The 575,504-nt window shown below is 40.6% G+C and overlaps 24 protein-coding genes, 3 long non-coding RNA genes and 3 pseudogenes across 45 annotated transcripts; 25 read left to right on the top strand and 5 right to left on the bottom strand.

Annotated features, from left to right (window-relative positions):
- The first annotated feature begins 19,680 nt into the window (after window positions 1-19,680).
- trib3 (tribbles pseudokinase 3) lies at window positions 19,681-27,922 on the top strand. Its single transcript, XM_039797751.1, has 4 exons — window positions 19,681-20,290; window positions 23,943-24,221; window positions 24,469-24,761; window positions 25,779-27,922. Exons 2-4 carry the CDS (start codon window positions 23,943-23,945, stop codon window positions 26,266-26,268), a joined length of 1,062 nt encoding a protein of 353 aa, XP_039653685.1. The 5' UTR covers window positions 19,681-20,290; the 3' UTR covers window positions 26,269-27,922.
- Window positions 27,923-28,356: 434 nt separating this feature from the next.
- On the bottom strand, window positions 28,357-46,840 carry LOC120557430 (ATR interacting protein). Of its 3 annotated transcripts, none has more exons than XM_039797749.1 (18): window positions 46,497-46,840; window positions 45,350-45,693; window positions 44,607-44,689; window positions 43,020-43,190; window positions 42,771-42,883; window positions 42,329-42,474; window positions 42,132-42,230; window positions 40,743-40,848; window positions 36,437-36,607; window positions 34,149-34,404; window positions 33,817-33,870; window positions 33,383-33,558; window positions 32,781-32,917; window positions 31,425-31,516; window positions 30,864-30,950; window positions 30,240-30,318; window positions 29,871-30,092; window positions 28,357-28,657 (listed from the first exon to the last, which is right to left on the bottom strand). In XM_039797749.1, exons 2-18 carry the CDS (start codon window positions 45,690-45,692, stop codon window positions 28,584-28,586), a joined length of 2,409 nt encoding a protein of 802 aa, XP_039653683.1. In that variant the 5' UTR covers window position 45,693; window positions 46,497-46,840; the 3' UTR covers window positions 28,357-28,583. The 3 variants fall into 3 exon arrangements, with proteins under 3 accessions (XP_039653683.1, XP_039653682.1, XP_039653684.1); XM_039797748.1 differs by having other exon boundaries at window positions 46,542-46,840; XM_039797750.1 differs by having other exon boundaries at window positions 42,132-42,227; window positions 46,542-46,840.
- Window positions 46,841-47,185: 345 nt separating this feature from the next.
- Window positions 47,186-53,482, bottom strand: LOC120557449. The gene is made up of 3 exons (XR_005638969.1): window positions 53,362-53,482; window positions 48,351-48,520; window positions 47,186-48,165 (listed from the first exon to the last, which is right to left on the bottom strand). It is a non-coding gene; the product is annotated as an uncharacterized LOC120557449 (long non-coding RNA).
- LOC120557429 lies at window positions 49,772-58,969 on the top strand. The gene is made up of 6 exons (XM_039797747.1): window positions 49,772-50,229; window positions 53,486-53,709; window positions 54,219-54,321; window positions 54,544-54,639; window positions 55,557-56,071; window positions 57,332-58,969. Exons 1-6 carry the CDS (start codon window positions 50,188-50,190, stop codon window positions 58,764-58,766), a joined length of 2,415 nt encoding a protein of 804 aa, XP_039653681.1. The 5' UTR covers window positions 49,772-50,187; the 3' UTR covers window positions 58,767-58,969.
- A 4,614-nt stretch (window positions 58,970-63,583) lies between these two features.
- On the top strand, window positions 63,584-64,243 carry LOC120557440 (protein hairy-like). The gene is made up of 2 exons (XM_039797762.1): window positions 63,584-63,738; window positions 63,852-64,243. Exons 1-2 carry the CDS (start codon window positions 63,616-63,618, stop codon window positions 64,182-64,184), a joined length of 456 nt encoding a protein of 151 aa, XP_039653696.1. The 5' UTR covers window positions 63,584-63,615; the 3' UTR covers window positions 64,185-64,243.
- Window positions 64,244-67,488: 3,245 nt separating this feature from the next.
- LOC120557439 (protein hairy-like) lies at window positions 67,489-69,114 on the top strand. The gene is made up of 2 exons (XM_039797761.1): window positions 67,489-67,632; window positions 67,746-69,114. The coding sequence occupies exons 1-2, from the start codon at window positions 67,510-67,512 to the stop codon at window positions 68,076-68,078; spliced, it is 456 nt and encodes a 151-aa protein (XP_039653695.1). The 5' UTR covers window positions 67,489-67,509; the 3' UTR covers window positions 68,079-69,114.
- A 2,079-nt stretch (window positions 69,115-71,193) lies between these two features.
- LOC120557437 (enhancer of split mbeta protein-like) lies at window positions 71,194-72,786 on the top strand. The gene is made up of 2 exons (XM_039797760.1): window positions 71,194-71,316; window positions 71,430-72,786. The coding sequence occupies exons 1-2, from the start codon at window positions 71,194-71,196 to the stop codon at window positions 71,760-71,762; spliced, it is 456 nt and encodes a 151-aa protein (XP_039653694.1). The 3' UTR covers window positions 71,763-72,786.
- A 3,668-nt stretch (window positions 72,787-76,454) lies between these two features.
- On the top strand, window positions 76,455-77,393 carry LOC120557441 (annotated as a pseudogene).
- Window positions 77,394-80,836: 3,443 nt separating this feature from the next.
- LOC120557448 (protein hairy-like) lies at window positions 80,837-82,477 on the top strand. Its single transcript, XM_039797770.1, has 2 exons — window positions 80,837-80,959; window positions 81,073-82,477. The coding sequence occupies exons 1-2, from the start codon at window positions 80,837-80,839 to the stop codon at window positions 81,403-81,405; spliced, it is 456 nt and encodes a 151-aa protein (XP_039653704.1). The 3' UTR covers window positions 81,406-82,477.
- Window positions 82,478-85,440: 2,963 nt separating this feature from the next.
- LOC120556819 lies at window positions 85,441-86,090 on the top strand (annotated as a pseudogene).
- Window positions 86,091-94,963: 8,873 nt separating this feature from the next.
- Window positions 94,964-96,886, top strand: LOC120557443 (protein hairy-like). The gene is made up of 2 exons (XM_039797765.1): window positions 94,964-95,390; window positions 95,504-96,886. The coding sequence occupies exons 1-2, from the start codon at window positions 95,268-95,270 to the stop codon at window positions 95,834-95,836; spliced, it is 456 nt and encodes a 151-aa protein (XP_039653699.1). The 5' UTR covers window positions 94,964-95,267; the 3' UTR covers window positions 95,837-96,886.
- An 11,622-nt stretch (window positions 96,887-108,508) lies between these two features.
- On the top strand, window positions 108,509-110,182 carry LOC120557434 (transcription factor HES-5-like). The gene is made up of 2 exons (XM_039797756.1): window positions 108,509-108,638; window positions 108,752-110,182. The coding sequence occupies exons 1-2, from the start codon at window positions 108,516-108,518 to the stop codon at window positions 109,172-109,174; spliced, it is 546 nt and encodes a 181-aa protein (XP_039653690.1). The 5' UTR covers window positions 108,509-108,515; the 3' UTR covers window positions 109,175-110,182.
- Window positions 110,183-112,988: 2,806 nt separating this feature from the next.
- Window positions 112,989-114,649, top strand: LOC120557447 (protein hairy-like). The gene is given in 2 exon segments (XM_039797768.1): window positions 112,989-113,162; window positions 113,276-114,649. Coding segments are annotated over 2 exon segments (456 nt in total). The 5' UTR covers window positions 112,989-113,039; the 3' UTR covers window positions 113,609-114,649.
- A 14,088-nt stretch (window positions 114,650-128,737) lies between these two features.
- LOC120557445 (protein hairy-like) lies at window positions 128,738-130,340 on the top strand. Its single transcript, XM_039797767.1, has 2 exons — window positions 128,738-128,889; window positions 129,003-130,340. Exons 1-2 carry the CDS (start codon window positions 128,767-128,769, stop codon window positions 129,333-129,335), a joined length of 456 nt encoding a protein of 151 aa, XP_039653701.1. The 5' UTR covers window positions 128,738-128,766; the 3' UTR covers window positions 129,336-130,340.
- Window positions 130,341-133,856: 3,516 nt separating this feature from the next.
- On the top strand, window positions 133,857-142,292 carry LOC120557442 (protein hairy-like). Of its 2 annotated transcripts, XR_005638968.1 has the most exons (3): window positions 133,857-134,041; window positions 134,155-135,177; window positions 141,936-142,292. XR_005638968.1 is itself a non-coding variant. In XM_039797764.1 (2 exons), the coding sequence occupies exons 1-2, from the start codon at window positions 133,919-133,921 to the stop codon at window positions 134,485-134,487; spliced, it is 456 nt and encodes a 151-aa protein (XP_039653698.1). In that variant the 5' UTR covers window positions 133,857-133,918; the 3' UTR covers window positions 134,488-135,542. The 2 variants fall into 2 exon arrangements, 1 of the variants encoding a protein (XP_039653698.1); XM_039797764.1 differs by lacking the exon at window positions 141,936-142,292 and having other exon boundaries at window positions 134,155-135,542.
- LOC120557446 lies at window positions 140,941-141,743 on the top strand (annotated as a pseudogene).
- A 6,141-nt stretch (window positions 142,293-148,433) lies between the features above and the next one.
- On the top strand, window positions 148,434-150,100 carry LOC120557444 (protein hairy-like). The gene is made up of 2 exons (XM_039797766.1): window positions 148,434-148,577; window positions 148,691-150,100. Exons 1-2 carry the CDS (start codon window positions 148,455-148,457, stop codon window positions 149,021-149,023), a joined length of 456 nt encoding a protein of 151 aa, XP_039653700.1. The 5' UTR covers window positions 148,434-148,454; the 3' UTR covers window positions 149,024-150,100.
- Window positions 150,101-153,352: 3,252 nt separating this feature from the next.
- On the top strand, window positions 153,353-167,894 carry LOC120557436 (transcription factor HES-5-like). 2 transcript variants are annotated; one of them, XM_039797759.1, is made up of 3 exons: window positions 153,353-153,523; window positions 153,644-153,793; window positions 166,995-167,894. In XM_039797759.1, the coding sequence occupies exons 1-3, from the start codon at window positions 153,401-153,403 to the stop codon at window positions 167,265-167,267; spliced, it is 546 nt and encodes a 181-aa protein (XP_039653693.1). In that variant the 5' UTR covers window positions 153,353-153,400; the 3' UTR covers window positions 167,268-167,894. The 2 variants fall into 2 exon arrangements, with proteins under 2 accessions (XP_039653693.1, XP_039653692.1); XM_039797758.1 differs by lacking the exons at window positions 153,353-153,523; window positions 153,644-153,793 and adding an exon at window positions 166,572-166,731 and having other exon boundaries at window positions 166,845-167,894.
- On the bottom strand, window positions 161,884-163,179 carry LOC120557435 (transcription factor HES-5-like). The gene is made up of 2 exons (XM_039797757.1): window positions 163,020-163,179; window positions 161,884-162,909 (listed from the first exon to the last, which is right to left on the bottom strand). The coding sequence occupies exons 1-2, from the start codon at window positions 163,140-163,142 to the stop codon at window positions 162,487-162,489; spliced, it is 546 nt and encodes a 181-aa protein (XP_039653691.1). The 5' UTR covers window positions 163,143-163,179; the 3' UTR covers window positions 161,884-162,486.
- A 1,189-nt stretch (window positions 167,895-169,083) lies between the features above and the next one.
- Window positions 169,084-185,549, top strand: pank4 (pantothenate kinase 4 (inactive)). 4 transcript variants are annotated; one of them, XM_039797910.1, is made up of 20 exons: window positions 169,084-169,245; window positions 169,691-169,773; window positions 169,989-170,197; window positions 170,790-170,973; window positions 172,285-172,377; window positions 172,504-172,657; window positions 173,844-174,025; window positions 174,790-174,871; window positions 175,529-175,629; window positions 175,926-175,931; window positions 177,669-177,824; window positions 178,439-178,551; window positions 179,410-179,497; window positions 179,786-179,937; window positions 181,966-182,021; window positions 182,145-182,194; window positions 182,524-182,628; window positions 182,709-182,809; window positions 183,589-183,657; window positions 183,885-185,549. In XM_039797910.1, exons 1-20 carry the CDS (start codon window positions 169,122-169,124, stop codon window positions 184,126-184,128), a joined length of 2,352 nt encoding a protein of 783 aa, XP_039653844.1. In that variant the 5' UTR covers window positions 169,084-169,121; the 3' UTR covers window positions 184,129-185,549. The 4 variants fall into 4 exon arrangements, with proteins under 4 accessions (XP_039653844.1, XP_039653841.1, XP_039653845.1 ...); XM_039797907.1 differs by having other exon boundaries at window positions 172,504-172,678; XM_039797911.1 differs by lacking the exon at window positions 175,926-175,931.
- A 6,854-nt stretch (window positions 185,550-192,403) lies between these two features.
- draxina (dorsal inhibitory axon guidance protein a) lies at window positions 192,404-217,761 on the top strand. Of its 2 annotated transcripts, none has more exons than XM_039797906.1 (7): window positions 192,404-192,653; window positions 206,000-206,511; window positions 207,056-207,291; window positions 210,447-210,567; window positions 213,004-213,096; window positions 213,847-213,936; window positions 216,638-217,761. In XM_039797906.1, exons 2-7 carry the CDS (start codon window positions 206,022-206,024, stop codon window positions 216,748-216,750), a joined length of 1,143 nt encoding a protein of 380 aa, XP_039653840.1. In that variant the 5' UTR covers window positions 192,404-192,653; window positions 206,000-206,021; the 3' UTR covers window positions 216,751-217,761. The 2 variants fall into 2 exon arrangements, with proteins under 2 accessions (XP_039653840.1, XP_039653839.1); XM_039797905.1 differs by having other exon boundaries at window positions 192,405-192,653; window positions 205,997-206,511.
- Window positions 217,762-223,074: 5,313 nt separating this feature from the next.
- On the top strand, window positions 223,075-234,656 carry LOC120557998 (angiotensin II receptor-associated protein). 2 transcript variants are annotated; one of them, XM_039798768.1, is made up of 5 exons: window positions 223,075-223,232; window positions 224,492-224,526; window positions 224,765-224,873; window positions 228,166-228,373; window positions 231,822-232,519. In XM_039798768.1, exons 1-5 carry the CDS (start codon window positions 223,206-223,208, stop codon window positions 231,893-231,895), a joined length of 453 nt encoding a protein of 150 aa, XP_039654702.1. In that variant the 5' UTR covers window positions 223,075-223,205; the 3' UTR covers window positions 231,896-232,519. The 2 variants fall into 2 exon arrangements, with proteins under 2 accessions (XP_039654702.1, XP_039654701.1); XM_039798767.1 differs by lacking the exon at window positions 231,822-232,519 and adding an exon at window positions 233,533-234,656 and having other exon boundaries at window positions 223,082-223,232.
- A 5,560-nt stretch (window positions 234,657-240,216) lies between these two features.
- Window positions 240,217-242,214, top strand: LOC120557859. The gene is made up of 3 exons (XR_005639031.1): window positions 240,217-240,301; window positions 241,888-241,974; window positions 242,073-242,214. It is a non-coding gene; the product is annotated as an uncharacterized LOC120557859 (long non-coding RNA).
- A 1,186-nt stretch (window positions 242,215-243,400) lies between these two features.
- Window positions 243,401-271,550, bottom strand: rnf207a (ring finger protein 207a). 5 transcript variants are annotated; one of them, XM_039798503.1, is made up of 19 exons: window positions 271,319-271,550; window positions 271,148-271,176; window positions 270,732-270,922; window positions 263,237-263,369; window positions 262,171-262,315; window positions 261,444-261,525; window positions 261,268-261,343; window positions 260,697-260,822; window positions 259,559-259,605; window positions 257,567-257,639; window positions 256,297-256,365; window positions 255,805-255,873; window positions 254,589-254,695; window positions 250,639-250,816; window positions 247,166-247,351; window positions 246,837-246,888; window positions 246,616-246,733; window positions 244,980-245,072; window positions 243,736-243,886 (listed from the first exon to the last, which is right to left on the bottom strand). In XM_039798503.1, the coding sequence occupies exons 3-19, from the start codon at window positions 270,920-270,922 to the stop codon at window positions 243,736-243,738; spliced, it is 1,896 nt and encodes a 631-aa protein (XP_039654437.1). In that variant the 5' UTR covers window positions 271,148-271,176; window positions 271,319-271,550. The 5 variants fall into 5 exon arrangements, with proteins under 5 accessions (XP_039654436.1, XP_039654440.1, XP_039654441.1 ...); XM_039798502.1 differs by lacking the exon at window positions 271,319-271,550 and having other exon boundaries at window positions 243,401-243,886; window positions 271,148-271,282; XM_039798506.1 differs by lacking the exons at window positions 270,732-270,922; window positions 271,148-271,176 and having other exon boundaries at window positions 243,401-243,886; window positions 271,319-271,544.
- Window positions 260,756-263,583, top strand: LOC120557858. Its single transcript, XR_005639030.1, has 3 exons — window positions 260,756-260,866; window positions 262,928-263,041; window positions 263,262-263,583. It is a non-coding gene; the product is annotated as an uncharacterized LOC120557858 (long non-coding RNA).
- Window positions 264,825-266,608, top strand: zpr1 (ZPR1 zinc finger). Its single transcript, XM_039798508.1, has one exon. The coding sequence runs from the start codon at window positions 265,031-265,033 to the stop codon at window positions 266,375-266,377; it is 1,347 nt and encodes a 448-aa protein (XP_039654442.1). The 5' UTR covers window positions 264,825-265,030; the 3' UTR covers window positions 266,378-266,608.
- Window positions 271,551-272,612: 1,062 nt separating the features above from the next.
- On the top strand, window positions 272,613-278,076 carry rpl22 (ribosomal protein L22). Its single transcript, XM_039799124.1, has 4 exons — window positions 272,613-272,738; window positions 273,143-273,253; window positions 273,612-273,736; window positions 277,889-278,076. The coding sequence occupies exons 1-4, from the start codon at window positions 272,727-272,729 to the stop codon at window positions 278,031-278,033; spliced, it is 393 nt and encodes a 130-aa protein (XP_039655058.1). The 5' UTR covers window positions 272,613-272,726; the 3' UTR covers window positions 278,034-278,076.
- An 848-nt stretch (window positions 278,077-278,924) lies between these two features.
- On the top strand, window positions 278,925-333,277 carry chd5 (chromodomain helicase DNA binding protein 5). 4 transcript variants are annotated; one of them, XM_039798252.1, is made up of 41 exons: window positions 278,925-279,532; window positions 287,587-287,738; window positions 292,983-293,201; window positions 296,753-296,871; window positions 297,457-297,698; window positions 297,785-297,897; window positions 298,086-298,212; window positions 298,521-298,687; window positions 300,873-301,091; window positions 303,250-303,456; window positions 304,025-304,236; window positions 304,874-305,005; window positions 305,205-305,313; window positions 306,183-306,374; window positions 306,968-307,168; window positions 308,037-308,174; window positions 308,463-308,584; window positions 308,833-309,006; window positions 311,021-311,162; window positions 311,421-311,552; window positions 311,818-311,935; window positions 312,057-312,181; window positions 312,358-312,604; window positions 313,120-313,292; window positions 314,979-315,153; window positions 316,742-316,828; window positions 317,010-317,098; window positions 317,523-317,656; window positions 320,757-320,901; window positions 321,817-321,976; window positions 322,384-322,463; window positions 322,693-322,888; window positions 322,988-323,077; window positions 323,208-323,360; window positions 324,048-324,156; window positions 324,367-324,499; window positions 324,683-324,878; window positions 326,015-326,178; window positions 328,364-328,490; window positions 330,124-330,207; window positions 330,392-330,525. In XM_039798252.1, the coding sequence occupies exons 1-40, from the start codon at window positions 279,466-279,468 to the stop codon at window positions 330,171-330,173; spliced, it is 5,937 nt and encodes a 1,978-aa protein (XP_039654186.1). In that variant the 5' UTR covers window positions 278,925-279,465; the 3' UTR covers window positions 330,174-330,207; window positions 330,392-330,525. The 4 variants fall into 4 exon arrangements, with proteins under 4 accessions (XP_039654186.1, XP_039654184.1, XP_039654183.1 ...); XM_039798250.1 differs by lacking the exon at window positions 330,124-330,207 and having other exon boundaries at window positions 316,763-316,828; window positions 330,392-333,277; XM_039798249.1 differs by lacking the exon at window positions 330,124-330,207 and having other exon boundaries at window positions 330,392-333,277.
- A 2,759-nt stretch (window positions 333,278-336,036) lies between these two features.
- On the top strand, window positions 336,037-467,313 carry arhgef10la (Rho guanine nucleotide exchange factor (GEF) 10-like a). 3 transcript variants are annotated; one of them, XM_039797920.1, is made up of 27 exons: window positions 336,037-336,487; window positions 347,938-348,228; window positions 350,698-350,725; window positions 358,684-358,884; window positions 361,092-361,184; window positions 361,643-361,770; window positions 363,072-363,167; window positions 363,908-364,016; window positions 365,306-365,406; window positions 365,899-365,976; window positions 367,287-367,466; window positions 368,602-368,718; window positions 375,667-375,759; window positions 376,666-376,836; window positions 378,895-379,040; window positions 379,928-380,100; window positions 383,343-383,458; window positions 384,902-385,029; window positions 401,099-401,199; window positions 413,713-413,834; window positions 435,158-435,244; window positions 440,260-440,471; window positions 442,173-442,330; window positions 445,041-445,183; window positions 456,513-456,684; window positions 460,861-460,983; window positions 462,576-467,313. In XM_039797920.1, the coding sequence occupies exons 3-27, from the start codon at window positions 350,698-350,700 to the stop codon at window positions 463,118-463,120; spliced, it is 3,621 nt and encodes a 1,206-aa protein (XP_039653854.1). In that variant the 5' UTR covers window positions 336,037-336,487; window positions 347,938-348,228; the 3' UTR covers window positions 463,121-467,313. The 3 variants fall into 3 exon arrangements, with proteins under 3 accessions (XP_039653854.1, XP_039653853.1, XP_039653856.1); XM_039797919.1 differs by having other exon boundaries at window positions 361,640-361,770; XM_039797922.1 differs by lacking the exon at window positions 363,072-363,167 and having other exon boundaries at window positions 361,640-361,770.
- A 47,652-nt stretch (window positions 467,314-514,965) lies between these two features.
- LOC120558056 (E3 SUMO-protein ligase ZBED1-like) lies at window positions 514,966-517,180 on the bottom strand. The gene is made up of 3 exons (XM_039798897.1): window positions 517,119-517,180; window positions 516,140-516,522; window positions 514,966-515,879 (listed from the first exon to the last, which is right to left on the bottom strand). Exons 2-3 carry the CDS (start codon window positions 516,437-516,439, stop codon window positions 515,574-515,576), a joined length of 606 nt encoding a protein of 201 aa, XP_039654831.1. The 5' UTR covers window positions 516,440-516,522; window positions 517,119-517,180; the 3' UTR covers window positions 514,966-515,573.
- Between the last annotated feature and the right edge of the window lie 58,324 nt (window positions 517,181-575,504).

The raw sequence follows: 575,504 nt of genomic DNA, 5'->3' as shown, positions 1-575,504 counted from the left end.
TTTGATTCAAATGCTTCATTTTGAGATGTGTTTATGGCTTTTTGAATGCAGTGTTTCATTTTGAAGATGTGAGGCATTTTGTGTTTGCAGTTTTGCGAATTTTGTGTAATTTCGCAAAAAGGAGGCATAGTTAACGTGTGTAAGCAGTTGTAAAAAAAAATGTAATAATAAAAATAACAATTACATGATATATGTGTATATATGAGGAAATTAGATTCACTTTCACATGAATAGACTTAAATGAAAAATAAGATGGAAAAGAACCCATTTTATAATAATAGTAACACAAAAACAGGGATAGAATGCCATAATGCAAATAATTAAACAGTAAGGAAGTACACCGGGTTGTAAAACATTTATATAGCCTGCATCAAACAACACGGTAAGAATGCACAGGGTGAAGTATCTAGATGCACTTTAAGTAGTCCATCTTCGGAACATGGTAGTTTCACCACCCCAGACCCACGCCAATAACAACTGCCGTCGCATAATTACGTAGCCGAGTGTAAGTGCGGTCGGATTCTCTGAGCACAGCGGTTATCTTTTCCTAAATCCTTAGTCAATTCTCCTTCACATCTTTTCTTGACCTCGACTTTTTTTTCCATTGAGGTTGAGGAATGGTGTTTAGAAAAAGGCATTGGACGAAATTGATTTGACTCTTCGATCCCAGCCTGAATGTCAATCAAACTCTGGTGAGAGTCGTGTGGAGGCAATCCCTGCCTAGTCTGAATTTCTTTCAGTCTTTCAAGTACAGCCCCTTTAACAATTTGGTATTCTCTTCTAAAGTTGTGTCTTACAACTCTGTGCTGCAAGGCTTATGTGTCTGTCAGTTAATTTAACATTTTATCAAGATCTCCATCATGATTGTTGTATTTTATTTATGTTTTTTTGCTTATTGCTGTTTGCATGTGTCATGTGGCTATAATCAGTATTGCTTGGCTGTGTTTTGTTGCTTCGTATTGCCTGCTTGCATGGCTACTATGTACTGAATGTGGAAACCGTTGATGTATTACTGTACTAATGCCTTGCTGTCTCCTGTTGCTCTGTTCTCAAAACATCTCGCCAAAGGACTACAGTTGAAAATTAGCCGACTTGCTAACACTGGCAATTTACACTACTGTTGATTAATGAGCATTGTCCTCATAAATAAATAAATGAAAAATCATTATGTCAGTAAAATGTTCCCTGGCAGTGTTTTACTATTATATATTATGTTTTTGGATTAATATCACTGCTGCATTATTGTTTATGTTGCGTTTTACCGCTGTAGAGTTTTAAGGTTGTGCTAATTTGCACTCCCTTATATACTGTTGGGAATTTTATTCTACAGCAATAGAGAAATGCTGTAAAAAGTAAAAATTTTAGCTCTGAATTGTAGAGGGATAGAAGCATAAAGTTGTATAAAATAGAAACACTCAAGTAAAGTACAAGTACCTCAGATTTGTACAGTACAGTAAATGTACTTAATTACATTCCTAAGTGCCAAGTATCTATAGCTGCCTATTCACTTGGCAAATTAACAAATCAAAGTTGTTTCACCCAGAATGAACCTGTAGCTTCAACTGAAGCACGTTCACATCAGTTAAGTTAAATTTGTCTCCCTAAACCTTGTTCACTCTGTCAGGTCCAGATTCAGACTCTGGATTCAGCCAATCAGAGATGAGATTTGGGCGGTTTAATGGGCAGCAGCTCGTCAGGCGGTTCTGTTTTAATTGAAAGTCCACATGAAGTCACATGTCTGCCTGCTGCTGCTCTCATCAGCTGTGGCTAATGAGGCTCATGTGGGTCTAATGGACAAGAACCAGAGCTGAACTGGAACCTGAGGGGTCGTGTGAACCGACAGGAAGTGGGCCTTTAATGTTCCCACTTTGCAGGCCAGGCGGCCTACGCTATGTTTGTGTTGTGCCTCAGTATACAGACATCTGATTGTTAAACACATTTTTGCACCCCAAATCAACTGAAAATACAATTTTTTTTTCTAAAATACAACCAACTCACACATTTAGGAGATGCAAAGTTTCATGTGACACTGATGAAAATAAAACAGATACATTTCCATCTCCGGTCTTTATTCAGTCTCTCGTCTTTTTACGTGCCACTGTGTGTGTGTGTGTGTGTGTGTGTGTGTGTGTGTGTGTGTGTGTGTGTGTGTGTGTGTGTGTGTGTGGTTTAACAGGAGCCATGTGAATGCTGGTTAGCAGGTTAATGAACAGAGCACAGCTGGTGGTTAGAGGCACACAGACAGAGAGACAGACAGACTGATGTTGTGTTATAATGAAGGCAAAATCTGGTATTTTAGATGATACTTATGTGTATATATAAATTACAATACCATGACAATGTGTTTTTTACATAAAGGGTTAGGTTCCTGCACAAACTTTATTATCCATCTACCAGTGAACTACATAAAATACTGAACCTTCTTTGAGCAACATCTCAATGGATCATTTGGTCGGATTTGGACGGTCCACCATTTTTGTTCAGACTGAAATATCTCACCAACTATTGGATGTAATGCCATGAAATTCGCTACAGAGATTCGTAGTACCCAGAGGAGGAATCCTAATGATGTTAGAGATCCTCTGACTTTTCCTGTGATGCCACCATCAGGTTTACATTTGTTGTTTTTGAGTGAAATGTCTTGCCAACTATTGGATGGATTGCCATCAAATCTAGTACAGAAATTAATTTCCCCTTTAGGGTGAACTGTAATAACTTTGGTGAGCCCCTTACGATCATGACAGTGGTGAAGATGTGAACAAAAGAACAAAAATGGGGATTTATTCATCTCGTATCATGCCTCGTATCATGCCTAACTTTAGTGGATCACATTCATAACATATCGGGTATGGAATTAATCAGCAGATGCTCCGTTAAGCCACAACATTCCAGAAGAGGGGAGATTTTTGGCACAACACCGGAATTGTCTTTTGCTACTGAAGCGGTTGTTAATCACTTTTGCCGGTGAGTAAGGAGTCGGTAGTTAATGATGGTATAAAACAGAGCAGTCAATAAAGTAGGTTTTTCAAAAATTGTGAATCACAGCAACCACTAAAGGTCCTTGATCACAAAAAATATGACACAGATATGGGTCCAGTAGTAGCGAGATTAGCTGCAGACAGACAGATATATACTCACATACACACACACACACACACACACACACACACACACACACACACACACACACACACACACACACACACACACACACACACACACACACACACACACACACACACACACACACAAATGCATCTGACCAGGCTTATTGATAATAAAACACCAGGGGATAAAATAAAGTTACAAATGTAAAATGACAGGAGTGGAAGGATAAAAACCCAGCAACATATTACAGTAAATATACAACAGTTTTCTATGAAAGGACGTTTTAAGAAGTTTTAAATTAAAGGTGTATGTGATCTGAAATATTTCCCAATAGAAGATCACAGATCACATATCAAAACACATTAGCTGCTGTTCAAGACTTAAACAGATAAATGTGTGTCATTTGACTTTTTCTGTCACATGTTGAATTTACGGCTATATTCTGTTTTTAGTTTCCTCTGCTGCTCTCTGTGTGTTTAATGCCCAGCTGAACGCTCAACATTACTGCATTCCTTCACCTCAGTCAAAATGTGGAAAATGTGACCACGTCTAATTAAATGTCATTGTCAATGAGTTCTGCACATATGTTACTCCTGCTGCTGAGTCACAGTTAGCCTGTAACTTCCTTTAAGGGTCCCATGACATGGTGCTCTTTGGATGCTTTTATATAGACCTTAGTGGTCCCCTAATACTGTATCTGAAGTCTCTTTCCCGAAATTCAGCCTTGGAGCAGAATTACAGCCACTAGAGCCAGTCCCACAGTGAGCTTTCCTTAAGATGTGCCATTTCTGTGTCTGTAGCTATTGAGGAGGAGAGAGGGGGGGGGCAAGGTGGAGGGTGGGGGTGTGGCCTTGACCAACTGCCACTTTTCTCATTTGAAAGCCATGATGTCTCTCTCTCATGGGTTGGCCAAATTCTCTGGGCGGGCAAAGCAGAGAAAGGGGAGGTAACCTCGCTTGTTATGACCTCATAAGGAGCAAGATTCCAGAACAGCTCATCTGAGCTTTCATTTTCTCAAAGGCAGAGCAGGATACCCAGGGCTCGGTTTACACCTATCACCATTTCATGCCAATTGGGGACCATAGGCAGGCTGGGGGAACGCATATTAATGTTAAAAAACCTCATAAAGTGAAATTTTCATGCCATGGGACCTTTAAGATTCTAATACACACGGTAAACTGTGCAATAGTGGAAGAAGTATTCAGACCCCTTACTCAAGTAAAATGACTAATAACACACTGTGAAAATACTCCACTACATGTTAAGGTCCTACATTCAAAACCTTACTTAATACTTAAAGTATGAAAAGTAAAAGTACTCACTGTACGTAAAGTGTTCCCTGTCTGTCTTTTACTATTATGCATGATACTTCTGGATGGAGTTTACTGCTGCATTAATGTGTATGTTGCATTTTACTGCTGTGGATGTTTAAGGTTGTGCTCATTTTAACTCCTGTATATACTGTTGGGTTAGCCTAGGAATCTAGACGCACTCTAGCGGCAGCAAATATAATTTGCAGCCAGGGTCAGTCTAGCAACTCTCCGTTGGCTTGAGATCTGGAAAAACCAAATTATGGTCAGGCCAATCACATCATGTATAGAGTCAGTGGGCGGGCTTAACATAATGACGACAGAGTTGCGATGGTTCCCGGTAAATTCCCTGCTAACTTGAAAACAAAGATCATGGCTGCTGCTGCTGCTGGCGAACAGCGGTCTTTTGAATCGGCTTTGGCCGCGACTTTGGAAGACTTGGAGTTAAGCACTGAAGTCATTCTTAAAAAAGGAAGATGTTTTGGAGTTTTGCCGACCGGATACGGCAAAAGTTTAATCTATCAACTAGCGATGCTCTGGTTGGCTATGAGTGCAGAGAGAATTTGAAAGACAACCGTTTATCCCGCTCCTCGGATTGAGCCCTGCCAATGGTGAGTTCCCAGACCCAACATCTTGATGTGGGTCTGGCTTGTCGGGCTAGTGTTGGGTAGTTTAATCTACAGCAATGAATCATATTCTGTAAGATCATCATATGTTTGTAGCGTCGCTGTCCTGTGAGAACCACGTATTTCTAAAAGTCAACTTTTCATGGTTTCAGAAAAACAGCCCTGTTTTCAGCTTTGTGACGATGCATTTTCCAGCTTATCCAAGAGGCTTTTTGAAGAGTTTATTTAGCTTAAAAAGAAGTAGAATTTTCTTATTTTTTCAGTCACATTCAAAATCACAATATTTGGATATACAAGGTTTTCACTTGACAGAATAGGGTATGACAAATTGTAATCTGAGAAGTAACTATAGCTTTCAGATAACTGTAGTGGAATAATGTGGAGTGGAAGTATAAAAAAATCATAAAATGGAAAGTACTAGTACCTCAAATTTCTACTTGGGTAAAAGTACTTAGTTACAGGGGCGGAGCGAGGAGGTTGCTTCTGGGGATCCAGCCTCAAATGTTTTCTCAAAAGTCCATAATCTTTTAGGGTTTAAAATAACTTCAACTTTGTGTCATTTCACCTCAGTCTCTCTGACTGGACCGGCAAATCAATGGACCAGAAGTTCCATTACTGGGCAAATATCACCATTCATTCTGTGAACTCGACTAAATAAAGGTTTCAATGTCTTGAAATTAAATTAAATACAAAGATGTGGGCAACAGGATGATTATTTTACTTGGCAACTTACCAAATGATTTACAGATGTTTAAGCATTCTATTATAAAATGGCTTTAAAAATAGTGCACATAGGGGCGGCCTCTAGCTCACCCAGTAAGAGCGTTCGCCCCATGTTGGCTGAGCATACCCCCAGCCCTGCTGTAAATATTAACAGTCTATGCATTAAACACACAATTCTGATGACAACACTAACAAGCTTTAGTCAATTTGTTTATAAGTTGCTGTTCAGCATGTTTAGCTCTGTTAGTTTTATATTACAGATATAATTGGATCTTTTATAGTTCTTCATGACACGGCCATAAGGTCTGCCTCTGTAAATACGTAGGTCGGGCTCACTTGTGTCTCTAAAAACAAAGTGAGTGTGTAAAATCACAAACACGTCAGGGAATATTTCAGATTCTCTGTGCGTCGACTCAGACATTCCGCTGCTCCACAAACTGCTGAAGGAAGGTTTTATTTTGTTTCTGACTCTCAGTGGAACTCAAGTTCCTCGTGAGGAAAACAGCTTGTATGTATGTATGTTTTTTTCTGTCAGTGTGACGTCTGAATGACAGAGCAGGAACCGAGAGAGATCCGAAATAAATCTTCAGCAGGAGTAAAGACATATCGTGTGCGTGGACAATATCGGAGAACCCATGCTGTGAGACAGTGAGGTGGACAGAGACAGACCTGGCAACCCAAAGGAGACAGGAAGTCAAAATGATAATGGACACAATTTATATTCAGTTTATAGAGTCAACTGATACAATAAAACTGAGTGAATTGTATGTAGTTGCGCCATGAATAAATAAACTGAAAATGAATGTGTATACAAAATGAAGCTGTAGAGTAGAAATAAATGTTTTTAAGTAAAAAGAAAAAATGAAGGCTTGTGAGGTTCTGAGCACTCACTTCCTCCTTCCTAAAAATAAAGCACCTCACAATACTCCACAAGCCTGCAGCTTCTAACCAAACTCACACACACAATTATACAGTATCTGCAGACTTGTGACTAACATCTAACGGTCACAAGTTTGGATGCAAGCCGGCATCAGACTGGATTTCATTACAGTTTCAAACGATTTCTGTGGACTTTCCGATTCACTCGCACTACAATACTGTCAGGAAATAAACCTTTGATTTCCTTCAGTTTTCACTACAACCAAGATAAAACTACATTTTTCATCTCAATACACACCTGTAATAATGCTATTCAGAGTGTAATTATTGTAGTAAATGTAGTTATTTTGAGAAAAGTGCAGCTTATTTCTGAACAATTAGGAACCAACCACAGAACAAACACAGCAGGCAATGTGAGAAACTGTGGGGACGTCTTTTCTAAAGTAAATGAAAACACAAAGTGAGGACATTTTTGCTAAGTGGGGAAGTTTTTTTCGAAAGTGAGGAAATTTTTTGGAGTCAGGACATTATTGTAAAGTGAGGATTTTTTTTGCAAAGTGGTGGCATTTCAGTGAAGACACTTTTTTGGAAAAGTGGGGACGTATTTTGTAAAGTGGGGAGATTTTTGCAAGGTGAGGACTTTTCAAAGTACTCAGAGTACAGACATCATTTAAAAGTAAGGACATTTTTTGGAAAATGAAGACATTGTTTGGGAAAGCGGGGGCATCTTTAGAAGGAGAAGGCATTTTTAAATAGTGGAGACAGTTTTGTAAAGTGGGGACACTTTATAGTCCAGATTTACCTTACTGAAGTTGGCTGCATTATGACATATTTTAAAAACATACTCAACTGCTTTTTTTTCACATTTCAAAAAGCGGAAGCAAACTAGCGTCTGTAAAGAGGATAAATGAGACAGAGCAGACCTGATGAGCTGGTGGAGTTTGTCTCCCTCTGGTGAAAGATGCTCTTCTTCATGTCTCCTTCAGTCCTGTTGAATCAGACAGAAACAAATACTGACTTTAAATAGTGTCTGATCTGACTGAAGTCCTTCACTTGAGTGACATTCATGTTTTATTGGCGATTGTTTGTGTGTGTGTGTGTGTGTGTGTGTGTGTGTGTGTGTGTGTGTGTGTGTTGCATGATCCAGACATTTTGTGCAGATCTCAAACACACACACACGCACGCACATCAGTTGTGAGATAACTGGACTTGTTTCGTTACATAAAAAAAAAAAACACTATAAAAAGTGAATTAAAGGACAATTCCGGCGCAAAACGAACCTAGGGGTTATTAACTGATGTGTACCTACTCTGTCGCTCTCTGGGACATGTTTTCATGCTAATCGAATGAGTTTGTAGCTTTGACGAGGCTACCGCGGACCGCTGGTTAGCTTACAATGCTAGTATTTGGGGCATGGGGACACTCAAATTAAATCGTTATTTAATACCACTAAAAAGGCTCGAAATATCACCACACCTTAACGTTAGCATAATGAGGGTCCTTAAATGTGAACCGAAGCATTGAAAACATTGTAAGTGTACAGATAGTTTATTAAAAAGATAGATTATAAAGACAGTCGCGTTCATGTTTACTTGCAGGAGCCATCTTGGAAACCAGTCATGACTAGTGGAACGCCGTGCAACATGGAATCTCCATAGACAGTATGGGAATCTCAGACTCATTTGCACGGCGCTCGTTTTTCGACTAGTCATGACTGGTTTCCCCATGCCCCAAATACTAGCATTGTAAGCTAACCAGCGGTCCGCGGTAGCCTCGTCAAAGCTACAAACTCATTCGATTAGCATGAAAACATGTCCCAGAGAGCGACAGACTAGGTACACATCAGTTAATAACCCCTAGGTTCGTTTTGCGCCGGAATTGTCCTTTAATATTTATTCATTAATAATTCAGAGCACAAATATCCACTGACACTGAACCTTCAACAAATGCAGATTACCCTTTTTATGCTGCTGAAACTCTTCAATGTGTTTGTGTTTATAGTCAGCTCCTACATGCAAATTAATTTACAACTGTTTCCATATTTACTACAACAAGGTTCGTGCAACAGCTAAACAAAATGCTGCTATCTCATGATGCCCATTTGTTATGTTAGGCAGAGAGGCGTCAGGCTGAAGACGTAAGCCCTAATTTATTTATCACACTACTCTTTATTAATTTAAGGCTGCCCAACACTGTTTGCCACATTAGAAATTACTGACATATACTATGATTAGTTGACAGAAACAACAGATCGTAGAAGGATTTTTAAAGCGTAAGAAATGGCAATGTCCATCATTGTCATTCACAGTGTGTTGGTTATTAGACATCAACTGCTGTGTTCCAGCTGTTCAATATAAAGTTAACCCGTTGTTGTGGATGTTAGCTGACGGTTTATGTTGCCGGCAGGTCTATAAAATAACCTTTAAGATCATCTGCCTGCATGTTATTACATGACATGAAGATTAGATTTCGTTTAAAAGCCCTCTGCACAGTGTTTTCTGAATCCTACAGAGCCCATGGAGTCTTAAAACAATAGGTGTTTTACATTTATTTGTTTTTTAGTTGTCCTAAAAGTCGTTACATTTGAATATGTTTAGTCTAAAGAATACTGGAATCAGCTTATTTAATATCAACCTTGAATTGTTTGTCAGACTTCTAAAAACCAACACAAAAATATGGAAGACATGACCTCAGTAGTCACAACCCTGAATTCATGGCATTCAGTGTGTACTAAATTGAGTGAAAATGAATAGATAAGAAAACTACAAAATGTGATTTGAGTTCACTTTCTTGCATAAAAGTTAGAAACGTGTGTAGACATGAAGACTGCTGCTGTTAATGCAACTGTTGTGGATGTGACATCATGGCAGTATTAGGTCAATGCGCGCACACACACACACACACACACACACACACACACACACACACACACACACACACACACACACACACACACACACACACACACACACACACACACACACACACACACAACACAACACAAGTCAACACTCTGTAACTCTTCGGCAATCAGAGTCTCACTTCATCTTTCAACCAGTCTCAGAGTGTGTGTGTGTGTGCGCGTGTGAGTGTGTGTGTGTGCGTGTGTGTGTATTGGTCAGCATTGCGCGTTGATTGCACCTCGTTACGGCAGAAAGCAGCCGGATGGCGATGGAGGGAGTGTGTGTATGTTTGTTTTGTTTGTTTCATGCAGAGATGGGCGAGTGTGTGTGTGTGTGTGTGTGTAGGGTATTGCCTCAAGTTGCATTTGATTGTTTCACAGGAGAGCATTGAAACCACACACACGCACACACATTTTAGTGTTAACATAAGAATGAATATTTGATGTTTCTTCTATATTTACATTGTTTAGGTGATTATAAACTGTCTGCATAGTTTTTAGTCTTTCGTCTTGATGCAGAAAAATATTCTGAAAGTTTAAAAAAAAATTTTAATCTTATTTTTTTGTATTAAACACATTGAAGTTTTTAAATCAAAATCAAGTGAACATTTAGATGTCAGAGTATCTGTATCTATCAGCCAACCTCCCACCGTGCACTTAGATCCTTTCATACTACTCGCTATGGCGAAAATTCACATGTAATGTAGGTCAATGGCAGCCGAACGGCGTTGATAAACACACTAAAAAACGATTATGCGTCTTGATAACACGCCAAAATGGCATACGAATTGGCGTGTCGTACATACGCAACTTTATGAGATCAGTCTGACAAAGAATCTAAATTCAGTTTAAAAATGCACCTTTGATGTGCATTTTACAATTATTAAAGTGCTGCCTGAAAATCCTGTTTTTTCAGCCCTCCAGTGGTTTAACTTCTCACCTTGCTGCAGTGCTGTGCACGTGTACTCCAGGACTCTGACATCACTGCTGGGTGCGGTTACAGGTGCAAAAGATCTGACCACTTTTGAAACGTTCAACCAGACAGGGCAGCAAGAACACATTGTTTCAGCCTGCTGTTAATTCACTCTTTAAATCAACCCAAATAAACAATGTGTTATTATTTCATTATTTCTCTGACCTTTTCATGTTTCCCTCGGATTGCTCTAGAAAAACATGTGCACGCCTTCTCTAAGGGGTCAAACAAAGTAAATGGATTTACAAATGATGAATTATGAATACAAATCAGGTTGGTGATTAACGGTGCAGTAGGTAAGACTTATAAAACTAACTTTCTTTCATATTTGCTGAAACTGACCCTATGTTCAAGTAGAACATGAAGCAGGGAATAAAAATAAAAAAAATCTAACAGCTTGTCATTCACTCCTCATGCACATGCATTCATTCTCCCTTGTGGGGGGAGGGGCTTAGGAGACGGTGCTCCGTATCTAGCGCGCAGTAACCGATTCTGGGCTATCAACCGCGATCAGCTTCGTGGGAAATTAAGAACTCTCTGCGCTGGTGATGGATGTCGTTGATGCACTTGCATCATTCGGTTTTGCTTTTTTAATAACAAATCTGTCCATTTAATTCTCACTCTGATTACCTAACGCACATGCACGCTCTGTGGAGGGGATGGAGGCGTTTTCATCCGATAGACGCTGTGATTGGTGGATAGGATATGGAGCAGGGGACCGACAGCGACATAACCAATGCCATTATGACAGACGCTCCACTTAGCACCAATTGCAAAGTTTAATTTTTAATGAATGTAGCCTATTGGCAGTCTGGCACACGTGGGTGCTCAGTGGGCGCTCGGTATTTTCCGTGGGTGCTCGAGCCCTGGAGCACCCACGGTATCGACGCCTATGCATACGTACATAAAAAATGTGGTGGAAAAATACTTTTAGGTAGGCTATGTGTTTCTGCCGCAGTGTTGTGATAAACTGACCCTGTCCTTTCCCTTTCTCTGTCAGCATGTCCCGGCCTGTCTACTCAGAAAGGTTAGAAGCCGTTGAGTCTCAGTTTCTTGACTCTGGCAGGAGTCAGGTGTTGTGTTGTTTGGACCAGATAACTAAGAACAGGCGCACACCTCCATCTGGGACCTTGTTTCTTTAAGCAAACTCCATGCCGCTAAAGTTGTGTTGGGTCCGTTTCCTAGTACCAGTATTATAAAAAAAAAATGCATTCATTGTAAGACAACAGAAGACTACTGAGACAGAGTTTCCCATTTACCAAAATGGAGACTAAAAGTAAAAACCAGATTTAGTTCTTTTAGTTGAAGCGATTAACTTCCTAAATATGAACTTGCCTTGTAAAAACATAGAACTTAAGAACAAATCAAATGCTAAATAGGTTTCATAAGGGATTCAACATAATTCAGTGCTCCAAAAGATCATCACACATGCTGCTGTTATATTAATTACATTATTATAATAATATTATTTTGAGATTTAGGACACTATTTAATAAATTTGAGTTCTTTCTTTAACGGACACAGTGAAGAGGTCAAAGGTCAGACCCCCCATTACACACACGCACACGCACACGCACACACACACACACACACACACACACAGTCATGTCAAAGTGGATGGAGTCGTCATGCCAACAGCAGACATTACTGCTGGTTTCATCACAGAGACAATCCCAGGCCGGCCTCACTGTATGTGTGTGTTTATAGAGATGTATCTCGCCCCTCACATACACACACACACACACACACACACACACACACACACACACACACACACACACACACACACCACACACACACACATACACACACACACACACACACACTCAGAGGTCACCAGGGATGATGCAAAACTGAGATAAGAAGACACTTAAATACTGTGTGTGTGTGTGTGTGTGTGTGTGTGTGTGTGTGTGTGTGTGTGTGTGTGTGCGCCCAGTGGGGGATTACAGTGGAGTATGAACTGAAGAGGCTGAGACAAGATCAGGTTTCATGAGATGACAGTGGTGCCCCAAAAAAGATCACAACTATCATAACCAATAATCATATTTAAAAAACTTCAGCTTTGCACAGTCCTCTTAATTTGTAATTTGAATGAAAGAAATGATTTAGAAAAAATTAATTTATATATAAATTAAACAACACTAAAAGTCTACAGATAGCGGCTCTGTGAGGCTGTACTTATAGCACAAAACATTCTCACTCCCATCTCGTCACATACGGCCGCTTGGTCAGGAGACTCAGGACACTTTAGCGTCATTTTTCAACAAGTAGGGTATGGTTAGGTTTAGGCAACAAAGCTACCTGGTTAAGTTTAGGAGAAAATTGTGATTTGGGTTTAAATAAGTACGTTAAAACTTCTTAGTTACGTTTAGTAAAAGTTTATGGTTTGGGTTAAAAAAAAAGAAGAGTATTTGTTACATAACTTACGTACATGATGTTAATTAAGTACATTACATAAGTTTACTTATTTATAGCTATGCCATCTGTATTTTTAAACTAACTGAATGAAGGAAATATTGAATTAATAAATACATAGTCTCGCTTTGTCAGACCTTCCTCCACAGCGCCGCGGAGGAGGGTCTGGCTAGTCCACACAGCATTCCAGGATGGGAGAAAAACGCGCTCTGGTTAATTTCTTTAAACCAATCACAATCGTCATGGGCGGCGCTAAGCTCCGCACGGAGCCACTGCAAAAGCCTCGGGAAGGAACTTGTTTTGGTGGAGCATGTGTACGTTCAAAAGTTGTTTTAGTCGTGCAACAGAAAACTCAGATTTGACAGATAGTCTAGCTAGCTGTCTGGATTTACCCTGCAGAGATCTGAGGAGCAGTTAACCGTAGTCCTCAGAAATCCACCGGAGTTTAGAATTCCAACACAAAGAAAGAGGAAGGTAACGGACATCCGGCCGAAAAGAGTGACATCCAGCGGAATTTCCTGCGGCAACGGAGCAATCCCGGGAAGTGGAACGTCGTGGATATAGATTGATCTACATAATTTTCATTAACACAGCTTGTTCTCATGGAGTGGTGGTGAAATGAATGAGTTATCTAAGCAGCTGTACGAGCACATTTTGATGTTTTACTGGTGAAGGACTGAAGGCTGCATTTGACCTGTTAAATGTAAAGGTGTCACTGTGAGGTGGAGGGGATGTCTGTTTTGCATTGCGCACGTCAATCACAAAATATTATTTCTTCTTGTGTATCTTTTAACCTTTTTTTCATCAACGGATGTCTCTCCGGTGCATGTTTCTGCCTAAACACCATCTCATGTAACTCCTACAGTAACAGATCAGGACGCCTCTGGATCCTAAATACAGAGGTGGAAGAAGTACTTAAGTAAAAGTAGCAATACCACTGTGTAAAGTAAAGCTCATGCATTCAAAATGTTATTTAAGTAATGGTGTAAAAAGAAGAAAAGGCTACTTGAAGAACAAAAAGTAAAAGTAGTCATTATGCAGAATGGCCCATTTCAGAATCATATATGACATTATAATTATTAATGCATTACATAACAGTTGGTAAGGGCAGAGCAAATTTTAATTACTTACTATACAATGCTGTTTAGCTTGTGAATTTGCTCCTAGGATCAATAAAGTCTTATCTTAATCTACAGTATATAACATTACATCTTGATTTATTTGTTAATTATATAGTTTTCATCATAAAACTGAATCTGCAAAGTAAGTTAGGTTATTAAATAAATGTGGTGTGGTGTTAAATGTGGTATTAAAAATTTTGATTTAAAACGTTGCTGTTTGCTGGTTTATTGTGCATTTTACGGAGGCCCTATAGTGCAAACCACGACAGCAATTCACATAAAATGACAGCAAATCGCCACAACACGACAGCAAATCACACAACACGACAGCAAATCACACAACACGACAGCAAATCACACAATACGACAGCAAATCGCCACAACACGACAGCAAATCACACAACACGAGATCAATTCACACAACACAACAACAATTTACACAACATGACAGCGAATCGCCACAACACGACAACAATTCACACAACATGACAGCGAATCGCCACAAAGTGCTGTCGTGGTTTGCACTTTACACTTAGCCTTTAGCGCAGACCACCGAGCACACCGGATCAATGCACTCCAAGATACTGTGATGTTGAACCGCCCCCGGAGCTTAAACTGTCTTTTTAAACTCCCACTGTTCTACACTCAACATGCCCTGAAGCAAAACACAGAGAGAGGCCACCAGAACAGAGCTGAGACCAGGCAGCAGGTCCACACACACACACACACACACACACACACACACACACACACACACACACACACACACAAGGGATCAAAACTTGAGCATCACAGTAGCACAGGTGTCACACAGGTGATAATCCTGAGATTGAGGACAGTGTGAAAGACAGTGTGTGTGTGTGTGTGTGTGTGTGTGTGTGTGTGTGTGTGTGTGTGTGTGTGTGTGTGTGTGTGTGTGTGTGTGTTGTTCTCAGTGTGTGTGTGTGTTCTTGTAGCGGGCCGTAGTTGAGTCAGACACTTGGCCTCTGATTTCATCACGTCGGTTATGAAAGAGACAGTAAAGTTTAACACACACACACACGCAGTGTTCCTCCTCTGTTTCTTCAATATTTCATCATGTGGCGTGAAAACACACTAACCATGTTGAGATAACCTGCTGTGTGTGTGTGTGTGTGTGTGTGTGTGTGTGTGTGTGTGTGTGTGTGTGTGTGTGTGTGTGTGTGTGTGTGTGTTTGTGTGTGTAACCAGGTCAGCAGGCTCTCCACCTGTCACGTGGAATCTGACCAATCAGAGCAGAGCTGACTACACACACACACACGCACGCACGCACACACACACACACACACACACACACACACACAGGTCACCGCACACAAACAGGAAATCTACATAATGAAGATGGGACCTCATTTCTTGTAGAGCCGCAGGTGTCTGTGCTTCTTGCTGGAATTATTCAACATGTCTCACATGTCTTGCGTGTCTCACATGTCCATATGTCCATGTGAAGAGTTATTCAGTGTGTGATCATTCCTCCTTTCTATACTAACATTACTACACTGTAAGAAATGCACAGCACTCCTTGTGTTTGCAAATTATTTCTCAAGTCCAGTTGAAGATAATTTGAGGTTCTGATTGGAAAGTCTTTTCCCTTTTTGTGCGTGGTAGAGGGAAACTTCCTGTAATCTTATAGAAACTAACTGAGTACATGTACTCAAGTACTGTCCTTAAGTACAATTTTGAGCTATTGTACTCAAATATATTCTATCTATACTACTTTATACTTCTCCACTGCATTTTAGAGGCACATATGGTACTTTTTACTTCACTGCATTTATTAACTTAAGTTACTTATATATAATTAACAAATAAATGATGATGTATTATTATTATTATTATTATTATTATTATAGATAAAGATAAAACGGTATAGATCCCAGGGCGAAGTTCACAAGCTACCCAGCAATATATAAATCAAAATTAGCCCTACTTTTACCAGCCGTAGCATTAAAGTGATAAACACATAATAATTCTATAATATTAATAAACATTATTCTAAAATGGGTCGTTCTGCATAATGGATCCTTTTCTTTTGATATTTGAAGTACATTTTGCTGGTAATACTTATGTACTTTTACTCGAGTAGAATTTCAAATGCAGGACTTGTAATTGTAACACACTTTGGTGATCTGAGTAGTCTTTTACCACTGTGAGTTAGTTGTCAGCTATTTCTCCATTAAAGTGAAATCAAAGGCATTTTTAGGAACATCTCTGTTTATGGACGGTTAATAAGCATTAAACACAAAGTACAGCCAAAACTGACCAACACCTGCCAAACCTATGACATTCCCATGAAATGTCTTAGGTTGTTTTTTTTGGTCATTGATAAATACATTTTGACTTGATGATGGCGTTACATGACAAGACAAAGGAACATGAAAGTATTACAATTCATCCTGATGGGACAGGATTGTTCTGTCATGGTTAGGCCGGTTACACACGGGATGCGTGGCGTGAGCGTGTCAGCTGCGTGGCGTGTCCGTTTATATTTCGGCTCCCACGTTAACAGGTTAGAGCTTACACAGTGCCTGCGTGACACGCGCGTCGCCTATTTTTTCACGCGACACGCAAGCGTGTTGGAAGCGTTTCCTGGCAAAATAGAATAGGAAAAGATGTATATACAGTACAGGCCAAAAGTTTGGACACACCTTCTCATTCAATGTGTTTCTTTATTTTCATGACTATTTACATTGTAGATTCTCACTGAAGGCATCAAAACTATGAATGAACACATATTGAATTATGTGCTTAACAAAAAAGTTTGAAGTAACTGAAAACATGTCTTATATTTTAGATTCTTCAAAGTAGCCACCCTTTGCTTTTTTATTAATAAGGGGAAAAATTCCACTAATTAACCCTGACAAGGCACACCTGTGAAGTGAAAACCATTTCAGGTGACTACCTCATGAAGCTCATTGAGAGAACACCAAGTGTTTGCAGAGTTATTAAAATAAGCAAAGGGTGGCTACTTTGAAGAATCTAAAATATAAGACATGTTTTCAGTTATTTCACACTTTTTTGTTAAGTACATAACTCCATATGTGTTCATTCATAGTTTTGATGCCTTCAGTGAGAATCTACAATGTAAATAGTCATGAAAATAAAGAAACATTGAATGAGAAGGTGTGTCCAAACTTTTGGCCTGTACTGTATGTCGTTTAGACATGAATACATATTAATAAATGACATGTTGATGTTTGAAAGTCTCTAGGTTTTGATATAAATGCAGATATAAATGTAATTAAAAAACAAATCGATTTTCTAATATTGCAGCTGTCAATATAGAACGAAATATTCTGTAGCCTATTTTGCCGTCAATACTGCAGACGTTGTTTTTGCTGTAATCAAATCAGTATATATTTATGTTTAACATGGTATTTCATTTTATCAATGGGAAACATACATGTGTACAGACAAGGCTAGCAGCAGCAGCGCCGCGTCAGACACGTTTCTGGTGTGTAAAGACATCCACGCAGCTGACACGCAACAGAAACGCCACGCAGCCAGTGTGTAACCGGCCTAAGCCATCAAATAATAGTAATAATAATAATAATAATAGGATGTTTCAGTCTGGTTTAGCGCGGTGGACGGACACAGAGTTAACATATAACAGGTCACACTCACCTGTGTGTGTGGATCAGAGAGGGGGGGGGCAGAAACAGGTGAGCTGAGGTGGGACATGTGAGAGGAAACAGTTTAGGAAGAGGCGAGACATGTCACACATGTCTGAAGGTTGAAACTCAGGTGACTGCTGAGCTGAGTACAGATTAGGGTCAAATGTCAAAGTTCAGCAGGTGACCGCAGCTCTGCAGGTCACCTGTTCAGGTTTCACAAACAAACAACACGTGGGAATAATCCATTAATGTCAGAGGGAAACCTCACATCTACTGCATTATACTGCTGTTACTGTCAGAGGAAAACCTCACATCTACTGTAATATACTACTGTTACTGTCAGAGGAAAACCTCACATCTACTGCACTATACTGCTGTTACTGTCAGAGGAAAACCTCACATCTACTGCACTATGCTATTGTTACTGTCAGAGGAAAACCTCACATCTACTGCACTATGCTACTGTTACTGTCAGAGGAAAACCTCACATCTACTGCACTATACTGTTGTTACTGTCAGAGGAAAACCTCACATCTACTGCACTATACTGCTGTTACTGTCAGAGGAAAACCTCACATCTACTGTAATATACTACTGTTACTGTCAGAGGAAAACCTCACATCTACTGCACTATACTGCTGTTACTGTCAGAGGAAAACCTCACATCTACTGCACTATACTGCTGTTACTGTCGGAGGAAAACCTCACATCTACTGCACTATACTGTTGTTACTGTCAGAGGAAAACATCATATCTACTGCATAACACTGTTGTTTTTGTCAAGGGAAAACTTCTTATCTACTACATATTTCTGTCAGAGGAAAACATCTCTTTCTTCTGTGGTACTACTATCACTTTAAATAGTTTGGGATTTGGGATTCTGGGGATTTAAAAAGTAAAGTCCATGGGACTTTATTTGTACATCACCTTTCAAACACAAAGGCAATTCTGACTGCAAAATAAAATTATTTTGAAGGCCCTACACAAAGTTTGTGTTTTTTTTATTGTGTGTTTAAGTGTATACTGTAATAATCTTCCATATATAACACAAGCAGCTGTTGTGTAAAAGTAAAACTGACTGTTGCAGCTGCTGACATCATCACATTGCTGTCTCTGTGATATTTTTTAACATGCGTATCCTCCTTCCCATAATAGAAAGGTACACTTTGTCAGAAAGTGTTTAACACAACTTGTTACTGGAACAATATTTGTTGGTAAAAAACGTGGTGCTATTTCTCATAACAAGAAAGCTGTCAAAAGATATCACCCATGCAACAGAAGCTCTTTTGTGTGACATAACATAAACAGTATGTTTTGTATAGTATTGTAAGTACAATTGTGAGCTACTTTGAGTATTTCCATTGTATGCTTCTTTCTACTTCTACTCCTTATTTTGGAGACACATGTTGTAGTTTTTATTCCACAACAATCATTTCATAGCATTAGCTACTAGTTACTTTGCAGGTTTAGATTGTTAATACAAAGAATAAATCAACTAATAAAATAGTAGTATTAGTTTAGGCTATCCATACATAAAGCAACTAAAATGAACTCCACCTTTACCACCTGCATTACAGTAATACATTAAAGTACACATTAATGCATCAATAATTATAATCCATGATAATATACATTATTCCGAAATAAGCCATTCTGCATAATGAGTACTTTAAATTAACATACTTTAAGTAGCCTATATGTATTAAATGCTAACACGTTTGTACTTTACTTGGGATTTTGAAAGCAGCATTGTAGCAGTATTTGCAACCAGTAAAGCCTCTGAGTACTGGTCTTCCTCCACCACTGGCTATCGTTTTGTTCAATAAAGAAACATAATGAAAGAGCTCTGCTGAGTCTCGTCACTCTCGTGTCTGTTTTCTGCTTCTATATACAGTCCATGGTTTTCTGACGACTGATCGGCTCAGGATTGCAACATCGAGGCTCCGCCCCCCGCGGGATGACGACATCACGGAGGAAATAACGTAACCAAACACACCAGTCAGCCCGAGTCCTCGGTCCTCAGTCCGGCTGAAAGTTCTGGATACGAGCAGGGTCAGAACAGACCAGAGTCCGGGAAGGTCAGTCTGGATAGAAAGCAGAGCGACACACACGGACAATAACTTCATTTAAATCAGACGGACGGACTGAAGGACTCGGTTTAACTCGGCTTATTTGTTCACTTCAGCTCCGGATATACTGTATAGCCTACATATAAAATAGTTTCATTTTTATTTAAAAAAAAAAAAAAAAAAACAGTTTTGGTTGCTTTTTCTTCTGCTTTTCACCGTCAGAGTTTAATCTCATTGAGACTGAAAAAGAAACCGTACTCCCAGCTGACTGACGACACGTTGCGCAACCTAGACAATAATAACGAGTCAAAGACGTCATCACCGGACAGTCCGCTCCAGTTCTCCCACCAGAGTCAGACCTGCTGCTTCCAGTCGGAGCTCGAACTTCAAGAAAACCTTTTGTTTTTATGTCTTCACCTACTTCTGCTCCACAGACAGACAGACAGACGGACCATCTGCTCCCCGCTGAGTCTACTGGGTTTCTGTTGACCTGCAGTTTGGACCAGTCTGTCTGTCTGAAGAACACAAGGTAAGAAACTGACCTGAGATCAGTGAAAGTAGTTACAAATTATACAAATATTACAAGTAAACGCCGTTCAATCAAGTAAAAATACACAAGTAGGCCGATCTTTTTTCCTGCAAAATGTACTTAATGTAGGCTACTCATTATGCAGAATGGCCTCTTTCTTTCAGAGTGTTATATTACTTTTCATGGAGCACTTTACCTGGACAATTAAACCTAAACAGCATCCTCGTGTTACCTGGTCCATTAAACATAAACAGCATCCTGGGGTTGTACCTGGTCGAGCTGGAGCCCAGTTTAAAAATGGATTATAGTTTTTGGGTAATGTTATCTATAGAAATGATCATATCTTATAGGAGGAGGAGATATTAGTCCGGTAGAGTTCAATAGAGTCGGGCAGATTCCACTGGACTCTGCTGAGTAGAGGTCTTGAATGGTCTTCCTTAGCGCATGGAGTGTGCTCAGTTGTCATGGAGATGGGGCTGTTGACATGTGAGCTGGAAGCTGATATGCTTTTAGGACTTTTTGCCTGTGTTGCCACACTGTGCCATACGGTTGAAAGTTCTGGAAAAGGCTAGCAAGTGGGCCTCGAGTTGGGATTGTTTGGTCAAAGTACTATTTCCAAGATCAAGAAACAACTTGGATACTTTAAAATGCACCGATTCCACGACCACGGAGCAAAGTCCATCTACTGATGAAGATGGTCGAAAACATTCACCGACTTTAATGTAGGTTTACTGCAGCCCGAGTGTGTACTATGAACAGAAATATAATAAAGACAAAAAGTAAAGCAGACTCAATAATATAGTTATTACCATAGTTATCATCAAAGTAAACTCTTCTCTCTGGGTTTTTGGACTGTTGGTCTGAGAAAACAAGACATCATCTTAGACTTTGGGAGACTGAACATTTTTTCACTATTTTGTAATGTATAAATCAAACAATTCATTGATTAAAGGAGAAAATAATCTGCAGATGAATTGATATTGAAAATATTAATTGGTTGCAGCCCTTGCGAGTTTTAAGATACGTTTGTAAAGACGTCAGAGAGCAGATTTCCTCCTGAAGCAGAAAGACCAAACAGAGTTTCAGTCAGTTTTAATGTCGACCTGCCGGACGGAGAGAAGACGTTCAACGTTCAGATGAGACAGGAGAGAAACTTTTCAGTAAGGCTGGGTTAAAGGACTCCATCCAAGTCAGATACAAGAATAACTAGAGACCAGTAGACTTCAGTATGAAGAGCCAAAGTAAAACTTAACGCCCAGGTTCTTTTCCAGAAGTGAGAAAATCTCATTGATATTTGTAACTAACTGTAAATTAACCAACAATTGGAACTTTAGCTTACTCAACAGTCTGATGTGTGGATCACTCCATAAATCTACGTGAGGGCGCTGATTTCTTTCCCCATTCAATATTTCTGTTTTTAGCTACCTTTTAATGAACACAATTTCCCATAAGTCCTAGACCGCAGGCTTACTGTCAAGGCTTGCATAACGGTGAATGAAATGAAAATGAAACTGAAAAATGCGGTGACTTAGTGAAAAGTAGCAGTTACAAATGATACAAATACTACGAGTAAACGCCGTTCAATCAAGTAAAAATACACAAGTAGGCCGATCTTTTTTCCTGCAAAATGTACTTAATGTAGGCTACTCATTATGCAGAATGGCCTCTTTCTTTCAGAGTGTTATATTACTTTTCATGGAGCACTTTACCTGGTCCATTAAACCTAAACAGCATCCTCGTGTTACCTGGTCCATTAAACATAAACAGCATCCTGGGGTTGTACCTGGTCGAGCTGGAGCCCAGTTTAAAAATGGATTATAGTTTTTGGGTAATGTTATCTATAGAAATGATCATATCTTATAGGAGGAGATATTAGTAGAGTCGGGCAGATTCCACTGGACTCACTGGAGCTCAGACATGTCTAATAAATAATAGCCGGACAGAGAAGAGTGAATAATGTTATAGGTTTTATAAAGCAGACGGCAGAGAATACAGCTAAACAGCTAAAAAAAAAAAAAAACGGCTTTCAAAGAGAGCTTTGGTGAATTATATGGATGGCTCAAGCGCCGGTGCTAAATTGAATGGGAGCTGTAGTTTGTTTTTTTGTATGGTCATAAATTAATTGTTGTTAAACTATTTTTATATCACAAAGGCTGGGACTTTTAACAAGTGCTTTGCTGGATGCTGATTTGTCTCAGGATATGGAAAGTTAACCTGAGGAACACGCTGCATTCTTTTCAGGAAGAAAGATGAAAGAAATGCTTCCTGAGAGATCCAGTAGAGTTCAGTAGTATCTAGTGAGTTTTTTTTTTTTTTTGTAGTTTATTATCAGCAGTCAGGTTCTCCGATTGTGAAACCGAAGCTGACGAGATGAGACATCAAACAGCACAGATTCACTGTGTGTGTGTCAGGGGATGACGCTGCCACAGTAACACTGTGACTCAGTGCATTTCACCAGAGGGAAAGCAGCGTTGGCCAACAGCAGGTTGCCACACGGCATCACCACGGCGACCGCAGGCTCTGAAAAACTTTATAGAAAAACAGACACACACTCAAAGTGTGTGTGTGTGTGTGTGGTAGATGTTGACTGTATTTAAAGCCTGTTTAAACTATAAACTGTTGTGCTCTGATGCAATGATGTGAAAGCTAAAGCGTCAGTCAGCTTACAGAAAGTTGCATCATGAAGCCTATAGACACGTTGACAGTGGAATGTGTGAGCAGCGGAGACACAGAACACAGTGAGATGTGACACTAATATAACCTTTCTTACTATGTGAAAATATAACCGGGGAGGGGTTTAGTGTAGGGAGGAGGCTCAGCTCTGATGTGACCAGCAGAGGGCGCTGCAGAGATAAAATAAAACCGTTTCACCAGAAGTTTATCCTGTGAGTCTCCGACTTGAACTCAACAGTCGAGAGCTTTTACTAGAACTATTCTTGAAATAATACCTAACTATAACCACAACTTCTTAAAATGAATGTTCTTATACGTAAACTGTCCACAATAAACAATCTGCATACAGTACATGTACTTAGAATGCCTTTCTATACTTGAAACATAGTAAAAAAAAAAAAATTATACAAGATTAAAGTGGCTATAATCTATCTATCTATCTATCTATCTATCTATCTTATCTATCCATCCATCTATCTATCTATATATTTTTTTTATATTAATGTGAAACCAAGGTGATAATGTGACAGAGGTCGCTAGTTGTGATGAATCTACGGAGAATTATCACCTGAATGTGCAGCTCCTCTCGGCTTTACAGAGCTTTATAGTGAGTTTAGAAGCTCTAAAAAGCCGCTGTACACCACCTGCTCAGCACCAAACAGCAGACAGACACAGTTAGAGACTAGCCCGTGAAAATATTGGAGCATTTAGCAGTTAAAGAGACAGATATTTCTTCATCATCATCATCAGTTGGACACAAACACGACGCCAAGTGAAATGTTGCTCTAACTGCTGGATGTGTAAATAAACGCGTCTTCACGTGGCCTTGCCTCACCCCAATGGAGAATATTCCGCATCTTTGATGCAGTCTGACATAATGTCTTGGTTTAAACACCTCCTGCAGCTGCTTCACATTAACAAAAAAAAAGCTGTAAATTGTAATTAACCTGATGACGTCACTTGTGTCCTCCAATCACAGATGAGCATGGGCATGGCCGCAGCCAGTACTCAGCCATGTCTGAAGAGGCTACTGGACGAGCCCCAGGACAACTTCCTGAAATGCAAAGTAGCTCGTCTCGATCAGAGTCCTCCCGCCACCGGCCTATTACACTGCCTCAGGCCCAGAAGCCCCACCCCCAAGTCCGACCAGAGCCAATCCCCATCCAGAGTCGGATCATACTTCCTGTTTGAACGCTGCGAGGGGGAGAAAACTTACAGGGCCGTCCACGCACACACAAAGCAGCAGTACACTTGCCAGGTATAATTACCCATGTTACTGATACTGCAAAAAATACTACAGATACTGTTAATACTGTAAAAATAATGCTAATACTGTTGGAAATACTGATATTCCTGATCCTAAAAAAAATATGTTGGAAATGCTACTTTTACTGTTTACTGCTAGTAATATTGGTAATACTGTGGAACATACTCCTATTGCAAAAACACATGCACACAAACAATGCAGTTTTAACTGTTAACCTAACCTGATGCCATGGTTACAGGTGCTTCCTCTACGTGGTTACCAAGAGCGGTTGGCTGCCTACGCACGCATCGGCCACCATGATAACATCTGCAGCCTGCTGGATGTGGTGATTGGCCAGGACAGCGTATATGTCTTCCTGCCCAGTCACCATGGCGACATGCACGCGTACTTGCGAAGCAGGAAGCGCCTAGGCGAGGAGGAGGCGGGGCATCTGTTCACCCAGATGCTGAACGCTGTGACGCACTGTCATCACCACGGAGTCGTCCTGAGAGACCTGAAGCTCCGCAGGTTCGTCTTCACAGACAAATACAGGTGAGACTGACAAGTACTCTGATAATACTGCTAATACTGCATACTACGCTGACACACTTGAGACTAATACTACTAATAATGCTAATACCGCTAAAATCTAGAAGTCGGAATCACCAGAGGCCCCACAATATGATATTCTCACGACACAATATCACAATATTTGTGTCATGATATATTATCACAATATATTATCCTAATATTTGTGTCGCGATACGATATCACGATACAATATCACAATATTTGTGTTGCGATTCATTATCACGGTACGATATCACAATATCTGTGTCGCGATACGCTATTATCACGATGCTTGTGTCGCAATACTGTTAATATTACAATTACTACCAATACTGCTGTACTCACCAGTACAACAGATACTACTGCTGTCACTGCTGATGCATTAAGTAGCTTAAAAGCAGGGCTCGATATTAACCGTTGCCCTTGGCAACCAGATTGAGTCCATTGGCAACCATTTTGTGGCTTCTGGTTGCCCCCTTTGGCAACCACCTGTTCAATATTTGTGTTCTTTTTTTATACAAAAACAAATCAAAACTGGAAAATCTTATTTCAAAAGAAGTCCATATTTTATTTGGTTGTCTCCGTAAAGTTTAAACACTACGTTTGTGCGCAACACAACATTTAAGCTGTTGTACGACCATTTTCCACACGCGCGTTTACCGTGAAACGATACAGGCAATGCATTTTTCTTTTCACGTTTACATTTTTAATAATCATTTAAATCGCGAAAATTGATCCGATCTATGACTCAAAACTGTGATCCGAACCGGGAGTTTTGTGAGCCGTTGCACCCCTATTTGAGAGCGATGGGACATTTTATTGCAAGCCATTATATTAAAATGTGTGGTCTAGTTCCATAAAAAATTAATTGCTCCAAATATAGGCAGCTTAAAACATGGCAACCGTATTGTCAATTTCGGCCAAAAGCCGATGCCTGGTTGCCAAGCCGGCAACCACTTTAAAAAGTTAGCCCTAAAAAGTGTTCTTTTCTTTCTGCAGGACGCGTCTCGCTCTGCTCGGCCTTAACGACTGCGTCCTCCTGGAAGGTAACCATGACGACGACTCTCTGACGGACAGACACGGCTGCCCCGCCTACGTCAGCCCCGAGCTGCTGACCAATGGGAACAGGTCTTATTCGGGCCGTGCCGCAGATATCTGGAGCCTGGGTGTGTCTCTGTACACCATGCTGATTGGACGATATCCGTTTCAGGACACGCAGCCCGCCGCCCTATTCGCCAAGATCCGCCGCGGGGCCTTCAGCCTGCCTGATTGGATGTCACCGCAAGCCAAGTGTCTGATTGGCTGCATGCTGAGGAAGTCGCCCGCAGAGAGACTGATGGCGACGGAGCTGCTCATGCACCCGTGGCTGACCAATCCCGGCGCGCCACATCACAACAAGCACAAAACGCATCAAAGCTCACACAAAACACTACAGAATAAACAAGAGGACAATGACCAGGTGGTGCCAACATGGACAGATAAACACTAACACACACATTTGTGCTTCTATACTTGTGTGGACCCACATTGATATAGTGCATCCCTTTAACCATCACCTTAACTAATATACTCCAACCCTTCACTAAACTTCACCTAAACCTAAATGTAACACACACACACAAACATACCCACACACACAGACTGATCCTGGATGACTTGACCCAACCTCAGGTGCCTTCCTCTCACTGCGTCTCAATATACTGTAAGTTCCACCAGTTCATAACAGAGTCACCAGTTCCACCAGTACCTGACACAAACCAAAACGAATGTGTTCAGCTGCCATTTGTCAACTCGCAAAGTGGATTATTTCCCACTTGCCCTTGACCACAGTTACATCCCAGTATTAAACTAAGGACTCATTATTGACATCCCACAAGGGTGATTTGATTGATCCACTTCAACACCTGGTTACATAATCATTTCTGATTTAAGGCTACAGTGCGTAGTTTCTGCCACCCCCATGAGGAATTCTAAGTATGATACAAGCCTTACGTGATCGCGCACGCGCCCCCACACGGCTGCTTGTAGCCACAGAGGATTAAACAAACATGATGGACTCTTTAGAAGAGGTAATCATCTTCACTCGAGCTTCTGCGCAGGAAAGTCGCCGGACGCCACAATCTTCTGAATGCAGCCATACTGAGAAATCCAGAGAGAGTTGTGTGGAGCGGATAGTCTTAGCTTTGTAGCAACTCATTTGGCAATGGCTTGAATGTAACGGACATTCATTAATATCAAAACGTTATGCACTAAAGCTTTAAAAAGTTGATGAAGACTGAACACATTGGTTTTAAAGTGGACTTTGAAGGAAGCGGAGCATATTATGGGACACAGCTACTTTCTCTCCGTGTTTACACCTTCTGGTTGCTCCCTAGAATTATAAGAGAAGGATGGGTCAGTGTTGGAAAGTCACCATCTTTCTGAAAAACTGAAAAGTTTAAATTCAGCTTCGGTCTGACTTTAAAATATCAAAGTGTCCCATCCCTTTCTGATGATTTTAATGGAAGCCGAGAGCCGCCATGATCGCTAAAAATATTTTTCAGGCCAGTTATCTCGGAATAAAAACAGTTAATAAAAAAAATCTATTTAATCATATTAGATATAAAATGATTTATTTCCTTGAGACATGACGTCTAATTTCCCTGGATGTCAAACATGTTAACAGTAATAATTACATTGAAGCAGGTTTATTTTGGGACACCAGTCTTATTCTGGAGGACTATGTGACAAAAGTGGCTCTGGATCAACCATCATCCCAAAATAACAGCACAATAAATTTGTGACCATAAGAAAACTATTTCTGATCCGCTAACACAAGAGCATATTCCATTTCAGGATAAAATGATCTAAAATAAGCACCATGTGTTAAATCAGAATAAGAAAATAATCTTGTGTTCCCATTGACCGATCAAGACCCAACAGACCTGCAGCCAGCCAATAGGATGCCTTCTTCTGAATGTGTCACTAAGACCTCAGTTACAGCTGAAGAATAAAAAAAGGGGTTTCATAAACTGTTCTGATCCCAAACTGTTTTTTTCTTGGTTGCAATTAAGGAAATATTTTATTACTGGTGTTAATACTGCTGTATTCTGAACAGTACAGTCTGTATTTTGCTTGTTGTGATTAAAATGTTTGAGATTTGAGTCAAGACCCTCAACTGTCTTCTATGTGTATCTCACTGTGTCAACATCTATAAAGTGTCTGCATTTACAGAAGGCTGATCGTTCCTCCAATCTCACAACAGTTAACTTACAATGTACTTCCTAATAGGAGAAATAAAATCTACATCATACTGAACTGCCACAGTAGCTACAGAAGGAATACAGTTTCAAGTATTGTAATAATGCAATTATAAATTGAACTAAATATGCATTTAAATAGTAAAGAAATACATCATTAGCAATAGTGAAATAGTGGATCTACACAGACCTAGTATCCAGTGCAAAACAATGTATTGATGTATTAAATGAAGGTATGAACCAAAGATGGAAGTAACAGCAGCCCCAACTGTTAAAGAAGAGTACAGACGAAAAGACAGAAAGAAACGACATACAGAACATGAACTCTGACTGCAGCAGTTAGTCTCACCTTCGTTTTATTGTTAAATCGCATCAGACAGCAGAATAAGTCTTGTTGACTGTCCATCACTTCAGTCAGGCTTTTCTCTTAGCCTTCATTTCCCTCCAACATCCATTTCTGTCTCTGTTCTGTCCTCATCTCCATCTGTAATATTGAATCCGCAGTCAGCAAACTGTCCCTTGTGTCTGCTCATTGGTCACTGGAGGAGTCGGTGGCCGCAGCCAATCAGGAGCCAGTTTCAGTGTCCATGTCGTCAGTGTCGTCGCCCTCCGAGCGACAGATCTCCTCCAACGCCAGCTCTGACAGACAGGAAGCAGAAAACAGGAGTCTGTTTACTTCTGGGTGGCCAAAAGTATGTGGCCACCTGAACATTTCCCAGTAGGAGTTAGATTTTTAAATGGCATGTGGCAGCCGGAAGTGGCATGTTCTTCACCGTAAGATGTAAAATATAACTTATAATGTTAAAATATAACTTAGAACGTAACATTTCGTTAAAATATACGTGGCACTTTCTAAAACCACATGGCGTGTTATCGCGAGGCTACGTGACACGCGGGTTGCGTTCAGGAAAAGAAGAAACGGTTGGGATTAGGAAAACAACAAACGTGAAAAAGAAATATCAATCGCGGGACACAAAGTCACACGCGGGACTCGATCCCCGCTCTCCTAGGTGAAAGTCCTGTGTTTTACCCATCCTCTACCCTGACCAATTCACCTAAACAGATTTCTGCCCTTTCATACGACTCGCTACGGCGTCAATTCATACACAATTGCAATTGGCATACGGAAGTACCGGAAGTACATGCCACTGGCACGTGTCACATGCCACCTAAAAATCTAACTCCCTCTCACATTTCCTGTAAGGTGTCAAAATTATCTCTCTAACTAAATTGAATGATGAAACTAGGGGGGGCCATATAATGCAGTTCATGATACTGCATGTAGAAATCTGAATAATATAAAAAATATTGTGACATTTACACCATGATTATATACAGCAACACACCAATACCGACCTGATTAAGTGGATAAGGTATCAGCAGAGATGTGATAGACACATTATATTCAGTTTCATTTTTTAGACATAGACCGTATCAAAAGTGTTCGGTTATCCCAGTTAACTGGTGTTAAAGGTGTTGCTGACACAAGCATATCCCAACGTCTACAAAATGCTAATAACTAGTGATAACTGACCGCTTCAAGAGCCTGACAGGAGAGACGTGACCGACGAGCTCCACAAACGTGGGATTTATATTCTGCTTTAATGGATTTGTCATGTTTTACCTTTACAAGACAAAAGGCTTCAGGGTTACGTTTGATCAAAATGAAAACTTACTGCTAGCTGTCCTTGTCGCATTGTTGGATACACCTGACAACAACTGGGTCACGCTAGAGTTACAAGATGAACATTTACAGCTGCAAACTATTTTTTCAGCATTTAACTTCACAAAACATTGTGCGAGCGTACATCTATGTGTGTGTGTGTGTGTGTGTGTGTGTGTGTGTGTGTACCTTCGCTCTCGCTCAGCTCGGGGATCTTCCTCAGCGTGTCTCGTACAGCGGGGATCACCTGGTCATACATGTGCAGCAGCGGCCTGCAGCTCTCTGAGAAGCTGCCGTGATGCAGCAGCAGCCAGTGCAGCAGCAGCAGACACTCTCTGAGCAATGACGCCGCCGGGCCACGCCACCATTGCAACGAGGGGGCGGGGCACTTCTGTGAGGGCGGGGCCAGGCCTGAAAGAAAGTTTGAAAAAAAAATAAAAACAACCACAACTCTGAGTGATAATCGAATATTTTAGTTTGTTGTGTGTCATCAACAGCTTTAGTGACAGAGGGGGAATATTTGCAGCCTTGTGTTCTAAAATCGGATGTGTGACTGACCAGTTGAGTCCGTAGGATCCTGAGAACCACGAAGATCCAACCACTGACGATGGAAAACAATCACCACGGTTTGAACCAACTGTGAGAGAGCGAGATAAGAAAGGTGCAACCCGATGTTTAGTGTCGCTATATAAAGAGAGCAGTATTGGGAGCAACACGTTACAAAAGCAACACAATTACAGTAATGGATTCCTTTTTGCTGTAATAAAATTTAATACTAATTAAATTAAAACTAATTAAATTTCGGTAATCTTATACCTGTTACAATCTCAGTAACGCGAGTTTTAACCCAACATTCAGTGGTGTTTTTCTTAGTTACTTTGCATATTCACATTAATTATACAAAATATTATAAATAAACTATGATATATTAAAGTGGATAAAGATGACTTTATTGAACCCATGGTGAAATTCACAAGCTGCCTTCCAAGTCATACTTCCACTGTTATTTTGGTGAAAGTAACATAAAAGTAATGCAAATGTAGTGTAAAGCATTACAATTCAGAGACAGTAATATTGTAATATAACTAATTACTCTCAATTGACAGTAACTAGGAATCTAAAATGTAATACATTTTGGAAGTAACTTGCCCAACACTGAAAGAGAGGGTCAGAGAGTTTTACCTCAGTGTGACATTGGCAGGTGCTGTGCTGGCTGGTGGAGCAGCTCTCTGCTCTCTGAGTCTTCAGTCTGCTCAGCAAACGGACCACCTGACACACAAAGACAACCATACAGGCCAAAACACATGTACTGTTAATTCTCATATAAAAGCACAAAACAATGATTGCAGAGCCTTTATAACAACATTGAGGGTTGGAATTAATTCAAATAATTGATTCACTATAACGTAGATTTCCACAGCACTGATTCCATCAGTACAACAGAATCATGTTGTATTCACCACTAGCGCTATCACTTTTTCTTCTCTTTCTACTAATACTGCTTCAATAATACATTCATTCTGGTCAGTTCAGTGGTCACTCAGCACTAAAATGTATCAAGACAATAAGTATACATCAACAGCAAATCAAAGCAGGAGCAGATCAGAAACCATGAAGGGGTCTCACTAAAATACAATCAAATATACTTACACAAATTATATACTTATACAAATAAAATTTTGAAATTTAGAAATTAGAAATAAAGGCCTGTTTCTAATATAGAAAAAGTGTGCGTTGTGTTACCTGCAGGTCCAGCAGAATCCAGTCTCTGTGTGTTGCCTGTTTGTCTGGTCTTGTTCTGATGAACTGGAACAACTTCAGGAAAATACACGGGTCTAAAGAAAACAACAGCAAAAGTCAAAACGCTGCTGCAGTGAGGTTTATTTAAAATCATGTGGAGAAGAAATCTAAACAATGGACTGAATATGTGAAGCTTTTGGTAACAGGTTCTTTTCTCTATTTCGTTTTCCACTGTGGATAGTACCCGCGGCATTCTCAGCTGATCGCCATAGCGCTGGCGTGTGTAATTGTACAGCTTGGTGCACGGCGTAGTTTTGCGGGACTGCCATTTTTTTAATCTGGGGCAAGTGATTAAAAAATTGCGGTCGCTATTCGCAGGATGTCCTAGCCTGGCTGACACCAGACACTTCTCAGTTGTAACAGAGTGGGTTTGGAAAAGTTCATTGACAGTTCATTTCCAAAGGGGCGTCACCAACGGACGCCGCTCAAATGCCTCTGGGCGCATTGGATAGTCCTTCAACCAATCAGACCAACAATCCGGGTGACGCTGCGCTTCGGCAGCCGTCATGTTGAATGTAAACAAAAAGCTGCTCGTCGTCGCGCTATCGTCGTCGCGTAAAGCCCGCCTCAACAGTTGTGATTGGTGTAAAGCCCGCCTCAGCGGTTGTGATTGGTGTAAAGCCCGCCTCAACGGTTGTGATTGGTGTAAAGCCCGCCTCAACGGTTGTGATTGGTGTAAAGCCCGCCTCAACGGTTGTGATTGGTGTAAAGCCCGCCTCAACGGTTGTGATTGGTGTAAAGCCCGCCTCAACGGTTGTGATTGGTGTAAAGCCCGCCTCAGCGGTTGTGATTGGTGTAAAGCCCGCCTCAACGGTTGTGATTGGTGTAAAGCCCGCCTCAGCGGTTGTGATTGGTGTAAAGCCCGCCTCAGCGGTTGTGATTGGTGTAAAGCCCGCCTCAACGGTTGTGATTGGTACCACGATTTTGGAGACATTGGAAATGGGTTTGAACGGGCTCTTCGCCAGACTGACTTGCAGAGCAAATCTCAAATTTGCTGGAAGTTTGTCAAGGTTTACCCATGCTAAGGATGTCCCAGTGACAGTTCACTCTGACCAATCAGTGGTCTGCAGTGTTTTGACTCCACTTTTTAGTATCTGCTCAACGCTGTTGGAACCAAAAAAAATAAAATAAAAAAATGTACCAGGTATTAGACAATATCCACAACTTTTGCTATAAAAACCCAAAAGATGTTGAGTTTAGTAGAGTCGTACCATGCAGTCGAAACACTGCAATAGTATGTAAATGACATTAGTAAATGTCAATGCAGTTGCAGTGCTGTAGGTTTTGGTGGAGACTCACCGTGCTGAGAGCAGAGCTGCTGAGCCAGTGTCTGGTGGTCGGACAGAGACGTGAGGACAGACACACTCCCCGAAACGGTCTGCAACCTGCAGTCTGCTGACAAACACACACACACCGCCTGCAACACACACTGCAACCTGAGAGAGAGACAGAGACAATAGACAGGTGTGACCAGTGTAAACCCATTAATTCACAATGTTAGTTACTCGTGCGGTAAAAATGGAGTGGCTTCTTTTTGTTTCTGGACTGTTGGGCGGACTGAAAAATTCACATTTCATTGGTTATCTCTCTTACGTCATCACAGTGACTCAGGGTAGCTTACAGTCAGAGTTGACATAACTTAGAGTCAGTGGAAAAGTTATAAACCCACACACACTCCCTGCTCAGCCACTCCTCTCTCTCCAGTAGTATTCCTTCCAGGTAAGTGTTGCATCATGAGTGTGTGTGTATATGTGTGTTCCTGTATACTTGGCAATGTAATTGGAGGAATGTAAAAAGAACAGAATGTGTGCTAAAGGGTGTTTCAGAGTAGGGGAAGTTTCAGTTGTCAGCTGGTTGGCAGAGAGTTGCAGTCACACCTTTAAGTGTGTGTGTGTGTGTACCTGTCCACGTGAATGTCTGGGGTCCTCTCAATAAGGACACACAGGGTCTTTATGGCATTGAGGACAAGCTCCTCATTTTGCGGGCCGCCGCCTAGCCCCGCCTCACACAGCCGCAACACTGACATCAGCAAGGCATTCTGGGAGCACAGACCCACACCTGCAGTCGAGTGTTCAGTCTAAGACCAGAGGGAGGAGGAGGATTTCATTACATGTTTTACTTTGAGGGGAGATTTAAGTGAAAAATCTCTGTTTATCATAATACCATGATGATCTTAAGCCTCCTGGACAAACGATATGTAGTTTCATATAAACCAGTTGATATTTTAATATCGCCCCATTCTACTTAAAGGTGAGAAGGTAAAGTTGATAAAGTTTAATAGATCACAATAAAGTTGAAAGAGTGTTTGTGTGCATCAGTGTGTTTCTGTTAGTACCTGTATGTCTGTAACTCTGCTCTGACTCTCCTTTGACAACACAGCCGCCACCACCTGAGAGACAAGATGAAATAGTGATGTCAAACACAATTTCAACACAGAAAGACACACTTATACTGCGTCGAAAATGCCTGAATCAAAAAATAGAAAGGAGCTACAGATGCAACAGCTATGGGACTTCGCAGTGTTGTAATTAACAGAATGAACATGATTTCCTGTGTCATCCCTCTGATTTGGACATCTATACATCAGGATAAAACCTTGACATGTGCCATCTGGTTAGTAAGTTTGAATGTCTGCTGGGTCATTACAGGTGTCCGTGGTGTCATCACCTCGTCACTGTGGGCCAGCACCAGGTAGAGGAGCCTCAGAGCAGCCAAACCAGTGTCCTCCACACTGAAACCAGTCAAACCAGCCTCCTCCAGTCTCCCCAGTCCAGAAGCACTGCCTGCTGGGAGCGAGCTGGCAGCGGTAGAGCTGGATCCACTGCTCCCAGCAGAGGTGGAGCGGACTGAGTCTAGAGCCTGACACAGCCGAGACAGGTGAAGCTCCAACAGAGGGAGGAGGAGGACAGCTCCGGGACACGGCCTACACAAACACAAAATAATTTAGATTTTTTTTTTCTTTTTTTAATGTTTGCGTAGATCAGCGGTTCTCAAAGTGTGGGGCGCGCCCCACTGGAATAGAGACCTGACAGGTGGGGCGCGCCAAACGGGAGGAAATTTTCGTTTTTATGCCTTTATATCTTTTCAAAAGGGGTCATGCTCAATGATCTTGTTCTTTTTTTTTTTTTTTTTTTTAAATGGTGAAAAGTTAAAACAAAATGTTTAGTATAGAAATATAGAAAAAACATTGGCCTGTCTTTAATACACCCTCTGTAACCATTGGTCTATATTATCTTGTTTGTTGTGTGTTGTCACTTTTGTGTAAAAAACGTATTTCAAACATGGTGAAATCATGGTGAATTCTCAGTGGTGTCTTGATGCCTGAAATGCTGAATGTGCAGGCTTTTTTACCTACATTTAAGGGTGCAAGATATATCGACTCAATATCGTTATTGCAATATATCGAAAGCATGCAATATTTTGTTTATTTTGTGGGGCGCTGAGTCCCGTCCTTTGGCTGTGTGGCTTAGTTGTGTTTGAGCCCGCTTGAAATGCTATAATGATCATGTTTCATTGGTCAGTTACTGTGCCACTTGCACATGTTAGTGCAAGTCAGCAACACGGGTCCACTACATGACAAACCCTATGGAGCGTACCACGTGACGTGTGTGCATATTTCAACAGAGTGACAGTGTAAGTGAAGAAATAGATAAACAAAGCGGAACGAATCAGAGAAAAGAAAAGTTGTGTCCTGTTCTCTTTATTCATTTATTTTATACTGTACAACCAGTAAAACATGTCCTGTTCTGTAGACATGGTCCTTATTTATGTAGTACCAGTCCAATATGACAGTCAGTTGAAATAAACCTTGTGTTGTAAGAAAACTTGTTTCATTTGTTTAAAAATAGCGAAATTAATATCGATATCTCAGTATTCATAATCGATATTGCAATATCACATTTTGTCAATATCGTGCAACCCTACCCTACATTAACACATTTTGCCATGTGGTCATCTCAGTGCTGCGGTTGCATCATTTGGCCACAAGAGGGCTCTGCTGTCCACAGAACCGTTCAGCTTTAGCTGTAGTTGCAATCTCATAGCCCATAGCCTCCTCGAGTCCTCCACTTACCTCCCTTCCTCGCGTCTTAGTCCCGCCAGGAAGTCATCGGAGGGGACAGGCAACGAGCAAATGTGTTTTAGAGGGATGGGACGTCCTTTCCTCTGAAGTGTCACAAGAATTTGTCAGCTGTTTGGGGCGGAGTTAGCAGCTCCTTCAGCCGCAAGGCTGAAGGAGGATCACGCTTGGTGATCCTCCTGGATGCTCGCTCCTCGGGGCAGAAATAAGAGCTTTGAGAAGGCCTTCACCGAGGAGGGACAGAACAACATCTGGTTCAGCCGAGGGCCGAGGAGTAGGGTTGCACGATATTGACAAAATGTGATATTGCGATATCGATTATGAATATTGCGATATCTATATTAATTTATTTTTAAACATATGAAAAATGACTAAACTTATGGTAAAACGCATCAAAATAGATTCATAACAAATAAAACATGTTTTCTTTCAACACAAGGGTTATTTCAACTGACAATCATATTGGACTGGTAAAACATAAATAAATAAATAAGGACCATGTCTACAGAACAGGACATGTTTTACTGGTTGTACAGTATAAAAAACAATAAATAAATAGCATGTCTGCAGAACAGGACATGTAATGGTTGTACAGCAATAAAAACAATAAAGAGCATGTTTACAGACATATTAGAAACAATAAAAATAAATATAAAAAAATATTGTATACTTATCACACTTTCAATATAATATTGCGCAACGTGATATCGCGATAACGATATTGAGTCGATATATCATGCACCCTACCGAGGAGTTGAGGAGCTATCAAATAAGTTATGAGATGCAGCCTGTGTTTTGTTGTTCTGGATTCTTCATTGAGCAGCAGATATCAAAGTCAGTAAAGTTTCAGCAGATCAACTGTAACGTCTCAGTCTACCTTTGGTTTCTGCTGCTGGCTGCAGCTGCTGGTCGGTTGTGACTCAGCATGTTGAGTCCAGTTACAGCCAGACTCTGGACCGGACTCAGAGCAGCTCTGGGAGCTCCGCCCACACCGCCACCTACGCTGGCTGCAGGATCAGAGTGGAGCAGCAAACCTGCAGACAGCCCGCTGAAGTCATAACATACAACACATAAAAACACCAACATCAGTTAGTCTTTGATAACAGTTCAGGTCTTTTGTGGTTATAGGGTAACATCAGTATTTTTCAACCTGGACCCTATTTTCACATGTTTTGTGTCTAAGTGATTAATGGGAACAACAATTGTTGAAATTGGTCCAGTATTAAAGGCCCCATGACATGGTGCTCTTTGGATGCTTTTATATAGACCTTAGTGGTCCCCTAACACTGTATCTGAAGTCTCTTTCCCAAAATTCAGCCTTGGTGCAGAATTACAGCCACTAGAGCCAGTCCCACAATGAGCTTTCCTTAGGACGTCCCATTTCTGTGTCTGTAGCTATTGAGGAGGAGATGGGGGAGGGGGGGTGTGGCCTTGACCAACTGCCACTTTTCTCGTTTGAAAGCCATGATGTCTCTCTCTCATGGGTGGGCCAAATTCTCTGGGCGGGCAAAGCAGAAAAAAGGGAAGGTAACCTTCCTCCTTATGACCTCATAAGGAGAAGATTCCAGATTGGCCCATCTGAGCTTTCATTTTCTCAAAGGCAAAGCAGGATACCCAGGGCTCGGTTTACACCTATCACCATTTCTAGCCACTGGGGGACCATAGGAAACCTGGGGGAACTCATAAAGTGAAATTTTCATGCCATGGGACCTTTAAGAAAGACTGCTACAGTTGGTAGCTGCAAAACAAGCTGCAATGTAAAGTTAAATGGCAATTGCGCAACTTCAATTTACGTTCACAAGTTGGCGTTCCTGGTAAAAAATAAAATAAAAAAGGATCTTACTCTTTAACAAAAAGGTCTATCTCTGTAGGGATCCTTTCTATAATGTTGTCAGACACTTAGAATAATAATCTGAGCCTGTCATTGACAAAAACATTGTTTTAGAACGCTCCTCAAAATGTTCGTATTATTTTACATTTTCTATGATCTAATTACAACTATTGGGTGTACTCGACAAGATAAATAGCTTACTTAAGTGTTGAGATCAAGACGAGATGAGTAAATTGACAAGAACCAAAATTTCGACCACTACTCAGGAACCGGGGAAAACTAGCCCACAAGCTAGCAACGACGGCTCACCGATTATTAGCCACGCTTATCTCAAGGGGCTATCGGATGAAGTTCGGTCGGATGTATTAGCAATGAAGGAAGAAATTTATCCGAGCTCAAAAATTCGCCACACTGAATGTTACAGTTGCTACACAAGGTCGGCAAATCCAAGACTTAGAAGAGGGTCTTAAGACAGTGGACAGCAAAGTTTTAGACCTGGAGAGGAACTACACTGACCTGATGGCAGAAACGGGGAAACTGTGCTGACGGCTGGATAACTTGGAAAATAGATCACGCAGACAAAATATCAGAGTCATAGGTCTGCCTGAGAAAACTGAAGGTCCCCAGCCCTCCGTTTTCATGGAAACCCTGTTGGTGGAAGTGTTTGGGGCAACGATCGTCTGACTCCATCATTTCCGAAAGAAGGAGCTGATCCTCCGCCTCGCCTGGCAACATAACAGGCGGCTATCTTTCTACCCGGAACTCAGCGCTGACTTGCTTCAGAGAGTTGTCGTAACAATAAGTATCAAAAACTGAGGAGGATCACGCTGTTGGATGCTGTCCTCCTCTCATACTTTAATGCCTAACGAATCTATCTCTTTCTCTCCCTGACCCTCTCTTTCACTGGTTGAAGCCTGAAAATACTGTAAACAAATTAATAACTTATCTAATTACACTGGTCGGACTGTTCAGCTCTGTTTCAGACTGATACCTCCGGTTCAGGCTGGTCCTCATCCTCAACATGGGCTCATACTCATCTGGATTGAAGCAGCAAACATTCAGTGTAAGAGTAAAAAAATGACATAACATTATTTATAATACGTTTATAGGGGGAGATTTTAATTGTGCTGTAGAACCTGCTCTGGACCGATCCTCACCAGGGGCTATTCCCCTGTCTAAAACAGCCACAGCTATCAAACATTTAATGGAGGAATACAGTCTATTTGATCCCTAGACCCCTAGATTTGCAAAACCAAACAGCAAGGTTTTTTTCTTTCTTCTCACCAGTACATCAGACCTACTCCCGAATAAAAAATTCTGCTTGGCACTAGCTTAATCCCCTCGGCTAGACAGACAATCTATCACAGTATCATTATCTCAGACCATGCCCCTGTTTCGTTTCACTGACTGCCCCTCTACCACACAGAACCTGGTGCTTAAATCCACTCATGCTGTCCAACCTACAGTTTACAGAAGCAATTTAAGAACATATACAGGTATCTATGGACATAAACTCCTCAGAGGAGACCACATTTGGAACTCTCTGGGAAACACTTCAAGCGTTTTTAAGGGGCCATATTATCAGCTTTGCTGATTGTTCAAGTACACTATCTGACCTATCAGACAAAATCAAACATCTAGACATCCAGCATGCCACGTTTCCCTCTCCGGACTTATATCAGAGAAGGCTAAAATTGCAAAGCATGTTTGACCTGGCATCTACGGTAGACGCAGAACAACAGCTGCTTAGAGCACGCCACCTGGTTTATGAGCAGGGCTCAAGTTGGAAAATTACTTTACTTGTCTTATGCTTCACGACATATAAAAAATTAAAGACCTGGCTGGGAACTTTATCACTGAACAAAAAAAGATTAATGCTAATTAATTAGTAGTTAATAGTAATTTGTTCATTACTATAGCAGCCTCTACACTTCTGAATGCAACCCAAATCTTGAGAATATAGCAGCGTTTTAATAAAAACCTAGACTTTACAGAACTTAATGAGTACGATAGGGCCGATTTAGAACACCCTCTGATACAAGATGAAATTCAGGCCGCTATTTCTAGCTTGCAATCAGGAAAATCCCCAGGCCCTGATGGGCTACCTGCGGAATTCTATAAAATGTTTTCCCGGGAACTTATACCTCTACTGCAAAACGTGCGTTTACAATCCCTGGAAAATGGTCATCTGCCACATACATTACGCCAAGCATCTATTTGCCTTATACCCAAAATAGAAAAAGACCCCATGCTGTGTGGATCTTATCGGCCAGTTTCTCTCCTTAACGTAGATTATAAAATGATCGCCAAGGGTCTTGCTTGGCGTCTTGAGAGAATCCTCCACTCTCTCCTATCACTGGGATCAAACTGGTTTCATCCTCCTCTCACACCCGCAGGCTCTTCGACATTATTTTTTACTAAGGAGACTGTGGAGGCACCTGAACTGGTCTTGTCGCAAGACACGGAGAAGGCATTTGATAGGTTTGAGTGGGTTTTTCTTTTTGAACCATTAAAAAAAATTAAGATTTGGCCCAAACTTTATATCCTGGGTAAAATTATTATATTCTAACCATCTGGCCTAAGTACGCACCAACGATATATCCTTTGACTATTTCCTTCTTCAAAGAGGAACCAGACAAGGATGCCGTCTTTCACCCCTGCTTTTTGATATTTTCCTTGAACCTTTGGCCATGGCATTCCGGAGCTGTATGACTTTTAAAAGGTATTATTAGAGAGGGGCTATCTCACCAAATTTCAGCCTATGCTGATGCTATTTTGCTTTTCATAACAGACCCAGACATATCTGTGCCAGCCATTCTCAACATTCTGGAACAGTTTGGAAAACTCTCTGGCTATAAACTTAACCTGGAAAAGAGCAAATTGTTCCCTGTCAACAATGCAGCTCTTAAAAAGCCAACACCGAATTTACCTTTGAAGACCTTGTCCTCAAAATTTCAATATCTGGGTATTACAGTCAATCGCTCATATAAGCAATTATTTAAAAGCAACTTCTCCAAATTACTTTACTCCAAACGTATACTTGTACGGATAAGTTATGAGGATGTATGGGGATTGGGGAGGGTGGGGAGTGGGTAGAAGATATTTGTGTATGTATATTGTGCTGTATATTTGTGTATTTATGTACATGGCAGCACTATTGTGCTATGTTCAGAAATAAATCCGTTTCTCTCTGCAAACACCTTCCCTCTAACTACTTGTATTACACATATTACACTCCATTAACACCCACATTCAACCCCAGGAAGAATAGTCTTCACTATGGTGATGATTAATGGGGATCCTTAATAAACATACAATAAATACTGTCATGGTTACAGTGCAGGGTGATTACCTGGATGTCAGGTGGATGTCAGTCAGACTCATGGATAGCAGGTGAGAGAGGCCAAGGCTGCTTGGAGACAAAGGCTGCTGCAGCAATAACCCTAGCAGGACACCACCTGGAGGAACACACACACACACACACACACACACACACACACACACACACACACACACACACACACACACACACACACACACTTCAAGTTGTTGGAGACCAAAACAGGCAAAGGCCGAGATATTTCAAGAAGATTCTTTCCCTAGTATGAGCCAAGCTCCAAAAAAAACCCACTGGATCCTACATTTCCCATAATTCTGGATAACCGGATATTGTCTTTCATGAGACCCTCCCTGTCTGGTAAATGCCCTCATTTTTGAAACTCGTCTACAGCCTAAAGGCCATTTTACAGTTGTGCGGAGGCTCCACACAGAGCTCTCGCCGTAGCCTACGTAAGTGGCCTGATGTTTATACTTGTGCGCTGGTGTGTGCTTCGAGCCGGCGTGTGTGTGCGTGTGTGTGTGTGGGGAGTGGGTGATAGAGCGAGGGAGAAGTGAGAGAGTGACGGCGATTAGCTTTGAAGCGAGTACCGACTCTAGACTCGTAGTGAGAGAAACAAAGTGTCTCCCATGGTTTTTCTGACCAAGGTGGGAAATCTGTAGCAGGAAAGGTTAACCCTCTCCTTGATTTCACGTTGTTTATGGAGGAGAACCAGGAAATGAGGCGGGGGAAATGCAACGCTACCAAGCCACGGCCGAGGGACGTGCGTCGCTGCGACGTGTGGTTAAATTTTTTGAGAGGTGCTCGTCAGGCTACGGCGTAGGGTCCGGCAGGGGTCTGCACCGTCGATTTTACGCACGACTATAAAATGGCCTTAAGTCATGATAACCCTGATGACAGCACTCTGAGATCATTAGTGATATATTCTCAGACTTGACAAAACTCCTCCAGAATGACACACACATTACAAAACCTTTAACTAACAAACTTTATGTGTAAAAGAACGATGGAATGAACCTTTAATCTCCACTGCTGTCAGAGGTGTGATCAGCAGATGCTAATTCGTACCAACACCCCTGTGTGATGTTAGGATGGTTTAATACATATACGGTATATCAAATAAAGTTTTAATTCTACAGATGTTGTGTGTTTGACCGGATAAACTGATCCAGTGTCAGTCCCTGGTTACAGATATCACTGTTTTTGAATCCTGTATATTTGTAATGTAATTAATGAATACATGTAATTAATGGATAAATAAATACAATCAAGTCTTCAAAATGTTTGTTTTTTAAGTATGAATGAGCTGAGAGTCTCATTTCTTGATTATCTAGGCTGACCGGTTTGAAAATTCGTCAGGTAACAAAAGAGATTTCTTCTTATGAAGCAGCGCTACAGACTGACCTCGGAGCTGCAGGTGAGCAGGTCTGACGGACAGGAAGGGGTCTGGGCGAGACGCTTCCTGTCTCTCCCCAGATCTGCTGCTGGACACCCCTCTGTCTGCTGGAACACACAAAACACGCACACGTCAATCAAAGTGGTGTCCTCGACACGCCTGTTTCACCACCACAACTGAACATCAACATCGTCATGTGACCCACAGTCTTTCCGTGTCTTCACCGGTGTCGTTCTGGATGGGACGTGGGCTCCAAACGTCTCCTTGGTGATAAAGCCATTTCCCGTTGGAGAGGAGGAGCTGCTGCCGCTCCCATGATGCAACTGGGCGAGACAGTTTAGCACTTTGGGACTGCGAGAAAGAAGAGGGCAGCCAACCAGATTAGAGATGAGCGGATGGCAATCAAACATTCGCACTTGAGGTGATAAGTCAATTTCAAACACACACTGGTCAGTCGTACGTGTTCATTCTGGAGTCACAGCTGCAACGGTTCCACTGCAGTGACCCACTGACAAAACACCAAACATTTCCTTTGGGTCGTGTTCGGCTTTTCTCTTCAAATGTCTCGTTCAGTCCAAACAACGGTTCAAAACCCAAAGATATTTAGTTTAAAATGATATAAAACAGTAAGAGTGATGATGACTGACCTGTTTCTAGGCAGTGGAGAGGCGATCTTGTTTTTGTCCGAACTGTGCAGTTTGGTCTTTATCTCATTGATCTCAGCTTCTTTAAACTGCAGCTCTGACTGCAAAGACTGAACCTGAACATAGAGATATCATGTTATTCTAGAATATATATATATATATATATATATATATATATATATATATATATATATATATGTGTGTATATATGTGTGTGTGTGTGTGTGTGTGTTTGTTTCTGCAGCTACTCACCTTCCTGTTGAGCTCCTTCTCCTTTTCACTCTGCTCTCTCTGTCTCTGGGTCTCCAGCTGGATCTGTTTCTGCCTCTGGGCCTCCTTCTCCTGCTGAGCTGCTTTCAGAGAGTCTCTCAGGACCCGGATCTCCCCGCTCTTCAACACAATCTCCTCCTCCACCTCCTTCAGCTAATAACATACACATTTACCAGGACATGTTTATCCAGAGTCTGTTCTTAGCTGTTACAAGTCACTCGGTAATTTCATAGTAAACCACACTGGTAGTAAATCTTCTTTGCTTTCAAAGGCCCTACACTGCTCCCATCCATTACACTTTACATTGTCCTTCTAGGTCTGGGCACTGAAATGGGTCCATAACAGACTATCAAACACTGTCAAGTACTGAAAGCAAATGTCTGGTTAGATTCAGAAGTTTTCATATACATATGCAAATTTGAATGTGTTATAATGACTTAAATGACACTTTTCTCAATTACAGAGACAAGACTATGTCTTTTTAGATGAAGGGTGTAGTATTTATTTAAAAAACCCAGTGGTCATTACAAACTCATGCTGTGCAGCCAAACATTGTTTAAATCCACAGCCCTTTACTTAAAATTGTTGTAGAACTACAAGAGTTTGCAAAGAAAAACAAGTATGAACGGATGAACTTTGGGCAAATGTGCAAATTAAGGACAAGACCTAGAGCATTTGCATCTGATGGAATGGTGCAAAAAAAGAGTTGGGGTTTTAATAGTTCAGATATTGTAAACATCATATACAGTAGCTTCAATTAACAGTTAGAACTATCTGATACAGATCATGCTGTGATGCCACCAAACAGTGTGGAATAAGATGATTTTAACAACCTGAGTTGGTCAAAAGGCTATTTTTTAATTTGTTGTCATTACACAGATGTTACAGCGTCATCAGTCAAAGGTTGTCAAACTAGTTTCTAAGTATGCAGAATATCAAAAAGGGAAAAATATAGTTGTATAGCATATACTAACAAATAAAGTGAGAATATAACATCTCTTTAACGTCTTATGTATATATCTCCTGTTTCTTTTGTAATTTATTACATTATTACAAAGTGTTTTGCTACTCGTTTGTGGTTCTCAGTGATGTAAAACCACTTCACAAGTTATTATTATTCTTATTATATATTTTATACTTGTATTCTTTATATTTTCACTCCTCCCACTTGTATTGCAACTGATGCACAGCAATTTCCCTCAGGATAAATAAAGTTTTATTCAAGATTCAATACTTTATTGCCATACAACTCGGTGCAAGTTGCCAGGAATTTGCTTCAGTGTGCTCATGACAGGACATCAACACAATACAAAAAAACAACAACATAGCGCTAATATATACACATATGGTATCCCACATGGGATCACATGTTTTATTACCTTAAGAGTCCTGCTCAACACAATTATAAAGTCACAGGAAACCTAGAAATAACAATTTATCCATGCTATAATCTCACAGTTAAATGGGATATCAAATGCCCTGTCTTTTTACCTGCCCTGCTGATCTTGTGGCTGTCGGATGTTTAAAAAAAAAAAAAGTTTTATCAAGTGCGAAATCAGCAAGTCTCACCTTCCTCTTTAGCTCTGCATGCTGAGCCTCCAGCAGATCGTGGGAGTCTTCTCTGCTCGACCCAAACTGCTGCTGCCTGTTACCTGAACACACGAAATAACAAAGCTTTATAATGTCAGTTAACCGTAACCAGCCCAGTTCTATGTGAAAAAACAACACAAACTACCACTACAGAAACACTGCAAGTCATTTCTTAATACTCGTATTCCTTCTTATTAGAAACTGAACTAAAATGTTGTTGTGTAAATCTATCATTATCATTCTACTTTTACATTTACTTATTTTCATAACAATCACATTGGACACGCTGTTGCATGATGTGATGTCCTCCTCTCCTACTTGTTCTCTCCCTGACCCTGTCTTTCTGCTTGAGCAGCACTGGTTGAAGCCTGAAAATATTGTAAACAAATTAATAACATAACTAATTACACTGGTCGGACTGTTCAGCTCTGTTTCAGACTGATACCTCCGGTTCAGGCTGGTCCTTATCCTCAACACGGGCCTTTTTCAGTCGCAGAAAATACTTTTCAATACTCATCTGGATTGAAGCAGCAAACATTCAATGTAAGAGTAAGGTAAAAATGACATGACAAGTCCACTTTACAGGCGAGGCACAGCTCATCTCGAACAGGCCTAACAAGTACTCTTCTACTCTCATGGCTTATTTTCACTGATGCTTTAGTCTACAACAATAAAAGATAATGCAGTTAGACTTTCAGCGATCAGTTCTGCTCTAAACTTACCGAGAGGTTCTCTGCTTGGTATCCCAGCATTCCCTCTGTTGCTGCTGCTGAACCCAAACGTGTTCGCTCTGCTCTGACTGGTTGTGGTTCTGCTCACAGAATGACTCTGCCCTGCAGATGGCGGCCGGGCGGACCCGTGGGCCAGCTCTAACGGTTTGGTTCCTGGTTTAGACCCAAGCCCAGGTGCAGCGGCCGAGGTAATGGCCTGCGAAGCGATGATGTCAATCTCATCCAAGTCGTCCTGGGTGAAGTCCATGTCATCTCCAAACGGGTCATCAAAGGCCACTGCCGTCACTACATCCTGGTTCATGCCTCGGAGGCGCTTGGTGGGGGGGCAGTTCATGCTGTGGGAGAGCAAGAGGAAAGAGACTGGCAGGTTAACCAGCAATGTGTTCGGTGTAGCATCAGGGTCCATATTTATAAAGCGTGTGAGAGTACAAAATCAGTTTTAGCTGGCAGCTCAACTTCATGAGGTGTAGCTCCTAAGCCTCCTTAAGTACAATCAAAACTGCATCTTTGAAACTCTGAAAAGTTTTGAACAGTTGACTATCTACTCTGAGATGCTTGTTAAATATGGGCCTTGGGTCAGTATCCATAAAGCCCATCAATAATAAATAACAATAATTAACAATGCATTATATTTTAATTTTGATAAACTGAATCTGCGTAACCAGTAATATTTCTCTGTTCAATGTTTTCCTCTGAAGCAGAAGTACACAGTGTGAGTAGTATACAGTTGGGTTGCATATTAAGCGTTTGGGGGATTTCTGTAAGTTATTTCGGGGGACAGTGGTTCTGGAGCAAGCTGCAAGCAGCAATACAGGAGGTCAAGCCCGTTCCCAACAGGCACTGCACTAGTCAATCACATTTAGGACCATTCTTCAGACCGTTTTTGGTATGTTTTAAACATACTTTATTCTACTGATTGACAATTCATTTCATAGAAATGACCTGCAACCGGTGACTACTGCCTGAAAGTAAGGAACTCAATCTTAACATTGATTAGGAGTTTGGTAAATGCTCAGTAGGAACGATTCCACAATGTGATATGTAAGAGGTGCAACAGTGATGTGGTCCATGCTCTGCTCAGACCAAAGTGACTGCAGGTTTCTCAATAAACGTAATCTTGTAGTTGCTAGTAACTAACGTTAACGTTCGCGTGGTGTCATTTCCTCTGGGTTATCTGGGTTACCTTCTCCCGGTGGTGCTGCTGTCGGTCCTGTTAGCCGTTAGCTAAAAAGATAACGCTGGAAAACTAGCTGTGATTTCAATGAGAGGTGGCCTGCTTAGCTAGCTAACCCAGGTCACTTCGTCATAACGGTATTTAAATGTCAGTTAACACTTCATGAAAAAGCCATTAGAAGCCTTCAATTAAACGGTGCCTCAGCACTTAATGAACGAAGAAATGGGTTAAGGTTATATGCAAATGTTAGCCACTAGCCAGCAGCTAGGTATGGGATAAAAATGTGTTGTTCCGCCCGCTCCGGTGCCGCTGACAATCTGACCAATAAAATCGCTGCTCTGACAGTCCGACCAATCATAGGCGACCATGCGCTGGCCTGGTTGCTGGACAGGTCCCTGTTCGAGACAAACTGTACTAAACGCGCAATAGAAAAAAAGAGCTCGTTTTCAAAGCCAATTGTTCGAAAATCTTAAGAAACGTTTTTCCAAGAGTTAGATTATAATAATTGTATCACTTGCAATTCTTGTACAGTAAATAGTAGGCTTATCGTATCGTGGTGGTTAGCTTATTGTAGCACAAAGACTGGAAACATGAGGAAAGACCTTTAGGACAGAATCAAGTTTATTGCCAAGTAGGGTGTCATATACAAGGAATTTGCTTTGGAATTTTGGCGCATAACAATAAACATGGTTAGAGAAAATAAAAGATGAAAACGATTACTGTCAAGAAAAAATAAAATAAAATTGACAACAAAAATATAAAAGAAATTTAAACCAAGGATATGTGCAAATGTTCAACGGTATGAGGTATAGAGAATATGTGCAATGCACAGAGCCAAGCCAGCAAACAAAACCCACCTGACAGCAGCTCTAAAGCCCATTTATTTGTTTGTTTATTCCATACAAAAAACTAACTGTAAAAATTACATGTGGTTTTACAGGGGGATATGTGTGGGACTTCTTATTAGCCAGGTGCCGTACCTTATGGGGTCTCTGCTGGTTACTTGGCAACCTCACACAGATGGCAAAACTCATGTATCCACCTTATTCCTTGCTGGTCACATACTACATAGCCACAGGACCATGCCCCATACAATCATTGTATTTTGAAACGTGAGTGGGACATGTCCCTGTCACCAATGAAAATGACCATGCATGTATTTTAGCAAAAAAACATTCATTTATTGTGCCCTTATAATCTGACATTAGTAGCCAGTTTTTATCCACGTTATTTCAAAGGCTGATGGATGTTAACATAAATCCCTGTATGTACACGCCACATATGGAAGCTTCTTGTGGCTTCTCAGCAACAGCAAGTGTGCTTTCCATTTTTAGACACAGACAGGTCTGTGTCGCAGCTGATGCTCTACGTGTGTGTGTGTGTGTGTGTGTGTGTGTGTGTGTGTCTCTGTGTGTGCAACACTGACACATGCTCCCTCTCTTTCTCTTTCCGCCTCTGTACTTCAGTACAGAAATGGCAGAGCTCAGCGACAGGCATCCGGATGCACCCATCATCATCATCATCATCATCAGCAGCAGCAGCAGCAGCAGCAAGACACACACGCACCTCTGTAGCACCATAGTATCACCGGCATCACCAGAATTCTTCAGGTCTTCTCTTCACAAATTCGGCTCTGCATGTTTTAAAAAGATAATTCATTGAATCAGCAAAGCGACACACACACACACAAACACACACACACACACAGATATTTGGCAGGCAAGTTGGTTGCCATAACAACCAAACAGTCAAAGCAGGGTCACTGAGTGAATCAGATGAAATGAAGCCTACATACATGTGTGTGTATGTGTGTCTTACTGCAGAGGAGCGGCTGTTAGTAGCTCTCATATGTTTCTGATTCTGTCCTTTGTGGATTTGAAACATTTCTGACTGTCCTCTCCTGTAGTGTCCTCCCAGGAGGCCCTGTTGTGGGAGCGCTGTCCAATCAGAGTGAGAGCTGTTTTACTGTAAGATGGGCAGGATATCCCCTGTGATGTGATATTCATAGACAGATATAAACCTTTTTTTCATTTTGGATTAGAGATGCATCAAACGTAAATCTTCTTCTTGTATGATTACGTTTTCAAATTTTTCAAAAGTCCGACCTGCCGATTCTGATTTTGACCAATTATATACACAAACATTTATGTACATTTTCTTTAATGGTAAATTCAATTGACCATCTATTTTGTCTGCTAAAATGACAACTATCACTAGCAGATTCTGTAGATAGCTAGGTTGAAAAGCTGACTTTTTAATGTTTTAATATTTCCAGCTGATTAATTTAAAATGAGGACCCTGCAATAAGGTTTTAAATATTAACATGTCACATAAATGTCCACCATCAAGGAAAAATGCATGAGCTCACATAGGGCCTACGTCACACCAATATGGTACATTAATGTTTCATGTCTACAAGAGTAGTTGATATGAAGGCTATTTGGACATTCTAGTATATTGCAGCCTTTCTGAACAAGAAGATTCATTAAAATGAACTACATAGTTTTATTAGACTTTTATTGCACATTAATGAGACAAAAAATTGGAAATCAGCAATGTGTTAAAGTGCTGCTGCTTTAATTCCTATAAATCACCAGATGGTCTATCACTGTGCTCGCTGAGTTCAAGGCCCCGGGTTCTAATCTTTTTTTGGAATAAACTGAAAGAAAGTCTGAAAGCTTATTTTGCCCATTACTAGTCAACAAATCACTTTAGATTGCGTTAGTCTCAGTGCAGCACATCCAGTGTAGGCTACTCAACTCAGGTATAGTTTTTTGGTCCATACCTAAGGTTGGAGCCAATGGATCTGGACTAAACTGTCATTGTGAAAGCATCCTGATAATGGATCAGGTCTCCTTGGGTCTGTTCTAGACCATGGTCTAGCGGCCCTCGGTTCCCTTCCAAAATGTGTTTCTCTCTTAATTTGTTAATCAATTTGTGCATACTGAAAGTCTCCAGTCTGAAGCAGAAGACTTCTAGTTAGTCTAGTAGACATGAGGGACTACATCTCCCGGCATGCCTCGAGCAGCATCTGCTGGAGGATCCTGGATGAACAGCTAAGGAAATGGATGGTTGGACGGATGGTGGTTTCCTCTGTTACTGTGTGTATCGCTGCAGTACAGGCTCCCTCCTGCACATGTCGAAGCTTCATGAGGAGTCTCAGTCAGAGAGGAAAACATCCAGAGGGAAGCCGCTGCATCTGATTGGCTTATGACCCTTTACAGGCCACCAATCAGACACCATCCTTGCTGTGTGACTGCGTGTTTCCCTCTCCTTCTCTGCACGTACTGTCAGCCTGCGCATATTTTTATGTTTGCAGAACTGAATGCATTCATGAGTGTGTGTGTATGTGTGTGTGTGCGTGTGTGTAGGATGCTAAAACCTGGAGCTGTGAAAGAGGGGGAGGGGCAAGGATAGAGACGCTGAAGAAATAGATGAAAAAAGAAAGAAAGGCAAGAAGAAGGGAGCAAGGCATTGAGGAGAGGACAGATCTTGAGGAGAGAGTGATGGTGAAAGGCACACTGAGGAGAGATAGACGTAGAGAGTAAGGAGGAGGAGGAGGAGGAGGAGGAGGAGGAGGAGGGGACGATCTGCTGGAGGAAGCAGCAGCATCGGTGATTTTCACAGGAACCAAGGCAGCTCTGTTGCCGTGACGATGGGCTGCTGGCTCTCTGGACCGTGGATGGGTGACCAAACGGTGAGCGTCCGAAAACTTGCCTCAATGTTGTAAATTATGCTGTGTGTGTTTTATGACGTCTCATTTAAAGAAGATGGAATTGAGCTCTGTTAGAGGGTTTGTGTGTGTGTGTGTGTGTGTGTGTGTGTGTGTGTGTGTGTGTGTGTGTGTGTGTGTGTGTGAAGATGCAGATGCAAAATGGCAAATTTCTGCAGGACTCTGCATTTGTGTATGTGTGTGGATAATAAACCTAATTTATGTGTGTTTAAATCTCAAACAATTTATGTCTATTTTTTGTGTGAATATGTAGGATTTTCATGTTGGGTGCAAGAATGTGGTTCATATTTGTCATCTCCAGCTGCTGAAGGCTCACAGTCTTTCTGCTGCCATCCTCTGTATCCACACACAGGTGCCATTTTGTGCTTCTCAGCTCATGCTATGAGTGTGTGTGTGTGTGTGTGTGTGTGTGTGTGTGTGTGTGTGTGTGTGTGTGTGTGTGTGTGTGTGTGTGTGTGTGTGTGTGTCTGGTTGAATGTAGCGGAGGGAGGGTGACTCATGGTTGTGATGTGCTGGAGTTAACAATACTGTTCATGCGTCTAATTCGATGGCTGCTGAGCTGCATGTGTGTGTGTGTGTGTGTGTGTGTGGTGTGTGTGTGGGTGTGTGTGTGTGGGGGGGGTTTGAGAAGCAGGATGAGGCTGATGCTGGCTTGTAGGTGTAACCCCTTTATTGGAGACATGGACACCATCTTCACATTGGTCATTTGATTTCATCCGATCAAAATTTGAGCGTTTCTCAAATTGGAATAAATCCACCATGTCTGCAGGCAGCGCTGTGTCTTGTGACCCAGTTGCATAATGTCGACCAATTCAGAGTTTTCAGTCTGTAGTGTTTACATTGTAAAAGAAAAAAGACTAGATGTGCAGTTAAAATGGCAGTGTGCAGTCTAAAATTTTATTGTGCTATTGTTGATGCTGTTTCCCCCAAAACATGGCAGGATTAAAGCATTCCTCTAGTGATTCAGTCCGTCACTCCTATAAAGTTGTTGGACATGTGAGAGACAGATAAAAAAAAAGAGTGGCGCACCAGAGGCTGAGATACGTTGACCTATTAGTCCTTAGTATGGGTCAAACTCCCACAACAGTGGATCCTACATTTTCCATGATGCAACTGGATAGTGTCTTGTGATTAGACCCTCCCTCTCTGGTAAACAGCCACATGTTTAAAACTCCACAACTCCAGTTTATAACGTAGGCTTTCTGTTATAAATTTGTAGTCTTTACGTCCAAGTTGAGATAACTTTGATGACATCACTATGACATCATAGGGGTTATTGACAACGCTCCTTTAAGCCCAGTTCAGACCAAAGATTCGCGACAAAACTCGCAACTTCTTGCAACGAGCCGGAAGTTGGAAGTTGGATGTCCTAACTAGCTTTTTGTAGCTAAATATATCATTTGCTTCGTCCAAATATGAATGTGGATAACGTTAGTGATATTGACATACTTACATTTCAAGTGTCAAGTCTCGCTTGACCATATGACGTTACTGTGCTTCCGGGCGGTCATTGAGGCTGCGTCTAAAACTGCCATTTCGACAAGCTGTTTGTAATAAAATGGATTATAGATAGTTTTATTTCTATAGTTTATAGCTGACTTTACCAGCTGACTTCTCTATTGGCTGTTGAAACAGGTGACGTCTCTTACGTTCTAAAACCAGCCTCTGCCAATTAACCAGCTGAGTCGCAGCCACACCGTCAGCTGGTTTGAGTCGAGCTGAGACGGGCCGCTGCAACATTTCCCTGCGGCGTTCAAAAACGGTTTCGTCTCAGCACGAATCGTTGGTCTGAACTGGGCTTAAGAGCCAGAGAAGATATGCTTTTACAGGCTAAGGAGGACCAGTCGTTCTACTATGTTTAAAATAGGTGGAGTGAAGGTAGGCTAGTACATACCGTCTCTGGATGTAATCTAGGATTTAATGAATTAAAGTGATGCAAAAATCATATACAAATGTAATATTCCTATAAATCTGTTCTGCTCATTGATTTATAACATTGCAAATAATTGCCAAAGAATGACTGTACTGTACATACTGTATCTCAGTGTTTCCCCTAGGTTGATTGCTTTGGGGCAGTGGGTGGGTCGGGGCAGGGTACTAACCCATTCTACCACCACACCAAATTCCATTCTCAAATGTATCACTTTAAAGTTTCTTTTCTTTAAATATTTATCAGTTACTACGAAATCCACATGAACACTCTTCACATACTAGATCCACCGCACAGCACAGAATATGGCACTTTTAAGATGGTTCAGCCTGTTACTCCTGTTATTTCTTTCTGTCAAAACAGTGGTTACAAACAACAGGAGCAAATCATAGGAGTCCAGTTTTCAATAAAACTAAATTATGACTGATGTGTTAGTCTCGCTTTGCCAGACCCTCCTCCAAAGCGCGCTGGATGAGAGTCTGGCTACTCCACATAGAATTCGGGGATGGGAGGTGCTCTGGTTTATTGGCATTTCTTTAAACCAATCACAATCGTCTTGGGCGGTGCCAAGCACTGGAGAAAAGCTGCGGTGCCGCTGCAAAATAGGCTCGGAAGGAACTTGTTTTAGTGCAACATGTGTACGTTTAAAAGTAGATTTAGTCGTGCAACAGAAAACTCAGATTGGACAGATAGTCTAGCTAGCTGTCTGGATTTACCCGCAGAGATCTGAGGAGCAGTTAATCATAGTCCTCATAAATCCACCTGAGCTTTAAATGCCAACACTAGACCAGATGAGAAAACAGACTTTTCTGTTTGAGATTAAGACATAGATTTTCAGGTTTTCTCATTATAAACAGATGCATTTACATAATCAGTAGATATAGTGAAACTCCACTGATCAATATCTTTATATAAACATTTAATTAATTGAGTAATGTGCAATGGTAAAGTGTCTCTGGTAGTTGTAAACAGACAACACTAAGGATTTTTTTTCGCCTTTTTAAACTCCTAGATTTGGTTTTATGACTCATTTAGTGTTCTGTTCAGTCTGCAGCACCAAACAGCAGACAAACAGTGGAATATTTAACAGCTAAAGAGCCAGATGTTTTTCTCAGGAGTTGGTGGAGACCATACCAGAGCTAAAAGGAGAGTGAAATTGCACTTACATCTACAGTATTAGGTGGACATAAACATGACTCCAACAGGATGGTCATCTTGCTCTGCCCGCTGATGTGGGAATAGGCAGGTGTTTTCTTACATCACTTCTCTTCCTCTGTCTGCTTGTCTCAGGTGAGTGGGCGGAGTCTTGCAAACCTGAGCCAGCGGGATGCTCTGCGGATCCTGGCGGCCAGTCAGCGTCCAATTACAATGCAGATCAAGGGTCAGAGGGGGTGTGGCACTGAGGCAGACAGGGGAATCTGGGAGCCCCTCCCTCTCAACCTGCAGCACCTCAACCTGCCCCTCCCACTGATGGGGGCGGGACTTAACGCCTCCAGCCCCTCCTACCAGGACAGGTAGAAACACACACAGAAAGACAATATGATGAGGATCTGTTCAGTCAAGTAATAGTCTGTTTGCTGTGGAGGGTTGTTAGCTGCTGTTTATAACTGCTTCAATATAAGTGAAATTCAGTTGTTTTTTTTTATCTAGTTCTTGTTTTTGCTGTAAAAACTGTAAACTGAGAACCAGAAACCCCCTGCCATTCAACACTTTATATCATGGTTTGGTTTGCAGACTAACATTGGATTAATTTAATTTAGCTGACAACCAAAACGAAATGAATGTTACCTGATGAATGTCTACAAATCAAAACATCTTTTAATAAGTATCTAACAACGCAAACAACTACAAAAAGTACATCAGGTCAAAGCAGAACCATGGATTTTGCTCCGTGAGAGGAGGAGTGTATTAGGGTATTTAGGAGGAGTGTATTAGGGTATTTAGTTCTGCTTAGAAACAGAATTTTATAAAATGATTTAGTCTTGAAAACATCTCAATTTTGTGTTCTTGTCATCTGTCTCAGACATTATTACAGCCATCGGTCTCTGCCACAAGATCACTGTGAAGGAGGACGGTACAGCTACCTGTCCAGCTCCCCACGGGACACTGTCGACATGAGCCACCAGGTGACACTATAACCAATATAAATGTATTTGCATCAATCTGCAAAATAAATCTTGAATATCACTCTGGTCTCAGCAACAATCCATTTCAAATGCTTTACACTGGCAGTTTAGTCCAGATTTGACAAATAATTCCTGCAATCAGTAATAAATGAACAACCCATAAACATACAGAAGCTTTGTGTTGTTTCTCATTTTCTTTGTTTCTTATCATGAATCCCTCAGGATCCAGAACTGACTTGTCGTGGACAAAAGGGACAGAACTGCCTGATGAGATGTTGCAATACAAACTTAGAAGAACCCAATGGCTGCCACAGTCAGGTATCCAAAACTGTGCTGTGTATCTTATTGCTAAGGTTGCATATCATCACTTTTTCGAGTAGAAGTGACAGAAACAGAGAAAGAGTGATTGCAATTGTTTTAATACCTCAATCAAGAAAACAATTATCACTAACAATATAACTTCATATCAAAACAAATAGGTATTATGTCATTCAAATTATCCTTGCTTAAGAAGACTATAGCTACAACTTCATGGACATTTCTTTCAGTGATCCTCCTGATATCAATGTTATGATTCAAGACTCAAGTGCATCATGCGTAATGTGCAGAGGGTGAGGCAGTGCATTCTGCTCATTCTTTTGACATTGTGTTACACCCAGAAAGTATAAAGAATAAGGGTTGGATTTCAGAGAATTCTTTTATCCGTTTTCTACCGAAACCTTTCATTTGTATGTTGTTATATATCTGATGATATGCTTTCTGCTGTTTTTAAAGACATTTTTACATCTTCAGTAGGAACCAATGAGCTTGGGGCTGAGTGCCATAGACAGAGGAGGGAAGTCAGAAAGTATTGAGAGGCAGACTAACACATTTTTGGTTTCGGTCTTTTCACGAGACTTTTGGCACCCTTTTTCTTTAACTAAAAAAGCCAAACATTTTAAGTCTGTATGTTTCATGTTGTCCAGTCATACAAGAACTTTGCCTAAATAAATTACAGCATAAAATTAACAACAATGTAAGTAAGGAAATATCTGATCAAAAAATAACTGAATAAACTAAGAATCTTACTTATTACCTTCAGCATTTGACAGTGTCTTACTGCTACAGATACATTTAGTCATTCCTCAGACTGGTACTGGGGTCCTACACACAGATAAAATATTAAAGCACGCCGTTATTTATGGTGTGTGTATCCGGATAAATAACCTTGGGACTGAGGATGCCTGTTGTTACAGACAGATGACGAGGACTTCATGCTGGAGAAGCCGCTGGGCTTCCTGCCCCTGCACCATGAGCTGGACAGCGGACTGGGCTGGACTGATGGCTCCCTCCACCAGGGGGACCTCTCTGGGCTGGAGACTGAGGAAGGAGGCCTGGAAGACTGTCATTCACATGGGGCCCTCGCCCAGGGGGGTTGTGGGGGCTTTGGAGGAGGTGGCTCTCCTTCCTCTGAGTCCTTTATTTCCTCGGAGCTCAGCGACTCGGGCTTCTACAGCGTGAGCACTGGGGAGTTCAGGCACTTCCAGAGGCTGCTGGAGAAGCGAATGCGGATGTACAACGCCAGGCTGCAACATCAGGGCGAACCGTGCGAGAGGCGGGAGCGGCGTGACAGCTGCCCCAAGAGCCACCGTGAGCTGCTGGAGGCCATCCCTGAGGCGCTGACCATGCAGCCTCAGTGTCAGCGCCTGCAGCTCGAAATAGAGGACGGTGCTGGGCCAATCATGGATGTCCCACCCCGCGGACTTTTCAGGTAGAAGCTGGTAGAATAACTGCCCCTGCAAAATGACAGACTAGGTGTATTGAGAAGATCCAATTTCATTGCAACAACATCTTATGCTGTATTCAAGTTCTGTCAGAGTTTTGCTGTTAGACTTGTCTAATATCAGTTTGAGTTTCAGTGACAATGACAATATAGCTCAGTCAGTGGTTTAGTAACATTGAGGAACTAGAAATAAGACTGCACTATGTTTTCCGCCTTTGCTTCACTTATAAATTATATGGGTGGGAATCACCAGAGGCCTCACGATACGATATCATCACGATACGATATCATCACGATACGATATCATCACGATACGATATCATCACGATACGATATCATCACGATACGATATCATCACGATACGATATTATTGCGATTTTAAACATATTGCAATATTCTGCGATATAGTGCAATTTATTACCTTTTTTCCAACTTCAAATTTTTCCCAATTTCATATTATGTCCCCAAAAGGAAACTTTGTCAGCATCTTGTTTTATCTAAAATGATACATTTCTCTGTTTGTTCATGTCACTTCAAGGATTATTGCTAATGAAGACCCAACATTTCCTGATTTTGCTCATTAATAATAAAAGCTTTTAGATAACAAAATAACGGGGGGCTTTTATTTATTTTTTACAGCCGCTGCTTTGACCACTCTTGCTGGCTTGCACGACGAGCTGTGTACTAAATAACAAAAGGAGATGATGACGTAAGAGCAGGAATGTCTGCAGTGAAATCCTACATATTGGTGAATTCAGGGACATTTTATGAAACTAAAAATAAGGTTATTGTATACCGGCAGTTGCCTTTTCCAGGCAACAGCGGGGCACAGAGCTCCAGACAGCTGAGGATATAAGAACGGGCATCACAGGAACAAAAACTGTGACACATCACCGACAGTACGATAATAACATCCAAAACAAACGTAGTTCTGCTCACAGTTGAGTAGGCGGTCCTTAATGTGGCCCAGGACACATACCTGTACACACTGCTATAAGAATGTGGCCAAATGAGGCCCATACCACCTCCGAATGTGGTCTGAGTGATCGGATCTCAATACATCCTCAATCCTTCCTGGGTGCGTTAGCACCTGTACTTATTTTAATACCAGATCAAAAAGAGGCCTATGTTGAAAAGAAGTTAATATATTTGTTAGCTTGAACTCTGTCTGACTTCTGAATATCTATGAATATGTTCTTAAAACTGTCATTGCTGTTTGTTTGTTGACTTCACTGTTTGTATTTCCAGAGTTTCATCGGTCCAGTTCCATAAAGCTGACCGGCCCTGTCTGAACCGTCACAGCTCCAGCAGTGGAGCCCTCTTCAACCCCTCCCATGCCCATGCTGCAGTCTCACGAATGAATGCCCCGGCCCTCTCCACCTGCAGCACCCCCTCCAGCCACCGGAGATCACTAGTACCCATGCAACAGACCCACCAGGGCTCCAGTTCAGTGGGGATGCTGAGGAGAAGCCGTACTCTGCACCATCGCCCTCCTCCGCAGGAGTACCGTCGGCGAGCCAGCCACCCAGCTTCCCCCTCCTACTGCGCAGCAACCCTGCACCACTGTGGAGGTGTCCAGCCACATAACGTCCTGCCATCGGGCCTGCCAGAGGAAGGTGAGCTAGTGCCTGGTTTGTTGGCTTCTCACCCGGCAGGCTTGGCCCTCTCACCACAACAACACCCCACCGCTTTGGGGCATGTTAGGGGTGCCAACACCCATGAGCGATGCTACAGCAACAACCCTAATGCCCAGATCGCTCACCATGACTGGTGGCACTCGCAAGAAAGAAGCCCGATGCCCGAGCAACTGGTGACAGAAAGGGACAGAGAGATTGAGAGGGAACTGGAACAAAAAAAGCAAATGCAAGAGAAAAAGCTAGAAAGGGATGCACAGATTCAAGAGGAAATGGACAGAGAGCGGCAGCAAGAGCTGGGAAGGAGCCGAGCCAGAGAACAGCAGCACTTCCAGAGTTTAGTCCAACCTCCTCAGGCTGGAGATGTCAACGACACCTGGCCGAAACCGGCCATCCGTCAGTCCCAGAGTGGCGGGGGAGGCAGAGGTCTCTACAGCACCCTGGAGGGCCACACGGGGGCTTGCTCTGTTGCTGGGTGGGATGCAAAGAAAGGACAAATGAATGCATGTTCAAGCCCTAATCCCAGTTCTGGTTTGCAGCCAAAACTTAATCCAAGCTCCAAACCCAACGCAAACTCGCGGATCTCCAGGAACCAGCTCCTGAGAGACCGGGCGTCTCAGCTGGCCGACGAACGCAGTGGGATGAGCACAGATGAGGAGACCAATACCGACATGCTGATGGGCCGGTACTGGAGTCGAATGGAGAGAAGGGAACACTTTCTGCTGGCCCGTGAGCAGAGGCAGCAGCAGCTGCAGGCCAGAGGAGGGACTATACGAGACGCCATCATCAGGGGAGGAGCAATCACCGGGGGAGGAGGAGCCTCTGCTGGAGACGGCGGTGTGCTGGACAGCAGAGGAGGCGGAGCTTTTGCAGAAGGGAGGTGCAACACGTTCCTGGAGCTGAGTCAGAGGAAGCTGAGTCGTCTGAGGAACAGGAAGCTGTTGGATGACTGGACGACAGTAGAGGAGCTGCTGACTCATGGGACAAGGCTGAACAACCAGGAGGACATGCTGTGTACCAGCTCCCTGCTGACGGTCACCACGGTCTAACTGCATGGGCACCACGTCTAACTGTAACTCTGTGCGAGTGTGTGTGATGTTAAGCTAACAATACGATATTTTGGTAAATCCTCTCGTTCTCTTTTCCAAAGTCAGATGAGAAGATAGATATCAGTTTTGTCATTGCTATCCAGTGCAGAGACAGGTCCAGGATGTGTTTAGCTTGGTTAAAAACAAGGACTGGAAGCGGGGGTGGGTGGTCACTGTTTGCCATCCACCGTGCTGTCTTCGGTTATCCACTTACGAAGAACAGGGTCCTCATCTCTGTACTTGAAGCACAAAAAAGAAACTGATATCCATCTTCTCATATGACTTTGGGAGAGACAGAGCAGAGAACTAGAAGACGAAATGTCGGACTGTTCCTTTAACAATTGTGTGCGAGAGAGGGAACCTCACTGTCATCACTGTACATCACCTCAACTGATAGCTTTATGTGTGGCTGTGTCACCACTGTACAGCACTCCGGACAAAATGTGTGTGTCAGTGCATAGCGCTTGTAAAGACAAACAACTGAAAAAGGTCAGATGAGCGTGTATGTTTGCATCACGTTTCCTGCTACATCTTGTACTACAGTTATTTCACAAAATCTTTGACAAAATTAACATTTGGGTTCAGACTCAAATCCTCAAACAGATCATGACTTGTCGGGGAGCAATACTGTTCTGCCTGATGTACCTGGCTGTGCATTAACGATAGATCACAAACGACTACTTTTACATCAGGGTCACAGAACACATCAACTGTAGCAATGCAGACAATGACAACTGAGATTTGATACCAAATCCTGAATGGTTTTTATAGAAACTCTGTTTACAATTAAAATATCGGTCGGTGGGAGCTTTTGTAACGAAAATGGGAAAACGTGACCTGATTTACTTGGTTGTGAAACACTAGTGAAACAGTGTTGATCAGGGATGGGGAACAATGTGCCACGAAGGTCTGCAGAGGATTTCGACCACAGCTTTAATCGGTAAAATCAGCTACTGTTGTGTTTCGGTCAGAGTTTATACCATTCAGACCGTTCTTACGTGCACCTAAGTTAGAAAACATGCCAACCTCTGAGTTGTAATTCTGAGTTGGAAGTATCAGCTACAATATGTCCCACTTGTTGAAAAGAACTAAAGAAATAAACAGTGGCAAAACCGTTGGAAAGTCACCACCACTTGCAATTACTTCTAAATAAAATCCACTATTAAAACCAATACAATTGATTCAGCAGAACGTCCTCACGTTTACAATGGCCACTTCACAACGTTAAACAGAAAGGTCATATATGTTGTTTAAGGACTGGCAATCTGCCTATTGTGTTAGAGTCGGATAAGGAAAAGGAGCTGTACACTCGTAGATATTGTGTTACGTACACAGTCCAACGGTCTTGTGAAAACGCAGTTATTTGCCATGATGACTGAAGTTTTTTAATGTGCGGCTGTGTCTCGCTGTGTGACCATGACCAACACAGAAACCACACAATTAAAACAATACATCTAACACATCTAGCTGAGTTTATGGGCATGTGTACCATATATTACACACCCCTTTGCCAGCAAAAATATCAATACAAAACAAAAAACGTCTGGAGGAAAAAAAGCACTAAAATTGAGTTGTAGTAACACAAGTTTTTTTTCTCTTTCCCATTCTTACTTGTCTGCTGACACAGCGTAAATGCAGTGTAAGATTTTTGGCTCATGGCTCCCTATTCATGCTGGTGTATTTACTGTTGGCAGGATGTTTACAGATCTACCTACCCAGGTAACAGCTTATGCATGTTTACTGAAATCTACAGTGAAGCGTTGACTGTGTGGAGACAATTTCAAAGAAAAGAAGATACACCTCAAGTCAACTTTACATTAGGTTGTCCAGACTGCTGCAGCGTCACTCTGTACAGTCAGGACAGACAGAGCTCAAGTCAGCGTTGACATTCCACTAAAAGCAGGTACAGTGTAAGTTAATCTGAAATCTACTGATTCCAGGTCCGCAGTTCGGGAAAATGTGCAATAATACCTCAAGCTAGTTTTAATATGACAATGAGAGTGTTTTGTGCGCTTTCTGTCAGGTGTCCATCAAATGCAGTAACTCGTTTTAAATCAAACAGATGCACAAATGTGACGAGTCACCGCAAGTGCACAGTAATCCTAGAATCAATCTAAAATGGTAAGAGCAAAGGTTATGTAGATATTTACATCATTTCTTGACATTGTTTTCCATGAGAGGAACCTAAGAAAACAACTTTTTGCACATCATTTTTTATACGAAATGTTTTCCCTACCTTTCTGTACCAGGGGCCGAGGCCAGTGTTAACGACTGTAGATAGAACGACAGTGTGTGTTGATGTTTTCTTTATAAACTATCATAGTGATTTATGGAGAGAAAAAAATAAGTTACTTGTCATTGTGTTGGACATGTTTCAATATTTTTCTTGTGATGGTTACAAAACCAATGTGAACAGTTTTTATGATCTTTAAAATCTACTTAATTTACTTAAAAAAAGCTCTTTTTAAAGAGTGAACACCAAATGTGAATATTATTGTCTCTTTAAATGCTAAATTGAATTTTACTGTTGTTTTGTGTCATTATGACATGTACATATTGATTTTGTCAGAAGGTGCAGACGAGGTTGGAGTCAGTAATAGGACATGCTGATGCCATCAGAAGCCTCCAGTGGTTTATCATGTGATTCTGTAGGTTTATAGCTGTGTTATGGAGGCTATATACAGCAAAGAGATTAACATTGTAGTATTAGTACTTTGAACATTCACACTATTTTCAAAATTCATTGAAAGTGGTTCAGTTTGTTCTGAATGTTACATGTGGCATCCATAAATTATGAGTAGGATCACTGACACAAATGCTTAGAGGAACAGCAACAACAACATTTTAGATAAATCGTCTTGTTCTTGTTTGACGTTTTAGATGAATTTCGGTTTCATCTCTGTATGTCCAGTAAAGAGATGGCTTCAGAATGCATTTAGCCTAGCTCAAAAACCGAAAAGAATCATTTGATCAGATGATGGCGCTAGATAAAAAGTAAGTGCATCTTGAAAATGTTTGCAATTAATCTTGAGAAGGACATGGAAATACATCCAATAGTTGTTGAAATATTTCAGTCTGGACCAGTGATGGTGGATCTAGAACCATGCCTCTATAGTGTGGCAAAAAAAAAAAATATTTCTAACATCTCCAAAGCTGTTTAATTTACATGTTGTATCCTGTTAGCTAACACGCTAGTCATCAATCCAACAATTTGCAAACTGCCTCAAGAAAGACTCCAAAGTCCAAAATGAAGGAACTTGATTTATAGACTTCTGATTCTCTGGCAGAACAAAAACTGCAACACAAAAGGCCCTTTTCTTTTTAATTAAGTTGATTCAAGACAACCTGTGCAGCTGCAAACATCTCATCCATGCTTGGCAATATTTCAAAAGTTCAGTCCTTATAGTGAGGTTGCCAGGCCGAAGCAACCAATTTGGTGATTTTTTTTTTCTCTACTGACTGAGCTTTGTTTCCATTCCTTGTGCTAAGCTAAACACGTCCTTGGCCTATCTCTGTTCTCGACGCACAGAGAGGAAACCGATACCCACTCATCTGACTCTGAGGAAGACACAGAATAAGATGATTTACAGAGATGTCGAACTGTGTGTTTAAAACACTTTTAACACTCGGAGAGAAAAGATGTGGAATGTGTTTGTTTCCACGTTTTCCCTCTCTCTTTCGGCTGTGACTCAAACAGTCTGAATAATGGATGACGAAGAAAGATTTTTTTTTTCTTCCCACCCGCCCCCACTTCACTCTCTTTGCTTACGTTACACAAGGACACTGAGAGCTGAAAATAGCGCTGCTGTCCTCATGTGATGTGAAATTAAAAGCACACTGGAGCGGAGACACTTGCTGCTGGGGAATTCAACACTTGTTTTACTCCATCTCACAATCCCTCCATCCAGCCTGCAACACCACCTCCATCAGTTTGTGCAAGGGTACTTTTCACAACAGCAAGCTTTTTGGAATATGATGATGTACATGTGATTGTAATAAAAAGAGATTTTAATTAGCTATGACATGGTGGTTTTGTGTTTTCATTGATACATTAACAACTTCTGTCTGAATTAATGCATTACTGTAATATTCATTCATTCATTGAGGCACACTTGTTTATGTTTAATAGGCTATATGAAACTAAGGTTACTTAACAGTCCCTTCAACTACTGGTCTGGACCCACGTGAGTTCAACATGCATCAACGCACATATTGATTTATGTTGGGTCATTAATTTATTAACCATTAAATAACTAAGTCATGGATCTTTTTTAATGAGATGTTGCCAAGGTTTGGATAAATACTGTTGGTTTTAAAAAAAACAAGTTATTTTTAACATTTATTTTTCCAAGAGGCCGCATACTTGGCCTCACAGAATGAGACACACTTGTATTGATCCTTCAGTAAAAGCTGTGAAAAGACAAAGTGTGGGAAACCAGGGAAAGGTGACCCACAGAAACATGCTACTGACAAATGCATTTTCCAGTTATTTAATAATTTAGTTCCATGCAAGTCATTCAATAATTTTTACCCTACAGGATATAAGTGAATTTTACACTTTGACTGTAATTATAATGTGTGGTCCACAGCACATGTGATGTGTTAAAGTCATTGATCCTGTCCTACATCTGTTCCTCTGAGATCTAACTATTGTCCCCTTCTAATATGACAATATGACCACCGAGCATATGGCAGCTCAAACTTCCTTTTTCTTTTAACTGCAATGTAATTGGCTACAAAAACGTGAGAAACTCCAGCCAGACCAAGACCCACACATTCATATGGAGATGTGGGACTATAAATAGGAGGGATGAAGCCAGCAGAGATCAGATTCTCTCTACAGAGACCTCTACAGCACAGAGATCCAGACATGGCACCTACAATCACTGCAGCAATGACCGATTCTCAGGAGCATCTGACTCTGACCCACAAGGTAAATTGAAGTTTCAAGAAGATTTAAATATTGTCAATGAGACATTGTCTTTGTTCATGCTAACACTTCACTCCAGAATAAGTTTATTAATGACTTTATTCTTCTTTCTGCAGCTCAGAAAGCCTCTGGTGGAGAAGTTACGCAGAGAGCGAATCAACAGCAGCATTGAGCAGCTCAAGTCTCTCCTGAGTCCAGAGTTCCTCAAACAGCAGCCAGACTCCAAGCTGGAGAAAGCAGACATCCTGGAGATGACAGTTTGTGTCCTGAGACGGCTGCAGCAGCAGAATCAACAGCAGAGAAGACTGCTGAACCACATCAACAAGCTGCAGTCTTCCTCTGATAACAACCTGAGAGAGGCTGACTTCTCTCTTCTGAGCTCCACAGTCCAGACCAGCATCACCAAAGAGAAGAGTCCAGTCAACAGCGCCGTCTGGAGGCCGTGGTAGACACCTACAGACTGGAGTTACTACCAGACAAACTGAGATGACCATATTGGTCAAAGATTACTGGACTCTAGTCTTTGAAATGTTATGGACTTGTTCTTCTGATTGTACAGAAGGTTGTAGTTTGTGATTGTTTTCTTTCTGCAAGATGACATTTCCTGAGGAAATGACATCACCAATATCTTTCAACTTAAGAAAGAGAAAATCTGGTCATGCATGTTGCATGAAGCAAATATGATTGCATCAGCAATTATTATTATTATTATTATTATTATTATTATACTTCACTGTACTTCATGTATTGGTGCTATAAGCTATGGTAACATTTGTTATCTTTTGATTCTTATTGATCATTTTGATCAGAAAGTTTAACTGTCCTTTTTATGGACATATTGTCCCCATGGACTTACCTCACTTTAATCTCTCCGATTACTCAAAACTGATCTGTTGTTAGATCCAAATGTTTCTCTTTTTTCTAAAAGGTTTGCTTAATGTCACCATTTCCCTGTGATACTATTATTATTATGACTCCCTCCATGTCATGTGTTGGCAGATGGAGATGTTTATTACCTCTTGATAGGTATTGATGATTTCGAATTGATCAAAATAATATTTGTCCTTTTTATGGACATTTAATCATAATGGGTTTCCCTCACTTTGTGATTATTGAAAAATGATCTGTTTTAAGATCACAATGTTTATCCTTTTACTGTAAAAGGTTTCTTTAATGTCACACTGTCACAGTTTTCAGGTGACAATGTTATTGTTTAAGATGTAATTGAATTCAGAGGTTATTAAGAACAATGTGACCTGTTGCAAGGTCAGTTTTTCCTATTCTTGTCTTTTTTTCACTAAGTGGAACAATTTGGGAAAAACTGAAAAAACTGAGAACTGTGTCCTCAAATATTGTAAATCGTTGTCTTTTATAAAGACAGTTGTTCCTTTACTCTCTCAGAGTACAGTCTGTCTTGTAGAAATCTACAAGTTGTTGTTGTGATGTATCATCACCTCTAGTTGGAGCTTTCATACTTTGTGGCTCATTGTTCCTTGTTGAATAAAGAAATACTGCCACCTGAACATGTGTTCTCAAAGTCTTTGATTTTTATTATCACTACATTGATAGAGGTCTCCATCATCGTTCCTATTTGACTGACAAATCAAGACACAATTCAGCACACAAAGTAATTCTTTATCCATAACATACGGTATGCGTAGCGTAAAACTAAGCATGGGAATGTGCATTAATTAAGATTTCTGATTAGGAGAGATTATCAATGTTATGTCACTATTTATATGAAGTAAGTCAAGTCAAACCAAATGATAAAATGCACGTTTCAAAGACATTTTGCTGGACCAGTATTTCTGTATAACTAAGTTTCAGGTGTTTTAAGGTAAAACGTTTGAAGTTAACCATTTTCCTCTTTAAAGAGGTCAGACATTGTAAAGTGATGCATAATAAGACACACTTCTATTGTTCCTCATTGAAAGCAGTGAAAGGACAGAGTGTGGGAAACCAGAGGAGACTCACTCACAGAGCCCTGTGGGACAATAGATCTAGACCTTTGCCCTCAAGGGACAGAGATTAAAAGAGACTCTGGCTCCGTAAAAACTGTTTCATTCCTAATCTGTTTCAAATCATAGATTAGACCCAATGTTTTCAACATTTTCTTCCTATGATAAAAAATGACCTAGCAAAGTCCTTCAACACGTTTCTTTAGGGTAAACTGTAAAAGTAATTTCTTATTGGTAACTTCAAATATAAAACATTTGGTGTGTTTCAGGATTCCAGCCTTATGATATGCCATTAAACACAAGACGCTAGAAAAAAGAAAATTGTTCAGTATTGATACCACACAGGTTTTGCTGGCAGAATATGACCCACAGCCAAGGAAAAAAATATTTTGACCTCAGTGTACAGTATATTGTTTTATTAACAATACAGGAATTTCCAATATTTAAACAAAGTATGTGATTATTGCTCTGGTTTCCAACCCAACAGATTTTTCTTTTTATATAGTTCTAAATTAAAAGTTTTGAGCTGTAAAATGTAAAGATAAGAAAGAAAAATATGTTACGGCAAACACATTTTAACAATGGATAATCCAAAGGTCTATTTAGATTTAGGCACACAGCTTAATATCTTTAAATGGACGGAGTGTGAGAAACTCTGGAGATCAGAGTTTAGCATGAATATCAAACTCAACCCCACCAGCAGCAGATTATTCTCCAAAGGGATTTGGCACACTTTAGGAAACAGCTGCCTCTACCTCCCACCCTCATCTATAGAGCTGAAGTCTCGATTCAGATGCTGATACAACAGCACAATAGTGACTAAATGGTCAAAATGTATGTAATCGATGGGAAGTTGGCAAGAATAATTGGCAACAATTTTGAAGCGGCCCCTTCATTGTAACATTTTATTGACTATTTCCAATTTTACAGACTGTCAGAAACAGCCAATGGTGTTCTTTCCCTCCAGATGGCTGGTGACGTCAGGCTCTGTTTCTACTACAACACACGTCCAGTATCAGTCACAGAAGCTCCATTCAAAGTCCTTTTGTTGTTCATTGACCAGAGCATTCAAGGAGTCAGTGTGGGAAACTGAGACCAACTTTCTACCCACACTGACTACAAGACACAAGTCAGAAGAATGTGAAACATCTGGACAGCAAACTGATCGTTGTTCTCAGGTTTTTATAAATACGTTGTGAATTTATCATGGACATTTCAGTCGTTTAAATACCTGACCAGAATAGTTCTTTTTTTTAAACAACATGTACTGTATTCATTCTATTAAAACATTTTTAAAAATTACATCATAATACATCAAAAATGTAACTAAATTATGAAGAAAACATGGAGGATAAATTACAGGAATGGCACTTATGTTATGGCACAATCAAAGCATTAAGACACAAAAATATATATGCAGTGCTTATTTATTTTAGTAAAATATAAGCTACTGTACTTTTTACTCTAGATGCAACTCCTAGTCAGTGTCCCACGTGTGTGATGAGATGATGAGCGTGTGCTCAATCAAAGTCATTGATCCCAGCATCAGGCAGCAGATCTGCTCTCTCTACAGGGTCACCACTTTCCCAGATTCACACAGAGCTCTGTGAGTCTCTCTCCATCACCCCCCTCCCACCATCACCACCACCACCTGTTCCCACGAGATGTAACCATTGTCCTCACATCAATAAAACCATTCGGAGTGTGGCATTATAATTGTGTCACCAAGCTCTCTGATTGGCTGAGACTGTGAGAACCTCCAGCCAGACCAAGACCCACACATTCAAATGGAGATGTGGGACTATAAATAGGAGGGATGAAGCCAGCAGAGATCAGATTCTCTCTACAGAGACCTCTACAGCACAGAGATCCAGACATGGCACCTACAATCACTGCAGCAATGACCGATTCTCAGGAGCATCTGACTCTGACCCACAAGGTAAATTGAAGTTTCAAGAAGATTTAAATATTGTCAATGAGACATTGTCTTTGTTCATGCTAACACTTCACTCCAGAATAAGTTTATTAATGACTTTATTCTTCTTTCTGCAGCTCAGAAAGCCTCTGGTGGAGAAGTTACGCAGAGAGCGAATCAACAGCAGCATTGAGCAGCTCAAGTCTCTCCTGAGTCCAGAGTTCCTCAAACAGCAGCCAGACTCCAAGCTGGAGAAAGCAGACATCCTGGAGATGACAGTTTGTGTCCTGAGACGGCTGCAGCAGCAGAATCAACAGCAGAGAAGACTGCTGAACCACATCAACAAGCTGCAGTCTTCCTCTGATAACAACCTGAGAGAGGCTGACTTCTCTCTTCTGAGCTCCACAGTCCAGACCAGCATCACCAAAGAGAAGAGTCCAGTCAACAGCGCCGTCTGGAGGCCGTGGTAGACACCTACAGACTGGAGTTACTACCAGACAAACTGAGATGACCATATTGGTCAAAGATTACTGGACTCTAGTCTTTGAAATGTTATGGACTTGTTCTTCTGATTGCACAGAAGATTGTAGTTTGTTGTTTGTTTTCTTTCTGTAAGATGACATTTCCTGAGGAAATGACATCACCAATATCTTTCAACTTAAGAAAGAGAAGATCTGGTCATGCATGTTGCATGAAGCAAATCGGATTGCATCAGCAATTATTATTATTATTATTATTATACTTCACTGTACTTCATGTATTGGTGCTATAAGCTATGGTAACATCTGTTATCTTTTGATTGTTATTGATCATTTTGATCAGAAACTTTAACTGTCCTTTTTATGGACATATTGTCCCCATGGACTTACCTCACTTTAATCTCTCCGATTACTCAAAACTGATCTGTTGTTAGATCCAAATGTTTCTCTTTTGTTCTAAAAGGTTTGCTTAATTTCCCTGTGATACTTTTAGGACTCCCTCCATGTCATGTGTTGGCAGATGGAGATGTTTATTACCTCTTGATAGGTATTGATGATTTTGAATTGATCGAAATATTTGTCCTTTTTATGGACATTTAATCATAATGGGTTTCCCTCACTTTGTGATTATTGAAAAATTATCTGTTTTAAGATCACAATGTTTATCCTTTTACTGTAAAAGGTTTCTTTAATGTCACACTGTCACAGTTTTCCAGTGACAATGTTATTGTTTAAGATGTAATTGAATTCAGAGATTATTAAGAACAATGTGACCTGTTGTAAGGTCAGTTTTGACTAATTTTGTCTTTTGTTCACTGAGTGAAAATGTGTTGAACAATTTGGGGGAAAAAAGAAAAAACTGAGAACTGTGTCCTCAAATATTGTAAATCGTTGTCTTTCATAAAGACAGTTGTTCCTTTACTCTCTCAGAGTACAGTGTGTCTTGTAGAAATCTACAAGTTGTTGTTGTGATGTATCATCACCTCTAGTTGGAGCTTTCATACTTCATGGCTAACTATTCACTTTTGAATAAACAAAAACTGCCAGCTGAAACTTTTGTTGTCTTGGGTTATTTTTCTTCATACGTGCCCTTATGATGATAAAAATGTGATTCTTTGTGATTCAGCTAACATTGCGAGAGTAAGGTACTGCCTGGAAAGGTGGCCTGTTAATCACAGAGCTGACAGAAGCAGACACCCATTCACACCTATCTATGGGTAATTTAGAGTCACCAGTAAACTTAACCTGCATGTTACTGGACTGTGGGGGGAGCCGGAGCACCATGAGAAAACACACACACAGGCACAGAGAGAACGTATAAACTCTAGGGCTGCAACTTACGATTATTTTCATTGTTGATTAAACTAACTTTGTTAGTTGATCTATAAAATGTCAGAAAATTGGTGAAAAATGTTGGTCACGTTCTAGTTCTTTCACTGTTTCAAAAAACAGTGAAAACCTGAAAATACTCGCATTTTAAAAGCTGGAACCAGAGAATTAAAAAGAAATGACTCAAAGTGATTATTAAAGTAGTTTGCAAATAATGTCATAATTGACAACTAATTTATTCTTTGAATAACTAAGTAATCCACAACCTTTTCCAACTCAGGAACTGTATTCAAACTGTAAACCAGTCTGGACACTTGGGACTTTCTACCATTAATTCATCTTTCTCATATCTTTTATATGTTTCAGGCAAATCACGGTTTAGTTTTTCAACATCCAGCATTCACACCGCAATTTCTTCATAAAATGCCTTCTCTATTTAGTTGTATGTATTGTTATGTACCAACTATTAACTTTAATGGGTCTTTTTTTAATTTATTTTTAGAGGCCTCATCCTCTTCCCTTGGTGGCACACCCTGCTTGTGCACAGGATCCTCAAAGATCCATTTGTAGAGGGGCACATTCCTTTTTACTGCTAATAGACGGAGTGTGGGAAAGCGCTGGGGGAAAGAGTTAAGTGTGAATGACATCCATCCAACCAGCAGCAGAGTAATTCTCCAAAGGGATTTGGCACACTTCAGGAAACAGCTGCCCCCCCAGAAAACCTCCCACCCTCATGAGAGCTGAAGTTTTGATCCAGTTAATGGTCAGTAATTATTACTGGAGGTTCACAATGTACGACAATGGTTGGAAACTGAAAATATGAGAGGATAAATTATATTGGTGATACTTTATGATAGATTGTTCACCAACATTTCAAATTTTACAGACTGTCAGAAACAGCCAATGGTGTTCTTTCCCTCCAGAAGGCTGATGATGTCAGGCTCTGTTTCTAATACAACACACAGCCAGCATCTGTCACAGAAGCTCCATTCAAAGTCCTTTTGTTGTTCATTGACCAGAGCATTCAAGGAGTCAGTGTGGGAAACTGAGACCAACTTTCTACCCACACTGACTACAAGACACAAGTCAGAAGAATGTGAAACATCTGGACAGCAAACTGATCGTTGTTCTCAGGTTTTTATAAATACGTTGTGAATTTATCATGGACATTTCAGTCGTTTAAATACCTGACCAGAATAGTTCTTTTTTTTTTTTTTTTTTTTTTTTTAAACAACATGTACTGTATTCATTCTATTAAAACATTTTAAAAAATTACATCATAATACATCAAAAATGTAACTAAATTATGAAGAAAACATGGAGGATAAATTACAAGAAGGGCACTTATGTTATGGCACAATCAAAGCATTAAGACACAAAAATATATATGCAGTGCTTATTTATTTTAGTAAAATATAAGCTACTGTACTTTTTACTCTAGATGCAACTCCTAGTCAGTGTCTCACGTGTGTGATGAGATGATGAGCGTGTGCTCAGTCAAAGTCATTGATCCCAGCATCAGGCAGCAGATCTGCTCTCTCTACAGGGTCACCACTTTCCCAGATTCACACAGAGCTCTGTGAGTCTCTCTCCATCACCCCCAGTCCTCCACCTGTTCCCCAGAGATCTAACCATTGTACTCACATCAATAAAACCATTCGGAGTGTGGCATCATAATTGTGTCACCAAGCTCTCTGATTGGCTGAGACTGTGAGAACCTCCAGCCAGACCAAGACCCACACATTCATATGGAGATGTGGGATGATAAATAGGAGGGATGAAGCCAGCAGAGATCAGATTCTCTCTACAGAGACCTCTACAGCACAGAGATCCAGACATGGCACCTACAATCACTGCAGCAATGACCGATTCTCAGGAGCATCTGACTCTGACCCACAAGGTAAATTGAAGTTTCAAGAAGATTTAAATATTGTCAATGAGACATTGTCTTTGTTCATGCTAACACTTCACTCCAGAATAAGTTTATTAATGACTTTATTCTTCTTTCTGCAGCTCAGAAAGCCTCTGGTGGAGAAGTTACGCAGAGAGCGAATCAACAGCAGCATTGAGCAGCTCAAGTCTCTCCTGAGTCCAGAGTTCCTCAAACAGCAGCCAGACTCCAAGCTGGAGAAAGCAGACATCCTGGAGATGACAGTTTGTGTCCTGAGACGGCTGCAGCAGCAGAATCAACTGCAGAGAAGACTGCTGAACCACATCAACAAGCTGCAGTCTTCCTCTGACAACAACCTGAGAGAGGCTGACTTCTCTCTTCTGAGCTCCACAGTCCAGACCAGCATCACCAAAGAGAAGAGTCCAGTCAACAGCGCCGTCTGGAGGCCGTGGTAGACACCTACAGACTGGAGTTACTACCAGACAAACTGAGATGACCATATTGGTCAAAGATTACTGGACTCAAGTCTTTCAAATGTTATGGACTTGTTCTTCTGATTGTACAGAAGGTTGTAGTTTGTGATTGTTTTCTTTCTGCAAGATGACATTTCCTGAGGAAATGACATCACCAATATCTTTCAACTTAAGAAAGAGAAGATCTGGTCATGCATGTTGCATGAAGCAAATATGATTGCATCAGCAATTATTATTATTATTATACTTCACTGTACTTCATGTATTGGTGATATAAGCTATGGTAACATTTGTTATCTTTTGATTGTTATTGATCATTTTGATCAGAAACTTTAACTGTCCTTTTTATGGACATATTGTCCCCATGGACTTACCTCACTTTAATCTCTCCGATTACTCAAAACTGATCTGTTGTTAGATCCAAATGTTTCTCTTTTTTTCTAAAAGGTTTGCTTAATGTCACAATTTCCCTGTGATACTTTTAGGACTCCCTCCATGTCATGTGTTGGCAGATGGAGATGTTTATTACCTCTTGATAGGTATTGATGATTTTGAATTGATCGAAATATTATTTGTCCTTTTTATGGACATTTAATCATAATGGGTTTCCCTCACTTTGTGATTATTGAAAAATCATCTGTTTTAAGATCACAATGTTTATCCTTTTACTGTAAAAGGTTTCTTTAATGTCACGCTGTCACAGTTTTCAGGTGACAATGTTTTTGTTTAAGATGTAATTGAATTCAGAGATTATTAAGAACAATGTGACCTGTTGTAAGGTCAGTTTTGACTAATTTTGTCTTTTGTTCACTGAGTGAAAATGTGTTGAACAATTTGGGGGAAAAAAGAAAAAACTGAGAACTGTGTCCTCAAATATTGTAAATCGTTGTCTTTCATAAAGACAGTTGTTCCTTTACTCTCTCAGAGTACAGTGTGTCTTGTAGAAATCTACAAGTTGTTGTTGTGATGTATCATCACCTCTAGTTGGAGCTTTCAGACTTTGTGGCTAACTATTCATTGGTGAATAAACAAAAACTGCCAGCTGAAACTTTTGTTGTCTTGGGTTATTTTTCTTCATACGTGCCCTTATTATGATGATAAAAATGTGATTCTTTGTGATTCAGCTAACATTGCGAGAGTAAGGTACTGCCTGGAAAGGTGGCCTGTTAATCACAGAGCTGACAGAAGCAGACACCCATTCACACCTATCTATGGGTAATTTAGAGTCACCAGTAAACTTAACCTGCATGTTACTGGACTGTGGGGGGAGCCGGAGCACCATGAGAAAACACACACACAGGCACAGAGAGAACGTATAAACTCTAGGGCTGCAACTTACGATTATTTTCATTGTTGATTAAACTAACTTTGTTAGTTGATCTATAAAATGTCAGAAAATTGGTGAAAAATGTTGGTCACGTTCTAGTTCTTTTACTGTTTCAAAAAACAGTGAAAACCTGAAAATACTCGCATTTTAAAAGCTGGAACCAGAGAATTAAAAAGAAATGACTCAAAGTGATTATTAAAGTAGTTTGCAAATAATGTCATAATTGACAACTAATTTATTCTTTGAATAACTAAGTAATCCACAACCTTTTCCAACTCAGGAACTGTATTCAAACTGTAAACCAGTCTGGACACTTGGGACTTTCTACCATTAATTCATCTTTCTCATATCTTTTATATGTTTCAGGCAAATCACGGTTTAGTTTTTCACCATCCAGCATTCACACCGCAATTTCTTCATAAAATGCCTTCTCTATTTAGTTGTATGTATTGTTATGTACCAACTATTAACTTTAATGGGTCTTTTTTTAATTTATTTTTAGAGGCCTCATCCTCTTCCCTTGGTGGCACACCCTGCTTGTGCACAGGGTCCTCAAAGATCCATTTGTAGAGGGGCACATTCCTCTTTACTGCTAATAGACGGAGTGTGGGAAAGCGCTGGGGGAAAGAGTTAAGTGTGAATGACATCCATCCAACCAGCAGCAGAGTAATTCTCCAAAGGGATTTGGCACACTTCAGGAAACAGCTGCCCCCCCAGAAAACCTCCCACCCTCATGAGAGCTGAAGTTTTGATCCAGTTAATGGTCAGTAATTATTACTGGAGGTTCACAATGTACGACAATGGTTGGAAACTGAAAATATGAGAGGATAAATTATATTGGTGATACTTTATGATAGATTGTTCACCAACATTTCAAATTTTACAGACTGTCAGAAACAGCCAATGGTGTTCTTTCCCTCCAGAAGGCTGATGATGTCAGGCTCTGTTTCTATAACAACACACAGCCAGCATCTGTCACAGAAGCTCCATTCAAAGTCCTTTTGTTGTTCATTGACCAGAGCATTCAAGGAGTCAGTGTGGGAAACTGAGACCAACTTTCTACCCACACTGACTACAAGACACAAGTCAGAAGAATGTGAAACATCTGGACAGCAAACTGATTGTCGTTCTCAAGGTTTTAAAAACATTATAGGCATCACACTATTTTTAATACCTGAATAAAAAATCAAATTACAGAAATATTTTCATTTTTTCAATTCATGAAAAAGCCAAATTTAATGAAATGAAAAGTGGAAAAGTATTATTAAAATATTAAAGACAAAATAGTGAATAAATTACATCAATGGCACTTGCTAGATTTTCATTTAGCAACATGCAAGTTATAATGTACGGAGCCCCGGAGGTTACATGGAGGAAAAAAAAAACCGAAGAAAAAAAAGAAATACATGTACTGGGGGCAAACACTAAACTCAAGATCATGAAGATGTGTTCCTGCCTGGGGAAAGAGACGCTTCCCGCCTCCCGCTGCCACTGGAGCTCAGATTGTAGGTCGAAGGTGGCATATATATCATAAAACACATTCTCACCTGTGAAATGTTATCCCTTGCTGTTTTCTTTCGTTCAAACATCCATAAGCAGCACAAAAGTCCAGCATATCCATATTGATTTCTTTTTTTTCCTCCATGTCACCTTCGGGGCTCCGTAGACATTGTATCTAATGAGAGGCATAATAAGACACACTTCTATTGTTCCAACACGTTTCTTTAGCGTAAACTGTAAAAGTAATTTCTTATTGGTAACTTCAAATATAAAACATTTGGTGTGTTTCAGGATTCCAGCCTTATGATATGCCATTAAACACAAGACGCTAGAAAAAAGAAAATTGTTCAGTATTGATACCACACAGGTTTTGCTGACAGAATATGACCCACAGCCAAGGAAAAAATGTTGACCTCAGTGTACAGTATATTGTTTTATTAACAATACAGGAATTTCCAATATTTAAATAAAGTACGTGATTATTGCTCTGGTTTCCAACCCAACTGATTTTTCTTTTTATATAGTTCTAAATTAAAAGTTTTGAGATGTATAATGTAAAGATAAGAAAGAAAAATATGTTACGGCAAACACATTTTAACAATGGATAATCAAAAGGTCTATTTAGATTTAGGCACACGGCTTAATATCTTTAAATGGAGGAGTGTGGGAAACTCTGGAGATCAGAGTTTAGCATGATTATCAATCTCAACCCCACCAGCAGCAGATTATTCTCCAAAGGGATTTGGCACACTTTAGGAAACAGCTGCCTCTACCTCCCACCCTCATCTATAGAGCCGAAGTCTCGATTCAGTTGCTGATACAACAGCACAGTAATGACTAAATGGTCAAAATGTATGTAATCGATTGGAAGTTGGCAAGAATAATTGGCAAAAATTTTGAGCCAGTCCCTTCATTGTAACATTTTATTGACTATTTAAAATTTTACAGACTGTCAGAAACAGCCAATGGTGTTCTTTCCCTCCAGATGGCTGGTGACGTCAGGCTCTGTTTCTACTACAACACACGTCCAGTATCAGTCACAGAAGCTCCATTCAAAGTCCTTTTGTTGTTCATTGACCAGAGCATTCAAGGAGTCAGTGTGGGAAACTGAGACCAACTTTCTACCCACACTGACTACAAGACACAAGTCAGAAGAATGTGAAACATCTGGACAGAAAACTGATTGTTGTTCTCAGGTTTTTATAAATACGTTGTGAATTTATCATGGACATTTCAGTCGTTTAAATACCTGACCAGAATAGTTTTTTTTTTTTTTTTTTTTTTTTAAACAACATGTACTGTATTCATTCTATTAAAACATTTTAAAAAATTACATCATAATACATCAAAAATGTAACTAAATTATGAAGAAAACATGGAGGATAAATTACAGGAATGGCACTTATGTTGTATATGGCACAATCAAAGCATTAAGACAAAAATATATATGCAGTGCTTATTTATTTATTTATTTTAGTAAAATATAAGCTACTGTAATTTTTACTCTAGATGCAACTCCTAGTCAGTGTCTCACGTGTGTGATGAGATGATGAGCGCGGTGCTCAGTCAAAGTCATTGATCCCAGCATCAGGCAGCAGATCTGCTCTCTCTACAGGGTCACCACTTTCCCAGATTCACACAGAGCTCTGTGAGGCTCTCTCCATCACCCCCAGCCTCCTCCACCTGTTCCCCAGAGATCTAACCATTGTACTCACATCAATAAAACCATTCGAGTGTGGCATCATAATTGTGTCACCAAGCTCTCTGATTGGCTGAGACTGTGAGAACCTCCAGCCAGACCAAGACCCACACATTCATATGGAGATGTGGGATGATAAATAGGAGGGATGAAGCCAGCAGAGATCAGATTCTCTCTACAGAGACCTCTACAGCACAGAGATCCAGACATGGCACCTACAATCACTGCAGCAATGACCGATTCTCAGGAGCATCTGACTCTGACCCACAAGGTAAATTGAAGTTTCAAGAAGATTTAAATATTGTCAATGAGACATTGTCTTTGTTCATGCTAACACTTCACTCCAGAATAAGTTTATTAATGACTTTATTCTTCTTTCTGCAGCTCAGAAAGCCTCTGGTGGAGAAGTTACGCGAGAGCGAATCAACAGCAGCATTGAGCAGCTCAAGTCTCTCCTGAGTCCAGAGTTCCTCAAACAGCAGCCAGACTCCAAGCTGGAGAAAGCAGACATCCTGGAGATGACAGTTTGTGTCCTGAGACGGCTGCAGCAGCAGAATCAACTGCAGAGAAGACTGCTGAACCACATCAACAAGCTGCAGTCTTCCTCTGACAACAACCTGAGAGAGGCTGACTTCTCTCTTCTGAGCTCCACAGTCCAGACCAGCATCACCAAAGAGAAGAGTCCAGTCAACAGCGCCGTCTGGAGGCCGTGGTAGACACCTACAGACTGGAGTTACTACCAGACAAACTGAGATGACCATATTGGTCAAAGATTACTGGACTCAAGTCTTTCAAATGTTATGGACTTGTTCTTCTGATTGTACAGAAGGTTGTAGTTTGTGATTGTTTTCTTTCTGCAAGATGACATTTCCTGAGGAAATGACATCACCAATATCTTTCAACTTAAGAAAGAGAAGATCTGGTCATGCATGTTGCATGAAGCAAATATGATTGCATCAGCAATTATTATTATTATTATACTTCACTGTACTTCATGTATTGGTGATATAAGCTATGGTAACATTTGTTATCTTTTGATTGTTATTGATCATTTTGATCAGAAACTTTAACTGTCCTTTTATGGACATATTGTCCCCATGGACTTACCTCACTTTAATCTCTCCGATTACTCAAAACTGATCTGTTGTTAGATCCAAATGTTTCTCTTTTTTTCTAAAAGGTTTGCTTAATGTCACAATTTCCCTGTGATACTTTTATTGGACTCCCTCCATGTCATGTGTTGGCAGATGGAGATGTTTATTACCTCTTGATAGGTATTGATGATTTTGAATTGATCGAAATATTATTTGTCCTTTTTGGGACATTTAATCATAATGGGCTTTCCCTCACTTTGTGATTATTGAAAAATCATCTGTTTTAAGATCACAATGTTTATCCTTTTACTGTAAAGGTTTCTTTAATGTCAACGCTGTCACAGTTTTCAGGTGACAATGTTTTTGTTTAAGATGTAATTGAATTCAGAGATTATTACGAACAATGTGACCTGTTGTAAGGTCAGTTTTGACTATTTTTTGTTTTTGTTCACTGAGTGAAATGTGTTGAACAATTTGGGGGAAAAAGAAAAACTGAGAACTGTGTCCTCAAATATTGTAAATCGTTGTCTTTCATAAAGACAGTTGTTCCTTTACTCTCTCAGAGTACAGTGTGTCTTGTAGAAATCTACAAGTTGTTGTTGTGATGTATCATCACCTCTAGTTGGAGCTTTCAGACTTTGTGGCTAACTATTCATTGGTGAATAAACAAAAACTGCCAGCTGAAACTTTTGTTGTCTTGGGTTATTTTTTTCTATCGTGCCCTTATTATGATGATAAAAATGTGATTCTTTGTGATTCAGCTAACATTATGAGTAAGGTACTGCCTGGAAAGGTGGCCTGTTAATCACAGAGCTGACAGAAGCAGACACCCATTCACACCTATCTATGGGTAATTTAGAGTCACCAGTAAACTTAACCTGCATGTTACTGGACTGTGGGGGGAGCCGGAGCACCATGAGAAAACACACACACAGGCACAGAGAGAACGTATAAACTCTAGGGCTGCAACTTACGATTATTTTCATTGTTGATTAAACTAACTTTGTTAGTTGATCTATAAAATGTCAGAAAATTGGTGAAAAATGTTGGTCATTTTCTAGTTTTTTCACTGTTTCGAAAAAACTAGAAAATACTCACATTTTAAAAGTTGGAATCCGAGAATAAAATAAAAAAAGTCTCAAAATGATCAATAAAATAGTTGGCAAATAATGTAATAATTGACAACTAATTTATTCATTGATTAAGCTTTGTAGCTCTAAAGTCTACACAGAAAGCCCCAGTCAGTTTGACCCCCAGATCCTTCTGGCTGTGACTCCACAGTGCTAACCATTGCAGCACCGTGCCATCTCTTAACATACCAGTTGATGTAAATGTACCTCATTGTTTTATATGGTTTCCTATACATTTATCATGAAATTAGGTCACTTATTTTCCGTAAATCAAGTCATCTGACCAAATTAGAAAATGTAAATTTCTAATGGTTTTTTAAGACAACATGATTTTGGTATAACTGTCAGGTGTGGGTGCTTTAATGTAAAACGTTTAAAGTAAACAATTTCTGTCTTTAAAGAGGTCAGACATTGTCTCTAATGAGAGGCATAATAAGACACACTTCTATTGTTCCTCCTTGAAAGCAGTGAAAGGACAGAGTGTGGGAAACCAGAGGAGACTCACTCACAGAGCCCTGTGGGACAATAGATCCAGACCTTTGCCCTCAAGGGACAGAGATTAAAAGAGACTCTGGCTCCTCAAAACTGTTACATTCCTAATCTGTTTCAAATCATAGATTAGACCCAATGTTTTCAACATTTTCTTCCTATGATAAAAAATGACCTAGCAAAGTCCTTCAACACGTTTCTTTAGGGTAAACTGTAAAAGTAATTTCTTATTGGTAACTTCAAATATAAAACATTTGGTGTGTTTCAGGATTCCAGCCTTATGATATGCCATTAAACACAAGACGATAGAAAAAAGAAAATTGTTCAGTATTGATACCACACAGGTTTTGCTGGCAGAATATGACCCACAGCCAAGGAAAAAAATATTTTGACCTCAGTGTACAGTATATTGTTTTATTAACAATACAGGAATTTCCAGTATTTAAATAAAGTATGTGATGTTTGCTCTGGTTTCCAACCCAACTGATTTTTCTTTTTATATAATTTTAAGTTAAAAGTTTTGAGCTGTAAAATGTAAAGATAAGAAAGAAAAATATGTTATGGCAAACACATTTTAACAATGGATAATCCAAAGGTCTATTTAGATTTAGGCACACGACTTAATATCTTTCAATGGACGGAGTGTGGGAAACTCTGGAGATCAGAGTTTAGCATGAATATCAATCTCAACCCCACCAGCAGCAGATTATTCTCCAAAGGGATTTGGCACACTTTAGGAAACAGCTGCCTCTACCTCCCACCCTCATCTATAGAGCCGAAGTCTCGATTCAGATGCTGATACAACAGCACAGTAATGACTAAATGGTCAAAATGTATGTAATCGATTGGAAGTTAGCAAAAATAATTTGATACATTTTTTGAGCAGGCCCCTTCATTGTAACATTTTATTGACTATTTAAAATTTTACAGACTGTCAGAAGCAGCCAATGGTGTTCTTTCCCTCCAGATGGTTGGTGACGTCAGGCTCTGTTTCTACTACAACACACATCCAGTATCAGTCACAGAAGCTCCATTCAAAGTCCTTTTGTTGTTCATTGACCAGAGCATTCAAGGAGTCAGTGTGGGAAACTGAGACCAACTTTCTACCCACACTGACTACAAGACACAAGTCAGAAGAATGTGAAACATCTGGACAGAAAACTGATTGTTGTTCTCAGGTTTTTATAAATACGTTGTGAATTTATCATGGACATTTCAGTCGTTTAAATACCTGACCAGAATAGTTCTTTTTTTTTTTTAAACATGTACTGTATTCATTCTATTAAAAATTTTAAAAAATTTCATCATAATACATCAAAAATGTAACTAAATTATGAAGAAAACATGGAGGATAAATTACAGGAATGGCACTTATGTTATGGCACAATCAAAGCATTAAGACACAAAAATATATGTGCAGTGCTTATTTATTTTAGTAAAATATAAGCTACTGTACTTTTTACTCTAGATGCAACTCCTAGTCAGTGTCTCACGTGTGTGATGAGATGATGAGCGTGTGCTCAGTCAAAGTCATTGATCCCAGCATCAGGCAGCAGATCTGCTCTCTCTACAGGGTCACCACTTTCCCAGATTCACACAGAGCTCTGTGAGTCTCTCTCCATCACCCCCCCAGCCCCGCCCCCCACCACCACCTATTCCCCTGAGATCTAACCATTGTCCTCACATCAATAAAACCATTCGGAGTGTGGCATCATAATTGTGTCACCAAGCTCTCTGATTGGCTGAGACTGTGAGAAACTCCAGCCAGACCAAGACCCACACATTCATATGGAGATGTGGGACTATAAATAGGAGGGATGAAGCCAGAAGAGATCAGATTCTCTCTACAGAGACCTCTACAGCACAGAGATCCAGACATGGCACCTACAATCACTGCAGCAATGACCGATTCTCAGGAGCATCTGACTCTGACCCACAAGGTAAATTGAAGTTTCAAGAAGATTTAAATATTGTCAATGAGACATTGTCTTTGTTCATGCTAACACTTCACTCCAGAATAAGTTTATTAATGACTTTATTCTTCTTCCTGCACCTCAGAAAGCCTCTGGTGGAGAAGTTACGCAGAGAGCGAATCAACAGCAGCATTGAGCAGATCAAGTCTCTCCTGAGTCCAGAGTTCCTCAAACAGCAGCCAGACTCCAAGCTGGAGAAAGCAGACATCCTGGAGAGGACAGTTTGTGTCCTGAGACGGCTGCAGCAGCAGAATCAACAGCAGAGAAGACTGCTGAACCACATCAACAAGCTGCAGTCTTCCTCTGACAACAACCTGAGAGAGGCTGACTTCTCTCTTCTGAGCTCCACAGTCCAGACCAGCATCACCAAAGAGAAGAGTCCAGTCAACAGCGCCGTCTGGAGGCCGTGGTAGACACCTACAGACTGGAGTTACTACCAGACAAACTGAGATGACCATATTGGTCAAAGATTACTGGACTCAAGTCTTTCAAATGTTATGGACTTGTTCTTCTGATTGTACAGAAGGTTGTAGTTTGTGATTGTTTTCTTTCTGTAAGATGACATTTCCTGAGGAAATGACATCACCAATATCTTTCAACTTAAGAAAGAGAAGATCTGGTCATGCATGTTGCATGAAGCAAATCTGATTGCATCAGCAATTATTATTATTATTATACTTCACTGTACTTCATGTATTGGTGCTATAAGCTATGGTAACATTTGTTATCTTTTGATTGTTATTGATCATTTTGATCAGAAACTTTAACTGTCCTTTTTATGGACATATTGTCCCCATGGACTTACCTCACTTTAATCTCTCCGATTACTCAAAACTGATCTGTTGTTAGATCCAAATGTTTCTCTTTTTTTCTAAAAGGTTTGCTTAATGTCACAATTTCCCTGTGATACTATTATTATTATGACTCCCTCCATGTCATGTGTTGGCAGATGGAGATGTTTATTACCTCTTGATAGGTATTGATGATTTTGAATTGATCGAAATATTATTTGTCCTTTTTATGGACATTTAATCATAATGGGTTTCCCTCACTTTGTGATTATTGAAAAATTATCTGTTTTAAGATCACAATGTTTATCCTTTTACTGTAAAAGGTTTCTTTAATGTCACACTGTCACAGTTTTCAGGTGACAATGTTATTGTTTAAGATGTAATTGAATTCAGAGGTTATTAAGAACAATGTGACCTGTTGTAAGGTCAGTTTTGACTAATTTTGTCTTTTGTTCACTGAGTGAAAATGTGTTGAACAATTTGGGGGAAAAAAGAAAAAACTGAGAACTGTGTCCTCAAATATTGTAAATCGTTGTCTTTCATAAAGACAGTTGTTCCTTTACTCTCTCAGAGTACAGTGTGTCTTGTAGAAATCTACAAGTTGTTGTTGTGATGTATCATCACCTCTAGTTGGAGCTTTCATACTTCATGGCTAACTATTCATTGGTGAATAAACAAAAACTGCCAGCTGAAACTTTTGTTGTCTTGGGTTATTTTTCTTCATACGTGCCCTTATGATGATAAAAATGTGATTCTTTGTGATTCAGCTAACATTGCGAGATTAAGGTACTGCCTGGAAAGGTGGCCTGTTAATCACAGAGCTGACAGAAGCAGACACCCATTCACACCTATCTATGGGTAATTTAGAGTCACCAGTAAACTTAACCTGCATGTTACTGGACTGTGGGGGGAGCCGGAGCACCATGAGAAAACACACACACAGGCACAGAGAGAACGTATAAACTCTAGGGCTGCAACTTACGATTATTTTCATTGTTGATTAAACTAACTTTGTTAGTTGATCTATAAAATGTCAGAAAATTGGTGAAATATGTTGGTCACGTTCTAGTTCTTTCACTGTTTCAAAAAACAGTGAAAACCTGAAAATACTCGCATTTTAAAAGCTGGAACCAGAGAATTAAAAAGAAATGACTCAAAGTGATTATTAAAGTAGTTTGCAAATAATGTAATAATTGACAACTAATTTATTCTTTGAATAACTAAGTAATCCACAACCTTTTCCAACTCAGGAACTGTATTCAAACTGTAAACCAGTCTGGACACTTGGGACTTTCTACCATTAATTCATCTTTCTCATATCTTTTATATGTTTCAGGCAAATCACGGTTTAGTTTTTCAACATCCAGCATTCACACCGCAATTTATTCATAAAATGCCTTCTCTCTGTAGTTGTATGTATTGTTATGTACCAACTATTAACCTTAATGGGTCTTTTTTTAATTTATTTTTAGGGGCCTCATCCTCTTCCCTTGGTGGCACACCCTGCTTGTGCACAGGGTCCTCAAAGATCCATTTGTAGAGGGGCACATTCCTCTTTACTGCTAATAGACGGAGTGTGGGAAAGCGCTGGGGCAAAGAGTTAAGTGTGAATGACATCCATCCAACCAGCAGCAGAGTAATTCTCCAAAGGGATTTGGCACACTTCAGGAAACAGCTGCCCCCCCCCCAGAAAACCTCCCACCCTCATGAGAGCTAAAGTTTTGATCCAGTTAATGGTCAGTCATTATTACTGGAGGTTCACAATGTATGACAATGGTTGGAAACTGAAAATATGAGAGGATAAATCATGTTGGTGATACTTTATGATAGATTGTTCACCAACATTTCAAATTTTACAGACGGTCAGAAACAGCCAATGGTGTTCTTTCCCTCCAGAAGGCTGATGATGTCAGGCTCTGTTTCTATAACAACACACAGCCAGCATCTGTCACAGAAGCTCCATTCAAAGTCCTTTTGTTGTTCATTGACCAGAGCATTCAAGGAGTCAGTGTGGGAAACTGAGACCAACTTTCTACCCACACTGACTACAAGACACAAGTCAGAAGAATGTGAAACATTTGGACAGCAAACTGATTGTTGTTCTCAAGGTTTTAAAAACATTATAGGCATCACACTATTTTTAATACCTGAAAAAAAATCGAACTACAGAAATATTTAAATTTTTTCAATTCATGAAAAAGCCAAATTTAATGAAATGAAAAATGGAAAAGTATTATTAAAATATTAAAGACAAAATAGTGAATAAATTACATCAATGGCACTTGCTAGATTTTCATTTAGCAACATGCAAGTTATAATGTACGGAGCCCCGGAGGTTACATGGAGGAAAAAAAAAAAACGAAGAAAAAAAAGAAATACATGTACTGGGGGCAAACACTAAACTCGAGATCATGAAGATGTGTTCCTGCCTGGGGAAAGAGACGCTTCCCGCCTCCCGCTGCCACTGGAGCTCAGATTGCAGGTCGAAGGTGGCATATATATCATAAAACACATTCTCACCTGTGAAATGTTACCCATTGCTGTTTTCTTTCGTTCAAACATCCATAAGCAGCACAAAAGTCCAGCATATCCATATTGATTATTTTTTTTTCCTTTGTTTTTTCCTCCATGTCACCTTCGGGGCTCCGTAGACATTGTATCTAATGAGAGGCATAATAAGACACACTTCTATTGTTCCAACAGGTTTCTTTAGGGTAAACTGTAAAAGTAATTTCTTATTGGTAACTTCAAATATAAAACATTTGGTGTGTTTCAGGATTCCAGCCTTATGATATGCCATTAAACACAAGACGATAGAAAAAAGAAAATTGTTCAGTATTGATACCACACAGGTTTTGCTGACAGAATATGACCCACAGCCAAGGAAAAAATGTTGACCTCAGTGTACAGTATATTGTTTTATTAACAATACAGGAATTTCCAATATTTAAATAAAGTACGTGATTATTGCTCTGGTTTCCAACCCAACTGATTTTTCTTTTTATATAGTTCTAAATTAAAAGTTTTGAGATGTATAATGTAAAGATAAGAAAGAAGCAAAGTATAGCACAGAAGCCCACAAAGCCTTTTTAACAAAAAAAAAAAGAAACAACCAACACCACACTAACAAAAAAAAACAAAAAAAAAAAAAAAAAACCACAGCAACAAAGAAAAAAAAAAAAAAAAAAAAAAAGACTAAAAACCACAAAAAAAGATTTTTAAAAAAAAAAACTAAAAAACATTAAAAAAAACACACATAATAATTAAAAAAAACAAAAAAAAAAAAAAAAAAAAAAAAAGAAAAAGGACACATATATATAAAAAACAAAAAAAAAAAAAAAAAAAAAAAAGAGTTTTTATATATTAAAAAAAATAAAAAATACCACAACCCCTAGTAGTGCATCTGCTCAGTCAAAGTCATTGATCCCAGCATCAGGCAGCAGATCTGCTCTCTCTACAGGGTCACCACTTTCCCAGATTCACACAGAGCTCTGTGAGTCTCTCTCCATCACCCCCCAGCCCCGCCCCCCACCACCACCTGTTCCCCAGAGATGTAACCATTGTCCTCACATCAATAAAACCATTCGGAGTGTGGCATCATAATTGTGTCACCAAGCTCTCGGATTGGCTGAGACTGTGAGAACCTCCAGCCAGACCAAGACCCACACATTCATATGGAGATGTGGGACTATAAATAGGAGGGATGAAGCCAGCAGAGATCAGATTCTCTCTACAGAGACCTCTACAGCACAGAGATCTAGACATGGCACCTACAATCACTGCAGCAATGACCGATTCTCAGGAGCATCACTGACCCACCCCAAGGTAAATTAAAGATTCAACAAGACTTAAAAATTGTTAATGAGACATTGCCTTTGTTCATGCTAACACTTCACTCCAGAATAAGTTTATTAATGACTTTATTCTTCTTCCTGCAGCTCAGAAAGCCTCTGGTGGAGGAAGTTACGCGAGAGAGGAATCAACAGCAGCATTGAGCAGCTCAAGTCTCTCCTGAGTCCAGAGTTCCTCAAACAGCAGCCAGACTCCAAGCTGGAGAAAGCAGACATCCTGAAGATGACAGTTTGTGTCCTGAGACGCGGCAGCAGCAGAATCAACAGCAGAGAAGACTGCTGAACCACATCAACAAGCTGCAGTCTTCCTCTGATAACAACCTGCGAGAGGCTGACTTCTCTCTTCTGAGCTCCACAGTCCAGACCAGCATCACCAAAGAGAAGAGTCCAGTCAACACGCCGGTCTGGAGGCGTGGGCAGACACCTACAGACTGGAGTTACTACCAGACAAACTGAGATGACCATATTGGTCAAAGATTACTGGACTCAAGTCTTTGAAATGTTATGGACTTGTTCTTCTGATTGTACAGAAGGTTGTAGTTTGTGATTGTTTTCTTTCTGCAAGATGACATTTCCTGAGGAAATGACATCACCAATATCTTTCAACTTAAGAAAGAGAAGATCTGGTCATGCATGTTGCATGAAGCAAATATGATTGGATCAGCAATTATTATTATTATACTTCACTGTACTTCATGTATTGGTGCTATAAGCTATGGTAACATTTGTTATCTTTTGATTGTTATTGGTCATTATGATCAGAAACTTTAACTGTCCTTTTTATGGACATATTGTCCCCATGGACTTACCTTACTTTAATCTCTCCGATTACTCAAAACTGATCTGTTGTTAGATCCAAATGTTTCTCTTTTTTTCTAAAAGGTTTGCTTAATGTCACAATTTCCCTGTGATACTATTATTATTATGACTCCCTCCATGTCATGTGTTGGCAGATGGAGATGTTTATTACCTCTTGATAGGTATTGATGATTTTGAATTGATCAAAATATTAGTTGTCCTTTTTATGGACATTTAATCATAATGGGCTTTCCCTCACTTTGTGATTATTGAAAAATTATCTGTTTTAAGATCACAATGTTTATCCTTTTACTGTAAAAGGTTTTTTCAATGTCACACTGTCACAGTTTTCCAGTGACAATGATATTGTTTAAGATGTAATTGAATTCAGAGGTTATTACGAACAATGTGACCTGTTGTAAGGTCAGTTTTTCCTATTCTTGTCTTTTTTTCACTAAGTGGAAATGTGTTGAACAATTTGGGGAAAAAAGAAAAAACTGAGAACTGTGTCCTCAAATATTGTAAATCATTGTCTTTTATAAAGACAGTTGTACCTTTACTCTCTCAGAGTACAGTGTGTCTTGTAGAAATCTACAAGTTGTTGTTGTGATGTATCATCACCTCTAGTTGGAGCTTTCATACTTTGTGGCTCATTGTTCCTTGTTGAATAAACAAATACTGTCAGCTGAAAATGTTGTATTCTCAAAGTCTTTGATTTATTATTATCACTACATTGATAGAGGTCTCCATCATCGTTCCTATTTGACTGACAAATCAAGACACAATTCAGCACACACAGTAATTCTTTATCCATAACATATCCGTAGCGTAAAACTAAGCATGGGAATGTGCATTAATTAAGATTTATGATTAGGAGAGATGATCAATGTTATGTCACTATTTATATGAAGTAAGCCAAGTCAAACTAAATGATAAAATTTCAAAGACATTTTGCTGGACCATTATTTCCGTATAACTAAGTTTCAGGTAAAAAGGTAAAAAAGTTTGACGTTAACCATTTTCCTCTTAAAAGAGGTCAGCCATTGTAAAGTGATGCATAATAAGACACACTTCTATTATTCCTCCTTGAAAGCAGTGAAAGGACAGAGTGTGGGAAACCAGAGGAGACTCACTCACAGAGCCCTGTGGGACAATAGATCCAGACCTTTGCCCTCAAGGGACAGAGATTAAAAGAGACTCTGGCTCCTCAAATTAGAACCTGTTTTATACTATGCCTCTGATTGTAAATGTTCCTCAGATATTAAATCAGCATCAACACATGTTTATAAAGTTATTTTGTCTACTGAGAACCCATATTTGTATCATCCTGTTTGAAATAGTTTCTGTCAGTTACTCTATGTAAGTATCAAAGAATGTGGTTAATTGGTGTGAATGCTGGAAACATTCAAAACCTATGTTCTTACCGCTCTTTGTTATTCAATTTTTTTTTACCTTGACTAGTTCCACATTTTTTTAACATCTAATTTTCATGCCTGTTACTTTTAGTGTTTGTATCTTAAATATTAATGTTTTCCAAGAAATGTTCTCCATTCAAATAAATGGATGAAATGTTCAGAATTGACCCATTTTACAACCGTGCAGCATTTTCAACTCTGTCCACTCATTCAAACTTTCAGCTCAAAACCCTATTCAAACTTTAAAATGTTCCAAATATTTCATATATTCTGTATTATTCAACTTTTCAATCCCATTACTACTTTAGTAAAATATTTAACTCAGTTTGAAAGGTTAGTAATAATGGAAACAATGGGGGGAATAACTAAGTAATCCACAACCTTTTCCAACTCAGGCACTGTATTCAAACTGTGAACAAGTCTGGACACTTGGGACTTTCTACCATTAATTAATCTTTCTCATATCTAAATGGCAAGTATTGACATTCCGTTGAAAATATCACAGATTCATGCCCCCCAGGTATTGATCCTGATAGCACTATACAAGTGGATGAATCTGAAAATGTTTTCTGCAGGGTAACATGTACGACTAGTACTATTCCAGTTATAATCAACAATAGACCATACAAAGTGGCGAATCCCATAAGAAGTTGACTGCAAACATAGTCAATTTAGCATCCAGTTCACGTCAGCCACAGCCTGTCCCATAAAATGAGACTGTGTCTGTTCCTCGACTCAGATCAGTTAGATCAAAGGTAACCAAGAGAGGGGCAATACTTAACAACCTAATTGGAATTAAAACTACCACTGCAATGATAGAACAGGATAGGAAAATTAGATGTGGACTATTAAATATCAGATCTCTATCTTCTAAAGCAGTACTAGTAAACGACTTGATATCCGATAATCAAATTGATCTATTCTGTCTTACTGAAACGTGGCTGGGCCATGAAGAATATGTTAGTTAAAATGAAGCCACTCCTCCCAGTCATATTAATACCCAAATTCCTAGAAGCTCAGTCCGAGGAGGGGGAGTTGCAGCCATATTTGATTCAAGCCTGTTAATTAATCCTAAACCTACACTAAATTATAACTCTTTTGAAAGCCTTGTTCTTAATCTTCAACATCCAACATGGAAATCAGTACAGCCAATTATATTTGTTGTTGTCTACCGAGCACCAGGTCCATATTCTGAATTTTTATCGGAATTCTCAGAGTTTTTATCATATGTAGTCCTTAAATCAGACAAAGTACTTATTGTAGGTGATTTTAATATCCATGTGGACGTTGACAATGATAGCCTTATTACTGCTTTCAACTCACTACTAGATTCAATCGGTTTCAGTCAGAGTGTTCATGAGGCCACGCACTGTTTTAACCACACCCTCGACCTTGTGGTGGCATATGGCATCAAAATTGAAGATGTATTAGTATTCCCGCAAAATCCTTTATTATCAGACCATTTCTTAATAACTTTCGAATTCTTAATACCCGATTATACGAAATTAGATAAAAGCTTCTACACTAGATGCCTATGTGACTTTTTAAAGAAATTTAAGGAAGATATTCCAACAGCACTAAACTCATTACCATGCTTTAATACAACAGAGGACCTTTATGTAAACTTTAGTCCCTCTCAAATTGACAATTGTGTAGATGGTGCTACGACCTGCCTACGGATTATTTTAGACTCTGTTGCTCCCCTCAAAAAGAAGACGATGAAGCAAAGGAAACTTGCACTCGTTTGGATTGGCAAGACAGTCTGAAAACCTATAGGAAGGCCCTCAGAAATACTAGATCAGACTATTACTCATCATTAATAGAAGAAAACAAGAACAACCCAAGGTTTCTTTTCAGCACTGTAGCCAGGCTGACAGAGAGTCACAGCTCTAGTGAGCCTTCTATTCTTCTAGCTCTGAGTAGTGATGACTTCATGAGCTTCTTTAATGATAAAATTATAACAATTAGAGATAAAATCCATCACCTTTTGCCCTCAACTTCTAACGGTTCACCTTTCAACGCAGGACTCCTAGAAAGAACGACTAGACCTGACATATACTTAGACTGCTTTTATCCTATAGACCAACAATTAATGGTAAAGGTATCTTCAGCTAAGCCATCTACCTGTCTCTTAGACCCCATCCCAAGGAAGCTACTCAAAGAAGCATTACCCGTGGTTAACACTTCACTACTAGATATGATCAATATGTCTCTATTAACAGGTTATGTACCGCAGTCATTTAAAGTAGCTGTGATAAAACCTCTTCTGAAAAAACCCACCCTCGATCCTGAGGTCTTAGCAAACTATAGACCTATATCTAACCTTCCCTTTCTCTCCAAGATCCTTGAGAAGGTAGTTGCTAATCAGTTATGTGATTTTCTCCATAGCAACAGTTTATTTGAAGACTTTCAATCAGGATTTAGAAAGCATCTTAGCACAGAGACGGCACTGGTGAAAATTACTAATGACGTTCTAACTGCTGCAGACAGAGGACTTGTCTCCATACTTGTTTTACGAGCTCTTAGTGCTGCATTTGACACTATTGACCATACAACCCTGTAACAGAGATTGGAACACTTAGTCGGCATTAAAGATATGAAATCCTGGATGACCTACAATTTTCTGATGTTAAACTCTAACAAAACTGAAGTTATTGTGCTGGGCCCTAAACACCTCCAAACTTCATTATCTAAAGATATAGCTACTCTGGAATGTATTGTCCTGGCCTCCAGCACTACTGTCAGAAATCTAGGAGTTATTTTTGATCAGGATATATCCTTTAACGCCCATCTAAAACAAAGCTCAAGAACAGCCTTTTTTCATCTTCGTAACATTGCCAAAATTAGGAATATCCTGTCTCAAAATGATGCTGAAAAACTAGTCCATGCATTCATTTCTTCCAGGCTGGACTATTGTAATTCCCTACTGTCAGGTTGCTCAAGTAAGTCCCTTAAGACTCTTCAGCTGATCCAGAATGCTGCAGCACGTGTTCTGACAAGAGCTAAGAAAAGAGATCATATTTCTCCCATATTAGCTTCTCTGCATTGGCTTCCTGTAAAATTCAGGATTGACTTTAAAGTCCTTCTCCTGGCCTATAAAGCCCTAAATGGTCAAGCACCATCCTATCTAGAACAGCTCCTAGTACCTTATTGTCTGACTAGAGCACTGCGATCCCAGAATGCAGAGTTACTTGTGGTTCCTAGAGTCTCTAAAAGTAGACTGGGGGCCAGAGCCTTCAGCTACCAGGCTCCTTTCCTATGGAACCAGCTCCCAGTCTGGGTTTGGGGGGCAGACACCGTCACCACATTTAAGAGTAAACTGAAAACTCCCCTCTTTGATAAAGCTTATAGTTAGGGAGTGAGGAGTTGCAGCGTCCGCCTAACCCGGCCCACCTACTTCTCTTCGTAGTCATCAGATTTATTTATCATATAATCAATAATATAGTGAGAGTAGAGGGAGGCAGGCCAGTACAGCCCGATCCGGCAGGGGAGAGTTCAAGCCCGATCTGGCACCTCTCTCTAAGCTAACCTGCCTCTTTTAGTTATGCTATTATAATTCTAGACTGCCGGGGAAGTTCCTTCCTTCCTATGAGACACTGAGCTGCTTTCTCATCTCTGTTTTCACTTGTTTCCTTTTGTATGCATCCTGTCCCAGAACTGCTTGTTACTAACCTAGCTCTGGGGAGTTTGCTCCCCGGAGTCCTTATGTGTCTTCTTCGCAGAGCTATGCTCTGCGATTCTCTGCAATGCCCAGCCGCGTCCGCTGCATCCACCCGTGCTCTGCAGCGCCACGTTACATCCCGCAACGCCCTGCTGCGATGTTCATACACACAAAGTAGTCAGTATCCGGTATAGGAGACTGCACTACTCAGTATGACACGATGTGCTCTGCTATGACACGAACTACAACGACTACCTTCAAACTCACTGTTCCATTATCTTTAATGGGATTATTATTGCCACTGTTCATCACACCCCCAACCGGCCCCGTCAGACACCGCCTACCAAGAGTCTGGGTCTGCCGAGGTTTCTTCCTAAAAAGGAAGCTTTTCCTCACCACTGTCGCAACAGCCACTGCTAATGATTGCTCTTGAGGGAATTACTGTAATTGGTGGGGCTTTGGAAATTATAGAGTGGGGTCTAGACCTACTCTATCTGTAAAGTGTCTCGAGATAACTGTTGTTATGATTTGATACTATAAATAAATTGAATTGAAATTGAACTGAATATCTTTCATATTTATCAGTCAAATCACGGTTTAGTTTTTCACCATCCAGCATTCACACCGCAATTTCTTCATGAAATACCTTCTCTCTGTGGGGGGGCCTCATCCTCTTCCCTTGGTGGCACACACTGCTTGTGCACAGGATCCTCAAGGATCCATTTGGAGAGGGGAACATTCCTTTTTACTGCTAATAGACGGAGTGTGGGAAAGCGCTGGGGGAAAGAGTTAATTGTGAATGACATCCATTCAACCAGCAGCAGAGTAATTCTCCAAAGGGATTTGGCACACTTCAGGAAATATCTGCCCCCCCAGAAAACCTCCCACCCTCATGAGAGCTGAAGTTTTGATCCAGTTAATGGTCAGTAATCATTACAGGAGGTTCACAATGTACGACAATGATTGGAAACTGAAAATATGAGAGGATAAATCATGTTGGTGATACTTTGATAGATTGTTCACCAACATTTCAAATTTTACAGACTGTCAGAAACAGCCAATGGTGTTCTTTCCCTCCAGAAGGCTGATGATGTCAGGCTCTGTTTCTACTACAACAAACAGCCAGCATCTGTCACAGAAGCTCCATTCAAAGTCCTTTTGTTGTTCATTGACCAGAGCATTCAAGGAGTCAGTGTGGGAAACTGAGACCAACTTTCTACCCACACTGACTACAAGACACAAGTCAGAAGAATGTAAAACATCTGGACAGCAAACTGATTGTTGTTCTCAAGTTTTTAAAAACATAGGCATCCCACTATTTTTAATACCTGAAAAAAATCGAATTATAGAAATATTATTTCCATTTTTTAATTCATAAAGAAAGCCAAATTTAATGAATTGAAAATGGAAAAGTATTATTAAAGTATCACAGACAAAATTGAGAATAAATTAAATCAATGGCACTTGCTAGATTTTCATTTAGCAACATGCAAGTTATAATGTACTTTTTACTCTTGATGCAACTCCTAGTCAGTGTCTCACGTGTGTGATGAGATGATGAGCGTGTGCTCAGTCAAAGTCATTGATCCCAGCAACAGGCAGCAGAACTGCTCTCTCTACAGGGTCACCACTTTCCCAGATTCACAAACTCTACACAGAAAGCCCCAGTCAGTTTGAACCCAGATCCTTCTGGCTGTGACTCCACAGTGCTAACCATTACAGCACTGTGCCATCCCTTAACATACCAGTTGATCTAAATGTAGCTCATTGTTTTATATGGTTTCCTATACAGTTATCAGGAAATTAGGTCACTTATTTTCCGTAAATCAAGTCATCTGACCAAATTAGAAAATGTAAATTTCTAAATGTTTTTTAAGACAACATGATTTTGGTATAACTATCAGGTGTGGGTGCTTTAATGTAAAACGTTTAAAGTAAATAATTTCCGTCTTTAAAGAGGTCTGACATTGTCTCTAATGAGAGGCATAATAAGACACACTTCTATTGTTCCTCCAGTGAAAGCAGTGAAAGGACAGAGTGTGGGAAACCAGAGGAGACTCACTCACAGAGCCCTGTGGGACAATAGATCCAGACCTTTGCCCTCAAGGGACAGAGATTAAAAGAGACTCTGGCTCCTCAAAACTGTTTCATTCCTAATCTGTTTCAAATCATAGATTATGTTTACAACATTTTCTTCCTATGATAAAAAATGACCTGGCAAAGTCCTTCAACACGTTTCTTTAGGGCAAACTGTAAAAGTAATTTCTTATTGGTAACTTCAAATATAAAACATTTGGTGTGTTTCAGGATTCCAGCCTTATGATATGCCATTAAACACAAGATGCTAGAAAAAAGAAAATTGTTCAGTATTGATACCACACAGGTTTTGCTGACAGAATATGACCCACAGCCAAGGAAAAAATGTTGACCTCAGTGTACAGTATATTGTTTTATTAACAATACAGGAATTTCCAGTATTTAAATAAAGTATGTGATTATTGTTCTGGTTTGCAACCCAACTGATTTTTCTTTTTATATAGTTCTAAATTAAAAGTTTTGAGCTGTAAAATGTAAAGATAAGAAAGAAAAATATGTTATGGCAAACACATTTTAACAATGGATAATCCAAAGGTCTATTTAGATTTAGGCACACGGCTTAATATCTTTCAATGGACGGAGTGTGAGAAACTCTGGAGATCAGAGTTTAGCATGAATATCAAACTAAACCCCACCAGCAGCAGATTATTCTCCAAAGGGATTTGGCACACTTTAGGAAACAGCTGCCTCTACCTCCCACCCTCATCTATAGAGCCGAAGTCTCGATTCAGTTGCTGATACAACAGCACAGTAATGACTAAATGGTCAAAATGTATGTAATCGATTGGAAGTTGGCAAAAATAATTTGATACATTTTTTGAGCCGGCCCCTTCATTGTAACATTTTATTGACTATTTCAAATTTTACAGACTGTCAGAGCCAGCCAATGGTGTTCTTTCCCTCCAGATGGCTGGTGACGTCAGGCTCTGTTTCTACTACAACACACGTCCAGTATCAGTCACAGAAGCTCCATTCAAAGTCCTTTTGTTGTTCATTGACCAGAGCATTCAAGGAGTCAGTGTGGGAAACTGAGACCAACTTTCTACCCACACTGACTACAAGACACAAGTCAGAAGAATGTGAAACATCTGTACAGAAAACTGATCGTTGTTCTCAGGTAACACGTAAAATACTTTTTGAATTTATCATGGATATTTCAGTCTTTTAAATACCTGACCAGAATATATATGTATTTTTTTAACATCATAATAAATTAAAAATGTAACTGAATTATGAAGAAAACATGGAGGATAAATTACAGGAATGGCACTTATGTTGTATATGGCACAATCAAAGCATTAAGACAAAAAAATATATATGCTGTGCTTATTTATTTTAGTAAAATGTATACTGTTTACTCACGTGTGTGATGAGATGATGAGCGTGTGCTCAGTCAAAGTCATTGATCCCAGCATCAGGCAGCAGATCTGCTCTCTCTACAGGGTCACCACTTTCCCAGATTCACACAGAGCTCTGTGAGCCCCCCAGTCCTCCACCTGTTCCCCGGAGATCTAACCATTGTCCCCCAGGCAATAACAGCATTAAGTGTGCTGCATCCCTTATTGTCTCACAAAGCTCTCTGATTGGCTGAGACTGTGAGAAACTCCAGCCAGACCAAGACCCACACATTCATATGGAGATGTGGGACTATAAATAGGAGGGATGAAGCCAGCAGAGATCAGATTCTCTCTACAGAGACCTCTACAGCACAGAGATCCAGACATGGCACCTACAATCACTGCAGCAATGACCGATTCTCAGGAGCATCTGACTCTGACTCACAAGGTAAATTGAAGATTCAAGAAAATTGTAATATTGTCAATGAGACATTGTCTTTGTTCATGCTAACACTTCACTCCAGAATAAGTTTATTAATGACTTTGTTCTTCTTCCTGCAGCTCAGAAAGCCTCTGGTGGAGAAGTTACGCAGAGAGCGAATCAACAGCAGCATTGAGCAGCTCAAGTCTCTCCTGAGTCCAGAGTTCCTCAAACAGCAGCCAGACTCCAAGCTGGAGAAAGCAGACATCCTGGAGATGACAGTTTGTGTCCTGAGACGGCTGCAGCAGCAGAATCAACAGCAGAGAAGACTGCTGAACCACATCAACAAGCTGCAGTCTTCCTCTGATAACAACCTGAGAGAGGCTGACTTCTCTCTTCTGAGCTCCACAGTCCAGACCAGCATCACCAAAGAGAAGAGTCCAGTCAACAGTGCCGTCTGGAGGCCGTGGTAGACACCTACAGACTGGAGTTACTACCAGACAAACTGAGATGACCATATTGGTCAAAGATTACTGGACTCAAGTCTTTGAAATGTTATGGACTTGTTCTTCTGATTGTACAGAAGGTTGTAGTTTGTGATTGTTTTCTTTCTGTAAGATGACATTTCCTGAGGAAATGACATCACCAATATCTTTCAACTTAAGAAAGAGAAGATCTGGTCATGCATGTTGCATGAAGCAAATATGATTGGATCAGCAATTATTATTATTATACTTCACTGTACTTCATGTATTGGTGCTATAAGCTATGGTAACATCTGTTATCTTTTGATTGTTATTGATCATTTTGATCAGAAACTTTAACTGTCCTTTTTATGGACATATTGTCCCCATGGAGTTGCCTCACTTTAATCTCTCCGATTACTCAAAACTGATCTGTTGTTAGATCCAAATGTTTCTCTTTTTTTCTAAAAGGTTTTCTTATTGTCACAATTTCCCTGTGATACTTTTATGACTCCCTCCATGTCATGTGTTGGCAGATGGAGATGTTTATTACCTCTTGATAGGTATTGATGATTTTGAATTATCAAAATATTATTTGTCCTTTTTATGGACATTTAATCATAATAGGCTTTCCCTCACTTTGTGATTATTGAAAAATGATCTGTTTTAAGATCACAATGTTTATCCTTTTACTGAAAAAGGTTTCTTTAATGTCTCAGTTTTCCAGTGACAATGTTATTGTTTAAGATGTAATTGAATTCAGAGGTTATTAAGAACAATGTGACCTGTTGTAAGGTCAGTTTTTACTAATGTTGTCTTTTTTTCACTAAGTGGAAATGTGTAGAACAATTTGGGGAAAAAAAGAAAAAACTGAGAACTGTGTCCTCAAATATTGTAAATCGTTGTCTTTTATAAAGACAGTTGTTCCTTTACTCTCTCAGAGTACAGTGTGTCTTGTAGAAATCTACAAGTTGTTGTTGTGATGTATCATCACCTCTAGTTGGAGCTTTCATACTTTGTGGCTCATTGTTCCTTGTTGAATAAACAAATACTGTCAGCTGAAAATGTTGTGTTCTCAAAGTCTTTGATTTTTATTTTCACTACATTGATAGAGGTCTCCATCATCGTTCCTATTTGACTGACAAATCAAAACACAATTCAGCACACACAGTAATTCTTTATCCATAACATGTCCGTAGCGTAAAACTAAGCATGGGAATGTGCATTAATTAAGATTTCTGATTAGGAGAGATTATCAATGTTATGTCACTATGTATATGAAGTAAGTCAAGTCAAACTAAATGATAAAATGTATGTTTCAAAGACATTTTGCTGGACCATTATTTTCGTATAACTAAATGATATATAACTAAGTTTCAGGTAAAAAAGTAAAAAGTTGGAAGTTAACCATTTTCCTCTTTAAAGAGGTCAGCCATTGTAAAGTGATGTATAATAAGACACACTTCTATTATTCCTCCTTGAAAGCAGTGAAAGGACAGAGTGTGGGAAACCAGAGGAGACTCACTCACAGAGCCCTGTGGGACAATAGATCCAGACCTTTGCCCTCAAGGGACAGAGATTAAAAGAGACTCTGGCTCCTCAAATTGGAACTTGTTATAAATTAAGCCTTTAGTTGTAACTGTATCTCTGATATTAAATCAGCAAGAACACATTTTCATAAAATTGTTATTTCGTCTCTGTCCACTCATTCAAACTTTCAGGTCAAAACCCCATTCAAACTTTCAAATGTTCCAAATATTTTATATATTCTGTATTATTCAACTTTTAAATCCCATTAATACTTTAGTAAAAAATGTATCTTAGTTTGAAGGGCTATGGAAACAATGGGGGAAAAAACTAAGTAATCCACAACCTTTTCCAACTCAGGAACTGTATTCAAACTGTAAACCAGTCTGGACACTTGGGACTTTCTACCATTAATTCATCTTTCATATGTTTCAGGCAAATCACGGTTTAGTTTTTCAACATCCAGCATTCACACCGTAATTTCTTCATAAAATGCCTTCTCTCTCTAGTTTTATTTATTGTTCTATACCAACTATTCACTTTAATGGATTTTTTTTTTTTTTTAAAAGGGGCATCATCCTCTTCCCTTGGTGGCACACACTGCTTGTGCACAGGGTCCTCAAAGATCCATTTGTAGGAGAAGCACGTGACTGGCGGCCGCTACGTGTGCGAGAAACTGAGCTCCTACACTCGCCTCCGTATTTCATTAAATAACCAGGTCTATTACTTTTTTTACGCCAAATCGTTTTGGCTGTTATCACAGTGACTCGGTGAAACGCCTGCAGGCACGAAAGAGTGGGTCTCGTTGTCGCCTGTGCTGTCTACTCGAGGTATTCTCTAGCATGTCTGCGGCTAATGGAGTGGTGGCTAATGTGAACACGTTCTCTAATGTGGAAGAATTAATCGACTGGGTCTTGGAGAGGCAGCTGGGTGTGCTTGAATCAGTGATCTACAGCGCAGTGAAGAAAGTGCTGACAAAATGAATGCCACACAGCAACACGTTGGGGCAGAACCTGAGCAGGAAAGCATGGTATGTGAGCCGGACCAATCTGACTACGTCACACTCAAGATCCAGGTGGCTTCGGCTGCCTGAAGGGATACAACATGGGCTGCACGTTGAACGCAACTCATAATCGTTCATCTGCCGCGCTGCCCTGGGAACGACCCGCGGGGGGAGGGAGTTCACCTGCACTGCAGCTGTGGAGCCCGGTGTTTTCTGGCTAGAATTAGAAGAGGAGGAAGACGAGTGGACCCTTACGCGCTGCAAGGAACCGGAGAGCAACCGTGGGGCTTTGATTCGATACCGGGGACCGCAACTGGAGGACTCAGCACATGTGGACTAGCGGTGTTTGGGCCACTGTACCGAGTTTGACTGGAGGACGCTGTGTCTAAGTTTTGAAACCAACCGTTGGAGGGACACCTAACCAGACTGTAAGGAATGATGAATGGTGGCTACTCAGTCTACAATCTATATTTTTGAGGACACTTAATCGGGCGGAAAAAAAGGAACATGATGAATCCTGAGGATGTGCTATGTAAGTTTTGTAACTAAGCTTAAAAGGGACACTTAACCAGACTAAAAATACATGACAAATATTGGCTGGTAATCCTAAAGATATTGTATGTGGGTTTTGGAACCAGGCTTTGGATGGGCCGATCAAACAAGCTAAATTCCTGGATTATTTAAGAAGGAAAAACATAGACGTGGCACCTATACAAGAGTCACACTTACGTAAAAGAGATGTAAATCGTCTACAAAATAAATACTTTAAGGTTGCTGCCTCATCTGGTGACGACACCAAAACCAAGGGCTCCATCGTACTGCTGTCGCGGAAATCCGCACTTACCGTAGACAAAAGCAGTAAAGATTCTTCAGGCAGGATATCTTATATATGTACCATGATAAGGAGTAGGAAAATAGCCTTTGTCTCGTTATATGTACCGGCTACATATGATGAAAGTTTCTTCCCACGCTTGACCAATGAATTGCTCTCTCTCAATGAATATTCACTAATTATAGGGGGAGACATGAATGCAGTACTAGATTTAAACCAGGATAGATCAGGGGCCAATCATACAAAAGCCCAAAAATGCATATCGGACATGTTTAAAGCAGTTGTGTAATCCCACCATCTAACAGACATATGGAGGATGCACAATCAAGGATAGCAAGGATTACACCTTCTTTTCCACACGTCACCTCACCCATTCCCGCATTGATTATATTTTGTGCTCCAGTGAGCTTAAGGCAATGTTCCACACGATAGCAATAGAACCAGCAATTTTGTCTGATCACAATGCGCTGATAACCACATTCCGTTGTGATATGTTAGTAGAAAGATCCAGGAGATGGCAATTTAACAATTCCCTTCTCCAAAACACAGCTTTTGATACAGAGTTTGGAGCCAAGCTGGCGGAGTTTATATCAATCAAATTGACTCAGTTTCGGACCCGGCGTACATTTGGCAAGCCACTAAAGGATTTATTAGAGATTTCACATCTTCCTTTGTGGTCAATTTGAAGAAAAAGAGAGAGGCAAGGATTGCAGAGTTAGAAGAACATTGTAAATCGTTAGAACAGTCTCTAAAGACATGTTTTTCTGAATCTACACATACTCTTTTAGTCACAAATCGAGCGGAGCTAAATGATTTGCTAAGAATTCATAATGCACAGAGTGAGACACAATTACTATTTTAATGGTTGCAAGCCAAGGAAATTGCTAGCTCTGAAATTAAAACAAAGCGAATCCAGAGCTTCTATCAATAGCATCCGCACAGACAGAGGTATCTCAATAAATCCTAAAGGTATCACCACCACTTTCCAATCCTTTTATTCAAAGTTGTATGAATCCTCCTGCAATCCAGATCTGACACAATGCCAAAAGTTCCTGAATGAGATAAACCTGCCTCTTCTTGACCCAGAGGAGGCAGAACAACTGGGTCAACCTATAAAGTTAGAGGAACTTAAATCAGCGTTAAAAACAGCTAAGAAAGGGAAAACACCGGGGTTGGACGGAATTCCATCAGAACTTCTGCTACAATACTAGAGGTCGACCGATTCATCGGTTTTCCCGATTAATCGGCACCGATAGTTGATTGATGGAACTATCGTTATCGGCAAAAATCCATACCGATAATTTTTCCTGATTGTGTCTGTTGCTGGAGCGGCTGTGAAGCCGCGCTGTCATTCATTACACAGTACACAAGAGCTGAGAAGGGTCTGCTGGCATCATGCATTACAATAGCGCCCTCTAGAGGCGAAATAAAAACCATCACTGATGCCTCGTGTTGTTTATTTTCGACACGTGTTACTGCGCGCTGCACGGAGAGCACATGCTGTGCGGAGAAGGCTGACATCAGATGCACGTTTAAAGCATCGACAGCAAAAAGGTATCTATACAGTACATTTTGTCATATCATTATAAAGTTATTAATTTGTTGAATAGATGCTGCATTAGTAGAGAAAGAACAGCACAACAGTATGTTTGTTTGCTTTCGAGGCTGAGATGACGCTAAACATTAGTAGTAGGCTAACTTACCTCAAGCGGTTAAACACTGACAAAAATAAATGCAAGTCCGACCCAAATCGTCCACGATCCGTCTAGTGGCTGCCGCCGGAGAATTGAGATGTGTAGAATCGACAGCGCATTCATTTTAAAATCCTCAGCGGAGGAGCATCAACAACTGCCCGAAAGCACGGTAGCGTTAGCTATATGGTGGAGCGAGATAGAGAGTGAGTGAAGAGAGGGAGCGCCCAGCGACGTTAGAACAAACCCGTGACTCATTGAAATAAAACGTGTTTTCGCCGATTCATCTCTAGAAATGCGACTGTAGCAAGCATGTCACTATCACTAACGTTATCCACATTTATATTTACACGCAACAAATGATATATCCAGCTTCAAAAAAGTCTAAAAGTCGGAAGTTAGAACGAATGCATTGTGCAAAGAGTGGTTGCTATGGAGACGATACACAGTGTTGAGTTCTGTTTTATATACCGGTATGTCAATGGTTCTGTTGACAGTTGCATTGAGTTCCGTTGCTCTGATTGGTTGTAGGTCTATCCAATGAATGAGCATTATAATTCATATAAAGGACAAACTATTTACATTTCTTCAAAAAAGGCCCAAATGTATGCCAAATCTCAAAACAGTGACGCCATTCTTCTCTGTAGAAGGTTTCAGACTCACATTCTGACTAGAATCTGAGTAGGACCACGTCAGGCTAGTTCTAAACCGTTCTACAGAGAAAACCAGATTTGGCATACATTTGGGCCTTTTGAAGAAATGTAAATAGTTTGTCCTTTATATGAATTATAATGCGCATTATGTTTATTTTGCACTGGATGACTCCAAATATGTAGGAGAACTGTTTTAGACAACACACATGCTTGTGTAGCATTGCTGTGGGTGTAATATCAATAAATATGACATTATTATTTTGATTATTGGCAAAAGCGTCTGGACTTTTTTTGAAAAACTTTATATATTTTGTCAACTGTTTTATCCAGTATCAATTCTAAATACTATCGGTCGATTAATCGGTTATCGGCAAATACGGCCCAACCTAGCTATCGGTATCGGTAAAATCCACTATCGGTCGACCTCTATACAATACTTTGACATACTAGGACCTATCATCTTACAAACTTTAACCTCGGCCATAGAGAGGGGCACCTTCAACAAACCAACACAGCACTAATTTCGGTCATACACAAAAAAGGGTAAAGATCCTACGGAGTGCTCAAACTACAGACCCATCAGCCTCATTGGGATGGATATTAAACTCTATGCCAAAGTCTTGGTACTACGCCTAGCACGCTTTATTGGGAAGCTAGTCCACCCCGACCAATCAGGGTTTATACCAAAGCGTCACGCTGCAGACAATATACAAAGATTATTCCATGTAATAGAAGAAGCCAAAAACCTTTTAACAATGGCAGCAGTTTTATCAGTGGATGTGGAAAGGCTTTTGACCACCTAGAGTGGAACTACTTGTGGCAAGTTATGGAGAGGCTTGGTTTGGGAGTCAAATTCATTGACATGGTACGTACTTTATATGTGAATCCCACAACCATAGTCTCAACCATTGGCCTGCACTCACAGCCATTCCCCGTCGCGCGGGGCTCGCGACAGGGATGTCTGCTGTGGTGGCAAATTTTATTTTAACCATTTTGTTTTATGATGTTAACCATTTGTTTAATGATTGTTTTAAACCTCCACAAAATCCTGCTCCTTCCTGTAGACTTTTAAAGCACCAGAGAGGGGAACAGCTACAGCAGTCAACTATAGCCTAGTAGAGTTATTTAGTTTTACTAGCCTGAAGCTTCTCACATTGTTGTCTTTTGCTTAGATAGAAGTGGAGAAGGCCGATGACAGGTAGGACATGATAGGTTTCTGTCTCCTGAGATAAATCTGTTGTTTAGGCTAATGAAAAGAACAGGAGCAGAGGGGAAGGTGATCAACTATGGCCATGCTAGAAGATACATTTAGAGGGGTGGCTTAACAGAGGTTTTCACTATATGATGTGTGGATGTTTAGACTTTAGGTTAGAAGACTTTTTCAGACGTGCTGCGGTACTTGTGAAACTGTATTTCTCCATTTGCAAATGTAAATAAATACTCAAAGACCAAACTTTGGTTTAATTCTCAAACAGTCGTTATTCGTTTTGATTTTATCATGAATATCACTAACCCTGCTGCTTCATCGGAAAAATTCCACGACACTGCTATCTCACATGCTATTTGCGATCTCTCTTGAACTGTTAGCCCAAGCATAAGGCAAAATTAAATATGTAATGTCCAGATTAAATCCCATAACAACTCAATATCGTTATTTGCAGATGATGTTTGGCTGTACATCTCTGACCTTGAGGACTCTGTCCCAAAATTTCTTAAAGGAGTGATAGAATGCAAACACGATTTTACCTTGTCATAGTTGAAAAACGACAGTTTGGAGGGTAAATAGGACATACATAGAACCTCAAAATCCCATTGACACCCCTTTCCCAATTTGAAACTGCTGCTGAAAACGGAATCTTTAAATTTTAGCTTTGAATCTCAACAAAGCTAAAAGTTGACGTCAACTCCTCAACTCCTAGTCTTTGTCACGCCCCAACATTTGCATAGGCTACACCACTGACCTGAGGTCAGCTTAGTCTTCTGAATCTAGCTAGGTGACGCAGATCTCCAGAGATCCGCTATTTAATTACTAAATTTACTTCTGAGACTTTTTTATGCGAGAAATCAACTATGTTGTTATGACTGTGGTCATATTGTTTCTTTGGTCTGCTGTGTGTGCTGTGTGTGCCCTGTGTTTTGTTTCTGTTGCGTTCAATTTCACATGCAAATAGGTGTGTGCCATAGCCGTAAGACGACGAGGTTTCAGGCCCGAACCTGTGATTGGCTGCAGCTGGGGAAACCACCTGATATAAGGAGCCAAGATGGCGGCCATCGGGGGGCAGCAGGCATTCCTCATCCTCCTCATCTACCCATCTCCCAACTGGACACACTTTTGCTTTGTGCAACTTTGGTTTAGATTAGATATTGTTTGTTTGTTTCGTATGGGTGGACTACCAGTTGTGTTAATCCTATTTTCTGTTGTTTGATTGATTTGTTAGGGAGGTAAGTCTTTTATCATTCTTTTTGCTATTTTGTTTGTTAGGTTTTCTTATCTCCCAGTTAGAATAGTTTTGTTTGTTTGTTATTTTGGTAGCAGGCCACCCTAAAGCTTTATGTCATTTGTTATGTGAAATAAATACGTTCTTTTTACATTCCTACAACCAATTGTTTGTGGCTATTTGGGAGACGGGGAAGATGGGGCAGATGGGGCCTTTTCATGTTGCGTCCTGGGCACCCCTAGACTGGGGCGTAACATGAATAGGGGCTCGTTACTGTGATGGTTGGAGTCCGGCTGGCTGTGAGTTTCTGTTTTTCTTTTTTTTTTTATGTTATGTTCTGTCAGTTTGTGTTGGCACTGCATCTCTGTCTCTCTGTGTTCCCCCCTCCCCTCCTGCCTGTGCCAGCCAGCTGATTGCCCACACCTGCTCGCCTCCTCATTACCACTCCTCCCGCCGGTCTCCCCGTGCCCTCGGAGCTCCCTCTCTGCTCCACGTTCCAGTCTCCGCGCCTATGCTTTCCTCCCCGGCATCCACCTCCCCACTTCCCCATTCAATCCCCCATTTTTCCTAATAAAATAACTGTTGCTGAGCTCTGCATTTGGGTCCGTTTTGTCCTAACCATAACAGTTACGTCTTCTTATCGCAGTTTGTTTTCCGCGTAAGTTCGTTGGGTGAGTGGGTTTGTTCTGGTTGGCAGTTTTTTGGTGTGTGGGGGGAATTATGGAGTTTTCACTGGATGATTTTGTGGCTGGTTCTTTGGCTAAAATCGAGACATGCAGAAAAAAAGATCTGTTGTTGGTGGCAAATTGTTATAATGTGCATGTGTCTTACAGTGTCAACAAGGCTGAGCTCAAACAGTTGCTGTGTGCGGAGTTGGTGGAGCAGGGCGTCCTACCCGAACCAACTGCTGATGCATTTGTTGCTGCTGCGGGTGGCGCAGTGGGTGACGCAGAGGTGAAAGCGGCGGGGGCTGCTGGCATGTTGGCTACTGGTGTGTAACTTGAGCTGGTCACGGATCCTCTCATGGGTGGCATGACCACAGAGGATCTCCGCATAACCCTCCGAATAAAGGAGGTAGAGGTGCAAGCCATGCATGTGCGCATCAGGGCTCTCGAGGTGGAAAGAGGAGCTCCTGTAGTCTCCACCCCGAGTTCTCCTCTTGACCGCAGTGCTGTTTCTGTTCCAACTTTTTACATTAGTAAGCAAAGTGCTTTAGTCCCTCCATTTCGTGAGTCCGAGGTTGACTCATATTTCAGCGCTTTCGAGCAGATAGCTTCTGCCCTGAGTTGGCCCAAAGAGTTCTGGTCCCTTCTCCTCCAGTGTAAATTAGTGGGGAAAGCTCAAGAAGTCTGTGCCAGTCTATCTATTGAGGATAGTCTTGACGATAAAATCTTGAAAAAGACTGTGTTGCAGGCCTACGAGCTAGTCACCGAAGCATATCGACAAAAATTTAGAAACAGTGAAAAAACTGCTAACCAGACGTATGTTGAGTTTGTGCGTGACAAGAGCATTTTGTTTGACAAATGGTGCCAAGCGTGTAATGTTAAAACTATGGCGGAAATCGGAGAGCTTATTTTGCTCGAGGAATTCAAAAAGTGTTTGCCGGAACGAAGTGTTGTCTATTTGAACGAACAAAAAGAATCATCGGTAACAAAAGCGGCTGTGCTGGCTGATGAATTCATTTTGACTCATAAAAGCGTTTTTTCTGTGCCGGCACATGTTACACATGTAATGCCTGAGCATAGAAATCGGTCACCAAAGCTGATGTGTAAAAGCACCTCACCAGCTGCGGGTGAGGGCCGTGAGTGTTTTTATTGCCATGAGCCAGGCCGTTTGATCGCTGACTGTCCGGCTCTTAGAAAAAAAAAGGACCTCACAAAAGCGCTAAACCTCCTGCAGGTGTGGGTTTCATAAACGCCGTGTCCCCGCCTGTAAAACACACTGAGCTTTTACGTGAAGAGGTGGAGGTTGACCCTCGTTTCAAGCCGTTCGTTTCTCACGGGTTTGTTTCTGTAACCGGCGAGGAATCTGATAAAGTGCTGGTAACTATTCTTCGATACAGCCGCTATGCTGGCTAGTGTTCTGCCACTCTCAAACAAAACTTTGTGTTCTCTCTCGTTTGATAGTGTGGGGAATTAAAATGAGTGAACTTAATGCCCCACTTCACATGATTCACTTACATTCAGCGCTTGTGTCGGGACAGGTGAACGTTGCCATGCTCCCACAGTTCCTGATTAGGGGCATTTCATTTATTTTGGGTAACGATTTGGCCGGAGGAAAGGTGTTTCCTCTGCCCGAAGTAGTTAGTGATCCCATTTCGGTTACGTCGGTTTGTTGCCCCTCCTCTGCGTTTTCTGCTGTATATGTGCCAAATTTGTTTCCTGTGTGCGCAATTACGAGCGCACAGGCTCGTAAAGTGGGTGAAGTTGTGGATTTGTCTGAGTTGTTTATGGCTACTTTAGGTGAGGGTGAGCCCTCCTTTTCAGTGTCCCCCTGCTACTGAGTGTGAAAAGGTGTCAGAATGTGTCAATGCATTTGATCTCTTTTCTGCTGGCACAGATCTGAGTTTAAACGTGACCCGAGAAATGTTGATTGATGGTCAGATAAATGATCAGTCTCTAACTTTGTGTCTGTCCTGTGTTGTAGCTGCCGAGGAAGACAGCAAGCCTGGTGTTTTTCGGGTCAAATATGGGCCGTTTTACGAAAATTGATGGCTAATTGCAAATTTTGTCCGACTGTGTGTCGCAGTTCAGCAGAAGCTCAGCAGGCTAACGTGACAGTGGCCGGTGCTGCCTCACCACCCGGCATGTCTTCCTTCATAGACCCCGGCTTGCTGTAAGCTAAATGGAAGCCTGCAGTGCTCCATACCCGCACAAAGTCACCGTTTCTGGGTTACTGGACTACTAAATGCAGAGGCCCTGACGGAGCTCCAGGGCCTGCAGCTAGCCGTGATCTTTACCCATAGGATTGAAGGGACACCAGCAGCTAACGAAACCCCTCAAATTCACAAAAATGCATTAAATTGAAAACGGACACGTGTTAGCTTTGTAAGACCTTAGGGTAGCTGTTGTAGAAGTGGCGTGACGAAATTCAAACTGTAAATATATTATAGTTATGCCGAAAGTGTAGCTTGCTAGCTGGCCTCGATCTTTAGCTCTACCCATAGGATTGAATGGACACTAGCAGCTAACGAAACCCCTCCTATTCACAAAAATGCATTAAATTGTAATCGGACACAAGCATTAGCTTTGTAAGACCTTAGGGTAGCTGTTATATAAGTGCCGTGACGAAATTCAAACTGTAAATATATTATAGTTATGCCGGCAGCCGGCCAGCTCCGTGGAGCCCCGAGCCCTGAGCCCTGGTTGTCCAGTAGCTAACCCAGAAACGGTGACTTTCTCCTGGGTATGGAGCGCAGCACATGCCTCTTTACTGCTAATAGACGGAGTGTGTAAAAGCGCTGGGGAAAAGAGTTAAGTGTGAATGAAATCCATCCAACCAGCAGCAGTGTAATTCTCCAAAGGGATTTGGCACACTTCAGGAAACAACTGCCCCCCCCAGAAAACCTCCCACCCTCATGAGGGCTGAAGTTTTGATCCAGTTAATGGTCAGTAATCATTACAGGAGGTTCACAATGTACGACAATGACTGGAAACTGAAAATATGAGAGGATAAATCACGGTGATACTTTAGGATAGATTGTTCACCAACATTTCAAATTGTACAGACTGTCAGAAACAGCCAATGGTGTTCTTTCCCTCCAGATGGTTGGTGACGTCAGGCTCTGTTTCTAATACAACACACAGCCAGCATCTGTCACAGAAGCTCCATTCAAAGTCCTTTTGTTGTTCATTGACCAGAGCATTCAAGGAGTCAGTGTGGGAAACTGAGACCAACTTTCTACCCACACTGACTACAAGACACAAGTCAGAAGAATGTGAAACATCTTGACAGCAAACTGATTGTTGTTCTCAAGTTTTTAAAAACATTATAGGCATCCCACTATTTTTAATACCTGAAAAAAAATCAAATTATAGAAATATTAGTTTAATTTTTTTAATTCATGAAAAAGCCAAATTTAATGAATTGAAAAATGGAAACGTATAATTAAAATATTAAATTCAAAAGTGAGAATAAATTACATTACGATGGTACTTGTAGACTAAATTATAGTAATATTAAGTCTAGAGTCGTAACTAATGTACCCTAAATGTGATGCAGATCATGGCGTGTGGTCTTCAATGTGCAATAGTCATTGATCTCAGCATGGGCGCGATCTCGAAGCTCATTGATCTACTAGCGAGCAATCTCCGGGTCACCACTTTCCCAGATTCACACAGAGCTCTGTGAGTCTCTCTCCATCACCCCCTCCTCCAGTCCTCCACCTGTTCCCCTGAGATCTAACCATTGTCCTCACATCAATAAAACCATTCGGAGTGTGGCGTCATGATTGTGTCACCAAGCTCTCTGATTGGCTGAGACTGTGAGAAACTCCAGCCAGACCCACACATTCATATGGAAATGTGGGACTATAAATAGGAGGGATGAAGCCAGCAGAGATCAGATTCTCTCTACAGAGACCTCTACAGCACAGAGATCCAGACATGGCACCTACAATCACTGCAGCAATGACCGATTCTCAGGAGCATCTGACTCTGACCCACAAGGTAAATTGAAGTTTCAAGAAGATTTAAATATTGTCAATGAGACATTGTCTTTGTTCTTGCTAAAACTTCACTCCAGAATAAGTTTATTAATGACTTTATTCTTCTTCCTGCAGCTCAGAAAGCCTCTGGTGGAGAAGTTACGCAGAGAGCGAATCAACAGCAGCATTGAGCAGCTCAAGTCTCTCCTGAGTCCAGAGTTCCTCAAACAGCAGCCAGACTCCAAGCTGGAGAAAGCAGACATCCTGGAGATGACAGTTTTTGTCCTGAGACGGCTGCAGCAGCAGAATCAACATGTGGACTCAGCAGCTGTCAGTCAGGGCTATTCCAGATGTGTCCAAGAGGTGACACATTTCCTGTCCAAAGAGCAGGTGAAGACCCAGTCCCAGAGAAGACTGCTGAACCACATCAACAAGCTGCAGTCTTCCTCTGATAACAACCTGAGAGAGGCTGACTTCTCTCTTCTGAGCTCCACAGTCCAGACCAGCATCACCAAAGAGAAGAGTCCAGTCAACAGCGCCGTCTGGAGGCCGTGGTAGACACCTACAGACTGGAGTTACTACCAGACAAACTGAGATGACCATATTGGTCAAAGATTACTGGACTCAAGTCTTTCAAATGTTATGGACTTGTTCTTCTGATTGTACAGAAGGTTGTAGTTTGTGTCTGTTTTCTTTCTGTAAGATGACATTTCCTGAGGAAATGACATCACCAATATCTTTCAACTTAAGAAAGAGAAGATCTGGTCATGCATGTTGCATGAAGCAAATCGGATTGCATCAGCAATTGTTATAATAGCTCACTGTACTTCATGTATTGGTGCTATAAGCTATGGTAACATCTTTTATCTTTTGATTGTTATTGATCATTTTGATCAGAAACTTTAACTGTCCTTTTTATGGACATATTGTCCCCATGGACTTAGCTCACTTTAATCTCTCCGATTACTCAAAACTGATCTGTTGTTAGATCCAAATGTTTCTCTTTTTTTCTAAATGTCACAATTTCCCTGTGATACTTTTATGACTCCCTCCATGTCATGTGTTGGCAGATGGAGATGTTTATTACCTCTTGATAGGTATTGATGATTTTGAATTATCAAAATATTATTTGTCCTTTTTATGGACATTTATCATAATGGGCTTTCCCTCACTTTGTGATTATTGAAAAATTATCTGTTTTAAGATCACAATGTTTATCCTTTCACTGTAAAAGGTTTCTTTAATGACACACTGTCACAGTTTTCCAGTGACAATGTTATTGTTTAAGACGTAATTGAATTCAGAGGTTATTAAGAACAATGTGACCTGTTGTAAGGTCAGTTTTTACTAATTTTGTCTTTTGTTCATGAAGTGAAAATGTGTTAAACATTTTGGGGGAAAAAAGAAAAAACTGAGAACTGTGTCCTCAAATATTGTAAATCTAAATTGTTGTTCCTTTACTCTCTCAGAGTACAGTGTGTCTTGTAGAAATCTACAAGTTGTTGTGATGTATCATCACCTCTAGTTGGAGCTTTCAGACTTTGTGGCTAACTATTCATTGGTGAATAAACAAAAACTGCCAGCTGAAACTTTTGTTGTCTTGGGTTATTTTTCTTCATACGTGCCCTTATGATGATAAAAATGTGATTCTGTGTGATTCAGCTAACATTGCGAGAGTAAGGTACTGCCTGGAAAGGTGGCCTGTTAATCACAGAGCTGACAGAAGCAGACACCCATTCACACCTATCTATGGGTAATTTAGAGTCACCAGTAAACTTAACCTGCATGTTACTGGACTGTGGGGGGGAGCCGGAGCACCATGAGAAAACACACACACACACACACACACACACACACACACACACACACACACACACACACACACACACACACACACACACACACACACACACACACACACACACACACACACACACACAGGCACAGAGAGAACATATAAACTCTAGGGCTGCAACTTACGATTATTTTCATTGTCCATTAAATTTACTTTGTTAGTTGATCTATAAAATGTCAGAAAATTTGTGAAAAATGTTGGTCATTTTCTATTTTTTTCACTGTTTCGAAAAAACTAGAAAATACTCACATTTTAAAAGCTGGAACCAGATAATTAAAAAAAATGACAAACTGATTATTAAAATAGTTTGTAAATAATTGAATAATTGACGACTAATTTATTCATTGATTAATCTTTGTAGCTCTAGTAAAGTCTACACAGAAAGCCCCAGTCAGTTTGACCCCCAGATCCTTCTAGCTGTGACTCCACAGTGCTAACCATTGCAGCACCGTGCCATCCCTTAACATACCAGTTGATCTAAATGTACCTCATTGTTTTATATGGTTTCCTATACAGTTATCAGGAAATTAGGTCACTTATTTTCCGTAAATCAAGTCATCTGACCAAAGTAGAAAATGTAAATTTTTAAAGGTTTTTTAAGACAACATGATTTTGGTATAACTGTCAGGTGTGGGTGCTTTAATGTAAAACGTTTAAAGTAAACAATTTCTGTCTTTAAAGAGGTCAGACATTGTATCTAATGAGAGGCATAATAAGACACACTTCTATTGTTCCTCCTTGAAAGCAGTGAAAGGACAGAGTGTGGGAAACCAGAGGAGACTCACTCACAGAGCCCTGTGGGACAATAGATCCAGACCTTTGCCCTCAAGGGACAGAGATTAAAAGAGACTCTGGCTCCTCAAAACTGTTACATTCCTAATCTGTTTCAAATCATAGATTAGACCCAATGTTTTCAACATTTTCTTCCTATGATAAAAAAATGACCTAGCAAAGTCCTTCAACACGTTTCTTTAGGGTAAACTGTAAAAGTAATTTCTTATTGGTAACTTCAAATAGAAAACATTTGGTGTGTTTCAGGATTCCAGCCTTATGATATGCCATTAAACACAAGACGCTAGAAAAAAGAAAATTGTTCAGTATTGATACCACACAGGTTTTGCTGACAGAATATGACCCACAGCCAAGGAAAAAATGTTGACCTCAGTGTAAAGTATATTGTTTTATTAACAATACAGGAATTTCCAGTATTTAAATAAAGTATGTGATGTTTGCTCTGGTTTCCAACCCAACGGATTCTTCTTTTTATATAATTTTAAGTTAAAAGTTTTGAGCTGTAAAATGTAAAGATAAGAAAGAAAAATATGTTATGGCAAACACATTTTAACAAACGATAATCCATAGGTCTATTTAGATTTAGGCACACAGCTTAATATCTTTAAATGGACGGAGTGTGGGAAACTCTGGAGATCAGAGTTTAGCATGATTATCAATCTCAACCCCACCAGCAGCAGATTATTCTCCAAAGGGATTTGGCACACTTTAGGAAACAGCTGCCTCTACCTCCCACCCTCATCTATAGAGCCTCGATTCAGTTGCTGATACAACGGCACAACAATGACTAAGTGGTCAAAATGTATGTAATCGATTGGAAGTTGGCAAAAATTATTTGCTATATTTTTTGAGCTGGTCCCTTCATTGTAACATTTTATTGACTATTTAAAATTTTACAGACTGTCAGAGCCAGCCAATGGTGTTCTTTCCCTCCAGATGGCTGGTGACGTCAGGCTCTGTTTCTACTACAACACACGTCCAGTATCAGTCACAGAAGCTCCATTCAAAGTCCTTTTGTTGTTCATTGACCAGAGCATTCAAGGAGTCAGTGTGGGAAACTGAGACCAACTTTCTACCCACACTGACTACAAGACACAAGTCAGAAGAATGTGAAACATCTGGACAGCAAACTGATCGTTGTTCTCAGGTTTTTATGAATACGTTGTGAATTTATCATGGGCATTGCAGTCTTTTTAACAACTGAAAGGTATAACTTCCTAAAATATAGTATATTAAATCTATTAAAACCTTTAGAAAAACATTACATCATAATAAATAAAAAATGTAGGATGAGGAAACATGATAAATTACAGGAATGGCACTTATGTTGTATATGGCACAATCAAAGTATTAACACACAAAAATATATATATGCAGTGCTTATTTATTTTAGTAAAATATAAGCTACTGTACTTTTTACTCAAGATGCAACTCCTAGTCAGTGTCTCACGTGTGTGATGAGATGATGAGCGTGTGCTCAGTCAAAGTCATTGATCCCAGCATCAGGCAGCAGATCTGCTCTCTCTACAGGGTCACCACTTTCCCAGATTCACACAGAGCTCTGTGAGTCTCTCTCCATCACCCCCCCAGCCCCGCCCCCCACCACCACCTGTTCCCCAGAGATCTAACCATTGTCCTCACATCAATAAAAGTGTGGTGTGAGTGTGGCATCATAATTGTCTCACCAATCTCTCTGATTGGCTGAGACTGTGAGAAACTCCAGCCAGACCAAGACCCACACATTCATATGGAGATGTGGGACTATAAATAGGAGGGATGAAGCCAGCAGAGATCAGATTCTCTCTACAGAGACCTCTACAGCACAGAGATCCAGACATGGCACCTACAATCACTGCAGCAATGACCGATTCTCAGGAGCATCTGACTCTGACCCACAAGGTAAATTGAAGATTCAAGAAGATTTAAATATTGTCAATGAGACATTGTCTTTGTTCATGCTAACACTTCACTCCAGAATAAGTTTATTAATGACTTTATTCTTCTTCCTGCAGCTCAGAAAGCCTCTGGTGGAGAAGTAACGCAGAGAGCGAATCAACAGCAGCATTGAGCAGCTCAAGTCTCTCCTGAGTCCAGAGTTCCTCAAACAGCAGCCAGACTCCAAGCTGGAGAAAGCAGACATCCTGGAGATGACAGTTTGTGTCCTGAGACGGCTGCAGCAGCAGAATCAACAGCAGAGAAGACTGCTGAACCACATCAACAAGCTGCAGTCTTCCTCTGATAACAACCTGAGAGAGGCTGACTTCTCTCTTCTGAGCTCCACAGTCCAGACCAGCATCACCAAAGAGAAGAGTCCAGTCAACAGCGCCGTCTGGAGGCCGTGGTAGACACCTACAGACTGGAGTTACTACCAGACAAACTGAGATGACCATATTGGTCAAAGATTACTGGACTCAAGTCTTTGAAATGTTATGGACTTGTTCTTCTGATTGTACAGAAGGTTGTAGTTTGTGTCTGTTTTCTTTCTGTAAGATGACATTTCCTGAGGAAATGACATCACCAATATCTTTCAACTTAAGAAAGAGAAGATCTGGTCATGCATGTTGCATGAAGCAAATCTGATTGCATCAGCAATTATTATTATTATTATACTTCACTATACTTCATGTATTGGTGCTATAAGCTATGGTAACATTTGTTATCTTTTGATAACAAATCAACATTGATTTTGTTATTGATCATTTGATCAGAAACTTGAACTGTCTTTTTTATGGACATATTGTCCCCATGGATTTACCTCACTTTAATCTCTCCGATTACTCAAAACTGATCTGTTGTTAGATCCAAATGTTTCTCTTTTTATCTAAAAGGTTTGCTTAATGTCACAATTTCCCTGTGATACTTTTAGGACTCCCTCCATGTCATGTGTTGGCAGATGGAGATGTTTATTATGATGATTTTGAATTGATCAAAATATTATTTGTCCTTTTTATGGACATTTAATCATAATGGGCTTTCCCTCACTTTGTGATTATTGAAAAATGATCAGTTTTAAGATCACAATGTTTATCCTTTTACTGTAAAAGGTTTCTTTAATGTCACACTGTCACAGTTTTCCAGTGACAACGTTATTGTTTAAGACGTAATTGATTTCAGAGGTTATTAAGAACAATGTGACCTGTTGTAACGTCAGATTTTACTAATGTCTTTTTTTCACTGAGTGAAAATGTGTTGAACAATTTGGGGGGAAAAAGAAAAAAACTGAGAACTGTGTCCTCAAATATTGTAAATCATTGTCTTTTATAAAGACAGTTGTTCCTTTACTCTCTCAGAGTACAGTGTGTCTTGTAGAAATCTACAAGTTGTTGTGATGTATCATCATTTCTAGTTGGAGCTTTCATACTTTGTGGCTCATTGTTCCTTGTTGAATAAACAAATACTGTCAGCTGAAAATGTTGTGTCCTCAAAGTCTTAGATTTTTAGTCTTTGAGGTCTCCATTATCGTTCCTATTTGACTGACAAATCAAGACACAATTCAGCACACACAGTAATTCTTTATCCATAACATGTCCGTAGCGTAAAACTAAGCATGGGAATGTGCATTAATTAAGATTTCCTATTAGTGAGAGAGATTATCAACAATTTATAAAAGGCTCCATTACCTTGTACCTCACGTTATGGCTCCGTAGCAGACATTTTGTAAAAATAGCTTATCAATTGTGTCACATAGTAGAGGAATTACCGTATAGTACAGGAGAAGCTCGCAGGCAGTTTGGACTTACATGAGCTGTTTAGGTTTAATTACTAATGTTAACTAGCATTTTAGTTAGCAATAATTAGCCTGCGCCCATGTTATCTCCTTACATATACCTACGCTCTCCGTCTCTGTAAGATTGGGAATGATTGAGATTTCTCTTGGCACAGCTACCAGAACACTTACAACTTTCAGAAGTGGTGGTTCTAGACAAATTTTACTAGGGGGGCCAAGGAGAGGCCAGTGTTTAACCAGATGGGCTGAAGCTCCGTCTTCTGTCCCCCATCAAAATGGTTGGGAATATATTCAAGTTGGGCTATAGTGGTACGTCATTTTTGGACTGTAAATGTAAAGTAAACTTGAGCACAACTACAACATTTATTTACTTATGCATGTATATCTGCATGTATTTCAAAATGTAGGCCAAGTATTTACTTAAAAAAAATAAACAATAGAGTCATATTGACACAAAAAAGAATTTACAGCAGAAAGCAGCATTTTAAGGACACAGCAGACCTACAATGAAATTGTAATTGCGCTGCTTTGCAAATAGTAAGAACCTTCTTCATCACAAACCTGATGGTGCGTTACTTGATCCACATGGATCCACTTGCTGTCCCTCTGGCTGTTCCTCTCTCTGTCCCTGTATGTTTTCATCCTCCTCACCCTCTTCTTCATCCTCCTCACCCTCTGTGTCAGAGCCCTCACTTTCATCACATGCCCTCTCTCCAACCTCCATCAACTCCTCTGGCTCTCCCTCTTCCTGCTCCTTAACACCTTGATTTGTTTCTCTCACTGCTGTTTTTCTCACTTTTTTGTTTACTGGGGCAAAAAAGGATACTTCCCTTCCTCATTTCATGATAACTATTAGAAGAAAAAAACGTAGGGGCATGCATTATATTTCGTTGCCTAATCATCCCTCCCTACTTAACACGGGCAGATAGCCTGTTGATTACTTTACTCAAATGTATTTGTTATCGCAATGCAACAGCCAAGATGGATGAAGTTACTTGGTTAACATTACAACATTGTGTAGACCTAGCAAGGATACTGACATTTGGATATTCGCTTCTGCTTCGATGAGTTTGTTTAGATATGATTAAGTTTCTAAACATATCGAGACCAGACATTTACAAACTTGATTTCATTATCAGTGTGAGGAACAAAAGTAACACCGTTATGTGCAAGAACAACAAGTCACTTACGAGATGAAATCATTTTGCTTACCAACAGGAGAAATCGTAGCTCCTCTGCTCTCTCCAAGAGTAGTTGCTGTCTCATTCACCGAGCAGCACCACACGTTGCAGGCTTCTTATATACTGTCAATGGTTGCAGGCTACAGGCTAGTTTTTGGATGCGCCGCTCTAATTTACCCGTGTAGAATGTTGCGTCGCAGATTAGTTCTGCTTTTGGCACTCGCGTGTAAAACCATAATAAATTCATAATTTTGTTATTTGGTCAGCACGGGGGGGCCACAGAGGAGGCCAGGGACATTTGTAGGGAGGCACGGGCCCCCTGCATTCTATCTGAATTACAGCAGGGGGCGACACGTGCGGTTGCAAAAGGAGGTCGGTTTCTGTAGAAGTGTATGAGAAATTGACCCACTTCTCACTTGATTTATTACCTCAGTAAACAGTTTCATGAAGAGTTTATGGTCTCAATCGCTAGTTTTAAGTCTTCTGCAACACCAGAATGATGTTCTTTTTTGAATTATGGTCTCGATTTTAAAATCAGCGATAAAGCAGGGGGTGTTTTAGGGCGTGGCTATGATGTGATTGACAGTTCGCAGGTTTAGCAAAGCTTATCCATGGCACATAAACTTCGTTTTGGAGTTTGACCACGCTTTCTTCGTAGTGACTGTGACACTTTGGTCGGCTAATAATGTCTTGTTCAGCGTTCGGTTGGACGACAAGACACTCAAAGGAGTCGGCAGTTCAGTTTTTTTCCGGTGAGTAATGTTACATTTTTTTTTAAAATACTGTTTTTCGTTAGCCAACGTTAGCATCCCAATTAATATCAGTTAGCTAGCTAGATTGCACCTTGCTAACCAAGCTAGCGGGCTAACGTTATGCAGACCGTATAAACGGATTCAAATATATATTTAACGTTACAGTCGTATACAGTAGGTATGCACAACGGTCTCGCCGGTGATCTATTTTTAACCATATGTGGTGTTATTGCTAATCGATGCGCATGCCTAACCCTAACCCGCAAGCTAACATTACCATTACATGTAATGGTAGCTAATTTTATCTTAAAATCAAAGCCTGATATAGCCAACGTTATGGTGCAAATTCATATAAACCGTATATTCGCACGGGATTAGAATAATTTTGGGACCGCGTGTGATTTAGAAATTACCACATCACATCTGAGTTTCGTGTGGCGCATTCGCACAGGACAAGCAGAGACTGCTTTTACTTGAATATACTGAAATATATGTTCCTGCCTGAGAGTTGGGCAACGTTACCCGGAGGCGCCCGAAGGACATGCCCATACCCTATCATCCCCGCCGCAGTGGCACCCACACAGCATTACCGTCACCCTCACTCTCGGGCAAAGCCGTGGGGGCAGCGTGTAGACTCCAGGAGACGAAGGTCTCCGGGCAGGGCAGTGGGCCAGAATATGCATTTTTGCGATCAAATGTCGCACATGAAAAAATAAATGTATTATTATAAAGTTACATTAGTGTTCTATCTTGAAAAATCTTCAGTTCTGCAGCCAAATGTATTGTATAAAGCACCAGGTTCAATATGGGAGCGTCACTATGTAAGATCTTTTCTCAAAAAATTCTAAATACATTATTTCAGACTGTTAATGTACCTAACAAGCATGCTGTTGCAGGAGTTATCAACCACTGTTGTTGATGCTGTTACACTGATGTCTTTCTTCCACTTACTGTCTACTAATCTATTTATAGACCTTCTGTCAGCACATTAGTCTATTTTAAGATGAGTCACATACATGTTACAATCTATATTTACAAGTGCGGTTTATTACTAAAATGTACATATTAAAAAAAGTGTTGCGTACAATACACATTGTGTAAGATAAATTTGACATGTAGGAGTAGGTTTACTTAATACTGCATGTCCTCAACTGAAGCATAGATTAATGTTAGGGATGCACCGAATATTCGGCCACCGAAAAATGTTCGGTTTTCGGCCAAAATACTTTTATCACCGAAACAATACGGCCGAAATGTTGTGATGACGCAAACAGAAACCGCGACCTGCACGTGTGTCAGTACCCGATCCGTTCCACCTGCAAAGCGTCTCCTAAGCAAAGAGGTTGAGACGGACCACAGAGTGAAAATAATGAAAAGTACGCTCTTATAGTCTGTCAGCACACGTTTCAGTGAGATCTATTCAGATCCTCTGCACTTCATCGCGACTGTACTTGATCCGCGTTATGAAGACCATTACTTGGATGCGGAAATATAGCAGAGCGCACGAGAAATGATCCAGGCCGCGATGGATGCGGAGAACCCGCGTGGAGACTGAGACGGAGCAGCACACGGAGGAGGAGGAGATCAGATGTCGCACATGAAAAAATAAATGTATTATTGTAAAGTTACATTAGTGTTCTATCTTAAAAATCTTCAGTTCTGCAGCCAAATGTATTGTATAAAACACCAGGTTCAATATGGGAGCGTAACTATGTAAGATCTTTTCTCAAAAAATTCTAAATACATTATTTCAGACTGTTAATGTACCTAACAAGCATGCTGTTGCAGGAGTTATCAACCACTGTTGTTGATGCTGTTACACTGATGTCTTTCTTCCACTTACTGTCTACTAATCTATTTATAGACCTTCTGTCAGCACATTAGTCTATTTTAAGATGAGTCACATACATGTTACAATCTATATTTACAAGTGCGGTTTATTACTAAAATGTACATATTAAAAAAAGTGTTGCGTACAATACACATTGTGTAAGATAAATTTGACATGTAGGAGTAGGTTTACTTAATACTGCATGTCCTCAACTGAAGCATAGATTAATGTTAGGGATGCACCGAATATTCGGCCACCGAAAAATGTTCGGTTTTCGGCCAAAATACTTTTATCACCGAAACAATACGGCCGAAATGTTGTGATGACGCAAACAGAAACCGCGACCTGCACGTGTGTCAGTACCCGATCCGTTCCACCTGCAAAGCGTCTCCTAAGCAAAGAGGTTGAGACGGACCACAGAGTGAAAACAATGAAAAGTACGCTCTTATAGTCTGTCAGCACACGTTTCAGTGAGATCTATTCGGATCCTCTGCACTTCATCGCGACTGTACTTGATCCGCGTTATGAAGACCATTACTTGGATGCGGAAATAAAGCAGGGCGCACGAGAAATGATCCAGGCCGCGATGGATGCGGAGAACCCGCGTGGAGACGGAGACGGAGCAGCACACGGAGGAGGAGGAGATCAGAGTGCAGAAAAAAAGACTTGTCTCTCTGCACCAGATGAGGGGCATGCACCCTCGTTGTCTGATATGTTCAGTGAAATCCTGCAAGAAAGTGCCTCAAATAATAATAATAATAATAATAACAACAATAATAGATAAGGTATTCTGTTCTTAGGCTACTATATACTGTATGTGACAGATTGTAGCCATATTTCTGCTAGATATTTTTTTAATTAAACTTTTATATTAATTTATACAATTGCAATGCCTTGATTTTAGTAAAGTTAGTACACAGTCATAGCCATAAATGCAATGGTACTAAAAATTGGCATAATTTCTTTCGGTGTTTCGGTTTTCGGTCTTGTTTTCCTCTTTTTCGGTTTTGGCCAAGAATTTTCATTTCGGTGCATCCCTAATTAATGTACAAGCTCATATATTAATATAATTCATTGTGATCTACCATGCCTTAACTACAGGTTTGTCTTTTACCACAATCAACCTCTGCATCATATACCGGGTCATGTCATATACCAGGTCGTTCCTCCACTCTGCATCAGATCATAGTCCAGAGGACCACAGTTAGTCTTGCTCATGACAAACCTTGCTATCTGTTGAGTCGTTTGTGTATTTGCCTGTCCTTATCCTGTCTCTTGTGCCTCAGCTGCCATTGGACCCTGACTCCTGCTATCGCTTCACTCCTGCCATCCACCGGACCTGACAACCACCATCACTGGACCCCACCACTAGCCAGCCTACTATCTTCCTCTGACGGACCCGTTCCTTCCCAGAAACCACTGACCCGTTCTCCATCCTGGAAACTTGGACGTGCTTTTCCCCCTCAGAAACCTGGACTCGATACTGGCTCTGCGTTCTGTCTGCATTTGGGTTCTGTTCACCATTCAAACTTAACAGTTAGCACTTTAGAAATATTAGGCATATAATTTAGATATTTTATGTATAGGATTAAACTAAGAATTAGATATTGACATTGCATGTCCTTGCATGGTTTTTAGTTTTCATACTTTAAAAATGTCACTGCAGTAAATATAAGGCACATTGATTTAATTATTACATTGAATAAGTTGTTTATTTTTTCTTTGCAATTTGTGATCACACTTTTGTTATCATAAATTTTACAATAACCCTACACAGATTAAACAGCACCTAGTGCATTTTCAATTACCTACTAAACACTTGACTACATATTTCAAAATTAAATATATTCCTATAAATTAATCTAAAAGGATTTTGGTGAAGTGCTTTCATGGTGATTAAAATTGACAAGTACATAAAGACACACAAGAAAAGCACAAACTACATTTTGCTGATCCTTCTTTTTCAACATTCAAGTAAGTATGGTAACATTTAAGAAATCATTTATGTTGATTAAAGCCAAAATAGACACTTTTAATCAATTACAAATTCTATCAAATTACCAATGTCTTGTATGACTACAATACTGTATGTTCCTATAGTTACTTCAGAAAAACAACAAATGTAGCTTTAGAAAGACCTTTATTTCACATTGAAATGGGCATTAACTTCAAAAACTACATAAACCACAAACAACACTGGCAATATTTTTAACATTATGTTTAAATTGATGAATTAAATAATGTAGTTCACCTTTTACAATCCAGTGTAAATTCCACACATAAATCACTGCTGTGGGTCAAGGTAAAGGCAAACTTCACTGTCACAAGTGAAGTCTGCATAATAAAAAGAGGTAGTTGAATCACTAGTGCCACATTGTTAATTACAGTAGAAATGGTTGAAATTACAAACCACAATATAAAAATATAGCTTAACATATAAAGCTTAAAGCACTTGTGCAGCAATGTTCAGTCAAGTACAAATGCCTGGGTGAAGAAATAAAAGCTGCCTTTACAATTACAGTGAGCATAGTGTGACAGTCTGTTGGTTGTCCGTAATGCACAGTGGAAAAAGGTTCACAAACCTGCGAGCCCCGGATTGGCAACAGCCCTCCACCTGCATCTCTGGGTGATGCCAGAGAAGATGAACTTCATGCCTGGATACTGCAGGTGGAGGTCCTGCAGGTCCTCCTTCATTCCTGCGACGAGGTTCACACCCTTGACATCTCTCAGGTCATTCCCCACAGTGAACAAGGAGGACATCCGGGGCTGCTCTTCTTTGTAGGGACTGGAAAAAAGGGAGAAGGCTCCTACACCGCAGACCACCCCAGCCGAACCAATAGATGTAGATATCTTCAATGCCAAGGATGGAAAAACACATTGTAATAGTGAGAAAAGTATCATATTTTAGGCTAAAAGAAAAGGAATAAATGAGCAGCACTCTTAATTACACACGGTTATTTGAAAATGCATTATTACCTTGGCTTAGTTTTACAAGTCCTATAAAAGTTTAATGTTGTACAATAAATAGCAAAAGAAAAGTAACTATTACTTAATTCTGAGTCATTGGGTGGGTGCACGTGCCATCGTGGCTCTTGACACTCCTATTTCTGAAAGAAAGAAAAAGAGTCATCAATTTCCATTTGAGCCCCTCATAGTTAAATATATATGCCCACTAGCATGTTACTGTACTTCAGTAATTATCTAGGAGAATACAGATGAATCAACAACAGTGTATTGTTCTTTAGTGTAACTTTAACTTAGATAAAGGAGCTTATTTCTGCTAACATTGGCTCTTAAAAGCATGTAAAGGCTAAATGCGCCAAACATAGACTGATGGCGCTAACAGTAGCAAGACATTATCGGTGCTTTATGGTTATTACAGTTATCCAAACGTTCTAAGAAACTTGGTTAGACATTTGCTAATAGTTAGCGTTAGGTAATGATAAGCATTGACAATCGCGTTTTGCATTTCGCTGACACTACGTTTAAATTAGGAAAACTTAGCTAAACTTCAATTTGCAGAAAATTAACTTTAGCATGTTTTACCATAAGTGGCTAGCCAACGTTACAGACAATTTACATGGTAACATCAGATACATTTACTTTACAATGGGACTCCTCTTATATGTAATATAATTAGGACAAAGATATATTTAAAACCTAGCGAAGCTCAATCTTACCTCAAATTATGTATGCTAGCTTTCAGCAGAAGTTGCATCCAGATTGCCAGTGAACATGTGTAACGTAACGAAGAGTGTAAACAGCGTTGCCAACTCAAAACAAATAAAAAAAAAATCAGTCAGATACCGCCCAACAGTCTATGGCTCCTCCCTCACTCCTCCCTCACATCCGCAACCAGGATGGCTGCGCCCATAAACAAACTCGACGACTCATATCAGATCTCCACAAACCAATGGGTGACGTCACACATGCTCTGTCCATTAATATTAACAGTCTATGGTTGGTCCATTCTTATATACTGTCTATGTCTGCACTCCGCAGAGAAAGCATCAACTTAGCACGCTAACGCTACGCCGTACCTTGAGCAGATTTCTGTCATTCAAACAACTCTGTGTTGTAGTTTAAAGCGCCCATATTATGCTCATTTTCAGGTTCATAACTGTATTTTAAGGTTGTACCAGAATAGGTTTACATGGTTTAATTTTCAAAAAACACCATATTTTTGTTGTACTGCACAGCTCTCTCTCACTGCTGCAGATCCTCTTTTCACCTGGTCTCTGTTTTAGCTACAGAGTGAGACCTCTTTTCATCTTCTTCTTCTGTACTAGCTTTGACTGCACTCGCACATGCTCAGTAGTTCAGATGTAGATCATGTCAGCTAGCTAACTCTAGAGACAGTAAAAGAAAGCCTGTTTCTCCAACTTTGGTCAGTTACAAGGCAGGATTAGCTGGGAGACTTCTAAATGAGGGCACACATGTAAGTAGTTCTTTTGTAGATTATGGTGAACTTGTGTGTGTTGTAGCAGTGCTTTGCTATTGAGAACGATGTAGCATGCTAGCGTTAGCATTAGCGTTAGCATGCTAATGCTAACGGTTAGCATGCTAACGAGCTAACGGTTGTGGTTAGCCAGCTCATTTCGGACTGTGACGTCACAGTCCGAGCCGATTTTGAACAGCTCACTAGGAGACTGAAGGCAGGACACATTCAGAAACTGTATCTCACTCAAAACAGCATGGATGGATTTTTTTCAAAGTTTATATGTGTGTGGAAGCACCAGAGACACAAAAGAACACCCCAAATCCCAGAAAAAGTGATTTTTTCATAATATGGGCACTTTAAAACTTTTACAGCCATTTTAATAAAATCAAGGGTTTTATTCGGGCTCGAGTCCAAACATGCAGTTATTGAATACAGGCACGCAGAACTGAAGGCTTGGTTAGCAACGATTAGCCCTGATTAGCGGTTAGTTCCAGTTAGCTAGCTCCGTTATAAAGATATGGAGTGGAGGAGACTGCCACGGAGAGGGGTAACAACCAGACTCTGATAAATGACGTTCGGGGAGCTTTCACAGCAGCGTGGACGCGTTGTTTCAACAGTTTAATTAGTACAGTCAAAGAGTTAATCCCACGACAAGACCAGCAGCAGCATGCTATTACCAGAGCCATAGACTGTGTCTCAAACCGCCTACTTGCACACTTAAAGCACTTAGTTTTAAGTATATAGTGTAGATAACGCAAAAAGTCAGTGCACTGAAAGTACCCGGATGACCCCCTAAAAACAGTCAAAAAGTTCAGTGTGGAACGATGGAAACTACGCGCACTACATGGGCGCCATCTTGACTACGCAGCGGAAAGGGGAGGGACCAGGGACGTCGACCGGCAGCTGATTGGACGAACGCGTCACATGGGTCTGGCTTCTCCCGGATTTCACAACAGAGCATAATGGCGGCTCGTTCAAAATACGATCTCAAATTTTACAAAAATAGTTAACCGAAACGTGTTTCTGAAAACATTTTAAGCGAGAAATAGGCCATGCAGTTGCTGAATAGGTCTTCATTTCAGATCAACAAAGGTCAGTTTAAGAGATTTTCAGAGGCAGCGGGGCAAACTGACCGCTCGTCATTTCCGGTAAGTGTTTTAATATAAGTGTTCCGTTTGGGACAACACTAACCATCCAAACTGGGCACTACGGCAGTAAGTGGTCAGTGCACATTAGCAGTATACTGACAGAAGTGTGCGGTTGGAGACACAGCCATAGAGATATTAGTAATGATAGCCTCTCTGAGCAAGTGCAACGTTGACGCAGTCATGCACGCAACTTCATGAGGGGAGGGAGGGGCTGGAGGCAGCTCCTCTGTGTGCACTGTAAAAAAAAAACATATACACCATTGTATATACTATATTTTTACTTATTTAACTGTCTAGTAAAGTTTAAAGACAGTGTTTAAAAAGTACAATCCACATGTTTACATATGTTTATTATAGTAAATAATAATTAAATAATCCAAATACTACTAAGTGTGGTAAAGCCACATATTTGTTTTTATATTTCTGCAATCTGCACTTTAGTTTGTGTGATTTGTTTCTGACTTTCATATTAATGTTTACACCAGGCTTGGTCAGCGCTTAATACACTACTGTGAGTGAAGTAGTTAAAGAAAAAATGTCACTCATATAAATTCATGCATCACCTAATTTCGTGATCACATACAGGCCTAGCCTCCAGGAAAGAACAGTTTGTTTAATCTATCTAATCTTGTGTTGTTCATACTATACAATGATTTATTACAGAATTACAGAAGACAAAGAGCTTAAAAAATAATCACATATTAAATCACAATATTTTTGAAAAAAATCACAATTAGATTATTTTCAAAAATCGTTGAGCCCTAGTTTCAATGGACCATTATTTTCATATAACTAAGTTTCAGATGTTTGGAGTTAAAAAGTGTAAAGTTAACCATTTCCTTCTTTAAAGAGGTCAGACATTGTATCTAATGAGATGCATAATAAGACACACTTCTATTATTCCTCCAGTGAAAGCAGTGAAAGGATAGAGTGTAGGAAACCAGAGGAGATTCACTCACAGAGCCCTGTGGGACAATAGATCCAGACCTTTGCCCTCAAGGGACAGCGATTAAAAGAGACTCTGGGTCCTCAAATTGGAACTTGTTATAAATTAGGCCTTTAATTGTAATTGTTTCTGCCAGTTTTACAATGTAAAATAAACAAAAAAATTGGTTAATTTTTACTGTTTTGTAATTACAACCTCATGAAACTCAAGCTTTGAACAGCAAACAGCCAGTTTCATATGCTAAGAGTTTATTTATTTATTTATTTATTTTATTTTTTATTTATTTTTTACACAGAAATATCTAGACCACAGGCTATAAACGACATTAAGGACAAACCATGACTAACAACGAACTTAGGGTTACACAACTAACTCAAGCAACAATAACGTTACACTCAAGAAAATAAGACACTCCTCGCCTGTATTTACAACATATTACTGTCTTATCAGCTAAGGTTACATCCATTATTCAACACCACGGACAGCAACATTTTTACAGAAGTCCCAAACAGAGGAAGAGACATTAAAGCTACGGTTATGCCTCACTGCACGTATTGGGCCCTATCTTGCACCCAGCGCAATTGCCTTTGTACACAGACGCATGTATCATTCCTATTTTGCACCCGACGCACAGCGGACTTTTCCCTCCACAGACACATGTCGGGAAATTAGGGAATGTATTTGCACTCCCGGGGGCGGTTCAGCGAAAAGAGGAGGTGTGTTCAGGCGCAAACGTTCCCTGTTGCTATTTTGCAGTTTCAGAAAACAATTCCGCCACTGACCAGGAAAAACCTGGTCTAAAGTCAGTGGCGCATTATTAAGATGCTATTTTAGGGGTGCATGCTTGGCCATAATGTAGCGTGCACACAACGCGGATACACTTTGCTTCCCTCATCTACACGGACGCAGCAGTTCCCATTTTTGCAAACCATACAATATTACTGAAAATGCTCTTCAGGTGTTTGGATAGATCAGGAGGCACTTTACAGTACAGTCCTCAAAAAGTCGCAGCATTCTTTGTGGCTTGTTGTGTTTTACACAACATTTCCACATTTCCATGAATCATGAATCATGGATGAATCATGGATGGGAGGACGTAAGGAGACGTGATGTTGAACTACGGTGGGATTGGACACTTGATGGTCCGGGAGTGGCAATGCGCGATGTGCTCCTGGTGGAGCAGGTGGACGGAGATGGAGTTGGGGGAGGAGGAAGGGGCACAACAGGAGCAGGTGGTGCGTTTGGAGGCCCACGCTCCATGGCTGCAGCAATCCTCTTGAGGAGATGCGCCCGAGAGGCCGCAGCAACATCGCCACCCGGTCAAGACGGGCATTTATTACTTTGCCGCATCCTGGACTGCTCCCGCTGGCGTGCGCCAGGCAAATCCGCCGTCATAATAGCAATCCGCCATGGAACAAGCGCGCCTGCTCTCAAAGGGAATGTGAGATGACGCTCTCATTGGTTATTTTCACGTTACGCTGAAACCACACCTAGCTACTTCAGACCAACCCATTTTAGATTTGCGTCGGGCGCAACTCTCATTTATCCCGCCGGTACAATAGCAACAGCGGCTGAGAGCCACCCACAAAGCTACTTGCGTTTCATACTTGTGTTTCAGATCGTTAAAATAGGGCCCGTTGTGTTGATATATAGGAATATAGTGCATAGAGAAATGTATTACCTCTTGATAGGTATTAATGATTTTTAACTGATAAACACCACCACAGGAAAACATGTTGGCCTCAATGTATATAGTTTTATTAACAACACAGGATTTTCCAACAGTTAAAGGGGCGCTATGCAGTTTTGGCCATTTCTTCACTTTTTGCTCACAAGTTTCTCTATAGAGCTCCAACTACAGCTTCAGAATAGATATTTGGCAGCTCCTATGTTTACTTGTGTCTGACTCCTCGCTCAGTCAGTCAGCTATGACGATAGTGTGAAAAACTCCATCACTACCTTGTTAGCCGGTTCCTGGATGGGGGCGTATGTGTGCAGTGCCATGAAGCAATTTGTTACATCGCGAGACCTGATATGCGATACTTCCTGACGCTGAGGCCGTCGGCTCGCCGGGCAAAAGTTCCAAGGGTGGTTTTTCCGCCCACAGGCGCTAAGGGGAAGCGAGACGCCCACCATTCAACTCGAAAAAAGTCATATAACCATTCCAATGACTCCGAAGCTGTTCAGTAAAGGTAAATTAATCTGAAAACACTGCATAGTTCCCCTTTAAAGGGCATATGTGATTTTTGCTCACACAACCGGTTTTCACTTCATATATAGTTTAAAATAAAAAAATTTGAGTTGTACAATGTAAGATAAGACAAAAAATAAAAGGAATTATTTTATGGCCACCACATGTTGACGGATAATCCAACAGTCTATTTAGATTTAGGCACACGGTTTAATATCTTCCAATGGAAACTGGATGGAAGTGTGGGAAACTTTGGATTATTCTCCAAAGGGATTTGGCACACGTTAGGAAACAGCTGCCTCTACCTCCCACCCTCATCTATAGAGCCGAAGTCTTGATCCTGTGTGGCTGGTACAACGGCAAAATTTTGACTGGAAAGTCAACATTTATTAAATCGATTGTTTGGCTAAATAATTTGCTACATGTTTTGAGTCGGCCCTTTATTGTAACATTTTAATAACAATTTCAAATTTTATAGACCGTCAGAGCCAGCCAATGGTGTTCTTTCCCTCCAGATGGCTGGTGACGTCAGGCTCTGTTTCTACTACAACACACGTCCAGTATCTGTCACAGAAGCTCCATTCAAAGTCCTTTTGTTGTTCATTGACCAGAGCATTCAAGGAGTCAGTGTGGGAAACTGAGACCAACTTTCTACCCACACTGACTACAAGACACAAGTCAGAAGAATGTGAAACATCTGGACAGCAAACTGATCGTTGTTCTCAGGTTTTTATAAATACGTTGTGAATTTATCATGGGCTTTATGAAATAGCGGAAAGGAATAACTTCCTAAAATATTAATCCTATTAAAAGTTTTAGAAAAAGAAATCATATTACCTTCAAATTGGAACTGATGTGTAAAGAAAATATGGGGGATAAATTACCGGAATGGCACTTGCTAGATTTTATTTTAGCAACTTGTAAGTTATAATGTACTTTTTACTCTAGATGCAACTCCTAGTCAGTGTCTCACGTGTGTGATGAGATGATGACGTGTGCTCAGTCAAAGTCATTGATCCCAGCATCAGGCAGCAGATCTGCTCTCTCTACAGGGTCACCACTTTCCCAGATTCACACAGAGCTCTGTGAGTCTCTCTCCATCACCCCCCCGAGTCCTCCACCTGTTCCCCTGAGATCCAACCATTGTCCTCACATCAATAAAACCATTCGGAGTGTGGCGTCATAATTGTGTCACCAAGCTCTCTGATTGGCTGAGACTGTGAGAAACTCCAGTCAGACCAAGACCCACACATTCATATGGAAATGTGGGACTATAAATAGGAGGGATGAAGCCAGCAGAGATCAGATTCTCTCTACAGAGACCTCTACAGCACAGAGATCCAGACATGGCACCTACAATCACTGCAGCAATGACCGATTCTCAGGAGCATCTGACTCTGACTCACAAGGTAAATTTAAGATTCAAGAAGATTTAAATATTGTCAATGAGACATTGTCTTTGTTCATGCTAACACTTCACTCCAGAATAAGTTTATTAATGACTTTATTCTTCTTCCTGCAGCTCAGAAAGCCTCTGGTGGAGAAGTTACGCAGAGAGCGAATCAACAGCAGCATTGAGCAGCTCAAGTCTCTCCTGAGTCCAGAGTTCCTCAAACAGCAGCCAGACTCCAAGCTGGAGAAAGCAGACATCCTGGAGATGACAGTTTGTGTCCTGAGACGGCTGCAGCAGCAGAATCAACAGCAGAGAAGACTGCTGAACCACATCAACAAGCTGCAGTCTTCCTCTGATAACAACCTGAGAGAGGCTGACTTCTCTCTTCTGAGCTCCACAGTCCAGACCAGCATCACCAAAGAGAAGAGTCCAGTCAACAGCGCCGTCTGGAGGCCGTGGTAGACACCTACAGACTGGAGTTACTACCAGACAAACTGAGATGACCATATTGGTCAAAGATTACTGGACTCAAGTCTTTGAAATGTTATGGACTTGTTCTTCTGATTGTACAGAAGGTTGTAGTTTGTGATTGTTTTCTTTCTGTAAGATGACATTTCCTGAGGAAATGAAATCACCAATATCTTTCAACTTAAGAAAGAGAAGATCTGGTCATGCATGTTGCATGAAGCAAATCTGATTGCATCAGCAATTATTATAATAGCTCACTGTACTTCATGTATTGGTGCTATAAGTTATGGTAACATCTGTTATCTTTTGATATTGATCATTTTGATCAGATACTTTAACTGTCCTTTTTATGGACATATTGTCCCCATGGACTTACCTCACTTTAATGTCTCCGATTACTCAAAACTGATCTGTTAGATCCAAATGTTTCTCTTTTTTTCTAAAAGGTTTACTTAATGTCACAATTTCCCTGTGATACTTTTATGCCTCACTGCACGTCATGTGTTGGCAGATGGAGATGTTTATTACCTTGGTTGGTATTGAAGATTTAAAAAAAAAATCGTAATTGTTCTTTTATGGACGTTTAATCATAATGGGCTTTCACTCACTTGAGATCACAATGTTTATCCTTTTACTGTAAAAGGTTTATTTAATGTCACACTGTCACAGATTTCCAGTGACAATGTTATTGTTTAAGATGTAATTGTATGCACAGGTTACTAAGAACAATGTGACCTGTTGTAAGGTCAGTTTTTACTAAGTTTGTCTTGTGAAAAGTGAAAATGTATTGAACAATTTGGGACAGTTACAGTGAGTACTGTGTCCTCAAATATTGTAAATCGTTGTCTTTTATAAAGACAGTTGTTCCTTTACTCTCTCAGAGTACAGTGTGTCTTGTAGAAATCTACAAGTTGTTGTTGTGATGTATCATCACCTCTAGTTGGAGCTTTCATACTTTGTGGCTCATTGTTCCTTGTTGAATAAACAAATACTGTCAGCTGAAAATGTTGTATTCTCATGTCACAGTGTGTCATTGTTACCCTCTTTATAATGATGGAAGACAAACGTATAATATAAACTAGAGGTGTTGAAATTAATCAAATAATCGATGCATCGAATCGTGGACATGGACGATGCTGCATCGATAATCGGCTGGACCATAATCGATTATTTGTGTTAATGTATGCCTAACAACCTTTCGGTTTACATATTCTGTTATGTTTTGCACATTCAGGAAGTGCCATGTGCTCAGTGCTGTAGTTTTATGTATCCAATTTATTTAGTATTAGAGCACTGCAGAATGTTTTGTTGTAGAAGCTTGAAAAGCTATAAATTAAATATCCTATATGGCTTTAATAGTAAAAATGTATTTGACGCATCGTGATGCATCGATATATTGAATCAAATTGAATCGCTGACATGATAATCGTAATCGAATCGGGAGATCAGTGAAGATTCACACCTCTAATATAAACTATATTTATTTTTCATTTTAACTTACTTGATAGAGGTCTCCATCATCATTCCTACCTTTGATTGACAAATCAAGATCCAATTTTGCACACACAGCAATTGTTAATGCATACATATCTGTAGTGTTAAATTAAGCATAGGAATGTGCTGCAATTAAGATTTTTGATGAAGAGATTGTCAATGTCACTGAAGGCACCATTATTTTGGTATAACTGTAAGTTGCAGGTGTTTTAATGTAAAAAGTGTAAAGTTAACCATTTCTCTTGATAAAGAGGTCAGACAGTGTATCCAAAGAGATGCATAATAAGACACACTTCTGTTGTTCCCATAGACTACAGTCTATGGTTGTTCCTCTAGTACAAGCAGTGAAAGGACAGAGTGTGGGAAACCAGAGGAGACTCACTCAGAGCCCTGTGGGACAATAGATCCAGACCTTTGCCCTCAAGGGACAGAGATTAAAAGAGACTCTGGCTCCTCAAATTGGAACTTGTTATGAATTAAGCATTTAGTTGTAACTGTATCTCTGATATTAATCAGCATTAACGTTACCACTTTAGGAATAGTCTAATTCCATCCATGAGAGCCCATAGTTTGAGCACTGTGTTTGAAAATGTTTCTGACAGTTATACAATATGTAAATTAAACTAAAAATGAGGTTAATTTTTACTAAATGTTTTGTTTCTCAGAATTACAACCTCTTGACACTCGACCTTTCAACAGCTAACAAGTTTATGCTAAGAGGTTATTTTACACAGAGAAATGTCTAGACCACAGGCCATAAACGACATTAAGGACAAACAAGAACTAACAAAGAACTTACCGTTACTCTAGCAACAATACACTTCAGGAACTAAAGATACTCCTCGCCCGTATTTACAACATATTACTGTCTCATTAGCTAATGTAACTCACATCCATTATTCAACACCACGGACAGCGACATTTTTACAATAGTCCCAAACAGAGGAAGAGACAACAAAGCTATGCCAATAGTAAAAAAAAATAAAAAATAACCTATGGCGTTAGCTTACAGTTACTCACCAGAAACCTGAAGGGAGGAGGTAAGTGGTGAACCGTCTCAGTTAGATCCTTTCAGTTTACGGTCTCTTTAGGTGAGGTTTCTCTCAAAGGCCCACTGCTGTCCGGTTCTTCAGTTAGGTCCATCAATGTTCAGTGAAAAATCTCCAGGGGTAACATTACACTTTTGGTCAGAAAAGTTTTAAAGACTTCTGGTGTTTGTTTGTTTTTTACGCTGACGTTAGATATTCTAATTTTTTTTTGTAAGTCATTGACGTTCACTGTTGAACCGGTTTTGACATACAAGTCGACCTCTGTTGGTCTGCCTTTTGAGTAAATAGACAGGGTAAAGTTTAAATAGACCTGTGTGTCAACATAAGTCCACAAATCACCGGGAATGGTGGCAACGTTAGGAGTCCACCAGAGAGCAGGGCTTCCAGTCTTGGAGAGGTCTTGGAGAGGTGTTGGCTTCGCTGCCGCTGTGGCTGAATTTCTTCACTTGTTATATTTGCCTCGTCCTTTAATGTTTCCTCAGGTGCTGTATTATCTGTCCTCCTTATTACTTTTAGTAACAAACCGTTTCAAAGACCATTTTCTAACGTTAATTGTTGATTCGAGTTAGCCATCTTAATTTTGGTGCGAATGGTGAACATGCACTTCCTGTCACATTAATTAAGACCTGAGTGGACAAATGAGAGAATGAGAAGTTCCGCCCTGATGTTCAGACCCCGACCAAGTAGCCTACACAAACATGACGTATAGCATTTTATCATAACAATTAATTAATTAATTAATTAGGCTACGTTTGTAAAATGTGAAGTCACTCCTTTTATTTTCACATTGCTTAAGTAGGCTACCCACTTTTCACTATAGGCTAATGGGTATTTGTTTTTTGCGGCACCCTCTTCATCAGGTGGTGCGCCGCTGCTGTGCACAGGGTCCTCAAAGATCCATTTGTAGAGGGCACATGCCTCTTTACTGCTAATAGACGGAGTGTGGGAAAGCGCTGGGGGAAAGAGTTAAGTGTGAATGACATCCATCCAACCAGCAGCAGAGTAATTCTCCAAAGGGATTTGGCACACTTCAGGAAACAGCTGCCCCCCCAGAAAACCTCCCACCCTCATGAGAGGTGAAGTTTTGATCCAGTTAATGGTCAAGAATATAAGGCATTTTTATTAGTGGAGGTTCACAATGTATGACAATGATTGGAAATTGAAAATATGAGAGGATAAATCATTTTGGTGATACTTTATGACAGATTGTTCACCAACATTTCACATTTTACAGACTGTCAGAAACAGCCAATGGTGTCCTTTCCCTCCATATGGCTGATGATGTCAGGCTGTGTTTCTATAACAACACACAGCCAGCATCTGTCACAGAAGTCCCTTTGTGGTTCATTGACCACACCATACAGGGAGTCAGTGTGGGAAACGGAGCTCAACTTGTTACTCACACTGACTACAAGGCACGAGTCAAAAGACTCTGCCACATCTGGACAGCAGCATGATTATTGTGTTGAGTTTATTTCAAGTGCCATTAATGGGCATTGAACTGTTTTCTAAAATCTTATGAAATGGTGCATTTTTTATTAAGTGAAAATTAAAAAAAACGTAATAAAGGAAATTGAATCATCTGACTAAATTGTCAATTAAAGATTGACTGGGATTTCACCTGCTACATTGCAGGTTTTGGCTGAAATACATTACAAGAAAAGTAAAAGAATCATCTTAGTTTATATATATATTTTCATTCCATGTAATTCATATATTACACCATGACTGTGATTCTCTGTTACATGTTTAATGAGATGATGAGCGTGTGCTCAGTCAAAGTCATTGATCCCAGCATCAGACAGCAGATCTGCTCTCTCTACAGGGTCACCACTTTCCCAGATTCACACAGAGCTCTGTGAGTTCCCCTGGGATCGAACCATTGTCCCCGAGGCAATGACAGCCTTCAACATGTTGCTGCTCCGCATCCCTTATTGTCTCACCAAGCTCTCGGATTGGCTGAGACTGTGAGAAACTCCAGCCAGACCAAGACCCACACATTCATATGGAGATGTGGGACTATAAATAGGAGGGATGAAGCCAGCAGAGATCAGATTCTCTCTACAGAGACCTCTACAGCACAGAGATCCAGACATGGCACCTACAATCACTGCAGCAATAACCGATTCTCAGGAGCATCTGACTCTGACCCACAAGGTAAATTGAAGTTTCAAGAAGATTTAAATATTGTCAATGAGACATTGTCTTTGTTCATGCTAACACTTCACTCCAGAATAAGTTTATTAATGACTTTATTCTTCTTCCTGCAGCTCAGAAAGCCTCTGGTGGAGAAGTTACGCAGAGAGCGAATCAACAGCAGCATTGAGCAGCTCAAGTCTCTCCTGAGTCCAGAGTTCCTCAAACAGCAGCCAGACTCCAAGCTGGAGAAAGCAGACATCCTGGAGATGACAGTTTGTGTCCTGAGACGGCTGCAGCAGCAGAATCAACAGCAGAGAAGACTGCTGAACCACATCAACAAGCTGCAGTCTTCCTCTGACAACAACCTGAGAGAGGCTGACTTCTCTCTTCTGAGCTCCACAGTCCAGACCAGCATCACCAAAGAGAAGAGTCCAGTCAACAGTGCCGTCTGGAGGCCGTGGTAGACACCTACAGACTGGAGTTACTACCAGACAAACTGAGATGACCATATTGGTCAAAGATTACTGGACTCAAGTCTTTGAAATGTTATGGACTTGTTCTTCTGATTGTACAGAAGGTTGTAGTTTGTGATTGTTTTCTTTCTGTAAGATGACATTTCCTGAGGAAATGACATCACCAATATCTTTCAACTTAAGAAAGAGAAGATCTGGTCATGCATGTTGCATGAAGCAAATCTGATTGCATCAGCAATTATTATTATACTTCACTGTACTTCATGTATTGGTGCTATAAGCTATGGTAACATTTGTTATCTTTTGATTTTTATTGATCATTTTGATCAGAAACTTTAACTGTCCTTTTTATGGACATATTGTCCCCATGGACTTACCTTACTTTAATCTCTCCGATTACTCAAAACTGATCTGTTGTTAGATCCAAATGTTTCTCTTTTTTTCTAAAAGGTTTGCTTAATGTCACAATTTCCCTGTGATACTTTTAGGACTCCCTCCATGTCATGTGTTGGCAGATGGAGATGTTTATTACCTCTTGATAGGTATTGATGATTTTGAATTGATCAAAATATTATTCGTCCTTTTTATGGACATTTAATCATAATGGGCTTTCCCTCACTTTGTGATTATTGAAAAATGATCTGTTTTAAGATCACAATGTTTATCCTTTTACTGTAAAAGGTTTCTTTAATGACACACTGTCACAGTTTTCCAGTGACAACGTTATTGTTTAAGATGTAATTGAATTCAGAGGTTATTAAGAACAATGTGACCTGTTGTAACTGAGTTTTTACTAAGTTTGTCTTTTGTTCACTGAGTGAAAATGTGTTGAACAATTTGGGGGGAAAAAGAAAAAACTGAGAACTGTGTCCTCAAATATTGTAAATCGTTGTCTTTTATAAAGACAGTTGTTCCTTTACTCTCTCAGAGTACAGTGTGTCTTGTAGAAATCTACAAGTTGTTGTTGTGATGTATCATCACCTCTAGTTGGAGCTTTCATACTTTGTGGCTCATTGTTCCTTGTTGAATAAACAAATACTGTCAGCTGAAAATGTTGTGTTCTCAAAGTCTTTGATTTATTATTATCACTACATTGATAGAGGTCTCCATCATCGTTCCTATTTGACTGACATATCAAGACACAATTCAGCACACACAGTAATTCTTTATCCATAACATATCCGTAGCGTAAAACTAAGCATGGGAATGTGCATTAATTAAGGTTTCTGATTAGGAGAGATTATCAATGTTATGTCACTCCATTTATATGAAGTAAGCCAAGTCAAACCAAATGAGAAAATGTACGTTTCAAAGACATTTTGCTGGACCATTATTTTCTTATAACTAAGTTTCAGATGTATTGAGTTAAAAAGTGTAAAGTTAACCATTTTCCTCTTTAAAAGAGGTCAGACATTCTATCTAATGATATGCATAATAAGACACACTTCTATTATTCCTCCTTGAAAGCAGTGAAAGGACAGAGTGTGGGAAACCAGAGGAGACTCACTCACAGAGCCCTGTGGGACAATAGATCCAGACCTTTGCCCTCAAGGGACAGAGATTAAAAGAGACTCTGGCTCCTCAAATTAGAACCTGTTTTATACTATGCCGCTGATTGTAAATGTTCCTCAGATGTTAAATCAGCATCAACACATGTTTATAAAGTTGTTATTTCGTCTACTGAGAACTAGGGCTGCACGATTATGGCCAAAATGATAATCACGATTATTTTGATCAATATTGAGATCACGATTAATTATCACGATTATTTGTTGATTTTATTGTCACATAATTATATAATTATAACTGCTTTTACATCCATATTGTGCTACATTCCTACTAATACATCCATATTGTGCTACATTCCTCCTTTATTGAAGGATACTGTGAAGGAGTATGCCATTTCAGGTGTTGTGCGACCGCTTTCCACACATGCATGTTTGCCGTGAAAGATACAGGCAACGCAATTTTCTGTTCACGTTAACGGCGCATGTGGTGCCTGGTATCTACCAGACAAAATAGCTACGCAGATTTCTGTGGCTCATTACACTGACACTTACATGTCTGCGTTGCGCTCTGATGCTCCGAAACCCACGTTAGAGGCAACATAAACATCGCTGAATGTCACGCTAGTAAACACTAATAACACGTTACACAGCAGGTAACGTTAGCCTACCGTTAGCCACAGTAGTAACTGGATTAAACACGGCTAAAATGCTGACTGCTAAACAGTGTAGTGCGTCTGTTTTTCACTGTAGGATTCCAACAGCGGGACGTCCAACAGTCTGCTGCTAAAGCTATGAGCTAAAAGACACAAACTAGCACCGGTCACTGCTGTTGTCTGAAAAACAACACAGCCGGGACAAAACGTTGCGTTTACTGGTAAACTGGTAAACATCGTGACCGGCTTATGATGACCGACTGCTACCTGTTGTGGAATATTCCTCACGTTACTCTGTCCTCTGTGACTGTCTACATCTAGAAACTAAGCTGCGCGGTGCAGGCAGGGAACAGCTCTGATAGGCTCATGGAGACATGTGATCAGACAGTGGTTTATGGAGCGCTAGATTGGCTTTGCAAAAACTGTTCTATGAAGGGAATGACGCATTTTAAATATCGCTCGATCACGCAAATTTGATCGTGGGAAGCCAAAATCGTGATCGTGATTAAAATTCGATTAATTGTGCAGCCCTACTGAGAACCCATATTTGTATCATCCTGTTTGAAATTGTGTCTGTCAGTTACTCTATGTAAGTATCGAAGAATGTGGTTAATTGGTGTGAATGCTGGAAACATTCAAAACCTATGTTCTTACCGCTCTTTATTATTATTCCCTTTTTTTGCAACTTGACTAGTTCCACATTTTTTTATTTATAATCTTCATGCCTGCTGTTACTTTTAATGTTTTTATCTCAAATACTTTCTGAAATATTCATGTTAGTTTCCAAGAAATGTTCTCCGTTCAAATAAATAGATGAAATGTTCAGAATTGACCCATTTTACAACCGTGCAGCATTTTCAACTCTGTCCACTCATTCAAACTTTCAGCTCAAAACCCCATTCAAACTTTAAAATGTTCCAAATATTTCATATATTCTGTATTATTCAGCTTTTCAATCCCATTACTACTTTAGTAAAATATTTAACTTAGTTTGAAGGGTTATGGAAACAATGGGGGGGGGGGGGATAACTAAGTAAGCCGCAACCTTTTCCAACTCAGGAACTGTATTCAAACTGTAAACCAGTCTGGACACTTGGGACTTCCTACCATTAATTCATCTTTCTCATATCTTTTATATGTTTCAGGCAAATCACGGTTTAGTTTTTCACCATCCAGCATTCACACCGCAATTTCTTCATGAAATGCCTTCTCTCTCTAGTTTTATTTATTGTTATGTACCAACTAATGACTTTAATGGGTCTATGGGTTTTTTTTTTAAAGGGGCCTCATCCTCTTCCCTTGGCGGCATACGCTGCTTGTGCATTTTTTTTTTTTTGTAGAGGGGCACATTCCTCTTTACTGCTAATAGACAGAGTGTGGGAAAGCGCTGGGGCAAAGAGTTAAGTGCGAATGACATCCAACCAACCAGCAGCAGAGTAATTCTCCAAAGGGATTTGGCACACTTCAGGAAACAGCTGCCACCCCAGAAAAACCTCCCACCCTCATGACAGCTGAAGTTTTGATCCAGTTAATGGTCAGTAATTATTACTGGAGGTTCACAATGTATGACAATGACTGGAAACTGAAAATATGAGAGGATAAATCATGCTGGTGATACTTTATGATAGACTGTTCACCAACATTTCAAATTTCATAGTCAGAGCCAGCCAATGGTGTTCTTTCCCTCCAGAAGGCTGATGATGTCAGGCTCTGTTTCTACTACAACACACAGCCAGCATCTGTCATAGAAGCTCCATTCAAAGTCCTTTTGTTGTTCATTGACCAGAGCATTCAAGGAGTCAGTGTGGGAAACTGAGACCAACTTTCTACCCACACTGACTACCAGACACAAGTCAGAAGAATGTGAAACATCTGGACAGCAAACTGATTGTTGTTCTCAGGTTTTTAAAAACACTATAGGCAGTGTTTCCTCTATGTTGATTGGCAAGTGGCGGTCCGCCACGGTTAGATTTCCCGCCACGGTATCAGAAAAAAGCCGTCTATCAGCAGTGATTGTTAGAGTCGCAGAGTAGCGCAGGGACGCGCTTCACAACGTGAGTGGGCACGCGTGCCACTTAGAGAAAAGGGAGAAAGAAAAAAGAGACAGGCTGTCCGGAGGACCCGGTTGAGATTGGCATGTGTGCATCCTTGAGAACTGTATGTCGTATAGCCTAACTTATATTGTCAGTTCATTTAAGCCTGTATTAGTCTATAGTTCTTGCACATTTTTAGTTTCACCTTCACCTGCTAGCTAAATTGCACGTGGCTGTTGATTCAATACAACGCCCTTGATATCATATCATGGCATAGTAGGCTAAACCGTGATTATTTCATACATTCATGTCCCGAAACATATTGGGGGAAATTCATTCAACACAATTCCAGCCAAATAACAATAGAGAGCTACCGGCCATCTAGGCTACATGGAGGCCTACGGCGCCTTTCACAGAGCGAGCGCCCGGTGCTTTTCTTCTGATTCAGAACAGAGTCCATCCACACCGCAGCCTGCGTTACCGACTTTGGCTTTGCCTTCGGCACATCGGTGATGCCCACTAGAGTCCGGATCGGGCCGAAATTTTTCTGTCCGAACCAGCCCGCGTCCGACAGGTATTAAGAAATTTGTGTCCGAGCCCGACACAGTTAAAATCTCGTTTTTTTCCTTTCCTCATACTAAGGACACATGTAGGCTACGTTTGTTTGTGTGGAAAGCCCTTTTTTATTAAGCAACTGTAGGAAGGCATTCGGAAATGTCAACAGATGAGCGCATCAGCGCACACGGGGCAACAAGCGCACGTTAATAAGCTGTTAAAATGTTCAATGGGTTAACCTCTCCTGATCGCTTCGTTTCCGACCAAGATCAGAAAACCAGCGGAGACTGGTTACCTCCAGGGACGACGTTATAAAATGAATAACCACCAACTCTGCTCCGGTTGCATCTACAACACGTTTGCTTCCTCTTTCTTTATCTCTCTTCTGCCCACTTAGGCTACCACCTTAATGCCCACACTTGTTACTCGAGACCGCTAGTTACGTTTCTCTGACAGAGACTATGATTATTACTAAGTAACAAAGATGCACCACGCAAAAGATTAAAAACAAAACCGCGAAAATGGCCAAAATAGGTCAAAGTGATTGTATTTTCTTTGCCTTTTGTGTAATGTAAATAGCCTAAAAACTATTTTAAATGAAAATACAAACTCTTTTAGGAAAAGTCAGGTACCAGCAGGATTGTATTTTTTTTATTTAGCAAAGTTATTACACATATAAATTTCAAAACGGTCAAAATGATCGTCCAGGCCACAGGGGTACCATCTAGCAGCATGTATGCTACTCAGCATTAATGGGCCACCTCTTTCTGAATTCCCCTATAACCGAGCCTTGGAGTTATTTTTCCAAAAGCCAAGAAAAATCAAATGCACACAGCAAGGCTGCCAACTTTGCCACTGAGGCAAATATACAATTAGTTTCATTATGAATGGTTTCATACTATAGCCAACTTTGGGTTTTGGTTTCATTATGAAGAATTTCTTGTAAAATTCATGTTGTAGACCTACAGTTCCTCAAAAATACAGTACAATCAAAACAAAATGAAAATATGCCTCATTGTGTGTGAATAGAGGTGAATAAATATATTTGTTTGTGTTGCAGCGAAGTGTCAGTTCCGTTTACTACATAAAACATTTGGCGGCGGGACTGGGGGGGGGAGCTGACAGATCTGCCCCTACTGCTAAAAAAAAATCCTAGAGGAAACACTGCTATAGGCATCCCACTATTTTTAATACCTGAAAAAAAAGAAATCGAATTATAGAAATATTTTCATTTTTTAATTCATAAATGTATTCTTAAAATATTAAAGACAAAATTGATAATAAATTACATCAATAGCACTTGCTAGATTTTCATTTAGCAACATGCAAGTTATAATGTACTTTTAACTCTAGATGCAACTCCTAGTCAGTGTCTCACGTGTGTGATGAGATGATGAGCGTGTGCTCAGTCAGAGTCATTGATCCCAGCATCAGGCAGCAGATCTGCTCTCTCTACAGGGTCACCACTTTCCCAGATTCACACAGAGCTCTGTGAGTCTCTCTCCATCACCCCCTCCTCCAGTCCTCCACCTGTTCCCCTGAGATCTAACCATTGTACTCACATCAATAAAACCATTCGGAGTGTGGCGTCATAATTGTCTCACCAAGCTCTCTGATTGGCTGAGACTGTGAGAAATTCCAGCCAGACCAAGACCCACACATTCATATGGAGATGTGGGACTATAAATAGGAGGGATGAAGCCAGCAGAGATCATATTCTCTCTACAGAGACCTCTACAGCACAGAGATCCAGACATGGCACCTACAATCACTGCAGCAATGACCGATTCTCAGGAGCATCTGACTCTGACCCACAAGGTAAATTCAAGATTCAAGAAGATTTAAATATTGTCAATGATACATTGTCTTTGTTCATGCTAACACTTCACTCCAGAATAAGTTTATTAATGACTTTATTCTTCTTTCTGCAGTTCAGAAAGCCTCTGGTGGAGAAGTTACGCAGAGAGCGAATCAACAGCAGCATTGAGCAGCTCAAGTCTCTCCTGAGTCCAGAGTTCCTCAAACAGCAGCCAGACTCCAAGCTGGAGAAAGCAGACATCCTGGAGAGGACAGTTTGTGTCCTGAGACGGCTGCAGCAGCAGAATCAACAGCAGAGAAGACTGCTGAACCACATCAACAAGCTGCAGTCTTCCTCTGATAACAACCTGAGAGAGGCTGGATCTCTCTTCTGAGCTCCACAGTCCAGACCAGCATCACCAAAGAGAAGAGTCCAGTCAACAGCGCCGTCTGGAGGCCGTGGTAGACACCTACAGACTGGAGTTACTACCAGACAAACTGAGATGACCATATTGGTCAAAGATTACTGGACTCAAGTCTTTGAAATGTTATGGACTTGTTCTTCTGATTGTACAGAAGGTTGTAGTTTGTGCTTGTTTTCTTTCTGTAAGATGACATTTCCTGAGGAAATGACATCACCAATATCTTTCAACTTAAGAAAGAGAAGATCTGGTCATGCATGTTGCATGAAGCAAATATGATTGCATCAGCAATTATTATAATACCTCACTGTACTTCATATATTGTTGGTTTAAGCTAAGTTTAACATCTGTTATCTTTTGATTGTTATTGATCATTTTGATCAGATACTTGAACTGTCCTTTTTATGGACATATTGTCCCCATGGACTTACCTCACTTTAATCTCTCCAATTACTCAAAGTACTGTAAAAGGTTTCTTTAATGTCACACTGTCACAGTTTTCCAGTGACAATGTTATTGTTTAAGATGTAATTGAATTCAGAGGTTATTAAGAACAATGTGACCTGTTTTAAGGTCAGTCTTTTTTTCACAAAGTGAAAATGTGTTGAACAATTTGGAGGGGGAAAAAAAAAAAACTGAGTACTGTGTCCTCAAATATTGTAAATCGTTGCCTTTTATAAAGACAGTTGTTCCTTTACTCTCTCAGAGTACAGTGTGTCTTGTAGAAATCTACAAGTTGTTGTTGTGATGTATCATCACCTCTAGTTGGAGCTTTCATACTTTGTGGCTCATTGTTCCTTGTTGAATAAACAAATACTGCCACCTGAACATTTCGTGTTCTAAACGTCATTCATTTTTATTTTAACTTATTTCATAGAGGTCTCCATCATCGTTCCTATTTGATTGACATATCAAGACACAATTCAGCGCACACAGTAATTGTTTATCCATAACATATCTGTAGCGTAAAACTAAGTATGGGAATGTGCATTAATTAAGATTTCTGATTAGGAGAGATTATCAATGTTATGTCACTCTATGTATATGAAGTAAGTCAAGTCTAACCAAATACGATAATGTACGTTTCAAATAGGGCTGAACGATTAAATGCATTTGTAATAATATCGCGATATGTTAAAACGCGATTTCCTAATTGCAAAGGCTGCGATTTGGTCACGTGTCTTGCAAGAGCAAACCAGTCCGCACTCCGCAGAGAAAGCATGAATTTAGCACGCTAATGCTATGCCGTACCTTGAGCAGATTTCTGTCTTTCAAACAACTCTGTGTTGTATTTTAAAACTTTTACAGCCATTTTAATAAAATCAAGGGTTTTATTCGGGCTTGAGTCCAAACATGCAGTTATTGGATACAGGCACGCAGAACTGAAGGCTCAGTTAGCAACGATTAGCCCTGATTAGCGGTTAGCTCCAGTTAGCTAGCTCCATTATAAAGATATGGAGTGGGGGAGACTGCCACGGAGAGGGGTAACAACCAGACTGATAAATGACGTTCGGGGAGCTTTCACAGCAGCGTGGACGCGTTGTTTCACGGTTTTATTAGTACAGTTAATCCCACGACAAGACCAGCAGCAGCATGCTACTACTAACGTAACGATAGCCTCTCTGAGAAAGTGCAACATTGACGCTGTCATGCACGTGGCACGCAACTTCATGAGGGGAGGGAGGGGCTGGAGGCAGCTCCTCTGTGTGCACTGTAAAAAAAAAAATACACCATTGTATATACTGTATATACTATATTTTTACTTATTTAACTGTTTAGTAAAGTTCAAAGACAGTGTTTAAAAAGTGCAATCCACATGTTTATTACAGTAAATAATAATTTAATAATCTAAATACTACTAATTGTGGTAAAGCAACATATTTGTTTTTATATTTCTGCAATCTGCACTTTAGTTTGTGTGATTTGTTTCTGACTTTCATATGAATGTTTACACCAGGCTTGGTCAGCGCTCAATGCACTACTGTGAGTGAAGTAGTTAAATAAAAGATGTCATTCATATAAATTCATGCATCACCTAATTTCGTGATCACATACAGGCATGGGCCTGAAATAGAGCTCAACAGTCCCGCCCACAGTGGGTTCTGGAAGTAAAAATACAGTGCAATTTCTCCATTGACAAATTGGAGCATAAGCCATAAAATGGTAACCGTCGATGGTAGACTTAAAACCAGCATGCCGACGTGACTAAGCGATTATATGCTCACATAGACGCCAAAAATCATGGGGCACCAACCTTGTTTTGAGATAAACGTCTTTTATTCGTGATATCTTGGATAAGTACTTCATTACCCACAATCCTGAACAATCCCACAGTGATGCCTCTGATTGGTGGAACTCATGCTGGTGAGGAGGGGGAGCTGCCTGCACGATCCGTCACGAGGATTTATGACACTGCACGAATCACAATCTGTTCCACGCTTCTGCCGTTAGCCTCCGCCGGGAAGCTAACGTTAGTTTAGCTAACAGCCAATTCGGCTAACCGCTAGCTGACAGCTTGATTCAGTCTAAAATAACGTAAACAAACTAAACACTGGGGAAAGCAGGCTACAGCTGATGTAACAGCAGTTATATATTTTAACGGTTATTTTCATGTTTTATTTTGAGGGTCTTTTAAAGTTATTACATGCTGTCTCAGCTAGCGGTTAGCCAAATTAGCTGTTAGCTAATCTAACGTAGCTTCCTTTATTCAGTGGTGCGCGGTGGTTTATGGGATGAGTAGTTCCTTCGCTCTGAAATGACGATATGTACACAGTCTTGTACCTTTGACTGTTTTGGGATTTTCTGTTCGTTTTTTCACTCGAAATGGTACGTTGTATGCTTATGAGTCACGTACCATCTGGTTAGCCTAAGGCATGGTCTAAAACTCTTTATGTACGGATTTTTCCAGACGTCAATGGGAGAAATGAATGGGAAATTTACTTCCGGAACCCAAGGTCTCTCAGAGGAGGTGCAGGACTATTGAGCTCTATTAAAACCCGACTACCAGCCAAATGCGGGTGAATTTTGCAATTGCCGGGTAACACTGTCAATCTACCTGCCACATTAGCAGGTAGCCAATCAGGGGCCCGCATCACTGGAAGACATTGATTGACAGCCGGGGCCCCCTATTGCATTTTCATTACTCGCGACAATCCCAGCAGTCCCACGTGCAGCCACTGACCAAGCGGGAGTGAGAACAGGTCAAATTAATTTCCTTGTTTCGGTTATGAAGACGAGACGTGTGTGACTCGAACATCTCACATTTACCAACAAAACGTAGAGCGAAAGACCGTGCAAAACATTTCAGACCGTCCTGCCAACATGTATACATTTTTACATCAATGTAGGCTGTAACGATTTTTCACTCTAAAGTCAATGTTTCAATCCTGCAGCAGAGAGTCCTGGCTCTCTGCAGCAGGCGGGTCTGCTGCTCCGTCCTCCCCGACACACACACACACACACACACACACACACACACACACACACACACACACACACACACACACACACACACACACACACACACACACACACACACACACACACACACACACACACACACACACACACGATGACCTAAATTGAGGACAGCTACGTCATTGTAGGCCTAAGTGCAATGATAAGTTAAAGTCCAATAAGTACTTTATCAAACCGTATGACTGTGTCCCAGCCCATGAGTGTGTGTGTGGGTGGGTGGGTGTGTATGTGTTCCAGGCCCAGGATAGGAAATTAACTAACAATGTCAAGATCAACAAGCCATTGACAGTGGCAGATATGTTCATATTTGATTCATTCAATAAATTATTATTTTTTGTCTTAGATCCACCAGCAATTTTCATATTATACCAACATTTGCAGCATCCTGAGCTTTTTTGGTAAGGTTCCTAGGAAATCTCAGCCAGAGTAATTCATTGATAGCAATAATTATTATTCGCCCCAAAACAAGTTTCCTTTTTATTTTTAAAGAACCATTAAAAAAAAAGTTTTTAACTTTTTGCAACTTCCACTGTCTATGTGAATCCCTATGTAGGATTAATAGGACAGGATAGGATCGTAGAGACACAGCAAGTCCTGTTTTTCACCTTTGAGGCAAAAATATCCACCTGCCACAGTGGCTGGTGGTCAAAAAAGTTAACTTCAGGCCTGCATACAGGCCTAGTCTCCAGGAAAGAACAAGAAAGAAGAAAAAGTTTGTTTTATCTATCTAATCTTGTGTTGTTAATACTATACAATGATTTATTGCTTGTCTTTGTTGAATAATACAGAAGACAAAGAGCTTAAAAAATAATCACATATTAAATCACATTATTTTTGAAAAAAATCGCAATTAGATTATTTTCAAAAATCGTTGAGCCCTAGTTTCAATGAAATTTTGCTGGACCATTATTTTCGTATAACTAAGTTTCAGATGTTTGGAGTTAAAAAGTTTGAAATTAACCATTTTCCTTTTTAAAGAGGTCAGACATTGTAAAGTGATGCATAAGAAGACACACTTCTATTATTCCTCCAGTGAAAGCAGTGAAAGGACAGAGTGTGGGAAACCAGAGGAGACTCACTCACAGAGCCCTGTGGGACAATAGATCTAGACCTTTGGCCTCAAGGGACAAACATTAAAAGAGACTCTGGCTCCTCAAATTGGAACTCGTTACAAATTAGGCCTTTAGTTGTAACTGTATCTCTGATATTAATCAGCATTAACGTTACCACTTTAGGAATAGTGTAATTCCATCCATGAGAGCCCATAGTTTGAGCACTGTGTTTGAAAATGTTTCTGCCAGTTTTACAATGTAAAATAAACAAAAGAAAATCTGTTAATTTTTAGTCTTGTTACTCAGAATTACAACCTCATGAAACTCAAGCTTTGAACAGCAAACAGCCAAAAAAAAAAAAAATACTCCCAAAGTTTCATATGCTAAGAGGTTTTTATTTTTTTACACAGAGAAATATCTAGACCACAGGCCATAAACGACATTAAAGACAAACCATGACTAACAACGAACTTAACGTTACACAACTAACTCAAGCAACAATAACGTCACACTCAAGAAAATAAGACACTCCTCGCCTGTATTTACAACATATTACTGTCTTATCAGCTAAGGTTACATCCATTATTCAACACCACGGACAGCAACATTTTTACAGAAGTCCCAAACAGAGGAAGAGACATTAAAGCTACGGTTATGCCTCACTGCACGTATTGTGTTGATATAATATAGTGCATAGAGAAATGTATTACCTCTTGATAGATATTAATGATTTGTAACTGATCAACACCACCACAGGAAAACATGTTGGCCTCAATGTATATCGTTTTATTAACAACACAGGATTTTCCAACAGTTTTCCAACAGTTCGCTTTTTGCTTGCAAGTTTCTCTATAGAGCTCGGAATAGATATTTGGCAGCTCCTATGTTTACTTGTGTCTGACTCCTCGCTCAGTCAGTCAGCTATGACGATAGTGTGAAAAACTCCATCACTACCTTGTTAGCCGGTTCCTGGATGGGGGCGTATGTGTGCAGTGCCATGAAGCAATTTGTTACATCGCGAGACCTGATATGCGATACTTCCTGACGCTGAGGCCGTCGGCTCGCCGGGCAAAAGTTCCAAGGGTGGTTTTTCCGCCCACAGGCGCTAAGGGGAAGCGAGACGACCACCATTCAACTCGAAAAAAGTCATATAACCATTCCAATGACTCCGAAGCTGTTCAGTTAAGGTAAATTAAGCTAAAAACACTGCATAGTTCCCCTTTAAAGGGCATATGTGATTTTTGCTCACACAACCGGTTTTCACTTCATATATAGTTTAAAATAAAAAAATTTGAGTTGTACAATGTAAGATGGCCACCACATGTTGACGGATAATCCAACAGTCTATTTAGATTTAGGCACACGGTTTAATATCTTCCAATGGAAACTGGATGGAAGTGTGGGAAACTTTGGATTATTCTCCAAAGGGATTTGGCACACGTTAGGAAACAGCTGCCTCTACCTCCCACCCTCATCTATAGAGCCGAAGTCTTGATCCTGTGTGGCTGGTACAACGGCAAAATTTTGACTGGAAGGTCAACATTTATTAAATCGATTGTTTGGCTAAATAATTCGCTACATGTTTTGAGTCGGCCCTTTATTGTAACATTTTAATAACAATTTCAAATTTTATAGACTGTCAGAGCCAGCCAATGGTGTTCTTTCCCTCCAGATGGTTGGTGACGTCAGGCTCTGTTTCTACTACAACACACGTCCAGTATCTGTCACAGAAGCTCCATTCAAAGTCCTTTTGTTGTTCATTGACCAGAGCATTCAAGGAGTCAGTGTGGGAAACTGAGACCAACTTTCTACCCACACTGACTACAAGACACAAGTCAGAAGAATGTGAAACATCTGGACAGCAAACTGATCGTTGTTCTCAGGTTTTTATAAATACGTTGTGAATTTATCATGGGCATTGCAGTCTTTTTAACACCTGAAAGGAATAACTTCCTAAAATATAGTATATTACTTCTATTAAAACTTTTAGAAAAACAAATTATATTACCTTCAAATTGTAACTGACGTGTAAAGAAAATATGGAGGATAAATTACCGGAATGGCACTTGCCAGATTTTATTTTAGCAACATGTAAGTTATAATGTACTTTTTACTCTAGATGCAACTCCTAGTCAGTGTCTCACGTGTGTGATGAGATGATGAGCGTGTGCTCAGTCAAAGTCATTGATCCCAGCATCAGGCAGCAGATCTGCTCTCTCTACAGGGTCACCACTTTCCCAGATTCACACAGAGCTCTGTGAGTCTCTCTCCATCACCCCCTCCTCCAGTCCTCCACCTGTTCCCCTGAGATCTAACCATTGTCCTCACATCAATAAAACCATTCGGAGTGTGGCGTCATAATTGTCTCACCAAGCTCTCCGATTGGCTGAGACTGTGAGAAACTCCAGTCAGACCAAGACCCACACATTCATATGGAAATGTGGGACTATAAATAGGAGGGATGAAGCCAGCAGAGATCAGATTCTCTCTACAGAGACCTCTACAGCACAGAGATCCAGACATGGCACCTACAATCACTGCAGCAATGACCGATTCTCAGGAGCATCTGACTCTGACTCACAAGGTAAATTGAAGATTCAAGAAGCTTTAAATATTGTCAATGAGACATTGTCTTTGTTCATGCTAACACTTCACTCCAGAATAAGTTTATTAATGACTTGGTTCTTCTTCCTGTAGCTCAGAAAGCCTCTGGTGGAGAAGTTACGCAGAGAGCGAATCAACAGCAGCATTGAGCAGCTCAAGTCTCTCCTGAGTCCAGAGTTCCTCAAACAGCAGCCAGACTCCAAGCTGGAGAAAGCAGACATCCTGGAGAGGACAGTTTGTGTCCTGAGACGGCTGCAGCAGCAGAATCAACAGCAGAGAAGACTGCTGAACCACATCAACAAGCTGCAGTCTTCCTCTGATAACAACCTGAGAGAGGCTGACTTCTCTCTTCTGAGCTCCACAGTCCAGACCAGCATCACCAAAGAGAAGAGTCCAGTCAACAGCGCCGTCTGGAGGCCGTGGTAGACACCTACAGACTGGAGTTACTACCAGACAAACTGAGATGACCATATTGGTCAAAGATTACTGGACTCAAGTCTTTGAAATGTTATGGACTTGTTCTTCTGATTGTACAGAAGGTTGTAATTTGTATTTGTTTTCTTTCTGTAAGATGACATTTCCTGAGGAAATGACATCACCAATATCTTTCAACTTAAGAAAGAGAAGATCTGGTCATGCATGTTGCATGAAGCAAATCTGATTGCATCAGCAATTATTATTATTATTATTATACTTCACTGTACTTCATGTATTGGTGTTATAAGCTATGGTAACATCTGTTATCTTTTTATTGTTATTGATCATTTTGATCAGAAACTTTAACTGTCCTTTTTATGGACATATTGTCCCCATGGACTTACCTCACTTTAATCTCTCTGATTACTCAAAACTGATCTGTTGTTAGATCCAAATGTTTCTCTTTTTTTCTAAAAGGTTTGCTTAATGTCACAATTTCCCTGTGATACTTTTAGGACTCCCTCCATGTCATGTGTTGGCAGATGGAGATGTTTATTACCTTGTTTGGTATTGAAGATTTAACAAAAAAAAAAAAAATCTTAATTGTCCTTTTTAATGGACATTTAATCATAATGGGCTTTCCCTCACTTTGTGATTATTGAAAAATGATCAGTTTTAAGATCACAATGTTTATCCTTTTACTGTAAAAGGTTTCTTTAATGTCACACTGTCACAGTTTTCCAGTGACAATGATATTGTTTAAGATGTAATTGAATTCAGAGGTTATTAAGAACAATGTGACCTGTTGTAAGGTCAGTTTTTACTAAGTTTGTCTTTTATTCACTAAGTGAAAATGTGTTGAACAATTTTGGAAAAAAAACTCAAAAGTACAGTGAGTACTGTGTCCTCAAGTATTGTAAATCGTTGTCTTTTATAAAGACAGTTGTTCCTTTACTCTCTCAGAGTACAGTGTGTCTTGTAGAAATCTACAAGTTGTTGTTGTGATGTATCATCACCTCTAGTTGGAGCTTTCATACTTTGTGGCTCATTGTTCCTTGTTGAATAAACAAATACTGCCACCTGAAATCTTTGTGTTCTCATGTCACTGTGTGTCATTGTTACCCTCTTTATAATGATGGAAGACAAACCTATAAATATAAACTATATTTATTTTTCATTTTAACTTACTTGATAGAGATCTCCATCATCGTTCCTACCTTTGATTGACAAATCAAGATACAATTTAGCACACACAGCAATTGTTAATGCATACATATCTGTAGTGTTAAATTAAGCATAGGAATGTGCTGCAATTAAGATTTTTGATGAAGAGATTGTCAATGTTATGTCACTGAAGTCAAACCAAATGAGAAACATTTTCAATTTCAATTCTGATGCACCATTATTTTGGTATAACTGTAAGTTGCAGGTGTTTTAATGTAAAAATTGTAAAGTTAACCATTTCTCTTGATAAAGAGGTCAGACAGTGTATCCAAAGAGATGCATAATAAGACACACTTCTGTTGTTCCCATAGACTACAGTCTATGGTTGTTCCTCTAGTACAAGCAGTGAAAGGACAGAGTGTGGGAAACCAGAGGAGACTCACTCAGAGCCCTGTGGGACAATAGATCCAGACCTTTGGCATCAAGGGACAGACATTAAAAGAGACTCTGGCTCCTCAAATTGGAACTTGTTATGAATTAAGCATTTAGTTGTAACTGTATCTCTGATATTAATCAGCATTAACGTTACCACTTTAGGAATAGTCTAATTCCATCCATGAGAGCCCATAGTTTGAGCACTGTGTTTGAAAATGTTTCTGACAGTTATACAATATGTAAATTAAACTAAAAATGAGGTTAATTTTTACTAAATGTTTTGTTTCTCAGAATTACAACCTCTTGACACTCGACCTTTCAACAGCTAACAAGTTTATGCTAAGAGGTTATTTTACACAGAGAAATGTCTAGACCACAGGCCATAAACGACATTAAGGACAAACAAGAACTAACAAAGAACTTACCGTTATCTAGCAACAATACACTTCAGGAACTAAAGATACTCCTCGCCCGTATTTACAACATATTCCTGTCTCATTAGCTAATGTAACTCACATCCATTATTCAACACCACGGACAGCGACATTTTTACAATAGTCCCAAACAGAGGAAGAGACAACAAAGCTATGCCAATAGTAAAAAATAAATAAAAAATAACCTATGGCGTTAGCTTACAGTTACTCACCAGAAACCTGAAGGGAGGAGGTAAGTGGTGAACCGTCTCAGTTAGATCCTTTCAGTTTACGGTCTCTTTAGGTGAGGTTTCTCTCAAAGGCCCACTGCTGTCCGGTTCTTCAGTTAGGTCCATCAATGTTCAGTGAAAAATCTCCAGGGGTAACATTACACTTTTGGTCAGAAAAGTTTTAAAGACTTCTGGTGTTTGTTTGTTTTTTTTACGCTGACGTTAGATATTCTAATTTTTTTTTGTAAGCCATTGACGTTCACTGTTGAAACGGTTTTGACATACAAGTCGACCTCTGTTGGTCTGCCTTTTGCGTAAATAGACAGGGTAAAGTTTAGATAGACCTGCGTGTCAACATAAGTCCACAAATCACCGGGAATGGTGGTAACGTTAGGAGTCCGCCAGAGAGCAGGGCTTCCAGTCTTGGAGAGGTCTTGGAGAGGTGTTGGCTTCGCTGCCGCTGTGGCTGAATTTCTTCACTTGTTATATTTGCCTCGTCCTTTAATGTTTCCTCAGGTGCTGTATTATCTGTCCTCCTTATTACTTTTAGTAACAAACCGTTTCAAAGACCATTTTCTAACGTTAATTGTTGATTCGAGTTAGCTATCTTAATTTTGGCGCGAATGGTGAACATGCACTTCCTGTCACATTAATTAAGACCTGAGTGGACAAATGAGAGAATGAGAAGTTCCGCCCTGATGTTCAGACCCCGACCAAGTAGCCTACACAAACATGACGTATAGCATTTTATCATAACAATTAATTAATTAATGAATTAGGCTACGTTTGTAAAATGTGAAGTCACTCCTTTTATTTTCACATTGCTTAAGTAGGCTACCCACTTTTCACTATAGGCTAATGGGTATTTGTTTTTTGCGGCACCCTCTTCATCAGGTGGTGCACGCTGCTTGTGCACAGGGTCCTCAAAGATCCATTTGTAGAGGGGCACATGCCTCTTTACTGCTAATAGACGGAGTGTGGGAAAGCGCTGGGGGAAAGAGTTAAGTGTGAATGACATCCAACCCACCAGCAGCAGAGTAATTCTCCAAAGGGATTTGGCACACTTCAGGAAACAGCTGCCCCCCCAGAAAACCTCCCACCCTCATGAGAGGTGAAGTTTTGATCCAGTTAATAGTCAAGAATATAAGGCATTTTTATTAGTGGAGGTTCACAATGTATGACAATGATTGGAAATTGAAAATATGAGAGGATAAATCATTTTGGTGATACTTTATGATAGATTGTTCACCATCATTTCACATTTTACAGACTGTCAGAAACAGCCAATGGTGTCCTTTCCCTCCATATGGCTGATGATGTCAGGCTGTGTTTCTATAACAACACACAGCCAGCATCTGTCACAGAAGTCCCTTTGTGGTTCATTGACCACACCATACAGGGAGTCAGTGTGGGAAACGGAGCTCAACTTGTTACTCACACTGACTACAAGGCACGAGTCAAAAGACTCTGCCACATCTGGACAGCAGCATGATTATTGTGTTGAGTTTATTTCAAGTGCCATTAATGGGCATTGAACTGTTTTCTAAAATCTTATGAAATGGTGCATTTTTTGTTAAGTGAAAATTAAGAAAAACTTAAAAAAGGAAATTGAATCATCTGACTAAATTGTCAATTAAAGATTGGCTGGGATTTCACCTGCTACATGTCAGGTTTTGGCTGAAATACATTAAGAGAAAAGTAAAAGAATCATCTTAGTTTATATATTACACCATGACTGTGATTCTCTGTTACATGTTTAATGAGATGATGAGCGTGTGCTCAGTCAAAGTCATTGATCCCAGCATCAGACAGCAGATCTGCTCTCTCTACAGGGTCACCACTTTCCCAGATTCACACAGAGCTCTGTGAGACCATCAACCCCCCCCCCCCCACACACACACACACACACACACACACACACACACACACACACACACACACACCCCACACACCCCACCCCAGTCCTCCACCTGTTCCCCTGAGATGTAGCCATTGTCCCCGAGGCAATGACAGCCTTCAACATGTTGCTGCTCCACATCCCTTATTGTCTCACCAAGCTCTCTGATTGGCTGAGACTGTGAGAAACTCCAGTCAGACCAAGACCCACACATTCATACGGAGATGTGGGACTATAAATAGGAGGGATGAAGCCAGCAGAGATCAGATTCTCTCTACAGAGACCTCTACAGCACAGAGATCCAGACATGGCACCTACAATCACTGCAGCAATGACCGATTCTCAGGAGCATCTGGCTCTGACTCACAAGGTAAATTAAAGATTCATAAATATTATTTTAAATTAAATATTGTCAATGAGACGTTGTCTTTGTTCATGCTAACACTTCACTCCAGAATAAGTTTATTAATGACTGTTCTTCTTCCTGCAGCTCAGAAAGCCTCTGGTGGAGAAGTTACGCAGAGAGCGAATCAACAGCAGCATTGAGAAGCTCAAGTCTCTCCTGAGTCCAGAGTTCCTCAAACAGCAGCCAGACTCCAAGCTGGAGAAAGCAGACATCCTGGAGATGACAGTTTGTGTCCTGAGACGGCTGCAGCAGCAGAATCAACAGCAGAGAAGACTGCTGAACCACATCAACAAGCTGCAGTCTTCCTCTGACAACAACCTGAGAGAGGCTGACTTCTCTCTTCTGAGCTCCACAGTCCAGACCAGCATCACCAAAGAGAAAAGTCCAGTCAACAGTGCCGTCTGGAGGCCGTGGTAGACACCTACAGACTGGAGTTACTACCAGACAAACTGAGATGACCATATTGGTCAAAGATTACTGGACTCAAGTCTTTGAAATGTTATGGACTTGTTCTTCTGATTGTACAGAAGGTTGTAGTTTGTGTCTGTTTTCTTTCTGTAAGATGACATTTCCTGAGGAAATGACATCACCAATATCTTTCAACTTAAGAAAGAGAAGATCTGGTCATGCATGTTGCATGAAGCAAATATGATTGCATCAGCAATTATTATTATTATTATACTTCACTGTACTTCATGTATTCGTGCTATAAGCTATGGTAACATTTGTTATCTTTTGATTGTTATTGATCATTTTGATCAGAAACTTTAACTGTCCTTTTTATGGACATATTGTCCCCATGGACTTACCTTACTTTAATCTCTCCGATTACTCAAAACTGATCTGTTGTTAGATCCAAATGTTTCTCTTTTTTTCTAAAAGGTTTGCTTAATGTCACAATTTCCCTGTGATACTTTTAGGACTCCCTCCATGTCATGTGTTGGCAGATGGAGATGTTTCTTACCTCTTGATAGGTATTGATGATTTTGAATTATCAAAATATTATTTGTCCTTTTTATGGACATTTAATCATAATGGGCTTTCCCTCAATTTGTGATTATTGAAAAATGATCTGTTTTAAGATCACAATGTTTATCCTTTTACTGTAAAAGGTTTCTTTAATGTCACACTGTCACAGTTTTCCAGTGACAATGTTATTGTTTAAGATGTAATTGATTTCAGAGGTTACTAAGAACAATGTGACCTGTTGTAAGGTCAGTTTTTAATAATTTTGTCTTATGAACAATTTGGGTGAAAAAGAAAAACTGAGAACTGTGTCCTCAAATATTGTAAATCGTTGTCTTTTATAAAGACAGTTGTTCCTTTACTCTCTCAGAGTACAGTGTGTCTTGTAGAAATCTACAAGTTGTTGTTGTGATGTATCATCACCTCTAGTTGGAGCTTTCATACTTTGTGGCTCATTGTTCCTTGTTGAATAAACAAATACTGCCACCTGAAAATGTTGTGTTCTCAAAGTCTTTGATTTTTATTTTAACTACATTAATAGAGGTCTCCATCATCGTTCCTATTTGACTGACAAATCAAGACACAATTCAGCACACACAGTAATTCTTTATCCATAACATATCCGTAGCGTAAAACTAAGCATGGGAATGTGCATTAATTAAGATTTCTGATTAGGAGAGATTATCAATATTATGTCACTCCGTTTATATGAAGTAAGTCACGTCAAACCGAATGATAAAATGTACGTTTCAAAGACATTTTGCTGGACCAGTATTTTCGTATAACTAAGTTTCAGATGTATTGAGTTAAAAAGTGTAAAGTTTACCATTTTCCTCTTTAAAGAGGTCAGACATTGTATCTAATGAGAGGAATAATAAGACACACTTCTATTGTTCCTCCTTGAAAGCAGTGAAAGGACAGAGTGTGGGAAACCAGAGGAGACTCACTCACAGAGCCCTGTGGGACAATAGATCCAGACCTTTGCCCTCAAGGGACAGAGATTAAAAGAGACTCTGGCTCCTCAAATTTAGACTTATTTGAAATAATGCCACTGGTTGTAAATGTTCCTTTGATATATAATCAGCATCAATACCTTCTTATAATATTTTCATTTCATCTACTGAGAACCAAAAAGTTTAGCATGGTTATTAAAATGGTTTCTGTCAGTTACTCTATGTAAAATAATGTCGTTAATTGGTGTGAACACTGTAAGCATTTTATACATATGTTATTCTTGCTATTCATTATTACTATCATTCTTCCGCCATTTTGTTTACAACTTAACTAGTTCCACATTTTTTAACAAAGAATCTTCATGTCTGCTGTTACTTTTTGTTTACTTTTGTTTACTTATGTTTAATACTTTCTGAAATATTCATGTTATCCAAGACATTTTCCCTAATCAAATGAATGGATTTAATGTTTAGAATTGACAGGATTGCAGGCATTTTTTTTAATTCTGTCCACTCAATCAAACTTTCAGATCAAAACCCCATTCAAACTTTTAAATGTTCCAAATCTTTCTGGGTATTATTTAATCAACTAAGTAATGTTCAACCTCTTCCAACTCAGAAACTTTATTTAAACTCTAAACCTGTCAGGATACTGGAGACTTTCTACCATTACTTTCTCATATCTTTCATGTGTTTCAGGAAAATCACTGTTTAATTTTTCAACATCAAGCATTTACACCACAATTTCTTCAAAAGTTGCCTCTTTCATTAATTGTTATATACAAAATATTCACTTTTGTTAGATCTACATATTTATTCTCTTTTTCTAAAAGGTTTGCTTATTACACTATCACAATTTCTATAAAGGCATCTGTTTCTTTACTGACTGCATTGTGTCTTGAAGTCTATGTTGTGAATCTATAGTCAAAGCTATTGTTGTTGTGGCTCAATGTGTCTTTTTGAATAAACAAAAACTAGCAGTTAAAATTTTGAGTTCTCGTGTTGTTTTGTCTTCGTAGAAGCCTCGTAATAATGTTTCTGCAGCTCGGCTCCTATTTCATTATTTTTAAATAAGTGTAGAAGTAGCACTCTGCATGTCCCTGTTTGTTGCAATTAAATATTGGTCCCATTACAATCCCTTATTATAAAACCCCCCCACCCCCAACTGTTTTGACATGTTTTGGGCAGTACTTCTTATTATTTTAACAGTAACATATACATTATTTTAATTTAGTTATTTAGATAACATACCGTTTACGTGACAAAAACACTGTATTTGTAATTCCAATTAACCAGCTCAATGAAAAATTAGCATCAACCAGTGCATTAGTGTCTTAAAAACCTCCATCAATCCAGACACACACACACACACACACACGCACACACACACGCTTTAATCCTTTAATCATGTTTTTAAATCTGAAGGATGTGTTTTATGTTGGTTATGCGTAGAGATGATGGTACATATCGGTAGGTGATACAGGTCAACTCACGACACCAGAGTTTTTTGATTGAGTGTTTATTAAAGTCATTGAGTTGAGATGAATTGTGCCACCGACCGTTATATCTAATTCCTGTCAGAAGTCAGATTATGTATGATCCTTTAAAGTTAAAATAATAAAAAAAAAAGGTTAGCTAAATCGTTTGTATAAGATTATTGTTTTTCCAAGCAGAATCATAAGCATTCTTACAATATGACCACTGACGTGGCATGTTTTCTTTTTCCTCCTTTACCTAATCCTTCTGATGCACATTAGTGCGTGGATGAGAGAGGGTTATAAATTATGTTTTCTTGTCGGTAATAAAGGTCTTTTTTCAATTTGTCTTCATCATTTTCTGTGAGCACAGCAAGGTAACTGCGAGCTGATGTGCAATCATGTTCAGGTGGGTTTACTTTCCTCCATCTGTCTGTGTGTCTATCTGCTGTCTGTGTATAGGGGGCTCAGGTTTCCCACTTCCCGTCCTCTACGCTCCCACAGCTCTCCCTGCACAGGGCTGAACGTGCCCCGGTCACACGCCCTCCTCTCTCTCTGGAGCTTGGAGCCACGGCGACACACGGCTTCCCACACTTCTGAATGCAGGCTGCTCAGCTGCACACACAATAGAAGTGTGTCTGCTCCCACAAAGCCTCAGGCCTGTTCTCAGGCAGAAAGCCACTTCACAGACAAACCATCTGCTTTAGCTGCTGAGACACACAGTCAGAAAATATAACTTTATAACATTATTGCAGCTTTTGGATCATTTTCTTTTAAAAGAAGAATGTGTTTAGTTATATGGTATTGGCGTTTAATGGATGTTTTGTTAAAAGTAAATAATAAGAATAAAAAATAAAATAAACATTAACATTACTTTTCAATACAAGACAGGACATTTGTTGTCTGAGAGTTTGCTGATGCCATTGAGACATTGCAATGTTGTTTGTGGAAATATTTGATATTTTGTATCTATATAATATTTGATGTAATATTTTGTATGTATATTTTCAATTCACATTCCTACATAGATTAGTGTCATCAAAGGGTCTAAAATCAATGTCCAGGCCTAAGCATCAGAAAATAATTTTCTTTCCCGTGTCCACCTCAGGAAAACCATTTTCCCACTGACCTCACTGATGTATGGCATTAAGATAAAGCATCCCACCTGTTCTGTGTGACAGGCATTAAATTCACTCTATTGTCCTGAGCTCTGAGCCTTCTGATTGGCTGAAAACGCAGGATGAACAGCATAAATGCCGAACGGCAGACGCAGACGTCAACAGAGACTTCCTCCGAACCTTCTGAAGCAACAGCAGAACTTCCCACCACAAGAAGCAAACCTTGAAATGGCTCTCTACGCAGATCTCGCTCTTCAAGACAGCGTGAAGGAACAGCTCTTTAGGTAAGCCAAAGCCACAGTTCTTCAAACTCTCAATTATAAATATGTCCCTTCAAATTTTTTTTTTCTGTGAAATTGTTTATTAAGTATTAAGTTCCTTCATACTAAACTAAATGACTTTGTTTCTCTCAGGTGCAAACTCCACATGTTGGAGAGGAAGTGCAGCACCGGAGTGGAGAAGCTGAAGGCTCTGATTGGAGAACACCTGCAGAATGGGATCCCTGTTTCAGACATCCTGGAGAAAACAAAGTCCTTGCTCACGTTGAGAAAAGCCCTGCTGTCACACAACGGCTACTCCAAATATTCAAGGGACATTTTACGTCTGTTTCCTGAGGAAGAGGACGACTTGGCTCCGTTGTGCTTTTAAACACAAAGAGGAATGGACTTTAGGAAACATGCCAGTCAAAGAACTGCAGTTTATTGATGTGTGAACTGCAGATTTTAGTGATGCCAGCTGCAATGCGTTATTTGCATTTTGGTGAGCAGATCTACAGAACCTTCGTATGATATGGTTTCATTTAAGCTTCAACAGAAGAAAGAGGAAGAAAGAAAGAAAATTGGATTCAGAGGCAAAGGTGAAGAGGTCAATGTTTGACCCGTTCAAACATGTTGTGCTGCTATTTGTGGGATTTGTGATTCTCGTGGTTGTAGTTTTTGTTCGAACAAGACCACAGAAGACAAAGCCGGTCTTTTAACTAGGACCAAAATGTTTTAAAAAGATTTAATTTAATCTTCAAAATCTATATTGATTAACTGCAGTCAAATCTGCTTAAGTTGTTAAGCCAAACAAAGTAATATTAATCTATTCTTCCTGTGAAAATACTGCACAGGCTAATATTGTGTGACTGGAGTATGCATACAGTGTGTTACTGCCTTGTTTCAAGGTATAATGTATCATATCCTTAAACGCCAACCTTTCTTCTGAAAAGGGATTTGTTATTGTTTTGTGTATGCCATGTATGCATATTTTGTTTTCTTCACCTTTTGTGTTTTTATTCATCCAAAGTGGATTGAAATTTGTTTTGGTGCTTTTGCAGACTTCAAGAAAATAAATATATAAGAAAATCAAGTCTTTTCATGTCATCTAATTCAAATCAGTGTTGGGGAATACATCATTTAAACTCTTCATGTTCAAAACTGAATCAGTGCAGCCATGTACATACAATTACATTTATTTTATTTTTTTTGGGGGGGGGGGGGATTTTTGGGAGCATAATTATCATAGTTCAAGTTCTTTAGTGGAGTGAATGCTTTTTAAACACCATGAACAGCATCATTGCCTGCTCCATGACAGACCCTCTCTGTTATGGCCCTGACACACCAACACCGATAATCGGCCGTCGACAGTCTCTTCTCGCTTAAAATGTTTTCAGAAACACGTTTCACTGAATTATTTTCGTAACATACGAGAACGTATTTTGACGTGACGGTTCCGGTTTTCATTTTTTGTATTACATCTCGCGCAGAACGTACGCTCAAGACAGCGTCGCTTCGGTGTGTTCCATGGCACATTTTGGACCTCGGGGAGCCGACTGATCAGTACGACTGCCTTTTCTTTTTGCTGACGGTCTGACCGTTAGGTTGGTGTGTCAGGGGCTTTAACTGTCACCACCACACACAGGAGAAACCTGGACAAGAGATCAGAGGAACATAGGGAATTCAGATCCTTGCCAAAAGGGCAAAGATGGTTCACTGAATAATGAGTGTGAAAATACTGTGAATCGTACACTGTGGCCTCTGCATTCACCAGATCTCAGCCCTGTTTGGGAGACTGACGTGTTTCCAGTACTATAGTCAAAACATCAAGTGAGGCTGTATCTTTCAAAAGAACACTGTTCATTCCACTATAGTTACACACTGTGGTGGAAGAAGTACTGTTTTAAAGGTAGTAATACCACAGTGTAAAAATAATCTGTTACAAAGTAAAAGTCCTGCATTAAAATCTCACCTAAGTGAAAGTAGTGGCATCAAAATAAACTGAACTAACAAAAGTGAAAAAATACTCATTATGCAGACTAATATATATTATATCACTGGATTATAACATTGAGTTAGAATGTGTTTATCACTTTAATGTTGCAGCTGGTAAAGGGGGAGCTAATTTCTCAACTCAATACAGCCCAAAGTGCTTCACAGAATAAAGTTAAAACACAGATGAGAAAAAACCCCAAAAGAGAACAAACAATGAAAAATTAAGCAAGACTAAAAATTACAACAATAATACAATAAAATGTTAAAAAATTAACTAATAAAACCAACAGAATAAAATGAACACCAGGGTTAAAAAAGATTATTAAAATAATTATTGACTGGTTAGCACTTATAAAGTTACTTATATCATTACTCCAAAATAAAATGTCATCTACTTTATACTGCCAGATGGCTTAATTCATAGTAGTAATTCATAATACATTAGTTGATTCATATTTTGGGTTGATAATCTGAATCTGCAATGCAACAACTGATGTTTTCAGATAAATGCCGTGGAGTAAAAAGTGGAGTGCATTTGCTCCAAAATGTACAAATGTTGAGAAAACTCAAGTATCTGAAAACCTAAGTACAGTACTTGAGTAAATGTACTTAGTTACTTTCCACCAGCGGGGGGAAAAGTATTCAGATCCTTTATTTAAGTAAAAGTACTAATACCACACTGTAAAAATACTCCGTTACAAGTCCTGCATTGAAAATGTTACTTAAGTAAAAGTTTGTAATCATCAGGAAAATGTATCATTTTCATCATCAGCAGCATCATATTTTTTAAACGACATGTGTTTTATGTGCAAAAATATGAATTCGTAAAGTACCTAGTAACTAAAGCTGTCAGATAAATGTAGTGGGGTAAAAAGTTTCCCTCTGAAATGTAGTGGAGTGTCTCAAATTTGTATGGCGTAGTTGGGTAAATGTACTTAGTTACTTTGCACAGCTGCTTACAGAGACATGGGGAATCTATGCTGAAGCTTTCTCTGGAGGCTCCTGTCGGCCCAGCCCCTCACAGAGGCCCGTTAATGATTACAGACATCAGCGATGTGATGAACTTGTTCACGAGAAGGCGTGAAAGCATCAGCTCACAGTTAAAGGGTTGAACGAGCCGCTCTCGGACTGTCTGATCGCAGCTGGCTCATTGCCCCATCCCTTGTGACATATTTTCAAGATGTGGAATCACGTCTTTGCTGCCCACCAAGAGTCAGGGTCTGTCAAAGGTTTCTGCCTGTAAAAAATCCTTTGTAAATTATAGAGTGTGGTCTAGGCCTACTCTGTGTCCTGAGACAACTCCTATTGGGATTTGACACTATAAATAAAATAAAATTGAATTTTGTAACAAAGACAAAAATGCACTAATCACTCCCTGACCAGGCGAGGAGTGGTCGGTTTTACCAAAAGGGGATGTTTAAACATTTGGCTCAGTGTTCAGCAACTGTCAGCTATTCATTCGTACATGTCCTGTTTTAAAATACATTTGGAAATATGCAGAAGCTTATGTTCAGTAATTTAGATAAGTAGGTGATACAAACGAGAAAACAAGCTTTTTTTGTTTTGTTTTTGTGATTGTTTTAATGCGCATCACTTGGCTTGAAGAGATACATTCATTTTTGAGACATTTTCCAAACACACAAGGCCTTCATTGAAGGTATGAGTGCTGTCACTCACAGAGTTACAAAGCAGCACATTTGTCTTAATGAACACACAAAACTCATCGGCTAAAAATGCAGACAATTGAGATGTTTAGAGATAAACCGGAGAGGACATTTCAATAAACAGAATATGTGAATATCACATATAGGTCTGAAACATGTTCAACATGATTAACTGTGTCTCCAAGTTGGAGAAAAAGTACATGCATCATTGTCAGTGACCCTGACAATATAGAGGCATTCCCATTCGGAACAATAATGTTTACTTCAGAGTAACATCTGAATCAGAAATAAGTGACTACCTTTGAAATACAAAATAGCCAACCTGCAAATATCACAGAAATACACAATATGACCCTTACAAAAGGTAATAAAAGTTAAACATTGCGGAACTCAAAATGAGACTACTACAAGAATGAGGACGTGGTTAAATGTCCAAGAGTACAAGTACAATTGCTCGTTTCACTCATGAGCTTCACTTTTGTACAAGTCTTTGGGATGTCTACCACGGCCTCCAGACGGCGCTGTTGACTGGACTCTTCTCTTTGGTGATGCTGGTCTGGACTGTGGAGCTCAGAAGAGAGAAGTCAGCCTCTCTCAGGTTGTTATCAGAGGAAGACTGCAGCTTGTTGATGTGGTTCAGCAGTCTTCTCTGGGACTGGGTCTTCACCTGCTCTTTGGACAGGAAGTGTGTCACCTCTTGGACACATCTGGAATAGCCCTGACCGACAGCTGCTGAGTCCACATGTTGATTCTGCTGCTGCAGCCGTCTCAGGACAAAAACTGTCATCTCCAGGATGTCTGCTTTCTCCAGCTTGGAGTCTGGCTGCTGTTTGAGGAACTCTGGACTCAGGAGAGACTTGAGCTGCTCAATGCTGCTGTTGATTCGCTCTCTGCGTAACTTCTCCACCAGAGGCTTTCTGAGCTGCAGGAAGAAGAATAAAGTCATTAATAAACTTATTCTGGAGTGAAGTTTTAGCATGAACAAAGACGTCTCATTAACAATATTTAAATCTTATTGAATTTTCAATTTACCTTGTGGGTCAGAGTCAGATGCTCCTGAGAATCGGTCATTGCTGCAGTGATTGTAGGTGCCATGTCTGGATCTCTGTGCTGTAGAGGTCTCTGTAGAGAGAATCTGATCTCTGCTGGCTTCATCCCTCCTATTTATAGTCCCACATCTCCATATGAATGTGTGGGTCTTGGTCTGGCTGGAGTTTCTCACAGTCTCAGCCAATCAGAGAGCTTGGTGAGACAATAGGGATGCAGCACACTTAATGCTGTTTTTGCCTGGGGGACAATGGTTAGATCTCAGGGGAACAGGTGGAGGACTGGGGGGGAGGACTGGGGGGTGGGGGGGGGTGATGGAGAGAGACTCACAGAGCTCTGTGTGAATCTGGGAAAGTGGTGACCCTGTAGAGAGAGCAGATCTGCTGCCTGATGCTGGGATCAATGACTTTGACTGAGCACACGCTCATCATCTCATCACACACGTGGGAGATTGATACAAAATTCATGTCACATTTTAATTTTGCTAAAACTGAACATGCATATATTTCTGTTTTATATAAAGCAAATGTATCAAATGTAATAATCTAATGCATGAACAGTGCTCATCTCGCTTGATTGGTTTCTTATTTTTAACTGGGTGGTCTTTTAATGTTGCTGAATCTGCAGTTGAGGTGGTAGTTATCCAAAACTTTCAGAAAGTAATACAATCTTGGATGCAGTGGAACCTATTTAATAGTTTTCAAACACAAAGCACCATATCCATAGCTGGATGAAGATGTTTAGATCTGTTTTAAATAAAATGTGATTGCAGGCTATTACAAATAAGCTGTAACATCAAATGCATAGGCTTCTTGCACTATAACCAGGACTGGAATAATTCAGGAATAGACACCCATTTATCCTTCCCGTCAAAATAAACAGCCTGGAATGCAGAGGAACAATTTGAATCCAAAGGAGGGGGAAAAGAGCTTTTGAATGTTCATTAATCCTAAGCATGTCTGCATTCCTTGTAGACATTTTGCAAAAGCCTGGTAATGATGAGTCTTGATGACAGGAATTTCCATTCAGAAGCAGTGGGACAAAACTCGTAAACTGACTCCATAATTAATGTGATGTGCAACCAGACACACTTCTTTTGTTCTTGGGAGCAGTGAATGGACAGAGTGTGGGAAAGCAGGGAAAACTCACTCACAGAGCCCCAGTGGGACAATAGAGGCAGGCCAGACAAAGACGCCTGGGAGGGGGGGAAGGAATTCTTCTTTACTACTGAATTTTAAATGTTTGCTATTTTTTCTCTCTCACTAAACCTGAAGGCATGTATATTTAGATGACATTTTTAATGTTTATATGTTTTCAAATTTGAAAATGACCCATTGTGAAAATAAAACATGTAGAGGATTTGTCATTTGATGAAAAACATTCAATAAAATCTTAATTCAAATACAATGGGGCTGAGTTATCAAATCTGTTTTATATAATTTTAGCACTACACTTTTATAGTTATCTATTTTTAAAAGGTACATTCTTTTAATTTTTAAACCAAAATGGCACAGCCTCGTTACTTTAATAAATGAAGAAGATACAAACACTTTTTTTTAAGCCCCTCTATTAAGCATTTATGCAGCATATACATTTAATTAATACCATATATAGAAGAAATAGGTATTTATTCATGGATTTGTCAATATCTATATCTCATCCCATGGGCACCCAATAGAGAAGGCTGGCGTACAAACAGATAATATATAGGTGATAATACTGTTGAGTAAAACATGTTTGTAATAATGTCAAATATATCTTTATAGGAGACATAATAATTGTTGCCAAATACTGTACATTAATAAACACTTCAAAATGTTCTTTTCTTTTCCACAACTACAAAAAAAAGTCTATTAAATGTTTATACTATTTATAAATAATAAATAAATGTTTAAAGTTTACATGCAATAAGGAATTCTGCATCTGAATGAAAAATGTAGTTGACTGGCTGTTAGATTTCATTCCCAGTCCAAATATTTGTGTTTGTTTCTCCTGCTCTATTCTCCTAATTGAAGATTGTGTGGAAACAACAAACTTTACCCTCAGGGGAGAGCTGGAGCTGCTTGTGTGGGGGTGAATTAGCATTTAACAAGGCACATGTCTGTTGTTAAGTGGGAGCTCTGTCAATGGGCCGAGTGTGGGAAAGCCGTGAGAGCAGAGTCACAGATCAGTGTGATTAGCATCCTCAACCCCACCGGCACCTGACTATCCTCCCAGGGGAGTTGGCACACTTTTTCTCTCCTTATTCTCTTTTTTTTCTGTATTTCATTCACTGTGTGTCTCTCTTTGGACCTAACTCTCTCACTTTTGCCAACTTAATTTCCCCCCTGTTTATCAGGTCATTATTTCAATGTACGGTAGCCTTTTTTAATTTATTCTATTGCTTGATGCCAAACCGCCAGTGCAATGTCCTTACAACAAGGGCTTTAAGACTTGTTTCATGTTTGGACATACAGATACCTTTGTCTAAATTCCATGTGTTTTAAGAAACCTCTAAATGAAATGTTATCTAACAGACAAAAGAGAGGGAGGACAGATTTTTGCTGGACTTTGTTTTAGGAAAAAAAGAATTGGTATTCCTTTAATTAATCAATTACCTGTAACCAACTTTCCATTCAAATCCCCTTTCACTTTTGGACATCGAAACTTAGGCAGTGTCTTGTTTTTGTGTTCCTCCAGATGGTTTTTGCCGCCAAGTTCTGCCCTTTGATCAACACAGGGCCAATAGCCGCCAGTGAGGCATTCAAACTCCTTTTGTGGTGCACGTGATCGCAGCTCCCAGTGTGGGAAACCCTGACTAAAACTCGTCACTCACTGGAACAACTTATCACCAGACAGAAGGCACATCTGTCTCATCTGGATGACTTTCTGCTGAAGTTTGCTGATGTTTACTCAGTGATCGCTTCATCACAATACATGAGCTAAGCTTGTATGAACTAATCACAATTGGGATTACTTGCAAGATTGTGTTAGCTTGTGTTTGCTTGAAAAAACACTTGCACTGTTGAAAATAATGCAAGATGTTGGCTTCAACATAAAGATGATTTTTAAAATCATGATGTTTTCAGTTTTTTTTTACACATTCAATATATCAAGGATTGATACTTGATTGCAAATGCAACAATACTTGAAACTATAAAGGTGTTTTTAATGTCCTAGTCAGTGTCTCACGTGTGTGATGAGATGATGAGCGTGTGCTCAGTCAAAGTCATTGATCCCAGCATCAGGCAGCAGATCTGCTCTCTCTACAGGGTCACCACTTTCTCAGATTCAAACAGAGCTCTTTGAGTCTCTCTCCATCACCCCCTCCACACACACACACACACACACACACACACACACACACACACACACACACACACACACACACACACACACACACACACACACCCCACCCCCTCCTCCAGTCCTCCACCTGTGCCCCTGAGATCTAACCCCCAGGCGAAAACAGCATTAAGTGTGCTGCATCCCTTATTGTCTCACCAAGCTCTCTGATTGGCTGCGACTGTGAGAAACTCCAGCCAGACCAAGACCCACACATTCATATGGAGATGTGGGACTATAAATAGGAGGGATGAAGCCAGCAGAGATCAGATTCTCTCTACAGAGACCTCTACAGCACAGAGATCCAGACATGGCACCTACAATCACTGCAGCAATGACCGATTCTCAGGAGCATCTGACTCTGACCCACAAGGTAAATTCAAGATTCAAGAAGATTTAAATATTGTTAATGAGACTTTGTCTTGGTTCATGGCAACACTTCACTCCAGAATAAGTTTATTAATGACTTTATTCTTCTTCCTGCAGCTCAGAAAGCCTCTGGTGGAGAAGTTACGCAGAGAGCGAATCAACAGCAGCATTGAGCAGCTCAAGTCTCTCCTGAGTCCAGAGTTCCTCAAACAGCAGCCAGACTCCAAGCTGGAGAAAGCAGACATCCTGGAGATGACAGTTTGTGTCCTGAGACGGCTGCAGCAGCAGAATCAACATGTGGACTCAGCAGCTGTCGGTCAGGGCTATTCCAGATGTGTCCAAGAGGTGACACACTTCCTGTCCAAAGAGCAGGTGAAGACCCAGTCTCAGAGAAGACTGCTGAACCACATCAACAAGCTGCAGTCTTCCTCTGATAACAACCTGAGAGAGGCTGACTTCTCTCTTCTGAACTCCACAGTCCAGACCAGCATCACCAAAGAGAAGAGTCCAGTCAACAGCGCCGTCTGGAGGCCGTGGTAGACACCTACAGACTGGAGTTACTACCAGACAAACTGAGATGACCATATTGGTCAAAAGTTATTATCAGATATATTACTATGAAATAACAGAGGGGTCCGTGCAAAGTGTTTTAATTAAGGTCATATTGGACTGACATTTCCATGTACTTTTGGGAATATGTTTTCAAAGAAAATGAAATCTTATATTTGTGAAAATGCCATATATTCGGGTATTGATTTATCAATATAATTAAATGTTTGGCCAATATTGGCCAGCGTTATCAAGCTTGCATCAAGATTAATGCAGTGATAGGAATTGGCAAATCTCAGCTACTTTCTGGTAGCACTTTTTCTTCCTTTTGGATGTGCTTGATTAAGTTTTTACTTTGTAAAAGATTATTGACCCATGTTAGGTCTGAAGTCATGTGTTCTGTCATCAACATTTTCTGTTGTATGTCTAATTTTTTTCTTTTCTTTCTCTCATCTCGCTTTGTTTAGCTCGTAATAAATAAAATCCCTGTGTTTTGTGAAAATACTGAAGCTGTTAACTCTACTCGTTTTGAGTATATTGTCTTGGACTACAAGTTTTTACTGTGATGTATCATCGCCAAGTGCCTCTATGATGTGACCCATTCAATTTTTTTGAATAAAAAACATCAACTGAAACTGAGCTGTGTCATTTCATCCTTTACACTGACAAAACTTAAACGTGAATAACATTATCAGACTTACATTAATTATTAGGCTAAATTATAGTGGATTGCATTTGTTTGTATAGCTGTTGGTATTGTCTTCATCTGAGTGATGAAGAATGTAGAATATTTTAATGGAGGACAATTTCTATTATGGCTGACCACTGCCATCTACTGGCTAGTTTATGTATGTGCACTTGAAAAAAAAGAAAACACATAATAGCTGCATTACTTAATGCAATTGACCCCTTTACATACAGTTTTCCTCTTTTACCCCCTTTAAGGTTGGTGAAAACTTTTCTTTTCCAACTTGTCTCATAGTAGCCTATCACATAGGCCTGCTGTATCAGCTTGTTCCAACTTTTCATTGAAGCTTTATGACAAGTGAAATATTCAAACTCAAGACTTTATATTTTTGGTTGCACCATTCCATCATCAAATAGAAATATTGTACCCATCTTGTGCATCATTTACACAAATGTCCCCAAATTCAGACTGACATATTATTATTATTTTTTTTTTTGGAAACTTTGGGATCTTCACTAGAATTTAAAAGTATAGTTCTGTGGGTTTTTAACAAAGTGGGGATGCACAGCATACAAGTACTGACAACCTAAAAGCTGCTGCTTGTTAGGAGGTTAATGTTAATAGTCAAAATAACTCAGCTACAATAATACAATCTTATTTGAGAGAATTTGGCAGTGGCTACAGTAGTTGTTACCTGTAATTCATGTTTCAGAAGGCAAAACCTAAATAAGTGGTTCAGTAAAAAAATATTTTAAAATATTTTTTTAGTCTATAGCTGCCACACATTTAAAGAATTATTATGATCAAATTCACAACAATAACACTTAATAATCCATTATTTCATATCATATGTATAATACTTGTGACTTTTTCTGAGATGCAACGGTCATACCTCAAATAGCAGTAGTCTACTCCTTTTTAAATCATCTGTGATAGTTTTTAGTAGACGTGCAAACAACGTGCATTAAATGTTTCATCCTTGTCTTCAGATATAATGTGAAACAAGTTGTTAAATCAAAAGTGTTTGCTATGTTCATATATGTTCATGATAGTACTGAACTGTTTACAGGACAAAACACACACGCCTCACGCTGTACGTGGATGCTGATTGGACGACGAGGGGCACGCACGCACGTAGCGTCAAATCGTTGTCGACCATGGCGGAATTTGTTCGAGTTGACAGCAGCACAAGTGGTCATACCATGGATAAAAGCATTACTCTTCCGCCAGACGAAATATTCCGCAATTTGGAAAACGCAAAGCGATTCGCAATAGACATAGGTACCTGGGAATATGAAAGTTGTCTTTATTTCTTCAGCCTTTTTTTTGCGGGAACGTAGCTCATCTCCGCTATGCCGCAGCCTGATACTATAACAACACATGACTTTAAGTGAAAGTAAATAAGACCAAGCTAACGTTAATCCTCTTAAAGTCGTGTCTAATTTGAGTTTGTTTGACAGCAAGTCTGTTTGCCTTGACGATGAAAGTCTAATGAGGTTTCAAGCTGATCTTTTTTTCTGATAAAGCGGTTGTGTGCCAAACAAACCTGGCCAACTTTGACAAGTACCACAGCGTTGACGTTAGCTGCAAGCTAGCCTGTGTTCATGTTTTGTCGTCCCTGTTTAGCTAACGGTCCAGTTTCACAGTTCTTTACGCGATAGTTTCAATCTGTCTCACGGGTTTCTTATCGGACACGATCCATGCTGTTTTCCCATTGCTTGAACAGGTGGATCTCTCACAAAGCTTGCCTACTACTCAACTGTACAACACAAGGTGGCCAAAGTACGATCCTTCGACCACACTACAAAGGTAACTATCTGTTTTATCATCTGTTTCTGTAAAAGCTGTGGTGTCCTGGGTATAGTGCCACGTTTTCCTACATCCCACTAAGCCCAAACTGCATCGTAGCCTGCGTTTTCTCTATGTCAAAATACATAGCAGAGGAAATGCCAATAGCAGGATGTAATGACGTAACGTTATTCCACTTTTCTCCTCTGTGTTTCTGTCTAATTTGTGTCCCCCAGGAGGCTACCGGTGACAACCTCTATGAAATATCCGTGCAGGAAGAGGTCACTGCACGCCTGCACTTTATCAAGTTTGAAAATGCTTACATTGAAACATGCTTGGACTTCGTCAAAGACCACCTGGTCAACACGGAAACCAAAGTTATCAAAGCCACAGGTGGAGGGGCGCACAAGTTCAAAGAACTCATTGAGAGGAAACTCGGACTCAAGTGAGTACACAGACCGGCTGTGAATAAAGCCAAGAAACTGTTGTTATCACTGCATGTACAAACAGAAAGAGAGGCAAACATCTGCCATGATTACAGATGACTAAATTGGGCCCTCTGCCCTTGCTGATACTGATACCCTATTCACAGACAAAGCAATATCCTGTCCTCTACCTGTGAATCATAAGATTAGCTGGACTCTTTATTGGCTTGTAAACTGTGGCAGCTACTAACCAAACATCGTGAGATGGCAACCGAGCATCCATATGGCATTAGCATTTTTCCAGTAAAATGTTTCTCTTTTAATTCAGTTTAGAGAAAGAGGAACCAGGAATCAGCTTTTTGTATTTCTTTGACTGCTTATGTGGCTCTAGCACGCACACACACACACACACACACACACACACACACACATCTGCTCTGTCTAGAAAACTGTAAATGTCTGGTAGTATTGTAAAAACAAAGGAGATTCACTAAAACAATATACACATTATACTTAATGATTTACCAGATGCAGGACGAAAACAGTTAATCTTCTGCTCTGGCTGAGGATGATTTATTCTAATGGAGTCTTTTATGTGCTGCGTTGTGACAGAGTGGACAAAGAGGATGAGATGACCTGCCTCATCAAAGGATGTAACTTTGTGCTGAGGAACATACCCCACGAGGCTTTCGTGTACGCCAAGCATGCAGACTCAGAGTTCCGCTTCCAGACGACTCAACCAGACATCTTCCCTTACCTGCTTGTAAACATCGGCTCTGGGGTGTCCATAGTCAAGGTGATAACTGACGAATCACAGTTTTGTCACTTGTTCGCGAAAGGCAGTTTCCCTGCTTAACCAGTTAGTTGAGTAGAGCTGACACAAATAGTCAGTCAACTGGTTGGTCCAGTGACAGAAAATTAATCGGTAGTTATTTTGATAATACATTCAATGTTGAAGCAAAATTACCAATCACTCTCTGGTTTTCGCTTCTCCAATGTGATTTTCTTTTTTCTCTTTTTTTATTTATTTTTTTTATTTTTTTTACCATTTTACATATTAAACTGAATATCATCTGGTTTTAGACAAAGCAAGACGTATAAAGATGTCACCTTGAGCATTTTTACTTACCTTATCCTTTGACATTTTAAAGACCAAATGGTTAATCAAAAAAAGAGTCAGATTAATCTGTAATGAAAATAATTGTTAGTTTAAGCCCAAATCAAAAGCTAAAGCATATTCCTGCCTTTGTTACAATTGTATTAACAGTCTCAGGACTTTATTATTATTATTATTATAGAAAAGACCTTCAATAGAAACAAAGATAAATATGAGCCTCTTGAAAGCAGAGGTTGTTTTAACTGAAAGATTTTCAATAACTAACTAAGCCCAAACTTACCGATCAATTTGGAAATTTCAACAGTAGCTTCTGATACCAAAGGGACTTTGGTTGCTCATCACAGGTATATTTGTATCAACATAGATATTAGCCAATATTTAAAAGAAATGTCTTGAATACACTACCCCTAACATCCAAAATTCAGTATCAGTTTGGCAGTTTGTCCTTTTTATGTAGCTAGGTTATGGCACACACCATTTACATGAAATGGTCTAGGTTTGACGGTAAGTTATGTCTTTATCTACTGTACAGTACAGTAATTGTAAGAGCTAGTTAGTGCCCTTGGTATAAATAGGAACTAATCTTTGGTTCCTCGGGTGCAACCCGGAAGCACATACAGTTTTTTGACCACACACACACACACTACACAGACATACATACAAGCAGTGATTTGTCTGGAAACCCAACTAAGATCTCCTCTAAATAAATGGAACCAATGGTTTTAACGGCAAATAGGACTTTCATTGATCAAAAAGGTAAGAAGTGCGTCAATTACTCTACCCGTGGAACAGCACCTCAGGGGCTTAAAGCTTGGGCTTAGCCTCTTCAGTAGTGGATGTTAAAATGGCAGCCCTAGTAAAAGTACCTGGCTTTATTGTGCAGGTTTGGCTTTTCTAGATGACTAACCTTTGTATTAACCCATTTCTTTATCTCTCACTATATTTGATTCGTACAAAAGGCAATGTTCCATTCTCTCATCACTACAACAGGTTGAATCCGAGGACAAATTTGAGCGAATAGGAGGAAGCTCAATAGGTGGAGGGACGTTCTGGGGCCTTGGAGCCTTGCTCACCAAAACTAAGGTATCCTATATACGTTACTCTAGTTTAACTGTCTGACTGTAACAGTCATCCAGGAAAGGTTGGCTGCTCAGTGCAATATTTTGTTCCCTTAAGCCTCGTGAACTTTACCCTTTTTCTCTCCTGTAGAGATTTGACGAGTTGCTACAGTTGGCCTCAAAGGGGCAGCACACAAGTGTCGATATGCTCGTCAAAGATATCTACGGAGGATCTTATGGGTCTTTAGGCTTGACTGGAGATCTTATTGCAAGCAGTTTTGGAAAGTCTGCAACTGCTGACAAAGGTGACACATGGGAGGGACCAGGTGTGCACACATCCAGACAAAATACTCTGGTGCAAGACCAAAAATACTTAACTGCAGGGCGCAACAGAGGTCTGCACACTGTTAGACTCCAAATCAATTATTGATTTCTCTCAATTTCGATGAGGATCTTGTAGATTTAGGTTAGTGTAATGAAAGACTTTATAGGCACACTTGTGCAGTTCTTTCAATGAATTGGATCAAAACCTACTGTACATTAAAGCAGTACCACAACCATCTTTTTAGTATCAAAACACAACGTGGACTTGAAAAGTGGCTGTCAAAAGTTTGTAACTTCCTCATTTGCTTACTTTGGAAGGCCAGCAGCAACTGCAATCAGCGTCAATTCAATACTTGTAAAATATATTTAAATGGTCACCCAGTTTCACAGTGAAGAAAGGATCAACCTTTCCATTGAAACTCAAACCACTCCTGCACAAACCACATGTGGACGCTCAGAATATCGCAAACAGTCATACTGTAGTTCACCCAGTATATGGCAAAACACACTACTTCCATTTCAATCCTCACACGTCACTATTGGAACTCATTGTAACCTCTTAGAATCCACGCTGACTGAGACACTGCAGGCTACACACTTGATAATCAGAAGATGGAGTTTGGCTTCAAGTGCAAATGAAATAAAAGCCACAAAGTCTAATTCTGTTTTCTCTGTGATGACATCTTGGCAAGATAGACTTAATATTTTCCAGTTTTATTGCAAAATCGGTGTCGACTTGAACTGATGACCTCTCACCCAGTTCTGATACAGTTTTGTTCTCTCTCTTACTCAACAGAAATTCACAGCCTTTTGTTTGGTATTATCAAAGTATTACAAGGTATTATCTGCTGCAGTTATTGAGTAGTTTATACCGTTTCATTTTGAAAATGTGGAACAGGATTTAGATATTGATACCTAATCGTGGTAATGCTCATATGAGTTTGTTAATCAGAAGGATGTTAGTAAGACGCTTCCTAATTTGAATACTGAAAAAAGTTTTAACTACTGAAGGAGTTCTAAAGAATTGCTGCTGTTGTTTTGTCCATATATAACTGTCATTATTTAAATATTCAGATGTCAGTCTTTTAAAGCCTCTTTAAGCAGCTTTTCAGTTTTGTGATGTGGATATTGCCCGTATGTTTATATAACTCTGCTCTAAATTTGTAGAGTTCTCTAAAGAAGACATGGCCAAGAGCTTACTCCATATGATCAGCAACGACATCGGGCAGCTGGCCTGTCTGTATGCTAAACTCCACAACCTCTCCCGAGTGTACTTTGGAGGCTTCTTCATTAGAGGACACCCCGTCACCATGCACACAATCACTTACAGCATCAACTTCTTCACCAAGGCAAGGCCTCTTCCTCTGCTGACCTGAAAACAAACTAACCCTATTCAGTGTATCCCACTAGGTCCACCCCACAGCACCTGTTTAAAAAGAAAACGTGTCACTTTTAAAGCTTGTTCGCCTGTTGCTCCCGTTATTTTCATACAAGCAATGTAGCATTTTAAAGGCTAATTTTTAAGCGGAGTCAGGCGCGTTGCTCACCACACATAAAACACTACATTACATCACTTCCAGCAAACTTCACAGCGAACAATGAGGGCAAAACAGCATCACCGATCTGTTTTGACCGAATATTCTCTGGTCCATCTCAGCTAAAAAACACAATAACATTGAATTCACTACCGAGCCGTATTCGCGTCGTTCACTACCGAGCCTGTTTGTAACCGGTAGGCTAACATTACCGACAACGTTTCAGCTGATTTAGCAGTTTAGATAACACGACTGTCCTGCTGTTACCTAACTAACCACAGACATAATGAAAATAGGGGAAACACAATGGATATTTGGCATTATTTTTGGCATTGAAAAAAAGAAATTTTTTTCTGGCCTGTAGTGACTTGTACAATTATAGGGGAAACTATAGTTATTACATAGTGATGACAAAGTGTCTTGGTGCTTTTCGAGAGTTCCTAACAGTTGGTCTTTTTTTCTCAGTATCACTTTTTTTTTGTTATCACCTGAACTTGACAGTGTTTCGCTTACAACCCAGACTTTTTATGTCATTACCATTACCTTTTTTGTTGTTGTTGTTGTTGTTGTTGTTGTAGGGTGAAGTTCAGGCCTTGTTTCTAAGACATGAAGGCTATCTCGGAGCCATTGGAGCATTTCTTAAAGGAGCAGAGGAGGACAGTAAGGAAAAACCTACAAATGCACGTTATTGTCCTCAATTTGGCATCAACAGGGTTATTGTATATATTGATATACCTATACCTAACTATTAAGTTGAAAGATAAGAAGTGTGTGTGTGTGTGCGTGTGTGTTTATGTTTATATTTTAGAAAACGTATAGTTACTATACTTACTTTAATCATACAAATGCTTACTTTAATTGTTTCTAACTGCTCTTTAATGTTTTAATGAAAAGCACTTTGAATTGCCCTGTTGCTGAATTGTGCTATACAAATAAAGCTGCCTTGCCTTGCTAGATGTTTTCACTGACGTCAGGTCTGATTAAAATCTCTGGACTTCAGTTGTGAAACTACTGAACCTCCAATTTGTGTGTCTGTTTATCTTTCACACGAACACATAACTAACTCACGGCCATGGCAGAATATAGAAGGACTGATATAGGTAATTTTGCCAGAGCACAAGGACCAGTAACAGAATAAAGTTTGTATCGAAATAACTAACAAGATTTAATTGGAAATAAAAACAAAATTCCCTTTTAAATTCTGCTAGCTAGCTTGGCAAAAGTATTTTTTAAATACTAACCTTAAATAATAATAAAAATGCACCATAATTCAAATGTTATCCCATAGATATGTAATTGCATCTTGTACCCTTCTAGATCCAAACCAGTACAGTTGGGGTGAGAACTACGCGGGAAGCTCGGGCCTGATGAGCGTGTCTCCAGATATGAATCCCATGCAACGTGCACGTAGCGGAACAGTGAGTCGGCAGAGGAAGCAAAGAGCGATCAGATGCTAAGTCTTGAAGCTCGGTCGTGTACACCTCATGACCTATTTTCACTCTGCTGCTGGTTCATTGTTTTTTGTTTTATTTCACCCACCGTCTTCCATCAAATTCGGATGTTTTTGAACTTTATTTCCCATTTTACATTATTTATTGACACACCATCCCCACTATCCTCACTGAATCCATAGACATCCGACGTTCATCTTTGATAACCTTTCTTTTCATTTCCTCTCCACACACTCCTCTGTCTACCTAACCCTCTCCTTCAGTTTTCCGTAAGTACCTCCGTCGGCTATACTTGTGTGCTCTGGTGTGATGACACGTGGCTCCTGCTTACAGTGCCTTGTTCTCTAGCTGTAGACGCTTTAGTATTTAGACGTGTCCGACATTCACTTTGTTCACTTATGCGATGACAAGAGAGACCTGAGAGCAGCTTTCTTTTTAGCTAAGCTTTGATTTTGCCACTGTTTTGTCCTTTTACCTAATCCTATATTGGTCCTATATTATTCACTATAAGGTTTTGGTTTGGTTCACTATAAGGACGCCCATTAGCTGACGCCTAGACGGCCAGCTAGTCCTCCTGGGGTCCATCAACATTAAATCGGACAATATTAAAACATCTCATGACAAAAACAGGAAAAGAAAAGAAACATAGCAAACACTCACAAGTATACACAAAATATCAAGGGACAGAACCAGAAAAAGCCAAGAAAAAATTTAAAAAACAAAATTACATTACGCTATATTTACACAACACAGTGTTGGGAAAGTTCACTTTCTACATGAACTAGTTCAAAGTTCAGTTCAAAAATTTTAAAATTAACTAGTTCAGTTCATACTTCAAAATTTTGAACTAAGTTCACAGTTCCAAAAATGAACTAGTTCATAGTTATTTTTTTCCCATATGTTGCTGCGAGCTATTATTTTTCAAAATTATTGCCACAGCCCTTATAGAACCACAGACAGCAATTATTTTTAACACTGAAACTATGCGTCAGATTTCATCTTCATATCCAATCAGTTCAGTGTGCCGTTTCAGGTTTACTGTGGATGTGACTGAGGTGCGGATATTCTTTTTGAAAGCCGGCGGGCAAACTTTGCACAGAAATGTAAGATTTTTCCCATCCTCACCGACCTAAAACTCATACATAAAACTTGTTTTAAATGATCATACGAAGCCTCCATGCTGCTGTCGTCTCCTTGCTGCTTTTTGTTTTGATGACGCATGCGGCGGTGCGACGCTGGTGGCTGGTGTTGCCAGATTGGGTGGTTTTTTCCGCTACATATTACGGCCTGTTTACGGTGTGTTTTAGCCGGGTTTTCGCCTGGAAGGCTCTACAGAAATCTGGCACCCTACTGAACGAAGTTAAACTGAGAGAGCCTGTCGTTCACAGACACCAGAATGAACGAGTTCACAGTAACGTTCATCAGGCAGTAATACAGTACGTTCAGTTCACGTTCGCCCAAAATATGAACGAGTTCATGAACTATCGTTCAATGAACGCGTTCTGGCACAACACTGACACAACATGACACATGGGTTTAGAGCTAACATCTAGGTAGCTCACAAAGACAAAGTAAGAGAAGCAATATTTCTTACAACAAAAGAAAATAAGATCTAAAACCTCAAGATAGATGGTGGATAGAAAGATGGAAAAATAACTGTAATACCGGATGTTTCTGACCGCTGCTTTTTGATTCCTCTGTGTGACCCTTTGAGCATGGTGGTCTTCGTAGAGCATCAGGAGCTGTTAACGGCCGTTAACGTTCGCTGCCCTAGAGTCCCCTGTCACCACTCTGCCTCCCTTACTGCATCTTCCTCTGCATCTTTGTCGTTGTCTTCACAAAACATACTAACTAAGAGTGAAACCTTCCACAGCGTTGATAAGAAAAAGGAAAATATTATGGGAAATATGTCCTATAATAAAAGAGCGATAGCTGAAAGATTAAAGCAGTCTCAGTTAATGAACAAGAGAGACGCCATGTATCTTGTCCGTCTTTGTTGTGTCTAGTTTGACATGTTGGAGATGGACCGCCTGGAGGGGAAGCTGGTGAACCTGCCTCTGCTGCAGGACGCCTCATCTTACATCCCCGACACCGTGGACCTCACCGAGGACGCGCACGCCCGCGAATACTGGCTCTACTGCTTCGAAGAGGCCCTAGACGGGGTAGGACGGCGGTTCGTGTTGTGGAAAACAATAGCAGAGTCTGAAATTAAGACGCGCAATACAGACAATGTTGGTAGACCTTTTCTTGAAGGAGAAAATCTAGAAAAAGAAGAAAGAAAGCAACAACGATGAAAAAAAGAGAGATCAATTTCATAAAGCGATTGAGCAAGTTTATAACCTTTTTTAATCTGCAATGCAATTCGCTTGTGTGTGTCAAAACTGTAATCTCTGCCTCCTCCCAGGAATTTGTCTGTATGATTGTAAAACAGATGAACAAAATAATTGAAAAAAAAGAAGCTCTTTAAGAGATTGTTCTCCCACCAAAACTTTGCATTGACGATCGACAGCCTACAGTAGAGGTTTTTTCTATCAAGCTACATTGTATTTGCACCATAAAGACAAAAACACGGTCGCCTCATCTATATTTAGCCAGTTATCCACGACAATGTTAAGCCAAAAATAATCCCAGAGATGCACGGTACATTTGGTGCACGCAGGTCAGTTTCTCATACGAGATGAATTGGTTTAGATTTTGTCATTATATTTCCCACTCTGTCTTTGTGCTCAGCAGAGGTTGTGAACACGGCTGATTATACATTTCATTGTTCTTGCAGGTGGTCAAGAGAGCTGTAGCGAGCCAGCCCGACATGCCGGAGGCAGCCGAGCGAGCCGAGAAGTTCCGCCAGAAATACAGACACAAGCTTCAGACCCTCCGCCACCAGCCTTTGTAAGGGAACTGTTTTTTTTTTGTTTTTTTTTTTCATTTTTGCATGCAAGTCCTATCTGTTTGACCCAGGGGTTGCTTTGAGTAGACTAAACCTCAAGCCTTTTCTTCAACGTCTGCGTTAGTTACATGTCTTCATACCTGCTGTAACTGCCCACGTGCTTCGTCAACGAAAAAGGGAAAATCTTGATGTTAAATCTGTTTACTTGTTTCAGGTTTTTAGGAGTCAGGGGAACATAAGAATTAGGGGTGTAATGATACATCAATCTGGATCGATATATCGATTCAAAGATCAACGATGCACTATCATCGATGCAAAGTCAAAACATTGCTACATATCGTCATCTTTAAGATGTACCTTTTATTTTGAAATCCCCATGGCAATAATTTTAAAGGTCATCAAGGGATTAAAAAACATTTGCATGAGAAATGTGGCACTTTGTAGCGAACAGCAGGAGCTTTATTTCTGTTCTTTTTATTAAAAAGAACCGATTGTTTTCATTTAAGTGTCTGGAAGAGCTCAGTTACAAAAATTGCAGACTCAAATTTGAGTTGCTTTTGTAAGTTGATATAAATGTAACTGATTGTGTTGAGCGGGCTCATGATATCGTCTTATAACGATCGCAGGCCCCTGAATTGAGTCTCATGGGAATCGTATCGTGGCGGACTTTGTGACATCAGCAAATATCGCATTGTTGGGCAAAGAATCAATTTAATATGGTATCGTAATTAAACTTGGGATTTACACCCCTAATAATTATGTGTCCGTGGTATTAGTTCTGTCAATGATTTATCGCCCCAGCCCCGTTGTGTGAATGTTTTTCTCTCTGGCTAACGTAGAGTGCTTCTCTTCTCACCTAGTGCTTATGGATCCCTCACTGTCAGAAGTCTGTTAGACACGAGGGAACACTGTTTAAACGAGTTCAACTTTCCTGATCCCTACTCTAAGGTCTGAGTGAAATCTATCAACCTTTTTGTTGGTTTTCTTTGTGTGTGCTACACAGCTGCTTTTGCCCTCACTGATCCGGTGATGTTTTCTTACAGTGTCATGGTATCACATAGACCATTTATTTCCACCTCCTACTGTAAATTGGGCTTAGCATATAGGCACTTTTTTTTAAATTTTTTTTTATACATTCTTAAAATGTCATTTTCTCACATCTCTGAATGCTTCGGATTACCAATCCTTTTATTCCCCCGTTCAAACAAAGTGTTCCCCATCTCTGTTCTCTCGTAGATTAAACAGAGGGAGAATGACATGGCTCTCAAGTACTACCAGAAGGCAGTGAAGTGCCTGGACGAGTTGAGCTGGGAGGAGAGACAGTTCGCCCTGGTCAGGGGCGTCCTGGCTGGGAATGTCTTTGACTGGGGAGCCAAGGCCGTGTCCGAGTGAGTGGAGTTAATGGATGTTATATATCCTTGTGAGCAGCCTGGTTGACTGTTTGCTCTGTTCTGCCGGAGTGTGGGTGGTGGGAGACGCTCCGCTTTCACGTCTTGTAGTTTCCATACAGTTTTTGAAAAGGGAGTTTTTCACCGCTGCGGTAGTGTGTTTGGCAGTGTTACATTGTTTTTGAAAAGTTATCCAGACTGTAAACGGTCAGCAGCATGGATTGAAAGTAAACAGAATTTTTTTTTTTTTAAATCAATGAAAGTGCTGCTTACTATCCATCCCGACAAAGAATGTAACTGCATCCCAGTTCTGTTGCCAGGCAATCACAATAATCTTGTCTTAAAAGAACATGCCGACTTATTGGGACTTCAGCTTATTCACCGTAACCCCCAGAGTTAGATAAATCCATACATACCCTTCTCATGATGGCTGTCTGATGGCCCCAGCGATAGCAGCCCATCACAGAACATGCAGGTGACTGGTTCCAACAATCCTACTGCTCCGAATAAGTGACAAAATAATGCCAACATTTTCCTATTTACATATTGTGATTTGTATAGTCACAGCGTGTACAAAAAACAACGTAACATGAGACACAGCCGTCTTCTAACCGTAAACAAACCGGGAACTATATTCTCAGAAGGCGAAGCTCTGCTACTTCTGCTACTTGGGCGTAGTGATTTGCTTTGCAGCAAGCCTGTCTGAGAATATAGTTACCGTATTTTCCGCACTATAAGGCGCACTTAAAAGCCTTTAATTTTCTCAAAAAACGACAGTGCGCCTTATAATCCGGAGCGCCTTATATATGGATCAACCTCTCGGATCACTGCCCCGTTGACGGGACACTGCGTCGCTGTAACCTCGATAAAACTTCCACTCATTCGCGTTTTTATAACTTTAAAGCATTAAATATTCAAAATATACAGCCATGCGACACACCAATTGAAAGCTTAGCCTCTAATGATTAATTTAAGCCCACATACAAAGCATACAATGATTTATAGCAGTTACACAACTGTTACAAAGTAAACAATTTACAATAAAACAATTCAGCCATAATCTGCGCAGGTGTCGAGAGTGCATCCATACCTGATTTCGTTGTCCTTTCAGCAACAAAGTGGTATTTTGGCCAAAACTTGATTTTCATAAATCCACAAGAGTCCAAGGAAATGTAATATCCAAGCTTTATATTCCAAAACGATCTGTTCGATCACAATGTTGAAGTTTCTGGCCAAATCACAACGGAAAAACGCGTTTTCCATCGCCGCTAGCTTCTCTGCCCAGCTTGCTACATGATCGATGTGGGCGTCATCGTATTCCCTAGCTTCTAAGCTTTCGATTGGTAGCTCATATTAGCCAATCCGTTCAGGTTTGCCTCTGATATGGCCAATGGAAGCGGACAAGCCGATGACAACATGTCAGGGACCACATTGAGACGATCGCCATTTTCTCGGACCACTTAGATTTAAATGCTATAAGGAGGGAGTGAACGGAGTTGTCAGAACGCTTCATAAAGTTTGACTTTATCTGACGGTTTTGTTGACATTCCCTTTAGCACAGCTCCATCTAGTGGATGCATAACGCAACCCCAGTCAAACGTTTGACTGCAGTATCTTCTATTCTATGCGCCTTATAATCCGGTGCCCCCTATATATGAAAAAAGTTCTAAAATAGGCCATTCATTGAAGGTGCGCCTTATAATCCGGTGCGCCTTATAGTGTGGAAAATACGGTATATGTATGTATGGATTTATCTAACTCTGGGGGTTACTGTGAATAAGCTGAAGTCCCAATAAGTCGGCGTGTTCTTTTAACCCTAACCCTGCTATTGTTGACCACAACTACCCGTCTCTTTAAGAAATGAATTGATAAGGGTTGATTTGAGATGGCTGGTAAATATATATAAAAATATTTTTGTTTCAATCTCAATGTTTGGAAAGTTCGGTGTTGTGATTTTTATTTTTTTTTTTACACTGTGATCCAAATTCCTGTCTGACCTTGTGCATTTTCTGTTTTGATATCATGCAGCGTCCTCGAATCTGATCCTGAGTTTGGATTTGAGCAGGCTAAACGACAATTGGAAGGTATCAGAGTATCTTTATGTTGTTGAACCATTTGACTCCAGATAAAATTGTGGGACAGTTCTGCAAAGAGGTAGGCCTTAAGACTGATTTTTTTTTAAATTGTATTTCTTTTTTTCTCCACAGAGCGGCCGTGGCTTGTCGATTCCTATGACCAGTGGTTTGAGAGACTAAAGGTCAGGCTCTTTCCCTTCTTTCTCTGTCAGAGCCAAGTTATTTATTGAAGCATTATTGGCGGGGGGGAGAGGTTCGAGGTTTTACCAAAAGCACTTTGACGGTACCACACGCTGTGTAGCACGGAAACAAACCCATAACTCAGACACGGTCGGCGCCGGGCACAGGCACGTTTTGATTAAGCACAAAGAGAAAACACAGATAACAGCCGTTTAGTGCTCCGTAACATTTCCTGTACTTGTGATAGTGTGTGTCTGTATTGTGCACTTGTGATGATTAGTGCTCGAATACAATCCATCCTGTTTTTTTTTTGTTTTTTTTTCTCTTGCAGGGTCCTCCTCATAAGTGTGCCATGTTTTTCGTAGATAATAGTGGAGTAGACATCATTCTAGGGGTGATGCCTTTTGTCAGAGAGCTTCTCTCCAGAGGAACAGAGGTAAGGAACTCTTAACAATTTCCAAAAAATTATATATTTGATAAAACGCTAATCCAACTCTTCTCTCCGTCCAACCTCAGGTTGTTTTGGCCAGCAACTCCGGTCCGGCTTTAAATGACGTAACGAACGGTGAACTGCAGATATTGACCGAGAGCATCGCTGCTATGGATCCAGTGATTCAGTGAGTATTTATGAGCGTTTTTAAAAACCGATAGGAAAAGTAAAAAAAAATAAAAAAAAAATACAAAATATAAACCTCAGCTAATCCTCACACCAACTGACACTACTTATTTTAAGACATAACATTTTAATATCTTTCCTTGGCAGCTTCTAACGGGCCGGCTTCATTGCATGTGTAACGTATGCAGAGCGGATGCTCTAACACTACGCTTCCACTATAGTCAATGAAACTGGCGACCCCAGACACGAGAGCAGCGCGTTAGAGTTCCGCTCTACAAGCGTAAAAATAGGACTGTCTTCTATTTATATTTTTTACGCGAGGTGTGTGCGGCCCTTTTTACCCAGAAATGGATGATACAGTGTCTGTATGCCTTTTAAATTAAACTAGCAATATACAAAAAACTACTTAATGACTGTCAATGAGCGTATTGGCAGTTTTGTTTTGAGAGTTTCTGTTTTTATTTCTCGTTTCCCTCACCTGCGTCCTCTGACAACAGCGGTCAGTAGATTGATGTTTCCAAAAACGGAAGAAACAACAACCGTCCCAAAGCAAAAGCTCAGCGTCTCGCCTGTGACTCGCACAATCCTACGCCGTTAGTGCACAGAAGGTGTAGCTAGTTAAAAAAAAGAAAACGATACATTCCGCAGCACAAATACGCTGCGCGCTCCGTCCGCATACGTTACGCGTAAGCCAAAAGCCAAAGGTTAAGACATAATGTTCTGTCTGATTTCACACCTGAAAAGCTTTTTAAAACAAGTGAGCTGTGGTTTGTTGTGTAGGGCCGGTCTGAGGGAGGACAGGCTGACGTTGGTCCAGAGTGGTTCCAGTTCACCCTGCCTGGATCTGAGGTTGGTTCTTTGACATTTTTTTTTTTAAAGGGAGTACTAATAAGCCTGTGAAATACCTAGAATTAGACTTTCCTGCTGTGGTAGATGCAATGTATTACCCCTTAGTGGGAGGGTAGACTTTGGGCTGCACATCTCTACTTTTAAAAGCCAGAACTGCGAGCACCTTGTGGAGAGTTCATTAGATAAACTGTATTAGTGCGGCAAAAATGTTTTGATTCTCTGCCTAGTCGTCTAGACAAAGTGCTGGCGATGGTGGTGCGGGAGCGAAAAACCGACCTGGTGATCATCGAGGGAATGGGCCGAGCCATTCACACCAACTACTACGCCATGCTCCGCTGCGAGAGCCTCAAGATGGCCGTCATCAAGAACTCGTGGCTGGCCGACCGCCTGGGAGGAAAGCTGTTCAGCGTGGTCTTCAAGTACGAGGTACCGGCTCCCAGCCAACACTCTGCAGCTCTGACGCCCTCATGAGAGCGCCGGAGGCTCGCGCTTGAGCAGGACAGAACGCCGAAGTCGTTGAGCTCTGAATGTCAGGATGATGGCCGTATACTGTCGCTAAGTGAATGGCTGATATATAAAGCTGGTTTAAAAAAAAAAAAAAAAAGCGAGAAGAGTTTTAAAGGTGGTCATCGACAGGGAGCTTTTACATTTCATTTTAAAACGTTGTTGATTTTAGTTCCTGTTTCATCAACATGATTGCTTTTTTTTTTGCAGGTTGTCCAATATCCTGTACAATCACTTAGTTTGCTACTATCATTACTGCCTATTGATCTCATTCAGCATCTGGAGCATGTCTTCATGTGAAGTCATCACTGGCTGTGTTAGGTCGACTTTAACTGCCTGTTATGACGGATGAGATCTTCAGCTTGTAGAAAAATCAATTTAGCATCTGGACATGCTACCAACACAACACTGTGCACCCATATGGACGAATGCCATTCTTTGCCTGGTGTGTGTTAGGAAAAAAAAAAAAGAGAGAGAGAGAGAGAGAGAGAGAGAGACGCAGGAGTAATTACAGCTTTCAGCAGTAACACTTTCTACATAAAGTGTGTTTAATGTGCCTTGAGGCCAATGTGATAAAAGCAACATTCACTCAGACTGCGTAAAATACCACACAAATATCGACTTTTGTTTCCCAGCAACCTAACGCCATAGACTAGGAAGAGGCTCCTGTTTTTCTTTTATTAATGCCAGGGAATGAATTGAGATTAAGAAATTAATCATTGTCACTGTCACGTGTGTAGCTGTTAAGGTGGCATCAGGGAAAATGTTTCAGCAGGAGAAGCAGCACTCGGTCACAAAGAGATTTGGTCGTGTTCCTCCACAAGGTGGCAGTATTCTACTGCAATGTTTTTTTTCTTCTTCTTTTTAATGATTTCTCAAATCTTTCCCAAGGTGCTTGGTGTCAAAACTAACACTACATATTTCAGGTTAAATATTCTAACTGTCTCGGATTAAAGCGTTCCATTTTGTCACGGAATTACTGTAATTAGCTGGCATGTACAAGTGCAAACTGTAGTCAGAAATGCAACTGTTTGAAGGCAATAATACTGCAGCACCTAGCTGTAACGATCATCAAACACTGCGCGATTGTGATGTGGCCGACTGTATTGGTGAGTTCAGCGTAAAAATCTGAATTTAAGGCAGTATGTGATTTTTAAAAGCCTTTGTGAAAATGTTTCCCAAAGTGAGAGTTGCTGGACACAAGGACTCACATTACAATATTGTATTTGTCATATGTACTTAAATGTGATATACGTGTGTGTGTGTGTGTGTGTGTGTGTTTATATATAAAACAAATTTCCATCACTTCAGTTAAACACACCAAGCACAACTGTGTGTATTATTCTCCTGACAATCAATTTTATTTGAATTAAATGTTGAAAAACGTTTTTGTGTGTTTTGTGTGTGTGTGTGTGTGTGTGTGTGTGTGTGTGTGTGTGTGTGTGTGTGTGTGTGTGTGTGTGTGTGTGTGTGTGTGTGTGTGTGTGTGTGTGTGTGTGTGTGTGTGTGTGTGTGTGTGTGTGTGTGTGTGTGTGTGTGTGTGTGTGTGTGTGTGTGTGTGTGTGTGTGTGTGTGTGTGTGTGTGTGTGTGTGTGTGTGTGTGTGTGTGTGTGTGTGTGTGGTGGGGAGGGAGGTATTTCTTAGCATGTGTCGGGGGAGCTTGCAGCCGTGTAGAGGAATAGGGAGAGTTGAAAGTTGTCCCATATTAAAAAATAAATACAAAAATAAACCAACCTGCCCCTGGCAGTAAAAAAAGCTCAACACCCTGGTATGTGGCGGCTGATGCCTGCTGGGGAGCTGTGGGCTGATAATGCATGAGGAGGCCTGGCAGGGGGTCCTGCTGCTTTTCCTCTCTCTTCTTTATCCCTCTGACTGCCAACACACACACCCCAGTTCTGCAAGACACCCAGGTGCTGTGGGTTTAGTGACATCTATGTGTAATGTATGTAGGCTCTGAGCTGGTTTTACGTTTTTTGTTTTTTTTCTTACTGTAAAATATCCTATTTGGACAGGAATGTTTCTGTCCAGCATCAGTACACTAAAGACATTTTATGAGGCGATGCCCCCCTCCCCTTCCTACATGGGAGCATGACAACCACACTAAAGAGTCCATCGTTTTTAGTGACATTTTGAAGGTGAACCAGAACTCTCAGGTGCTGCACATGAACTTCACACCCACACTGACAACTCCAGCAAAAATACTTTCCCTTTCAATGCACCGAGCACGTGACCAGGCATACAGTTACAGTTTGAATAGACTTGTCTCTGCAGCTGCAGCGGGACAAACTATAACTTTCCAATTACAGCAGGCAAATCTCATAAAACTCTTGATACCAACAGGCCCTGAGAAAACAGTGCAGCATTGACTGTAACTGTTTGCATAACACTAATTACTGTAGTTACAGTAAACAATGATTTCAAAAGGTGTTTTTTTTTTTTTCTTTTTCTTTTCTCAAGCTCTGAATCCAACCCACTGTAGCTGAACCTTTTGTGGATTCTAAGTAACAATAAAATCAATTTGATTGGTCCTGTGATCTGAAACGTACAACACGCTACTTTGTGTATCACTACTTTTTAGATACATAAAAGTTCCCCTTGGGTCTCCTGGGTAATTTGTAGTAACTTTTTCCTTACCAATATTATTTGCAAGGGATTTACTCAAGTTAATGTGGTGGAAGGATGGAGCTCTCAGTACTGTACTGGGCCTGCAACATATCCTCATACAAAGGTCCGTATGATATCTTACTGGGGCATTCAAAAAAATGTCCGGTATCAGAGTTCTAAAACACTCAAATGGCCTTCAATAGGACACATTCCTCTGGCTCTTCCTGTAATATATGTTGCGGTGGTTCCCAAAATGTTTTCTCTGACGTACTAAATGTTATTAAACTTTTATAAAAATGGATAATGTTACAATTATGCAAGACACAACCAACCAGTTGTTGGTCTTTTTACTCTCTTCTTTAATCTCTTTCTATACTTCTCTGATGGCTTTCATTAGTTTTAATGCACTCTCAATTACAGCAGACGTTACGCCTCACACCAGTTTGTAATCCTGTTGGTGTGTTTATTTTCCTCTAAAACGTAAAGGTAGTTTGGATGTTTTGAAGTGGAGTTGTATGAGGTACTTATCTATAGTATATGGCGGTTGGCATGCCCCCCCAGTTTCAGAGCAGCAGGCAGGAGTTCCGACATAGACGTCAAGCAATGTACCGCTGTGGATGGGGCGGCAGCTTAAACATATTTTAGCCACCTAACAAAATCAATATCATTTTAAGTGTATGCTGTATTAGGTGTTTTCACAGCTTTACCTTGCCATCAGACAGCTCAGTTTAAAGGAGAAATCTGGCGCAAAATGAACCTAGGGGTTAATAACTAGGGTTGGGCATTCGAGAACCGATTCCTACTTGGAATCGTTTAAAAAAATTATGATTCCAGTGGAATCGTTTCTTTATTGGAATCGTTTGGCGGATTTGGTTTCAAATCTGATCATGGATTCCAAATTTTACATGAGCAAGTTTTGGTTTCCGTAGCGGCCAGGCGCTTGTTGTGTTGCAGCCATGGAGCACAGTAAGCGGCGCTCTGGTGTGGCTTTATTTTACGTTGATAAAGCCCCGTCAAACTGCAAACCACCACCGAATCAAAATAAAACTTTCCTCTTATTTGTGAAATAAGCATGTGAGCCGTTCCAACTCCACCCCTCAAAGAATCAGAATCGAGACTCGATAAGAACCGGAATCGAAAGGAAGAATCGGAATCGTTAAAATCCAAACGATGCCCAACCCTATTAATTAACACATGATTACCGAGTCGACCGTTTTCTGGGATATGTTTTCAAGCTAATCGAATGTGACCAGTTTTAGCCCAAACCGCTAATTAGTTTATAACGCTAGTCGTCGGGGAACCAGTAAACGGTAACATAGCTCAAGCTCGGCGTTCGTCGTTCGACTGGTCGCGACCGCTTTCCCAAGATGGCGCCCGCGTGTGTTGTGTTTTGAGTAGCGATGCTGTGGTGATGTGTGAAGAGGAAATCCGCTTGACACTGTACTTGATCATAAAGGTCTTATTACATCAAGTTTCCAGCATCAGTGACGGGTCCTGCAGAACCCGGAGAGACAAAGCCAATATGCACTCTGTCATGCTGCAGCAAGAACATGGTTTATAAGGGGTACGTTTAGGTAACATGTTAGATAAAGGAAACAGTTGTGAGTTGGCAAGTAAAGGTCTGAGTCCTTTTGAGGTCAGAGTCTCTTTGGGGAGGGGTGGGGCGGGGCTCCAACACTACTCATAAAATCATTGATCTCACTCAGTCACCTAATCACAGAATCAAATAGGACATCGCTCTGCTGAGAGGAAAATCATTGAACTTACATCCCTAACACAGTGCTCATGATTTTTCTCAGCATATTTGAGCTTTATACAGACTTTAACCTTATAGGGCCAGATACCACACGTGTATACGTGAACGGTATTGTCTTTATAAACTTCTTTTTCTTTTTAATAAACTGTCTGTACACTTACAAAGTTCTCAACGCTTCGGTTTACATGTGGGGACTCTCATTATGCTACCGTGGAAGTGTGGTGCTATTTTGAGCCTCGTTAGTGGTATGGAAATAGCGGTTTGGGCTAAAACTGGTCACATTCAATTAGCATGAAAACATATCCCAGATAGGCCTACCTGCGTTACCTGCAGCTACAGTTCATACCTGGCGGTGCTGCAGAATCCCAAACTTGTGAGAATACGTAGGTTTTGATCCCTGTGCCACTGACACCGACTCCCATCATTATCTCTGAAAAAGGCTTTTTCACTCCCACAGGAGGCCCACAGGAGCAACAGGGGGTCCATTCAAATGCCATGAGCTCTTGAGCTCTTGAACGGGCTCAAATTTGCCTGAAGCAGACTGCGAGCATGAAGCAATATGAGGAAATCTCCACTTGAAATTTTTGTAATGTGTTTTTAAGTACCAAGAATAGTCACTGCAGCATCGTCGGCGTACAAACGTCTTTACCCAGTAAACATAATATAAATACATAGATAAATGAACAGTGGAGGAAGAAATATTCAGATCCTTTACTTAAGTAAATGTACTAAAACGACCCTGTAAAAATTACTCCGTTACAAGTAAAAGTCCTGCATTGAAATCTTATGTAAAAGTATGTATCATCAGAAAAATGTACTTAAATTGTTAAAAGTAAAAGTCACCAATGCAGAAAAATCCTCACAATTTAGAAACTGGAAACAGTCCAAACAGATTAATGGTCTAATCATTACAGCTGTACCTGATGGCCTGTATACTGTTGGGTAGTTTAATTCATAATAAAACATTGTATTTTATAAACTACATGTGTTTTGTGTGCAAAAAAAAAAAGAACTTGTTAAGTACCTAGTAACTAAAGCTGTCAGATGAATGTAGTGGGGTAAAAAGTACACTATTTCTCTCTGAAATGTAGCGGAGTAGAAGTAGAGAGTGGCATGAAAAGAAAAGACACAGGTAAAGTACAAGTATCTCAAATTTGTACTTAAGTACAGCGCTACATTCCACCACTGTAAATAAACATGAATTATACGTATGTCACAGATTCAAATAAACCCACAGTGTGCATGTTTTATACACAGGACATACATGAATTCACTCATTAAGATGATTGAGCACTCCATACGCATTTCTAAAGGCATTTTAAACGTTAGTCTGTTATCGTCCTTCAGCAGACCCTGTCCCTGTGTGTTACACTCACGCTTCACTAAGTGGCTTGTCAGCATTGTTTGTTGTCGGACCAAATGAGTATAAAGCTTGTTTCGTTGGGTTCAATAATGCTAACAAGCATTTTCTTTTCAAACAAGATGAGAGACTGAAATTTTAAATGTCAACCAATTCCCTCAAGTCATTTGTACGCGCTCGTTCTCCAAATACAACGGCATTAAATCTGTCGACACACAACAGGCTTCTATAGTGGAGATTTACAATTAGTCTCGCTGGGCAAGCTCTGCAGTCAAGTGACTTGACCATGAGAAATGGAGCTACAGGGTTTCACTGCAGAGAGGGCCATCCACCAAACCAAACTCACTCCTGAATGTTCCTGAAGTTGTTGATGCAGGTGTCTAGGGGCTATTTCTCTATTTTAATAGATTCACATTGTGGAAAAAAAACACCAGGTCACGTTTATTTTTTTCCCTCAAACAACTCAAGATGTATGTTCTCCACTGACGCCTAAAGCTGTCGGTAGCTGCACCCTTCGGTCACACGGACAAATGACGTGCGTCATTCCTCGAACCCGTACTGCGTTTGGCGAAAGTGCTTTTAAAGATTTTGCTCCGTCGTCTTGGTGTGAGCTACAAAGTCACCTTAAATCTAGATTATTTTATTAGCATGGAAGATTTAAAAAAAAAAAAATAGGATAAAGGACTTCCTGACCACCGAATGCACATGTCCTGTTACATAATTCAGATTTCCTTAGTGTTTAATGTCATCTTTTCTGTTTCTGTTTGTTACTATACGTTGAGACTTTGATGCTGCTGCCTTGGCCAGGACTCCCATGTAAAAGAGATTCTAAATCTCAATGGGATTATTTAAATAAAGGTTAAATAAATGATAAAAAAAAAAAAAAAGATTGAAGTAGAGTTTAGAAAAGAAAACCTTTCAGTTGTGGTCTGTCATACACTGCATGGCCAAAAGTATGTGGACACCCAAGCGTTACACATATGTGATTGTGGAACATCTCTTTTCCAAAACTATGGGCATTAAGCGACTGCTATAACAGCCTCCAGTCCTCGGGGGAAGGTGTTCCACCAGATCTCAGGACCTGGCTGCAGGGATTTGCTCCCATTTAGCCACAAGAGCATTAGTGAGGTCCAACGCTGGTGTTAGGTGATGAGATCTGGAATCCCACTTCATCCCAAAGGTTTCAGGGCCACCGCTACAACTGAGGACGCTCATTTATATTGTGAATTTGTGGGTTTTAGCTATTTGAATTTTAATTCAGGTAGTGTGGCGAAGGCTTCGAGGCACCATTTTGACCAAAAACTCATTTCAGTTCAGGTGCCACGTACCCCTAATTTGATCTCAAGTGGGCCAGACCAGTAAACCACTCAAGAAAGATCAGAAACTTTATCTGCCACGGAGTTTCTTGTCAGCTTGACGATGGCAAACGCAAGTTGCTTCTGCGACGACGGCGTTGTTAGGCCATTGTAGAAAAATAAAAGTATGTTATGGTGCCTGGAGAGAGGGGTAATATTCCGAGAAAAAACTTCAGAATTTTTAAGATTAAAGTCTTCAAATTTACGGAAAAAGAACTTGGATATTCTCTGAGATTAAAGTGGTAAATTTGGAATTGGGAATGAATTACTTCTCTCCAATTTTCACACTTTGCAAAGTCATCCAGTGGGCCTGATTGGACCCTTTGGGGGGCCAGTTCTGGCCCACGGCCCGTATGTTTGACACCCCTGATTTAGACCTTCATGAAACAAAACCCACAGAAATTGAACAGTAGCCTAATTGAATAAAAAAAAAAAAATGAAAATACCAGTAATTCAGTGAACATTTTTTTGGTTCCGCTCCAGACTTTCTGACAGCGGTGGGGGCTGTTTCTAAAATCCTCTCTAAGGCCCTGGTTGAACTGGGTTCTGAAGTTCTTCATCACTGCAACAGCGGTCAAGTTGCATTGTGGGTAATGTAGGCGCCAGGTTTGACAAGAAAGAAGAATCTGTTTCTGCTGCATCGATTTGGATCTTTTTCCTAAAACCTTCTAGTGCAAAGCTAAATTGGTGGAGAACCCTTTGAAGAACTAGCCTAAATGATGCAGCCCCAGACCAAAACTACACACAAAATGTGGACTTTTGGCTATTTAGAGAAAAATTTAATTAAATTGATATTGATATTAAATTGAACAGTTCTTATTGGACCCGGATGAAGGCATTTTGGACATACAGAAAGCCTACTGTGGATGCCTGATGATGTGACACGTTTGACAGGCTGCAGGAAAAATTATGATGCATCACTTGTGATAAAAAAAAAAAAACCCAAAAAAACACATGTCTGATCTGTCAGCCTCTGTTATCTTGGTTTCTCCCTCCAGAACATGAACGTAAAGTCCTGATACCACCAGCAACGCATCAATCCAATAATACTTATAATTATAATAATACTGCCTCAGTCCGTCCGACGTCTCCCTTGCTGGGGACAAGCCTCGCGCGAGAGACAACCCAGTCAGCCCCCGGACACGGACGCGCACTCGGGAGCGCGCACTCGGAGCAGGTGGTGACTCTCCTCATAAGAAGCTGGAGACAGTCCGGATGTTCGGCACATCCCGGGGTGCGCGGAGAGCGGATACAGAGGTGCTGCTGCTGCTGCTGTGTGTGTGTGTTTGTGAGTGTGTATGTGTGTGTCGGTCCTGTCCGCTGTCAGTCTGCAGCCATATGCCTGAGCTGCTGCTATTCAAACCATAAACTACAACGAAGGAAAACTACAAAAAAACAAACAAACAAACAAGCGCGGGTAAGGAGTTCTCTTTCTACATGAATTGTGTTATTGGCAGTAAGTGTTTGGGCTGGTTATAAACCCACTAGTAGGCTTTCGTTTCTTAAAACGTGCCTAAAAAAAGGGTTTGTGGTGTTTCCGGGATGCTCAGAGGAGTTTGCAGTGACTTTATGATCATTTTAGCCTAGGCTATGCCATTTTATATACCTCGTATTACCTTATTTTATGTAACAATAGGCTACGACATGTTATCTATTACTAGTTGTCAGTCCTGCAGCGGTAGACGAGGATCCTCATTAGACTAGGCTATGTTATATGGAGCCTAGTAGCCTTACCATCTTATTTCCATCTGCGCGTAAAAACGCATCAATGTTACATCTTAATAATGTCACAAAAGTTAATAACTTAATTCATGCAAATGGTTTTGTTTCCGGTTTGACTGATTAAAAAAAAAAAAGAGTCAGTTTGACTTGCAGAGAGAGAGAGAGAGAGAGAGAGTCGATCAACATACGATTTGAGAGGAAGAGTGACTGTCCGCAAACAGCGAATTAGATTAGATTTGGCTTGAAACCGTAAAAGCGGAGTTAACCCGATAATCTATTGAACTTTAGTGATGTGCGGTGTTTCCTGCTGCCGTCATGCTTTGCGATCCCATCACCACCACCAAGGGATTTATTGGCTGAATCTGGTGAGGAGAATCCGAAATGATTGCAGCCATTATCTCTTCTTGACAGCTCATTGTTGCTCAGTGCACACCAAAGACAGTGTAAAACGGTGTGTGTTTGTGTGTGTGTGTGTTTGTGTGTGTGTATTTGTGTGTATGTGTGTGTGTGTTTGTGTGTTTGTGTATGTGTGTGTGTGTGTGTGTCTGAGAGAGCGAGAGAGAGAGAGAGAGACAGAGAGACAGAGAGAGAGATAAAGGAAGGGAGATTACAGTCAGGAGTCTCAGTGTGACACCATGCAATTAAAAGTGAAACAGGGCTGCGAAGGAGCAATATTTGTGGACTCACATAACGTTAATGAATAGCAGCTCAATCAGCAGGGAAGCATTAGACATGATCAGGAGTGTGGAGGGACCCCATAGTGAGCCGACCTCGGGCCAAAAAAACACAGCTCACACTCACTAATAAGTGAATTATATGAAAATGAAAAGATAACCCAAGGACATCATTTGATGTTCAAGTGGAAATTAATTTAGTATTTTCCCCACAAAAAAAAAAAAAAAAAAAAAAGCGTATGAAATCATCTGAATCTTTAACATTCATCTGGGAAATATAGTTGTCTCAAAACAACCATTCAAGAGTCCCAGTTTGCCTTCATTTTGTGCTTTCGGTCAGCTGCACGAGCACATGTATCTTCTGTTTCTTTTCATCCTGAGTTTCAGCTCCCCACCAAAAAAAGGGCTACATCGCTAAACTTGTATCCAGTCTCCTCCACCGTGGCGTGAAACGGGCCTTGTACGCCAATGCCAAGCGTGGCTGCATCTGTTTGATCAAGACTCTTTCAACATTGGCAGGCAGTCAACGCCGCTCGCTTCCACCAAAGTAGAGGGGTGGAGGGAGGAGAGGGAGAAAAAAACTTTGGGTTCATATAATGCGTTTACATGCTTCACTTGATCATCTCTGAACAGGAGCGTTTCCCCCCGCTGACCGGTCAAACTGTTCCCATGCGGAGCGCCCAGACCCAGACCCAGGTGTCCTGTTTCGCGGGTTAGAAAAGAACAAGTTCTGTTGTTGGTTTTTCGGGAAGCCAAAGCTTTGTTGTTTTCAGCTGGCGTCCTCATCTGCCATGAAATGAAAGATGCCGCCGACACTTTGTTCTAATTAAGACAGGATAAATCCTCCCTCTGTCTCTCTCTCTCTCTCTCTCTCTCCCGCTTTCATTTCTCTCTTTTTTTCCCCTCCCTCTCCGTTTCTTTCTCCCCTCTCTCCGCCTTACATCTTATTTTCCTCTCAGTTTCTCCCCCCTTCCTCCTCCTCCTCCTCCTCCTCCTCTTCCTCCTCCTCCTCCTCCTCCTCCTCTTCCCTTTTGTCTCTCCCCTTCTCTCTCCTCTCTGTGGGACGCCTCTTGCTGTGCTTCTGGTGCTGTTTGTGTCTCACAGCATTTTTGGAACATGCCTCTATGTGGGTGTCTGGAAGAGGTTTCCCCGCTGTGAGTGTGTATTTGTGTCCATGCATTGATTGTAAGAAAGTCTCTGAGTGTGTGTGTGTGTGTGTGTGTGTGTGTGTGTGTGTGTGTGTGTGTGTGTGTGTGTGTGTGTGTGTGTGTGTGTGTGTGCGCGCGCGGCCTCGGTGCACTCCAACAGGAGATAAGGTTGGCCACATCGCAGGATGTCGCTGATGTTACCGTGCGTCAGTGACAGTGTTCTGGTCTCGCCCCACATCTGTTGTACCTGCGACTAAATTACCACTGAATCATTTGGTGTCTCCCTGCTCTCCTGCTCTGCCTCACTTGCTGACAGATGGACCTTCCGTATGGCTCTCGTTTTTTTTGTTTTTTTTGACCACCCTGTGTTAATCCAGGGGCCTTTGCCATCCAACACACACCTTAAAAGCTGCAAAAACAAAAACCCCTCCCAGTCGACGTGTGAATCCCACCGATATTGTCTGCCGAGGTTGGTTTTTTTTGGAGACAAAGCACTTTTATATTGCTGAAGTCAGTCGTATTGGCCCTTGAGGAAATGAAGTTTTATGGCGTTAACTGCAGCTTGGCAGAGGTGTTTATTATGCAGAGGCATTAACCGGAGCTGTAATTTGGGTGCTTGTTATTGAGCTGATATTTATGATAATTTGGTGGCGCAAACAAGACCCATTTTACACGAGATGAGAGGTATAAAAGTAAGTGTTTATGCATCAAATATTCAGCGTTATTACTCTAGACGCAGAGGAATGGCTCTGTTTGGATTGTATTTGTGTCACAACAGATAAGGCGTTTATTTTTTCTTTGTGACTATTATACTGAATCCTGCATTTTTCTTCTCATTATCTGTCATGTCTGTTTAGAGCAGATACTTGAGCTGCTGCTCAGGGAATATTCAGAGATATTTTAGCTTGTTCCCGTGCAGCCACACGCTCCCACAGTGACCTGTGTGTCCCGGACTATTTTCCTAACCGGGAGCAGTAACTTTTTGGAGAAATAGTCGGGCACATAACCCAAACTAAGTCGTTTTTCACACTTTGGATCTTGTAACGGATGAAACAAACGAGATAACACGTGTTGATTGAGCTTTACAGGTGCTGGTACACTAGGTAGATTTGTAGTTACCTTTGGATGGAGCCAGGCTTAATGTTTCCCCACCTATTTCTTTATGCTAAGCCTAATTGGCTTCTGACATATCTTCTCATCTAGCTCTTTACCGGAAAGAGAATGAGCGTATTTCCCCAAATTCTGAGCTATTCCTTTAAACCTCTAATCTCTCAGTATGTGGCTAGGAAATCTTGAAGGTAGCCTCTGCCTGACATGACAGCTCTGTTTTAACAGCCTGTGTCTGGAGTCTTTGTTTGCTGGATCCTTATGGCCCTGCTGGTTGCTACGAGAGATAAAACAACAGGAGCAGATGGCTCCTGGAGGTTTGGTGTCACAGCAGGTGTAGCTAAAAAAGATGCACACGTACAGCAGTTTAATACCAGGGTCGCCTCGCTGCCTTTCCTCTCTCGCCTGGGTCCACTCACTGTTAAGTATATTTTATATATATATATTTATAACTAACTGCTTAAGGGACACACCGCTTGATCACAGACTGGAGAGCGGTCTCTGAACTCATCAGATCTTAATCATCCGGCCCTCCAATCGTGCCCCCTTTGCAATTTCTTGCAAGATTAGCTATCACTTCACACTTAACACACTCTGCTCTGATTCATGTGTCCCTGGTGGCCGTCTCGCACTGTACGCTGTGCTTTAGAAAAGCTTCTGGCGCACACATATATTGTGTTTCCAACAAAATGTAAAACCACGATTTAGCTCTCCTAGTCTGGCATCCTAAAGAATGTAATATTGATTTTTTTTTTTTTTTTTAAGATTTCTTTATATTTTATATTGTGGTTCATGTTTTCTCTCTGTACATTGCTGAGCCCACACATCCATAAACTCAATATTACGACTTCAAGATCTGACAAAAATCCTGACTGAGCTCAGTGAGATAATGTTGTCCAAGAACTCTGTTGCTTTTATTTATTTATTTGCTTTTCATTCGATTACTTCTGCACTGTAAATTTCCCCTGACATCACAAGCGTCCTCTTCACTTCATAGAGGATGTTTTCGACACACCTTAATAGCCCCGCGTAAACTGCACAGTGTATGCTCAACACACACATGCATTTTTTTTTTTCTTTTATAGTGTTGCTTTTTTAAACTACTGTGAAATATCACCACTACTTCCAATTTAGCTGTTGTTCTGTTGGTTGTAAGGGCATTTCGTTGGCTATAAAGTCACTGTATCATCTGTGCTGCTTTAATGGGAGTTATAATGTTCACCGTCTAAATCAGGATTAATTGTGATTGTAAAAGCTGAAGCAAATGATCATTATGCATCTTGATTCATTTGTTTCACTGCAAATTATTTGTGGATCAAGCCGTTAAATCTGTGGTCACATTGAAGAGTGTTTTTATGAATACAGATGCTGTGCAGTGCCTTATTCTACACTTTTTTTCAGTATGTGGACTTTAAAGAATAAAAAACAAACAAATTTGAAACAATTGAAAGGGACTCTCAGCTAATGTCTATTATTCCTCAGAGTTCATCACATGGTACAGTCCTCTGCCTTTATGCAAATACATTCAAATCATTACATGTAATAGCTACGACATGTCACGTTTTAAATGTGTTTTATTGTATTTCGCTGCATGCGGTTTACCTTCTTTTTACCTCACTGTTGTAATTTCTTAGTTTTATAAAGCCACCTCTTTGAACTTGCTTTTTCCTGTTAACAGACTTTCCCAGTTTTCCCTTCCTTTTCATTGCCCACCTCTCCCATGCACTTATGTGTTTTCCTTTTCTTTTTGTCTGTTTGTAACCAAAACTGTAAAGTGTCTTTGAGTGTCTAGAAAAGTGCTATAAAAAATACATGTATTATTATTATTATTATTATTATTATTATTATGATAAAAGCCTTTCTCGGACGGACAGGTGTTGCAGACTGGCATCCGCTATAAACCCTATGATCACTTCATCAGATAGCTGTATTCAGTTTGTCTCTACTGTATCTGTCCCTATCAAATAAGCCTAACTAAATTACTAAGTAAATACATCAATAATAAATCCTTTCCTTTTAAGTCAAACATTTCTAAGTGAAAATACTCATTCATATTAATTTTTCGAGGAAAAATAAATAATGGCTCAACTTTGCTTTTCTAAATATCAAATTAAAAGAGGATCTAATTAAAGCCCTTGGCAATTTGGATTACAAATCTTAGTTATTTGTCTGTAAGAAATAAATATTCATGACTAAATAAACAACATTTAAAGTTAAAGTTTGGAGAAAAAAAAAACATCCTTAGGTATTATTTATAAAGAGTTCAAAATTTAAAATCTGACAGTGTGGGTGCCTTTGATCATCGGGTTTTGTTGAAGGCACAAGATAACAACTGTCATCAGAATGGGATTTAAACGTTAAATCCTGATTGGTGCACAGAAATATGTGATATGTTTTACCAACAGAGCCCCGCTCACTTCAAACCAGAAATGTTCTCCAGCAAATGAGCTAAAACCTTTTTTAACGTTGGCAGAAAATATTGTGTTCATGAAAAGTGAAACCAATGCGGACGTGCCATGAACCTGTACTCTTTCTAAAGAAGTCTAGTCTATGAGAAAATGAGCCCACTTCTCACTTGATTTATTACCTCAGTAAGCAATTTCCTAATGAGTTTATGGCTTCAATCGCTAGTTTCAAGTTTTATTCAATACATACAATGATGTTCATTTTGTTAATGATGGACCCATAAAGGAGGGCCTGCTTTCGGGCGTGGCTACCTTGTGATCGAAAGGTTGCTACCACGGTAGTGTCGCATTGCCAGACCCTCCTCCACAGCGCTGCTGAGGAGGGTCTGGCTAATCCACACAGCATTCCGGGATGGGAGAATGGTTTATTGGCATTTCTTTAAACCAATCACAATCGTTTCCACACGGAGCCACGGAGCCACGGTGCCACGGAGCCATGGAGCCATGGAGCCATGGAGCCATGGAGCCATGGCGCCGCTGCAAAATAGCCTCGGGAAGGAACTTGTTTTGGTGGAACATGTGTACGTTCAAAAGTTGTTTTAGTCGTGAGACAGAAAACTCAGATTGGAGAGATAGTCTAGCTAGGTGTCTGGATTTCCCCTGCAGAGATCTGAGGAGCAGTTAACCATAGTCCTCAGAAATCCACCGGAGTTTAAAATTCCAACACAAAGAAAGTGGAAGGTAACGACATCCGGCCGAAAAGAGTGTTCTACGGTGGAATATAGACTACTACCACGGCAGTGTCCTCAGGTTGTCAGTCAGATCCACCCCTTCTCTCCTCCCAAGCTCCACTCTCTCATCCAAATATGTTCACTTCTGGCTTAAAAAAAAACAAGATGGCGACGTCCAAAATGCCAAACTCAAGGCTTCAAACCATAAGTCCGCAAACCATTGAGTGACATCACGGTGGCTACTTCTACTTCTTTTATACCAGGGGTCACCAACCTTTTTGAAACTGAGAGCTACTTCATCGCTATTGAGTCATACAAAGTGCTACCAGTTTGATACACTCTCATGGAATAACAAATTTGCTCAGTTTGCCTTTAGTTATATATGGTTATTAATGATTAATGATACTCATCTATGTGAAGACACTGGTCATGTTAATGATTTCTCACAATAATTATCAACAAAGACTTACCAAGGTGGAAAACTGATAATATCAATATTCAATTTTCATTTTTAGAACAGGCCTGAGGGCTACTCATGTGGTCCTTGGGGGCTACCTGGTGCCCACGGGCACCATGTTGGTGACCCCTGTTTTATACAGTCTCTGGTTTACGTAGAACCCATCAGAAGATTGATTGAACAGGTTTTAAGGGCCTTTAACATGTTTTCATTCTTTCAACCAAGAACTATCATAACACCCTTAAAGTAGGGCTGGGCAATATATCGATATATGACGCTAGACACCGTCTTAAATTTTGGATATTGTAATGTGACATAAGTGTTTCGCTTTTCCTGGTTTTAAAGGCTACATTACAGTAAAGTGATGCCATTTTCTGAACTTGCCAGACTTACTAGCTGTTCTGTTATTTGCCTTTGCCCACTTAGTCATTATATCCACATTACTGATGATTATTTATCAAAAATCTCATTGTGTAAATATTTTGTGAAAGCACCAATTGTCAATCCAACAATATCGCCGCAATATCTATTTGGTCAAAAATATCGGGATATTTGATTTTCTCCATATCGCCCAGCTAAAGCCATCCAGTAATCAATACTGTTTCAGCGTTGTCGTTCAAACGGTGGATTATCTCATTTGGGAATGAGAGTCGGCAGTTCCAGGCCACTTGTTTGGCCTCCCATCGCCTCAGTAGCAGATGCTCACCCTGCTGTGCTCTTCCTACAACACACAGCCATGTATAATACAGACTCTGGCAGGAGGCTGTGTTGTTCGCGGAGGTTGTTTATCACACACAAGAGACTGTGCTTAAAACCCGGAATGCCACCCAGAGTGCTCCATTACCGTCCTCATCCTCTCCTCAAAGGACCACCTGTTAGCAGCACATGAAAGTCTGAGAAAGGAAAACAGGGCACTGCTGTGCTGAGATACTCGGTCCCCCTCCACCACCACCCGCCTTCTCTTTCACATGACAGGTCTATTCAGGCCTTAGATTTGATGGGGGTTGACGCATGGTGTCTTCTTTTTCTATGGAGGCGTCACATCTTTCTTTTATGTACGGAAAATGTATTTTTTGAAGGGTCGTGTCGTTGTGGTGCTGCTTAGCTTCTGCTGTTATCTCCACCTCTGTTGATTCTACTCTATTTCTGCACATTTTGAGTGTTGTTAATCCTAAATGAGATTAACAGGTACAGACAAGGAATGAATGGATCTGCTTTTTCTTCTTTTGATTCCTGAGATCAACAATAAATCTCCTGAATCTTGCTTACCTTAGGAATATTCCACCAAAAACTCAGTATTTGATACTCAAAGGGTAGATTTCTTTAGGTGGAGAATTTCTACATAGTTCAAGACTTTGGTTAGCTAAGCTATCCTAGAAAAATTCGTTCAACGCGTTGTTAATAATTGTTCCAAACTGGGAAAAAGCCAGCCATCATAGAGGGGGCGCAATATCGTTTAAATATGGGGATAGCATACACATTTTCAGATAGTTTCTCCTGGAAGGAATTCACAGTGTTGCAAAAAAGGATAGAAATAGCTGTGTAACAAATTAAAAAAGAGCGCTAGAGAGAGAGAGAGAGTTAAAACCCAGCTTACTGTTTTTATTTAATTTAATTAAAAAATATATATATATTTTGGAGTCTTTTTTGTTATTTAGTTCTGTAAGCAGATATTGTTGTATTTGTTTTCTTTTCTGTATATGTCATGAAATGTTTTAATATTGTCTCATTAAATGCTGTTTTGGACCCCAGGAAGACTACCTTGTTCACACCTGACCAACTGGCAGTGGCTGTAAATGTCCATTTCAGAATGTTACAGAAATTGTCGGACCCAGCTCCCCTAATTCTGACGTTCTGACGGAAAGATGTTGGGTCTTTAGAACTGCTTGTATACTGGTGCCTTGAGTATCCCCTGTAACGCCACACCTTTTACACTTTTGTAGAGATGAGAGTGGTATCAATCTTCTCATCTAACTCTGGGCAAGAAAGCAAATAAGCACGTTTCCCAAATAGCTACATATCCAAGAGGGGTGTGATGTGATCCCTTAGACAATCCTCTTTCCACCCTGCCCCACCCCTCACTTAAGTTTGGATGTTTTCTTTGTTTTCTTAAATGAGCCTTTTGGTCGTACACGGTCCAGTAGCAGCGCCTCATGTGTCAAACAGACAGATCGTAATCCTGGCCAAACACTTTTGTGCGTGACACGGCCGATCGCCCTCCCCCCTCCCCCCTCCAAAGGCCTGTTTGGAGATAAAGGTCTCACATCAGCAGCCAGCCTCACACTCTTGTTTGCAAACTGCACAGCTGGTCCAACTCCCCGAGGCCAGCCGCGTCTGCTTTAAATCTGCTTTAAGGGACCTACTATTTCCATTTAACCATCTACATACAACAAAAAAAAAAAAAAAAAAAAAAAAGTCCATAAAACAACTAAATAACCCATATATCCAAGGGATTTTATTTAAAGTTATCACCAACATCTCTGTTTACTGTTGTCACTATCCTCATTTTCTTTTCTGAAAAACTTTTGTCTTTTTACACAAAGAGTCCTACCCTTGCCACATAATTTCTAAACCTTGTGTGTGTCTGTGGCGGTGGATTGTCTCAGCATATTGAAGTGGAGGACAAAACAAAGCAAATCATACTTAGAAACGACACCACGACATCTGAGAAGGAAAGGACAAAGTGGCTTTTTTAAATATCTGGTACGTAATGTTGTCAATAAAAATAGGGATTTTGAGATTGCCTTTTTTTTGAGAAGCTCAGTGAGCTTCAGTCTGTCAAAATCAAAACACCTCACACAACTCTTTTCACAGTACACCATGCTCTATTCACCTCGTCCAATGATTGCAGCTGTCATGCCATTGTCTGAGGTTGGTCAGGTTTTTTATATACAGTCTATTACACAGGCATGGGACTTATAGGTCACCATAGTATATCAAATAATGATTAATATTAATATAACCAGAAACAACCTCAGAAGTTACAATGCAATATAACCCAAAATGTTTTGGTGAAGTGTATACAGCGTTTTGTGGTGAAGAGTTCTGCAATGTGTCTTCATGTTGACCAATACATATCAAAAATAGAGTTTTAGTGGAACAAAAGGGAGTTTTTGTGTACAATTTGGAGAGTTTACTGCCTAAAAGTTCACAGCATCAAACAATGTTGCAGACATTTTGATATTGTGATGTTGGAAAAATGCTCCCTACTTTAAATGTATTGATTTTTTCTTTCTCTCGCTCTCTCTCTCTCTCTTTTGCTGACATTAAATCTAAATCTAAATTGAGCCTTGATAGTAAGCTTGGAACCTTCAGATGGGAACAAAAACTCAACACCGTCATTTTAACCATGTTTGTCCAAGGTGCCGTGCCTTTAATGCACTACACAGAACCTCATTTTTCCCTTCAGTCACACCTCACAGATATGTTGACTTTTGTAATGAAAGGTACGGTGGGAGGGCTCTCGAGATCACGGAATAGGCAGTGATGAAGGATTTGCGCAGTGCAGTATGTCATACTGAGTAAGGCATGAAGGTTCAGGAATGAAGGCTGGGAAGTAATTTCTAAAAAGAGGCACAGGTGTCTGTCCGCCTTTTTATTGCCAAGTCGAGATAAATGGGCTCGCACACAAGAGGCTGAGAGTGATGTAATCTGAATTTGTAGGAAAGGTGATGGGACGAATGAATACAGCGGAAGAGTGAGCACAAAACCTGAGGACTTGTGTGGTTTCAGATAGGGGCTTCTACATTAAACACCAGATGGTTGGCTGAGGATGCCCTTTTAAAGGGATTTTACACTTTTATGTGACTATATAATGTATGCCCAGAAGAAAATCTCCTTTATGCATTCGTTAACACAGCAATACAAAAGAACACTGCCTGTTTTTTAAATATCTCTTTTCAAAACTCTACTTGTGTGAATTAGGCTTTAGGTTTGCTGTCAATGAATGTAGGGCTGTAACAAACTATATTTTCATTAGCGATTAATTAAAACTTCTAAACCCCCCTGACAACATTTCTACAACCTTCACAGTGGATGAATGCAACTCTTTTCTCTCATTTTTTTCAATCCAAAATCAACACCATTTACAACAACTTGACCACCTCCTCTGCTCCTTCAACCACCACACCTGCCTCCCCCTCTCCACCCTCTCAGTCACTCTCATTTCTCTCTGCTGTCCCCTGTGGAGCTTTCACATTTCAACACAGGTATGAACAGCTCCACCTGCAGCCTTGATCCCATCCCATCAGCTTTCATTAAGAGCTGTCTACCATCCATCGCCCTGCTCAACACTACAATCATCAATTCCTCTCTCAGTTCCGGATCAGTGCCCACAACACTCAAGCTTTCATCAGTCACCCCCATCCTCAAGAAACCTGGTCTAAACCCGGACACCATGTCCAACTTCCGACCCATATCCGACCTCCCTTTCCTATCAAAAATCCTGGAACATGTTGTCGCTACTCAAATTAAAACCCACCTCTCCTCCAATAACCTGTTTGAACCTTTTCAGTCTGGATTCCGCTCACAACACAGCACTGAAACAGCCCTCCTCAAAGTCACCAATGACCTCCTTCTCTCCTCTGACTCTGGCCACCTCACCATTCTTATCATGCTCGACCTCACTGCAGCCTTCGACACCATCAGCCACTCCATTCTCCTGTCTCGACTGGAAACATACTGCAGCATCAGTGGCACAGCATTCTTCTGGCTTCGTTCCTAACTCACCAACAGACAACAGTTCATACAGATCAACAACTGCACCTCCTCCATTGCTCTTCTGTCACAAGGGGTCCCCCAAGGTTCGGTGCTTGGTCCTCTCCTTTTCATCCTTTACATCCTGCCACTCGAAAATATACGCAAACATGGTTTTCACTTCCAATGTTACGGCGATGATGTCCAGATCTACGTCTCTACCAAATCCATCACTACAGCTATATCCTCCACCCTGACCAACTGCCTCACCGATATTCAAACCTGGATGCAAACCAACTTCCTCCAACTCAACTACAATAAATCCGACTTGATGCTCATCAGCCCGAAATCCCTCACAAAGAACACCCATAACTTTGCTCTCACTGTCAACAACTACACCCTGTCTCCATCCCCACACATCCGTAACCTGGGAGTCATCTTCGACAGCAACCTCACTTTTGAAAACCACATCAACCAAATAACCAGAGCTGCTTTCTTTCACCTCAAAAATATTGCCCGTCTCCGCCCATCAATCACCTTCTCTGCTGCCGAAAGTTTGATTCACGCCTTCATCACTTCCAGAATTGACTACTGCAACACCATCCTCTATGGTTCATCTGCAAAAGCCTTAAATAAACTCCAATACATCCAAAACTCTGCTGCCTGTCTCCTCACACACACCCGCGATCACATCACTCCCGTCCTTCAGAACCTCCATTGGCTCCCTGTTCCCCAACGCATCCAGTTTAAAGTCCTCCTCCTCACCTACAAAGCCCTCCATAATCAGGCTCCTTCCTACCTCACAGACCTGCTCCACTGACACAATCCCCCCCGTAACCTCTCCTCTGACGCTCCTCTGACGCAAACCTGCTCTCCCCACCACTCAGGACCAAGCACCGTACCTGGGGTGACAGAGCTTTCACCATTGCAGCCCCCTCCCTCTGGAACTCCCTACCCATACACATCTGTGACTGTACTGGACACATTCAATACACTAATCAAAACACACCTCTTCAGATCAGCTTTCCACAAACAATAGACTTACATTTCTAACCTATTAGTTACTGGTTTTATTGTTTTTGCTTGTTTTATGTGTTGGTTTTATTGTTTTTCTGTTTTTAATGTGCTACATGTGTCTTGTAAAGCGTGGCATGTTATTATTATTATTATTAATTAATCGATTCATCATTTGATTCATAAAATATAAGAAAATAGTATATCATTTCAATCACTATTTCTTCTCCTTACTTGTTTTGTCTGTCCAACAGTCGAAAACCTTAAAATATTCAGTTTAAGATCATATAAACAACGAAAAGCAGCAAATCCTCATGAATCCTCATTTCTTTCTTGAAAAATAACTTCAAAGTAGTTTTTTGATTCATTTGTTTTCTTCAGGTAATTACCAGGTAGACATGTGCCCCATGTAGGCTGAGACATCAGCAGCAGCAGCTGGGGTTGGAAACGTGGCGCTTTTACACTTTATTCTTAATTCGTCACATACGATTGACAGTACAATGTACTGTGTATAATTCAGTGTCTTGTTCAGAGACACTTTGACATGTGGCCGGAAGAGCTTGGGATTGAACCGCCAATTTCGTGGTTGAGAGGCGATTCTACCTCCGAGCCACAGCCACCCCACACTTTGCCCTTTGCTGCGCATCATCCCCTTTGCTTCTCCCTCTTTACCTGTCATATAAATGAGTTCACTCAGGAGAAGCCCACCAGGATGTTTTGTATGATGTAATCTACCTAAAGTTTTGTTATTTGAATCTAATTACAAGCAGAATGTGTGCAGTATTGAGATGTATTTCCTCTTTCCAGCAGGTGGCGTTGTGCTGTACAGACAATGGCCTTCTCCTGGAGTCTCCTCCTGACGGTCTTGTTTGCCACCCTGATGCTGTCACACAGCGCTGAGCCTGGATCTCCTCACGGCAAGAGGAGACAGACCTCAGCAGGTGGCAGCAACGCCCTGCAGCACCCTCTGCAAGGTCCACAGGGCCACCGTTACAGCAGGGACCGTGGAGGGCACGGGGGCCTTGGGGCCCGCGCGGCTAAAGGTGGAGCCGGGCTGCTCTCACACAGGCCCATGCACCCCCTGGCCAGGCCTGAGGATGATGGGACGGGCCTGGAGAGTTTGAGCCCAGTGAGACTGGAGATGGGCCCGGGCAGGGACAGAGACAGAGCTCGAATGAGTATGAAGAGTCCAGCCCAGACCCGGGAAAACCAGCTTCAGGGGACGCGCAAAGGAAGGGGGAATGGACACGGGAACGGGCATGGACACCATTTTGAGCACAGGAGACAAGGGAGTCGGCGTGACAAGGAACGGCATGGAAAAGGTGAGCTGTAAATTATAAAATGAATGCCTTGATTGTGCATGCTGTCATGGCTTGCAGATGTAATGGTACTCATATCATTCATACACTTCTATCCATTAACAATGTCCGGCATGTTAACTCCAGGTTGCATTTTTGAAAATGTGACTTTTCAATGTTGTGAGCACCACCCAGGAAATTCTATCTACCTCCACTGCACTGAAGTGGCGGCCGTACTTGTAGTAGATATCTGAAAACCTGGACTGATAAAGCCAAAAGTTGTCTTTGACACAACACTCTAACCACGGCCCATTTAGCTTTGGATCATATCACAAAATCTTCCTCAGCACGTTCGCCCAATTTTGTATCTTTAATTTGCCATTTTCATGTTTTAAGCTGACATTGGTGAGAAGTCCTGAAAGCGCTCAGAAAATTGGGAAATTTAAACATCTACAATTCATTGCAAGCAGACAAAATAAAGAAAAGAAACAAACAACAAACACCACCAATTTGAATTTGAATATAGTAGCACATAACACATCCGAATGGTCTCTTTCTGTCTGTCCAGGGTTTCTTCCAGAGCCTGAGCTGAGCTCTGCGTTTAGGGACAGAGATCTGTTCGAGGATCCTCCCTCCTCTTCCTCCTCCTCCTCCTCCTCCGCCGCCTCCCCCTCCCTCAGCCTGACCCCACCCAGTGAGTCCCCCTCCCCCATCGTCGCCGTCTTTGGCTCTGGCTCCTCCATGGTTACCACGGTGATGAACGAGCATCCCCCAACGCTGCCTCCGGCCTCCACCAAACCCCAGGTAACCCCAACGACACCAAAGTGCTTATTAAAGGCTGCGTCTGTTGTGCCTCAGTGTGATTCCAGTGTGCGGGGGAAATAGAGCGAAAATGGGCCCCATTACTGCCGTTATGCTGCAGCAAACCTCATAGTTCATCTTGGAAATGATACACACTGCAGCGTGAACCTGAAAGTGCTGCCTGTGAAAAATATCCGCCAGCAGGCCAAACTCTCTGGCTCTTGGTCACAGCACGTATGATAGATATGGCCGCGTTCCGTATAATAAAACTACGCCTCTGGGATCAAAATCATACTGTTCACAGTCCAGCAGCACATTTTCTGTAACTTCCTTTATTAAAACCATGGCAGGACAAAACGTATGTGAGCACGGAGAGTCTTTTTCGTGTCCGACTGTGGGCACATGCACCGAAGAATCATGCGTGGGGCCTCCACTCACCACCTGTCACGCTCACCCAGCATGATGCTTCAACAGTATGCATAAACAGCATTTATAAGGGAAGAAAAAAAAAAACCCCGTGTTTTCTTCGAGCCTCCTTCGATCTTGGAGCCGTTACAAATGAGACTCTTTAAGACAAGATGGAACCTGATGTGAGTAGATACTGAGCCAGCGCCCACCGCATGAAAGCTTTTACATTTGTCACAGCTGCTGTTACAAACACCCAACAGCTTGTAGGGCGTCCGTGGGAAATATCTGCCTCAGTTTTACAGGATCACAGACCGTGTTTGATTGACAGGTGTTTTTGTTGTGGAGTGCTGTTCAAGTCAACACAGTAAAGTTGTTGCTGGGAAATAAATTCACGGATTATATTTAATCAGTAGGAATGACAACAATATAGACAAATATGACGGAATACGACGGAGCATTTTATTGTAAGAAATGGAACCACTGATTGAAGACGTTCTTCTGAAAGGATTCTTCAGTTCTATTTAAAAATCCCAATGTGACCTCATCCAGCATAGGGGCAGGACCAGCTACTAAAACCAATACTACTGTGACAACAGTTAAAACTGAAGAAACGTCTTCAATCAAGACTCCAGTCCAGTGATTTGGAATAAACTTTTCAGACATTGTACGACCTGACTGAGATGAACTACGTTTTAATTGTATTAGTTTATTGGAAAGAGCCTATTCTCATTGATTAACAGGAAAATAATAACTGTTAATGATCCATGGTTAGGAGGCTAATTTTCATCTGTTGTCCCTGGAACTCTAAACATTGCCTTTTTTGAAAGGCAATTCAAAGGTCCCATGTTATGCTCATTTTCAGGTTGTATTTTGGGATTCACCTAGGACATGTTTACATGCTTTAATGTTCAAAAAACACATTATTTTTCACATACTGTGTGCCTGAATAAACCTGTATTCACCCACCTTGTATTGACGCACGCGCGCGAGCATGCGCCAAGGCTTCTTAATTAATCTTCGATCTTCTGTTGATGGTTTAATGAGCAGCCAAGCAAAAGCAGATAGCCCTCTGCAATTAATCTAATTGATATTTCCATATAGGAGTGTGAAAGGGAGCAAATATGGATCTGTTTCTATGTAGAGGTTGATTCTTATTTTTTGATGGATGTCTTTTGTGGACCGAGAATTCCTCAAGAGACGCCTCAAAGTCCTGCTGACTTAATTATAATGTCCAACATTTCTATTTTGCTTCCTCTGTGTGAGGAACGTGATGGCGGTAACAGTTTTATGGCTTTTATTGCAGAAGGTTATGCACAAGTAATCCACGAAGGACTTTTGTTTTATAGCAAAGTCATCAGTTAGAGCTACAGTATAAGGTCAATTGTGTATTCTCTGGGGAACAAAAATGTCTTCGATGTCTTAGATGTCTTAGAATGAGACTTTGATTCTTCTTTTGTTCACATTTTTTCGGTGTTGGAAAGTACAGATTGACTGTAGCATCAGAGGCCGCAGTTTGCATTCTTTATCCTACCAACATTGGTTTCTTTCAACCATGAACAAGATCTTTCATTAACCTTAATCAAGTACTTTTAGTCGCCTCAAACGTTGACCAAATCAAGTGAAAGATCAGAAAAAAAGTGTTGCATATTGGTCATTTTGAAAGGCGAATAGATTTTTTTGTCGCTCAGGTATGAGTACTTGTTAGTCTGATCAGTAGTAGTATAACACTGGCGAACATGATAAAACCAGGATTAATAACACGCCTAAAGTGGCAGCACAAACCTACTGCTATTTCTTTTTTCTGAAGGAAAGAAATACTCTCAGAATCTTTGTAAACAACTTACTTTTAAAGGGAGGTAACAGTAATGTAAGAAATTACTGTAAGAGTACCTTTCAAAGACAATGCTATGAAGGTTTTACCAAAAAAAGTGGTTGACTTTAAAACAATGCATACATTTAAACATCTTAAAAAACAAAAATCCCACATACAGCACAGGAATTAAAAAAATGTCCACCCAGGATCACTTGCATGCTGCATTAGTTGCCTGCTGCTCTTACCGGAGATAAATAAAGCCTGCGGTTGTGTGTAATGAACTGTATGTTTCAATCTATACGTCTATATATTGTATATCTATTAACGACACAAATGATGTGATATATATTTGTATTCCAGTCTGTGGGCAGTCAAGTTCTCTGTTACCAATCGATTGGTTTTTAAAGCTCTGCTTGTGTCTCCGTTGACTCTGTGAGGGCGTTTTATGAATCATTACTGCTGCTCGTCACAACACGAGTCCGATGGGTTTCATTAAGAACACCCTGAACGTGTTAACCTGCAGTATTGATAGAAAACACAGTCAACAAATCATCATAGTCATCCACTGCTGTGGTGTGTGTAATTGTAGTAAGTGAACATTAATCCGAGAAGACAGAATTTAACTCTTCAGTGTATTCTCTTCAGCAGCATTATGCTGTGTAGTGTTGATTTTTAACACACATCTTCTTATTCACAGTTGTCTTTGAATAGATAAATAAAAAGATGTTTTAAATATTCCCATGGAGGCAGAATTTAAATTTACACAGCATGCTGAAACTAATTGAAGATGGGATTAGGTGTTTATAGATCTGCATTTCAGCATGTTTAAGCGCTCCTGTTTAGATTTTTCTTATACAGAGTGTGACTCAAGCCGGTATGCAAATGTTCCCACTGAAATCAACAGAAAATGTCATAAGTTACATTTCCTTTTTTTCAGAGGACTGGAAAAGCAAAAGGACAAGGAGAGGTGATGCCAACGTTGGACATGGCGCTTTTTGATTGGACAGACTACGAGGACATGAAACCTGTGGACACCTGGCCGTCTTCCAGGAAGAAAGGTTAGTGATGAGCTGTAATTGTGAACATGTGGTCATAAAAGGCTCTGATTTCAAGACAGGATTGGTGGAAATATTCTGTATCAAACTCCAATCCTTATTGTACCAGATTATTTTAATATATTCAAATTATAAAGACAGAGTCTACAGCCATAGTAGCAGATCAGGCTGTACTCACATTGGTGCTTTAAGAGAAATGCCTGTTATCAGCATGCTAACATGCTAACAATGACAATGCTAGCATGTTTATGTTTGGCAGGTAATGTCACGTTTTCAGGAGTGGCAGGTTTGGACCCAAATGCAGTAGAAGCGACGAGGAGGTAGCAGACAGAGTTTCAGTGATTTTATGACAAAAATAAACACAGTCCAGGTAAACAGGCAGTAATCCAAAACAGAAAACAGGGAAATATCCAGGAACACTAGGAAATAGGCACAGGTAGAACTTATTGAGACCACTAACAACGACCACCAGACAAGGGAGCACTCAGTGTAAATACACAAGGTAACGAGGGTCGAAACGAGAGACAGGTGACATCAGGGTTGATGAACAGGTGAAACACATCAGGGCGGAGCAGACAATCGCAAAGGCGGGGAAAAACACAAGGCAGGAAGTCACCGTGCGTTCATGGACATCGGAAAAACGTTTTTCCGACTGAAAACGTCACCATTCACGTAACTTCCTGTGGGAATCAGAGGTGGGAAACTCGGGCTGGATTTTGATAACCGAGTTCCCCAGTTGGTGACTTGTTGTTGACAACTGACGTTTGATGGAGGCGACTTTGGTTCACTGAACATATTTCAATGACAATAAACTGTTTATTGTGGACAAATGCCTCTGCCAAGAAACATACACAGACATAACATGTTTCAAATTATTCATAAATAGGCCCATGTATAAAAAAAAACATTATCCGTGTCTTTTCCCATTCGTTGTCCTGCAGATAACACAAACAAACACCTGGCGATGTGCTGTTTGGATGCTCGCATAACAAAACAGCAGAAAATCTTTTGTTATTGTGGCCTCCATGTTTTCACACACCTGATGCTCTAGGCTACGGCCAACCGTTGGTGGCAGTCATGCAAAAAGTTGTTATGCCAAACGCCAATATAACAGAAGAAGAAGAACGCGCATCCTGACCATGTGAACGCTGCCAGTCGGAAAAAAAACGTAACCAGGGGGGCGGTGCCTGTTATTCCGAGGTGGCATGAACGCAGCATTAAACCACATGGGAAGTGACTCTAGAAAATAAAACCCAGAATCATGACAGGTACAATGTTTGATCACCATCTTAGTTTAGCATGTTAGAATGCCAAAGTAATCATTAGTTTTGCAGGTATTTGGTCATAAACCAAAATATGCGACAAAGTTTGACCTGATGATGGCGCTAGATGAAAGGGGATCAAAGTTATTACGATTCCTTCCCATGGATGTCTGAACCAAATTTTACGGCAATCCATCCAAAAGTTGTTAAGATATTTTGGTGGTGTAAGAGGAAATGTCAGGGGATCATCAAAATGATTAGGGATCATTTGGGCACCATGAATTTCTGTACCAAATTTAGTGCCAATCCATTGATATATTTTACTGAATAAGTAAAAATTTATTATAAGTCAGGGGATCTCCATCGTCATTAGAATTTATCCCCAGGGGCCCTTGAATGTCTGCAAAGTTTAACGGCTATCTATTCAGTAGTGATTGAGATATTTTAGTCTGGACCAAAGGGGTTGACTGCATGACAGAACTTTTAACTTCAATTTATCCAATAGTTGTTGAGATATTTCACTCAAAACCACAAATGTCAAGATCAATGTGGGGTTAGAGGAAAATCAGGAGATCCCCAAAGTCTGTAGGATTTCCCCTCTGGTGACCATGAATGTCTTCCATTATATCAATCAACTCAGTAGTTGTTGAGATATTTCAGTAGCCATCCCTAGTGTCACGCTAGGGATGGCTTAAAACTAGATCACTGAAACTATATCTAACACACAGACTTTCAATATCTAAATAACAAGTGCAGCTGTGGGTATTTAAACTCATTGGGCTTTGTTATCGTACATTAATGTCACTTTATATAAAGCAAAGTAGCCAATGAAAACTGGACTATCCAAAAAACAATGTGACTGTAACTTTTTGCATGAGTAAACCCCTAATTTCTCTCCATTTCTGGCATGAGATCATTGCTTCCTACAATATATTAAACATTAAGTACAGCCACATCTGACCAGTGTTGAAATTTTAATATATGAGTCAAGTGAAAATCAAATTTAAATGGCTTTACTGGAAAATATTTGTACCTGACATAAAAGCATAATGTTGTAACTGAATGAAACTGAAGTCAATCGATCTGTTGGGTTGAGGCTGCATATTGATCAGACACCTTCAGTATCAAACTGCTCTGTTTTTATTTAACTGCCATTTATTTTTTTATCCTGCTGCAGACAAGAGGCGGAGTAAGAACCTCAGCAGTGGAAATGTGACTGTAGACGCTGACGCCATCGAGCCATGTGACCACCACCTGGACTGTCTCCCAGGTCAGTCTCTGCATGTACATGCCACTCCTGACCGCAATGCAACTTGTACAATGCAAAGGCAGTGGGAATGACAGAGACCCCATTCTCCCTATTACAAGTCAGTGTAGCATAGAAATTATTTGAAACTGTTATTTTAAGGTAAAATAATTAATATATAATGTTGCTTTACCATACCAGAATGTATTTGTAACAGTATGTCTTGTCTGTTGGGCCTTTTAAAGATTTAGTGCGTAACTTTTTTATATTAATGAACGTCTGTTATATCCATTGCCAAATGAGTTGATACAAAGCTAATTAGGACTATCAGCTCCACCAAACTCTCTCTGTATTTCTCAGTATGGCTATGTTTAGAACATGGTGTCGTCCGGCGACTTTTGCGCAAAAGAACTGGAGTGAAGATAATTACCTCTTCTGAAGAGTCAATCATGTTTTTTTAATCCTCCGTGTCCTCCCTGGCTCCAAGTAACGTGGAGGAGGGGCGGTGGTGGTGTGCGACTATGGAAGGCTTGTGTCGTGTGGATGCAACAACAGTGGTGTTGTCATTGCTTAGAATTTGTCATGGGGGCAACAGAAACTACGCACTATAGCTTTAAGCTTTCCAAAAGTTAACGTTCAGAGAAAAATATCTTAGGTATTATTTAAAACTTCAAAAGAAGTTAAAGAAGTTATAACCTCTACAACTTAAATTTTTTTTTTTTCGTTTTTCTGTTTCATATGAATCATGAATGCAATGTGCTTGTTCCTTTAAAGGTTCTTGTTGTGACTTGAGACAACACGAGTGTAAACCTCACAACAGAGGCCTCAACAACAAATGCTACGATGACTGCATGTGTGAGGAAGGTGAGTGAGGAGAACTGTATATGGCTCAGTAGAGATACACGTTTGAACCCAGGCAGGCAGATGAAGCCCAATAGACAAATTGGCAGGAACGTAAAATTTAAGATTGTTTATTTATTTTAACTTTGCATGATTCAGATATAATTGTGTCAGGAGTTTCAGGGGGATGTAGGACCCAAGTGCAAGATGGCAGACACACTAGTAAGCTCAAGGATTTATTTCAATAAAATCCGACAAACAAAAGGTGTCCTGGAACAGCAGGCTAAGTACAACAAGAACAGGAACAGGCAAAACTTCAGGAACACCGAGACCAACAGGGTAGACAACACACAGACACTCCAAACGAAATACAATGACCTGACAACAGACAAGGGACAGACAGAGACTAAATACAGGAGGTAATGATCAAACAAGGCACAGGTGATACAACAGGTGAAACACATAGGGCAATCACAAGGGAGGGCAAACACAGGAAGTAAAATAAGACAAGACAAGACAGAAACCCAGACCGTCAAAATAAAACATGAAACAGAACATACAGACACACGGGGAAACAAGACAGGAACTACAGCTAGACAAGACAAGGGAGGAAACACGGGCTTCAACAGAAAACAGAACAAATACACAATAACAGGAAACAAGAACAGAACCTCAAAACCAACAGAAACTCAAAACCATGACAAATTGCAGATATCTGCTCTTAACCGAGCGTTGGCCTTTGCTTATTATTATAATATCGTTCATGTCATTACAAGGAACCAACTTCAAATAACTTCATGAGCCACAAACGGCAACGTTAAGCGTGTCCAGCGTGTCCCAGCAGTGTGCATCACTTTTTAATGTCCACTGGAAACAGTTTCCGTTGTGTTCTTGCAGTGCTTTTTATAAATGCTGGGGTGGTAGTAGCTCAGTCCTTAGGGAGTTGGGTTGGGAACCGGAGGGTCTCCGGTTCAAATACGGACCAAAAGTCGGAGCAAGGATTACTAGCTGGAGTGGTGCCAGTTTACCTCTTGGGCACTACCAAGGTGCCCTTGAGCAAGGCACTGAACCCCTAACTGGTCGGTGTGCTCCTCCAAGGAGCAGCCCCCTCTCTCTGGCATCTCTTCATTAGTGTGTATAGCATGTATAGGTCCAGAGCATGTGTGTGTGCAACTGTACTAACAGAGTAGAAATTGTGAATTTCCCCTCGCGGGATAAAAAAAGGCATGTCTTCTTCTGCTACGTTTACACGTGGCTGGCTATTTTCATAAACGGACATTTCAACCTCACCGTTTTCAGAAAAGTGTTTGTTTATATGTACCCGTGTATATATGCCGTCAATGCAGTTAAGAGCACGCCAGACCTGTGTAACGAGAAGCTCAAGCCCACGTTAGCCAATCAGAATCCCGACAATAGCAACAACAGCAACCAATCACTACCTCTTCCTCTCTCTCGGCTGCCTAAACCTCCGTTTGTCTCAGTTTACATGCAAACGTGCAAACAAGGTTTTCCAAAATCTCCACTTTGGCCGGAGTTTTTAGAAATAATCGTTTTCTGTGATAAAAACGGGGTTTTCGTGTAAATGAGAGGCCAAACCGCAGGAAAATATCTGCGTCTTCCCTTCGTGTAAACGGGGCTTTCTTCTTCTTCTGCACATGATGTCACACAGATGTTTTTGTGTGTCGTCAAATTAGTGAAGCTGTTTCTTCATTTGCTTGCGTGTGATTTCTTAATTTACAGTGCATTGAGCTTTGAGGGCCACCGTACTATGGACTTTTTCCACGTCACAGCACACTTGAATGTTTGCAGTTTAATGGCAGTCCATTTTGTAGTTGTTGAGAGGTTGAGATATTTCAGTCTGGACCAAATGACAAAACATTTTATTTCAATTTATCCAATAGTTGTCGAGATATTTAACTCAAAACCCTCGATGTCAAGCTCATGGTGGCGCTGGAGGAAAAATCAGAGAGATCACCAAAGTCTGTAGGATTCACCCTCTGGTGACCAGGAATGTTCGTGCATAATTCCACGGCAGGAAAAGCACAGGTGTATTTAATAACATTAATTAAAGCTGAATTCCACTTCGTGGAGGTCCATCATGCTGGCTCCCTGGAGTAGCTTACTGGGACACTAAATGAGCCGTAGTTAACGTTATCAATTCCTCCTGTGCTTTTCCTGCTATGACAAGTTCAGTGAGAGTGCCACAAAGTGAACAAGCATGTATCCCAAAATGTTGACCTTAAGCTTTAAAGCAATGCTCCACTTGGTGGAACTTTTAACAGCTATATAAAAGTGTAACAGCTCGTATTTTCATGTGCAGTCCCCCCCCCCAAGTCTGACTGTTTTAAAAGTTAACCAGTCCCTAGAGTGGCCAAAACTAGTGGCAGACTTAGTGGTAAAAAATTGTTTGATAAATGTTGGTTTTTGTGTGAAATTGTTTTTGAATTTACAAATGTGATAGATTGTTTATGTGCTATTGGAGCTGATATCACTCTGGGCTCAATTCTTTTCTAAATATTTAAAAAGGGATCACAGTGGTACATTAGCACTTTCAAGATGTTGATTTTTACATTCTTAGCTGTCTACGTGATCCAAAAACTAATGTCAAATTATTTAAGGACTTGCCGTTCCTCTGATTTATTCACCTTAGCTTTCTGTCTCTCACAACACATCCAAACCAGTCAGTTCAATCTGTTCAACTAACAGCTTTTTTATGATCTTTCAGGGTTTCGTTGTTACGCTAAATTCCACCGGAAGCGGCGTGTGACCAAGAGGAGGGGTCGCTGCGTGGTGCCAGAGTCAGTCAGCAGTGACCAAGGAGGCTTCATCACTATCTGAGGAAGAGGAGCTGGAGGACAAGATGGAGGAGGAGCAGGGAAATGTCCCCATGACTACTCTGGCAGCACAGCCAAGACATCACATGACACCGCTAACATGCCGCTAAGTGCTAAAAGGTGACGGCTTGCTGGTTTTTCAAATGGATCCCACAATGAAAAACATCAAAATGTCCGCATCTGGTCAGTTCAAACTAAATAATAGGCGATATGACTGGATGTACTTTTTGACTGTTGCATTGTGGGATGAGCCAGCAAATCACCATCTTTAAGCACTTATTTACTTTAGTTCAAATCGATACATCAGCTTTCATTCAGTTTTTGTCACTACAGCATCATTACAGAAGCATATGTACATGAAGTTTAAAGAAGGCTTTTTAAAGCTCACTCAGTCCACAATGACCACATTTTTTTAATATGTTTTAAATTGGTATAACAAATTCACTTGGCTGGCAAATCTGTAAACATGTCATACGTTATGTGTTAATATTCACCACAGTATGGGTGGCTGTTAGTTTGGTTTCAATTTAGAGCAAAAGCACATTTTATTTTGTTTTGGGAAACCCGTTTTCAAATGTCTCTCACAGTTTTTCCTGCACCAGATTGTCTCTGTCCTGCTGATCTGAGTCAAACAATGTTTACAGATCATTTTTAGTGTTGCATTGATGCTTGGCGTCCCAAATGGATGGCTTTTATTGGTTCAGAAGCATTCAAATGGAGTCAGATAAGCTGTCACTCACAGAAATTATTCTAAAATGAGCTTAAAATAGTTTCTGTGTGAGCTCTCTGCTACATTTTGCTTTTAAAAATGATTTGTAAATGTGATTTGAACCCAGCCCGCTGTCCTGCATTGTAAATAGGAACGTGTTTGAACGATGTTTTGTTAACTTGACACCACGTCTCTTTAAATGTACTCAACGGTAGAACGATAAACAAAGATGCTTGTTTGACCTTCCTTTTACATGTCTTAATATATGTTTTATTTATACTGTACTTAAACACATTTTTGTCCAGATATTGTGTCCGTCTGTCTCTTTTGTTTTCATGATTAAACACTTACTAGGATAAACATTTTGTGGTATATACCTGTCTATATCTGCAACATTGACCTTTATCTATATCAGGAATTATGATTTATTACTTGATTTTTTTCTTTGTCCTATAAGCAAATTTTTTTAGACATAAAATTGGTAACTTTAACAGTTGTGTCGTAAGACAAAAAAAAGAATACTTATAAATTACATAGGATACATATTGCAATACATGCAAGCTCGAGGGAAAACTAGTTTGAACTACTTTATATACTCTATATAATCTGGGAGGTGATGAGCTAATGAATGGGAGTAAAATGAAGAGAATACAAAGTTCAGTAACACATTTTTCCAAGTTTTAAGACATTTCTCTAATCTTCGCATTGTTTGTGAAATATTGGCTCATTTTACAACTTTGGGCTTGGAGCAATTAATTGAATGAAAACATCTGAGGAGATTCGAGAGAAAGTCTAACAACTCATAAACATCTGAAATGTGAGAGGCCAGTGTCAGTGTATTCTTTAAGCACAATTTATGTGTTTTAGTGTGTAAAATCTTAATCTGAAAAAGTAACTATAGCTGTCAAATAATGTAGTGGAGTAAAACATACACTATTTCCCTTATGAAAGTGGAGGTAGATTAGAGTCAATGTAGTCTCACTTTGCCAGACCACCAATCACAATCTTCACGGGTGGCGCTAAACTCTGCACGGTGCCGCTGTAAAATAGTCGTGCCAGAGAAAACTCAGATTGGACAGATAGTCTAGCTAGCTGTCTGGATTTACCCTGCAGAGATCTGAGGAGCAGTTAACCATAGTCCTCAGAAATCCACCCAAGTTTAAAATTCCAACACAAAGAAAGTGGAAGGAAACTGACATCGGCGAAAAGACATAAATCCGGCTGAATTTCCTGCGGCACCGGAGCGATCCCGGAAGTGGTACGTCGTGGATGTAGACTAGATTCAATGTTACTATCATTGCACAGAGTACAAGCACTGAGACAATGCAGTGAAGCACCTAACCAGAAGTGCAAAAAGCAGTACATTCGCAGAATAATGTACATATAGTGGCATGAATAATACATAATAATAAACAAGAAGTTAGTAGGGAAGAAGTATAATTAGTATAAATATGAATACACTATAGGTAAGATATATAGCCTACAGTATGGAAAGTAGTATAAATATAATATACATGTTTTGTAAGAGCATATATAGTACAGGTAAGTGTATGTACAGTAATGTGGCAGAAATAACTAGTATAAAGTTGCATACAACAGAAAAAAAAGTACAATTAACTCAAAATTTTACTTAAGTAAAGCACTGGAGTAAATGTAATTATATATTTTGTAACACTAGGTAAGAGCATGTGTTTGGACTCAGCAGGTAAATGAGCATCAGGATGTTTTGAAGAAGGGCGACAGGTTTAAAGTCTTTTCCTTTGAAAAAGAGAGAAATTATTCTTTGAGATTCATCAGAAGAATAATAATCAGGATTGATTTCTTGAAAATGAGGATTTCGGAGTCAGTATTGAGGCACCATGTGATCAAATGCACGCTGCAATCTTTGAAGCTCATTATCTCCAAACTAATCTCTGCCAAAACCTTTTAACGCCAAGCTTACGTCACATTAGAGCAAGTAGCAGCAATTACACTCGTACACGCGTGTCTCTGATCCGAACACACAAGCTCTCCGAGAATCTATCAATATTTGATGAGATGGAGAAAGTAACCCTCGTTTTTCTTTCCTAACCAGCAGCTCATTCGGACTGTGGTTGTGTCATCCTGATTTACAGCTACAGAATAAAAGCAGTAGTGATGTATTTTTAATAGTTCCCTCTGACAGAGTGCTCCGGCCGGTGGACTGCCCTGTTGAAACCAGCTGGCCAACAGCCAGCCAAGTGATAGATTACACAGAGCCACATCCCCACAGCTGTAGCTTCACATCAACAACACCACAAAGGCACTTTCTTAAGAATTTCTTGAAGTAATGAATTGCCAAAGTTGCTATTTCAACCCAACTTTTCAAGATCAGGGAACTCTGAAAAGGACACAGGTGCAACAATTTATATATGAGTTAGTGTCGCCGAAAATTTCACCCCATGTCCTTCTTTTCGGCCGGATGTCTGTTACCTTCCGCTCTGAATTTTAAACTCCGGTAGATTTATGAGGACTACGGTTAACTGCTCCTCAGATCTCCGCAGGGTAAATCCAGACAGCTAGCTAGACTATCTGTCCAATCTGAGATTTCTGTTGCACAACATCTCATCGCATGTTCCACCAAAACCAAAAAGTTCCTTCCCAAGGCTATTTTGCATGACGATTGTGATTGGTTTAAAGACTACCGAAATACCAATAAACCAGAGCATGTTTTTCTCCCATCTTGGAATGCTGTGTGGACTAGCCAGACCCTCCTCCGCAGCGCTGTGGAGGAAGGTCTGGCAAAGCGAGACTATATACGAGTAAACCAATTCTCTCTGCAGCTTCAGAGACAAAAAAAAATGAAAATAATTTAATGAACAGTATTGAAAATAGACAACAATTAGTATCGCGAAAGGCTGCGACATATCGCGATACACTCAGAGATTTTTTTGTGTCAGTTGAAAGAAAATATCAGTAGAAAACTACACTTTAAAATGTCATTCTTTTTTTAGTGGTGCCTTTTCTATTCAATCTAATGGTCTCAAATTTTGCAGTAAAAGAATGTTGGAAATTTTTTCCTTTTATTTGTGTTAAATTTAGCAAGCAATTTATGTATTTTAGAAGAATACTGAAAGCAGCAGATATGCAGGACTGAGTACACTATCTGTTTATTTATCGCAAGTAATATCGTTATCGCGATATTCAACAACGTTATCGCATATTTTCCTCATATTGTGCAGCCCTAATACCAATGTATATAAATTGAGTGTGAAAAATGATGTGCTCCAGCATTGCAATCTGTCAATGACTTGGCAAGTCTGTCACAGCAGGTCAGCATGTAGAAGGGATCTTTATTTGCAATTACATCCAAGGATTGCATTTCCTCTGATGGTTAAAAGCATGACCTCAAATTAAATAACATGTCCCACATTTGTCACACTGCAATCTCATTTTGACACTCATATGCATACAAATTCATTCAGCACAGCGTATTCGGACTGCTAAATGTGGTTGTTTGAAAGCATAAATTCTTCAATCAGAGAGGCAAACCTTGAGTCAGGGGTCAGAGGCCAGCAGGAGGTCAGGGTTCACACTGGGGGAAAAAAAAACAGGAGTGCAGGGGCCATCTGCCATGCTTGAGGCACACAATGAATCATTTCCTATAAGGAATAGGAAGCACAAAAGGAATGAGTCAGAATTGTAGAAAAAAATAATCACCGCAAAGGCGTCCCACATTAGCATTTCAAAGATTTGGGCTGCTGCCCTCTTCCACCGGGACTTACAGTGAGTTCAAAGGTCAATAGCGCTTCAATCCAGATATTGACGTCATTTCAGACTCGCAATAGCGAGGAGGGCGAATGTAGGGCTGCTCGATTATGGAAAAAAATATAATCACAATTATTTCGGTCAATATTGAAATCACGATAATTTAACACGATTACTCGTTGAGTTCTGGAAAGATGTTGCAATTATTGAACTTCAAAAAACAGTGGAAAAAGTTAAAAAAACAACAGTAACAAATTTATTTTTTCATTCAGCTAAATAATTGTTTTTCTCGATTATTCTGTTTTTGTGATCATTGGGAGCCGAAATAATAATCGTGATTAAATTTCGATTAATTGCACAGCCCTAGGCGAATGTCAGTGGCAGAACCCAGAAGTGACAAATATTTCATGAATTTGTAAATTTTGAAAAGTGAGAGAGGAGGAGCCAAAAGTGAAAAGGTGAAAGTAGATATCTCTAGTATATGTTACTTATAAAGAGTATTAGCGTGCAACTTTATTCTTGACCTCAGAGATTAGTCAACGTCCCCTTGCTAGTTTTTTCCAGAGCTTTTAAACATGTCGCAAGGTCTTCTCTAGAGGATGGATTTGCTCAGTATAATGTTACCAAAGGCTGGGACTTCAGTCACATAACAACAGGTGAGCGTAGATGAGAGAAAATCATTTACACTACCTGGAATTGGGTACCGGTACCTTTTTTTTTTCCCAGTAGCCTACTTTCTCTCTAATAACGAGTTGATAAAATAAGTCCAAACCTGTTTATGTTTTTAGGGGGAGAGATATCAACTGTTGGTATATTCAACTTCACTAACAATTTTTTGATTGGTATAAAATGTATTTAAGAATAGAAAACATCATACTTCATAAGGTTTGTATTAATAACACGAAGTACAGGCCGGGTCTGGATTTGAGAAACACTGGTCTGCAGCAATGCTGTACTTAAACACAGCACTATTGTTCTGTCAGCATGCTAACTAGGGGTAAGTATGATCTATATCATATATATATATATATATATATATATATATATATATATATATATATATATATATATATGTGTGTGTGTATGTGTGTGTTGGTCAGTTTGTCTGCTTGACAATCCCATTTTGCAGCAATCAAATTGAAGATGAACAAACAGAGTAATGTATCTTTTTAGATAAAACAGACGCTGACAATGTTTCCTTTTGGGGACATAATTTGAAGTTGAAAAAAAAAAAGAAATTGTAACATATTGCAGAATATTGCAATATGTTTAAAATCGCAATAATATCGTAACGTGACATAAGTGTCGTGATGATATCGTATCGCGAGGCGTCTGGTGATTCCCACCCCTACTGTTAACCACGTTCACCAGCTTTAGTTTAGCGCGTTAACGTGCTAAAAGTTGCTAATTAGCACTAAACACAAGACTACCGCTGATGCAGAGCTACAAGCTCTACATATTGTTTAGGAGATTTTTTTCAACTTGCCTATATCAAAACTGATTGATGACTAATTGACTACATATATTTAAAGGTATTCAATATAAACACAAATTGCACTGTGTTCATCTTCAACGTATATGGGTGATTGTATCAAAGGCCACAGTAAGAGCTTTTCAAATGATCACACTGCTGCCGACATGTGATGTGTTGTCAGGTTCATTTACTCAACTGACAAGCAAAAAAAAAAAAAAATTGCCAAATACACAAATATAAATCTCTACAACTTTTAATTCTAAATCCAAATTGCCTATCTTCTATGTTAGAAAAACAAATCAGACTTCAATTTAGAATTTTTAAATGTTTAAACAGACATTCCCGATCATTCACAGTGATGGGGTGGTAGTCACATGGGAGGCAGTCAGGCTGCTGTCACATGGTTTGTGTTTGCAGGCTGATCTGAAGGGAGGAGGAGTTTTTCGGAGAAGTTTGTAACAATCTGCGCAGCTTTTCCTGTAGCCCCCCTGAACAAGTTGAAGCAGTGAAGCGGATAAAGGAAGATCTGCTTTGAACCAAACAGCTTGTTATGGAAATCCCTGCCATAAATCTCAAGGTGAGTTTGCGGTTTTTGCTTGATTGTAATGTTGGACGTGTGTGTGGTAACCTGCTCTTTACAGTTTCTCTGGCGTCTTTGATGCCAACTTTGTTGCTCATTGGTAATCCCTCTGTGTGGCAGCCTGTCTCTGCTTAGGGCACATATCACAGTAAACTAGTCAAATGTGTATTTATTGATTGTTTGTTGTTGTTGTTTGTTCGTTTGTTTTTTATTAAATTGTAGAAGAAAATGTTAGTTATTTGGAATATAGCCTCTAAAAATATGTTAAAGTGCATTTAAAGATCAAAGACCATGCATTTCTGTTGTCAGTGGACAGAGTAAATAACATTATTGGATGTCAGAAACACCAAAATAGTGATACATCTGATCATTAAATGCGATATTAACATGACCTATTTGTGTAGTTCAAACAAAGATGAAACACAAACTGACATACAGTGATTTTGGCAATGGATCTGGAAATACAAAAGTTTCTATTATTTATCACATGAACCACATATTGCCTTCTGATTTCTCCACTTTTTCTGTAAGTAACACATGAGTGAGCTCATGCCTGCAATGTCATGTTCCTTTTTTAAAAGGGAGAACCATTACATTGAATGATGCTTGTGTGCTATTTTTGTAGCTAGGCTAAAAAAAAAGGTTAAAAAATCATCTTGAAAACCTCTTATTCAAAGCTCAAAAAGGTGGACCTAAACATGCAATGTGAAAAGTCAGAAAATAAGTTGTCTAAATGGAGATGTAGGATTACTCACACTGATTTTTCTGGAGAAAATTAGTCATGTTCTGATTCATAACTTGAGTTTAAAAAAAAAGAAAGATTCAAACCAGCACTGTGGAGCCATGAAACACTTTATGGCAGGTACAAATTGATCACGTTTCACGTTTTAGTTCCAGCTCTGATGTTTTTCAAGCTCACATAAACTGAACTGGTTCAGGATCAATTAAAACATTGCTTGGTCTATGGGGTTACAATGTAAAACATAGCGAAAATATGTTCCAGAGTCTAAGGGGGCACTTTCAAATGTCCAACCAACTTCCAAAACCCAAAGAAATCCAGATTTACAATGATATCAAACAGAAAAACAAGGACTCCTCACTATGGAGAGGCTGGAGCCACTGAATGTTTGGAGCTTTTAGTTGATATGATGGATCAATTGTCAACATCGAAATTGTCTGTGGATTGGAAGAGTGCTAGACCACAGGGAAAATATTAAAAAAGGTCTTAACACTTTGTCTTTTGTTCTCTGTCGTAGGCCATAGTACTGGTGCACTGGCTGCTTACAGTATGGTGAGTGGGAGTACAGTTTTTTTTTTTTCACAAACCTGAGGAATTTCTGTCCTCTCCTCTACTCTCTACTCTCTCTCTCTCACACACACACACACACACACACTCACTCACTCACTCACTCACTCACTCACTCACTCACTCACTCACTCACTCACTCTTCAGGCCTACTCTTTCACCTCCACGTCCCATACTTTTGTATTCTTGATGTGTGACTCTATGAATTGTGTGTCTGCCGCAGGGGATGTATGAGTTTGCTGCCCTCGTCTTTTGCTTGGGGAAACTTTGGTGTTTTAGCTGTCGGGGTCTGGGCCATTGCACAGAGGGACTCGATCGATGCCGTGCTCATGGTGAGTCTTCCGCTTGTTTCCTTCACGCAGGCTGCAAACTTAACATCATGTGACGCGTACATGAGTCTAACTATAGGCACAGCAACGCGGATCTGTGCTAACCTATTTGTCTGTGGAATCTAGGACAATCTGTGAGCATCCCTTTGAGAAAGATAGCCTTCTCTTATTTCAGCACAGAACTCCGTAACTATAGGCTTTCATGGTGCATCAGTTTACAGCACTAGGGGCCGTTTCATATTTTAATCTTAATTCCTGCTAAGATCTATTTTAAGCAACAACAAAAAGTTACTCACCACCCTACCCTAACTCTGAACTACGACTCATTTTTTATCCACGGTAACAATCACTGACACCTACTGACCAGTGGCACCAAATGACAAAAAGAGAGCTCATAATTAGCTAACAATGTTGTGGAGCATTTTTTATAGAGTAACCTGTTGGAAATGTATATCAGTGAGGACATCCTCAGCAATTTTTGCTTGTCCAAAGAAACTGACTGATGGACAGTCTTGAATAAAGTACTTGAAAGCAATACTTGAGGTACAAGTATCTTACCAGAAAATGACTTTGGTAGAAATTAAAGTCACCTTTTTAGAATACCACTTGAGTAAAAGTCTTAAAGTATCTGGTATTTGCTGTACTTAAGTATCAAAAGTAACTTTCTGATATTAAATGTACTTCATTATAAAAAGTAAAAGTAAAAAACCTTGTTAATGAACTTTATTGTGGCTTCCTTATAGTAAATTGTAATATTCAGGGGTTCCACACCTTCTTAAACCTCAAATTCAAAGGCTAACATTAACATAGAGAAAAAAAAATCTTTTTTTGTTGTTGATTCTTTCACTTGTACGATTTTTAGTAATGAGTAACGAAGATGCTTAGAGGGAATGTAGTGGAGTCAAAGTAAACGTTTTCAGAAGTATAAATAACGAAGTGAAGTACAGATAGGTGAAAATTCTACTTAAGTGCAGTAACAACACTAATGATGAGTAAGCAGAAGAGAGCCACAGCCTCTCAGCTCTATACTGAGATGTTATGCTACTGGAAGGTTTTTGTGTTGTTACAGTCGTCGCTGAATTTACCCAGCAAACGTCCTTTTATTGTAACTGTTGGATTCCTCCAGAAGATAAACCGTTTCTGCTGGGGAGAACAGAGCTGAGCAATGTGACGCGGTTGCTCGGTCAGCCATGTTTGTTTACTTTTTAAAGAGTCTTAATTTACCCAGAATTCATGGCAAGTGAGTCCTGCTTAACCCTTGTGTTTTCCTCGGGTCAAATTTGACCCATTTTCAACGTAAAAAAGAAAAGAAATGGGTTTCTTTCAACCAAATTGCCCAAAAGTAACATGGATTAAATGGTTTCAAAACGGTGTCCTGACTAAACTTTGACATAAATCAGTCTGTGATCCACTCAGCATCCTCTGATCTTAACTATTATGCAGGTGTAAAACTTATTAAACCAACACAAGTTGGTGTTAGTGGTGCATATACAGTTAGTGACCAAATCGTTTAAATTTTTTTAAAAGCATCAGAAAAAGCGCAAAAAAAAAGTTCCTTTTCAATTTTGACGTGGAAGGACAACGAGTTGAGATGACGGGAAGACAACACGAGGGTTAAGATCGTCAAGAACTAGACAGATTTGTGCAGCAGATGAATTCAGACATCTATCTGAAGTCTGACTATTAGTTACATCTAAGCATTAGTCAAAGTCTTTCATTGTGGAATCGCTGGCTGTGAAGGGGTGTTACATGCCAGACAAATACAGAGAGAGTCAAGAAATAAATGGCTCTCCAGTGTCTCGTTCAATGACACCTTTTGACAGTGTTGGATTCTGACTGTCATTGCCATTGGGAAGTAATGGCCGTTTTACAGTAGCCACAGCCAAGCTGGCGCGCCAGCAAGATCTACGTCATTTTGACGTCTCAGAGGCCAGGACTCTCAGAGCTTAGACAGTATATAAACTGGACCAACAGATCCCGCTGCTCTGGACGGAGACCAGCGAAGGATATTAGAAGCACTTTTCCGGTGAGCGCTAGCGTTCCTGAGCAGCCTCCAACTGAGCTTGAAGACGTAGATATGACGTGAGCAACCTATCTGAAAGTTGTAAGTCTTCTGGTAGCTGTGCCAAGAGAAATCTCAATCATTCCCAATCTTACAGAGACGGAGAGCGTAGGTATATGTAAGGAGATAACATAAGCACAGGCTAATTATTGCTAACTAAAATGCTAGTTAACATTAGTAATTAAACTTAAACAGCTAATGTAAGTCGAAACTGCCTGCAAGCTTCTCCTGTACTATACGGTAATTCCTCTACTATGCGACAGTAAGTCGCGTGGTTATGACACAATCGTTAGCCTATTTTTATAAAAACGTCTGCTACGAAGCCATAACGTGAGGTACAAGGTAATGGAGCCTTTTATACATTGTCGTGTTTCTTGAGAAATAAACAATGGACAAATAGTCTTTAAACGCTTCAGATGTAAAGTTATTCACTGTCAAAGTGGTGCCAAAATGAATGGCAGTCAATGGGATGCTAACGGGAGGTGATCGCTTTGTAGCATCAAAATGGCGCCATAGGAGCTACGCGTTCTGAAGCAAAGCTTACCCCCTTGTCTCAGAGTGACTGCAAGTCTCTCTTGTAAACTTACTGGGTTAAGATGAGCTCTTTTATGGTGAATGAAAGGCTTGATCCGACGAAGTAGGCCTAAGTCATCGAATCAAATCGAAGCATTGACAGCAATGCTGCTGCCAGTTCTGCCTCTGTTTACCTTTTTCTTCTTCTTCTAAAAAAAAAATCATTTATGCACTGGATTCTTCGTGGTTGAGGGTGCAGCTTCATATCAAAGTCAAAAGACTCCAGGCTTCACTTTCTCAAATGTCTTAAGTCATTTCAGTGTATCTTTTTGTTAACTAATCAAATATTTATCTCCCATTTCTGGCTTTGGGAAAATGCTTTCTCATCCCATAATATGGATTTGACTATCCCAGAAAATAGAATGTCAACGGAAAAATGTCTAAATGCAGGGTTTTTTCTTTTAATTTTATTATTGCATTTTCCATTCTGACTTTCTGGCACCACTTAGGTTTTTATCTCATTTCCCCTCAGAAATCTTTATTGTTGTTGTCATCAGAATTGGCTTAATGACTTTATTTTCCTCACATGGTATGTTGCAAGGAATCTTTCCCTGTGGTTTAATTACAGAGATGTGTTGGCCCTTCAGAGCATGAGCGCCCTTTCCGTACTGACGTATACGGTGAGTCAAGAAGCCTGACGTTTTTTTCTTTTTCCTGTAGTTTCTGTTGGGGATGGTGGTGACGATATTGACCGACATCATCCATTTTGGGATCTTTTACCCGCGGTATGACTTAGCGACAGAGACTGGAAGCACGTTTCGCTTCAGCCAGGGAATGGCCATCCTCAACCTGCTGCTCAAACCTGCGTCCTGCTTCTTCGTCTACCAAATGTACCGCGAGCGTGGAGGAGATTACAACGTTAACTTTGGTAAGTGTTGCAAGATGAGTCAAGTGCAGTAACGTGAGGAGTTTGCAGACTTTTGAGGAAGTTGTTGTATGCCACTATAGGGCTGGTTATTAAAAAAGGACTGCACAGATTTTTTAGGATGGGAGTTAGTAAAAAAAAAAAAAAATAAGATTCTTACAGTGAAAACTGATGCTATCTTGCATCATACTGGGATTCAATCATTATTTAATGACCTACGTGTGATGTAATTTCCTTTTGAGGAGCAGATGACATGCAAAAAAACTCATTACATAAAAAAAACAAGGTTTTATTGAGTGTGCACATCGTCATTACCAAACCAGTAAGAAATATCTGAGGTTTCCTCCTCCCCACACACACAAAAAAAAAAAAAAAATGATCCCCAGCCCTGAGTGTGACCAAAGCTGGAGGTACGGTGTGATGCATGTGTCCTGAGGCACTTTGAGATCCTCCCTATGTTTTATGCTGTTTGTTATGAAAGGCCTGCCAAGTGCAGCACACACAGTGGGAAGACTCTGCTAAACCACTGGCAGATGATTCCACAGTCAAACTAATTAGTTACAATCACAAGACTTCCAATCCAGCAAGATATCTGAGCTGCGATTCGGCCGGGCAGGGAAATAATTTCTCCACGAGTTGTTTATAACATTTGTGTGTCATCCTGGCCACCAGTTTATACTGCATGCAGGAACATATTAAACCCATGCTGGCTGAAAAAAGTATGATCTGCCTTGATAGAAAAATAGCCCCGGATTGATGTGAAAGAAACAGAGATGGAGTCCAGAGCTGCATGTTTGTGCACAGAAATAGAAGTTTTGTGGCATTCCTGGCCGTTGAGTACATATTTGTTTATTCATTTAGGAAGGGACAGTGCACATTAATTAACATGAGCACTTGAGGCCAACATGTAAATGTGCCTGATTTAGCCCCACAGGCTAATTTTCATCAGCAGTCCCTAGCAGGTTGACATTAAAAGAAAAAATACAAGAGCACATCCGCACATAACACAGAGAAAAGAATCTCTCACCTTGTGGGCAAACTAATGATACGTACACCTCTTCCATTGACTGGTCAGGAGATACTCAAGATGTGATCTTTGATTAGCCGTGTGTGGCCATTGATTTTGGGGACTTGGACTCGCTCTGCGAGAGAGCTTTTCCATCAGAAATCCCACTGAGCTGCGACGTCTTGAAGTCCTTGAAAATGTTACTCATGCCTTCATTTATAAGGACTACTCAAACATGGCTGTGTTCATCCTTTGTAGTTTATGATTTGATGTTAGTAGTGAGAATGGTTCCATACAGGGAACTTTGAGCTAGTGAGCTTTTCTTGCCTTCATAAAAAGAACAAAAAATAAACCCACAAGTGTGTCATTTATTATTAACTGTCATATCACCAGCTAAGAAAGTAATTTATTGCACTACACTCTACGATAAGTAACGCAATTTCTCCTGCATTGCGAGCAACACTGCAGTCTCCTGATTGTCCTGTTTGGAGGATAATTGAATATTGATGAATCTGCTCAGTCTGTGGTTCTGCTTTAATGCCACAGACACGCAGCAGGTACATCCATTAGACTGTGATTGGCTGCGCGGTGACTGATGAGTGCAGCTAATGTTAGTTTCAGACAATGTGTGTTTTAATTGCTGTCTGATTGCATAGCTGGCATTAACATGGTTCCCTGCTGCACCAAGGTGTGTGTGTGTGTGTGTGTGTGTGTGTGTGTGTGTGTGTGTGTGTGTGTGTGTGTGTGTGTGTGTGTGTGTGTGTGTGTGTGTGTGTGTGTGTGTGTGTGTGTGTGTGTGTGTGTGTGTGTGTGTGTGTGTGTGTGTGTGTTCTTGTTTAACATATTATTCGTGGGGCCCAAAAACCGGGAGTCCAGTATACTTGTGGGGTCCCGACAGCTTAGTGGGGCCAAAATGCTGGACCCCACAAGTTTAAAGGGCTGTTTGAGGGTTAAGACTTGGTTTTAGGACTAGGGTTAGAATTAGGTTATGGTTAGGGTGAGGGTAAGGGTTAAGGTTAGGCATTTAGTTGTGATGGTTAAGGTTAGGGTAAGGGGCTAGGGAATGCATTATGTCAATGACGGGTCCCCACAAAGATAGTGCCGCAAACCTGTGTGTGTGTGTGTGTGTGTGTGTGTGTGTGTGTGTGTGTGTGTGTGTGTGTGTGTGTGTGTGTGTGTGTGTGTGTGTGTGTGTGTGTGTGTGTGTGTGTGTGTGTGTGTGTGTGTGTGTGTGTGTGTGTGTGTGTGTGTGTGAGACTTGTTTTTTTTATTTTTAAGTTGGTGATTAGAATAAGGTCTGTACGACTGAGCAATCACTCATTTATCATTAAATGAACATTGTTCAAGCATCGCTATAACTAGGCATGTCAGGCTTTGGATTTCTTTACATGCTAAAGCAGTGTGCATGGGACTGTAGTAAGTGTAAGCAGTACTGTATATGAGTTATGCAAAAAAGAAAGAAAAAATGGTAAGAATGGATTAAACGGTGTGGTATCTTCTCTAATGTAAGCTGCAAACATTAGCATGCCCAACTAACTAGCTCACCACCTATAGTAGTAGGCTAACGTTAACTACTTCTGAGGCTGACCCTTTTGCAGGTTTCAACTGGCGATGGCGTTTTTTAACCAACTCGCTGACTTAACGTTAATTAGCGAACTAGCTATATCTGCCAGCAATGCTCGTCACAGCCGAGGAAATGGACATTCATGAGAAGCCTGCTTTTGTTTACATCTGTTTGCTTGGACCCGTTGTGCCACAAATTACCACTAATTTTGAGTGGTAAAATCAAAAAATCTGGGGCGACCTCTAGCTCACCCAGTAAGAGCGTGCGCCCCATGTAGGCTGAGTCCTTTGCAGCGGCCCGGGTTTGAATCCGACCTGCGTCCCTTTGCTACGTGTCCTCCCCCATCTCTCTCCCACCTTTCCTGTCTATCCACTGTCACTATGTAATAAAGGGGAGAAAAAATAATAATAATAATCTTAAAAAAAATCTGTTGTTATCACTGTCACATGTGTATATATAAACTGTGCCAGCCAGGATGACCATAAAGCTGGATAGGCATAGCAACAGTAACTAAGGGAGGGCGGGGCTACGCTAACTGTTAATTACCTGCAGTGCATTTCCCCTGAATGTTCTCAGCTGGCTTGTAGTGACATTTCAATTTGATGAAGTTATCAGTATATCCATTATAAAAATAATAATAACTTTATAAAAATTGATAAATACCTTTTGATAATTGCTAATAACTGAATCTGTGCCCCCTAAATTCCCCACAATGTGTAATCCTCATGCATTCCGCTGTTCTTTTCTTGCATGTCGTCATTTCTAACATCCCATGCTTTTTGTCATGTGAACACTGGTGTTGTCTCATGTTTTTCCTGTTATGATTTGACTTTTTGTCTTGTGTCTCTTCTCTTCTCCACTGCTGACCTTTGACCTCTCAGACTTAGAGACCTCTCTGGACAGTCGATGCACGACGGATAGTGGTGACAGTGCTTTTATTGGCCGCCGCTATTGATTCCTGGCTTCTTCCTCATTTTTTTTTTTTCACCATTTCTCTTCTCCAATCATCCTCTCCCACACAGGAAGTAAGATTGCAAATCAGGCTGCAGGACATAAAAGAAACTGACTTTTTTTTTTATCTTGGTATTTCTTTCCCAATTGTTATCTTAATGTTCTGTCGTCCATCTTTTTCTATTTAGTTATTTATATGAATTCACCTGTCAATTCCCACCTTAATCAGTCCTCATTACCCTCCCATACCTGCTTGCATAGCTGTGTTTGTCAGTACAGTGTGTTTGTATTCATGTCTATTGCATTATATGTGTTTATATCTTTCTGAAAGTTTGTATCTGTATGTATGTATTATTCATATTTTTACTCTCCAGACACCTCATTTGTGTTTGCGTATTCTGTTTGCATATATTTAAAGCAGAGCTGCATGATGTTGCACTTTCTCAAATCAGCCTAATTAAAGTAATGTTGACTTATAATAGCCGATGAATATGACCTGTTGTCTGCACACTCAGAGTAGGACTTAAGTTATTGAAGGTTTGTTGAGCAACATGATGCAGTTTTTTAATGTACTTTTTTAGAATTATTAATGTACTTTTTATCTTGCAAATTAAAATAATAAACATCACAGTTGTGCAGTATTAGTAAAATGAATATATGCTTTAGCAAATCATCCAATCCCTCTGCAATGAAAGTGCTTGTTTGGTATTAATATGTGCATGTTTGTCAGACAGTCATAGGACTCTGGGCCATGCAGACGTAAGAGTGAGCAGGCCTTTGAACTTCCTAAACCATCGCCATTGGTATTCTGTCCGTGTCAGAGTTGCGGCTGTTTGTTTTAGAGTATCATGGGGGTCTTGTAAGACTTTTCAGATGGATTATGTCCGTAAACTGCCTCCTTAGAAATAATTATAAAGCATGTTTACATGAAGTATAAAGCATTCAGGAACTTGCATGGTTAGTTTTTGGGTAAACATGTATTAGAAGATTCAGCTCACATGAGATGTTTCAGGCCGATTCTCAGATCATTGATGGCAGCCTGTTCCTGAGGTCAGTTTCTCTTAAATGGGCTGCAGAACAAGTAGCTAATCACACAGTAGTGGATTTTAAAAAGTGCGTGATGAAATGGGTGGAATTTCAGCACTACTCAAAAGATTAAAAAAATAAATTACAAAAATTGAATTTGCGGTTTTCCTACCCCATTGTCAATTAAGTGTGTGCTTTACTGTATGTTGGCAAAGACCGTTTCCAACAGTAATCTATATTTTGTCCAGAGAGGGCCAGGTGCTCAAGTCAAGTTAACAAATCTACCTAACTTTTTCATGAATCTGTTTGAAGATGTGAGTGTAAGAAAGAAAAAGAAGAAGCGTTCTAATGATTCTTTTCTTGTGTAAACAGAGTTAAAATGTATATAGCAACATCCATAATTAGTCGTAGTGATTCTAAGCAGATAGGATTATGAAGTGTGTGTGTGTGTGTGTGTGTGTGTGTGTGTGTGTGTGTGTGTGTGTGTGTGTGTGTGTGTGTGTGTGTGTGTGTGTGTGTGTGTGTGTGTGTGTGTGTGTGTGTGTGTGTGTGTGTGTGTGTGTGTGTGTGTGTGTGTGTGTGTGTTAGTTAAAGACTTTTGGCTTGTCTCTGCAGGTTTCCCCTCTGTATCGCGAAACCGAGATGCCTACCAGTCCATTGACCAACAGGATGAGTCTTCCAGCCCAGCCAATCCCTTCAACCCGGCCCAGGAAAGCAAACCAGCAGTCCGCACATACTGAGAGAACCAGGCAGTGGACAATGCAGTGCTTTCCTTTTGAATTTTCTATGCAGCAGCACAGTGCTTAGGGGCAATTTTTTGCAATCGTTTCCACATTTGTCCCAGTGTTTTGTACAGTTGGGTCTGCTGTAGATTGCAGCCCTGACAGCAATTTGAATACTTTTATTATGGTAAATCATTAGCTCCGTATGGCTTTAAGAATTAAATGTGGCTTAATTAAACCCATTTGAATTTTTTCTTCAAAGGTTGCAATGTTTTTTTTGCTGAGCGGGCACATCACTGCTGAAAAATACAGAGGAAGCACTGCTCTACCACTCCCATGCTGTGTTCCTGTTGTTACCACCTACTTATTTTGGTAGAGGGCTGATGAATGGAACTGTTGTGTCAGTTAACTTTTTTCTAAGTTAGTCATTTTTACAAACGTGGCACTTACACACATTAAGAGTCTTTCTCTTTGTGATCTGTAAATTATTACATTCTCATTGTATGCAGTATTTAATTATTATTTTCCAATTCCTCTTTTGCTTTATGGTACGGCAATGCTTGAAGCAGAGGACCGTTTTTAACACGAGAGAGTTGGAATGAATGTTCAATGTTGTGCCTTACAAGCAACCTTGTTCCTTTGTACTTTTTCAACTCATACGAGCTATAAAATCCTTTGACTGAGTTGAAGACCAAATTGAAGTTGGAGGCTTTTCTTTTCATAACTGAGCAAGAAATAAGTAAGACCTTCATAGTGCAGTGCAGCACACAGACGGCACTGTTCACTTATCTTGATGTGCAATGTCCGTATTAAATCTACTGTTATCTACCAATGTAACTATGAAAAAATTAAACGTAAAACTACGATTTTTGAGAAAAAAAGAAAAACATGAATATGAATTTCTCATTTCAAAACCATTTCAAATTTATCATTCTTTTTATTGTCATAAAAGTAAAGGGCCTCTTGACTGCCATAAACACTCACACTGAAACTTGTTTCAATAAATTATAGACCACATACTGTGCAGCCTCTGATTGCTGTTGATCTGTTTAAATATGTTCCTACTGCATTAGGACAGCAGATATGAAACAGTTTTGTCACATTACAAATGATAAATGAAGGGTTTTAAACCTTGAAATGTTCACACTAAATATTTGCAGTGAACCGTGTGTAATATTGCACATTATTTATAGAACACTGAATCAAGTCTGCGCTCACAGCTGTAGAGTGTATAGATTCCATAATGGTGATAGTGGTTAGAGCGTAAGTAAAGCGGACACTGTGGCTGCAGGGTTGGTTTTACTGACTGATAGTGTCATTTGGATTGCATCATTTGGATTTTTGTTTTTTTATTACAGTCCGTTGTGACAGCGATGATGTGGTAACTGTGTTGGTCACATCATGTGAAATGAACACGGCTGTAGTACCTACCAGGGAATCTCCAGTCCTATATAGTCTGCCGTTTATGTATAGACCATAAAAGGCCCCTCATTTGCTTACGTGCCTCACGTAATTATACCTTAATTCAAGAAAAACTAGCCTAGACTGTCTTTGTGATCAAATCATAACCTATAGTTCCACATCCAGTGAGCCTATAAGAACCCCCCTTACCAAATCACTGCGATACCACATGAAGTACTCTTAACAGCTCTGTGTAATGACTTGACAAAATGGCGCCATCATGGACAAAAAGTGAGAATTTGCAACAATACTTTGTCGCACTTTGACAACAAATAATCGAGGACTTGGTGCCTGGTGCTTGCAGATTATGTTGGATTGAGAAAGACCTGCAGAAAGGCAACAACATTTTTTTCTGTAAATCCCTTCTTAATAAATAAACTATATTTAAAAAGCTACATTTTTGTACCAGGAACCCTGAATGTAGGTATGAGTTAGCAATTCAGAGGCCACTTTAATAAAGCTAAATGATTAATTACAGTATGTCCTGTAAGAGATTTCAAAATTTTTATATTTTACTATGAAAAAAGTCATAACGTATGGTTAAAAAAAATTATAATATCTTGATACCTCTAATTGATACCTGGGAAAACTGTAGAAGTAGCTAACATGAACACCAAGAAAACACTTTTTCTTTTTCCTCATGCTGTTTCTTTTGCTTCAAGGTTCATCCTAAAGTAAGGCAGCTACAGTAGCTTCAGTTTACAGGGGCTGGGGGCTCTTGGATTGCGTCCACGCGGCTCTCACAGACGTTCCTCAACTCATCAAATACTGGCGCTTACCCTGCTTTTATTTATCCAACCGGACAAGACAATTATCTTCCTGATTTTCCTGTACTCGCCTTTTTTTGCACTCCACTGTGCACATTCCCAAAGTTAAACCAGCTAGAGCTTTTTTTAAAGAGTGCCAAAACTTGTCAAAACTCAACCCGGCCACTAGGTACAATATACACTGCAACAGCACTTGATTTAAAATGCCGAGGAATGTAAAATATATTTAAAAGCTTCATGAAAGTGAAAGATTTATTTTGTGTCTGCTGCCTCTTGAATTGCAAATGTAAGTAATTCATTTAATAATAATATGAATTAAAGTGATAATGCTGTACTGTATGCACCTGGAATGTAAAAAAAACCTGATTTTCAAATTTCAGTTAAGGTGTCTGTCCCTGATGTCTTTCATTATTGCAAAGCAGAAACTCTTGTTAGCTCGAATGGTCTTTTATCCTCAATATGTAGGCAGTGAAGCTATATGTCCTTTAGGTAACAGCCTTGTTATTTATTCGTGTATGTAGTAGCGCCTCATGAGCCTCTAAAGAAAGCATGAATGAAAATTATATTACTCCATCAGCAAAACCAGCAATCTTGTACACATTCATATGCATAAACGCATACTAATATTACCCTGTATCACAACAGCTGCATATTCAACACCTCAGAGTACATTTTACATATATAAATACGAGCAGCAAACACTGCGTTCTGTATGTTTTGGCATCAGTCTGTCTGGAGACTGCACTGGGAGACAGTCAGAACAATGTCACCACAAAATGTAACCTGGGAAAAAGTTACACACCTCGGCATCAAAATTGATTCCAATTATCAATCCAGTCCACAGCAGCCGGATGAGAAGGGGGTCAACATATCCCAGATGAGGCAAGGGAGGAGTTGGTTTTAAATGTTGGAAATGAAATAAACAAACTTAAAACTTTGCTTGTTTTCTCATGGGGGCGATTTCTGCAAGGAGGTTAAGAAACACTGGACGTATTGTGAAAAGACAGAACGGTAAGTTGATGCAGTAGGCAAATCAAGTTTACATTAGTAGTCATTACAAGCATGTTAAGTTAAAGCTTTAGTGCGTAACTTTTTGATATTAATGAATGTCCGTTACATTCAAGGCACTGCCAAATGAGTTTCTACAAAGCTAAATAAGACTTATCAGCTCCCCACAACTCTCTGTATTTCTCAGTATGGCTGCGTTCAGAAACTGGTGTCGTCCGGCGACTTTCTCGCGCAGAAACTGGAGTGAAGATAATTACCTCTTCTGAAGAGTCCATCATGGGTTTTTCATCCTCCGTGTCCTCCTTGGCTACTAGCAACTGCGTGGAGGAGGGGTGGGGGTGGTGCGATCACGGAAGGCTTGTATCCTATTTTTTTACAGTTTATTCTTGTATCATGTGGAGGCGCCGACAGTTTTGTTGTCATTGCTTAGAATTCCTCATGGGGGAGACAGAAACTACACACTATAGCTTTAAACATGCAAAGAAACATAACAGCTATGAAACATAAGACTACTTGTCAGTATAATTTTAAGAACAATGTATTCAATACATTTGCTGCAATAGAACAGAAAGAATAACAATACACCAGATACATTGTAATGTTCCATTGAGCTGAGTGGTAAATGTCACTCATAGGTAACATAGTTACTAGTTTCCCATCTGTGCACATGCCACTGTGTACATGCTCATTGCTCACTGCCCAGAGCACATCAGTCCCCACCCGGTCATGGTGCAACAATAAATGTAGATGAACATGAACACTAAATCGACTATACAAAACTAAAACCCAGATAATGTAAATACACACCCAAAACATTAACAGAACATTATTAAAACACACTTTAACTAGGACAGAAACCGTTGATTAATATATGTGCACTGCATACTTAAGCTGATTATTACAAACAACTAATGTGATGTAGTAATGAATATGTTTTTTAACAAAACATGAAAGAATAAGTAGTGACCACTAAAAAGTTTAATTACAGCTAAATCTGGGTTTACAGTGATAGAAGCGTCAGGCAGAGGTCTTCATTAACGAATCACTGCGTTGATTTCATGCTGAGCTCCTGGAATGGGAGGCTAAGAAACTGTTAAAAAAAAAAAAGAAGAAGAGGAGGAGCGATGGAGGAAAAGGATAGGGGAGAAGAAAGAAGGGGTCGGGGGAGGAGGTGAAGATGAGGGGGGGCGGGACGGTGGGGGGGTATGGACAGCAGCCCAACAAGCTGTTGATTAATAAGGAGCCGCTGGGCTGGCTCTCCTGAGTCTTGCATGCATGCAGGTTTGACACATCTTATGTTCACGCCTGTGATTCCTCCGAGTCAAGGACACGCTCGCTGGCTGCCATTGTTGGTCGATGCAATAAATGGAACTCAATTTGTCAGCTCTGTTATTGCATTAGTGACAATTCCCGGAGAGGTTTGGAAAGAATGACTGTGTGTGCTTCAGAACTGCAGACTTCCAACACAATAAGAAACGTCTGTATTAAGAGCATCTTGAGGTGACCAATATTTTTGAAATATTTGTGACCAATAGATAATTTTATTTTTTTGACCAAGGAATTCATGTTGTTTGTTCCTGAGAAACTCTATGACTGGGAAAATTAAAAATGTTGGCTCTTTATAATTGGAACATATAACTGCACATATGACGAGTGACTGAGGTGCCTGAGGTAAATAATGATTCAAATAACATTGAGACTTTGCAGGTTTGCTGCAGGCTTCTATTCTTCTTCTTCAAGTATTTTGATAATGATGGATACCATAATCACAGCCATACTACCTTATTTTATTTTACCATTTATTATTGAATACAGACTATTATATATAATATATTTCTCATATTTATAGGATATTTTCTTTCTTGATACTTCGAAAACAAGGCTTTTCAGACTGAGTGCAGACTCCTGAAATAACTTTGCATATTTAAATATTTTTTTAATAAATAAATACGAAGAAAAATGCAAATGGCATGTTTTTCTCCTTGACACACTTGCAGATGTAGGCCAAGAGGATGGGAATAAAAAGATAACCCTGAGAGCTGCTGGGGTCAGATGAAAATCCTTGGCGATGACTCTTGGGTTAATTATACAGCATGGGGGAGCAGTGAGTGATACAGAATATTGACATGCTTTGACTTACATGCCTCTAATTGAGTTTAGGTGCCCTGAAGAAATAACCCCTGGCCTGGGAAGATCTCAGTAAATCAAGTGATGGAGTAATAGTCTCCATATCTCAAACATCTTACTGAACCTCCAGCTGCTGCCTGGATCTGCTCAGTGGCCAGAAAACAACAGGAAAGTCATGCTCCAAATGCCCTCGGAGATGAAACCAGTGTTCACATGTGAAATTGATTCAGGAATGACATTTTTATGCGTCAAGCATCTTGAGTCCCGAGGAAGGGCTCTCTCAAACCTTGACCTTTTCACACTACGGCTTCGCATCGCGCATCTGTCAACGGCGATAACGGCATCAAAATTGATTCCAATTACCCATCCGGTCCACAGCAGCCGGAAGAGAAGGGGGTCAACACATCCCTGATTAGGCAAGGGAGGGCTTGGTTTTAAATGTTGGAATTTAAATAAAACAAAGTAAAAACTTTGCTTGTTTTCTCATGGGGATTTCTGAAAGGAGGCTAAGAAACACTGGACGTACTGTGTAAAGCCTGACTTAAAGCTTTATGCATAACTTTTTGATATTAATGAACGGCCGTTACATTCAAGCCATTGCCACATGAATTGCTACAAAGCTAATTAAGACTATCAGCTCCACACAACTCTCTCTGGATTTCTCAGTATGGCTGTGTTCAGAAGATTATGCCGTCCGGCGACTTTCGCGCGCAGAAACTCGAGTGAAGATAATTACCTCTTCTGAAGAGTCCATGCTTTTTTAATTCTCCTCCTCCCCAACTGTGTGGAGGAGGTGTGGGGGCTGTGCGTGATCACGGAAGGCTTGTATTATGTGGACGTGCTGACAGGGTTGGTGTCATTACTTAGAATTCCTCATGGGGGCGACAGAAACTACGAAAAAGCTAAACTCCGGTTGGTCCTCCATGTAATGAACCACTCTCTCATGGAGCCCACTTTTGGGACAAACATTCAGGAAATTTAAGGCTGTAAACCACCCGCAAAGCTTCAGACTTTGCCTCAGAGCAGCTAGCCTCATATCTCCGCCCATAGCAGCAGCAGTCATGGCACCGCCAGAGGGTTCAGCAGCTCCGCCACTCGGCGGAGAGCTTCAGGGATCACCATCATTTGCCATCTGGCTGCTCACTCACTCACTACCTCGGGCTTCAGTTGCGGCTCGTGCCGCTACCTTCGGGAGAAGGCAGCACCACCAACAACATCACCACCCTTATTTTATCAATAAAGGGCGTACATTTTGTATGGCCTCAAGAGTTTATCTTCCCTGCACTTTCTGATGCTCAGGTTGGTTTAGATGTTAGCACTGTTGGCCATTTTGTGTCAGCAAATTATACTGTTAGCATTAAGAGTCACCGCACTCGGGTCGGGGGGGACGTTCGGCCCTTTCCTCTCTCCCCGGGTGAGGTGAATAAGGAGAAAGCAGTGCGTGGTGGCCGCTCTTCCTCTCCCTCCACTTCATCAGCTGAGGTTAAATCACATTCTGCCTCAGTGGCTAGTAGGGTGTTTGTGTCACATTGGTTAGATGCCCGGCGCCGCTCGGCTAAGTGCACTAACTTTACCTGGGCTGGGCGTGCACTGGCTAACGGCTCCACTCGTTTGACTGCTAAAGCTACGTGCTAACATAGTAAGCAGTGCTGGAAAACATTGCGCTTCCCCGATGAGTAATCCCTGTAGCTGCGTTAGCACGGTTGACCGTGTTGGCCACATAATCCTCGCGCTGCCTCCCCGCCTCTATCATCTCTACGGCTGCGCGTGTACCCACACAGCTCGCATCGTAATGGATGTATTAGCTCTTAGCTCATCTTAGACTAAACTGCTATCTGCGTGGACTGGAGCATGTGAGGGCATCGCGCCGGCGAGAGCTGCAATCTACCAACGTCCTTCAGTCGACACCTCATTTGGAAGTCCCAGAGGCGCGCCTGCAATTACATGTTACTGCCAAAGCTGCCACTAGTAACAGCCTAACTCAAACCGTACGGACAATAACTTTAGGTTATCACATTTAAGCCGTTACACCAAAAGTATTCAGAGCTCAATAGACTCTTTAAAACAACAAAGAAATCTGCATGTGCATGATTTTTGTGGCAAGCACAGAACCCAACAATTTACAATGAAGACGATGAAGATCTGAAGACAGATCTTCACACAGGAGCAAGTGTAAAATGAATAGCATGAAAAGAGAAAATGGAGAAAATGTAAAAAGCACCGCCACAAACTAAATCAAAAAGAATATCTGGAAGTAAACTGAATAACAAAGATGTAATGTGTCAGTTACTGAGCTTTCAAAGGTGCTGGTAGGCAGATTTTGCCCCCCTTGGACAGAGCCAGGCTAACTGTTTCCCGTTTTATCTTTATGCTAAGCTACGCTAACTGGCTGCAGTCTTATTACCGTACTGACACAAGAGTCGTATCAATCCTCTCTTCAAACTCTTTGCAAGACAGCAAATAAGCAAAATGTCAATCCTTTAGTTTAAAAAAAAATCCAGGTTTTTCTTAGAATTTGGGTTCCACAAATCCACTTCACTTGTTAATCCTCTTTTCTGTAATGCCCCCCCACTATGCCCTCATATTATTTGAAAGCCACAATTCATAACTCTTTCTTCAGTCAGTAAAATCTTTGGAGCCCGTAACAAGAGCAGCATAATTAAGACGCCTTACTGTTTCCTCAACCTCATTATATAACCATTTGTGGTTTTATCCTCAATCTGCTCTATTTGCTCTAATTGTATTCTTCTTAATGTCATCCTCTTATATTTCTTCAGTGACCCACTTTTTCCAAGGAGATCATTAAACTTTCATTTTATCTTATCTTTCTCTTTTCTCTTCTATCTTTAATGTTTTTTGTTTTTTTTTTCAAATGTGTGATTAAGATTTTAGACTTTGAAAAAAATGAAGCCTTGGAGGCACCTTCCTGAAGTGTCCACACTGGCACCTGCTGTCAAATGAATGGAGCAAAGGTGTGAGCCGCCTTAATTGTTAAAGAAATGAGAACCATCTCTCTATAAGCTTTACCTACAAATGTGTGCCTCTAAAAAAAACTTTTTTTTCTTGGCAGTGAAAACCCTTCTGGGTTTTTCCCAACCTCGAGCAAAAGGGGAGGGAGCCCAAAAGAGACTGAGCCAGAGAGAATAATGAACAGTGAACATGGAACCTGGTAGTTCGATGAGTGCAGATGATGAATGACCACGGGGAGGGAGCACAGGACCAAAGCAGAGGCACAGCCATTTGTTACTCTGCTGTCACAAATGTATGTTTAATGAACGTGCACCTCTGGCTCCTCTGCAGAGCAGTACTGTTCCTTAAGGCCAGCATGACCCAATATTTCCTCAGAAGCAGTGGCTCTCAATAAACCCACTTTAGCTCTGGCTGTGTGATGTAAATAACCTTCTCCTTCTGAGTGCTGAAGCCATCAGTCTAGCTCCTCATTATCATCCTTACCTGCGCCCTGAATCTGGGCCGTTCCTGTCTCTGTGCTGGTAGCAGCTGGGGAGGTTTCACCTTGAATCGCTCCTGTGTACTAGGCTCTGTGTTTTTTAAAGATGTTTTTTTTCTTAGCAAAGAAAAAAAAAACGCCTTCAAAAAGCTTTTAGGGTGGGTAACGCTATCTCCTGAAAATCATTTCAAATTCAAATTATTCTGGTGATACATAGCCTCTCCTCTAGATCCCCCTGCCCTTGCAGCGGTAGGGTAAATACCTTTACAGTATTCTTCTTATATACTGTACATTCTTCTTGTCAATTTCAACACGCATCTGTTTAAAATACCAACATGATTAATTAAGTAATAAGAATATATAGGGGGGGGTGAGGAGGAATAAGGAAAGGGGAGGTAAGGGAAGTGGAAAGTTTCCTGCTGATTTCCTGCAGGGCAAATGCCTTACAGCATGCTTGTGACACTGACGTGTGATGGAGTCGAGAGGCAAACCAAGAGAAATATCTATTCCTGCGGTAGACAGCGCCTTGGTTGGCTGGGATATTGAGGATGAGTGTGGAGTCTAAAAAAACTAGCAGGAGATCGAGGTTAAAGCAAGGCCAGTTACATTCGCACACCTCTGCAATTCTAGCTTTTCCACTTTTTGCATGTAGATGTAGAACCTGCAGGGTGGGTGGTTGGGTCGGGGGGAATGACGGCTCATTTTGCGACGACACACACATCAGAGTGACCTACACTGACACCCAGAATGACACACACATCATTGCATTTGCTGTGTTCCATGTGTGCTGTCACACCGGTTCAACAATCTTCTGGGGAATCGGACCTGGGCAGTCATCCATCATCAGCCTCCGGCTTTCCCCCATGAAAAATGTTTTATGCAAAGAATAGATACTGCAAAAAGCAATTGCACACACACTGTGGGGAAAAAAAGACAGAACCATTACAACACACTCTCAGCATACTTATCATTTCAACAGCCAAAGCAAAAGTAAAAGATTATTCACTCTGTTTTAAGTCATTCTAAATGGTGTTATCTTTGTCCATTTTAAACAAGGAGGCTGTCCATGTCCCACTTTGACAGTGATTGACCTCCACGCGTCTATCTCCAGTTAGTGTCTGTCCCGAGGGCTCACTTTGGAGCTGTTGACAGCTCCACGCTGCTGTGAAATTGTTATGTACAGTATCCGGACAGCAGAATAAGTGACATACCGTCCTGGGCTTCGCTATGGTTGAGTTAAGGCACATTAAGGGAGAGGGGGGCAGGAAATCAAATGACATGGTGTTTAAGAAGGCATCTCATTGTGGCTGGCCGTCTCCATGGGAACCCTCGGCCTGCCCGGGCGATTGGTCTTGACAGAGCTCTCCCCCGATTCGAGGATCAGTGGGCGGTTGTTCTTGTGTCTGTCTAGGTCTGTGACACAGGTCTGGTTGTCACTGTCAAACACAAATAAAATAGGTGTTTGACTCCAAAATCCAATGCATGGACACATATTTATCTGAATTTATTTAAAAGATAGCCCCTTGAGATGTAGCATCTAATTTTTCAGGGGAGTCCTATTTGAAGACTTTGATTATATACTACACTTTATACTACACTGCTACTTTTAAACCTAGGGCTGTTATTTAATGTAATATTCATTATCACAAATTTAGATAATTGGTCGATTTTTATGGTGTCATTCTTGGAGGAATATTCAGCCCATGTGGTTTCGTAAGGTACCAAATATATGATTGATGATGGAGTGGTGAAACAATGACCACCGTCATTAAAGAACATAAATCACAACACTAACTGCTTTGGGTTTCCTCTCCCTTACTCTAGTTCTGCAGATAAAATCCATCCCAAAGTCAAGCCCTTTGATATAACCCAGCCAGAGGAAATCTGCAGCCGCACTTTACTGTAATGTGCAATACGAGTAAAATATTTTTCCTATTAACTCTAATGTTAAAGGTGCTGTAGGTAGGATTGTGACGATCCAGGACTTTTTTGAACAGGAACATTTGAACAGTGACAACTTCTCAGTCCCTCCCCCCCTTTCTGCTAAAGCCCAAAACGGTCTCCTAAGCCCCTCCCCCCACAAGGGAGAATGAATGTGTGTGCGTGAGCAGTGTTAGACACGCAGTTACACACCCCCCGGCCCTGATTGGTGCATCTGAACAGGGAGCTGTGGATTTTTGCAAATCGCACTACTGGTTGGTGGTGGCAGAGGAGCCAGATTTGTTTTTAAATTACCTGCTTCATGTAGTTCTACTGGAACATAGGGTCATATTCAGCAAATATGACTGAAAGTTACTTACCTACTGCCCCTTTAACGTGCATTTTGCACCACAGTGTAGCACTTTTAATTGTGTTGTATGTAAATCATCAAATAAAGTTTTGAAATCTTCCTGAAACATAAAAAAAATTATTTATTTTCTGGGGTGGCTCTTGAACTTACTTGTTTCTCTTGCTGAAAATCCACCTATATAAAGCTTTACATATAGAGAAACTACAGCGCAGTACACTGAGCACAGTATATGTCAGTACCTGTCTTGACCATCTTTAGCGACTGTGCCGTCTTCATAGATTTTCAGCATTGTTTCTGTGCGGTCGTCATGGTGCTCTTTAGGCTCCTGAAACCTAGAAGATATGTTTTGAAATAAAACAATTTTCTTTAGCTGTTGGTGCTGTTAAAGGACCCAGCTGGTGTTATTCTGTATTTTTCTTATTGTCAGCAAATCCCACGGGAAAGAACAAAACCAACAAAGTGTTAAGTCCATCTCTCTATACTTTCCAACATCCCTACCATCCCTTCCATTCGTTCCTACTGAAGATGTAGATCTTTAGAACAGCTCACAAATATATCGTCACCTTCCTAAAATAATTGCCTAAGTCATTTTTTAACAACAATGATTTTGTTGCCTAAATCATCTCCTCATGGTGCTGGCCACCTCTGGTAAAATTGCCTACATCCTCAGTTGAACAGGTCATGTGATTCTACACCTTGTATAACTGCCTATGTCAAGCATGTGACTTAGGCAGTTTTATTTTTTGTGTTTTCTGAAAAACCTGAAAAAATGACTTAGGCAATTATTTTAGGAAGGTGACGATATGGAAAAACAGCTGGTCATTCTAGTTTTTAGCAAGCATTACGCCCACAGCAGTAAATAGTGCATTTGTTGTGGACTATTTTCAGCCGCAGATTAATACAAATTTGTGCCGCTCCAGTAAGTATTAACGGCAGCAGAACAGTGTGTGTGTTGAGTTAAGATAAACTACAGTGTGTGTGTGTGTGTGTGTGTGTGTGTGTGTGTGTGTGTGTGTGTGTGTGTGTGTGTGTGTGTGTGTGTGTGTGTGTGTGTGTGTGTGTGTGTGTGTGTGTGTGTGTGTGTTTTCATGGTAATGAAGGAACATGTCAACTAGTGCAACAATGGGGCTCACTGATATGTTTTTAATAGTTTTAGGACAACAATGAAGCTCTATGACACAGATGAATAAGCTACACAGAGAATACTTTGTACAATAAATAATTCACCATTGCTTGTGGTCTGTTCATGGGATTTGTTGACAATACATTCATTTACTAAGCCTTATCCTTTAAAGCTGTGGTAGCCCCTTTATTTCTGGCGTCGTTCGGCAAAAATTCCAGGATCTTTCACCATATTGTAATTCCAGTGGTCTAAGAGAAAAGAATTTCTGCACCTCCTCTTTGCTCTGTTTTCAGGCTTTAGTAAATCTAGCCTGTAACGGGAGACTTTGGTCAATCACAGGTCAGTTCAAAGAGAGAGAGAGCGTTCCAATTGGTTGTGACACAGAGGGAGAGCTGCAGGAAGAGGTCTCACTCTACTTCAAATTCTGGTGGTTTTTTTTGCATTCTACCCACTGCAGCTTTCATGTTTATCTCCACTTTAGTCGGATGCCATTTTTAAAAGGAAAACCAAACAGCTTTAAAAGTGGGAAAAGGACGCATCGACTTTTGTTTACAATGACATACAACATTGTTTTGTTGCTGTCATTGTCTTTATCCATACCAATACTATACATACACCACCATGCTTCATGGAGTTGTGATTCATATCAAAGCTACTTTGGAGGCAACAAGAGCTTCCATTTCCCCTCCAATCACTGTCATCTGTCACCCAATATGGCGGCAGGTGGACAATATATCCTCGGAATACAACACCTGGGCTCGAGTCGCTCTTTGACTTTGGCAATGGACAGGATGTACGGGCTGATCTGTCTGGTGATCGTGGTTAGGTAAGAGTTCTCCTGCTTCAGCTGCATCAGGTCATGAAGCTGGGCTGAAATCAGTAGCAAACGACATTAAAACAAGGGCATTTAAACAATACAAAACGTGAAAGAGATAAACTTATGAGTGATACATTTCAATTCTTGAAGACAAACCTTCATAGATATCCTGCTCATTAGTGACCCTCTGAAAAGTCTCATCCCAGACCTGTGAGGAGAATGTGGTTAAGTTGATTCTCATGAAATAACATATCACATGCACTGCAGTCATGCGACTCATGGGACACCTTGGCATTTTGCTTCTTTTCTTTTCCCTCTGTTTTGCATTCCTAGCCGTCACCATTTATAACAATGGGTGAGAGCTGGCTTGTTAGCATGCAGCTACAGGTACTGACCGAGGACAAATGGAGGAACTTGTGTGTCAGAAGTGCCTGGCAGAGGAAGGTACACACTAAAGGTCATCATCCAGGTATCACTCGACGCACCTCTTCAAACATGACTCTCATAGTTTCCACGGTGGCGTGCTGGGAAGCTATCTGGCTGTCGATGTGCAGCGATCTGTCCATGATCTCTCTCATTTGATCTGTGTTGATGATGGAGTGGTGCTTGGTCAGATCTCGGTGCAGCTCCTGGACCTGGTCCTTCAGATTCTGAATCTCTGTCTGGAGAGTCTATAAACACAGAAAACACTTCTTTTTTTTACCTTTTTGCATTTTTTCCCTGATTTTGAATTTAATAATGAGGTTCAAATACTTTTTATGCACTAATTTGTGCTGTATTAGCTTGTCTGCCGGTATCTTAACAAGCATGCTTTTTGATGCACCGAAGATATTTACTACAATGTTGTCAAATTGCTTACCAAGATCATGTACCACCTTTTTAAGTCTGAACGCACGCACGTATGCATTCACGCCTCACAGATTTTTCTATGAGTGGATAAAGTTAGTTAGTTAGCGTGGATTGTTGATACATTAGATGTTAGATTGTTACATGTTGCGTAGTCTATATCCTTGATGTTCCACTTCCGGGATTGCTCCGTTGCCGCCGGAAAATCCGCCAGATTTCACTAATTTAGGCCGGATATCCGTTGCCTTGGGCTTCCTTTTTGTTGGCATTTTAAACTCTGGTGGATTTATGAGGACTATGATTAACCTTCTCTCAGATCTCTGCAGGGTAAATCCGGACAGCTAACTAGACTATCTGTCCAATCTGAGTTTTCTGTTGCACGACTTAAACAACTTTTAAACATACACGTTCCACCAAAACAAGTTCCTTCCGAGCCTATTTTGCAGCGGCTCCGCGGCTTTTCTCTGGCGCTTAGCACCGCCCAAGACAATTGTGATTGGTTTAAAGAAATGCCAATAAACCAGAGCACGTTTTTTAATCCCATCCCCGAATTCTATGTGGAGTAGCCAGACCCTCCTCCAGTGCACTTTGGAGGAGGGTCTGGCAAAGCGAGACAACATGTTGCATGCCATGTAACACATGCACAAAAGTGGTACTTTTTACAAGAGTAGGGCTTCGGCTAGGTTTAGATCATTTTTATTTGGGGGGGGATTTGAATTATTGGTCATTATTTTCAAAGACACTTGTTTTTTACAACAAAAAAATAAACAACAAAACTCAGACTTAAACTATGGACCTTTTGGCAGTGATGGGGGGGTCTTTCGAACCAAATCATTTTTAATTTAAACGTCTGGAAGAGTTAGTAATGAAATTATCAAATTATATTTGAGTTGCTTTTTGTAATATAAATGTAACTGATTGTGTTAAATGGGCTTATGTATCGTCTCGTATCGGTCGCAGGCCCCTGAATTGAATCAAAATGGTATCGTGACAGACTTTGTGATATCACTAGATATTGTATCGTTGTCCAAAGAATCAATATAACATTGTATCATGATCAAACGTGTGATTTACACCCCGATTGCTAATTAAGCCCACCAATTTCTAATATTACTGTTTTGATTTGATATTGCTTTGTCATTTCTCACACTTGCTGTATGGCTTTTTATATTTTACAATTGTTTTGATCATCAAATAGTTTGTATTACTAGTAGGCTGTTATCCTATTTGTACCTTTGATTTATTTATTTATTTGTCTCCTGTTTTTAATGCCTGTGTTATTGATTTGTTTATTTTGTAAAGCACCTTCAGCTGCATTTTTCCACAAGGTGAAACTTAACAGGTCAAGTTGTATCATCACAGAATTTACATTAGTAGTCATTACTAAAAATCATTAGTAAACATACTGTAATTTACTTTAGTCGAAATATAATGAAGATTAAACATTAGGCTCTAATTATCAAAACTATAGAAATAAGTAACTCTTATAAATATGTTTTTTTCTTTATAACAACATAGCTTTAAGAACAATGTATTCAATACATCAGTTCCAGTAAAACAGAAAGGATGACAACGCATAGATTGTAAATTCCAACGTGCTCTGCACAGATCTGAGTCATCGCATTCAACCTCACTGCCCAGAGCCCATCAGTCCCCACCCGGGGCCCGGTCATGGTGCAACAACAAATGTAGATGAACATAAACACTGACTCAACCATACAAAACTAAAACCCACGTAACATAAATGCAATCCCAAAACTGTAACAGAACATTTTTAAAACACACTTAAAGACAGAAACCATTCAGAACATAATATATATATTTTTCCCATGAGCCTTTGCATCGCTTCAGCGCAGAACAGTTCCAATGACCCCGCCCCTCCCATACAATAACTTAAAGGGGAACTATGCAGTTTTTTTTTTGCTTAATTTACCTTAACTGAACAGCTTGGGAGTCACTGGAATGGTTATATGATTTTTTTCGAGTTGAATGGTGGGCGTCTCGCACCCGTGAGCAGAAAAACCACCCTTGCGACTTTTGGCCAGCGAGAGAGGAAACGGCAGATTGACAGAGTGAGATTTTACACAGTGTTGCCAAATATCTATGCCGAAGCTGTAGGGAGCTCTATAGGGAAACCTGCGAGCAAAAAGTGAGAAAACAGCGAAGAAATTGCCATAACTGTATTGCGCCCCTTTAACATTCTCTGCTTAATATGATCTGTGCACTGCATACTTAAGATGATTATTACAAACAACTAATGTGATTTAGTAATGAATATGTTTTTTAACAAAACATGAAAGAATAAGTAGTGACCACTAAAAAGTTTAATTAAAGCTAAATCTGGGTTTACAGTGTATAAATAATGTTAATTATTTATAATTTTATTATTATTAGATGATGACCCCCTGGTAATGTTCTTCACAATTTTGGCATTCAAGTGTAATTCACTTTCTACAATTGCCATGGAATTTGGTACATACATTCATGTTCCCCACAGCATGACTTGTAATAAATTTGATTATCTGTCAACTTCTCACCAAGCGTTCTCATCAAGTTCAAATTTTAACTGGTCCAATACTTTGATTTATGACGAAATTCTCGCAAAACTAAGCCTCAGCTGCTCTTTCTTTTCAGTGCTAATTAGCAAATCTTAGCAATGTGCTAAAAAAATAAGACGCGGGACGCAAAATTACAAATCCCACTGTGGCAATGCCAAGCCCCGCCCTACGAAGCAGCTCGATTGGTTGGGGTTAGGCATTTCACCTTGAGTGGTTAAGGTTAAGATAGCCGATTGGTCAGGGGATAGGACCTGAACAAATGGGGTTACGTTACCTTGCGTTCTCATGGACGCCTGGCCAATAAATGCTATTGAAGGGCGGGTCTTGGCGTGGCCATAGTGGGATTCATAATATCGCACAGGGGACATGATAATTCAACATCAGCATGTTGGCATTGTGAGCATGTTAGCATTTAGCTCAAAGCCCCGCTGTGCCTACAGCCTCACAGAGCTGCTAGCATGGCCATAGACTCTTTTAAGTCTTGTTCAAAAGTTGTTCTGGCTAAAAGCATCAGGTAATTGTCAGAAATGTCATCACACATACACAGCTCTTACCCTGTAGGTGTTCTCATAGTTACGGCAGTGCTCGGTGAAGGGCGTTTCCTTCCCCTCAGCCAGGAGCACCTTGGTGCAGATGTTGCGGTGACAGGTGGGCCTTCGCCCGCACACCGAGCCCAGGGGCATCTCACTGAGAGACGGGGAGCGGCAGGACACGGAGAGGGGGGACTGGTGCCTGAGGGGAGGGGAAAATAATCATCAATGTGTTTTTTCTCTCATTCATAACCAGTGGTGGAATGTAAACTAAGTACATTTACTCAGTACTGTACTTAAGTACACATTTGAGGTACTTGTACAGTACTTTACTTAAGTCTTTTCTTTTCATGCCGCTTTCTACTTCTACTCCATTTCAGAGAGAAATATTATCCACTACATTCATCTGACAGCTTTAGTTACTAGTTACTTTACGAATTAAATTTTTTTGCACGCAAAACACATGTAGTTTATAAAATACGATGTTTTATTATAAATTAAACTACCGGTACCCAACAATATACAGGCCTACAGGCACAGCTGTAATGATTAGACCATTAAACACTTAGTTGATTGACAGAACTGTTTGATCGTTCCAGTCTCTAAAATGTGAGGATTTGTCTGCAATGATGACTTTTACTTTTAATAGTTTAAGTACATTTTCCTGAAGACGCATACATCGGCTACTTTTACTACGGCTATTTAGAACTTTTACTTAACACGTAACAGAGTATTTTCTCTGTGTGGTATTAGTACCTACTTTTACTTAAGTAAATCTCAATACTTCTTCCACCGCTGTTCATAACTGTACATGATGACATTATTCTCCATCAACAGCACATTACGTCTAGCTAAACCCTGTCTCTTATACCACAGGAGGGTTAAAGCCTAATTTTTAATAAACTGAACTCTGTAATTTGTCCATAATATTCGATTGCAGGTCATTTACAGTCAGCTCTGTTCTGACTACTGACGTATACATATTCATGTACATATTCTTAGAATTTTAAATCTATTTTTTGTTTTTACCAGTTACTGGTTAGCAGAGCTCGCCATCATTGCAATCAGTTGGGAACACCCGTTCTCCACAATTTTCATTATTACAACCTACAGTGGTCACTACTTTTGACTTTAGATTTAAATACAACTTTGTGTACATTTTCTACATACTACCTTTTATATATATATATATATATATATATATGTTATTATTTGTCTGGTTATGTTTGGTTTTTAGGTCTCTCTTGCAAAACACTCCTGGTGAGATATATATATATATATATATATATATATATATATATATACACAGTACAGGCCAAAAGTTTGGACACACCTTATCATTCAATGTGTTTCTTTATTTTCATGACTATTTACATTGTAGATTCTCACTGAAGGCATCAAAACTATGAATGAACACATATGGAATTATGTACCAACAAAAAGTGTGAAATAACTGAAAACATGTATTATATTTTAGATTCTTCAAAGTAGCCACCCTTTGCTTTTTTGATAACTCTGCAAACCCTTGGTGTTCTCTCAATGAGCTTCATGAGGTAGTCACCTGAAATGGTTTTCACTTCACAGGTGTGCCTTGTCAGGGTTAATTAGTGGAATTTTTCCCTTATCAATAAAAAGCAAAGGGTGGCTACTTTGAAAAATCTAAAATAATAAGACATGTTTTCTCGTACCATACACTTTTTGTTAAGTACATAATTCCATATGTGTTTATTCATAGTTTTGATGCTTTCAGTGAGAAATCTACAATGCAAATAGTCATGAAAATAAAAAAAAAAGACATTGAATGAGAAGGTGTGTCCAAACTTTTGCTTTCTTTAACTATATATATATATATATATATATATATATATATATATATATATATATATATATATATATATATATATATATATATATATATATATATTATTCAGGTAGTCTCATTGAGATCAAGATCTCTTTTGTTTCTTATGTGTCATGTTTCTGTAAATCAATAACTTACTGTCACTCAAAACACTCTTCGTCATCACCAGGAGTGTGAAAGTATGAATGCACAGCACATAGCCAAAAAACTAGATGAACATTTAACTGGGACCATCACACTGGCTTCATGCCTAGCAAAGCATAACTGCCCTGAAGCCATTCTACAATAGCCTAGGTGTAAATACATCTTCTCACTTTGCCATATGAATGTTGTCCTCTGAGCATCCAGGCTGTGTCCCAACCCAGCCAATTAAAGACATTGCCACTGCCAGTACTAAAGCAGCAGCAGCAACAGTTGCATTAAAGAACATGGCTGCACTTCTTCAATTCTGTTCTGTGAAACTATAATACAAATGGGGCCAGCCAGCTGGCCGTCCACCAATCCCTGCCCGGATTGCAATTGTACATTAGTGGCTCCCAAGTGGAGATAGGAGCTTTCAGACAGCAATTGAAGATGTATCAGACACAACAACGCATTCAGTCGCATATAACAGACTACACCATGTGGGCAGCTTTCTGAACAACCATACGGCGAGGAAAAGCTCATTTCCTCCTCTGTCTGTGAACTGAAGCATGTGGACTTGAAAAATTGTGAAGTCGACCACTTTGTGCAACGACGGTGTCAACGGCATCATCACACATTCACTGAAGAGAGTAGAAAGCCATTGAACAACTCTGACCCCACACATTTACTTGAACTGCAATCACCAAAAATATGCAATACACTCAACTACAAAAGCTCAATTTATGGGGGGTTCACACTACAAGTTAAGGCACATGTCACATACTCAGAACACTCCACTTTATACAAGAGAATAGACTGCAATGACTTGAAAAATTATAAAATACATATACATTTACCTGGGGTCTGGTAGGTTCTTAATCCTTCCTTGTTGCCCAGTGTTGATGCAACAGAGGATCTGTCTAAAACATGTATCCCTCTCTCTCTCTCTCTCTCTCTCTCTCTCTCTCTCTCTCTCTCTCTCTCTCTGCCATACACATGTCATCCTCTGCACATCCCGTCTCTGTCATCCCATCACTGACGCAAATTAAAGATTTTGCCCGTGCTAAAGCTGTGACATCAGCGGCCAGGAACAAAGTGGCCCGACCGCTACTGCATGCCAACTTCCAGATGAATCCTGGAGAGTTCTGTGAAATTACGATAAAAATAGTGCCAGCCGGCTGGCCACCAAACCCTGCCCACTTTGCATCTTGCACTGGCAGGGCGCTAAGCAAGTTGGAAAGGAGAGTTGTCAGTATGTTGGCATTAGTGGGTGGGCTTAAAGACCTGTGAACAGTTGGGGTACATCTATGTGGAAAGAAAATCGGTCAGGGGAGTGTGTGTACGTGACGCGAAAGGACGTGAAGCGCAGGAGAAAGGACAAGTCTTTGTTCTGAGTAGTAGTGATGATGGTTTAAATCAGTTTTAATAAAGGTTGTTCACTGGTGATTTGATGTAATTCTCAAAGGAATAAGTTAAAATACTATATGGCATTGTCAGATTTGGGGTTCCTTCAGCTACTATATTCAACCTAACACTTTCTTCTAAGTAAAACAAAACATCCAAATGAAAACCTCTCCATCCAGAAACTGTGACAATGTAGCACCGCACTCATTCTTCCACATTACCATGCTATCTGCTTTGTCTGTGGCCTGGCCTCAGCAAAACCAGAGCTTCCTAAAAACAGGATCGACTGCGTCCTTCCCAGGCCCCATTGGAGCAAGGTGAGTTACGTAAACATATCAGTGTAGAGAGCTTACAGATAGACTGAATAACTGCCATAGTGGGACTCAGCGTGGCGCCTCCTTTCCTCTCACTGCAGTCATCGCTGTCTACCATCTGTACTTGCAAACCATTTGGGGATTTTGAGTTTGGATTCTTTACAAGTGTGAAATTTCCTGCCCAGATTTTTTGCTTTCTTGGAAGAATCCAAAAGTTGGATCATTTGGTGATTACATTCCAATGATATTTGGCAGTAGGTAAATGTTATCACCTTGCTGCGACACTTATAGATCCGGCAACAGAAGAAGGGCAGCGCTGACCCAGCAGCAGTAAGGGCTCCAGACAGCGAGCAAACTCACTTCTGTAGTCCGTGTTGATCTAATGGAAGACAGAGATAAAGTCACTTAGTCCAGTAGTAATTCAAAAAGAGTTTCAAGTATATGTATGTGCCATATTATCCTTTAATGTTTCTATGAAAAATTGAAAAAAAAGAACAACGGAGAGAAAGAAACACATAAGGCTGTATTCACACCAAATCCACCATTGCGGCAATTAGGTTTGCGATCAGGTTTGTGTGGCGGTGTGGGAGTGTCACTTCAATGGCCCGTTTGTGTCTTTATTGTGTTCCCCACTCCATTGTGTTTTGTCCGATCACTGGTTGATTACATAATCAGCCGGCTTACGTTTCTCCAAAAACAAAGTCTGTTTCAACTTTCTGCTGCAGGCCACAGTTTTCACCGTTTTTTTTCACCAGCATCCACTGCGGTTCCCAACGCCGCAGCCTTAACACACTACCCACATTCAAAAGAATAGGAGAACTGGCGTTGCAACGCCTGATTTTGTAAAGTTCTGATTGTTATATGTACTTGTATGTGTATGCTCTATGATTTACTGCTTTACTGCAGATTAAAATGACCCTTTTGGCTAAATCTGGCATGTGCTATTTAAGTATTCAGAACAGCCCATCTGTAAGGTTGTGATTTCACTATATATAGGTAGAAAGTGCCGTTACAGTTATACCCCGGCTGCAATGATGGTGCAGAGCGTAGATGTGGAAGACCCTGAAACGCTGACCAATCAGAGCAGACTGGGCTTTTTCGGGAGAGGGGCTTAAAGAGACAGACGCTGAATACAGGTATATTCAGACACACTGTATGAGAAAAATAATGTGTGTTTTGAGCATTAAAGCATGTAAACATGTTTTAGTATAAACCCAAAATACAAGTATGAACCTGAAAATCAGCAATATATGGGACCTTTAACTGTCTTGTTCCTGACGAATAAATGAACGAATGACTAAAGCTCCCATTAGAAGGCACTGAACCCAACTTTCTTACAAAAATAATGGGATCTGGGCATCAGGGCCACAGAGGAGAAAGAGGTGAAACTGAATTGGGAACAAGTGAAACAACTCATCAAAACACTGCAGTGGATCACATTTTGAATGTAACCTTTTCCAGCCCTGCATGAAGGCTGTTCCTACTCACTTTGCTGCTCTGCACCGGTCTCAGTCGATGAGGGAGCTTCACAATCCTCTTCAGCCTCTCCATGAGTTGCTGTGTAAGCAAGAACATCCAGTTGAGATTCAGTGACCTGAGACATTATGGACAGCATCCATTTAAAGACCAATTCAGTCCAGCTAATACTCTGACTTGTCTCTTGCCAAGAAAATGTTCTCTGAATAAACTGTAAGCTCTTTGCAGTGTATGTACAATAGACAGGGTGGCTTTGGAAATGCTGATAATGTGTTGTCCATAGTTATATGCAGTGAGTCATCTTTTTATATTTCCATTATCTATTCCTTTTTTTATATTTATATAGTCTTTTTTTACTATTTGGGTTATGTATTCACTTCCCCCACTACTCTTTCTTACCCACGTATGTCTTGTATTGCAGCACTGCAACTCTTTATTCATATTTGATCAAATTCTCATAAAATGCAATAAAACATAGTTCATAGTTTCTGTGGCTGTACTCACGTAGCCCATGTCCAAAAACTCAAACTTGTTAGCTGAGCTAAGGAAGGCTGAACAGGTGACGAGGTGCACCTAAACACATCACAGATTAAAGGTTAGAGTTCAGACAAGCTGCGGAATACATGAGACCCCAACAGACGGAAATTGTGATGAAATGGTATTGAATTTATCCCAAAACTAACATCACACATCATTTCCATAGTCCATTCTATGGACCCCTCTCCGTTCCCCAATATGTGAAATACCTTTGTTTTTTCACAGCCACATGCACTAACATGCACATGCGGCCAGACGGGCTATCAAAACAAAGAACAGAGAAGCTGGAATTACAACACACACAGAGGGAGTGTGACTTTATTCTCTTCTCAGGACGCCATTACTCCACCATATCTTTACATAGCAAATATTTCTTTACTGCTATGTTCTTAATGTTGAGTACAGCCCCTTTGAAGCAACATTTTTGACTTGTGACTCCGTACTAAAAACAGTGTCTAATTTGGGCTCCTTGTCATGTTTTAGAGGTCTATGAGCAACACACACTCATAAATTATGAGTATGATATTGTACGAAAAGTTATGCACAACAATTTGTGTGATATCCTACGAAAGAGACGATCGTCGGCTGGTCACGTGAAGACAGGTCACATTAAAGTTAAGTTTAGTGTTCTTTACAGTTAAATTTAGCCTAGAGGTGGCAGTCATTTCAGAGGCCGTTGCAGTTGAGTTTAGCCGACAAAAGGCGGCGACAGTTAGGTTTAGGCACAAAAAGGACTAGTTAAGATAAGAACTGAACTCCCAGAATACAAACATGCGTTTCCTGGGTGAAAGTCTTGTGTTCTCCCCGGGACACAAACTCTTCTCCCCCGTTTAAAAGCCCTGTGTTTTATGACCCACCTGAGTAATCTTATACACCAGCAATCAATGGGGTGCATACAGTAATACATGGATGGAATACATACGATTTAAAGTGCATTACTTTTGGTAGCTATAGGTGCAAATGGTTCATGAGAACAGCCTTCTGAGTTGTTAGCAGTTTCAATCAGAGAGTGATTTCCCCTATAAACTTCTCAAATGGTTTAATTTTAAATAACTGTTCAAAGGCCCCAAAAGGTTAGAATACTATGGATATTTAACAAAAAATGTTAAAAGAAAAAGTCCAAAAGCTGAACACAAATGTGTGTATCTGAACATAGTTTCTTTTCTTCTTTCCAACTCCATTAATCATCCCACGACCCCTTTAGATGTATTGTGTGATTTACAGTATCTCACTCTACCTGGAGGGTTGGTAGGAGGGCATTAAGGTGTGAGAGCTGCTCCTTTAGTGCTTTCTCCTTCTCCTCGTGTTGACTGCAAACACACACACACACACAAACACACACACGGACACACACACAAACATGTAACGCTACACCTTCACATCTGTGGCTGCCGAAATACTCAGAGGATTCAGCTCAGGAGGTGCAACCACAAACAACATAGTCCATATTTCCAGAAGCTAATCTTTCTGTCTTCTCTATCTGTAACAAACACACACATGCACAGACGCAGGGCCGGACACACAAAGCCTGACATAAATAGCCTTTAACACCCTTCCGGGAACCCAGCCACTGGACGGCTTCCAGGCAATGGAGAGGGAGAGAGATGGAGGACAGAAAAAATCTCATTAAAGATCCCCACAGAGTGCTACCCGATACACTCACTCACTCACTCACATGCACAACATTGTTCTCAATCACACGTACGTTGGAGCGCACACTGAACAAGAAAAGTGCTCAGAAATGGTTCTCATTACAATTTTTCCATTTGCAATTTGGAAATGGGAGTTTGCAGATTCACATCAAGTGTTGAGACAAAGATAAAACACACTTTATGTCTGTTTATACACTATGTGTCAGTTATTAGGCTAGTCATTAATCTCACATAAGATTTGCTTGATGTGCCATCATTTGATTTTAGAGACTAATTGGTCGCAAACCTTGGATGACATTAAATCAAACTTTATTTATTTGTATCATTTATTTTAGTGGCTGGATACTTACTCAATTCTTTAATGAATGGTTTGGGAGGCAGTCATTATCCTGTTTTTGCTAATTCATTATAATAATAATAATAATTTGTTTCACTTTACAGTCTTGTTTCTGCACACACAAGCAGCTGCAAAGTAAGTAAGTAAGATTGTGGTAGGCTGCCACAAATGAAAAATAAAAAGTTATGATCCTTTTCTCAGAACAATGTACTGTGTTAAAAAAGGCTCAACACCACATTGACGGATGCCGCAACAGACACTAGTTGCTCATTTCTCAGTAGTTCAGATGTTAAAGGTGCTCGGTTGTTATTTAAAGGGATAGTTCGGATATTTTTCAAATTGGCTTGTATTAGGTACTTATCGATAGTCAGTGTATTAACTACAGTAGATGGTGGTCGGCACGTCCCCAGTTTGGAGAAGCAGACAGGAGTACCAACACGGAAGCTAAGCAATGTACTGCTGTGGACAAGGGCAGCAGCTAAACGCATTTTAGCCACCTAAAAAAAAAAAATCAACATCAGTTTAAATATATGCTATGTTCACAATATTTTTACAGCATTACCTTGCCGTCAGAGAACCCTTTCCTAAAGCCGTTATATCTATCTGCTCTCTTCAAAGCCACGGATAGTTTGTGTCGTTGTGGGACTTTGGTGAATGTGAACTAACCCTTTATAACACCAAAGTCACACAGTAACACTAACTAACAGTTCAAGGCAGCAGTACACCAGCAACTCCTGTGTTCTGCGATCATATAACCGTCAACCCCCACGTCAAAAAAATCTGAACTATCCCTTTAAAGCGGAGGAAATCTCATCCAGGTTTTCCTGCAACAGTTGCTGTTGTTGATAATATGGATAATTCACAGACTGTGTATTTGTTTACCAAAACTTTACAGTTGGCTGCATTTGTATTGATTGGATCCAGGCACAAGCTGCAACCATTGGCTTTAAATCTGTAATCCTACTGAGGTGGTTTTAATTCAGTACCATGCTTAGTTGAAATGAAAATCACACAAGAAAATGTGTTTGGTGAAGAGAGAGATTATTCCAAAGCAAACAGGGTGCTGCTATTCATCACCCAGAGTACAATGCAGCATGACACAATAGAAAAGCTATCAAGTGACCCCGGTGACAGCGGGATAATAGCATTCAATTCAAAGTAAATATTGTGACACAAGCTTTGAGGCAACAAAAGAGCATTTTCATATAGGAACTGTAAATCTGTATATGTTTCCTTTTACCTCTGAGCTGCTTTTAGTAGAATCTTCTTCCGCTCTGCTAGTTTTTCCTGTCAGATGAGAACAGAGGAAACAGACCCTTTTATTCCTTACACTGCTGTGAAAATGGCCTTAAGCTCTTCAATACCTAATGAATTTTCAAGATTGTGGGAAAGAAATAGGTGTAAAATCCACAGTCGGGTGTCGGTACTCTTTGAATGTTAGTTGTGCAAAGAAAATACACTCTTTTCTCACAAATAGGTTAACAGAGACCTCCAGTGGCCGTGCAGTGTTAATGGACTCAGATGGAGCAACTTACTGCACTTCAGACTGAGGTCAAAAGAGGATTTGAATCTTATTTTTCACTTTGACTTTGGATTTCACTTGTAGAGGACTGAATGTTTATCGGAAAGATGAATATGACCAGTTTTCTGTAACTGACATTTTAATGTACTCTTTATAAACAAACCTGATGTAGTAAACCAAGAGGCAGTTATACAGAATATATTCTGCTGCTCGACGAAACTATGATATTAATTCTTGTAATGGTTAGGGGAAAACATTTAAAAGACATTAGAAGGAGTGTAGTGATACTGCCCATACATCACGTTTAGATGCAAGGTTACTGGAAATCAGCATTTATTTTTAAAGAGTACCACATGCACGCTGACTCCCAACCACACTCAAATGGACAACATTTTGATCCTTGGACCTCATTTGCTTGATATGCACAATCAAGTGTGTGACCTTATATAGACAGGTGTGTGCTTTTCTAAATCATGTCCAATCAATTGAATTGACCACAGGTTGACTCCAATCAAGGCGTGGAAACATCTAAAAAATGATCAAGAGAAATGGGAGGCACCTGAGTCAAAGTCCAAGTTTCAAAGTAAAGAGTTTGAATAGTTGTCAATGTGATATTTCAGTTTTTTTTCGTTTTGATACATTTGAAAAAATATACTGTGTAGATTGATGAGGGAGAAATTATAACATACACGCACTGTATATGTATTTTAAACACCGACTGGGAAAAGATCTGAATGGGGGGAAAAAAACATAGTCCATTTAAATAAAGAGACAGGCGGTTTCAAGGCAGCGTGCAGAAGTTCCTGTTTTCATGAGTGAGCTGATAAAGCGTATCACACCAGGATCATTATATAACCTGCAAGCTGTTGAACAGAGTACAGATTGCACTCTCTTCTTCCTCCACATTGAGACACACTTCTCCTATCATTGCTCGCAGCTGAAGGATCGCCTCTTGAGCCGAAGTCTGCAGCTCCTTCACCACCTACAGACGGAGGAGGAGGAGGTGTGCTGTCAGTGAATGGCCATGTAGGCTACTGCACCGCCACACATGTGCCATCAGAGCCTTTATCACCACTTCCAAGCTGAGACACGCAAGCAATGAGGCTATTTATACTATTTACTATAAGGATAAAAAAGTATATATGTAAATATTATATACATAAATAACCATATCAAATGGTGCAAAACTAACATGTTATTGTATTTTATTGTATGTATTTGACCCAGCTTAATTCAGCAATGCTCAAAATATTGCATATTGCTGTAAAATACTCCTGATTTATGTTTGTTTATATATTCAAATTGCATTGCAATGACCTAGCCACATTCTGAGTACACCTGCACCACATCTCACACTATCATCACCGCTGCTAGGTGCTTGAATTATTCCTAATGCCAAATGTGTAGATGAACAGACACTCCCTCACCAGCACAGCCTGGTCCAACATCTCACAGCCCTGCATGTAAGCTGTTTCAATATCAATGCAGTGAGTCCGACTTTCCCTGTGGAAAACAGACAACACGCCTGAGTTAATGTGGAGAAGAGAACAGGAGAGAAGAGAAGAGAAGAACTTCTGTCACTCATACATTTGGATTGACTTACACCTGCATGTCTCTGAAGCACTTGATGCAAAGCATGGACTGATTCTCTGTTGAGAACAGGATGTAGGGCTCCTCGTGGAGAGCTGTGGAGACACAGACGCCTTTTAACCTCAGCCCACAGGACCGACAGAGTTAAAGTGTTCTGTTTTTCCAATGAGCGGGTTTGCAAAAATGCTAGTCTACATTTTGGCCAGATGTCCGTTACTTTCCGCTTTCTTTGTTTTAGCATTCCAAACTCCGGTGGATTTCTGAGGACTACGGTTAACTGCTCCTCAGATCTCTGCAGGGTAAATCCAGACAGCTAGCTAGACTATCTGTCCAATCTGAGTTTTCTCTCGCACGACTAAAACAAAACGTACACACGTTCCACCAAAACAAGTTCCTTCCTGAGGCTATTTTGCGGCGGCACCGTGGCTCCGCCTGGCGCTTAGCAACGCCCAAGACGATTGTGATTGGTTTATAGAAATGCCAATAAATCGGAGCACGTTTTTCTCCCATCCCGGAATGCTGTGTGTGGACTAGCCAGACCCTCCTCCGCAGCGCTATGGAGGAAGGTCTGGCAATGCGAGACTAGCAAAATATAGATACAAGAGGTTTCAGAATACAAACAAAGGTTGGCTGACAAAAGTCAACCACTTACACTTTATTAACATCATGCTTTCATACTACATTTTAAAAGTAAGCAGTGCCTTGTTATTCTTCTGGAGTACATTATAGGTGGTACTTACAGCACTTCCTGTGTTTGGCTCTGGTGCGTTTGACCAGGGATACAATCTCATGGTGGGAAAACATTCTGGCCTTGTGAGTCAACTCCTTGCAGGCGCTGCAAAGTGGCTGGCTACAAGTGTTACAGTAGTACATCACCCCTGCGTCCTATATGGAAACATAAGAAGAAGAAAAAAAGCAACTGAAAGACAAAGTGTAGCAATGCTTGTATTGTTTAAAGCTACACAAAGCAATATTTGATGAAAATACTATAAATCTCAAAGCTACTAAGTGTGCAATTCTAAATATTCTGACTTTGGCGATCCCCGAGTGGTTGTATCAAAAAATACATTGTGGCAGCACAGGATTTGAACCTGAGACAAAAGAAATAACGGCACCAATGTTTGATTGTCTCAATTCAACAAAAACTTGCTGTCAAAAAAAGACGATATAATCACAAAAAATTCTACACATAGTGGCTTTAACATCTTCAATTACAAAATCGGCACCAATGTTTGATTGTCTCAATTCAACACAAAAACTTGCTGTCAAAAAAAGACGATATAATCACAAAAAATTCTACACATAGTGGCTTTAACATCTTCAATTACAAAATCGAATTGCGAAGGTTCTGGTTTCAGTAACGTACACTTCACAGACTTAAGTGAAAAACATTAAAAGTCAAACACAAACTGTCCCTTACAGTAATGAAGGGCCATCTGTCCATGAAAAGCTGGATTCATCCCTGTTTAAACTTAAGCTTCTCTTTTATATCCTCAGACATTAAGCAATCCAGGACTCATGTGCTCCCTGCAGACCGGATGTCTGCCTGTCCGGATGTTTACAGGATTTATGGGACTTGAAGTCCACTTTTTCCCCTCATCCTGTGTTATTGTGAGTTACTAACACCTCCTGGCTAAGCTTTCATGTAACATAAGTGTACATTTATTTCTAACGTCTGTGTTCACTTGTCATGTCACTACAGCTTTGCACAGAGAAGACTGCGTTTTAAAATGCAGGCCCAACTTTTGGATGACCTTTACCTTATTAACTAAGAATAGTGATGTGGCTCTGTCTGTTAATTCATACCTTTGTGTTACTTTCCTGGTCACAGTTGGCACACTGCACTGTCTCCTCAGCGTCCGCATTGTTGTCGACCAGGAACTTCAGCAGACGGTCCTCTGGTGGGAGGGAGCTATTCCCTTTTACTATGGATGGATAACTGTGGCCAAGACAGACATTCAGATAGCCTGAGAAAAGTCTGACATTTATTTCAAAAATAGTTATACTGGCAAAAAGTATCTGTTTTATTATTCACGTTGATGTATGCCAGAAATAATTAAAATGAATCGATCTGATAAAAACTAAGAATGAAAGTGAAGTAACAAGAAGAACAGTGACTAGTTATTGTACTTCTGTTTTTTAAGTGGCTGTCTGTCACCGTGCAGAATGATGTATGTGCAGAGTTTGACACTAAAAGGCTGCTTTCACATTCATCTGCTGAAGGAAGAAAGTTTCTTTGTGCTCACCTTAAATCTGAGTTTAAAACATAGACGCATGGGCAGGATTTTGTGGCATCACAAGTAGCCTGGTTCGATAAGCAACTTTGAGAAGAAACGTTTGATGTGAAAACTTGAAACCTCCAGTGCACATATAGTTAAACTTAAGTAGTTGAACTTTTGAAATGAACAATATTTACACATTCATAGAACACATTTTTCTCAATAGGGAGACATGAGAAGATGTGTGTTTTAAGAATAGTTACCAAGGTAACTGAACTTCTTTGTACATTATTATTCAAATCTGAGTATTTTTATTTGTCCCAAAACTTATATGAGGGATCTTTAAGTTATTGCATGAATGAATCATATTTTATCCTCTGTATGTCAAGATATTCAAAATCAAAGATGCACACCCATTCCAGTCCACATTCCCTCAACCAACAGTTAAAAATCAATAACAAGTATGCAGTCAGGAAAAGAACACAAGGCAACCACATATCTAAAATTTGAGAAACAAAAAAGCTTACTATCTATCCCACAATGGTCACAATGGAGTAATTCAGCAACACTGAGCTCTTTCCCATGCAAACTTAAAAAAAATAAGAAAAGAAAAGAAAAAACTATCAATAACAATCAAAAATGTAAAAGTAGAAAATCCATGGAATTGAAATATTGGATTTAAACTAAAACCACAAGCCAACTCAAGTATGACAAAACCCCTTCTACAACTGGACAAATCTAGCAGGCCTCACTACTGAAGATTTTCCAGATATGAAAGAAAAGGGGCCCACAGACATCTGCTGCTTTTCTAAAGGCAAGGCAAGTTGTAATTCACAATTTCATAAAATTAAACATTTAGACATTAGGACAAGGTATACAAAAGCATAGGGCAATATAAACAGATACATATAGCCTATAATATCCTTAAATAGGATTTATGAAGAGTCAAATAAAAAAGAAGACAACAATAAGCTACAATTGAATGAAGCAGAAAACAGGGAAATAAACCTGACAGTGCAGCCCCGGTGCAGTGCGATATATATTAAATAGTCCCCAAAAAGATCATAGTAAACATCTATAGCCTATGACCATTGACATACTGTAGCGGAAGTTGCAGGTACTGTTTCCTGTACTACTGCAGAATACCTGAGGGGGGCAGCAGTGACCTCAAAGACACCTCCACCATAGAAGAAGAGAATGCGGAAGAACCAAACAAACCTAACGTCGTGTGTTCTATATGCGTGTGCTTGACTGAGGCTTGGCGGTGTTACGGTCTGTCATATAGAAAGTTCCAGAAGAAATACACTCCCGAACGAGCCGACGACAAGCGGGACCGCTGACCAGTTAGTTTACCGAGGGAGAACTTCTCAAAAGAAAGAAAATGTCTGTTATTTCCGAGGACAATGTGCGAGGTGAGGGCAGTGAGAACCTTTTCAAGGAGATAAGTGCCGACGGCGCAGACTGGCAGCCCACTGAGATCGAGAGTCTGTGCATGAACTGCTTTAAAAACGGTATGACGCGTTTGCTTTTGACCAAAATCCCGTTCTTCAAAGAAGTCATCATCAGCTCTTTCAGCTGCGCTCACTGCGACTGGTCAAACACGGAGATCCAGTCCGCGGGCCGGATTCAGGACCAAGGCGTGTGTTACACACTGAAAGTCAAAACGAAGCAGGACTTGAACAGGGAGGTTGTTAAATCAGACAGTGCGACCACCAGAATCCCTGAGCTGGATTTTGAGATCCCTCCATTCACCCAGAAAGGGGCACTTTCTACTATCGAGGGCCTGTTGGACCGAGCAGTTTCGGGGCTGGAGCAGGACCAGACTGTCAGACGAGCAGCGGACCCTGAGGTGGCTGAGAAAATCGACGAATTCATCCACAAGCTGAGGCAGTTAAAAGAGGTCGAAAGCGAATTCACCCTGGTGATCGAGGATCCATCCGGCAACAGTTTTGTGGAAAACCCAAAGGCCCCTCAAAAAGACGACGCTCTGACCGTGTCCCTGTTCAAGCGGACGATGCAGCAGGACATGCAGCTGGGGCTGAGGGCTGACGATGACTTGGAAGAGGAGGAGGAACCGGCCGCCAGCGACATCGACGCCATGAGAGACGAGGTTTTGGCCTTCAACACCAACTGCCCCGAATGCAACGCGCCGGCCGCCACCAACATGAAGCTGGTCCAGATCCCCCACTTCAAGGAGGTCATCATCATGGCCACCAACTGCGACAGCTGCGGCCACCGCACCAACGAGGTGAAGTCGGGCGGGGGCACGGAGGAGATGGGCACCAAGATCACCCTGCACCTCACCGACCCGTCGGACATGACCCGGGACGTGCTCAAGTCGGAGACGTGCGCCGTCGCCATCCCCGAGCTGGAGTTTGAGCTGGGGATGGCGGCCGTGGGCGGGAAGTTCACCACTCTGGAGGGGCTGCTGAAAGACATCAAAGACCTGATCATCTCCAAGAACCCGTTCATGTGCGGCGACAGTTGCACCGCCGCTCGGCAGCAGAAGCTGAACGAGTTCGGGGAGAAGATCGACAAGATCACGGCCGGAGAGATGGACGTCCACATCATCCTGGACGACCCGGCGGGGAACAGCTACGTGCAGAACGTGTACGCCCCGGATCCAGATCCCGAGATCACCATCGAGAAGTACACCCGCACGTTTGAGCAGAATGAAGACCTCGGCCTGAACGACATGAAGACCGAGGGCTATCAAGAGGACAAATGAACTGCCAGCACCACCTGAAAGGACTAAATGAACTGATGATTGATTAATGTCATGTCAAAAAAAACGACAACAGAGTACTTATATCGCTCCATATTTTTGTTCCATTTTTTACATTTGAAGTTAAACGCCGGGTGAACGGTTGTGAAAAGAACCGTGCAAGCATATATACGTGACATGATTTGTAAAACATATGGATACTGCTGTTATTAAAAGAGAAATCCTTTAACTCCATTGTTTATTGCATTCTTGTAACATTCCAGAAGATGGCGCCCTGTTATCTCTCATTGAAATGATGCTTTTTTTCTCTTTTGATAACCACACGCTGTGTGACAAATGCATGACATCGGCTAAATAAATTATGCAAATTGATAGTTTACCTCTAATTTACCTGCATAATTAGTCCGAGGAACGAAGCCAGAGCTCCCAGCCAGATTGTATACTTGTGGATTTAGATTAAAGTCTGGGTGCTTTTTACAGATTAACATGACTTTCTACAGGATCGTCGAGTAAAAATATATATTAGTGCTGCGACTCACGATTATTAGTTATCAGTTCATATGTTCATTTTGTTGAAGTAGTATTTCCCCGAGCCCAAGGTGGCATCTTCATATTTCTTCCTTTATGCCTCCCATCAATCCCAAAACTCAAAGCCACTCAGTTTACTAACATTTAAAACATAGAGAAGCAGCAAATCCTCACATTTGAGAAGTGAGAACCAGAAAAAAAAAATGTTTGCTTAAAAAACAAACTATCAAAAATAGTTGTCAACAAATGTTTTTTTTTTTTATTATTATTATTATTATTATTAAACAAAAGCTTAACCAGTCCTGATTTAAAGCCAATTCTAGTTAACCCAAATAGTTAAAACATGACCATTTCATCTCAGGTAGATAAGGACTACACTGGCAGATGCAGTGGCCAGTTTTCTGTCGCATTCACCACATTTGCACAGGCCTGTTTGATTTAACCGTAATGCTGTTTGCCTCATTTGGATTCAGTTGGAGTGACGCTAATGTCCCTTGGCCCTGTCTGCTGTGCATGTTTTATCTAGTTTTCATAGCAACGGGGATCTATTGTGTTCTACTAATAGCGGAGTAGTGAATTCCTAGATTACATGGTTCTAGAGTGAGCAGCTGTTTAGCAGACTGCTGCTGCTGATAGAAATAGTATCTGCCAGGCAGCGGGCCCCTGTAGCCTGAGCCCAGACAGCTGTACCCACAGGGTTATTTATTCCATTGAAAACCAATGATTACCTAGGGTTTTTCCCCTCATCTCTCAGTGCATTGTGCTGTGAATAAAAGCACTGTTGGTATTACTTCGACTCAGCGATGCAGCTGAGTAGTACACGTGATCTACCTCAACACAGGTTAATATCAAATAGCTATAAGGCAGATGAATGTGGAAGTCGCCTCGGGTTCAGCCATATATATATATTTAATGCGCAACAATGACCTCATAGTATAGTGTCGACGTGGAAAAAATCTGGGTGACTATAAAACATCTAGGCAGAAACACTATTTTAAGAGGACAACAGTCCTCAGTGAAACCAACAAAGTTTTTCATATTAAATATTTGTTATTTATAAGCGCTGCATGGTGGTGCTGTGTAGTCTTGTTCACTGCATGTGTGGGCTATATATCTCTGATTACCTGTTGATTTTCTTTTAAAGGTCCCATGACATGCTGCTTTTTGGATGCTTTTATATAGGCCATAGTGGTCCCCTAATACTGTATCTGAAGTCTCTTTTATATAGACCTTAGTGGTCCCCTAATACTGTATCTGAAGTCTCTTTTATATAGACCTTAGTGGTCTCCTAATACTGTATCTGTAGTCTCTTTTATATAGGCCATAGTGGTCCCCTAATACTGTATCTGAAGTCTCTTTTATATAGACCTTAGTGGTCTCCTAATACTGTATCTGAAGTCTCTTTTATATAGACCTTAGTGGTCTCCTAATACTGTATCTGAAGTCTCTTTTATATAGACCTTAGTGGTCTCCTAATACTGTATCTGTAGTCTCTTTTATATAGGCCATAGTGGTCCCCTAATACTGTATCTGAAGTCTCTTTTATATAGACCTTAGTGGTCTCCTAATACTGTATCTGAAGTCTCTTTTATATAGACCTTAGTGGTCTCCTAATACTGTATCTGTAGTCTCTTTTATATAGACCTTAGTGGTCCCCTAATACTGTATCTGAAGTCTCTTTTATATAGACCTTTGTGGTCCCCTAATACTGTATCTGAAGTCTCTTTTATATAGACCTTAGTGGTCTCTTAATACTGTATCTGAAGTCTCTTTTATATAGACCTTAGTGGTCCCCTAATACTGTATCTGAAGTCTCTTTTATATAGACCTTAGTGGTCCCCTAATACTGTATCTGAAGTCTCTTTTATATAGACCTTAGTGGTCCCCTAATACTGTATCTGAAGTCTCTTTATATAGACCTTAGTGGTCCCCTAATACTGTATCTGAAGTCTCTTTTATATAGACCTTAGTGGTCCCCTAATACTGTATCTGAAGTCTCTTTTATATAGACCTTAGTGGTCCCCTAATACTGTATCTGAAGTCTCTTTTATATAGACCTTAGTGGTCCCCTAATAATGTATCTGAAGTCTCTTTTATATAGACCTTAGTGGTCCCCTAATAATGTATCTGAAGTCTCTTTTATATAGACCTTAGTGGTCCCCTAATACTGTATCTGAAGTCTCTTTTATATAGACCTTAGTGGTCCCCTAATAATGTATCTGAAGTCTCTTTTATATAGACCTTAGTGGTCCCCTAATAATGTATCTGAAGTCTCTTTTATATAGACCTTAGTGGTCCCCTAATACTGTATCTGAAGTCTCTTTTATATAGACCTTAGTGGTCCCCTAATAATGTATCTGAAGTCTCTTTTATATAGACCTTAGTGGTCCCCTAATACTGTATCTGAAGTCTCTTTTATGTAGACCTTAGTGGTCCCCTAATACTGTATCTGAAGTCTCTTTCCCAAAATTCAGCCTTGGTGCAGAATTACAGCCACGAGAGCCAGTCCCACAATGAGCTTTCCTTAGGATGTGACACTTCTGTGTCTGTAGCTATTGAGGAGGAGGGGAGGGGGGGCAAGGTGGAGGGTGGGGGTGTGGCTTGACCAACTGCCACTTTGCTCCTTATGACCTCATAAGGAGAAGATTCCAGATCGGCCCATCTGAGCTTTCATTTTCTCAAAGGCAGAGCAGGATACCCAGGGCTCGGTTTACACCTATCACCATTTCTAGCCACTGGGGGACCATAGGCAGGCTGGGGGAATGCATATTAATGTTAAAAATGTTCATGCCATGGGACCTTTAAATGTGTATGTTTTTTAGTGTGCGTGTCACATTTTGTGGACACACTGCAAACCAATTTCCCTCTGGGATGATAAAGTGAATCAATCAATCAATTAATGGAACTGTATCTAAACGACATGACACGAGCAGGTGAGAATAATGCAGTGACAACCCATCATCACTATTTAAATGTCTGCATCCACACAAAAAAAGAGATTGAAAAATCTGGGTTAAGTTGTATCTGACGAGGTAGAAAAGGCTCCCTTATAATCACTTTGAAACGTTGTTTCTATACATGCCTGTGTGATTTGATACTGCAGACCTGAAGGTGACTGGTACCCACAAGTCATTCCTTAATAGGGAATGAAATGGATTGGTATCATGTGACTGATTTTGATTGCCCTAAGCTGCTGGCACCAGTGCCAAATACCAGTATGCTTTGTTTGCTGTGTGACTGGTCTTAGAGGAACCTGCTGACCCCGTTGAGCGCTGGGGCCAAGGACTAAATCAGAGACTGGGATGACCATGCAGCTGCTCCAGCCACTCAGGTCTGTCCTGCCCAGACCAGGCCAGCAATGGGTCACTGAGCCGCACCCCTAAAGCCAAAACAGAGCGGCTTGATGCTCTCTGAGACCAATGGGATTCTCCTCAAACCTCCTGCACGAACCAAACCAATCTACTAATCAACTTATGTGGAACAAATCCCTTTGAGCAACGCTGGCCAAAACTGGGGCCTGTGGGGAAAATGTGGCTTTTCACACAAAACGTTTGACCCTCCTGGGGATTCAGGGAGCAAAATTATATTTTGCCCTCATTCAAACAGCTTAATCACGTTTGAACAGTTTGAGATTGCCTGCTAATTACTCAGCATCTCCATATTTTTCCAAATTTTCCTTATAAGTTAGAATAGAGCAGTTTCAGAGCAGAGCACCAGTTTATAATGCAATCTGTGTGGAGAAAAAGAACATATGTTTAGGTTTTCCATTGCTTTCAAGATCGATCATCTATTCCCAGCCTAAATTGGTCCCGATAGTGCTATCTCTTACCCACAGAGGGGGCAGCTGAGTCGGCTGTCATTGGTACGGCCTCGCAGGCACCGGGCACAGAAGATATGGTAGCAGTCCAATAAACACGGGGATTGGTACTGCTCATGGCACATGTGACACACCAGGGGGTGGACATTAGTGCAATCCACATTACACAGGTTATCCAAGTTGGTAAAGATTTCTCCTGCCATCTGCAAACAGAGTAATGACAAACTAAGTAGCACTTGATTCACAAGTTTTAAAAAGCCACATCATGACATCACTAAACAGTAAAGCTTTAGCGTGTGTTATAGTCCAAATATTCCAGTTATTATAAGAGAGGCTAATCCAATTGTGATATGCAACACTTTGATCAAGACAGTCATAATAATAATAATAATACTTGGAAAAACAAGCTTTTTTTCTTTGTCTCTTACCTTGTCAGATGTGTAATGAGTGCCCGGGGCTTCAGTGACAACACACAATCCAAAGACGGCAAATAAATAACATCAGAGACATTGTCAGCACCAACATTATATCCAGCCAACAAATCCTACTGTAAATGCAGTAGGCTAGTCTACAGAAAGCACAGAGAGCCACTGTCTTACCTTTCAGTGGTGCTATCAGCTACTCCCAGCAGGAATGACAGCAATGCAGAAACTCTTCGATAGTAGGCCGATGGGGTCCCTTTGCCAGGCAGCTGGCAGCACACACCTCATGCCAGCCCCCAAGTGTGTTGCCAAAGTGCAAAAGGGACATTTAATATTGCTGTGCCATAGAAATTAAAAAGACAGTTGTCCTATTTCTAATGTCACACTGCTGTTACTTCCTGAAAACAAAGGCAGGGTGACTGAGGGGGGGAGACAGCATTGCAAATAATTGAATCTGCTGCAACACTGAAAGAGGAATACTTTCAACTGGTCACATAAAGCATTATTTGTATTGCCTTAAGCACTTTGTAAACTCTGTTTTAGAATAGTGCTGCATGAATAAAGCTTGGTTAGGTTGCATAAAAGAAAATAGCATTATTATAAAAAAAAATAATAATTAGAGCGGTTATCCAATTCTAATTCAAGAGCAAAAATGTGCATTTCATGAAATAACAGGTAACGTTTTATTTTTACAAGTCCATCATTGTCTAATCATTTCCTTGGATATTAAAAAACTTTATAATTTGGTGTTAATTATATGGAAAATAACTACTAAGCCCATTCAATTCATTAATTAATTATTCATTCATTATGGGAAACTTTATTCTTCATATATGTTGAATTGTATGCTTACTTGCAGACAAAATTTAAAAAAAAAATTTAAGTGGACGGCTCTGTTTTCCTTATACTTAGTTCTAAATTTAAGTAATCTGTAACAAGAAACATTTTAGAAATGATTAGTAAATGAGGGATGTAAAATAAAGCATTACCAAATAATCTTGACTCAAGGTACACTTGCTTAGCTTTTTCCAGAGCTTTCAACCACATCACCTGGTTCAGCTTCTCCCCTCCGATAGGCGCCACAGAACACTGTTCGCCAAAACAACCAGCCACAGGAACAGTTTATTGACAGGCTGTCACCATTATGAACACTTAAACCTGTCCATTTCGTCAGTCCAATCCAAAGCCTGTAACACCAAGCATCCACCTTTCAAATAAATTATATATTTGAAAGCGTTAAACACATCATTTAAACATGTAAATAGCTGTCAAAGATACACCTACCTCAGAAATATTACCAACTTTAAAAATTCTTTATTTATTAGCATTACTGTGTGTACAATTCTCATAGCGCTATTGTTTACATGTGGTTCTTGTATGTGTAGAAATACAATATATATATATATATATATATTATTTGGAAACTTTAAAGCTGATTCTGTATCAGATAAAGCTAGTGCACTGAGTACAACTGAATCCACTTTTCTTAATCAATTCCAGATAAATCGATGCGATCGATTTGGCGGCCGGGTATTATAGTCCCTGCGCAGCCTTTTCTCCTTCCTTTTTGCTGAATGTGCCAGCCATGGCCCCGATTGTGAGTAGTAAAATGATCAAATAAACTGCATACTGCCGATGTATTTTAACTTGTTTTTTGCACTAACAGAAGTGCATTTAACCGGTGTAACGTTACAGCGATAGCGTTACAGGAGCCACGGATGTTTTAGCCTCTTTTTTTCCAGCTTTGTTTACTGTGTAGGCTAAAGCCACGTTGGGCTAACGCTAACGCTAGCTAGCAGTGAAACATCGCTAGCAACGTTTATGGGTTATACAAAATTCGGAGGTCTCTGTTTTAAAGTTGTGTCGTGTACAGCCTTGGAAACACGATGGCGAATCACATATGCTGTTTTTCGCGTCCTTTTAGCTGTTTTAGAGTTACATAATGCTATGGTGGTTGTTTGTGCTTGTTTGAGTAGCTAACATTCTCCGTTTCTGTGCTAGAAAAAGCAGGTGGTCAGGAAGCAGGGTGGGAAGAGGAAGAAGCAGATCCTAAAGTTCACCCTGGACTGCACTCACCCTGTGGAGGATGGCATCATGGATGCTGCCAACTTTGTAAGTAGACCAGTTTAGACATTATAAGAGACATGTTATCTGTTAAACAGCAGCAGCTGTCAGACACTGAGTATCAACCAGTGCGGTCGTATCAGAGGGATCAATCTCAAGTCATTGGATTTGATGGTTACAGTCAGTTTGGAATAAAGAAAGTACACTATTATCCACTGTTTTTTAATGGACACCAAAAAAAACATGCCAACCATAATGTGTCACCTGTCAGTACTTGAAAGAGACTCTTTTGTAACTGTACATCAAACCATTTGTTACAGAAATTTCAAATTATTTCTGTTAGTTTTGGGGTTATGTGTGCTAACCCTGGCCGGATGTGACTTTCTGTGTCCAATGCACTCAACAGGAGCAGTTCCTGCAGGAGCGCATCAAGGTGAACGGCAAAGCTGGAAGCCTCGGCGGAGGTGTGGTGTCCATTGAAAGGAGCAAGAGTAAAATTGCCGTGAACTCTGAAGTTCCCTTCTCAAAGAGGTACAAAACACAGTTCAGCTCTTATCAGTGTTGTAACATCCGGCGACTGAATTATTTGTGTTTTTGCATGTCACGGACATGTGGGATTCCACGGTTTGTCTAATTTTAAAGGGATTGTTTGTACACGTCTCCTAAAGCAGCCAAATAATTAGAATCCCCACCCCATTTGCCATTATCTTTGTTAAAGAGAATGAAAAATGTAGTGAATTTCATTTGTTTCAACATTTGTTTCAACAACAAATAATTACAAAAATAAAATTAGTAAATAAAACTGAGTAGACAGCAAACAAATACAGGGGCAGAGGCTAATGTAATGAGAGAAAAAGATAGCTGAGCTGTTGAGCCACTCAACCCAATGGATAAGCACAATTTTAAAAAGCTAACCTACGTTAGTTCAAGGTGATCAGTTACTATCTATCTTAATCAATCCTTTCTGCTTTCGATTTAGCTAGCTGTCTATAGCCATGAGCTAGCTGTCTATAGCCATGAGCTAAGTCACTGCACCTATTACAGTAACGTTATTTTAAGTAAACGACTATGTTCAAATTGGCCAAATTTGTATGTTTTTTTTTTTCTAAAGGTTACCTACTAAAGTTGCACTCATCATAGCGCAGTCCTCAGTAATCTGGGATGGAGGAGATTTTGAAGGAGGCTCTGTACAGTTAGTCAGTTGAACACTGAGCAACTTTCTGCTCTTCAATTTATTCCATGCACGTTCAAGTGTTTTATCAAATTTGTCTTGGCAACAATGTCCTTTTTTTGCATACATTGTATCTAGCCTGATAGAATGGAGCCACACTTTTATTCTCTTCTTAGACATTTTTTTTTTTTTACACCTATTTGACGCACACTGTAGTCATGTCACTCAAAAAAGGAGACGCCATGAATTTCCGTCAACTCTCGTGACATTGAACCACAGAAATAGATTGGACTTGACATGCGATGGCGCTGCGCCGTAATCGCTTCACATCAGACACTAAAGTAGCGAAAAATAATTAAAAATTTGTTGATGTATATGTAGCTACATACTTCTGAGATATTATGCCTGGCCCTAACAAAAACAAAACTACTGTGAAACTAAATGTATAAAAATAAACCTTTCAGAAAAGCTGAAACTATAAAACTAGCAAACACAATCTGAAAACAAACTAAAAATAAAATCCAAAAAAACAAAACCATATAAGGACATTACTGGTACCGATACCCATCATTGGTGGAATAAAAATTTTTTGTGTGTGTTTTTTTGTGTGTGTGTGTGTGTGTGTGTGTGTGTGTGTGTGTGTGTGTGTGTGTGTGTGGGTGTGTGTGGGGGGGGGGTGTGTGTGTGTGTTTTTTTTTTTTTTTTTTTTTTTTTTTTTTTTTTTTTTTTTTTTTTTTTTTTTTTTTTTTTTTTTTTTTTGGGGGGGGGTGTGTGTGTGTGTGTGTGTGTGTGTGTGTGTGAGTGAAGAACAGAGCCCGACATTTATGTTTTAAAACAATGACTTAAAGTTGTCAACTGAATGTACTTCAGTTTTACAAATGTGATCAAGATGGCAGAACTTGATTGGAAATTGGCTTAATCTGCTTAAAATGTTCATCCATAAACACAGGAAACAACTGTTTGAGTTTCAGCATTGGTAGTCTATATCGATGACGTTTCATTTACACGATGGCTCCGGTTCCGCCGGATGGCCCTCATTTTCGGCCGGGTGTCCCTCACGTTGACCTTCTAGACTGCGGTTGATACGGGAAACATCCTCCGAGCTAGAACCGACAATCAAATTATGCTATTTATCTTTTTATTTTTGAGTAACATTCTCATCGCACACTCCACAGCCATTTTAATTCCAGAGCTTGCCTCCCTACGTGCACGTGTTCCACCAAAACAAGTTCCTTCCCGAGGCTATATTGCACCTGTACCTGTACTGTACCTGCGTCCGGTGCTTAGCACCGCCCAAGACAATTGTGATTGGTTTAAAGAAATGCCAATAAACCAGAGCACGTTTTTATTTTATTTTTTTCCTTTCTTCCATCCCGGGAATGCTGTGGACTGGCCAGACCCTCCACCGCAGCGCTGTGGAGGAGGGTCTGGCAAAGCGACACTACAGCATTGATGGAATGACTGTGGTTCTGACTGAAGCTTTGAAGGTGTTTAAACACATTAGGGTCCGTGGGAGGTCAGGACTGTGACGTACGCACCTCACCGTCCTGACCCACGCATTTGTGAATGGACTTGATGTGGTCAAACCCAGGGTGAAGACTACCACAGTATGTCAGTGTTGGGTTTCCATTCCTTCTAAAAAATAGAGACGTAAATAAGATGACGTTTAATAAGTGGAAAGTACTGTCTCAAAAGGTTCCTGTTACATTGTACTTTTAGCCTTTGGAAATGGGAGATTTAAAATTTCATTGTCGCCAGACAATTTCTGCACTTGATTTGGTAGTGGTATCTAGCCATGCAGTTAGTTTTGGTTTTCTTTGTAGAAGTATCTTGAGATCTTTGCTGCACAGGCCTGTGCCACCAGCCCGATACAATGGAAGGGGAATTTTGTTTGCGGAGCAGAAAAAAAAATTTGCAGGCCTTTTTCACAGCAGACATTTTGACTTTTCTAAGTAGAAAAGACACAGGTGTTACTAATAGACCTTTTTTTCACAGCAGACATGTCATGGTAGGAAAAGCACAGGTATATTCAAAACCATTGATGATGGCTGCATTCCACTTAGGAGAGGCCCTGGTATTGTGCATGCTGACTCACTGGGACACTAGATGGGATTGAACCATCGTTAAGGTTATCAATTTCAGCTGTGCTTCTCCTACTATGACAAGTCAAAATGTCTGCTGTGAAAAAGGTCCATAACATTGACGATGGCACTGTTTTATTCAAAGTGCTGTGACAGTGAGCCAGCATGCACAATACCAATACCCTGAAACCAAAAGCAGCTACATTACTTGTAGTGACACCTGTGCTTTCCTTAGTGTGACCTAGCATTTAAAAATGTTTTTTATTTTTAAAAAGTCCTATTCTCTGCAAGGTTTGCGGGTTATCCTAGATACCTGGACTTTTATTTATTTTTTTTAATTTATTTTTTTGAAAAGATGTTGCACAGCAACCACAAACAAAATCCACGTTTACTCTAGGTATATACTGTGTATATGTGCATATTCCACTAAGGTGAAGTGGGATAACAGGACGACAGATGCTGTCCAAAATCATGTGGGGCGGCCTCTAGCTCACCCATTAAGAGCGTGCGCCCCATGTAGGCTGAGTCCTTTGCAGCGGTCCGGGTTCGAGTCTGACCTGCGGCCCTTTGCTGCGCGTCATCCCCCATCTCTCTCCCACGTTTCCTGTCTATCCACTGTCACTATCTAATAAAGGGAAAACATGCCCCCAAAAAATTATCTTAAAATAAATAAATAACAAATCATCACAATGTCACCAAAATCAACATACCCTAAATGTAATAATAATTATAATATACCTGAACATCAATTTGCGTGAACAAATTGAAGAAAAAAAAACACACACAGACACATTAAATGCTGCATTAAGACTACAAACTTTCTGTCTGAGCTAGGAACACGGCCACCAGAGGGGGACTCTGCCACTTTTATTCTTAAATGGAGCACTTGATATATGACTGGAAGAAGTCACTGGGAGATGTTGCTGTTAGTATATCCAGTATAATTATTTGTAGCTTCCTACATATGGTATATCTGCCGTTTTTATCCTTTTATTCAAATATACATTGACTGCATTTCTGCAAGTGACACACAACCCTGCCTTAATCTGCGTATACTTGAATTTGGTAAGTCATTTGGAAAGTGCTTGTATTATTTCAAATGACCTTTTTATGTGATCTCAGGCCAGTTAATAATCCAAAATAAATAAAATTACAATGCACTTGCTTTACCCTATAATGGCATCAGCGTTTAATTGCATTATAGCTAAATGCATACTGTTGACATGTTATGTTGAGACTTGTCTCAACTGTCACAAGTTGTTTGACATTAGTTAGTTTACCCATTTCTTGGACCAATCGCATAACCGACTGCAGACCTGCAAACTCTCTGGTGCAGATTCAAAGTGATTTTTAGGAATATAAATATGACCCACGTGTACTTTTGACTAATAACTTCTATGATGGTATCCCCTTCCTCCTCATCTCTTGCAGGTACTTGAAGTATCTTACCAAGAAGTATCTGAAGAAGAACAACCTCAGAGACTGGCTGCGGGTTGTGGCCAACACCAAGGAGAGCTATGAGCTGCGCTACTTCCAGATCAACCAGGACGAGGAGGAGGAGGAGGATGAAGATTAAACTTCACACCACTTTCAATAAAATTTCAAACTAGAAAAGAAAATCCGTTGTCATTTTTATTTTATTATTATTATAAATTTTTTTTGTTCTCTGGGCATCACACACAGAGGCTTCTGTACATACCGGAGATATGAACATAACACTGTATGCTGTTGTAATAATCATTCAGTTGCACAATTAAGACAATCCTAATGGAAAAAAAAATAAATAAATATATATATATATATATTTTTTTTTATTATTTTCTTATTTTACCTTAACCAACTGGGGCTTCTCCAATGACACTCTGTTTCTTCTGCTTTGGTGCCCTGTGTACAGATATCTGAGCCACCGAAGTAATAACGGTAACCTAAAAGTAGTTAAGTGCATTATGTTAATAGAGGAAAAAAGGTGAAACAAAACAATTTAAGCCGGTTATAATTACTAAAAAGTCTAAAATTAAACCCAACGGGAACATTTGGAAATGAAACTTCCACTGCAACGTGTGCGTTCAGCAGGACCCTTCCGGCTCCTGGTTCGTGTATTTTGATACATTTAGGTGCAGTTGAAACTCGTGTTCTCTCTGGCGAGCTCTCCGTGGGGCATCCTCTTGTTACAGCTGTGGTAACCTTGACAACAGTTAGCCCACTGGCAGCCAGGACTCCGCTCACAGCATGCAGCCATCAGGCTTTTCGTGTCTGGGAAAAAGTGGAAGTTTTGAAAAAAGAAATTCGGGTTATTTCTACATTTAGCTATTAGGCGTTAATTAAAACCGAAATTAGACCAAAACCTATTAAATGACATAACCCTGTTCCCTTAAGGAAAAAAATAATAATAAAAAAAGAACAAGCGTGTTTGTTTCCTTCCTACAGCCTGGCTTCATATGTAGAGTAAAGGTTGTGCATGAACAGTGAAGCAGCAGAAGTTTCTGTCTCCATTCTCCGGACTTCCAAAAGGGAACGGGAAGGCGACAGGCGCGGGACTGTATCCGCCTATTAGCGGCGCATGCATGGCGTTGCCTCGCGGTGTGTTTTTTTTTCTTTTCTTTGCACACTACTAGTTAGAGTGGTTACTAAGAGAGCATGACTAACTAGTTGTGGGTGAAATTATGGGATGCATCGTCATGGCAACAGACCAGACGTCACAATCTGGGCATGTGTGTTCCATTTTTGTCTTTCTTATTTTTCAGACTGGAAGACCTGGATAGAGATCAGTGGAAATTAATATTTTTTTTTTTATTTAATTTTTTTTACTCGTGGAGAAAAATCCCCAGATTTACTGCAACAAAAAAAAGAAATAAAATGTATTTTTTTCTTTACATTTTTTTTTTATAACTGAGCGAGGAATAGCCTACATTTGTTTTTGGGTGAAGAAAGAGACTGGGCTGCGGCGTCTGGAGGGTTAACTTTCAGTATTCTCAGCCTAAAAGGGGTTTGGGGGCTATGAGATAAAGATGCCGGGGTCGCTGAGTAATGAAGACGAGGGACAAGACGACATGGATTTTGAAGACGATATGCCAGGTGAGGGGAAGGGGGGGGTGGGGGGGGAGGCGGGGTGTCCTTCAGATTCTTTTTTTGCGCCGCTACGCCTTGAATGCGGGTAAAAGGGCTTGTCCTGCGTTCCTGAGACCAGAGAGGAGGAGGAGGAGGAGGAGGGGTGGTGTGCAATAAGCACAGTCATGCTATTATTTCTTTGCACGACCTAGTGTCTTAAAAGTGGGATCGGGGTTTTTGGATTTGCCTCTGGCTGTCCTCACATCCAGCCTGATTTTTTGGGGGCATGATGAAAACCCTGCTGCACGGTTTCTGGAGGCTGTCTTTTTTTTTTTCTTCTTCTTTTTTCTTTCACAGGCTGCATGCGTGTATAAGTGAATGGCTGTCAGCTCCAAGTCCAAACACACAAGTTAGGTCCAGAGAAGCTGTTTAAAACCATGACAATGTATTCGGTGCTGTGTCAGTGTACGCTGTGATGTTTCTCAATGAATGTGTGCATATGCTTTTAAGTCGCCTAGAAACGGGCTACCGTGACAACATATCCGTGTTGGTTTTGTTATATGTGTGATGCGTGTGCTGTGCTGTTTCCACTTCTAACCAGGAGGATGCTCCAACTTTAATGTTTTTTTTTTTTCCTAGCCCTGCATGGCCGCAGAGGTGTGAAAGCCACGTGTAGGCTAACAGTAAACAGTGCTTATGGTGTGCCATGGTACCTTTACCTTGATCCTGTGCACTGTTGATGATGACCATGGTCAGGTCATCAACATCCCTTTAGCTCTAGGTCGTACACTAACTGAAATTAACTCTAACCCACATTCTCCACACACAGCTCAGCTTCAGTTCTCAGCCAAGTGTGTGCAGTATTTCTTGTGGCTGTAAAATGAATCTGTCAACCACTTTGGCAATGAACCAATTGTTGTAGGCTATACATTGACATTTTCTAATCCTTAAAGATGTTAAAAACTAATCAAGGCACAGGGGATGTTAAGATTCCCTAATAAATGACCTGTCCACAAGACGCTCGCCAATTTGTGGTCATTTTGTTTTCTTTGGGCTTATGGCCGGTGTCCATACACTCAACCAGTCTTTGTCCTAATAGCTGTGCTGGTAAAACAGTTAAAGCACCTGATTAGTTTTGGGAAATCCCAGTCACAGTGTTGAGCTGACTAAAATGATGTTTTCTATAGTAGTAGTTTAAGATTTGGATTTTCTTGACTGCTGCATCTAGAGCTGCAAAGATGAATCGAATAATCGATTAGTTGTGAACTATTAAATGAATCGCCAACTATTTTAATAATCGGTTTGAATAATTTGTTAAAGGAAAAAGTAAAAATTCTCTAATTCCAGCTTCTTAAATTGAATATTTTCTAGTTTCTTTTCTCTTATGACAGTAAACTGAATATCTTTGAGTTGTGGACAAAACAAGACATTTGAGGACGTCATCTTGGGCTTTGGGAAACACAGATCTACATTCAAAATAATCCACAGGCTAATCGACAATGAAAACAACAGTTCAGTTGCAGCCCTAGAGGCATCATAATGTCTGCTCGGTGATATGATAAACCAATGATGGGATTAGGTAAAGAGATGAGCCGCCATGACTTTAACATGCAGTCAAACTTGTAACTGTAGGGTGTCTGTCATGAGCAGCCAGGAGCCAGCTTCATCAAAATGTACATCCCAGTCAAACCGAGTCCTAAAGGGCTAAGGATCTGTTACCTGGTCCAGTGTGTCAGAGGCTGAGGTGATGAAGTGCATTCTACTGGGCATGAGTAATCTTTATGCCACGGGGTCAATTTGGCCAGTGCAGTGAATAGATTCCTATTTTCTTCTTCTCTTGCAGCTCGCTCTGAGGCATGGGCTGATTCGATGGTTCGATGTCAAGGGCAACACCTAAAACATGTTGCTTTGCCCTCTTCTTTTCTTTCACGTCCCAATGTGGAACGTTTCATGGTTAAAACATTAGATTGAGTGAAAGTAAAAGTTGAGTGTAAAAAGCCAATGAAATGTCTCCAGCCATTGGTCTGCCTCTAATTGCTGTTTAGTGATAATATGTTACACACAACTACATTAAAAAGGAGTGTATGGTCTATACGGAGGTACTTCAGACAGTCCCATGCAATAGGCCATCTCCTGAAAAGGTCCAAGGAATATTTAGAGAAAAAAACATTTAATGAATCATTTTCACCAACATGGTTGGTGAAAATGGTGCATTTCTTGCTCATTGTTCATGCCCGTTTTAAAGGTCTTGAGCATCAAATGCTGGTGTATTTAGTACTGTATCACTGTCACAACAAAGGGGCTATATTAATGGAAGTATATCATCTGCATATTATCATTTCTATCTATGACTAAAACATGATTTTCTATCAAATTGACAGGTTTGTAGGTATTGCCATTTTTTTCCTATAGGCTACACAATGTTTTTCATAAGCCAGAATAATACCAACAGGCTTGCACTGGATGGTGTGCAGTACAGAGAGAGACAAACAGAGTTAGAGAAGGGGGGAGACAAGAGAGAGTGTGTTTGAGTGTTGAAGCATCATCTATGACTGCCAGTCGTAGCCTGAGGGAGAACACAAGCACTGATGCGTGTCCCTAATAACCCTGTAGTTGGTTAAACATGTATATGAGAGGTAAGGTGGAATTGGTTATGGCAGGTTAGTGAGGATGTGTGAATAGTAATCCAGTTTGAAAAATCAAAACGTTTTCATGTGTCAGCAAGAAATTGATTTACGTCTGCCTTAATATTTTGTTATTTTTTTATTTTACGTTGTTGGCTATAAACGTATCAAAGGGACTCTTTAACATGGCCATCCCTTATGACGACACACTATGTAGTGAAGGGTAAATGTACTGACAGTTAGACAATAATATGTATTTATTACGTCTTAATGAAGATTTTTCTGTGGCTAAATGAAGATATCCGCACGGTAACGGTGGTAAATGTCTTTGCTGTCTTCTTTTTTGGTCATATCATATCAGTGTTGCGATTCCATTGTCATGCTGCTGATACAGGAAGCAGTGTTCAGACAGTTTACGACCTCCATCAACAGGCATCAAAGTGACAGACAGGGTCAGGAATCCAGGTCAGATTTTTCCCGACATCAAGATGCTTCCATGCAATTAAAACACAACAATGTAGAAGCACATCCTAGGGGGATTTCAGACCCCTAAAAGCTATGCTATCACAGCCTTTATTTGTTGTGGCACATAAAGTGTCCTAATTCCTTTTGTTTCACTCCGGGTGCTCACACTGTCACAGATTGTTCCATTGTGTTTTCTGTTTTAATTGTTTTGTTCTTCCCTAAAATTGAAAGATTATCATGAGCTTTGGTGTGCCTACAAATGTTATCCCCAATTGGAAAGAGCTCTATTTTTGGATCCCTCACTGTGAAAGTTGACACCATTTTTTTTTCCCTGCTGCGCGTGCACAAAGCCTGTGCTTGAAAGATGCAGGTTTTTTTAATGTGTATTTGCAGATGAGCGGTGCAGCATTCCAGTCTGTTTTATATCTTCTTTATATTGCACACATTATGATCTTGTGCATATATTGTCTATGATAGATATACTTTTAATGGTGCTATTTGGTCTTTATCCTTCCATCACTTTGATGATTACATTTTCTAATAATAGTCTATGGGTGTCTTTTTTTCTGAAGGCGTTTGAGGCCTAAGCTATAAGCACTTGATCAATGAAGAGAGAAAAAGCGGTGGCTCCGTTTTTTCCACCTCCTTAGCAAGCAGTGCTGGGCAACATTAAGTGGGCATTTCCACACAGGGGCCAACAGAGAAAGGGCTAATGTGCTTTCCAGTAAACTCTAGCTTCCTCACTTGCGAGTCGCTCATGAATCTCCCTTCTAATGGGTCAGTCCGGTGGCCAAGCCCTTGCAGGAAGGTCAGGACTGTGTCTGTGCCATCCGTCCACACTTTACAGAAGGCTCTTTTGCCAAGTGGAGCTTTGTTCCTCTGTCTAACAGAACCTAGTGCCAGACCTCCCTGTGCCACATGACTGAGCGCCCCCCCCCCTCTTTTCCAACACCCGGCACAGCCTGGTCCACTCACCAAGCAGAGAGATTATCATTCCCCTGATGGCCTTCCCTTTGGGGACTTCACAGGCCATTTACTGTCGGCAGGTTTCAGATTACATGGCAATGTAGGTGTTAAACACAGACATCTTTTGTTTTTCAATCAACTGCATTGCTGCCACACCTTCTGCCTATACACGAGGTGCATTACTGAGAGACCATTTGTACATTTTTATTTGCTTTCTAACGACAACCGTCACAGCTTCGAGGCTGTACTTCAGGCACAAGGGGTGCTTTGAGCTAAATGCTAACATGCTCACGATGACGATGCTAACATGCTGATGTTAAGCATCTGTTCACTGTTTTAGTTTAGCATGCTAACATTTGCTAATCATTATTTGGTCTTAAACCCAAAGTTTTGGGCAAATTAAAAAAAAAGATTACATGAATGTGTGCACCAAATTACGTGGCAATCCATCCAAAAATTGTTAAGACATTTCACTCAAAACTACAAATGTCAACCTCATGCTGAAAAACAAAAAAAATGTATGAGGATCACCAAAGCCATTAGGATTTTTTCATCTGGGAACTATGAATGTTTGTACAAAATGTTGTAGTGTTTAATCCAGTATAGATGTTGACATATTTTACAGAATAAGTGAAAACTTCGTCCAAATGGTGGCGCTACAGGGAAAGTCCTTTAGGATTCATCCTCTGGGGACCATGAATGTCTCTACAAAATGTCATGGAAATCTGTCCAGTAGTTGTTGAGATATTTCAATCTGGACCAAATTGGTGGACTGAGCGATCAACAAACCAACACTGCCATCCCTAGCATGCCACCAACATGGCTGGAAAGGACATAGTCTGCTCTGCTGCACATAATTGAACTTTTAAAACCTACATCAGTAACACTGCATCACCACTGTCAAGTTAGAGTGATCTATTGTTCAGAAAACAGAGCAAGGGACACACAGTCCGGCATCATCTGGTGCTTATAATCAGTGATGTGTGGTCAACATGTCACTCATTGAGACAAGAGGTGCAGACTGTGTGCTTTCAGTAATCCAGAGCCTTCTACATCTGCATCTGAGCCATGTCATCGTCTGTACATCTCAGTGAGATGCAAGGCTTGCATACATCATAGACTTACATACACCTGAGATGCAAAAGAGCTCCCTGTTTGAGATACTGAATACATAAACTCAAGGCTTTATTTAAAAAAGAGAGACATAAAGGAGAGAGGAGCACATGGATCTGTGTGTGAGGCAGGGCTGTTGTCAAGTCCACCTTTGTCGAGTCCAAGACAAGTCCAAGACCAGGACTAGTCGAGACCGAGTCAAGACCAAGTCCAAAAATTTTAGAGTCCAAGTCAAGATGAGAGGCAGTCAGTACCGAGACAGAAAGAAAAGAATCCTCTTCAAGACCATTTACATACCTGTTAATAATTTATGTAATGCGAGAGACAGTATCTTCTATTAAGATGATAATTTTGCTTTATTATTTGTAATAATCAGTCCCTCCAGAAAAACGCGATTATGCGATCGCATAATTCAATGCATAATCAGCCAGTTTTGCATATTTATGCGGGGGCCGCATTTTTTCAAATGTTGCGTTTACTTGACACAAGAGCAGCCATTTTCCCCTGTTACCATGGGGACGTTATGAAGTGACGTAATTACGCGACGTGAACATCATCGAAAAGCAGGGGGTTGGGGAATCACTTTTTTTTTGTTTTTCATCAAACCGCAGTTTTTGCAAGCTCCCGCAATTTCATCGCATAAAATTGCATAAATATCCCGCATATTCCATCGCAAAAAAATGTGCCACATAATTAAGGATTTTTGCCCGCAAAAATCACAAAAAAACTCCGCATTTTTCTGGAAGGACTGAATAATCAAAAAGAAAGCCAAATCAAGCCATATTATTTACTTAAAATATAAAATGGAAATGTTCCCATTCTTGAACTTATTACTTGTCCTGAAGAATTCATAGTACAAAGGGCTCGCTGACACTGCGTCTGTGGCCAAAATGAAAATGATTGAAGCCTGATGATTGAGGAATATGTTGCAGCCAGGCGTATACCAGGCAACCAATCTCAATGCCTGTTGTAGATGGATTTTGAATTAAACTAATACCTGCTTTCTGAACAAGCACGCTTCATCTGAGGTTTTGTTTTGAAGGAGGAAGTTACTTTAGAACAAAAGCATATAGTGCTGGACTCATTCGAGACCAACTAGAATATTTGGCAACTCCAATGGCCAAGTCCAAGACAAGTCCAAGTCCAAATACCAACGAGTCCAAGATAGATAGATAGATAGATAGATAGATCGATAGATCGATAGATAGATAGATAGATAGATAGATAGATAGATAGATCAATTCAATTGTATTGCTGTAAATGCTGTTTTAGATGCTTTTAAATACATAACTCACTACTTGCATTTTGACATGTAAGATAATTACGACCATTAAAAAAATGTTGTCAGTCAGCAGCTTTACTTTAAAAATATCGGACACATAAAGTGCAAGAAACCCCCAATTAGCTCTGAAGAAGGGGTCATACACTTCATCTGATGGTCAAAGGAAACACATTGAGCCTGACATTGCCACTAAAGCTTTGAAATCACTGGTGTGTGTGTGTGTGTGTGTGTGTGTGTGTGTGTGTGTGTGTGTGTGTGTGTGTGTGGTGGATGTGCCTCCTGCTAGCTTTGCTAAATAGGGGATAAGTGGTTGGTGGGGTTTGTGTGTCTACTACACAGGAATCCCTCCTCCCCAACTTCTCACTCCAGCTGCCCAGGGGAGAGGTAGACTGCAGGGCGAGAGTGTTGGCTGATTGACTCTGATACATGTGCTGCATATTTCATGCCCTCCAGTCTGTCTGCATGAGACACAGAGAGAGCGAAGGGAGACGCGCAGATAGAGAGATGGAAAGAGACAGAAAGACAGTCGGAGAGAGAGAGAACGAGATCGGGTCGACCTTTACGGGGCGGTTGCATCCTGCGTGTACTTCTCTGCGTGTCTCTTTATAGTGATGTATTGTTTGGGACTGTCTCCGTTCCTTACTTACTCCTCTGTGACCCACTATGGCATCACTGAAGTCTGCTGCGCTCAGCAGTCAGCCCCGTTTGTACACAGCAGCTCTGAGACAGTACAGCTGACAACCAGCAGCAGGTCGCTCTAGTCCCAGCAAGCATTAAAGGCAGAAGATCTGCTCAGTATACCTCAGTGGTCCTCCAGGGAGTTTCCATTTAGCGGCAGGGCATGCACTCCATCTATTTGTGCTTTGACGGGTAAAGTTGATACACAGTCAATGATGTGTGATTACGAGGTTTATTTTGCCAAGTGCTCCTGTCGGTCTGGCAACAATTCATCATTTTTTTTTTTCTTTTCAAAAACTGACTTTCACTTTGCTGTTCTTTCACAAGCAGCTAATGATTATTTTCATTATCGATTCATCTTTTCTTTTTTTATCTTTTGGATTACTTGTTTTTAGTGCTGGGCGGTGTGATCAAAAGTTTGTATCACGCTATTTTTTTATTTTTTTTCTCAGTTTCTCAGGATTTTTGTTGTTGTTGTTGTTGTTGCATGACAGGGACCACTGTCAGGAGTAACAGGAAGAATGAATGAAAGAACAAATAGTTTGTGTCACAAATAGTTTTGCCCTGTGAGTAAGCTGTTCATTTTTGTGTTAAAAGTTATATAACTATATGTTTTGTCTCACCAACTGTCCAAAACCCAAATATTAACAATTAACAATGATATAAAACAGAAAAGATGCAAATCCTCACATTAAAGTTGCTGGAACCAGTCAACGTTTGACATTTTTTCTTTGATAAGTGACAAAATTGTTGTTGATTTAATTTTTTTTTTATTACCAACAAATCCGTGTTCAAGCCAAACATGACGAGTCAGGCTCATTACAAGCTGAATTGGCTGTAAAGTCCTCAAACTCAACATCGTCAGCCACATTTCCAAACCTATCGTGTTAAATACTCGATGTACAGTATACTACATTGTGTTCCTCAGATAATGTTTTTGTTTCTGCGTCCAGATGAGGATGACGATGGGGAGCGCAACGCTGTTCCCCTCACACCCCTCGACAGCTTCTTCTCTGACAACGACTCCCTCAAACAACAAAAGAAGAAGAAGCCCAAAAAGATGAAAGAGGGGAAAATGCCCAAAGTTAAGAAGAGGAAAAAGGAGGTAAGGTGTAATTCAAACTCAACACCATCTGTAGTGACCTCGGACACAACAGCTTTGTGGCTCGAGCTGCACCCTGTGTTCTCTATTTCTCAAGCCACTGTCTCTCCAGTTGGATCAGAGGTGTGTTTTGGCTGCTGGACCGCCTCTGTCATCTAAATGAGAGGCAGTGGACCGTCTCAGGCTCAGAGGAGGTTGGCATCAGTTACACTGTCACTGCCAGTGTAAGCTGTGGGCATCAAGGGCCAGTTTAAAGTGTAGATTTGTGCCTGTGGTGCCGGTGCTGATGGCAGGGACTGTAGGTCAGAAATACAGCGATTGTGCCAAGCTAGCAGTGGGAGTCAGTGCTCTTACAGAGCGGGTTTGACAGTTGAATTTCTCCAGCCTTTAGGCCTGGTACACACTTAAATGGCTATTTTTTTAAACTGTAGCTTTTTTTTTTTTAGAGTGTTGGCCTTTCGTCCACACACAAACTGCGTTTTAGGTCACTGAAAACTTAGTCTGACTCACCGAATGTAGACCTTGGATATCTTGGAGTCTCCCTTTGGATTGCGTTTTTGGCCGGCATTCTTTTCTTCCGCTGTCTTCTCCACTATTTATTTTGCAAGTCCACTGTTGCTGCATTTTAGGGTTAGCGATTGTGATTGGTTTAAAAAAATACAAATAAGCAAAAGCATTTTTTTTCTTTCTTTACGGAAAGGATGTACGTGTGGACTAGTCTGCAACATTTATACAACATGTCAGAGGTTGGAGCTCCTCCAAACATTAACACTAGGGACACAGATTTGTTATGCTAAGATCTCTAATCACAAATATAAGATAATCACAAAACTTATAAAGCTAGCCTATGTGACTTTTGCCTCACAGCCACTGGGGGGCAAAAGTGATAATTATGGGTAAACAGTAAAACTAAAATGTAACAATAGTGAAATGAGTCAGTAATGTCCTTTATACAGCAATATCTAACTTTCTTGAAAATGTGCTAACATGAGCTAGCATTATCCATCATCGGTAAGGCCACAAGAACACACAAACATTTTCCAATGTGTTCACCAGCTAGTTGCTAACTTTGTCTGTGTACCATTTGGTGTTGGGAAAGTAGCATACACTGAGTTTATCTGAGTTTTCTTTTCCTTTTTTTTTTACAAAAAAACTGCTCCAGCTGGAAATGAGGTCAATGATAGCAGACATTGTAGGCTGGTGCTACATCATATTCTGTGACTAAATTATTGTATTGAAGTCTATTTCCCGTTGATTTGTGTTTCCCCTTCCCCTTGTTAACACGAATCCAAACAACAAATTAGTCATACCCTCAACCAGTCCTCTCTGCAACTCCCATCTATAACCTAACCTGAACCCTAACCCAAGGGTGAAACTGACTTAGTCGTGGCCGGGTTGGCTCAGTGGGTGGAGCATGCGCACATAAACATAGAGGTTTATGCCTCGACGCAGAGGACCAGGGTTCGAATCGGACCTGCATGTCTTCCCCCTCTCCCTCCCCCTTTCTCACCTAGCTGTCTTATCCATTAAAGGCGGAAACGCCCCAAAAAAATAATCTTAAAAGAAAAAAAAAAGAAACTGACTTGGTCTTAAGACATCTTGTCAAACTAACGATCAGGTCACCGAATTTAAGGAGTTACACACCAGAAAATCCAAACTATCGGCTATAAGTCAGTGGACTTATGAGCAACACCTTTGACATTATTACACATGTTCATTGGGTCCACTGTCACCACAACTTTTAAGGAGAATTTGGCAAACAAAGATGGCATCTCGTCAAGTCAGTGCCGACGTCGCTGGAAAAGTTTCTTCCGCATTTTTACTTTTCCTGGCAATTTGAGCCAAACTCTGAAGCTATAAGAATGCTTCGTTCAATGATTACAGGAATTCACTGTATTCCCCGTGCGTTTCCTGCCTGTGCTGGCGAAAGCTTTAACAGTGTCACTGACATAGCCAGGATGTTCCCCTCTGCTGGCTGGAGATGCCAGCAGTGCTGCGAGGAGCTTGGCTGGCCAGGCTGCCACCCGGCCCTTTGGCTGCTTGTGGTAAACACTGAGCTCTGGGTCTCACTGAGCTAATGAGGGGGGGGGACTCCCTCTGACACTCTCCTCCCTCTCTCTCTAACACAAACACACACACACACACACACACACACACTCTGACTATGCTCTGTATTCTCGTCTTTCTTCCCTCTCCTCTCGCCTCTCACATACATCCCCTCACTCTGCCTTGACCGTGATGCCGCTGCTTCGTTACTGCCTTTGCATCAAAGGAACTGCAACTCTCTTGCTTTCTTTCTTTTCTTTCTTCCTCTCCACCCTCCCTATTGTTGCTCTCGCTCTCTCTTTCCTTCCCACCGAGGAGCTGCTGCTGCTGTAATTCACTTCCAATCAATCCCCAAATGTTGGTGTCAGACAGGGGCCAAAAGTCAATTGGGGTCAGAGACTGTCAGTGGCACATCCCAGTCTCAGGTTAGAGCTACTGGCGGAGCGAATGGCAGTGGAACAGAGGAACTATGTGGACGTGAAGGGATGTTCTGTCTCCCTTTCAACAAAATGAAATCTAAATCAAGGGAATAGAAGTTTATAGAAGACAGTTCATTTTATTGGAAAGGGAAGAGGCTGCAGTTTGGCAACAATAAAACATCCATGAAGCTGTGAGGGAGCCGCTTGTAGCTTTAATATTTTTGCTGAAACACACTCATTTTTAAGACGAGCCTCCGTCTTGTTTTTATAAGTTCGGTATCCTCTCATGAATTGTGAGTCAACAGAGAGCTGTTGCTGATTCCCGGGAAAAAGACAAGGCTGTTGTTTTAGAACCATGAAGTGTTTTTACAGCAGTATTTTTCCTTGTTGAGCCAGATTTTATTGAATATCCACGTCTTTGCTCATTTTCTGCGTGCATCCTCTGCAATCTCCCTGAGGCAGAGCCATTATGGGGAAGCATCTAATTTGATTATGTTATCAGCACTTATTTGATTTGCTTCCCTCTAAAAGTGAAGACGTAGAGACACCCTCTTTGTTGCTGCCAGTGTCCTCTCCGGTCCTACAGTAAGATGTATGTGTAATATTGAACTCTGGGCCACGGTGAGGGCTTTGAACGGGTCCACCTTGTCTTTGCAGTTGGTCTCAACAGTGGTTCTGCTTCTTTGCTTTTCCCTCCTCCATCTCCACCCCCACTCCCATCCCCCATCCACTATCTTTAATTTACTCTCTCTCTCTCTCTCTCTCTCTCTCTCTCTCTCTCTCTCTCTCTCTCTCTCCTTGTTCATATGCATAGATGAGATTTGTCTAGACGGGTGCTGGAGCACCAGCTCTGCAACCACAGTGCCTCTGCATAACAAGCTCGTTATGCAAACGTGTCTGATTGGATGGCACTGTTCCATTGGCTGGCACTGTGATAGAGAGTTTGTGTGTGTGTGTGTGTGTGTGTGTGTGTGTGTGTGTGTGTGTGTGTGTGTGTGTGTGTGTGTGTGTGTGTGTGTGTGATGGTGAGGGAGGGTGGGAGGCGAGTGAGTGGCAGGATAGAAAGAGTGAGAGAGAGAGAGAGAGAAAGAAAGAAAGGGGGAGCTGTAATGAGAGAGAGAGAGTGATGGAGAAAATAATGGAGGGGGGGGGCTGCGCGATGTTAAAGAGAGAAAGTGAGAGAAATGGAAGGCGTGCGGGGGGGGGGGGTAAGCTATGAGAAAGAGAGAAAGGAAACTAGGAGGAGAGAGGAAGAGAGAGAGAGAGAGCCAGACACTGCTCAAATGTGGTCACCATGGCAACACAGCCAGGCTGCTGGTAGGGTTGGCAGGCGCTGCGGCAACGTGAGGCTTTCCACTGCGCTGCAGAGCAAAACGCCTGTAAGTCTCTCCATGGAGCCACACAGGCCTGCTGAGCAACAGGCAGCGAGCAGAGCAAAAAAAAAAAAAAAAAAAAAGCTGCTGTGCTCTAATTCCCTCCATAGCATGTGCACACACATGTTCGCACACAGAAACCTGCATATTGTACACATATACATTTATGAAAGGCATACGCACAAACACATCTTTACACAAACGGAAAAGAAACACACCAGAAAAGAGAAATTACAAAAATGTCCAAAAGACAAACACTGACACATGTGCATGCAAACAAACCCCCACCCCTCCCCACACACACGCGCGCGCGCACACACGCATGCACACACGCACACACTTACAGATCAAAGGAAGATTCAGAAATACACACACTGTATATGCACAAACATACCACACACACACAAGCACACAAAGAATTAGGTGAGAGGTGCATACTGGGAGAAACACCAGATACTTTCTCCCCCTTTTTTTTTACTCAATCATGATCACGCACCAGTGAATTTGTTCATATGCAACATTCCTTATCACACAAACAACACCTGTTAACTATACAGCCGTCCAGATGTCTCCTATTAAACTGGCAGGATGCAGCTCAGTCCGCACATCGAGCTCTGAGTGGTGATTGGCTGAGGTGTTTTTTTGCTTTTCCTTTTAGTTCGATTGTGTGTAAAAGGTGAGCGTGCTTCTGACTCCGCTCCTCATCAACTCACTGCTAACCGTGGACTTGTAACGTCATAACGTACGCATTTCATCACAGGCAGAAGAGTTATAATATTAGTAAAGCAGGGACACTTTGAAATGATGTAATTTAATGTATGTTAATGCCATCAAGAAGAAGCTTGAGCGTGGGTGGCTGCTGTGGGCTGGGAGCTTTAATCCCCAACCCCTGGCAAAAATGAATGCCCGTGCTTAAACTATCATTGAGTTTCATATTTTAATTATCTATATTTGCATCACTACATTTGAAATTCTGTCTCAGAGGATACATCTTAACTGGAGATAGATTTCCTTTGTAGTGTCAATGGTAAAATACAGCCCCTTGAATTCAGTTTAGACCGAGGAATCTGGCTTTGATGCGAGCTTCAGTCGCGTCTTGAGTTAAAGAGCAAGATTCAGAGTCAGATTCAACCTGTTTACGTTTGTAAAAATAGCTGTTTGGCAGGAGCTCCTGACTATATCAAAGACATGTGAATATTGCTTGGGTGAAATTTCATTCAGCACAAATATAGTTGTAGTTTTGTGAAGATGTAAGATGCACACATCTGTATACGCTGGAGAATGAGAGAGATCAGCGAAAGCCATCCGATCGTCACACATTCTCATGTCCCGCTGTTACCAAATAACCAATATTGTGCATTTACTTCTACGTATATGTAATGTTAATGTGCCCATGTCAAATGCCTCAGGGAGAAATCCAGCCACGAGTTGACAGCGACCTGGAGGAGACCTCAGAGGTGGAGGAGGAACGGGAACGTCCAGAAATAGGCTCTGAGAGTGAGAGTAGCACGTACGGCCCAACCAAAAAGAAGAAGAAGAAACCGAGGGAGAAGAAAGAGAAGAAGCCCAGGAAGAAAAAGAGAGATGAGGAAGATGACGAAGATGACAATGATGATGGGAACCTGAAAGTAAGTCTTAGTCTAGGTCCATGTGGCTGAAACAGATCACTTCTTGTATTCTGCTGGATTCTGTATGGTAAAGCAACATTTGATAAAGAGCCCAAAAGTAGAGTGCCTAAAATGTCTTAATATTAGAGTCCCATTTGAATTTCTCTTGATATAATAATAATAATAATAATAATAATAATAATAATAATAATGAATTAATTTTAAAGGGATAGTTCAGATTTTCCGTCACCGAAGCTAAGCTATGTACTGCTGTGGACGGGGACAGAAGCTGAATGTATTTTAACCATCTAAAAAAATCAATATTAGTGCATGCCATATTTAGAATATTTTTACCATTTACCTTGCCATCAGACAGCCGTGTTTAAGTTTACTATGGGGAACCTGAAGACGTTATCTATGCTCTCTTCAGAGCCACCAGACTCTTTTGACAAAAACCATACCATTTACTTTGCAGAACACGGGAGTTTCTGGTCTACCGCTGCCTTGATCGGTTAGTTTGTTAGTTTTGTTAGTTCATTTAGAACACCAAAGTGACACGACAAAAAAAAAAAAAAAAAATTCTAGATATTATGTATAATCACTTTCATATTGATTTAGAGTAAAACGATTTCTAGTAATCTTAACAGGTCTGTCTGACGGCAAGGTAAAGTGGTGAAAATATTCTAAATATATAAATTAATGATTCATGAGTAAATTAGTTTGTATTCCATTATCTTTTTACTTTGTGGTATGCTTGTACTACAGTATAATGAACATTTATTAAAGGTCCCATGGCATGAAAAATTCACTTTATGAGGTTTTTCAACATTAAAGGTGCAATATGCAATATTGTATGTAATACTGGCAGCTAGCGGTTAAAATAGTTACTGCACTACCAATTCAAAATACTAGAGAGTCGTTTCCCCCGCCCCTTCCTGCCCAGACTCGAAGTTCACGGGGGTTGCCAGGCTGAGACCGCAGCATTCACAACAATGTTGCTAGACGCTTTTCTCACATAGCCAGACTTTATTTCACAGCATAGCAGAGTAGCTAACGTTAGATGCTAGTCTCACATAGCCAGACATTACTTCACAGCATAGCAGAGTAGCTAACGTTAGATGCTAGTCTCACATAGCCAGACATTACTCCACAGCACAGCAGAGTAGCTAACGTTAGATGCTGGCTATATTGACAGTCATAAAAGCCCGTGCTCACGCGGAGCTCTGTAACCAACTGACAGACACACTTTTTCGGCTTAAAATTACAGTATGAACCGCTAAAAACACAACAGCCTCACCGTCCTCTCCACACACCAGTCAGGCACACTTCCTCGGCTTAGAATTACAATACGAAACGCTAAAAATACCACTACCTTGCCGACGGAACACACTTCATTGGCTTAGAATTACGGCAACAATCGCTAAACACACTGCAAACTCACAGTCCTCTCTTCCCGATATACAGCCCCACTCTCTTGGCTTAAAATAACTCACCATTGTCGGCTCCAGCCGCTGAACTACACGTTGTAAACAGCCATGGCCCGCTTGCCTGGTCCTCCCGGTAACGTTAGCAGTTAACAGGGTTAGCATGGCGGCGTTAGCCAGGACCAGTCGGGATCACTTTACTGGCTGTGTCTCAATTGTTTTTGCGAGTAACCAACTCGGGTACTCTAGCTATATAATTCAATGTGAGTACACAAATGTTGAAATGACATAAAATGCCCGTCCCTAGTGGCTGTGATAAATTAGCCTGAAGCTAATGCTTACCTGTTCAGGAGGAAATAAGCCAATTCTGCATCCTTTTGGGATCTAAGCTGTCTCCATCTTTCAAATACATCTCCAATATTTACCAGGGGGTTATTACGTCTCCGGTCACGCAACTGTTAGAAACATGCTGTTTTCTTTTTTTTTAGGTCGGGTAGAATCTATCTCCGTTGATCCTGTTCGTTTGTTTGCTGCTTTCATGGCTGTACTACCATTACAGCTGTAGTGCGCTGGGTTTACGTTTTTACAGGTATATCTGGCAACCCGGCCTGGCTGTCAAACTGGGCCGTTGATAACAACACACAGGCCAAAACATAAACATAAATTCCGTCACAGAATGTAAATTTCAAAAAGAAAAAATACTGACATTAGCATTGTTGTCAGAAAAGATAGTATTTCAGTTTAACATGTTTCCTTAATATCTGATGAGGCATTGGGGTAATTTTTGGATTTATTACTGTACAAATATTACATATTGGACCTTTAATATGCGTTCCCCCAGCCTGCCTATGGTCCCCCAGTGGCTAGAAATGGCGATAGGTGTAAACTGAGCCCTGGGTATCCTGCTCTGCCTTTGAGAGAATGAAAGCTCAGATGGTCCGATCTGGAATCTTCTCCTTATGAGGTCATAAGGAGAAAGGTTACCTCCCCTTTCTCTGCTTTGCCCGCCCAGAGAATTTGGACCGCCCACGAGAAAGAGAGAGACATCATGGCTTGCAAACAAGCAAAGCATGGCAGTTGGTCAAGGCCACACCTCCACCTTGCCCCCCCCCCTCTCTCCTCCTCAATTGCATTTAAAGCTACAGACACAGAAATGGCACATCCAAAGGAAAGCTCATTGTGGGACTGGCTCTAATGGCTGTAATTCTGCACCAAGGCTGAATTTCGGGAAAGAGACTTCAGATACAGTATTAGGGGACCACTAAGGTCTATATAAAAGCATCAAAAGAGCAGCATGTCATAGGACCTTTAACTAGTCCTTTGAAAAGTTACATAAATATGTACAAATATGTAATCAATAAATTAGACTATTATCTTTTCTGTCATTGTGGTCATTTTCCAAAAGAACATCTGTCTTGAAAATAACTTAAGTACAATGATTGGCACAATGTACTACTGAAACCTAAAAGATCCCTCAAGCTTTAAGACATATAAAAATACTCTGCTTGGAATAATAATTAGTGTTTGATATGGTTAAAGTTACACCTGCTCCTTTTTCCTTCATTGAAAAAATCTAGAATGTATGAAAATGCGAATGTTGTTGATTTCAAAATTGTATCTGCTCGACACAAGATGTCTCCTATTTCACAGAAAAATCAATTCTTAGCGTATGTGCACTGGAGGCTTCAAGTTTCCTCGTCGGAAGAAATGTTGTCACAGCCCAGGCTCAGTGAGCCAGACCACACAAGATTTAAAGCGATATAAACCATATTTAATTTGAAACTAAGACAAAAACAACATCATAAAATGAATCTGTAGTCTGTAGGTGAGTGGTGGTTGCAATGCCGAACGTACGTGTGGTGTTGTGAAGGTAAAACAAAGAGGAGAGGTCACATAGAAACTTTCTGCCTTCAGAGAAAAACAGCTTTTTGCTTGGAGGCGGACTTTGAAATATGGCGTCGGCCTACCTTCTAAGTGGCCTTGCAGTCCAACAATGTCAAAAAGTCCTTTAAAACGATCTAAAGTACCGTAGTCAATTTGTTTTATTATTTGGGATGGCCATTTCTGAAAGGGCTATGGGTGATCAACACAGTTCTTAAACATTATTTAGCATATGAATTTTGATATATCCCATCTGTATTTCCCTAGGAACCCAAATCATCCAGCCAGTTGATGCAAGAGTGGGGTCTGGAAGACGTTCAGTATGGCTTCACCGAGGACGACTATAAAACCATCACTAACTACAAGGCTTTCAGCCAGTTCCTCAGGCAAGCATCTCATTTTGCCTCTGGGTTATATTTCCTATGTTAACTACTCTGTTCCGCTTCTGTTTCTGAGGATTGTCAGAAACCCTCACTTCCGAAACAAAACAAAAAAACTCCACAGTGAGACCAGGGTGTGCTGTGACGAGCAATGCTCTTTTTGTTTGTGCTACAAAGCTCGGCTGTTGGTATAAAGAGTCTGTCTCACCTGGGGCTGTCTGGCTCAGCTAAGCCTCTGCTCTGACAAAGTGGAGCATGAGCTCCTGCAGTGCCCCCTGTGAGTAGTCAGCTGCTTACTGGATGCCTGTGACAGCCGGGAGGCTCTGGGACTCGGTGCGCTGACCCACTATCTTTCACAGGCCAGCGTGCCAAACCTCAAGCTGTTGCCTGACAAATCGCAAACACGACATACGCACAGCAAAGCAAAGGGGGAAACTAAACTTAAGGGGCAGTGGGATGTCAGCAAATTAGGACCTAGTTCCCTCCAGTGCTGAGGGAAGTAGAGATTACATCAACAGGAACGAAGTGTGACATAATAAAGCTGCCGTTGTTGTCGCCTCCCCCCCCCCACCCCCCCTTGGTTTTATTTAGGCCTCTCATTGCCAAGAAGAACCCGAAGATTCCCATGTCAAAGATGATGACAGTGTTAGGGGCCAAGTGGCGAGAGTTCAGTGCCAACAACCCCTTCAAAGGCGCATCTGCCACCGCCGTGGCTGCTGCCGTGGCCGCCGCCGTGGAAACGGTTACCGTGGCTCAGCCAACGTCTGTCAGCAGCGGCCATCCGAGCCCTCAGCTGGGGCCAATCAAAAAAGCCAAAACCAAAGAGGGAAAGGGTAAGGCCTAGTGAACCGTGACTGAACACATATTTTCTGAAATAATAGCGAGAATGCCGCTGGGTTGACGCGTCTGTGTGTCTCAGGACCAGGAGTCAGAAAGAGAAGCAAGTCTGTGAAGGAGGTCAAGAAGAAACCCAAGCCGAAGAAGACCAAATCAAAGTCGGGCCAAAGTGGGAAGAAGAAGAAAGCGTCCTCGGTATGTGTTGTTTGTTCCACAACCGTCTCCCTCTGCTCATTCTTCCACTACTCTATATTTTCAATGGCATCAAAGTGACCAGACTGCTTGCTGCGCTTTCTGTGAAAGTTGGTTTATTTTAATTCGTTGTGTAGCTCTGAGCTCTTTAGTGTGTGTGTGTGTGTGTGTGTGTGTGTGTGCTTCTCCAGAGTGAGGAGGACTTCCTGGAGGAGTCAGACTTTGATGACATCAGCATCCACAGTGCCTCTGTGCTTTCTGATACCTCGGGGGCCGCCACCAAGAAAAAGGCTCGACGTGGGCGGAAAAAAAGGAAAAGTATGTTTACTGTCTACACACGCCATGCTCTGTGGTGTGTTTTCTTTCCCTCCGAAATCCCATTTAAATCCCTCAGAACCAGTCTGTTTGATTATGGGTAACGAGGAAATTAAAATGTGTTTTTTTTTTTTTTTTAAAAGCTTTATTTCTTTTGGGAATGTTTTCTGAAGGCAGATGCTCTTTCTCAGCAGCTATTATAGCTCTTATAGAGTCGGTCGATCTTATATACCGTTGGTAACAGCTGCATTAGAAGTGAATTTCTGTATGTGGGGATTTCCCACGTTTGCCTCCTCCTCTACCTGCTCCAGAGGAAGATGGGGATGGTTATGAGACGGACCACCAGGACTACTGTGAGGTTTGCCAGCAGGGAGGAGAGATCATCCTGTGTGACACCTGTCCCAGAGCGTACCACCTGGTCTGTCTGGACCCGGAGCTGGAGAAGGCTCCCGAGGGCAAATGGAGCTGTCCACACTGTGTGAGTATATAAATATATTTATAAAGTCATTTTGGTAACATTTTAAAATAACAATCTGACTATAATATCACTAATAAATGGTAAATTGAGAGCTAATCAAACTTAAGTTAATAGTTATTCTACTGTTAACAAACGACAACATGATGATTTATAATTAATAAATAATTTATAATGGTTTATTAATTACTAGTAATGTTTTAATGTATGTTATTTTAACAGTTTATTGTTGCACACATCATAACATTTTACAAATTAAGTATTTGCTAATGATTACTAAAGGATTTGTTGACCCTTGAGAACGTGTTTGTAAACTGTCAATTAACATTACTTGGATGGCTATTATAAAGTTGCAACTGATGAAAATAATACCTTGTTAATGGTTAATAACTACTTTGTAAATCTTCTATAAACATGGTTTAGACAGCTTTTATCACGGTACTAATACATAATCATCTCTTTTATAGATCACCATAAAAGGCCAAATTAATGTTACTTGATGCATTATAAACCACTTATTAAGTATTAACTAATTATCATAAGCATTAGTTAATTAGCAACTTTAGAATAGCATCCAAATAATGTTTATAGATGGTTTATAAAACAAGTATTAACTGTATATTAAAATGTATAAACTAATTACTTTACATTATGCTAAACTAATGATAAAATAAAAACATTAATTATAACATTACTAATAATTACTAAACATTATAAAGCCTCATTTTATTGTTTGGTAACAGTAAAATAACTATATTAAATAAATAAACTAATAAACTAATATTTAATTAATTAATTATCAATTTACCATTTGTCAATAAGAGTTATTGTAAAGTGTTACCGTTATTCTTTATGTATGCAAAGAACCGTCTAAGGTGCTCATCTGTGAGGAAGTATTTTGGGGAGTGTTTACAGTGCAGGAGGTAAATGCAGTGGGTAGTGTGTTATCTGCATCAACTGGGCTTTTATGAACATTTCACAGCTCTGTAATTTAAGCATTTGAGATAAGTTAACGCCATATTTCATACATCATCCCGTGACATGACATGTTCTTATCTCAGTTTTGACAAGCCTGGCTCTAGACTGCAGTGGCCCTAAGACATCCTCCACCATATACTGTATGTCACTTTCTTCTGATCGGTACACATTGGAATTTCATGGTACGACTCTGACTAATCTGTTTAAACAGCGTAAGTGTGCTGGGATATTTGAGTGGCATGTAATGTGGTCTGAATAAGACCTTATCTTCAACAGTGGTTCTCAACCTTGTAGTCTGGCATTGCCTAAACCTATCTCCACAGCTCTGTGTAGTAAGGTCTTGGCTACGCCACACATACATGCTTGGATAGGAGAAAAATAACGCTTCTCGGAAAGGAACTTGTTTTGGTGGGACAGTTGCACCCCGCAAAAAAAAAATGCACATACAATATTAAATGAAGTCAACTGTTTACACAATACAGTAACGTGAGCTATTACTATTAATTAGCTGGATGCACGGTTAGACGTAATTTGCTCTCACCAGTGTATCGCCGTGTGTACTTCGTCCGTTGCAATCCCACCAATCGGTGCCAAAACGTCCCAGTTAGATACTAAGTGCTGTAAACATATTCTTTGTAAATCTTTACAATCATTAACCGAAAGAAACAAGCAGACCTGCCTTGTTGCATGATCCAAATTGTCTTCAAAATCTGCCATTTTCAGCGTGTAGCTTGCTACCTCGAAGTTTGTTTAGTTTGTCGATCCAGACTACTTACCTTGTGACCCTTGTGAAATGAACCAACGTCTACCCAACAGGTTGCATTTATCTACTGCTGGTGAATAATTCAGACAAAGAATTATTTTACATTTTTTTTGATTATTTTGAGCATTTTCTAAAGGCATGAAGAGGTAAAAGTATCCAGTATTTCACAAGAAAAAAGCAAAGATCGAAGAACTAAGTCAATACAACACAAAGCAAAGCGTACAGTAGATCTTGCAGCCCTTTTGGTCTCATCACCCCCAATATGTTCATGTTGTTGTCTCCATAACAAGACAAACACTTAATCAAATTAAATAATCTGTAAATATCATATATCTTAATGTGTCCTCTGTATTAATAATGTGGGTCGGCTTTATTTTACAAACGACAAAGTGGGTGGATTTAATTGAGCAGTACAAGCGACAACCTTCACCCCCTTGTGTCCCTCAGGAGAAAGAGGGTATCCAGTGGGAGGCCAAAGACGATGAGGAGGAGGAGGAGGAGCCAGCAGGCGAGGAAGAGGATGACCACATGGAGTTTTGCAGAGTGTGTAAAGATGGAGGAGAGCTGCTGTGTTGTGACACCTGCCCATCGTCCTACCACATCCACTGCCTGAACCCCCCTCTCCCCGAGATCCCCAACGGGGAGTGGTTGTGTCCCCGCTGCATGGTGAGCTCCGGCTGCACTTTAAATACTCTTTAATGCTGTTGATGTGTGAAATGTTCGCCATCACTACACTCACATTGTTAAATGTATATGTGCAACCCAACCTCATTTTGGGATTTTCTCCTAAGTAATGCTTTCCGGTAACACTTTACTTGAAGGTATCTACATAAGAGTGACATGACAGTGTCATGAACACATGACACTGTCATGACACATGAACCCTAACTCTAACCCTAACTTGTCATGAAAAAAAACAAATGACACTTAATGACAGAAGCGTTATGTCATAAATGTTTATGACTTGTTTATAATGTTTATGACATGTCCATGACAGTGTCATGTCACTCTTATGTAGATACCTTCAATTAAAATGTAACCTACTTTCCTAACATTTCATGTAAACTTTAGCTATGGGTGATTTTAGAACATCAGCCATCATCCGTGTGTGTGTGTGTGTGTGTGTGTGTGTGTGTGTGTGTTAGTGGTGGGAATCACCAGAGGCGCCACAATACGATATTATCACGATACTTCCTCACAATATGATATTATTGCAATATTCTGCGATATATTGTCATTTATTAGCTTTTTTCCAACTTTCAAATTATGTCTCCAAAGGAAAACAAATCTGTTTTATCTAAAAAGATACTTCAATTGTATGAATTTAAAAAAAAAGTTAGCCAAAAAGTTAAATTCTCATGAGCAATTTATATAATAAAAAAACATTACCTGGCATCGGTGTATCACTAGAGTATTACCACGGAAAATATTGCGATACTATGCTGTATTAATTTTTGGGTGAGGCTATTTGCACCCCTGGTACAATTAGCAGTATGCTATTTGTACCCTGGTGCAATTAGAAGTGTATGCTATTTGCACCCCTGGTACAATTAGAAGTGTATGCTATTTGCACCCCTGGTACAATTAGAAGTGTATGCTATTTGCACCCCTGTGCATTTACAGTACCTTGGCATATATTTACACACAGTTATCCATACTACTCATGCATTATACCTTTTTGGAATATTATCGCCCTGACATTCTTACCCTAACCATAACCAATCCCACTCCTGTTGCCTAAACCTAACCAACCCAACCAGAGCAGGCATATTCATGAGTCATCCCCTACCACCCTGCAAAAAAATAAAAATAAAATCGCGTTCGTGGGTCCTGACTTGCGCAATTGCATGCAAATTATCCAATCCAAATTTAAAAAAATAAGATCACCTCACAGCAGAATCGAACTCCAAACTCCCATACCAAAGGTAAGCGTACTAACCACTCACCTAGCAGTTCTCTCAGGAAGTTGAACAACTGTTTTTCACTTGCTTTCTTCAAGCCTCGATTGCTAGGTAACCATACTGTATACAAAAAATAGGTACTAACTAACAAACTAACGGTTGTATGCTTTCACTGAAGACAGAAAGCGCAACTGTAGTATCCATTTTCCGCTAGAAATTCAATTGTTATAAACTTTAGAGACAAAACTTTCCTAATATGCCAGTTTCTGGCGTCATGGAAGATGAACGTCCGCCATGATTTCGGTGCACGCGAGCAACGTTTTTTTGTTGTTACGTCACAGGGTGTAAATAGCTCAGCTGTGTGGCCGAGGCTATTCGTACCGGGGTGCAAATAGACACTCCGTTAATTTTTTCCCCCATCGCTAGTGTGTGTGTGTGTGTCTGTCTGTGTGTGTGTGATTTGGCTACATACAAGAGAGTTAATGTTCCATGAAATGGTTTGACAAAACCCTGATATATCCTGGTGTACAAATGAGCACAAATGGGAATGGCTGTTTGATGTGTTTAAGTTTGCTGACTTTGTCTCAAACGCCTGGAAAAGAAGGCCAGATAGATTATTTAATAAGTATTTATTCTAATTTGTCCAGTAATACATAGTACATGTTTCTCACAGTGATTTACAAATGTTGTTGTGTTTGAATGACTGTAAAGGAACATGGACTAAGACTCTGAGGGTGGATGTTTAGGGAGGTGGAGGCTTAATTACTAGTGACCTGTCTGAGGGACCCTTGTGTTGACCCCAACAATGCACTTGCCCTGCTCTGAAACCCCCTTTATTTTCACCAGGGATTTTTGTGCATTAATGCTTTGACATAAGGTATTGATAACTTCATCTATCACAGCACCTCTCTTTTTCTTCTTAGTGCCCTCCCCTCAAAGGTAAGGTCCAAAAGATTCTGCACTGGACATGGGGGGAACCCCCATTGCCAGCTGAACTGCCAGCAGGCCCTGACGGCAAGCCAGCTGATCCGCTGACCAAGCCTCCACTCAAGGGCCACCCAGAGAGGGAGTTCTTCGTGAAGTGGGCCGGCCTTTCGTACTGGCACTGCTCCTGGGTCAGCGAGTTGCAGGTGAGATTCCAGAAGTAGGTCCAACTCAAATGAACATTTCTGCTCTCTTTGGCCACAGGAAAACTAAACAAGAAGACTACAGTACGTGTCTTCTTCATTAAAAAGCAGAACACACAGCCAAGAGAGTTTTCACCGGACCATCTTTTGCAGTTTCATATAAAACGATAATGCATGGTCCTTTAGTCATTTTAGCTGTCAGTCTTAAAGAAATATAAGCGAACATTGTTTAACACAAACCATCCAAACTGCAATTACGAAGCAATTCAGAGCACTCAAACCTAGCTGACATTCAATTTAGAAATGTCTGAACAACTGCTTGTATTTAGATTTGGCCCTGGAGAAGTCTTCCTTCCTTTTTTTGAGAGACACGGTAGCTTTCTTTATTCATTCTGTATCCGTCTTCTCTTCAATAAATCGATTCTGGATCTTGAAGTAGTCAATTCAATTTAGTCTTCATACCTTGGATAGATGATATGATGCAGTGTTGTAGGAAAAGCCCTTTGGCCAGAGGTGGTGCTGTAGGAAACGGAGCAGAACTGACTGTTTTGTTCTGTCTGTGGATGGGCAGTTGGAGCTGTACCACACGGTCATGTATCGGAACTACCAGCGTAAGAACGACATGGACGAACCTCCACCGTACGACTACGGCTCGGGAGAGGAGGAGCTCAACAGCGAGAAGAGGAAGAGCAAAGACCCCCATTATGCTGGGATGGATGAGCGCTTCTACCGCTATGGCATTAAACCAGAGTGGATGGTCATCCACCGGATAGTGAACCACAGGTGGCTGCTCACAGTTACACTAACCCTTATATATCTTACACCAGGGCTCACACACCGCTTACATTTTAAGAATACAGGAGTTTTACAGGCTGGAAATTCTGGATGGTAAGCTGGTGCTCTGTTTGGTTTATTTTTGGTGTCATCTTGCTTTTATGTGCTCTGTATTATCACATAATATATGGAGATTATTCTTCACAGCACAACATATTTCAGAAAACAGGATATGCTGGTGGTTTCCAAATCACAGAAAATAGCGAGGGACAGCACAGAAAACTTTTCTCTCCGAACAGAACACCAGTAAATTGTTTCCCACGTGTTTCCAGACTTTCCAGGCCTGCGTTGGAGCCTGTCACTCATATGTATACACACGTATTTCAGACAAATGCAGTTGATATCATACAATTTACTATATGAGATATACTCCAGTTGAATCATACATTTAAAAACGGGCTCTCTGTGTTTCGTCCCTTTGCAGATACAATTGTACAAATTATGTGATTTTATATGTCGTATTTGTCATGTCCCATGTTTGTTGCCATGTCAACAAAAGTCCTTAGAAAGAGCTTAATTATTGACTGGTATACAAACCCCTCTAAAAGCCCTCTCTGTTTTTCTTTATGCTTATTCTTCCCTGCAGTTATGATACGGATGGGGATGTGCATTACCTGATGAAGTGGAGAGACCTGCCCTACGACCAGTGCACCTGGGAAGTGGATGATTTTGACATCCCAGAATATGACGGCCATAAAGCTTCTTACTGGGACCACAGGTTGGTTAACAGCATTAACGAGTTATTTGTACCATAGCTGTTCTTAATAGCGTTGGGGGTGAGGATGAGCAGAATGAGTCCTCGGCACTCCAACGTAAACAAGGCACATGCTGCTGTTTCCCCTCTGCCCTGCCCTCTGTCTGTGATGCCCCCTTTTATAAGCTGTTTGGCTCATCATGTTGCTGCAATTATTTGCCAGGGAGCAAATACTAGGGGAGGACCAACGCCCCCTGGTGGTGAGGAAAGGAAAGAAACTCAAAGAGGACCATCCAAAGAGAGAGATCCCTCCTGATGCTCCCATCATAGATGTGAGTTTGGATGTTTGAGCCCAGTACGGACCAAAGATTTGCGACGAGACAAAACCGCTTTAGAACGTGGGATCAGGGAAAAGTTATAGCGGTATGAACCGTCCCATCTCAGCTCGACTCAGGCCAGCTGACGCTGGCGCCTGCGACTCAGCTTGTCAAGTATCCAGAACGTAAGGGACAGCACCTGTTTCAACAGCCAATAGCGAAGTCAGCTGGTAAAGTTTGATACAAACTATAGAATTAAAATGATCCATCATTCATTTTAGTTCTGTATATGTCAACTGAGTGGGGTTTTGGGCCCACGTGCGCCCACAGGCACAGTATATGGTCGAGCGAGCTAGAGAGTGACTGGAGAGAGGGAGTGGCGTTAGAACAACCTTTTTGTCGTTTCATCACTAGCTGTAGCAAGCATCTCACTATCACTCCCTTCATTCGTATTTTTTAAGACGCTACAAATGATATCCAGCTACAAAAGATATCCAGCTACAGAAAAAGCCTGAAAAGTCAGAAGTTAGAATTGTAGAACAGAGAGTCGTTGCTATGGAGACGATACACCATCTCGTCTTGTCGCATTGGTGTGAACTGGCAGGTTTCAGAACGCTGCAGACCGGCACGCTGCAAGGAGTTACACGTTTCAACTCATCTCGTCGTCAATCTTTGGTCTGAACTGGCCTGTAGATGCACTTTGGTCACAGCATTCTCAGTTTCTTTTTGGAAACACAAAGCTGCATTGTTATAGGCTACGTGCTACAGCAGCTTTCTACAGGAAATCATGATTTATGTGCTGTACTTTTATTTTTAGACTGTATATACAATTCCTATTTCCATTGGGCTAAATGTTACTACTGTATGTATTTTCATATCACCAGCCAACCATCAAGTTTGAACACCAGCCGTGGTACATTAACGCCACTGGGGGAACACTGCACCCGTACCAGCTGGAAGGCCTGAACTGGTTGAGGTTCTCCTGGGCACAGGGTACAGACACCATCCTGGCTGATGAGATGGGCCTGGGAAAGACGGTGCAGACCATAGTGTTTCTCTACTCACTCTATAAGGAGGTGAGGGTGGAAGAATGTCCTCTTTTATTAAGCCCACATATACATAGTAGGGCTGTGCAATTCATCGAAATTTGAATCGCGGTTACGATTTGGGCTCCTAATGATCACAAAAACAAAATAAACGAGAGAAACGATTATTTTGCACATTGCGTTTTGCAAGTAAACTGTTATTTTGTCTTGTGTTCTGAATGGAAAAAAAAATAAACATTTCAAATGGGAAAAGTATTTGGGGAAATTTCACAGTTTTAGGTGTTTTCACTGTTGATATGTTTAACAGTTTCACTGCTTTTAAAGTTTAATAAATGCTACAACTTTCCAAAAGTCTATGAGTAATCGTGTTAAATAATCCTGATATCAATATTGACCAAAATAATCGTGATTATGATTGAGCAGCCCTAATACATAGTATATATAACATTTTGGTTCTCTGAGTGCAATGCAAAATGTGCCGATCCTTACAATGCAAATGGTAAAGTAGACATAGAATAAAACATATCGGACAATAAGATAGGTAAATGATTAAAGCTATAGAATATCTTCCTCGTGTGATGTGAGAGTTGCTTAGTCATGTCTTTCCTCCCTGTCTCTCTTAGGGTCACTCTAAGGGGCCCTTCTTGGTGAGTGCACCCCTCTCCACTATCATCAATTGGGAGAGGGAATTTGAGATGTGGGCTCCAGATTTCTACGTGCTGACTTACACTGGAGACAAAGACAGCCGGGCAGTCATCAGGGAGAACGAGTTCACCTTTGAAGACAGTGCAGTGAAAACAGGACGCAAGGTGTTTCGCATGAAGGTACCTCATGCAGCGATTCCATGCCACACGGAGGTTAAAGTTCACCCCAAAATCAAAAATGCATACTCTTACCTGTAGTGCTATTTATCGATCTAGATTGTATTGCTGTGAGTTGCCCAGTGTTGGAGATATCAGCAGTGGAGATGTCTGCCTTCTCTCCAATGTAATGGAACAACATGGCACTTGTTGTGGTGCACAAAGCGTCAGAAAATACATTTGAAAAACTCAGCAGCAATGTCTCTTTCCAAAAATCATGACCCGGATATTCAAGATAATCCACAGAGCTTGTTGTGAGCAGTTTAATGTAGGAACTATTACCAACTAACCATATTACCACGCAGAAAGAAGCATACTCCTCGGCTGAGCTGTAACTGACCGATACTGCTAGCTCAGCTGAGCTAGCTAACGCTATTTTTTTTGGCGCTATGATCACCACAAGCTGAGTGCCATCTAGTTCCTTTATTTTGGAGAGAAAGCAGACATCTCTACGGCTGATATCTCCAACACTGGGCAACTCACACCAAAACAGTCTAGATTGATGAATAGCACTCCAGGTAAAAGGAAGCATATATCTTTTTGACTTGGGGATGAACTGTCCCTTTGAATACTGTTTTTAAATACCTTGCTTTAGTGTGTTTGAACCTATACTTGCAAGAGTGTTGCGTGGTTAACATCCTACCTGACACCGACATCTGAATTTTATGAGCATAACGTATTATTAGAAATTATCTAATTTTCAAGGAATACCATAGCAAACAGTGCAGTAGAAGTAGTGCTAAATTGTTTCTCCTCCACGATTTGATCCCACATCTAAATCGGTCCACATTAGATAATTTTTGTTGCTGTACTTCCTTCCGCCCCCTTGCAGAAAGACACTCCTATCAAGTTCCACGTGCTGCTGACATCCTATGAGCTGATCACTATAGATCAAGCCATTCTGGGCTCCATCACATGGGCCTGCCTGGTGGTAGACGAGGCCCACAGACTGAAGAACAACCAATCAAAGGTAAAACAGCATTTCTGGCACTGATTGCAGCCTGTTCCAGGATCAGCATGGGTATTATCAGGGATGCATAAAAAAACAGGAAAGGAGCAGGAACACAGACAGATATGAGTAGGAAATGTTTGTGCATAAACATATCCATGAAATTAAAAGACAGATAGATAATGACAAATGTTTTGTAGGTGATTTTCAAGGTAAAATTGGAGTTCCACATTCGGGAAGTTTTACATGCGTCATTGCATTCTTATTTGAGGCATGTGTATCATATCTTATACAATGTGTCCTGTCCAGTTTTTCAGAATTCTCAACGGGTATAAGATCTACTACAAGCTGTTGCTCACTGGCACTCCTCTTCAGAACAACTTGGAAGAGCTGTTCCACCTGCTTAACTTCCTCACCCCAGAGCGCTTCAAGTAAGTCCTTCCTCTCTATTTATCTTTATCCTCCCCCCGTCTCTCTATCCTTCTCCATCTTGCGAGTATCTGCAAGCTGGTGCATCAAATAGATCCCTCCTTAGATTGATGGATAGACAGATCTCGTATTGCTTGAATGTGTGGTTTGAATTAAATATACATTAAAATGTAGTTAACAACACTTCAGAAGAAAGAGGGTGTCTTTCCTATATTTCATTATTTAATTATTCGTCCTTTGATCTGTGCAGTAACCTGGAAGGCTTCCTGGAAGAATTTGCTGATATTTCTAAAGAGGACCAGATCAAAAAGCTCCACGACCTGCTCGGCCCTCATATGCTCAGGAGGCTGAAAGCTGATGTCTTCAAGAACATGCCTGCAAAGACGGAGCTGATTGTCAGAGTGGAGCTCAGCCCCATGCAGAAGTAAGCACTGGAATCAAAAGAAGAAGTTGTTGTAAAAAAGGGTTTGTATTGTGCATTGACGCTGTCTGTTCCATCTTTAAAAACTATGTAAAAATGTCCATTAACTCCTATGTACAATAGTTTTTTCTCAATTATACAGTGGAGATAAAACAGGTTATAAATGCCCAAACAATAATGTAACTTAATTAACACTTAATTTTAAATGTAAATTATTATAAAAAGGAAAACCATTTGTTTGTGTAGGTTTTACCTGTAAGCAGTAACATGTTCCCTATGCAATAGCAAAAGAACCTTAAAGGCTCTATATTGTACAAAAGTGAGAGTCCCATTTCTTTTTTGATTATAAAGCAGGTTTAGGTGCTATATAAATACTGTGAAAAACGCTCAATCCGCAGAGAAATGCACACAGCCGTATTCACAATCTATTGCGCCTTTAAATGAGTCGTCAGGACTTCTGTACGGTTGTGATGTCACAACTATACCGGATATAGGTAGAAAGTGCAGCTACAGTGCTGTTACAGTCATTCCCCGGCTGCAGCGACGGTGCAGAGACTCCGAGGGCCCTATTTTAACAATCTGAAACGCAAGTATCAAACGTGAAATGCAAGTAGCTTTGTGGGCGGATCTCGGGCGCTATTGCTATTATACCGGGATAAATTACTCTTGCGCCCAACGCAAATCTAAAATGGGTTGGTCTGAAGTAGCTAGGTGTGGTTTGGGCCTTAGGTGCAATAAACCAATCAGAGCGTCATCTCCCTTTAAGAGCAGGCGTGCTTGTTCCATGGCGGATTGCTATTATGACGGCGGATTTGCCTGGCGCACGCTCGCGGGAGCGGTCCAGGATGCGGCAAAGTAATAAATGCCCGTCTTGACCGGGTGGCGATGTTGCTGCGGCCTCTCGGGCGCATCTCCTCAAGTCTGGAGAGGATTGCAGCAATTAAATTGAAGTGAGATGAACAGAGAGAAATTTATCTTTTTGTTAAATTTGTTGTTTGGGGACATAATTTGAAGTTGGAAAAAAGGTAATACATTGCAATATATCGCAGAATATTGCAATATCTTTAAAATCGCAATAATATTGTATCGTTACACAAGTATCGTGATGATATCGTATCGTGAGGCCTCTGGTGATTCCCACCCCTAATTTCCACTCCCGGACCCTCAAGTGTCCAGTCCCACCGTAGTTCAACATCACGTCTCCTTAAGTCCTCTTAATATTTCCTCATTTATGTCATCAACACATCCATGATTCATGGAAATGTGTAAAACACAACAAGCCACAAAGAATGCTGCGACTTTTTGAGGACTGTACTGTAAAGTGCCTCCTGATCTATCCAAACACCTGAAGCGCATTTTCGACCATATTTTTCCTTGTAATTATGTATGGTTTGCAAAAAGCTTATATCAGTAGATTTTACAGTAGATGCTGCTGGCATTTTGGCAAATAATATAATTTCACGTTGCATGTTGTGAGAGCTTCAAGTCTTAAATGAAATGAACAATGACACTAGCTTGTAATCTCTACTTCACAGTTAGAATATGACGTGCACTGCCAGGCTTTTAATCACAACATGTAACTGGCTGGTGCCGGTGGAGAGAGCTGGCAGTTAGCCGGAGCTCCAAGATAGCCGATTAGCTCAAAGAGTCTACGGACAACTGAATGGAGATTCCACACCGATACTTAATTCTACAACATCAACCATACCATGTCAGCTCTCCATGGCACAATATTTACTTACCTACCATACATTAGCAGTAGAATATATAGCTTAACCTGCACCAACTCGTTAATGAAGTCTCACTTGTGTACGTCAGTCCGAGGAGAGTAACTGCAGTCTGCACACTAGTACATCACAATAATAACAAAGGGAGGCACCCCCTTGTGGCACTATTAGACTTTGCATTTATAACTCTGTCTGATACAAACATCAAGTTTTTTTTTTTGCCAAAGGTGATTATAACGTTTTAAAGTTCTTCTCCTGACTCAATCTGATTTCTAACCTCTGACCTGCAGGAAATATTACAAGTTTATTTTGACGCGGAATTTTGAGGCTTTGAACTCCAAAGGTGGAGGGAACCAAGTGTCCCTGCTCAACATTATGATGGACCTGAAGAAGTGCTGCAACCATCCCTACCTGTTCCCAGTGGCTGCTGTGGTAAGGCAGCAACTTTAAGTACAGTTAAATATTTGATCTCAATACAGAGTGCAAAATTGTGTCTAATGAAATGGAAAGAGAGGCTGAGGAGAGATGGCTGTTTGACTCAAAATGCCAACCTGTATGCCAAAAAAAAAAAAAGTGAGCCTCTGTCTCCTGGTTGGAAATTTCAAATGACTTAGTTTAAGCCACCAACACTTAACCAAGTATTCATATATTTCTCCAGTTGATTCCTGGATTTGATTTTTGTCTTTGAAGGAAGCTCCTGTATTACCCAACGGCTCGTATGATGGTAACCTACTGGTGAAATCCTCAGGAAAACTTACGCTGCTTCAGAAAATGCTGAAGAAACTCAAAGATGAAGGACACAGAGTTCTCATTTTCTCTCAGGTAATAGTCAAATAAATATTGTCTCTGGGCTGGAAGCCAGAGCTTTAATTAGTTTGGTGGCTATGACACACTCCAAATCCAGCCATCCATATTTTAGCCGTTCCAATGCCGATGTCAGTTGTAGGTGGTAAATCAGCTGATATTCCCGACATCTGATCAAAATGGTTTCGCGTGAAAGTGCAGACTTTTCTTCGTTTAAACAATTTAATTTAGTTTGATTCCAGCTACGTACAACTTGTAATACCATGTTGTTGTTTTTTCAAAGATGACAAAGATGTTGGATCTGCTTGAAGATTTTTTGGAGTTCGAGGGTTATAAATATGAACGTATCGATGGAGGAATTACTGGAGGCCTAAGGCAGGAGGCCATCGACCGCTTCAATGGTAAGATTGCTAATCCAAATCTATCTGCGTGAGTTTGTGCGGATGCATGTTCTCTTCTACACGGCCTTCACTCACTCACTCTCACACACAAACCGACTCTGTGCTTTGGTTTTTGTCACAGCGCCGGGCGCTCAGCAGTTTTGCTTCTTGCTTTCAACACGAGCTGGAGGTCTTGGCATCAACCTTGCGAGTGCAGACACTGTCATCATCTACGACTCTGACTGGAATCCTCACAATGACATCCAAGTACGGATCTTTCAGAGACTTTCACATGGCCACTTGCATGCTTGTGTGGCAGCTTTTCAACCAGCAGATCTTATAACTAACAGTAGTTGCGTGAATGCTTCTGTTAATTTCAGCTGTTCACTTCTCTGTCATCCCCTGTCCCTTTGCCTTTCCTATCCACCTTTCCCTTCTCCCAGGCTTTTAGCAGAGCCCATCGTATAGGCCAAAATAGGAAGGTGATGATCTATCGTTTTGTGACGCGGGGCTCAGTGGAGGAGCGAATCACTCAGGTGGCAAAGAGGAAGATGATGCTGACCCACCTGGTGGTGCGGCCCGGGCTGGGCTCCAAAACTGGCTCCATGTCCAAACAAGAACTGGACGATATCCTCAAGTTTGGCACTGAGGAGCTTTTCAAAGATGAAATGGAAGCAGCACGAGCCATGGGTATGTCTATTCACAAAATGTTCCTCCAGCTAGAAAGATAGATTGCGGTGTCTTTACTGGCCTTGACATTTCTGTTTTGTTTTTAAAATTCTAAACTCAATCCAGAAAGTTTTTTTTCTTTTTTCGCACTTGCATTCGAGCTCCAAACTGCTATACCGTCATTAAAAATCACTGTTGTTATTTCCTATGTTTCTTATTAATTCCTAAGTTTTTGGAAGCAACGCAAGTCTGTTCCTAAAAAAGCATTCTCATTTTATGCCATCAAATACTCCTACAGATCCCTCTTTCCACAAAAGCCACATACAGTACTCACAAAGTAAACTGGAGATGGGTAGAGGCTGCTAATCTCAGGGGAAGTACAAAATGCCAGGGAGTCCATATATATTCTTAGTGGAAAAGTTAGCTTTTTAGGTCAAAAGTTGTTCTTGTTTTCATAAGTCAAATCTTTAAGACATGAACAAACACATTTTTTGTCTGCTCCTTTTAGTCATCAACTAAGAGCTTCTTATTAACAGGTGACAACAAAGAGGGCGAGGAGGGCAATGTGATTCACTATGATGACGACGCTATCTCGAAGCTGTTGGACCGCAGCCAGGACGCTACTGAAGACACAGAGATTCAGAACATGAACGAGTACCTGAGCTCCTTCAAGGTGGCTCAGTACGTGGTGAAAGAAGAGGATGGAGAGGTGAGAGTATAACAATGTTCTTCAGACTGATGAATCAGGACCAGCGGGGTCACACAAACGAAAAAGAGACCGCCAGTATGTTTGTACAGCAGACTAGAGATCTCATGAGACGGTCTGGAGTCTGCTACCCGGGAGGCGCGCTTTCACAGGCAGTTTTTGTACATACCGCGGAATACATAATTAGGCGCACTTTACGCTTCTCCTCCCATCTCTTTATGGGAAACTCCCACTTTCCCCTTCACCCACCCATGAATACATATGCATGACACGGAAAAGCGCAATTTGCCGTTTTCAGTCCCCGCGACAGGCAGTCTGCGCTTTTACCTCAGTGCGGCCTGTTTGTACATACCTCGCCACGCTTTTACGCGCACGTTGCAAAACAAATACGCCAAAGCGTTAGTACATCTGGCCCTAAGTGTTTAATGGTTTAGTCATTTCAGCTGTACCTGTAGGCCTGTAAATAGCAGAGTAGAAGTAGAAAGTGGCATGAAAAGAAAAGACTCAAGTAAAGTACAAGTACCTCAAATTTGTACTTAAGTACAGTACTTAACTAAATGTACTTAGTTACATTCCACCACTGGCTGGGACATTGTAAAAGGTATCATTGGACAAATAAAATAAAAAAATAAACATTTGGCAAACCTTCAAAAAAGGTTTTTAAAAAGGATTGCTTTGCAGTGTTTAATGATGTAGAAAATGTTTGTAAGGCCAGGAGGATACACAAACAGTGTGTAAAGCTGAATGTAATGAAATATAATGAAAGTTTGTTTATAACGAAAGAACTCACTGCCAGGGTACTTTAAATTCACAATTGGTCCACCAGGAACCTGAGCCTTGGAACTTGGTGTCTTGTTACTTGGTGTTGGCACATTAAAACATAACTATACAATGAAATATTGACACACAAGGGGCACTGCAAGCAACATGCAACATAAAGGCATGGAAAAAGACAGAGAAATACTCAAAGCAAAGGAATTGATTCATTGTAACAGCATCAGCATACGCGCAGATATGCAAAGTACAACTAGTTTGATATGTTTTCATAAAAACTGATCATCATATATTTGGATAGAAAAACTGTGTTGGAATATGATTTAGTTCACGATGCCTTGTGCCCCTGATTTTAGCTTTAGGATCAACTAGGAGTTCAAGTTCAAGTTTCAAGTTTATTGTCATATGCATATTAGTACGAAGTACCACAGCAATGAAATACAATGTGCCTTAGCACTCTCTCAGCACCTATCAATAATAACAATTTTAAAAACATAATAGCATTTAAAACATTATAAAATATCCAACATAATATACATAAATGACTAAGTTCAGACCACAGCCCTCCTTCCTGTTGTGCTATCGTTCAATAACCTTATTACCTGGGGGTAAAAACTATCCCTAAAACGTGTTGTGCGTGTTTGGATGCTCTGAAAACGTCTCCCTGATGGAAGATGGGAGAAAAGATTGTGTGCAGGATGACTGGAATCCTGTATAATACCCTGTGCCCTTTTAGTGCTGCGATCAGCATCAAATCAAAACGGTGACAGGATCTTCTTTCGGATGATTGTTTCTTTTGTATATAAGTAGTTTTGCCTTTGCCGAAGACATACAGTGATTTATTTTGTATCTTCAATCCATATTTACTCTGAAACATCAGAGTAACATTTGGTTTGCCTTTGTGCCCATGTGCAGGAGGAGGTGGAGCGGGAGATCATCAAGCAGGAGGAGAACGTGGATCCAGACTACTGGGAAAAGCTCCTTCGCCACCACTACGAGCAGCAGCAGGAGGATCTGGCCCGCAACCTCGGCAAAGGCAAACGCATCCGAAAGCAGGTCAACTACAACGATACGACCCAGGAGGACCAAGGTAGGCTCTGTCAACAGACACGTGGGGCTTGGCTATCAGGACTCATCATGCCTGGGCTTGTTGATTTGCATTACGCCTTTAGCAAGACTAATTTCTTAAGTGTTATCCTTTAATATTATCATAGCCAAACTATTACTTAGCTGCGTTTTGGAAGCAAAAGCCATGTTCTGTTGTTGTACCTTTTATATGTTGGTGCCAGGATTTGGCATTCCTGCCCATATTGAAATATAAGCAGAATTACACAAGAGCACATGGGACATGAGAGAGAAACGCTTTTTGCCTTGTTAGCCATTATTTTATCAGCTGGCTTGTGGACAGGTGGCAGGCGAGCCAGAAGCATATCTCTAAGAAAGAAGAGCCATTAGCATCTAAACAAACCACTTAATTAGGTCCAATTCAGGCTTTTTTTGTATGGATCTGTTTCTACTCTGCTTCAAAAGATTTTCCAGTATATTCCAGCAGTTTAGCTGCTGCAAGGTGTATTACCGCCTCCATCAGTCAATACTAAGTGTTGTGTTTTGAATGGCATTCTGAGAGCTGTTGCCCATTATGAAAACACATCCTCTAATCAATCACCGCTAAACAGATCATCCTAAAGATTAAAGGGATAGTTCAGATATTTTGATGGGTTGTATGAGGTACTTCTCCATAATTAGTGTATTACCTACAGTAGATGGTGGTCGGCACGCCCCCGGTTTGGAGAAGCAGGCAGGAGTCTAAGCTAAGCTATGTACTGCTGTGGACGGGGGCAGCATTTTTGCCACATGAAAAAATTATATTTAGAATATTTAGACCTTGCCGTCAGACAGCCCTGTTTATACTAGATATGTTTCTGTATTTGGTTTATGATAATAAACCAAATACAGTGCAGACCAGCGTAAAACCCTCTCTGCTGGCTTCAGTGCAGGTCAATAGCTCTTGTTGTAACATATGATCGACTCTGATGTCTAGCTAACAACCCGATCATCTAATTCAATAACAAAGCTGCTGCCTGAGCTAGCTTCACATGCTCGCCATCATTAGTGAGTTAACAAGGTGGCATTATCTTAACACGGAATAATTTGGAGTATCAGTTCAGGCAGCACAGAAATTAATCTTCATGTTTATTAAATCCTCTTAGGTTGAAAGTCTCGACAAGAGCTGTTGACCTGCATTAAAATCTGCCACAGAGTGTGTTATACTGGCCTAAAGCTCTCTCGTATCCCATGCATGTATACAGTCTTCTCAGTGGGTTTTGAAGCACTTCTGTTTCATAGTTCAACCGATTCTAGGCCATTGCAGCGACACGTATCCTGTAGTTGTACTATTAAGAGTGGCATCAAGGTCCTGATTGCCGCAGTTCAACAGAGAGTTGCCTGAGAGAGTGTAAAGATTTCAAAGCCCATCACAGCTCCGAGTACACTCTACGTTTAAAGTGATTGTCTGGCAGAGTAGTCAACTCTCACCTCACTCCCAGAGGACAGAAGTGGTACAATACGTGCATGCCAAGCTGTAGTGGTCTGTAGTAATCTGCAGTGCCATGGCGCCCCCAGGTGGCCACCAACAGAAGCGAATGCAATGTACTGTTTCTCTTTGATGTGTGGCTCAGAGTGGCAGGATGATCTTTCAGACAATCAGTCGGAGTACTCTGTGGGGTCCGAGGATGAGGACGAAGATTTCGAGGAGAGGCCTGAAGGTAGGCAGTAAAAAAATAAATAAATAAATAAATAAATCATCATTAACCCTGATACAACTATTACTTTAGATGTGACACTACAGTACAACACACTCAGTTGAGATACTTCTTCACACAAACTGTGCCCATGGTAAGACACTGGACATAGGTTGTTATAACATTTGGTTGTATTTTGTTGCAGGTGGACGCAGACAGTCTCGTCGGCAGATGAAGAATGAGAAAGACAAACCTCTGCCACCCTTACTGGCACGAGTTGGGGGCAGTATTGAGGTATGAATTACAGGGTGTGTAGGTTTATTCACAGAAGTGGAGGTATATACCTGGTTTGCAGTAATATTTTTGGAAGATTGACATAGTAGGCAAGGGGATAATTCTTCATGCTGTAAATTGTGCTTAATAGTGGACATTTTGGGGGTACGTGGTCACCATTTGGCTCTGTAACAAATGTTAGCCCAACACGTCAGCAGGCATCACTGCCCTGCAGTCGATCTTGTGGCCTTGCCCAACACTCTGTGGAACGGGGCAAGGACAGAATTAGGATCAATACATTATCACAATTACAATATAAAACTGACAGCAAGCAGCATAAGTTACCGTACTGTACTGCATTTAAATACATCCTGTTTTTCATGAATCTCACATTTTCCTCTGTCAGATACATTGACACCATTTTCTGTCTTTTTTTTATTACAAGGTTCTGGGGTTCAACGCTCGCCAGAGGAAAGCCTTCCTCAATGCCATCATGCGCTGGGGCATGCCTCCTCAGGATGCTTTCAACTCCCATTGGCTGGTTCGAGACCTGAGAGGGAAGAGTGAGCGTGAGTTCAGGTAAGGACCTAATATACGTAAACTGTGATGCTAAGTGACTAAGCACTGTTATTTGTTTAAACCAAAATTCTCTTGTCACACTGTGCACTTTTTAGTCCAAGGCCTGCATGCCATCAAGTTAGGAGGTAGCTCTGGGCTATTTAATTCACTCCTCACATTTAATTGGTTAGCCCAGGGCAAAGCTCCAGAACGCTCATATCAAGTTGCAAAGGTTGCTCTTTCCAATTTCAGGGTTACTTCACTTTACAAAGCAGCAGAGCCAAATATTACATTAATAGATATTCAAAAAGCTGGTAGCCCTGAGTTGTGTTTGTTATTTTTAAAGTAAATCATCCCCACTCAAAGACTACCATCAGTATTTCTATTGCTCCTAACATTACCATCATGCAATACAAGTACTAGTACTAAGTACTGGTGCTGCTGCCATTAATACTGAAGCTGGATTTATACTTCTTATCATCTGTGTTAAGGGGATACTAGTAGTGATGGCCAAATTAAAGACTCATGAACCATTTTATGTATTTTTTGTTTATTATTTTTGTTTTTTTGCTCTTTGTTTAAAGAAAACGGCTCAAGGAATGGCAATTCAGTGTGTTTTCAACCCCGTTGAACAGACAGTTCCGTCTAGTGGCCTGAGAAAATAAAGAAAATGGTTCACAAAGCTTCATGAGGCTTCATTAAGCCATCACTAGTTACTAATACTACAGCTGTTAATGTTATATAATTACTATTATTGTACTTCTTGTTCTTCTACGACTACTATCTCCGATACTTACTATTATTAATACCATGACTCTTAATGCTACAGTGCGTAGTTTCTGCCGCCCCCATGAGGAATTCTAAGTAATGACAACAACACTGTCGGCGCGTCCACATGATACAAGCCTTCCGTGATCATGCCAACCCCCCCTCCTTTATGCAGTTGCTATCAGCCAGGGAGGACACGGAGGATAAAAAAAAAAACATGATGGACTCTTCAGAAGAGTTAATTATCTTCACTCAAGTATCTGCGTGCGAAAGTTGCCGGACGCCACAATCTTCTGAACGTAGCCATTCTGAGAAATACAGAGAGAGTTGTGTGGAGCTGATAGTCTTAATTAGCTTTGTGTCAACTCATTTGGCAATGGCTTGAATGTAACGGACATTCATTATTATCAAAAAGTTACGCTCTAAAGCTTTAACACTGTGTTTAATTTAATTTAATTTAATTTAATTTAATTTATTTATTCATAAGGACAATGCTCATTAGTCAACAGTACCGTAAATGTGCCAGAGCCAACTGAAGTACTTTGGTGAGATGTTTTGAGACCAGAGCAACAGGAAACAGCAAGACGGATAAAATGTACTGACAGAAGACAACAAGACGCCATAACGACAGCAACAAAATAAGCATTCTCAAGAAGCCATGCAGAGCAACAGGAAACAGCAAGACAGTAGTACTGTAATATATCAACAGTATCCACATTCATCAACAGTATCCACACTTGCATGTAGCCATGGAAGCAAGCATTACCAAGCAACAAGACACAGCCACGCAACACTGATTATAGCCATTTTCTGTGTTCCCGCTATTATCTTGCTATTATTATGACCACGACCACTACGACTACTACTGTTATTTTTCCATATTACTTATTTCTCACGTCACCAATTACTTCTGCTACTACTAAAGCTACTAATGCTATAGCGCAAAAACTACTTATATTTACTCTCCTGCTCTCGCCCTAGACACATCCGACTAATAAGAGGAGGGAACGTTCTTGCGTGTGTTTGTAGTGATGCATTTTGGTCCGCTTGGATTTTAAACTATAGGTGTGAAAACGCCCTTAGTCCTCATTGTAAAACTACTACTGCTACTAGTGTGTTAGTGTGACACCATTATGTATAAACCATCAAAAATACACTGTAAAGGCGCTGACACACCAACCCGATCATCGGCCGTCGGACAGTCTGGCGAGATCAGTGACTCGAGTCTGTTCGGTGTGTTCCATGCCGTCGTCAGTCGGAGGAGCTGTCGGCGTTCATTTGGGACGATTTGACATGTTGAATCAGCCAGCGGGCAGTCGGACTCAATGACCAATCTGATTGGTGGAGTGCTAACCCGGAAATAACGAGCGGGATGAGCGTGACGAACGCCTCTCAAAATCTGACGAAAATCTTTTAAACTGACCTTTGTCTGAAATGAAGACAGATTCAGCAACTGCGTGGCCTATTTATCGCTAAAAATGTTTTCACAAATGCGTTTTCGGTGAACTATTTCCTTAAAAAACGAGATCGTATTCTGGGAGAAGCCAGACCCACGTGACGCGTTCGTCCAATCAGCTGCCGGTTTTCATTTTTTGGGCGACAATACAGATTAGCGCCGCCTGCTGTTATGGAGACTAGGGGTGGGAATCACCAGAGACCTCACGATACGATATCATCCCGATACTTAGGTCACGATACGATATTATTGCGATTTTAAACATATTGCAATATTCTGCGATATATTGCAAGGTATTACATTTTTTCCAACTTTTTCCAATTTCAAATGATGTCCCCAAAAGGACAATTTTGTCAACATCTTATCTAAAAAGATATATTTCTCTGTTTGTTCATCTCACTTCAATTATATTGCTACAAAATGGGATTGTCAAGCAGACAAACTGACCAACACATATGTTATTAAAGATCGATACTTGGCATCTGTGTATCGATACAGTATTGCCACGAAAAATATCGCGATACTATGCTGTATCGATTTTTTCCCCCACCCCTAACGGAGACGTATTACGTCTCACGCACGCGCAGAACGTAGAGCTCAAGTCGGCGTCGCTTCACTGTGTTCCGAGGCACTTTTTTTGACGAACTCGGGGAGGCAGTTCTGCCGACGGTCGGCCATCGGGTTGGTGTGTCAGAGCCTTAACACATACAAAACCAAAAAGAACCAAAATGAAAACACCAATCATTTATACGTCCTTCTTATACTTTAAACCTCTGCTACTGATAGTACAAGGGCTTCTCCTAGTAGTGCTGTTTAGAACATGGTGTTAGTGCTGGTAACCACAGAGGAATCCCTCTTGTCACGTGTAGTGTGAAGTGTTTTTTTTCTCTCCACCAGGGCCTATGTGTCTCTGTTCATGAGACATCTATGTGAGCCAGGGGCCGACGGAGCAGAGACCTTTGCTGATGGCGTCCCACGTGAGGGACTGTCTCGTCAGCATGTTCTCACCAGGATCGGAGTCATGTCCCTTGTCAGGAAAAAGGTACTGGTTATTCAACCAAAGACGTCTTTAACACAGAATAACAAGTTCTGCTGGGGCACTGTGGGATTAGAGAAAGTAGGTCAAAGTCTTCAGGCAGAGGCGAATGCAGGCAAGAGGAAAACAAACTTTTTTTTTTTACCAACATAACGTTACAAACCACAAATTTGGATGTTTTGTTGGTTTTGTTTGCCATGTCTACACCGGGGTAAGGGCATAGACTAACAAATGTTTTCTGGAGTTTGAGCTCCTCAGCTTTATGTTTAGTTTTTTAGTAACTTCTAGCTTGTTTCAAACTGGGGATTTACCTAATCTGGTTGCACCGTTAAAACTTCAGAAATATCTTACCTAGTAAAGACTTTAGTAATGTGTAAATTGGTTGCTCTGAAACATTTGTAGCACTGGCCAATCAAAAGCAGTTAACTATGTAAACAGGAAGTAAGCTGTACAGTTCCAAAAAGGTGGCTGCAGTTTTAGGGGGCTAAACGATATATTAAACCTACCTGCCAATCCTTTGTAAATGTAGGTATCACTTAGTGCAATACGTTTTGATTTAGTGATGTTCATCTCTACAAAGTAAACACAAAGTATGTATCATATTTTGAACTTGCATTTGTATTGATTGCATTATGGTATTACTATTAGTGTTTGTTTCTACCTGCTCAGGGACAGCAGATGGAAATGCATTAGTAGTTAGCTAAATCTGGTACAATTTCTCCCTATAAGTGTGAGATTAATGTGTTTAATTCATGGTTTTTTTCACACGTACCCCGACAAATACATTTGTTACAATTATACGGACAAATTAAAATAAAACTACTGGTTCAGTATGCCACATATTTGAGGAAAGAAGCTGTCCCATGTAAGAGTAGGATTTTCCTTTATTACAGTTGAGCCAATGTCTTTTTTTTTTTGTAGGTGCAAGAGTTTGAGCATGTAAATGGAAAGCTGAGTTCTCCGGATCTGATTCCCATCGGCATGGAGCTGAAGAAGCTGACGGAGAGTTTATCTTCTGATCCCAACACCCCTGTGCCAGCCAGCCCTGTTGCTACACAGCCTGGCACTCCCGTCCCCTCAGGTCAGAACAAAGTAGAGCTTTGATTCTCTGGCCGAACCAGATTGGGCTCGATCCGACCTTCCGTGTTCGGGCTGGGCTGTAATTTCTCAAAATCTCCCCCGGCTTAAAATGGGTCGGGTTCACGCGAATTCTCCTTATTTTTTTAATATCAGTTATGTCATGAAAAATGTAAGGGCTGTGTCCTGCTGTGTGTGACTGCCATCTTCTGGATATCTTGGACAGAAACCGTGCAGGTTCATGTAGGGTCGGGCCTGATTTTGTTTTTGGGCCCGATCGTAGCTCTAGAACAAAGAGTGCTGTCATGATTTATTTTTTATCTGTCATGTAAAATGAATGCTCAGAACAAGTTTTTTCCTAAAAAAAAAAAAAGAAAAGAGTTTGAGTTGTTGTTGTTTTCTGGACTGTAGAGAAAAATGAGTCTCTCTCGGGTACCGCTGAAGACAAGGAGACCGCAGAGCAAGATAGCAAGAAACTGTCAGAGCAGGAAGTGAGTCCTTTTTTCCCTTCCACTATCCATCACTGTCATTCTGTTCCCCCTTTATTGTCTTGTCCATCTTCTCATGGTTCATCGCACTTTAACTACACTCGTCTTATCATCTTCAGAAGACGCGTCTGTCAAACTTAGACACCTTTTAACTTGTCTCTCTCTGCCCTCTACCAACTTTCTCCCTCCTCCTCCTCCTCCTGTTGCCCTGTGTGTTATTTTCCCTCGGCAGTCTTCCAGTGCAGAGCCAGCATCTGTACCTGAGAAGGCAGCTGACAGCGAGGAGAGCAAGGCCAGCTCAGAGGAGAAAACAGGAGATGAGAGGGACAGAACCGAGTCGCCCTCTGCAAAAACAGAGCCATCTGCCAACCCAAAAGAGTCCGCTTTGAAGCTGTCAGAGCTATCATCCACTCAAACCTCACCTAACAGTGAGCGGTGCATGATGATGTGCTGCAATTCTTCTTCTTTTTCCTGCAAGGTTGTACTTTGTTTAATTGGGTCTTTGTTGTTGTTGTTGTTATCCACAGTGGAGCCCTGCAAAGATACAGAGAAGTCCTCAGAAAAAGGAGATACGGATTCTCCTCTGGCAAAAACTGAAGACAAGGAAAATAAGCCAGGTATACATGCTTGTGAATCTTTGACTCACACCAGTACAATAGCTGTGCTTATTGAAACGAAAAGGAATCTTCAGTGGCAGTCCTTTTATTAAGACATTTCTTTTAAGAGATGGTTCTGTCATTTATGTAGCCGTTGCAGATGATATGAAGAGTGAGGATGCATCGGAGGGTCGATTGAATGGAGACAAAGACACTTTGGATGACATGGATGAGAGCAGGAAAGAGGACAAAAACGGATACAAAGTCAAGTTCATGTTTAATATCGCTGACGGAGGTTTCACAGGTAAGAGCAAGTCGGACTCGTGTTTTGATCCTAAATGAACCGGGCATTGACCAAAGAAGACCACTTAATATATATGAAGTTATACACGAATAGTTCAACGTACAAAAGAATAAACAAAAAACCTAAAATACAAGACACAGAAGTATTTTAATATGAAAAAAGAAAAGCGAGAATAAGCAAATAAATAAATAAATACTCTTGTCCAAAAGGGAGTAGGATGAAGCTAAATGCTTTTCGGGTCTTACCCTTTTTGAAATGTCCGTACCTTTACAGCTTTAATTACAAACATACGTACTATTAACATAATGAATATTACATACTTTACATTTATGACAATCAATTTAGCATTGTGGGCACTTTTTGCACTGTCAAGCGATTTCTTTTTGAACTCTCTCATTACCAGCTAGTTGTTTTTTGCTCCAATTTTTTGTCCAATTCTTTTTTTTTAAATATATGGAGGAACTTACTCACATCTGCATGTTGTGTTTGGGTATTTACCTCCTCTCTCTGTTGTGTGACTCACTACAGGTTGTGTATTTCAGGTGCCACAATGAAACAGCTTTGTTTGCTCATGAATCTTGTTTGTGTTGTTAATTCTGCTCGTACTCCAGGTTATGTGCCGGCAGCATCTTGAATGTTACTTTTTATTCTTGCGAAAACTGTTTGTCTTTATACTTTCGCCGTCAGAGTTGCACACCCTTTGGCAAACCGAGGAGCGGGCGGCGCTGTCTTCTGGAAAGATGCATGACATCTGGCACCGTCGCCATGACTACTGGCTTCTAGCTGGCATCGTTACGTATCCTTTCCCAGATGTAGGAGCGAGAAGCTCAGCATCTGGCAAAGTAATGTAATTACTTATGACCTGGCGGGGGGAGGCTGATATGTACAAACTGTGAGGAGCGATATAAAACTACGTTTTCCACAAACCTATCTTGCTTTGTTATTTGAAGAAGTTTATGAGGCTCCTGTGCTGCATTTGTTTTCCTTGACCGGGAATCTATCTCAGTCACGGCTATGCTCGCTGGCAGGACATTCAGAATGACCCACGTTACGCTATTCTGAACGAGCCCTTCAAGACTGAGATGCATAAGGGCAACTACCTAGAGATGAAGAACAAGTTCCTGGCTCGCCGCTTTAAGGCAATCAAGAGTCTTTATAATTAAAAATAACCACTGAAGGCTGAAATAATTCAAGGATTAAAGGATTTGTTATATCTGAATGCAAATTGAAACATGCGGTCTGGCAAATTGTATCTCCCTCTGCCTGTCACTTCTGTGCTTCATACACACACACTCTCTCTCTCTCTCTCTTTCTCTCTGTAGTTGTTGGAGCAGGCTCTGGTGATTGAGGAGCAGTTGAGGCGGGCAGCCTACCTGAATATGACCCAGGACCCCAGTCACCCAGCCATGGCTCTCAACACTCGCTTCACTGAGGTGGAATGTCTGGCAGAGTCCCACCAGCACCTGTCCAAAGAGTCCCTGGCCGGGAACAAGCCTGCCAATGCCGTGCTGCACAAAGGTCTGCGGGCCTGTTTCGAAAATAGCAACAGTCGTAATTGTCAGAATTCCTGCCTCACCTGCCAAAGGCTGGTAAACTGGGAACAAACAAAAAAATCCTGCACAAATGACATTTACAGGGCAAAGTTAGCCCACCGGTTATCTGTGCAGTGCTATGAATAAAATCAGGTTGTGCATGGAACATTCATTCAAGACGCAAGGGCACTTTTTTAATCTCTTAAAATCCCCCTATAATTATCATAATTTCAAAATGAATGTATTCAAAAAACACATTTCATCAAGTACTAAATATTCTTTCTTTTGGTGTCTTTTCATATGCTGCTCAATTAGAATAAGATTTTGTGTTTGTGCGCTAAGACTATTTCAACCCCTTTCTAATGCAAATGGTCTTGATTAATCATGTTTCATTTTTTTTTTGTATCCTAAGGCAGTTAACCTGCCTCACTGTTTCTTGTTTCAAGATACAGACAATTGTACAAATGATGTAGAACTGTCTTAAAACAACATGATTTCATTTGCAGTTGTATCCATCTATCAAGACAGTAAATGGAAGTGCATTAAGATGTTTCCACACCACTGATATGTGTAGAGCATCTAACAGGCAGCCAGTAAAGATCCTGTTTGACACAGTGGCTTTTTTTTTCTTTTAATTTGATTCACTGTCAAAAACCTGCTTACAGCGATTAGCAGGAGGAACATTTGAGAATAGGCCAAGACCAACGACTGTACAAAAGGGTTGAAATGTTATCTTTTGAAAATGTTGTTGTCTGCGACCCTTATTGATTTATCTGTCAGTGAAAAACAATTATGGCCTTTAGTTCTTGGAAGTTGTTACAGTAATTTCAGGCTCTGGCTCACACAATTCATTTTGATGATTGAATGATTTGTAGTTATTTACACTCTTTTTATTTATTTTTTTTACATAGGATTTAAATAAACATTTTCATACGGTTTCTCGTTTCCTCACTAAGTGATACTACATGTGAGATAAAATTAGCGTTAACATAAGTAAGACCACTGTGTGTGTGTGTGTGTGTGTGTGTGTGTGTGTGTGTGTGTGTGTGTGTGTGTGTGTGTGTGTGTGTGTGTGTGTGTGTGTGTGTGTGTGTGTGTGTGTGTGTGTGTGATTTCTTACAGTGCTGAACCAGCTGGAGGAACTTCTGAGTGACATGAAAGCTGATGTGACGCGGCTGCCCAACATGCTGTCCAGGATACCGCCGGTGTCGGCCCGTCTGCAGATGTCTGAGAGGAGCATCCTGAGCCGCCTCACCAGCCGAGGGAGCGAGCCTCCACCACAGCAGGTGAGACGAGACACAGCGGGCAAGAAGGTCAGGGTGGCTTCAGAAAACTCTCCTGACAAGCAAGCCATTCTTCGGTAGCAAAAACAAGCCAATACAAGCGGGTCTTGTCTGATTGATTTCCTTAATAAAAAGAGTAGGCTATCTGAACCCATTTGTTTAAAGATTTTTAGCACTAGAAGATGGAGAAGTCTTTTCACTGTTGTCTTGATAAGAATGACTAGTCTCTTTCCTAATGCCACATTTCCACTGCGTGGTACGGCACGGCTCTACTCAACTCAACTCGACTTGCTCTTTTTTTGTTTTTTCCATAGGCGAAAGTTGTGGATAGTACCTGATACCTGGTACTTTTTTTGGTACCAACTCGGTCGAGGTTCCAACCGAGTTGAGCCGATACTAGAAGGTGGAGTCAAAACACTGCAGACTACTGATTGGTCAGAGAGAACCGTCACTAGCGCGACACGGGACATCCTGTACAAACCCGCCATTTTAAAACAGCCAAGCTACCATAGCGACCGCAATTGTTTTATTCACTTGACCCAGATTTAAAAAAAATGTCAGACCACAAAACTACGGCCCACACTACGGCGCACACTACGTGTACACTACGGCGCACACTACGCCAAACACTACGCTGCACACTACGCCAAACACTACGCCGCACACTACGTCACACACTACGCCACACACTACGCCGCACACTACGCCGCACACTACGCCAAACACTACGCCGCACACTACGCCGCACACTACGCCAAACACTACGCCGCACACTACGCCGCACACTACGCCGCACACTACGCCGCACACTACGCCGTACAATTGAAAGGATCCAGCGAGTGTCACGTTGAAGATGATGTCACAGCAGTTTTACACAGCGTCGCTATGGAGGTCAGTTAGGAATCCCGACTATACTGAGGGGGTACTATCTGCAGTAGAAAACAAAATAGAGAAAAGCACATGGTACCAAACGTGAGTCAAAAGGAACCAAACAATGCAGTGGAAATGAGGCATTAATGCTTAGGACAAGTCGTGTTACTATGCAGTGGAGACTGCTGTGGAAACAAGCAGTGGTGGAGGAAGTATTCAGATCCTTTACTTAAATAAAAGTTCTAATACCACACTGTAAAAATATTCTGTTACAAGTAAAAGTCCCGCATTGAAAATGTTACTTAAGTAAAAGTATGTATGCATCATCAGGAAAATCGGTACTCACATTTTAGAAACTGGAAACAATCCAAACAGTTCTGTCAGTCAACTAAGTGTCAGCTAATCATAGGCCTAGACCTGTATATTGTTGGGTGGTTCAGTTTATAATAAAACATCGTATTTTATAAACTACATGTGTTTTGTGTGCAAAAATTTTAATTTGTAAAGTAACTAGTAACTAAAGCTGTCTCTGAAATGTAGCAGAGTAGATGTAGAATGAAAAGAAAGGACTCAAGTAAAGCACAAGTACCTCAAATGTGTACTTAAGTACAGTACTTGAGTAAATGTACTTAGCTACATTCCACCACTGGAAACAAGGCTCACTAAAGTGTGCGGCAGGGCTGAGTACATTTTAGAAATAAAAGGCTATGGCCCAAAAACTTTGAAGTGTTCTGTAGTCACGACTCAGCAACCACATTATTCCTCCAAAAACCTGTGGAGACTCCAACTCCCTATCTATCCCCCATGGAAGACTTTCCCCAGGTGTAATAAAAAGTCTCCCTTAAGTTGTTTACTTTCATCACTGAGCTCCACGGTTCACTCCCAGAGGATTTAACAAAGGCTGTATTGTCTCTTCGCTTTCATCTCTCCTACACCTGTTCACCAGAGTTGAGTGTGTGTGTGTGTGTGTGTGTGTGTGTGTGTGTGAGTGTGTTATTCGCTGTTGTGCAAGAGATCATTTCAGCCAAGCAACGTGATTGGTCATGCATTCTGACTGTGCTTTTTGGGTTGCTATGCCAACTCTTGTCGTAACCAGGGTAACAGCTGGCAATCTAACTTGCTCTCCTTTTGTTATTTTTATTTGCTTGCTTTCCTACAATAGGAAGAAAGCTTTTCAAACCCGCTGAAAGTTGCGTGGAAGAATGAATACGTGCCGTGTCACTTTAACTATAGACAGCTTCCCCTCTCTTTTTATCATCGAAATAGGAGTCGTGTAAAGTTGTAACATGCAGCAGGATAACTAAAGTTTGTTTCTCAGCCTTTTAGCCAGGGTGGGTTTGGCTGCTCCCAGATGTACAGCAGCAGCTTTGGTGGAGGATTCAGAGGACCGGGTGGACAGCCCATGGTCAACTACAGTCAGATGCCTCTGGGACCCTACATCAGCGGTATGGATCCACATTTATAGTAGGATGTTGTACAGTAGCATAGGTAAAACAGGTGCGACTGGAGATTGTTCATGCAACTTACATTATTTGCTAACTGAAATTAAGCTGTCAATAAACTGATATAAATCAATCGTTTTTGTCAAAGAAGACATTTCCACGTATGGCACACGATTACTAAATCAGAATTTGACATGTATTCCAGTGTACAACACATGCCAATTTGTGTAATAGATGAGGCCACTCCGCTAACTTTTTTGGATGGTTGCTAAATTGAATTTGATGTGAGGTGCCAACCCGTTCTCACTCCCACCTCGTCACGTACTGACGCTTGGTCAGTGGCTCTCAGCGTCAGATACCGACGCCAAAAATCACCCTTTAGCGTCTGTATGGAACGCACCGGGCAGAGCAGCAGCTCAGCCGCAGCGCTGTAAGATGATGTTGTATGTACAGTAGCGATTAGTATGAAAGACTCGTATGAAAGTATGAAAAATCCGCATAAGGAGGCAGGTTGGGGTGGTGGATGGGTCAAACAACACAGCCTTCCCCCCAGGAGGCTGAGGTTTGTGTACTGTTGTTGTCCCACGTGTCACTTACACCTACATGTTTTGACCCCACCAACAATCGTTCCCTAACCATAGTCTATATCCACGACGTTCCACTCCCGGGATTGATCCAGTGGCGTGGGCTGGATGTCTGTTTCCTTTTTTATTTTATTTTTTATTTTAAACGTTAGATTAATGAGGACTATACTATACTTAACTGCTCCTCAGATCTCTGCAGGGTAAATCCAGACAGCTAGCTAGACTATCTGTCCAATCTGAGTTTTCTGTTGCACGACTAAAACAACTTTTGAACGTACACACGTTCCACCAAAACAAGTTGCTTCCCGAGGCTATTTTGCCGTGGCACCGTGGCTCCGTCTGGCGCTTGGTGCAGGACGTGACGATTGTGATTGGTTTAAAGAAATGGCAATAAACCAGAACAGGTTTTTCTCCCATCCCGGGAATGCTGTGTGGACTAGCCAGACCCTCCTCCGCAGCGCTGTAGAGGAAGGTCTGGCAATGTGAGACAACCCTAACAATAACTAAGTGGTTTTGCCCTGCACGTTGAAATATGAAACCAAATCAGTCCCGATCCAGAGCGTCAAAAAGTGACGCCAAGAGTCCCGACCATGCCCGTTGAAAAATGGCGCCAAAAGGGGTACCCAGAGCGTAAAATATCGCCGCAGATAGGATTACATTGGTATAAGTTGAAAGCCCCCTGCGTCTGACTGAGATGCTGAAGGAGACTTTTTGCTTCAGTAACTAACGCACCGCACCACGCGCTGGGAGTGAGACTGTGTTGGAGGTGCAATGAATTTAAAGGATCATTCTGGTTTATGACAGCTTAGGTCTTATTTTGATCTTTCTAATAATTAGATTTTCTTTACCAAGTTCATTGCTGCGATCTGGAACGCGACACCATCTAAAACATTATCTGTAGTATCACACCCACAGAGACGTCAGATAAAAAAAAAAAACATGCATTCAGACGATCATGCATGTTTTATACGAACCCCCGGGTGAGTTAAACGTATTTGAGTAATAATTTCAATTCCTTTGTTTTCTCTTCCAAACTGTCCCATCTACCACAGCTTACAGACCGACGTCCTTATTCAACTTTGACCTATCTTACTTACCTTAGTTGCATACACAATGGGGGTTTGCAGTCATTTTGGGTATGCTCACTTTCAGTTTTTGTTTTTTAATAAGATTCTGAAGTTACTGTGCTTGTTCTGTTTGAAAAACCACTGCATCAAAAGCTTTTTAAATGTCATAATTCTCACTACAATATGCTACAAAAAGTAGATATTTATTTAGTCAAAATGAAGCACTAAAATATGAAGTGTCTTTCCTCTTTAGTGTCCTCGAATGGCCCTCCACCCCCTACAAGCCATCTGGACAAGAAGTCACTTGACTCCTTGAGAGACGTGGCTACGCCTGACCTCAAGTCAGGCAAACCTAGTGATGTCATCTGTATTGAGGACTAGGCCAGCTCTGTAATAAACTGACCTGAGGTCAGAAACTCCCAGGGATGGAATCTGTGTGGATGACAGCTGCCCATCTCTTCCGCCACATCCTCCTCTTTCTCCTGCTCCTTCCTGACTTAAAAATCTACAAAGTCAAGCTCTCTGAGGCGATTCACTTTTTTTGATTAATGCAGATGTATCTATCTTAACAATTGCACTTTCATCTTTCAAGGATCTTATAGACGTATTTCAGTAGATGTTTGCTTTTGCTAACCTGTGCGGGAGGGCCCGAGGAAAATGATGCAGCTTTTCTGAAAGGAGTTTTATTTTCAGCACTGTAGGGCGAAACTCAAGCAAGTTGGCATGACAGAGTTTGCGATGCTCTTGATTGGGGCTCATTCTAATCATGGAATGTGTGTTTTGTTCGCGCCGGCCTCCACTTCTGCATTTTACCCATCTGCCTATTCACTCTGTACACTGTGACTGTGCCCCACTGGAACGTATTCCCTGTGAAGAGGAGTTAAAGACGCCTTCAGTCATAGTTTGATAGGAGATAGTTTTTTTTTCCGAGGGGCCACTATTGTTACTTTCAAATGAATATGTGTTTTGTCATTCATGTAGTAACCAGTGGATAAAGTATTGATTTGAAAGCATCAAAAAAGCTATTATCATGTATGCAGTAGCTGGACACAGTCTGTCTGAATCCTCTAAAGACTGCCACCCACTGGTAATTTGGAGAAAGTCATCTCCGCAAAACCTGCAGATACACATGACTGCAGTACCAGTAACCTGTGAGGGTTGGCTTCTTGTACTGTATATACTCAGAGACTGCTGTTTATTTTACCTCACATACGTCTAATCATAGTGAATATGTATACATACACGGATGAAATCAGGAGCCTGGCTTGACGTTGTACATGAAGATCGAGCAGAGGAGAAAAAGCTGCAGGAGTGGCAAAAATGATTTTTTTAACGCATTTCAGAGAAGTATTTCTGTGTATGGTACAATATTTGTGATTCTTATTATATTTGAATGTTAGTAGTGGCTGTAGAGCTTAACCCTGGGGCCTTGGCCAGTGGGACTGCACTATAAACAGGAACTCATCTGGTTTACATCCACATTCAGGGCTTTAATGTTCAGGCCTAACTGCGAACAGAGTCCTGAGTGGAGAGTGGCTTTCCCCCCCCCTCCCCCCTCCCCCACCTCCCTTACGTACATCCAAGGGACTTGCCCAGTTCCCTTTCAATGTTAGAACTGAATAAGAACATATGTGCTTATGGCGCAGTGTCACTTTAAGTATTTGTCGCAAAATGAGCTTTTGTTTGCTTCTCTTTATGTTAAGGTGAAATAAGATGCCATTAAAGAAGATGATGCAGTATGATGCAGTGTATTTCCTCCACACAGGTGAAGACTGTAATTGGTTGTGTCACAGTCCAAACCTACATTTGCCGGAATATTCTCTGTACGTCAGCTTCTAAGGACCAATGTTGCACAGCATTACTCTTTAGATAAAGTCTTCACTTCCAGTCTCCGCGGTTATTTTTTGGGCTCCTTTGAGAGTGCTACTATTGCTTTACCTGGTGTGAAGACACATTAGCATGGTCTAGCTACATATCTTGTCCATTCCATCTACTACTATTATGTGCTAAAGTGGCTGTCCACTAAGACAAACAATATTTTATAAATTCAAGCTTACTGTAATTCCTTTTCTATGAAGGCATTTGCTCGAATGTTTGGACTCAAAGTGCAAATTGTTGTTGACATATTTATCTTTTTCCTTTCTTTTTCCAAAGACCAGTGGCATTACCTGTTTGTATTATTATCACCATTGACAGCACTTATTTGACTTTGTTGGGATGCCGATTGTGATTGGACTAATCTAAAAGAAGAAGAGGCAGTGTTGTACAGTGTTGGTGAGTGTATTTTCTTACTCTCCTTTTGCAACTTCAAATGGTTGTCCGGAGGTGCTCTCTTCTGACTCCTTTTCACACAACACACTTTAACTTAGTACTAAAATTCAGTTTCAGCCCTTTATCGGACGGATTTTCGAAGCACCATGAAATGAACATTGAAGTGCATCATATCAGCGTTTGCGCTACTCTTTGTTAGTGTTTATCAGTGCTGTTATTGTTCATTGTGTTTCTGTCCATGCCATCCATTACTTGACCATGACATGTATTCGGTTGCTTGACAGATAGAACCTCAGAAACATGTAAATACTTGAAAGATTTTTCAGAGAAAAGTCCATCTCATACAGATTTACGTATCAAACTGGAAAATAAAAGATGAATGTCTGCTGGATGCTGTTGCCATAGAACTGCAGAGTGCGCCATATGCGCTCATTAATCAAAACCATGTCCCTTCCCCCCCGCCCCCTCTGGAGTGATGACGGCGAGACAACGTCAAAAACACGATACTCCAATGAAATGCAATCAAACTGAAGTCAGTCATGAATGTAATGTCTGTTAGAAAAAAAAGGCTTCAGTCTAATACTATAAATATGTTAACAATGTATGTACATGCTTATTAACATGGCTTCAAAAGCTACCAAAAGACCCTGATTAAAGGCACCTTTGTTGCAGTGAATGCACAGCATGTGAAGCGTCATGGCGGTTCACTTTGGGGAGGCGGCGGTGTATCTAGCATTTAGAGACAACGAGCTCCAAGCAGTGTAATGGTTCTGATATTTGTGCTGTATAGCAAATTGAATGAAAAAAAAAAAAAAAGTGAATTTCTGTGTATTTGTTCAATGTGTTTTAATAAATCTTCTGGACAACAGTGACATTGTGTGATCGTTCCCTTGTAGTTTAGCCTGCAGCCGAATGAATGAATCATTGAGTTGAGGAGGGCTTCAGATTTAATAAAGGCAATTGACCATCTTGACTTGACCTCACACATAAGTCTTGTGTTCATTGTGCAGCGTCTTCCAGCGCCACAATCTGCACTGCTGTATACAGTACAGGCCAAAAGTTTGGACACACCTTCTCCTTCATATGCGTTTCCTTTTATTTTCATGACTATTTACATTGTAGATTCTCACTGAAAGCATCAAAACTATGAATGAACACATGAATGATGTACTTAACAAAAAAGTGTGAAATAACTGAAAACATGTCTTATATTTTAGATTCTTCAAAGTAGCCACCCTTTGCTTTTTTATTAATAAGGGAAAAAATTCCACTAATTAACCCTGACAAGGCACACCTGTGAAGTGAAAACTATTTCAGGTGACTACCTCATGAAGCTCATTGAGAGAACACCAAGGGTTTGCAGAGTTATTAAAATAAGCAAAGGGTGGCTACTTTGAAGAATCTAAAATATAAGACATGTTTTCAGTTATTTCACACTTTTTTGTTAAGTACATAATTCCATATGTGTTCATTCATAGTTTTGATGCCTTCAGTGAGAATCTACAATGTAAATAGTCATGAAAATAAAGAAACACATTGAATGAGAAGGTGTGTCCAAACTTTTGGCCTGTACTGTATGTGAGAGGCAGTAACGGAAGCACTGGTGTGGTTAGGGAGGGACAAAAATAGCAGACAGAAGCCATTCACGGAGTAGTCGCAGACGATTTAAAAGACAAAAGAGGAATAAAGAAATACTTAGATCCTGAACAAAAGCTTGAGAAACTCTCAAACTGAAACCAGACGATGCTTCATTTGTTTCAGATAAAGTAACTTTAGCCGACCACAGCCTGTACTCCAGGTTTTATGTTCTGCTGTCCCTGATGTACATTGTTTTATGCAAACTTCAGTGTTTTTTAGCGTATGTCTTTACATATTTTCTACTATATTTCATTAGTTTGGTATGTTAAGTTTTTGTTTTGTTTTTCACCTGGCCGTGAGACAAATTTCCCCTTGGGCACAATAAAGTTAAAGTTGCATGGTAGCTGCTGTGTAACTTAATAAGTGATCCGATCAGAAACTATTGCATTATGAAATCACTACTTTGGCCAATGTATGGCCCACAGAAATAAACTAAAAGGGATGGTAAATAGACTTTTTTTTTTCAACTGCAGCATCTTTTAGAGAGTGCTTTAATTGCTATTTTTGCATCAGTAAAACTAGCAATTTAAGATAATGCAATCCTATCATTATATTTCTTTTCAAGTTGGATACCACCCCACTAACAAAGAACGTTTAGGGAACGTTGGGGAACGTTAGTTTTTGGTTCTCTAAAGGTTAGTTCGAACCAAACCAAAAACTAAAGTTTAGGGAACGTTCCCTCAGGGTTATAACGTTCCCTAAACCTTAGGGGAACCAACCAAATGAAACGTTCATCTACACATTACATACTTTATCATTCCAATATGCATCTTGCACAATACATTTGCACTATTACTTTGCACTCTACATCCTTATCTATTTTGTATTTTGTTTATTCTTCTTTGTAAATTAAAGTTTTAAATCCCATCAAGTTTGCCTGTTCATTCCTTCCTGCTAATATATAATAATTCATTCCTGCTCATGCAGACGGTTTAAAGTAATAATACAATTAGTATGATTGTTAAAGGTTAGGGGAATGTAAAAAAGAACGTTAGGGGAACGTTCCCTGAAGGTTGTAACCAAAAACGAACGTTCCCAGAACGTTCAACCAACTTTCCATAATAACCAAAACACAACCAAAACACAACCAAACCTAACCTTCAGGGAACGTTCGCGCAACCAAAAACGAACGTTCCCAGAACGTTCTGGGAACCAAAAATTCTGGGCAGGGTGCTTATTTAATGTTTTTTAGTACAACGGTATCAGCTCATTTTCAGACACTCATAAACACACACAGTTAACATAATCAGCAAAATGACGACGGCATGAAGTTTGTGCAGCATATTCATTCTATATTCTTAGGTTTCATTCATTATACTCAGACCTTTACTTCATGTTCTAAGAGTTCTCAATATTCTCATGAATTATTTCCTGAATGCAATACATTACATTATAAGATATATAATAATGTATCTAGCTTAATGTATGTGTTGAATGAACACGGTACTCTTTTCTTTTATGCGTCCTTTGTCATATCATATTGTGCAATGTGTTCATTAAAAAAATAATGCTTCTGATGCTTTTTCATATGCTTGCATCAAACATTTTCATTAAAGCTTCTTACAACAGTCAGTGCTTATATTTTTGATACAAAAAATATTATTTTGTAACAAAGTATCATTTTTTAAATTCTTATCAAATGTGTCAGATGTATTGCTCCAATTCCTTTTTTTTTCCTTTGGCTGCTCCCTTCAAATCTCCTTTGTGTTGATTACCAGACATCAGTTACCACCTTTTCTTCCTAAATCTCAGCCATTAAAGAGAAATTCATTCAGCTGACTCCGGTACAGTATGAACTTCAGTCCCACACGGAAGTGTTTTTCATACAGAACTGCCGCTAATTCCGTTTGTCCAACCCACTTCTTCTGTAGAAATCCCCTGATTGGTACACATACGGCCCCCTAGGCTTTTCATTGGCCGCATGCTTGACATTGCCACTCTGCCATTGGTCGGTTGTGTCTGAGAGCCCTCCCCCTGCTTTGTGCTGCTGTCGGGCAGCAGCAGGGGTCTGGAGAGTGGGAGGAGGGAGAAGACCAAAGAAAGGACAGAATGAGACTGGAGAAAGGACACATCTAAAAAAGAGAGGGACAGAGAGTGGAGATAGAGGAAGGAACACAACCAGAGAGGCGAGAGAGAGGTAGAGAGAGAGAAAGAGAGAGAGAGAGAGAGAGAGAGAGAGAGGGGAGGGAGCAAAGAGGGTTAGCTCATCTAGAGCTGCTAGTGCAAACGTGCAGGGGAGAAGTTGTGGGAAAGTAAACAGAACAGGAGAATTCAAATCTGTTTTTCAGCCACTTGCAGCCCTCGCAGGGGACCACAGAGATGCCTGTGCTGGACCCGGCAGCGTGGTAACAACTGAGAGTTTATGGGAGGCTACCAGGATTAAAGTGTCACCAGGGTGCGCCTGGAGCTTCTTGGAGGACATACTACTGAAGACAAGGAGGTGAGAGGCGTATATATTAAACACTTTCCCTCTTTCCTTTCTTCCTTCCTTCCGTTCTGTCTCTCCTCTTTCTCCCTCCTCACTCTCAGCATGGCTAGCATGTTGCAAAGGCAGCCAGCTTTGTCCAAAAGGGGGCTATTGATGGAGTGGAGATGGGGGGGTGGGTGGGTGGGTGGGTGTGCTGGTTTGTGCTTCTCTGTCTCAGTCCCAACAGCCACACAGGAGCAGCTGAGAGGGCAAGGGGAACGTGGAGGAGGAGAGGATGGGAACGGCAGATACCCGTGTGGCCCTTTTGGCAGAGTACACACACACCACCATGGACGATTAAACCATAGCCTGCCTCAGAGAGCCGGCGGGGCCTTGTTGTGATAGCAGCAGTTCCTGAGACAGACACCAGGAAGGTCGAGCGAGAGATTGGCGGCTCGTCCCAGATCCCACACCTCTGGCTGTCTGTTTTCTCACAGCCTCAGGCTATAAAAAGAGCCCGGGCCAGGCCTTAACCATTCCAGTTCGACGGTTGCTTCCCGGAGTACAATAGCCCCTCCCAGGATGGATTTCACGCAGCCTCTATACTCTGAGCAGAATAAAGAGGGGAGACAGGGAGGAGAGGGTTGAGGCAGGGGGGGGGGGGGTGCTAAGGGACCTCTGACCAAGTAATTAGCATTTTGAGCTAGGGCACTGTTTCTGCTTCACTTGCCGGATGTCCAAGTGCCTTTTTTTTTTTTTTTTTATAATTTATTTTTTAGGAAACTCCATGGACTCACTGTATCAGATTTTTGTTCACATTCCAGCACTTCCAACAGTCATTAACAATCCATGCATGCACGCATGGCCTGAAGCTACCACAAAGACTTCACTATCAATGGGAACCACACATTCACCCATACAACAAGTTGCACTCACACAGTCATATGTACACATGCGAGGCCTTGGCGCTCAAGTACACAATCAGTCATTTGATAGTGGTGACACGCCTGCCACATGTTTAAAGGTGTACTGCATTACACACTGATACAATACATCCCTTTAGGAAGGTCAGATCATTAGCTAAGAGGAGATATTCAGGGGCGTTTGTAAGTTGAGGCTTAGCTACAGTATTTTGATGTCCCGCTCGCATCATGCCACCCAAACATGACTTCAAATTCCAAGCCGCAGATTTCAAAGCCAAGGCCACTCCACTTTACTGGATTCTATTTTCATGGGCGATATCTGATTTGACTGGCACATCGAAAGGGGCGGCCACTCCTCTTTTGCACTGATAAAAGTGGGAGCAGGCCTCGCTACCTGTGGCTCTACAATAGCTAACATCAGACAAACACATTGACTGATGTCAACTGACCGTAGGAGTACAAGTTTGGTCACCGCACGTTGCCAAAAACTGAATTGTCAGAGACCGTTTTACAGCTGACATTTTAGATCTGCGTAAGTGTATTTCAAATGACCGTTGTTGTTGTTGTTCGGTACTCTGTGTGGTGTCTCAGCTGTTGTGCTTGTAGTGATACCATCGCCCAAGATGAGGCTGAATTTGGAGGAGATCGATCGTGTCTTCTCGGAACTCGAAGGAAACTTCATCCTGGAGCTTTGACTTTAAAACTAGATTCACCGTTTCAATTAGGACACTTTCGGCTTAGTCTTGACTACGCTAATATGCACAAGTAACGCGCCTGTCGTACAGGATCATCAAAAAAAAAACTAAAATCAACACTTCAAATGTGACTTTCTGCTAAATATTTGATCTTAGTGTGGGTGAAATCTTAAAGTTATTGAGCCAGGGGCAAACACTGGACTTTGAAAGTGAGGCAGTTTTATTAAAAAGACAAAGTAAGACAGATGTTTTATACATTGGTCTGTTGGTCAGCTTACCCTTTATGTAAAGAAACAGCAGAAAAAAAGCATAATCTGTGCTATGATATATAAAAGAGGCATTCAACAGATTTCACACTAAAGGTAACTTCATTCATCATGGGGATAACTAAGCCGGTCAAACCAGTTTTATTACAGTTATTCTGCGGCTCTGGAGAAGCTGTGTCAAGTCTGAGATTCTTTCCAAATAACCATGATGACATGTCGGCTTGGGGTTGGAACCTGGAAGTGTGCAGTTTGAAAGGCGGGACATATACCAGACAGGGAGCGTTTAACTATTTGTTGCATCAGGGCAGGGTTTTCAAAGTCTGACATTGGGCCCTCCCCAGACAAAATTGAGACAACTGAGACCCCCCCCCCCCTAACATCTCCTGTCATTCGTGTCACACTGTGAGGTACAACTTGATTTTTTTGTCCCTATATGCAACATATCCATGTACAGTTATCTCTGGATTACTTTGACACCGAAAGAAAACCCCAAAACATGTTGATTCTGAGGCTAGATCCTGGTTATTGTTCCATGTGAGGCACAAAATCTCCAGCCGACCTCTCTTGTCAGCTCCGCAAAACTTTATGCTGAGTTGTACATTTTCAAAAATTATTAGTCGTGCTCTATGTGGTTGACGTTGGACGGTGATGGCATGTGGCTATGAGTCACTCATCAGGATGGGGAAATCAACTTGACTCGCCAGTCTTCTGCTGACTCTGCTAACCTTCTGCTAACCTCAGGCCGACTCTGGTCAGTGAAGTTATAACATGTAAACATCTGAGTAAACGAGGAGAAAAAGATGGAGAAGGTGAGCTCAAGCTAGCAGGACCATCTTTGCGGCCATCTCGTGACTGAGAGTCGCTCGTCAGGATTGGGGGACATCAACCCACCAGTCACCGGCTGACCTCGGCCTGGCCGCTCAAGGTTTTTAAATGTACAAATCACAGGAAACGCAGAGGAAAAGGTGAAGATGGCTATTAGCTATATATATATATATATATATATATATATATATATATAGCTACAGTACGAACCTGCGTCCATCTCCATCTCTACATCTGATGGGGCAAAGCCTGGAGCAATTGAACACCGACTGCCACTTCTCTGCTGGGCGTCCTGCTGGCTAGTGTGCTGGCGTTGGACGTAGAGGTGTTGAAATGAATCAAATAATCGATGCATCGAATCGTGGACGTGGACGATGCTGCATCGCTAATCGGCCGGGCCATAATCGATTATTCGTGTTTACAATTTAATGTATGCCTAACAACCTTTCTGTTTACATATTCTGGTATGTTTTGCACATTCAGGAAGTGCCATGTGCTCAGTGCTGTAGTTTTATGTATCCAATCTCTTTAGTATTAGAGCACTGCAGAATGTTTGGTTTTTGAAGCTATGAAAAGCTATGAATTAAAAATCCTACATGGCTTTAATAGAAAAATGTATTTGACGCATCGGGATGCATCAAGATATCGAATTGAATCGCTGACATGATAATCGTGATTGAATCGGGAGGTCAGTGAAGATTCCCACCTCTAGTCGGATGTGACAAATAAAATTTCATTAATTGATTGATTGATTGATGGATGTAAGGAGCATCTTTTTCTGGGATTTCTAAATGATGGACATCTGAGAGAATATCCTCGTAAAGTGCAGGTCACACTTCTTTAAAAAATATGTGTATTATTTCTGTTTGACTGAGCTATGACACTTTTTGATGCTTATTGCGGCAATCGGTGGTGTTTTAAAGTAGCTGCTGCTCTACCTGCTGACCGTGTTGATAAGTGGGCCAAAATGAGTGGGTCAAACTACGTAAAACAGAGGAGCATGCTCAGTGGCCAGACTGATCTCATTAAGTGGCGTATGTATGACACGCTAATTCGTATGCCATTTTGGCGTGTTATCAAGACGCATAATCGCTTTTTAGTGCGTTTATCAACGCCGTTCGGCCGCCATTGACCTACATTACGTGTGAATTTTCACCGTAGCTAGTAGTATGAAAGGACGTAAGTCCACGGATGGGTAAAACACAGGACTTTGACCCAGGAGAGCCGGGATCGTGTCCCGTGTGTGGTGTTTTTCAAACGTTTTTTTTATTTTTAATTTTTAAGCCTTCCCCAATGTTTCTTTCCTAAACCCAACCATTTATTGTTTTCCTAAGTGTGTGACGCTGGTCACCTTCATGTTTTTGTTGGTTTTGTTTGTGTTACTAAAGCCTTTCCCAATGTTCTTTTCCTAAACCCAACCTTATTTATTTTTTTTTATTTATTTTTTTTTGTTCTGGCGATATTACGGCACGTTTTCGCGTTTTCGTATGTTTACATCCGCTGTATACAGAGTAGACATACACGTGGATAGCTCAAAATGCGTACAGATCACACGCCATTTGGCAGGAAAGTGGCGTGTATGTTTACGCAAAGTCATGATGCCATGTTGCAGTGGCAGACTTCTGTCACTGACTACGTTTACAAGCTGTCAATTTTCGGGTTAGGGTCGGGTTAAGGTCACTATTCGTAATAACCCGTTTACATGCGTGAGCAGAGAGAGTTACTCCTACATGGAATTTGTAATCAATTGGCAATATCCCGACGTCAACGGCGACGCACGGTTAGCGTCTGGACGTAGCCTACGGACAACCTTAAGACGCAATAACTTTTCGGTCACCTTCTTATAAATCTCACTATCTCGGTACTTTCTGCCGTCAACAAAAGACATTATATTCATGGTTTTCACCACACTAATAAAGAAATTGGTTTCCTCCTCGCTCCAAAAGTGTGGTGCTGTGCTGCGTCTCGCCATGTTTACATCTACTTCTTGTTTACTTCCGGTATACTGCGCGCAGGTTTTCTGCATTGACATATATATAACTATATTATTATAGTATATAATTATTATTATAACTATGTTTTCTGGCGCATACAAGAAGTTCCTCTACTCAAAAGACCAAGATTCCTTGCGAATAGAACATGCGCAGAACACAAATCAATGTTCCTTTTGATGGAGATATGCCAATACGCGTTTACATGACCAAACTTTCGGGTTAGAAAAGGGGTAACCCAGGTAGCATATTCGGGTTTTTGCCAGTGTTTACGTGGCCGTGTGCGACCGGGTTATTGCTAATATTCCGGTTTTGAACGGGTTATTGGCTGCATGTAAACGTAGTCACTGTCATGCTCAACAGACAGGTTGAGGAGGTCCTTTGTCCCCAGGGCCATCCAACTCTTCAATGCTGCACAAAGGGGGAGGGGAGAAATTGACTTTTTAGCATGAGCCTGTCTCTCTCAGCCCCTACCATTATATCACTTTGTCTGCTGTACACCTGACTGTCTTATAGGCTATATTAGCCCTCCTACACACTCTGGTCATAACATCTACATCTTCTAACTTATTCCCTGTTATATATTGTTCTTAAAGTACATTATTTCTTTTCTTGTCAAGCAATTCTATTATGTTTACATTCTTGTCTTTTCATAGTCATAGTTAATATGTAATGATAAGCTATTGCACAGTTCAATCCCTGCACTGTTCACTTTTGCACTACCACCATTGCACACGCTCTACAATAGCACCTTATCATGCATAGCACCTTGCATCACATGGTCTTTGTAATCACTTAAAGTGCCCATATTATGAAAAAAACACTTTTTCTGGGATTTGGGGTGTTCTTTTGTGTCTCTGGTGCTTCCACACACATACAAACTTTGAAAAAAATCCATCCATGCTGTTTTGAGTGAGATACAGTTTCTGAATGTGTCCTGCTTTCAGTCTCCTAGTGAGCTGTTCAAAATCGGCCTCGGACTGTGACGTCACAGTCCGAAATGAGCTGGCTAACCACAACCGTTAGCTCGTTAGCATGCTAACCGTTAGCATTAGCATGCTAACGCTAATGCTAACGCTAGCATGCTACGTCGTTCTCAATAGCAAAGCACTGCTACAACACACACAAGTTCACCATAATCTACAAAAGAACTACTTACATGTGTGCCCTCATTTAGAAGTCTCCCAGCTAATCCTGCCTTGTAACTGACCAAAGTTGGAGAAACAGCCTTTCTTTTACTGTCTCTAGAGTTAGCTAGCTGACATGATCTACATCTAAGCAACTGAGCATGTGCGAGTGCAATCAAAGATAGTACAGAAGAAGAAGATGAAAAGAGGTCTCACTCTGTAGCTAAAACAGAAACCAGGTGAAAAGAGGATCTGCAGCAGTGAGAGAGAGCTGTGCAGTACAACAAAAATATGGTGCTTTTTGAAAATTAAACCATGTAAACCTATTCTGGTACAATCTTAAAATACAGTTATGAACCTGAAAATGAGCATAATATGGGCGCTTTAACAAATTGTTAACTCTTAAAATTTCTGTGAGTGATTTGTGTGTATGTGAGATATATGTGTGTTTGTTGTGTTATGGTTGTCTAAAGCTACTGGATGCCTAAAATTTCCCTCGGGATGAATAAAGTATCTATCCATCCATCCATCCATCCTAACATTTTTCAAACAGCATGCAGCTGTCCCTTTCACCTCACTCTGCCTCATGTCACTCCCTCTGCGCCACCCTAACCGTTAGAAAACCTCTGCATTAGGGGAAGTGTAGGATCCATTGCTTTTGGAACTTGACCCACACTAGGAACTAAAAAGTCAAGACATCTTGGCCTCTGTTGCAATGATTTTGACCATTCCTTTTTTCAGTCCGTCTTGTTACTCGCCAAACTTTATGGAAATGTAATTCTATATTGCCAGAGTACCCCTTTTTAATGTGTATCATGTGCAAAGGACAGAAATATCTATTGCGGATACAACAGATGACGGCCTATTCTATTGGACAACAACAAGACACCAATCAAGAATCAAGACACATTTGAGTAACTAATGACTTCCAGTCATTTTTACTGGCTGTTAGACTATTATTCTCCCCCACTAATAATGGTTTTGCACAATGGTGTAGCAGAAAATAAAAGTAGGTGGGCAGGGAAGAGACTGAGTGAGATTGGGTTTTGAAATCCAGAAACACTGACACAGAAAGGAAATTGACGTGCACGGCATTGATCAACAACCCAGCCGAGCCTCTGCAAATACAGCAGTCGCTTTGTGTAACAGGATCCATTAGTTATCTTTAACTTGTCATACACTGAAAAATAGTGAAAAAAAATGACATTGTTTCATTCTAACCTGGACATATCATTTGTTTTCTTAACAAACTAAAGCATAGTCAGATTTACACATTCAGGACGTTCTTATTCAGTTCAGTGTTTGTACATTACAGCACACATGAGTCCAGTACGCTATTGTGCTTTGAGCACAAATGCCAGATACTCCCACTGTGTCCTTGGCTAATGGAACACAATCAGCACATCACTGATGTTGTGGACGTTACTGGAGCTGCTCTCCACAGCAGAGGGCATGTGAAGGCCAGACTGAATGAATAATATGTCCCTGAATGTCTTTACGGTGGCAAACGGACAGCAGACCTAGGGGGAAGTATCTCAAATATGCATAGATAACCTTCGAATCATGTTGTGTTTACAGTGTGGTATGATATCCTCCAAATGGCCTTTGGCTCACAGTCTTCAGAAATTCATTTAAAGTGAAATTTAAAATATTCAAACCATTTTTAATATTTAATGCAATAGACTTCGCTTCCTCTGTGTTCTAAAAATCTTTATTTTTCCATGAATCCATGAAATCCAAAAATGTCTGTCAACAGCCTCCCACTCACTCAGATTGTTATGCCTTTTGACAGCAATAGAAATATATATTCCGTCTGTTCTCAAGGAGCTGTTTGCACTTCCTTAAATTGGCCCGGGTCACATTCGTATCTCTTGATAGGTAGTCCTCAGGGACGCTGAAGGAAAGCAGCGTCAGAGGCAGAAACGTCTCTGCCTGGCACTGTTTGTTGTTGTCAATGGTTCGCTGGCCTCTGATTGTCTGCTGAGTGTTTGGGTGCCATTTTTCGTTAAGAAAAAAGCCTTAAGTAGCAGTGCGCTCAGTGACTTTCTGTTAGATTTCCCAATGCTGTTTATTCAGTCGTCACCAGCTGCTGCTCTCTCTGCCATTGTCTTTTGACGTACCCGACTGCCACTGACCAATGGCTGTGCGGTTTGTCTGCAGTTGGTCAAACATAGCACTTTGTAAATCAGTGGCTCCAACTAAATCTGCAGATCTGCAGAATCCTTACAGAAAGTTTTGAATACAGTTAACTGGTTAGGAAACACGTTTTTGTTCTTTTTGTTTTGAAGCCCTATCATTTTTTTTTATTTATTTTTTTTTTACAAAAGGCAGCTGAGATGAAATCAGGCAACATAAGTCAGATGTCATGTACTGTATGTACCCACAAGATCCAACTCAGTAATTAACCCTGCTGTTTTCCACTGGTCGAATACATCAGAAATTTGAGTCTCTTTCAACCAAATTGCCCCCCCAAAAAAACCCACGGATGGTTACATACGACGCTCATCGCAGGTCAAATTTATTCAGTTCACTACTTTCATTGAATTTTGGGTGTTTTATTTAATTTTTATAGCATTTAAAAAAAACTATGAAATCTCTCTCTTTCTAAACCGTATCCTGACTAAACTGTGACAGTCTGTGATTATCCACTAAATGGTAACTATTTGTCAAAATAGTTAATAATTTCAGATTTTTTGAAAAAAAAAAAAAAAATGAGGTATCATTTCATATAAATGAGGTTTATTGATTATGAATTCCAAAAAAAAAAGTGTAAAACTAGCGGTAATAACTTGATGTTAGTGGTGAATCCTGTGGTAGTGGGGGAAAAAAAGCACACAAAAAAGGGAATCTTGAAAAAAAATTGCCAGAAACGAAAAAAAAAACAAAAGCGTCTAAAAAGGGTTAATTTTCATTTTTTTACCTTGGGAGTACAACAGGAAGACAACACAAGGAGGTAGGGGGGGACACCACTAAATTATAACACTAAATAAAAAAAAAATTTAAAACACCACTAAATAATACAAAAAAAATAAAAAACCACCACTAAATAAGTAAAAAAACCACCACTAAATATTCTAATCCAACCGCTAAATTTGAAACAAGACATTTTTGAGGTTTTCACTCCGAATGCACCCTGCGCATGTGTGACTACCGAGGATCACCCATGAAAAGTGTACGCACACCTCACTTTCCTCTATTCACATACAACATCCCCTCTACTCATTAGCACATTTGGTACACAGCGGGAGAGTTTTCAAAGCGCTATGTAGGTCAGCGACAGGGTGTGTAGGAGTTGGTTTCATCTCCATTCTGTGATGTATCTTATTTTTCCCTCAAGAATAGCTTTCACGCAGCTCCGCTCCCGGGCCTCTTTGTTTTTCTAAGCTGAAATGTGTTTGATGGCTTGTCCAAACGCCTTCCCCCTCACAGAAAGTTCGCTCCGAATACCTGTCGTATTGATTCTGAGGAAGGGTTAAAATCTTTTTTCAGTTTTTTTATTAGTGCTATCAACCTGAACTTTTTATTCACGACACCAGCTGTCTGGTTGATTGTAATGTAGTGTAAATATCAATTACATTTCAGGGCGCTCCCATGCTTGCTCAAACCAAATTCACTCTAGTGAACAATCGAGAATGATTCTCAGTCAGCATGTCCTTCGTACGTACTTTCCGTGGAAGTAGAGTGGGAATTTCTTTCATTAACGTTTTACACTTATGGTTTCTATAACATTCATTAAAAGAAGATGCTGCTTTCTCCTGACAAAATCATCCTTTTTTTTCTCCCCCCACGCGTTATATGAGCTATACCATAGACTGCACGGCCCAAATGACCTAATCAGTACTCCAGTGACGAATGTAGAAACAATGCTTTCTGACAGAAGTTTTTTTTCTTTTTTTTTTTTTCCTCCACAAAAGAGTCATTGTTGATTTGAGCAATGAGTGGGCCAAATGGAAAAAAAAAAAAACTGTGCTTGTGGTACAGAAGGGATGGCTGGGTCCAAAGGCTGCAGTGGCATAGCGTTCTCGTAAACACGCAGAGAACCGAAAAGCAAACGTGCACCTATAACATAACTTTTTTTTATTTCACATTATGGTGGTAATTCAGGATTCAGAGCCATCTCTGTTCCTTAACCACACGGTGTTAACAAACATCATGCCCAATTCAGCTGTCAGCAAGCAGTAGTAAAAGATAACGAGAGCTGTAAATGACATCGTGACAGCCCTTGTGTCCAGGTTAAACAACAAGTGCTGACAATGAATTTTACAGCCAGCCCGCGTTCAGCTGCCTCCGCTCCATGCTCTCATTTTCCCAAAGGAGCCCGACAAACTGCCCCATCAGGCCCGAGAATGTTCCAGCATTGGAAGCAGTTCGGTGCTAATCAAAATGCAATGCAGATGCCGAGTTCATTGAGTGGTACACTAACATGCACAGAAACGGAGTGTATGTCATAGAAACTCCCCCCATTGTGTAATAATGAAACTATTACTGCGTGCGACAATTTAATACCTTAAGGGCATGTGTGTCATGGAAGATTTCCATTTTATTTTGAAAATATGCTAACACAACAAGGCTTATTTCCATAAAGAGTTACAGCCGACAATTTAAATGCCCGGCTATTTGTAGAGGAAAGTACCATGGGTCCAAAATCAGTGTGAAACATATTATGTGTTTGCAAATATGTTATGCCTGTATTGATTTTTCATGACTTTTAAATTAATTTCTAAAATGTGTTTTCTGCTGCCATACCAGCTTTCATTTGACGAGACATGATGGAATTAGCCTCTCAGATAATTGAGGTCTGTAATGTAAGGGCAGATGTTTTCATCAGTGGGTGTGTTGATATCTTAATGAATCTGCCACTAAGCCTCGTCGGACTCTTTGATTTAACTAACGGCCTTTCTTATGGCCATATGTCATCTTTATAGTGCTCTCTCTCTCTCTCTCTCTCTCTCTCTCTCTCTCTCTCTCTCTCTCTCTCTCTCTCTCTGCACCAAGGCTACATTACTTTTTATTTTATACTTTATTACAATTTTATTTCATTTATTTAGTCAAGTAGTTGCTCAATGTATGGTGTTTTAAACACTGCAAGAAATGTACACACTTCTCCAAGTACTGAAGAACAAAAGTCTGAGAATTTCAGTCTAACCTTTTGTTGTGAGCACGCTAGGGTTAACAGTTTATTTCAGGTCAGTGTTATTAAGTACAACAATGATTTTTATCTAAGGTGGTTTACATACAGCTGTTTTTGTTAAGCGGCTTTGCTGTCTTATGAAGAGCACAAGACATTCCAATCCTTCAGTCCATTTCAATATTTTTACCTTTATCCAAATCATTTATCTTATATGAAGGGTGAAAGTTGAAACTACACTGCCAGTAGCACATTAAGGCTTAAGCAATAACTCCTTAGTCCATAGCTTATTATCAGATGCAGGAGAAAAGGCTGGTTACAACATGATTGCATTATTTCAAAGCTTACAAATCCCTAAAGAAAAATATATAATACACATTATCTTAACTTTATTATTCAGTGTCTCTGATTATGTGGTGTCACATCACATAATTTTTCATCATACCGGTATGTGTCACTTTCAAATCAAATGGTGGACATCTCATTTTAGAACAAACTATTTACACTTGAATTTGCTTTCTCTTTCAGGGATTATGTCTACTGTGATGTCTCAACGGCAACCACCAAAAGAGGATGAAGAGGAGGAAGATGAGGAGCAAGGGGAAGAGTTTTCGTTTGAGGACAGTGAGGATGAGGAGAACAGTAAAGGGATCACCTCTGACTCTGCTAGATCTGTCCAGTTGTCGAAAAAGGAGGAGAGTGAGACATCGGGCAGTGTCTCACAAACAGGCACAGACTGCACACAACTTCTTACACTTGCGCCTCCTGCTGGACAGGAGGGCGTCCTCCCCAAGGATGTAGCTTCAATTTCTACTGCAGGTAACACCTTTTCTGGAATAATCTATATATTTTTTAAATGGGTGCTAGCCGATCTTGATTGTTCTTCTGTAGATAGATGATAGAGCTCAGTTGGTTCAGCTGTTTAGAACCATCTTAAAGTGATTAACTTTGGTGGGAAATGTCGGCTACTTAGCTAGATCATTCAGCCAGCGGGCTGCAAAATTACGAATCCCTATGATCCCACCATGGCCACGCCAAGACCCGCCCTACGAAGCGGCTCGATTGGTTGGGGTTAGGCGTTTGACCTCGAGTGGTTAAGGTTAGGATAGCCGATTGGTCAGGGGATAGGACCTTAACAAATAGGGATACGTTACCTTGCGTAAGCATGGACGCCTGGCCAATACATGCTATTGAAGGGCGGGTCTTGGCGTGGCCATAGTGGGATTCGTAATATCGCCCACGGTTGGGGTATTTCTGAACTACTGACGGCGGCTAGCTTAGCCTCAGTGACTAACCCCGCGGGGTTCACACACCTGAACAAAACCAAAGTTTGTGATTAACGTTACCTGAATCTTGGCAGTGACTTGCTAGCCAGCAGATAAACAGTGTAAATAACCGCACGGCGACCTACACACACCTGCAGCCCCTGCACCGTAAGCTAGCAACTGCGCTAAATTAGCCTGTAACGTTGGTTAGTGGGAGTTTTTTGATGTTGTAGCCTAGCAAGATCATAGAGGTGGAATTGTTTGTGCGTTAACGTTACGTACTTTACGTAAAACATTTTTGTAATGATATAATGAATCATATTGGCAAAAACTTTACCAGGTTATTATTTGTTTTGGAATTAAATTCCAATATGAAAAGTACGGTAAGTAGGCGAACTAATAACTCTAGCTAGATGCTAAATAAATGTAAGTGGAGTGAAAAGCACAATGAGTGAGGTAGGACTATAAGTGGAGTAGAAATACAAAGTAGCTTAAAATGGACAAAAAGAATAAAATAAAACAAAGGTGTGAAATTGTCTTTGGCCTATCTGGCTAATTGGGGAATACTGGATCCAAGAAATTGAATACAATTACAGTACATGAGTAGCTATTACATGTTATTTTCCATCACTGCTGATGGGTGTGGACTTTGACAGTTTGACACCATCTGGCTTAAATTAACTAACTTTAACCATTTTGTTATTGTACAGAGTAGACACGGGATAGTGGTAAAAGTTACTGTACCAAAACTCACATTCTTCATCCTCTCCACATGCGTGCTGTCATCAAACATCTGCTGGGCATATCACTGAACCACTACCAGTCAGTGTTCAATAAGCTGTATTTGATAAAATGACTCTAAGATTGTATGTTGCATCGTAAGTAAATGTATCCGATCAGTTTCCCATAGCCGCACGCTGTGTGAGTGACTTCAGCTTGTATGTGGTTTACATCGCTCCTTAACAGGATTTAATTATTGCCTCAGGCAGACAGAACAGAGTTAATTTCCCCCTTAAATGGATGAAGTTATGTATTAAGTATGATATATTTATAACCTGGCTAACATTGCCAAACTGGCCCTGATAATTACATGCCAGGATAAAGAGATTTAGGTCTTGGAGAAGTTCTGTTGGACAAAGTGAAGCTATTAATGCTTAATTAAAAAGGTTTTTACTAAGTCTATGTGTGGTAATCCGTTAAGTGGGCAGTGGAGATGCGTAGGGGAATTCTGGGCGTTGATAACGTGTAGTGGAGGTCTGTTTCTGTTATGTAATCGGGGGGCTGAGAGCAGCTGAGATTCAGATCCCTCCCTCACCAGATGACATTAGTTTACATGGTGGAAAAAAAAACAAAGGAAATTGATCATGACATTTGTTTAACAGCACTTTCCTTACATAGATACACCTACATTGCTGTGAAAATACAGTACAACCTTAAGGCCTGCATGATATGAAGAAAATATGCGATAATGTTTCTGAATAGAAAGCGGCATTGGCCTACTTGCGATAAATAACCAGATATCAAACTGTACTCAGTTCTGCCTTTCTGCTGCTCTCAGTAAATACAACAAATTGCTTGAAATCATTTATTGAACATTGAACTGAACACAAAAGCACCCAATAAAAAAAAGAATGATAAAAGTTACATTTTAAAAAGCAGTTTTTTACTGATACTCTATTTCAACAAACTCTCAAAATACTTGAGTGCAATATCGCAAACTTTTGCGATGTGTTTGTAGCATATGTTGACATTGCGATGTTAATAAAAAACTGTGTTGTGCAGCTCCATCAACCATGCTTAATTGTCATTGTAACTACCTTACACCATCTGTTTAATTATTTCAGACTTAGGTGTCCTCCATGTAAGCAAGTGTGATTTAGTTTTGACAGACATAGGTAATAACAACACACAGTCACAGTCCTTCAAGCTGTTTTTTTTTTTTTTTTTTTTTTTTTGGACAAATATGTGCTTCCTTTGCTTTGGAATAGTTGTCTCATGGTTGCTGTTTTCCTCATTTTGACAGATGTTCCAGTTAATGAGTCACCCAGCGGGTAAGTTGCCTTTTGATTATTACAGTATGGGGAAAATGACTAAAGGGCGGTGGAGAAAGTAAACTCAACTTAACGCCACATCAGTGTTATGTCATTATGTCTGAGATAATGTCATGCTTACACTCCATCCAAACACGCCACAGTGGGTATGAGATACTGTGATGGTACGCCGCATCTGTTTGTTCAACATTTAGATGCCAGATGGCATGTCACACCTACAGTGACAAGTGGTAATGTCGAGAATAAAGTAATGTTGCTGATACAATCTTAGACGGAAATCACAAGATTGCCTAATTCATGATGATGCACACAGTATAATATGATGATCCTTGCTTATACTCTATTATGTATGTTGTGTCAAGATGAACTTAATTTAAAAGGTCAGTTCACCCAAGCAGAAAAAACTAATCTTTCCATGTAACCCTTGTGGTACTGTTTTGTAGCCATGCAAACAGTGTTGGTGTTCTTTATCTTTATTTTATTTGACAGGAACAGTGCATATTAATAAACATGTCTGTAAATATGCCAGATTTAGCCAAAGGGCTACTATTTTATATTAATGAACGTCCGTTACATTCAAGCCGTTGCCAAATGAGTTGATGCAAAGCTAATTAAGACTGATCGGCTCCACACAATTCTCTCTGTATTTCTCAGTTTGGCTCGGTTTACAAAACGGTGTAGTCCGGCGACTTTCGCACGAAGCAGCTTGAGTGATGCGTTTTAAGTCCCCACTAATAAAGGACAACAGCAACAGTCAGCTTTGGAGGAAAAGAGGACATCATAATTACAAGATAATGGACTCTTCTGAAGAGTCCATCATGTTTTTTAGTTTTTTTAATTCTCCCTGTCCTTGTTTATTTGACAGGTTAAACTACTAGCAACTGCGTGGAGGAGGGGTGGGGGTGCTGCGTGATCACTGAAGGCTTGTGTCATGTGGACGCGCTGACAGTGTTGATGTCATTACTTAGAATTCCTCATGGGGGAGACAGAAACTACACACTATAGCTTTACACTGCAGTCTCAATACAGTTCTGGCTGCGTTGATGTATTAATGAAATGACTCTAACCCCTGGTGCAGTCAGAAAACATCTTTTGTACACTCAAGAAGACAGTTTGCTTCAAGGCCTCAGCCCAGTGAATAATAATGTGATAGTTTATTGATTCCTCTAAATCAACTCTCATCTTTTTGCCTGCCCTCCTCCACGGGGAGGTCTGCAGTCAAAGTCACCTTGAATCGGCAGCCATTTAATGCCTTAAAGGTTCAATTGGTAACTTTTATGAAAATTAACTTTTGTCATATTTGCCCAAACTGTCACTATATCCTGACTGTAGTACATAAATCAGATAATCTGTGAAAATATCACGTTCCTCTGCCTCGACGGTGCTCCTAATGGCATAAGGAGACCAACCAATCAGAGCCCCGGTATCTCTAACGCAGTGTCAGTTACATCATCATTACCGCATTGCCTTTTTCTCGCCTCATATGTTTTCAGAAACATATTTTTTACTGTTTAGCTGTAAAATGAGAAAGCTTGCTCCAGCCGGTCGGCCGTTGGGCGGTGCTTGGTTTTGGCTGGACTTGGTCACAAACCTTCTCATTTCACAGCTAAACCAGTGCCTGAAATGGGCCAGGACACACCAGTATCGAGTACTTCTGATTTCTTGAGTGTTATTAAAAGGCTGATATTTATACCAAAATAGGCTATATAAATATATAGGCTAATAAATCATGATTTATTGGGACAAACCAAGCAATTCTATGTACAATTGGACATTCAGCACCCCCATTTAGCCCAAATGGAATTATCCAAGTTTGACAGTTTGACCGCAGTCCACGAGCTGTCAACAGGCTTGTTCGATATGAACTGCGCCTCGCCTGTAAAGTGGACGAGGGCAGGCGGCAGCAGCAGAGGGCGGTGACAAAAATCCGCTGTCAAGTCGGACAGTTTCCAGCTGTTTCCAGCAGCCTTCAGGCTGAAGAGGAAGTCACAGAAACACTGTGGTCCGATTCCGATTTAATAAAATGTTATCAGACCCATATATCAGCTTGTACACGGTCTCCATTTGTTTTAATTATGACAGAGTAGCTCTCAAAATGCTCTACATGCGATCTGTTGCTGATTTTAATTAACAACAGACTGTAGATGATCTGTAATCTGAACGGATTTAGTCTCTCTGACTTCTAAACGTCACTATCAGCCTCACAACATGTGTTCTGTACAGAATAAGCCTTTAAATCAGACAAATGGCAGTTAAAATCCCTCCAATTCAAAAACAATAACAAGTTTATATAAAACGTCATCATGTTGAGTCGATTCTGAACCAATCGGCTGTTCGATCAGCTGAGAGGCCGGCGTTTCCCAGCATGCCCTGGGTCCGCTTGGGTCTAGCAGTCGGTGAAAAGCAACTGCGCTCACGTGTTCATGATGTCAGATCAAGTCGGACACAAATCTAACCGGCACGCATTGGGCGGCGAGCGCCTGGGATCGATTCTGCGCAGACCTGGCTCATCTCGAACGAGCGTACTGACGCTGGGTTAGAGACTCCTCCGCTCTGATTGGTTGTTTTCCTACGGGCACGGTGGGAACTTGCAATTGCCATTAGGAGCAGTAGGGGGAGGCAGAGGAACATGTTTTTTTTCACAGATTATCTGTCTCGTGTACTACTGTCAGGATAATGACAGTTTCAATAAATATGACAATAACTTATTTTTAATTTTTTTTATAAAAGTTACCATCTGGATCTTTAAGTGGAATCTCACCAGTCTGTATTAAAGAAAATGAAATCAACACTGAAGTTTCTGGCATGAAAAGCTTACAACATCTTCATACAGGGGAGGCACATTTACATGTGAACTGCTAGAACCACCAGATAGCGGTAACCTTACTAAAGTAGTTCAGAGACACATGAAAATATAATGTACTACACACATTTTTCCTTGCTTGTTTAACATTATGAGATTTACTATATTGTTCTAGGCCAGGGGTCTTCAACTTTTTTTAAGCCAAGGAACCCTTAACTAAGAGAGAAATGGAGCAGGGACCACCTACTACATATATTGTATAAAATGAAGTTGCATATTAAACAGGAGCTACAATAAAGTGTGGGCGGCCTAAAGCAGAAATAGATATATTTTGAATGCATAGAATACTAAGCTATTAAAATAAAAATTATGATGATTTTATAAATTATGTTTTAATGTTAAAACATACATGTGGCACAGTGCATTATTTGGATTAGTTGTATCTGTGGATGGCTACCTTAGTGACTACCTAACCTACAGTATAGGCCAGTAAGCCTATCGTAAATTTTTTTCTCACAAATAGGCTGATTTTATATTTGCTAAAAATATGTTGGATGCATGTTAAGACATTTTGATTCTTGAAAAAACTTTGAGGACCCCCTAGGGCTCCCTTGCCCCCTGTTGAAGATCTCTGCTCTAGGCTAAAAACATACCATAGAAAATATTCGCAAACACTCTTTGGTCTCTTCGGATCTTATCAGAATCCTCCCTCTCCAGCCTCTCTGGCCTGCATGATGAAGCCACGCAGGGGCCCTGATTTTGTAGAGGCCCCCCCACCTGTGCTTCTGCTGTAGGAAGTGTGTGTGCTCAAAAAAACACCCTCTACTAATAGCAGACTTAAGGGTTCAGATTCCTGTGGGCTTTCCTGTGCTGAAAAGAGGGGGCCTGTATTCCTGCAAGTGGGCGCTTGTGTGCATGTGTCTGTACATTATATGTTTGTGATGTGTGCATTGTGTGTGTGTGTGTGTGTGTGTGTGTGTGTGTGTGTGTGTGTGTGTGTGTGTGCGCGTGCACTATGGAGTCACAGGGAGGTCTTGGCAATTTCTCATGCGGTGGGGTTTTCTGCTGAGTGCACATTTCCACGTTGGTATAGTCAATAGTCTGCCTTTTTTAAAGAGGAGCTATCAATAGCACTTTCCACCATCAAGGTGTTAAGCCTGTCAGCACGTCCACCTGATGGATCCGTCAGCAGTTTTAGGATAATATTGCCAAAATTACGTTTAGATTTTTCTATTGCAGACATGTGGGGTTATCTTTACACTGCAATGACAGCACATCAGCTCGTTACAGCTATTAAGCTCAAGGCAGCATTTCTCTCCTGTGAGTTTTATGTGTGTTTGATGCCAGCATTTACTTCTGATTTCACTTTTTACCCCCTTGACAGATAGTTTTCATTAAACGCATTGCACAGAACCTCGGCAATAAATAGATTAACACAAAAGATACCGTGACAACGTGACAGTAAATGCTTCTGTTTTATGTGCACAGAGCTCTAGCGTTAGAAAGTATAACCCCCCCTATCAAACTTACTTTTTTTGTTTAGTCCAACTTGTTGCCCTTTTGCAGCCTTGCAGAACTTTAGACTTTTGCCCTTGTAAAAAAAACAAAAAACTCATCCAATGTAGCTTACAGAACACATTTATTTTTCACACCTACTTATTTTTTTTTTTTTTGAAGACCCCCCCTCACCTCGTTGTACTCGCCTCAGTTGAATGTGCTGTGAAAGCGAAATAAAAGTGTTAAAAACAAAATGTGAATACAACTACAACGGGAAGCCACGAACCACACACTTAGAGTGCTGTCTATAATTCAGAGTCTGTCATGATGTACAGAAGAACTTCAGTACCACCGGCTGCATTGCGGGGAACGGTTCAAAGTGGGGAGTGAGCCGTTTGTTTGTGGTGGAGATTTTAGAACCTGGGGACACGTAGAGCTTCATCAGTATGGCCCGCACAATGCTCGTGCAGTTGAAAGTGATAGCTATGCTCAAGAGTAACCAGGGGGCAGAACAGGTGGAGCTATGGCAGGTTGTACTGTCCTGGCACAGAGGCTGAAGGGAATGGAAACAGATGGAAGCGGTGAGATTTGCATTCAGTCGGCCTCTGCTTTAGGCTGTGTTCGGCCCCGGGCTATGTCATTTGCATTGACAAATTATTCCCGCTTCTCTCCTTGAGCTGTATGACTCACTAGGGCTTATAGGGACTGATAAGTTGTGAAGGGGTGCGCAAAGATACGCCTGGATCGATAGCCACACTGCTCAAATCACTCACGGCTGACATGAATGCATGCAACCAACGCAGACAAAGCTGTACTCCGCTATTGTTCTGGCTCCGCTCTATTTCTTTTCCACACGAGCAATCTTAATGACAAGAGATCAGTTTATCGTAAGACATTTGTTGACAAATAGCTCGTTGTTTTGTTTTTATGTGGGCGGAGATCATTTTTGTTCCTTTTTTAGATTGAGATGAACGATCCAGCGTCACAGAGAATGCAGCGGCGTAATACTTTACAGGCTTTTGCAGCTTGATGCCACCGCACAACCAAATGTCTACTATCAGTAGCTCTGATAGAACATGTTGGCAGGGCATTGCATCTACTTCCAGATGGGCAGGTGGGCATTTATAGCACAACAGGGAGAGCATGGCTCAAACACGACCAGAACTAGCACTTTATTTATATACAGCTTCTAATGTTACACTTGTAATTAAAAGGTTATATGTACATACATCGTTTATTATTTACATTTTTAACTCTCCTTCATTTTGGACCAGATTGAAATGCCAGACTGCTGGGGTTTGCTCAGAGGTGTATAAAGTACTAGAGACCCATACTTGAGTAAAAGTACAAGTGCTCTGTCAAAAAAGGGACTTGAGTAAAAGTTGAAGTGCTCTTTAAGCACAACACTTAAGTGGAAGCACTAAAGTATTCAGCATTTCTTGTACTTAAGTATTGCAAGTAGTTTATTTTAAAATGTACTACTCAAGTACTAAAAGTAAAAGTACAAGTATTGTGTTATGTAGTTATTAAAGAAAGCAGTCACATTTTGAATATCATATTGTTGGAGTTCAACTTTTACTTGGTACTAAGGCAGTCACAAGCTGTACATTGCTGGATATGAAGAAAGTTTCTGAAATAAACCCCAAAAGGTACATTAATGTCACAGCTGTTATAACTACTATTATCTGATTATAACAGTGGGTTATTAATCACTTTTTAACAAATACTGATATAAAATGTGTGATGTAGTGGAAAGTTAGCAAGCTAGCAAAATCCAGATAAACTAGCAGCTTCACATCACAGGGTCAAACGGTTTACATTCAGGACTCACTGCAGACTGAAACAACTCAGGAATAGATTACTCTGCTGCAACAACGGCTAAATAGAAAGAGTACAAACTGACATCGTCTCGGACTTCTGAACGGGCAACCGTAATGAAAAGAAACGCGACGCGATCTCAATGATTTCTTACGCACATTACGTAATTATCGTACGTAACTAACGTAGCCGTAACTTCACACACTGTAACCTACACAGTCTCCGTAGCGTGAGGAATTCACAACAGTAACGAGTAACGATGCAGCACATAAAAAATGTATCGGAGTAAAAGTATTAAACTCATCGAAAATATGTACTCAAGTAAAAAAAAGAATACTCCAGTAGAGTACAGACACAGCCTTTTAGTACTTAGGTACAGTAGTGAAGTAGTTCTACTTCGTTACTATACAGCTCTGGGTTTGCTGAAATAGCTTTTTAAATTGAATGAGTAAAAAGTAGGGCTGTCAATCGTTACAATTTGTAATCCGATTAATCGCACGAGTGTCCTAGTTAACTCAGGTGCGATCAATCGCAAATTAATCGCAATTTTTTTTGATCTGTTCTAAATGTACTTTAAAAGGGACCTTTTTTTTCCCCCCTAAGTTTTTAATGGTCCAGTGGTATTTGAACTACTCCTTTGGGAACTCAGTTCACATCGACAGTACATGCAAATAACTTTAGTCTTGTGGAGAGAACCAAGTGGAAGTGCTTTGAAACTCAACTTGGCCATTCCAAAGACCCTTTTCTGTATCCGTTTCTGCTCAGGGAGCTTTGTTTCTGCTAGCCATCCTCTCCCGTTCACGGATGCATTCCAGGACCCGTAACACCTGCTCCTGTTCCGCCGTTTCGTCGAAATCCCAGAGCGTGGGCGCGTTAATCGCACATAAAAAAAAATTTGCTTTAAGTCGTTATTAACGGGTTAATTCTGACAGCCCTAGTAGAAACCGTCATTGAGACATCTAAATGATTCTCATGCAGTGCATCTAACCTATCAGTATCCTGTGTATGGTAACCACCTACTGTTATTTCTTTTTTTGTCCTTTCTGACTCATATACACCGTTCATCTGGTGCTGTACTCTACATGAGCAGATAATGGTTTTCAAGATCGTTGAATACACGTAGTCTACTTCCATATCCACTGAAATGGAAAGTCTGCAAGGCTGCCGCCTCAACGGCTCCAAGTTTACGTCATTTTCGTGCACGTTGTTTTCCTGGCATGTCTTGTTTGTCTGCACGTTGCCCATCACTCTGAGTAGCTGCTGCTGCTGCTGCTGCTGGCATTGCGAGCATTGCTGAGGTGTTTAGCAGAGGGACAGATTTAATTAGTGTAGATGGGAGTCTCCTACACGCTGGATCCTGTCGTATTATCAGTCATATGGGGATTAAATCAGTGCTAACAGCATAAAAAAATTTTTTTAAAAATTAACTCAGGTATTTAGCAGTAGGTGTGATTTATATATATTTTTCCTTTACACATGGCCTTGCAAAAGTTCTTCTGAATAAATAGATGAGCAACTTTTCCCACAAAACCTATTGGGTAAAGTGCCAGAAATTGTTGTCACTTACAGGAATCCACTCTGTAATTTCGCATGTTTTACTATTTTCAGTTCCACTTGGGTCCTGTCTGGGTGGAACATTTTTCTACATATGAAAAAATAAGATAGAAGAAAAACAAAGCACTCAGAGAGCAGACTTCAGGGAGTGCGCATTTGCATGCTTGGATAGCAAAGAACTATTTTGACCCTCGCCTCCCTTTTCCTCTCACTGAAATTAACTCGTAATGAGGCACACAGCACTCAGTGTTAGTTTAACTACTGCTAATATGTGGGTACCTTCCAGGGCCTCGGCGGTGGCGGCGGGCGGCAGCAGCAGCAGCAGCAGCAGCAGCAGCAGCCGAGCCCAGTACCTCAGCGTCTCGTGTGGGAGAGGAGCTGCGGGGGCTTCCAGTTGTGCCGCCAGCTGTGGAGACGCCGACTGATTCAGGAGACCACAGCAAAGCGATCGGCAAGGAAAGCTCCGACTCCAGGGACACCACTGAAGGTAAAGAACTAAATGATATTGACGGGGAAGTGATGTACCTTTTGATATGGTAGATCAAGGGTTCAATTTCAGACCAGAAACAAATTGAATTTAAGGTTGCCTTGGGATTCAGGCTCATTCCAGCCTACGCATCACAGTGTTCCCATCGCGGACAGATCTGCTAGAAAACCAATCAGGCCTCCAGAGTTGCGTAAACAGTAGCGCGGACCACACCACCATGACACTGGCGATATATAAATTGTGGACCAGTATTTTGTTAGTACTGCACCTAGCATCTTTTGACCTTAATCAACAGTTGCAAGAACCCCATATTACAGGCCTACGGTCATCTTATGGCTCGTTGATTTCTACGGTGAAAGAGGTCAGACACACGTTATGTGTTGACACACCCACGTGCACAAATAACACAAACACACTCCGTTCAAAACACATAACCACACAATACGCGCTGGCTCACGCGCACGTATTCTCTGGCACGATTTGATTTCTACACAGACACGACAAGAATCCAATTAATTCAGGATGAGGATCAATAGAGAACCATTTCCATGAGGGAAAATTGCTTTAGGATTTCGACTCAGTCAGCAGTGCTGGCGTTATTTGAAGGTGGCTCAGAAATGAGAGATGTAAAGGAGCCCTGCAATGCTGCACGACAATTTTTATGTCCCACTCTTCTGATGTATTTCCACACAGGCCTCCGCTCCAACTAGCTGAAAAATGTAAATTATATTAAACCTCTCGGCTCGATATTATAAAACACAAAGTGGGAAAAGCAAGCCAGCTTAAGACAACATGAATGAATAGGACTTCTCTGATCTTAATGAGAAATCTACTGCAATGCTGGGTTTGTGTTTTTTACATTTGGTACTTTTTACCTTTTTTTAGTTTTTAAACACCAGACTCCAGGAAATATTTTTGGCATATGTATTAACCTGCTGTGGAGACGTTTCATTGTGTAGAAAGACAGTTTCAGTTTGACCGAATGTACTTTACATTACATGGACGAATAACAAAGTATTTCCTGTTTGTAAAATCAATCGTGTCCCTTCACTCCTCCGCTGTGGTCATGGCACATTTTGATGCGATTATCTGACATTGATCGCAAATGCTTTGCTACGTATTTTTTTCTCCCACATTCTCAACAAGGAAATGTTCGTAATGGCAGCGTATCATCATCATTATTATTATTACTATTGTTTTTTGGTTGCCTGCAGTGTCATTGTGACCTGTGGCTGAGTTTATCGGTGTGTCATTGCGCTGCTGTAGAGAAAAGTTTCAGAAAAGTAAGAAAACACAGTGAGGAACTTCTGCTTCTTCACGTTTGAAATAACAAGCCGTGTTCCCAAGAGGCCCAGTCATTTTGCAGATATGCTCATATAGTTAGGCTGATAACCCAAATCCAGTTTTTTTTTTTCCTTTTCTTTCCTGAATCTTTTATGAATGCACAAGTGTAGGGAAGTCAGCGATATATATATATATACATACATACATACATACATACACAGAACATTTGTGTAGCTAATCCTCTTTTGTAGAAAAAGAGTTGCTCTTTGTTCATCTGCTGGATTGTATCCATGGTTATTTTTTCAAATTTTAGACTGAATAATCCATGACAGAATACACATCGCCAATCAGATTAATTGAAAACAGTGATTGTTGCTGTTAGGGGCTAAGGAGAAAGTGTTACAGACAAATCACAGTTTAAAACTAAATCAATAAAGCTCACTGAGCTAAATTAGGCTGAAACACTCTCAAAGCAGTTAATGACAAATCCGGCCGGGCGTGGAGATAGAACGGGTCAATAGCTCAAACGAGCTGCATACAATCATGTTGCGTCACATGGACAAAGCCATTATGGCAATATGCACAAAGCGACGTGCCGGTTCTCCCCTGCAGAAGAAGACCTTTAAATGCATCTGATACAAGAAGTATGTAAATATTCAAAGGCTGTGTGAATTCCTAACCACAGGCGAGAAGAGCTGCTGGCATCTTTTATCTATTCTGCTTTGCCAGAAGGATTCAGGCAATGCAGTTTGGAGCTGTGTGTGCATGTCTTTGTGGGTGTTGTTTTTGGGGGAGAGAAATGTCAAAGACTGATCCAACATCATGGAGGTGCAAACTATCAAACGGTAAGGGAGATAAAAGATGGAAGTCACCACTCTTTTTCTGTGTTTGTGTGCTTTGATGCTACTGCTATTCTTTGCCAGCTTTGCGTGCGGCTGAAGCCGAGCCACAGACAGAGGAGGCTTCCGAGGTGATCTACGATGACGTTCCAAGCGAGGACCCCCTCTCTCCCGATGGTTAGTAGCTGCGACAGAATTGTGTTTGTTTCGGATGTTTTTTTCTGTCGTAGGGCTGGGCGATATTACAATATCACAATATTTTGGACCAAATACATCGATATCGCAACGATATTGTATTGGTTGACCATTGGTGCTTTCACACAATATTTACTCGATGAAATTTTTGATAAGTAATCATCGGTAATGTGGCTATAATGATTAAGTGGGTAAAGGCAAATAATAGAACAGCTAGAACAGTCTGGTAAGTTCAGAAAATGACACTGTACCGCAGCCTCTAAAACAAGGAAAAGACGACACTGATGCCATTTTATTATATTACGATATCCAAAATCTGAGACGATATCTAATCTCGTATCACGATATCGATATATAATATTGATATATTTCCCAGCCCTATCCTTTCGTGAAGCTTGATGCGGAGCTTCTGACGCGTGATATGTTTGTGTGTTTAGCAGACATGATCTACGAAGATGTCCAGAGAGACAGTGGTCCTCTGGACGCGGACAACGCGTGGAGCTCCAGCGAGTTCGAAAGCTACGACGAACAGTCTGATAACGAGACCAAGCTACCGACACGGAGCAAGGTAGTATTCTGCGAGCGCGTGGAGGATGCATGCCTGACGTGCGTATTTATCTCACACACAAGTCATAATAGCTGTTTATTTTTACGTGGCATCGTGGCCAGCCAGGTTGTTTTGGTTGGCTTTCAGCTCTTTGAAAAAGGAAAATCAAGGAGAATATTTCATCTCTCTGCTCCTCTGGCGCACTTGTCTTTATTAATGTATAGAACTGGAAGGAAACTATGAAGAACTTGAAAAATGGCTGTCTCGGCCTTAAACTTTCAGTGTGGGATAAAAGTAAACAAGGGGGCATTTCAGTTTGAAAAGTCTCAGATCTCTTTGCCTCTTCTCCGCCAAGGATGCTGTTCATCAGTGTTGTGCAGCACGGCTACACAGTGTCAGTCTTCCACATGATGGCACTGTGTGCACATTCACATTGTGCTGCATTTCCTTCATGCTTCAACAGCCTCTAGCATGCTTGCGCCTATGCAGGCATAGGAGAACATTCGGAATCATACTATTAAGAAACAACGACTATTTTGCCGAGTTGAATCATTATTCATGTATAGATTTATACCTTGCTTTTACATATTTTCTCATATTGAAGATGTTTATGCATGGATTTAATTCCATTGTAATCCAAGAAACCCCTGAGTTCAATCAATGCTTTGAGAAACGAGGTAGAGAGCAAAGGGAATTTTTGTTGTTGTTGTTTGGACAATGAGTTGCTCAGGTAATTTAAAAACGAGGAAGGTGTGGTGTGAAAATCCCCCCAAGTTCTCTTGGCATGCTTGTCCCAGGCCACTGAACAAAAGGAAGGATCCAGCTGCACTGGTTGAACGATTTAATGAAGAAAGCCTTGACTATTAAGGCCCGGCCAGACTTTTTGGCTAATCAGCTAGCGCAGCCTTCATCAAAAACACATAGTTTTTTAATTAGTCACGCCCGATTAAGTTTTCACCAAGTGTACCTGAAGTTCTCCTTTGTTTAGTTCACTGCTTAATTTGAGCAGCCTGAGAGAGCTCTGGCATAGTTTGCTTAATAATTGCCCTAAACTGCCTGCACCCTCACCCCCCCCTACCCCCCCAATCCATTAGTCTCATACAGCATAACATTTGACTAAAGCAGCGCTCCAAGCCTTTGCTCTCTATGCTTGTGATCAATTCCCGACGTTGCGTAGCTTGTTTTGCCTTGCCTTGATCACTCTGCCTCCATTTCCCTTTTTTTCTATCTCCTCTCCCCCTACCCTTTTCCTCCTCACTTCGCCTTTTGTGGCTAAACTCCACCTGCCCCCCCCCCCGCCTGTCCCTGTCCAACACCTGTAGCTCTCTCCTGAAGTGTGTCGGCTGAGGGAACGCTGTGCCAGGACCAAACGCGAACTGGCCATGAGGCTGTCTGGCAAGCACAACTATGACATCAAGGTATATCTCCAGCAGCAAGCCAACGCAGCTCTATCACACTGTTTCTTCTTCTCCCCAGAGCTCGAAACCACTCCGCTAAATGTTTGTCAATAGGATTGATGATCACCCCAGAGCTGAAATATGCTGTGTTGTATGCTCAGCTGACTCAAAGGCTTAACTGTCTCTTTGCGCCATCCTTCCCAGCTTTGCTTTTGGACTGTGACTTTGCTTTGAGACTAAGATCCGTCAGTCTCTTGTCTGTTTACCCTGCCTGGTTTAATAGCATGACATATTTATGGGACACATGAATCATTTTATAATATTCCGTGTATTTACTTCCAAAAACACCAGTGCAACTTGCCCCCAATTAATGACCTACTTTTCCTGAAGTAGCATCATTTAAAAATACTACCACCCTGTGTGTATTCTAGGTCTGTGGAGTCTGGTTGCAGGGGCCTGTGTGATGTTCAGGGTGGAGTTTGTGGTCAACTAAATTCTCCCGCACTGAGCAACGCAGCTCTGATGTGGAGCTCACTCTGTTACCATAATCTCCCGCTGATATGCTCATAGGCTCCCTGATTAGAGGCTGTACAGCGACCCACAGGGAGTCGCAGATGGCGAGATTCGTGATGAGCCCACCGAGCGCCACTTGTCTCCGTCTCTCTTCAGAGGAGCACCGCAGGTTATCAAGTCTCCACAGCATGGCACTTTCCTCGCACCCTAACGCTCCTTCGTCGTCTCTGTCTGCTCCTTCCAACCAGGTTCAGCAGCTCATGAAGGCGGCGCGAAGCGGAACGAAGGACGGCCTTGAAAAGACCAAGATAGCCGTCATGCGGAAAGTTTCCTTCCTCCAGAGAAAAGATCAATTGGGTAATGCAGGGAAGTGTAAAAACTTTCTAAATGTTTTTTATTTTAATTTTTTTGGGACGAAAGTGATACTGTTTTTAATCATGGGTAATGGTTATTACAGTTGACTCCAAAGACCGTATAAAAGAAGTGGCCGTAGCCTCAGTGCCGTCACCCATTGGTTTGTGTACTGCCGTTTCGAAAGCCTCGAGTTTGGCATTTTCTACGTCCACTTCTTATAATACATGTATACATTACATGGTTGACTCTTTGAATTATAGGCAGTTGCATATGTGCAAAGCTAGCCAAGCCAGAGTAGTGTTCGAGGCAGATACGGCAGATTGCAGATGCGTTTTCTATCTACAAATCCCTTCATGGGGGGAAATGAAAGCACTGTGAAAAAAGACTATAATTAGAACTATAGTAAATAAAACAGACAGGCTTTCTCAGTGTTAAGACAGACGATGTGGTCGAGTAAAGATGCTGATACGTGAGAAAGAAGGATGAGGCAAGTCATGCGGGCACAGTATAGGTTGTGTCATAGGAACCTTTGCCTAACAATAGAGAGAGATTACCATCCATTAATGGAGTATCGAGCAGCTCCACAAACCATAGATAGCAGACCCACGCCTCAAACACATCTCTGAGCAATCACAAAGAGGTAAAGAGGCCAGTGCTGCTATTTTTAGGTGTTGATCGAGGGAAATCTGCACGGCATTATATTTCTTTTCCACCAATCCTCTGTTATCATTCCAAAGTCTTTAATTGGAACGGTGGAAAGCTTTTGGTATCTGTGTCTTTATGGTTACGAGTGGACTGGGGATTTGTTTCTTTTTCTTTCGAGACTGTCGAATGTCTTTGTGCCAATGCAGAGATGAGAACGTGTTGGATCGTGTTTTTGCAGACACACGTTTGTGTGCCTCCTTTTACTCCTACAGAGATACAATATTGTTTTTGAAAATTTTTTTTCCTTCTTTTTCCCAAAGGCCTCTCTGCCTCTCACTCCATTCTCCATAGCTCTTTCTCTCTCTCTCGCTCCGTCTCTTTTTTTCAAAGTGTATAGAAATCTCTTCATATTTTCGAGGTAATAAACTTAGTGTCGCAATGTGTCTCCAGCTGCAGTGAGATCTGATAGCTGCCTTTCTGTTTTCCCCTCTCTGTCTCATTCTGTCTCACACACACACACACACACACACACACACACACACACACACACACACACACACACACACACACACACACACACACACACACACACACACACACACACTTTCTGTATGTTTCTCCTTCTCTTTATTTCTGAATGTCTGCAGAAGAGGAGGATGATGCAGGATACCTGGATGTGGCTGTGTCAGAAGTGAAGCATCCCCCCCCACAGCTGAGCCCCATGCCAGAGGGGCTGACCAACCACCAGGTGCATCTTGACAGTTTTTTTTTAATGCAACCATTTCCTCTTACGCTTCCCTAAATAAATATAAGCCGCATATGTAGGAACATGTACTGTACTTAACATCTAGCTTTTATGTGTAACACATTCTGTACCCAGTAGCGTTGAGATAAGGCTCGAGGCTGTCATGTTAAAAGTGTTCATTTGTTATTTCAGTATTTTTTTTTTTACATAGCTGTATGCTCTATTCTCTTTATCCTATTTGGGAAAGCAGAGTGTTTTGTAACGGCTAGGACAGCCGCTTTTATGTCCCAGGAAATCCATTGATTCAGAACTCCGATGGAGGCCTTGATCAAACAGATCAAGGCCTCTTTGAATCTTTTACCGCCTGTGATAAACACATGCTTATAGTGCAATCCATCAACCCTGCACCGTGCTTAACTGAAAGCATGCCGCACGCTGCAGCCCTATCATGTCCTCTTAGTGCTAGATTTCCTGACTGGTCTGTTGTCTACGCAGGTTGTCAGGCGCCATATCCTCGGCTCCATCATTCAGAGCGAGCGGAGCTACCTGGAGTCTCTCAGGAGAATCGTGCAGGTGAGCTGTTTAGTCCCTGGTGTCCTCCTCTGCCACATGCAATATCTTCACCATTTAGCTGTTAGGAATTACACTGAAAAGAGAAGCGGCGATATCAATCAAATTACCGAGGTGTCTCAGCATAAATAATCCTGATAAAACAGCCTGTCCTCATTTCTGCGACGTTGTGCCGATGCAGAGAGAGAGAGAGAGAGAGACTGTCAGGCATGCAAAGGAGGGGGGAGCGTCTCGTCTTTAATCTCTCTTTTTAGGGGGGAAAATGAGACTTGTTATCTCCTCATCACAGAAAAAGAAGAGGAGCCTTCTGAAATGGAATCAGCAGCCATCAATGGCTTCCTTGCGCACTGCAAACTCTTTCTCTGTCAATGCGCTACCTTTGTTGTCGAGTGACATGATTGCGTGCGATACCTGGGGAGGTTTAGCTCTTTTGAAATCTCTCTTGTTATTCAGAGAGTCCAGCCAAGTGCTAAGCGTGCTCTCTCCAGACAGATAACATAAAAAGATGAAAGGCCACCAGCACAATTAGACATTGAGGGTTGTAACTTTCATTATTTCTGTAAAACCGATTGCACAGTTGTTCCTGTTGTACTGCCTGTCCATGTTCGTTATGCAGATGATTTATTTGCTGCAATGGATTTGCGTAGATAAGACTTCAGCAAAAACTTGACCACCACCGTTGCTCAATTATGTTCATTTTTACTATCACGTTTGTCTTGTACACAGTATCTATATTTCACCACCCTCCGATTCAAAGAAGCGTTATGTACTGATGTCCGCAAAAAATATTGTCCATAAAGAGCCTTTCAACTCATTTCTGTAGGCTATGCTAATATCCCCATGAGTGCTGACTGAAGAATCAATCAATGCCTCTTTCACCATGTTGCTTCTGCATCTGTAACTCTGCTGGGAGCTTCCTTTTTTTGCCATTCATATTCCGGCTTTTATGATTACAAGTCACCTTGAGTACTGAACATGTTTGCTAGTGGCAAATGCTGTTTTGTGGGTGAATCCTTTGGATTGATGTGCTTACAGGCACCGTGACTACATTTCCTCACTTTCCTCAATTCATGTCTGCTCCCCTTCGGTTGTCTGTTTATGCCGCTGTAAAGAAGAAATGCTTAAGGAAGGTGGACTGCTGAGTCATCCTAAGCACATCGCCCCCCCTTCTCCCTCCCTCACACACACACACACACACACACACACACACACACACACACACACACACACACACACACACACACACACACACACACACACACACAAACATCAACATAAACTAAAAACCCAATTTTCTCTCCCAATCTCACCAGGAATACCAGAGACCATTGATGGAAGCTGATCCACGCATCTTGAGTCCAAGAAAGATACGGCCTATATTTTTCCGAATGAGGGAGATCACACAGTGCCACTCCATGTTTCAGATTGCACTGGCGTCACGTGTGGCTGAGTGGGACAGCAGTGAGAAAATCGGAGACTTATTTGTTGCCTCGGTTAGTGTGCATTTTTGGTGTGTATCTTCATATTTGTGAAAGAGAAATGCAAACTTGAGGGTTATTTGCTGACTCAGGTGTGTGTGTGTGTGTGTGTGTCTGTCTGTCTGTCTGTCTGTGTGTGCGTGCATTCTTTGTTTGTTTCTGTCTAACATGCAATCAAAGACTTGCATTCTGGGTAAAGGAACTCATATTTTTCTTGGCATTTCTGTCTAACTGTATAACACAATCTCTGCTACCAGAGTTATAATGAGCTACAGGCTTTAGGTTGAGCAAACAGGGATAGTTTACACCAAACATGGAATCAATTACAGTTGTGATGAATATCTCCATTGCCTCCACTGCTCTCTGGGATACTTGTTTACACATTTTGACACTAGAATAATAGTGTTCAGTGTGCATTTTCTGTTGTGAGTCTCTGCAGTGTGCTCATCCATAAGGTCCACTCATTATTTGCCTATTAGAGGGGCTGATTCAACCCTCTCCTCCACTGCTGGCCCTTATAGGGCTGGCCCATTGGTATCCCAAGACCTATCATCAAATGAGACAACACTGGGAAAGGAAAGTGCTGGGACTGTGTCCTCCTTATTAAGCTGCCCCTTTTTCACATAGCAATGTTTCTGTACCTGCGGGTCTTGTAGTAATATCTGAGAGGCAGAATCCTGAGGAGGATGTGAGCAAAGAGGGTTAATTCCTTCATGCGATTTGCTTATTCCCCTCTACTCCTCAAACTGCCACTATCAGCTGCCTGGTGTGGGTTTAATTGAGGAGAGAGAATTAATGTCTACCGCAGAACAGACACACCCCCTCCTTCCTCACACACACACACACACACACACACGGCTCATGAAGGGGGTTGCGGTAACTGGGATGGTAAACAAACCATTATTTTTTTTAAATACTATAATTAATGGCCATTTTCTCGCCTCTCTTTACATTGAAATTACCTATGGGTGACCCTGCAAACAGGATGGTTAGCCAAGCATTCAAGATGTCAGAAGAAAGTACATGAATGTGTTTGTGGATGCTGGTGTAAGGACAAAATAATGAATCATGGTGGTGCAGTAGGCTGCCCTTATTGTAGGGACTGTTGTTACAAATTCACATGAATCTGCTTGTTTCTGTTTTTCCACAGTTTTCCAAGTCCATGGTGCTGGATGTATACAGTGATTACGTGAACAACTTCACCAATGCCATGGCTCTCATTAAAAAGGCGTGCATGTCCAAACCAGCTTTTCTGGAATTCTTAAAGGTGAGCTTCAGCCTGTGAGCACCATATAGTTCTTTTTGTTTTCTTCAAATCAAAGAAACGCAATTGTGTTTTAGCTCCTCTCTTTGTTTTCCTTTGAGGTGTTCAGCAGATGCTGGATCTATCGAAGCCCCAAAGCTAAATGCTTCAATAATACATACTTCTCAGGTTTCCACAGAGACAGACAAATAATTCAGTCTGTAGAAAGTTGGTTATTTGCACAAAATTCTAAATGGTTACTGGTATTTACATTGGGTTCATGGACAGTATCGAAGTGTGTCTACCTTTTTAGTATTCATTTATGGCAGAAATTAGATTGAAGCACTGTAAAAGCCTCTGTGCTAGTTCTAACCCTGGAAATGTCCGATATTGTCCAGGTAATGTCCTTTATTCATGTTATAATCACATCATTATTCTCAAGAGTATGACATAACTGGTATGTGTTTGTAGGCTGTTCTATGCACTTCAGTTTTTTGAATATATCTCGAAAAGCTCCCATGAGTGCCTAAAGGATATTTGCACCAAGCTTTGCAAAAAAACGGCTAGGAGAATCATTAAAGACCCAAACCACCCGGGTAAGAGCCTTTTGTACTTGTTGAGATGGGGTAGAAGGAATATACCAGGCTGGCACTGAGAGGCTCAGGAGGAGCTTCTACCCTCAGGCCACTAGAAATCCTAAATGAGGACAGCCCCCACCCCCACCCACCCACCATACACCCCCCACATCCTGCTTTACAAATCATCAAGGATGCTGATGGGATTATATTTCACTGGAATTTCACCTCATACATTTTCATTTGACAAATAAAAATGGATCGATTGATTGAGGTTTATGATAAAATACAGGGAAATCTGCAAAGGAATGAATGCCATACGGGCTGATTCACACCCCAAAAAAAAAAAAAAAAAGAAAAGAAATTGCAACACTTCTGGCTAATTTGGCAATTATGTGGAATGGAAAGTGGAGATTTGACAACTTTCCACAACCAGACAGTCAAGATCTGTTGAACGGTTTACTTCATATTTCAGATATTAATTAGGGACCATGAACAAGGAAAATAGTGCCAGGGTGCATGCAGTGACAAGGAATTATTTAAATGTGCTGAGTTTAACAATTCCCTGTGTGCTCAGCATTCATGCATGAGTATGACCTGGATCATTGAGCTGTAAGGCTGATTTACAGAACCAGATCACACAGCTGACAGCCCTGCATGTTACTCCAGATAACATGTGTCCCTTCCTTTCTGTTGAAAGGTTCCTCTGTCTCTCCCGCTGCTTGTTGCAGCTCTCACTGGCAATGTGAAGACAAACCAAATAATACATTGGCTAGACACAGACTGGGAAAAACACTGAATCAATGACATACTTAATTATGTTGCTTCTAAAATATTGTGGAGGCACTGACTGCATGCATATGACCCTAGGCACGCAAGGCAGATTTACAGTACAGGGATAGGGACCATTCAATTCCTGTTTGAATACATTTTTTAGACATTACAATGTAATATGCGAGCTGCAAGAAGAAGCATCTAGGTGAGTTCAGTGTAAATGAGTTGTTTTTGATAGAATAGAAGAAGAAGAAGTTAACAAATTGGATAAATGTTTTAGTAGACTTAAAAAGAATATTGAAACCGCAAATCAGAGAATCCAGAAAGTCTCAGAATCCTGTTTCGGTTATTATTATTGAGACCAATAGTTATGTTAGTTGTGTACATACGTACAGTGTAGGGTAGCATTATCTAGTTCAGTGATTAAACCTTTGGGTAAACAACTGGCTCCTGATTTGAATTGCGGAGTGAACTTTTTATTTATTTTTTCTGTCACTTTCAGCTGTAACTAACGTTTAAAGATATATAGTTAAACACTCGTGGTCTGACCTATTTGGCGTTTCTGCTGTGCTTATTTTCTGTAGTGCGTTGCTTTACTCGCATCTGTGATAAACCAAATCTACCCAAAACTAGCAGTCCAACAAGCGGTGAGATGTTGGGTGAACTCCAGCTATCATTTAATGTAGTCTGTAGTCAAACAGGTAAATTAGGTCTCCATCCTAATGTTAGTGAAAGTATTGTTATTAGCGAGATATGAAAGCATCAAACATGCTGAATGAGATGTATAATAACTGAAATAACTCGCCCCTCTTTTCACAGCAGCGTTACCTTGTATGTACGTATAGGTTTTCTTGAATCTGCTGCATTCAAAGTTATTGTAAAATACCCTTTTCCCATCCAGTGGTTGTTTTTGTCGTTTCACAGGAATTTACTGGTGAAATAAGTTATTGTTTTTACATTTTTAATAAATCATTTAAGTTTTTGGCCCTGTGGCATTAGCAATAAACAAGCCGTTCTTTAGTCGTTTTGTGCTCCTTTTTTAAATAAAAAGTATCGTTTTAGCACCGGGAAGATGTAGTGTTTTGCTTTATTTTCTTCTCCGGGGGTGGGTGGGGGGGGTGTAGTATAAAATGTGTCACCTTTTTCAGCCCTTCTGAGTTTGCAGGTATGAGACTGAAGTGTCCACTTGACAGGTCCAATGACATATCCAGTCTTGCCCATTTCCTCTTTTTCTTGAAATCAAAAGTAGGTGTCAAGTGCTTTAACCCAAAATAAGTCAGTTCCAGCATACCGGTTAATGCTGAGGCTTCTTGCTATGCTAATGAAGTTACTTGGCAACAAATGCAATTCTAGGAAGGTGACATTGCCAGAAATATATCTTACAGAAAAAAGTAAAATGTTCCTGATTTATATGTCACAACTATATGTATGTCTATTGCATTGTAATCTGCACAGCAAGAGGTGGTTACAAGCCTCTGTAAATGGAGTATAAATAAAAACGAACAAATCCAATCCTTTTTTTGGTTTGAGAAAAAAAAAACTTGCAGCCTGCTCTATTTCACACGCGTTTTGCTCACTAATGGAGTCTTAAAGCTTGACCATTCTACTCTGCAGAGCAGCATACTGACATTTGCATCTACTTGCTCAGCCAGCCAGCTCTAATCTTTTCCAATGGTACTAGAATCAACCTCCATTCAGAAACTGAAAGAAAAGCATCACATTGAGACGACTTACCAAGGAAAGCCACCTCTTTTCCTCGTGCTTTTTTGCACTTCCCGTCGTTCCCCTGCAATGATTATACCAAATCACGTGATCACAGCTGGTAGCTAGTCTGCTCTGATCCATTTGGGTATCAGATATATTGACACACAGACCAAAGGCAATACAACAAGACCCTTCCTGCCCCAATAAGACTGAATATAATTTGGATCTGACCTGACTTGGCTTTTGATTACTGAGTAAACCTCTAAAGACCTCCTAATTTGAACTCCTTCAGAGTTTCCTCAGATCTCGTGCGAGCAGCCTTTCTGGTGATTGTCGATGCTGCCTTTGCTCGTTCCATGTCACCAACTAACCCCAACCCTGTTGGGTGCATTCTGGCTTGTTACATCAAATAACCTGCTATTCCTTGCTTTCTTCATGGAGAAATATCGACAGCTTGTAGTTCCCAATATATTAGGCAAAGACTCATGACTGCATTCCCTCGTTCTGCTGGCAACTTCTTCTACTTGTTGAGCAAGTAGAAGTCCTACACCGCCATCTCAAAAAAGACAGGGCTATGGTGAAATAAATGCCAGTCAAAATGATCCTGATGGTGGTGCAGGCCCAAAATCACACAACGTGACCGCTGCTGTGACCCACGTTTGACAATCTAACCAACTGGAATACAACATGAAATGATGCAGACTACACTGGCAAGCTTTATTTTACCCATCTCTCTCAGAGTGACATGCGAAGACCTCCAAACGGATTTTATTGCACAGTGTGTCGGCACTCAGATGTATACTCAGATGTTTGAACTTTTTGAATTTGAACACAAATTCACGCTGGATTTAAATTTTTTTCAAAATCTTAGGCAGTATCTAGTCTCATCCAAGTACCATAGGGCTGGGCGATATGGCCTGTAAATCATATTGCGATACGTTTAGGCTCCTCTAAAGCACTTGATGTGCTCTAAAAAATGCTGATGATGATTGATGATGAAATGATGATTCTAGTAGTCCCTGTAACATATGTCTGCATTAAAACATACTTGTTTATTTTCATTAGTGGTTTCTATTGGAACAATTTTTGACTTGCATGCAAAAAGGGGGAAATCACAACCAAGTTTCATTTAACAAAGTATTTATTCAAACTGCAACATGACATCATGACTTTGCGTAAATGTACACGCCACTTTCCTAAAGCCAAGTGGCGTGTTAACTGTAAGCATTTTGAGCTATCTGTGTGTATGTACACAGCGGACGGCAGTCTGCAACGTCACAGCGTAGCCACGTGGCGTGTTATCGCGAGGCTACGTGTTACCGCGAGGCTACAGTTGGGTTTAGGAAAAGAAGAAACGGTTGAAGAGAAGAAACGGTTGGGATTAGGAAAAGAAGAACGGGGTTGGGTTTAGGAAAAGCACAAACGTGGAAAGGACACATCACACGCGGGACACGAAGGAAACGTCACACGCGGGACGCGATCCCCGCTGTCCTGGTTGAAAGGAAACCTCACACGCAGGACACACGGATTTTCGCCCTTTCATATAACTCGCTACGGCCTCAATTCACACGCAATCGCAAGGTAATGTAAGTCAGTGGAGGCCATACGGCGTTGATAAACGTGCTAAAAACCGAGTATGAGTCTTGATAACCCGGCAATAATAGCATACGAATTGCCGGGTCATACATACGCCACTTCATGAGATCAGTCTGCAAACCAGGCAACTGCACACATAGGCTTTTAAAGGCTGTTAAATGAAAATAAATAATGGCACTATGTAGGCCTACACTGTAGCCTAGTTGTATAGCGCTCAAGACCCTGAACAAAGACAGAGTTCAAAGCAAGAAAAAAGTGCATTCAACAAGAAACCCTAACAAAGACTTGAAATGTCTTTGTTAGGGAACAAACATGAACAACATGAATGAAAGTGCACTTTTTTGTTGCATGATGTTTGTGACAACTGGTCTTTTCAAAAATGTTAAAATAAATATAGCAGAAGCGAGGCAGAGGTCCAGGCTGTCACTGTGACAACCCCCCTCCCCCCTTTCTGCTGAACAATACCAGTCGCATCAAAGGGGTGTTTTTGTAGTAGACAGTTCAATTGGTAAAACAAATGTATGGTACTGCTACTGTACCTTTTTTTTTTTTTTGTGGCAATAGTTTTGCTGCACATTTAGCAGATATAGTAGATTTGCAGATTGTTTGTTCAACATCTTCCTTGCGATACCTAAACCATTGCCAGACGATGGATTCAGTGCTGTTATTTATTTATTTTTTTTAAAGATAATTTTTTGGGGCTTTTCCCTTTTATTATAGTGACAGTGGATAGACATGAAAGGGGGAGACAGGTTGGGGATGACACGCAGCAAAGGGCCGCAGGTCGGATTCGAACCCGCGCCGCTGCAAAGGACTCAGCCAAGACGCCCGCTCTTACTGGGTGAGCTAGAGGCCCCCCCGATCCAGTGCTGTTTCTTGTCTGAACCAATTTGTCCGCCTCTCGTCTTTCATTTCTGTTTCCCGAACTCAACGCATATAAACTCGCTTTGGCGCTTTAGTTCTTTCGCTTTCACTGGGCTCTTTCCCTGCTTCCTTACAGAAACCAAAACACATGCCTCATACTGTATGTCACACACACACACACACACACACACACACACACACACACACACACACACACACACACACACACACACACACACACACACACCACACACACTCGCCCAGGAGAGTGGTCCAGACGGGCCAGGGAGTGTCTGACAAATGTGTGTTTTTTTTTCTTCCTTTTTGTGTCTGTGAGAAGGAGAGAGCGAGAGAAGCGAAAAGGCCAACGCGAGTCTCAAAAGAATTACGTGACAATTTGTACTCGATGTTCGCGATATCGTGAAATAAATGTCAGTCACAATGATCCTGCTGGTGGTCCAGGCTCCAATGGCTGTCGGAAACATCAGTTTGGAGTTTACTGGCAAGACCTCTCTATCACCTGAGGAAATTCAGGTCATGAGAGATCAGTCAGGTGAACTACTGCTGCATTGACATAATCTCAGGCAGTGTTAGATGGTTTTAGACACCGTCTGTGTTAGACAGGTTTAACTGAACATGAGAGAACAAGGTTCTCCTGTCTCACTTACCGACCCCACTCATCCACTATCAGTGCACGGAGCAGAAGGAGAGAGCGAGAGAAGCGAAAAGGCCAACGCGAGTCTCAAAAGAATTACGTGACAATTTGTACTCAATGTTCGCGATATCGCCATGTAGTACATCACATGTAGAACAGGCCGCAAAAACATTGAGAATATTCAATATATCTCCCACCCCTAGGGTATCAATATCAATCCAATTTATTTTGTAATATGAAGTATAGGTTAAACCGATATGCAGTTTTAATCTACAGTACGTGTATCATTACAGTACTTTACAGTGCAAACATAGTTTTCCTACTCGAAGGAACAATGAGCATACTTAAAGGAAAAAAGAAAACAGATTTTATGTTGGCTACTGCACTGTAGACCAGATGAAATCAGATCTCTAAAGTTTCAGCAACAATTTATCTTAGCCTCATTTTTACTTCTGTCTCACAGTTGATCTTATCCGACCTTAACTTTTTATACTGATGGCGTCATCGTGGCGCAGACTTGACACTGCACCGAAACCATCTTCTCCTGACCTACACCCACAGAAATACGTTAGACGTAACGCACACAAATCTGCTCTTTCATACTCCTATGACTAACAGAGCCTGATTTTTCCTTATTCACCCACTCGCACGCCTTCACAAGGTCTACAGAGGATTCTGACAAGCTCCTCATGAAGTCAGAATAACCAAGGCTCCTCTTAATGGCCTTTCTGATTCTGGGCAAGAATATGTTTTCAAACTGCATGTTCTTCTGTCAATCTTTTTTCCTCTTTTTTTTGTTTCCAGAAGAAGCAGTCATCTAGTGTTGACCGGATCACCCTGTATGGCCTGATGGTTAAGCCCATTCAGCGATTCCCTCAGTTCATATTGCTCCTGCAGGTATAACATGTTGTTTGTAAAGGTCTTATTTGATTTGTTTTAATTAAGCGAATCCCTAAAGTGTCACAAGCTAAACACTTCCAACATGAGAAACGAGTCAAATTAAAGATTCAGCAGCACATACACTAATAAAGGTGCAGAGCTGCAAGGTCACCGAATGGATTATGGATTTTAACTTATCCAAAGTACAAGAAGTTGTACCTCACATACTTTTACACTGGGGTTAGCTGGATCTACAAACAAAAAAAGCAGCTAGCCCCATCAGTTTTTGATATTGCTGGCGCTACATCCCAGCTCTTCCACTTTTCCATTCTGAGCAAAGATTTGGATTTGAGCTTGACTTGCTGGATCTGCAGAAGCTCATTTCATCCCTCAGCAGGCATTGATTATCCATGCATTCAAAAGATAAGTTATGAATGTGAATCGGGCATTTTCTTCTAGCCTTGTACTCCAAATAGGAAGTGTATGCATTAAATCATACATTACAGGGAACTGAGGTACATCTGAGACTTATATCAAGACAACACCAAGCTTTCACTGGGTCATAGCTGCATCACAAATATAGACATACAAGCCCACTGTAAGCTTAGACTTGTTTATTTTAGTGAATGCTGCTGACAAAAAGGTAACAAATGGGACTACAATGAGCTTTACAGAGTTTACATAACCACAGTGTGGTATACACAGTAAAATCCTCTAGAATCTGAGACAGTCACACACCTAAACTCCAAGTATTTGACCCACAGTTACACTTTTCAAGGTAAAGACAACACTCCCAACCGGAACACATTCTTTTGTTACGATTCAGTATACATTGCAGGATACAGAGGGAAGTTTTAAATCCTAAACGGAGAGTTTTCAACCTGCAGTGTCTTTGCTTCAAACTTTCCTTGTGACCTCTTCTAGGACATGCTTAAGAATACGCCAAAGGGCCACGTGGATCGTCTGCCCCTGCAGCTTGCTCTGACAGAGCTGGAGATGCTGGCCGAGAAGCTGAATGAACAGAAACGAGTCGCCGACCAGATTGCAGAGACTCAACAACTAGCCCGCAGCGTCAGTGATCGCCTGCTCAGTAAGGTGACTGGATGCACGTGCACTCCCTCGTGCCCACGTACGAGCACTTGCACACTCACACGTATGGCCCAATCAAATCAGCTGTGAGCCAGCCTCCGAGCCCTTTAACTCCGCTGCGTTGTTATCACTGTGAGCCAAACACCTGTAAAAAAAAAAAATCTCTCTCTCTCTCTCTCTCTCTCTCTCTCTCTCTCTCTATATATATATATATATATATATATATATATATATATATATATATATATATATATATATATTAGAGCAATCACTTCTATCACTTTTCTCCACACATTAATCTAGGGAGGCATTTTTATTTAGAGAAATTATCTCCCTGGAAATGATGCCCATTATCATCACTGAACAGTACCAGACGCAATGGCAGAGGCGTTGCTTCTCCATTACCATTCTGAAATTACAGTCCTGCTGCTGCAAATCTGAACAAATGCTGCTCTGAATAAGAAGAATTAGAGGGTAAATGAGACATTTAATTGGAAACTGGTAAAGAATTTATTACCCTGTCACCGTCTTTCTCTCTTTTTTTAACATCGCCCCACTTCCACTCTTGTTTACTTTATTGTTATTTAAATTTTTTTATTTTTTTTTCTCTTTTTTTTTTTTTTTTTTTTTTTCTTTCTTTCTCTCCTCTCCTTTTCTTTTTTTTTTTTTTTCTCTCTAAATCCTTATGTCCAGGTTTTTACTCTTTGATATGATCAAATTTTCCAACAAAAAAAAAAAAAAAAAAAAAAAAAAATTCCTTTTTTTTTTATTTGCTTTTACGATAGACAATGAGAATTCCAACAGAAATATTCTGCTCTTAATATTCTCTATGTATCGAAGAACTTATCCACGGATCAACGATATCATGTGAGCGTGAATGGCATATGAGCATAGACTCCCGCACACATGCACTCCCACTCAGACATGCACAGGTGCACGTTGCAATGCCCTCTGTGCCTATTGATGCTTGAAGACTTTGAGGGTGTATTCTTATAGCAGCCCACCTCTTGAGGGAGTTGTATGGCTTTGTGGCCATCAAACAGCAGTCCTGCTCGGACTAATGACTCATTCAGTGTGCCATCTGAGCCGCAGCCAAAAGCAGCTACAGATAGCCTGCAGATAGGACATCCTCTTTTGTGAAATGTGGTCACATGCGTTACTGCACTGCAGAATGTAGAATAGACACATCCGAGAGAGAGTCATTAGTCACTAAAATGTGTGCCTTTTCAACAAACACAAACATCAGTATCAGGATGTGAACTCCATATTTGGACTTAACCTGCTGCTTGCTAAATTGTGACGAGCCTGGCTTAGATTGGCGCAGCATGCATACGACTTAACGTATTGATTTAGGCAGTCATAAAAGAAGCTGGACCAAAGTGAGGTAAAAAAAAAAAAAAAAAAAAAGCTTTCAATTGCCATTTCCCTTTGCCAAACATATGGATGAATGGGAAGCACAGCATGTGCCAACACACTGTAGCATAAATTCTGTCTGTTATTGGATTCATTAACTGTGTCTGCGCGTAGAGGTGTGTTATGCAGCAAACTGTATGTTGTGGTGGAAAGGATTGCGAGTCCCAGCGCTCACCAGCTTAGCTTAGCCAGCTTAGCCAGTTTGGACTCTGTGGTAGATGGTGGATAGCATGGTACAGACAAAAAGACACAAGGTTCCAAAGCATTTGTTGGAAGTATTTATTTCCGGAAAAAAAAAAAAAGCTTTAAAAACAAAAAAGAAGAAGGATTCTGGCATCTCCTTAGGTCCCTCTCATCACATACAGTATGTGCAGGGCAGAGATAGTGAAAGAACATGTGCATTCTCTCTTTCACTAAGTTTGTTGAAGGAACAGACTAGGGATGCGTGTGTGTGCGTGTGTTGTGCGTGTTTTGTGTGTGTATACACACATTAAATGACCTTCTGCAGCATGAATGTGTTGCTAATCCCCGATGAGACATCTGTTCCTCCAAGGCTGACTTCTGTGTCCTCCAGGCGCTGAACTCTGGAGGACTGGCCCCTTTGTGATGCCGTCTCCTCTGCCTCTGATCTGATTGCTTTGTCCCTTTCAGCAACTGAACTCGGAGCAGGGGTCACTGGTCCTTTGTGAGACGCTTATTGAGACTGTGTACGGCGAGCGGGGACAAGTCCTGAAGTCCAAGGAGAGAAAGGTCTTCCTCTTTGATGATGTGCTCATCTGCGCCAACATAAATGTCAAGTAAGTCCCTCTTGTAGTGCAAGTCGAGCGACATGCCCCTCGCATTCAGGAATACATTGCTAATGCGTTTCATAATGCGTAGTTCTAGCGTGAAGTTGGGTGTAACTTTTGAAAGGAGAGTCTGTTAAACTGCACAGTTCGGAGAAACTAGCTATTAGGTGGCACAGGGCTCTAATGTGATGGCCTAGGTTTCGCAAGGATATTTTGGCAAACTGCATAGGGAAGAGAAATAGCTGCTAGAGGCTTTGAGCACTATCTTGAGTTGCAGGAGCTTTATCAGCTTTAAACAAATGGTAGAATGCCTAACTACAGCTACAGGACCCCTAGATTACTGACATAAAACATTTTTTGGTTTCTTTCCAATTTATCTTCTGAGACAGCACCATTGATCACATCTCTCTCTCTCTCTTTCTCTCTCTCTCTCTCTCTCTCTCTCTCTCTCTCTCAGTAAACAGGAAAAGCATTCTGTATATTTTGCGAAGCTCCTGTCAAAGATTCCGCTTAAAGCCCTCTTGTGCAGCCTTCAAACTAATTATCACTCTACGTCTCATTCAACTGGAGTGTCCCGAAGTTGACTTTGTCTGCCCTCCAGGATCTTGACAAACCGATCACAATGTTGATTGTCTGCGTGATTACAGGAATACATGAATAGCAATGAACTCCTCCTCGCAGCCAGGGGTACACTTCTGGCAGGGGAACATGGGTGATCATACGGATTTTAATTCCCACTCCCCAATCGTCTTCATGACGTTTCTCTCCTCCTGTAGAGAGCTGGGTGTGGTGCTGTTAGCAGGATGCGGATAGGGAGGGGATTTCTTTCAGGTTGTTTTACTTCCTAAACTCCCTCCCCTCATTTTTTTTCTTCTTCTTCTTCTTATCTACACCAGGGGGCCTCCGGATATCAGCAGCCTGGTCCCTGTCGGCCCCAAGTACACCATGAAGTGGAGCGCCCCTCTACAGCAGGTGCAGGTAGTTGAGGTGGGCCAGGAGGCGTCTCAAAGCAAAGACACCTTCTTCCAACAGAGCGGGGCCAAGCGGCCAAGTGGTGCCTGCACTTCAGGTAAAAACAAAAATGGGAATCAGTCCTATCTCATTCCCCCCCCCCCTCCCCATGTGTCATCATCTAGTTAATCTCATCACTTGGACTGACTTTTAGTCTCAGCCCCTTACTCTGACTCAGCAAGCCTAATCTGTTTCTGTTCTCAAGTGTCCCGCGGAGGGCTGGAGAGGCATCCGTGCTGCTTGTCACTCTGATTAAGGATGTGTTTGTGAGGAGGATAGTGATGACGGTCACTTGTTCCAATCTGCCTAGGGTGTTTTATCTTGGAGAGGGATGTGGGGGTAGAGGGCCCCCTGCCGCAGCATCCCCACAGTCTCATTTCACTCTCTGATAGACCACAAACGCATCTCGAGCGGAGTCATCAATCTGCAGAGATTATTCCCTCCCTATCCAGGCCCAATTAGAGAGCCAGTAGCAGTAGATAGGAATCGTCGGTTGAGACACTAGTTCTCCCAACCACCCCTCACTAAACTCTGGTGTATACAGAGCTTGACGAGATCCCTGATAAATGTGCCATGGGAAAAGCGAGATACAAAGCCTTATCAGGATGTAATGGTACAGGCTTTTTTAAAGTCGCAGCTCCATGACTTAAATATTAATGGCGCCTTCGTCGGAGCTACCCGTGGCATGCTCAGCAGGCTGCTACTGTTTTGAGAGGTTGTTCAGATTCTCACTGGATTAAGTTTTTGCTTTTGCTCAGGGAGTGTATACTCATATATATTCACAACTTTGCTGCAAGGATTTGGGATCATTTAAGGTTAGCTCTCAGTGCAGCTGCCTCTCTTCCTTTACCTGCGTCTGTTATGCCCCACAGAGGGTGCTGGGATTCTGACTCTGACATTCTCTGTTCCTTTTTCTTCTTTTTTTTTTACCTTTTTCGACGCGGTGCGGTCACCTTAATCATGTCTATCCGGAAACCTCCCCGAACATCTGTGGGACCGTTCCCAAAACTTTCATTCAGACAGACTGTCCCATCTTTTTATAGTTCCACCCCCTGTGAATTCATTCAGTTGGGTGACTAGTCTAAAGCCTGCACTCAACATGTCTCAAAATTGAGTCATTTTTCTTCGTCTGCAGGCCCTGATGCCCTGCTTTATTGAAGAAAGCTGGCCTTTAGGGACATGCAGAGCCGTCTTTCTTACTCTTCCCTTCTGTCCCTGTTGGACTCTTTCTGTCTGCTCTTACCAAGCCGACCAATGTACAGTACATGTTCTTTTTTTGAAAGCAAGAGTGGGCCAGTTGTTTACTCTCATGCTGTCTTACCTTTTGTTCATCCTCCATTACACCTCCCTTATTGCTGCTCCTCTTTTGACCTGCTGTCAGGAGTGCAGTTTTCTTTTTTTGTGGTCAGAAGTGTACCAGTGGGCTTTGGCTGCAGATCAGACGAGGGTTTTGATGCAGGTGTGGAAGCTGCATTGTCTTTTAAATCCACTGGCTGGTGTCACTGGCACAGCAGCTGAGTGCTAGATTGCTGACTTATTCCAGAGAAAGCGGTGATGGACCCCTCTGGGCTCTGGCCTTCCACACCAGTGAGCTACGTGCCTGGCGGCCGACGTGGATAGCCATGTCTGAGTGTGAAAACCATATCCTGCCTCACCAACGGGATTACTCCGGATTACAACTCAGCACATTCACCTCTCGGGCTGTGGCCAACAGCAGGCCCCAGAGGACTTAACCAACCTGTACAGGGGTCCAGGCAATCCCTTTGGAGAGGACAGTTAATATATTGTTCTTGCAGCTCACAGCACACCCTTTCATATTCAGATGTCTCACCTATTGATTTCCTTGCACAGATGACAGATGTCACTGGCCGCCTGTGACAAAGACCCCATTAAACCCCAAAAGCTACAATGGAGCGCTTTAAATGAACAAGGCAAGCCCACCACTCTCTTTTTCTCACTCCCTTTCCCCTCACGGCTTTACTCTCACTCCATTTATGCACGTGGAAAGACAAAAGACAGCAGGTCCCCTCGGAGGAGCATGCCTCACTAAGCCCACCTACCGGCTCAGCTCTTCTGCTACTTTATTATGTGGCAGCGGTGACAGTGCGGGACAGCTCTGGAGCAAAATCTACCTGCAGAATTTAATTAGGCAGTTCTGGCGGAGCCTGCTGCTGGGGGAGATGTGGGCCAGAGGAGCTAGGACAGAGGATGGCAGACGGGAGGAGACACAGCTATCGATTCGCAGCAGTAGGAGAGAGAGGCTTTGAAGGTAGCGGGCCTCAAATCGATGCTGAATTTTGTGTCTAATGAGACACCTGCATTCCTTTTGGCCAGCGAAAGGGCATCATAGCTCCAGATAACGGTTTCTCCATCTGATTTTTCTTTTTTACTCATAAATTCATTCTCTGTAGTTCAACAAATAATGAAGATGGATTCATCTGCACATCGCGCCACTTTTATTCGGGCCTATGGAGTTTCAGCAAAATCAACCTTTCTTTCTGCACTTTCACTAGTTCTCAGAGGCAATGCCATTGTTTCTGTTAGTGTGTACAACGTTCATGTATATTGCATGCCTGCATCAGGAGAGATGGTCCATACACCACATATGTGTTTATAGTGTGTATTAGGGCTGCAGCTATCGGGTATTCTACCGACTATTCCGTCGATATATATCGAGTAATCGGGGCAGTAGAGCAATAGTAAATAATACAAAAGAGAAAATAAGACCGGCCCCTTCAAATGAATAACAAACCCAAGAAGCTAACCAGCTCTGTGTCACCAAGCGGCCGAGCGGGGAGCAATAGACGCACTGTACAGAGTTCTTGTTGTGTTTCATCTTAAAATAATCCCAAACCTGCCCTGTCTCTTCTTTTTGCCGTTAGCTGTTTCCTCTCTCTTCCTCCAAATAATTTGCATCAATGTTTTTAGTCATCAAATTGCTCAAGTGAACCGAGGAATCGTTTCAGCCCTAGGATATATCGTTGAGATTGTATCCCTTTTAAATGATTAGTCGAAAATGAATCGACAACAATTAGTTTACCAAGTCATTTGTCCAACATTCACTGGTTCAAGCCTTTGATTTTTATCACTGTGAATAGAATACCTTCTGGGGTTTTGGACTGTTAGTCAAACTAAACAATCAATTTGAAGACATCACCTTGAGCTTTGTGAAATTGTGACAGAGATTTTTTTTTCTTTCTTTTTTGACACCAAGTGTACTTCTTCCTCTTTTGCATAAGAAAATGCAACATGTTGTCGATATCACAAACTCTGAGGCTTTGTACGTTGCTCACTTCTTAGGTAAAGCGATCCTCGGGCCTCCACGGCTCTACCAGGAGCTGCAGGAACTGCAACATGATCTGTTTGTCGTGGAGGAGGTCACTCTCCTTGTGGGCACGCTGCAGGGGATGTACCAGGTACGTGCCACTGCATGTTACCCTTTTACTGGGGCTAGACGGTCTCACAGGGACGCTATCTATCATGCAACATATATAATGCAAAAAAGTCAGCTGAAAGGTAAGATCTCAGGCATCACTCAGTCCAACTGACTCTACAGGCCAACCCACGGAGGCCACGGTTTGTTACATTTATCACACCACTACACAGGCTAGCCCTGTTCTCTCGGGGTTTGCTTTAAAAGCCTTAGTTCCAAATTTGCCTCATGGGTGTTCCAAAACACACCCACAGACTGACCATCAACCGTGCTATTCTCTCCTCCAAAAACTGCTTTCAGTATCGCAAATTATTTATGAGCCAGTTATCTTGAGATATTGACTGATATATGATAATATATGTGTATATATAACATATAGAGATATGGAATGTATTCTGTGAACTGCAGCTTATTTTTTCAATAGCTCCTAAGCCCAGAGAACACACCGAAGAATCACAGAGGAAGCAAAGACAAAACTGAAGTGTGTACAGCTAATTTGAATTGCCGGATTCAGTGGAAACTAAAAGAGATCAAGTCTGCTAGATGTTTAAATTGTGATCAAAAAGCAGCCACATATTCTTTTTGAATAGTCAATTTCTAAAAAGCAGGAAGACCCCCCCCCCATCTATCTCATGAGCAGTGCAATGGTGGGAATGAGATGTTCCCTCTGATATACTAGATAGAAATGTCAGATTTGCTTCAGTATGTTACAAAAGGAAGCCTCTTGTGGCGTTCAAATCAGGACACTTCCCACCAGTCTGCCGCTAAAACATTAACATACACTACATAACGCAGCCAGGGAGGTGTACTCCAGCAATCACCAAAGAGCCTCTCAGGCTAATGGTTGCACCTTTGCCTCCCTGCACTTAATGAGCACAATGTCCTCAGGAGGAGTGATATCGGCCTGACACTAAATGACTGATTTTCACTTTCCACCCTGTTCTAATATTGTCCACCGAACAAACAGACAGAATACTTTTGCACAGCTCATTGACTTCAGAAAATTGATTTGATTCAGTTTGACCTGAGGGACTAGGTTTTACTGTAAAATGGATGCTGGTGTTGGAAGTAACTTCGACTTTACATTTGAGGGTATAAAAAAAGCCAAAACAGCCCTCTGGCTTCAAATAATGCACTGCTGTTTAATGTGAGTGGATGTGTAGTTGTTTGCATGCAAGAATATCAGTATGCAAGTACATTTACAGTATACCCCTGTGCTCTGTATGCTTGTGTCTCTGCGAGATGACCTACTACTGTATGCTACAGCTGAGAAACAAGTTTTAACTGTGTGTGTGTGTGTGTGTGTGTGTGTGTGTGTGTGTGTGTGTGTGTGTGTGTGTGTGTGTGTGTGTGTGTGTGTGTGTGTGTGTGTGTGTGTGTGTGTGTGTGTGTGTGTGTGTGTGTGTGTGTGTTTTTCCCATCAAAGAACCTGAACACCACTGTGGCACAGGACTGGTGTCTGGCTCTACAGAGGCTTATTCGCATCAAAGAAGAACAGATCCAGAGTGCTAACAAATGTCGCTTACGCCTGCAGGTGCCCGGCAGGCCAGACAAGTGAGTAGTATCTTACATACAGATGTGCTCAAAGTAAAATGTGCTGTGCATGTTTGGGTACGAGAACATAAATGATCACAACGGCAACAAGATGTCTGTATGTCTGTCTGAATATAGGAGGAAAGAGAGGGATGGCTAAAAAACAGGACATTGGGGTTACATGCATACACTTAGATTACTGGGCTAACAGGACAGCCTGGAAATTAAAGGCGAGAACAGTTTATTCTGTCGCGAGTGGGTAATTACCGGACTCAAATAATTTGTGTCCTTCAGTACTCTGATAGAATAATGAATAGCCTTCACAAAATGTTCCTTTTGCAGGATTTATTTGAGATAGTTTTTGCTTCAGCCTTTACCAAACTTTGGACATTAGTGCAGGATTCTTCCCAATTGCTCAACTTAGAGCCATTTCATTTTATGTTTACAGTGTCTGTGCTGAGATTCAGCACTTGACAAAGTAGTATATGCCTTTAGAATAGAGTGGTATAATTCATCTCTGCTGGTTGTATGGTTAGTAAGTGAAGTTAATAACCTATTCAGTTTTAGTTGTTATACTTATTTATGGCATTCCAAGTAGATTACTTGCAATGCTGACCACTAGTAATATTCTACTTTGTGAGTCCAAACTTTTTTCTTCAGCTGAGCACATATGCAGCCCATAGCAAGTTACCTTGTCATACTAGGGATCTTAAAGTGGTTAACCTCACACGCCAAAGTGGATCCTGGTGGGTGGAGTTACTACTGAACGACTGAACGCCTACTTAGAGAAGAACAAAGATGGCAAGGAGAGAGTATATGAGTGGCTTAAAGTACTGCACAGGAACTGGGAATAGCAAATAATGGCAGATTATAATGGATCCCATTTCGTGGCTTCTGGTGGGGATAGGATAAGGAGGAGGCATTGGGGGGGAGGGAGGAGGGGGAGGGACAAAAAGAGAGAGGTTGCGATAGAGAAGCCAGAGCCCTGCTGAGAGAGACTAAGCAGGAGGAGGAGAGGAAGAAAGAAAGAGTGAGAGTGATGATCGACCTCCCTCATGAAAGACTTGGCTTGGTGCCGGCAGGGCAGCGGCAGTCAGAAGAGTGGGCCTAATGCTTCGGAGCCAGTGAGAATCTAACTGTGCCAAGCCAAGCTAAAGTGACAGCTTGAGCAGCGGAGCTGTGCAGATCAGTTCTCCCACATCTCCCAGCTTCCTCGTTGGCTGTCACACCAGGCCCGCAGGGCCAATCTGCTTACTCAGATGTTTGGTGGAGCCAGATGTCACGCTTACAAGAGAGTCCCCGAATTCCCCTTCAAGGGGTACCCTATTTGCCGAGTTCTTGTGATAATGTCATTAGCAACTGCACTGACAAGGAGATTCCCCACTCCTCCATATGTCCAAGCTGTAGATTTGTATTTAAAACCTTCAATAAGGGAGAGCAATACCTGCGCTGAAATCGTACCTGGAGATGGCCACAGAGTTTTTCTGGAGAGGTAAAAACTAACAACGTCAGCTGAAAGAGAGAAATATCCTTTTGGGAAGAAGAGCCAATCCTGGTTGTGTGATAGTAATCTAATTGAGGCTGGGCCTCGGTGTCAGGTGACAGTGAGCCTCTGCGCTGGGGGTGACAGGTGGCACAGCGGGCGCCCAAACCATTCTGACACTACCCAGGGTGCAGCAGTTACAGATTGCAGGGGAGAGCAGCGGGCAGACTCTCTCTCTCTCTCTCTCTCTCTCTCTCTCTCTCTCTCTCACTCACTCACTCACTCACTCACTCACTCACTCTCACTCACTCACTCACTCACTCACTCACTCACTCACACAAACGTTGGTTTTTCATTTATTATCCTTATCCATTTTGTTACCAATCTGAGTAACAATCTACAGGGCACAACAGTAAATCCAGAGTCTGTGTGTGTATGTTACATGTATTCACACGTGCTTATGCTGACAAATGCACCTGCACACACAAGCCAGCATGGATCTTAGACAAAGAAGCACACACATAGAGGGACAGAAACACACACACACACACACACACACACACACACACACGAGCGCACAGAGCTGAGCTTTTGCTCTGCTGGTGAGAGAGTGGGACCGCAGCAGGGACCCCCTGTACTGAGTTGGTCCCCTCCTGTCTGGCCGCAAGCGACTCTCTGCAGTCAGGCAGCACATCACAGCCTCCACACTGCAAACACACTGAGTACGTGGAGAGAATCCTGACTGCTGCCTCAAAGGCACCAGCCTACGTGTGACAGCAGTTCATTAACATCCTCTTTTTACTGCGTCTGCTGGAGCAACCACAGGCATAAATACATGGGCCATACTGGCAAGCGATAGATACACAGTTCAAATTTCATAGTTTAACCAAATGGGTTTGTTGCTTCATCCTCCATTCCTTATAGCATGGCATACATGAAGGAACAGTATTGTAAGCCTGCAGTTCTTTTTATTATTATTTTTTTTTATGGGCTCTTTCAGGGAGGCTATGCAGGCTACCTTCAAGGCGATTGACAGACCTTACATTCTCAGTCATATAGTATGATTGATTGATTTGGGCTCCATTTCTCATTTAATCTGGCTGAGAGTCTTATCTAAACAGGTATGCCCCCAATGCTCTGACGAGTCCGTATAACCTTATTTCATTGTCTGGACATCAGAGGGCTTTCTCTGATTGGTCCATGTGTATGAAGAAACGTGTGCTGTGTAGGGCTGAACAATTTGGAAAAAATATCTAATTGTGATCATTTTGACTGATATTGCAATTGTGATATTATTCACAATATTGGAGGGAATGATCGTTTTCCATCATTATTCTCATTTACATAAAAAAATTATCATGGTGTGTTTTTTGTGCGAGGATCTGTACAAAAAAAAATAATTGTCTTCAGTCTGTAGAACGTGATTTGTAGGCTGGGACATCTCTGCAGCACCACTTAATACTATAATAATATTTAATTAGGAATTGTATTTTGACACATCATTTTGCCTTTAACAAATATTGTGCCTTCTGCGATTTGGATATTGCACTACCTTATATTGCGATTTTGATCAAACTTATTTAGCCCAAGTGCTGTGGATGCAGGATCTCATTTACAGGGTTGGTTTACCCAAATTACATTAAAAGATAATTACATTCTTGCTGGCCTCTAGTGGCAGCTAGCCTTCCAGGTAGTTTTGCTTTTATTTGCCCAGATTTTAAGATATCAACCTTTTTGTTTTTTGCTTCCACCCCAATACAATGGCGGTGAATAGAATTTAATTTGAGGTGCTCACAGCAACTTTTTCATAATCAGTGTCCCTTTTACTCTTGTGCTTTAGTGTATAATGGTAAGTGAATAGCTCCGCACCTCTGCAACCCACCCCGACCTCTTTTCCACTGTTTTTAGCATTATTTCTTCAGGCAAAGCTTGCTGTTTCTTTTTTTCTTTCCTTCACATTCACACGTGCAGACATATTCACACCTGGAAAGTACCAAGAATACACATTCCTCTACACATTCCTCTACTTTTAGCCAGTTACCTGGTGCATTGGGGCTGGAGCTGAGGGGCACGTACCTGTGCCACCTAAAGAGGCAGCTGGCACACCCAAAAATCCGACAGAATTCATTTTTTATTTAAAGGCTTACTAAAACAATTTGTTCAAAACTTAGGCTTTATGGTCTAATTATAGCAATTGTTAATTTTAAAGGTCCCCTATTGTAAAAAGTGACATTTTCATGTCTTTTTTGATAATAAAGCAGGTCGAGGTGCTATATAAATACTGTGGAAGTATCAAAACACGCAATCCACAGAGAAATGCAAACAGCCTGTATTCAGAAACTGGGCCTCTAAACGAGCCGTCAGGTCTTCCGTACGGTTGTGATGTCACAACTATACTGTATTTAGGTACAATGTGCCGCTACAGTGCCGTTACAGTCATTGCCCGGCTGTAACGACTGTACTGACACTGACTGTACTGAGACTTACAGACAGAGGGTGAATACAGATTTATTCAGACACACGGTATGAGAAAAATAATGTTGTTTTTTTTACTTTAAAACATGTAAACAAGTATGAACCTGAAAATTAGCATAATATGGGACCTTTAAAATGTAAATTATTTTCTTCAAAAAACGCCATCCGCCATCATGCAGAGCCTTCCTACCAATGCTGTTCTGGCGGGTGAGAGGGCGGGAGAAAGTCACAGAACACATCAGAAATCTGTACTTGGACAACGCCTATAGTTGCTGGCTGTCAAAACAAAACTGTCATCACAAACAAAGCATTATTTAATTAAGTTTAGTAATCACAGCATTCACAATCATTCTATGAAACAATTATTATTAGTCATAGTTCTATTATCTTTACTGTTAACTATAATTGCCAGTGAATAATCATGTCATTCCATTATACCCAGTGCTATAATTGTATATTTTTTATATTTATTGTAGTTGGGTGTTATTGTAGTTGCTGCACATGTCGGTCTCTCTCCCCATCCCCAGTCGAGGCAGGTGGCTGCCCACCCAGGTTCTGTTTGAGGTTTCTGCCTGTTTAAAGGATGTTTTTCGCACTAAGTGCAATTGCTCTTGGGGGAATTGTTATGTCTCTGTAAATTATAGAGTGTGGCCTTGACCTACTCTATCTGTAAAGGGTCAGGGTCCTGAGAGAACTCCTGATATGATTTGACCCTATGAATAAAATTGAATTGAAACTTAATTTAAAAATCAGCAGGAGGAAACGCATACGTAGAAACAGCCGTTTATGCTGGTTTGCAGCTCTCTGTCTCTCTCTCTGTCTCTTTCTCTGTCTCTCTCTCTCTCTCTCTCTCTCTCTCTCTCTCTCTCTCTCTCTCGTGTACTGTCCCTTCACTTCCCTGTTGCTTCCCGTCTGTCTGTGGATGAAATGGAACTGAAGCCAAAAGTTCTATTTGCAACCACGAAAAAGCAAGCACGGCCCTAATCTTCACATACAGTTTGCCCTAGATTCATAGATGGCTTTTTTTCTTTCTTTAACTAATGATTTATGTCTTGTTATGTGGTACAGATACCAGCAATGCACCTTTTATATTGTATATCCACTATGGGGTGACTATAACCCCGAGTAGATATTTGGGAGCCCTCTCTGCTATCAATTCCTCTCTACTCAATTGCAAAGATAGTTGAACTGAATGAATGTGAGTTGCTGCATTAACTTTTATATTTCTACAGTAACACCGGGTCACCACTGTCTCTTGAGAATAAACACTTCACCAAGCACTTAAAATGAATGTGGTATGATTCTGTGGTTTAGAGACATGTATGTTACAAAAGGTGACAACCAGGTATTAAGTTGTAAACAAGAGTATAAAAGGTCAAACCAGATTGAAGACATGGTAATTATCTTGCGTCATACACAGGAAATGTGTTACAGTGCTGTTGGTGACTCACAGGGGAGGGAAGCATGGGTATTCACAGAAAACTACTCTAGGGTATGGCTGTCTAAACATGTTCACACACGCACACACACACCACAGCCAGTGTACTGACTGTACAGATATCAGCTGTAACAGTGAGTGTGTCCATGTGTTTATGTAATGATTGACTGATTTCGGATCTTACCAGGAACGCCAGATGTTTCTGTTATGTTTTTTTTAGCCTAATTTTGTACCGCCTACAGAGAATCCTGTGTCTGTTTGTATCCACTCCATGATTTTGCACACAATCCTGTCACCCCTATAAATCACATCACCGTCAGTCTAAACCAACGTCGAGTCCATCTCCGGTAATATCTTGTGTGTGGCTGATTGTCATTTCCGTCCAGAATTAGATCAACAAACTCTCATGGGGACAGTGAACCGTCTCCTTTGACTCATCTCACTGTTTGCAGAGCACACTTTTCTCTCTGACGGTTTGTTTCTCCGGAGGGGTGGAGGTGAACTGAAGGATGGGTGCATGACAGGCTGCCACTCAGCACTCACTCCTACATCTGTCCCGTCCTTGTGCATTAGTGTCACGTGTGTGCTTCGGCACTGACCTGCTCCCATAAATCAGCCGGGCCGGCTCCTCGCTTTGCTCCCTCGCCCCCTCCCTCCCTCCCCCCTCCCCCTCCCCTCCCTTTTTGACGCTCCTTACCTCTCGGCTCTCCTCATCTCCCCTCTGCCAGCATGCCCGAGTCTAGTTCTCTATTCTGGCAGTGCACCACACCTGCACTGCGGCTGTCAATCAGCTGGCGGGGGGGGGAGAGATGGGGATTCGAGGACTGCGCTCAGTTTAGCATGTTTGAGGCCGTGTGGGCATGAAGGAATCCAACCAAGTGAGTGGTTGGATTCTCATCACACCCTGTCTCCCCTTCTGTCTTCGGCAAATTGCCTCCGCTATATTTAAGCAGCGAATGGTATGAATTACACTTCTTTGTGAAAGCACCACTTTTTCAACATGTCAAGGAAGTTTAAGATCTTACTTACTTTTTTCTGTTCCTGACTGCAATCTCTTTCTCTCTGTCTTTCTCTGTGTGTGTGTGTGTGTGTGTGTGTGTGTGTGTGTCTCTCTCGCTCTACCGTTTTTCTTCCTTCCTCTCTGAAATGAAAATGAATTTACAGCGGGGCCGCTGCAGGTATGACAGAAGCAGAATTTCAGGCTGTGCTCAGTTCTTCACTCTATTACCTTCTAATGATGTCTAAATGTGAAACTGTCTTCCTGATGTGTGCCTGAGACCACAGACCACCCCCCCCCCCACACACACACACACACACACATACACAGACTCACTCGTTTTCTTTCGCCTCAGTCACGGCGTAATAGTTGTACAGGTGACTGAGACATGTCCATTATTTTAGAAAGTTGCTTAGTGCTTTAAAAAGACATGTCATCCTTGGCCAGACATCTTACTTGTAGTTCCAAAAAAGCCTGATCAATCCAGACAACAGAGTACCCTTGTCAATGGACAGACACCGACTGAGTCATTGCTAACTCAGGGCCGATGCTGCCAGTCTCACTTCAGCCTGCTCAGCATTAAGAAGTTGTATTTTATTTCAGTTGACAGGGGGGAGGGAGAGAGAGAGAGAGAGAGAGCTTTTTTTTTTTTTTAAAGATTATTGGGCTTTTCCGCCTTTAATTTTTGACAGGACAGCTAGGTGAGAAAGGGGAGAGAGAGGGGGAAGACATGCAGGAAATTGTCACAGGTCGGATTGGAATCCTGGACCGCTGCGTCAAGGCATAAACCTCTCAGTACATGTGTGCCTGCTTTACCCGCTGATCCAACCCGGCCACACGAGAGAGAGTGAACATTTAAAACACAGACATGGCTAGTGGTCTAACAAGCTGACCTAAATTTGACTAAATAATCACTTTAAGGAAGCTAAATGTTTAGGTGGGAATTTACAGCTGGGAGATGAGTTTGTATGCTTCTCCACCAGGCATTTAGAGACGATTGTGATTGGTTTAAAGAAATGCAAAACAACCCAGTAGGGATAGGCTGATTATCTGGGCCGTTTTTTGGCAGTTTGTAGATTATCTGTATCAGCCTTTTCTTTGCCTGATAACCGATTAAGTTAATTAATTAAAAAGTGTGCTACTTTGGCTCTGCTACAGCTCTGTGTCTGTCCCTCTGCTTCGGTTTCACTCACCGCTGAGTCTGACTTAATGTCCCGCCCACAACACTATCAGACTATCTGTGTATTATGTTGAAAGTTTCTAATTCATTAAATAATTGCTTAAAGCATTTAAACAAAGTTTTGTGTTGGAGTATGTAACATTCCAAAATTGTAATTTTGACTTAAAAGGTAACTACTGTTTTTTTTTTTCAAACTATGACTTTGTGTCTAAGTGACTGATGGGAACATCAATCTTTGACATTGGTCCAGTATTAAAGGTCCCATGGCATAAAAATTTCACTTTATGAGGTTTTTTAATATTGATATGTGTTCCCCCAGCCTGCCTATAGTCCCCCAGTGGCTAGAAATGGCGATAGATGTAAACCGAGCCCTGGGTATCCTGCTCTGCCTTTGAGAAAATGAAAGCTCAGATGGGCCGATCTGGAATCTGCTCCTTATGAGGTCATAAGGAGGAAGGTTACCTCCCCCTTTCTCTGCTTTGCCCACCCAGAGAATTTGGACCGCCCATGAGAGAGAGACATCATAGCTTTCAAACGAGCAAAGTGGCAGTTGGTCAAGGCCACACCCCCACCCTCCACCTTGCCCCCCCCTCTCTCCTCAGACACAGAAATGGGACGTCCTAAGGAAAGCTCATTGTGGGACTGGCTCTAGTGGCTGTAATTCTGCACCAAGGCTGAATTTTGGGAAAGAGACTTCAGATACAGTATTAGGGGACCACTAAGGTCTATATAAAAGCATCCAAAGAGCACCATGGCAAGATCGCTGCAGGTGGCAGCGGTGAAACGAGCTACAATGTAAGTTAATAGGACAATTGTCCAGCTCACATTTACCTTCACAAAAGTCCTCATTTTTGCCACTGACAGACTCAGATTAATATTCTAAGTGTCTGACAACATTATGGAAAGGATCCCTTCAGAGATAAACCTTTAAAACCACTTTGAGACCTTTTTTGTTTAACCAGAAACAGCTCTGAAGTCACTAGCGCTAAACTCACCAGACTCCATTTAAAAAAGCAATACTTTTAGCGTGTATAGAGCCAACGTATTTTCACATGTAAATCGGTAAACTATGTGTTTATTTCAACCCAAACTAGAGTTGTGATGGTTGGAAAAGTGGAAAGACGACCCACACTGGCTTTTCATAGTTTTTATTTTGTTTCTGTTGACTTTGAATGAAGTGAATTTTACGATGCTAAAATTACGGTTTATTTACATGGAGTCTGGTGGGTTTAGCGAATGCAATTTCGCGGAGGTTTTTATGTTTAAAAAAGGATCTTACTCTTTAACAGAAAGGTTGCCCTACTTAGAAATCCGTTCCATAATGTTGTCAGACAGAATATTAATCTGAGTCTGTATGTGGCAAAACAAGTACTTCTGTGAAGGTAAATACGAGCTGGACAATTGCCCTATTAACTTACATTGTAGCCTGTTTCGCCGCTGCCGACTGCAGCGATCTCGCTTAATACTGGACCAATGTCAAAGATTGTTGTTCCCATCAGTCACTTAGACATTAAAACATAGGAAAATAGGGTCCAGGTTGAAAAAAAACGGTAGTTACCCTTTAAAGATTTTTATTTTCACTGTAAATGCATATCTGTTCCATGTATTGGTTATCGGTTTTGTTAACTACTAATAATGGGTATCAGTATCGGCCTTGAAAAACCAGTATCTGTCGATTCCCTAAAACCCAGAGCGTTTTTTTCTTCTATCCTGGAATGTATGTGTGGTGTAGCCAGACCTTATTCCGCAGCGAGGTGGAGTAAGCTCTGGCAATGCGAGACTACCAAGCATGTAACACAACTTCTGCATGTATAAAGTCCATCATCATTTGTTGGTTTTAGGTCATGGCTCTCAATTGAGCCCACAGAGAGAAACCCACTTGAAAACTGCGAGAGACTTTACGGGGACCATTTCAGTATTGACTTTAGGGGCCATATTTTAACGATCTGAAACGCAAGTATCAAACGTAAAACGCAAGTAGCTTTGTGGGCCGATCTCGGCCGCTGTTGCTATTATACCGGCGGGATAAATGAGTCTTGCGCGCAAATCTAAAATGGGTTGGTCTGAAGTAGCTAGATGTGGTTTGGGTGTAACATGCAATAAACCAATCAGAGCGTCATCTCACATTCCCTTTAAGAGCAGGCACGCTTGTTCCATGGCGAATTGCTATTATGACGGCGGATTTGCCTGGCGCACACCAGCGGGAGCGGTCCAGGATGCGGCAAAGTAATAAATGCCCGTCTTGACCGGGTGGCGATGTTGCTGCGGCCTCTCGGGCACATCTCCTCAAGTCTGGAGCCATGGAGCGTGGGCCACATCACGGCACTTCACGCATTGCCACTCCCGGACCAGATTCCGCCGGAGTGTCCAGTCCCACCGTAGTTCAACATCACGTCTCCTTAAGTCCTCTAATATTTCCTCATTTATGTCATCAACACATCCATGATTCATGGAAATGTGTAAAACACAACAAGCCACAAAGAATGCTGCGACTTTTTGAGGACTGTACTGTACAGTGCCTCCTGACCTATCCAAACACCTGAAGCGCATTTTCAGTAATATTTTTCTTTGTAATTATGTATGGTTTGCAAAAATGGGAACTGCTGCGTCCGTGTAGATGAGAGAAGCAAAGTGTATGCGTGTTGTGCACACGCTACATTATGGCCAAGCATGCACCCCTAAAATAACATCTTAATAATGCGCCACTGACTTTAGACCAGGTTTTTCCTGGTCAGTGGCGGAATTGTTTTCTGAAACTGCAAAATAGCACCAGGGAACAATTGCGCCTGAACACACCTCCTCTTTTCGCTGAACCGCCCCTGGGAGCGCAAATTCATTCCCTAATTTACCGACGTGCGTCTGTGGAGGGAAAAGTCCGCTGTGCGTCGGGTGCAAAATAGGAATGATACATGCTTCGGTGTACAAAGGCAATTGCGCTGAGTGCAAGATAGTAGAGTTTAGATTCTCTGCCCGAGCCCGATCCCGACCCGAGCCCGACCCGACTTCGGGCCGGGCCATTGTTTTCCGCCACAATCCTCAGGCCGGGCCGGACCCTTGATCAAGCAGTGTTTTTTTTAATCATTACTTTAGCCTAATTGGGTGGGGAGAAAGCTATGCCATAATCAGAACTATTATCTATTTAGGCCAAAGTAACAAATGTGTCCAAAAAGTTACACAAGTTGGACTACAGTTACAAAATGCAACATGTGTCATGCGCGGAGTCTCCTCCTCTCGCACACATCACACCGGGGCTGCGGGCTGTATTGTGGAGCTTAAGTGCAACATGGAGCTTGAGGATGTAAAGAAAAAAAGAAAAACGGGAGAATTACCTTTGAGCAAGTTTGGAGGAAAGTCGGAGGTATGGAGCCATTTTAAACAAGTCGTGGGCAGTGACAACATATGTGTAGGCTTTGTTGAGTGCATTAAGTGCTGCCGCTGTTCGCCTATGACAGCAAATAAAACGGGGACTTGGATGATGAACAGACACATGAAGCAGGCTCGCCAAGGCAGAAAAGATGATAGTCAGCCTTCAACGTCCTCTTTTGTTAGTTCTCCAAGCATAGGCTACCCCTGAGGACGAGGCAAGCAGACAAGCCCTCACAGAGAAAGACGTTGAGTTTTTTACGTTTCTTCATTCAGATCCATTTGCGATCCGTTCCATTCTGAATAAACAAACAGCGCAGTTTACATGCTTCGCTCCTGTTGAATTATTCATTAAGATAATTTTAAACAGATTTTTGCAGTTCAAACAACTCTGAATTGTAGTTGAGAACGTCAGTTATAACGGCCCACGGATTAAAAAAGTGGGCCCGAACGAAGCTCTACAAGATAGGGCCCTAGGTGTGTTATTTATTAGCTGGTGAAACTTCCTACCTGTGGTTATCCTTTGGACATTTCCATTGTTGGAATCTCCTGTGTTTTCCAGATGACAATATGTGACAATAGAAGAGTGACAATATGTAAAATAGAAAGATGTGGTAAGAGCTGGTTTGTCACTGGGGTTAAGGATTGAGCTCTTGGTCTCATGGAATTATACCCATTGTGTTTCATAGCATGTTTTGTTTTTATATATTGTTGTCTTTCTTTGGATAGCTTCCCCCGTTCTTCCATGCCTCAAATAATAACACAGCAGCTTGAATGATCAGATGAAAATATAGACTTACCCGGTGAAAGTGTCAGCCAGGGGACAACATCACAGTTGCCATTTTTGTGGTCACAAAACTGGATGAGAAACAGCTTAGAATCTGATTCTGACACATATGGTCTATACACGAGACATATGAAAGGAATAATCATCTTTGCTGTCTGTCTTTTGTATAGAAGAAATACTTGTTTAGCTCACATCATGCTACATCACAGGGGTTCCAGCACTAGATGTGAACAAAATCAGTCTCAGACACCTGAGTGCTTAAGTCTGAGCAGCCATGAAGGATCAGGCTGTAAAAACACTTTGACATTTATTTGTTTACTTCACGTTGCCCTGTGCTTTGTAGCACAGTACTAGCTACTTACAATTTGGAGCTCTTTCAACCCATAAGTAGAGACCGGAGGTGATAAAAGTAGACACAACACTTAATAGTTTGTGGTATACTAAGTGAAAGTAACTTTTGGCAACACTAAAGGAGTCTAAAGTCCTAGAGTGAACAGCCAGTGGAACTAAAGTCCCTTGTCTCCACTTGTGTGGCTTACAGTAATATACAAATTTGATGAAAGAAGTCAATCAATAGAAATGATATCTGGATAATAATCAGTTCAAAACATATCACGTCAAATTGAAGCCATTCAAATAAATTCTAAATAATTCTGTATAAAAAAAAAAAAATATATATATATATATATATATATATATATATATATATATATGTATATATATATATATATATATATATATATATATATATATATATATATATTCTGGGCAATTTAGGACACACACCTTTTTTCTGATTTCAATAAAAGCAGATAAGAATTAATTTTATTTTACACTCTTTAATACAGTCACTACTGGCACCAATTTCTTTCAGTTTGTACTTCCTTAAATGCAATTGTATTCACTTATTTTTGCATTGCTGTCTACAAAGGTTTTTGTTTGACAGAAACAAATTAAAGTCAATGTTTCGATGTACACTAACCACAAAAGTGTGGGGTCACCTAGAAATGGCCATTCCACTCCATTACAGACAGAATACCAGCTGAGATCAGTTGCATTGTTTTTTTAATCAGGGCAGCAGTTTTCAAATTACATTATGTTCTTACATAATTGCAAAATGGTTCTCAACGGTTGTAGAAAGAAGTGGCTGATCTTTAATGCAATATCTACATTGCCCATTATCAGCAACCATTCATCCAATGTTCCAAAGGCCCATTCTGTTTACTAATCTGATATCATTTTAAAAGGCTAACTGAGAAAACATTTGAGATCCCTTTTGCAGTTATGTAAGCACATAATTTAATCTGAAAACTGCTGCCCTGGTTAAAAAAACAATGCAACTGATCTCAGCTGGTATTTGGTCTATAATGGAGTGGATTGGAAATTTCTAACTGACCCCAAACGTTTGACCGGTAGTGTATTTCTGTGTGACTTTGGCAAACAATAAGTTCCTTCTCTAATTCTGCATGCAAACCACAAAGAAATATACACTTACTCACACCTATGAGAAAATGTGGACATTGACAACATATTTACCACTTGTCAAAATCACCTAAATTACCATACAGCGACAAAGGCAAAAATGCAAATTCCAATATAAAAATGTGTGATTTGACATGTTACAAGTCCTTAAGCAAGCTATGTTCACATGATTTACATTGAAGAAGAAGACAGGACATTTTTCAACCCTGGTAAACTTAGAATTATGCGCTCAGAGTGGAAATATAGGCATATATTAGTAAGTATAGTGCCTAAGACAAAACATCCGTCTCTTTACCTTTGGTTTTTATTTATTAAACTTTTGAACACCTTTATCAACTCATGAACAGTAAGTCTGTTTTTGGTTTACCAGAATATTGTGCATTTGGAAGTTAAAGGAATGTTTCAGCAAACATTTATGTTTTGAACATCAAAGGCTTTTGCTAGGTGCCTTTTGAAAGATTCGAGATTCAATACTTTATTGCCATAAAAACATGATTGATTATTATTTATATTAGTGATTTCACTTAAACAAAGATGGACAAATACTTAAATATAAAAAAAAATAGAGAACATAATACATTAAGCAAAGTAAAACAAAAATAAAAATGTTTGTACTGTAGCTTGCTCCTTTGCAGAGAATGGCCAGTGCTGGTTGGCTTGAATTCTTGGATTTTTCTATAGATTCCATCGCTGACCCAGTTTTAAGGATTTTATTTTTATAGAACCACTCCTGCAGCATAGTACATTTCTCCTCTGTTGGTTTTTATGTTTGGTATTCCTTCCCCTTTCTCCTTTTTATTAAACCAGGTAAAAGGCTCATTCAGATTCAAGTTTTCCCTGCCTGCCTCCACCTTGTGTAACGTTAGACAGCCAATCACCACTTATTGGCTCACTGACTCTGAGATTTACTCCTTAGGTATTGAAATTTTGTATTGAATGACGAGGCATTTTTTGATACTCGATACTATAGAGACAGTTCGGTCGGTGCCTTAATGATTGAATTCTGTACCCAGCCCTTCACAAACCTCTAAGATCTGGTCTCCTTCTGTGTCTGAATTGGCACCAAAAAGCCCTCAGTGATCACACACAGCCTGTACTGGTCGGGCCTTATCCCAGCAGAGACCACACGAGTGGCATTTTGAGCTTCAGAACCCACCTAAAAACGATTTACCGTGACCAGTCATACAGGCTGAAATGATAAAGCCTTAGCTTACTGGTCTGAACCTCTGTAAAACTACAAGCAGGCAAGCGGCTGGTTAGCTTAAAGAATGAAAAAAAATACTTTCCTTGTTGGTGCCGTGTTTCTCGCACTGTTCTGCTTTCTGTTTTTCTATAGCACATCTGCAGTATATGTCAAAAATGCACTTTTGCCCATTTTATAAGAATCCTAGACTTTGTGTACACACAAAATGTGTGATGTTAAACCACCTAGTAAGTTCAACCTTAGGTTCAGAATAAAGTAAGACGTGATGGAAAAGTTGTGTGATCCTCCATGGGTACTGTCGAGCTAATTCTTTCAGTGTCGTTATAGTATTGAGTGTCAGTTTGTCAGCTGTAGGGTTAAATGTAGTGTCCAAGTGATTATTTACTGGGATTGAAATGTGCTATTTCCCTGGGAAGCTTGAACCCTATTGTTTTTCTCCCGGTTTAGTATTATTTGTCGTCTTCTGCCGTGGCCCAAATTCCCGTGAGCTGGAATGAGCTAGGAACACGAAACTTGTGCATGTGCACAGCATATAAAGAATATGATGCAATTCGGCCTGATGGTGGCGCTATAACTTACAGAAGTCCAGCTCAATGTGCTCTATAAAAAAGCCTCTTGGACTATAAACGTCTGCCATGATGGTATTTAGCTAATTTGAATAATGTGAAAAACAGTTAAATGAATAGAATTTTGTCAGTTTTGATTCTATCAAGACCAACATCGGTATATGGCCTTGCTGTACTGAGATACACATTTCTACTATAAATGAGAAAGATTTGTCATAAAACATGGCCGCCATCAATCAAATTAACTTCCTAAAGGGTGGGGCTAGCAGGGAATTGCCTATAACTCAAGTTCTGCTGTAGCAGTCCTGTCTAAAATTGGTGATGGAGACATTTAACACCCCGAATTGAACGTACGTACCAAGTTTCGTTAAAATCCGATAAAGGGGGCGAAATCGAGGTACTTGCTACATCTATTGTAGGGATGAAACAGGTGTGTGGTATCCTCTCAATACTGCTTGCTGCTTCCCAAACCTGCTGTAGCTCAGGCGGTAGAGTGTTTGCCTAACAATCAGAAGGCTGGCAGTTCAATCCCAGGCCATGCAGTCTGATCTCGGTGTGTATGAATGTGAGTGAAAGATACCTGTAACAAGTGCTTTGAGAATCCGAAAAAAGGTCTTGAACCTGCGAATTGCCGCTTGCGGCTATATTCTTTCTCCGTTTTCTTTCTTACCATACAAATATTAATTTTTCTTTTCTTTTCCAGCATTCCCAGGGTTTTTGGTATTGGCTTGTGGTGGCATGGAAAGGGAATCCAATGCATGTAGCAGTTAAGTTAGGGCAGTCTTCTGCATTCAGATAAATAATATAAAAGTAATTTCTTTTTCTTTTTGTGTCAAGGGAATGCATTTTGGTCCAGGGTTTAGCTTTACTGTCACTACACAATACAGGGTTTCACAATGCAATGCAGTTACAGCCCATCTATATCTGTATATTGGTGTCAAATCCTAACAAATACCAGGATCACTCCTACGCCTCAACAACTGTCAGAGATTGTCTGACCTGATCGAATGAGACTAAACCAGCAATAATGTTTATAGTCTGTGGTGTTCGGTGAGACTTTCTGACAAATATCAATACATCTGTGTGTTTGTGTGTGCTTGTCTGTTCTCTTCCAGGTCAGGGCGTCCGGTCAGTTTCATGGTGGTTCTCAACACACCCAACCCCCTTAGTAAGATCTCCTGGGTCAACCGTCTGCACCTGGCCAAGATCGCACAACGTAAGCACGCATGCTCACATGCTCACACACACTCGCACACGTACACGCGCAGACACACAACACACACACACACACACACACACACACACACACACACACACACACACACACAGAAAGGATTACTATGCCATTTCTATTTAAACAGGGTGATGTAATGCAATGAAATGTAATAACATTTTAAGTCAGCGGCTAAGAAGCATCATCAGTGTTTGCTTCACTCTCTATTGGCTAAGTGCAAAACTGGTGTTTTGACTTACATAATCAGAGAAAAACCGAGACTCTCAACTGGATCATTAAACTGGGTCTTAAATGACGTTAATGCCATCCATCTGTTGTGAAAACAAACATTACTCATCATTCAAGAAAGATTGCGGTGCCATATGAGGACTTTGGGTTACATGCTAGGTCTTGGAAAAAGTATTACTATTAAATTCTGTAATTTGTAAGGCTATGTCTCCCTTTTTCAAATTTTCAATATGTAATTGATTGTTGGGATTCAGAAAGTGGTCAACATTTATGAAGAAAAGAAATGGCCAGACCCTGCCCAGCAGGGAGCAGCACAGTTCCTTTTTTTCCATCCTTCCTAACCTCTTTCCTCCAACACTTGCCTTGCTCTGCCCAGACCTAAGCCTACTATGCAGTCAGACCACGCCGGAGGTCTCCCCCTCTGGGGTTCATCAATGCGTGCTGTCATCCAGTGGCAAATACAGAGACAGAACTACCGAGGACATTAATCTGCTTATTTGGCCATGATGGCACGCATATTCAACCCACTCACTACCACAGTCCTCTTTTCCCTATCTGTTTCTGCTCTCTGCGTTGCCTTGAGCGCTCCTACTTGTCACACACACTTTATTCTGGGCTTGTTGTGCATGTGATATGTCTCTCAACACTGCACTTGAGTGTAGCTCCAATTGTATTGTTGTGGCCTCTTGGATCCCAGAGGCTATTGCTGTGAGTGTCGGCACAGAAAACAGTCAAGGTTTTAGCGGAAATTATTGGAAGTAGATTAAAGTACACTTGATTAAACACCTGGCTTCGTTGAGTGGAGTGGATCCCTGAGAGGATCAATGACCCTTGGGTTGGACAATGGTCAACAGGTAGCCTGAAGTGTTTTGTGCTTTGTAAAAACTTACCTGAGTCTTTGCCTCCCCTGCATCTTGAGATTCTCCATCCTTGCACATTACAATAAAAAAAAAAGAACACACAACACCGGATACTTCCCCTGTTCTGCTGGCCTGCCTTCCACAGTGGGTGTATAGAGGTGCATGAAGCACACACTGCATCTGTAGACTCTCGAGTGGAGCTGGTCATATATGGTTTGTGTCAGAGTGGCATTAGAAGCATCAGGCGGAGCACAGAGGATGCCGTGGCTGCAGCGAAGCGCAGCATCCCCAGCCTTTTCCTTGTTGCTCACGCCTTTTATCAGCAACACAGCAGGTATACTGATAAGGAGCGTGCCATAGTTCTAGCGTGCAGCTCTCCTCCCCCATGGCTGCCGTGTGGACATGGGTGATATTCAAAAGCCAAATCATGCATGTTATCCCTAGCTGTCATACGGACGAGGAGCCCCAATGCTGCAACAATGTTTACTGAGAACATCAATATGTAATGTAAGTCATTATAACTCCTTTCACTCAAACTAATGAAATAAACTGAATGTATTAGACATTCACTCTAAAAGAAAAGCTCAAAATAAACATTTATTGATCTTACACATGGAAAATACACCCTAAAGACCCTGAAGGCAAGGGATATGATGCTATCAAAATGTTAATATTGCACATTGTTTTCACTATCCTATTGATTGACTTCATAATGGCACTGACTAACTGTCAGTTCCAATTTGTCTTTGTCTGATTTGCTATCCTATTACCTTGTAGCCATGAGTGCATGTCACAGTCATTATACTCCTGTGTGTTAAGATAAACATGAAATGTTTGCCTTTCTTCGACTTAAAAATAAAAAAAATAAAAAGTTTTACCGCTCGACAGACCAGGGGAAATTGACACATCTAAGGTTTAAGGCCTCCAGCCAACACTGCTATCCAGGGCGAGTTACCATGAGAACAGTGAAATAAGCTTCAGTACCTTCAACACCAACACGTCGAGGTGCTAAGTGTAAGGAGAACAAGCTTTGAGGTGCAAGGAATAAAATGACAAAGCAAGGACAAGAACTAAAATAAGAATTTGAGAAAAAGAATTTTGGGAGTAAAAGTAAGTGGAGTCAAGACATGATTTCTATCTATCAAGCTCAAGACAAAGAATAAAGACTTATTTTCAACTTATTTCTTTCAACCAGAAGATATTGATTTACTAGACAACATGTATTTAAACTTAAGGTTCTATGTTTCCTTTACTCCTTTATAGTTGCTGTGCTCAACGCATTCTCATGAAATCGTGCGAAAACTTATGCCCAACAAGTCGTATGATATCCTACGATACTAAGGCAACAACCGGCCGGTCACATGACAGTTAAGTTTAAAGGGCACATGAGGTTACGGTAATTTCAGCAGCTGTTACAGGTAAGATTGGAAAAAAAATAGAGTTTGGTTTGGGTTAAAACACCGGCCCCCTTAAGTAGGACTCCAGGGACACGAACACTCGTTTCCTGGGTGAAAGTCTTGTGTTTTCTCCTTAACTTCTTCAGCAACATGAATTTCACTCTCACCCTTGAAAGCCCTGTGTTTTAGGACCCATCCACCCACCACCCTCCTCCCTACGTGGATCTTCGCACTCTTACACAGCTGCTTTCAATGTGGTGTATACACTAATAAATACATACAAATTACAGTGCATTACTTTATGTAGCTGAATGTATGAATGGTTCATGCCTAGCCTGGATGCCAGCCGAACTTAGCCCCGCCCACAACATTCGAGGTCGGGAAGTTCGGTCCGGAGTTGCTCCGTTGAGAAGAAATTATTGCCCGAACAGGATCTGTTCGGACCAATCAGATTGTCGGACAGATGATCAACAGTAACAGAATCAACCACGTCACCAAAGAGCGCCTGGGTTGAATTTGTTTACAACAGGTGGCTGCCACGTGTAGCTAGATTCATTATGTCTATGTGTAGATTCCACCATCGCATCTGTTATAGAAGATATCGACAGCACATTCATTTTAAAATCCTCAACCGGCCTGTCTCAAACCAGCTGATGGTGTGGCTGCGACTCAGCTGTTCAAGTGGGGCAGGGGTTGGCGGCTTGCGGTTCACCGTTTACCTGTGCGCCAATATAGAAGTCAGCCGGTAAAGTCAGATATAAACTATATGAATAAAATGATCATTAATCCATTTTATTTCTGCGTTACAAACAGCTTTACGAAATGGCAGAGTTTCAGACAGGGCGGAGCCTTAGTAGCGTTATATGGTGGAGAGAGATAGAGAGAGACTGAAGAGAGGGAGTGCCCAGCGGCGCTAGATCGAAGCCGTGAATCAGAGAAATAAAACGTTTTCGCCGATTCATCTCTAGAAATGCGACTGTAGCAAGCATGTCACTATCACTAACGTTATCCATATTCATATTTACACGCAACAAATGATATATCCAGCTTCAAAAAAGTCTAAAAGTTGAGTTCTGTTGCTCTGATTGGTTGTAGGTCTATCCAATGAATGCAGAGGAATTTATAAGGTTGGAACACGCCCCATAATCACAGCCCAATGGAGCAGTTTCAGACTCACATTCTGACTAGAATCTGAGTAGGACCACATCAGGCTAGAAACAGCCTGCAATGCTATACAAATTCTTGTTTTTGTTCTCTTCTCTTTTGCTAAGAAGCAATAGAAACAACTTTGAATAGCAAAGATATATATATATATATATATATATATATATATATATATATATATATATATATATATATATATATATACATACACTTTATTTTTTATCATCCAAGGCCCTTTCATATTTGAATGTCTCTCACATGGCTTGTATGAATTTATATACATGTAAGGCCATACAAGGTTGTTGTATATTTGATATGTATTAAGACACTAAGAGAAATTATGTTACATCAATGCTTAGAAAAGTTGTTTTGTGTGCATAAAAACCCTGTCAGTTGCAGATATTTTCAAAGGTTTGGAACTGAATGCAGTTGGTCAGACGTGGGTGTGGCTTCACTCCCTCTCTTAGCTCACATTACTTCCTCTGCTTCTGCCTCCAACATCTCGGCAGCAATCTCTCACGATTTGACGGCCTCTTGTTCTTCTTGTGAAGGCCACTGTGTCAGTGTTTTTACTTGCCTACACATTTAAAATGACATACTTTAATTTGCTTAAATATTGTAAGCTTTGCTCCGTCAGTATCTAGTGCTACAATATTTAACGTTAAGATTAGTCATTTCATTTTGTCGACGCCTCCGCGATCCGCATTGTTGTCCGCACGCCTGTCTGTCGTCTGTCCGTCCCATTCTTGCGAACAGGACGGAATTACTTTAAATTTGGCACAAACGTCCACTGTTACCCAAGGGAAGAGCTGATCATATTTATGTCACAAAACTTGTTGTTGGCCATAATTTAAGAATTCCTACGCTAAATAAAACATTTCACACAAATGACTAATGGGATAAAATGGTGAATGGAGTACATTTCATATTTAAAAGGTCAAAGGTCGACTTCCCTGTGACATCATAATATTCGGCATTACCGCTTTTTTGGCCATTATTCCATGCCATAACTCGGCAACGGAAGGGACATATGGTCGGGTACTGAATTGGTGAACCTAATCTTTAAACTGTGCTGATTTATAGATCTTCTGTGCTGCCGGGTTGAAGATGCGTGTGAAGCATCCATGTTTGGCCAAGAAAATACACTTTAATACCTTTTATCAAATCTCTTTGAAGTTTTCCATACATGGGATATGTAAGTCTGGACTTACTTGACTCGTTGTTTACTTTAAAATATTTCACCCCAAAATAAATAAAAAGCTTAAAAAGCTACAGTGATATAACACAATTTGTGATTGTAAAAAAGTTAATAAGAAGTATATGTAATTACCGTCAGCATTTACATCACATATATGATATGGGATTATGAGGACACATACACAGCAGCACTGTGACACGCTGGTACTCATCCAGTCGTTCTTTTAAAAACAAATGGTAGAGTGGGGTGAAGGAATTCATTGAATCCCTTGGGGAAAGAGATCAGCACCAACCTGGTCAGGATGACAATTACATGTTAATTGCATTACACCCACACTTTGCCTTCCCATTTAACCAAATGTAATTACAATAAGTGAGTTGTTGATTTAATTTCACGGATGGTGTGCTGTCACCGAGGCTTCCTCGTCATTGCAGGCAGAGGCAGGCCTGCCCTGTGCTCAAGGGAGACCTACAGTTGAATCGGCATTTCAAACGCACCGAACCGTGGTCTTGTTTAGTTTGAAATGGGTGCCGCGCTTCGGAAATGTCCCTGAATGTTGGCCACCACAAATAGCTAATGTTCTCATGCATGATTTAGTGAGTGATCAGACATCACAAAACTCATTTTCCCAGACCCATCTTCACACCAGTGTTTATCCTGTTACCTCCATTTAGAGGAAACACAGCGATATCCCACTGCTGTACTCAATAGCCTTCCCGGTGACACGTGTGTGAATATCAGTGACTTTAAGTGACTTTCCTGCGTGCTGTATTAAAGTCCTATCAGTGTATCGACCATTAACAATGCCTTGTTAAGGCTATGAGGTTTTCTCCGAAGCCCTTTGCACCTCGAACATTTCCATAAAAGTTTGCAGCCCATGGATGGTAGTGTTAAAAAAAAAAGAAAAGAAAAAGACAAACTGGAGATCGTCGTACTTTTGCACGATGTAGAAGCTGCTCTGGTGGTCAGGCTTTACGTGATGTAATATGGCAGCCAAGCCTGATGAGAGACATTCCCAGTAAACAGCATTCGTCACTTTGTGATTGCATGGGGTGTAGTTATGAGGCCTTGAAATAGAGAATTACCCCGCAGTGGTGCATCGCCAAAAGCCCCGGGGTCCATTAATAACCTGGTGTGCCTCCGCATTTCAATGCCTCTCCGAGTGGCCCTACTGTTTCTGAAGGGTCTTTTTGAAATAGCCAGAAGCATTTCCTAATTAATGGGCTTTCTCACTGCAGAATTAATTGCTTCCTACCATGCAGTCCCAGCCCTTTCAGACAGGGTTAAGGCTGCAGACTTTGATGGCCCTCACAAGAAGAACAAGAGGCCGTCAAATCATGAGCGATTGCTGCCGAGACATTGGAGACGGAATTAGAGGAATGAATGTGGGCAAAGAGAGGAAGCTGTTCAGGTTGTGTGGGCGTAAGTGTTTGTGTGTAGAGGGGGAGGAGGGGCTGGTTGCGGGGTGAAAGGATGATAGAGACAAGCAATCAGTCCCACTGCAGGGAACAGAGGGCAGGCAGGGGGCTGTTGCCTGTGGTTACACTGCTAAGTGTGGCGGTCTCGCGCCTTTTTCCCTTGCACGCGGATCAATAGATGAGTGGAGTGTAGCTTGGAGGTTCTTGCACACACTCTGACACGCCTTCTTAATCCTCTGTGTGATAACCTGTGCCATGCTGATGTATACCGCACAGGAGACGAGCAAGGGGGGGGGGGGGTGCAAAATCCACCCTGCTGCATGGGCTTTAGGAGAGACTGCCAGGGCTTTCCTTTCATTAGCCGAGGATTCAGATTGCTTGGCTGCTGCAGTGGCGGGTTTATTTGCATCTGTTTAAATTAAATTAGGTATACCTTATGCGTAACTGTTAACTTTTTGTTAAAGTATGTCTACTCAATAAGGAAGCTGGAAAGATTGATAATTTGATAGCACTTTTAATGTAAACATTTAACAGAACTCTCACGCAACAAAAGGCATATTCACTCTGTATGGTTTGTGCTGGAGGGACTTTTCCTTAGCCCTAAAATTAATCTGTCAAACAGCAAAGATCATCTCCCTTTCTCGCTATACTCAAACATGGGATATGTTTATGATGAGTAAACATTATCACGGATTTAATTAAAAGATCCCACACTCCCATTGATCCATGGGAAATATCCATTGCACTGGTGTATTTAATTAGTCTATATCTTTGCCCTTTGTGTCACTGGGGTTGATAGAGCGCCATGCTCCGCAAATTAATCTTCATCAGCAAAAGACTTGAAACAAAAGCATGATTGGAATGAAGAAACTGAGAAACTAAATCTCCCTACTTAGTATTCCAACCCTACACCTGCACAAATGATGTTGTTATACATAGTTATTGTACAGTAACTGGGACTGTGTACACAGTAGATAGAACTGACCTTAGCCTTAAGCTTGTGGAATCTCATCATTCATATTGATTGCCTTTAGTTAACATTGTAGATAAATACAGTGCAGCAAAGTGGAACTCTCTATAATTTATTTTTCAAAACATAAAAAGTGCACGTGTAAACATGCGTGAGTATAGCAATATAGAACTTTTTGTTTTCACACATTTTAGACCGAGGAAGTAACATCTGACAAAAATACTACAGATCACATCACCTCACACCAATTTGTAATGGGGCTTGTGTGTTTGTTTCCCTCCAAAACACAAATATGTTTTTGTCGTTTCTATGCCTTGGTGCCGGCGACAGCCGTGGCCGAAAGGCATTATGTTTTCGAGTTGTATGTCGTCCATTCTTGTGAGCGCGAAATCTCCGGACCGCCTGGAGGGAGTTTCTTTAAAGTTGGCACACACTTCCATTTGGACTCGAGGATGAACTGGTTCAATTTTGGAGGACAAAGGTCAAGGTCACCCTGACCTCACAAAATGTTTTTTTGGCCATAACTCAAGAATTCCTTTGCTAATTATGACAACATTTCACACAAATGTCTAATAGGATAACAAGATAATAGGATGACATTTTATATCACAACCGTCCTGGGGGTTGGCCTCGACCTTGACCAACTGCTATTTTTCTCAAAGGCAGAGCAGGATACCCAGGGCTCGGTTTACACCTATCGCCATTTCTAGCCACTGGGGGACCATAGGCAGGCTGGGGGAACGTATATTAGTGTTAAAAAACCTCATAAAGTGACATTTTCATGCCATGGGACCTTTAAATAATGTGGTGCTCAGACGGCATCCTTGCCTTATGCCTCCAGTTCGCTAAAGATTGTTAGTGTATCACTAGTTTAATGCCAAATAGATTTTTCGTTATAGTTACTACGATAGTGATGGTACAAGTTTGCCTCGGACACTAATGTGAAGCAGTTTTAATAACAAACCCTTGTGCCAAATGGAGTCAAAATTTTCTTTTTTTAAGTCCGTTTTCTTACCAGGTTTTTGTATGAGGTTGTGGAGATTATATTATCTGTATGGTCTTTTGTTCTTTTTTTCCGGTAATCTACTTTGGCATGCTCAGGCATTGTTTTTTTTCCAGAATGAATTTTTATGTAATTTTCTGTTGCTCTTTTGTCATAAAGCTAAAATCTCATTTCTTTCTATTATCTGTTTAAGATGTTTGTCTATACAGTGAATGCTGTTTTCCTACAGCAGAATAACCATTATACTGAGTCATATTGTATTTACACAGGTGCCTATGAATAAAATTAGGCCTGTTTACACGGCAACTAATTTACCACCAACATGCAAAATAACCTGTTTATTGGATTAGTAGTAATATAACTTGTGGGTTTGTTTTTTATTATTTCCGACTGCTGGCAGGCTTTGTTGTAGTTTGCATCCACACTTGTGCAATTTGACATTTATTTATAACAATTGTTATATATTGGGAGCCACGGTAACTTGCATGTCCTAGGCCCCTATTTGTAATTATCATTAGGAAGCTGACGTGAATGTTTATTTTTCAGTCGCTAAGTCCTATTTATGGTAAATCCAACAAGATGTTAATGTAGTATGAGACCCAATTTACAGGGCACTGCACCAAAGGAAACAGAGAATAAACACATGGAACAAAAACTTATGAAATAGTTTTTTTTCAGTGATATCTTTATTTGCCACAGTTGTTATGTTACACTATCAAAGTTAAAGCTACACTGTGTAAGAATTTCTCCCATCTAGCGGTGAAATTGTATATGACAACCAACTGAATATTACTTTCTAGCCCCTCCCATTCCGAGCACATTTTAACTCCTACGGTGGCCGAACCCGAAATTATCTCTTAGTATCGCCATCGTTTACACGCAGCTGTTCTAGCCACTGCAATTGGTCTAGTTGCTTTGCCTGTCGCGTTGTTGTTGTTTAATTCTCTTTTTCGCTTAATCTCCCCCTGGCATTCGTCACGGTGCCGCTGCGTGTAAAAGCGCGAAAGGCGGAGGTATGTCCCTCTTTGGCTAATGTATTTTGAAGACGGAGGCGCTACATGGCGGCCGTGATTCGAGCGACTCGCTCGTATGTATTCTGAATGATTCTGAATGGCAGATTCCACGCTTACGAGAATACTTTGATTAGTTGGTGGAAGTAATTACACATGAATGAGTACATATTTGTGAAAGAACAAAGGTTTTTTTTTGCTAAGAATCAACTCAAAAAAGTACACAATGTAGGTTTAAAGAATGTTGTATTCAGGTGAAAAGGTGAGCCTGCATACTTGCCACAATGTAATAATTATCAAGATATTTTTAAGACTTTTTTTACTACAATTACAGACAAGCCAAACAAGTAAAAAAGTATTTTCTGTGTTTTTTTGCGTGTGTGTGTGTGTGTGTGTGTGTGTGTGTGTGTGTGTGTGTGTGTGTGTGTGTGTGTGTGTGTGTGTGTGTGTGTGTGTGTGTGTGTGTGTGTGTGTGTGTGTGTGTGTGTGTGTGTGTGTGTGTGTGTGAGACAGCGCATGTATGTTGAGGCGAGTGGCCTGCGTGTCCCTATCTGGTGCCGTTTTCGATTTAGGTCTGTGCTTATCATTTGTTCACCGTTATTCATCATCATTACTACATGGCAAAGACTGAAGGTTAAGGCTAATTTGTGCTCTCAAAACAACTTTCTCTCGCCGTCCTTTAGTGTGTGTATTCCAGTCTCTCTCTTTCTGTTTTTCTATCTCTGCGTATCTGTCTCTCCTTTAGATTGGTGACTAATTTTTACTGACTGACAAACTCAGTAAGAGAAGTCCGCGCACCCAAACGGAATATTCTTTATGCTAATTTAATAAGTAGCTGAAGAAAGTTGATGATTACTCCAGGGTAAAGGAAACCACAGGACATGCTGCCCCACCCGCAGCAATCTGCCCTCAATTAAAGTCGTTTAATAAGTGACCCCACACCTCTCTTTATCCTGGCAGGGGCTCGCTGAGGGATTGCCAGCCCACAGGCCAATCCCCCCTGAAATATGAATTATTAAAGAACACTCCAGATGATTGTAAATATAAATGACTGAATGATTTAAAACCTTATAATTATCTACCCTATTCTTCACAGTAACCTTGTTTATAGCAGGAAAGTGTTGTCACAATGTTGTAAAAGAGATGACGTCATTGAATGATAACTTATGCTTAAAGTGCTTATATTATGCTTTTTGTCTTTTTCCCTTTCCTTTATTGTGTTATATATCTTTTTTGTGCACGTTATAGGTTTACAAAGTGAAAAAGCCCAAAGTCCACCCCAAAGGCACTTACCATCTCCAACTGCTCCAAACAGCTCTATTGTAGTCCAGCCTTTACTTCCGTGACGAACGCTTGTCACTTTGTAGCACACGTTATAATGCTCGCCTAGCTGCTAGCATGCCACGCCCTCATACTGTGCAACTGACTAGCTAGCTGTGCTTACCTATAGCTACTGTGCATGTGCGACTCCCAACAAAGATGGAGTAGAATTCTCACTCTGCAGCTAAAACCGAGAGCTCAACACACAGGGTGAAAAGAGGAGCTGCAGCAATGTGTAGTACAACAACAATATGGTGTTTTTTGAAAATGAAACTACATAAACCTATTCTGATATAACCTCTAAATACATAATTATGAACCTGAAAATGAGCACTTTAAACTAGGCAATATCTCGTATCTTTGAATTAAATCATCAGGTTAAATGGCTCTGAAAATAAATGCATTTTGAAAATGTAAAAGCTAAACTAAAATTTGACTTGCTCTCTGTTGTCAGTATTGTCAAAGTGCAGAGTTTGGACTAAAGTAACATCAAATCTGTATATTACGACTTGTACAACATGATACAGTACACAGGCACTTAATCACCTTATTTCATATATCGTGAGTTGTGTAGCCATGCGGACAGTTTGTGTTATTTGCAGATGTTTTGAGATATCCACAGTTTAGAATACAATGGAGACAAATACAACTTTTTGTAGTGCTCAAAGGGTCGGAAATGTGAAAAATCCAACATCAAACGGGCATACAAACACAGGACAGACATCACCGAAAGATACTGTATATCTTTTGTATATGATCCAACACACTTACCCAGTGCTTTTCATTCCTGTCCTGATCTTTCTTGTACCTTCTTTCTCTGTATGAACATGGCTTGTCATGTATTCAGATGTTCTCAAGCTTTGATTGTGGCAAGGATTTCGCTTCACTGTGATCCCTTGTTTGCAAACTGTCGAGTGATGTCACATTTATGTCAGTTCAGAAAATATCAGTGGCAATATGTAAAAGATTGAGGTACACATTTCTAATAGACTACCTAGATTTTATGTCATTGTTCCTATAAGGGTAAGTACATAAGTTATGGGAGTTATGTCACACTAAACGTCAGTAAAGTTTGGCCCGAGAAGTGTTGTATCTGTGTGGCTAAAACAAAAATAAAACCAATTTTACAACCTTGGTGCTGTCTGTGCATCTCATTAGCCCTTAGGTGCTCCCCCTAACTGTTTGCCACAGAAAGAATGGGCAAACAATACTCTTATCAAACAAACTCCACTTTTACTACTGCAAATGAGTCTGATGCATCTGTGACAAGTCCTTGAAGGCATACAACAGATATAAAGTCTAGGTAATTCCAAGGTAACTTATGGTAACAAATCAGGAAGCACATTTTTTTAGCAAGCTGTTAAATTTCATGCTCAATTTAGTTTCTGTAAATTGAAATTTATGATTACAAAATTACAAAATGGGAGTACTTTGGCGGATTTGCCCAGCGCATTGTCGGGAGTGCACCTGTTGTAAGGCTCAGAGCTATGAGTGCAGAGATGTCGCGTACACCAGGCAAATCCATTATTATAACTCAAATCCAGCAGTTGCATTTTTCCTGCTGGGACTGACTCTCACTGTTGATTAAGGGTAGGTTTAATCACTGTGGAGGCCCTGTGTTGGCAGTACATGCCTCACCACCTACAACAGGGACTAAGCCTCTGGCTGATTATAACATTAACATGCTAATAACACCATTCATATCAAATACCTGAGGTAGCATAATGTCTGTTCTGATTATTTTTGCGTGGTTTTGACATAGCTTGAAGGAGAGTTTACAGCTTGGCTCACTGTGAGGGTCAGAGGCGTGATGACTAACTATGAATAAGTACAGCAACAAAACAAGATGGTACACAACATCAGGTTAGTAGCACCCTTGTGATAAGAAATAAAAGTCTCTCTTTTTTTTTTTTTTTTTCTATTTCAGGGGGGGAGAATTCACCAGGCTGGTTGTGTGGAGAGGATGAGGGGAAGACGATGGCCCCATTTTGGTGTCCGCTGCTTGCCTGTCACATGCCTGTCTTTGCTACAAAGTCCCCAGACAGAAAGGTAAACCCGCTGCCACCAAGACAAAGATCATATTGCAGATCAGGTTTACCGTGTCTTCTGAAGTTTTTCAAAAGATGTAAATCAGATTAGTAAGTGGGTCCCGTGTGGCGTTTGCATGTTCTCCCTGTGTTAGTGTGGGCTTTCTTCGGGATCTCCAGTTTCCTCCCACGGTCCAAAGATATGCAGATGTTAGGTTTTTTGCTGTTGTTGACTCTAAATTGCCTGTAGAAATGAATGTGAGCCCTCCACCCACCCAAGTGGTTACAGATACTGGGTGGATGGAACAATGGATAGTCTTTCCATATTTGCATGTCACGTGTTTTTAAAATCAGTGTAATATGGTAATTAAAAAGCAAAATAAAATAATGAATGATAATCGATGCAGCTCAGCCAATATAGTCCACATGACAGTAAACACTGGAAGACTACAGCTGGACCTCAGTGTAAATGGTATGGCAAAACCTCTGATAGTTGACTAACTTATCAGCATCTCCTGGTACATATTGTCATATTGCCTTACCCTATAATACATATACAAAACAATTAAGTATAAGAATAAAGTGTGCGTTGACTTATGACATGAAATTGTGGCTCCCAGTGGTGAAGCACTTCGCATAATACTGTATGAAGTAATTCTGCTTTTTAATACTCTTGCTGTTATCAGTGTAATTTAATTGGATGCACAACTTACTATAATACCAATACTATATACATACATACATACATACATACATACATACATACATACATACATACATACATACATACATACATACAGTACAGGCCAAAGATTTGGACACACCTTCTCATTCAATGCGTTTCCTTTTTATTTTCATGACTATTTACATTGTAGATTCTCACTGAAGGCATCAAAACTATGAATGAACACATATGGAATTATGTACTTAACAAAAAAGTGTGAAATAACTGAAAACACGTCTTATATTTTAGATTCTTCAAAGTAGCCACCCTTTGCTTTTTTATTAATAAAGGACAAAATTCCACTAATTAACCCTGACAAAGCCCACCTGTGAAGTGAAAACCATTTCAGATGACTACCTCATGAAGCTCATTGAGAGAACACCAAGGGTTTGCAGCGCTATCAAAAAAAGCAAAGGGTGGCTACTTTGAAGAATCTAAAATATAAGACATGTTTTCAGTTATTTCACACTTTTTTGTTAAGTACATAATTCCACATGTGTTCATTCATAGTTTAGATGCCTTCAGTAAGAATCTACAATGTAAATAGTCATGAAAATAAAGAAACACATTGAATGAGAAGGTGTGTCCAAACTTTTGGCCTGTACTGTATAACTGTATGTGAATGAAGTATTTAAGAATACACAATGGAATAGATCACATTTTTTTAGCAGGATCCTCTTGCAGTTGCTGTCAGTTTAAAGTTTTAAGTCACTGCATCTTTCTGAGCTGAGTGTTGATACTGAGGAAGTAAAGTGCTTCCCCTTTGCTCAATCCGTCAAAGCAATTTGACTCTCACTGACGCTAAGTTCTCCTCTTAAGCAGCCGTTAGTCCATAGTGGTGGTGGAATCTATATGTTGATAAAGATTATGTTGAAAGAGTTCATAGTGCGCTTTAACACAGTCGTTTCCCATTGAAGGCAATCAAAGCCCACTTGTCTTGCCCTAACAGCAAAAAAAATGCATTGCTTCAGCGATGATCTCACTCAAAACACACACCCAGACTGTTGGAATTACAAGGTGACACGAGAGCATCCCTTCAAGAATGCTGGCTGAAAAATTCCGATCGATACAAGCTGTTAAGACCTAGAAGCCTCCAATAGATCAAATGGTCAGCACAGGTGAGAGATAGACTAAAAGGGTTTTAGAAGTCAAGAAATCAATTTGAAGGGGCTGAAAGATGATATTTCCGACCACCTTTTCTAGCTCTATAATGTGGTTATGGGTCTTACTGAGCAAGGTGGTGTGGTGGGGGAGCCAAATTACCATGGCCACCGGGGGAGGATGTTATAAAGTGATCATGCCATTATCTTAATGGCTGTGGGACACCCAAGCATAAATCAATGTTCCAACATTAGATTAAGACCTATACGCCAAACCATAGTCTGCTAGCCAAGCGGCCCGGGATAAAAAGGTGAGGTGAAACGGCAGCTGGCAGTGCGGAAAGTGTAGCTATGACACAGTAGGGGAGGGGGAGGGAGGGGGATTTCCCAAAGATCTCGCTGACATTCCGGAGTATTTTGCCAAAGTGTGTTACACCTGGCTGGAAGCGGAGCCAAGTCAATTAATGTATTTTGAGCCAGTGGGAGCGTGCGGTCTCTGAGGATCTGCTCATATTCTCCACTCCTCGCACAAACAAATGAAGCTGCTGAGCACGCCGGTGAAGGGCATGGCAGCCGCGTCGGCCACGTATATGTGGTTTACCATGACATTGTTTCACGTGGCTTTGTTTTCTAAGAGCAATTCAATTGAGCATGCATGTTCTCAAACGAGTCGTTGCTGTGAAGACCTGTGATGGTCTGATGGTGAGATTCTTGAATGGGAAACATTTATGCTTGCAATTGCTGTGTGTGCAACTACAGTATATGTTCATTTGAGTTTTCCTGCCTCTACAGTATGTCTGTGCCTGAGTTGCATGTTTATCTGTGTATGTTTGACTGTATGCTGATGCTGTGCACTGCTGTGCATCACAAGAATGGGTATGCGATGGGAATAGGGCCCTAGGTATCAGAAAGCTGAAGAGGTAAGCTGTAGTATTTCTTTCCCGTTTTTTGACTAAAGAGAAGGTAGCATTAAATGGAGTGACTTTAAGTCCTTCATGCAGAGCAGACTGTGATTAGGGGCTTAACCGCAGGCCCCTGTGTCTCCATCTTTGCCTCAGCCACTGCCTCTGGGACACACACGCCTCTCTGTGCCAAAGCTCCGCAGCATCTCTTTCTCCAGCTCTTGCAGCTTTTCTTGGCAGTCTGAGTTACAGTGAGTAGAAAGGATGAAGAAAAGGAGGCAAGAAAAAAGAAATCCCAGATTAAAAGAGATGTGGCCGAAGGGGCCGAAGCCATTTCCTACATAAAATAGAGTTCTAAAGCAGCGTAGCATGAACAATACGTGCAGGTCACCTAAGGGAGCTCAACCCACTGCTGGCTGTGTCCTGGCTGTGCAGCCCTGGGCCACTCGGTACGAGCTGGACAGGGCTACTGGGCCAACTCGTTAGGCACCGGAGATAAACCTTATCGCAAGTCAGCTGAGTGAGAACAGCGGGGGCAGACTGACTCCTCTCAATTTATCTCTTTCATTTCTCCCTCTATTTCTCTCCCTTTCTCTCTCTCTCTCTCTCTCTCTCACACACACACACACACACACACAGATTCAGACACTATCTTAGTTAATAGACAAACAACATTCTGATGGTCCTTGTTGTTTAAAGAGTCAGTGCACGCTTTGTTTCATTGCTCTCCCTGCCATTTTGAAAGATGAAACGAGCAGGTTTGGCAGATGGCCCAAAGGGAGGGTGTGAGATAGTTGGGTTAGGGGATTAATAGGAGATATTATAGTCGAAAGGGTAACAGCTGAGCCAGATTTCTCTACAGGATAATCGGCTGTTAAATGGAACCCATTTTACCATTTTACATGCACAAGTAAAACGTTGTGCATGATGTCATTTTTTCCGCCTTTAACCCTTGTGTGGTGTTCATATTTGTGTTACACAGCCAATGTTCCCGGGTCTGGTGGACCCACCACATTATTAGGTTACAGCATACAGGTAGGGAAGCATCATAATTTTTTATTATTTTTCCCCAATAGCAATAGAGCACTAAGATCATGAATAATGCTTTGGTGCTTATGATTTCAGTAAAATGAACTGAATGATTCAATTGCAGAGAATTGTACCAATCAAACTATATACAGCATGTCCATATTGACAAAAGTTTTGAACTTTTGTGGTTAAATACTATTATGTATGTCGGAACACGTCTGGGCCGGTGGGGGTTAACAGGTTAAATCAATACAGCCATAACAATTTATGTAAAAATACTTAACAGATGTTTACTTTAGCTCAATTACCAATGATATATACATCATTTATGGTTCATATTTGCCATTTACCCCTGTGAGATCACATTTATGATCATATGATCATTTTTTTTTGTGACAAAACAAGGAAATTCAATTATAAAAAAGGTAAAAAAAAAAATCAAAAAAACACTTAATCAGAACAGTTGAAATTGCTTGAAATTTAACAATTTTGTAACGTTGTGTGGAAATAGCAGGTGCAGAAAGACAACATAGTTTCATAGCACCTACAATTAAATACACTCGGGTCCAGTAGACCTGAACACCTCATATGTAATAGTTATGTGTAGAGGGGGGGTGTGAGCCAAGGCCAATGAGTGTGAGTTAGAAGAAGAATAATAAATAGCATAATTTTTCTTTTACACAAGTGTTAGCTATTAAAGATGAATAGATCAAATATTCAGCTCAGAATGTGACTGAATCTTTGACTCAAATCTTACAGAAACGGGAATTACATACAGACATTTAAAAAATCACATTCAGACAGTGCTGTTATTTGTAGCCTTTGTGCCTAATAGTCCAGTCAATCTAACTCAAAAAAGGGCCCAACCCAGGAGAAACTGCAACAGTTGCTGCATCCAGAGCTTAGCGCCGCCCAAGATGATAGTGATTGCTTTAAAGAAATGCAAACAAGCCAGAGTGTTTTTTTCATCTTATCCCAGAACGATAAGCGGTGTAGCCAGACCTTACTCTAGCCTGACACAGCGCTGTGCAGACAGATCTGGCAATGTGAGATTAGTTATTGGGTTAACACAGGTAGACTGACTTACCGTGTAACCAATCAGTGAGCCAGAATGAGCAGCTACGCTGTGATGAACTGAAAGTGAGTAAGTAAGGTTGGTTGACGGCACTTTGTGCCGCTCATGTAACGTTATTGTGGGGTTAATAATCTACTCGGCATCCTTCCGGTGCGCCAGCGCGGTAATGTCACTACCGAAACTAGACACCGAAACTCACAGTGCTGAGAAATACGGAGAGCTTTTACCTGGCCGCGATAGGGTAGTAACTAGAACTTAATATATGCTGTTCCTCTCTCATCTCCCTGTTTGACTGTATGAACCAGAGTTTCAGCTGTTTCTCTCAGTTCTGCCCTGCAGGCTGTGTTAGTGTGAAGCCTTGAGACCAATAAGGGATGTATTTATGAAACCCAAAAAATCAGACAGCTCAGCAAGCTGTATTACAAGTGGCATCCAATGGTGTCACTGAATGGCTTAAATTACGTGCCATTCCCTATCTAGGGCACACATTTTCTTGTGCACTGTATTTTTTTTTTTATACACGCGCATTCAGCAGAGCTTCAATGAAGACGATAGCCTGGTTCCTGTCCTGATCTTGATCTAAACATTGTCAGAGAGTCGCATGTGCATACTGTACGTGCAGTAATTCATGGTGAGCGTACAGGAATCCCTTGGCTGGATAATGATTCACAAATCTCCTCCAGTAGTAAAGAACCTCTTCCTCTGCAACTCTAAAAGGGTCTTAAAGATCCAAGGCTACAAAGACTTTCGAAATAGTAAAGGGACATGTTTCCAGACTCCGTTTATGAGGCATTAGGCTAGGACAGGGTTGAGGATGGCTGCTATGCTCTTATAATACCTTGGGGGATTTCATCATGTATGCTTTGAAGTGCGGAATGACAAACTGGAAGAGGGTTTGGGCTGCATCAGGGTTAGCTTCCTTTCTCTTTTCCTGAGAGGATTAGCTTCTGTGTCTCAGCTCAGAAACCCGCAAAGCCTGGTCACATCTCACCCCTTATACACTCCATTAGTTTTCATATATCAGATCAGCTCACCATTATTATTTATTTATGTAGTTATGTATTTTTTGGCTTTTTTTCTTTACCTTTTTTGGAGTGGGCCAGAATTGGTCTCAGAATCCATTAAACATGTTATAGGTCATTTCTGTCTTTGTCATCCGGTGAAATCACACTGTACCGGGTCACTGGGGTCTGCGTGTGTTTACTGGACCAGCCGGTGCTTTTGGGGGCATGTTGTGCATGTCCCTCTCACTCGCTGTGTCATCCATCTTTCCTGCTGATGGAGTGATAACTTGAGAGCAGCGCTGTGCATTCAGCTAGCCACATGAAAGTGACTGCATGTACGGAAAATGAGCTTGTTGAGTGGAACCCCTTGGCAGCGGCAGATACACTGAATTCATACGTGCGTAGTATTGTCTGGTGAAGGACTGATTCACAGGCATAATGACTTATAATGGCTCTTTACAGTCAAGATGAAGGTAAAGGGCTAAATGCACGTGGCTGTGTGTATGTGTGTGTAGCACACCACAGATGCAATACTGTCTTATGAAAAATGGATTAAAAAGAAGGACAGTGTGAAAAGGTGGCCTTTCCCTGATGCATAGCATTTCTGTTGATTTATTTCCCCCCCGCCTGCTTTTTTATTCTAATTTCTTTAGCTCAAGCCATCCTGTTGACACCTTTACGCAATGCGTCTCCCTCTGTTCTTCTTGAAGGTTGTTTGCTACCTTTTAGAGTAGCAGATATCAGCCACCTCTCTGATTTGTCGAGAATAGATGCCACTGCATGGATTTTACAAGCTCGTTCTAACCACAGCTCCACCAGGGCAGAGCAGCTCCCTTTCTAACTCTGCAGTAATATCCTTCCTGCAAACAGAAAAACACAAACAGCGGGATGGGAGACTGTTTGCAGAGAGCCCAACGGTCTCTCTCAGACCTGACCGTCATCCAGATCAGTTCTCTTTTTCCTTGTGTCTTGCTAATTATAAATCTAGGACAGTCTGCAGTATGCAGGTGTTTCTGCAATTACCAGGGTCACATGCATAATGATGATGACCAACAATGCTGACTGTACCATGCTATGTTTTCTCTATTTGGCTGTGTTTTGCTTCATCATCATTTTCACAAACGATGCTCAGAATCTTGCCAGAATTGCATCAGTGGATACCCATCAGCTACTTAATTTAGGGGACATGTTTAAGGTGTGTTTTTTTTTACCTCCCTTCTATTAAAACCTGCAATGTTCATGAACGAAATGTGATTTTCTGCATGACGTTTGTCACAATACCATCATTTTAAACTTCGATACAATATACTAGTATAGCAAAAACGATACTCAATGCCTCTTCCTATACAATGAAAAAAAAAGTCCTAGGCACACAAAATAAGATGTCTTTTCTATTTTTAAAGGTGACAACCTGTACACAGCGCTGGTACAGAAAAAGCCACTCATCACCTACAAAGTTAATAGTAATACATCTACCTTATAGGCTTACACATTCTTTATGTCATTATTATTGATTTTAGTGTTATTTCTTTTTTTCTCTAATGTTGCTTCACTTGTGAATGCAGCACAGCGGCCTCTGTGGTTTCCCCTGTATAAATAAAGGATAAATAAAATAAAAGAAGGGCACCACTATGAGTAAAGGACAAATACAATAAAACAAGAACATTATTAGTAGAACAAACAAACCTTGGATGTTGAAAGGTTTGTTTTACTTAGGCTACTTGAGCTTTTTTTTTATTTTTTGCAATCACAAGGTTCTTTGACAGGAAAGCCAGGATGTCAAGGGTGTCCTGGGTCAGTGTCGACCATCTTGGGCTGCAAATGAAGCCAGAGGCGCTAAGGACCCACTCGGATTCACACCTTGAGGCAGAAATTCACAAATATGTTCAGGCAAACTCTGAAAAGTGTTATTACTTGTGCTTTAAGTGGATCCTCTTCTGCACTTTGGCATTTAGCTGTATACTAGTATACCTTTGGGATGCACCCTGCACTGGCAATAGGTCCTCTCCTTGCTCATCCTTTTTCTCCCCTCGAATACTCAACAGCAGCAGGCTCTTTAAATCAGTCCTGGCTTTCTCAGCCTGTTGCTCAGCAGAGTCCTGTGATGGCTGAGGCTGCTGTGCTCTTCCTTCCTCTCCTGGGCAATGTCACTGTCTGATCCAGAAGACCTTGTGTGGCGTCTTTTTCCTGCTTGCCATAACTGTCCTTGAACCAGGGATGGACAAAGGTTACGGTGTTAAGAACGTGTTGTAAATGCCTGTCCTCATACCGCTTCCTGCAGTCACCTTGTATCTTATCCTTCATCTCCTTGCCACGATGCTCTCACTCTCCTCATGTTTCAGACTAGCGATGCTAATTTAGATTTTTTTTTCTCTCTCATCAATAGCCGACTCTCGTTGACCGATTACTAACTGTTAACCGACGAGCAGGCGATGGACGCGAACAGCTGCAGACTTGTATTGGTCGTGCAGCCACGATGTTGCGTGCATTGTCGTGGACACATACAGCTGGGGCGATATGGAGAAGATCAAATATCACGATATTTTTGACCAAATACTTTGATACCGATATTGCGGCGATATTGTAGGGTTGACAGTTGGTGCTTTCACAAAATATGCACACAATAGGCTTTGTGATGAATAATCAGCAGTAATGTGGATATAATGACTATGTGGGTAAAGGCAAATAATAGAACAGCTAGTAAGTCTGGTCATTTTAGAAAATGACATCACTTTACTCTAATGCAGCCTGTAAAACCAGGAAAAGACAACACTTATGTCATATTACAATATTATGATATCCAAAATCTAAGAGGATATCTAGTCTCATATCACGATATTGATATATTGCCCAGCCCTACATACAGCCACTTTCCTGGAACCGCTTGCGTCCGTGCGACCGACACAAGCCCGCCAGCAGCTGTGTCTACGGAGCGTATATTCGAGCCCGTCAGTCTTGTCAGTCTTCCTCTCCTTATTTTTTTAAATATTTGATTTATATTCAAATATTCAATGCTCTTCTTCTTCTTTCGATACTATCGAATGTATGATTGATGGAGATCTTATAATTTTAAACATTCAATGAAAAAGTATTGATACTTTTGAGGAGCGTAGTTTGATTTCCATTGCATGGTTGGCATTTTAAGTTTTGGAGAATACATTGTATTGCTATTATTTTAATTTATTAAAATAGATGCTCACCAAATATCAAGCTGATGTTTTCAGGACATGAGGCAGGAACCTTAATGTGACATCTGCTACCCAAATGCACAGCTGCGCTCTTTAATATTAAATTCATAGATACTAACACGTTTCCATGTTCTATAAAACTGCTCTGATGGATTCTTGCAAAGTACACTCTGCAGAGATGCTATGAAATTCAGTATAACATATCTCCGGATCAATTTTCATTTGATGAACTGTGCTTGTTGAAATGTACTGTTGATACCTGCACCTACGTCAAATCGCGGTGTGCATTTCAGTACCACAGTTCTCTCCACACAAAAAACGCAATTCCACTGCAGCTCATCCTCTTGAGTTCAAAGGGGAATATGTGCAGAATATGAGAATGCAGGAGGAAGCGTCAATCTAATTTCTCTGTGTGAAGCTGGATCACAGCAGACCTGTCGCTGGAACTCCAGACGCACCAAACTTGTCACTGTCACAAATACAGGGGGCAGTGACAGCACACAAGCTCTGACTGCTTAACACTTCGGATCAAAGAGGACCTCTCGCTGAGGTCGGGGCAGAAGTCAAACTTTGGCATTTGCGTAGAACTCTGAGAGAGTTGTGACAGTTTTACAGTTACAGTACATCTTGCACTAATGTACCAGGAGTGTATAGAGGTCAGGCGTTCTTCTTTTTAGATTTGGGTCTCTGCTCTGCCTGGACTAAGCAGCATCAGCAGTCAACTTTATTGAACTCAAGTAATGGATAGAAGCAGGGGAGTTGCTAGACATAAAGCTCTACTGGGGCACAGGCCTCCCCAAAAAATTCTGAATGCCTGCTTTGTGTAGGAAATGTGCTACACATGCTGCCCTTGCCCACTATTACTGCCATTTCTATTCTGCTGCTGAAATTGAAAACAACTGGGCTCATTCCGCAATAATAACAATGAACCCAAAACGCAATAACAAACTTATACGAAATGCACGTTATGATGCAAGATAAATATCTCCAAGAGGGAAAGCCATTTGGGGCAACATATTTACAGAGGACCTAGTTATTGCATACAACTTTTGCATTACGAACAAGATTAAAGAATGACATATCAAAATACACAATACATGTATCCAAACAAATATATATTTCAATAAAGTTTCAGAAATTGACAACAAATGCAGCTTTTGTAATGGTCAAAATTCCCTAAAAAATTATTTCAAGCTTATATAAAAACATTTCCTTGAATAACTGTATTTATTTCATTTTCTAGCCCAAAACTACATTTTACAAGATTACATTTGAACACATCATGTTATAGTTTTACTTCGCCCAATCCCGGACCCCTTGTTGAAGATCTGTGCCAGGTGGCCGCAGGCGATTGTTGTTTACATGACTCTGTATAAGTTGATCTAAATAAATAAGAACCATAACAGCCAGAGCATTCATTCGTGTTGCAGCAGAAAGCTGACGCTTCTGTATTTCGCATCATTATGTTGTCTCTCGATGATGTCATCACGTTACGTGACGTCTGGTGCAAAACAGCATGACACCATTCTATTGCAGATGAAACTCTCAAACCGCCTTTACAGTCTGCTCATTAAAATTAGCATATCTCAAAAACTAAAACATAGTTAAAAAAACGTGTTAATAAATATTTTGTTCATGTTTCTACATCAGTTTTTTCTCTAGGATTTGTTTTAGCAGCGGGGGCAGGTCTGTCCGAACAAACATTTGACACAATTTCAATACTTTTATTAGTTATTATGGTTTATTGACTTGCATAACCTTTTAGACTAGGTTTTACTGATTTTAGCGGCATCTGAAGATATATCACAATACGCAAAAATACCAATGTAGGCACTGGCAGATCATTTCTGTTGCAGAGTTCAAAGGGTTAAAGGTGTGCGTGTTTCATAATTTTATAAGACTAGAAAATTCACACAAACATACGTGTTCAGAGCTTATTAGATATGTTCAGTTTGTCAAGATACTGTACCAGATACTGCACCATTTTAATGGTACAGTGTCTGAAACAGACTTTCTAGTGTTCCTAAATAAATGTATTATTAGTATTATTTTTTATAGTAGATGATGTTACTAGTAACATTGGAGTATAGAGGAGTTATACTATGATGGCTGCCAACAGTACAGCCTTCTTCTCCCTACCACTTATTGGCCAGGACAGCAGTGTGTGTTGAAATGAAATAGTGTAAATACCCAAGAGGCTGTGTTAGCATCAGCATGCTAATGTAGTCATGTCATCATTACAACACGTACAACCTGCCTCAGCCTTCAGTTAATTTACTAAACAGCTGGAACAGGGATGGTGAAAAGGATTTGAGGTTTTTAATTTGCTGCTTTAATCACAGGATAAATAGATTATTATTTTTTTTTAAACTACTACATCTGATTTTCACAGTTAGGGTGTACTAAGGAGATTCAATTACTGCATGTAAGTTGCGAGGTTTTATTATAATTTACATGGTAACTACATAGTAGTTATAAGCTTTGCGCTACTCACACTGTTGTGTGCCACAAAACACGTACATCTGGCTTCCATGCTGTGCATTTCCTTTTCATTACTCTCCTTGCCGATAGAGGGCAGTGCACCACCTGTGTGTGTGTATATATATATATATATATATATATATATATATATATATATATATATATGAATGGGGTAGACACACCCACCGTTTGACAGCGAGGTCATTTGCAAAGGGCCTGATCTGTTGCTGTGACAGTTAACATACTAATTACAGGGAATCATAGGCACTCTAGCAATGCCTCAGAGTAGAGTCCTCCTTCTCTGGGTTTCTGCTCACTCTGTACTTGTCAAGATAGCATGCAGGAACAAATTATGCACCCAGAAGGGAAATCCTGCAGATCTGCTAAATGTGCTAATTCAGTCACATTCTTCCTCCGTGATTATACATCAATGTGGAGAGTACGATAGGCAAAAACTGCATCAATTCAATGGGAAAAGGGAAGAAAGCCCTCTTTCCTTTTTTGATTTCCTATTGTGCCAAACCAATCCTGTCTGTTGCAGTGCTCTGCTAATTAGTCTTCCTGCTACACGCTTTCAAGACATGGACAACTAACCTTACCACTCTGAATGCTGCTTAATTTATTGTTGTTGGCCAGTGTTGAAAGATTTGAGGACAGGTTGTCTTTACCTTCTGCTCTCTTTTAAAGTAGGCGCAAATGTGAACTTCTATGTGATTAGGAAGTGTTTTCACTCAGTTTAATTGCTGTATGTTTAAACTAATGAGTTGATTTGATCTTTGCTTTTTCAGTTCTGTCATGAAATTGATGATCCGTAGCCTCGAAACCAGACAGATCTGCGAGCTCATGTTTCATTTGCTCTGGCAGATACGTCTGGCTCCCCTCCGTTTATTTAATATGGGGCGTGTTTGAGGAGATGTTTGACAAAGGAGCGGCACCGTCCTGTAGGTTCGTCCAGTGCAACACCCTAGGCTCACATAACTCAAATCAAACTGTCAAACTAGGCAGTGCTGATCAAATATGAATCCATATTCTTTCCGCTACAGAGCTCTGTAATGCCGCCACAGTGCTCCGCATGGTGCTCCGTCGTATCAGCTGTGTTTGGTGGTTCAGTTGCCCGAAAATAGGTGACTTTGAACCGGGTACAGAGCACCGTAAGCTGCTGGTCGATTCAGCGGACATTACGGTTAAGTTTAGGACACAAAATGTGAGCGTTATGCAGGGGTGAAAGTTAAGTTTAGGCACCAAAATGACTAGTTAAGTTTAGGAAAAAGATCGTGGTTTGGATTGAGACACTTCCTAGGAACACGCATTTCCTGGGTGAAAGGCTTTTGTTTTCCCTGGGAAGCGAACGCCAGAATGCTTACGAATTACAGCGCTTAACTTTTCGTAGCTTTTTGAACGAATGGTTCTTTAAAACATGCTGATTCAATTGCGTCCAGGGGCATTAAGGTCTGCGCTGTTGATATCGCCCCTTTTGAAATCAAAAGAATAATACTAATTTGCGAATTAGTCTGCGATACTGGGCAAGTTGATCCACACAAGACGGTTAAATCATGACTAAAGAAAAGATTGTTGATTTGTTTTAAAATCTCAAAATACAGGCTTGAAACGATGGGCCTAAAGTGTGGTGGTTGAAAAATCTGATTAGTATTTGTGAAACCGTTGTGCTTTGTGTTTGTCTCATGCCATGCCAAGCAGGCCACCACAGAATTAGGATCCAAGGATTGTAAGGGGCAGATTCAAATCCGGGAGGTGCTCCTTGATGTGCAGAGCTTCCTTGGCAAAAGTAGCTGTAACCACCACATGGCTTGGAGTGAGCTGGCACCAGAGCTCCCTTTGTTCTGCGTTTCCTGCCATCTGATATTAAGGATTATAGAAAGCCTTGTCCACTATTGTGCCCAGGGTTTCATCTAGTACTCCATGTTGACAAACCGTTGTGTCAGTTTCTGTCTTTGAGGTTGGTAAAGATCACTCATCCGAAGCTTGTCTAGGCCCTGTGCTGATGTTTCCTGTCTCTGGCAAAGGGGAAGTGAAGATGGAGGAAGTGATTGACTACACAGAGAAGTTTTGGCCCGTAGTCCTCTTTTGAACCCATTAATGCAGGGGCAGTACACGGCTTTCATCCAGAGTTGGAACTGCCATGGCCGCAGGAGTCGGCGGTGTGTGTGTGTGTGTGTGTGTGTGTGTGTGTGTGTGTGTGTGTGTGTGTGAGAAGAGGGGGCATAGCGACACAGCGAATTTGCATCACATTTGTTGGCCGTGTTGCAATCGTTCAGCTAGAAGCGGTGAAGGACACGAGGAGGAAAATCTCAGTCGAGTCATGAATATGAGTTTGTGATGTCCTACCAATGTCAGGCTGTGGCTCTGAGCAGCGATATGCAAAACCACTCTCCAACTTCATTCCACTTATTGCTGATATGATCTGTGGCATAGCCAGGGGAGACAGGTAATCGTTACTGTACAGACAGTGGTTATTAAATTGAGGGAAATGTCCTGAGCCAGGTTTTAATAATAAGCTGATAGCCATATGGTTTTTGCCGCAAGTCCTAACCACCTCTAAAGGACGTGATACAGGGCCTATCAAGAGTTAAAAATCAGACTGTCTACTCAGCCCTCTCGCGCACATGGTTTAATCTTATTGTCTTCAAATGACTTTGAATATTCTGAACGTACCGTGGGCCTGCAACCACAGCAGGTGGTTGGCCCTTTGATCTCGACTTGTAGATGCTGGTGGAATTTAAATCGCGGGGTGACAGCGAGCTCATGAAATCATAACATGAAAAGCAAGTTCCAACTTTGATCCTGTTGTCTTTTTGTATTAAGTTCATTATGAGAGTGTGATGTATTGAAAAACAGATAATGAGCAAACAATGTTTTGCTGTCCCCGTATGGTTGTGTCATGAGATAGTGTGTCCACAAAGTGTGTGTGTGTGTGTGTGTGTGTGTGTACGGGCTTATGTACAGCGGCATACTGCACAATGTTTACTGTATACGCTCAATTTTTGGAGGATGCAATTTGTGGTGCTGTTGTACAGTATTGCATTATACTGAGAGGCGTTTCTGTTATTTATCCTACCATCATTGATATAAATGGGGTGGCCAAAATACCTGTCAGTATAACACAATACAATTCAACAGCAACACAAACTGCTGCCTCCCAAACAGTTGAATTAATACCTTTTATAAAATAGAGCTGCAACGATGAATCGATTAGTTGTCAACTATTACATTAACCGCCAACTATTTTGATAATAGATTCATTGGTTTAAGTCATTTTTTTTATAAAAAAAAAAAAAAAGAGTAAAAAAAAAAGATCTGATTTCAGCTTCTTAAATGTAAATATTTTCTGGTTTATTTTTTCCTCAATGACAGAACACTGCATATCTTTGTGTTGTGGACAAAACAAGACATTTGAGTATGTCACCATGGGCTTTGGAAACAATACTTGACTTTTTTTTTTTACCATTTTCTGACATTTAATAGACCAAACAACTAATCGATTAATCGAGAAAATAATTGAGAGAATAACCAACAATGAAATTAACCGTTAGTTGCGGACCGGCGCTACTGTAAAACACAGGACTTATTGCAGGAGTGGTGTATTAGATTGAATTAGTTTTGCTTTGAGCTAGGTGTACCTAATAAACTGGCAACTAGGTGTATATATCATGATGATGTGCCATGGGATCTATTTTTCTCTCCTTTTTAGCAAATACTGCAATTTTTAAGAACAAATATTGGTCGAAACTAGCTAGTTACCTCAAAATGTAAGAATATGTCAGTGGCACAGATAAACAACATTTCCATACTACTTTAGAGTAAAAACAAATACTGTGTAAGTCGTAGGTAAAAAAAAGAAAAAGTCAAAGAGCCATTGTATCCCACATGACTCCCCGCAATGAAATGCTTTGTCTTTGATGGATTTCAGAAACTGCCTTTATGCAACAATACACCTGTCAGTGAAATAATGATGATTCAAGTGTCCCAAATCCTAATGTATTACTTACTATACAGTCGATCAGTGGTTCCCAACCTTTTCGATTGGATAAAGGTGAGATTTTAGCTGCAGCCATAGTTATGTCAATTTACCTTGTCATTTTTACTAGGACCATTTCGCTATCTGCTGTCAGGCAAAAATAAATCGTTGAAGTAGGAAAGCAAATATGTATTAGGGCGATATGGCCTAAAAATAAAATCTTTTTTTTCAAAAGAAATCCAATTTAAGATTTAAATCGATTTTTTTCTCCCTCTGCTTAAAATCAATCTGCAGATGACAAAGAAATTGTTCAAAACAAGTTTTATTTTGTTTTGACTCATACACACACACACGGGGCATGTACACCATTATGTTTATTCATGCCAATTTTGTGGAAATATAAATTGGTTTGAGTGTTTTCCCTACCAGTTTTGTTTTTTTTGGGGAGGGGGCTATATATTCAACAACAACAAAACGGATGCGTGAGTTAAAGCTGTTTAACAGCTCGGTTGTATCAGCGGCATTTAATAGATGCGTTGAGCCGCAACAGAGTTCCTCAACACCGCCTCTGGTGCCCCGAATGGTGCTCCTTCAGGTCAGCTGTAGCTGGTGGTTCAGTTATCCCAGAATAGGTGACTGTCAGCCGGGGACAGTGCACCGCGAGCTGAGAGCCAGTCATTTCGGCGGAGATTACGGATAAGTAAGCAATGAAACGACTGGTTAAGAAAATAATTAATGTTAGTCCCTGTCACTGCCATGTTGTTTGTGTCTCACAACAGACGATTTTATTCGTTTCTTGGGAACAAACTTCCCACTCTCACCGGTAGCCATGTTGTCACTTGCTGTTGCTGTTTCGTGTGTGCTATGATGTTGTTGTTGTCACTTGCCATACTGCTATGTGAAACTAACGCTACGGAAGCTCCGGGGAGCCAAAAATGCGGCATTACACAAAAACTCGATTTACTTATTTTTTAGGGGTGGGGGAAAAAATGGATACAGCATAGTATCGCAATATTTTTCCGTGGCAATACTGTATCAATACACAGACGCCAAGTATCGATCTTTTATGATACATGTGTTGGTCAGTCTGTCTGCTTGACGATCCCATTTTGCAGCAATAAAATTGAAGTGAGATGAACAGACAGAGAAATGTATCTCTTTAGATAAAACCGATGTTGACAGCATTTTCCTTTGGGGACATCATTTGAAACTGGGAAAAATTTGAAGTTGGAAAAAAGGTAATAAATTGCAATATATCGCAGAATATTGCAATATGTTTAAAATCGCAATAATATTGTATCGTGACATAAGTATCGTGATGATATCGTATCGTGAGGCCTCTGGTGATTCCCACCCCTATTATTTTTTTAATTGCCTGCAACAAAAAATTTGAATTAATTCATTTAATCGATTTTTCGCCCAGGCCTAATATGTATGTGTGTCATGTTTAGTCTGCAGTTAAGGTCTAATGTTTATGGTACTTAGCTTTTTGATGTATTGACTTTGTGACCCTGGTAATTTGACTCAGCCATCCTCATTGCTAAACATTTTAGTTTTTTAACCTTTTTTCAGTTTTTCCACAGATTTTTTTTGGGCAACATTCTCCCCATTCTTTATTACTTTTTATTAACAGTATAACTGTCATTTTTTGCTTGCTTACCACTTCACTCAGAATGTCTGGAAAAATATGTAAGAAATTAAAGAAGGAAGGTAGGAAGGTTCTTACTTTCTTCCTTCATGACTTAGAGTATTGTCCAAATGCACAGTATGGTTATACTGTATATTAGCCGTTTGAAGGGAATTTTGGTGTAAGTCAGAAGTCAGAAATCGGTTACTAAATTAGGGCCAGCTGCAGAACAAGTTTTAGTGCGGGATAGATGTTGAGCATCCATAGCAGACATACCTGTTAGAGTTACACAACATATTTTGACATAAAAGGTCAAATTGAGATGAAGCATGGTTAACAAACCTGCCGTCATTTTATATATTATGAATAAATCAATGAAGAAATGCCACTTTCCATCAGGGTGTACCTTCTTGATAACCAGAGCAGCAACTTTGCAGAATATCTCATGTTAGTAGCTTGTTTAGTGTGCATTACCTGCAGCACTGCCCTGGATGTAAGTAATTTCAAGTTGACTGGCAATTCACTCTGCGACCGGCCAGCCTGTAGCCTATGGCAGTGGAGAGGGAGCGCCAGTACCAGTCAATTACCAGTTAATAAACAGTGGAAGTTTTCTATTAGTGCTTGTTAGTGCGTGTAAAAGATTGTTGGTATGTGGAATTGGGGGAAGGCACTGTGACTATGGAATTATAAAAAAATGCAGTCCCCAGTTCTCTGTACGCATGCCGTTTATGGAGATAATATTTGTTACTTGATTTACAGCAGGCTACACAGTGCAATATATAGTATTTGCAAACTAATTTTTTTTCTTTTGTACAGCGCAGAAGTGTGTGTTCAGGAGTTTCACTTAATGCAGTATTTCATAAGTGACTATAGTGAATTCTTTTTAATAAAGAGAATCCATTACATAAGCATGGTGCAGGCCAAACAATGCAATGCTGGCTGCAGTGTGTCTTGTCATTGATAACATTATGGGCCTCCGGTGGATATGATGCATGGAGCATTTTTGGATAGCAGTTGTCACAAATGTGATGTTGGTAAATCCCCCACATATTTGGAAGCAGATTTCACAGTGCTTACAGAGGAATATTGCTGTAAGGAAAATAAATCAGTGCACCTGAGCAGCCTTGGGATGTAAAACAACATTAATTGGATTTGGGGGAAGTCGCTCTTACCAAGGGGACACCACTCTGACAGACTGACAGCCAGAAGCATGAATCATTAAAACCCTACGCTGTCATATTAGACCACTAGCAATAACCACATTTGTTGACATACAGAGCCAAAAGCTGTGGGTGTGTGTAGCTAGGCAGAAGATGTTCACAGTAGACAAAAGACAGCCACAATAAATGGTCCCATCCATTCTATCCTGCCGGAATGGGTGTAATTACACACATTTTTACATTTATCTTCCAGGAAAGCAATGGATGCTCCTCTGCTAACCATTGCCACCTGGAACCAGCATATGGGCTGGCGCCCTCTTGGGGTAATGGGTGGGGTGGACTCTCTGTCGACCATTAGGTCATTGGTAACCAGCAGCTGGGAGGCCACCGTCTCATCACATTAACAAATCTCGCTTTAATTAGCTCACCTGTCCGTTTCCTCCTTTTTCCTACCCACACTCCCCACAGTCCTCCATCAAACCTCCCTCATCCGGCTTACAGGCTCACCTTCCTCTGCTCCTGCCTCCACACCTGGGAATAGCTTCAGCTTCTCAAGTTCACACCTACGCACACACACGCACGTACGCACATACACATGCACAGAGTGCTATAAACAAGACGGGCAATTGACTTGGAGAAAGCTTGGATCTCATTGATTTTTAAATGGTGCCTCAGTAATACCTTATTAGCAGTCGGGTCGCCACTGAGATGGCCATTGCTGAAGAGCACATTTCCTTTTTGAAATTAATTTGCACATTCACAGGTTGAAATGATCCGCACAGCCTTTGTTGTTTGGTTCAACCAGACTCCTTCCATCGGCGGTTTAAAGGAGTTCAATAAGTGGACCAGCGGTTTACTGTATTGATCATAGTCACTGTCTGCACTTTAGTGGGAACACAATCTATCTTCGCCTCAGTATCCTCAAGCCCAGTGATACAAAATTTTGCTTTGCGAACAGTCGGAATGTTTCATTCCAAATGAAATATATAGAAAATATGTTTCATGCTAATTATTTCCTGATTGTGTGTATATATATATGTGTATAACTGTCCTATACGCAAAGCTGTGCTGTTTAACATTTTGAAGAATAATAGGGCTGCCATTAGCAAATAGCTAATTAGTACAATATTCCAAAATGAGATCCTCTTCATTTAGTCATTTTACAAAAGTAGGCATCCATTTTTTCTTCAAATGGTGGATATGTTATTAAGAAACAAGCCTCTTAATTTATACGTCAGCTCTTTCAATGCATATTCCTGCACTTTGAATTGCCCTGTTGCTGAAATGTGCTATATAAATAAAGCTGCCTTGCCTTGCCTTTGAATACCTTGTGAATTTGTGATGGGACTGTTCTGATAGAGAGGATAGATCCCACTATTATTGCCAGACTGTCTCTAGAGAGTGCTAACATATAAAGCAATCTAGGTCTGAGAAGATTGGCCTACAATGCTTGCCAGTCTCAGGTGACTGATAAAATCCATCCGCCATCGAACTACCAGCAGCATCCGTTGTAGTGCTCCAGTCCCTCTGGTCCACCGCCACTCTCAATTCGCCGCTCTCTCTTTCTTTTAACCACCGGGCTTCCATATGGACACTATTAAGGCTGTCGCTTAATTACCTATCAAAAAAACATTTCACTACCCTTGACGGTGGGCTAGCAGAAGGGGAGAGGGAGAAAAAAAGACAACAGACAGAGGAAAAAGAGCAGGCATATAAAAAGAGTGAAATATGGGAATGAGAAATGGGAAAGTGGGACTGAGAGATTGATAGAGAGGACAAGCCATGCATCTGCGTAGTGAATTTAAATAGATGGAGACAGACACGTGGGGGAGGCATAGCCTTGCCGTGTAGATGGGGAGAGCAATGATCTGGCCAGTATCCATTTGTTGTTTTGTTCAGTGTTTACAAACACACACAACAAGAGAGAAAAGGGGGAGGGTCCTGGCCAGGAGAGGCGATAAATTACCTCTGATTGATGCTTGCCGCCGCGGAGGACGACAGTTAAAGACATGCGGTGCTCATCGCTGACCCTCTTTTCCCTCCCTCCTTCGTTTCAAACCCACCAACCCCACCCCACCACCCCAACAACACACAATTAGCCGGTTTGTCTTTCACATGGCCCAGCCTTAGCGGTCATACACCAAAATAATAATAATTTCCTACCAGACGGATCGCTGGTGGGAAGAGCAGCTTTTACCACAGTGGGGTTTGATGCATCAGCCACAGGCTTCACGCTGCAAATGTCAGCAGTCATCACTCCGTTCCAGTCAAACAAATTTGCTATATGTTAAATGAATATGGATTTATTTTCCCATTTAGTACGATTTTTTTTAATTTGTAATAACTAGTCTGAAAACTGCCTTGGCTCAGGACCTTTGTGAGCGGACAGTTTGGTTTCTAAAAGAAGTAAAACTAAAAGTACCAAAACTAGGCATGAAATCAAATCTACTGGTATAAAAATAAGAATTCTGTAGAGAAAGCTAAAACTAGGCCAAAATCCTAATGTTTGCCTCCAATGCGGTACTAACTGAAATATCAAACTTGTGTTGGTCTTTTGATCTTAGCATTGCTAGTAGAAAGCAATCTAATATTGAACACCTGCAGGTTATATACTAATATGGACATTGAGGGCTAAGTCTCTTTGTTGGTTCATGTCATTGTTTTTTCTTTTAGCATTCGACACATACAATTGCTATTTAAGACACAGATTGTTCAAACTCGCAGAAAATGAGATACAAGCTTAAGAAGAGGCCATAGTTATTTAGGATATTCTGTGAAAATAAATGTGAACATGCAAGGAAGAGGTTCACAAAGATGTGACGCGCGAACAGCCACTGCTTCAAGACAGCGTTTTATACTTATACTTATATTTCCATTTACAGCTTATAATGTGGGTGGAAAGCCATCAACCCTGATTTTAAAATGACAAAGTTATTGTAGATGGCTGAGTTTAGACACTTTGTCAGCAGGAAATTTGATTTTTTTTTTTTTTTAAGACTACATCAAAAGAACTAAAAACTGCGGTTGCAGTATTGAGCCATGATACATATTAAATCAATATTCATTTTGTCTCTTGTAGCTTGAAGCTGCCCTCCACAATCGTGTTCACTGTGCATTGTTGGGCTTCTCTGCAGCGAGCACCTCCTTACCTCAAGGCTACTTCTGGGTAAGTAATGTTTCTCTCTCATAAACACACACACCACACACACACACACACACACACACACACACACACACACACACACCACACCACACCAGACAGACACCATTTAAACGCCCTTTCTACATTCTCCTTTCATTCATTAAAAAAACGAATAAAACAATTTATCTCAAGGCGAAGAATGGGATATGCACCATTTTTTTCTCTGTAAAATGTCACAGAGAAACTGAATTAATACAGTACAGTATAAAGGCTTGTGGTACAGAGTGTTCACATCACAATCCCCGGACTTGTGGGAATTTAGCTGGATCCAGAAAAAGGGGAATTCAAGGGGAAAAAAATGATGCTGAGAATCTGCTATTAATCTTTAAGTTTCAATTTTTGTTCCTCCTCCTTTTTGGAGAAAGATGGCAGTTTATCAGGTAATCCTCTTTCGACCTAAAAGGTAGCTAAATCCATGGTAGGTCCTCCTGGACACAGACTACGGCTCAGACCTTTGCTTTTGTGCTGTTCTAAAGAGGACTGGATGCTCACTCAGATGGGGAAAAGGGAGATAGTGGAGCTAGCATTTATAACACTGTAATACTAGTGTTTAAAGGAGTACAGGCCACTCTGACATTTAACCTTAGAGCACATACTATTACAGATGACTAAATGCTCCTGACCCTGTCCTCCCACACCATTCAGAGGGACAAAGGTAGCTGAGTGCTGGGTGCTACACTGGTGAGTGATGGCTTGACTGAAGTTTTGGATTGCAAGGTTTCAGTTCCGTCACAACCGCTTGTGTTCATGCTAAATAAACCACTAGATGATGCCTCTGCAGTAATCTGTAGGGATTCACAGATCCGACTTTTTCATCCCTGAAACCAATACCTGGGCTTTGGGTATCTGCCGATACAAGTATCGATGCGATACCAGTGTTAATTTAATAAACTGTCTGCCTCACAGTGTGGAAGTGACTGGGATCATTCTTTCATGTGTTAGGCAACATCAGGCTTGACTTAAATATTGCTTTCCTAACGTTGTTAAATGTCAAAATGCACCAAATGCATACATAAATATACATTAACTCAATTGTAATTTATTACTAAAATAATAAATCATGCACCGCAACTTGGTAAAAAGAATCTTCAAAATGAACAGGAATTACAACTTGAGTGTAAACCTTTCACATACAGCAGCACATTGGTCAAAAAGTTAAACAAGAATTCCAGTATATTTTGACACAATTGAATTTAATAGATCGACCCCATTGTCACTTTACTCGATCTAGCTATTTGAGTCAGTATCAGCCAGATATCCGTATTGGAACGGTGCATCCCTAGTTATCTGTAGTGATAATGTTCATTCATTTTTGGCAAGTTTGAAGAAGGAAACACGGAGGACCACACTAATTCAAATCCAAATTTCAGGAATAGGAGTCTTCTTCTTCGCCCAGAGCAAGAGACCGACTTTTTGAAGCGTGAAGACTACCGTAGCTGTAATACGTACTTTAAATTTGCGTGGCGCGAGAGAGTTGATTGCGATATATGATCTCAACGCTAGATGGGAGAAATTCCTACACAGTTTGCGTTTTTCAGGTCTCTGAATGCGGACTATTAAAATGGCATGAACATTTTCCTTTCAAAGCTGCGTTAGTGTTTTACACATAGCGCGGACAAAGTCCCTTAAATGAAAAGGCCTAATAACCAAATATGTAATGTGTGTGACCAACTGATGGTTGAAAGTTTTCAATTTCAACATCAAATTTAAAGTCCACGTTTTAATGACATGCCTAATTTGAGTCCAAGCTCCCCATGCCATTAGTCTTTTCTTAAGTAAGTAACGTTCCCTTAAAAAGAAGAAATAGTTTGTATCTGAATCTATCAAAAGGCGTATGACATGTTTGTGGTTTAAGTGAGATGGAGCATTGCTCAGTAAACAATGAAAATGCACCTCTTGATTGAGTTATAATGGCATTTTTGTATTTGGAGGCATTCACATTTCATATGAATGGATACTACACTTATTGCATTTCAATAATTGGAAACTGTAGAGTCCCAAGTACTGTGGCTCCTTTGTGGTGACTGCTATCTGTGAGGAAGTCTGAAATTAAATCCGGCTAGGAGGTCTTTTTACTTAAAGCGTAACTCTCGCCAAAATGCAACCTAGGGTCTTTTTGTGAATGTACCCGAGTCAAACTTTAGTTTAAAAGCATAATTAGGACAGAAACGGCACTTTTAAGATTTACCGTATTCTCGTATTGACCTTGTAGTTGAAAAAGGAGCCTCATACAAGAATGACATTTCCTCCTGTGGAGTCCATTCATTCGCATTCGGAGATCGACACTTTTTGACTGGCAAGATGGCGGAGAGCGTAAACAACAACTGCTAAAGTGAGTTGTTCAAAACCTTTCTTTTTAGTAAACTCTGTGTACATAAAGAATGTGCTGGAGTTCATGTGTAGAGCCCCTGGTAATACTTCAAGCAAAGTTTCATGTTGTGTCGAGCCTTCTAAGTGTTTTAAAAAGAAGCTATTTTGATGCTAGCATAAAAGTGCCCCTACTACTCCCATTCAAAATGCCATTTGACCAAAAACGAGAATACGGTAAATCTTAAAAGTGGCATTTCCGTCCTTATTATGCTTTTAAACTAAAGTTTGACTCGGGTATATTCACAAAAAGACCCTAGGTTGCATTTTGGTGAGCGTTGCGCTTTAAGAGTCCACTGTCCAACATTTTCAGCACACAATGTTTTCGTCATGAATGGACTTCAAATCTTATCAGGACATTCTTGTTCACTCTGAAGTTCTGGAAACTAGCCTCACAAACAGGGCAAGTACCTGCACATCTAAACCTTCAAGCAGCACGAACGTGTAGCCATGGCAAAAGCAAACTGGTATCCACTAAAAAATAATAGTGCAAGCTTGCCGATCCAGCAAGAATAATAAGTGACTGAGCGTTCCCACCCCCAGTTGGTTCTACCACTCTGGCAGGCTTGTCAAATAAGGGATGACACTAATCAGGTTAAAGTGAGATGGGCTATGGGAATTTCTGTGTTCTTTGATCAGAGTAATGACATTGTGTCTAATCAGCCTGATACCCCAGTCTTTCCCTGCTTGCCTTCACCTTCCTTGTCCCACTTTTCCAAACACCCTACTTCTCATTTTCAAGTCTCCATTAACTCTGCCGTTGTTTTTCTCTTCTTCTACACTGGAATTGGTAGCAAGTGTCAGTGATGGGGAACTTGAAATACATCGGTTTCAGAGTACATCAACAATCTGGTGACCCATGATTTTTGCTTCTTAATGTGGCCAATACAACTAAGCAGAGTGTGCCATCATGACTATTCTCCCACGCCAGAGCATTTACTGTTTGGGAAAGTTTTTTGTTTTTTTTTTGCTTCTCTCGAGCTGAGAGCAGAAATCTGTCCAGGGCATGACTCCAGATATCTATTTTTCTAAATAAGTAGTGATGACTTAGTCAGGAAACAGTATTTGTACTGGATATCTGGCAGACAGAGAGAGAGAGAGAGAGAGAGGGGGGTACAGATGGACATGTGAATGTATAGATTGTGGAGGAGACTTTGGTGAGGGGGAGGGGGGGCTCGCCTCCAGCTCTGCTTACACAGAGTGACTTAACCGTGTATTTTTTGGGCTCCTCGCTGCAAGATAAGTCCTCCCTATCTTTTTTTCACCCTATGCAACAGACCATTATTTGTTCTGGCTCATTCTCAAGAGCCCACAGGATCGCTCCTGTCCAGATTCTGCACACTGATACAAATCAAACAAATGATTGCATGCAAATAAGGGTGAGCGTGGAGGGGAAGAGCTAAAGACTATATTTAGCTCATGTCACATTCACACGATGTGATTCATTCGGGGAATAAATCCTTGGTGTCTAGCAGCAAGCAGCCATGCTTCTTTTCCAAGAAGGACATTGCATTTTTTGTCTGGACAAACCACCTAGGCCTCACACAGGAGTAATGAGTGAAATCATATTGAAAACCCACCGCGACACTTTAATTGTTTGGGAATGGGAGCAATGCCACCTTAATTGAAATTGCACCAGAGGTAGGTTGGAGGTCTCCTTCCGTCTTCGTTTTCTCAGCATAGGCTTTGACAGGCTTACACAAAGGCCAATATAAATGTGGTACATAATAAATCAAGGCTCTATTGAGGCAGACACTCAGCTTCCGCCATGTGTGAAACGCCTTGGAAAGCTCGGTATGATTTGTGGACCTCTTTCGATAACATCAATGGTGTCTTTCTTGTTTTTTAGAAAGAAATCCTACCAACAGACACCTGCAGGCATCTTATCAGTTGAAACATGATCCAAATTGAGCCACCAGAAGCTCCCAGCTTTCAGAAAGCTCTGTTTGTATGCTGTTTGTATGTTTACTTATTCGTTGGCGCTGACAAAAAGCGTCGTCAAGTTTTCAGCATGACCGTAGACATAGTTCATATCAATTGTTGAGTTCAATTAGTTTAAAATCATATTATTTTCATTTGATCATGAACTGACTCCAGCATAAGAGCAGCAAAAAAAGGAAGAAAAACCCCCCCGCCTCATTGATAAGCAACTCGGAGCCTTTGAGAAGCCTCTCTGTTCTTCGCTGATGAAAAGATCGCAGAGTTATAAGAATTGTTTGATGTTCTGACGATGACATTGTGAATCCATTACATAATGTGTTTAAAATTCGAAGTGATATTTATAAAAAATAAAAAAGCGAGGGAGGACTACAGATGACAAGGTCTGAAAGGATAATTGATTTGAACTTTTTTTGAAACTTAAATTGCTGACAGGTAGAGAATGTTTAACCAAAGACACATTATCCTCTGGCCTCCACAATTTGATTAAGACAGAGAACGCATGATCTAAGGGAGGCCAGCCTGGTTTTGCTCTCTGCTCTTTCTATCTCTTTTTTTCCTTCTGTTTCAGCAGAATAGTTTATTACCCGTGGCATTATGATTCAGTCCATTGGTACAGCTTAACACGGGGTCTTGACCTTTTCCAACCAGGGTTTTTTTTTCCCTCCCTATAGGTGGCTGGGGGAGAAGGTTCGCATGGGCATATCGAGATATTTTCCCTCAACAGGCCCACGCCGAGGACTGTAAAGAGCCTGCAGGTAGGCTCTGCAGTCCGATGTCTGGATTATGTGCCAGAACCTTCTCCGACTGAGGAAGTGGAGGCTGGAGTTCACAAGGCCACGTCGGGGATCGGCGCCAACATTTGTGTCGGATTAGACGATGGACGGTGAGAGACTGAAAGCTACACCGAAAGCTACAGACACAGGAGAAGAAAGAGAAACACGCTTTTATTTGATGATTATAGAATGAGTTGATTTATTGGAAATAATCAAATAAAAGAAAAAGCACAAATATAGAGGTAGAACACAGTATGCCTCACATGTTCTGTCTGTAAAATGATATCCTGTATTATCCTTTGCTACGGTCCCCTGAGATCTCTAACAGTATAGATTTGCTTGTCAATATTTTATCAAAGCAAGAAATCAGACTTGATACTCCCAACACAGCATCAATATTGCCACTGCTGCTAAGATTACAGTTTCATTTTCAAATCCAATAAACCTTTGGATCCCCTCTGTGTAAAGCAGAGGATATGTTTAATCTCAGTCTCCTGTCACAGTTAGTATGAATACATTGCTTATTTTTTTTTTTTCATTCTTACGTTTCAGATTTTGACATTATATGACCACTTTTCTGTAATTTTCTTTTTTTCTGTAATTTTTTTATTTCCTTTTATCAAGGGCAGTCATACAGTATGTCACAAAAAAACCTTTTTAATGATACCACAAGGTGCCATGGGTAAGTCTACAGAAAGAATAACAGTCCATAGATATCTTTCATCCTAACCATAATACATGTGAGGTAAGATCTTCATCTCAGCAATATCACCTGTAAACCTACTACATTTCGTAAATGATAAAGTTATTTTCACATTGCAGATGACAATTGCATTAAAATAAATAAAATAATAATAAAAAGAATATATAATATTAAGAAAAGAAAAGAAAATTAAAACACACAACATAAAAGTGTGCGCAAATGTGCATGCACCAATCCATATAGGGAAAAATAAATAAAATAAAATAAGAATAAAGAATAAATTATGCATTTCATTCATATCAGATGAAAATGCAGGGCAATGGATGACCATTTATTTAGGAATACATCTGCTTTCAGTTGTAATAATGTTGTTGTATGCTCCATGTTGTAAACGTCTTGGATTCTTTCCCTGCGTTGTGTAACTGTTGGAGGGTGTGGCTTCAGCCAGGAGGGTGTGATTACCTTATTCACAGCAAATATGTTTGGCTGTTCTCTTCAAGATCAGCTGGCAGTACCCCTAGCACAAAGTGTGACGGTTCAAGAGGTAGATCTATACAGAGACATTTTTTTTATTTCTTTTTGTACATTTTGCCAGTATTCTGATACCTTTGGGTGGTCCCAAAATATATGCGTGTGGTCTCCCACCAAGCCACAACCGCCTCCCGTTTTCTGTAATTTTCAATTACAGTAGTTTGTATAAGGGCCTATATCACGTTAGCAGTTTTTTTTTTTTTTTTTAATGCTGACTCATTCTCTTTTTAATGTAAGTGTCTATCCAGGGAAAAAAGACATACAGTAAAATAAAATATAAAAAAAACAATTTCAGCATTTTAGCACACTGGAAGGCTGTCAGCTCCAATGCTGCTTAACATTTTTTTCTCAGGCAGAGAAACAAACAGCGATGTGCATTTGTCATTCTGAAGATGACAATAAGACGCAGCATGGTTGAGATGGTATTTCAAACATGAAGAAAGACAGAGTGGTTGCACATGCACAATGCTTTGCTCCAAAGTGCACTGTTAAATCAAACTGCATGAAAACGAGGCACTCTGTCATTTTAAACGACAATCATTCATCACGTTGGCTTGTGCTGCTTTTTTTCTTCCAGCATACTGGTCTATGGCAGCGTGGACACTGCAGCCCAATGCCTATTGACCCTCCATAACCCAGAGGGCTGCCCTGTGCTGTGCCTAAAGCACTCCTCTCGCTTCCTGTTTGCAGGCCTGCGGAACGGGACCATGATGGTGTATGGAAGAAGTGACAACGGTAAGGTGCTTCAAAGATTGCTTTGTTTTCAGACTGATGGCTGGAGTAGAAATAGATATGAGAAATGAGAACGTTAAATTGTCACTGGTGCTTTGTTGGAAAAATTAGGCCAAAACAAACGCGGTGGCAGTGGTGGCCTGAAGGTTAAAGAAGCGAGCTTGTGACCGGGAGGTCGCAAAAATCGGTCCCACCCTCATTACCACCACTGAGGTGCCCTTGAGCAAGGCCTTTAACCCCAACCGCTCCAGTGCAGCTGCTCAGTGGCCAGCACATCAGACTGTGGTTGTACTGGGCAGCTTCCAGGTATGAATGTGGAACTGTGTGAATGTGAATAGGGTGTTCCTGCAAAAGAGAGGCTTCCTCTCAGTAAACAATCCCTGAATAAATAAAAATTCAAGATTCAAAACTCAGTAATAAAGACAAAATATATTTAAATTGACCACATTTTCTAAATGCTATTTTTTATAAACTTGTATGTCTTGTAGTTACAGTAAATGAGCCTTGTTATTGTGAGTGAATTCTACCAATGTCATACAAACACAATGAGACAAACCGCGTGCATTCATTACACACTAAATTACATTTTTTAATCATTTTGTTGGTTATTCATAGATATGAGGTTATCCGATGTTTCATATCTATTTTTGCTTTTGCAGATAGGTACCGGAGCTTTTGTCTCTTAATGAAATGTGACAAGGGAAATGGACCGAATTTTTTTTTATTATTAATTTTAATGGGGCTTCATCAAAAATGTTTTTTTCCCTACTGTGAAATAATTAGTAAAAATGAGTTTTACTGATTTCATGGATTATAAATTCATGATACAGCTATTTAGTAAACATCTTTTGTGTTAAAAACGAAATAGTTTTTATTCATGTGGCTAATAAATAAGTATTATATAAGTATTGTGTGTCATGTGGGATACACTTTCCAGTTAACCCATTTTCAGAACAAGAGTAGATGTGAAACCTTATTAATGCTAGACCGTCTTTCAAACGATTGCCTTGGGATCACTTTCCCCTTGGGTGCCTGGATAGCTCAGCTGGTAGAGCGGGAGCCCACTTGCAGAGGCTTAGTCCCTCAACGCAACAGCCACGCGTTCGATTCCGACCTGCGGCCCTTTCCTGAATGTCATTCCCCCCTCTCTATCTCCACTTTCATGCCTCAGCTGTCCTATCAAAAATAAAGGCCTAAAATGCCAAAAGAAAACAATCGAAAAAATAATCTCTTGAACGCTTTACTCCCCCCATTCCTACTGATTTTCAAACCCACTGTAAGTATGAAAATAACACTTCACTATGTGGTAGATGGTATGTCATGTTTAGTCAGGCATTGCACATGGCCATGGGAGCTTAACACCAACTCAGCAGTGGTTTGCAGTGTTCACAGACAACGGGAGCACAATAGCTCTATCACCGGGTTCTTCTTACCTGGCCACAGTATGTCAGCGTGGCTCCCTTCCTCCTGTGCTCCTCTCTCCTCCCAAGCAGAAAGGATGATTAATTACACCAAGCTGCTGCATGCCGATTAAATATTACCATTCATTCTTTGTTAAAAAAATAAATAAATAAATAAATAAATAAATAAAAAAGGGCTGGATGAAAGCTCTGGAGGATGCCGTGATGTTTGTGTATTCGGCACATCTGTTGAAGATTTATGCCCTTGACTAGCATTCTACGGTCTAAAAACAAGTCTGAAGCAGCCAGGAAATGCCAAAGCTTCAGTCGTGACTTGTATCAAAAGATGTATGGATACTCCCAACACATTGTTCCTTAGTGAATAATGTACTGCAGCTTTCATCAGCGAGATATGCACATAAGACATCATGTCGACTGACAATTTTATATTTTAAGTTTTAGGTACGAAAACGTCTGGTCCACCGTTGCGTTAGAGAGGGAGACGCGGTTGCGTGGCTTAGCGCAGGGGTCCGGATGGACATTTACAAGAGTGAATTTTAAAAAGGTGGAAAAATGACCTTTATAACATGCCAAGCAATTAACTGTAGAAGTCAGAAGGCATTGTTAAGCTATTCTGCAATGAAAGGCAGAAATAAACAACTCAAAATGTTAATTAAATGGCTGGGTGCACTCCGTTCTCTAATTTTGCTTCATTAACGCATAGCAAAGGAAATGCTTATGTAATTCACTTTGTAATGTGCTTCTGGACTCAAAGGAAAAAGGTCTGCTTCAATTTCATACTGATGAAGCAAAAAGAGAGAGAGAGAGAGAGAGAGAGAGAGAGAAGTGGAAAGTAGATTAAAGTGTACACCACCACTTTTTAGCATGGGGGTGGCAAAGGTGCAAACATTGTGCTGCACAGTGTGTGGCGATTCAAATGGAAGTCACAGTCTTTATTTGGTCAACCTGTTGTTCACACTCTGTCACATGGCTGTCTGTTCATACCAGTGAAAGAAAACAAGCCTCCACTGTGAGCCCTCTGCGCCAGTATTTGCTCAACAATGTTAAATAGCTTTAAGAGAATTTTGAAAGCAAACACCAATCTTACTTGCTGTGAAAAGTTGCAAGAATTGAAGTTAATTGCCTCGCTCAATGTGAAAGTGTACAAATAGAAAGGGGGGGGCCATGTGTTCAGAGTTTATTAATACAACTTGTAGGCTACCAGTGATAATAGTCATTTTAAGGGTTTCTTCACATCCTTGTGATTTATTTTGGTTGTAGTTTTGAGCTGTGTTTTTATTTTTTTACTCCAGATGATTTTTGGGACCCAGACTCCCGGAGATGTGTGAGCCTGGGCTCAGAACCGGTGCGGACACTGTTAGTGTTAGACGACTCAGCGTGGGCAAGCTGCGGGAACTCTGTCACAGTCATGGACATCTCCAGCCTCACCACTCAGGTAAATGACCTAATCCTTGCTTTAAAAAAACCAAACAAAAAGAAAAACTGCTTCCATCTGAGCAAATTGTCAGAATTATACATTATTTAAATGGGTATTCCTCCGTCGAAGGGGAACAGAAGGAGCGGAACAGAACAGTTGAAGTGATTGTTGATACAGGTACAGGGCTCTTCGCTCTGCATATTCTTAGCCCAGGGCTATCCTTAGCCCCTTTTCACACACACATTGTTAGCCAAGGGTTTACTTAAGCCCAGGGCCATAAAATTCACACTGCACTTCTACTAGCCCGGGGTTGAATGTTCTTTGGAACACGTGACTAATGTTTGCTAGAATGACGCGTGACTGACTACTCTTTAACAGCAAGCAGCAAAGTTAAAATTGTCACCTTTAGCAGGGCTTTTTCTGTGAGAAGCCTTCACGCTGACACTTTTAATCATCTCCTCTATGGGAAAACAAGGCACTGCACTTTGCTTTTAGCTAGATTGAGAATTTCGAATTAGCCTGACATGGGTTGAAAGCTAGCCTGGTTGACACCAGACCCTTCTCGGTTGTAACTGAGAGTGGGTCTGGGCAAGCTTCATTCACAGCACATTTCTAAAGGGGCGTCACCAACGGACGCCGCTCAAATGCCTCTGGGCGCAATTGGATAGTCCTTCAACCGATCAGACCAACGATCCGGGTGACGTAGCAGCGACAGCGGCATCAACAGGTTCGGTGGTTCGGTGGCCGTCATGTTGAATGTAAACAAGAAGCTGCTTGCTGTCACTGCGCTATCGTCATCGTGTGAAGCCCGCCTCAACGGTTGTGATTGGTGCCTCGATTTGGAGAAATTGGAAATGGGCTTGAATGGGCTCTTGGCCAGACTGACTTGCAGAGCAAATCTCAAATTTGCCGGAAGTTCGTCAGGGATTTCCCAGGCTAGTTGAAAGCAACTGGCAGGCTGGAGTACATCACCCATATTTGTATCACGTTAGTAATGTTGACTCAGATGCTAATTGTTTGAAGCATGTGAACGGAGAATGCCTAAACTAATACCGATGATGTGACAACAAACATGACGCAAATTCCATTTCACACTGGCAACTTTTTCAGTCGATTTTCTGGTGATAGCCCCGAGGTTTGTGGGGAGCAGGGCCACCAAGCCTGGGGCTAAAGTCGGGGATAGCGTGCTTGGAATGTGCCAGTGTAAATGCTTTCTTAGCCTGGAGCTAACAGCCCCCTTAGCCTGGGGCTAAATGCAATGTGAAGAGACCTATACTGTTGCCCCATCAATTCAGCACTGCTCAAATGCTTAATTAACATAGGCTCCCTTTTTGGCACCATTGTCCTGAAGTCTGTAAGGGAAAACATTATTTTGAGGTGTACTGAATGTCTTATTTAATATTTACAGTATATGGGCCCTATTTTAACGATCTAAGGTGTGTTTAGGGCGTGTATGAATCCACTTTTGCTAATTTAACAGTGGAAAAAAGGGTCCGTGCACCAAGCATGGGTGTCTTAATTAATCATAGGTGTGTTATGGGCGTAACATGCAATAAAGCAATCAGAGTGTCATCTCCCATTCCCTTTAAAAGCCAGGTGCGTTTGTACCTTGGCGCATTACTAATATGATGTCAGATTTGCTAAGCAGGAAGGAGAGATTATCAGAAGAAACTGACCTGCTCATGCGTGAAGTGAAAGTGCGCGAGCAGATTATATATGGCACGAGCACCATGCCACCAAAATTCCACGAGGTGAAGCAGGTGTTAAAATAACAATGAAATGCTGCTTTATTGCCCATGGGCGCACAGATGGGCACTGGACGGGAAACTCGTTTCATTCGTTTTTAAATAAGACTTCTTTTGCCTGAAATAACTGTAACTGGATGGACTACTGTAACTGGGAAACATTGAAAACAGATATATAAATATAGGTTAAATATAATGTCCTCACATTTAAATAGTTGTTATAGAGCAAAAAAGGCTTGTATTGTAGTTGAAAATTGAAAAAAACTATGAAGATTATAATATTAACCAATTTAAAAGCTCTTTTTGAATTTTCTAACCAGTTAAATAATGAGCTTCAAGAAAATCTGTTATATTTCTTCCATCCCTGCTGATGAATATTCTCAGTCTTCACTAAAACAATGGTTTGAAGACTTAAACAGATGAATTGAGAAGTGAAACTGCGAGACAAGGTGTTTTTGCATTTGAGGAAATATTCCTCTCTTTTCATTTTTTGATAAAGATGTATGCACACAGCCTTAGAGAGCCAGCATTGTAATCTGCGATGTCATCAAGATGTACTGCCTGGTGCTGCTGCATGGACAACGAATCCCACTCTTTGTAGATTCATACAATGTTTTGTTAGAGCTCTCACACACAAATAAGCTTCATTTAGCTGGAGCTCTGAGTTATGGTACGGGAATGTACGGGCATTATCTCCACAGAATCATCCTGGGGGTTGTCTCTGTCATGCTTTCCATTTCTGTGTAGTCATTCTCCAAGGTGTTCATCCGCACGGTGTGTCATTAGAGCCGTACAGTGGGGGAGGGAGCGCCTTCTCCGGCTGTAGTAGACAATAATGAATGACAGAAAACAAACTCTTCTCTGTAATGTTAATGGGAGCGTGCGTAAATGGTAAATGGGTGTAAATGGGTAGAAGAGCTGTTGTTGAAAAAGGAGCATGTGTGCTAATCAAACAAGTTTACATATACATAAATGTACACATATGTCTAGCGAATTTGAACAACCGGACAAACTAAAACACAAATATTAAATGAAACGAATGCCTTATCACCCACGTCATATTTTTCTATTTTCAATGTAAATGAGCTCCATTTCCAGGAAAAAAAACAGAGGCGGTTGACCTCATGCCAAATACAAAATAAGCAGATAAACAACATTCAGCGAAGTAGCAAACAATTGTTAAATCATGTAAAGGACAAAGTACATGCATTTACATGTTTTTTTTCTTTTATAAGTTGCAAGAAATAAGAAGAAGCAGCTGCCAAATGTGAACATTCAATACACACCCAGCTACTTACTGAGTCTGCCTCAGGATCCTTATAATCGGGAGAGAGCTGAGCAAGGGATGTCTCCTTTTTATTCCTTCACCTCCTTTCCCTAGCCCAATCCTCCAGAGACACCGGCTAAATCAGCTGAATGGCCACGCAGTGGAGGCACAGTTCTGGTTCACTGTATCTCCCACAGAGCCTAACAGGTCTGCTCTGGTTACTTCTTTGCTAACCCTGTCTTCCTCACTAATATGTACTCAAGAGGGCTGCGGTGCATTTCCAGGATATGGAGAAGCAGTACTTTGGCACCTGTAGCAAAGCTAGAGGGTTGTTTTCCCCTGGCGGATGTTCACCACTTTGTCAGATTTGCTGCACTTTTAAATCATTTATCCGCGACTTTGCTGGACACCGTAGCCCTTCTCGTTTGACTGTGCAGATCGTTGCAACCTACTGCTTGATTTAGTCTCTTTTTAAATCTTCAGTGTCAATGCTTTGATGACACAGTGTTATTTACATATAACCCACTTTTTTGGGGGGGTAAACATACTTAATATGTGGTTGAAATCGCCTGAAACAGAAGCCCAAAGGATCATCACCACTTCAAAATGTGCGGGTGTGTACTCTGAGCTTTGTACTATTTGGGTATGTACACTCCTATCCAGTGGGGATACATGGAAATAATGGTGCTGACAAAACCTCAGCAATAGAATCGCTGCGAGGAAAGAGACAGATAAAGATGTGCTCACAATGACAATGCTAACATGCTGATGTTTGACTCGTTTAATGTTTACCATGTTCACCATCTTAGTTTTGTGTGTAAGCATGCTAACATTTGCTAATTAGTTCTTAACACAGCGCAAATTTTATTATTTTTGCAAGTATTTGGTCATAAAGAAAAGTGTTGGACAAAACCACTTTTACCTAATGATGGTACAAGATGAAAAGTCAGGGAATGACCGAAGTTTATTACATTTAATCCTGAATGTTGGTACCATATTTCATGGCAATCCATCCAATAGTTGTTGAGATCCTCGCTAATGGTAGCTCTAATTTGTCCCACGGATGTATTTAGAGCAAGTCAGTCAGTCCCAGTGGCCATAAGATGCACCGCAACAAAAAAATATCCCGCAGCCCAAAAAGCACTATCACCACTTGTTTTCTCCCAATTGCTTGTTTTCACTTAGAATTACTACAGGCATGTTCTGAGCACACCTCGCTACCAGAGAACCCTGTTTACATCTTTATCTTTATCCTCAACGTTCCACCAGGGCTGGACCCTAATATTCGAATATTCGTTCGGTGTGTTGGTATTCGATTTGAAAATTTGACATTAGAATATTCGTTGTTGTTGTTTATTTGTTTTTTTTTGTTTTTTTGCACAACCTGGCATCCCCCTCCAAACGGTTCTCATTTGCACTTGAATATGTTTGAAATATAATACTCTTTTTTACAATTTTCTTATATAGCCTAGCCATTTTAACAGGATGGACAACCCAACCTCGTTATACTTAATACATATATTTGCTTCTTCTTGGACTACTAAAGTGTTCCTGCAACGGGAGTATTCTCTGGCTAGAGCGCAGAACAGCGCAGTTTGCATGGACAGAAGTGCATGCCTGAGCTTGTATTTTGGGTTAAGCTGTGTTGCTTTGACATTGTGGAAAATAAAATAATAGAAACAAAATGTATTATCCTTTTTACCCATTATTATCAATCTAAATTAATCTACTGCGAAATATAGGAGACTTTGAGATTTCACTGGGACGTCATGTCACATGCCCCAGTTAAAACGCCCATGAGTTGAACGTCATTACCGTCATGATTCAGCAAAAAGAAGACAAAAATGCCAAAGACTTCATCTGTGTGGGAGAACTTTAAATTAAATGAGGACAAGACAAAGGCAAAGTGTCAAATATGCAATTTGAAACAGGCCTACTACAACAGCACATCAAGCTTGAGAAATCACCTGAGTTCTGTAAGTAGAACGAGCTGCTTTTATCCGCCATTTACACGTGATAAAAATGTGCACTTAATTTTCATGGAAAATAACGTGACTTGCGAATAGGCTACGGCAGTTAATGACGAACAGTAAAAACGTAGCCTACTGTAGTAACAGGGGACTGTGTCCTGCAACAACAAAGCAGTTGCTACATCTCGCTTGTCTCTTTTACCGTGAAAAAAAGCTGCCTTCATGTGCGGTTTGGAAATGTTGGTTCCCCCCGCCGCTGCGGCCGCCACCGAAGCTTCGAATATTCGCTGTTGATAAGCACCAAAGCTTCGAAGATCAAAAACTAGTATTCGGTACAGCCCTACGTTCCACTTCCGGGATTGCTCCAGTGCCGCAGGAAATTCCACCGAATGCATGTTTTTTTTAAAGATGTCAGTTTCCTTCCGCTTTCTTTGTGTTGGAATTCTAAACTCTGGTGGATTTATGAGGTCTATGGTTAACTGCTCCTCAGATCCTATCTGTCTGTTCTCTAGCACGACTAAAGCAACTTTTGAACGTACACGTTCCTCCAAAACAAGTTCTTACCCGAGGCTATTTTACAGCGGCTCCGTGCGGAGCTTAGCGCCGCCCATTACGATTGGGATTGGTTTAAAGAAATGCCAATAAACCAGAGCATGTTTTTCTCCCATCCCGGAATGCTATGTGGACTAGCCAGACCCTCCCCTGCTCCGCAGCGTGTGGAGGATGGTCATCAGTGTCCTCGTGAAAGAGGACACCACTTTCTGACATGCGAAAAAAAGGTGAATATCAATTTAAACAGATTCACTTCTACCCAAAAAAATAAACTGGGTACAAAAAAGTAAAATTGCAAAGTGACGAACCCTATTTACATTCCCATCAGACCAACTAAAGGGGCTCGGTAGCTGCAGGAGGCATGGCAGGATTCCCTTGGATTTTTAAACAACTTAATTATGGGAGGAAATGAGGAAAACCTAAACCAATCAAAATATATATTTATTTTGTTTGTCAGTTGGGGCTGATCTGAATCTGACAGTAATGTAGTGCCTAGTTTGACAGAACATTTTTTATAGAGATTATTTTTGGGGCTTTTTTTGCATTTTTATTACAGTAGAAGATAGACAGTAAAGGGGGAGAGTGAGAGGGGACCGTCGGTCGGAATCGATTTTTTACACGCTTTTACAAATCGCTTCAGTTCAAACCGACCAACATTTGTGTCATGATTTTAGGCACATCTCAGCTTTGTTTGAGTTTCTAAATGCTAATCTCAGCATTATTTCAGAGCTTCACAATATCCATCACTCCGTCAAGGTCTGAGTCGTTACCAAACTTCAACAAAGTAGGACATGCAGGCCTTGATAAATACTACATGGCAGGCCTTGTTCCTTCCTCCTCCCATTACTTATTTCTTTTTCTACCTGCTGTCTCCTATCACTCACACGTCCGCTCCACTCCCTCGCCATAAGTGCGAGACGAGACGTGGGCTTAGCGCTCGGGAAAGGACAAAGACACCTTGTCACCTGCCGTAATGAAGGACTAATGAGCTGTTCAGAGCAGCTGTAGTGTTTGTGTCTTTAGCTCTGCTGTTATTTCCCATTGCTGGTGGAGGGATGCTGCTGTTAGTGTGACACTGCCGAGTTAAGTGTAAAGGGCACATTACTACTGTCAAGCTTCACCGACCACCTCATCTCTGTAAGCAGCGCTGGGTTCAGCAGACTAATGCCAGGTCGTTGGATGGGGGCAACCGTTGCACAGTACAGCTTGTACTTATCCGGTATTTGACACAGAGCTACAAGCGTTTAACATGTTTGGCCTATCTCCGGGATAAAACATTTGGAGAATTCTATTCGTCAATATTGACATGTGAATTGATATTTGTGTAAAAAAAACGTTTTTCTTACAAAAGATGCACCAATTACAACTTTCTAGGCCAATTCCGATTTCCGTTTTTCTAACCACTTTACAGCACACACAAATATTTATTTTCTATCTTTTCTTTAATAGAACATTTTGCGCAGAACATAGAACATTTTTTGAACAGATAATGGATCCCTATAAAATATAACTATATAAATTACTCCTGGTGTGGGAAATTTACACACATCTAAAGTGCAATGTTAGAACCATTTCCTTCTTTTAACATCCAATATCCAACAAAAGAAATCAGATTTTGGTTTTTGGTGTCGTCCCTCCACGCCCTACCTTTCTCCTTGCAGGTGTTGCATATTGCAAACTTGTTATCTTCTGCACACACGCTGAAGAATTTCCAAACAGCTGACATGTTGCAGGTTAATTCACGAGGTTCCCTACATGTGCGAGAATAGCACGGACACGCGCTTCACACCGCGAGCGGGTACGCGTGACACACGGCGGAAAAGTTGAGAGAAAGGAAAAAGAGACTGTGCTGTCGCGTCCGTGTGTGCGTCCTTGAGAACCGTAACTCGTATAACTTATGTTGTCAGTTAATTGTAGCATTGACCGGCATGAAATCGCCATATGTCAGACTGACCTGCCGGTCGCCGGTCATGGCCGAGCACGTGGAAACCGTCCATTTCCGGTCACCGGCCGGTCTATCGGTGCATCTCTACTTACAAATGTTAAAGCTGTAGTGAGCGACTATTTTATGTTAATGAACGTCCGTTACATTAAAGCCGTTGCCAAATGAGTTGACATAAAGCTAATTAAGACTATCAGCTCCACAGAATTCTTTCTGTATTTCGTAGTATGGCTATGTTTACAAAACGGTGTAGTCCGGCATTATTTTTTTTATGTTTTATGTCACCCCTGAGAAAGGACAACAGCAACGATCAACAATCCGCTTTGGAGACAAAGAGGACATAAAAATTACAAGATAATTACCTCTTCTGTTTTTTTTTTCAATCCTCTGTGTCCTCCTTGATTTGACGGGTTACAGTGCCTTGCGAAAGTATTCGGCCCCCTTGAACGTTTCGACCTTTTGCCACATTTCAGGCCTCAAACATAAAGATATAAAACTGTAATTTTTTGTGAAGAATCAACAACAAGTGGGTCCCAATTATGAAGTGGAACGAAATTCATTGGTTATTTCAAACTTTTTTAACAAATAAAAAACTGAAAAAGTGGGCGTGCAAAATTATTCAGCCCCTTTACTTTCAGTGCAGCAAACTCTCTCAGAAGTTCAGTGAGGATCTCTGAATGATCCAATGTTGACCTAAATGACTAATGATGATAAATAGAATCCAGCTGTGTGTAATCAAGTCTCCGATATAAATGCACCTGCTCTGTGATAGTCTCAGAAGTCCGTCCGTTAAAGCGCAGAGAGCATCATGAAGAACAAGGAACACACCAGGCAGGTCCGAGATACTGTTGTGGAGAAGTTTAAAGCCGGTTGGATACAAAAAGATTTCCCAAGCTTTAAACATCCCAAGGAGCACTGTGCAAGCGATAATATTGAAATGGAAGGAGTGTCATACCACTGCAAATCTACGAAGACCCGGCCGTCCCTCTAAACTTTCAGCTCATACAATGAGAAGACTGATCAGAGATGCAGCCAAGAGGCCCATGATCACTCTGGATGAACTGCAGAGATCTACAGCTGAGGTGGGAGACTCTGTCCATAGGACAACAATCGTTCGTATACTGCACAAATCTGGCCTTTTATGGAAGAGTGGCAAGAAGAAAGCCATTTCTTAAAGATATCCATAAAAGTGTCGTTTAAAGTTTGCCAAAAGCCACCTGGGAGACACACCAAACATGTGGAAGAAGGTGCTGTGGTCAGATGAAACCAAAATCGAACGTTTTGGCAACAATGCAAAACGTTATGTTTGGCGTAAAAGCAACACAGCTCATCACCCTGAACACACCATCCCCACTGTCAAACATGGTGGTGGCAGCATCATGGTTTGGGCCTGCTTTTCTTCAGCAGGGACAGGGAAGATGGTTAAAATTGATGGGAAGATGGATGGAGCCAAATAAAGGACCATTCTGGAAGAAAACCTGATGGAGTCTGCAAAAGACCTGAGACTGGGACGGAGATTTGTCTTCCAACAAGACAATGATCCAAAAGATAAAGCAAAATCTACAATGGAATGGTTCACAAATAAACATATCCAGGTGTTAGAATGGCCAAGTCAAAGTCCAGACCTGAATCCAATCGAGAATCTGTGGAAAGAACTGAAAACTGCTGTTCACAAACGCTCTCCATCCAACCTCACTGAGCTCGAGCTGTTTTGCAAGGAGGAATGGGCAAAAATGTCAGTCTCTCGATGTGCAAAACTGATGGAGACACCCAAGCGACTTACAGCTGTAATCGCGGCGAAAAGGTGGCGCTACAAAGTATTAACTTAAGGGGGCTGAATAATTTTGCACGCCCAATATTTCAGTTTTTTATTTGTTTAAAAGGTTTGAAATATCCAATAAATTTCGTTCCACTTCATGATTGTGTCCCACTTGTTGTTGATTCTTCACAAAAAATTACAGTTTTATATCTTTATGTTTGAGGCCTGAAATGTGGCAAAAGGTCGAAAAGTTCAAGGGGGCCGAATACTTTCGCAAGGCACTGTATATGCCACTTTGTCTCGCTATGCCAGACCTTCCTCCACAGAACCGCGGAGGAGGGTCTGGCTAGTCCACACAGCATTCTGGGATGGGAGAAAAACATGCTCTGGTTTATTGTCGTTTCTTTAAACCAATCACAATCGTCATGTGCCGAGCGGAGTCACGTTGCCTCTGCAAAATAGCCTCGAAGGAACTTGTTTTGTGTACGTTCAAAAGTTGTTTTAGTCGTGCAACAGAAGAGTGAAAGCTGGTTGATTTTCCGGCGGCAACGGAGCAAGAGTGGAACGTCGTGGATATAGACTATACGCTACTAGCAACTGTGTGGAGGAGGGGTGGGGGTGGTGCGTGACCACTGAAGGCTTGCGTCATGTGGATGCGCCGACAGCGTTGTTGTCATCACTCAGAATACCTCATCGGGGCGACAGAAACTACGCACTGTAGCTTTTAAATCACTGATCTAAATGCATTTTCAGGCACTTGTTGAGATTCCTGTGTAGCCCAGTCTAATATACATTTAGCTTCCCAGAGTGCCTTCCAGGTGGTTTCAAACATATGGTAAGCAAGATGTTATCCAACAATTACAGCGTGTCAGCCATTGATTCGCTGGAATTCCCTTTTAGAGCCACCACGCTTGATAACGATTAATTATAGTCATAATTAATGATGAGTGATAATTATTCAGCGTATACCGCACAGTATGACTGTGTTTTCCTTTACAAACTTGTCAACGTATTTGAATTGCAATGGGTTATTGAAGGTGAAATGTGCCTTTTTATTACGGATATCTAAGTTCTTGATGGCTGCACTTGAAAAACCAAGAGATGCATTGCATATCTGTTTCCCTGGCGGAGCAGGCGCCCACTGCTGAGGAGTCAATTAGAAGAGAAAACACATCAAAGGCTTCTCTCCTTTTCCCTAATTTCAAACAAAGGAGGACCCACTGGCAAGGGCACACAAACAGGTGGTAATCCCTGTCCGCCGGTGGGGGCGTGCATTCCCATCTTTTCTCTCCCGCTCTCATTGACTAATTGCCCAGCCTCATGCACTTTATGCACTGAGAGTGATATGAGTTCCAAGATGATGCCCAAACCAACCCTTGTCACGCCTTGGACCGCAGGGCGCCATGTGTTGCCATGATAAGGCTCATTGCATTTATTTCAAGCTACTCATTAAGACTGTGTGCCTGAAACTCTCCTTTTCCATTGTGCTCTTCAAAAGATAGAAGCCAGGGGAATGATGCAAATATTAAGTCCCGTGTGTCAGTGACTCTGTAAATTACAAAATTAGGAGGCACAGTTAGACTTTATTCACAGAGAAGCAAGTGTAAAAGCAACAACTGAATTCACCGAGCGTCTACTCACCCCATCATGTCATGATATAATCACGGCAGTTAGCATTTTATGTTTTGATATAGATGAACACTATGGGGAATGATGCTTTTCTCTTTTAGGTCATAAGAGTAATGCAGCTTAAACAAGTTTGACTTATCATCAAAATATTTTCACAATACACTTTACTTTTGATGGGAAAGGGTTTACACTTAAGCACACTTAAAGTAGTCTTGAGAATTTAAAAAAACAGTGTCCCAAATTTCCTGCTTTCACCCTTACAGTTCATTTTAGTGCATTTGTTATCTCAAATGTTATTTAAAAGAATATAGAAGTACTTTATAGTGTGGTAAATCTTTTTTGTATTACCGGGCAATGAATGTTTTTGTTAACGGTGTCTTGTAATCCCATGTGGGATGGGGCCAGCTGTTTGGCATGACACAGAAATAAAAAAAGAAGCTTTAACAAAAGTAAACTATAACAGTATTATTGTTTCCATTACAGACGTTTGAAGTCCACCCAGACCCAATGATCAGCGTGGCACACATGGCGTGTGCCGGTGGAGGGGTGTGGATGGCGTTCTCCGAGGGTTCCTCCATCCGTCTCTTTCATACCGAAACACTGGAGCTTCTGCAGGAAATCAACATCTCAACACGCTCCACGCTGCTGAACACTGGTACACACACACACATCACTGATACACACATACATGAGGTCAACCTCCAGCCCGCGGAGCAGCTGAAACACTTGTTTTTTTGTGTTTAAAAAAAACAGCAAAAAAAACCAAGAACCTAGAATTGTTTTTCTTTGTGGCAATTTATTGTTTCAAAATTCTACCACAAAATGTAATGTAATTTGTACGTGTCGCATCAGAGAGCACCAAATGAACACTGATGATGCTCTCCTCCCCAGAAAATGGTATTCTTGTCTTGTCCAAGTCGCTCCTTGGGTCTTGCACTCTGGGGACTGACCTGAATAAGTATCCTTCTCAGGCCTTCACAGAGCCATAATAGAGCCACGGGGTGAGAGCTAGGGATTAATAAAAAAGAAAATAAAGTCATGAAGGAGCAGTAAAATGGCAGCCTTAAAGATTTTCATACTAAGGGTTCCCATGGAAACGCTCTTGTCTTTAAGCGTCCATGCTTCAGTGGTATCGTGCCCATTTTACCTCTTTTTCTCTGCATGTACCTCTCCGCTTTCCTCCCTTTTGAGTTAATATTTTCTTTTTCTTTTTGTCCCACTTTCTCCTTCCCACTCCCCGTTTCATCTCATCCGCTCTGCTTTAAAATCTTCTCACAGCCCGTTTTACTTCTCTCTGCAGTCCGTTTAGGATGCCACAGATGGCTTATTACTTCCTGTGTGCCTTCCTTCATGATGGATGAAATATTTATCAGCCAGTGTGGGTGTTTTTTTTTTTTTTTCTTTTTTTGAGGAAAGAACTATGGCAAACAAATTAGATAGCAACAAAGCATACCCAAAACTGTCTAATGGTGATATTTGAGTACATGTGACTCAATGCCAGCTTGCCTCAAACATGTTCAGGCTGTGGCATGTGGGCCCTCAGCTCATTTAGTACATGTGAAGATCATCTTGAGCTTCAGGGAGTGGTATAAATGCATTTGGATTTAGGCAATTTCGTCCTTTTTGATGAGTCACACCAGACTGTGATTGATGTATTTAGAGCAATACTTAAAGCTGTGGTAGCACAACTAGGTTTTCTCTGGTGAGTTGGAGTAAAGAGTAAAGAGCAAAGAACAAAAACAAACTTTTTCTCTTTTAGATCAAAGTTCTTTTATTTTTTATTTTTTTGCAAGAGGAGACTCCTGTGGCTGTGGTATCCAGAGAAAACCGGTGACCCAGAGGTCATTTTCACCCTGCACCTGTGCTTCCCCTTGAAATATGCAGCAGACGGCCTCAAGGCTTGGCCCTGGGGGAAGTTACAGGGTGAAAGGAATACGAGTTGCTCGGCTCATGTCTTCAGGGTCCACAAAAGGAAGAGGATCTTTGAATTAACTTGTGATTTGTCGAGCTCACAAGAGAAAAGAGGATCCCCCGACACTCGAAAACCACAGATACTGCACATGAAATACTGATAGTTTCCCTCTACCAACGGGTCTCTGCTCCCCCAGGTTTCTCCTTGACTTATGCTAGGACATGCAGTAATGATATACCCCCTAATCCTTTCCCCTTAATGTGATTTATACTCAATAGGGAATTCCAGTTGCAGTAAACAACAGAAGTTTTCTGAGGCAGAGGGAAAGTGCTGATCTCTTCTCTACTAATGCCTTTAATAGTTCTATCCTTAGGGTGAAGAAATAATATTCTAAAATAAAGTCCTCAGTGACATATCACAGGGAAACATTTATCTTTGGAGACATCGTCTTTTCAAGGCAAATACCGGCTTCCATGATAAACCCACTACACACTGGAGAAACTCTGCATTACTGCAAAAAAAAATCTGAGTTGCAAGATTGCTCGAGGTTAAGATATACCTCCTTAATCTCAAGTGCCTTTGTCATTATCCCTTTTTATCACTATTCTAAAAAGACAATGCCTGGCGCCCACATCTTCCGACTTCAGATTTCATGGTTACCCGAGAGTGGGTGTTCACGAGCATCACTCTCTCGCTCAAACCCTCTTAACTCTTGGGCGATGTGAGCAGGTGGCAGACATGTTTCGACATAACAGTCGTTTTTTTTTTCTTCTTCTTCTTCTTTTGACGTCGCCTGACCAACCGCTGTGACCCTCCAAGGTCTCCACCTGAAGGCGTCTGCTCTCTGTTTGCTGAGTGTGCTGCACTGCTCTGCCTCTACCCACAGCATCAGCTCCGTACTGTGGATGATTCATCCCCGCACAGTGGAATGAAATAATGAATGACTCTGTTGAGCCACTAGTAGCAAATCGTCATAATCTGAGCATGACACAGAACAAACAGTTAAATACAGCTACCCATGTAAATGAGAGTTGCGATCACATGAGTGCTGGTGTAATTCAATTACGGTTGCCATGGATATTATGGTAAATGGTTCTATAGATAACTAGGCCACAATGGGGAGCCAAACGCTGAGGGACCACAGAAGAAATGCAAAAATAAATCCACAACAAACAGTGTTTTTCACCCCTTTGTTAAGTGGAAACAAAGGATGTGCATGTATAATAAGAGTGTGCAATTACCCGTTCCCCGTCACTAATGCGGTGCTACAAAAACAGTTCCGCAATGAAAAACTTCCCGACACATTAGTTATGTTGCCGCTTGCATCATGCTCCATCGCAGGACGAATAAAATGTACCTTTAACCAAAGAAAATCACTGGCTAAGCTCACCCCAAGGATTATCAACAAATCAGAAAATCACCCTAAATTACTTAATTTGTCACATTAACGGAGGAGTACAATAATTACCAATATCAACTTGCTATATCTTACAGATCTGATTAGCTACGTACCAGAATAGACAACAAACCTACAAACATTGATACCAGCAGTTCAACCTCTTATTGTAATTATGTGAACACAAACGTGTGTTAATACATGTACTTTTTTAAATAAGTCAGTGTTTAAGTGAATGCCACTCAAAGACACCCATTTAGTGCTTTGTTTAAAAGATGAGTCATAGACTCCCAATGTGCAAGTATGATGAGGTAGATGCACTCTCTGAAATTGAATTAATGAACTGAAAGTCAAAACTTTAAAAAAGGAATTGACAGTGCAAGTCTTTCTGATAATCTTTCTAAAAATCTAAATATGTAACCTGAAGGAATGTTGTTAAAGTGTCTTCTGGTCCAAGCCACGTTTAAGGATCTAATATCAGAACCTTTTTTAATAACTACTATAGTAATTGTTTCTAAAACAAAGTCTAATAACATGGCTATTTTATTTTATTGAAAACCGTTACTCTCTGTTATGTCATACCAGACAAACCTTTTACATAAAAGTAAAAAAAATGTTTTGACTATTTTATTGTTTGGTTCTGTCTCTGAAAGACATACCTCTGTGCATACCCTGAATAGCAATCAGTTGTTCTGGATGATCAGGCCTGTTCTCACGTTGAAGTTGGATATGTTTATTGTTTACGTTTTTAAGTTTTAAGTTGCTCTGCCATAGCAGTTCCAGCAAAAATTAACAAAAAGGTTAGGAAGATGTCAGACACGTACTGACTGCACATGCCCACACAGGCCTGAGCAGAGGTCTGATCTAATCTACCAAAATGATAGGATTATGATGTCTGTACTTAGAGCACCTTTAGGATGTCTATCTGTTCAATCTATCCAAAAAAAGCAAAATTCCCTGTATATCCATTTTGCTATTAAAGTAGGAGGCGAAAACGTTTAAGCTCAATATTTCAAAAGCACTCAGATCTCAAGCAGAGACATACAACACCGACTTCACAGTTTCTCGTTTCCTACTTTGTGCTTCTATGAGTTTTTCTTTCAACTGGGTCAGTAGCAAGTAGACAAATCCAATTTTGTTATAATAAACCCAAAGCCCTAGGTGGCTGTGCTGTGCATGTGTTAAGCTTGTCAAATACAGATTGATCACAGAGCTTAAACCTTACCCAAAGCTAACACTGATAACCAACAATCAAAGTATTTTTTACTTTTTTTCATCATGCTAGGACTGAACAGCTTGCAAAATACAGCATTTTGGAAGAACTGGTGATGAAAATAAAAAATCAATGGGAGTTCATAATTTACTCTTTAAAAGATAGACCATCCAGTCACAACAGGGAGTTATCTATTATTATTTCAAAAGAGCCTGTAATCTGTTGTAGTGTTGAGGTTTCTGTCATTCTATAACAGCGGTTGGTGAAGAAAACTCAAATCAATTGTCTGTCAATGTTTTCTATATTGCAGGTCAAAAGAGCATGCGAGTCACGAGTCTGCTAATTTGCCAGGGGCTGTTGTGGGTGGGCACTGCCCAAGGCTTAATTATCACTCTTCCAGTTCCCAAACTGGAAGGCATCCCCAAAATAACAGGTATGGATCAGATAGAACAGCCTCTTCAGAGGTCAAAAAGAAAGAACGTTTTTTTTCCTTCATGATAGAAAATCACATTTTTTCACATTTTTCTGATGGCTCTGGGAATCAGTGCAGACAGGCCACACACAAATCATACTGTATACTGTGTGTGTGTGTGTGTGTGTGTGTGTATATATATATATATATATATATATATATATATATACATTGTTGCACGGTAATTTAAAAACTGCCTGCCAGCGTTTTGTTAATTATGCCAAGTGAATGAGGTCGTTTCCCACTTGCACAAACTTTACTTCATGACTAGGGTTGGGTATCGTTTGGGTTTTTTCCGATAGCGGTGCTAAAACAATACTTTTAAAACAGTGCCAGTGCCTGAACCGAAATATATGTAATACATATATAATGTATATAATATTAAATATTTAAAAAAGGAGCACAAAACGACCAAGGCTATGCTAAGGCCATATGGTCAAAATTAAATGATTGATTAATAATGTAATAACAATAACTTATAACAATGACTTATTTCACCTGTAAGTTGCTGGTAAACGACAAAAACATGCACCAGATGGGAAAAGGGTATTTTACAATAACTTTGAATGGACCACAAGGCTGGCAAGTTTCAAGTAAATGCACCGTCTGTGTTGTTTTTCTACAGGGAAATACAGTCACACTTTATACCGCTTAACGTAAGCGGTCAGCATTTTAACCATTGTGTTTAATCCAGCTACTAGCTAACGGTAACGTAGCATCCCGTGCAGCGATGCTTCTGAAAAAAACAAAGTCAGGCACCGAAATGAGGCACCGAAATTTTCGTTTTTATTCGGTCTCGTTACTACCATTTACATTGGAACCGATGCCCTATTGGCACCGCATTTCGGTACCCAACCCTATTCATGACCAACTTATTCCAAGCTAGTTTTTTAAATACTATGTAAACACAATCTGTGTCCTAGAAATTACATTCCCATACAACAAAACTGCATTCTCAATTACATTTTGAGGGAAACGTATTTTGTCGTGGATTAGGTTTGTCTTTGACATATTACAAAAATGTATATAATCAAAGTCTGCGTATGGAGGAGGACTTGCACCCATGCGACTGCTGTCCGTGTTCCGTGTGAAACCAAAAGTCAACGTTGACTTGTTTTACGTAACATACTTAACTCAACTCACATTCGTAACTTCAATTACGTAACAAACTTACTTATTTTAACCCAGCCATAATCTTTTCCTGAACCTGCCCAAAGTAGTTCAATAATTTTGTTTCAGTTCAGTTTAAAACAGCAACCGGTTCACCACGTGCGCCGGTCGCGGGAAAATACGTTTCTCTCGAAACGTAATTGACAATGCAGTTTTGTTGTGTGGGAACGTCATTTTCTAGGAGACTAGAAACTTTAGCTAGCACTATTAATGTTAACAGCAGCAGAATTTGAAATAAATACAGAATGATACAGGGTTCAAGTCATTTTCAGTTCACACAATTCAAAGTGCGACTTGCATAATAATCTCCTTTAAGTGATGTAACTGACAATGACGTGTCCCTCTGGGTGACCTCTAAATGTCTGTGTGCCTGCCTCCTACAGGAAAGGGAATGATCTCTCTAAATGCCCACTGTGGGCCCGTGGACTTCCTGGTGGCCACCACCAGCACTCTGTCTCCTGAACTGCTGAAGAGGGATTCTGTCGTGGATGGCCCAGACTCGGCCTTCGGAGGCGAGGACCGCAGCGACACCTCCTCTCAGGAATCCCTGCAACAGTCCTACCAGGGAGAGGGCCGAGGCAAAGGACGCGGCGTCCTGCTGCAGTACAAGCTGCGCTCTACGTCGGGACTGCCCGGGCGGCCGTTAACAGCGCTGGGCGACGAGGCCTCGGACTCCTCCCTGGAGTCCTTGGAGCACAGCGTGGAAGATGGATCCATCTATGAGCTCAGCGATGACCCAGAAATGTGGGTCCGGGGACGTCCTTGCGAGAGGGACGGGGGACGCAGGGACAGGGTGATCTCTGCAGCGGTTATCTCTGGAGGCAAGGGCTTCCGTAGACTGAAGGAAGGGGCGGCAGCAGGTACTAGGACAAGCGGCGAGGGTTTAGAGAATATTCTTATGGTATGGCAGCTCCCACTGACAGTGTGATATGGAAAATATATGGCAAGGTGATGGGTATTTATAGATGTCTACCCAGCTTAGCCTTGAATCAACCGTTCCATATATTCAAGGGATTTGAATAAACACGTACTGTAGGATGTGAAGGTCTTGCCACCGTTGCGGAGCTTGACATGTTATGATTTAGCCTGTGGAATGAGGAAGGTAAGACGTGCTGTTTACCAGTGGTACGGTCAGCCCATAGGATGCTGTGAATGTTGAGGCTTGTGCGTCATCACCTTCCCAGCAGTTGGCAGAGGCCCGCCACTGATTAGTCGTGAGTGATTGTTTTGATCTGGTTCCTCGTCCTGTCTGTGTCACGATTGATATGCCTCGATTCAACCTCATCATTGTGGCGTGTGCTCTGCCACATTTATTTTACGCAAAGGACTTGTGTGTGTGTGTGTGTGTGTGTGTGTGTGTGTGTGTGTGTGTGTGTGTGTGAGTGTGAGTGTGTGTGTGTGTGAGTGCCCACAGACAGCACGCCTTTGAGAGGCAGGCTTTGTTGAATCTGCCATGCTCTGCAGAGTCAGAGATGGACGTATTTTATTTGATCCTGTGGGAGCGATCCCATCTGTTTCCAGCTGAAAGCTGGGGACTTCCACCGCATCACAAAGCACATTAGCATCACTTTATTAGCTCTTAGCCAGCCTATCTCTCATCTCCTACAATGTGAATGTGCGATACCTTCTATTGTGTCTCAAAATTGAATCTGTGCTCTCTTAAAAAAAAAAATAAAAAAAATAATAATATTTCCTGTTTTGTTGCAGCTGTTGCAAAAACGTTTTTTTTGGTTATGGAAAATTAGTTTCTTCCAAGAGCTTACCATGCCGTGATTGAGGAGAATCATGGTAGTACAGACTGGCTGCACAACTGTTGTAAAAAAAAAAAAGAAGAAAAAAACTAATTTGGGAAACAAAGAGTCAAAGATGTTATTGCTCTACTCTACAGAATCTATATTTGCACTGTAGAAATCCTGTAATTATTACAGATTTATTTTGAGGAAAAGAAACGTCTTGGTCCCACATTTTAGAGTTTTATCTTGCCCAAGTACTGTAAATGCCAGATATCCGTTTCATTATTCGCTGCCGTCCATCAGCTAGATGAAAGAAATGCGCGCACAGGGTTTTAACGCAGCTCACATTAGCTGGAAACGCCAGAAATGGATCAAAAATAAAGCTCTATAAACGAGACTGATGAAATAAAAGGGCTGCAGCGATCCAAACTGCTCTCAGCTGTGTATCGACGGTGGGAACCTACCTAAGAGAGACGCCAATGAGTGCACATTTTCAGTAATATACATTATGATTTGATTAAAGATGGTGTATGACAATACATAGCATACGTCTGTATTACAATAAACAGGTGCTGATGTATAGTATCTCTGATATCAGCCAGGACGCTAAATCATGTAAACCTTGTCTTATCAACACTTGTTTTCATGCTAATATTTGGTGAATATTTGGAGTTTAATGCAAAGTAATATAATAATATTCTATCATCAAGATATGAGGATGCACGTAAACAACATGTCATGCCTGTTGGGTGGGAACCTCACATCTCCAGTTTTGGTGATTTATCGTGTCTTCAGTTGATCCAGCTGATTAGATGGGTCTGTCTTTAACCTGAGAGGCTTCTAAAAACTCTTTTTAACCACCTTTAGTGATATGAACCATGCATTGTCATTTGGCTTTTACTTTAGAAATACAACAACAGGAGTATGATGAATCGGAGCTGGTATGAGACGCGTTCACTGGTACTGTGTGGAATACTGTGAACTTCATAACTTAGCATTGGCGGGCTTGTCTCGCAGACAAATCCAAGTATATATTTCCCACCGTGTGTTGAACAATAGGTGGAGGCCATGCAAGGAGCCAAATATGAACATAGCTTTCATGGATTTTCAATAAACCGAGCACTGGCGAAGGTAATGGAGTAGAATTTTTTTTTCTCCTCCTCTATCTTCACTTAGCTCTTCCACCACACGTGGAATCTCACCTTATCCTTTCATCACAGAGGAAGCGTAAAGTTCATGTTTTGTGTTTCCCTGAGGCACACCTGAGGTTTATTTCCCCTTGTTCTTTTCCTTCTCACAACTTAAGTTCTAAAGCGTTTAAAACATCCTGCTGTCAACCAGAGTCCTACATCAAACATGGAACGCTCAATGTCACGTCAGAAATGTAAAACTCTGAATTCATGTGAGATTCATCGCTGCTGGAGCCACATCTCAACGCCCCAATGGTTACAGATATAGAGGTGGCGTAGAGTCTCACGGGCTGATCCGCTGAACGTCTGAGGCTTCATCACTAAGGTATAGAGACCTTTGATGGACATGGACTCATGCATTTAATTTGCTTACACTACATGTGTACAGGTATTATCCATGCACTGAATATTAATACTTATGAATGTACGTACTGTGCTACTAATTAGAACCGTTACTGTACTAATGAAACGTGTTCCCTTTTGTAAAGAGGACTCTGCAACTGTGTTGATGTTTTTAGATGAGACTGTACAAGGCACGGTGTATGCCATTTTATTTTCCTGTGGCGTTAAAGGAGAAGTCCCGTTTATTACAAAGTGGATCTTTTGGCCGTCACTTATGGTAACACACTCCACAGGTTATTTGCTGGGATCTGGGAACATGGTGGCGTTACTAAAAACACAAGTCTGGTGAGTTAAGAAACACAAACACTCAGATGATCATGCAGGTTTTAAACAAATACCCTGGATAGCCGGACTTATTTAAAAAAAAAAAAAAACATTATAATAAAATTGTGGGGCACCTGGGTAGCTCATCTGCGTGCGTACAGAGGCTGAGTCCTGTACGGTTCATTTTTTTCATTTTGCGACCTGCGGCCCTTTGCTGCGCGTCATTCCCCCTCTCTCTCCCCTTTCATGTCCTCAGCTGTCCTATCAAATAAAGGCCTATAATGCCAAAAGAAAACACGCTTTAAAAAAAAAAAAATGTTTACCTAAATTGTCTGTTGTAAAACTGCCGGTCGCAGGCTACAGACCAGCTTCCCAGCTCAACGTTGACCTACCATACGGTTTCCCTGTGCAACGAGGCGTTTGTACTCTTATGGTGGCTGTATTGACCTTTAGTTTTACCGCCTGTTGTACAACCGTTGCCGTGTTTACAACTTGTGTGATCACACACCCGACTGCTCGTTTCTTAACCCGTCAGCCTTTGTTAGTGCTGGAGCGATGTCTCCCTGATAACTTTGGTGAGTACAAAATTACAATACCTGATTGAAATGGTGGCCAAACCTACAAAAGTGTGGTTACAAAAGACAAGATACACCGGAATTATCCTTTAAGCAAAAGTATTACACCTAAAGGGGAACTACGCCCATTTTTTGAAATTCTTACATGTTACTCCTATGGTCCAAGACAGTCCAAAAATAGTAGACATGAACGTAAATCCAAAAACTAGAGTGCTAAAACTGAAATTTGTGATGTCATCAAGTATAAAGTGTGGAACTGCTCTGTAGAAAATGACCTGGAAGATGTTCTAGATGACACTTAGAGCCCCCCCCCCATCTGAGTATACGGCTATATTTTCTGTTTCAAAAGTGAGAACACTACAATGGAATAAAGCTCATTTGGGTATATAAAAAATGAAAACAAATCCGTCTTCCATTCATTGTCCACGGAGCAGCTCCAGACTTTACACTTGATGACATCACGAGTTTGAGACGTACTTCTCTGGTTTCTGGCTTTGAGAGGGAGTAAGGCAAGGCAAGGCAGCTTTATTTGTATATTACTATATTCGTATATTATTTGTATATTTCAACAATATGGCAATTCAAAGTGCTTTACATAAAAATGATTAAAAAAGGAAAAACAGATGAAATACGAGAATAAAAGTTACAGTGCCGTATAAGAAATTACACATTAAAGAGCAGTTAGGAACAGTTAGACATATAAAAGCAGATAAAATATTAGATTTTAGGCTGCTATATGGGAACGGGCCGGTCCCACCGGCACATGTAGCTCATGTTCCTTTCATAGGCCATGGAGGTAACAAATTGGAATTCTTAATTTAGGTAGTGTTCCCCTTTATTGCTGCCACATGCATGTGGAAACAGTGCTCATTTCCCTTTGGTACAATACTTGAATGGTATGTGTCTAAACATTGTCTAACAAGCTTATGCTAAATTAAAAACAACGTTTAAACTTGAGTTTGATGGGTTTTTTTTATGACTGATTTAGAAAGATGTCGGTTGATGTTGTCAAAGGCACAGTGGTTTAGGTTTTAGAGATCTACTTAACATCTGCAGCATTATTATGCTAATGATGTTACCAGCCTGCTACGTCTCTGAGACTCGGCAACAGAAAATCCTGTCTTTGATGTATCATTTATCTTCTCACTTTTTTTGGTGTTTGGTTATTCAAATTTCAATAAGCTCACCTCTACATCTGCTGGAAGCCGGTCCTTATGAAAAAAACAGCACAAATCTTTTTGTTGAGGAAAAGTAAGACTACAGAGACTGAACAGTAGGAGAAAAAAAAAGACAAAAATTTGACTGTTAATGTTAATTTTGTGCTTAGCGGTGTTCCATCTCCAAAACACTACCCTCTAGGCTTCTCACTATGAGCCACATAGTCCAGTTTATTTGTTTCTTGTTGCTTTCTCAAGATCATTGCTCACTTAAAGTCAAAAAGAACATGTATTTAATAAGTCGATTGCATGTCAGAAAAAATAATGATCAACCCTTTTTGTTAAGCTACAAAAGCAATAACAGAATTAGGGGGAGAAAAGTAGCCTTAAAGGTCCCATGGCATGAAAATTTCACTTTATGAGTTTTTTTTTAACATTAATATGCGTTCCCCCAGCCTGCCTATGGTCCCCCAGTGGCTAGAAATGGCGATATGTGTAAACCGAGCCCTGGGTATCCTGCTCTGCCTTTTAGAAAATGAAAGCTCGGATGGGCCAATCTGGAATCTTCCCTTTATGATGTCATAAGAGGAAAGGTTACCTCCCCCTTTCTCTGCTTTGCCCGCCCAGAGAATTTGGCCCACCCATGAGAGAGAGACATCATGGCTTTCAAACGAGCAAAGTGGCAGTTGGTCAAGGCCAATTCTTGTCAATTATAGGTACACTGCACTATTAGTGCAGTATTTGAGTAAAATGTACCAAATAACCATTGAGATGTGGTTTATCCTTTATGCCTCTCCATGCCACTCATCCTAGGTGGAGTGCCACCAGCTTTTGTCGTCACAGTACACTTCAGCGAGGCAAGCGGGATTCTTACGAGGGAGCTCAAACTGCAGGTGAAAACACACAGGGGAAGCCCTACCATACCACCCCCCCCCCCGCTACGCTCGCTGCTTGTCTTTATCCCTGTCTCTGTCCCTCACTGTGTTTCTTTATCCCCTTCTCTTTCAACATGTGTCGAAGAAGTCCGCACAGAATACAAATCCACTATCCATCATATCAGGAAATGAAGCGGTGCGTCGTTTTCCCTATGACCAGTCATCAGGGCAATGTGTGCTGTTGCCCTTTGACCAGAAAGTTACATTAATAGCCTCCTCCTAACTCTGCATGGAGCAGTCAGGCCACATAAAGGCCCCTTCGGTGCTGACAATGTCAGATAAAGGGGGCACAGGGAGAGTGGAGCGGGCTGTACATCCACTGGAATCAGCCTCAGCAGTAGCCTAAAGGGAATTAGCAGGAAAGGTCTATGCTAAAAAAAATAAAATAAAAAACAAAAGCCATAGATGATCGAGTTAATCAGTCAGATGGAGGTTCAGGTGTGTATAGCAACATTTAGATAATGATGGTTATGAGGCTTTCAAGCGGCTGCATATGAAAAAAAATGTTACAGAATACAAAGAAGCACAGCTGTTTTTTTTTTTATTTATTAAAATGTGATGTCTTCTTCAGTCATTCACTTAGATATGCATAATACAAGAAATGGGCATCTGCCATTAATATGCTACCTCATCCTCTGTGGATGTGTATAATCTAGGCTTTGTTTACTTGTACTCTTTTCAGTTTTGCAGCAAGCTCTCGTAGATGTTATCCTGGGAGCAGCCATTACGCAAACACAATAAGGATCACACCACTACAGGAAGCTCCTGAAAGGCTCCATAAAACTCCTGGGAGAATTGAGAATGTAATACTGATCTGATAAAGCAGTGCTGAATTGCGCCGTGTACCTGGGTCAGCATTAGAACACATCCTCGCCTGGAAGCAAAATGACAAAATGAAAGGCCGGAATGCTGCGCAAGCGTTTCGCTGTCAAGACTGAAAACGGTACGGGGCGTAAATATGTGTGCTTTTTTTTTTTTTTTTTTTTTTTTTTCTCCCTGGTGGGACTTCAGCAAAACCCCTTTTTTCTCAACCTTTCTATATATATTTTCTGCCAATTAAGTCTGCTTCAGCAGAGATTTGCCTATCTCGAGCCCCAGCTTTGCGCCTGTGCAGCTCCCGGCGTCACTCTCCCTGCGTCTCAGGTATAATTTGCATGCCTCGGTCAAGGCTAAACTGAAGCGGATGAAGCGTTGCGGTTTGAAGGTCTCCCTTGCTTTATCTGCCGACTCCTAAAAGCCGGGCATATTTGCATTGCTTTTCATTTCCGCAGGCTTGGCAGTACGGATAATAAAAGAGGGAGAGCACACTGTACAAACCTTGCTTAACAAAAGAAGCAGTAGCTAATGATTTGCATACGGAGAATGCAAGGATAAGGGCTGCCGCGGGTGTTATTATCACCCTCCATCAACGCCCGGAGCTGATGCCTGTCAACATCCAGTGCACAGCCCTACAGAGAGAGGGAGGGGGAGAGAGGGAGAGAGGCTGGGTCACATCTTGGTGTCACATATAGCTATCTCCCCCTGGCAAAGTCAAGTCTCAAGTGAATCCAAAAAAAAAAAAATAAAACTACTTAAAATCTATATTTCAATAGAGGATATTGTTTTCCAGTTCACCTAACTTCTAGATGTGAGGGCTAAACTCCCCTCAGTGCCTGTTCAGTGCTCAGTCTCACATTGCTGTATGTAGACCTGTCTTTTACAATGCTCTCAGTGCCGCTCACAGATAGCCTATGTTTAATTCACTACTTTTTAATCATGCAAAAGATTAATGAAAATTTGATCACGGTACATTATTTAACTTGTCCACTAGGAGAGGGGTCCGCTTAATGGCTTGACATTGTGCCCGCATTGAATAGTTATCATCTGAAATATGTATCCCTGTTTCCATCCACTGTATCCATTCGTATAGAGGCACTGGGAAATAAATGTAGTGTTCCTCAACAGTGGCATCTCTGTAATGCTTACCTATTCTGCGCCTTCCTTTGGATATGACAATATTATTATTTTTATTTTTTTTTGCACTCTGTAAAATCATAATAGGTAAAGTGCAGCTGAGAAGTGTTTTTATAGGCAATTTCCTCAAAACACCTTTATATAATGCCTCAGAGCCTGCAGTCCTATCCCCGCTTTTATTTACCGTTCTGTGTATAAAGATGCCAGTTTTACATGCTCGGCACTTCGCTCCGTCCTGCAGTGTTTTATTTTCTCAGACTGTTTGGGCCTTTGAAGGGTGACCTTCAATTCATATATCTATTGCTATAACTCTCTGCTACTATCTCAGTGGGACCTCTGTGGAGAAGATAACATTTCTTTTTATGTTCCGCAGTGAATTAAGTCACTTTATGCCAACATTTCTCTGACTATTCAAACAAAATGAGAATGTTAGCATTCAGGTCCGGTCTTTTTTTTGCATCCTTGTTGAATTTGGATGCCAGCCAGAGAACATTTCAGAGGTAACGTTTTTTAACCTGGCTTTAACCTGGCGGCATTTCACCAGAGGATCAAAATGTGACTCAAACCATTTTCGGCTTCAAAAACAACAGCATCTCATCTTGGCTTTTCTCTCTCTCTCTCTGTCTGTTTGACACGCTGGTGTAGTACTTGCATCACCTACAGCTTAGGATTCACAGGACCGCTGAACAATATTCATTTTGGGCCTGTTGTGTTAATGACAGCCAGGTCTCCCACCAAGTTTTCAAGTGTTTTGAATCACAGCAGTTTGTCTTCTTCTGGCTCTCACTCCTGACTTTTCTGACTTGCTCTCATTTATTTATTTATTTTTAACCTTTTCTTCAACATCTCCCTCTCCATCTCGCTTTCCGTTCTCACTCCTGCCTCTCTTCCCTCCTGGGGGGAAAAAGATGTACAGTACATTTTAATGCTGGTTTCCTCTGCATGACAGATGGAGGCTATTAAAACACATTTACATTGTATAATGGTGAATAACACATAGCCATGTTTTGTATAATATTGCTGTTCCCAAGACAGTGCTAGGCTGCAAGAGGAAGTCATTTAACCATCTTGTCATGGGTTTACTATGCATGTATAGTGTACTCTATCTGTGATTCAGTTAAAGATGGTTTTCACTGAGCCGCGCCGCCTTGATTGTTGTTTGATTGCACGAGTCAGTCCCGTGTGAAGTATAAAAAAAAAGCTCTGACACCAGCTCATCAGGCCTGATTTTCAATTTTACAAAAAAAAACCCAGTGTGACTGAGTAATGGACTTTTCCTTTAAGGCATCAGGGGCTGACAACCACACACACGGAGCAGTTAACATTCTTAGTTTTTCAAAGGTATAGAAAATCAATATCAGTAGTGACAGGTATGATATTTATTCAAAATGCACTCCCTCACTTGATAAAAAGAGGAGAGGAGGTTTGGCTTTGCAAGAAGCTTGGCAGCTTAGACGCTGTCTGTTTTACAGGGTGGACATTCACAGTAACCAATGATGACAGTTTCTATTTTTATACCCCTCACTCCTCTTTGTCACAGCGGTTGGCTGGCACAGGGAGAATTTGTGTTTTAAAATGATAGGATAGAGAAAATATTGGACTTGGACAGTTTAATACATTTAGTAGTAACTCATCATTTTCTGCAAATGGCCAAATCTGAGGGGATGTCATATGTTGTTTAGCGGCCATAATCGTAAATTAAATGACAAAAAAATAAAGGTTCTCAAACAATTAGCTGAGGTGAAGAGGATGATATATTTCCGAGGACATATGTGCTGGGGACACATTTGACCATGTTCATAAAACATGTTACAGTAGTGATGTCGTTCAACCTTGAAATGATGTCCATCACATATGGCAACATGGACGTTTCTAGCAACATTTCACGTCGGGATGTTACAGAAGTATTTTGTCTCGAACAAACAGAAACTAAAATAAGAAATGTGGGCTGTACAAAAATGGTTAAAGGTATAATGTACAGTATATGAAGTAGGGCTGTCACAATATCAGATTTTCACTTCCCGAATATCCTGGCCAAAATAAATCCCGGTAACAATATGTCAGGAGGATCAGGAGAGACTTCATTTAAGAATGAAATAAGTTAAATGAACATGGTGAATGATGGGTTGATATGTTTGAGTAGCGATTAGACTCTATCGCAATGTTAATTTACAAGGGGTATAGAGGCCGTGGATATATAGGAATTACCCCCCCCGAGAGATAAGCGGGGTTTCTGATGGAGGAACCCTGGGTGCTGGGAATGATGAGACGTTGAACTGGAGGTGAATGGGATAGAGGAGGTTCGCATCGATTTTGCCTGAAATCACAACTGAGCAGCAGAGAGGAGAAGAGATTTAAAGGTTGAATGCAACAACGCGATAGCTCACGGAGATTGTGGCAAAATCTGGTTGGTTTAACTGAAAGAGTGAAGGCTCACATTCAGCTGATGACAATGCAGCTGATTAGGTTGGGAGAGAGAGAGAGAGAGAGAGAGAACTGTGAAGCATAGTAGTCTTCTTGAATGAACTTACGCTGAGCTTCATTACCGTGATATCTATAGAACGTTTGAAATAAATAAATAATGCTAACAGTCAAATTCATCTTAAACTTAGTTTTGCAAAGGATAATCTACTCATTATTCATTTCACTCACGATATTCTAGTCATTCTTTCGACCTGTGAACATTTGAGATCAGCACTTTTCACACACATGTTCACTCTGATTCGTCAGCAGACTCGACTCAATGCATCATGGGATACATCTTGCCCTCTGTAGGCTTCAGCTAATGGCTAATGCCAACGACAACGCCTTTCAATACAGATACATGGATAAATAACCACAGAAGACATTAATAGTTGGATTTATTAGTTTTATGAAGTCTCTAAAAAAAACACTGCTATTCCATGCTGGATTGCAATGCTTCAGAAGGGGATACAATCCAGTGGAGCCCTCGTTTGAAAGCTGCAACTGAAAGGAAGCGGAGGCACTTTAAAGTAAGGCTACATCTACACTACTACCTTTAATTTTTAAGCGGTGTTTTAGACAAAAACAATCTCCGCTCACAAAAGAGTTTTAGCTCCGTAGCAGAACTAATCTCTGTCCATATTAACCATAGACTGTAAAATATGTTAACCATGATATCAGCATGGCTGAAAATGCATATCACATGACCATTTGCATACACTGGGCATGTGCGTGCCGGTGTAAACAGGAAGCAGTCTGACGTTACTCAGCTGTTGAAAATCATGGATGTATAAATTAAAAATACAGAAAATACTTTGGAGAAAGAACAACAATGGCGAAGTGTAAAACCAGGGATTTATCTGCTTGGGCCGACAATGAGGTGGAACTGTTACTGAAAGGTATGTAAGCCTCCCTTACCAATAAGACGCACATGGTCGTTTCCAAATGTTTTAGGGGCTCATAAACCCAGAGCACTGTGGACGCAAGGCTTAAACGTAGCAACTATATTGTTTTTTAAACTAAAATGTAGTAGTGTAGATGTAGCCAAGTCTCTAGACAGCAGCGTTCCAGAGATGAGGCAGGGTCACACATATACGTATTTTGCCAATATTCATGTGGAGTTCAACTTTGTGGCGAAGTTGCAGTCTTAACCAATAGCAAATAAGTATTTATTCCATCACAACAATTTAAACGGACTACAAAGCAGCAAACTGATTTTAATGTGCATCACATCCTGCGCTGCCCACATTCAGCACAACTATCGCCTTGGCAGGCAACGGTCACTCACCTGCATTCGCACGTGTGACTGTACCCATATTCTAAACATAGTAAATACTACTTTGACATACTTTGATGTCATATACAACTTTGAAGATAGTGAAAGGCAACCAGATGAACTAATGAACAAAAAAAAACAATGTGTTGGGCATTGAGGGTCGGAGACAAAGCAAGAATGCAAAGAAACTAAAATGATTTAAGAGGCACTGGATTGACAAAATATAATCATATGTTTATTATTAACATAATAGTAATATTTTAAATATCTTTAAATATCAGGGGTTATCATCAGTACCTGTATATCTCGACACCCCCAGTATGAAGTGAACGATCTAATTCTTTGCAATCTGGTGCAATAAGTGCTAATTCTAAAACACAGATTACATGTTGTGGATAGGGGCCGTCCAGAAAACTTGATTTATGTAATAAAAGCATTATTGGACTTACATGTTTTACAAAGTTATGTATTATGATAAACTACTGTAATGGCTAGGTTTAACATGCTTTTATGCTTATCTTAATTTGTAATATTTGAAAACTTTTATTCACTTTATTTCCTGAGAAGTGGCATCTATCATGTCCTGAATATATGCTCAGCCGGTAAAGGTGTGATACATTTTCACCCCAAGTGAAGGATACTCCTCAGCCATTGTGCTCAGTGAACACTTGGGAGAGAAGGTCACGCTCGGAATATACAAGCAGAAATGAAGTCAGTGCTCTGAATTCATGAACAGTTGTAGAACTATACTGTAGTTTGTTGCCAAACTGATGCTCCTAATGTCAGTTGACAGACATGCCCTTCATTTGGACACTTTGCATAATGGGGATAGGTATGAAGACAGTATTAATGTCAGCAAAATACATATAGCCCATTGGTTTCATTTTTGCTTCTGAGACATTTACACAATAAATGCAAAGAGCGAGCATATCCGAGGAACATTCTTTGATACCCTTGTTTGGAGACAGATGGGATTGGCTGGTTCTTTTCATCGCTTGGGGTAGTTGTCAGATTCTACATTTAAAATGGGCCATGCAGACAAATAAACCACTGGTTATTGAAGCGATTATGTTCCTGTCATAGTCTGAAGTGTTTCTGTATTTTTTGTCTCATCACTAATACAGGATTACCCCAGCATGTGTAGCAAGTTTAACTAAACAGTTTACTGTGCTAGGGCCTTAGAATTACTATACAGCTAGAGGTATCCCAGCACACATTCAGGAAATTAGGTGGCTAAATAGAATAAACCCTATGCCCGAGGGGATTTTATTGTGATATCAACAAACCTAGGTGGCAGACGGTAGAAGGTAATCTTACACCATATAAATGCCGGAGAAAGAATGTTTATACACTTCCAATTGGCTGATGTGTCTAAGGTTTAATGCTCATAAAACATGAAAAGCTCAGAGAGAGGCTGTCAGGGACAGTTAAAGCATTTCAAAAACATTATTTAAGGCCTCCATGGACAGGAAGCCAATACTGTAGATGGGAATTCCACATGCTGAACAAGCTTAAGTGAGAACATCTATATTTATCATTGTCATTATTAGATTTAAAATATGGTCTTGGATTTCCTGTGAGGGTGAGACCATATGGAATTCAATTTGTGCCAATATATTCAAACAAAACTTCTTAAGTATTAAACAAAAATCACTCACTAAAGCAAAAAAAAAGTCATCTAATGAGTAAAACGTATAACTTGTAATGCGAAAACTATTGGTCTTTTACTTGTTTGAAAATATGTCCTTTTGTTAACTGTTGGCTCTGCTTCTTTCTCCAGACCTTTGTTATCTCCAGTCGAATCCAGTAAAAACAAACATTTTATCTGCGATTCACAATGGAAGGAAAGTGAAATAAAGGTTGCTGTTTGATGGCTTTAATGGTCTTTTTAAGCTTTAAATATGTAGTGTTTTTTTATACATCTAAGATATGACAACACAACATAGCTGCCGTATATCTCTTCATCTCTTTATGACTGGAATTACTTATATGTCAAGGACAAACTATCGTTGCTGTTTTTTCAAGAGAAACTGTCTTTTTTAATTGAAACATTTTGCAATATACTACTGATTATCTGGCTTTCAATCTTAATATTGATTAAACAAATTAGAAATACAATTTCAAGGATATTACTTTGCAGCAATCTGACAGTGGTCACACGCATTCACGTCACAGACAGAAAACAAACAAAACTGGAAGTCTGGCATAATAATAGGCTGACTAAAATCCATAATACAAATCTGCATTGCCGTCGTTACAAAAATATGGCCCGATATGACCACCTCATATTCAATAATTTATTACCAATAGTCCGCAAACAAACTCCTCACCACATATGGAGCTGTCTGGGCCCTGGGACCTGTATTCTTGCACTGCCCTGTATAATCATGATATGCATTATTGCAGAAACATTACTGCATTGCTGCACTTATCTTACGCTCGCTGACAGCATAGGTTTTTGCACACTATCACACTTTTCAGCCCCAGAAATTATGTCCATGTTTTACAATCTTCCTAATCTGTTCCTCATTTTGCTCAATATAACCCCGTCACGGTAAACTGTGTGGTTGACTACACACTTACCATACCTTGCTCTACAACCGTGATCATTCTATATTTAAAGCTGTCTCAATATGTACTGTAAAGTGACTGCATGTTCAGAGGATGATATATCTATAATTCTGCCAAACGTATGTGCCTTGCATTGTTCTTTTCACTAAAAAGATGTTTTCCATGTACATGTAATGATTTTGCATGTCAGTTTATTTACAGTACATTTCCCTGCTACTGTGATACAATATCCTACATGACAGGGCCTACAGTAACAAGTGTTGCCCTGTGATGACTCACAGCATCCTAGAAAGGCAAATGTACATATTAATAGACTAGAATCTTCACAGCAGGTACTGAAACCTTGTTTTTAACATCAAAGTAGATGATACATTACTTTGTTCTTAGCATGAGATTAAATCGTTTGAGGTTGCATGATTTATCTGTAATCTTTTCATTTCCCTTCATCTCAAGGTTGAGGCTTAGTTAATAATAATTATAATAATAATAAAAAGCTAATAATTCTGGACTGACCTCGCCTTGCACTTTGTTGGTTGATCATTTTGATTTTTAAGTGATGCTATCCAACTTAACACAAACAGCATTTCTGCCTGTCTGAGGCTGTTCTGCAATCCCACAAAAGATATTTGCTTACATGGAGAATTGATTTCCATGCCTTGTCACGTGACCACGTTGAATTATCAATCCATGCTCTTGTGCTCGCGTCCTTGATGTCATCATTGTTTACAAGAATATCTGTTTGGTACTTAAAACCCTGGTCAATACATTCGACATGCATTAGGGTCACGTCTCTGACTGGATTTGCCAGACACATACAGTATCTCCACAGCGCTGTGGAGGAAGGTCTGGCTGTGGACATTCCTGGATAGGAGAATAAAAAATGTATTTCTTTAAACCAGTCACAATCGTGGCGGTGCTAAGCTCCGGATGCAGCTAGTGGGGCTCTTTAAAATTGGGAAGGAACTTGTTTTGGTGGAACATTTGCACCCCTCAAAAGAAAACACCATATACAATATTAAATGAAGTTAACTGTAATACTGTAACAATACTGTAACCTGAGCTATTTAAATTAGCTGGATACATGGTTAAACGTAATTTGCTCTTACCAGTGTATCACCGTGTGTACTTTGTCCATAGCAAATCCCACCAATCGGTCCCAAAACGTCCCAGTTAGATGATGTAAACCTATTCTTTGTAAATCTTTACAATCATTCCCCGAATAAACCAAGCAGGTCTGCCTTGTTGCACCATCCAAATTTTCCTTAACACTTGCCATTTTCGGCCTGTAACGTTGCTCAGAGGTTCCGGTTGATGTTGTTCGATGCAACCGTAGTTTAAAGTTTAAGCTTAAAGACAGCGGAAAGTGAGGGACATCCGGCGAAATGTTGTCGATATAGACTACGTCTCTGATGAATCTCTGTATAGGCTATGCATAGCAAGTAAGTTAGAAGTAAATATGCCTAGTGAGTGCCTATTTTACAAGAAGTGTAGAAAAACGGTATCTAATTTGTAGCTAAAGAGGGTTCCAGCTCCATTTAAATGAAATGGAGTACCATTTCTCAGTACCATTTCGTATTTTAGTTTCGATAGTTATGAATAGCTGTAATCACGCTCTCTGTACAACTAATGAGGTACTGTAGAGCTCTGGATGCTCAAAGATAACTACAATTATTTGTTCCTTTATTTCTGATTCAACAACATCAGGACATCAGGGGAATCTAAACACGGATTGGTTTTTCGCGACACAGTGTCATGTGAATTTCTCAATTGAGTTGAATTATTTCAACTCCCCCGAATTTTGCCTACTTGCCTAATTTGCAACACAGCATTTGCATCATTTACGCCGCCCCCGCAAATTTGCGTCTTTGCACTGACTTTGCACTTTATATGTGCCGCCCAATTTGCGGGTTTGAACGCACCAGAAGAATCCATTTAAAGCTAACTGCAGACTATATCGACGACAATTCGTTTAGGGCAAAGGTGTCAAAATCCAGCCCCTCACAAATTTTGATCCAGCCTGCATATCAATATAGGCTCACAATAAATTTTGGCCCGCCTAGTTTTGCGCCAAAGATTTTCGACTTTGAGACTCAGAACCAGAGAACCAGAATTAGCATAATTTGGCTCTGAAACAGGTTGTTGTGAGTCTGCTGTGTGGTAGCCTACTTTTAAAAAATTTAATCATTGAGAGAAGACTATATGGGACATGCAATAATACAGTCAAAGATATTTAAAATTTTCGAATAAATAAAAGCATGTGAATAAATTACACGTATGGCCCTTGATGTGATTCTGATTTTCCAGTGTGGTCCGACTGAAGATTTAGGGAATTGCTTTAGTACCGCCGGAAGATTCACCAGATGTCCCTCATTTTCGGCCGGATGTCCGTCACCTTCCTCTTTCTTTGTGTTGGAATTCTAAACTCCGGTGGATTTCTGAGGACTATGGTTAACTGCTCCTCAGATCTCTGCAGGGTAAATCCAGACAGCTAGCTAGACTATCTCTCCAATCTGAGTTTTCTGTTGCACGACTAAAACAACTTTTGAACGTTCACATGTTCCACCAAAACAAGTTTCTTCCCGAGGCTATTTTGCAGCGGCACCGTTATTGCGTCCGGCAAAGACGATTGTGATGGTTTAAAGAAATGCCAATAAACTAGAGCATGTTTTTCTCCCATCCCGGTATGCTGTGTGGACTAGCCAGACCCTCCTCTGCAGCGCTGTGGAGGAAGGTCTGACAATGCGAGACTAAGCTCATTGTAAAGTACTGAAACCTATCAGACATGTTCTAAATCATAAATATATTACAGGAATATTATAGGCGTAAAATACACAGCCTACATGTGAACTCCATTTGTATGTTTCAGTACTTTTTGATCCTGCTTCCGTTGTTTATGTAGTCCGACTGAATAATATAACATCTCCTGCTGACTTATTGAATTATAATTTAACAAATTTCTCATTTACACTTGTTATGCTAATACACACGGAACTGCAACTGGGTTATTAAGCCACTTGATGAAATGGGATTAACATTTTCTCATGTATGATTGAGCAAGAGTCAAATTTTTTGTTTAAAGGATCTTGGTGGAGTAACATTTTACAGATAAAGTGTGTACATTTTTAAGCTAAGAAATTATCAAAATTAACAGTCAAAGTAGTACAAAAAGCTGCAAACTGAATAGATCAACCACTTTCTGTGTGTCTGACAAATGCTTTACAAAGATTCTGTGAATGCTTTTGTTGCAAAACATATGTTATTGTGTGTGTATTCATTTTCACCGAGGTGTCAGACTTTTAAAAAAATAGTTTCACCCTAAAGTTGAGCTATAAAAAGGTACGCAGCTGACACTCCTTAATGCCATTTTCAGCGTGTAGATGGTACTTTAGACAGTAGGCAGATTTTCAATTTCATGGCAGAACCTAGCGTCTTTGTCTGCACCTGTTCTGAAACTGTGCGAGCAATCAAAGCATATTCAAACATCCTTTTGATATATGAGATGACTCGGAGGACTAAGGAGTGAGTTCCCACAGGCAGACTGAAGCACCTTTGAGTCCTAATGATGTAAACTGGTGGAAAAGACTACAGTCTGCAGAGGCATTAAGACGTAATTGCTCTTTCAGCGAGGCTGCATGTAAAGCCGTTCTCTCCGGCTCCAGGACTTAATGAGAGAGCTACCAACGTGCTGCAGTCAACTTACCTCTTCATGTGTTACGGTGATGATATTTAGAAATCACTTGGGTGCGTACTAGTTTGGAGTAGGGCCAAATCAAGCTAACAGATAAACGTCTGTGCCGGCGATGTTTGTGGTTATACTGGTTCCAGCGATGAAGCATGAAGAGAGGCGAGCCTGTGGTGAAGTAGGCAAAACATTAAATGTACTCACTTCCACAACATATGTACACAGACGCTTGCATGCACTTGACGTTTTCTAGGCTTTTCTCTGAATCTCTCTCCCTCTTTCTTATACCCTTATACCCCCTACCCACACAGACACTACTGGCAAGATTTGTGTACAATATTGACAAGCTGGCAGCCATACTTAAGTCCACGCTGAGTACATTAAACAGGAATAATGTGGTATTCTTACACTGTTAGCCCTTTAAATGTTTTTAAAGATGATCAGTCTTTAGTATCACTGTCAGTCATAATTGCCCACTTGTTACTTTATTCTCTTTAAGTGCACTAGAAATTAATAAATTACTACATAATACAGTTGCCGATGTAACCAGCAGGTAAAAGTCCACCTTTTGTCACGCCCACTCGGTTACCTGTTCCTTCACAATAAACCAATGCTGTGAGTCTCCAGATAAGTCCCTCGGTAGTTAGTTAGTTAGTTATGTTTTATTTCTGTGTCATGCCAAACATTTTGGCCCATCCCACATGGGATTACAAGACACCACAAATTTACTTATTTAACAAACATCTTCCTGTCGCATATACAAATCATTCGGAGAAATACATGAATACAAATATATACATATACACACACATATATGTATATACACATACACACATACACACACACCACACACAAACAACAAATTCTCATCTACAATTCATCTCGATAAAGAGCTTTTTTTCCTCTTTTCCCAAGCTTTATCTAGATAATTAGCTAATTTATATGTTTCGTATTTGAACAGCCATCTCAGTCTTTGAGAATCATCCATATTTACCAAGTCAATCTCTGCTTTTATCCTACAAAACAAAAAAAATCATGCTGTTCACAATAAAAAGGACAATAGAAAACAAAATGGAACTCATTTTCTATAGTCTTGCTTTGCCAGACCTTCCTCCACAGCGCAGCGGAGGAGGGTCTGGCTAGTCCACACACTTTAAACACACTTTAAACCAATCACAATGGTCATGGGCGGTGCTAAGCGCTAAGCGAAGCCACGGTGCCATGGTGCCACAGAAAAATAGCTTCGGGAAGGAACTTGTTTTGGTGGAACATGTGTACATTCAAAAGTTGCTTTAGTCATGCGAGAGAAAACTCAGATAGGACAGATAGTCTAGCTAGGTGTCTGGATTTACCCTGCAGAGATCTGAGGAGCAGTTAACCATAGTCCTCAGAAATCCACCTGAGTTTATAATGCCAACACAAAGAAAGCGAAAGGTAATAAACAAAGGAGTAGTAGTTAAAAGTAAGGTAATGGGTCTGAATCCCAAGCTTTGGTATTTCTTTGGGTGAAAGTCCCAAGGTGGCGTTGTCGACATTTTTACCTGTAATACAATATAGCCGAAAAAAAAGTTTTGTGTGTCCACCTATTTGGAATAGCGGGGTGGTGGGGTCCACAAAGCAATCTAGAAAGTAGTCTTTAAAGGTACAACGTAATTGCCTCTGAAATACTTCCAAGTAGTTATCAGTTATCTAAACTATTTAATTCACTTTATTATTTGTACGTGTACTATAGCGGTGTCAAGTTGTGGTTTAGAGTGCATGATTTGTATTCAAGGAAAAGGGAAATGAATGTTTTGATCTATCTTGTTGAATATGAGGAAGGAGAACCTGGAAAATGGATTTGTTAAGATCTCTTGTCCCTTAACTGAAAACTGTAAATGGCATTGAAATAAAAAAGAAGAACATTGCACCCCCTCATTAAATAAAAGGTGTTATTTAAACAGTAAAAGGATATAGGCATGTATGATGTTGGATTCTTATTTAGCTAACAAATGGAATACTGCATGTATGCAACAACATGCCACAAAGCTTTATCTCCACAGTCACACAGCATAGCTTACTGTAGAAGGAGAACATTTGTTACCTGGAAGGATAGAGGGTGTCTGTCATACGTCGCTCAGACTGTAAAGCTCTCTGAGACAAATAAATAACTGACTTGGGCTAAATAAATTAAATTTAAGTGTGTGTGTGTGTGTGTGTGTGTGTGTGTGTGTGTGTGTGTTGTCTGGGGACCAAATTTGAGTCCCCACAAGGTAAACAATTTATTGCATTTTAAAGCCCTATTTGCACAGGATTAGTATATTAGACATCTTCATATTTTAAATGTCAATGCATTTTTAACTGCCTTTTCCTTTTCCATCTTACAAACAAACCAAGCTGCAAACATTTTGATGTTAAGGAGAATGAGGACTTACAAAGCACCTCAGCCAACTTTTGTTATACATTGTAAAGCACATAATTGCACTATATTAAAGGATTAAGGAGCTGCAAGCTATAATGCTACAAGAAGCAGTGCAGGTGCTTTGAACAGCTTTTTAATTGCAATTGATTGACAGAGGATACTCAATGCATTGTTGTTATGCTTTTATGCTGTGTACTTTAGTCTTGCAGCCACCACCACCTGAGCGACTGCCAGTGGCTTATGTTTGAAGCCAGCCGCTGAGATAATTGGCCATCACTGTAACTGGTGCTAGGTAGACCATGATCCAAAGCCACCGGTGCAAATTCCCTGTCTCATTGAGATCACATCATCAGCGAATGAGATGTCATTATGTTTTGATCTGATCACTCAGCGAAGGACCAAATTATAAACAAAGCATCCCCGATCATTTTTCCTTCAGAACGTCAAGCCTTTTCAGTGGAGCTGTTAACATTGAAGTGTTTCCCTGTCTCATCTCTCTGCAGATTGGTATGAACCCTCTCCATCTGACGATGTACTGTCAAAATACAGTCACTTCACTGATGTGCTTTGTGGATTTACACTTGAGAATTTATCACCTGACTAGCTAGCTTTGCATTATTCATTGAGCAGGGAGAGTGAGACCACAATCTGAATGCAGACAGCGTTTTATTCACACTCAGAGCCACACAGTATGACAGCATTGTCTTCACAATGCCCTTGTTAAAACTCCGCTTTGGCAAACAGGAGGCAAAGACAACCCGAAGCCTCATTACTGTCCTTGCTACATTTGTTGAACACTAACAGTGGAGAAAAAAATAAATCTGAAATGTCATTTTAATGCCCTTTGCAAGAGTTTCTCTTTCGTTTACAACAAGTAATACCAACCACATGAAACTACGACTTAACACCCTTTGGGTCAATGAAAACATGACTGACTGCAATATGTGTAAACAGTAATATATGCACACTTTTTTTTGACAAGATATTTTTTTTCAATTCATTACGACACCATATATTCTATGTACTGTAGCTCAGCAAGTCACAGCTGATTGGATAAAAGATGGAGTTGAATGCCGTTAAAACAGCTCAGGACAGCTTTCATGTCAAAAAACAAACATAAATATGATATCAAACATGCATTTGAGTGTACATCATAAAGCCTTACAAACAACTACAAAAGGATCCTCAAAAGGAAAAAAAAAGATCAAAACCATGCTCACATTAATAAGCAAAACAGCACACACACAGCAGGTCACAGGAAATGTTTTCTTTTGTTTAAATATAAATATGTTTGTAACCTGAGCAGAGGTCTAATCAACCAGATTAAGTGTGTGTGTGTGTGTGTGTGTGTGTAGGGCATTCAGAACAATCATCTCCACAGCTGTGGTAATGTTCTGTAGTTAAAGGCCCTGAACACCCACACAGGTGTTTTCAGTTAATCCACTGATTGGACCTCTTCCCAAACACGTGTGGGTGTAGACTGATTGACATCTAACGGAGTAGTCCTGTTGGCTCTAGCTGTGTTCAAAATCGTGCCGTATCACGGAAATAACGCACTATATAGTGTGTTCGCCATTTTGTAGTGGTGTTCCAATCCTGCGCTGTAAATTTAATTCACTATATAGTCCACAATAAAATACTCACAATGCACAGCTAATTTGAGTGTATATACGATGTACCCTACATTTTACTCCCGTGTACCACAATTAGTCCAGTCATTTAAAGGGATACTTCACCGATTTAGCATTCAGCTTTGTATCAGTAGAAACCCGATAGTATTTCTGAATGACCGTGCCTCCCTCCCTCATGTCCCCCTGAGACGAGAGATCTCTGCATTTGGGGCCTGGAAAAAATCTTCCGATGATGTAAAATGACGATTTTTGCGTCATCGGAAGATTTTTGGGCCAGAGGCAAGGACTACAGCCAGTAGTAGGATCTACTTCCGTATGTTTTCAACACGCCCACAGGGGGTTGGACTGCCGAGTCTGGCCGAGATATTCCGAATGAAAACGACTGTCAGCCATCTTGAAGTTCGCTAAACAGGCTCTCGGTTTTCAGCAGAAAACATTTACAACAATTATCTGCATTCAAACTACCGGACGTGTGTACCTACTGTACATCGGTACAGATCGGAGAATATGCAGGAAACGTTATTACAGACGCAATACTCAGCACACTACGCGAGCTTCGCCTGCACGGAGACCAGCGGTGTCGCTCAATGCCGCTAGCCGGCTAGGGGACATCCTCATCGGCTAGGTGGAAAGCTAACGCTAGCTGTCCACCTGTCCCATCCATCCTGCTTGCAAGTGTCTGCTCATTAAACAACAAGCTGGACTACATCCTCCTTCAACGAAACTCCCAACGTGATTTCAGTGACTGCTGTGTTTTTGTTGTTGTGGAAACATGCCTGAACAACAGTGTACCGGAACCGGGACTATCCAGCTACCAGGCTGCTCTCGCCGGCCCGTGGAGGTGGGCTGTGTTAAACGGACTGGTGTAGAAATAAAATCCAACTAGCTACTGCTAACTGCTGGTGGAGCTTGTGACTGTTGAATGCCGACCATTCGACATTCCACGCTACCTACTTCTCCGTGTTTATAATCCGTGTTTAGCTACACCAATGCTAGTATCGTTAGCTGAACTTTACGGATCCTGCTTGCAAGTGTCCGCTCATTTAGACCACAAACTGGACTACATCCAACTTCAACGAAACTCCCAACGCGGAGTTGAGAGACTGCTGTGTTTTTGTTGTTGTGGAAACATGCCTGAATAGTGTACCGGACTGTCCAGCTACCAGGCCTGCTAGCCCTCCGAGCTAGAGATGCTCTGTCGCCAGGTCAAAGAGGTGGGCTGTGTTAACACCGAGTGGCGCAGAAATGTGGTGATTTGTATCCATTTAACTGCTAACTGCTGGTGGAGTTTGTGACTGTTAAATGCCGACCATTCTACATTGCACGCTAATTCGTTGTTTCATGTATATGGTTGAAATAAAACACGCTTGAGTTGAGTTGAATGCCTCGGTCTGTCTGTGAAGCGGTAGGCGTGGCTTGGGAGTGGACTCAAAGCAACGAAGCAGGTGCATTCTGGGATTTGGTGTTTTTCATCCATATAAGACCAAAACACATTTTCTGGCTTTTCTCGACCTAGAAGGCACCAATTTAAATTTTTTTTTCACATTTCTACTACATAAGTGACCCAATTTAAAGATATATTCAGCTTTCCAGCGGTGAAATATTCCTTTAATGAAAAGAAAAGGTTGAACAAATTGCAACAGAAGCAAACTTAACAGATTTTGTATCCTCAATATGTCCTGAGTAAGGGAAAAAAAAATGCCCCAAAGAATCCCATTAGGGGAAAGTTTCGAAAATGACCCAAATATTAGCCTATTCATTCATTCTTTTTCTCACGTGAATAGGATAAAAATTGTAACCTTTAGATATCACCATGGAAATTACGGAGTTGATTACTTACATCAAGACAAACAAAAAATGTATTACAAGTTTTTTGAAATTGTTTGTCAACATGGGCAAATGGTGCATAATCTGATTACGTATGTGCTAATTTGCATAAACACCACAACAGATCTAAACATTGGGTATAGCCAGGTGAAAATGTCTTGTTGAATCTTGTTGACATCTTACAGTAAAACATTTAGGGCCCTATCTTGCATTCAGCGCAATTGCCTTTGTACACCGACGCATGTATCATTCCTATTTTGCACCCGACGCACAGCGGACTTTTCCCTCCACAGACGCACGTCGGTAAATTAGGGAATGTATTTGCGCTCCCGGGCGCAGTTCAGCAAAAAGAGGAGGCGTGTTCCGTCGCACACGTTCCCTGGTGCTATTTTGCAGTTTCAGAAAACAATTCCGCCACAGACCAGGAAAAACCTGGTCTAAAGTCAGTGGCGCTAGTCTAAAGTCAGTGGCGCGTTATTCAGATGCTATTTTAAGGGCGCATGCTTGGCCGTAATGTAGCGTGTGCACACCGCGCTTACACTTTGCTTCCATCATCTACACGGACCCAGCAGTTCCAATTTTTGCAAACCATATATAAATACAAGGAAAAATATGACCTTGTTTTAAACATTTCCATGAATCATGGATGTGTTGATGACATAAATGAGGAAATATTAAGGAGATGTGATGTTGAACTACATGTGCCAATGCCACTTGACCCAAATGCCCCAGGGAGAGGAGAGACAGAAGAGCTGCATCGTCTATAGTGAGGAAATCTCGTTCTAATATTAGACTACATTGCAAAAATATCACCATGCATTCATAACCTCGTGATTCAGTGAGCCCAAAACATTGGAAAGTATGTTTTTGTGACATTTCTTTATTTCCATTTTGTCAAAAAGAAAAATCAATAGCAAACGTCGGTCTCCTCGGCTGTGAACCGCTCCTGGCATGCGCCCATGGATGTATTAAGAGCGTGCGCCTAGGAAAGCCGCCATTATAATAGCAATCCGCCATAGAACAAGCACGCCTGCTTTTAAAGGGAATGTGAGATAACGCTCTGATTGGTTTATTGCATGCTACGCCCAAAGCACAGCTATGAGTAATGTAGCTACTTCAGACCAACCCATTTTAGATTTGCGTCGGGCGCAAGTGTCATTTATCCTGCCTCTATAATAGCAACAGCGCCCGAGATCCGCCCACAAAGCTACTTGCGTTTGGCGTTTGATACTTTTGATAATTAAAATAGGGCCCTTAATGTTAAGGTCTGAATGGAAGCCATTTAGGCTACCCATGAGCATTAATACATAGAGGCAGGAAGAAGTACTTTAAACCAGCCTTTATTAATTATTATTGCAGAGATGGGGTTTGGGTCTGGGTCCGTGGGACTGTTTTTGGGGGATGAGTCTGAGGGAAGAACCAGAGACAAGGGTAAGGAGAATACAGAAGACAAAAGGTAGGTCCTGTTCCCCATCTCTGCGATAATAATTAATAAAGGCTGGTTTAAAGTACTTCTTCCTGCTGGGCGTATGAATAGGCTAAATTTGGGTCTTTTTTTAAACTTTCCCCTAATGGGATTCTTCGGGACTTTTTTTCCTTACTCAGGACATATTGAGGATACAAAATCAGTTGAGTTTGCTTCTGTTGCAATTTGTTCAAGGTTGACCCCCATTTTGGCTTAAAATGATTGGACTAAATGGAACGCGGCCATGTTTTCCCCGAGGAGAAGAAGAAGAAGCAGAAGCACCCGCGGAAACTGAAAAGGAAAAATGGAGCAGGCTTTCGTTTCTAAACGATGGAAATGTAACATGCAACATCAATACAACCTTTTACTATTCTCTGGAGCACTCTGTTTGTTTCAGGGACGTATTAAAAGTATTTTTGTTTCGGTTTGTTTACATGATGCTGAGCGCTCCCGCCTCTGCCACACGCATCTACTAACGTAACGATATTTTCAGTCGTTCCCTATATAGTTCACTATTTAATAAACACTAGGGAATAGTGAGTGAGTGAGTGAGGGAACGGTTTTGAACACAGCTTTTTTATTTTTACCTGTTAACGGCAGGACAAATGACACCTTTATCGTTCTTATTGTAACCTAAATTCCCATCTAAGGGCGTTTTCACACCTGTAGTTTGTTTGCTTTGGTCCGAATCAGTTCCGAGGTAGTAAACTTGGATCGATTTGCCTTTGTTGGGTTGGGTTGGGTTGGTTTTGGTTTGTCACACCAAAAAAAAAAACACCCAACCACCCAAAAAAAAACAAAAAAAAACACCCCCCCCTCTGATATTACTGGGGGGGGGGGTTGGTTTTGGTTGGGGGGGGGGAAAAAAAAAAAAAAAAAAAAGGAAAAAAAGAATAAAAAAAAAAAAAAAAATTTTTTTTTTTTTTTGTTGGGAAGAAAGTAAAGAAGAAGATCGGAAGTTCTTGACTCCTCCTTCGCTCTGCTCTGCCGGCGTCTGTCTCCAATTTTAGCGGCAGCTGGTTTGACCACGAGTGACGGACGGCAAGCTTGACTGTAGTTTATTTCTGTGAGTGAAACACTGCAAGCTGCTACAGTTTGCTGCTCTGCTGCATCGCAGATTGCTAAACACACCTGACTACAGGAGACACAAGCTCAGACTTGCGGAGTACATATTAGTTGGTGCGTTTCGAGTACGAATCATGTTCTCACCGCAAACGAACCGTTCCAGAGTTCGATTCGATTGCCGCGTTCTCACCTGCCCAAACGAACCGCACCAGCGGGGCAAACAAACTCTAGTTCGATTAAACCAAACTAAAGGCTGTCAGCGTAAAAACGCCCTTAGCTCTGTGCCACCTTCAACCTGGGTAGAGGTCTAATTAGCCAGAATTAGTGAAATCACTTGCGTGGGTGTTCAGAGGCTTTATGCTCCTTCCCCTCTTTAGAAGTTAAATGCTGCTTGGGTGTATCTGGTGGTTTGTTTTTGCAGGTGACTCGAAGGGCTGATCACTTAGGGTAAGTGGGAGCACCTGGGCCCTATCCTCCCAGCCACTATAAAAGCTGCCACCTCAGGCCCCCTTTGCAGAGGCTCTGTTCATGTGCTGTGTTTGGTCTGTTTAGTATTCCCCCAATCAACATCCACTTAAAACATTTCTAACACAGATAGTGCATTCATGATTCAGGATTTGACTAAATTGCTCAATCAAGTGTCTTTTGTCTTAAGATATGGGGGTATTTTGAGCTAATTCATCCTTTTCAGAAATGTGTGATATCTCCACATCCCTTTTTCAACTTGTAATATTATTTAGTAACAGTAGCGAACTGTGGGGGTCTGGCAATGCAATGCGCGTGCCGGAACACACACACACACACACACACACACACACACACACACACACACACACACACACACACACACACACACACACACACACACACACACACACACACACACACACACACACACACCGCTACATCCCCACCAGTACAACTGATTAACATTAGTTAACTGTGGTATAATATATCTCTAATCACAGGTCAATTTATAGCAAAGAAAGGGCAATCCTAGTCTTTAGTCGTAATTTAAACTATAACATTATATGTCACGTTAATGTTACCCGATACATATACAGTCTTTTACCTATATGCTCTTACAAGCACAAGCCCCACTGTTTATTTCATGTTTGAAAACAGTTTATTTTAGGGAATTCACAGAGAGCAAGTGTCTCGTCCATTGATTTGTACTGTGCGTTGCTCACATAGGAATTCAATTGAAATATGTTAAATATGACATTTACAGTTCTTTTCAATTGCTCAAGCACAATTTTGAAAACAGGGACCGTTTTTTCAAACCCCTTTACACAATCAGCACAACACTACACCAAAGTAGCACAACACCTCAGACCATGTGCAAAATGGAACACTTTTGTCAAACATTATTTTGTTGTCATAACATAAACACAACCATCATATGGTCTGATTCTGTTTGAATCAGTTAAACACTCCTGTGCTCAACCTAAAACACTTTTAGCATTTACACAGAGAAAGTGTAAAAATATATTCACCAACGCCACATGACACCAATTGTGCAGACTAATGAAAATATTTGTTGTACTCCAGTCAGTCAATACTGAACATTTCAACAAAACATTTTCCAGTTTTCATACAGTATTACTGAACGTACCATTGTACTGTAAGCTTACAGTAATACTGTAACATAAATGACATATCCAGTTCAGTACCGAATAAAAAAAAAAAAAAAGAAAAAAAACTAAACATCTCTCTGCCTAGCCGGATCTGGCCACAGGGCCTCGTCAACATCACAGGCTATATTTTCATTTGCAAGGCAACGTGGGAAGAATCTTTTGGAGTGACAAATCCAACCTTGTATGGATGCTGCTTCAATTTGATCACATGCTTCCTCCATAGCTGGAATGAGGGCCATCTGGACATAGGGCCGGAGATCATAAACCTTCCACCGCCATGCTGAGAAGAACTCCTCTATGGAGTTTAGGAAGGGGGAGTATGGTGGAAGGTATTGAACTGTAAATTGTGGGTGTTGATGAAACCAGTTTTGGACCAAAGCGATGGAAACAATGGAAAGCTACATTGTCCCAGACGACAATGTATTGAATCTGATCCCTTTGGTTTGCTGCTGTGATAATATTGTTTTATTGTAGTAGGTCGAAAAGGCTATATGTTTAGTTTTTGTTTAAACAGACCCCCTTGATTTTGAGGTGTTTGTGTTAAGAGTAAAAAGCGTAACTTTGAAGCTAGTTGTTCATGCTGAGTAGTTCTTATGAACTTCAGTTTTACAATGTAGTTTTTCATAGTAGTTTGTAAGTGTAAATTATTGATATTAGCATCCTGTAACATAAGAAAACATGTTCTATATTTTGTTCAGAGTATTAGCCAGCCAGCAGTGAGGAAATGGTGATGAGAAATACTGTTTTAAGCTCGTTTTACATTCCCGGTCATTCAGCAACATGGCGACGCCATCTTGTCAAGCGCTAATATTAAGTGCATGTGTATGAGAGAACATGATGTGTAAGAATGTTGTATGTATGGGTGTGTGTTATGCTACGGTTAAATTTGTGTTAGCAGGATAGCATTGGTTATATGTGAAAGACTGTAGGTGTCCGAGTCAAGTGAATGTGAAGTGAAGTTATATTATTTTGGTATCTTTTTAGTATTTTAAATTAAGCCAAGTCTTGTAGGTGTAATATGTGTTAAATCATTTGAATATATGAGCATTTATTTGCTGTCAGACGGTTTCATATTATTTATCATCAGTTTGTTTACACCATTTATTTTATTTTTTTTATGTTTTATTATCATTTTTTGACATGCACTTTTATCAGAGAGCTAATACAGTAGAGACAATGTGAATGTATGGGAACTGTATGCAATTGTTCAGAAATAAACGAGCTTTGCGGTGAGCAACACGCTAACATTGTGCTCTCTATTGATTCACAGTTTCCAGTTTTCTTAAGCTACGCAGTGCTTCCTAGCCTGTGTAGCCACTGCTGCCGGTCCAGATTTCCCCTAGGTCTGGTGCCTGTAACATAATCTTTCTAAAAATGTAAGAATGAGGTCAGTGTTGTAAAGACCCAAGTTGGCATGGCGGTGCAGGACCCCATTCTGTGTAATGGCAGCACAAAGGGTAATGTTACCCACATGTTTCCCTGGTACATTGACAATAGCCCTGTGGCCAATGATGTTTCTTCCTCTTCTTCTCACTGTTCCCTACTGTTGTAGGTCTGCTATACAGTAAAATTGCATGTACAGTAAAAAGGTTATGTGTGCAGTACACAATACTACAGTCAGTGAACAAAACGTACCACCACTTATTCACGCCACAGGACTTTCACCCTGTCTGAATTTCTTTCAAATGGCACTTCATATAGTTGTTTTATCAGGACTTTATGTTTTTTAAGGACTATTGTGGACAGAGAGAACTGTTGGACATTATTGAAAATTTGGTGATCATTAACTTGAATTTCTCTAGGTCTGATTGCATTATTGGCCAAAACGAGGTTTATGATCTCTCTGTCTTGCTCCTGTGTGAATATGGGACCCCTCCCTCCTTGGTGTTCTCCACGTTCAATCCTATGTTGGCCAAACAAAATACATGTAGCTGTAAAATGTTACTGTAAAATGATACAGGAATAGATACCAAAACTGTTGATATAGTTCATGCAGTAAGCTATGGATTATCTGTTGACAGAAGATAAGTTTCTCGCCTGTGCTCTTGACTAATGTCCGAACTGTTGATGCCATTGTGTACCTGCTTAGGTTAGGCTGTACTCTCAGTCCAGCCTCCCTCAGTGTAAGTCCATGGTTTATTACATGGTCCACAATTGCAGCACGAATTTCGTTACACAGATTTGGTTGTCTTCTTCTTTGTGCATGTTCTACCCCTCCTCCAGGTCTCCCTCTCCCTCAACCTATCCCTCTCCCTCTACCTTGGCCTCTTCCTCTACCTTGTTCTCTCCGGATTCCCCCTTTCATCCGCACTTTCCCTCTTCCTCTGACACCGTCCATTTTTGTTGAAGTGAACTTACCTGTTGCCATTTTATAGTGCTTAAACCTGACTGGTGTGTCTACAATTAAGCACCAGTGTGTGTGCACACCTGGTGGCTGTGTTTAACCAATTGGTTCATGGGTGCGTTCATTTGAAAGCCTTTGCTTTGAAATTGCAAGAAAATTACATGATTTCTGTGTCAAATGTCTACAAGTGTGTTTAGTGTTTTGCAAATCACTGTAATGTTTTGCAAAAAGTGTGAAGCTTACAGTTGTGCAAATCTAGGCCGGTGTTTTGGTCCTTGAGTGTAAGGTTTTGCTAATTGTGGGAAAGTTTTAATTTTAGTGTGTAAGCAATTGAAAAAAACTGTAATATGCTGATATGTTGGGCCTTCTCTGAAGTCCTAGAAGTCCCTAAGGGTTTCCCTCTCTGCAAGCACTCTGATTCTCCAACTAATTATCACGTTTTACTTGGATGTTACTTAAACCTACCCTACCCTATGTATAGAATATTTATGCAATTATACCTTCTTTGAGAATATTCTGCTGACGTGAGATTTAATTTGTAAAACCATTAGATGTGTATTGGCAACAAACAAACAAACATAGTTGGTATAACCAATGTGGTGCTCAAGGTTAAGAAAGTACTTTTGTTTTCATGTACAGTATACAGGCTCTCCTGCTCTGATGTCCATCAACAGCACACTGTCATATCATAAACAAATTAAAGCTATATGACAAGACAAGTCATCAAGTTTGATCAGCAGTGACAGCGTGTGTAACGAGTGGCTGGCAGAACTTATCTTGTCTGGAAAACTGGCTCGTTATACCTTTCCAATCTTCCCAGGGGATTCAAGGCTTTAGACCCGTCTACATCAATGAAGTATCAGCAGTCCAGAGCAGTCTTGTTAAAATATAATTGGCTATTCTTGTAAACTCTATTCATACACTCGCTTGTACCACGACAGTACCAACTGCCCTCCCAGAATGCCTGACACACTAACCTTTTCATAGTTGTCTCTAAATGGCAAAAGTTCAAAAAAATAGGAGTCACTGAGCAATCTACCTCTGGGTCTGATTTATATATTCTTGTACTACATACAGTAGATTTTTGTAGGAAAAAAATCCCTCTTTGTCCATGATATATTCAGAACAATAAAGATAGGGAATAATATGTCTCTCTAAAACAGAACCAATTGACTAAGTGCTGTATTTAATTACAAGGAAAGTACTACAAACCCATTTCATTGTAACTGAAAATAAAGGTGAAAGACCCAGTGGAACAGTATTGTTTGCAATGAATAACTGTCAAAGACTGACCTTAGGGAAATATGGGCGCTAATGGTTTTAGCATTGCAAGTATTACATTTATTATAGCAAACATTTTCTGATGTGTTTTTCCTTTTGTTTGACAGCACTTAGTAAATGTTGAGAAAAGTGCTATTACAGGACTGTCAAGAATATATTTGTGCCAGTAAGTAAATTTCAAAATAGGCTAAAAGGGGACGGCTCGAGACCAAGACTAGAGCATGTGGAGCAGGACCAGAGCTAAGACTAAGCAAAACCGGCAAAAAGTTAAACATTTTGTGAATCTACTGTATTTGCAAACATGCTTGCTGTGTCTCAAATAATCACTTCTGTACTAACACTTGCTATTTTGAATACATAGTGCTTTCACAATGACGAAGTCTAGCCACATGCAGTGCACTGCGAGTACCCGGGTGCCGCACTCAAAGCATTGAAAATGTTGAGTGTGGACCGCTGGACACACTGAACGGCCGCCATCTTTGCTACGAAGCAGAAGCTAATGGACCGCCAACGTGTTTTCAAACTTGTAAAAGTGGCAGGCGAAGAAAATGCAGCGGTAACTACTGAAACAGCGTAACACGAACTATACAAATTAAATATATTTATATATGTTTTTTTCCCCCGATATATTCCCGACTATACTGCCGTCAATTAGTGAGAAAACAAGCCATGCAATTTACGATTAAACAGAAGAAGAAGAAGAATTTCCAGTCAGTGCATAACGGTCGTGCGCGATTTCAGACAACAATACCCCGTCAAAATGTATGGACTGCACAAGTCTTCACAGTGCACTACATGTAAGTGAGACACACTGGCTGATTCATACTCTTGAATTTCCAACTAATCATTGCTTAATAGAAGTGAATCAGTGCTTAATAGAAGTGAATGTATCAGTCCACAGGCATTGTCAGCGTTCGGCAGATGCAATCTCTTAAATTGTTTGTTGTGTAATACTAATAATCAACATCATTATCATAATAAAAACAAGTAGGTGAGGATTAATTAACAGGATAACAGGAAAGATGTACAGGGAAAGAAGCCATGGTCTGTATCTGGTGTATGTCATTTGAGAAGACAAGCTGACGAGTGTTTCAAGAACAGCAATAGTTTCAGTTGGGATAAGAGAAGATCAGCAGATTGTTCTTTTCTATTGTTGGATCATTATGACAGCTGTGGTCCCAGGCTGTTCGTGGCAAGGCTGACTGACAGGTTGGGCACCGTAGAGCTGACAGGCTTAGCACGTCCATTGGCAGATACAGATGTCACATGCACCACAGGTCCATCTTGCAGCTTGGAATGGAGAACAGGATGGTCATCAGCACCAGAGGACTTGGGCAGACAAAGGGCAGCCTCACAAAAAAACATACAGATTTCTCAGTGACCTGATAGTCTGTGGCTGCATCTCATAAACCTTATTTGATAGTTCCTCGACTCCTCAGTCCTCAGCTGAACCGGACATTGTTCAGTCCCTCCTCCGTGAAGGCCGTCTCAAAGCTCTTATTTCTGCCGCGAGGAGCGAGCATCGAGGAGGGATCATCAAGGAGCTATAGGCGAGATACACGAGGACAGCCTTCCCGGGAAGCCATGCAACTGAAGGAGTTGTGACGCTTCAAAGGAAAGGACGTCTCATCCCTCTAAAACACATTTGCTCTATGCCTCTCTCCTCCCATGACTTACTCGCTTCTCTCCTGTGCCTCCTCAGTAGGAGGGACTAAGACTCGAGGAAGGGAGGCAAGTGGAGGACTCTACGAGGCAATATAAGGGTTATATTGACGACGTTTCATTTCTGGGATTGTTCAGGTGCTGCCGGAAATTCCACCTTTCGCTTTCTTTGTGTTGGCATTTTAAACTCCAGTCGATTTATGAGGACTATGGTTAACTGCTCCTCAGATCTCTGCAGGGTAAATCCAGACCGCTAGCTAGACTATCTGTCCAATCTGAGTTTTCTGTTGCACGACTAAAACAACCTTTGAGCGTACACATGTTCCACCAAAACAAGTTCCTTCCCAAGGCTATTCCATATAGCTCCATCCAGTGCTTAGCGCTGGCCAAGACAATTGTGATTGGTTTAAAGAAATGGCAATAAACCAGAGCACATTATTCTCCCATCCCAGAATGTTGTGTGGACTAGCCAGTCCCTCCTCCGCAGCGCTGTGGAGGAAGACTAGTGATGCGAGACTAGTGACCTGAAAGGCAGAACAATCATCCTTTTCTGAATCAAGTATGACATAATTCAATCAAGCACACTAAGTTTTAACTGGCATGCTGCTGAAAATCATGTTCTTATACTTTTCATACTAAACAAGCCCACACCAGTTTCATGTACATGCTGTAACATGCTGTCATGCTAACCATGTTTCAATGCTGCAAATATATAGAGACCTTGATTAAATCCAAGAATGGACCACCAATTATCAGGCGTGTAATGGAGAAGTTGTAAAAGCTGTAGCTGACTCGCGCGACCTAATTAGATGTGACAAAGTTCAGCATCTCTTGGGGGTAGGATTAAGAACACATTGTGGAATGCAGACCGTTTGGACAAAATCGATTATGACACTAATCCTTGATGAATAATGAATACGGTCATTTACCAAGAACGCTGCAGGGGGAAGTCCATTGTGTGATGATAAAACGATGCTTGGAGAGGTAAGCTGGAATGGACCGTTTACTAATCATACTAATACGTGGTGGTAATGAGAGAGACCTTCTCTACAATGATAATGTGCAGTGCCCTGAGGTACCTGCTTAAGACCTTTTCAACCCATGGGTGAAAAGGTCAATCCAGGAAAACCCGTTTAACTAAGGCAGTTGAATCTGTGTGGAATACCTGATGCGCAATGTTCAGTGACACGGGTAAGTTACCCGTTCCGCTGGGAGGATATAAACTCACTTCCTCTCAAGCTGCGGCACTTAAATAATTTAACACATAAAAGACTACGTGAGGGATGTGTTGACTGAAAATCAATTAGATGTCCACAGCCTCATATGTCTCTTTCGCAGCGTTGGCACCAGCACTTCTTTAAAAGGTGCAATAGGTTCTCCCTGCGGGGGCTCTACTCAGAAAGTACTTCAAGAATCCAGTGCATAACAACAGTATACTAGCCAAAACATTTAAAAATATTTCAGAGACGCCACAGCATCACTGAAGCTATGCCTTTCTGTTACACCAGTAATTAAAATGTTACTCTAGACTATGGACAAACAAGGTAAAAAAGACCCTACTGTGTGTCTAACCATGATACATCAGTGCATCTTTTCACAAAGTCAGCCCTAAACATTTTTTATAATGTTGGGTAATCCTGCAGGATTGTAATCATGGTTGTTTGAGAACAATGCTATTTTGGAACTTTACAATCCCTTTAGGCACTACATCAGACTCATTATAATCCTAAAAGTCGTAGAGGCTTTGCAATGGGGACACAAAACCCCAAGCAAAACAGAAGTAGCCACAAATTCATAACTCTGACAGTGATGAGGCACAGGTTTCTGATGAAGAAGGGTTGTCTGTCCCAAGGAATGGATGAAAAATATTCCCTGTATTACACATATAAATCTTTCTCTGTCTTATGCTCAGTGGTGGAAGAAGTACATATATATTGTACTACTAAACGTAGAAATACTACAGTGTTGCAAGTAAAGGTTATGCATTCAAAATTTTACTTGGAAAAAGTACAGACATGTTAACATTAAAATATGATTTAAAGTACAAAAGTAAAAGTCATCATTATGCACCCATTTCAGGATCATATATATAATATTACTGGATCATAACTATTGATGCATTAATGTGTACATTTTATTGCTACAGCTGGTAAAGGTGGAGCTAATTGTCATTACTTTATACCTCTGTATAGCTTGTGAGTTTCCCCCCAGGAATCAGGTCTTATCTTATTTAACCTATGCTTATGCATCCAGATTTATTTATTGAATACGTTTTGTATTATTAATCTGAATCTGTGTGGTAATACTAAAGTGATCGGATAAATGTAGTGGAGTGGAAAAAGTAAAACATTTCCCTCGAAATGTAGCAAATTATAAAGTAGCATAAGGGACTGTTCGCTATTTATTTAAGGGGCCACTGGAGGAGTTTTGGGACCTTTAGGCCAAAAAGACTTGACCCTCCCCTCACCCGTAATAATTTTTCTATGACCCTCCACAATGATTTAAAAAGGAGGCATGACCCTCCCCTTATGTGCTAGTTTACACTTAGCGAAGATGCAGAGATGCGACTTGATTTTTTACAGTCTTGCCATACATGACTAAATCTCTGCATTCTCATCTGACGCATCACACTCCTCTGTTATGGTTTTACATTGGCCTTCCCGGCATTTTAATTGTCTTATCCTGCTATGTTTGAAATTAAGTGTTTGTCTTTCGTTGTCCTTTTTAGCCTAAATCACTGATGTATACGTGTTTTATTCTTATTTTAATTTTATTACCCTGTGGCTGATGCGCTATGTACAGCACTTTGGTCAGTGCGAGCTGTTTTTAAATGTGCTATAGAAATAAACTTTACTTACTTACAATAGACAGACAGTGGCGGAATGCCCCGACACTTAAATGTAACTGTGAACAATCCGTGTTTGACCTACAGTCTGTTGAGATGCCTCTCCAAACGCAGAAACCAAGCGCAGTCACACCATAAAACGTTAAGACACGTTGAGAAAAAAGATCTGTATTTTGCCGTAATCCAATGACACGGAAAAAAAGTAATCCACAGCAATCAGTAGATCCACAAATAGAGTCACGGTGTATCCCATTCACCAGCCAGCTCCAAACAGGTGAACCAGGCCTCTCCACTTCGCCGTTTAAACAAAGTGGAATAAGCGTATAAAAGTCCAAATCTACACAAAACCCGCAATCAATTAGTAAGCTGACATCAAATGTATATACATGGCATTTAGGAAACCTTTATTACAGTAATTTTCGTTTTTTGCATCCTGCTGCTCCCATCGTCAGCCAGGTAATGTTGTTTTTTACTAAAGCAGTATATGAAATCTGATGTATTATCTACCACCATATAGTTGTTTTGTGTTATTTAAGATATTTATAAAATATTTCACAAAACCAAGATAAGGGATTAAGCCGGGATTTCCCAGTTATCCTGGCTGAATTAAGCCTTGATTCGGTTTCACGAAAGCGGAGGCACATAAATCACCATGGAGATTTATTCTGTACAGCTAGCCTGCTCCTGACCAGGCTAACAGCCAGGATTTATTTAATCCTGGAGCCTTTTCTGATCACCCAGCAGTGGTTTTACCCTATTGTTATTATCAGCCTGGATTAAAATACAACAGGTGCATATTGCTGTTTATTTAAGTACTGTTATTATTTAAAGTTGTGACCTTTTATTTTTTTATTTATAATTATTCATGTGACATTCATTGTTACTGTTATATTGCTGTATGAAGACTGCTGTTCGAAGTTTGATGAATATATTATGGCAGTTGTTGAGATAATTATAAAAGGCTGATAAAATTTCAGATGTGTTTTAAATGAAGTCTGTTACTAAGGGCAATACATACACTGCTGTACATTTCTATAGTTGACCAATGCACATTGAATTATTTTAGTTGATTAATTTTTATTTTAATTCTTTAACAATAAGGATCATGTTTTTCCACTTCCATGTGCATTGTATTTGGCATTCTTAGCACACAATTTATGTTGTCCAGTAAATATGGGAATATAATTTGGGAGGATTGTACAATTTAAGAACATATCCTAATTGTACAATCCTCCCAAATTATAGTCTTAGTTCACTGGACCAGTAACTATCTAGTGATGTAGGCTACTGTACATTCATGTTACAACAGGGAGAGGACACCTCAATGGTTTTTGACCTCATATTTGGGGGGAAATAACTGATGAATATACTCTGTTCCATTCATGTTTACAGTGTGCATGGAATTTATCACTTAATTATCTTCATAGTTTCTAGATTTTAGAGTCCAATTTCTTCAGTGTCTTTATTTTCTATGTCCATATATACGAGGGAGCAAAGCATATAATATGTAGAGAAGGAAACTCGGCCTCTATAAAAAATAAAAAAATGAAACGCGAGAAGAAGCGTGGTAGTTAATAGCGGACCGACTGAATGATAGTCTAAAAATATACATTTATGAAATACTGCTCTTAACTGAAACCATTCAATGATTCACTGTCATTTGCAAAAACGAACAGTTGTACACTTTGCATTAAAAGCGAGCAGTGGAAGTTAATATGTCATATTTTACTTATATTTTACGCATTATATTTTAGCGTTGTAGAAAATTGATCTTCATTGTAAATTTCCTGAGTAACATTATCTTCTGCTTACTTTTAAGGCAAAGAGTACAACTGTTAATTTGTGAAAATGATTAGTAGCCTAATCCTTGAATGGAATGATTATGACGGTTTCAGTTCAGAGCAGTGGTCAGTTAATGTATATATTTAGGCTACAATTACGCATTCAGTCGGTCCGTGATCGTCTGCCTCGCTTTCTCTCGCTGTTTCATTACAGCAGCCGTGTTTCTTTTCTTTTTATACAAATAATGTGTTTCACGTCATCATACTTCCACAAGAAGCTGCTGCTCACTCTGTATAAAGTATGTACAATGCGTATTCTCCATTTTGGCATCAGTAAATCTGTGATCGACCTTGCGGTCTTTTGAGGAAAGCCGTGGACTCGCATCTATCTGAATTACTTCAGCCTGGCTCGACCTAGTCGCTCCTCCTCAGCCTGGCTTGGCCTTCGTGAAACGCACCAAGCCAGGATGCACAGATTAGACTAGGTCAAGCCTCGCTTTATCAGTTATCCTGGATTTATATATTCTGCTTTTGTGAAACAGGCCCCCGGTCATGCCAGATGTAATTATTCCACTCAAAATTATGCACCAAACAAGCCACTTTGAAATGTTGCTTTTTTCATGAATACAAAAGTTGGGTGACTCCTCCCCACACACACACATTAAAAACATTTGGGTGACCCTCCCCTCAACAAAGAATAAAAAGACATGAGCCTCCCCTATTTTCCTCCGGTGGTCCATTCCATAAATACCGAACGGTCCCTAACATGGAAAATACATTATACATGTATGTATGTGTGTGTGTGTGTGTGCATGTACACCTCAAAAAATTCCAGTTCTTGCTTTGTCACAAAATGTTGTCACCTGAAAACCATTTAGAGAGCAGTTGGTAGGAGACTCTCATGTGTTTGGATATTAAACCAAGAATCAGATCTGCTTTATTCCTTGTCTGGGAAACTGACATAGAATAATGGCGCGGAAATTCTGTAGGCTCTCCAGTTTGTTTCCCCCTCTCTCCTCCTACACTCCACTCAGAAGATTCATGGATACAGCAGCTTTTGTGAGATCACTCAATTTGTAATAACGCCAAAGCTGAACTTCTGATTTATGAACAGTCAAGGGTCTACAAGAGGCCATTAACTATAGGAAACATGAAGTAGTGAGATTTATATAAATTAAATTAAAATCCAAGAGTATAACTCCGTAATATCTGGGTTATCTAGGTCAAGAAGGTTTTGCTGGTATTAGAATATAAATTGCATGGTATATTACAAAAAGGTCATTATTTTCTATGACATTTATAATGTAACCTACATACAATAAAGTCATTGTGTATTGATGGTAACAGCATACATTGATGCATGCATGACTGACAGTCATGCATGCATTAATGTATGCATCCAGTATGTTAATGTACTGATGTACTACTATGTGTGTATTTTTGTTTCAGAGAGGAGAGAATGTTTGTTAGTGTGCGGTAACAGTACGTGAGTGTTTGTGAAATACAGCCAGGCTCTACTTCAGTTTGTTGATTTTGATTAAATTCCATGAGTTTGGACAGAGACATTTCTCAGAGCATAATTCTGTTTTGCAAAGACACCAAAACTCAGCGAGGCATACTTTCAGGGCTTCGGAAGTTCCACAACGTCAAAGCCCTGATCCAAGCACTTCCATCTCAACAATGGGTGTAGTAATTTAAATGATTTGACAGGTACAGCCTCTCTCTTGACAGAGGAAGGCTATTACAAAGAGATTGTGATTCACATATGGACTGACTTTAGACAGCTTTTGCAGGTACAGAAGCACACAATCCTTTTCATTTATGTCTATTCCCCTGAATCTGCAATTGAAGCCACTATGTAAATTCAGCGCATATGGGAGGACACACAGACAGTACAACAGATGCTCGAACAAACATGCCACTTCCTGGTTAAGCCAGCTGTTTAATGAAAATGCCATGTTGGCATAAGGATTCAAATATCATATTGCAGTTGTCAGGTGAAAAGCTGGCATATTTAATGTACAGTCAGGGCTGGACTGGCCATCTGGCATACCGGGCATTTTCCCGGTGGGCCGACGCACTTTTGGGCCGAATCGCCGATATGAAGAGGCCTTTTTTTTGGGGGGGGGGCCGCGCCATCCCATAAAGAACTCACAGCGGCCCATTGATTAATTTTCTTTATTGGCACTGGCCTGACCCAATCAAATCCAGGAACCCCCTTCCCCACTCCGGGCCGGCTGTGTGTGTGTGTGTGTGTGCGTGTTTGTGTGCGCGCACTTATATGCGCATATTTTAAGAGGACTGTGTGTAGGGAATGTGTCTGACCAATCACGGTGTATGTGGGCCGCCTGGGCCAAAAAATGCCAGGGCAAATTTTTTGTCCCAGTCCAGCCCTGTGTACAGTATAAACTTGTGGACAAATATTGCAGTGCCTGCTAACACCACCAGAAGGCACTGCCTCTTTGGTGTTATCCCTGACTGCAAGATTGGGAACAGCATAGAGGTAGACTGGCAAAATGGGAAGCCATTTTGCTCTTCGCAACACTGACGATTGCTCTCGATGGAACGTGCAACAAGGATAAATATCATCATATAAAATTTTGGCTTTAGCTCAACATGAAATATATTGAAAATGTATGCTTGCAAACACATTCAAATATACTGCCTGCTAATGTGAGATAACTTCTCTCCTGTAGTACTAATAGCCAAGTCTTATCAAGACACTATTGTAATCAAGGTTAACTTCCAAGACTTATTTTGCAGCCACACTAGCAGTATGACTCTAGAGGTTTCAAATTCCTATCAACATCAGCTGTACTTTCATATTAATGGTAACATTGAAGTCTGCAACAGGAGAAGATGCAACCCAGTCTCACGGCAGTTCGTGAAATGGGCCCCATTTCAGAAAGCAGGTGACTAACCTGTTAGTAAGTTGTGTTAGTGACTAACCTGGTCTGGAGCAGATTTTCTTGAATAAACCTTGAGTTTCTCTCAGTCTCCTCCCTCTGACATGGCGCACTTTCATTTCCTCATTCATTCATTCAGTCTGTATCAGGCGCATTTTAGCGCAGTTTGTTATTTGCATGAATAACAAAATTGTGTTGGTTTATTAACCATGTTAGGCAGACTATAAAACGTTTTTTTTTTCTCCTTTTGTCGACGATCCCGTTGATGAAGAAGCTGCTTTATTCATATCACTAACGTCACCCATCTTATGCTTTTACATCCCAGCAGATTATTTGTGTCACATTACTTTTTTTTGAAAATGGCAGTTTGCGGAGCATATTAGTAACGCCACTGTAGCAAAGCGCCGTCAGAAGAGTGTGACTCGCTCTTTTTGTAGTGTTCCCTGGACAAAAACCAGTAAGAGCCATTAAAAAGGAGTTCCACAGTATTGCAGGTGAATGATGTAAACCCTTTGAAATAAAAGATGTTTATGAGATGAGATCTGTTAATAATGGTGCTGCAGCCTCAGAATGGGATTAGTAGGCGTAGTAGCCTACTTTTTTGTCCGCAGTATTGCACCTAAATGAAATAGATTATAGGTTCAATACCATTTCACCAGTAACATTAGGCTATACTTATGATTAAATATGATATACACTATATTGGAGTATACGCATTTACTCTTGCAGCAATTTTCTCCCACGCAAATTCTCTCTTTTGCAGCAGCCACTGTGTTGTTTTTTTAACTCACTATATATGCGCATGAGTATTTCCGCTGACCCGTTTGTGGTTGGTACTTACCATGGTGAATTGTAGTATCATGGCTCCATTCATGCTGCCTTTTTATTGTTGTGGTGCACGGAACCTACTCTGAGTTTATTGAACCAACTCATATCAACTCAGTTTCCCGTCTCAGGGTAAATCAACTCAGACATCAGGGTTAGACTCAGAGTTTGTTAAACGTCCTTCCTGAAATGGGGCCCTGGTCACGTTATTTAATCTTTTTGATTCGTGTACACGGACATGTTTATCTAGTTTATTTCGTGGTGGCCAGCACGTTATTTAAACTAATGTTTTTCAATGGGAAGCATCTTTCGTGATCACCGCAAGACTACGGTAGCGAGTAGTATGAAATGCCAACAAGCCTCGTAGAGAGGTTGGTTGGGGTGGTGGATGGGTCAAACAACACAGGACTTTCACCCCGGAGACCGGGGATCGTCTCCCACGTTTGACGTTTCCTTTCCCTGCTCTTCTTTTCATAAACCCAACCTCCGTATAGATGCTTCCCATTACATGCTGGCCACCATGAAAAAAACGAGATAAACTTGTCAGTGTACACAAATCAATAGATTAAAAATTACGTGACCATTTCACGAACTGCCGTGAGACCGTGTTGGGAGATGACATGGACCCTTTGGATAGACTTTAGATTACCACAACTGAGTGGGGGCATGTCTAAGCTATGGCCTAAGCAGGTTAAGACTGTTGGAAAGCTACCAAATGCTCTGATGAAGGATTCTCGAAGACAAGTGAAACAAATGTGTGGAGCCTATATTGGTTTCAGATGCAATTAAGGGAGAAGGACATATTACAAGGGGGTGCAAAAATAACAAGTTAGAGGGCTAGTTTACTATCAGGGGTTCACCTTTTTAGGTAGGCTAGATTCCTCAGTTGTCAAGAGAAATCACAATAAAAGGTGAAGGTGAAAGACACACATGAGAGATTTTAAATTGGCAGTTATTGTTTGTCAGAAGGATAAGGTTAAGATGGGTGGAGGTAAAGCTAATACTGTGTTGGATATTGGGAACCAGGATAGCACTGTCTGAGTTATTCTTCTGACAATAGCAACAGAATAAAGTCAACAGCCCACAGCCAACTCACTGACGGCCCCACACGTGTGCATTGAGCTGGACACGCAAGCCATGTGGTTGACTTCATGTACTTGAGTATGGGTTTCTATTAGTCAAGGATGACTCAGCTTAAGAACAAAAAAATGTAAGAGATCCAGAGGAGAATCTGTCCGTAGACTAGGATCCAGAATATCACACTCTGGTTGGCTGATAGATACACCCAACTTGGAAAGAAGCTTTTTAGCAAGACCAAACATATGAAGTGCTAGAGATGACTTCAGATAAAATAGCAGGTATACTGTAACTAAATGTATGTGCCATCAGCTTCAGTTCAGCTTCAAATCTAGACATCTTGTATGGCACCAGGCAGTCCTGCAGAGACTTCAGAGGACAGTTTTGAAGGTCAATGTTGAAAAAAAACTAAAAATGCTCTCCTGTCCAAAGTATGTTTCCTTGGTCCTGATTAAAGTTGAGAACACAAGTACAGACCTAGATAGCTGCAGTGAACCAGTGGCTTGTGTCTGCCACCATTAAACACCTGGGATTTTGCAGATCCTGTAGGAGATTTCTCCAGGGTTTCTCTCAGCCTGTAGGTCTCCTACATGATAGGGTTAAAGCATGCATCAAGCATTACCAGCTGCAAAATCCAAAGACCTGTTTTATGGCATATGGATATCTGAGGGCCAGGAATCATTTGACCAAAGAATTAAAAGAGAAAGTGCTTTGCTACTGAACAATACTGATTTGTCTCTTCCTTTATGGCAGGGACATACGACAGCAGTCTAGATTAAAATGCTGTCCTCTAACAGCTGTATGGAGACAAAAAAACATACCATACAGTATGCCAGTAGAACAAGAAGTACAGAGAAAAATTTAATTTTCAGCAGCCTGGAAACAAGAATTCCTGGCTCTCTCTCTTTTAAAAAATATTCCAGGGGGTACTTGAACTAACGTTATAGACCACAATAGACCTATGTGGAGCATTTGAACATCAGTTTGCCCATCTAGCTGCATTTTCTATTAATGTGTAGTATTGCCCTGGGCAAAGTAACACTGGGGCTGACACTGTATCTAAGCAGCTGTTAGCAGTTGGAGCCTCTGTCAGGCAGGAATCACCAGGACTTTGATGGGTATACTGTATATCTATCTGTAAGTTATCAGAAAGGGAACGGCAATAGGTACACAATTAGTAACTTCAGGTATCAAGTTAGATAGATGTGTGTGACCTTTATGGGATCAGAGCAAAAATGCCCACCTATAAGAGGGGAACAACGTTTGGACAAACCTGTCATTTCTCTACTAAAAAAGTAGCCCAGAGTTAGGAAGATTGATGGTGTAATACTATATTATTATTATGTGCATGCAGATCAAGGTCAGTGGCTTCTACTTCCTGCATGTTTGCAGGAAGCATGTGATCACTGTTTGCATCAATCAATAGAACACACGCAAAACTCATTGCGACAGAGGTGCTGCCAGAGATGTGTGTTCACCAAGATCCCCCACTTTAAGAAAACTCCTCCTTGGCGCCTTGAAGTTCTTACATTATATGTCATTTTGTTCAAGTCTGCCGCAGGTGGTTGCTAGAGCATGTTGGATAAAACACTTTTTAGGAATAAACTCAGGCATTCCCAATGTATAACCAGTTGGCCGTTGTTGCCAAAATCCTCTGGCAATGGTTTATAAATAGTTGTGTGTGCTAGGTACATTCAGATTAGGGCAGGGACTTTAAGAATGAGATCATTCTGTCACCCTCAAGGTAATGGAACAAACAATGTGAGAGAACAAATGAGATGCTCCATAACCTCTTATAAACATCAGAAATTAAACACTTTTGGTTTTGATGGCCAAATGAAGCCTGATTAACCATTTCATGAATTTTCTGAGCCCATAAGATGGTGCTCTTGGTTTAAAGAAAAAGGTTTAAGGAATGGCAATTCACTGTGCTTTCAACCCTTTGTTGAACAGAGAGCGCCAGCTAGTGGCCTCAGAAAATAAAGAAAATGGTTCACGAAGCTTCATGAGGCTTAATTTGGCCATCACTAATTTTTGGTCTAAGAACTGCCAGTGGTCTGTGCATGTACAGTACCACCTCATAATTCTACAAGGAAATTACCATATTACCTTATCTTTGGCGTACAACCACATCTTTCTGATTGGAGCAGTAGCAAGTGTTGTATAAGAATGGTGATTGGTTTGTGCATTAGGAGCATCTAATTGAAACAAATACTAGTGCAAGATGGAAAGACCCAGGATTAGGTGTAGATATTAGATCTCCACCCTGGCCTGTGAACGCCTCGGCAGTGGCCATGGTGTATGGAAAATTGCAATCGCAGGCTAACGCTAAGCTTACTTACCCCGTGTCTTTAGCTGCATGCTACCAGATGTAAGCTACACTGCATCTGTTTTTTTTCTTCAAACGTGCACAAATGGGCAGAGGAGAAAAAAAAAAAATAAAAAATTGATCTTCCTTTTTTTTATTAAATAAAAAAAAAAAAAAACTTTTTTTTTTTTTTTTTTTTAAAAAAAAAAAAAAAAAACCCCAAAACAAAAAAAACATTTTTTTTTTTTAAAAAAAAATTTTTTTTTTTTAAAAATTTAAAATTAAAAAAAAAAAAAAAAAATTTTTTAAAAAACTCCCCCTCTATTCTATCTTTTCCCCGAAAAATTTTTTTTTTTTTTTTTTTTAAAAAAAAAAAAAAAATAAAAAAAAAAAATACCCCCCCCACCACATAATATTATATTTTCTTCTCTCTATTTTTTTTTTTCCTAATTTATTTTTTTTTTTTTTTTTTATTTTATTTTTTTTTTTTTTTTTTTTTTTTTTTTTTTTAAAAACCAACACCACAAGAACAATTAAAAAAATAAAAAAAAAAAAAAATAATCAATACCCGATGGACCATTCCACTCTGAAGACCTCCCTGCAAAACTGGAGCAGCACATTAATGTAGTACTTTACACATTCATAAAAAAAAAAAAAACGTCTGGGGGCGGCCTCTAGCTCACCCAGTAAGAGCGTTTGCCCCATGTTGGCTGAGTCCTGCAGCGGCGCAGGGTTTGAATCAGACCTGCTGCCCTTTGCTGTGTGTCATTCCCCATCTCTCTCCCACTTTCAGATACAGTGCCTTGCGAAAGTATTCGGCCCCATTGAACGTTTCGACCTTTTGCCACATTTCAGGCCTCAAACATAAAGATATAAAACTGTAATTTTTTGTGAAGAATCAACAACAAGTGGGTCCCAATTATGAAGTGGAACGAAATTCATTGGCTATTTCAAACTTTTTTAACAAATAAAAACTGAAAAAGTGGGCGTGCAAAATTATTCAGCCCCTTTACTTTCAGTGCAGCAAACTCTCTCCAGAAGTTCAGTGAGGATCTCTGAATGATCCAATGTTGACCTAAATGACTAATGATGATAAATAGAATCCAGCTGTGTGTAATCAAGTCTCCGTATAAATGCACCTGCTCTGTGATAGTCTCAGGAGGTCCGTGTAAAGCCAGAGAGCATCATGAAGAACAAAGAACCACACCAGGCAGGTCCGAGATACTGTTGTGGGAGAAGTTTAAAGCTGGATTTGGATACAAAAGATTTCCGAGCTTTAAACATCCCAAGGAGCACTGTGCAAGCGATAATATTGAAATGGAAGGAGTATCAGACCACTACAAATCTACGAAGACCCGGCCATCCCTCTAAACTTTCAGCTCATACAATGAGAAGACTGATCAGAGATGCAGCCAAAAGGCCCATGATCACTCTGGATGAACTGCAGAGATCTACAGCTGAGCTGGGGAGACTCTGTCCATAGGACAACAATCAGCGGTATACTGCACAAATCTGGCCTTTATGGAAGAGTGGCAAGAAGAAAGCCATTTCTTAAAGATATCCATAAAAGATGTCGTTTAAGTTTGCCAAAATCCACCTGGGAGACACACCAAACATGTGGAAGAAGGTGCTCTGGTCAGATGAAACCAAAATCGAACTTTTGGCAACAATGCAAAACGTTATGTTTGGGCGTAAAAACAACACAGCTCATCACCCTGAACACACCATCCCCACTGTCAAACATGGTGGTGGCAGCATCATGGTTTGGGCCTGCTTTTCTTCAGCAGGGACAGGGAAGATGGTTAAAATTGATGGGAAGATGGATGGAGCCAAATACAGGACCATTCTGGAAGAAAACCTGATGGAGTCTGCAAAAAGACCTGAGACTGGGGCGCAGATTTGTCTTCCAACAAGACAATGATCCAAAACATAAAGCAAAATCTACAATGGAATGGTTCACAAATAAACATATCCAGGTGTTAGAATGGCCAAGTCAAAGTCCAGACCTGAATCCAATCGAGAATCTGTGGAAAGAACTGAAAACTGCTGTTCACAAACGCTCTCCATCCAACCTCACTGAGCTCGAGCTGTTTTGCAAGGAGGAATGGGCAAAAATGTCAGTCTCTCGATGTGCAAAACTGATAGAGACATACCCAAGCGACTTACAGCTGTAGTATCGCGCAAAAGGTGGCGCTACAAAGTATTAACTTAAGGGGGCTGAATAATTTTGCACGCCCAATATTTCAGTTTTTTATTTGTTTAAAAGGTTTGAAATATCCAATAAATTTCGTTCCACTTCATGATTGTGTCCCACTTGTTGTTGATTCTTCACAAAAAAATACAGTTTTATATCTTTATGTTTGAGGCCTGAAATGTGGCAAAAGGTCGAAAAGTTCAAGGGGGCCAAATACTTTCGCAAGGCACTGTATATCCACTGTCTAATAAAGGGAAAAGCCCCAAAGAAACTCTTCAAAAAAACCAAAAAAAAACATCTGAACATAATCAAGACGTGATTACGTTTCCAACCACAGCTTAATTAGGAAAGCAATTTAGTACTACATAAACATAATTGCTTGCCTATAGTGCATGTAGGTCAGCCGGTCTACTCTCAACACTGGCCATGTAGAAATAAAATCTAAAATACACAGGAGAGCCAGTGAAGAAGGTCAAGAAGGTCCAAAGAGTTGAGCTTACGTCTTGTATCATCCCTGTTCCTGATCCCAGGGGAGCAACAGGAAGTGACTCTAAATTAACACCAGTCTCACCCAGATTTAGATCGAGTATGTAGTGCTTGAAGAATTTAAAGTCTAGACCAGAGGGAAGAAGGAGTGAGAGATGGACTGTGATCATGATTCAAAGTCAAATCTATGGATGTGGTTTGGGTTTAAATGAGAAGTCCTTCATGCTCTGATGGAAGCTTTACGATGAAACACAGATTTGTCAGCCTGTTGTTGTTGATCAAGACATGAGGTGACCTTTTTCGTCACCATTAATTGATTGTTTCAGATGCTGACAACTATAGTTTCTGTATTCTTCAGAAAAGGCTGTGAATGATATAAAAGTATGAGCTAAGTCATTTTAATTATAGTCGTTCCTGTAATTCCTGTTTCCAGTGTTTGTCATACAGTATCAACAAAATTCTGAGTCATTGCCTCGCATGAATTTTCTTTATTATTTTGCACAAAAGAGTCTGATGTTTGGGATAATATGCATACTTCATAGGGCAATTGCCATTTTGTTCTCAAGTTGTGTTTTGCGTTATCAGCGATAAAAGTGCTATTATCCTCTTGAGGATGCTGCAAAGGAGTGGGTTGTGTGATGAGAGGTATTGTCCCTCATCGCAAGGCATAGCTTGTGGTGTCTTCTTCTAAATAACCCAACAAGAATGTACTTCACATAATTACAAGACACAAAAATCCTCATGGTATTCATTAATGAGCAGAAAACATACTGTACATGTAAATATGGAACAATGGGGATGACAGAGTGGGCTGTTTAAAGCCCGAGTGCTGATTATTGATTCTGTACTGTTGAGAGCTTATGAATATGTAATATATAATAAATTATATATAATAAATTTACATCATACTCACCTTAGGCACAAGTTAATTTTTTCAGCTTCACACGAGTGAGAAGTCATGCACAACTCACTTCAGATATTGTCTGATGTCAATTATCAATCCACTAACTTAATTGTGTGTGTGTGTGTGTGTGTGTGTGTGTCTGTGTGTGTACAGAAGCCTAAGCAGATCAGCATAAAGCTTTATTAAAGCATCAATTACCACCACAACAGACTTCTGGATACAAAACATTATGTTGCCAAGTCTTTGCATTTGTTTTACTGCTTTGACATATAGACGTACACTGATCTATACATGTACCAACCAAAACAATTATGACTATTTCAAATATTGGAGCATGTAGAGTCATGGAATGAGGCATATGGTTCAATTATGCATCCTTGAGTGGTGAGCTCATTAGCCCCCAGGAGGTCCCTCTAAATAGACCACAGGCCTCATCTAGGCCTCCATTTAGAGACTATAGAAAGAAAATAGCTTCGGAAGCCATGTTACTGGTTCACAACCTGATGAAAGCGACCTAAAAACGGCACAATATTCACATAATGAAATCAAATTAGTGGCGTCCTTCTCATATTGTACTGTCCATTTCTAACTGCAGGCTAAGCATCCATCTGTAAGTGATTCCTAACAGCTCTCTATGAGTCAGCCCTCCAAAAGATTGTGTGTAATAAAGACTGCTGAGGAGAATAAAAGTGTTTGATCACGCATCCGTCCGCTGCCATGACAGTCTAATCCAATAACAGCTCCTTAAGGAGGTCACACTGAAAACTTCAGGCTAGTCGCAGGCAACACAGAAAAATTATGGATGGTTATTTCCCTTATTCACCATTACAGTTGTGTCTGCTATTATAGTGAGGCAGATGTGTCATTCCATAACTGGTAAGAAATGTAATTTCTAGACACAGCTTGACCCACCTTTGGGGGCTACTGACATGAACAATCTATGTGATGTAATGAGCAGCAAGAATCCGCAAGTCTTGCCTAAGAAATACTCATTGTAGGCTATGTACAACAACAGTCCCACTGCTTCTTGTAGCTACTGGCAGAAAAGACTGCACGTTACTACCTAACTGAAAGAGACTTGCACTCAGTGGAGGTCTAGAGTCCCTCTGGGAGCCCCATTTCTTGTAACAATGCCACAGTCCCTGCCTCTCACTACTCAGGGGGCGGACGCCTGGTGTGATATACACCTTCACATTAGCCCCTGACAAGAAAGGGTTGGTTTTGATCAAGTGCCGTTCTTTGGTGACAGCCTCCTCACTCATAAAGAATATTTACACAGCCACAAGTGGAGGGCTGTAAATAAATTGCCTTGTGGTGAACCACAAAGTCACCAGACCCTTTCCTGCAGAGACGGCAGAGATCAGAGGAGGTAACAATTGTTCTCTTCTCCATCTTACAATAATTGCAGCCATGGATCAATTACATTCAATGTCCTGAATAAAAGAAATTGCAACATATGTATGGCTTATTCAGCCTGTCTCTGCACTTGTTGCAGAGTCTAGTTGAGTATAACAAAAATAAGTAAATCCCATGCTGTGTTGCCAAGTCTTTTCCAATACAAGCCACTGTGACTGCTCAGAAGGTTTTAACAGCTTGCCAGGTATCATTTTAGAGTTAAGGCACTTTGATCTCTTTTCCCCCATTATAGACAGATCATGTCTGTTCTTTACAGAGCAGTATTTGATTTGTCCCATGCTTTGGTTTTGTGTGTTTGAGTATTTGTATCAGCTGTGAAAAAATGATGTATGGTTGACAAAACAATCTTGAATCAAGGTCCACTTACTCGCTTGTTTCTGAGCTTTCTAGAAGTCTTAAAAATGCTCTGAATAATTCAAACATTTGAAGTTTCATTACAATCGAGTAAACTCCATCGGCTGATTAGGACTGTATAATAAAATAGAAAGCTGGAGAACAAGTGAGTAAGTGTACCTTGAGTTGAAAATGAACAGTCAAGCTTAATTGATTTATGTTGTTCTATAACATGCAGTATAAGCATAGACTGTAAAAATATTGCATATAGCATTAGTGACGTCACACAGTGTGTGGACTCTTAAAGCCAAGAGTTTCCATATTTGGACAAGAGGGCGGAGCTTGGGTGGATGACGTGGATAAGATAGTGTTGTGTATAGTTTCAATTGCTAAGCAAAGCTAAGCTAAACGATAAAAGGTAGCCGATTTTTAACTGGCTGACGTGAGTCATCCAGCAACGTTTTGCGGGCTCTCTAAATTAGACTCGGGAAGGAACTTGATTTGATGGAACATTTGCACCCTGCAAAAAAATGTCACATACAATAATAAATTAAGTAAACTGGTCACACAATACAGTAACGTGACGTGAGCTATTCAAATGAGCTGGAAATATGATGAAACGTAATTTGCTCTTACCAGTGTATCGCCGTGTGTACTTCGTCCTTAGCAATCCCACCAATCAAATCAAAACGTCCCAGTTAGATAGAATATGTTTACAGCATTTACTAAGTAGATCTTTACAATCATTCCCCCGAAAGAACCAAGCAGGCCTGACTTGTTGCATGATCCAAATTTTCTTCAAAACTTGCCATTTTCAGTGTGTAGCTTGCTAGCTCGAAGTTTGTTGTTGTTTCCTGTAGCGAAGGGATTTTCCAGCACAGCAACACACAGAGAGAGCGGATGGTGAGGGCTGATTCAGACTATTATTAACCTAAACTGTGAACTTTCCCTAACCAAACCAATTGTTTTAGTTTGCCCAATGGTGTTTTGCAGAATCGTTTAATATTGACAGTCTTGTCTGGCCATAGGGTTGATAATACTGTATGTTCTGGTTTTACAGAATGACATTGCTGTTTGTATCTCAATCTAGGATTTTCTTTTCGTTTTTCTGTGTAGTAGGTTGAAAAGGCTACATGTTTAGTTTAATTTAAACAGACACCCCCCAATTTTTGTTAATATTTGAACCATTCTAACTAGTCTTTACAGAGACTTACAAAGCTATTACGCTTCCATGTCAGTAGATGGCGCTGTTGTTGATCCAGTAGGGAGACTATAGGCAAAATTACGAATCCCACTATGGCCACGCCAAGACCCATTTGGCGTGGTCAATTGGTTGGGGTTAGGCATTTGACCTTGAGCGGTTAAGGTTAGGATAGCCAATTGGTCAGGGGATAGGACCTGAACAAATCAGGTTACGTTACCTTACGTAAGCATGGACGCCTAGCCAATAGTAGCTATTGAAGGGCGGGTCTTGGCATGGCCATAGTGGGAAAAAGAATATTGCAGACCGTAGCTCTTAGCTCTGCCTCTGCTCATGCGCAGCTCAGAAATAAACAAGCTTTGCCATGAGCAACACGCTAATTTCTGTGTTCTCTATTGAGTCACAGGAACTGCAACTCATTTTTCTTTTCTTTTTATATTAAGCGTACTATCTGAATGTTATAGTAATCGTTTTGTGATGTTGTGAGAGGATTCTGAGGTGTGTGTTAAGGCAAAAAGCTTAACATTGAAGCTTACATTGTTCCTAACAGTGTTGGCATGCTGAGTAATGTTAGTTCTATTTTATGAACTTCGGTTTTACAACGTAGTTTTTCACAGTAGTTTGTAAGTGTAGGTTACTGATATTAGCGTTCTGTAACATAACATGTTCTATATTTTGTTCAGAGTATTAGCCAGCCAGCAGTGATGAAATGGTGATGAGATATACCGTTTCCAGCTAGTTTTACGTTCCCGACGGTCATTCAGTAACATGTCGTTGTCGACGCCATATAGTCAAGCACTACTGTTAAATGCATGTGTGTGAATTCCAAATTCCCCATACAATATCCTTAATTAATTAGGAACCTGCTAAACTGCTTGTAATGATCATTAAAGAAAATCAACAGATGAATTACCTTCTCTAATATTTTATTTGAGAAAAAGCTTTTATCGTCACAAATATAACTTTCTATGAACAATGCAATAATCAATGCAGGTTGCATTTCAACACAATAGTATGTAAAACATAAACACATGAATTTTTCTTTTCTGTCTAATCTTTTTCTATGTAAAGCTGCTCTTAGTCAATTATATAAGACTTCAAACACAAAATCCTCCTGTTATTGGTAATAAGCAGCAAATACCTGAGACAGAAAAACAACAACTTTATGCTACACAGTGTTATGCCTCTTGCATTTCAACACTGTGCAAAAAGTATGGCTTGGAATTCAGCTCTCATACAAAAACACTGTGCAATATGAGGTAGAAAAGTAAACAGAAATAGCATAACAGTGCTACAATTAAATCATGGCTGGGTACTATGGAAGTGCAACATATTAGTAAACAAACAGTAACAGTAAAGGTGCTTAATTTCCAGTTAATAACTGGTGGATGCTCATGGAATATGCAAGTTATTGTGTAAGAACAGGAGCTAGTCGACTCCGTTGGGCAGTCACGATATCCCTTGCAGTAGACTCTTTCTGCAGAGACACTGGTGGCCAGAATACAGAAGTATCGCATGCTCAACTTGGAAAGCAGGAGTTACATCACCTCTTTCTTTCTCCACCAGCTGAGAGGGTCCTCAGAGAGAGGAATTAGTGGAGCACCACGGAACTTGCTAACCTCCTCCTCAGCTTTAGCATAGGCAGAGATGGGCTGCTGAGCTGTGTTACCAGCGAAGGTATTCCCAGCAGATTCTCCAACAAAGAGCATGGAGCTCGTGTCTTATGAGGAGAGGGGCATGGCAAAGAGGATGGTGCTTCTCTCTTGGGAGGAGAGGGGTTTTGCAAAGAGGGGGCAGCTCTTCTATTGGGAGGGGAGGGGCTTTGGCTCTGCTCCTCTGTGGTGTGGGTGTCCTCTGTGTTGGGCTGGCTTTCGTCATCTTCGACTCTTACCTGTGGCTGTAGGTAAACATAATAAGAGCGGATCACCACAGCGGCCTCATTTTCACATTTCCATATCATGTCACTATCTCCAATCCTAACCACGTATAAAATAATAAAAAAATAAAACCATAAATTAGGCCACCTAGCTGTTCAATATTGTATTATGCATTAATTTTGTGTTATGTTTTCAAATGTATAAATTTAACAAAGTAAATAGTAAGCCTTGAAAATCAATATAATAATGTTATATCATACAATAAAATAGCATTATTTACCTCAAGTGATGCAGCCTCAGCAACAACTCTTCCACATGTCTCCTCTATATCCTCCTCAGAAAGGAAAGGCAATCCCTTGAATCTCGGGTCTAGAGCAGAAGCTGAACGAAGTGTGCTTCTCTCTAGGTCAGAGGTGTACCTTTTACTGAGGTCCTCGTTGATGACCTGCTTTAACTCGAGGATAATTGATGATTCTGTAATGTTGCCCGTCGTTTCCTGGCAGAGTTGAGCTTGCAGTGGGGCAATCAAACACACTGTGGGGCTGTTCTCCTCTGATATAAGTGTAGTAGCATCTTTCATTGGCTTGAGGGCCTTAACTACATCCTCTGCATTGGAGACATCTGGCTCAGTGAAAGTACAGAGATAGCTTCTCCTTTCCTCACCTGGGGAGAGAGTAAAGCGGCGCAGGTAGCAGGCTGCTGTTCCAAAAAAACGCTCCACCAACTCATACGCACTGTTCCACCTGGTGCTCACGTCTGTTATCAGTTTGTGACATGGCAGACCAAGTAGCTTCTGCTTCTCCTCCAGCTGGTACGCGCCGAAGGTGCTGCGGTGGAAAAAAAACGAAACTATGCGTCTAATCCTCGCCAGCAGCTTAGACAGAGCAGGCAACTTGAGCACTCGCTTACAATTAAGCCAGATTTAAGGTGTGGGCGTAACATCTCACATGCATAAATCCTCTAAGTTGGGCAGCAGCGACCATATTAGAAGCATTGTCTGTGACTAAAACTTAAGTCGTTGTCATTCAGATGCCATTCATCTGCTAACCTCTTCAACAAGTCGGCCACATTTGTCGTACATTGCTCTTCTTTGGAGCACAAGTGACACTAGCTGCCAATCATCGTTGGTGAAATGCGTGGTTACGGTAACGTAGGACACCGTGGCAATTGATGTCCATGCATCGCATGTTATAGCCACCCTTCCAGCGTTCGTCAAAGTATCCAAAACTTTTGAGACAGCTGAGCTATTTCAGTCTTACCTGGCAGAGTTCTTGTGGCGAAACAGAATGAGGCCAAATGTTTTCCCGACACTAATACACACAGTCGCTGCAATTTACAGTCTAGCCTAAAGAAATCATGATAGGCCTACTTGCCTAACCCCCCCCAAAACTTGTTTTATAAACACTACGGTGCTTTTCCGGCCGCACACCGACCCAGTCACAAATGGCTCCGCTCACGTGGACCCGAGGGCCCGGGCTACTCCAGACCAACCGAAGCACTTAGGGCTCTTATATACTAGACGCATCCATGGTGGCGCGCGCCATCGTGACGTCAAAACGACGTAATATCCTGCCAGCGCGCCCGATTTATAGCGCACGAGCAGAAGTCGCGCACGGCTCTTTTTTTTTTTCAGCGGCGTGCGACAAAGCGGAAACAGGAGGCCTGAACGAGTTCGCCAACAACCGGATGCCAGGACTCTTGGAGTGACTGCAAGTCTCTCTTGTAAACTTACTGAGTTAAGATGAGTTCTTTTATGGTGAAGGAAAGGCTTGATCTGACGAAGTAGGTCATCAAATCAAATCGAAGCATTGACGTCAATGCTGCTGCCAGTTCTGCCGCTGTTTACCTTTTTCTTCCTCTTCCAGTCGGTAGCATTTGCTCATTAGCGCCACCTCTGTTCAGGAGAAGACTGCAACTAGTGTTGCAAGCACCAGCGCGGGTATAAATAGTCACGGCGATCCCATGACGTCACATTTAAGACTAGTTGCTATGACAGGAGTAGTTATGCTAACACTTTATGGTAAGGGTACATGAATTATGAATTCATGCATGAATTAATTCATGATTTGTGCATTTCTTCATTCCTTAGCAACTTATGAATCATCAGGAATTGACATGAGTTCATAGCCTCTCATTTATGACCTCATGCATGAGCAAACACATCAACTAAAGCATTAAGTAAGGTGGGTACATCATTATGCACAAGTTGTGTTCAAATCAGAATTTGCGCAGTGATGACCACATTTTTTTTGCAGAAAAATAACTTATCATGATCATTATTAATAAATCATAATTCATAATGATGTGCCCATGTACCTAATGCTTTAGTTGTGTTGTCCATGTATGATGTCACGAATGACAGACTATGAACACGTCAACTCCTGATGATTCATGGGATATTAAGGAATGCAGTAAAACATAAATCATTAATTACATAATGCATAATAATACATACATCAATTAATCCATGCATTAACTGATAAAGCATGTACCCTTACCGTAAAGTGTTACCAGTGTTATTCTAACCAACAACAAAAACACACACACACACACACACACACACACACACACACACACACACACACACACACACACACACACACACACACACACACACACACACACACACACACTAATGTAATCTTTTAATTTGATAGAGCAGATAGCCTCCCTATTGGAAACAACGTATACAGTATTTGTTAGAGGAGCGAATTTGCTCAAGAATCAATTTGTTGGCTGAAAGCCTACTGTGAAATTGTGCCCACGTGTCAGCAAAATTGGCCCGTCTGGTGTAGCCTAGCTAGCAATATAGCCTAACCGTTAAAACGAGACAGATAAGAAGAGGCTTTGCAACAATTTTTACAAATATACATTGTAATGCTGGCTGCACAGATTATGCAGATGCAGACCGCTGCGATTGACTGACACACACACACACACACACACACACACACACACACACACACACACACACACACACACACACACACACACACACACACACACACACACAGACAACCGGGACAATTTCATACCGGTTGGTGTAAAGTGGAACATTTTAGCGCCCCGACAGGCTTTTGTCAGGACTTGGGACACGCAACTCAAAATCGTGACTGTCCTGGTCAAATTGGGACGTCTGGTCACCCTAGTTTGGTTACACCATTTATTTAATTTTGAAACGTTTCATTATCATTTTAACATGCACTTTTATCAGAGAGCTAATAGAGACACTGTGAACGTATGGGAACTGTATGCAATTGTTTCAGAAATAAACAAGCTTTGCCGTGAGCAACGCTCTAATTTCCGTGCTCTCTACTGATTCACAGAGTCACAGTTTCCAGTTTTATTTGGCTACGCAGTGCCTCCTAGCCTTTGTAACCATTGCTGTAGGTCCAGATTTCCCCAAGGTGGTTTCCCCTGGTGCCGGTAACATCTGCATAGAGCTGAAGTGACGAACATCTGGCGCGTGAGTCACAATTATTCATTTGTATATGTTGCTGCTATGTCAGTGATGGGGCTGAACAGACTCTTGACATGTTGTCCGATTTGTGCCTAGAAGAAAATGGGCACAGAAATAATTACTGATTTTTATTAACAATCTCCTCAAAAAACAAAAACAGACTTCATTTCTGTTTATGACCTAGACTATGTCATAGTCCCAGCATTTTTCAATGTTGCTGCGACACAGTGCAATTAATATTGTATGACAACAATTTAAATTCACCCACTGCCATGGCATTCCAATAAAACAAGCTTCATATTGCCAAAACTGTGAGGATTAAAAAGCAGGTGCTTGAGGCTTTCTGAGTGTACTGCATTTCATCTGACGACCACATTGAAAATGTCTGTGCCAGTTACATATTTTGAAAGCTCCTGGCTCGGTGTGATAAAATATGGAGTAGGTGCATGATACATTATACTGAGTGGCCTAAGTCAGGCACCATGCTGTCGGGAGTTTACTAAAACGCCTGAACACTCCTTCCTCCTTTCTTGTTCAAACTACTGTCCACAACATTTTGGACACAAATTAAGGAAATTATAGTTGTCTCACTGATTGTCCAAAACGTCAACATCACCATCTTTCTGAAGTTTTGATAATCCGAAAGTTGCAAAGATAACAGTCGCACAACAATAATGATGCTCTAAAATATAAGAATCATCCCCGACTTTTGATTGGCACATTGATACGGCATGTCAATGACGCTGTGTGGGATGTGTGTGCGTGCGTGCGTGCGTGCGTGCGTGCGTGCGTGCGTGCGTGTGTGTGTGTGTGTGTGTGTGGATTAATTATCATCATCGCTTGCTAACTCTTAATTAATCAGACAGTGTATTTTCCTTCAAGGCTTTTTGTGTATTTGCTAGTTTGCTGTAGGCCCTCTGTATCAGTACAATCATTTTAATAGACTACTCTATCTCACATATACATCTTCTAAATGAAATACAACCTGAATGTTGTTCAAATGAGGAAATGATTTATGCACATACACCGTTGTAAACAAATTCGTTGGCTTGCTCTTCTGCTCCCCAAAACATTTCTGGTAATGAAAATGCCCAAACGTAACACTCCACTCAGCTAGAAGAACCTTCATTTTTGAACATCCAGATAAGAACAGTGAGGGAAGTAGAAATCACTGTTGGCTGGTGGAGTTTATGATGTGATGGGAAACACACTGTCTGTTTTGTTGACTGTGTGCACGCCACAAAACAATGGTTCACATTTGAAACGACCTGACGGAAGTGTTTTGGCAGTTTCATCCTCAAGCTTAAAGCACATTTTCATAGCAGGTGGTATTTGGTGATATCAAGAAGAAAATATTTCTCACAGGAGTGGCAAGGGTATTTCATTTTAGCGTTTACAGCTTATAAATTGAGGGGAATAATTACAGGCACCTTAAATGAACAGTGATTCACTTTGCTGCTTTACCAGCACAGCTGTTTTTTTTCCCCCTCCTTCAGTGGTGCAATGAGTTGTTCCCCCTGCCCGTCCAGGCTGCAGCTGACAGGCACACTTAATGTGGTCACCTTGAAAGTACATTCTTAAATGAAACACTCTCCTCTGTCTGAAAACTGTCCGCGGTCGTGTTGCGGCTTACTTAACAGACAGTGATGCTGTCTTGTGTGAAGCAGATCTTCCAAACTCAAGTACCACCAGTCCTTAATTAAACACAAAGTAATGTGCTGACAATCGAACATTGTTTACTTCAATCGGGCAAGTTCACTTGTGCTGCTGTGCACATTGTGATTAAACTCTGCCTGGACTCACTGTAGAGTAGATTAGGACATCTGTTCATTTCTTTTCATTCAGAGGTTACTCATGGTGCAATAACCTACTGTAAAATAGTCATGTGTTAAAGAAAACAAATTAATATAGCCTACATAATCAATGTATAATTATAAGCTTGCAATATGTTAGACATTTCGGAGCGGGAAATGACATTGACATTCATTCTCTCTGTGGCAGCTAATTGATGATGCATCTGCTTGAGAAAAATTTAATGAAATCAGGAAATGTGCCATCTATTTGGTGAAAATTGAACAGAGCAAATGCATGTATTAATGTGTATGGCATCATACAGCAAAGTGATGCATGTTACTATGTGGTAAGCAGAATCCGCTACATTTTGCTCATCTCTATTGGTCATCTATGTGGGGGTAAGAGTTGTCTCATGTCTCTTTATGTGTCTTGCAATTCATCTACTCTGCTCTCATGCAGAGCTTGTATCCTTTATACCAAAGCCTCAGATCAATCAAAAATAAGTAATATGGTGTACATACTGATGCAAAGTTAGAACATCCCTTTACATTCAATTGCTCACCATTCAGTGGCAATGTGCAGTGATCATCGAGGAAACATCAGGCAAGCATTGTGCGTCTGTCAAATGTATAGCTTAACAAAAGGCAAGCCTAATTGAGGAACAACACCATGATTTTTCTATATATGTATTCGTAAGCCACCAGATAAACACATTACAGAAACCTGGTGCTTTTATGGGTAGAGATTGGCCTGTGGATGGAGGGACCACATGGTGAGCTTGCCTTCATCTGGCCCAGCAGGGGTGCCACTGGCCATCCTTCCCATTCTCTGAACTCCTTGTCAAGAGCACCACTTATCTGTTCAGCCAGGATAGCGGCTGGCTTCTGTCTAGGTTCATCCTCTTCGTCCCCTCTCGCTTTTTCCGCGACATTCCTTTGTGAAGATGAGGACAGGCTAATACCTGTGCTATTTTGCAATGCTCAGGAGCATCTTATCGCATGCGGGCAAAAATCCCTTGTCTAGGAATGGAGCAACTAGCCAGTCTTATTGGGAATGGGCTGAGGCGGTGGTAACCAGTGGCATGGAGGCAGCCTTATCTCAGTGTGAGCAGCCATGGCTCGCCTCCCTGTCCCTCTTTACTCCACACAAGCCTCTCAGATTAACAACACCCTTCTTCTCAGTGCACCCCCTGCACATGCCCCGTAAGCACCTCCCTAGCTCCCCAGCGCCCTTGAACAGACATCATTACTGTGATTATTACTGTTTATCGGGCTGATGAATACACAACAAAGCATTGGCCTGTTTTGTCGAGGAGACGCTTTGTTCTGGTTTTTGTGTTTGTCAGTTCATGGCTTTGTCAAGGAGGCATATCACGTATGTTTTAACAGGCCTTCAGGGTGGAATGCTTCCATTGGACACCGAGCATGAAGTGGGATCATATATAACACCCTTGATTTAGTACAGCTTACTGATTTACCTTTGTCCCCACTGTGTGAGTCACTGCTTTCCTGAAGCTTCCTGCTTTGCGGTTTATCTTGTACTGCTCTGTGGATTGTTCCAGCATTACACGCTTCTAAATATTCCCTTTTTTTTTGCTGGTCTCCTTTATATTCATATGGTCTGTAAAGAATTTAACAATGACCCCGTTTGTTAAAGCACCTTATAAATACATTTGGACGGCCTTGAATTGACTAGATATGCTTACAGCTCCCACAACACTGTACACGCACAGTGGAAAAATCCATTTTTCATTTTTGAGAAATCTGATTTAGGTTTTCATTACTCAATTATTTTCCACTGAAACTTAACCTCCGGGCGGTGTGTCACCAGAATGCGCACTACTCTCCTGGCAGCATGACACACTGCGAAATCATTGGATTTCCCCTGTCCCGAGTACTAAAATATGCAATTATGTATTTATTGCTGAGCAGCAAAAAGGTTAAAAATTTATATTTCATGTAGTGTGGCTACACACCTTCTTAACATCAAACTTTGTAAGCCACAAAACACCAGGCTCTTTTTGTTTGCTTGTTCAGGCTGGCAAAACAAATCTTGAACTAAGACCGGGGCATCTGTTGATTTGGGAAGACAAACAGGCATCTTAATTAAATTCAAAGGGGATTATGCGAAGGCATTATTCAAATCATACCGTCTGTGAAATTAAGTTGTAATGCATTTGAAACGTGGAGTCAAATATACTGGAAGGGGGGTAAAATCGTTTAATTAAATCCCTGTAGTCGTCATTAGCATGCAAGCTCGTGGAGTCCTGGTCACAGATTACATGTGATGTGCTGAAAAGCTGACGAGCACTTTTTTTCAAAAGTTATTAACTTTTTAAGCACCCAATTACGTCTGCTGGATTGCAAGCTTACAACTTACAATCTTCTAAGGCAACTTTGGCTTAGGATCATTGTCCCTGTGAAGTACGGCCAATTAAGCCCTGTTGAGGCTGACAGAGGAAACATAGACCATGTAATGTCAATACGACGCAATTTTTTTCCCTCCGGAACTTAAAGCATAACTGTTCAACCAGGATGGAAGATATACATTCCCTCAGTTTATAGACAATTACCATGCACAGCTTAGTGGAAGAATGTTGTGGCACGATTGCACAATTAGCAAAACTGATTATTCAGCTTTCTTGTCTGCTTCCTGTGAGGCACAACGCATGGGTGCATATCATAGCTGGAACCGTGGAGGTGATTTCCCACGCCTATCAGAGCTTTACCATCATGACAGTGTATTGAACAAAAGCAAAAGCCAGATTCAACTCAAGAAAGGAAAGCTTGTTTTGATTTACCTGGGCAGAGCTCCGTGTAAGACTCTCATATCCGTCTCTGTACTTATCTTTTGACTACACTTTATTTACTCACCCCTTTCAGAGCTTTTGTATTTTTCTCTTACTGCTGACTTGTGGTGTTGGAAAAAATATGTTTAAGATTTTGTTTTCTCCCCTCAGTGAGCACTGACGTACTATACAAAGCTTTTCAAAGAAAAATGAAAAGGTTGTATTCTCAGAAACACAGACTACAACATCATTTTACTTGGCAACATTAACAAAGTGCAAAACATCAGGGACACCATGCCACGTAGCACAAGCGTAATACGACTTCATACATGCAGGGTTATTTTGTTTGCCTGAGAAACCGTTCACGGAAACGCTGTGTATGCCATGCTTACATGCCACAGCATTTTCCAGAGGTCAGTCTTGGTATTTGTCAACTCATTGGAATTCTGTGAGCCAGGTAGACGAGGAAGCTCATGGCGTGAAATTGTCATTGCAGTGACTCCAGGGGATTTGAGAGATGTGGGTCAGTTGACAACCAAATGACAGGGTAGTCCAATCCTTGACTGCCTCCCCGGGCGTCTGTCTCACTGGCACACACTTCCATGCCAGGAGACAGTGTAGCACAGCCATCCTAAACTGTTGTGGCTTATGTTGGGATCCATCCAGCAGCCTGTTGTGACATATTTCTCAACTTTTTAACCCGGTCGCAGTCACTTACCTACAAAAGTCCAAAGCCATGACATTGATAACGATTTGCGTTTGATAAAGAGAGCACTGCAGCTGGTTGGATGCATAGACACAGCAGACGAGACTGAAACTGAGTCTGCAATTCAGAGAGGTCATATATTATGTCATGTATTAATAATAATTAACAATTGACCTAAAGAATGCCTCTTCTGATTGTATTCTACTTAAAATAACAGCTAGTGAAATAAGACAAAAAACATTTAACTTGGCTATCCTTTATGCTGTCTTGTCTTTGCTGAATAGAGCTCAACAGTGAATGCCCGCTTTTTTAACGGCTCTGGTTCCGGAAGTTATTTTCCCCATTCAGTATCCCCATTGACGTTTCATTAAACACTTATATAAATAGTTTTAAGTCTGGAACCAAGCCAACCAGCTCCGAGATGAATCATGACCATTAAACATTTGATTCGGCGTAAAATAACATTTTGAAAACGGCAAAAAAGGCAAAGGTACAAGACTTTGTAAAAATCTCATTTGCTGTTAAATGTCATTTAAGACCATTGTATGAAAAATGCCAGAGCTTCAGAAACATTAAAAAGTCACTTTTAAACAAGGTTGATATCATACGGAGCTTCTACAGCAACATAAACCTTTGTTTCTCAACCTCGGAGCTCGTGGTCAGTCTACCTTGCATGGTTTAGACATTGTAGCTAATAATCAAAATCCTTATGGAGAAAATGAATGGGATTTTTTTTACTCCCGGAACCACACTGTTGAGCTCCATTATGTAACACATTTAAAGCTACTCTTCTCAATGAAAACACTGGTTCTGAATGATTATTTTGTTTATAATGACTATAGCCATGTAAAATATATCTGATTTCATTCTACAGAATCGTGGTCACAACTTTTGGGCAATCCTACTTTCTTTACCCCACAATTCACACTTTAGTGTTGATTTGAAATAACCCAGAGTGCAGTTGGTTAAAGGATCCTGGCCAAAAAGCCACTTAAATCCCCCCAATAAGCTACAGTAGCAACCAGGCCTGACAGCAAATCTTCGACTTAAAGCTGACGTGAAACTGAATAGCTCTCACCCAAGCCCCCTGGTTTGACAAAACTATATTTGCTTTTAATCTTCTTATTGAGTCCAACGCTGGCCTTTTAAAGACCAATTGAAAAAATGTAAATCACATACAAATGAGGAGTAATTCTGATTTTCTCAGGCCGCTTGTCCCTCAGTGACCATATCCAATTTTCACAGTTATATTATCAGGCTTGGTGAAGTGGTCAGCACACCAAAAGGAGCTAATATCGGCTAGACCAGCTGCTCTGACAGGACACATAGAAAGCTTGAATCATACTCTGCTGCTCTGTTACCCCATTTAAATGGACAGACTGGAGCAAATTTTAAATAAAGTAATTACCGACATGCTTTTGAAACGAAGAGAAACATAAGCTGGGGCTACCATCTAGTAGCAATTATTCTATGGCATAATGCGTCTCAGAAAATGGAGTGAAACAGACTGCAATGCAATAATCTCTTTTAACTTTCTTTGGACCATGTGAAGTCAAAGTTCATGGGTCATATAATGATTTTTCCTCTTTTGAAAGGCTATCGTGTATGTTGTGTGACTGTGAAACAATGATTTCAAAGTATACGCATGTCCTCCATCATAAAACACTTTCAAGGGATAAACCAACCTCCTGCCAAGTACCCCCAAAATTAAATATTGAACCACTGAAATGGGAATAATTCAAATGCATATGATTTATATAATATATTCTGCTCAGTGAATGGGAGTGGAACGGGGATGACTGATTAGGCTTTTTATCTTCACCAGTTCCCACTGATTGTACTCAGGATGGTAGTAAAGAACATCAGATGACTGAAGGAGACCAAGGAGAGAAGTAACAATAGATGGTGTGTAAAGGATGAAGGTTTCCGTTTGCAGCAGCAGCAGTACCAACAATACCACAGGAAAATAGTGCAGTTTTCATTATATTTTTGGCATTTGAGAGTTTTTCAAAATTCTTATTTATTTAAATCTCATGCAATTCAATTGTTTCGTTTAAGCAAGTTAGTCCTTCAGCCCACTTAAGCAGGATGTGGAGGCGGTATTGTCATCCTTTGCACTCACACAGTATAATCTTGCACCTCAAGACTTTTCAACTGTAATGGGTGAGCGCGGAAAAGCTGTGCTGCCAAAAGTATTGACCACTGTAAACCATAAGATGTAGGACGGGTCATATGATCCAGGCTCGGGAAGTGCTGTAATGTACTTACAGTAATGGTGTTATGTCTGCAGTTGAGGTGGATATATTATAACCATCCAGAGTGCTGGAAGACTGATCTTTTGGAGCATGACTTTATATCATCGTTCTGCATCTTCCTCAACAAACTTCTGAATATGTATTTAACTGACAAATACAAAAGTGTGAAAAACAAAGGCGTTATTTTGTTTGTGCAGGAAACAACTTATCACTGATCATTCAGTACATCTGCTATCCCCTTTCTCTGCATTGATCTGGTAAATCTTAAAGTAGATACAACCACATTCATATCACTGCAGTGTCGTTTTCAACCATTAAAGGGACAGTTCACTCCAATATCAAAACATTTTTTTTTCTCTTACCTGTAGTGCTATTCATCAATCTAATGTTTTGGTGTGAGTTGCCCAGTGTTGGTCTCTCCAATATAATGGAACTAGATAGCACTTGGCTTATGGTGCTCAAATCACCACAAAACAACATTTAAAAACTCAACAGCAATGTCTCTTTCCAGAAATCATGACTCGGTTACTCAAAAATAATTCACAGACCTGGTTGTGAGCAGCTTCATGTAGGAACCATTTTCTGTCTACCAAACTACACCCGCCAACCGTATAACCGCACAGAAAAGAAACTGAGAAATTGCTGTTGAGTTTTTCAAATGTATTTTTTGGGTGATTTGTGCACCACAAGCCAAGTGCCATATAGGTACATTAAATTGGAGAGAAAGCAGACATTTCTATTCAATTCAATTCAATTCAATTTTATTTATAGTATCAAATCATAACATAAGTTATCTCGAGACACTTTACAGATAGAGTAGGTCTAGACCACACTCTATAATTTACAAAGCCCCAACAATTCCAACAATTCCAGTAATTCCCTCAAGAGCAAGCAGTGCGACAGTGGCGAGGAAAAACTCCCTCTTGGGAAGAAACCCCGGACAGACCCAGGCTCTTGGTAGGCGGTGTCTGACGACGCCGTTTGGGGGTGTGATGAACAGTGGCGATAGTAGTCACATTAATAATGGAACAGTGACTGGATGTAGCGGGAAGCTGCAGGGTTCAGCAGGACGCGCATGACATTGCAGGGCATCGCTGAGCTCAGCAGGGAGTGCAGCAGGACCACGCGACAGCTGCAACCAGGGTCTTGGTGCCAACGTTCTCCAAGGAAATACGCTGGGGGGGAAAAAGCATAAGGACTCGGGGAGTAAACTCCCCAGAAGCTAGGATTAGTAACAAGCATTTCTGGGACGGGCTGCACACAAATAGTAATAGTAATAGTAACAGTAATAGAAACAGTAATAGAAAGGGAGAGGAGAGAGCAGCTCAGTGTGTCAAAGGAAGGAAGTCCCCCGGCAGTCTAGGACTATAACAGCGTAACTATAACAGGTAACTAAGAGAGACAGGTCATTTTATGGCTGATATCTCCAAAACTGGGCAACTCGCAACAACAAAACAATCTAGTTGATCAATAGCACTACAGGTAAAAAGAAACATATTTTGATTGTGGGGTGAACTATCCCTATTACATGTAAGTGCTGCCAGCCATGCCATGCTACTAGTTAAAGCCCACATAATGGTCTTTGATCATATGTGTTCCTTCCTTTGGGGATTTGAAACTGCTTCCCACTTTGACGACAGCCAAGCTGGAGCTGTATGTATCGATGCAAAAAATAAACTGTGACCTCTGTCAAAAGGAGAGGTCAGAATCCCAAATTCTCTTTCCCAAAAGGCGTCCTGTCAGCTGCTATCACAAACAGTATTAACCCAGCTTGGTGGCACTCCTGCAGAAATCCCACCAGCAATTTTCACCATCTAAATGAACTGTCATTCTCTTGTCATAGTTAACTCTAACTGATTCACAGCCACTAATCTCCATAGCAGATATCCCAAAAGGACACGGTGATAAAAACAAAAGAAGAAATCTCGTGGAATGATGTCATAACAAATTCACATTTAGGTCATTAACAGTCATTGTAGATCTCTGAAGGGTTAAGGCTCATGGCAGTAATATTATTCATCATTCTGTGCAGTGTTTAATGGACATGTTGACATAATCTGCATTAACCAGGGATTTTAAATGCACGCCGCCGTTAAGTGGTGGACAGTGACGGCCATATTCCTTCGGTATTCAACTGTCATTCAACTTTAATGCGCTGGTCTACTCTACTGTGTTGCTCGTTACTAACTTGCTTAACAGTTTAAAATGTCCAATTACACAGTTGGATGACCATTATGACAACATAAGCGAGCGACATGACTGAGCCATTGAAATTGGTTTTACAGTGTGAAATAATCTGAAATCCAAATGGTTTGCAAATGATGATACATATTAAGACAAAGAAGGCGATGCTGATTTGCTTGCAACTGTGCCACATATGAGCTCTGCTTTCACTTTATTGCTAAATAACTGTAAAGCATGTGAGATAAGATTCCTCTGAGGAACTAGGACATTCAGACTGCAGCTGGAAACAACAAAAAAAAAAAATTCTTTTCGTTCGGCTGTCACAATCATTCAAGTTTTTCGTCAAGCTTATTTTCATCGCCACATCTTTTCATAAGTCTATTCATCACAGTCCACATCTGTCCCATGTGTGATTGATGCATGTGTTTGATGGCAGCCAACTGCAAAAATATCTCAAAAGTACGGGTGCTCTTCACAGATTGCCTTTACTTTTCACCCTGTCGATGTTTTGCTTGCACAAGCAGTCTCTCCCTTTCTCACGTGCCAGCATCAGTCATATCAGAGCTGCCTCTCTCTTGTGATGGCTCTGTAAATAATGTAATTTCCAGCAGGTAAACAACGCTCCACACCCAGCGCCAACTATATTATTTCTTCTGTAAACTGATATTCATTTTGCATTGATAGCGATGACCGTCCCTTGTCTTCCAAGTTCCAGTTGGTTTCTACTGCTTCATGTATTTGCAGCATAATCAGCTGAGTCCGGGGGGAACTGAAATACAAATATGCAGAGAACACAAGTGCACAAAAACCACGAGCTACACAAACATTTAAATGTGAATCTTCCAGCCCTATTTTGCCAATGCAAAATATTTGCCTAGAAACATAATTCACAGGAGATAAGGTTGCTGCATCCTCTTATGTTGTCCAGTATTTCATTTTTGACTCAAGTTTAAGAGGTTCATTTCAGGCAAGAGCTCAATGTGCTTTATTCTGAGAACGATGGAAAGAGGTCATCTTGTCCCATTTCTTCTAACACCTGTAAAGCACACATATATACGTATATTGAAAGCCTACATCTTATAGTCCATCCTATACAGATATCTGGAGATAGGTAACGCCTGGTGCAGGTGCTGATAAGAAGCTGTTACTGGTGCAATAAATAAGGTTTTTACAGCTCCACAGTACAAAATGATCCTAAAACATCTCTGGTGGTTTGAATGGGTTGATGATCAATACCAATGACACAATGATTGCTCTGCTGGTTACTGAGGTCTCCGGATTTCAAAACTCACTTTCCCAACCTGTGGTTTGTTCAAAACTCACTTTCCAGCCTGTTTTGAAAAGAAAATGACAATGCCTGTCAAACTTTGCAATGGTGGACCTCGCTACAAGCAGACACACTGATTTCTGCTCCAATAAGCTCACTTACTTCGTCTAGATTGTGAAAATTGTTAGGATAATTATTTATCAAAGAATGGACAAAATCACTGGAGTTCTCTTAAAAGTTTGTTTACTTGCAGCAAGTAGAGTCAGTTTACAGCACTTCAGCATAAGTACAGAAAGTGACTGTCGATTTAACAGTAGCTTTTTATAGGGAAAAGGGAGTGATATCATACAAAGAGAAACTTACTTATCTCTGGTCAGGCTTGACTTCTCCCACAAGGTTAGTGATAATAATGATTATCACATGAGAAACAGAAATGGATGCACAGTTTCTTATGCAAATAGTTTAACACTAAAATGAAGCAAAGATTATAGCAAGCATAACTTTTCTAACAAAAATGTAGTTTTTGTTTTCTGTCAATTATGATAAGTGGTGCCAGAGACCTGCTAATGTTGCGATTCCTTGCCCGGTCTCACGGCAGTTCGTGATATGGTCACGTTATTGAATCTATTAAGTCGTGGACAGGACCCGTAAATGTTGTTTGTTTCGTGTGGTGATTACGAATTTTAAAGCAATGTATTTCAATGGGAAGTATATTTCGTGATGACAGTAGCGAGTAGTATTGATAAGGCGAAAGTCCGCACAGGGACGTTGGTCGGGGTGGTGGATGGGTCAAAAAACACAGGGCTTTCACCCCGGAGACCGAGGATCGCGTCCCGCGTGTTGCAGTTCCTTTCCTCGTTATTCTCTTCCTAACCACTACCGTCCCGTTGTTGTGGCATTTCCTTTCCCCGTTGTTGTGTGCCCCTGCGCCCGGGGATCGCATCGCGCGAGTGGCGGCCTGTCCCGTTGTTGTGGCCGCTGTGTGACGCCTCATTTCCCCATTGTTGCGTCCCCCAGAGCAGGTTCGAAAATCGTGACCTGTACACATAAAAAATTCATGGCGTGTACACGAAATAAACGTAAAAATCGTGACCTGTACACAAATCAATAAATCTAAATAACGTGATTTATTTCACGACCTGGCGTGAGACCGGGTTGCACTGACAGAGGTTGACAATCTATTATCACTTATTACCTTTTTAATTACAGCATGTCATATTATTCCATTTATTATGCTTTACTTGTATCCCACTAAGCACAGATAGAGCTGGATTTATTTCTGCCATACTTGTGTCCCACTGCAGCTTGTTTTCAGCTGGTGTGACTCCTCTCACCTATCTTTGCATCAAATGACATTGGAGCACAGACATGTCCTATTAGTGAGTGATACAAGTGTTCCTCAATTATGAGTCTCATTAAAGACGTTTGATAAGACTCCCTCTCCCTGGGGGACATCAAGAAACTCGCTAATTCCCAAGCTCGAATAACGTCTCCGACATTCACTGTCACAGTACCAGAGTCTGACAGATCTAATGCTTGTTTGTATATCTGGGGAGTGGCAAAATGAGGCAGCACAGACCTGACACGCTGCGTACTGTGGTAGTAATTAGTCTCTACAGTGCAGGATTCAATAGTGTTGATACAGTGTTTGTGCGAAGCATGGTCCGCTAACCCTCCTTGACCTCCAGCAGAGGAGCTTGACTAAAACAAATGATGAGCATCTGCTTTGGATTCAGTGTGAGATTGTCCTTTCCCTGAAAAAAATAAGTTGTTTGTTCAAGCAGCATACAAACAACATATATTTCAGTTTATAGTGGCGGTGCCCTCTAGTGGCCATAGTAATTATGACGGAAGCAAAGCAGTAAATTTAGGTGACCATGTACAAGAGCACCAAATTCCGCGTAAGGTGGCAGGTTGGGGTGGTGAATCATACACGGGACATACATGGGACTTTCACACAGGAGACCGGAGTTTGTGTCCGGTTGAAATAAAAGTAAATGTCAAGTTTTTGTTTTTTTACTTTACGGAACAAATGGAACTACACCACGTTCTGCGTCACATGCGTAACCGGAAGTGAAGTGACATAACAAATGTACAAATTTTAACTCAAACCACATATTTCTAAACTTAAATAAGTAGTTTTGTTGCCTAGACATAACCAAGTAGTTTTTGTGCCTAAACGTAACCAAACTGCGACAGCTTCACGATGTTAACATCGTATTTGAAACTGCGACCACTATGTTGTCTGGTTCAGATATGAGGACGGAAAACGCTCCTGAGGGTTGTATTAGAGCAGTGTTTCTCAAATGGGGGTACGTGTACCCCTAGGGGTACTTTGGAGGACTGCAGGGGGTACGTGAGATATTTAACAAAATGTTAAATAGTTACAAGGCTGTTGTCCAGGACATTGTTCCTCTTAATGTAGAAATTTTGTTTTTCTACCAAAAATGTGACATTTGTGTCGCCTTCTTTGGACCTAATTTTGCCTTCCTTCCTATACTGTCCTTCTACTTTTTACAAGTTTCTCGCTTTTTTCTTCTTACGTCACTGTTTTTGAAGTTTTTGATACTATTTTGACCTATTCTTGCCATACTTCCGTCCTTCTTTCTACCATCTTTTGTGCAGCATGTTACCTGGCCTCCTAGCTCCCACTATGTCTGCCATGACACATTTGCTTTGTGCTATTTGAGGTAGTTGAACTGCAAATATGAATCTAATATGCATCATCCCAAAACACTGGCTTCATAATTCACCTTTGGTAATGCATTTTGTGGCTTAGTTCAAGCCTATATTAAAAAGAACACATTAACAGACATTAAGCAGTAGATAATAAGGATTAGACATATGGCTTGGAGGACTTGTTGGCCAGTGTATTAAGTGGAAGAGAGACACACTCATCTGGCATCCTGGATCCGCAGCATGTTTTACTCCAGAGTACAATACTCACCAAAGCCCTCAGCGCCTGTCCTGATCCATAAGATAGTAAAAAAACAAACTCACCACAAAAATTCTTACCTTTGTTGGATGATTCCCAGTTTACTGTGGAAATATTTGGAGGCACACAAAGTTGGGCAAGGCCTAACCATATTTAACCATCACGGACCATACACAGTGAGAATTTCTGTAGATATTTCTGTTGAGTGTTAGAAATAGGAAAAAGTTTGGGAACCACTGCTTTAGCCCAAAGCTTTTCTCCTTAAAACATGAATTACCTTTAGTTTTAACAAGACAAAAAGTTCCTAAGCTAATAGAGGCCTTAATGTTTATTACATCTGACTAAATTACATTTCCCACCATACTTTATGAAAATGTTGGATGGCTAATGGGGGCTCTATTGAACCAGTCATGGAATCAATAAATGTGGAGAGATTGTTTCTCTGAGCTCGTGAAAGTGCTGTGTCCAGATCTAATGAACAATCACAAATCTTGTGTGCAAATGGAAAATTGTGGTGTGCAGAGCATGTGAGTGGTGAGAATTTTCGCTCCTCGATCACGGAGCGGTTTCATTCCCTCTGCAACCCCCTCTCAAAGCCAATCCAGGCCGCCCCACTAAATAGCCTATTGCTCAACTCAGATTTTACTCCTCCACTCAAATCACTCACCACTTGCTCCAAAGAAAGAAAAAAACTGCGTTGTATTTTAGCTTAAACCCTAGCCTAGCATGATGGCGACAGAGTAACCATGTGGAGGACGCTGGAACTGTGATTGGCTGCTTGTGTTTTCTCCTACAAGTGTCTGATGCTGGAGGAGATTGTTTATGAAGACATTGTGAAGGAAGTTGAAGTTAAAGTCTTCTCCTTTTCAGTTTACACACATTTAGCAAATACATCTCCACTGCAAACCGTTTGCCTATGATCACCGCTAAGTGAATAAGCCTGATCATGTACTATGTACAGTATGCATCCATCTAGTAGTAGTTAAGTGGTTATTTTTTCTATGGCTGGAACATTTGAATGGCACAGCTCCTTTCAAAAATGTCTTTCTTCTTTCTTTGTTTTGATATATGGTGTTTTGGTACTGGTCATTCAGAGAGAAAGAGAGAAAACACACCTACAGTGATTTTCTTTTACATCTACAATACATACCACTTATTGTGCCAAAGAGTGCAGTATTTAAATAAACAATATCATTTCAAAAGAGCTATGTTTAAACAGTTTCATATAAAAAAAGCTAAATAGATTAATTCTAACAGACAGTCACGTTACCTGGCCTCCTAGCTCCCACTATGTCTGCCATGACACATTTGCTTTGTGCTATTTGAGGTAGTTGAACTGCAAATATGAATCTAATATGCATCATGCCAAAACACTGGCTTCATAATTCACCTTTGGTAATGCATTTTGTGGCTTAGTTCAAGCCTGTATTAAAAAGAACACATTGACAGACTTTAAGCAGTAGATAATAAGGATTAGACATATGTAATTATAATTGTAATGCCACAGTGAGTGAGCATATTCATGAATATCAAAATGCCTCAACAAAGCAGTTCTTCTGTCAGAGCACTTCTACAGAGTAGTTTTTGTGTGATTTCTTTTACCTGTTTTAAGCCACAGGAAAATAAGTTCACTCGTCTACATAAACAAAAGCTGAGATGTAGCAGGTGTTGCTTATGGTATGAAAACATAATCTGATCCAGCTACAGCTGAGAGAGATTGAGAACAATTTAAAAGGTAAAAGGTAGTTTCTCAAAACTGTAACATACGTACATACAGCTAGACTTTACTGGTTAAATTAGTGTTTTTTTAATGCTGTTGACCGGCTCGCTAACTCAGCTTTTTAACATCAAACAATGTGATAAAAAAGCAACAGGACTGCAGTGACAGAGCCAGGTCAATAAAATGCACCATGGCTAAATAAGTGGGAGTGTAATTACCACTTTGTTGGTATTTTGCCAGCAGTGGGGATATCAATCTAGGATTAAAATCTAATCACACTTGAAGTTACATGTCAATTTCCATTCATTTCAGGTTTTATCAGCTTGTGAAGCATTAATGATCACAGCAAACAGATTTGGGTCCACTGTGGCTACAGTAGGTGTGGGTTAACTGTTGGCAGGGGCAAATCTCATGTGGGCCCCCTGTGGGTTGGCCCCACAGCAGTGTTTCCCTTTGGGGCCCCTATGTGGATTTCCTGTCGGTTACAGAAAGCCCACACGGGCAACACTGTGTCAACAGCAAAGCACATTTAAACATTGTTTAAATATTATAGATCTTCTAGGTCAGGAGTATTCAAACTTTTTTTAATTTAAGGTCCACATGTGAATTTTGCATAAAGCGCCTCTTTCTGTTTTCGACTGCAGACATTAGATGGTTTCCGTCATAGGACAACTGGGCCAGACGGTAGTGATGGCCAAATAAATTTCGTGAACCATTTTCTTTTTTTCTGAGCCCACTAGATGGGGCTCTCTCTTCAACAAAGGGTTGAAAACACACTGAATTGCCATTCCTTTGACCTTTTTCTTTGAACAGAGAGTGCCATCTAGTGAGCTCAGAAAATAAAGAAAATGGTTCATGAAGCTTCATTTGACCATCACTACCAGATGGGGCATCTAGTCCTCGCTAACAAACTCTTGGTCCGGAAGGAACGCGGGGGAAAGTCCTCAGACCCCCGGTCTACACTCAGGTACTGAGTAGAGAGTGAGTGAGGGATGCTGAGTGATGCTGAGTGATGAAGTTACACCATTGGTTTGTCAAGTGTTGGAGTTTCCCCATTGGCTGTTGCTCTTTCAAAACAATGTGCAACAGTGTTTCTGCTCGTAACATTTTGCCATTTTATTTTACCTCAACTGCAGAGCTTAACAAATGTTCAAATGTTGAAAGATCTATAGGATAGTGACCTCAATGGACAGACCAGTTGTTTTATTTGAAATTCACCAACAGGTGGCAAAAGAAGGAGCATTTGTCACAGAAAATGAAGTTATCCAGTGTGAAGTTATCCATAAGTTAAACCAGTATTCTGATTCTCAGCTCACCAAAGATCCTCTTATTTCTGCCTACCTCAACTCAACTCTATACCGGTTCCATCTACTGCAGCCCATGCATTTAAATAGGATATTTAACTGAACTGCAGCAGCATTTTGGTATATATGGTGGTCACTTGTACAATTCTGGAAAGTCAACCTCACATTTTTAGCCTTAGGATATCACATACATTTTTTTAAATATTTATTTTTATTCTTTACATGTGTCAGTGAAATACTGTGAATCCCTTATAGAGGAAGCAATGTTGAAACTAAAGTTGCATTCGGAGAGAAAACCTTCTGTAGGAGCAGTTTCTGATTCATGCATAGTTTAAATACTGTAAATGGACACTGTGCTTACAGGTTTTCTCAAGCTTTGGCACAATCGTCAAATGACTATTAAACTTTGTCAAACTATATGACTATATGAACATTAGGTCAGTTCACATGACTATAGTCAGTTATCATTGCTTTGGCACAAAATGCATTGAGAAAGCCTTGCAGATCAAAATAGTTTGCATTCATTTGCTATTGAATCATATTATTCTCAAATGCAACCAACCAACAATCATAATAACTTGTCACACAGATATATATATATATATATATATATATATATATATGGCTGGGCAGCGATTACAAGTTTTAATTGTGATTAATCGCGTGATTAATCGCATGATTTCCCTGATTAATCACGATTAATCACATTGTTATACGCAAAATCCAATAATGAATTCAAAAGTAGTGTATAGCGCAATTTTATTTTAAATGTTCTGCCATATGAATGACAGTGCCATAACATTTGTTCTGCAAACACTTAACATCAGCATTTTGTTTATACAGTAGCAGTTAAATAAAATATTTAGTGTAAATTTCAACTTAAACAATGTAATCAAAGCAAATACAAAATTAAAGCTTATTGCCACTGCCAGGCAATTAATGTTATCCTGTGTATTATATATAAAATAAAACTGCCCACAAAATCCTGAGCCACAATCATAACATTAAAACAGGCAATTTTTTAGATAACAGCAGAAACATGTTTCTATTCTTTTATCAGGGAGTAGCATAATCATTCTATGTTAAGTAACAAATGTCCCTGTTAGAGTGAGGTGAAGCATAATGTCTCTCCTCTGTTTTCATTACAGTCAGAGCATGTGAATGCAGTGCCCACTGTTCATCAATATAATGCACTGTAACTCCCAGGTAATTATGGTTACCCAGTGATGTCCAGTAGTCCCCAGTGAGAGTTTTCGCTTTTGTGGTCCTCTCCTTTTCATACAACTCGTGTATTCTTCTTATGATGGTGCGTCTTGAGGGAATCTCATACCTGCCGTCATTTGTTGCGATTTTCAGAATGTTTCTCAGGCCGACGTCCTCCACAACACTAATGGGCCTGCAGTCTGTAGCTATCCACTTCGCTGTGGTATTTGTTAGCTTCTCTTGCCTTTGTTTATCTATATTTCACCCACACACTGCATCTAACGTAGTCTGCTGACGCGCCACTGTTTGTTTCGTTGAATGATTTGCTGGTATCAACTGTGCGTATTGCATTTAGGTGATATTTCGGAATGGAAGTACTCTGGTGTTAATAAAATTCAACTTTGCAGTGGTTACAAATAACTTTGGTTCTGTCGACTGCGCCGTCTGGAAGAACTTTAAAATGAAAATGGCCATGCTAAACCCTTCTCCATGTTTGTTGGTTTGTTTATCCGCCAATTATTTTCTTTTCCGGTTCTTGTAAGCGCGGCAGCAGTCAGCACAGACTTTTACAAAATAAAAGCCTGTGAGCAACAGACTTTTACAATAATAAATAATTAAAATGGCGTTAATGCGCGATAAAATAATTTTTCGGCGTTAACGCGATAACGCGTTACAGTTTTTCTCAGTCGCTTTGGTGCATTTCTTACATCAAAAGTGCAATTTTTTATACTACTTGTACAAATTCCAAATCATCTAGTCACTTGTGCACATCATTAAAACAATTTCTTATTCCTTTGAACAAATTGCAATTCCTTTTGTACATATTGCAATTGATAATGTACAAGTGTCAGCTTTTTTCCACATTTTCAATTGCTCATGTCATGTTGATCAAAATATAGTAGATGGTTCTCTGTTGAATAGTCTTACCCCTCAAAACATCTAGGCATTAGTTCCTCGCATAAGACATTACATGCAAAATTGTTGAACTATTTGTCATAAACTGTCAAGCATAGTTTTACACATTTCTATTAGACCTTTTGTACAAAAACATGAATTGATGAATCGTGCAGGTGAAATTGACCCTCACTCATGAAGGAATGTAAAGTGTTAGTTCAACTAATCAACCAGTTGCCTAAATTGCTCAAAGGTGCATCTCATGAACAATCAATTGGCAAGCATATATAGACAGACCATAACACAGAGTTGCAATTTTCCAATAATGGATGGACCAGGAAACGAACGGGGTCAACAGCCAAGAGGAGGAGGAAGAGGAGCAAAGATGCGTGGTGGAAGGCAAAACAGAGTAAGAGGCAGAAGAGGACATAAGGGCCACTATTGTAGACCATGTTGTCAATCATGGCCTTACAATGGCTGAGGCGGGTCGAAGGGTGCAGCCGAATATTGGGAGATCAACCGTGTCCTTAATAGTTCACGTTTCGAAGAGAGAACAGTATGTCCACCAATGTACATTGCACTGTTACTGTATATAAGCAGTATACTATATACTTCCTACAATGCTTTATATTACAGTAGTCCACAGCATACATAAATATACTCTATACAGATACATACTGCACCTTATATGCACCCACCTGTATGTTTTACAGTAAAATGTGTGTTCGCATAGTTTTTGTCTATGTGAAATTGTGCGATGCATCACTGCATTTTTCCCCACATAGGACTGCAAGATTATCTCAAACCGGTGGCAGAGGACGCCTTTTCACACCTCGACAGGAGGAGGCTATTTGCACCATGGTCCGAGCAAACAATGCCATGAGACTCGGGGAAATACAAAGGACTATTATAGACGACAACGATGTCTTTGAAAACATCCATACAGTTAGCATCTCAACCATCAACAGGGTGCTGCATAGAAACCAGATGAGTATGAAACCGCTGTACCGTGTACCATTCTAAAGGAATGAGGACAGAGTTAAGGAGCTACGGTACCAGTATGTACATGTAAAACATATATCTATGTAACTACTTTACAGCCATATTTTATAGTGATACATAGTACAGTAAACATAAACTGCACACATTTCCATTGCTGTGGAAGGAACATGCAATATACAGTATGTACATTTTATGTCATTCTTCCTTACCAAAACAAATTCAACTGTGTGTTCTGGGATATAGCGTATAATGGAGTTGGAATCAAGTGAACCCTCTCACAACTTTGTATAAGTGGATGAGGCTGGCTTCAACCTGACCAAATGCAAACGGCGGGGTCGGAATATCTTCGGTCACAGAGCTAGTGTGGATTTGCCAGGCCAACGGGGAGGAAATATCACCATGTGTGCTGCTATTTCGGAGCATGGTGTCCTAACCCATATCCCCCTTATAAGGCCAACACCCAACATCTACTCAACTTTTACAGACTTTCTAGGGCTCTCATCCCTGATGATGAGAGGGGTCTGTTTAGAGAGGATTTGCCAAAGTATGTGGTCATTTGTGATAATGTGAGTTTCCATCGATCAGACATCAATGGTTTGTGACCCACCCGAGGATGCTCATAGAATTCATCCCACCTTATTCACCATTCCTTAACCCAATTGACGACCTTGTTCGTGAACAATGACCCAATGACTTATCATTCTGATGACATTGACATGATCATTGGCATGAATATTTACTTTTGAGAGATGTACTAAGGATTTTTAGTGACTGACTAGCTTTAGAAACATATCTATTGTATATTGCAGTTTGTACAAATTGTTGTGAGAAATGCACTTAATATTTTGCACGTTAGGAATGATGTGAAAAACGCACCAAAGCGACTGAGAAAAACTGTAACTTGCCCAGTCCTAACAATATATATATATATATATATATATATATATATATATAAATAAATAATAGTTATATGGTATTGTTGTAGAAGTTGTCAGATTGATACATTTGCAGCATATTTCCTGACAATTTTACTGTTGTATATTTTTTTTCTGTGCAAGCTTTCTTTATGTATTTGCAGTTGGCTGGTATGTACATACAAGTATAGTGTGTGCCATGGCTGACATATATACTATTCAGCTGCCTAAATATACAATGTTAGCAACTGGACAATATGACAAAGTTGGTAACTATCACTTTCAGGGTATACTGTCATTTGACAAGATGTCCCCGCATTTTGACTGTCTTGGTCTAAGCAATGATAAAGGAACCTTTTGTTTTGATAACAATGATTTATTCATTGATGGATTTATTGACATTTGAAACATGAGTTAATTACTTTGATTGAGTAATCACCTTTTGCAGGTCACATAGTGATGTACTGAATGTACCACTTGGTGTGAGGATTGTACTGTTTTGAAAATCATTAGTTTGTTAAGGTAAATGTGCCAAAGCGATTGACAAAAACTGTAATTCAGTGCCGTCTAATTCACTGTGTATATTTGCTGTGCACTGTTTCTAATTGGTATAATGATTGGATGGGTAAAAAGGTCCATGGTTAAGCTTTAAGCAACACAATTAATGCAGAGCAAAATACTTGGATATTGCTAGTAACAAATTACCTCATATTTGTTGGTGTGTGTTGTATAACTACCTGAGGGTTTAAGGTCATGCTCTTCAGTTGACAAGTAGAAAAAGCCTAGATTTTGGCAGCTGCAGAAAAAAATATATACCTCACAGGCACTGTGCAGCCATGAGTGAGCAGAGGAAATTACTTTTTACTAATACCCAGCTTGGACAAAGGCAGACAGAACAATTTGATTTGGGTACACATCTGGGATTTCATGTTAGGAGGATTTGGCACTGCGAATATATACAGATGCTTCTTCATAACTTAACTTTAATAATTTAGTCTAATATCAGCCAAATACCATCTTTCAAGTAAATGAAACCCATGGATATGATGTCATAATATCAATCCACAGTACTTTAATATTCACACGTTGTCAACAACAAGTCATTAACATGGATGTTCTTTTTCATTCTCTACCATCCATCCCATGTGACGTGAACAGTGCATATTAACTCCCCTCGGCTTTGGAACCTTGCAAACATCTACATAAACAAGGTGTTGTAGATTAAGTTAAGTATGACTTAGAAACTGTGTGGATGTTCGGAAAGAGATTTCAGTGGATAGTCTAGAAATCAAACGATGGTTTGAGAACATTTGCTATGTTCTTACATTTTAAACAGCTGAAAAAGAAAGGGGAAAAAGGGCAAGCCAGAAAGTGCTGCTTTAGTCCAACTGGGTGCAAGAAGTGTTCATGTTTCAATAAAGAGGAATAATTGCTTATAATCACTTAATTAGTTTAAATCTGATCCCACAGCATAACAGGACAAGCAAGACTTTACTTAATGATACTGATGATGGGTCAATACCATTTAGGTGTGTCAGTATGCTCAACAAGGCCCTGGCATTGAAAACCCAAATGTAGTGCAGCGATAAATAAAGTAACTTATTGTTACATCTGTGTTTGATTAATCAACTGTGAGGAAAGTCTGTTGCCTGTTAATTTTGGTCATCACTTCATTGATGATGCCCCTAATGTAAATAAAGCTTTGGCAAAAGTTCAATAGACTAAAGAAGATCTTTTCTGTCACATACCTTTATTCCTCTATGGATGAATTTGTGCTCATTCCTCCTGTATGTTGGCTGTGCAAAGCTATGGTATATACCAGCAGTGTCACAAGTAATAGCAGCTAGTTGTTGGGAGTTCAAACTACTAAAAATAGGTCAAGCGCTTGGCACCCATAAAATAAAGCCTACAGATCCTAGAAAAGGTGCAAGGCACCACTCATTGTGCACACATGAGAGCAACACTCCTGTGCTGCTCAATATTTGACAGAGTAAAAGAAACCTGAGGGGATGTAGGCGTATATGCCCTCACACTGGCCTGCTTAAAGCTTAGTCAGCCACCCAGTGAGACAAACTCAGCTAAATCAGATGCTATCACACTGGGCTATAAATAGTTGGCATGACTGTCTCAAGTCTCTCTTTTGAATTCACCAGCTGGACTCATTGATTTAGCCCTTTTCTCCTTTTTTGATGTAAATAAAGAGCCTTTCCGGCTAATGGATGAATTACATTAGCGTGACGCGCCAGATGGTTTGTTACACAGAACCATCTGAGAAGCCGTCATTGGAAACGGTTTGGAAAAGGGCAGGCACTTTACACAAAATACCTGGCACGTGATTGGATAAATAATCTGTCTACCACCGAATGTTGTTTTGAACGAACAGTTGTGGCTGTCACAAACACACCAAAATGGACGCTAATTGGTTTGGTTAGCTGGTAGTTCAGATACAAATGCATTAGGCCTACTTGAAGCTTGACAAGATGGATTTTTGTGTGATATGTGATACCGCAATTCTCTCTTGATTTCATGGTATCGTGAGAATCCAGCTGCCATTCAAGCTAAGATTTATATGGGGGACAACGTTTTGGGAGGTTCAGCTAGAATGTGACAACTTGACACCGTAGCTCGAGTTAGGCAATCTGATTGAAGAGACAACTGCCGGGCACAGCACAGCTTGGACCATCCTCCACCTTTTTCCTGCAGCAAAAAAAATAAATAAAAAGGTTCTTACGCAGAAACAGATTGTTGAGCGCAGACTCTACAGAGCCAGCACAGATCCTCAGCTTGCAAGAGTGGCTGGTGCAATTGTAAATGGCTAGCCATAGCATACAAGTAAACTACTCACCAAAGACGGACTATCAGCCCACAGGGAATATTGGTTAGAATATGTCAGAGGTGAGAATATCTGGCACTGTTAGCCATGAACTGCCAAGACAAAGGAAATTAATTCCAAGGAGCAATAACAAAAATCAGACTCAGGCTCACCAGAAAAAAACTGCACCGTTTTCCAAAGATTCAACCCTGGAGCCATCGCAGTTTAACCTGGACTCCAGCCCTTTGCTTCCCCCAGCCTCTGCAGGACCTTGGTTGTGCAGGCCACTGTTGGGGTTACTAGAGACTTCCAATAAAAGAGGGGAAACAGATTAAAAAGAAACACCATCTCATGGATTTGGACCAATGTCTTCCACCATAGAAGAGTCTGGCGATTATACACCTGGGGCCCGTTTCAGGAAGGAGGTTTAACAAACTCTGAGTCTAACCCTGAACTCTGAGTTGATTTATCATGAGATGGGAAACTCTGAGTTTTCGCTTCCAGAACAGCTGATATGAGTTAGTTCAATCAACTCAGAGTAGGTTGACTCAGATTTAAGCGTGTGCACCGCCACTATGAAAAGGCTGGAAATACTTGTGTGCAAATACAGTGAGTTTGAACATATATTTTGTAAGAAAGCAACATGGCTGCTGCTGCAAAAGAGCGAGAATTGGTGTGAGAAAATTGCTGCTTGAGTCAATGCGTAAGCTCTAATATAGTATATTAATTATATATTAAATCACAAGTATTACTGCTGAAAACTGGTGGAATAGTATTGAAACTATAATCTATTTCATAGTTGCAATCCTGCGGGTGAAAAAGTAGCCTACTACTAATCCCATTCCGAGGCTGCAGCACCATCATTAACAGAATTATAATTCATAATATTTTATTTCAAAGGGTTTTATTCATTCATCATTCATCAGCAACCCTTTGTCCAGGTAACACTACAAAAACATGCTCCGCATCACCAATGTTGTAAAGAAAGCTGCTGTTTGCAAAAAACGTAATGCGACACAAGAATTTGCTGGGATGTAAGAGCATGTCCACGATGGGTGACAGTGATATGAGGACGGATAAGGTTATATAGCCTAAGCCTACATAACTGATAGACTGGGAAGAAAAACGGCTGCTGCTGCTGGGAACAGTGGTCTTCTGGAAGACTTGGAGTTAAGCTTTTCTTTGAGAAAAGAACAAAGAACAGCACTGAAATCATTCTTAAAAAAAAGAAGATGTGTTTGGAGTTTTGCCGACCGTCCATCCATCCATCTTCATCCGCTTATCCGGGGTCGGGTCGCGGGTGCAGCAGCTCCAGCAGCTCCAGCAGGGGACCCCAAACTTCCCTTTACCGAGCCACATTAACCAGCTCCGACTGGGGGGATCTCGAGGCGTTCCCAGGCCAGATTGGAGATATAATCCCTCCACCTAGTCTTGGGTCTTCCCCGAGGCCTCCTCCCAGCTGGACGTGCCTGGAACACCTCCCTAGGGAGGTGCCCAAGGGGCATCCTTACCAGATTCCAAAACCACCTCAACTGGCTCAACTGGCTCCTTTCGATGCAAAGGAGTAGCGGCTCTACTCCGAGCTCCTCACGGATGAAGGAGCTTCTCACCCTATCTCTAAGGGAGACGCCAGCCACCCTCCTGAGGAAACCCATTTCGGCCGCATACAGCAAAAGTTTAATCTATCAACTGGCTTCGCTACCTTCTTCGTTGCTCTGCCTGGTTGTAGCGCTATCCTATTGCATGCAGAGGGAATTTGAAAGACAACCGTTTATGCCGCCCCTCGGATTGAGCCCTGTCAATGGTGAGTTCCCATACCCAACATCTTGATGTGGGTCTGGCTTGTCAGGCTAGCTTGAATAGGTAGTTATCTGGAAATAAAAATACATCTAGTCGGGCCTCAATATTATCTTCTAACGTATGTTTATCTCCCTGCGAAATAATACATTAAATTCTTCATCAACGGGATCATCGACAAAAGGAAATGCCATGTTGATGAAAACGTTTTATAGTCTGCCTAACAGAGTTAATAAACCAACAGTTTTTTTATTCATGCAGATAACAAACTGCACTAAAATGCGCCTGATACAGACTGACTGAATGAATGAATGAGAAATGAGTGCTGTGTCAGAGGGAGGAGACTGAGAGAAACTCAAGGTTTATTGAAGAAAGGTTCACAGGCTCAGTTACCATAGTAACTGACTATGAGGTTAAGTTACCTCTCTTTCTGAAAGGGAAAACCCAGAGTTTCCCTCATCTCAGGGTTAACCAACTCAGAGTTTTCACTAAACCTGCTTTCTGAAACGGGCCTCAGAGCAGCGAGGAAATCCTGAATAAACGGAGCTAGCAGAGCATCACAGACGACAGGGTCGATGAAACGGGAAAGTCAGGCAGCTTCAAAGTTAAACACAGGCACCATTAAGCCAAGTCATGTAGTTACAGTAGTATCTCAAAAACACGCCAGCAGATTTTGGTAAAAAGTTACATCATGGGCTAAAGAACAAGCCATTTATTGTGGTGTGAATGCAGATTGAGGAGCAAAACCAGAAATCTTGTGAAGATGTCTGAACAGTGGCAGAGAAGGTATTTTTGCTTTTTTCAAATGTTTTGTTGTTATTTTCTTACAAAGTACCTTTACTTTTCTAAGTAGTACATGTATTTAATATTTTCTGTTATCAAAATAAGACCTTTTTGGAGAAATGTGAAGCCTTGGCAGTGATATAGCTCACTGAGTTCTTACATCAGTTTATGCTTCTAGATTTGTTTCCTCCATCTATTGGTGCACATTGTTTTACCTATGTGTTACAGGTCTTTTTGTTCAGGCTCCAACATTGGGCTCAAAGGAGCAGTCAGCGGTCTCACTCATTTAATTACGTCCATGTGATGTTCTGGCTGAGAGATACTCCTCGCCTAGCTTCCCTAATCTGATGGCAAATAAGGGTGACATCCATCTCACCATGACAGAAATAGTAATAGCCACACTTTCTCTTCTCTCTTTGGTCTACATTGATGTAAGACAGCCATTCAGCCTATACTCCCCTCTCATCCTTCCTTTACTCGTATCATTCATCACAGGAAGTTACAACAGATGAGATCGTTTAACAGTGGGTGTGAATGGGGATGTGCACTCTCTTTTTTTGTTAAAGAAGAGCCTCTGCGATTTGGAGTCCAGAACTTGGCTTCAAAGGAACTTGTCACTTGGACGGACATTTTAATTGGACCATTAACCTTTGGAAAGACTCTTCAGATATCTTGATTACTCCCCTATCCAAAACTCAAACTCAGTCCTTCACACACACCTCTGTCAACATCTTCATACGCACCATTTCCACCCATTAGTGTCTGAGACTTTTTCTCCCAAGTATATTACACACTGCCCCTGTTTCAGCCCTTGTGGCTCAGTAAAAGAGATAGGAAAAGATTGGTTTATTGTAAAAAGTCAACATGGCATCATGACTTTGCGTAAACATACACGTCACTTTCCTAAAGCCAAATGGCGTATTATCTGTACGCATTTTGACCTATCCACGTGTATGTCTACGCTGTATACAGTGTATGTTGTGTTACGTGTGGCGTGTTATCGCGAGAACGTGCCGTGCTATCGCGAGAACAACGTCACACGCGTGTAAAAAAAAGATTGGGTTTAGGAAAAGAACATTGGGAAAGGCTTTAGTAACACAAAAAAACGTCAAAAACACGATGGTGACCAACATCACACGCTTAGGAAAACAATAAACGGTTGAGTTTAGGAAAATAACATTGAGGAAGGCTTTATAAAAAAAAACAGTTTATAAATGCCACAACCAGGACACGATCCCGGCTCTCCTGGGTGAAAGTCATGTGTTTTACCCATCCACAACCCCAACCAACCTCAGTCCTTTCATACTACTCGCTACGGCGATAATTCATCTATAACGGCGTTGATAAACACGCTAAAAAGCGATTATGCGTCTTGATAACACGCCAAAATGGCATACGAATTGACGTGTAATACGTACGACACTTAATGAGATCAGTCTGAAAAAGTGGACAATGCTCTTTGTTACAATGACATGTTCTGATCCCAGTGTTTGGTCTCGAACCGCTTAGAAATACTATGTGAACATACACACTTGAATGTCAGACGTTGAGTAGAGTACAATAATGTAATGTGACAGTTTTTGCCAAAAACAAATCTGCACCTATACAGACATCAGTTTACACCTCTGAACAATGAAAAAGACTTTTGTGCAATATTCTTGCTGCAATCTCAAAATGCTTGAAATGCAAGACACACTAAGGGTACAAAGCAACTAACTTAGCAAAAAGGATGCATACCATGATATCCATTTTATGCCATACCACCCAACTCTGTTGTTGTGCCTGCAAGGTTTTCATAGATGAGGTTTTAACTTAAAAACCAGCAAAAAACTATTCTGCAAAAATTTGTTGCACGTTTAACGCTTGTGTTGACTTCGGATCACATTGACCCGTTTTCAATTTTTGTTTTATATCAGAAAATATGGACGTAGAAATAAGCGCTGAAAATGTGTAGAAGAAAAATTAACAATTTAAAACGTTGGAAAAAGCAAAAACAAACGTCGAAAAGGTTGACGGGAAGACAACACAAGGATTAATGATCAACATCATTCTGATCACGTTAAAGCACTTTTATGTCTCTCTGCGTTTGCCGCAATATTACTAACGTGTTGATTGCAAATAAGCCCGAGCAAATTCAAGAGGGAACAAAACTTATGCTATTGGACTTTAAAACACTGCCACACAGCAAACAATGAAAATAAGGAAGGGGAGTAGTAGAGAGAGTGGCAATTCTCAAAACCTATCGAAAAATTATTCTCGCCAGACGGATGAGGTGAGAATGAAAACAGAAGCATACAATAGAGAAAAGGCTTTCTATTCTTTCTTCTGCCTGTGATCAGTAATCACTGAGGCAGACAGGAGAGAGTAATCTCAGAGAGGGTTCAACAATTCTGCCCATCCGGAGATTACATTATTTTCCCAAATTGCAAGTGAAGCCTCTCAATTCACCAGCCAATGAATCAACAGTGTAGGCAGGGAGGGGAGAGCAGCATGCCGTGTCATCTAAGACGAGGCGTGTGTGAGGCATCCCATTAAGGGAAGAAAACAGCTGGGAATACGCTGTGTGGAACATAATGGCAAAGCAGTGCAGTGGCAGTAGCAAATTACTTCAGAGAACCCGGAAAGTTTCTGTGGAAGAATTCTACTAAATGATGTGAAGTTGAGACAAAACATAGAAAACCTCTAATATAAATAATGATGTGAGTGTGTACGGTAGCATTTAATAATAATAATAATAATAATAATAATAATAATAATAATAATAATAATAATAAAAATAATAATGAATACCGAATACAACAGGTTTTATATTAAATAACAGGATTTAACCTAAAGTTAATGTCGGGCACCACTCTTATCAAAATAAAATAAATTGAAAGTTTTGAAGGTCTTGCATCAAATATTAAGCATCTAACGTCAAGTCTAACATGATCAAGTCATGAACTAACACAGGAAGAATCTGTTGTTAACCTGACGGTTCTGATGGACAGATGAGAACTTAAAGTGATGGTTCGGAGTAATTTCACCCTAGGGTCCTTTGCACCATGACCTCGAGCCAAACACCCCCCCCAGAAGCTTTTTTCACCTGGGTCTAACATTGGGAGAGTTAGCGTAGAGTAGCGTTAGCCGCTGAATAGCTTAGCGCAGAGGCTAATGGATCCGAAGTGTCTCTTAACATTACCCCACTAAAAATGCCCGAAATGATACCAACGGTCTACACAAGTACATATAGGTTATGCACTCATAAAACGATGGATTGTAAAAGTTTGTAAGTACACCAGAAGGTTATGTAAATAACACTTGCCTGCTGGCTTCTGCTCTCTGCTGTTGTTTTTGCTGCTGTAAAGGCGAGTGCTTAGGGACATCTACAAATTACAACACCGAAAGAGATGCAACAAAAATATTTTTTAATTTAACTTATTTTTTAAAGTAAGTGCTGTAGTATAACTAGCAGGAGACAAGTAATAAGTGAGGTAAGTTTGGAGACATTACCTTATTTAATCATTAAATTATAAATAATTTTTGTTGCATCTCTTTCGGTGTTGTAATTTGTTGTATATTCCTAAGCACTACTTACTGCCCCGGTAGTAACAGCAGCAGCAGCAGCGCAGAGCAGAAGCGCCAGGCAAGTGCTATTTACATAAACTTCTGGTGTACTTACAAATTTTACAATCCATCGTTTTATGAGTGCATAACCTATTTGTACTACTGTAGACGTTTGGTATCATTTCGGCATTGTCGATGGGGTAATGTTAAGAGACACTTTGGATCCATTAGCCTCTGCGCTAAGCTATTCAGCTGATAATGCTACGCTACGCTAACGCTCCCAATGTTAGACCCAGGTGAAAAAAGCTTCTGGGGGGGTGTTTGGCTCGAGATCATGGTGCAAAGGACCCTAGGGTGAAATTACTCCGAACCATCACTTTAAGCTGGGGTGGCAGCAGGCTCCTTTAGGCGTTTCAGACAGGATCTCCCACATCGAGATTCAGCTTGAATCTCTCTCTCTCTCTCTCTCTCTCTTCTTTCTCTCTCTCTCTCTCTCTCTCTGCTCACCAGGGGCCTCATGTATAAACGTTGCGTACACACGAAAAGCTTGCGTATGCTGGTTTTCCTGCACATGGTGTGATTAATAAAAATGTACTTGATGTGAGAATGTGCAGGCTGTCTTTTCTGGCTCTATAATGTGGCAAATTCGAAGTGAAAAGTGCTGAAATTCACCAAACATTACAAAATAAAGTTTCCACTGAACTTACTGGAATACGTTTGTGATGTTGTCTATGAAAAAACATAATTATATCCGCTGATACTCCATAAAAGTTTGATCATTTATGTGGATAATGTTTCTATGGAGCCGTGGAGGAAAAAATAAAATACATGTACTGGGGGCAAACACTAAACTCGAAATCTTGACTTCCAAACTCGAGATCTCGAGTTTGTGACATGGAGGGGAAACGAAGAGAAAATTAAATAAAGAATAATCAATATGGATATGCTGGACTTTTGTGCTGCTTATGGATGTTCGAATGAAAGAAAAACAGCAAGGGATAACATTTCACAGGTGAGAATGTGTTCCTGCCCGGGGAAAGAGACACTGCCGCCTATGGCGAGTGGATTGTGTCATTCAAAGGATAACCGGGAGAAGGATAAGGAGCTGGCTACCCTCCTCGTCGTCGCCAAACCGTGTGGAATTTTGAATTGATTTAATAGGGATTGCAGATGAGAGACCAGCGGCGACTAGGCGGCGAGTGCATGTAGAAACATTTTCCGGTGGCGACGTGGCAACGGCGTATGTTTAGGCAAGGCAAGGCAGCTTTATTTGTATAGCACATTTCAGCAACAGGGCAATTCAAAGTGCTTTACATAAAACATTAAAGAGCAGTTAGAAAACAATTTAAAACAATTTAAAAACATTAATAAACAAATTAAAAACATTAAAAGACAAGAATAAAAGTTACAGTGCAGTATAAGAAATTAAAGTTAATAAAATAGATTATTTAAAGAAAAGCAACATAAAAAAGATAGGTCTTTAGCTTAGATTTAAAAGAACTGAGAGTTGCAGCGGACCTACAGGTTTCTGGGAGTTTGTTCCAAATATGTGGAGCATAAAAACGCTGCTTCCCCCTGTTTTGTTCTGACTCTGGGGACAACAAGTAGACCTGTTCCAGACGACCTGAGAGGTCTGGGTGGGTCATAATGTAATAGCAGATCAGAAATGTATTTTGGCCCTAAAACGTTTAGTGATTTATAAACCAGTAAAAGTATTTTGAAATCAATTCTTTGAGGCACTGGAAGCCAGTGTAGAGACTTCAGTACTGGAGTGATGTGATCCACTTTCTTGGTTTTAGTGAGGACTCGAGCAGCAGCGTTCTGAATCAGCTGCAGCTGTCTGAACGATTTTTTGGGGAGACCTGTAAAGACACTGTTACAGTAGTCAAGTCTACTGAAGATAAAAGCATGGACAAGTTTTTCCAGATCCTGCTGAGACATAAGTCCTTTAAACCTTGATATATTTTTAAGGTGATAATAGGCTGATTTTTTAATTATGTTAATGTGGCTTTTAAAATTCAGGTCTGAGTCCATGACTACACTAAGATTTCTGGCTTTGTCTGTTGTTTTTAACATTGTCGTTTGAAGCTGAGTGCTGACCTTTAATCGTTCCTCTTTTGCTCCAAAAACAACCACCTCCGTTTTTTCTTCATTTAATTTAAGAAAGTTCTGGCACATCCAATCATTAATCTGTTCAATGCACATATTTAATTGTTGTATTGGGATATAGTTCCCTGGCGATAAGGTTATGTAAATTTGGGTGTCATCCGCATAACTATGGTAACTTATTTTGTTGTTTTCCATAATCTGAGCCAGTGGAAGCATGTAGATGTTGAACAGAAGAGGCCCCAGAACTGAGCCTTGGGGAACTCTGCACGTCATATTTGTATGCTCAGATGTATAATTACCTATAGACACAAAGTAGTCCCTATTCTTTAAATAGGATTCAAACCACTTCAGTACTGAGCCAGAAAGACCAACCCAGTTTTCCAGTCGGTCAAGCAATATGTCATGGTCTACCGTATCAAATGCAGCACTGAGATCAAGTAATACTAAGACTGAAATTTTGCCACTATCTGTGTTTAAGTGGATGTCATCAAAGACTTTAACAAGAGCCGTCTCAGTGCTGTGGTGTGGTCGAAAACCTGACTGGAAGGCATCAAAACTGTTGTTTAGCGATAAGAAAAGGTTGAGTTGTTGAAAAACCACTTTTTCTATGATTTTACTTAAAAGTGGAAGGTTTGATATTGGCCTATAGTTGCTCATTAGTGTCGTGTCTAGATTGTTCTTTTTTAGGAGTGGCTTGATGACTGCAGTTTTCAGGGCCTGTGGGAAGATACCTGAGAGCAGAGATGAGTTTACAATCTGTAGAAGATCAGAAGCCAAACAATTCGAAACATTTTTGAAAACACCCGTTGGTAGAATATCAAGGCAACAGGAGGAGGTATTCAGATGTTGTATAATGTCCTCCAGGTTTTTAAGGTTGATCGTATGAAATTGTGTCATGTTGGAATTTGTTTTGCGTGCACACTGTGACAACACATATCCTGTACTTGATATGGAAGCACTGACTGTTTGTCTAATTTTCTGAATTTTGTCTGTGAAGAAGGAGGCAAAGTCATTGCAAGCATTGGTAGACAACAGTTCAGATGCTACTGGTACTGGAGGGTTTGTTAATCTATCGACAGTAGCAAACAAAGCACGTGAATTATTATTGTTTCTGGCAATAATATCAGAGAAAAAGGACCGCCTTGCATTTCTTAGTTCCAGATTATAAATGCGAAGTCTCTCTTTATAAGTGTTATAATGGACCTGGAGATTAGATTTTCGCCAACTGCGTTCAGCTTTTCGACACTCTCTTTTTTCTGTTCTCACAACTATAAAATTTCTCCATGGAGATCTTTTCTTACCAGAGACAGCTTTGACCTTAGTGGGAGCAATGGCATCAATAACATTCGTAATTTTACAGTTGAAATTATCTACAAGCTCAGTGACTGAGGCCCCAGTGAGGGCGGGTATAGAGGAGAAAAGCTGAATGAATGATTCACTGGTGTTTTCAGTGATATACCGTTTTCTGATTAACTTTGTTTGAACACTTTTGGGCACAGAGATAGTGCTGTTAAAGAAAACACAGGAATGATCAGAGAGAGCAACATCAGTCACCACAACCTTGGAAATGTTCAGACCCTTGGAGATAATCAAGTCCAGAGTGTGCCCCTTATTGTGCGTGGGCTGTGTCACATGCTGAGTCAGTCCATAGCTCTCAAAAACACAACACAGTTCTTTGGTCCCTCGTTCCTGGGGGTTGTCAACATGAATGTTAAAATCACCAGCAATAATTACACGGTCAAAGTTAATACAGATTATAGACAGCAGTTCAGTAAAGTCGTCAAAGAAGGATGCACAGTATTTAGGTGGCCTGTAGATATTTAGAAGTAGAGCTTGAGGGGAGGATCTTAACTGAAGAGCCACATATTCAAAAGAAGCAAAATTTCCGTAAGATAATTGCGTATATTGGAATGAGTCATTAAACAAAATGGCGACTCCACCTCCTTTCTTATTCACTCTATTCTCACTCATAAAACTAAAGTTAGGGGGGGCTGACTCAATGAGAACAGCAGCACTGTTATTATGGTCCAACCAGGTTTCAGTTAAAAACATAAAATCAAGGTTGTGCTTGATAATAAAATCATTGATTAAAAATGATTTTCCTGCCAAAGACCTAACGTTTAGTAGTGCTAGTGTTAGTGCGTTTTCATTTTTTGGGACAGACTGTGGCTGATGAGGAATGGATGCTAAATTTGCAAAGTTTGCAGTTACGTGCTTATTCGCCATTCTTTTTCTATTACCTTTCACAACATAAATTGTGGACGAATCTAATACGCAGGGCCCAGGCTTGTCTTGGCTACTAGGCATGCAGCCTGGACCCGGCCCATATTAGTTAATGCTTGCTGCATTTTGCACACAAGTATCCTTATCAGTTTGGGGAGAAGGAGTTAACTGCCATCCTTGAGGGGGCAGAGGTGCCTGGCATTTTACGATGGGAGAAGGAAGGGGGGCATACTTGGTTCCAGCATTTACCAGCTGCTTCATCTGGTCAGTGAACTCCAACATGGGGATGGGGGAAAGAGGGGAGAGCGACGTATCCTTAAAGAGGTCCTCAAAGCTGTCGTGGTTGTCCAAGGAGTTTGAGGAGTGTTGGACGGGTGAGATGGGGGGTTGAGATTTCTCATCTCCACTCTTTGGTCTCCCATGGTCAAATCTTTGCTCAGGTGGGGGCTGTGGTGGCTCACTGCCGCACTTTGTTGTGTCTTCCTCTTGTTTTGGTTTATCTTGTCTCGTGTCCTTGGCCAAGGGAGCCACATATGGCGCAAAGTGAAAGTAGTGGCTAGAGGTGAACAGCTTTACTCCTGGCTTATTAAGGAATAGTCCATCTGCTTTAAAAAGATGTCTGCAGAAAATGTTAAAATTGTCAATGAACTGCAGAGAATGGTTGTTGGTACATGCAGTTGAAAGCCATCTGTTCAGTGCCAACAGTCTGCCGAATCTCTCAGCTCCTCCTCTGACTGGCGGTAGAGGGCCACTGATAAACACCTTTGCGTTTAGGGAGCTGACTGTGTTCAGCAGATTCATAAAGTCATGATTCAGCACTTCAGACTCTTGCTTTACAACATCATTTGACCCTATATGTAATATAATGTTCTTCACAGTTGGGTGTGCTGCTATGATATCCTGGATTCTTTGGGCCAAGTCAGACACCATGTCTTTGGGAAAACAGAGTATTTTGGTGTTTTTACTGCTTTTTATATCTTTCACAGCAGAGTCACCCACAATCAGAGTTTGGGGCCCAGTTGTTAGCTTTCCCTGTAGCTTTTTACTTTTAGAATTGCTCTCAGTCCTTACCCTGCTGTGTGACGATGAGACATAATCCAGGTCATGTCCTGGGTGCTGCAGCAGAGGAGCAAATCTGTTCTTCACCTGCACACTCAGTTGTTGGGGAGGCATTTTGTTGCTGATTTTCCCTTTTGCAGCTGTGACTTTTCCCCTAACAGTGATAACTAACTAGAGTACAGTATATTGTCATTGTTTAGATTCACATTTTGTTAGTGTTCTTTTGTTTACTTTCTGGTGCTTATGTGTTACTCATAATGTGTGGCTAATAATATCATCATGCTTACAAAAAAAATATTAAACTGCTGAATGGACACTCGGAATGTCTCCATGGCAACAAGAGACATGCCGCCAACATTAGCTACCTTAGCTAAGCAGTCTGAACAACAATCATTAAATAAAATAGCAATTTGGCATATTTAACCAAATCAACAACAATCATCAACTGTCTTACGCCTTAGGACCTTAACGAAGGTATAATCACAAGATATATGATCAAAATCATAAAAATAACAGCTTATATAGCTGGGGAGCTTGCTAGCCTTAGTTGCGTCCACTTGTTACCCAAAATGAACGTCAATTCACTCAAAAAATACAAACAAATGAACTATTAAGGGTATTCTCCTAACATTAAAACAAATATGAAGGTGCTTGAGTGACATTTACCCATTACAGAATAAATAAGTCAGTGATTTGGCTGGTCATAGCTCTTTGCCAGAGGTGCCAGAGGAGCGGCCTTTTTTTTTTTTTTACATAATTCATGTAGTTCTACTGGAACATAGGGTCAGTTTCAGCAAATATGACAGAAAGTAGGTTTTATAAGACTTAACTACTGCATCTTTAAGCTACAGTATATTTTGTCAGCCTCTGCTGCACGTCAACACTCACTTACTGTAGCTGTATCATCAACATAGGCTGGACCAACAGACACCTTGTATATCCAGCTAATTACTGACGTTACTGTATTGTGTGAACAGTTAATTTAATTTAATATTTTATGTGGCGTTTTCTTTTGCGGGGTGCAAATGTTCCACCAAAACAAGTTCCTTCTATTATTTAAAATAAAATATACTATTTTGCAGAGCCAGCGTCGCTGCGTCTGGAACTTAGCGCTGTCCAAGACAATTGTGATTGTTTTTAAGAAATGCCAACAACCCAGAGCGTTTTTTTTTCTCCTATCCCTGTATGTATGTGTGTTGTACCCAGACCCTACTCCACAGCGTGGTGGAGATAGGTCTGGCAATGCAAGACTGTTTGATGAGATTGTGAACTTAATGCTTACATTAAGCTGTACACTGACCATATTAACATATTTCCATAGTTTTACCATAATACTTGCAAGCTATGCTTTTAGTCCCAGTCTAGTTTAGGATTTGCATGCACAGTGAAGGGTGAAGGCACACCTACTGTACAATGCTACACATATTACTAAACACTAAAAAACAAGTTTCGTGAATGTTGTGCAAACTTGAGATGAAACTAATTTTTAACTAGTTGATAATGTGCTGCAGAAGAATGTCTTCCTAAGGGATAAGTCTGGTAATATTCTATATTTTTGTTAATCTCAACAGATTCCATAAAAAAAACCCTAACTAACAATTTATTGATCCCACTAAAAAGTATTGTCTTTGTATACTGTGGCTTATTCCTCTGTGTCATAGAGCTTCACTGTTGACCAAAACTATGAAAACCACACCAATGAATCACGACATGTTCCTTCATTAGTATTTCCTTCATTGAGTCAACATATTTGCTGCCATAAACACTCACTAGTGCATCAAATTCGCAGCTGAAAATAGTCTCCAAATTGCACTTCCTTTTTGAGTAGGGATGTTTGAGAACATTTGCTAAAAACTACAGTGCCCAGCTGTTTTAGGAAATTACTGAGCCACAGACTGTGAGGTGAAATGCAAAGCACTGAGAGACAATAGATTGTTGGTTTTGGTCTTTTAATGAAATTTGTTGATAACAAAAAAATTACAGTAGTGATAGCGTTGCATCTAATAATGAATGTTATTGTGCTGTGAACAAAAGTTTTTAACTGAGCCATGTTGGTTTTGAAAAAGCTCACTTTTCAGAATGAAACGGCTCACTTTTCAGTTGCAAATCTTACACAGATTGTGTATACACTACCGGTCAAAAGTTTTAGAACACCCCAATCTTTCCAGGTTTTTTGTGAAATTCATGCAGTTCAATGTCTTATTGTACTCTGAAATGAAAGAATAGAACAAATGAACAAAAAGAAATCATGGAATCAATTTATGAACCAAAATGTATTCTAAATTTTTGACTCATCAAAGTAGCCCCCTTTGGCAGATATAACAGCTGAACACACTCGTGGCATTCTTTCTACAATGGAAATCAAATATTCTTCAGAAAGTTCTTCCCAACTCTGTTGGCACTGGTAGGTTGCTTTGCTTTCACTTTTCTGTCCAGTTCATCCCAAACCAGCTCAATGGGGTTTAAGTCTTTAAGCTTACTATCTTGTTCTTTTTTGCTAAGGTAGTTCTGGCATAGCTTGGACTTATGTTTTGGGTCATTATCTTGCTGTAGGATGAACCCCTGACCAACTAGGCGCATACCAGAGGGTACTGCATTGCGCTGCAAAATGCTGTGGTAGCCGTTTTGGTTCAGGGTGCCTTTCACTCTGTACAAATCACCGACCCTGGATCCAGCAAAACAGCCCCAGACCATCATGCTTCCTCGTCCATGTTTGACAGTTGATGTCACACACTGAGGAACCATCATTTCGCCTACTCGACAGCTTAAAAAAGTCCTGCGTGATGAACCGAAGATTTTAAATTTTGATTCATCAGTCCATAGCACCTTCTTCCACTCTTCAGTAGTCCATTGACGATGTTTCTTGGCCCAGGCAAGCCTCTTTTTCTTATTCTGACGTCTTAGCAATGGCTTTCTTGCTGCAACTCGACCTATCAAACCTGCAGCTCGAAGTCTTCTCTTTACAGTTGAAACTGAGACTTGCTTATTACGACCACTATTAAGCTGTGTTTGAAGCTGCTGTCCTGTGTTCTGCCTATCACGCAAGCTGTTGACTCTCAGAAACTTGTCTTCTGATTCTGTTGTGGCTTTGGGTCTGCCAGACCTCTTCCTGTCAGAGTTTCCCCCAGTTTCTAAGTGCCTTTTGATGGTGAAGAATCCTGTACTCACTGACACCTTGACTTTCTTCGCAATTTCTCTGTAGGAAAGACCAACATTCTTAAGTGTTATGATGGTCTGTCTCTCTTCCATTGTTAATTGCCTTTTTCCCGCCATTTTTATAGCAACACACTACTTTCTGCAGTACAATACTGTTCAAATAATGCTCACGAGGGTATGGTACCACAGTGTGTTCCAACAATACTTTTATACAAACAGAGGGGGATGTAAGTAATCCAGACAAGTTGGAACACCTGTGGGAATTGGTAGCACCAACTTTCAAAGCTTGATCAACCTCCATTGCTGCAGAACAGCTTTATGTTGTTAACCCATTTCTTGTTCCCTAAAAAAGGCCTTTTTGTAAAATACTGAAATGTACATTATTTTTCAGTTTTGGGTAACCTTACTTTATTTTTTAACCTCAGGCAGTTCACCACTTACCTTTGTACCATTTCAAGCTATTCATTGGACTTGAACTGCTCAAATTTCAATAAAAAACTAAAAAGATTTGGGTGTTCTAAAACTTTTGACCGGTAGTGTATATGTGTGTTGTGTGTGTGTGTGTGTGTGTGTGTGTGTGTGTGTGTGTGTGTGTGTGTGTGTGTGTGTGTGTGTGTGTGTGTGTAAAGGATTTAACCATCTCAGGTTCTGGTTATCTATATATATTTTACAGTTTTTTTACAATCACTTTGCTACTAATTTCAGAACCTTGACATAATTTTCCAAAACTCTAGACACAAAACTCAAAACGGTCATAACTTGTAACACAGGCTGTCCAATGTTCCAAACATTGCATTGTGCATTCATATCTTTAAATAAATCTTGCACTTGCACAATCATTGGTTTAAAAAACTAAGTGATTGTGAAATACCATTGAAACATTACTTTAGATCACCCACACACAAGCTACCCATAGTTTCACTGTGGCATTATTCATTAAATCATATCATCATTAAATATTGTAGTACAAAATAGGTGATTCATGTTTCAATATGGTACTAGATGTAAATACATCCCTGTAAAAGTACTGCAGTAGTAGAGAGAATACTACAGACACGCGATTATCCTAGTGTAAGCCGGTAACATTTAGTTATAGGCTTAATATCAATTGACCCTTTGTTTACTTATAATAAACACATAAATATACATGTTCTTTGGTAATTACACTGGAACATATAGGCTACATTTAACAACAAACACAGCTAAAATAAATACAGTGTAATAATATAGTATTATATAGTATATATTTTTGTAAAACCACATTTTGCTTACGTTTATGTACCACTGTTTGAGACACATTTCTATAAATCAAATCCAAAATGATGCAAAATCAAACACAAAGATGAAATATAGACGTAAAGGCCACTGTATATAATACAGATAATACAGATAGACAGGAAAGTAGGGAGGGAGAGGGAATGGCAAGCAGGCTGGATTTTGAACCTGGGCTGCTGCTGAGGACTCAGCTTACATGGGGCGCATGCTCTACCAGGTGAGCTAAAGGTGGCCCCATGCCTATATAATTTTATCAATTTTTCTTTTTGCAATACACTCAGATGGGAGAGACAAGTGAGGAGTAACAGAGAAAAGTACAGACAGTGAAGATTGTAGTTTGGATTATTCATTGCAAATTTTAACCTGATTTTAATGTATTATTGCTTGACACATCATTTATGCTACTGCCTACAGACATAAAGTTGTTGTTATCCAATTTTTGGTCTCCAAACGTCTAACAATACATACATATACACATATTTAGATTAAGGAAATCAAAATTTAAGGGGGTGTAAGATTAGTTTTTTGATTATACCATTGATTTGAACTGTTTTTAACTGTTATGGTTACACGTTTCCTATGATGCTAATGCCTGTTAGGTTTCAGGACTCCTGTCTGTACAAGAGAACATGAGCACCAACCAGATATGCAGAGATAACATGGCAACATCTGCGTTTTAGATATTGACAAGTATGACTGATCTAGTTTGTGTTTTTGAATGATCAGATGGTGGCAAATTGATGTAACAGCAGTTCTTTAATGCATACACAACACAAAACATAACTAAAATGATACAAAAGCCATATCTGTATAACACAGTAATGTTTCTTTATCTGATACTTGGAAAAAACCTTTCCTTCAAGGAATCCATTTCAGTTTAGTTCCTTTGGAGATGACAGGCTTAAACCAGCATGTTTGGTTGGCAAATCAGTACTAAGTTTGCATGCCCATAATATTCCGGTTTTTGCCCTTATTCCGAAAAAGACTATTTTCCGACTAAGCTGTTTACATGGCTAATGAAACTGAATATTCCACTAATATTCCCGTTTACATGTAGCTAGCCGTGCAAAATATACAATTTTTTCTAAGTTTACCAGGTGGTGGACTTGTTGGACCATGCGAACACAGCATCCCTCTTTCATTCCTTCAACCAGCTTCTTGAAAAGGTTAGCGTAGTGATGTGTGAGCATATCCAAAAACCTGTTGATATCCAAGTCTTTGATAATGTTAAAAATAGCTGTATTTCTCCTTATCGGGTCTGCAGCCTTGCAAACTGTTGGCTGGTTGATTTGTGTACAGCAACCATAGCAACGCACATAGCTGACCATAAGCCGCAAACGGCGGTAAAACCCCCGATTGAGACGCATATTCCGAATGCGCTGTATACATGTCCAAAGGATGCCTCTAAAACCCAAATAATACCGGAATATCCCACATCTTTATCGGAAAATGCTATATTCGGAAAAAGACCTTTTTCCGAATATCCAACCAAAATATGCTGTTTACATGACCCTTATCAAATTCGGAATATTGTCATATTCAGAATAATAGTGGAATATTGGTGTGCATGTAAACATACTCAATTACTCTAAACCAGCAAGGAAAATAAACCCCAGTACTATTGATTCTAAAACTCTGTAGCACCTTTCACAATCTCTGGAGAGACCGTAAAGCACATCTTACTATGAGACCTGAAAAAGACATCCAAATATACTGATTACAACATAGTTCATCCAACATTTTTTGGGGGAACTGAGAGCCTTTTTATACATATTATGTGGTAATAATTCAGTCAAGTTTCATAGTTTTAATTATTAACAATTAATACATTGTAAAACATACAAACAAAGAGGTTGGACTAACGTAAATCATGTTGTAAAGCCATAATGGACAAAAGATGCATTTGTATTGCTCTTGCAACATCAATTCTATTTTTAGATGGAAGCACTCTGTGTGTTGTGCAGGAGTACATTACGATCCCTCTGTCTTACATTTACACAGAAAGAAAACTGCTAAACAAACACTGTTTGCAGTGCATGTATCCTTAGGCTATTTTCCTAAATAAAGTGCAATTTTATTATGTTTGCAATTTTCTCAGTTCATTATTGGTGTTTCGTAAAAATATGAAAATGACTAGCCTAATTCAGTAAAACATGACCAGAGGCAGAAAACCAGCAAACATATTACCTTACTTTATAATGCCAATTTACATGAAAAAAAGATTGTAGGCTCTGGGTAAAGGCACATTTAAGATTTTTCATGACATAGAGTAATAATATAGTTTCAAGACTTTGAAATGTGTCGATTAAATGGTCTCCATTTACCAGTAAATCTCCTGATTCCATCATGAATTGTATAGAGCCTGTTTCTTACATCCACTCAATCACATAAATGTGTTTGCTGTCTGACAATAACAATGGCAAAGAATCCATGAAAAACCTTTTGTTAAGTCATAGTTTTGAACTGAAACTTAAACTGAAATGGCTCCTGCAGATATGTAACTTTCACTGTCAGTGTGGCTGTCCTAGCACTGAACAAATCCCATATCAAAAAATAAAAATCCAGCCCTATAACATTCAACATTATTAGTTTAACTTAAAAGAACACACCGACTTATTGGGACTTTAGCTTATTCACCGTAACCCCCAGAGTTAGACAAGTTGATACATATCCTTCTCATCTCCGTGCGTGTTGTAACTCTGTCTGACGCTCCCAGCGCTAGCCTAGCACAGACCTGGAGGTAACCGTTCCAACTAGCCTTATGCTCCGAATAAGTGACAAAATAACGCCAACATGTTCCTGTTTACATGTTGTGATTTGTATAGTCACAGGGTGTACAAATAACAAGGTCACTATGCTTTTACTATCTAGTAATTGTTGACTCTATTACTCCAACTCTGAGCGAACTCCAGGTGAACTCTCTGCTCCTCACCACAGGGCTTCAGCTGCTGCAAGCAAATCACTCCACCCAAGTAGCAGAAGTAGCAGTGCTTCACCTTTCTGAGAATATAGTTCCCAGTTTGTATACGGTTAAAGAGATGAGAAGGGTATGTATCGACTTGTCTAACTCTGGGGGTTACTGTGAATGAGCTAAAGTCCCAATAAGTGTGTTCCTTTAACCTTTACATCTGTCAGTTTGTTCTCAGATAATGTATTCTTTTTTAATAAAAAAAATGTTCTCCAATATAATCGTTTACATAGTGATCTTTATTAGCTATTCAATAATTAGCTATTAGTTACTGATTTGTGTATGACAAATTCCTTTGTAATTAATTGGGTTTTTGTATACTTTAATAATGTGTTCAACATTACGTTTGTGTTCTGTGTTTATTGTAACAACAATGAAAATATGAATAATGATTGTGTAAATGGTGTTATATGTGTAACCTACTTTGTCCACCCAGATTTTTTAGACTTAATCAATAAAAATGCCCTGTTTTTATACTAATTTTTAAAATATTTTTGATAAATACAACAATTGTGGTGGATGCCAATATAAATCCAGACAATAATAGGCTTGAAGGACATAGTTCAAAAAGTCAATATAAAGACATAAATGTGATGTGACTTGAACTCCTCTGCCTGGCCATGTCTGCAGCAGATATAGACATCTGAACAAATGGGCATTACCACGACCTTCAATGTAATTGGAGTTCGGCATCAAGTAAATGGTGTGAAAAAATGGTGGTGATCCTGTCTAAATGCGCAGATGACCACAATAAGTCACACTGATTGCATTTTAAAAACAACAACGTTAATGGTCCAGTGTTGGCACAAGGTACCGAACGTTGACAGAGACTTATCTCACCCACTGTGGAGACAAGTCAATCAGTGCGAGGGCTGGTGCCAAGTACTTGTTGTCGCTTTGTGTCTCTGCTGGAAGGGTCACACTCATCATGCTTTCCACTAAAACCTCCTGTCCCTTACATCCCCTAATACCTTGCACCTTGACCATGTCGACCGATCAGGACCTGTGACTCATCTACTGCATATGTTACAGCGGCTGCCTCATAAAAACATAATTGCTGTCCTGGATTATGTTTTTAAAGTGTAGGTTAGAATAATAAGATATGATCTCTGCTGCCCCGTTGCACAAAATGACCATAATGGATCTACAGGGGATTGATAGGGTTGTTGATCAATATCAATGACTCACTGATTACTTTGGGACATTCTCAGACGACTGGCTTTCAAAACTAATTTTTCCAGCACATCTACTATAATCACGAACACCCACCTGTCAAAATCTGTCTCTTTTATCAGAGGCTCGTGTAAGATGAGATAAATTCTGTGATGTAGCATTTCATTATCTGATAGAAGTAAATAAGGGACATGGATTACTTAATATCTTTTTAAAGCTAACTGCTACTACAGGAAACCTAAATGGGTTTTAGTGTTTGCACTTTGTGGAACTATACCATGTACTGTTGTCCAGGAAGTTTTGAATTTGTTCTTGCCAACCTTTCCAACCCCTGAAGTCAAAGTCCAGTACGTGCTTCTCAGCTTGCAGAGGTGAGTTTTCCAGAGGCGACATAGGGTCACGGAAAACCTAACGTTCTAATAGTGGTTAGAAGCTACCTTTCAATCCTGAGTAGAAAATGACAAAGCTTTCTTTACTGCAGCTCTGAATGGGACATGCTGGCCAAGTCATCAGTCACATTGGTGCAAGGGGGTAAGGTTTGGCACATTCACACCAGGATTGAGAGCTGACTGATGGGTTATTGCAGTAATGCTCTGCCACTGAGGCTAGCCATCTATTAACGTCAGTCCTACCAACTGAGCCTTGGGTCTGGGGTCTGGACAGCGTTGCTATGAAGCATTTGATTTCACAGCATGTTTAAATGGTTGGCTCCACCATCATGGGATTTATTGCCAAGTAGGTTTTCATGTAGAAGGACTTTGCCTTGGTGCCTGCAATAAACATATCAAAAAGAAATAGAAAGTAAAGCAAGGTAATGCAACAGTCAAGAACATAAATGTCAATAAAATATTAAAATAAATACTATTAACATACAATACAAATACTAACATAACATACAAATACTATAACCAAATATGTAAAATTAGAATTGGAAAGCTGTACAGTTTAGTGCAGGATGTGCAAAAATATATTAACAGGGGATGTGCAAAAGTTCACAGTATGGATAATAGTCCAAGATGTGCATTAATGCAACATATAGAGACAGATGTCTGGGGAGGGGGGGAAATAAATTTTGTCAGTAGGGTTCTGGGAGTTGTTCATGGCTGCAGTCAGGAAGAAAATGTTCTTGTGGCGTTTGGTTTTGGTCCTGATGGTTCCAACAGTTTGTGTCTTTTTATGTATGTTTTAAATGTTTTTTTATTGTAGGTCTAAAGCATGTTTTAACCATTGTGAAAGGTGCAATAGAACGTTTTACTAATTACATGCTCCTTGCAAAGAACTATTTGTCATTTACAATTAGATTAATTCCGACACCTTTAGCTTTTTAGATACAATCCAATGAATGGGTAAAGGCATGTCATGCGTAATGACCCACAATGGCTGGATTAGCAATGTTGGAAGATGTGGCAAATAGAGACCGACAGCAAGAAGACTTGCTGGCAAACGAGGAAGAGTTTTATAAATCAGAATATTTTTGTCCGTACTCAAATCCTATGCAGACCTGCCAACCTGTACGCATTTTGCGTAGTAGATATGCATTTTGACATCAAAATACGGTGATATGATTTGTCACTTTAAACTACGCAAAAATCAGGTGACTGCTTTGAGTTCACTCGTTGACGTGCAGTAGCCGTCTCAGTCTATCACTTGATGGTAGTAGGCTAAAACAGCGTAGCAGCCACGAGCATGCTGGAAAAAAAAAACTAAAGAAGAAGACTTCGACCAATCACAGGGTCGGGTTACTTCCTCTTAAATGTCAAACAGGGATATACTGATAGCAAAACGAAAGCATCAAATGTAAGTGTTATTCCTCTCTCATTCCCGTTTAGTTTGGTTGGTTTCCCCAAGGAAGGACGGTGCTTGCAAAGGTTAACAGGTTTGATGTAGAAAGGTGAAATTGTGAAATGAATTAATTTATGTAGCCTACCTGTCAACTTTAGAGAAATATTATTTATTTATATTATTATTAATAAAGCCTTGAATTTGGTATACAAAGTCTTGGATTTTGTTACAAAGGTCTAATATTTTTTTGCCTTTCCTAGGATTAAGTTCATACCGTAACAAAATTAACTGTTACTAATGTAGGCTAGTTAAAAACGGACCGGAGCCCGTCGCTGGATGCACCGGAGGACTGAGACACAAAGTAAACACACCTCTCTGACCGGTACCGGGGGGTTAGCGGTTAAACTGAGCGGAGGATGTGCAGAATGTGTCGCTGTGTGTCGAGTGTGTCAAGCTAACAGGCTAACTTAGGGTGACCAAACGTCCTCTTTTGCCCGGACATGTCCACTTCTTACCTACTATCCGGGGTTATAAATTCATGGAAATGTCCGGTTTTCACTGTTTTTCTTCGGACCATTAAGCGTGTACTTAAATTGACTGGCGCTTTGCACACAATACTACGATACTTTGTTGTGTGACGTAATTCCTGAGAGGCTGCCTTGTGAGCGGCTCTGCGACGAAGCGTTTCCTGCTTCACAGTTGAACTGCAAAAAAAATGTTCCACGTACTGTCCCGGTCGGGACCAGACAAGTGGGAGGCGGAGTGCACCGCGTGCAAAGCTGGCACATATGTTTCAGTGTCTTTATTATTTATCTAATTACATTGAAAAGGTATTAAGAGATATTTTCTTGAAGCTGGATTTTCTAAAACAGAAGAGGTCATATTTAGAACATTATTTCATATTATTTATTTATTTTAAAAGAGCGCTATTATTTTGTTACAGATTTTATTTTATTACAGAAGTTATTTTTGCACCATTGAGGCATAATAAAGCATGTTCATTAACCTCTGAGAAGCCTGTCTGAATTTGTCTCGAGGCCGGGCCGAGTGTCCTCTTTTTTGGAAATCAAAATATGGTCACCCTGGGCTAACTGCTTAAACACAGAGCGGTAACATCTGGAAAGATTGGATCTTTGAGCGCATTGATCTGCTCGGTGTGCGTCTTATAACAAACAGAGCGAAGAGCCGCTGGACTCTAACATCTGTTGATCTGTGCAGGACTTCACTGTGAGCGGACTGTTTAGAGACGATGTGACCGGCAGGTAATGTTAAAGGTTATCTTCTACTGTAGCAGAGCTGCAAGTAAGCGCTGAACTGAGCTGTGTGTTTTCAGTGTGCACGACTGTTGTTGGTGATTTCCAGAGGTGGAAGACTTACTCAGATCATGTATTGTAGTAAAAGTAGAAAAAACTGTGTTGTAGAGTTATAAATTACTTGTCACTTACAAGTCCTGCATTCAACATCTTCCTAAAGTAATACAGTTTTTTGCGATCGCTATGACACTTTTTTAAATACTTTTAACAACTTTCCTAAACTCTTAACACAGTTAGCACAACATCTGTCTGTGTAGGCTATACAAGTAACACATTTCTTGTTGCTTTGACACAAAATGCATACAGTTAACACAAATTTAAAATGCTTGAACTTCTTTTACACACAAGTTCCACCAAAAGCAAAACAATGGATCTTTACTGCCAAATTTACAAATGCTTTCACACTGTATTTCAGAACAGATAACATCATGTTCTAAACCTAACTTAAAGGCTAAAGACAAATTGAACAGTTGATCATATTGTAAATTGAAACACAAATATATCCCCCCTCTTTTGCATTTTATACATGCATTATTATACATTCAGATGAAGATTATGCCTAACTAGACACAGTCGATTAACTCCAGTGTTACACAAACCCGTGTTGAGGTTCTTTCAATCGCATGATCATATGGTAGTACAGTAAAAGAGGACCTATTTGATCAATATACTGTAGATGAACACAGAAAATAAGAAAAATGCCTTCACGAGGGAGAGGAAGAGGAGTACCAGGACAATTCTGTCTCTGTCTCCTTTTTTTCAAAAACCCCACATTCTATAAAGCTACTCTGAGATGGGTCAATCATTTTTTGTATTGAATCTCTGCAGCAAAAGAAACAAAATGGTGGCCGGGTTGGCTCAGTGGGTAGAGCAGGCACACATATACTTGGAGGTTTATTCCTCAACGCGAGATCCAGGGTTCAAATCCGACTTTTGTGCGATTTACTGAATGTCTTTCCCTTTTTTCTTTAACTCGCCAAGTGCAATCAAATAAAAAATACCAAAAAAAAATTCTTTGAAAAAAATTTACTAAACCCAACAAAACAAAAATGTAGAGAGGCTTCAAGAGAAACTGCAGTGCAAAACACAATCTATGATCAATACAATCACTATTGTCTATTCTATAAGGGCAGACCTGACTGACACATATAAAACAATGCAGTTTCTGTAATTCCATAGGATGTTAGTGTTTTGTATGACATTGTGCTATGATTGACTAAATGTTCCTGTTGGGAGAGAACATCTGTTAGTGTTTTGCAAGAATTATTTGATTTTGAGACATGATTGCATTGTTTTGGTAAACATAGTGTATTGTGTTAGAATTATTGTTTTTGTAAATTATTATGTATGTTGAGAGGTTTAGTTTACAATGTGTGATTTTGAACATGAAATTAACTGTTTTGCCAATCGTGTGTTGTAGGTGTGTTGGTGCGTTAACAGTTTAGGAAAGTTGTTAAAAGTATTGAAAAAATTGTCATAGCGATCGTGAAAAACTGTAGTACAAAAGTAATATCAAAATATACTTAAAGTACCAAAAGTAAAAGTGCTCATTATGCAGTGTAATGTATCTTATTTTATTGGATTATATTATGATCCAATAAATTGTATTAAATATGACTGATAATTTAAATAAAATGTTTTATTTAATTTACAGTTTTTTTCGATTGCTAAATGGGCACAACTGGAGTCACATGGGCAAAACTCTAACTGCAGTCTGCACAGCAGCAGTTCATGTGGACCAAACTCTAGTTGGTTTTTCATTGCTTGAACACAGTTTTCAAAACTCTACACACTTATCCCATGACTTTGACCACAACATGCACAACACTGTGGATTTACAGCACTTTGTTCAAATGCTAACACACTGCTGTCACAACTGTTAACCACACATTCAAAACAGAATAGATTTCAGTCTGGTGCCTATCAAACACTGCTGATTGGAATTTTATCTGAAAGCCTAAGCAGGTGTCTTGTTTTAGACTAGTTAGTGAACATATATGGTATTTATATAGAGAAAGCTCAGAAAGCCTTTTTATGTATACAAACACCAAATAAGAATGAAACAATTATACGCTGTACCGTTTGAGATAAACGGGTAAAGGAGCAAAGATACCAACATGTCCAGGTAAGATGTCTGCGGTTACATACACAGTTATAAAAAAAAGAAGTGAAAAACACTATATCTTTACAATAGTAAAACTGCGTTCTTACTGTTTTCCAGAAAGTAAAGGAGGTGAAAGCAATGGAAACACCACATTCATTTGTATTTAGAGATAATGCAGACATCCAATGTGATGACGAAAACTTGCCACATGATGCTGGAAAGAGGCAGGATTAGTCACACTATTCTGTGTGACTAATCCTGTTACGTATGTACCTTTAGTTTTTTTCCCCAATAATTCCATAAATTACTAGAAACAAAATACTATATTGAAGAAAACTGCTGATTTTCATTCCTTCTTGTTTACCTTACGTAAAAATTGGTATATTATACAATCTATATCTTTTCCTTAAATAAAATATTGAGTAGTGTCAAGTCACTGAAATTGTTCAAACTGTAAAGATGAGAAAATTTGTAATTTCTGTATTGGTGTTGGATGCTAGTGTTTTTACTCTTAGTGTGTTCTGAGTGACAGTGTGTGTTGTCTCAGTGAGGCTTATGCGTAGTGTTTGGCTGCACTGAGCCTGTTTTGAGATGTGTGTTAAGAGTTGTGTTGCTTTGAATGAGGTTTGCAGGTGATGTGAACTGTTTAGCTCAGGTGACTGTTGGTAATGCAGTTTGAGTTTTGCACATGTGACTCCAGTTGTGCCCACTGTCATTTAGCAATCGAAAAAAACTGTAAGTAGCCTACTTGTACATAATTATTTTCTAGGGTTTGAAATTTATACAGATTTGACATTTCCCCCTCATGAAGTCGGAACCGGCTCTGAGGCCACTCGTCCTCATTTGCCAGCAAGTCTTCTTGCTGTCGGTATCCATTTGCCACATCTTTCAACAGTGGAAAGCCAGCCATTGTGCGTCATTACGCATGACATGCCTTTTTATACCCATCAATTTGGTTGTATCTAAAAATCTAAGTGTGTTGAAATTTATTTAATTGTAAATGACCAATAGTTCTGCGCAAGGAGCATGTAATTAGTAAAACTTTATTTCTATTACACCTTTGACAATGGTTAAAACATGCTTTAGACCTACAATAAAACCAAACATTTAAAACATAAATAAAATTATCTAAAACCCTAACAATGAACACTGTATAAAACACTATGAGACTGTATATGATGAACATATTAAAACGACGTGCTCCGCCAGACAGAAGCATCAAAAACAGCATTAGTGTAAACAGTATTCATCCTGTTTATCGTATTGTTCATGAGAATAAATTCCATAACATGCCAATATAATTACAGAACGTATGATTTTTTTTTTTGTGCAAAATTATCTTATCTTTTCACCAATACAAAAATGCCCTAAACACTGCCCTGTCCTACTACCACTCACTGCTCATACACTCCGGCTCCAACAACAACAACAACAACAACTAAGACTCTCTTCTCTACAATAAACAAACTTCTTAACCCCCCTGAGACAACATTTCTACAACTTTCACAGTGGACAAATGCAACTCTTTTCTCTAATTTTTTCAATCCAAAATCAACACCATCTACAACAACTTGACCACCTCCCCAGCTCTTTCAACCACCACACCTGCCTCCCCCCCTCCACCCTCTCAGTCACTCTCTCACTTCTCTCTGCTGTCTTCCGTGGAGCTTTCACATTTCACCACAGGTATGAACAGTAGTGATAGAGATTTTATCGGCCGGCCGATATATTGGGCCGATATTTGCGATTTTACGTGTATCGACATCGGCATCGGTGGGTCATATGAATGTAAGATGATTGCAGAAGTGACACTGATGTGTGTTTTTGTTTATTATTTTTAAAGAAATGGCAGAGCAGATTCAGAAAACAAATCCAGTGTGGCAGGATTTACATTTTTATGATGTAAATTGAGGGAGCAAAAGCAGTATCGGCTCCAAATATCGGCTCAAGAAAATCGGCAGCCGTATTGGTCATTGGCTAAGGCTGATGAAAAAAAATCGGTATCGGCATCGGCACTAAATAATCCATATCGGTCGATCCCTAATGAACAGCTCCACCTGCAGCCTTGATCCCATCCCATCAGCTTTCATTAAGACCTGTCTACCATCCATCGCCCTGCTCAACACTACAATCATCAATTCCTCTCTCAGTTCCGGATCAGTCCCCACAACACAACAAGCTTGCATCTCACCCCCATCCTCAAGAAACCTGGTTTAAACCCAGACACCATGTCCAACTTCCGACCCATATCCAACCTCCCCTTCCTATCAACAATCCTGGAAAGTGCTGTCACTGCCCAAATCAAAACCCACCTCTCCTCCAATAACCTGTTTGAACCATTTCAATCTGTATTCCGCTCACAACACAGCACTGAAAGAGCCCTCCTCAAAGTCACCAATGACCTCCTTCTCTCCTCTGACTCAGGCCACCTCACCATTCTTATCATGCTTGACCTCACTGCAGCCTTCGACACCATCAACCATTCCATTCTCCTGTCCCGACTAGAAACATACTGCAACATCAGTGGCAGTGCACTCCCCTGGCTCTGTTCCTATCTCACCAACAGACAACAGTTCATCCAGATCAACAACTGCACCTCCTCCATTGCTCCTCTGTCACAAGGCGTCCCCCAAGGTTCGGTGCTTGGTCCTCTCCTTTTCATCCTTTACATCCTGCCACTCGGAAATATCATATGCAAAGCATGGTCTTCACTTCCACTGCTACGCCGATGATGTCCAGATCTACGTCTCTACCAAATCCATCACTACAGCTATATCCTCCACCCTGACCAACTGCCTCACCGATATTCAAACCTGGATGCAAACCAACTTCCTCCAACTCAACTACAATAAATCCGACTTGATGCTAATCAGCCCGAAATCCCTCACAAAGAACACCCATAACTTCGCTCTCACTGTCCACAACTCCACCCTGTCTCTATCCCCACACATCCATAACCTAGGAGTCATCTTCGACAGCAACCTCACTTTTGAAAACCACATCAACCAAATAACCAGAACTGCCTTCTTTCACCTCAAAAACATTGCCCGTCTCCCATCACTCACCTCATCTGCTGCTGAAACTTTGATTCACGCCTTCATCACTTCCAGAATTGACTACTGCAACAGAATCCTCTATGGTTCACCTGCAAAAGCCTTAAATAAACTCCAATACATCCAAAACTCTGCTGCCCGTCTCCTTACCCACACCCATTCCTGTGATCACATCACTCCCATCCTTCAGAACCTCCACTGGCTCCCTGTTTCCCAACACATCCAGTTTAAAGTCCTCCTCCTCACCTACAAAGCCCTCCATAACCAGAGCTTTCACCATTGCAGCCCCCTCCCTCTGGAACTCCCTACCCATACATCCATGACTGTACTGACCTGGACACATTTAAAACACTAACCAAAACACACTTCTTTAATTAGACCAAAACTTGATCCTTGTGAATTTATATGGTCCTAATGATGACGACCCAAACTTTTATAATAATGTATTTTTACTAATTTCTTCTCTACAGGGGCCATAATAATTGGGGGTGATTTTAACTGCACCCTTGACCTAAAACTTGACCGCTCTTCAGGCATATATCTAACTCATGCAAGGGGCAGGAAAATAATTCACCAGTTTATGCAGGGGCTTAACCTAATTGATATTTGGAGAGCAGAAAACCCTGCAAAGAAAGAGTTCTCCTGTCATTCAGCTACACATAAAACTTATAGTCGCACTGATTACTTTCTTATGTCCAAATCGCTTGCTCCTAATGTTAGTGGTTGTATTTACAAGAGTATTCTAATTTCCAACCATGCTTTACTTCTGCTTAATTACTCAGCTTCATCTGCTGTCCAAAGAAAAACCCTTTGGCGCCTAAAGCCGCAGTGGTTACAAAAATCCAAAATTCCTTGATTAGGTTGGGCAAAATATTGATTACTATTTTCAGTTGAACACAACAGAAACATCTGCCTTAATAAGATGGGAAGCTTTCAAAGCTTTTATTAGGGGTCAAATGATGGGATATACAAGAAATAAAACAAATAAACAATATTTAGAGATTTTGAAGCTGGAAAGGGATATAAAGGAACTTGATTTGGAAATAACTGGTGATAACAATAGAGAAAAACAAAGAAAATTAGCAATTCTAAAAGCAAAGTATAACAGGTTATCTAACAATAAAGCCTTGGTAGGCTTAATTAGACTGAAGCAGACCTATTATGATCAGGGAGAGAAGGCAGGGAAATTACTTACATGGCGCTTAAAAACACAACAAAATGAACAAACTATCACAGAGATTGTGACTGCTAATGGAGACAAATCATCGGACCCTCAAATAATTAATACACTTTTTAAATCATATTACACACAGCTATACTCATCGGAGTACTTAGTTACTATTGAATCTAAGATAAGATAAGATTTTTTTGATCAGTTAATGCTCCCCTTACTTAGTGAAGAAGCTAAAGCTGATTTAGATTCCCCTATCACATCAGCCGAAATTTCTGAAGCAACTGACAAAATGAAAGGGAGAAAGGCCCCTGTCCCGGATGGGCTGCCTATTGACCTCTATACATTTTTTAAGAATAAGCTTTTATCACCACTGTTAGATATGTTTGTAGAAAGCTTTAATTCCAGCAAACTTCCACCATCCTTGCGTAATGCACTTATAATTCTGATACTGAAACCTGAAAAATCAGCAACAAAATGTGATTCATATTGACCAATTTCATTGATTTATTCTGATGCTAAAATAATTGCTAAAATATTGGCACGAAGGCTTGAAAGATACCTGCCTTCTCTTTCTGATCCAGACCAAAATGGATTTGTTAGGGGACGTCACGCTTTCCACTGTGTCCACGGGGTTCTCAATATTATTTATGCGAAGACAGAACATCCTGATACAGCAGTGCTCTCGTTGGACGCAGAGAAAGCGTTAGATCGAGTTGAGCATCGATATCTCCACGAAGTACTTGCACGTTTTGGGTTTGGTAATTATTTTTCTAATTGGATTAAAGTTTTGTATAATAACTCGGTCGCATCAGTTAACTAACGATATTATATCCGAAGCTTTCAAACTTTAGCCAAGGTTGTCCCCTTTCACCTCTTCTGTTTGTGATGGCAATTGAGCCCTTGGCTATTGCCATTAGGAGTAATCAGAATATTACCGGCATTAAAATAAATGAGATTGACAACAAAATAGGCTTATTTGCGGATGATATTGTGATTTTTTTTATCCCACTTAGAACAGTCACTACATCACTTTAATACCATTACTTCTTTTAGTAAGCTTTCCGGTTACAAAATTATTGAAGGCAAATCTGCTATTCTTTTCCTTAAGCATTCTGAAAGAGTAAATCCCCCAGTTCAAACACCATTCAAAATAGTAAGAGATAGCCTCATTTATCTTGGTATTAGAATTACCCCTAAAATTAATGATTTAGTAGAGGCAAATTATAATCCAGAGTCGGTTTCTGAATCTATTAATAGATGGTCCATGTTACCAATTTCCATGATAGGGCGTATCAATATACTTAAAATGAATGTTCTTCCGAAATTTACCTCTTTCATTCCATTCCTCTTGGTGCTCCTATTCATTTTTTTTCAAAGAAAAGCATGTTCTGTAATTTCATTTGGAACAACAGACGGGCTAGACTTCGCTTATCTTTGCTTTATCTCCCCTATGATAGAGGAGGCTTGAAACTCACAAACCTCCAATGGTATTATTGGGCTGCCCAACATGGCATGAAATCCCCTCTACCACTCCATTCATATTTATATTCAGCTAAATTAAAAGGATTAAAGACATTAACACATAATCCCTTTGTTAAAAACTTGATTATGGTATGGTATGAGGTTCATAAACATACTGGTGAGATACCTGTGTTATCTCAATTTACACCAATCTGGGGTAACAGCGCTTTTACGCCTGGCAAACAAGATATGGGCTTCAAAATTTGGGCAAACAAAGGCCTAAGTAAAATTGCTGATTTATTTAACAATAACATTCTCATGTCGTTTGAAGATTTGAGGCAAAAGTATGACATCCAACCAAAACATTTTTTTAAATACCTGCAGATAAGAAGCTATATATTTAAGATACAGAAATATTTATCTCTACCTACTCTTAGCTGTATAGAACAAATAGCGACAAATCAACACCTTAAGAGGGGATTGACGTCAAGTTTTTATGCAATAATCATGGATGGATCAAAGGTTTTCTCTGCGAGTAAGAGATTGGAATGGTGTGAGGATTTAAACTTTGTAATCTCAATTTAGGAATGGCAGAAGATTTGCTTAAAATCTCAAACACAAACAATAAATACCCATTTTAAATTACTTCAATACAAGTTGATAATGAGAACATATGTAACACCAACTCAGCTAAATAAATTCAGCCCCAATAATCCTGACACATGCTACAAATGTGGTAGAAAGGGTACATTATATCACTGCCTATGAGACTTCCCACACATCCAGGCTTTTTGGAGGGAAGTGATGGATATGATTTTACATGTCACAGGTATAAAGCTATTATTAGATGCCAAACTGTGTATCTTTGGCATTTTTCCCGTAAATCATAATTTCAGCAAGGCAAATAAATCTATGATTACTTTCTGCATCTTACAAGCTAAATATACCAAATAGCCAAATCTTGGAAATCCACTATCAAACCAGGTGTTAATGTCTGGCTTGCAGGACTGTCAGACTGTCTTGCACTGAAAAAACTCACTTTTACGTTAAAGGGTAAATATCTCGTCTTTGACAATATGTGGAGATCCTTTATGGTGTTCTTAGAGGGGAGGAAAGCATTGGAGGCATGCTCTCTGTATTGCTATGTATTTAGTATATGTCTGTTTGTCTTTGCTTCGTTTTATTTGAAGTGCTTTTCTCTTCAGGATAACTTCGGGATAAGTTAACATTTGGACCACCGGTGATTCTTAAGGATGACTTATGCTGACCTACTGTGCCAAATATCGCTTGTTACAGCCCTGTCATGTTTATTTTTATTTTATTGATGATGAGCCTTACTGTGACAGTTCTGATTTACACCTGTATTATTTGTTGTAGTGTGATTATTTTCTGAAAATTAAAAAACACTTCTTCAGATTAGCTTTCCACACA

This window comes from Perca fluviatilis, chromosome 4, assembly GCF_010015445.1.
Source record: "Perca fluviatilis chromosome 4, GENO_Pfluv_1.0, whole genome shotgun sequence".
NCBI classification, from domain to species: domain Eukaryota; kingdom Metazoa; phylum Chordata; class Actinopteri; order Perciformes; family Percidae; genus Perca; species Perca fluviatilis.
This window is presented reverse-complemented; position numbering and strand designations above follow the sequence as displayed.

What these genes read in the sequence shown, in the direction of transcription:
- LOC120557439 (XM_039797761.1), top strand. Translation starts at nt 67,510, where the DNA reads ATGAAGCCAGCAGAGATCAGATTCTCTCTACAGAGACCTCTACAGCAC. An exon ending in ATCTGACTCTGACCCACAAG is followed by an intron (nt 67,633 to 67,745) that starts GTAAATTGAAGT and finishes TTCTTTCTGCAG; the next exon opens with CTCAGAAAGCCTCTGGTGGA.
- LOC120558056 (XM_039798897.1), bottom strand. Translation starts at nt 516,439, where the DNA reads ATGAAAGATGCTACTACACTTATATCAGAGGAGAACAGCCCCACAGTG. An exon ending in CTGAGGCTGCATCACTTGAG is followed by an intron (nt 515,880 to 516,139) that starts GTAAATAATGCT and finishes GTTTACCTACAG; the next exon opens with CCACAGGTAAGAGTCGAAGA.
- arhgef10la (XM_039797919.1), top strand. Translation starts at nt 350,698, where the DNA reads ATGTTCCAGTTAATGAGTCACCCAGCGG. An exon ending in CTCTCAGGAGAATCGTGCAG is followed by an intron (nt 365,977 to 367,286) that starts GTGAGCTGTTTA and finishes CAATCTCACCAG; the next exon opens with GAATACCAGAGACCATTGAT. An exon ending in TCTCCAGCCTCACCACTCAG is followed by an intron (nt 445,184 to 456,512) that starts GTAAATGACCTA and finishes TTTCCATTACAG; the next exon opens with ACGTTTGAAGTCCACCCAGA.
- zpr1 (XM_039798508.1), top strand. Translation starts at nt 265,031, where the DNA reads ATGTCTGTTATTTCCGAGGACAATGTGCGAGGTGAGGGCAGTGAGAAC.
- LOC120557435 (XM_039797757.1), bottom strand. Translation starts at nt 163,142, where the DNA reads ATGAAGCCAGCAGAGATCAGATTCTCTCTACAGAGACCTCTACAGCAC. An exon ending in ATCTGACTCTGACCCACAAG is followed by an intron (nt 162,910 to 163,019) that starts GTAAATTGAAAA and finishes TTCTTCCTGCAG; the next exon opens with CTCAGAAAGCCTCTGGTGGA.
- LOC120557436 (XM_039797759.1), top strand. Translation starts at nt 153,401, where the DNA reads ATGAAGCCAGCAGAGATCAGATTCTCTCTACAGAGACCTCTACAGCAC. An exon ending in ATCTGGCTCTGACTCACAAG is followed by an intron (nt 153,524 to 153,643) that starts GTAAATTAAAGA and finishes TTCTTCCTGCAG; the next exon opens with CTCAGAAAGCCTCTGGTGGA. An exon ending in TGGAGATGACAGTTTGTGTC is followed by an intron (nt 153,794 to 166,994) that starts CTGAGACGGCTG and finishes ACAGTTTGTGTC; the next exon opens with CTGAGACGGCTGCAGCAGCA.
- LOC120557444 (XM_039797766.1), top strand. Translation starts at nt 148,455, where the DNA reads ATGAAGCCAGCAGAGATCAGATTCTCTCTACAGAGACCTCTACAGCAC. An exon ending in ATCTGACTCTGACTCACAAG is followed by an intron (nt 148,578 to 148,690) that starts GTAAATTGAAGA and finishes TTCTTCCTGTAG; the next exon opens with CTCAGAAAGCCTCTGGTGGA.
- LOC120557434 (XM_039797756.1), top strand. Translation starts at nt 108,516, where the DNA reads ATGAAGCCAGCAGAGATCAGATTCTCTCTACAGAGACCTCTACAGCAC. An exon ending in ATCTGACTCTGACCCACAAG is followed by an intron (nt 108,639 to 108,751) that starts GTAAATTGAAGT and finishes TTCTTCCTGCAG; the next exon opens with CTCAGAAAGCCTCTGGTGGA.
- LOC120557445 (XM_039797767.1), top strand. Translation starts at nt 128,767, where the DNA reads ATGAAGCCAGCAGAGATCAGATTCTCTCTACAGAGACCTCTACAGCAC. An exon ending in ATCTGACTCTGACTCACAAG is followed by an intron (nt 128,890 to 129,002) that starts GTAAATTTAAGA and finishes TTCTTCCTGCAG; the next exon opens with CTCAGAAAGCCTCTGGTGGA.
- LOC120557998 (XM_039798767.1), top strand. Translation starts at nt 223,206, where the DNA reads ATGGAAATCCCTGCCATAAATCTCAAG. An exon ending in CGATCGATGCCGTGCTCATG is followed by an intron (nt 224,874 to 228,165) that starts GTGAGTCTTCCG and finishes TTTTTCCTGTAG; the next exon opens with TTTCTGTTGGGGATGGTGGT. An exon ending in AGATTACAACGTTAACTTTG is followed by an intron (nt 228,374 to 233,532) that starts GTAAGTGTTGCA and finishes TTGTCTCTGCAG; the next exon opens with GTTTCCCCTCTGTATCGCGA.
- pank4 (XM_039797907.1), top strand. Translation starts at nt 169,122, where the DNA reads ATGGCGGAATTTGTTCGAGTTGACAGCAGCACAAGTGGTCATACCATG. An exon ending in GGAGCCAAGGCCGTGTCCGA is followed by an intron (nt 179,938 to 181,965) that starts GTGAGTGGAGTT and finishes GATATCATGCAG; the next exon opens with CGTCCTCGAATCTGATCCTG. An exon ending in TTCTCTCCAGAGGAACAGAG is followed by an intron (nt 182,629 to 182,708) that starts GTAAGGAACTCT and finishes GTCCAACCTCAG; the next exon opens with GTTGTTTTGGCCAGCAACTC.
- LOC120557429 (XM_039797747.1), top strand. Translation starts at nt 50,188, where the DNA reads ATGGGCTGCTGGCTCTCTGGACCGTGGATGGGTGACCAAACG. An exon ending in CTGTCGACATGAGCCACCAG is followed by an intron (nt 54,322 to 54,543) that starts GTGACACTATAA and finishes TGAATCCCTCAG; the next exon opens with GATCCAGAACTGACTTGTCG. An exon ending in CCAATGGCTGCCACAGTCAG is followed by an intron (nt 54,640 to 55,556) that starts GTATCCAAAACT and finishes CTGTTGTTACAG; the next exon opens with ACAGATGACGAGGACTTCAT.
- LOC120557442 (XM_039797764.1), top strand. Translation starts at nt 133,919, where the DNA reads ATGAAGCCAGCAGAGATCAGATTCTCTCTACAGAGACCTCTACAGCAC. An exon ending in ATCTGACTCTGACCCACAAG is followed by an intron (nt 134,042 to 134,154) that starts GTAAATTGAAGT and finishes TTCTTCCTGCAG; the next exon opens with CTCAGAAAGCCTCTGGTGGA.
- LOC120557430 (XM_039797749.1), bottom strand. Translation starts at nt 45,692, where the DNA reads ATGAACTGCCCCCCCACCAAGCGCCTCCGAGGCATGAACCAGGATGTA. An exon ending in GACATCCACCTGACATCCAG is followed by an intron (nt 36,608 to 40,742) that starts GTAATCACCCTG and finishes TTATGACTTCAG; the next exon opens with CGGGCTGTCTGCAGGTTTGC. An exon ending in GCAGCTCTGCTCTCAGCACG is followed by an intron (nt 31,517 to 32,780) that starts GTGAGTCTCCAC and finishes TGTTTTCTTTAG; the next exon opens with ACCCGTGTATTTTCCTGAAG.
- LOC120557440 (XM_039797762.1), top strand. Translation starts at nt 63,616, where the DNA reads ATGAAGCCAGCAGAGATCAGATTCTCTCTACAGAGACCTCTACAGCAC. An exon ending in ATCTGACTCTGACCCACAAG is followed by an intron (nt 63,739 to 63,851) that starts GTAAATTGAAGT and finishes TTCTTTCTGCAG; the next exon opens with CTCAGAAAGCCTCTGGTGGA.
- LOC120557443 (XM_039797765.1), top strand. Translation starts at nt 95,268, where the DNA reads ATGAAGCCAGCAGAGATCAGATTCTCTCTACAGAGACCTCTACAGCAC. An exon ending in ATCTGACTCTGACTCACAAG is followed by an intron (nt 95,391 to 95,503) that starts GTAAATTGAAGA and finishes TTCTTCCTGCAG; the next exon opens with CTCAGAAAGCCTCTGGTGGA.
- chd5 (XM_039798249.1), top strand. Translation starts at nt 279,466, where the DNA reads ATGCCGGGGTCGCTGAGTAATGAAGACGAGGGACAAGACGACATGGAT. An exon ending in AGAAGAAGAAAGCGTCCTCG is followed by an intron (nt 297,898 to 298,085) that starts GTATGTGTTGTT and finishes GTGCTTCTCCAG; the next exon opens with AGTGAGGAGGACTTCCTGGA. An exon ending in TCTACTCACTCTATAAGGAG is followed by an intron (nt 306,375 to 306,967) that starts GTGAGGGTGGAA and finishes TGTCTCTCTTAG; the next exon opens with GGTCACTCTAAGGGGCCCTT.
- rpl22 (XM_039799124.1), top strand. An exon ending in TCATGGATGCTGCCAACTTT is followed by an intron (nt 273,254 to 273,611) that starts GTAAGTAGACCA and finishes TGCACTCAACAG; the next exon opens with GAGCAGTTCCTGCAGGAGCG. An exon ending in GAAGTTCCCTTCTCAAAGAG is followed by an intron (nt 273,737 to 277,888) that starts GTACAAAACACA and finishes CATCTCTTGCAG; the next exon opens with GTACTTGAAGTATCTTACCA.
- draxina (XM_039797906.1), top strand. Translation starts at nt 206,022, where the DNA reads ATGGCCTTCTCCTGGAGTCTCCTCCTGACGGTCTTGTTTGCCACCCTG. An exon ending in CGGCCTCCACCAAACCCCAG is followed by an intron (nt 207,292 to 210,446) that starts GTAACCCCAACG and finishes CCTTTTTTTCAG; the next exon opens with AGGACTGGAAAAGCAAAAGG. An exon ending in CCACCTGGACTGTCTCCCAG is followed by an intron (nt 213,097 to 213,846) that starts GTCAGTCTCTGC and finishes GTTCCTTTAAAG; the next exon opens with GTTCTTGTTGTGACTTGAGA.
- LOC120557448 (XM_039797770.1), top strand. Translation starts at nt 80,837, where the DNA reads ATGAAGCCAGAAGAGATCAGATTCTCTCTACAGAGACCTCTACAGCAC. An exon ending in ATCTGACTCTGACCCACAAG is followed by an intron (nt 80,960 to 81,072) that starts GTAAATTGAAGT and finishes TTCTTCCTGCAC; the next exon opens with CTCAGAAAGCCTCTGGTGGA.
- trib3 (XM_039797751.1), top strand. Translation starts at nt 23,943, where the DNA reads ATGAGCATGGGCATGGCCGCAGCCAGTACTCAGCCATGTCTGAAGAGG. An exon ending in AGCAGCAGTACACTTGCCAG is followed by an intron (nt 24,222 to 24,468) that starts GTATAATTACCC and finishes CCATGGTTACAG; the next exon opens with GTGCTTCCTCTACGTGGTTA. An exon ending in GTCTTCACAGACAAATACAG is followed by an intron (nt 24,762 to 25,778) that starts GTGAGACTGACA and finishes TTCTTTCTGCAG; the next exon opens with GACGCGTCTCGCTCTGCTCG.
- LOC120557437 (XM_039797760.1), top strand. Translation starts at nt 71,194, where the DNA reads ATGAAGCCAGCAGAGATCAGATTCTCTCTACAGAGACCTCTACAGCAC. An exon ending in ATCTGACTCTGACCCACAAG is followed by an intron (nt 71,317 to 71,429) that starts GTAAATTGAAGT and finishes TTCTTTCTGCAG; the next exon opens with CTCAGAAAGCCTCTGGTGGA.
- rnf207a (XM_039798503.1), bottom strand. Translation starts at nt 270,922, where the DNA reads ATGGCAGGAGAAATCTTTACCAACTTGGATAACCTGTGTAATGTGGAT. An exon ending in TGCTTCAGAGACATGCAGGT is followed by an intron (nt 261,344 to 261,443) that starts GTAAGTCAATCC and finishes TGTTTTCCACAG; the next exon opens with GGAAAGTCGGACTCACTGCA. An exon ending in ACTATGAGAACACCTACAGG is followed by an intron (nt 247,352 to 250,638) that starts GTAAGAGCTGTG and finishes CTGTGTTTATAG; the next exon opens with ACTCTCCAGACAGAGATTCA.